Source organism: Tursiops truncatus, chromosome 12 (assembly GCF_011762595.2).
Source record: "Tursiops truncatus isolate mTurTru1 chromosome 12, mTurTru1.mat.Y, whole genome shotgun sequence".
Classification (NCBI taxonomy): Eukaryota; Metazoa; Chordata; class Mammalia; order Artiodactyla; family Delphinidae; genus Tursiops; species Tursiops truncatus.
The window spans coordinates 15,665,130-16,172,524 of NC_047045.1; the positions used below are offsets into that span (position 1 = coordinate 15,665,130).

At 37.3% G+C, this 507,395-nt stretch overlaps 2 long non-coding RNA genes, 2 other non-coding genes and 3 pseudogenes across 6 annotated transcripts; 5 read left to right on the forward strand and 2 right to left on the reverse strand.

Annotated features, from left to right (window-relative positions):
* The first annotated feature begins 8,326 nt into the window (after positions 1 to 8,326).
* LOC101339144 (mitochondrial ribonuclease P catalytic subunit-like) lies at positions 8,327 to 10,084 on the forward strand (annotated as a pseudogene).
* Positions 10,085 to 18,159: 8,075 nt separating this feature from the next.
* Positions 18,160 to 18,231, reverse strand: TRNAE-UUC (transfer RNA glutamic acid (anticodon UUC)). Its single transcript has one exon. It is a non-coding gene; the product is annotated as a tRNA-Glu (tRNA).
* A 138,849-nt stretch (positions 18,232 to 157,080) lies between these two features.
* LOC141275987 (uncharacterized) lies at positions 157,081 to 376,677 on the forward strand. Of its 3 annotated transcripts, XR_012324711.1 has the most exons (7): positions 157,081 to 157,211; positions 173,606 to 173,717; positions 294,379 to 294,530; positions 322,211 to 322,349; positions 341,487 to 341,570; positions 342,413 to 342,452; positions 351,600 to 376,677. It is a non-coding gene; the product is annotated as an uncharacterized lncRNA (long non-coding RNA). The 3 variants fall into 3 exon arrangements; XR_012324713.1 differs by lacking the exons at positions 157,081 to 157,211; positions 173,606 to 173,717; positions 294,379 to 294,530 and adding an exon at positions 310,435 to 310,579 and having other exon boundaries at positions 322,211 to 322,276; XR_012324712.1 differs by lacking the exons at positions 157,081 to 157,211; positions 173,606 to 173,717; positions 294,379 to 294,530 and adding an exon at positions 310,448 to 310,579.
* On the forward strand, positions 183,391 to 183,524 carry LOC117307577 (small nucleolar RNA SNORA70). Its single transcript, XR_004521344.1, has one exon. It is a non-coding gene; the product is annotated as a small nucleolar RNA SNORA70 (small nucleolar RNA).
* On the reverse strand, positions 308,405 to 309,107 carry LOC101323648 (type 2 phosphatidylinositol 4,5-bisphosphate 4-phosphatase pseudogene; annotated as a pseudogene).
* A 2,664-nt stretch (positions 376,678 to 379,341) lies between the features above and the next one.
* On the forward strand, positions 379,342 to 382,704 carry LOC117314467 (AP-1 complex subunit beta-1 pseudogene; annotated as a pseudogene).
* A 75,890-nt stretch (positions 382,705 to 458,594) lies between these two features.
* Positions 458,595 to 462,270, forward strand: LOC141276071 (uncharacterized). The gene is made up of 3 exons (XR_012325010.1): positions 458,595 to 458,724; positions 460,455 to 460,526; positions 461,682 to 462,270. It is a non-coding gene; the product is annotated as an uncharacterized lncRNA (long non-coding RNA).
* The last annotated feature ends 45,125 nt before the right edge of the window (positions 462,271 to 507,395 follow it).

Here is a 507,395-nt window from a genome sequence, read left to right on the forward strand (position 1 = left end):
ATTAATGATGTTATGTCATATCTAACAAAACCATCAAATATAAGAAAAACAGAGAAGGAAGTGTCAATAAATAGCAGATTCTTAAGAGTGACAATTTTCAAGAACACCTGCTTATCTGCATATGTGCCTGTAAATATGTTCATTTATCAAGATAAAGCTCATTTTCCCAGTCTGTGCTATTGTCCTCTATGTGATGGACCATGGGAGTTCAGGATGCCCTTGAAATGTGTTTGTTCTAAGTAAGTATGAAAACTACAGCTTACCCGGGCCTTAAAAAGACTGTTTCACACAACTGGATTAAAAAGTTTAACACACACAAAAAATGGGGTTATGCTTACTTTTGGAAGAAGGGCCAAAATATTACTGTCCGAAGTGGAAAACATGCAAGCACACACATGAGAGAGCAATTTTGAGATTCAAATGAGATATTGTATGGAAAAGCACTTGAGAAGTCTAATGCTTGGCAAATATAATTTCATAGAAACTATTTCTTGAGGAAAAAGTAGAAGCATATAAAGACACTGGACTTCCTTCTGCCTCCTGACTTCCTTGAAACATTAAGCTGTTGCTTTAATTTTTGCATAAAGAAAACATGAACGTTGTCACCATTTTTCTACATGTAAATGAAAGCAAAATAATACTCGCCTTCCAGTTATCACATGGAAATACAAATGAAGCGAATATTTGCGGCCACGCCTAGAAATAAAGGCCCTGTGTAAAGTGTAAGTTTATTTCATGTGAAGTGGCCGGGCAAGTGTCGGGCACATATCCAGGTTATAATGTGTACTATTTATGATTGGCGTGGTTAGTATTTGTGTACCACGGTTTGTCATTCAATCTAATACTTTCAAATATGCATATTTAGAACTTGGATTCAAGCATATTTTCTAGTAAAAACCCTGATATTTTATTTCCTTAATACATTAATTGTAGACCAGAAGATCCTAGAAAAGGGAAAAATAACCTGCCTTTAGCAACAGAAACGTCCACCAAGTCATGGCAAATATGACTTCAGTAACATGAATTGTTCTGAACACAAAAGAGTCAGAACAAAAACCTGATTTTCATATTTCTGAATTACATGTTGAAATTGAGCACATAAAAAATAGAAACATCATGCAAAATGCCCTGAACTTAAGAGATATTTTGCATTTGGCATGGAAAAATCCTCAGACGGCTGAAAGAATGAAATTTTGTCTTTACTCTTTCTTCTCTATTACTGGACCAGGCTAGTATGTCTTATAAATCAGCCCGTTATGCCCAGGGTAGGATATTGAATCGTCTCTATTCGATAGTTAGAAAAATGTCAGTAATACATTTTAGAAGAAGTCAGACCCTTTCTTGGTCTCTCTAATATTCTCCAGTGTGCAGCCAGTGATTCCATGGGCTGGACTTTGCCATGTGAAAATTCAAGCTCTGAGATGCAGTGGGAAGGAAAGAGGACCCTGCGCACACTGGCACACAAGGCTGATGCCACAGAAAAGCCAGCTCGTTTCATCTGACAGAGTCCAGAACCTATTTTTTTTTTTTTGTGCATGTAAATGATTTTTATTTCAATCATTTGGAATGAAATTCCAGATTTCAGTCAAACGTGCCACATGTTTAAAATAAATTGATAAGCTGCAGAATGTTTTAAATGTATTTATCCATTCCTTCTTTTCTTTTTTTTTTTTTTAACATCTTTATTGGGGTATAATTGCTTTACAATGGTGTGTTAGTTTCTGCTTTATAACAAAGTGAATCAGTTATACATATACATATGTTCCCATATCTCTTCCCTCTTGCGTCTCCCTCACTCCCACCCTCCCTATCAGAACCTATTTTTATTTACTTATTTATTTTTTAAATCTTTATTAAGGTTTCAGTGTACCAAGGAGGTAGACACACTGCAGGCTAGACCATCACATGTTAGCAGTTCTCTCTCTCTACCACATGGAATGTTTCCAAAATGTCTTGTCCATTTTTTTTCTGAAGCCAGTGGTAAAGGGCTAGAACTACAGTTTGATGGGATGAGAGCAGGAGCTCACTCTTCACTTCATAGACATTTCATGACGTGTCCAACTAATTATTGTGAGAAGTATTTGCTTCTTGGTCCTGGTAGAAGTATTCTCAGTGGATGTATGTAAGAGAAATAGCCTTACTTGTATATTTTAAATCTATTTACAATATAGATATGTATTTAATATTTATGCGTTAATTTGAGTAGAGGGAGGGTATTTGCTACGTTCGGCAAAACTTGGGCAATCTCTGTTAGGTGGAATCCAATCCATGCCAAGAATGACTGGCTAGAAGGGTTGGAAGAAGTTCAGATGAGATGTTAGGCTGATTGAAGCCCAAACTCTTTTATAGATAAGGGGGTAATAAAACATGTTCATGGGGCGGTGTGTTTATAGATACTTACTTGCCTAGCTCAGAGGATTAGGAGTTTATATAAGATAAAGAAGAGCTTAATGATTTTAAAGACAAAGCTGCATGTTACTATTCTGTTTAAAATTTAAGGAATGTAGGGGAATTGGTGAGGGTAAGTATATGTAATCCAGGAAATTGCTTTTGAGTTAACTAATGGAGTATGCTTTGTGTAATGTATGGAGAAAAAGCATCAAGGATAAATTCGTGATTTATAAGGCATAAATACTATATTAATGTTGCAGGTTTGAATTTTAAAGGCTTTAAATTTCATTTTGACACTTGAAAACATTTTTAGAAAAAAGGCAACGTAAAAATAATAATGGTGACTTAAAAAACGGCATCGAGTGTATACTTTTGTCCCTGGGAGACTAATGAGAGGAGGTGAAAAGAAGATACTTATCTTCATACTGTTTATTCATATATTTATGAATTCCCACTATGGGTCAGGAACTATTCAAGGAGATGAAGACATAGGAATGAACAAAACAGACAAGGCCTCCAGACATCTTATATTTTTGTAGGGGAAACAGACAGTAAACAAATGGCAAGTCAATATGTAGTATGTCAGAGGGTGTTAGAAAATACTTGTGGAGAAAAATAGCAGACATGTCAGTTTTAGGTTGGTGGGTGGGTAGGGATTGTTACATTTTATATAAGGTGATCAGGGAAAACCTCAGGTCAGAGGTCTGAACACCTGTTAGGTGCCTCACAGATAAGGGCTCTGAAGGAGCTGAGGGCACAAGCCATATGCACATGTGGGAGAAGCCATTCCACACAAAGGGAAGTGAGTAGGAAGACTTTAAAAAAAAGTGGATACATTTATATGTTGTAAGATGATTGTCATTTTAGTGTACAATTAGGACCTCTATCACATTACATAAGTATAAGTTCTTTTCAGTGGTTGTAATAATTAAGTTCTAGTCTCTTAGCAACTTGGTGATTATAATACAATATTGTTGTCCATATTCACTATATTGTGGACTAGAGATCTAGGACTTATTTACTACTTGTTGCAAGTTTGTGCCCTTAAACGACATCTGTCCCATATCCCACCTTCCCTCTCCTGCTGACCACCATTTTACTCTCTGTTTATAAGAGTTTGGCTTTTTTAGAATCCACATCTAAGTGATATCACATAGTATTCGTCTTTCTCTGTCTGACTTATCTTACTTAGCATAATGTTCTCAAGGTCCATCCACGGTGTCACTGGAGTATGAAGACTTTAAGTCAAGAAAAAACTTGGCCTGTTTTAGGAGCACATAGCTGTTTAAAAAAATTTGCTGGAGTGTTACATAAATTAGTGCACATGTATAAATAGTACCTAGGCATGCCGGCCTCTAGGTCTGTTGTTGAGTGTGCATTCTTCTTTATTAAGGCACCTGAGAAATGGGCTTTCATAGAGAAATTTTGTCCTAGTTCTATTTAGGGCTTTTTCTTTATTCATGGACCTAGTTCTTTGCTACACACTGATTTTCTTACCATAATACAAACTGTTTTTGAGTACTGAGTATGTGCTGAATATAGTGCTAAATCATGTACACACGTATCTTAATGATTTTCTCAGTCTTTTTTGGCCAAGAAATCAAGATTTCTGTTTTTAAAATCTTTTTAAAAATTTAATTTGTATTTTATATTGGAGTATAGTTGATTTACAATGCTTTGTTAGTTTCAGGTGCATATCAAAGTGATTCATTTATACATATATCCATGTTTTTCCAGATTCTCTTCCCATATAGGTTATTACAGAATATTGAGTAGAGTTCCCTGTGCAATACAGTAGGTCCTTGTTGACTATCTATTTTATATATAGTAGTGTGTATATGTTAATCCCCAACTCCCAATCTATTCCTCCCCCCACCTTTCCCCTTTGGTAACCATAAGTTTATTCCTGAAGTCTGTGAATCTGTTTCTGTTTTGTAAATAAGTTCATTTGTATCATTTTTTAGATTCCACATATAAGTGATGTCATATGATATTTGTCTTTCTCTGTCTGACTTACTCCACTTAGTATGATAATCTCTAGGTCCATCCGTGTTGCTGCAAATGGCATTATTTCATTCTTTTTTATGGCTGAGGAATAGTCCATTGTATATATGTACCACATCTTCTTTATCCATTCCTCTGTTGATGGACATTTAGGTTGCTCCCATGTCTTGGCTATTGTAAACAGTGCTGTAGTGAATATTGGGGTGCATGCATCTTTTTTTTTTTTTTTTTTTTTTGTTTGCGGTACGCGGGCCTATCACTGTTGTGGCCTCTCCCGTTGTGGAGCACAGGCTCCGGACGCGCAGGCTCAGCGGCCATGGCTCACGGGCCCAGCCGCTCCGCGGCACGTGGGATCTTCCCGGACCGGGGCACGAACCCGCGTCCCCTGCATCGGCAGGCGGACTCTCAACCACTGTGCCACCAGGGAAGCCCCCCTCACTGTAGTTTCGATTTGCATTTCTCTAGTAATTAGCAACGTTGAGCATCTGATTTTCTCAGTCTTGAAGGCTGAAAGTCATCGAGGTTAAGTTGTCCAGTATCAAAGCCCGCAAGTGGCTGAAACAGAATTAGAACTTTGTTCCTCAACTGATGCCACATTGCAAACAAATTCACTGAAGCTCAGATTGAACTTGTAATTTTCTTGTATTTAGTATCATGTACAAACTGAAAAAGAGATCTCCTTGCCTACAGTTGTTAAAAATTTAGCTTTAACATAAACTTCATTAATTTCTGTAGGTATATCTTTTCTAAATTATATTCTTTGGAAAACTATTCCAGAAGATTTTAAAATAATTTTTATATGAAAAATGGTCCCATGGCCAAATAATTTTTAGAAACACTAGTTTATATGAAGATAAATAAGCTATTTGAGTGCAGAGCTTCTTAGTCTTTAAAATGCTAATGTGCATTGAACATCTGCAGGAAGTGAATGTTTTCAAATTATTTTATCGTGGAGGGGCTGTTATGAAGATATGTAATATCTCAATGAACTAATTTATATAGAGCACAGTTTTGGAAATGTTGCTTAACTATCTCAGTTCCTGTGAGCTACTACCCAGGTGCATTCAATGCAACGGGTTTACGATGCTTCCGTGAGAATGCACTCTGGTTATTGCTTACAGCAAAATATTTTCTTTCCTGTGCTGCCCCAATTTGAAGGAACTCCTATAACTCGAATTTAGGTGGTCAAATATAATATACAGGGTGAGTGACATTTAGCTTTCCTTCCAATATTTAGAAATCCCTTAGTTTTGATGTGTAGGTTGTACTTACAAATATATCTATCTCTTTTATTCCTTCTTACTCATTTTCAGTAGCTGGGAATAAAGAAGAGACAAAGATACGTCCATTTTCTTCTTCTTTGTTTTTGGCTGTTTAACTGTTTCTCATCTCTCTTTGTGCAGCTTGGTCTTTGCTGCCTGATTCGAGAGTCATTCAAGTAGGACTATCCTGGTCTCATAGGTAACATCACAGTTTACTTCGAGAACAAACACTTATATCTTTGGCTTTTAAATGAGCCTTCTGTTCATCAGTGGTACCTAGCTTGGGCTTTGGTGTAATTTAACAACAGAAGAGAGGAATGTACAGGAGACATTTCCAAAATGTACTACATCCTTTTCTTGGGTTCCTACTCTCTGGGGATCCCGGTTAGCTTGGAAAGCCTTACTTTCAAAAAACATTTTTTCACTCTGCAGAGTTTCTCCAACCACGAGGTCAGCAGAACCTAAGATGGTGCCCTGAATTACCGTTCATTTATTTCCATTCTGTTACACGTTTTCTACAAGTTAAGAGTTCCTTGGGGCTAATACTGTTTGTTAGAGCAAGTTGGCTCATTGTTTCTGGGCAGATTTCATTTTCCATTTCTCCAGGCTCTTCTTCAGGAAGCGTGACAGCTTCTGCCCGCCCTGGTTTTTCCTCTTGTGCTCCCGTGTCATGGTGTCCTGTGGTTGTGCGTTGTGTGCCACCTGAGAAGCGACACCTGGGCACAGCATACTGGGACCCTAGGGCCTGGGGAGATTTCCACAGGTCCATGTGCTTTCCCTTGCACGCATCTTCCAGGAATCAAACCCACAATGTATTACTGGTAGGAAACCTCTGTTCATCCTCCTCAAGAAATATATGCAAAAGCTGGCAGTCTCTTCTCTCCCTCACATTTTAAGAGTGATTCACACTAAGGTGGTGAGGGCTGGATATGGTCACCATGGGCTGACACCTTTCTAGAAATGGTAACTGTTGGCAAGACCCCAGCAAGGTTTCGATGAAGCAGCCCCTTATTGGCAGGAACTTCAGGCAGCATGGATGTGGCCTCGGACTCGGTCAGCTGGTCCTGTTGGCAAAGCTCCCACTGGCTTTCAGCCGACTAGCTCCTAGCCAAGTCCTCTCGGTGGTAGAGGGCGACAATGCTGAGAGTCGCCACAATTCCTTCAGAAAAGTTCCTCCAAGTCCTGTGAAGTCATATTGGCAAAGCAAGTCTATGCTAGCCTACTCTCCTGTCCTACTCAGTTCCCTTTCATTCATAAAACTGTCCAGTTTTTGAGCTGGGAAAAAAAGAAGTCTCTAAGCTCAACTCCTTATTTAGTAACTGTGAGATATGGACCTCAGAGAAGTGTCCTGATTGCTCAGTGTTATGTGAGGAATCAGGGCTCAACCAAGACTGGGAGCCTTCTACCTGCCCCTCCCCCCGCAACTCCAACCAAGTCCAAGGCCCTTTCTACCAGTTGCACTGCCTCAGAACGCCCTGAATGTGAGCCCTGCCGCATCAGTTAGGGTTCTTTGCAGTAAGCAAAGGAAAATGACTTTGACTAAGTCAAACAAGGGAGAAGACATATCCTGGAGATATAATGGATTGCTTAGAGAATTAAACGAAGATTTGGAAAATCAGGCCTTAGGACAGACAAAACTTGAGAAGCTACGGGGACTTCACCTCAGAAATCTGAGGCCCAAACCTCTGGGTGCTGCTTTTGGACCCTGTGGGTGCCCTCTTGAGAGTGGAAATGTCCGGAGAGCATCTGATTAGCTGATCTGAGCTCCTGTACCCACCTCTACATGTGTGTTTGTATCTGAGAATTTGTATTTTTATTTTGTGAGGGCGAGGAGGGTGCCTTACTGTGGTTGACAACCCCAGCAGAACCATATATACAATGGAATATTAGCCATAAAAAGGAATGAAATGGGGTCCTTTGTAGAGATGTGGATGGACCTAGAGACTGTCATACAGAGTGAAGTAAGTCAGAAAGAGAAAAATGAATATCGTATATTAATACATATATGTGGAATCTAGAAAAATGGTACAGATGAACCGGTTTGCAAGGCAGAAATAGAGACACAGATGTAGAGAACAAATGTATGGACACCAAGGGGGGAAAGCGGTGGGGGGTTGGTGGTGGGATGAACTGGGAGATTGAGATTGACAGATATACACTAATACGTATAGAATAGGTAACTAGTAAGAACATGCTGTATAGAAAAATAAAATAAAATTCAAAAAAAATAGTATATTCAGTAACCCTAAGGTAATGTTTTAATGCTTAATTCTTTGTCTTAGTAAGATTTAGAAAATCTAATAATAAAATTCTTTAAACAAATTTTTTTGGGAATTTCCGCCGCGTTTATGGTTGTATGGTACGTGGGTGTTGCTGTTCATGGACTGGAATGTAACAGGCACCAGAGAATTCCTGCTCTGTCCCCTGGTCCTGGAACTTGCGACCAAGGTTGCATGTCCCCATATCCTTGTTTAATGGAGAGATCTCAACCAAGCTTCGTTGCTGCTAGCCCCAAAAGCATTTGATTTGTCTGTGAGAAGCTGAAAATCATCTTTTAGAAAGTTGCGCTTCAATTCTCTGCCCCCTACCCGCAAATCCCTTAATTATGCTGTAGAATTTGGGGCTTTTTGAACATCTCTCTCACAATCTGGTGCTGACTTAACTGCGTAATGACTTTCTATTTCACTGGTATTCGAAGCTTTCCTAAACTTTGGAAGAGCAACCCATACCTTGGGCTAGGCCCAGGTCACTCTTCTCTCTCTCTCTCTTTCTTAAAGACTGTTATGGCCTCAGGAACCAAGAGAAGTGGTTTTCTCTTAAAACAGTGTCTCCACAGAATACTAAAGCAATGAATCTGCTGATAGCCAAAGCCAGATATGTCAGGAAAAAAGATGAGGGCAATAATAAGCAAGTCTCTGCCGATTCTGCTCACATGTTTGCAGCTGGAGCGTTTAAGAAGAGATAACAGATGAATCCTCTGAGTAAAGAGCACGTCTTGCCACCTGTGAAGAACATTATTCAAGTCCCGACAAAACCTTTGAATTCAGAAGAGTGGGATAAACTTAAGGAAGAATTCAAAGAAAAGGCTAACTTTGAAAATTGGATCATTTCACAGATGGTTAAATGCCATATTTCTGTAGTTGTGGCCAAATCTGTGCTGGCATAGGTAGCTGCAAAAAACAGTGGTATTGTAGGCTATGATTTGCTGGTCAAGTATTTGTATCTCTGTGTTTTTCATAAGCAGACATCGAAATTATTGATGTCTATGAAATCATGAAAGCCAGATACAAGCGTTTAGAAGCTGGAGGGTACACTCTTCTCATCCAGGGATTAATCCATACAGACAGATGGAGCGAGGCCTTGCTGCTGTTAGAGGACATCAAACAAGTCATGATTCCTTAACAAAAGAACTATAGTGACTGTATCCAGGGAGCCCTCTGTCATCAAGATGTAAGTGTAGTTTGGAATTTGTATCAAGAGTTGTTAGGTCATGATATTTTTCCTATGTTGGAAACATTAAAAGCCTTCTTTGATTTTGGAAAAGACATGAAAGATGATCGCATTCAAACAAACTACATGACATTCTATTGTATCTAAGAAATAATCAGCTATATCCTGGGGAGTCATTTGCACACAGTATAAAAGCATGGTTTGAAAGTGTTCCTGGAAAACAATGGAAAGCACAGTTCACCACAGTCCAGCAAAGTCGTCAGTGTTTGGACTGTGGAAAAACTGTAGAGTCTATATTCACCTGAGTTCAGAAGAGTATGAATTTCTCAAGGGAAAAAATCATGAGGGATGTGATAGATGGAGGTGACCAATACAAAAAGACAGCACCTCGGGAACTTGAGATTTCAGAACTTTGTAAAATACTGTCCTCCTTTTGATATTGTCATTGATGAGCTCCGTGTTGCCAAAATGTTTCCTAAAGCTCGTGACTCTCAAGTTCTCTTGGATGTGGTCTCTCAACTAGCCAAGCAGAATCTTCAAGTGCTGGTCCGGGGCTGGAAGCATATGTTAATGCAGAATTCCTGGTGGAGGAAGCATGATATGGAAAATGTGCAAAAGCAAGCCAGCTTTTTTTTTTTTTGCTGACAACATCTCAGAGGATGTTGTTCCTTCTGTATGCCACACTGCACTCAGGGAACCACTGCAAGTTTATCACAAAAGATCTGATGTGGGACCACAAGGCCTGTGTTCCTGATGCCAAGACCCAACACCTGTTATTTAAGTGGCAGCAAGGACATCAGCTAGCAATTGTTTGTAGGCATCCGGGATCAAAAATAACTTTTCAGCATATTCTCATCTTTGACACCCTGGTGCAAACAACTGGAGGCTCGTGGCACATACCTTACAATGAGGACCTGGTGGAAAGATATTCCTACGAAGTGCCAACCAAATGGCTTTGCCTTCACCAGAAGACATAGACTCTTACCCCCATGCTAAACTTGTGTTTGGGTGTCCTCCCGGTTGGCATCGGAGCTCTTAAGTTGACGCTTGTTTAGAGTATTGCTTCTATCCTGTTTGTCCTGTTTGGTCCAGTTGGTTTGCATATCAGTAAATTGATTTTTAATAAAAAAAAATTTTGTGGGGAGGACTTCCCTGGTGGCACAGTGGCTAAGAATCCGCCTGCCAATGCAGGGGACACAGATTCAAGCCCTGGTCTGGGAAGATCCTACATGCCACGGAGCGGCTAAGCCCGTGCACCACAACTACTGAGCCTGCGCTCTAGAGCCTGCGAGCCACAACTGCTGAGCCTGTGTGCCACAACTACTGAAGCCCACATGCCTAGAGCCCGTGCTCCACAACAAGAGAAGCCACTGCAACGAGAAGCCCGCGCACCGAAATGAAGAGTAACCTCCGCTCGCTGCAACTAGAGAAAGCCCGTGCACAGCAACGAAGACACAACGCAGCCAAAAATAAATAAATAAATATATATGTAAAAAAAATTTTTTTGAAGACAATTTAAAATTTAAAGGAAACAAAATGCCTGTCTAAAGAAGAATTGGAGTGGGCTGCTTAGAAAATCCTCAGCTATTCTGAATTGCTCTCCTTTAAAGTATATCCCATAGAAGAGATAATACTGACCAACTCTATTAGACCTATCTGAAATAGGCCAGAATTTTTACCTTTTTTTCCTCTGTTTCTAAGACTATATGGAATATTTGAGGAGAAAATTGCCCTCTGCCAAGAGGAATATGAATGGCATGGTAGAGTATTATGTAGGTAACACATTCTATATTAAAGTCTTATATCCCCTTAAATATTTTATAAGGTTCAGTAAAGTGTATTCTTTTGGGAACTGAAACATTATGAAGTACCCAGAAACAATCCTGCTTGTCAGATCAGAGAGTTGAACATTAACTTTTTGAATACATTTAATTATCTGTGGAAGCATTTAAACACAGTGGACTTAGAAAATGATAACATGGAAACAAAATGTACGTATTTTGATTTCTTCATTTTTTTATTGAGATAAAATTCACATAACATAAAATTCATCATTTTAACCATTTTAAAGTACACACTCCTGTGGTTTTTAATATATTCACACTATTGTGCAACTATTGCCACTAATTCTCAAACACTTCTGTCACCCCCCAAAATAAACGCTATTCCCAATGCTTCCCACCCCCATCCCCTGGCAACCACAAATTTACTTTCTGTCTCTATGGTTTTGCCTAATCTGGACATTTCATATCAACTGAATCATACAACATGTACCCTTTCGTGTCTGGCGTCTTTAACTTAATATAATATTTTCAAGATTTATCCAAGTTGTAGCATGTATCACTACTTCATTACTTTTAATGACTGAACAATATTCTGTTGTATGTACATTTCATTTATTCATTCATCAATTGACGAACATTTGAGTTGTTTCCACTTTTTGCTGTTATGGTTAATATTGCTGTGAACATTCATGTACAAGTTTTTGTGTGAACATATGTTTTCAGTTCTCTTGGGTATATACCTAGGAGTAGAATTGCTGGGTCATATGGTAACTCTATCTTTAACTTTTGGAGGAAACATCAAATTCCACAGTGGCCAAACCATTTTACATCCTCACTAGCAATGTATGAGGATGAGGTTCCAATTTCTCCATAATCTCCCCAACATTTATTTCTGTTTTATTTTATTTTAGTTAAATTATAGCCATCCTGGAGAATATCTCATTGTAGTTTCGATTTGCACTTCCCTAATAACTAACTAATGATGTTGAGTATATATTAATTTTTCATCTACACCTTTATGCAAATGAAGCAACAAATGTAATTGAACAGAAAACTCAAGCAGTGTATGTAAATTAACATTATGATGCAAACATCATGTCAACATGCTGCAATTTCTAGTCTGTAACATTTATGTGTGTATCTCCTGTAGACCTCCAATTACACATATGAAGATAGTCTCATTAAAGCGGGCCTTAGTGTCTGGGATTTTCAGCTGACTGTGACACAGACCTGAGTGACTTTCTGAAAAGAGACGGATCTTTCAGGAATTGTTAGAAGCCATCTCAATACTGAACACAGGAAATGTCCCAGACATAAAAAGTGGACTGGATGACTGCATTCAATAACTCTTGATGCTCTCTTTATAGTTTTTCCCCTTCTTCTCTTCCTGACTGGGTGTCGACTGTCACCTGACTTTTCTTTCTGTTCTGAGTGTAGCTGTCCACTTTCAAATATGGGCCCTGAAGCTCTATTCTAACAATCTGTTGAAAAGTTGTTTAAAATAATAGCAAATAGAGGCCGAGTGGTTTCCTTGATAAGATTACATTAGGGCTTTAGAAGATGGATTATGCAATGACTGTTTTGACTGTTTAGTTATTTCTCCCTTTCTGTTACTAGTTTATTTTTGGAGACCTGACACCGGGTATTTCATTGCAAATATTCCAGTGAACTTAGTGTTTAAAAACACCTACTCGTGTGGACTTTTGACACCTCACGCTTTTATGAAGCAGGCTTTTTAGACTCTAAACCAGGAGTATTTAACTAGGGAAATTTTCAGACAAGGCTAAGGTGGTCTGATGTCCCAGCAAACATTTACTGTGGTGCTACCTAGATGATCTGATGTCTGTCTTGAGTTCCATGAGCCTTATGGTGTTAATTACCACTTTTAGCAGATGTTTGTTGACAGTTAATGTACTCAGTCATTACTTGTTCTTTTCAGAAGTAATTATAGATCCTGGTTGCACTCTTAAATTAACAGCACATACAAGAGCTGTTCTCACCTTTTAACCACCTGCACCCCCCAGGCCCCCCTAAGATGGATCTGAGTTGTGATAAATGTTACTTTGGGGTTTAGGGTGATACATTTTCCTATCCATGCATACTTGTAACTACTACATTAAAATAGGATACAAACACTTTTATTTTTCCTTACTCAGGTGTAAACAAGTCACTTATGTAAGTACTACTGTTTATCTTGGTGGTTTTGTTCTGCTGCCTCTTTGCTATGGGTAGTCTGTGATGTCTATATAGTCAGTTTTGGGAAGGTTCATTTTCTTCTCTGAAGAAAAATGGTGCTCATGAATGATTTAAGAAAACTGTATTTAAGTAACATTATTTATAGTAAAGCTACGTTGTTTTATCCTACACCATGGTCAGGCTAATACTACCTGATATTTTGTTCCTACACTCCACCCTCTTATCCAGAAAACTACCAGCTCTTATTGTGATGATGGTGGAAAGAAATGATAATGATGCTTTGACTCATTAGTTCTTCATTTAATGAAGTCAGATTAAAAATGGTAAGTAGCGTAAATCATGTCTAAACAATTTAGAAAGTGTTATCTCCAAGGGAAATGAAGTCCTTTGGCAATAATTTACAAGTTGTGTGGAGAAGATGCTATGAATAACAGATTGGCACATGAAAATTTTATTTTCCAAAGGGTTACACCTCCTCCCAGATTTCTACACATCTGTTTCTTTCTAAAGTTCACCTGATCACATGCACAGGTTTCAAAGTATGTATGATTACTAATTCGTTTGATGTAGAGATTGCCAAACACAAGGATTGACGGACATCTCAAAGATCGAAGGTCTGAACAAGGAGTGAGTATGACTTGGAAGAGACTTAGGAAATTATAAAGTCATGCAAAAATAGTGAACTTGAAGAATGGTAAGAGGGAAAGCCATCGGATTGAAGAAATATTGTTACCATGCACAGAGAGAAAGAGAGAGAGAATTGCAAGAAGGGTGAGATGCAAAAGCATTATTGTGTGTGAGTAGATGTAGGTGAAAGATGAGAGAAAACAAGTTTCTCTTACCTGAGTTGTCCGTCATTGGCCTAAAGTGGTTCTTGGTGTTATTAATAGTGAAGGCTGACTTCTTAAGGAATTTTTCCCCCCTGATATTTAGACCGAAGTTTTTTGGGTTTTATTTTGATTTATCTTCCATTTGCATGGAAAATTCATATCATCTAGTTATGTTTTATTTATAAAAGCTTGAAATCTTTGGGAACAACATTTCCTTTAAAGAGTTTAGTTATTGATAAAAAGTAAATAATGAAACAAATTGTTACTGTTTCTTAGACAGTTCGATAGCTTTTTCCAAGTTAAAAATGTGATCTAATATTGTAAAGCCAGTGTAAATACATGTACCAGACACCAGCAGGATCTTTGCTTTTACTGAACTGATATTGTGTGTAACATTGTCCTCTAAATCTACACCACTGATTGTAACTGCTAGAGCTAAGGGTATCTATTAAGGATTCATTAGAGTTTTAGGAAGGCAGTATATTACACGGGTAAAAGTATATAATACTTTGGCATCAGACAGCCTTCAGTTCAAATTCTGATTCAGTCACTCTCTATCTGTAACTTTGGGCACATTACTTTGTTTCCTTAAACCTTCATTGCCTACTTTGTAAAAAACAAAACAAAAAAATATATATATGTATATAAATATATATAAGTATATATAAATAAATATATATATATATATATATATATATATATATATATATATATATATGATGCTTGTAAAGCATACAGAGTTCCCTCTGTGTGGTGACTGTTCATAAGTGTTTGTATTATGATGACTATTATCATCCTTTGTCTTTCCTCTTCTGTTACTTAAAAATAATTAGTAATTCTCATCTTTCACTTTTCTCATCTGCTTCTCTTGACACCTCTTTCTTCTCATTCATATATCATTATTTTTTTAACATTTTTATTGGAGTTATAAAACATTTTTATTGGAATTATAAAACATTTTTATAATTGCTTTACAATGGTGTGTTAGTTTCTGCTTTATAACAAAGTGAATCAGTTCTACATATACATATATCCCCGTATCTCTTCCCTCTTGCGTCTCCCTCCCTCCCACCCTCCCTATCCCACCCCTCTAGGTGGTCACAAAGCACCAAGCTGATCTCCCTGTGCTATGCGGCTGCTTCCCACTAGCTATCTATTTTACATTTGGTAGTGTATCTATGTCCATGCCACTCTCTCACTTTGTCCCAGCTTACCCTTCCCCCTCCCCGTGTCCTCAAGTCCATTCTCTAATAGGTCTGTGTCTTTATTCCCGTATATCATTTAGCAGGACTTTGAATGAAATAGATTTATCAATTTTAGAACCACAGGACTTTACTCTAGATGTCTGGCAAAGAAAGGGGAGCTGTTTCTATGGAAAATATCACCAAATTTCAGTCTCAGCTATTGTTTCACTCACAGTGGCTGATATAAAATCAAAACTGAGACATGAAAATAAGTAGAAAAATATGATTCATAATAAAAATAAAAAATATGAGCACACTCACAAAGATGTTGGAATTAGTAGTTTTTATACTGCACATATATTATGAATTAAGAATTTGCTAATTAAAGTGGACCTTTTAAAAATAATTAACCATATAAATATTATTTGGAAGCTGTTTGCCTAAAAATTACATAAACAAAGTATCTAAATTACAGGTCTAACTTTTAATAATAATATTGATAGTAATCATAATAATACTCAAAGACTAAGAAACAATAGTCTTTTTAGGAATAGCACTAGTTGTAATATAATTAATAATACAGTGATATATAAGCACAAGAAAATTGTATAGAATCTTGTAGGTATTTGTTGTAGCCAAAACATTAATTTAATATTTCATGATAGTTTGTATATGAACATATATACATGAGCATTTTCTTCAGTATTTAAAGGAAAAGATTGCTTCCCACAGACCTGTATGAATCTGTGTATGCTTCATGTTCTTTTAAAAGCAAACACAACCATGAAGAAAATTTCACTGTTTAAATCTCAAGACTGCTTGCTTGTTTGGTTGTTAAATTCCTTGCTATAATATAGACCAATTTAGTGTTTGCAACGTTCCAGGATAGTTTTCTGCAATGACTAGGATTTCTTAATAAATAGTAACCTGGAAAAAAATGTAGGAAATGTTATAGGAAGATGATAAGTGATAGTTTGATAAAGGCATTACAGGAAATGCTCCTGATTCCAGGAGGCAAGAGAGAATGGCAGGGCCAGCTTGGGGTGTGGTAAAGTAGCATCAGAAGTTCTGCCACTTTCTCTATGTATGATCTTGGGAAGGTCCAGCTACCCTGGAGCCTCAATTTCCTTATGTGTAAAATGGGAATAATAATACCTGACCCCCAAAACTGTTACGATGATGGCATCAGATTGCATTTGTAAGTAATTTAATAACAGGGACAGGTACACACACTAGATTCAACCAATAAAGTGAAAATTAACCTTTCCACTGAAACGGGGTTATAAGAAATTCTGTTGTTTCCATCCTGATTTACTTAATCTCTCTATACAGATGAGCAGTCCTAAATCAGCAGTTTACTTGAGGAAAACTTCCATGGAAAAGTCATTTCTCTGTAACATCATCCATTAACATGAGGTTGCAGCTCTGGCTTTTCAGTGAGGCTTTGCTATTGGTTTTATTGATTATTAGTACACGCTTTTTTCATATTAAAACCTATTTATTATTTTCCCAACATGTAATCTGTTTTGATAACTGAGGTGAATCACAAAATTTTTGAATAAGAAATGAGTTTCTACATTCAATTTCTTAAACAAACCAGGCATTCAGCACACAACTTTAATGAAGTTATTTGCCTAGAGGCAAATCAATAATTAATTTCCCCACTCAAAAGATATGACTTGGGTGTTTCCCTTAAAGCATGCCAATTACAAATAGAAAAGTCAGACTATAAAAAGTATATATTGGGCTTCCCTGGTGGCGCAGTGGTTGAGAGTCCGCCTGCCGATGCAGGGGACCCAGGTTCGTGCCCCGGTCTGGGAAGATCCCACATGCCGCGGAGTGGCTGGGCCCGTGAGCCATGGCTGCTGAGCCTGCGCGTCCGGAGCGTGTGCTCTTCAGTGGGAGAGGCCACAACAGTGAGAGGCCCGCGTACCGCAAAAAAAAAAAAAAAAAAAAAAAAAAAAAAAAAAAAGTATATATTTATTGACAAGTTGGAAGATGTTGCCAGGCTCTTTTATAAGCTCTCTGAAGATGATTGCTTTGTTTGAAAAGAACTTTTAATGACCCTTGATCAGGCTGCTGAAGTCTTAGCATTATATTCCTACTTTGTAATACACACCCAGCTCACACTGATAATTCCCCCGTAGTTGTGGTGATTAGGGAGAATCACAACAGACGATTGATAAACTTGCTATGAGATGACTGTGGTGGAAAGAACGGCTCTGAATTATTCTAGTTAATTTAACCCCTATACTTGAGAGAACCAGTGACACTGGTGGCTATGAAGTATTTGCTAATATAAAATGATAAGTTTTAGCACATGTTCTTAACAAACCTGAAACTGAGTTGGGAGAGTGAGGAAAATTCGACTTGTATTCAATTTAATTTCCAAAACTATGAGTTTATCTGAAGTATCATGCTAACAATTATTTTCCATCTGCTCACTCTGTTCTGGCACCACTGGCCTCCTCTCTGTTCTTAGATAAGCCTCGGAGCCTTTGCACTTGTTATGGCCTCTGCCTGGCCTGCTCTCCTCCCGTATATTTGCATTGGCCCGTTTCTTTACATCCTTCAAGACTTTGTTCAAGGTCATTTTCTCAGAGTTGCCTCCTCTGATCCCTATACTTAAAATTATACACCCCAGTACTCCCAATCTCCCTTAGTCTGCTCTGTTTCTTTCCAGAGCACCAATCTAATTATCTTCCGAAGCACTATGTATTTAGAAATACTTATTTGTTTATTGTTTTCTCCTCTCTCCCATCAAATGTAGACTCTAGGAAGCCAGGGAATTTTATTTGTTTTATCCAATGCTGTCTTTCCAGCACATGGAATATTGTCAGATACCTAATGAAAACTGAATAAACATTTGTTGAATAAATGCTTTAATAAATAAAGAGATTCAATGTACTAGCTTGAGCACCTGGAAATGGCTCTAATTGATTATTTGGCTGCTTGCCTCAAACCTGGACTCATCAATGGAAGGTGTCTGATGAAGTTAAAATACCAGAAATTAATTGGTACCCTTTTTTTTTCAGCCTTGTGGTGTGGATTGTGGGAGTTCCCTGGCCAGGGATTGAACCCGGGCCACGGCAGTGAAAGCACCAAGTCCTAACCACTGGACCACCAGGGAACTCCCAATAAATTGGTACCTTGTAGAAAGATAAATCCAAAGAATTTAGGGAGATTTGATATTTCGCAACTTTGTTCCTTAAGGGGATAATAGAAAACACTTCTAGACATTAAGAAATTCATTGGTGAGGGGAGTGCAGCATTCGTGAAAAAGACTGCAGTGGTTAGCATCTCTAGGAGGGGATGATACCACCATGTACATTGGTAACCTTGGTCGACTGAGGGCAAATTAGCAGCACTTAATAAGCCAAGGAAGGTGGTGTGGTTCTGTAATAATCACCAGGGTGAGATTGTTAATAATAAAGTTTGACACACAGAAGACTTTGGAAGTGGCTAACTGATCATGCGGGATTCTAGGACTGAAATTGATGATATCCTACTAAGGTCCTACTTAAAAAAATCTCTAGGTTTGGCAGTGTCCTGAGTGACTCACTACAATGGAAATTCACAGTCCCTCCCACACTTGCCTGACCTGAATCAGATCATAGACTCAGAGCTCCTTAAATGAAGGGAAAGATCTGTCTCATTGAGGAAGAACCCTGCAGCAGTCTCAAGTATATCTTCCTTCTAGTTGTTTTCTAGCATTTTATAAAGTGTGTATTACTGGTGATTAACTTTCTTATTTGATCCATAGGTAGCAGATCAAAGTTGTGACTGACTTGATAGAGAAGGACTGACTATCTCTCAGAGATAGCGATGGTGGCTGAATGATTGTGGGTATTCACTTTTGGGGAGAAGACGCACATGCTTTAATTTGGAATATAGATATTTTCTTTATGTCAGATATGGACATGCTATTGTTGCTATTGCTATTGTTGCAATTATATGTATAGGAAGAAGGTTGTGTTTCGGTGGAAAAGTCCAAAGATTGGGTTATTGATGGTAGTTACTACTGATGCTCTGTCAGCAACCACTCCTATCACGCTCCAGCCTGTGTTCTATATCAATCATCTTTGAGTCTCACTGCAACTCCTGTCTCTTGTTTATGAAATTTTTCCACTCTCTGAAGTCTGCAACATATAGTCAATACTACACAATTTAGTCTTTAATTATATACTGTCTTTTTTTTTAACATCTTTATTGGAGTATAATTGCTTTACAATGGTATGTTAGTTTCTGCTTTACAACAAAATGAATCAGTTATATATATATACATATGTTCCCATATCTCTTCCCTCTTGCGTCTCCCTCCCTCCCACCCTCCCTGTCCCACCCCTCCAGGCTATCACAAAGCACGGAGCTGATCTCCCTGTGCTCTGCGGCTGCTTCCCACTAGCTATCTACTTTACGTTTGGTAGTGTATATATGTCCATGCCACTGTCTCACTTTCTCCCAGCTTACCCTTCTCCCTCCCGATATCCTCAAGTCCATTCTCTAGTAGGTCTGTGTCTTTATTCCTGTCTTACCCCTAGGTTCTTCATGACATTTTTTTTCTTAAATTCCATATATATGTGTTAGCATACGGTATTTGTCTTTCTCTTTCTGACTTACTTCACTCTGTATGACGGACTCTAGGTCTATCCACCTCACTACAAATAGCTCAATTTCATTACTTTTAATGGCTGAGTAATATTCCATTGTATGTATGTGCCACATCTTCTTTATCCATTCATCCGATGATGGACATTTAGGTTGTTTCCATCTCCGGGCTATTGTAAATAGAGCTGCAATGAACATTTTGGTACATGACTCTTTTTGAATTATGGTTTTCTCAGGGTATATGCCCAGTAGTGGGATTGCTGGGTCATATGGTAGTTCTATTTGTAGTTTTTTAAGGAACCTCCATACTGTTCTCCACAGTGGCTATATCAATTTACATTTCCACCAACAGTGCAAGAGGGTTCCCTTTTCTCCACACCCTCTCCAGCATTTATTGCTCCTAGAATTTTTGATGATGGCCATTCTGACCAGTGTGAGATGATATCTCATTGTAGTTTTGATTTGCATTTCTCTAATGATTAGTGATGTTGAGCATTCTTTCATGTGTTTGTTGGCAGTCTGTATATCTTTTTGGAGAAATGTCTATTTAGGTCTTCTACCCATTTTTGGATTGGGTTGTTTGTTTTTTTGTTATTAAGCTGCATGAGCTGCTGGTAAATTTTGGAGATTAATCCTTTGTCAGTTGCTTCATTTGCAAATATTCTCTACCATTCTGAGGGTTGTCTTTTGGTCTTGTTTATGGTTTCCTTTGCAGTGCAAAAGCTTTGAAGTTTCATGAGGTCTCATTTGTTTATTTTTGTTTTTATTTCCATTTCTCTAGGAGGTGGGTCAAAAAGGATCTTGCTGTGATTTATGTCATAGAGTGTCCTGCCTATGTTTTCCTCTAAGGGTTTGATAGTTTCTGGCCTTACAATTAGGTCTTTAATCCATTTTGAGCTTATTTTTGTGTATGGTGTTAGGAAGTGATCTAATCTCTTACTTTTACATGCACCTGTCCAGTTTTCCCAGCACCACTTATTGAAGAGGCTGTCCTTTCTCCAGTGTACATTCCTGCCTCCTTTATGAAAGATAAGCTGACCATATGTGCGTGGGTTTATCTCTGGGCTTTCTATCATGTTCCACTGATCTATCTTTCTGTTTTTGTGCCAGTACCATACTGTCTTGATTACTGTAGCTTTGTAGTATAGTCTGAAGTCAGGGAGTCTGATTCCTCCAGCTCCATTTTTCGTTCTCAAGATTGCTTTGGCTATTCAGGGTCTTTTGTGTTTCCATATAAATTGTGAAATTTTTTTGTTCTAGTTCTGTGAAAAATACCAGTGGTAGTTTGATAGGAATTGCGTTGAATCTGTAGATTGCTTTGGGTAGTAGAGTCATTTTCACAATGTTGATTCTTCCAATCCAAGAACATGGTATATCTCTCCATCTATTTGTATCATCTTTAGTTTCTTTCATCAGTGTCTCATAATTTTCTGCATACAGGTCTTTTGTCTCCTTAGGTAGGTTTATTCCTAGATATTTTATTCTTTGTGGTGCAGTGGTAAATGGGAGTGTTTTCTTGATTTCACTTTCAGATTTTTCATCATTAGTGTATAGGAATGCCAGAGATTTCTGTGCATTAATTTTGTATCCTGCTACTTTACCAAATTCATTGATTAGCTCTAGGAGTTTTCTGGTAGCATCTTTAGGATTCACTATGTATAGTATCATGTCATCTGCAAACAGTGACAGCTTTACTTCTTCTATTCCAATTTGAATTCCTTTTATTTCCTTTTCTTCTCTGATTGCTGTGGCTAAAACTTCCAAAACTATGTTGAATAAGAGTGGTGAGAGTGGGCAACCTTGTCTTGTTCCTGATCTTAGTGGAAATGCTTTCAGTTTCTCACCATTGAGGACGATGTTGGCTGTGGGTTTGTCATATATAGCCTTTATTATGTTGAGGTAAGTTACCGCTATGCCTAATTTCTGCAGGGTTTTTATCATAATTGGGTGTTGAATTTTTTCGAAAGCTTTTTCTGCATCTATTGAGATGATCATATGGTTTATCTCCTTCAATTTGTTAATATGGTGTATCACGTTGATTGATTTGTGTATATTGAAGAATCCTTGCATTACTGGGATAAACCCCACTTGTTCACGGTGTATGATCCGTTTAATGTGCTGTTGGATTCTGTTTGCTAGTATTTTGTTGAGGATTTTTGCATGTATGTTCATCAGAGATATTGGCCTGTAGTTTTCTTTCTTTGTGACATCCGTGTCTGGTTTTGGTATCAGGGTGATGGTGGCCTCGTAGAATGAGTTTGGGAGTGTTCCTCCCTCTGCTATATTTTGGAAGAGTTTGAGAAGGATAGGTGTTAGCTGTTCTCTAAATGTTTCATAGAATTCGCCTGTGAAGCCATCTGGTCCTGGGGTTTTGTTTGTTGGAAGATTTTTAATCACAGTTTCAATTTCAGTGCTTGTGATTGGTCTTTTCATATTTTCTATTTCTTCCTGATTCAGTCTTGGCAGGTTGTGCATTTCTAAGAATTTGTCCATTTCTTCCAGGTTGTCCATTTTATTGGCATAGAGTTGCTTGTAGTAATCTCTCATGAACTTTTGTATTTCTGCAGTGTCAGTTGTTACTTCTCCTTTTTCATTTCTAATTCTATTGACTTAGGTCTTCTCCCTTTTCTTCTTGATGAGTCTGGCTAATGGTTTATCAAGTTATCTTCTCAAAGAACCAGCTTTTAGTTTTATTGATCTTTGCTATTGTTTCTTTCATTTCTTTTTCATTTATTTCTGATCTGATTTTTATGATTTCTTTCCTTCTGCTAACTTTGGGGTTTTTTTGTTTTTCTTTCTCTAATTGGTGGAAGTTTAGGTTGTTTATTCGAGATGTTTCCTGTTTCTTAACGCAGGATTGTATTGCTATAAACTTCCCTCTTAGAAGTGCTTTAGCTGTATCCCATAGATTTTGGGTCGTCGTTTCTCCATTCTCATTTGTTTCTAGGTATATTTTGATTTCCTCTTTGATCTCTTCAGTGATCACTTCGTTATTAAGTAGTGTATTGTTTAGCCTCCATGTGTTTGTATTTTTTACAGATCTTTTCCTGTAATTGATATGTAGTTTTATAGCGTTGTGGTTCGAAATGATACTTGATACAATTTCAGTTTTCTTAAATTTACCAAGGCTTGATATGTGACCCAAGATATGATCTATCCTGGAGAATGTTCCATGAGCACTAGAGAAAAATGTGTATTCTGTTGTTTTTGGATGGAATGTCATATAAATATCAATTAAGTCCATCTTGTTTAATGTATCATTTAAAGCTTGTGTTTCCTTATTTATTTTCATTTTGGAAGATCTGTCCATTGGAGAAAGTGGGGTGTTAAAGTCCCCTACTATGAATGTGTTACTGTTGATTTCCCCTTTTATGGCTGTAAGTATTTGCCTTATGTATTGAGGTGCTCCTATGTTGGGTGCATAAATATTTACAATTGTTATGTCTTCTTGGATCGATCCCTTGATCATTATGTAGTGTCCTTCTTTGTCTCTTCTAATAGTCTTTATTTTAAAGTCTATTTTGTCTGATATGAGAATTGCTACTCCAGCTTTCTTTTGGTTTCCATTTGCATGAATTATCTTTTTCCATCCCCTCACTTTCAGTCTGTATGTGCCTCTAGGTCTGAAGTGGGTCTCTTGTAGACAGCAAATATATGGGTCTTGTTTTTGTATCCATTCAGCCAATCTGTGTCTTTTGGTGGGAGCATTTAGTCCATTTACATTTGAGGTAATTATCGATATGTATGTTCCTATTCCCATTTTCTTAATTGTTTGGGTTCGTTATTGTAGGTCTTTACCTTCTCTTGTGTTTCTTGCGTAGAGAAGTTCCTTTAGCAGTTGTTGTAGAGCTGGTTTGGTGGTGCTGAACTCTCTCAGCTTTTGCTTGTCTGTAAAGTTTTTAATTTCTCCATCAAATCTGAATGAGATCCTTGCTGGGTAGAGTAATCTTGGTTGTAGGTCTTTCTCCTTCATCACTTTAAATATGTCCTGCCAGTCCCTTCTGGCTTGCAGAGTTTCTGCTGAAAGATCAGCTGTTAACCTTATGGGGATTCGCTTGTGTGTTATTTGTTGTTTTTCCCTTGCTGCTTTTAATATGTTTTCTTTGTATTTAATTTTTGACAGTTTGATTAATATGTGTCTTGGCGTATTTTCTCCTTGGATTTATCCTGTATGGGCTCTCTGTGCTTCCTGGACTTGATTAACTATTTCCTTTCCCATATTAGGGAAGTTTTCAACTATAATCTCTTCAAATATTTTCTCAGTCCCTTTCTTTTTCTCTTCTTCTTCTGGAACCCCTATAATTCGAATGTTGGTGTATTTAATGTTGTCCCAGAGGTCTCTGAGACTCTCCTCAGTTCTTTTCATTCTTTTTTCTTTATTCTGCTCTGCGTTAGGTATTTCTACTATTTTATCTTCCAGGTCATTTATCTGTTCTTCTGCCTCAGTTATTCTGCTCTTGATCCCATCTAGAGTATTTTTAATTTCATTTATTGTGTTGTTCATCGTTGTTTGTTTTATCTTTAGTTCTTCTAGGTCCTTGTTAAATGTTTCTTGCATTTTGTCTATTCTGTTTCCAAAATTTGGATCATCTTTACTATCATTATTCTGAATTCTTTTCAGGTAGACTGCCTATTTCCTCTTCATTTGTTAGGTCTGGTGGGTTTTTATCTTGCTCCTTCATCTGCTGTGTGTTTTTCTGTCTTCTAATTTTGCTTATCTTACTGTGTTTGGGGTCTCCTTTTTGCAGGCTGCAGGTTCGTAGTTCCCGTTGTGCTTGGTGTCTGTCCCCAGTGGCTAAGGTTGGTTCAGTGGGTTGTGTAGGCTTCCTGGTGGAGGGGACTAGTGCCTGTGTTCTGGTGGTTGAGGCTGGATCTTGTCTTTGTGGTGGGCAGGTCCACGTGTGGTGGTGTGTTTTGGGGTGTCTGTGGACTTATTATGATTTTAGGCAGCCTCTCTGCTAATGGGTGGGGTTGTGTTCCTGTCTTGCCACTTGTTTGGCATAGGATGTTCAGCACTGTAGCTTGCTCGTCATTGAGTGAAGCTGCGTGCTGGTGTTGAGATGGAGATCTCTGGGAGATTTTCGCCGTTTGATATTATGTGGAGCTGGGAGGTCTGTTGTTGACCAGTGTCCTGAAGTTGGGTTTCCTACCTCAGAGGCACAGCACTGACTCATGGCTGCAGCACCAAGAGCCTTTCATCCACTCGGCTCAAAATAAAAGGGAGAAAAAGTAGAAAGAAAGAATTAGTAGAAGAAGGAAGGAAGGAAGGAAGGAAGGGAGAAAGAAAGGAGGGAGGGGGGAAGGAAGGAAGGAAGGAAAAAAAGAAAGAAGATAAAGTAAAATAAAGTAAGATAAAATATAATAAAGTTATTAAAATAAAAAAATAATTATTAAGAGTAAAAAAACCACAAAAACAAACAAAAAAAACGGACGGGTAGAGCCCTAGGACAAATGGTGGAAGCAAAGCTATACAGACAAAATCTCACACAGAAGCATAGACATACACACTCACAAAAAGAGGAAAAGGGGAAAAAATCATAAATCTTGTTCTCGAAGTCCACCTCCTCAATTTGGGATGATTGGTTGTCTATTCATGTATTCCACAGATGCAGGTACATCAAGTTGATTGTGTAGCTTTAATCTGCTGCTTCTGCGGCTGCTGGGAGAGATTTCCCTTTCTCTTCTTTGTTCGCACAGCTCCCGGGGCTCAGCTTTGGATTTGGCCTCGCCTCTGCGTGTAGGTCACCGGAGGGCGTCTGTTCTTCGCTCAGACAGGACGGGGTTAAAGGAGCCGCTGATTGGGGGCTGTGGCTCACTCAGGCCGGGGGTGGGAGGGGCACGGCGTGCGGGGTGGGCCTGCGGCGGCAGAGGCCGGCATGACGTTGCACCAGCCTGAGGCGCGCTGTGCGTTCTCCCGGGGAAGTTGTCCCTGGATCCCGGGACCCTGGCAGTGGCGGGCTGCACAGGCTCCGAGAGGGGAGGTGTGGACAGTTACCTGTGCTCGCACACAGGCTTCTTGGTGGCGGCAGCAGCAGCCTTAGCGTCTCATGCCCGTCTCTGGGGTCCGCGCTTTTAGCCGCGGCTCGCGCCTGTCTCTGGAGCTCCTTTAAGCAGCGTTCTTAATCCCGTCTCCTCGTGCAGCAGGTACGTGGGGGGTTTCTTGCCTTTTGGGAGGTCTGAGGTCTTCTGCCAGCGTTCAGTAGGTGTTCTGTACGAGTTGTTCCACGTGTAGATGTATCTCTGGTGTATCTGTGGGGAGGAAGGTGATCTCCGCATCTTACTCTTCCGCCATCTTCCCAGAAGTACTGTCTTTTTCTTAACGAATTTTATATATAAGTGCTTATACCCTGCTTGATATATTATTTTATTATTTTATTAAAAAAATTTTTTTGATGTATTATTTTAAAATGAGAATATCTTATATTCTCTTTTGTACCATGCTCAATACCTCTGAACTATTAATCTAATGGAAGTTCCATTTTCATAGGATATCTTTTTTTCTAATATTTCACACTCCTTTATAATTTAGACAAGCAAAGCCTCAACTGAGTCATAGCAACTCAGTCACAAAAGCTTAGTTATAACAAACCAAATAGATACGTCTTGACACTCAAATTCTGAAAGTCTGGGAAAATTAAAATGCATCAGCCTTTCTGGAAAGAGATCAAAGTACCCATTCGTTATTTTATGAAAGTAACCAGCAGAGGGAGCAAAAGAGATGTTTAAGTGTCCTTGTTTCTGCTTGCGGACCTTCCAGGATGGTTGCTCTCTAGAGCTAGGCTATGTTTTTAATATATATTCCCCGTCATCCCAAGGCAAAAATTCTTCTTTATAATTACCATGCACCTGTGAAGTCAGTTCTGAGAGATTCTACCTACAGGATTTCTTTCTACAATCTTGAGTCCCGTGAAAACCTCTAAAGCTACTAGGTGAAAACTCAGGACTAAAATTTTAGGCCTTCAAAACCCTAGGTAGCTTAGGAACTACATCAAAGGGATTTTGAATGTGTAGAAAAAAAAGCTTTCGAGCTATCACTTAGGATAAATGATAATAAATTTTTTCTATTATCTGTGTTGTCTAAAACTTTTGAAGAGATTTTCACACATACTCTACATTGGAGATTTTACTGCATTCACAATAAAATTGTATTTTATATTTGATCAAGAAAATAAATAGAGAAGGTCCTTCTGAAAAGAATCTTTCAAATATATGTGTTTAAGTATATATGTATACACATACAGTACCTATACTATACATAATGTGTCTACATTCCCATTTAAAATGTCTATCAAAACATTATAGGCCAAAAGAGCTTCTCATTACCCTGAGCATTTTGGTTTACATAATTCTGTCAAGCATAATCATGAAGAAGGCCAAAGAGTTGTGTGCGGCTTACAACATCCCTTGCAAAATTTTAGGAATGTCATTTCTTGAATTCTTTGGATGAGCTCAGTATGAGGGCTCCTTGGATGTATAAGATCTAGTTTCCCAAACTGTTCCTTGAATTTAATAAAGTTATATTAAAGTACAGCCACAGGGGAAGTGAAGAAGCAAAAAAGAAGAAAAATCTGTGATAATGCAGAGCTAATGTGAGTTTAATGCAAATCATTTTATTCATCTGCTGAAGGATATCAGAAAAAGGAAGCATTTCATTTTTAAAGAGAAGATAATGATAAATAATGTCTGTGTAGTTTCTTTTGTGTTGGGGATGTATAAACTCTTATATCAACAAGATATAACACGAACTTGGGACTTTCCAGATATCCTGGCATGCTGGACATCTTCATCATTTTAATAACTTTTTACTTTAGGTAGGATTATGTTAGATTTAGTTATTTGAGTTGATCTTCAAAAAACAAGTCGTACAGAGATTCCCCTGACTGAGACTAATGAGATTATTTTTATGAGGGAGCAGATTGGATAAGTGTGTGTGCACGCACCCAAGTGTTTGTGTGACTGTTCAGCAACAGAAATAACTTCAATATTTGCTTCTTCAAGGAAGAAACAAACTTTCTTACTGCTGTGAAAGTCTTTTTTTTCCCCTGTTGTCTCTTTCTATCCTGTAGTGAATTAGTTTCTATTAGAATGTGGTCATTCCTTGTGCTGGAGGTATAAAATCACAGGGTAACCTGACCTCTATAGAGGATACCTTGTCTGTCTTCTGGCTGGGTAGCTGGGTTGTGCAACTCATGGAAAGAACAAAGTTAAGGCTTGAGAAGAACACTCCACAGAGAGTTTTGTAAGAACATCCAGAACAGAAACAAATAAACTAATGACGGCATTCTTTTCATGAAAGACACTAATAAAGCAAAGTTTGAAAACTCAAAGTCAAAAAGCATCTTTTACTTGAAAAGAATTTAAAGCCCTAGGGAGATTTAACTGCTTGGTACTTCTTGGTTAATGTAGGTTAAAGAAGCTCATGGTTTTAAGTTTTTTGGTGGAGTTGGCACGGATAATATTTGAACTTGTTGAAGTGACGCAGAGATTGGGAGAAGGTACCAGAAAAAAGGTGGTCTGGTGTGGTTCAGTGAGTTGGCTTGGACTAGCAGTCCAGAGATGTCAGTTCTAGACCTAACTTTATCACTTAGTGATTGACCGTCCTTGGCCAGTTCAGCACATTTGTTTCCTTACCTGCTAAATCTCTTACCTCTTCTTACAGGATAACATGATCAGATGGAGGAACTTTGAAAATACCTATAAAAATATGAGCTATCTTTATAAAAATTACTTGTTGATATTAAAAATACTCAAGTAGATGAGCATTATGGCTTTTTAAAATGCATTTTTGTGTGTGTGTGTGTGGTACGCGGGCCTCTCACTGTTGGGGCCTCTCCCGTTGCGGAGCACAGGCTCCAGACGCGCAGGCTTAGCGGCCACGGCTCACGGGCCCAGCCGCTCCAAGGCATGTGGGATCTTCCCGGACCGGGGCACGAACCCGTGTCCCCTGCATCGGCAGGCGGACTCTCAACCACTGCGCCACCAGGGAAGCCCAAAAAATGCATTTTTATTATACTCTAGAATCTATAGTTTGAAAATAATAAAACTTGACTAGGACTATGCCAAAGTGCTCTGATCTTTGGGAATAAGATGGGAAAAATGCAATATTCATTAGAACCTTTATAGTGGTTAGGGAGATGACCTTAATAGGTTATCAAATTCATAACCTCGCACAATGGACCAAGTTTAAGCCAATTTAATTAAGCGAGATTTTCCATTGTTTACCAAGAAGACCACAGCCAGCCAGGACTCCATTCCAATACAAGCAGTTTCAATATTATGCAGTCCTTTCTTATGTAATTCTTGATTCTCAGGCCAGACTCACGTGGGGATAAAAATAGAATATTATGATTGTTGCCAGTTGGTATTTCTCTGGCACTGTTCCTATTCCCCATGTGAGAACTCTAGACCACACTTATACGTCTACTAAATAGTTGTATGACATTCTTCAGATGTATGTCATCTACCATCAGCAAATTTATCCTTTTAACCACCCAGTGGCATCCTCTGTTCTACTTTCTTTGTCTCTTACCCTGACTCCTTATTCTATGCTCACTGCCTTCTGGTATTAAAAACAGCAGCTTTATTGCCAATGCTGCCCTATGGGGATGATTCTAGAAGCAATAGCGTCTGTGCCCAGGCTGCCAGTGCCTGTCGCTGAGTGTCTTGCTGAATCTGTCACAGCAGCAGCCACCAGTGTCTCCTACTATGGGGGGTGAGACTGGCCCCGGTGCTGCTGGTGCTTGAGTGATGAAAGTCTGTCTCAGCTGTTCTTGTTTTCCCTTGTTTCTCAGTGGATGCTTCCACATTCTGGTACTTGGCCGTGAGCCTGCAAGCTCTGGGATGAGGGAAATAAGAGTGATTGACATTGAGGTGTCCCCCTAGTTATCTCTTCCCTTTGATTCTGGCACATCATTCGTGAACCAAACATGTGTGCTCAGTTCCTTTTCTCTGTAAGTTTTACCCAAGGAAGGGTTTTAATCTCCCATGTAATACTCCCTACTAGGCACCCCGTAGCACCCTGCTAGACACCGGTGAATATTGTTTAGGCTTAAACTGATACACTTACTGTAACCCAAATGCCCCAATAAAATCTCTAGATCATGCCAACTTTGAGCCTTTTCCCGTAGTTTGATTCTTAGAGAAGACTCTCATGTTTATATTAGTACTTCATATGCTTATGGGCCATGGACAGCCCTCTCATCCATCATTGCTGCAAAAAATATCCATCTCAGTGTTTTTAAGTAAGGGTGTTGTTTTATAGACTTTTATTTATCTTTGTGGTTGTAGGCTTGAAGGCTTCTTCAACGTATTCACAAAGTAGGACGCCTTATTCTAAAATGTAACCTCTCCCTTCTACAAGGTTTCTTTGTTCGTTGAGCCTAAAAGACGAGATGAAGCATTATTTATGGGGTCCTAACATAACCCCTGCTCTCCGTATGCCTAGTGTTATTGGATTCACATGAAGCATGCATGCCTTTTAAATGATGCATAAGAATGAAGTGTTATAGCAGGCTCCTGGTTTACCCTGGCTTGTAGTTTCCCGAGAGATGCCAGAATTGGCCAAGGAACTCCTTTTTAAAAAGATGGAAAAAATTCCATGGAAGACAAACATAGATCACTTCAAAAGTCATTTTTCTCCCATTTCTCTTTGGCTCTTCAGTCCATAAATATCAAAGACCACTTTCAAAAGGTACACATACCATATTTATATTGGAATATAATAGCAGGGGTTCTGAGAACCATTCAGACATTTAACAAATGTCAGTTTGAAACAAATGATTTTATTCCTGGCTGGATAAAATCTCCAGTAGACATCAAATTTGGAGGCATCTCTTAAAGATGATATGTCAATTCATTAATGTATGTCAGAAAGCAGATTGACATGTTTTGTCAATATATTTTGGTTTCCCCGATTTATCTTAGTATATTCTAAAGGGTCTTTCTTTCGTAGAGATCCCATGAGGTATTCCTGGAAAGAAGGGTTCCATGGTCAGTTAGTTTGGGAAAGGCTTCAAACCATAGTCTCAGAGGTCCTGCAGCAAAAATAAATTTGCTTAACTCATTTAACCCATCTAGTCCCAAACTAATTTGAGCATAATAACCAAACTCTCTCTTTTTTTTTAAAAAAAATAGGAACATATTTAACACCTTGTGGAACACAATTTGGTAATTATTGCTCTGTTCTTTTTTTTTAAATAAAGATTTTTTTTTTGATGTTGACAATTTTTAAAGTCTTTACTGAATTGATTACAATATTGCTTCTGTTTTATGTTTTGGTGTTTTGGCCTCAAGGCATGTGGGATCTTAGCTCCCAGACCAGGGATCAAACCTGCATCCCCTGTATTGCAAGGCAAAGTCTTACCCACTGGACTGCCAGGGAAGTCCCTATTGCTCTGTTTTTTTGTTTGTTTTTTTGTTTGTTTTTTTTTTGTCGTACACAGGCCTCTCACCGCAGTGGCCCCTCCCGTCGCGGAGCACGGGCTCCGGACGCGCAGGCTCAGCGGCGATGGCTCACGGGCCCAGCCGCTCTGCAGCATGTGGAATCCTCCCGGACCGGGGCACGAACCCATGTCCCCTGCATCGGCAGGCGGACCCCCAACCACTGCGCCACCAGGGAAGCCCCCTATTGCTCTGTTTTAACCTCTCTGGCTAACTCTTTGGACTGAATGGGTCATTTATTCCAATTTTCCCTTCCATACATGTTTCAGGTATTTCACTGGTTCTATTTAGTCAACAGGAGTCTTCACATGGCCTACACTTTTAACCTCATTCTACTCACATTTTCATATGTATTTTTCACACATCCTTCTCTGACAAAATAGAATTGGGTTTTCATCATAGGGTAAGACAAATGTAGAAATAATTTAAACTTGTGTTTTGTAGGTGAGGCTTAGGCATTCTCTTAGGATCAGGATGGTGCTGAGCCTGGTTGTCTCTTCTCTGGTAAAATATAACATATGCGGGCTTCCCTGGTGGTGCAGTGGTTGAGAGTCCGCCTGCCGATGCAGGGGACACGGGTTCGTGCCCCGGTCCGGGAAGGTCCCACATGCCTTGGAGCGGCTGGGCCCGTGAGCCATGGCCGCTGAGCCTGCGCGTCCGGAGCTCCGCAACGGGAGAGGCCACAGCAGTGAGAGGCCCACGTACCGCAAAAAAAAAAAAAAAATATATATATATATATATATATATATATATATAGTATGCAAGACAGGCCTCTCAGAGAAGCAATGAACTCAACAGCTGCAAGAAACTAGATACCATCTAGGCTGAGTCTTCCATTTGTGCCAGGAATCAGAGGCCCAGGTTATCAAGGTGACTGGCCTCAGCTTAGGCCACAGTTGTAGCTGAGCTGGATTTAAGCCTGGTTTCCTGACTCTTAGTCCTTTAACTTCTCTGCTAAATTTGAGGCCTCATAGACCTCTGGTGGAGTAGTTGGATCTTATTGCAAATTCACCTCTGCTATTTTCACCAAGAACAAAAGTCCACAACTGTTGTCCTTGGTTTTGAAAAGCACAGCTATAGAGCTGACAGTGCATACCATGTAGTAAACATGTTCTCCAAATATTAAATTCCACCCAAATATTTCTAAACAAAAAAGTGTGTGTTTTGCCTGTGTGTGTGTCGTCTCTGTGTATGTGTAGGTGGTGGTGGTGGTGATGGGGTGGGCAGGATAGGGGAACGCACACTCTAATTGACTTAACTAGACTAAGAATACATTTGTTCTGAGCTTCCAGGAACAAAATAAAATAAGTAAAACTGTCATCCTATTCGAATAATTGTTGAGTATTTTTTCTTAGTCAATTTCTTTTTTAGGGAGCTATTAAATAGGCTATGAAATAGGTTGGTGGTGAAAGATGAGCAATTATTTCCCCATGTCCTCACTGACTTGGATAATGCTAACTTTTCTTGGTTGTATACAACCTAACTAAAAATGCAGATCCAGTGACTAATGTCCCGGGTGTGTCAAAATGGCAGGAAGGCAGAGTTTGCAACTCATCGCTCTACTGCACATTTCCCTCTCTTTCTAGATTAGTTTCCTCTCAACTCATCAATCTAAGTCCTTTCACAGACAGATACAGATTCTCTTGCAATTACCTGGAGGGATCTCCACTCAAGTATTTGTTGGAGGTCCGTTGGGTTGAGTAGAGATTTTAACAGGGAAATAAACACTGCAGAATTATGTACATCTATGTACAAGTATTTATGGGAACAGTCACAGTGACTGAAATAATTGATGCAAAGAAAAGTAATTATGAAACAAATATGACACTGTTTGGATACAGCAGAAGATTCCATGACTTCCCTCTTAATTCTTCTCCATTATGGTTGTGTTTATCAAATCTCAAATAATCAGAAAAAAATTCTGAAATTGAAAAGTGGTTCCCAAGGACTGGCTATACATAGTTACCATTATTTTCAAGGCAAGGACTCTTATTAAAGAAAATAAGAGAATTATATTCTGGCCCATTTACCAAAACATGACATGATATTTGAGAATTAAAAAGTATAAATAAGAATAAAAGTTACTTTTTAAGAATGTCTGCGTAAGAAATTGTAATTATTAATCACTACAGCATTGACATGAATTAGAAAAATAATAGTAAAACACATGAAGGGAATAGTATTCAATTCATTTACAAGGATAGCTTGGAGTTCTTATAGATTTATAGTATATCTCTTATGATGAATCTAGCTGCCAAGAGCCTGGGATGACTGGATTTTGGCATAAAGACAATACTTCATGCAACTTTTGCTGGTTTTATCACCTCTTCTTCTTCCAGAACTCCGTAGAAGTCGGAGTCCCTTTTCATGAAATCCCTTTTAGACTCTTCTTTCTTCGGCACCCTTTCCCTGAATTTCACTGTTTCCACCACTCCCGACCACCACATGCCAGACAATGATCGATTCTGTCGGTTCAACGTCTCTCAAATCTGTTTTGGGGACCAGAAGTGTTGCAACGACACCTTGTTAGTTCCCCTTCCTCCGTTCTTGATTTATTGAATCTGTTCTTGAAACAGCTACCAGAGTAAATGTGTCTATAATAATAAAATGCACTGACTGCTTACTCTATTCCAGGCACTTAACATACATCAGGCCTTTTGATTCTCATAGTAATATCATTACTCCATTTTGTTAGACAAGGAAAATTATGGCTGAGAGAAACCAAGTTGCCAGTGGTCACACAACAGGAAGAGGCAGAGCCAGAGCTGAACCTTTAACGTCGGAAACCCCATTTGCGTCTCTAACTACTACACCACACTGCTTCTTCAAGCCAATCAGACGGCATTACAACTTGTGTTCATTTTGATGTTTCTGTCACTCATGAAATTGTCAATTTGGGAAGGCAGCAATTTTCTCAGTAAGCTCTTTTTCCACTAAGTAGAACAGTAAAGGCAAACTATGTGACATGTTTTTTTATGGCTGTTTTCTGGTATTGACTGTTAATTAAGCCTATCCCAAAACCAAGCGTTTCAATGGTGCAGGGAGACAGCGCATGGATTGACGTGTAGGTCAGAGGTGTGTGAGTGGTAGAGAAGATTAGATCTTTAATGAACTGTGGTTGCTTAATTCAGTTGATTAAAGCACCATAGGAATGAAGTCACGTTTATGGATTCAGTGCCTGTGTGGGTCCGTTTATTTAGTCACGCTGCACCCTTGACCTCAGCCCACCTCCTTGCTAATGCATACTATTAGCTGAAAGCAAACTGCAATGTGAATGGAAAAGAGCAAATCCCTCCTCACACTTGGAAAAAATTACTCAACAAGCATGTCCTATTGACACTGGCAAGGAAGCCGGGCAAGTCATTAAATCTTTGTTTTCAGTTCTTCTGAAAAATTCATTATTTGACAAAATGCCATGAATCATATACAAATTTGAATCCCCTTTATAAAATTGCTTTAACTGCATTTTAACAAATGAAACATTAAGAGATAGATTTAGGTGAAAATAGAGTAGAAACTATACTGATAACCTCAGTTTTACAAAGAGAAATTTATTAACGTATCTAGATAGGAATGGCTAATAGCTATTTGAGCCTTTTTACTTGAGGTGTTCACATCTTCCTGGTTCTTAAATCCTTTTCATCAGAGGCGAATGATGGTAACCTGTGATACTAGGTTTTCATATTCTTGAAGTAGAGCTGTCATAAGTGGAGAAAAATAAAGGAAACTCAGGTTAATATTTTTTCAGACTGTTTTCTTCCTTTCCAACCAAAATAATAAATAGTCCACATAAACGAGTCGCCACCATCTTTGAGGTGCCGTAACTGAAAGCCGGTTTAATTGCTGTTTGCCACCTGTTGCTTTTTGTTTGTCATTCTGTCCACCTATCATGGAAGAATTATTGTTCTCTTTGTAATATTATCTAATATAGGAGAATGAGTGTATTTATTTGTTTAATACATATTTATTGAATTTCTACAAAATAAATACATACTTATAGGGCACTAGTCCCTGGAGATAGAATTGTGAGCAAAAGAGGGTATGGTCCTCTCCTCGTGGATGCTTAGAATGTAATGGGATGATAGACATTGGTGAAATCTTAACTTATTAAACAAATATTTATTGAGTACATCTATGTGCCAGGTAATTTTGCAGGCACTGAGGATGTAGAGATAAAAAAGACCTATGAAAAAAATTCCTTGCCTCATTGAGCTCATGTTCTTATGAGAAGCAAGAGTCTATAAACAATTGAAAAACAGTAAAAAAAAAAAAAAAGAAAAGATAGATGATAATGAGAAAATGGGGAAAAACAAAGCAGGAGGGTGATATGGAAAGTGGTGGGATATATGGGTGCAGTTTTAAATGAAGGGGTTGCTAAGCTTCCACAGAAAATATGACATTTGAGCAAAGAACAGAAGGAAGTGAGGGCAAGAGTCATATCTCTCAGCAAAGAGAGAGGAACGGGGTAAAGTCTTGAGACAGGAGGATGCCTGGTATATTCTCAGAACAGCAGGAAGGCCGGAAAGGCCAAGGAAGAGAGAGCAAGGTGGCAACTAATATGAAATGAAGTCATGAACGTAACAGGAGGCCAAGGCAGGTAGGGAGGGATATGGGGAGCCATTGAAGGTTTTAGGATCTCATTTAGGTTTTAATAAGATCACTCTGGCTCCTGAGCTGAGAATAGACAGCAGAGGGTAAGAGAGAAGCAGGGAGGAAAGTCTCTGATCCAGACCAGACGTGATGGTGGGTAGATTGGACCAGAATGGCAGTGGTGGGGGAGGTGAGAACTGGTTGGTTTCTATATATATTCTATTATTCCCAATAAGTGGTAGAGTATCACTGACTATATTTTGGGCTGAAAACATTAGGTTCATATACCATACCAAAATATTTTCTAACATATTTTTTATTGTGTTTGAATGTTAGGACAAAAGAACCCATAAATTACCAGCGGATAGTTCACATTATATTATCTTTTCATTGAAAAACCATCCATTGGGTTCTCATTCAACTTAGACTAAATTCCAAACCATACAATGACTTAGAAGGCCAACCTGATCTCCCGTGCTGTCCAGTATGGTAGCTACTAGCCATAGGTGGCTCCTGAGGACTTCGAATAAGGCTAGTCCAAAATGAGACATGTCGCTTATAGAAAATCTACAGAAGATTTAAAATCTTGGTAAGAAAATAAGAATATAAAATATGTTAATAATTTTTCAAATAGTGGTTACAGACTGAAAGGATAATATCTTGGAATTAGAGTGGAAATACAGTATTAATATATACTTATATTTTTAATACATCTTTATTGGAGTATAATTGCTTCACAATACTGTGTTAGCTTCTGTTGTACAACAAAGTGAATCAGCCATATACATACATATCCCCTCATATCCCCTCCCTCTAGAGCCTCCCTCCCACCCTCCCTATCCCACCGCTCTAGGTCGTCACAAAGCAGTGAGCTGATCTCCCTGTGCTATGCTGTTGCTTCCCACTAGCTATTTTACATTTGATAGTGTATATATGTCGATGCTACTCTCACTTTACCGCAGCTTCCCCCTCCCACCCCATGTCCTCAAGTCCATTCTCTATGTCTACGTCTTTATTCTTGCCCTGCCACTAGGTTCATCAGTACCATTTTTTTTTTTTTTTAGATTCCATATTTTAGCATACAGTATTTGTTTTTCTCTTTTGGACTTACTTCACTCTGTATGACAGACTCTAGGTCCATCCACCTCACTGCAAATAACTCAATTTTGTTTCTTTTTATGGCTGAGTACTATTCCATGCTATATATGTGCCACATCTTCTTTATCCATTCATCTGTTGATGGACATTTAGGTTGCTTCCAGGTCCTGGCTATTGTAAATAGTGCTTCAATGAACACTGTGGTACATGTCTCTTTTTGTATTATGGTTTTCTCTGGGTATATGCCCAGTAGTGGGATTGCTGGGTCATATGATAGTTCTATTTTTAGTTTTTTAAGGAACCTCCATACTGTTCTCCATAGTGGTGGTATCAATTTACATTTCCACCAACAGTGCAAGAGGGTTCCCTTTTCACCACACCCTCTCCAGCATTTATTGTTTCTAGATTTTTTGATAATGGCCATTCTGACCAGTGTGAGGTGATACCTCATTGTAGTTTTGATTTGCATTTCTCTAATAATTAGTGATGCTGACCATCTTTTCATGTGCCTCTTGGCCATCTGTATGTCTTCTTTGGTGAAATGTCTGTTTAGGTCTTCTGCCCATTTTTTAATTGGGATGTTTGTTTTTCTGATACTGAGCTGCATGAGCTGTTTGTAAATTTTGGAGATTAATCCTTTGTCCGTTGTTTCATTTGCAAATATTTTCTCCCATTCTGAGGGTTGCCTTTTTGTCTTGTTTACAGTTTCCTTTGCTGTGCAAAAGCTTTTAAGTTTAATTAGCTCCCATTTGTTTTTTTTTTTGTTTGTTTTTATTTTCATTACTCTAGGAGGTGGGTCAAAAAAGATCTTGCTGTGATTTATGTCAAAGAGTGTTCGTCCTATGTTTTCCTCTAAGAGTTTTATAGTTTCTGGTCTTACATTTAGGTCTTTAATCCATTTGGAGTTTATTTTTGTGTATGCTGTTAAGTAGTATTCTAATTTCACTCTTTTACATGTAGCTGTCCAGTTTTCCCAGCACCACTTATTGAAGAGGCTGTCTTCTCTCCATTGTATGTTCTTGCCTCCTTTGTAATAAATTAGGTGACTATATGTGTGTGGGTTTATCTCTGGGCTTTCTATCCTGTACCACTATATTTCTTTTTTAGTGCCAGTACCATACTGTCTTGATTATTGTAGCTTTGTAGTGTAGTTTGAAGTCAGGGAACCTGATTCCTCCAGCTCTGTATTTCTTTCTATTAATTTCACTTGTTTCTCTTTACTTTTTAAAAACATGACTGCTAAGATTTAAAATTACAAATATAGCTGGAATTTTTGACTCCCATTATATTTCTGTTAGACAGTAGTGTTTCACATTCTCTCTATCTGACTTTATCTCAAACTGTTCTCCATGTTCACTATGTTCCAGTCACATTGGGTTTCCTTGAGATGCTTGAACTTCTCAGGTTCATTCCTGCCTCAGGGTCTTTATATATTTTATTCCCCTTTCCTGAAGAGTTATTCCCTTAGAACTTCCCTTATCTCTCTCTATTCTTTATGTCTGGGCTCAAAAGTTACTTCTAAGATAAGCCTGTGCTGGCTATATGAGCTAAAGATCTGTTCACTCGTAATCTCATCTCCTTTTAAATGTATTTATATCATTTATTCCTGGATGAAAATTATTTACTTACTTATGGCCAGTCACCCTCTAGAATGTGTGATATATGGAAGCTGAGATCCTAATTACTTTTTGTTGACCTGTACACCTCCAGAATAGTGTTTGGCATGTATTAGGTACTTGTTAAATGAAGAATAATCAAGATCTATGCTTAAGAGGACTTACTGCTATAAGTTAATATACAAATAGATAGATTTGACCTTGTCTGGGAAAAATCAGGAAGTCTTCCTAAGAAGCAAACATTGAGCTAAGAGTAGAGAATGAGTAAACATTAACCAGGGGATAAAGTGAGGGAAGACCAGTCTGGGTAGAAGGAAGAGAATGAAGAAAAAACTCACTAATCGGTAAGTGAGCTGATGAAAAGTAAAGGATAAAGATTGCAAGCAACAGAAATTTCTGTCTAAATAGATAAAAAGGAATTTTGTTGTAAGGAAATTGGGTAGCTCATGAAGGCAATGGGACATGGGAACACCAAGCTTAGAAAACGGACAGGCACCAAGGGAGGCTAGTAGCATTCAACATCATTCCACAGCAATGGTCAGGGTACCACCACGTGTGCTCTTGCATTGAAGAGCCACTGCCCTGAGTCGACTCTGTTATTCCTGTATACTTGCTGCTCTGTGGATGTACATTCAACTCTGCCAAACTCGTAATGAGTAAGCTATGACTTTTTCTGAGGTTTTAGGTCATGACTTCCATATTCCACGTCCTAGCTGGAAGTACTTGAATGGTTGAGGCTATGTACTGATTATCTGGAATCTGAAAGAAGTCTCTCTGACTTCCCTATTGTGGGCTGAGGCCTTGATCCCCATTTGTTTTGGGATTGACACCAGATAGAAAGGGTGTTACTTGGTGGGCTTCCAAAATGACAAATATTCAGCACAGTCCACTGCCTTGGTTTCCCCAATCATCATGTACATTTTTCGCTTATAACCTCTTTCACTCCATCCAAAGTTTTTTTGCCAGCTAAATAAAATTTGGGTTATATGGTCCTATACAGCTCATGGTTAAGTATTTAGTCTTGACTGGGCCAGTTAAAATGCATGAGCATTTTCTTAAAAGGAGAATAATATTTGTTGAGTAGTTCACAAAATTGATTGTGAACTAGACTTGGAAAATGGCGGGAACCAATAGACACAAAGCCAGCCAAGGATGTGGCCATAGGAGTGGCTGTGTCTGATGCCAGTACTGGTGCCATTACCAATAACCACTTACTGAAGCCTCTGGACCCTGCTCCTCAGAGAAACTCACCATCAAGGCACAGGATTTTGAATTCAGCATCAGGCACTCCAAATAATGCAGACTGTGTCAAGGCTGAGAGTCACTTACAGCAGAGTAACGGACTGAGTGTCTGATTTGTCAAGCCTAGGAGTTGAAAAAGGGACTATTTTACCTTCTGTAGCTTCTTTAGTTGGTTTGAGATTCCCTCAGATAGGATACCTAAATGATCCTTCCAGATGTCAATCCAAATCCTAAATGATCCATCCAAATGTCAATCCAAAATGACAAATGTCTACTGCAACATATTTTTCCTTGCATCAATGTTTAAATAGTTTAAAAAAGTTTGTTATTGTCTTTTTTTAATATTTAATGCCACTTTCTTGAAAATAAAATATTTCTGAATCTATGAATTGAATGTTATTTTTTGTATTTAAATAGTATTTGCACTGACATTCACCTAGTTATTTATTTTCTCAGTAGTGAACATTTTCCAAAATAAGCATTCAAACTGTTTATACGAAAAGATTTCTTTCAATATTTTGAGACAAAATTCCTTTTAGGATATGCTGTGATCACTTCCTCCCCAACATTAGGCTAGAGATTTTAAGTTCAAATGCTCTTTTCTAAAGCAAACAGCTACCAGTAAATGATTTTAATACTTAATAAATTACATCGATGATAGTTTATTTTAAGTGAGAGTAGGTGGCTTATTGAATTTTGGTGTGGCATATAGATGTTCAAGTATAACATAGGGTTGTAATTTAGCTCACAGTCTTGGAAAATTAAGCAAGATAGTAATGATCTGATTTTTAAATAAAGCATCTTTTACTGCACCTGATACATTTTTCACTCCTTATAGAAAATGGTGGTGAACAAGTATACTAAGACTCATTGTTGAATGGTTTTACTGGGATATCTTATATGTTGGTTCATTGTGAGAATTAAATTGATATTTAATGTGAAAATATATTTAAAAGTCCCAAGTTTTATTTGTCCATTTGTGTTGTACTATAGTACCATACAGTCATCAGATGGATTTTAAAATGTTTTCATTCACTTTCTTATTATAAATGTAGTATATATTCAGTGTAGAAATTTAAAAATATAGAAAAGCAAATGAGGCATACTAAGAAATCAGTCATGACTCTACTTTCCAGAAATAGCCACTATTGACATTTTGATGTATTGCTTTTTTGTGTGTGTTTACCTCTATGTACGTGCATGTATACGCATGCGTTTGTGTACTATTATGTACACTACTTAACAACCTGCTTTTTTATTCACAGGATATGTATAGTGATATGATTGTGAAGCAAGAAAAGGGCCTGGGACTATGGACATATTCAAAAGATACATCTTAAATGCTGAATTTTTAAGTTTTAGAAGCTAATTTTTGTTTGGCCTTACCTGCGTAAGAGTATACAAGTGAAATTCTTCACAGGGCCTTCCTGGCAAGACCCATCCTGGGTCATTCAGAGGCTGTGCTCCTCAGTTACAGCTTTTTTGTTTCCTGGAAATCCTCAGATCCTCCTCTGTGATACCAAAATATCTGCTTTTTGCAACACCACACCTCACCATTGCCAACACAATCTGTTGTAATGAACTTGCATTTTTTTCTTTTCTTGTGTTTTCAGGGCTCTTAATCTCACTCACTTTTTCCTGAATCAAAGATGTTTGATTTTGGCTTCAAGTTAATTTTCCATTTGTTTTATCTTAATGATTTCTGAGTATATTCAGTGATGATGCACTGGATTGTTCTATGTCATTCTTATTTATTTTTTTTTACCTCTTTATTGGAGTATAATTGCTTTACAATGGTGTGTTAGTTTCTGCTTTATAACAAAGTGAATCAGTTATACATATGTTCCCATATCTCCTCCCTCTTGCATCTCCCTCCCTCCCACCCTCCCTATCCCACCCCTCTAGGTGGTCACAAAGCACCGAGCTGATCTCCCTGTGCTGTGTGGCTGCTGCCCACTAGCTATCTTTTTTTATGTTTGGTATTTCATTCTTGATCACACTTTAGAAGGACAGATCATTTAACTGTTCTGGGCCTCAAGTTCCTTATGATTAAAATGATGATTCTGGTCTTTTCTGGAGCTAACGTGGAATGTCTGTATGTCCATAAAAGCAGTATGGAAGAATAGAAAGAGCATGGGCTTTGCATCAAAGAAAGCTGAGTGCAAATCTTGGAGCTCTGTGACTTTGACTTTGCCGCTTACTGTTTTCAGATGTGCATTTTCTTTTTCATTTATTTTCCTTTTTCTCCTCTGAGCAAAAATTTTTAGTTCAGTTCTTGTTTTCTTCAATTATGTGTTTTCTCTTTGGTGCTCCTTTATATTTTTTATGTCTTTGTTGAAATTCTCAATTTGTTTATACATTTTTCTCCTGACCTTGTTGAACATCATTATGACCATTATGTTGAACACTTTATCAGGTAAATCATTTATCTCCATTTCATTAAGATCTGTTTTGGGGTTTTATCTTTTTCTTTTGTTTGGAACATATTCTTCTGTTTCTTCTTCTTTTTTTTAACTCTCTTTGTTGGGCTCTGTGTCTTAGATAAAACAGCCACCTCTCCCAGTCTTGATGGAAAGGTCTTGTGTAGAAGAAGAACCTTATCTTTCAGCCTCACCTTAGTTTTTGGTTGTCTCTCAAACCTTTGTGATTGTCTAAGCAACCTTCTTTGTTCTTGTTGGTTCCCAGTAGTTGAGGGTGTGCCTAAGACTGTCATGATCCCAAAGGGAAGGATCTCAGTCAGCACCTAGATGCAGGCTGGTTGGAAGCTGGACCTTCAGGCAACAGCTTCAAAAATATGCACATAGACTTTTTTTTTTTTATTTTTGCAGTACGCAGGCCTCTCACTGTTGTGGCCTCTCCCGTTGCAGAGCACAGACTCTGGATGCGCAGGCTCAGCGGCCATGGCTCATGGGCCCAGCCGCTCCGCAGCATGTGGGATCTTCCCGGACCAGGGCACGAACCCGTGTCCCCTGCATCGGCAGGCGGACTCTCAACCACTGCACCACCAGGGAAGCCCCAGGCAATGACTTTTAATGTAAACAAACAGACCCTTTTCAGGGAAAGACTGGGAGGCGGGCATTTATTTTTCTGTTCCTTCTGTGCTGAGCCCCAGGGGGATAGCCATGATAAGTCCTCTATAATCGTTAAGAACTGTTTGTTTATGGTAGTCTTCTGGGTCTTCTGGATGCAAACCCTGCTGGCTTTCAGAGCTAGGTGTTTTGGGATCCTGTCCCTGAGGTGGAAGTCTTAAAAGTTGGGATGCTAGATGTCAGGCAGGTCCACATCCTTCAGTCCTCAGGAAGAAACTGGGAATTGTGGGTTTCCTCTCAATTGTATGTTGCTGTGCCAGGAGTGAGGTTTATGGCAAGAGTGTGTCTCGGCTTTTCCTACCCATTTCCATGTGGGTTTTTTCTTGTTCACCCAATGTGTAGGAATCACTCAGCTAGTTTCTGTACTTCTTTCAGAGAGAATTTTTCCATGTGTTGCTGTAGATTCAGTGTGTCTGTAGCGGGAGGTGAGTTCAGGAGACTCTGAGGTTGCCATCTTGTACTGGAACTCCCAAGCTTGTATTTTCTTATTCATAAAAAGGGGGTATAGATGCTTTTGTGTTTGGCTACATATAACAGAACTGACTACAATGGCTTGAACAAACAAGGGGTTTACTTTTCTTATTTATCAAGATGTCTGGACATACGTGGTCCAGAGCTGGTGAGCCTTTTCCTACATGTAATTATTACCTTGGGCTGCTTCTACTGGTCTGCTCCACCATCCTTAGTGTGTGGTTTTCACCTTTATGAGTGCACTGCCAAGCACAGTATCTGTATTCTAGGCAAGAAGAAGGGAAGGGTGGAGTTCAAAAGGGATATGCCAGGTGAATTTTCACGGGGAAAACAAACCTCACAACCCAAGAATTTTCCACTTCTGCTTCATTAGCCAGAGCTGTGACACAAGTTTATCCCCAGAAATGAGGGAATCTAGGGCATTATAGTTTTGCTGAATATATTGACATGCTGAATAAAATCCTAGTTTGGCTAGTCAGAAAGAAGGTGGGAATAGATAATGTGTTGGCAATATCAATGTCTGCAATCAGGGAAAGCTAACTTCCACTGGTTGTTGAGATGTCATATGAAATGACACACGTGAGATACAGAATACATATTGGGCCCTCAAAGAATGACCTCTCCTTATTTTGTGGTTATTACTATTTTATGCTGTAGTGACTATTTGCAATGATCATGGTGCTTGAATGATTTAATTATTGTTACATTTAAAAATCCATATGTCTAAAAAATGTAAGAAATGTCTGTTTAAAAGTCCATATGTCTAAAAAAATGTAACAGGTGTCTATATCCCAGCTTTTTTCCATCAGTTCTGGTTGTTATCCAATGTGGCTCAAGAATCAGATATCTCATTTTCATCTGAGGTGTTAGATATTAAAAATAAAAAGAACTAAATAAATTACAGAAATATGTATTAAATAATCGTAAATGTGCACACTCTAAATGAACAATAAAACCAAATTAACTTGGGGAAATGTTTAATACTTTGGGGAGTCTTAATATGGGAGAAAATCCTGTCAGTTAGAGTAAGTTATCCCTTGTGTAGTGTGGTTTCGGAGGAAACTGGAGAGCATATTTTCTTTGGAAATGCATCCTTACCCAAAATGATTTCCTTGAGTTCTTTTGTTAGTCTGCCATACACCTGATGTGCCCATGGTTAGATTATGAGAATATATTTCCACAGTGTCCTTTGAAAATGTGTTAGCTGGAAGGAAATTCTGAGACATTAGTTATATATGTATATTACTAACTCAGCCTCTGTGCACCAGTGCTGAATCAAATCTTGGCGACAGTTTTGGGTGAGGTAGAAAAGAATAACTTTATTGCTTTGCCAGACAAAGGCGGGCACAGCGGGCTCCTACCCTCGAAAACTGTGTGTCCCAACTCGGGAAGATTTGGTGAGGAGTTTTATAGCAAGGATTCAATGATGGTGTTGCTGATAAGGATCAGGGTGTGTGCACTCTTTTAATCTGGTCTGGGTAATCTTTTGCTGAGCTTCTCTGGTTCCTTTAATCTGGCCTCAGGTGCTTTTCTCTGGTATGAAGAATGCTGACATCTTCCATTTGTTGGGTTTTAGTTCTCTAAAGAGCTTAAAGATATTGTCATGTGTATCCCTTGAGGAGGAACCAGGACCCTGCCCCAAGTCTGCACTGTTGTTTCCTGACTGCTCCTCCCCTGTCTCTTCAACTGTTTGAATCTGCCCTTTGGAACTCAGGGAAGGTCATGGAGGCTGAACAGAAAGGCTCTCACGCCCAGGAGCCCCACAGGGTCCTGCTCAGTTTCACAGTGAATAGGCTGCTATGAAACGTGGTGGACACAAAGTCCATTTTTTTGGTTGGGGAAAGGAAGATTTGAAACTTAGGGGGAGGTCAGCAGTATGAAGAGATTAGGAGGAACCAAAAGAGGGCAGGTGAAAATTAAAGTCAAACATCTAGAAGACATAAGCTTGTCTCTTCTTTCAACGCATCCACGTGCAGTACTAACACTGAAGCACTTTGTTATTATCACCTAGGTTCACGGAGTAGAAAGAATACTTGACTTAAATCTAACTCAAGGACTCTGATATTTGACAGGAACTATGAATCATTGCTCCATGAAATACTTTGAGGGCCATTCCAGATATGACCAGCGATACCTCAGAACTCCTTAGAGCCTTATACATGCCCTCCCCTACCCTCACCACTGCCATTACACACTGTGGAGAAGGGAATATTTCATGGTTCCATGAATGTCTTTGTGATCATCAGAAAGGGGACTTCCCTGGTGGCATAGTGGTTAAGAATCCGCCTGCCAATGCAGGGGACACGCGTTTGAGCCCTGGTCCGGGAGGATCCCACATACCGCAGAGCCACTAAGCCCGTGCACCACAACTACTGAGCCTGCACTCTAGAGCCCATGAGCCACAACTACTGAGCCCGTGCGCCACAACTACTGAAGCCCGCGTGCCTAGAGCCTGTGCTCTGCAACAAGAGAAGCCATCACAATGAGAAGCCCGTGCACTGAAACGAAGAGTAGTCCCCACTCACCACAACTAGAGAAAGCCCACATGCAGCAACAAAGACACAACACAGACAAAAAAAAAAAAAAAAAGAATGGTACCCTGTAGACTGCCTGAATGTTCACATTTAAGACATTTCTCCAGGTTGATGGGAAGAGAGAGGAAACTTCTTTCATCTAGACTACTAAAAACTTGCAACCCAGAGTGCAGCATTAGCATTAATTTGCAGAGTCAGGAGAGTGGGGGCAATACTGAGTGGTCATGTAATTCATTAGACTAAAGTGCACTTTCTTCTATAAATCAGCTCCCTTGAAAGATTTAAATTAGATCTCAAATCCATTTGTTTTTTGTAGTCCTTGAAAATTCGTGTGTATGTTTATTTAGAGAACATTCTGTGGCATTTATAAAATGCCTTAAATGTAGGCATTTAAAATATTGACACATTTCATCCTCATTAGAGTCCAGTGAGTTGGGTTTTATTATGATCATCACTTAACAGTGGAGGAAACTGAGGCACAGAGAGGATGAGCAACTCGTTCAGATCACACAGCTAGCAGGCAAGAGAGCCGGCATTCAGACCATGCAGTCTGGCTCCAGGGCCCAAGCTCTAAGCCATTATTCTAGGCCTTGAGGAACATGCTTTCAGACTGATTCACAATCCTTCTTCTTAGCTGTCTTTTGTCTTAAGCTCCTCGGTGTTCTGGAATTTTAACATAGAACATTTTGATAGTATTTTACCTACAGCTCATCTTGATTTCTGCACAATAGATCCACAACCATGATGTCAAATTGATCAGGTGTTAGAGTTTATTTATTTGAGTAGCAGTATTTTCACTTCATTTTCCAAAGGCAAATGAAGATATAGAGTCTCTACGTATTCCCAGAATTATATCACATCCTCTTATAACCTGCATGAAAATAATCACCACCCAAAAGCATTAAACATTTGGATATAAAAACAAAAATCTAAGAAAAGCTTGCAACGGCAGGCAATAAACTACTCTATATGGTTAGTGTGTCAGTGGTTCTGTGTCGTGATAAGTTTTATTGTGCAGAAAAACACATTGTTTTAAAAACCTTCCTAATAGCAGAGGACACAGTTTTTATCTTCAGTGAATTGACCATTTCTATAACCTTTCAAATATTACTCATAGGGCAACTAGAGGGACCCAAGAGAGCTGAATGAGTCAGGAATGAGAATAAAAAATATAGACTTGAAAAATTACGTGTGTGTGTGTGTGTGTGTGTGTGTGTATGTGTGTGTGTGTGTCTTTTACCCAAAGAGAATCATAGTTTGATTTTCTGGGTACCTCTGTGAAGAAGGATAGCGATCTTTTATTCTACATGAAGATGGGCCGCCATTTGCATTTAGGGGGCTAGTACTGTTGGAGCTGACACTTACCAGCTCGCAAGAGTGCTGAATGTTTGCAGTTTTTCCCATTCTACATTCAGTGACTCGTGCTGTAGCTTGAAATTGGCCATGATGAGAGTATTTATACCATGGAAATCAGGGAACAGTGGAAATCAGGGCCTTTTCTTTTTCCCCAGAGACAGTTGTCAAACATTTAGGAACACACCACTGGGTGCTTGAATACATAATGAATGCACAGTAGTTAAAATTTTCCCTCTAATAATTTTGAACAAAACAAACAGATAGACAATTGAGAGAAACACACCCTCTTTGACTTAGCTTTACTTATTTTTCATACAAATTTTTTTTTGTGATTCAAAGCCTATCTCAGGAGGAAGACAGTCCTAAGAACACAAAATTCACCTGTGAACTTTGTAACCAGACTTCCCCAAATGCACTCCCCCTATCAGCCTTGGAAAGCTTTGTCAGGAACAGAACCCTCATTGGGTTTTCATTTCCACTTTTCGCCAAACATTTTCAGAGAAAAATGACTTCCTCCTGAGTATCCATTAGCCCCCAGCACTGATGCTAATGAGCAAACTACAAGCAAGCTGACACGCAAATGGATGTGAGTCACCCGTACACTTAGCCTGCCCGGCCTCCTGCGTCACCTCTGACACTGGTTCCTTCCCAGCCAGGCAAAAATCATGGTCTGTGTTTGTCCATTGCTGGGAGACGGCTGATCTGAAGGTGCCCCTTTAAAAGGATGCACTGATTTGTTCTCGTGAAATCGTTCGTGCATCTACCTCCCCATATTGAGATTTGCATCCAGCTTGAAATGTACTTCAATGAATAAGATTAAGCTAAGAGAACAGACCCTTTTAAAAGGTACTGCTTCATCAAGAACAGAAAGCCAAACAAATAGAATTGAGAGCAAGCCTGTTTTTTTCTATACAAATATAAAGAAACATTCCATGAAGAGGCAGGTAAGACCAAGAACCACTAGGCAGCTAAGAGTAGAGAAACAGTAAATGCGACCCCGTAAGAGCCTTGCTCTGTGGGATTTGTTTTGTGCCTTCCTAACTGCAGATGCTGCCAATGGAAGAAAGGAAGGAGAAGTCTGTGGCTCTAGGGCTTTCCTAGGAAAGCTTCACAGCACTGAATAGTCAACAAACAGCAGATGGTACAAAGATTTCTAATTAGCCTCTGGGAAGGCAGTGAAGCATTTTATGTCCATGGGATACTAATGGAAACAAATTGTGATTTCAAGTTTCTGTTACTGAACGAACGATGCTGAAGCCTTGAGGAGTGGCTAAGCATTCACTGAGGGACATTTTTATTTTTAAGAATTATATTTATCAACCAGGAGGAGGTGGGCATCATAAGGAAAAACTTCGATTCAGTGGGAGATCTTGCAAGGCTCAAATCTAATTTACTTGTTTATATTCTTCTTGGTTCCCCAAATTATTTAAGTCACTCTTTGAAAGATGTGGAGGGAGCTTCAAGATGGCGGAGGAGTAAGACGTGGAGATCATCTTCCTCCCCACAAATACATCAGAAATATATCTACATGTGGAACAACTCCTACAGTAACACCTACTGAATGCTCACCCGGCATAGGAGCACCTCAATACATAAGGCAAATGCTAACAGCCATAAAAAGGGATATTGACAGTAACACAATAATAGTAGGAGACTTTAACACCCCACTTTCACCAATGGACAGATCATCCAAAATGAAAATAAATAAGGAAACACAAGCTTTAAATGATACATTAAACAAGATGGGCTAATTCATATTTATAGGACATTCCATCCAAAAACAACAGAATACACTTTCTTCTCAAGTGCTCATGGAACATTCTCCAGGATAGATCATATCTTGGGTCACAAATCAAGCCTTGGTAAATTTAAGAATATTGAAATTGTATCAAGTTTCTTTTCTGACCACAGCACTATGAGACTAGATATCAATTACAAGAAAAAAACTGTAAAAAGTAGAAACACAATACACTACCAAATAACCAAGGATCACTGAAGAAATCAAGGAGGAAATCAAAATACACCTAGAAACAAATGACAATGAAAACACGACGATCCAAAACCTATGGGATGCAGCAAAAGCAGTTCTAGATGGAAGTTTATAGCAATACAATCCTACCTCAAGAACCAGGAAAAATCTCAAATAAACAACCTAACCTTACACCTAAAACAATTAGAGAAAGAAGAACAAAGAAACCCCAACGTGAGCAGAAGGAAAGAAATCAAAGATCAGATCAGAAATAAATGAAAAAGAAATGAATGAAACAATAGCAAAGATCAATAAAACTAAGAGCTAGTTCTTTGAGAAGATAAACAAAATTGATAAACCATTAGCCAGACTCATCAAGAAAAAGAGGGAGAAGACTCAAATCAATAGAATTAGAAATGAAAAAGGAGAAGTAACAACTGACACTGCAGAAACACAAAGGATCATGAGAGACTAGTACACACAGCTATATGCCAATAAAATGGACAACCTGGAAGAAATGGACAAATTCTTAGAAAAGTACAACCTTCCAAGACTGAACCAGGAAGAAATAGAAAATATAAACAGACTAATCACAATCACTGAAGCTGAAACTGTGATTAAAAATCTTCCAACAAACAAAAGCCCAGGACCAGATGGCTTCATAGGCAGATTCTATCAATCATTTGGGAAAGAGCTAACACCTATCCTTCTCAAACTCTACCAAAATATAGCAGAGGGAGGAACACTCCCAAACTCGTTCTACGAGGCCACCATCACCCTGATACCAAAACCAGACAAGGATACTACAAAAAAAGGAAATTACAGACCAATATCACTCAGGATTATAGATTAAAAAAATCTGCAGCAAGATACTAGCAAACAGAATCCAACAGCACATTAAAAGGATCATATGCCATGATCCAGTGGGGTTTATCCCAGGAGTGCAAGGATTCTTAAATATACGCAAATCAATCAATGTGATACACCATACTAACAAACTGAAGAATGAAAACCATATGATCATCTCAATAGATGCAGAAAAAGCTTTTGACAAAATTCAACACCCATTTATGATAAAAACTCTCCAGAAAGTGGGCCTAGAGGGAACCTACCTCAGTATAATAAAGGCTGTATACAGCAAACCCGCAGCATACATCATTCTCAATGGTGAAAAACTGAAAACATTTCCTCTAAGATCAGGAACATAGTTTTGCAAGTCCTAGCCACGGTAATCAGAGAAGATAAAGAAATAAAAGGAATACAAATTGGAAAAGAAGAAGTAAAACTTGCACTGTTTACAGATGACATGATACTACACATAGAGAATCCTAAAGATGCCACCAGAAAACTACTAGAGCTAATCAATGAATTTGGTAAAGTTTCAGGATACAAAATTAATGCACAGAAATCTCTTGCATTCCTCTACACTAACAAAGAAAGATCAGAAAGAGAAAGTAAGGAAACAATCCCATTCACCACTGCAACAAAAAGAATAAAATACCTAGGAATAAACCTACCTCAGGTGGTAAAAGACCTGTACTCAGAAACTATAAGACGCTGAACAGGAGAAAAAAAAAAGAAAAGAAAAGAAAGAAGATGTGACACAAGCAAGTGAGCTAATTGAGCAAAAGAGAAAACAAAGATGAAAAAGTAATAAATATGGGAAGAAGCTAGTTCACAGTTTGCATGGTTGAGGCGGCCCTTACATGCACTAGAGGTGGGGCATGGTGTCTGCTTTGAGCTTTTAGGAAATCAAGGTAGGAGGACAATATGATGAATTATTCCTTCAATGTCTATAGGATGAAAACAAACCAGTTGCTCAGGCAAAGCACTGCTATTCTACACTGAGTAGTAAGAAAAATTTGTCTGAAAAGGTCAGTAAACATTTACAAGTTGGGAGGGACTCTGCGTAACAAGTATTTGGGTCTGATGGGCATCACCTGTAATTAATTTCTTGAAGGACTTTACATTAAAGATATGATGACTAACATTTTAGTACTAAAAGTGCCAAAAGTTATACTTAAAAACGCCCACGAAAGAAACTCACCCCCAAGTGGGAGTAAATCTAAATGGAAAGCATTTTATTTTATTTTTTATTTTAGTATAGTTACTATAGAATATTATATGTTACAGGTATACAGTATAGTGATTCACAGTTTTAAAGGTTATATTCCATTTATAGTTTTCATAAAATATTGGCACTATTCCCCATGTTGTACACTATATCTTTTAGTTGATTTTGGACCTAATAGTTTGTACGTCTTATTCCTTTACCCCTATATGCCCCTCCCCCCGCCACTGGTAACCACTGGTTTGTTCTCTGTATCTGCGAGTCTCCTTTCTTTTTGTTATATTCACTAGTTTGCTGTATTTTTTAGATTCCACATATAAGTGATATCAAAAACATTTTAAATGTTTAGCAAAATTAATGGAAAGGAACCTTCTATGATTTGTAAAGTGACATATCAATCTAAATTGAGTAATAGTAAAAATTACTCAGTACTGCAAAGATGGGTAGGCTTTAGAAGCAGGTCTTTTATTATTACAGAACCTCCCCGGCAGTTGTAACTGTGTGCACTCTGAAGACTCAAAGCGACACAAGCCTGAACCACAGCTCTCTTCACAGAACACTCTTCTTTCTTATCCAACGTCTCATTTTAAACTGAAAGGGGCTGCCTATTTGTGAGGCAATCTTTATCCTTATCCCTGCCAGTTCATTCTCTTTCTCTCTTTGGTATGAAGACCATTATAGACTGAAACTCATCAAGGACCCAGCTGTGCATTTAAATGTTGATGGTTAAACAACCGTTTGTTTTTCTCTTATTTTATCCTGCGTTCAACTTTTATCTTGCCTCTTAAGCCCATACTTTAAAACAACCTGCAAGATGGATTCAACCATACCTTCAGGACCACAAAAATATGATCCAGTGGTTCTTTATCTTGACTAAAGTTATGGGCTAGGGAAGGAGAAAGGGAGCTATTGATCATGAACAGGTGGGGGTTAAGAACACCTTGACAAAGAGGGGATACCTTTCCTTTTACACAGGAGGGATAGAAGAGGTTGAGTGGACTTTGAACAAGACTGGATGGTGCAGCCAGGAGGAAAAACAATCAAGAGATTCTGACTAGATGGTTTCAACATACAATATAAAACTCAGAGCTACTCTATTGGTTTTCAGGCCCTGTGAGGTCAAGGGTACCTGGAAGCTTGCTGAAAGTGCCAATTTCTGAGCCCTGGAACCCAGAGGTTCTGAACTAGAAGATTAGGGAGGCCAGGGACAATGGTGGAAGGGCAAGGAGAGGGGCACAAAAATATAATTTTCAGGTATACTTTAAGTTGATCCAGTGTAGGTGATTCCCAGATGCTACTTTATTTTATATCTTTTTCCCTTTTATGCCAGTGCCATTATTCTTATTATATTCCTTGAGTTCATGACTATAGAAAACTTTACTTTTGATTCTAAACTCTGTACATTCAGAGCTAACCTGTGTCATCCCCTTTTTCACCATCTTCTCTGTCTCCTCCATCTATCTATTCAATATCTGTCTGTGTCTCTCTTTTATTTCCTGAAAAGGGTACCTATGTTATATTTGGCTTTTTTATTCTTTTCCTTTCATTTACTAACACATCTTGGAGTTCCTTCTATAATAGCGCATACATACCTGGACCATTCTTTCAGTGGCTGCATATGATTATATAATTAGATGTACCAAACATTATTTAACCATTGCTTTAATAATATAAATTTAGACTGTTTTAATTTTTTTTTTTTTTGCGGTATGTGGGCCTCTCACTGTTGTGGCCTCTCCCGTTGCGGAGCACAGGCTCCGGACGCGCAGGCTCAGCGGCCATGGCTCACGGGCCCAGCCGCTCCGCGGCATGTGGGACCTTCCTGGACCGAGTCACGAACCCGTGTCCCCTGCATCGGCAGGCGGACTCTCAACCACTGCACCACCAGGGAAGCCCAATTTTTTTCTATTTTAAGAGACCATACAATGAACATCCATGTACTGGGTCTTGGTGAACTTTGAGAGTATGTCTATAAAGTCTTAGAAATCTGACTACTGAATAAAAAGTTTTGGTTAATCAAATTTTTTCTTCAAAATGTTTAATCTAAATCATATTTCCACCTGAAGTAGATAAGAGTGCCTTTTCCCCAAGCTTCATCAGGATTGTGTTGCAGGAAGGGGGACCCCTTCCAGGGCCTGAGAGTGGGCTCTTGTCTAACACTCAGAAATGAATTGTCCAAGGAGACATGTGCTGACAAAGCAAGAGACGTTATTGGGAAGGGGCACCTGGGTGGAGAGCAGGGGGTAAGGGAACCCAGGAGGACCTCTCTACCAGGTGGCTCGCAGTCTCGGGTTTTATGGTGATGGGGTTAATTTCCGGGTTGTCTCTGGCCAGTCATTCTGACTCAGCGTCCTTCTTGGTGGCCCACGCATCACTCGGCCAAGATGGGTTGCAGCGAAGAGGATTCTGGGAGGTTGGTAGGACATATGGACTGGTGTCTCCTTTTGACCTCTCCCAAATTCTTCTGGTTGGTGGTGGCTTGTTAGTCCATGTTTCTTGCCAGGACCTCCTGTAGTAAAATAACCCATGCAAATGGTTACTGTGGTGCCTGGCCAGGGTGGGTGGTTTCAGTCAGTGTTTCCCCTTAAAACTGGATATGATCAATCTTAAAAATTTTTGCCAATCAGAGAAGAAGATTTTTCATTTCTATTTGTATTTCTTTAATTATGAACAAGGCAGATTTTTTTTATTGTTCATAAACCTATTATATTTTTAAAATATGTAACTCATATATCTGTGACCATTTTTCTTTTGGGTTGCTTATGTTTTAATAGTTTTATAAAAGTGCTTAGAAATTAACAAATGAATCCTTTGTTATGCCATCTAGGTTGAAAAACACTTTTAAAAAGCACTTTGTTTCTAGATTTTTTGATGATGGCCATTCTGACTGGTGTGAGATAATATCTCATTGTAGTTTCGATTTTCATTTCTCTAATGATTAATGATGTTGAGCATCCTTTCATGTGTTTGTTGGCAGTCTGTATATCTTCTTTGGAGAAATGTCTATTTAGGTCTTCTGCCCATTTTTGGATTGGGTTGTTTTTTTGTTACTGAGCTGCACCATTGTAAAGCAATTATACTCCAATAAAGATGTAAAAAAAATAATAAAAGCACTTTGCTTTTGCATTTATTTTCTATTGTCTAAAATATAGAACAGTCTATCAAGAAATGTGAAGGGTCTTTAATTTTACCCTGCTTTTAATCTAACTGCCATAGTTTCATAAATGCTGGTAGAAGAATGAGTCTCCTCGGTCAGAGATGAGGGACAAAAGCAGTAGCAAAAGTGTCAGCACTTTTGGGTGATTTCCCTGAGCCCCAGTTCTCACAGGTGACACAGAAATGGACAGATGACACTTGCATAGACAGTGGGATGCAGTATAGGAGGGGAACCCTGAGCTTAGGGAAACTTAGTATTTTATAATGGGCAGCAAGCATGTCTGCTCTTTGCTCTAAAGCATGGTTTCTGAACCTCGTCACCACTGACATTTTGGGCCAGACTATTCTTTGTTGTGGGAGTTTATCCTATGCATTGTAGGATATTTAACAGCATCCCTGGTCCACTGGATGCCAGTATTACCCTTAGTCACGACAATCAAAAATCTCTCTAGGCATTGTCAAATGTTCCCTGACGGAGAAATCACCCTTGGTTGAGAACAAAGATGTGTCATCTGTAGAGACATGATTACTATGTGTCTCGGTGTGTTTCTCCTTGGGTTTATCCTGCCTTGGACTCTCTGTGCTTCCTGGACCTTGGTGGCTATATCCTTTCCCATGTCAGGGAAGTTTTCGACTATAATCACTTCAAATATTTCCTTGGGTCCTTTGTCTCTCTCTTCTCCTTCTGGGACCACTACAATGCAAATGTTGGTGCATTTAATGTTGTCCCAGAGGTTGCTTAGGCTGTCTTCATTTCTTTTCATTCTTTTTTCTTTATTTCCTCCTGTGGCAGTGATTTCCACCATTCTGTCTTCCAGATCACTTATCCGTTCTTCTGCCTCAGTTATTCTGCTATTGATTCCCTCTAGTGTATTTTTCATTTCAGTTATTGTATTGTTTGTTCTTTAATTTTTCTAGGTCTTTGTTAAACATTTCTTGCATCTTGTCGATCTTTGCCTCCATTTCTTATCTGAGGTCCTGGATCATCTTCACTATCATTATTCTGAATTCTTTTTCTGGAAGCTTGCCTATCTCCACTTCATTTGGTTCTTTTTCTAGGGTTTTATCTTGTCCCTTCATCTGGCATATGGTCCTGTGCCATTTCATTTTGTCTATCTTTCTGTGAATGTGGTTTTTGTTACACAGGCTGCAGGATTTTAATTCTTCTTGCTTCTGCCGTCTTTCATATATTATTTTATAAGTATTTTTTTCATGGAGGTGAGACCATAGGGACACATCTGTGTACAATCTTTCTCATAAAATACCGTATACTCTACAATGTAAATGGCCTCTTCTGTCTTCTCTATAGAATTTTCCTTTCGACAATAACCTTGTGCCAAGTGGAGTGTTGTTTTGGGGAAGAGCAAAGGACATCAAGTTTCCGCTGATATATGGACTACCAGCTTTCAGATAAAAGAGATATAGTCGCTTAATTTAAAATGTCTCTCCTTGGGCTTCCCTGGTGGTGCAGTGGTTGAGAGTCTGCCTGCCGATGCAGGGGACACGGGTTCGTGACCCGGTCCGGGAAGATCCCACATGCCACGGAGCGGCTGGGCCCGTGAGCTATGGCCGCTGAGCCTGCGCGTCCGGAGCCTGTGCTCCGCAACGGGAGAGGCCACAGCAGTGGGAGGCCCGCGTACCGCAAAAAAATAAATAAAATAAAATGTCTCTCCTTATAAACACTATGTAAATATTGTACAGATATTTTAAGAATGTTGACACGGGAGGCCAATTTATTAGGCTGCTCAGAGATGCCACTTATTTCAGTGCTTGAGGGAATTTAAAAGTAGAAGAAATTAGTTGGTATGAATAGTCAGTAGAGGGATGAGGAAAGAAATAAGGTAACATTTAGGTCTTGGAGGTGTTATAGGTAAGGCACAAAAGGTGTTGTTGCAAATCAAATCCCATATTTTAATCTGAGCGTATATTTTACAGTATTTTGCTTTTAGGAAAATTGCTACATTTAAGGTATTTCCAAACCTTGGAAATATTATATTTTGATTAATCAATTTTTTTTAACTTCTAAATATATTCCCAACTTATTTCTGTTGGATACCATGCTCAAGTTTATCTATTTTTTCTTTTTCTGAAAATATTTGTTAGGAACAGATATAGGAGATGTTTACTTCCGGATGGCATGTTAGTTTATGGCAGGCCACTGCTTTCATGGAGGCAACTGAATAAGGCTAGATAAATAATAACATGATACTTTTAAAGAAATCAGAGGACATTGAAAACAACAAGGACTAGATGAACCGAACTGTCCGAAGTGAAAGAATTTTCCGAGATGAGCTGATCGTGTCCATTGGACTTGCTGGGGGAAAGAGAAACCAGCCATGCTTTCATTGATCATGCAGGGCTGGTGTCACAAACTGGAAACAAGAGAGACCGTGGAAGGGACAGGTGGCTTTTTCCACTGGATATTTGCCAAGTTCTAGTACTGTGAGGAGCTAGGCTGGAACTATTACAAGGTACAGTGAAACCTCCCAGTCTCACGGTGCTTTTAGGAAACAAGACTTATTACAGGTGGTGTCTAGAATTGAGACAGAGCTAATATCCTTTTCAAGACATTTGCTAGAGTTTGGAGGTGGGTGGGGGTTGGGGGGCAGAGGGCCAAGCTATAAGATTCTGCAGGGGCGATCTAGATCTGGATCTTCCTAGGAATCTCAGGACTAAGGAGAAGGATCTCTATTGCACTCTTAATCAAAATCCAGGAAGGGTTCCATCTTAGAAAGAGAGAAAGCTAGATACAGACAGAGATTTATTACAACTGAAACTCATTCCCAACAGGATCAGTGTCTGATTTGAATTGAGTTCATCAGATCTTTATCCTGTCTGTCTGAAAGGAGTGGGGGAAATTCTGTCTCATAGTAGATAACACCATTTGGAACCTATACAGTTCTTTTATTTACACTACGTCCTGCATACAATAAACAATTATTAGATGTATGAAAAGGCAAGAATATATGGCTGATAATCAAGAAAAAACACACAGATGATATAAACAGACTCCCGAGTCACCCAAATATTTGATTTAGGAGAGAAGGAAAAGTCAGGATGTTTGCAGTTGACTTAAGGAAGGCAGAGACTCGAAAGAACCTAGCTCCCATCCTTGCAATAATGAAAAACCCAACAACAAAAAAGTTTTTAGGTTTTCTTGAAGCTCTCAGAGAGCTTGAGTGGATAAACACTTCATAAAAAAGGATATCCAAATGGCCAGTAAACATATGGATAGGGGACTTTACTGGTTATACCCACAAGAATGCTGTGCAGTATTGCTATTCTAGACCAATTTAGTGGTCTGTAACAATCAAAGTTTTTTATTGGTCTTGTGTCTGTGATCAGTTATAAGATGGCGAGGCAGCTCTGCTCACCTTGCCTGGGCTCACTCATGTGTCTGAGGGTTTCTGGCTGTCAGCTGAGGCTATCAGGGCACTTGACTCTGTACTATAGGTGACTAGCCTGGACCTGTTCTTACAGCAGCGGCAGAGGCACAAGAGCGAGAACAGAAACAAACAAGACTTTGCAACTAGTGCACATTAACCTGTTCATTGTGTAGACTATTGACTATTGACTATATAGTCAAGCTCAGATTCAGGGGATGGGTAGATAAACTCTGGCCTCTTTGGTGAAACTGCAAAGTCATGAGGTAGAGGGTATCATTACAGACGTGGGTAAGGAATGATGCTGCTGATGCAGTCTATCGGTGTGCTATTCTCTCTTTGGCGGTTTCTTTTTTTAAACATGTGCATGTTTTATTTATTTATTTATTTATTTATTTATTTGGTGCATTGGGTCTTCGTTGCTGTGCGTGGGCTTTCTGTAGTTGCGTCAAGCAGGGACTACTCTTCATTGCAGTGTGTGGGCTTCTCATTGCCGTGGCTTCTCTTGTTGCGGAGCATGGGCTCTAGGCACATGGGCTTCAGTAGTTGTGGCACGCAGGCTCAGTTGTTGTGGCTCTCGGGCTCTAGAGCGCAGGCTCAGTAGTTGTGGCATGTGGGCTTAGTTACTCCGCAGCATGTGGGATCTTCCTGGACCAGGATCGAACCCGTTTCCCCTGCATTGGCACGAGGATTCCCAATCACTGCGCCGCCAGGGAAGTCCCTCTTTGGCCGATTTTATGCTCTCCCACTCAAGACTGGCTTCCCAAAGGATAAAAAACAAGTCTGTCTCTAGCTCTTGAACTTTACGTCCTGTATCCTCCACATCAGAGATGGGTTGGCCATCTTCCTTTTGTTCCAGTTAGGAAAATCTCTGGAGAATGATCCTGACTGGGCTGACTTGGCTATCTGTCTAAAGCTCCCCCTTTCAACATTTTGGCCAGAGATTTGAGGTCATGAGATAAGTCATGATTCTGATCACCATATCTCTCTCTGTGTTTCTGGAACATTCTCAGTAAAAGGAAAATCATTGTAACCAAATGCATCCAGTTAATTGTTATTTATGATATTCTGTGTCTAAAGAATCCAAAATATTTAGCAGCTGTAATTGGAACAGTGCCTGACATTTAGTTATTTGATAAATCTGGTTGGATGTGTTTCATTCAACAAATATTTGAGTTGAATGATTGTTATTTTCCAAGCACAGTATAAGGTTTTCAGGATAAGTTAGAAAGTTAAGACAACAAACTCCTTCTTGAAGCTTATATATGTTGTGAGGGATAAGTGGATGAGTATGTTGGGTCTATATAGAGAAACCCAAAAATTCTGAAAAACTTGATTTGGGGGTAATTTAGGTTGCATAGTTGTAATAGGTCATTCAAAAGCACAGTAACTCTGGTATGACTGAAAAGGTAGTTCTTCTGTCAGACACTTCTCTCTCATACTATTTATTAAGTTACACAAAGTACTTATACTGAAAGAATACACATAAAATCACTTGAACTGAAAGTGCTTTTCTTCCTAATATAAATATAACTTTTTAATTGAGGATCCACAACACAGAGGGGGTAAATATATTTATTTTCTCTAATCCTGCTCCAACTCTGCCCTGGTAAATTATTTGCTTCCGATCCTTTAGTGAAATAATGAGCAGATTTCATAAATTATTTTTATTACTTTTGAATCTTATGAATCCATTCACTATAGTTCAAATTCTGATTTCGAATTTCATCAAAGATTGCCCTCCTCTTTGCTATTGGCTGCAAAAATGCCTGAAGGCAATCTATTAGGAGGACACTGCAGAGACAAAACGACCCTCACCCAAAATCTGGTTCAGACTGGTGATACCACACATGCACAAAGAGGTTAATTACAATGTAATGAGGCTTTACAGAGAGAGCAGGAAAGCTTCCAAGCATGTCCAAAAAAATGGCCTAAGAGAGCAGGGAAAGGAGAGTGGCTTGGGGTTTTTATTGTGGTTAGGGAGTGGAGCTGGGATGAGGTTCCCTTGAGGATAGGGGCTTACGTGGTTTGAACTTCCTGCTGGCACCGAAGAAGGAAGCACGTGGGCTTTTGTATCAGCTTGCCAATTGGGGGGCAGAAAGGAAGGAGGAGTGGTGGGGCCTGACCGCTATTGGCAGTCAAACACCAAAAATGAAGTCAGACTCTTTATTGACAGTCTAAGCAAGATTCTTTTTTTCCTGCTCCTCCACTTGGGAGAAAGGGCAAAGAGAGAGAGAGAGATTAAATAGAAGAATAGAGTCTTTAAAGTAATCTGAGTTCATTCTAAACAAATGACACAGAAACAATTATTAAACAACTTTAACATAACTCAATAGCAAAACCCCAAATAATTTGATTTAAAAAATGGACAGAGAATCTGAATAGATATTTTTCCAAAGAAGTCCAGCAACTACATGAAATTATGCTCAACATCACTGAAATCATCAGTGAAAACCAATTAGAACCATAATGAGATATTACCTCACACCCGTTACAATAGCTATCCTCAAAAAGACAAGAGATAACAAGTGTTGGTGAGGAAATGGAGAAAAGGGAACCCTCGTACGCTGTTGTTGGGAACGTAAATTGGTGCAGCCACAATGGAAAAGAATATGAAGGTTCCTCAAAAAAACTAAAGATAGAACTACAAGTTTGTTCTCTATACCTCTGTTTCTGTTTTATGCCTGTTTATTTTTTAAGATTCCACACATAAGTGAAATCACACAATATTTGTCTTTCTCTGACTTATTCACTTAGAATAATACCATCTAGGTCCATCCATGGTGTCACAAATGGCAAGATTTCATTCATTCTTCTTTATGGCTGAATAGTATTCCATTATATATATATAATATCAAATATATATATACATCAAATCTTCTTCATCTGCATCTTTATTGATGGGCATTTAGGTTGCTTCCATATCTTGGCTATTGTAAATAATGCTACAATAAATGTAGGGGTGCATGTACCTTTTCTAATTAGTGTTTACATTTTCTTCAGATACATACCTAGGAGTGGAATTGCTGGGTCGTATGATAGTTCTATTTTTAATTTTTTGAAGGCTTTCCATACTGTTTCCCATAGTGGTTGCACTGCTTTACTTTCCCACCAAGAGTGCAAGAGGATTCCCTTTTCTCCACATCCTTGCCAACACTGGTTATTTTTGTCTTTGAGCTTGTTAGGAGAAAGGTGCTTTATAAATCGAAGTAGTTGTTATCATCATCATCATAATAATAAACTTGGTATTGGAGAAATCATAAAAAAATAAAATAAAATGAATGCCTCCAATGTGTAGGTTAGGCATCATGAAAATAGGACAATATGCCACATTTTGTCAGTGAGTGGCCAGAATATTTATATGCAAACTCAGATATGAGGACTGGCCATTTTTTAAACATCTTCTATGGATCAGGCATTGTACTAGGAGCTTTACATACATGACCTTGTTTAAACTTTAACCTAAGGTAGGTGGTCTTATCATCTTTCTACAGATGAAAGCAAAATAGAGTTTCAAAAAGAGGGAAAGAGAGACAGAGAGATAAAGAGAGATGGAGATAGAGACAGATAGAACTAATGCCTATTTTAATCACCTGGCTGATAAGGGCTAAAGCTGAGATTTAACCCCAAATATGTGTACCCCCTCTTGCCTCTCTAGAGAGAACCAGAGAAGTAAAAACATCACTTTCCTTCCAACATGACTATGACCCAGTAATGATTTTGGAAAATGGTAGTCTGTGAAACCCACTAACTCAGGTCCTGTTCCCCTGGCTTTTGTACTCAGGGTGCCTGTATTTGTGAAGGAGAGTCTGAAATAGCTCCATTCCTTTCCAGAAAAATTTCTGGTTATAAGCCAACTTAGAGAAGACAAATTGTCCACTTAGACTGCTGCAGTACATAAAATATTCACCATTCAACTGTCACTTGTCTTGAGCAAGTTTTTAATGGGCTGAGGTACTGGGAAGGTAAAATTTATCTTGAACTCTAATAATAAACTGAAGAGACCATATCTAAGAGTCACTGAGCTGATGACGTCAGTAAACATCAGAAAGGAAAGGCTAAGGTGTGGAAGTGGTGGCGGTAGCCAGAGGCATACCAGGAGAAAGGGGGGACCCACTAAAGAAAAACTTCGTCTACGCTTCGTGGAAATTGTTTATTTTCACTTGCAGAGTGTAAAACACTTAATATTTGAGGAAAACAGTGTCAGCACAATGGCTGAATGCACTCAATAAAAGAGCATAGAGTTTTTAATCTTGTTAGACCTATGTGTTAATTAGAGATTTGCCATTAACAATTTATAGGACCATTGGAAAACTCTTCATCTCCTTTGAAAGTGGGACAACTCCATATGTTAGGGTTGTGAATCTTCGTACTAATTTTATGAGTGTTTATATAATATGCTTTCAGTAAATGTTTGTTCCATTTCATTAACAACACAGTAGTGTATAAGTCCTTGTTTTGTTTCCTAGAGTATAATTTTTTTTTTCATGTTAGCTTTGAGTCACCAAGGTTTTATAAAAGCTCCACAATTAAGTTCCAAATTTATTTTCTTCCCTTGGCTTTTATGGGAAGTTTTCCCAATGTCTCAGTGAACAAGTCCAAGTGTGATATCCAAGTTCTTTGAGAAAATGAAGCTGTTTATCTGCTATATGTATTCTCCTTGGGAGTTATGAGCCTTCAGAACAAATTTAGCAGATTTTGTTGTAGATATTACAGACACAGGAAAACCTAGCTTGCTAATCCACAGACAGGTCATTTAAACATTTTGAACAGAATTTTAAAATCAACATTAATTAAGGATATTAGCATATGGTGAAACATTATTACCATATTTAGGAGCTATTGAACTAGGTATATTTCAAATAGAGATTCACATTCAGAATTAAAGTGGATTCTGTGTTAAATAATGATCTCCCTGAGTGGGTCACATGCTCTTCCATCAAGGAAAGGTAGTATAACATAGAGGAAGCAGCAGAGAGTTTTGAAATAAAAAACCTGGGCTTGAGTTGGCGCCATAATTAATAGTTGAGTGCCTTTAGTTTAGGTACCTACCCTTCTGTAAGCCTTGGTTTATCATCTATTCCAACTAGCTTACTGTGAGGTTCAAATAAATCAAAAAGCAGTTATGTAGAAAAGTTTACTATTACCATTATAATCATCCCAAAGAGCAAAATATCATGAATCTTGATGAACCAAGGTCATGGTGGCAACCAGTAGGATGGAAGGGAAATGTGAGAATTAATCCAAGATGGATTTTAAAACAAAATAAAAGTCAGCTCTCTGTCATCTTGGGTTCTATAGCTTCATCCCTGGTGTGAGAAATTGACTGAGTAATAAAGCTGATTAGCACTGATTCACATTGATGGTGAGAAGAACCAAGCCTTGGGGCTGGGCTGATGGGGAGACAGCAGAAGAACCTCTTCTCCTCCCCATGTCCCTTTTCCAAGAGCATCTGGAGGGATGGTTCAGAACATTGCAGGCTGCTTAGGTGATGACAATCAGTGCGAACTAGCCCCTGCAGTAAGTCCCTTACATACGAACGAGTTCTGTCCTGAGAGCGTGTTCATAAATCAATTTTGTTTGTAAGTCCAATGAAGTTAGCCTAGGTACCTGCTAACAAAATCGGCTATAGGGTACTGTACTGCAACAGGTTTCTAATACTTTTCACACAAATAATACATAAAAATCAAACACAAAAAATAAAGAAAACATTTCAAATCTTACAGTACAGTACCTTGAAAAGTACAGTAGTACAGTACAACAGCTGGCATCCAGGGGCTGGCATCGAGTGAACAGGCAAGAAGAGTTACTGACTGGAGGAGGGAGAGGAGATGGGATAGTATAGAGATGGGTGGTAGAGCTGAAGGATTGTCAGCAGTAGGAAATGGAGGGCGAGCTGCAATTTCACTCACACCTGACGTTGAGGGCACAGGTTCTGGTTCCTTGCTGGGTTCAATTCTATCTACCATCTTGAAAAACCGATCCGCTGCTTTTACGCTTGCTTCCAGACATCCTGGGCTTGAAATAAAGATACTGTACTACTGTAGTATATACAGTACTGCACAGTAAAGTACACAAAAGTACAACCACTCGTAGAGGCTGCATGCACGTGACAATGGACACCAAACACGTGAACTAACTTACGTGATTGGATATGTGCACGCGCGTCCACATCTTTGAAAGTTTGTAACTTGAAGGTTCATATATAGGGGACTTACTGTACTTGTTAGATAATGCTTGGAAGATGAATTCTTGTGAGTTCTTACTACTGTTATTCACACACTGGTTAGTGTGATTATCTAAGTGTTGACCACCTCCTCCAAATGTAATGCAGACCATCGTTTTCATGGAAAGCTTGCTTGGACAAAAATATAGCTCAAATAATGGCATGCATATCATTTTCACATACAACTCCTCAACACCACTTGGAAATCGTAGTTTCCTTTGCCTGCCCGCTGAGAATGTGTACTGGGTAGATGAGTTTCTAACTATAATGACGCCAGAACTTGGTGGAAGGGCTGGCATTCAGTGGTTCACTAGACTTCATCTCGTTGTCAGTGACAACTGCTCTACAAGACCAGCGATTAGAAAGAACTGTGTCAAAAGGTCTTGAAAGGGCCGGTCCAAATTGCTGATGAAAGTAGATGAAGCTGTGAAAGAGATTTATGAAGACTGATTTAGAATTGAAAAGTGTGATGAGACACTTTTGGAATGCCACCGCGTGGCTGGGGCCAGGACAGAAGGGATGAGAAAGGGTAAAACACTGAAGCCTGTTTGCCAGCAGACACATTAGGCCCTTCCACTCGGATCTCAGTTGGAAGATTCGCTGCTCTCTAGGCGTAGTGATTGTGGGAAATGCCTGTGGTTTTCCCAGCCTTCCTCTCTCAGCAGGCTTTGAGTGCAAGTCGTCTCAAAGGCTATAGGAAACCAATAGGAAAAGGAGAAGTAAAAGCTAATAATCCAAACACAATAGAAATAGCAAGGAACTGTAAATTGAAACAAGTTTTTGTTAGGCTGGGACTCATCTTACAATGTTACTGGCTCACTCTTTAAGGAAAGTGCTGCCTGGGGGGTTCTTGTTTGGCTTAGAATCGCCCACACAGGAATCAGCCCAAATAGCCTCCGTAGAGATAACAGGGGCTCCTCTGACAGTGTGCTTATCTTAGTGGAAGTCAGCAATTTCTGCCCCTTCAACCAAAAAACTCTAGAAAATGTATCAGTTTACTGAACTTTTCAACCTTAGCCAAGTGCCGTCAAATTTTAGTCTCTTTAGGTTGTCTGTACTGTCATGCTCACTCTAGATACAATTTAAATTATGGTTGTAATTGTAATGTATCAAAGTGATATCAGGATGGAATAGTTGTTACTGTCTTCCGATTCTTTTTATTAATAAAAACTTTAAAGGTGTTTAAGATTCTAAAATTTCAATAGGACAGAATGTTCTTGACTACCTGTATAGGTATGTTGGTGTGTGCTTTAATCTTGAATAAATGAACAAAATAATTCTTAGTAGATACACTCCTAGTTCCACATGAAAAATATTATGGGAATAATTATGTTGTGCATGGACATGGCATGCGAGGATTCGGAATTCTTTAGGTTGGGTTTTAATCACCAGCTGAGCACTCTCAAGCAAATTAGTTAACTCCTGTGCTCTGTATTGCTCATCTGTAAATTGACGATGACACCATCCTCCCAAGGTGTTCATGAGAATTAAATGACGTACATAGAAGAGCATAGTGCTGACATCAAACAAGGGCTCAAAATATTATTTCCCATTTCCTTCTCTAGGACAAAATCCCTTATAGCCTGAATTTACTAATATGGGGTGGGAAAAGAGTATAGCAATTAAAAATAACTTCTGTGCCACTGAGAAATAGCCCATCTGCCTATATGTATTTTATAGGATGAAACACTTAATATGAAAATATTTTCGGTTGATTACTTAGATTTATGTACACGCTATATTATAAAATCTCAGAAATGTTGGATGATTTTTTTTTTTTTTTTAACTGTGAGCAAGGTTTGCTTATCTCCACCTTTGGGATAGAATACAAAATTGGCATACGTACAAACGACTTAAACCCATGAATGAATTTTTATCTTTTTCTCAAACATGGGAAAGATTTGAATAAGACTTAAGAATGAAGTTAGCAGGAGGAATTGCAGCTGAGATATCAATCTCACACTGAGATGTGACATCATTCATTCCTGAATCTGGTATCTAAGCTACCACCTTTTTCTGGCTCCCTCATTAACTCATTCATATAAATTAGAATCTGAACATCTCATTTTACGCTTCCTGAGACATGCTGTGTAGAATGATAATGATCAAAAACAAAAAGAGAACAGCCTTTAAAACTGGATGTTTTCATTGCAACGTTCAACGTCTAGGGAAATGGGAGTAAAAAAATGGAAAAGAGGTTTGGTTGTTGCAATTCAATGGCCATTGTTAAAAATAAACGTACTAAGAACTAAAGGAAGGTAAATAAGGTCTGTGGCTTCTGGTCACTTTTCTAGTAGGACCTGGCAAACAATGCTTGTGCACATGCCATATGTTTGTATTGCCATCAGTCCATACACTACACTACTGCTCAAGGTTCTGACTCTTCTCTATAATTTTGAGCCTTTAAAGTTCTGTCCTCAACTGCCCTGATGACTTCCACATATGCTGTCCATCTTCATGGACCAGAGTAGCTGTTAGCTCCACTTCATTCTCTTAACTGCAAATGAGAGCACATTTCTGCTCTCCTAATCGTGGCACCTACCACTTCAGGTACCTGAGTGTGGGGCTGATATCTGGGATAGCCCGTAATAAATTCCTTTCTATTGTTACTCAACTTTTCCTTTTTCATGTTTCCAAGAACAAGATACTCATTTGAATTAATTAAACAGTAAATAATTTAGTGGGATGTACTTCAGAAGTACATCCTAAACTCAGGGTGATTATTTTTAAGCTTGTGGCTAGATTTTCTGTATGCACATTCAGGCTTAAAGCAGACTGTGGTCATCTTAAAATAACTGGAAACAAATGCTACAAAAAGATTTAGAATTTAAGGAATATTTAAAATTAATATCCAACCTTCCAAGGGTCTTCTTTGCATTGAAGTCATTTTTTTTAATTGTAACTTTTTACTCGAGTTTCTTTGACAGGTGCCACTATAGCTTCCTAAAACATTGTCTAAATGATGACCTTTAAAACACAATGCTTTAAAATAAGGCATACACAAGGGAAAGATTCAAAGTGCAAAATGACAGGATGTGAGGGTGATCTGGCTGAGACATCTGTCACCCCATTGATCGCCAGGGTGGATTCAGCTGATCCGACTGGCTAGGTGCGTGTCCCCATCCTCCCTCACCGCTCCATGTGCATCCCTCCTGAAGTTGCACACTCAGCCGAAGAGGACAACCTTTTCTGATAGAGGAGGACCGTTCTCTGGTCAAGGGTATACAAGTAGCTGCACTGCCCTCCTAGAACCTCCAAACAAGCTCTCAAGGGCAAAGTGCAAAATGACATAGAATAAGTAGTAAATCTCTTTCCTATCTTAGACCACCAGTGCCATAGCCTCTCTCCCCAGAGGAATCCAATATTACCAGTTTTGATGTATCTCTAGAAAGATATATATGTGCATAACTGTGGTAGGGAGAATAATGCCCCCACCTCAAAGACATTCACATGCTAATCTCCAAATCCTATGAATATGTTGCCTTATATGGGAAAAGAGACTTTGCAGATGTGATTAATTTAAGGATCATGAGATGGGAATAGTAGTCTGGATTATCCAGGTGTGTCCATTGTAATCACAAGGGTCCTTATCTTATAAGAGGGAGGCAGGAGGGTCAGAGTTAGAGAAATTACTTTGAAGATGCTTTGCTATTGGCTTTAAAGATGGTGGAGGGGCCATGAGACAAGAAATTCAAGTAGCCTCTTGAAATTTGGAAAAAACAAGGAAATTAATTATCCCCTAGAACGTAGAGAAGGAATGTAACCCATCCAACACCTTGATTTTAGCCCAGTAAGACCTGTTTTGAGTTTCCAACCTGTCAGAATAAATTTGTGTTAAGTCACTAAGTTTGGGGCCATTTGTTAAGCAGCATTAGCAAATTAATAAATCTATATTTCTATTGGTATATATATATATATATATATATATATATATATATATATACACACACACCCACACACATATACATATCACATTTCTATCTTTTCTGGAAATAAGAATATATTATATGCACTTAAGCACCTTCCATTTTATTTTATAATACAGTCTTGTCAGCTCAAATAGATATACCTTTTCTCTTAAGAGCTGTGTACTATTTTGATAAAGGTTGCAATACATTTTTATATCAGTTTTCTATTCTATTGATGAATATTTAGCTTATTACCATTCTTTTTTTTCAACAAAGAGTGCTGTACTTAATATCTGCATAATGTTTAAACAATTATTATATAACATTTCAAATTGAGACAGGGTAATGTAATACACTGACATTTTCCTATTATCTCACTTCAGCATTTACTAACCCATGGTCAATCTTGTTTCTTCTATAACCCACTCCAACTTTTATCGCCATCTCTGGGTTACTTTGAATTACTTTGAATATAATCCCAGACAGGATATCATTTAATCAGTAAATATTTGAGTATATGTCTCTTAGCATAAAGAATCTTGTTCTATAGGATTTTGTTTACTTTGAGCATATACCTAGGATATATTTTAGAAATAAAAATGAACTCGAAGAAGAACCCTATTTTCAATTTGATAAATTATTTCAACGTGGGGTATGTTCAATAATGGCCTACTGCCATCTCACCCACTACACCCCAATATACCAAATTTATTTTGATAGATTTATCAAATAATTAACACAGTTCACAGAAAGTAATTTAAAAAGTTTCAAGATGAATTTCATGATATATTCATCTTGATATTTATTTATTTTAATTGAAGTATAGTTAATTTACAATTGTTAGTTTCAAGTGTATAGCAAAGTGTTTCAGTTATACATGTATATATATTGTTTGTCCGATTCTTTTCCATTATAGATGATTCATCTCAATATTTAAATCCATATAAATTTTAGGAAAAAATTAACTGTTCATTGAATTAATTATTCATCTTTGTGAATTAGTTTTGTAGGTGGTGGGGAAGGTGGGGAGTGGTCACGGCACATCTTTGAAATATTGTTTCTTATAAACACAACTTAATTTTTCCAAAGATCTTTTTCAATGCCAGCAGGTTCAAAATCATTGGAAAATTCAAAATTAGAAAATCTTAAGTGCTTATGAAACTTGTTAAGATGTTTTTTCCCCCGATTACTATTGTGATTCTTAAAGAGTCTTGTTTACCTTAATAGCAAAGTTTCTTCTTATAGGGTATCTTCAATCTGTGGTCGAGGATTCTTCTATCCACCTATTGAAATGAAAGTTGAAAGCTAAAGTCTGTAAACGATATTAGAACCTTATTGTCTACTTTCCTTTCTCCACATCCTTTTTCTCTGTTTCCAGAATTCATGAGTTTCAGGATTTGTCTTTGTTCTATTTGATGGATAAATGAAGGTGAATGCTCTTAGATCTGAAGCATGCTAGTAAAGTTTAGTGGTGGGCTTGCCAGAGTCTTGTACCATTTTTAGAAACAAGAAAGAATTTCAAAATAAATAATTTTATTAATAATGTTTTTAGCCAGAGGATTTCAGTATATTCCTAGCTTAGATTCTACCAGAGGCATTAAAACCATTCAATATTCTATAGGGAATGACTTACTGCTTTTCTCTTTGTATCCACCCTACATACATATGAGTTTCTCTGACAGTTTCTGCAAAACACAGCCATGCAACACCTAGAGAAATGCTTCTGGGATACTTACAGACATATGTTCATATTTTATTTTACTCAAAACATGGATCCCACTACATTTATTTAATACATAAATATATATAAATAGATGTCTTCATGGCATGTCATAACAGCGTTTTGAGTCATCAACCTGAGCCCAGACAAGAGTTTGAAGCTTTATTTGTCCTTTAAGTCATGCATATGCTCGTTGTGTATTTTTCCTCCTTTCTAATATATGTGTGCATTTGGGAAGAGTTTGTGCGGTAAAAAATTGCTTTCTGCTCTTAGTTTGTGGAGTGTAGAGAAAAGCCATAATGATTTAAGTCAGAAACAATTCCCTTTCATTGCTCTTTTTGGTTTCCAGAGGCTCAAAGCGTCATCAACTAACCTGGTCCACAGGTGGGATCTTTTGTGATTTGCATCAGTAAAGGAACGTAATCAATTTTCAGAACCGTACACCATCCACCAGGCTACATGGTCACATACTTTGTAAAAATTTAGTTACACTTATTTTAATTGCTTGGTTAACTAAATTTCCTACAAAGGGCCTAAGATAAACTTCACCCATAGTGATTTCTGCTGTGTGTTGAAGAACATTAGAGAGAAGACCTACAGTAGATTGAGACTTCTAGGCCATTTAAAACCCAAATGCCCCCTTTTTCTGGATTAGTGGTGAGGAGTGATAATCTTTTTGAAAACCAAATAGGTACAACTTCTGTTAATCCTAAAATAAAATTGTCCAAAATAGGAAAAAAAATCAAATGATTTAGGTGTTAAATGGCAACATAATTTGACTGTCTCTTGGAAATAATTAAAGGTGATTAAATGAAGTAACAAGTGTTGAGTTGGTTATGTTTACATTTTTTGAAAATTATATTCCTGTGTAACATATAGTACTTCTATTAAGTTGTATATTTAATCAGAATCCCTGATTCCTTTAGAGATCTATATAAATAAGAATGTAATTTACTTTGGGTCAAATTCTACATATAAATCCATTTCTCAAAATGAATCATTTACTCATTGGTGTATTGATTCAACTAGTATGTATTGAGTGACTGCTGGAAACAGACAACTTTATTAGAAAATGTATATTGTGGATATTATTTCTGAGTCTCATATTATCCCATTTTAAAGGTGAGGAATTGAAGCTCAGAAAGTGCCAAGTCAGGGTCTCATAGTTTGGCGATAGTAGAACTGCGTGAGACCAGAGGTTTCCTGACTCTGTTCCATCTTCTAGTCACTATCCCATAGATACTTCTAATAATACTGCAGAGTAAAATGAGTGCTTTGCTGGAGTTACAGGTCAAGTGCTATGGAAATATGGGGAATTAATCATGTCTGAGGGAGTGGGAAAGACCAGATAGCTATAAGGCCGAAAATGTTTGACCTGGTCACTCATATATTTTGCTAAGAAGTTTGCTTTTTGATCATTAGGCCATGGGGAGCCATTAACAGATTTTTAAAGAATCATAAGGCATGGTTCAAGTGTGTATTAAGAGAATAACTTTAGCAGCTGTGAGAATTAAAGACTAGAGCAGTGTTTATTTTTCTGGCTTTTTTGATTGCTCATGAATCCACTACATATTTACTATTTATAAATTATGTTACTATATTATAGTACTAAAATTATGTATATTATAAAATTATACAAAAGAGAGAAATGAAATAAAGATTCCATCTTTAATTCTTTTAAATTTTCTTATTAACAGTAAAATATGCCTCTAATATAAAATTAAGATAGTCATACAGTTTTGCTACTATATATAATTTATGTCTGTTTATATTGAGAACAGTGTGATTGAATACATTTCTTAAAAAAACCCCAACAACTCTATAGTTTACACATTGTCCTGGAGCTATATGAAGTGCTTGTCTTAGTTTGTCTTGATGCTTTAATTCCATTGCTGTGACGGTTGTTGTAATATTTATTCAATTTTCATGGTGTTCATTCATATGTAAATCCCGTCCTCCAATGAAGAAAAGTTTTGTATTAAAATTTACCTAGGAAATTTCCATCTTTCCTAATATTGGGCAGTTGTTTTAAGCTAATTGGAAGTTGTAGGATTTTAAATTTTTCATAAATCAGCTCTATACCCACTGATACTATTTGTAAAAATTCTTAATAAGTGAGCAAGATGTATTCTGAGTTTCTAAATGTGTGGGTAAGAATTTTTATGGTTGCTGGTATTACTATCTGGGGGAAAATTGTATAACCATCTTAAATTTGTCTAGTTCATCATGTTTCTACCTCAGAATGTGGCTTCTTAAATACATCGATGCTCCGATTTTCTTCTCTGGGCTTTGGCTTGACTGTTTAGTGCTCTCTTCAGTTGACTGTTTTATTTCATTTTATTTATTTTTGGTGTGGAAATCTTTTTATCACTATTTAGTGATGACCAGTGTGATTACAACTGAATATCATCAGAACCCTACCTTAACAGCTTTGTGAAGCAATATGTTGAAGGGACTATCACTGTCAACTCCTTTACTCCAGAACACCCTCTTTTCCCAAAGGAGAATTACCATGTTAGAGGGAACATCTGGCAAAGGCGGTGGGGGGTGCTAGTATTGACTTCCCTATTAATAATTATAGCTAAGCTTTACCTAGAACTTATTATTTTTCCCATGCCCTGTTCTTTATTAATCAATTCTCACATAGGAGAATTTTTCTATAGGAAAAGCATTAATGTTATCTTCCTATTATATATAAAGTAATGTATCATTTTAAAATTTTATTTTCATTAAATTTTGTAGGTAAAAATAAATGTAAAGAGAAGATTTCATATTTCTTCCAGTACTCTAGGACATTGACTTCATCATCCCTGGGCTATGTGGGTCTCACTTTGGAGACCCCTAGATTAGAGATGTGATAGAGTGAAGAAAGCAGATGGATGAGAAGGTCATGGCAGAAGGCAGGTAAAAAACAAATCTCCTGAACGAGGACAGGGAAAGTGGAGTTATATGGAAGGTAGAATTTATAGAAGTTCTCACTCTTTGACATAAACTTCAGTGAATACAGAAGAAATTATGTGCAGGTATAGCACAAAGGGCATACCTCCAACAGCTCCAGAATTGATGACATGTAAACTTTCCACTTGATTCCAAGCTGTGGGTTACTGTTGCATTCTTTCTCGGATCCAGCAATTTGATTTTTCATTTTCCAGTTTGTTGCTCAGTTGGTAACTCAGTCAGCACCTCCCTTGGCTCCCCCAGTGGTAGCAGAGGCCTGCTGAGAACGGCTGCCACTTTGATTTTGGTGCAATGATGTATGTGATCTCTACAGGCACAACAGGGTGATGAGAAAGGCATTAGCTATTCAGATTGTTTTGTTTCATATATGGATCTAGTCACATGGTCAATTGGACACATGCTGAACTTACAGATCAGCCTGTGCCTACATAATACCAGACCAAAAATTTCCAAGTGGAAATTCCAGCCACCTATTTAGATATTTATTTGAGTGATGCTAAACAGCTGGATAACTTACTTTCGTGTAATAACCATTTTTTAACTTTCTTGGTTAATTCAGGAGCATAGGAATCCATGCTTCTCCTCCAGTGTTTAGATTGCTTTAGAGGCGTTTTATTAGTCAAGGTTATCCAGAGAAACAGAACCACCAGGAAAGCTGGCAGTCTGATTGTGTGATTCAGTTCAAATCTGAAGGTCTGAGAACCAGGGGGTAAATCATGTAAATTCCAATGCAAGGCCAGAGAAATGAGTGAGATGTAGCAGCTCAATCACTGAGGCAGGAAAAAAAGGACAAATTCCTCTTACCTTGGCCTTTTGTTCTATTCAGGCCCTCAACAGATCACTTACCTGATGGCCATCAATATTTCTTTTTCTTTTTTATTACAGTTGTTCATTTTTCTTTTAGGGTATTTAATTTTTCTAAACAATGTGTATTTATCAAGAATATCAGCCTTCCACCTCCCGTCTATATATTTTATGAATCTTTGTCCTCAGCTTGTCATCTTCCTTTTAATGTTTAAATGTTTTAATTAAAAGACCTGGAATGGCTGAAGGGATACAATAAAATACCTAGGAATAGATCTACCTAAGGAAATAGAAGACCTGTACTCAGAAAACTATAAGACGTTGATGAAAGAAATTGAAGATGTCACAAACAGATGGAAAGATATACTGTGTTCTTGGATCGGAAGAATTAATATTGTTAACACGATCAAACTACCCAAGGAAATCTACAGATGCAATGCAACCTCTATCAAAATGACAATGGCATTTTCCGCAGAACTAGAAAAAGTAAAATTTGTATGGAACCACAAAAGACCCTGAATAGCCAAAACAAGCTTGAGAAACAAGAACAAAACTGGAGGTTTCACACTCCCTGATCTCAAACTATACTACAAAGCTACAATAATCAAAACAGTATGGTACTGGCACAAAAACAGACACATCAATCAATGGAACAGAATAGAGAACCCAAAAATGGGCCCACACATATATGGTCAATTAATCTATGACAAGGGAGGAAAGAATATACAATGGGGAAAAGATAGCCTCTTCAATAAATGGTGTTAGGAAAACTGGATAGCTACATGCAAAAGAATCAACCTGGACTGATCTCTCAGTCTATGTACAAAAATAAATTCAAACTGCATTAAAGACTTAAATGTAAGCCTGAAACTATAAAACTTCTAGGAGGAAACATAAGCAGTACGGCCTTTGACATTGGTCTTAATAATATATATACATTTGGGTATGTCTCCTCAGGCAAGGGAAACAAAAGCAAAAATAAATGGGGCTATATCAAACTAAAAAGATTTTGCACAGCAAAGGAAAATACCAACAAAAAGGAAAGGCTTCATACGGAATAGGATACTTTATTTGCAAATGATATATCTGATAAGGGCTTAATATCCAAAATATACTAAGAACTTATAAAACTCAATGTCAAAAGAACAACCAAATAAAAATGGGCAGAGGATCTGAATAGGAATTTTTCCAAAGAAGACATACAAATGGCCAACAGGCACATGAAAATATGCTTAACATTGTTCATCCTCAGAGAAATGCAAATTAAAACTGCAATGAGATATCACCTCATACCTGTCAAAATGGCTGTTGTCAAAATGACCACAAATAACAGATGCTGGTGAGGATGTGGAGAAAACAGAGCTCTTGTGCACTGTTGGTTGGAATACAAAGTGGTACAGCCATGATGGAAAACAGTATGGAGATTCCTCAAAAAGCTAAAAATAGAACTACTATATGATCTAGTAATTCCACTCCTGGGTATCTGAAATGAAATGAAATGAAAATGCTAATTCAAAAAGATACATGCACCCCAATGTCCACAGCAGCATTATTTACAATAGCCAAGATGTGGAAGGAACCCAAGTGCCCATTAATAGATAAATGGATAAAGAAGAAGTTGTATATATATACAATGAAATATTACTCAACCATAAAAAAGAATGAAATCTTGCCATTTGTGACAGTATGGATGAATCTAGAGAGTATTATACTAAGTAAAATAGTTGGACGAAGACAAATATTGTATGATTTCACTTATATGTGGAATATAAAAACAAAACAAATGAACTAACATAACAAAACACAGAGTCATAGTTATGGAGAACCAACATGTGATTGCCAGAGGGGAGGGAGGTGGGGGGAAGAAAGAAATAGGTGAGAGAGATTAAGATGTACAAAGTTCCAGTTGCAAAATAAATGTCATGGGTATGAAATATACAGTATGGGGATTATAGTCACTAACTATGTAATAATCTTTCTATGGTGACATATCATCACTAGACTTATCACAGTGATCATGTAACTCCTTATTTCTAATATTTAAAAATATAAATAAATATAGTTAACACTGCAATATGTTATATATGAAAGTTGTTAGGAGAATAAAACCTAATATTTCTCATCACAAGAAAAAAATGTTTTTATTTGTATCTATATGAGGTGATGGATGTTCACTAAACTTATCGTGATAATCATTTCATGATGTATGTAAGTCAAATCATTATGCTGAACACCTTAAACTTATACAGTGCTGTATGTCAATTATATCTAAAAAAAACCTGGAATTAAAAAGAAACACAACACATGGCAAGGCTAAAAAAAATGTGACATGAAGTCTATATTTTTGTACATTATAACCAGTTATCTGGTACCAGTTTTCTATATTATAACCAGTTTATTGAATAGTCCTATTGCTTTCTAAGGATATGTGCTTTCATATTTAATTATATTTTCAGCATCTCTTTTACTTTATTGTATATTATTGACCATACTATATGATGATATTTTGATTTTATTCTATATTTTAAAATCTTAAAGTGCTAATTAACATTTCCCTGCTCATTTCTAGCCCCCAGTTTTTTTCTTTATATTGTCTTTTTATTCTAAGAAACTTTAGAATCAGTTCAATATATGTGAGAAAGTTCCATATTGACTTTTACTGGAATTATATTAGGTAACTATTTAAGACCAAAGCATAGAGTATCAGTATTTTTACATTGAGTATTCCAAATTATGAAACTAGTTTTGTTCAATACTTATTCAGATTGGGCCTCCCTGGTGGTGCAGTGGTTAAGAATCCGCCTGCCATTGCAGGGCACACGGGTTCGAGCCCTGATCCAGGAAGATCCCACATGCCGTGGAGCAACTAAGCCCATGTGCCACAACTACTGAGCCTGTGTTCTAGAGCCCATGAGCCACACTACTGAAGCCCGTGCGCCTGCACAATGCAATGAAGAGTAGCCCCCTCTTGCCACAACTACAGAAAGCCCACGTGAAGCAACGAAGACCCAATGCAGCCAAAAATAAATAAATTTTAAAAAATTAAAAAAACTTATTCAAATCTTTTTACATCCCTCAATAAAGTATTAGACTTTTATTTTTATAGATTCCTTAAAATTAATATATATATGTGTGTGTGTATATATATATATGTGTGTGTATATATATATATATATGTGTGTGTATATATATATATATATTTTTTTTTTTTTTTTTTTTTTGCGGTACACGGGCCTCTCACTGTTGTGGCCTCTCCCGTTGCGGAGCACAGGCTCCGGACGCGCAGGCTCAGTGGCCATGGCTCACGGGCCCATCCGCTCCGCGGCATGTGGGATCTTCCCGGACCGGGGCACGAACCCGTGTCCCCTGCATTGGCAGGTGGACTCTCAACCACTGCGCCACCAGGGAAGCCCAAAATTAATATTTTTTTTGTTCCCAGGCATTTTATAGAATTGTTTTCATTGTCTTTGTATTTAAATTAGTGTTTTATTTTCAATTTTCTAAATAATAGTGGGAAAATTCTTTATTTTTGTTTATCTTCTGGTATCCAGTCGCTTAGTCAACTTTCTTATCAAGTCTAATAATTTTTATTTTGATTGTCTGAAATTCTTTGTTAAATAATTCTATCATCTTAAAAATATAATGCTTTTAACTCCTTATTTCTAATATTAAAAATCATATTTTATTGCAGAAATAATGTAAAATATGTTTGAATTATTTTAGCTCTAGTGAATATCTTGTATATCAAATTCACAGTGGAAAATGAGATGAAGCTTTAATTGCTACAAAGGCCTGTGTGTTTTTAAATTGTGTATCACAAACTAATTTCAGTTATATATAAATATCACCTTACATATATATTTATATATAAAATATTACCTTCTTTAGTGTTACAATTGCATATAAATCGACGACTCAAATCAAATATTACTTTTTAGTACCAGGGACAGCATTTTGAATGTACATTTCTGGGCATCAACTCCCGAAACTTCTTTACCATTTCTGTCTATGTTGGTTACAAAGGCTCTTTTTCTCAGAAAATTTTCCTCTTTCATGACTCCTTTTTTTTGCTAAGGTCTATTAGAAGACCTATAATGGGAATCTTTTTTTCTTTATATCACTTGTTTAGTGACACAGCTTTAACCCATTACTAGCTATATATATCAGCCTACGTGATATTATTAACCTCCTAGTCAGTGTGGTTTTGAGAATGCATGGTTTTTAGTCTGATGATAGAAGGATAAGTCGATCTTTGTGGAATATGTATGAGCCTAAAAATGTGACAGCAAATATATTTCTGTAATCAGATTTCTCATGATTTCTTTGTCAAGTCAAAAATAAGACATCATTTTCAAATGGAAATAAACTTACTTTAGAATACTGTGGAGTTTTAAACACACAATCAATGTGATTAAGTACAAACTTATTGGAACAAATCAGGAATTGGCTAATGGGGCACAGGGAGGAAGCACTGTTTATCCTGGCCATGAGGTCTGCTTGTGTATAACACGCAGGATTTGGGAACTTCAGGAGAGACAGTGAGAACTTTTCCTTTGACACTCTGAGTGGTCTGGCTTAAGAATTCAGACAGAAAAGATGACCCGTTCTGCTGATGACCAGGTCAGCACCGTGGGGAGCTGATGCAGAGGCTTTCTAGAGACATGTCAGTCTGTGAGCCACCCCAGCAATAGCAGGAAAATGATATTAGAAGGAATTAAGAGAGGTGTATATACCAATTCCCCGTAGGTTTCTGATCAGGGTTTTGATGTAGGCTTGTGAGCTGTAAAAAGCTTTGGTACCCTTTTTGCCTTTTTTGACTGCTGTCCATATAGCCCGGGCTTTTTTGTTCTTTCTTCTTCTCTCCAGTTACTCCAACCAGACTTCATATGGAGGCTCACTTTGAGACTTCCATGATGCCATCACTTTATTCATCATCTAGGGCAGTTTGCACTTGCCTCCAAAATTGCAATTGTCATGGTGCAATGTAATTAGTTAATTTCCTGAGGACACCATGTACTGGCAAGGGTGATGTTGAATTTACAGCGGGGCTGCTTTTAGGAAAAAAGAGGTGGACTCAAGTAGAACAGTGATGAAAAAGCCTAATTTAGGAGGAAATGGCCGCTATGCATTAAAAAAAGACACTGATTTTAGAGAAGAGGCTCTTTGAAGGCTCTGTCTTGGTTGTTACAGATAAGCCTGGGGGCTATACTATTTATGTTACTTTTTACCTCCAACATGATTTAAAGGGATAAGATACCTGAATGACCTAGTTCAGCATAGATATCTTATTGAAAACACGAAAGATAATTTACAGTTTCTCAAATATATCTGATGATCAACATCATCTGGAATGATTGTTAAATACACAGATTACCAGGCCTCTTGCCTTGAAATCCTAGTTTAGAAAGCCAGCGTTGGTTGCACAGGAATTTAGGTTTCAAACCAGCACACTCCTGGTGAATCTGGTGCATGGTAGTTGTTTGAGAATCAATGGTATAGGCTATAATATTAAGAAAATGGATGTTTCTTTTCCTCTTTCAATATCTATTCTTTGCTTCCTTTTTTATATCAGTGGAACCCACAAATGAAGACACAGTTATAAAAATTGTACGTGTGACTAGATATAGCCAATATTATATATGTGGAACTGACATATATAACTTCCTGGTATTGTCCTTAAGGAGACAGTCTGAGCTGCTTTTCCAGCCCTGCCTTCATCTTGCTGCATGGTGGGATATGGACATGGTGGGTGCACCATCACAGACCATGCAAATAAGGACCACACTGGAGGTTTGAGGGAGCAGCGAGATAGAGGGAGTCAGAGTCTCTGGACATTCTCATGGAGCAGAGCCCTTTCACGAGACAGAGAGACATTTCTATCTAGCTATTTCAGATCTCCATTATATATTATCAAGCTATATCTTAAATAACATAACATGATAAAATTGTAAAAAAATAAAGCATAGAGCCTGGTAAAAATATAAGTTAATATATGAAGACCAAAATAGAAACCAGAACCTTAAGTCATAGTTATTTATGTAAACTGGTTATCTCTGAGACATGCATTTCGTTCCAAGTTTCTATGAGGTAGAAGTAAAAAAGTACATGGTTAGATACACTTTCTCCAATATCATAAAGTAAAGCTTGGCTTATGACTTAATTCTAAAACAATTTCTTCATGTCTTGCTACTTGACATATGACAAGTGTTGCAATGACGTATTCAGTGAACAGGGACCTCAGTAACTACTCACAGCAATTGTATTAGAGGGTTCACAGTGTAGTTCCTTTGTGTGCTCCTTAATCACAGTAATCAAGATCATTACTATCCTGGAATCAACGTGGTGTAGATTTCCGGTGCTTGGAGTTGATTTAAGTATAAAATCTAACACTATTACAGCACTGGTTTTCATAGTTTTTAGTTATCAGAATCCATTTTCTATTTTCAAGTGAAATCTTTGGCAGAAAGTCAGTATATAAAATCAAACTCCCTTGATTTACACGGGAGTGAGAGACTCTGAAATCTGCCACCTTGGCCTGCCCTTGTGCTTGAAACCCAACCATAGGAATTTAGAACATAATAGGGAAGGCCTTGCTTTAGAGGAATGGGTACCACCTGTACTTCAAATCACATGCTATAAATATCACTCTCCTTTACATGGGTTTTGATAAGATTAGGACAGCAGACCATCAAGGTTGTATTCACTGGCAAAATCCCATGCATTTATATAGATTATGAAAACTGGCAACAGTGAATTCCAAAAACATTATGAAGTGTTTAGACAGTCTCTGGTGTATTTTGATGATTTTTTAGAGTAATATGGATTCTGGTTGCCTGGTGATTTAAATTTATAATTTACTGGCCATAGATTAGTATAATCCCATCCTTCTGAATTAACGTAAGAACTTGAATTTCCTCATTTAAATTATTTTTTAAACATCTTTATTGGAATATAATTGCTTTACAATGGTGTGTTAGTTTCTGCTTTATAAGAAAGTTAATCAGTTATACATATGTTCCCATATCTCTTCCCCCTTGTGTCTCCCTCCCTCCCACCCTCCCTATCCCACCCCTCTAGGTGGTCACAAAGCACAGAGCTGATCTCCATGTGCTATGCGGCTGCGTCCCACTAGCTATCTATTTTACGTTTCGTAGTGTGTATATGTCCATGCCACTCTCTCACTTTGTCAAGGCTTACCCTTCCCCCTCCCCATATCCTCAAGTCCATTCTCTAGTAGGTCTGTGTCTTATTCCCATCTTGCCCCTATGTTCTTCATGACCTTTTTTTCCCCTTAGGTTCCATATATATGTGTTAGCATACAGTATTTGTGTTTCTCTGTCTGACTTACTTCCCTCTGTGTGACAGACTCTAGGTCCATCCACCTCACTACAAATAACTCAGTTTCGTTTCTTTTTATGGCTGAGTAATATTCCATTGTATATATGTGCCACATCTTCTTTATCCATTCATCTGTTGCTGGACACTTAGGTTGCTTCCATGTCCTGGCTATTGTAAATAGAGCTGCAATGAGCATTTTGGTACATGACTCTTTGAATTATGGTTTTCTCAGGGTATATGCCCAGTAGTGGTATTGCTGGGTCGTATGGTAGTTCTATTTTTAGTTTTTGAAGGAACCTCCAAATTGTTCTCCATAGTGACTGTATCAATTTACATTCCCACTAACAGTGCAAGAGTGTTCCCTTTTCTCCACACCCTCTCCAGCATTTATTGTTTCTAGATTTTTGGATGATGGCCATTCTGACTGGTGTGAGATGATATCTCATTGTAGTTTTGATTTGCATTTCTCTAATGATTAATGATGTTGAGCATTCTTTCATGTGTTTGTTGCCAATCTGTATAACTTCTTTGGAGAAATGTCTATTTAGGTCTTCTGCCCATTTTTGGATTGGATTGCTTGTTTTTCTGATATTGAGCTGCATGAGCTGCTGGTGAATTTTGGAGATTAATCCTTTCTCAGGTGCTTCATTTGCAAATATTTTCTCCCATTCTGAGGGTTGTCTTTTGGCCTTTTTTATGGTTTCTTTTGCTGTGCAAAAGCTTTGAAGTTTCATTAGGTCTCATTTGTTTATTTTTGTTTTTATTTCCATTTCTCTAGGAGGTGGATCAAAAAGGATCTTGCTGTGATTTATGTCAGAGTGTTCTGCCTGTGTTTTCCTCTAAGAGTTTGATAGTTTCTGGCCTTACATTTAGGTCTTTAATCCATTTTGAGTTTATTTTTGTATATGGTGTTACGCAGTGTTCTAATTTCATACTTTTACAGGTACCTATCCAGTTTTCCCAGCACCACTTATTGAAGAGGCTGTCTTTTCTCCACTGTATATTCTTGCCTCCTTTATCAAAGATAAGGTGACCATATGTGCGTGGGTTTATCTCTGGGCTTTCTATCCTGTTCCATTGATCTATCATTCTGTTTTTGTGCCAGTACCATACTGTTTTGATTACTACAGCTTTGTAGTATAGTCTGAAGCCAGGGAGCCTGATTCCTCCAGCTCCGTTTTTCGTTCTCAAGATTGCTTTGGCTATTCGGGGTCTTTTGTGTTTCCTCACAAATTGTGAAATTTTTTGTTCTAGTTCTGTGAAAAATGCCAGTGGTAGTTTGATAGGGATTGCATTAAATCTGTAGATTGCTTTGGGTAGTAGAGTCATTTTCACAATGTTGATTCTTCTAATCCAAGAACATGGTATATGTCTCCGTCTATTTGTATCATCTTTAGTTTCTTTCATCAGTGTCTTATAATTTTCTGCATACAGGTCTTTTGTCTCCTTGGTAGGTTTTTTCCTAGATATTTTTTTCTTTTTGTTTCATTGGTAAATGGGAGTGTTTTCTTAATTTCACTTTCAGATTTTTCATCATTAGTGTATAAGAATGACAGAGATTTCTGTGCATTAATTTTGTATCCTGCTACTTTACCAAATTCATTGATTAGCTCTAGGAGTTTTCTGGTAGCATCTTTAGGATTCTCTATGTATAGTATCATGTCATCTGCAAACAGTGACAGCTTTACTTCTTCGTTTCTGATTTGGATTCCTTTTATTTCCTTTTCTTCTCTGATTGCTGTGGCTAAAACTTCCAAAACTATGTTGAATAATAGTGGTGAGAGTGGGCAACCTTGTCTTGTTCCTGAATTTAGTGGAAATGGCTTCAGTTTTTCACCATTGAGGATGATGTTGGCTGTGTGTTTGTCATATATGGCCTTTATTATGTTGAGGAAAGTTCCCTCTATGCCTACTTTCTGCAGGGTTTTTATCATAAATGGGTGTTGAATTTTTTCGAAAGCTTTCTCTGCATCTATTGAGATGATCATATGGTTTTTCTCCTTCAATTTGTTAATATGGTGTATCACATTGATTGATTTGCATATATTGAAGAATCCTTGCATTCCTGGAATAAACCCCACTTGATCATGGTGTATGATCCGTTTAATGTGCTGTTGGATTCTGTTTGCTAGTATTTTGTTGAGGATTTTTGCATGTATGTTCATCAGTGATATTGGCCTGTAGTTTTCTTTCTTTGTGACATCCTTGTCTGGTTTTGGTATCAGGGTGATGGTGGCCTCCTAGAATGAGTTTGGGAGCGTTCCTCCCTCTGCTATATTTTGGTAGCATTTGAGAAGGATAGGTGTTAGTTCTTTTCTAAAGGTTTGATAGAATTCGCCGGTGAAGCCATCTGGTCCTGGGCTTTTGTTTGTTGGAAGATTTTTAATGACAGTTTCAATTTCAGTGCTTGTGATTGGTCTGTTCATATTTTCTATTTCTTCCTGATTCAGTCTTGGCAGTTGTGCATTTCTAAGAATTTGTCCATTTCTTCCAGATTGTTCATTTTATTGTCATAGAATTGCTTGTAGTAATCTCTCATAATCCTTTGTATTTCTGCAGTGTCAGTTGTTACTTCTCCTTTTTCATTTCTAATTCTATTGATTTGAGTCTTCTTCCTGTTTTTCTTGATGAGTCTGGCTAATGGTTTATCAATTTTGTTTATCTTCTCAAAGAACCAGCTTTTAGTTTTATTGATCTTTGCTATCGTTTCCTTCATTTCTTTTTCATTTATTTCTGATCTGATCTTTATGATGTCTTTCCTTCTGCTAACTTTGGGTTTTTTTTGTTTTTCTTTCTCTAATTGCTTTAGGTGCAAGGTTAGGTTGTTTATTTGAGATGTTTCCTGTTTCTTAAGGTAGGATTGTATTGCTATAAACTTCCCTCTTAGAACTGATTTTGCTGCATCCCATAGATTTTGGGTCGTCGTGTCTCAGTTGTCATTGTTTTCTAGGTATATTTTGATTTCCTCTTTGATTTCCTCAGTGATCACTTGGTTATTAAGTACTGTATTGTTTAGCGTCCATGTGTTTGTATTTTTTACAGATATTTTCCTGTAATTGATATCTAGTCTCCTAGCGTTGTGGTCAGAAAAGATACTTGATACGATTACAGTTTTCTTAAATTTACCAAGGTTTGATTTGTGACCCAAGATATGATCTATCCTGGAGAATGTTCCATGAGCACTTGAGAAAAATGTGTATTCTGTTGTTTTTGGATGGAATGTCCTATAAGTATCAATTAAGTCCATCTTGTTTAATGTATCATTTAAAGCTTGTGTTTGCTTATTTATTTTCATTTTGGATCATCTGTCCATTGGTGAAAGTGGGGTGTTAAAGTCCCCTACTATGAACGTGTTACTGTCGATTTCCCCTTTTATGGGAAAAAGTATTAGCCTTATGTATTGTTAGTATTTGCCTTATGTATTGAGGTGCTCCTATGTTGGGTGCATAAATATTTACAATTGTTATATCTTCTTCTTGGATCGATCCCTCGATCATTATGTAGTGTCCTTCTTTGTCTCTTCTAATATTCTTTATTATTATTTTCTTTCTTTCTTTCTTTGCTTCCTTCCTTCCTTCCTTCCTTCCTTCCTTTCCTTCCTTCCTTCCTTTTCTTTCTTTTCTTCGGTACGCGGGACCCTCACTGCTGTGGCCTCTCCTATTGCGGAGCACAGGCTCCAGATGTGCAGGCTCGGTGGCCATGGTTCACGGGCCCAGCCGCTCCGCGGCATGTGGGATCCTCCTGGACCATGGCACGAACCTGCATCCCCTGTATTGGCAAGCGGACTCTCAAACACTGCGCCACCAGGGAAGCCCTAATATTCTTTATTTTAAAGTCTATTTTGTCTGATATGAGAATTGCTACTACAGCTTTCTTTTGGTTTCCATTTGCATGGAATATCGTTTTCCATCCCCTTACTTTCAGTCAGTATGTGTCTCTCGGTCTGAAGTGGGTCTCTTGTAGACAGCATATATATGGGTCTTGTTTTTGTATCCATTCAGCCAATCTGTGTCTTTTGGTGGGAGCATTTAATCCATTTACATTTAAAGTAATTATCGGTATGTGTGTTCCTATTCCCATTTTCTTAATTGCTTTGGGTTTGTTAATGTAGGTCTTTTCCTTCTCTTGTGTTTCCTGCATAGAGAAGTTCCTTTAGCATTTTTTGTAAAGCTGGTTTGGTGGTGCTGAACTCTCTCTGTAAACGTTTTAATTTCTCCATCAAATCTGAATGAGATCCTTGCTGGGTAGAGATATCTTGGTTGTAGGTTTTTCTCCTTCATCACTTTAAATATGTCCTGTCACTCCCTTCTGGCTTGCAGAGTTTCTGCTGAAAGATCAGCTGTTAACCTTATGGGGATTCCTTTGTGTATTATTTGTTGTTTTTCCCTTGCTGCTTTTAATATGTTTTCTTTGTATTTAATTTTTGATAGTTTGAATAATATGTGTCTTGGTGTGTTTCCTCTTGGAATTATCCTGTATAGGTATATCTGTGATTCATGGACTTGATTAACTCTTTCTTTTCCCATATTAGGGAAGTTTTCAACCATAATGTCTTCAAATATTTTCTCAGTCCCTTTCTTTTTCTCTTCTTCTTCTGGGACCCCTATAATTCGAATGTTGGTGCATTTAGTGTTATCCCAGAGGTCTCTGAGACTCCCCTCAGTTCTTTTCATTCTTTTTTCTTTATTCTGCTCTGCAGTAGTTATTTCCACTATTTTATCTTCCAGGTCACTTATCTGTTCTTCTGCTTCAGTTATTCTGCTATTGATCCTTTCTAGAGAATTTTTAATTTCATTTATTGTGTTGTTCATCATTGTTTGTTTGCTCTTTAGTTCTTCTAAGTCCTTTTTAAACGTTTCTTGTATTTTGTCTATTTTGTTTCCAAGATTTTCGATCTACTTTACTATCATTATTCTGAAATCTTTTTCAGGTAGACTGCCTATTTCCTCTTCATTTGTTAAGTCTGGTGGGTTTTTACCTTTTTCCTTCATCTGCTGTGTGTTTTTCTGTCTTCTCATTTTGCTTATCTTACTGTGTTTGGGGTCTCCTTTTTGCAGGCTGCAGGTTTGTAGTTCCCGTTGTTTTTGTTGTCTGTCCTCAGTGGCTAAGGTTGGTTCAGTGGGTTGTGTTGGCTTCCTGGTGGAGGGGACTAGTGCCTGTGTTCTGGTGGATGAGGTTGGATCTTGTCTTTCTGGTGGGCAGGTCCACGTCTGGTGGTGTGTTTTGGGGTGTTTGTGGCCTTATTATGATTTTAGGCAGCCTCTCTGCTAATGGATGGGGCCGTGTTCCTGTCTTGCTAGTTGTTTGGCATAGGGTATCCAGCACTGTAGCTTGCTGGTCGTTGAGTTAAGCTGGGTGTTGGCGTTGAGATGGAGGTCTCTGAGAGATTTTTCCCATTTGATATTACGTGGAGATGGAGGTCTCTTGTAGACCAGTGTTCTGAAGTTGGCTCTCCCACCTCAGAGGCACAGCACGGACTCCTGGCTGGAGTACTAAGAGCCTTTCATCCACACGGCTCAGAATAAAAGGGAGAAAAAGTAGAAAGAAAGAAAGAGGATAAAATAAAATGAAGTAAAGTAAAATAAATTTATTAAAATAAAAAATAATTATTAAGAAGAAAGTTTTAAAAAGTGAAAAAAACAAACAAAAAAAAACGGATGGACTGACCCCTAGGACAAATGGTGAAAGCAAAGCTATACAGACAAAATCACACACAGAAGAATACACATACACACTCACAAAAAGAGGAAAAGGGGAAAAAATAATATATCTATGCTCCCAAAGTCCACCTCCTGAATTTGGGATATTGGTTGTCTATTCAGGTATTCCACAGATGCAGGTACATCAAGTTGATTGTGGAGCTTTAATCCACTGCTTCTGAGGCTGCTGGGAGAGATTTCCCTTTCTCTTCTTTGTTCTCACAGCTCCCGGGGCTCAGCTTTGGATTTGGCCCCACCTCTGCGTGTAGGTCGCCGGAGGGCGCCTGTTCTTCGCTCAGACAGGACGGGGTTAAAGGAGCAGCTGATTCGGGGGCTCTGGCTCACTCAGGCCGCGGGGGAGGGAGGGGCACGGCGTGCGGGGCGGGCCTGCGGCGGCAGAGGCCGGCATGACGTTGCACCAGCCTGAGGGCGCTGTGTGTTCTCCCGGGTAAGTTGTCCCTAAATCATGGGACCCTGGCAGTGGCGGGCTGCACAGGCTCCTGGGAGGGGAGGTGTGGAGAGTGACCTGTGCTCGCACACAGGCTTCTTGGTGGCGGCAGCAGCAGCCTTAGCGTCTCACTCCCGTCTCTGGTGTCTGCGCTGATAGCCGGGGCTCGCGCCCGTGTCTGGAGCTTGTTTAGTCGGTGCTCTGAGTCCCCTCCCCTCGCGCACCCTGAAACAATGGTTTCTTGCCTCTTCGGCAGGTCCAGACTTTTCCCCGGACTCCCTCCCGGCTAGCCGTGGCGCCCTAAACTCCTGCAGGCTGTGTTCACGCCGCCAACCCCAGTCCTCTCCCTGGGCTCCGACCGAAGCCTGAGCCTTAGCTCCCAGCCCCCGCCTGCCGCGGCGGGTGAGCAGACAAGCGTTTCGGGCTGGTGAGTGCCGGTCGGCACCGATTCTCTATGCGGGAATCTCCCTGCTTTGCCCTCCGCACCCCTGTTGCTGTGCTCTCCTCCGCGGCCCCGAAGCTCCCCCCCCGTGCCACCCACAGTCTCCGCCCGCGAAGGGGCTTCCTAGTGTGTGGAACCCATTCCTCCTTCACAGCTGCCTCCCACTGGTGCAGGTCCCGTCCCTATCCTTTTGTCTCTATTTATTCTTTTTTTTGTCCCCTACCCGGGTACATGGGGAGTTTCTTGCCTTTTGGGAGGTCTGAGGTCTTTTGCCAGTGTTCAGTAGGTGTTCTGTAGGAGTTGTTCCACCTGTAGATGTATTTCTGATGTATTTGTGGGGAGGAACGTGATCTCCGTGTCTTTCCCTTTCGCCATCTTGAAGCTGCCCTCATTAAAATTTTTAGACATCTGCCATGTTGGAAAAAATAGAGGCATATATGAAAAGAAGTGCTGGAACAGTAAAAAGGGAAAATGGAAAATTAATTCAGAGGTTTTGGATTTGTTTTAAAGTAAAACTTGTTTTTTAGATGGAAACACTTAATCGAGCTAACAAGATTTTTAGGGATTGATTTCTTGATTGGTTCCAGATTTTGGAAATCTTCATTCCAAATCTCTGTCTGAGGTATTTTTTAAAACCATGGAAATAGAGCTGGTAGCTTAGTAACTGATACTGCTTTGGAGATTAACATTTTCAAGCAGGGCACCTTTGTTCATGAAAAATATAGAATCTACAAAAAAAAACAGCTTGAAATTCAAAGGAGACATTTGGCTTATTATATTGGGTTAATTAAGGATAACAGGGAATGAAGACATCAATAGAATTTTGTCACTTAAGAGTTTGTTTTGTTACAGAGAAGATAATATTGTTTCACAGGATTACAATAAAGGCTACATGAGCAGAATTAATTTTGAAGATTCCTGAATAATTGTTTTGCATACAGTCCTCCAACACAGAGTCTAATTACTCCTTTTTTGAGTCACAGAGAAGCAGAACTTGAAAACACCTCATTCATTCCAGTATATATATATATATATATATATATATATATATATATATATGTATTTTTTTTTTTTTTTTTTTTTTTTTTTTTTTTTTGCAGTACGTGGGCCTCTCACTGTTGTGGCCTCTGTCGTTGCGGAGCACAGGCTCCAGATGCGCAGGCTCAGCGGCCATGGCTCACGGGCCCAGCCGCTCCGCGGCATGTGGGATCTTCCCAGACCGGGGCACGAACCCGTGTCCCTTGCATCGGCAGGCGGACTCTCAACCACTGTGCCACCAGGGAAGCCCTCCAGTATATATTTTTAATGTCTCTGTGTGTGTTTGTGTGGGTGTGGGTGTGAATGTGTAGAGGGAGCACGTTTGAAAATTCTGACTTTGAATACCTTTTTTCAGTAACCTACACTACCCCTTGGCTCATCACTGGCTCCACCATTTCTGTCTTAACACTTTTGCGCTGCCTTACAGTGATATTAATTGTCCAGGTTTTGAGGCATTTGTGCCTGTCAATTTGTAACCCATCAGGCTACTTCCTGCCTCTGGCATCTGAAGGGAAGTTCAGTTGCTTGCACTCATTCTTTGACTCTTTCTAGATGTGAGTAGCCTCTTTACATGGTGAGCTTGAAGGCAGTGGTAAGCCAGCTGCCTCCTGACAGCTCATTATGCACATTCTTCCCAAGCCCTGATCAGGAACACTTAGCTTGGTAGCTTGAACTCAGCCCTTGTGATATTTACACCATGGAAATCTACAACTGCTATAAATGGCGGGTGGGTGTGGAGGTGAGTTACCAGGACACCTCTGATTTGAGGGTACACCTGGGTGCCACCAAGTCTGCTCTTAAAAAGGTGGGAATTGACTCTTTGCTTTCAGAGTCAACACTTGGTGGTGCATTTAGCTTACCAGATATAGAAGGATGATTTTCTCCTGAAAGTAAATACTAATTAGGCTACAAGGAATACAAGGATTGTAAGGAAGGAAAGGTTGAAGAAACTAAATGTTAGAAATTAAGATGATAGATTCTGGAGTGAGAATTCCAGGGGTCTGTAATTAAATTCTGAGCGAGCACCATGATGTAGATAGAATAATTGTTTTATTTCAGATGAGGAAACTAAGGCTCAGTTGATAGCATGTCTATGATTACACAAATGTTATGGGACAGAGGTGGGCTTCATTATTATTATTATTATTACCTAGGTCTGCTGGATTCCATAGCATAATACCTCTTCAGAAAGCTTAGAATTTTTTGTCTTCTCAGTTATGGGATAATTGACAGAGACCATAGTGTAGGTTTAGGTTTGGCTGCAAATAACAGAGACTAAAAAGGACCACCTGTATCAGTCAAAACAAACCACTCCAAAACTTAATGGCATGCAGCAGTCAAGCATTTATCATGCTCACAGGTCTTGGGGTGGTTCCAGCTAAGGCTGAAGGTCTGTGCATCAGCGGGGGTTGGGTGGAGTTCTGCTTCACCTGCAGATCTGAAGGTGAACTTCAAATCCTTCTGTCTCTCATTCTTCAGGGACCTGCAGGCTAATAAGCCAATTTCTTCTCATGACAATGACAAGCAAAATAGGACAAGCTCAACTGCACAAATACATTTCAAGCCTCAGCTGCTAATATTCCACTGGCCAAGGCCAAAGGTAAGGGTTGGGGAAAAATACTATGCCTTTTGTGGGAAGAACTGTAAAGACACATAGCAGGTGGGATACAGGGAGAGGTGAGGAATTGGGGCCAATATTCAGTGTACTACATTAGGGAACAGTGGCTTAAAAAGATAGGTGTTTGTTTCACTATCACAGGAAGGTCTGGTGATACCTTGTCCAGAATGCATAGCAGTTTCACTCCACAAAGACCTGAAGGACCTAGGCTCCTTCTATTTTCTATCTTATTACTCTGCATACTGTTGCCAAGAGTAGGTGTCAACAATCTTTTTCTCTAAAGGGCTAGATACCAAATATTTAGGCTTTGTGGATCATAAGGTCTCTTGTAACCACTCAGTGCTGCCATTGTAGTGCGAAAGCAGCCGTAAACAGTAAGTAAACTAATGAATGTGGTTGTGTTTCAGTACATTTTTTTAATGGGTGCTAACATTTGAATTTCAAATAATTTTCATGTGTCATGAAATACTATTTTTCTTTGAGCTTTTTCAGCATCTAAAAATGTAAAATCCATTCTTTGCTTGTTACTGTATAAAAATAGGCAGCTGGCGTAATTTGGGGCTGTAGTTTGCTGACCCCTGCCCCAGATCATCTAAAGGATCAAATGGTTGCTAAAGCATCACAGCTGTATCAGTCAGTAGGAAGGAAGGGAAGAAGAAAAAGGGAGCAAAGGGCATGTTCAGGCTGGATTTTAAGAAAGCTGCTAAAAGCTGCCATGTGACATTTCTCCTTGTATCTCGCTGGCCAGATTTAATCACACGGTCACAACTAGCTGCAAGGGAAGCTGGGATTAGCAGGCTTTTTGCTGATCAGTCAACTGCCTAGCTAAAAACTGGGGGTTCTTTCTCTGTGGAGGAAGGGGAAAATAACACTGTAGGACAACCGGCAGGCTCTGGTGTTTAGTGTGCAGAGTGTGGAGGTGAAGAGACAGAAGAACTGAATTCACTGACCACATGATTGGGCATGATTACTGTGTCACTAAATTCTATTTTTTTTTAAATCATAGAGAAGGGAAATGCCTCCTTCAAAAACAATATGCCATAAGCTTTCTCTTTGAGAAAGGAAAATAAGAATCAGAAATATGAATCTTCCTTTATAAATAGGAAAACAATTTAAAAAACTATAAAGCAAATTATTTGATCCACAGTTTTTTTTTCCCTTATGACTCTGTGCATTGTCTCTATATATTTGTAAATACACTAATTTTTTAAATCGATGTATAATTGATTTACAATATTGTGTTAGTTTCTTGTGTACAGCAAAGTGATTTACTTATATATATATATGTATTCTTTTACAGATTCCTTTCCATTATAGGTTATTATGAGATATTGCATACAGTTCCCTATGCTCTACAGTAGGTCCTTGTTGTTTATCTATTTTATATATAGTAGTGGTAAATACTCATAATTTTTGATGTAGTGAAAAACCCTTTTAATCAGTAGACTTATTTATCATGTTTTGTGACTATCCATCATTATCTAAGCCGTGTTCTCAGACCCTGACTCCCGTCTAAGTTTGTCTGGGTGTCGAGGTTTGTGAAACATGTATCAGATAACTGTGGTTGGTTATAAAGCATGGCTCATGTAAAAAATAGTAATTGTTCATAAAGTGTAACTCTCATCAGTCAGGTCAAATATAGCTAAAGTAAAAATGGAACTACTGTGAGTTAAAAACAAGCAAACAAGAAAAGCAACTTACCAATCTTTTGTCTCCTATTACTAAGGCTTGCCCTTCTGCAACCCTATAAACACTTCAGGGTAATTTTATAACAGGAGTGGTAGCAGAAGTCTTTGATGCCCCACTTTGTTCCAACCTCTCAGCCCACATGGAATTAGAGTCCTAGCTGTGATGGGCATGTCTGTGCACAGGGAGGGTCCTGCCTCAGGGGCCTCCCATGCTTCATTCCACATTTTTGCCTCAGGACTTTCTACAACCAAAGCTGCCAACCTCAGTTCCACACAGGCACAGCCATAGTGCAAGGGCATTGGTAGTCCTTGGCCAAGCCTTAAAAGACTGGGGGACAGGAATCAGTGGGTAAGTGTTCCACACTCCTAGACTTTGGATGAAATGTTCTGGGGTTTTTTTCTTTTTTAAAAAATTTATTTTATTGAAGTATAGTTGATTTACAATGTTTTGTTAACTTCTGGTGTACAGCAAAGTGATTCAGTTATACACATACATAATTATTTGCATCTGCTAATCCCAATCTCCCAATCCATCCCTCCCTTACCCCACCTCCCCCTTGGCAATGACAAGTCTGTTCTCTATGTCTGTGAGTCTGTTTCTGTTTCATAGATAAGTTCATTTGTGTTACATTTTAGATTCCACCTGAAGATGGACATTTAGGTTTCTTCCATGTCTTGGCTGTTGTGAGTAGTGCTGCTATGAACATAGGTGTGCATGTATCTTTTTGAATTATAGTTTCGTCTGGATATATGTCCAGGAGTGGGATTGCAGGATCATTTGGCAACTCTATTTTTAATTTTTTGAGGAACCTCCATACTGCTCTCCATAGTGACTGCACCAATTTACATTCCTACAACAGTGCAGGAAGCTTCCCTTTTCTCCACACCCTCTCCAGCATTTGTTATTTGTAGACTTTTTAATTACGGCCATTCTGAGCCATGTGAAATGTTACCTCATTGTAGTTTTGATTTGCATTTCTCTTATACTTAGTGATGTTGAGCATCTTTTCATGTGTCTGTCGGCCATCTGTATGTCTTCTTTGGAGAAATGTCTATTTAGGTCTTCTGCCCATTTTTTGATTGGGTTGTTTTTTGTTATTAAGTTGTATGAACTGTTTGTATATCTTGGAAATTAAGCCCTTGTCGGTTGCATCATTTGCAAATATTTATTCCCAGTCCATCAGTTGTCTTTCCTTTTTGTTTATGGTGGGTTTTTTTGTTTTTGTTTTTGTTTTTCCTGTACTCATCTGAGAGGCCGTAGCAAAGCTGAATTTTTGTTGCTGAGGACAGTGACCTCAGTGCTTCCCAAATCCTACTTCTTGGTATTACTTCCCAGAAAAACTACCAACGTTTTCATTGTTACATCAGTCTTTGCTTTCAAGTCCGAACTAAGCCCAGAAATTCAGTCTATTACCTCTCCTTTTCAGTGATTTAATAAAAGTGTTTCTCATAGTTTCTGTACCTAAAAGATAACGACAAATGTGTTTCTTTCAAAATAAAATCCATTAGTATCATTTGTGTAGTGCTCCTCGAGCTTTTGAACTCATGAGAATCTGCTGGAGGATTCGTTAAAACACAGATTGCTGGGCCCCATTCCAGTGAATCAGTAGGTCTGGGTGGTCTGGGGTAGAGCTTAAGAATGTGCATTTCTCACCAGTTTCCAGGTGATGCTTGTTCTGCTGTTTCTGGGACCACATCCTGAGAACCACTGCATTAGTGTGTTGTAAATGAACACACCTAAGGTTCAAGCAACACCTTGAATGACAATGAATGCGTATGAATGTCTTAAGCAGTTCGGCCTGCTCTAACAAAATGCCACAGACTGGGTGCCTTACAAATGGCAGGAATTTTCTGCTCACAGTTCTGGAGGCTGGAAATCCAAGATCAGGGTGCCAGCATGGTTAGATAAAAGCCCTTTTCTAGGGTGCAGACTTCTCATTGTATCCTTACATGGTGGAAAGGGCTAGGGAACTCAGTGGAATCTCTCCTTCTCTCTTTTAAAAATTTTTTGTTGAAATATAGTTGTTTTACAATTTTTTGTTAGTTTTAGGTGTACAGCAGAGTGATTCAGTTACGTGTATATATATATATATATATATATATATATATATACACACACACACACACACATATGTATATATATACATGTTCTTTTTTAGATACTTTTCCATTATAGGTTATTATAAGATATTGAGCATAGTTCCCTGTGCTGTGCAGTAGGTCCTTGTTGGTTATCTATTTTATATATAGTAGTGTATATAGTGGGATGTCTTTTGTAAAAGCACTATTTCCATTCATGAGAACTCCACCCTCATCTCCTAAAGGCCCTGCCTTCTAACATCACCACATTGGACATTAGGATTCCATCATGTGAATTTTGGGATGACACACATTCAGACCGTAGTAGATGGGAATGAGGTAGAATACCTAGGAACATGTTGGGACACAGGTCCAGAAGCAACTCTGAGGAGAAAGAAATCTAAGGAAAAAGGTAAAAAGGGCAGGAGTGTATTGCACTAAAGTCATGATAGATATCCAAGAATCAGAAAATTCATGTAAGACTGAGTAGGCAGGTCAATGATCAGATAGCAGCCATCTGTACAAACTCACATGGAGTCAAATGGCATCAAAGAGATCCAGTTGTAGGGCCAGGTCTCCAGCCACTGGAGATCAAGGAGATTAGAAGCCAAGATCAGGAAAACCCCTGGAAGAGATGGTAGGATTGAAGTATTGTCTGTGTGATCACTGGGACCCTAAAAATCAATGAGAGTGGTGGGAGGGACCTGGACCAGTGCTTCAGTATTAGGTGTGGCTGCCATTCAATTATGACAGTGACTTCTCTTAGGTTCCTTCTTTCTTCCCTCCTTCCCTCTCTCTCCTTCCTTCCTTCATTCAATAAACAGTTGACGTACTACATGCTACTTGAGCCTCCTGTGGATACTCAGAGAATGAATTTGACCTGATCCTTATGCGTGTACTTCCTCACTTATCCCAATAGTCAGCAGTCATTCACTTATTCATTCATACACGGATATTTACTGAGTGCCTCTTATGCAGACGCCCTTACTGAATACTACAAATGCATAGTCCCAGACTTGAGCCTCTTGGGGGATTATGTTACCTGCCCAAGTTATAGGGTGTGAAATCAGAAAACTCTTCATCATGATGAATCCTGATTTATCAGCCATCCCCAAAGACCTTTGCCCAATATCGCTGTCTTCTGCCATCTCTTTTTTTTTTTTTTTTGCGGTACGCGGGCCTCTCACTGTTGTGACCTCTCCCGTTGCAGAGCACAGGCTCCGGACGCGCAGGCATAGCGGCCATGGCTCACGGGCCCAGCCGCTCCGCGGCATGTGGGATCTTCCCGGACCGGGGCACGAACCCGTGTCCCCTGCATCGGCAGGCGGACTCTCAACCACTGCGCCACCAGGGAAGCCTGCCATCTCTTTTAAAGTAAAGCTGAATTGCATTGAACTAGATGCTTGTGCATGGTTTCCTTTTGAAATTGAGCAACAATGAGAATTGAGCCAATCATTTAGTTTTAAAGTATCATTAAAGTATAGACTGTCCGGTCTCAGGTAGTTGTGGCTTTGAACCCCAAGCTTGCCGTATAGGATGGCTTTGGGGTGGAACTGAACCTCCTGAGCCCCGATTTCCTTATTCATTGAAACAGACTGCAGACATCTTCTCACAGGGCTGTTTTAAGAATAAAATGATACTTGTCTTTCTCTGTCTGATTTATTTCACTTAGTATGATAATCTCTAGATCCATCCATGTTGCTGCAAATGGCATTATTGCATTCTATTTTACGGTTGAGTGATATTCCATTGTATATATGTGCCACATCTATCGCTTATATGTGGAATCTAAAAAAAATGATACAAGTGAACTTATTTACAAAACAGAAACAGAGTCACAGACTTAGAAGATAAACTTATGGTTCCTAAAGGGGAAAGGTGGAGGGGGGAGGGCTAAATTAGGAGTTTGGGATTAACATATACATACTACTATATATAAAATAGATAACTACCAAGGACCTACTGTATAGCACAGGGCACTCTACTCAATACTGTGTAATAACCTATATGGGAAAAGATATAGGTATGTGTATAACTGAGTCACTTTGCTGCACACTTGAAACTAACACAACAGTGTAAATCAGCTATACTCCATTATAAAATAAAAATTAAAGAAAAGAATAAAATGAGGTGATGTATGTAAACTTTTTAGCGGAGCATCTCACATGCAGGACAGCACACTCGGATAAATGTCTCTTAAACAATGGGGTTTTACACTGTCCCACTTCACAAGTCCAGCATTGGGAGGCCAGCCTCCTTCAGTCCTCACTTTTCCCCAGCCTCTGGGTGCTGCCTTTCATCCTCCACATGTTTTCTCATGGTTGCAAGATGCTTGCCACTGTAGGACCCACAGAAATACAAAGGAAGGGGATACTGGCTGAGAGAAATGTCCTCACGGGTCTTGCTCTTTTCATCAGGAAGTGAACCTTAGGACTAAGAGCCTCTCTGTGGAATCCTTTTATGTCTCATCTACAGGCATTTGAAGCTGGTAACTTGAATAGCTGACATTTTCAAATTATCATGGAGGGAGGGAGCATAGCCAGTGGAACAGGAGGGGAATAGCTTTTTCTCGGCAACCTACGGTTATCTGCCACGTATGCTGAAATAAAAATAGATTTTATCTTATAGATTTTCTGAGGAGTAATTTTTAATTAATATGTTTACAGTGCTTCTCTCTCTCTTCCTCGTTAATTTGAACACCCCTATCCATGCATTATCTGACCAGTGGAAAATTCAACACGACACTGAATGGGCTTACTGTGCACACGACATTATAGGCAATTGAGTACAAACACTTTACTTTTTGATAAGAAGCCTGTTAAACTCTAGTAGCTTTTGGAAAGTTTTATTTTACTACTCTGATAGTAGTAGTTTATGGTTTCCTTTTCATTAATGCAAACTTTATAATCCAAGAAGAATTCACTAAGCATTTGTGTACAAAGCATGATGATGGCAACTTGAGGGACACTCAGAGGAAAAAAAAAAAGACACCATTATGTCTTCAAGAAGTTTACCATCTAGTGGAAGTAAGGAAAGGAGAAGCAAAGTGTGTAGAGCCAGGGTAACACTCACAAAGTTGAAAAGTTTAGGGAGAAGGAAGTAAATCAAGTAAGATTCGAGTTTTGGCTCAGACATCTTCCTTATCCCTAGAATGCCAGGCTTCCTCAAAAGAAGAAAATAATAGCAGTGGCTTATATACAGCTTCCTGGATTCCATCCCCTGCCATCAACCCCGCTCCTCAGCAAATTAGGAGAGACATCAGTGCAGCGAAGGACAGTCATGCCATTGAAACTCTTTGTAGACTGAAAAATAGTTAAGTCCGCTTTCCAGATCTTTGCCCATTATATTGTATGTTACTTGAAAGTTGGAAAGGTGTTTTGTTTACCTTCCTGTTTTATTCTAAAACATGATCAGTGCCATTATGTTCCATGAGGAATAAAAGAACGGTTCTGATCCCATGGTCACTGGATCAGATCTGGTTCTAAAATATGACTCATATTACAAAGGTTATGTTCCCAGGAGAATCCCGTAACATTTGAAAAAAAACCCTGAGAGAAAGAGGGAACAAAAAAGAGATGTGGAGGCTAGTAACTAAGTGGTTAAGGAGATAAAAAACAATCCTTGGAACTGAAAGATTCAGAATCATAAAATCATATTCAAAATCATATCATTCAAAATCACATCATCTCTTAAATGTTTTCACCACATTCACACAAAACGGTAATTATGTGAGATGATGAATATGCTAACTGACCTTATTGTTGTAATCATTTCACAATATATACATATATCAAATCATCATGTTTTACAACTTAAACTTATACAGTGTCATTTGTTAATTACCTATCAATAAGGTTGGGAAAAAAAGAAAATCATCTCTTGATTTTTTATTTTATTTTATTTTGCGGTACGCGGGCCCCTCACTGTTTTGGCCTCTTCCGTTGCGGAGCACAGGCTCTGGACGTGCAGGCTCAGCGGCCATGGCTCACGGGCCCAGCCGCTCCGCGGCATGTGGGGTATTCCCGGACCGGGGCACGAACCCGTGTCCCCAGCATCGGCAGGCGGACTCTCAACCACTGTGCCACCAGGGAAGCCCTCTTGATTTTTAAAATCTTCAACCTCCTGGCCCTCATCTCAGTCTACTAAGCTTTCTGCCTATTCAGTGATGACTACTATGCATAGTGATTCCTTTCACAAACCTTCCTTTTTAGATCTACGCCCTTTGCTTGCCTAGAGTCTGATACAGAGTATAGTGGAACAGTCAGAGCACTGTGGCGGACGTGTGTTCCACAGTTGAATAAAATACCACTAATGTGTTTAAAAATTTTTTTTTGGTGGGGGGGAGGGAAATGGTCAAAACTATACCAGACCACAATATTTGATTAAACTAGCTCCCCCAAAATTAGAACAAAAATGTTAAAGATGGCTTCTACTGAAAGTTGAACCATCAATTTAACATTACATTTTCATGGAAAAAAAATATCTTCTTTAAAGCTACTCAACATTAGTTTGCCTTTATTCATAAAATTATGCACAACCTGTTTTTCTACATGACAGTTAAGGGTTGTAGCTCTAAGTCTCCTTTGTGTTCAGAAGCTTGCAGGAATTAGCTGTTACTCATAGATTCATGATTTTTGGTTATTTTTTAATAAACTATGCTCGTGATTTTGAACTCTCTGTCCCTTTTCGGATGAAAAGCATAGTTTCAAGGTCTACAGAAAATGCTGGTTTTTCATTATCATTTTTTAGGAGTAAGACTCCAGTTTGGACCCATGGCATTAGCAATGCAGTGCCCAGTTCCCACGGTAGTTGAACGTCAAATTCTTTTCCTAAAATCTAAGTTCTTTAGTGTTAAGTAAGACCATCTGTGGGACATCAGATGTCTAGTTCACATGGGGCTACATCAAGCCCAGTCCAGTTCCTAATTAGTTTTCTCTCAATTGAAAAAGAAATTTCTTACGGCATGAACTCAGCCAGGGCTTCCTTGGTACACATGTAAAATCCCTGGCATGGAGCGGGTGCTCAGGAAATGGCTAACCCATTAAGGAAACCTGGCCAAAGAGGGATTGGAATCCAAGTCGTTAGGATAAATTCAGAATTAGTGTTCCTTTTGATGGAAAAGTTCACATGAAAATTTTGTTTGAGTACATTTTCTAGGCATTAACATACTTTTATAAACAAATCCATCACTGGGAACCTTATAAATGTATCAAACTGTGCTCATAAATAATCCTTGAAATTCATATGGGCTTAATAAATAATGGAAAAATTCACTTTAAGTTTTTCCAGTTTCCAAATATTGGCAAAAAAAGTCACACAACTTTTGATCAACACAACACAATCTCGATATACCCACACGTAACAAGCTAAACACATGATATTAATGTGTAATGCCTATATTTAGAAATTATCATAATTATTTGTATGTAGTCTACTCATAGCTTTTGTTTATGCATCACAAATATTTTTCTGTGGAATATGGTTTATATATTTTGAAATTCTTTTTTTCTCATGTACAGTAGGCATAAAAAATATTGGCTTGCGGTATGTCTCATTGCCTTGTACTTTTTAAAACTGTTTTCAGATGTCAATCTGTGTAATGTGATAACTTACCATAAGGACTTCATGAAATGTTTTTTGTTCTTCCAAATCTTTGCAGATTTGTAAAATAAATATTTGTTGAAAATATTACCCTTTGTGCAGGGCTCAATAACTTAAGAAAAGAGAGAGACGGAGACAGGGAAAAAAATACATAGCCTTAACCAATGCAGTACCTCATCTGAAGATGTTGAAGTTCAACAAAAGAATATAATCCAAGCTTGAAAGTATCTTCAGTGTTAATCTGGTCCAACCATTATCCACTATATAAATCTCACAACAACATCTTTTTTTTTTTTTACATCTTTATTGGAGTATAATTGCTTTACAATGGTGTGTTAGTTTCTGCTTTATAACAAAGTGAATCAGTTATACATATACATATGTTCCCATATCTCTTCCCTCTTGCGTCTCCCTCCCTCTCACCCTCCCTATCCCACCACTCCAGGCGGTCATAAAGCACCGAGCTGATCTCCCTGTGCTATGCTCCCACTAGCTATCTATTTTACGTTTGGTAGTGTATATATGTCCATGCCACTCTCTTGTTTTGTCACAGCTTACCCTTCCCCCTCCCCATATCCTCAAGTCCATTCTCTAGTAGATCTGTGTCTTTATTCCTGTATTACGCCTAGGTTCTTCATGACATTTTTTTTCTTAAATTCCATATACATGTGTTAGCATACGGTATTTGTCTTTCTCTTTCAGACTTACTTCACTCTGTATGAAAGACTCTAGGTCCATCCACCACACTACAAATAGCTCAATTTCGTTTCTTTTTATGGCTGAGTAATATTCCATTGTATATATGTGCCACATCTTCTTTATCCACTCATCCCGTGATGGACACTTAGGTTGTTTCCGTCTCCAGGCTATTGTAAATACAGCTGCAATGAACATTTTGGTACATGACTCTGTGAATTATGGTTTTCTCAGGGTATATGCCCAGTAGTGGGATTGCTGGGTCATATGGTAGTTCTATTTGTAGTATTTTAAGGTACCTCCATACTGTTCTCCATAGTGGCTATACCAATTCACATTCCCACCAGCAGTGAAAGAGTGTTCCCTTTTCTCCACACCCTCTCCAGCATCTATTGTTTCTAGATTTTTTGATGATGGCCATTCTGACTGGTGTGAGATGATATCTCATTGCAGTTTTGATTTGCATTTCTCTAATGATTAGTGATGTTGAGCATCCTTTCATGTGTTTGTTGGCAGTCTGTATATCTTCTTTGGAGAAATGTGTATTTAGGTCTTCTGCCCATTTTTGAATTGGGTTGTTTGTTTCTTTGTTATTGAGCTACATGAGCTGCTTATAAATTTTGGAGATTAATCCTTTGTCAGTTGCTTCATTTGCAAATATCAATTAAGTCCATCTTGTTTAATGTATCATTTAAAGCTTGTATTTCCTTATGTATTTTCATTTTGGATGATCTGTCCATTGGTGAAAGTGGGGTGTTAAAGTCCCCTACTATGAGTGTGTTACTGTCAATTTCCCCTTTTATGGCTGTTAGTATTTGCCTTATATATTGAGGTGCTTCTATGTTGGGTGCATATATATTTACAATTGTTATATCTTCTTCTTGGATTGATCCCTTGATCATTATGTAGTGTCCTTCTTTGTCTCTTCTAATTGTCTTTATTTTAAAGTCTATTTTGTCTGATACGAGAATTGCTACTCCAGCTTTCTTTTGGCTTCTATTTGCATGGAATATCTTTTTCCATCCCCTTACTTTCAGTCTGTATGTGTCTCTAGGTCTGAAGTGGGTCTCTTGTAGACAGCATATATATGGGTCTTGTTTTGGTATCCATTCAGCCAATCTGTGTCTTTTGGTGGGAGCATTTAGTCCATTTACATTTAAGGTAATTATCAACATGTATGTTCCTATTCCCATTTTCTTAATTGTTTTGGGTTTGTTATTGTAGGTGTTTTCCTTCTCTTGTGTTTCTTGCCTAGACAGGTTCCTTGAGCATTTGTTGTAAAGCTGGTTTGGTGGTGCTGAACTCTCTCAGCTTTTGTTTGTCTGTAAAGGTTTTAATTTCTCCATCAAATCTGAATGAGATCCTTGCTGGGTAGAGTAATCTTGGTTGCAGGTTTTTCTCTTCATCACTTTAAATATGTCCTGCCAGTCCCTTCTGGCTTGCAGAGTTTCTGCTGAAAGATCAGCTGTTAACCTTATGGGGATTCCTTTGTGTGTTATTTGTTGTTTTTCCCTTGCTGCTTTTAATATGTTTTCTTTGTATTTAATTTTTGACCGTTTGATTAATATGTGTCTTGGCATATTTCTTCTTGGATTTATCCTGTATGGGACTCTCTGTGCTTCCTGGACTTGATTAACTATTTCCTTTCCCATATTAGGGAAGTTTTCAACTATAATCTCTTCAAATATTTTCTCAGTCCCTTTCCTTTTCTCTTCTTCTGGGACCCCTATAATTCAAATGTTGGTGCGTTTAATTTTGTTCCAGAGGTCTCTGAGACTGTCCTCAGTTCTTTTCATTCTTTTTTCTTTATTCTGCTCTGCACATAGTTATTTCCACTATTTTATCTTCCAGGTCACTTATCCGTTCTTCTGCCTCAGTTATTCTGCTATTGACCCCATCTAGAGTACTTTTAATTTCATTTATTGTGTTGTTCATCGTTGCTTATTTCATCTTTAGTTCTTCTAGGTCCTTGTTAAACGTTTCTTGCATTTTGTCTATTCTATTTCCAAGATTTTGGATCATCTTTACTATCATTATTCTGAATTCTTTTTCAGGTAGACTGCCTATTTCCTCTTCATTTGTTAGGTCTGGTGGGTTTTTATCTTACTCCTTCATCTGCTGTGTGTTTTTCTGTCTTCTCATTTTGCTTATCTTACTGTGTTTGGGTCTCCTTTTTGCAGGCTGCAGGTTCATAGTTTCCGTTGTGCTTGGTGTCTGTCCCCAGTGGCTAAAGTTGGTTCAGTGGGTTGTGTAGGCTTCCTGGTGGAGGGGACTAGTGCCTGTGTTCTGGTGGATGAGGCTGGATCTTGTCTTTCTGGTGGGCAGGTCCACGTCTGGTGGTGTGTTTTGGGGTGTCTGTGGACTTACTATGATTTTAGGCAGCCTCTCTGCTAATGGATGGGGCTGTGTTCCTGTCTTGCTAGTTGTTTGGCATAGGGTGTCCAGCACTGTAGCTTGCTGGTTGTTGAGTGAAGCTGGGTGCTGGTGTTGAGATGGAGATCTCTGGGAGATTTTCGCCTTTTGATATTATGTGGAGTTGGGAGGTCTCTTGTGGACCAGTGTCCTGAAGTTGGCTCTCCCACCTCAGAGGCACAGCAGTGACTCCTGGCTGTAGCCCCAAGAGCCTTACATCCATACGGCTCAGAATAAAAGGGAGAAAAAGTAAAGAAAGAAAGAAAGATGGATGTAGAGGGGAGGGAAGGAAAGAAAGAAAGAAGATAAAATAAAGTTAGATAAAATAAAGTTATTAAAATAAAAAATAATTATTAAGAAAAAAAATTTTTTAAAGAAAAAAAAACGGACGTATAGAACCCTAGGACAAATGGTGGAAGCAAAGCTATATAGACAAAATCTCACACAGAAGCATACACATACACACTCACAAAAAGAGGAAAAGGGGAAAAAATCATAAATCTTGCTCCCAAAGTCCACCTCCTCAATTTGGGATGATTTGTTGTCTAGCAGCTATTCCACAGATGCAGGTACATGAAGTTGATTGTGGAGCTTTAATCCGCTGCACCTGAGGCTGCTGAGAGCAATTTCCCTTTCTCTTCTTTGTTCGCACAGCTGCCGGGGCTCAGCCGCCTCTGATTGTAGGTCGCCTGAGGGCGTCTGTTCTTCACTCAGACAGGATGGGGTTAAAGGAGCAGCTGATTCGAGGGCTCTGGCTCACTCAGGCCGGGGGTGGGAGGGGCACGGCGTGCGGGGCGGGCCTGCGGCGGCAGACGCCGGCATGACGTTGCACCAGCCTGAGGCGCGCCGTGCGTTCTCCCGGGGAAGTTGTCCCTGGATGATAGGACCCTGGCAGTGGCGGGCTGCACAGGCTCCCCGGAAGGGGGGTGTGGACAGTGACCTGTGCTCGCACACGGGCTTCTTGGTGGCGGCAGCAACAGCCTTAGCGTCTCATGCCCGTCTCTGGGGTCTGCGCTTTTAGCCGCGGCTCGCGCCCGTCTCTGGAGCTCCTTTAAGCAGCGCTCTTCATCCCCTCCCCTCGCACACCAGGAAACAAAGAGGTAAGGAAAAAGTCTCTAGCGTCTTTGGCAAGTCCAGACTTTTCCCCGGACTCCCTCCCGGCTAGCCGTGGTGCACTAACCCCCTGCAGGCTGTGTTCAGGCCGCCAACCCCAGTCCACTCCCTGTGCTCCGACCGAAGCCTGAGCCTCAGCTCCCAGCCCCGCCCGCCCCAGCGAGTGAGCAGACAAGCCTCTCGGGCTGGTGAGTGCTGGTCGGCCCTGATCCTCTGTGCGGGAATCTTCCCGCTTTGCCCTCCGCACCCCTGTGGCTGCGCTCTCCTCCGCGGCTCCGAAGCTTTCCCCCTCCCCCACCCGCAGTCTCCGCCCGGGAAGGGGCTTCTAGTGTTTGGAAACCTTTCCTTCTTCACAGCTCCCTCCCACTGGTGCAGGTCCCGTCCCTATCCTTTTATCTCTGTTTATTCTTTTTTCCTTTGCCCTACCCGGGTACGTGGGGGGTTTCTTGCCTTTTGGGAGGTCTGCGGTCTTCTGCCAGCGTTCAGTAGGTGTTCTGTAGGAGTTGTTCCACGTGTAGATGTAGTTCTGGTGTATCTGTGGGGAGGAAGGTGATCTCTGCGACTTACTCTTCCGCCATCTTCCCCTCGTCCCCCAACAACATCTCTTGAAAGTAATTTTCCAGGCTTTTTATGGATATACCCAGAGACAAAGAACATAGTACTTTATCCTATTTCAGACAACTACAGTTTCATAAAATTTGTTCTTATGGTGTGTCAGAAACTGCCTGTCTGAATCTTATTATCACTGGTCACTCGTCGTCTTGCTAAACCATGTAGAATGAGGCTTCTTTTTTATGTGACAGTTCTTCATATGTCTCAATAAAGCTATTATATTTTTAATAGCTTCTCTTCTTCAGAATTAAACATATTGCCTTTTTTCCTTCTCCTTTCATTTCCCCTTCCTTTTTTTTTTCTTTCTCCTTTCCTTTTATTCTCTCCCTCCTTCGTCTTGTTTCTACCAGGTTTTCAACGTAGATGAGGTGGGTAGACCTGATCCTCTTTCACCAAGGATTCATGGTAAATGCTTTAACAGTTAGTTAAATGGACTGCTGTGAGAGCCCCCCAGAGTAAGAAGTCGGGACAGGCTTTGCAGAGGGGATGACACCAAGTTAGAGGATGACTTGTCGGAAAGCCTGCTGAATAGCACGTGTCATGGGAGAGTGATGTCGTAGGTAGAGAAAGCAGCAGCATATGCATGGCCCTGGAGGAACACTTCTTTTCCTCAAGAGGCTTCATTTATATTGTTCATTTATATTGTTCTTTTGTTCCTGGTTGATTCTTTTGGATCTGTTCCAGTCTGGCTACACTTTAGGACTTTGGATGTGTAGGTTTATAACAAAGAAATCCAGTGAGCACAGAAATAGTTGACCTCATTTCTACACATATTTGAGTATAATAAAGACATTGTACTGGGTTGGACTTTTCACACTATTGGTTGTTAGGAAGTGAGGACATTAGGGAGGGAGAAATATGGTGAAGGGCAAGCAGAAAATGAAGACACTGAAAAGAAAGGGAGTCAGTAATGGTCATGAAAGGATAAGAGGCATGGAAGAAAATGAATAAGGTGCCTCTTATACGGATGAACTTAACTGGTGTGATCAACATGGCTTTGAGTTATTAAAATAGAAGAAATGTAGCAATCCCTGTCATTATTGTGAGATTTGTTATTTGAAAGCTATTTTAAAGTACTACATCTATGTAAAGAAAAAAGAGATGCATTTTCCCACATTAAAAGATGCATGATTTCCTCACCTTAAAAATCATTCACTTGATTTTTAGGCAAATCTTCATGGCCTACATCTTTTATATCTTTTTCCATCCTCTGTGATTACCTTACTTAATCTTTTTCTACAACATGTACATGTGACTCTTCAATGGAATCAGTACTTTTCCTCCCAACCAATCAACTCATTCTTTTCTTTGACAGTTTTTATTTTTATAAAACCCTGAATTGTACTCTTCTGAGGCAAAATTCAGAGCAGAAATATATTTTCAGTTAAACGTATAAAAATTCTTCCTCTTTTTTGGGATATCTTTCTTAAAAATTTTAAAGAGTTTTCTGTAGCAATAAAAGTACAGGGACAGGAACATGTATCTTCTCAGTTGCTGAGCACAGCTCTAATCTCACGCAAATTTGAATGAATGATGTAGCTCTTGCGGATATGCTCACTGGGGTCCCATCTAACTCCAATGCCCCATGATACTGACCTACAACTTTCTCTCCAGATACCCAATCTTGCTCTTACTTCAAGGTCCAGCCTTCTGGGCCTTTTATAAAAACAATACTCTCCACTTTCAGTTCTTTTTTATTTCCTTGGCCCTTATAAACCTGTCAAGTTTTTGGTTTTTTGTTTTGTTTTGTTTCTACACTTGATTAGTTTCTTATCATATTTGGGATCCTTGCTTGCATACCACTATGTTTGTGTGACTTAATAGAAGACAGCCCCTTTGATGTAGGAGATAGATAGGCCCCAGGCTGAGCAGCTGCAAGTGGTCTCCTGCTGACACTTTGAGATACCAGCAGGAGCGTTGGGCCTTATTAGGTAAAAGACAAAGCAACCATAATTTTCTCATTCTTGTAGTCAAGGGCATTTCCCAGCCCAAAGCATGCACAGAAGAGGTCCTCAGATGATTGGTCAGAGACAACTTCGAAAACTGCCCCCATGTAAGGAACTTAAGCCACCCCTATTGTGCTCAACTCGCTCCTAGTTTTGCCCATGTGCTCTTCCACATGTACTTTGCTTCTAATAAATGCGGTCTCTATTTCACAATCTTGGTCTCTTTGCTGAATTCCTTTTTCAAGGAAAACCAGGACTGAGGTCCTTCTTCTAGCTGTGCCACTGCCAGAATCACCTTCAGCAGACAGATTGCAAATAGGCACCATCAGTGGACAGACAAATTAGAGGAAGGAGGCTCTTCATCCTGGGGGAAGATTTCAGCCTCCACTTGCACTTTGGCTGGGTACCAACATGCCCAACTGCACAAACTATGTACAACCCTGCTCATAGTATCCAGCACTTATATAATTAGTAATAGGCCCTCAAGCAATAGTTACATTTATTTCAATCTTTATTTGAATTAACAAGATTTTTTTTTTTTATCATAAAGAGAAAAATGCCATTAAGGTCTTTTTTAACCCCCTAAAGAACAAGATTGTCCTGACAATATAGTGTCTATATCTATGGGCAAATAAGAGCAGAAAAGTGGAGGAGAGAGGAAGCAACAAGTAGACAATTTAGTGAGTAGGACTGTCATTGAAATTGTGGTCACAATGGAACCAGCTTCAAATGGTTTGACTCTTTTTTGGCCTGAGTAGGTTATGGAGTAAGACTCTAATTTTTTCAAAAACTGTTCCCATGCTTGCACAAGCTTGTTTTTATACATTTCATTTTATTTCATATTTTTCTTGACTGCTATGTCAAAGTTGTAACATTTCACACCATGGTATGTTGCCAAGATAGGATTCTACACACTGGTCATGTGATATGTGCTGTGTTTGGAACAGCTGCACGATCTTGTCACAGACAATGAAGAAAGACTACATCCTTTGGCTGGGTTTCCTAAGCTCCTGGAATTTAAAATCTTAGCCAGTAGCTAGGGACAAGTCATCCATGCTTATTATGCTACTCTTTAATATCTAGAGTTTTCTGAACGCTGCCTCATCTTTTAAGTTGCATCAGTTTTCTCATTCTGCCATATACAGGTTAGCATCCACAAAAAGGGTTGCAGAAAATCAGGTGCTGTTGCTCCTCTTCTTACCAGCTGTGGTGCAGTTATTTGTAGTTCCCTCCTTCATTCATCACTATGACTGTGAGGGCAAAGGGACTGCCAGCGTTGCCCGACTGGACTGTGTTTATACTTTCTACCAGCTACTTCGGAATCAGCATTTCCTTTCCTCATTGGAGATATCACACTGGGTTATACCTGGCAAATTTATTTTAGTGGAGAAATTATTTAATAGATTGATGTTAGATGAACTAGTTTATCATGACTCTGGTGAATAGACTGAGACTCTGACTATGGCTCAGAAAAGCAAGAATAATTCAATTGACTTGGTTTCCCTTCTCTTATCTGCCATTTCTGGGAACATGGCAGTTCCCCAGCAATTACTCTCCTTTTCGTGAAAATCAATTTGTAAAATAAGTTTTAGAAAATGTATGATATGTAGTAGCTGTTTTGAATAGGTGAAAATTATACGAGTATTTCCTGTGGAGAGAATTAATCATATGTAGAGTTCAAAAGAGTGAACTGTTTTTTTATGATCACTTAATGAGATGCAAGACAGTTGTTTTGGTCTTTTTGTGACATCATGTTATATTTTGGGATGCTCACATTGAATAAAGATGCTTGAGAATTAACAGAAGAAACTGTCAATTTACATGACAAAGAGTTATACTAGATTGGGTCGCTTTCTTTTACTACTCCTGGACATCCATGGATTTTTCTAGCCATCAGCATCACTGCCTTCACATAAACCCTTATTGATCATACTTCATGGCATTTTCCTCTTCATTGGTTATTGTCATAATTTGGTCTACACATTAGAAATTCCCATGGGGACTTACGTTTGAGATAAAATGAAGAGCCTCAGGCTGTTATTTGTATTTGGACCGATAAGTGCCATTTTATTGCTCACAGTCTTTATTTGGGAGTGGTGAAACTTTTGTTCCCTCAGGTTCAGTCAGTAAATTTGCTGTTTCTTGATGAGGCTGCATTTAGGAGACATCAAGACAGTGTGCACAATTAACCCCGTATTTTGTCTACTGCAAGCATGCATTCCATTCATGTTTTGATGGGCATTTGGGAAGTTCCCAGTTTGGGGCTATTATACATAAAGTTGCCTTGAACATTTGAGTACAAGTCTTTGTGTGGACATAGGTCTTCATTTTTTTTTTTTGAGTAATTCCTAGGAAGGCTATATAGTCCTAGCCTGGAGATCTATCATAATATTTAACATTATTTTAAAAAAATCATATACAAGGTTGTTGTGACTTTGTTGGATTAACATTTGTTAAGTTGAGCCCCAGGGAGTCAGATAGTAAGCCTTCTGAACAAAAGACCACAAGGAAATTGAAAGAGAGAACTTTGTTACTCACAGGTCCTGGAGCAAGTACAGGGCCTGCTTCCAAAGGCCATGTAGGGAGGTCGGGCAGGATCTAGGCAGAGAAAGTGACAGTGCCTGGGGCATATGCCATTATTAGGTTCCTGGATGGAGTGCTTTGGGATTCCTGGGCTAAGATCAGATAGATCAATTCAAACCCAGAAGATCAGGGTTTTGGTAAGCTTTTTGGGGGTCTTATCTAAAAGTGTACAGGAGGAAAGGCCCTGGGAGGTGGGAGGAGACTGTTTAGCACAGGGCCACTGGGGGAGTCATATCAGGAACTTGTATTTCTCTGGGCTATTATCTAGAGCATGAGTTTGGGGGAGAGTGTAGGGTCAGTTCAAAGCCCCTGCAGGCTGCTTGATCACACAAAATGGATGTCAAGGCAGCAATATCATGGGGTCGTTTACCTAAACAGCAGTGGTTTTCTGAAGTGATAATACCATTTTATATTCCACTAGCAATGCTTGAAATTTCTTATTTTTCCACATCCTTGTCAACACTTGTTGGTCTTTTTAATTTTAGCCTTTTTAGTGAGTGTGTAGTGGTATATCATTATGGTTTTAATTTACATTTTCCTGGTGACTAATAATACTGAGAATTTTTTCATGTACATATTTAAGATTTATATCTTTTTGTCTGAAATATCTGTTGAAATGTGTTGTTCATTTTTTTCTGTTTTTTTTTGGGGGGGGGGTCTTATTAATAAGTTTTAAAGTTCTTATACTCTGGATACCAAATATTTTCTCCAAATTAGGGTTTGCTCTTTTATTTTGAAGAACAGAATATTTTCGCTTTGAAAAAGTCTGTATGAATTTTGTTATTTTGTTGCTAGAATTTTTGGTGTCTTGTCTAAGAAGTCTCTGACTCCTCAAATATCAAAAAGATTTTTCTCCTTTGGTTATAGTTTTAGGTTTAGGATTAGGTGTATGATTGAGTCCATGCTAGATTTTGTGCATGGTGAGAGGTAAGTATTGCCATTCACTTTTTTTCATTTGGACAGATTATAGATTTTCCAGCACCATTTATTGAGAAGAATTCTCCTCTCACTTTAAATTAATTTAATTCCTTGTTGACAATAAACTGATCATGTGTGTGTGTGTCTGTGTTTATTTTTACTTTAAATTCTGTCTCATTGACTATGTATCTGTCTGTATGTATCTATCTATGTTAGTACCACACTGTCTTGACTTCTGTAGATTTATTGGGTATTATAAGTCTTCCAGTTTTGTTATTTTTCAAAGTTGTTTTGGGTGTTTAGATTTTTTGTTCTTTCACTTGAATATTAAATTCGGCTTGTGAATTTTTACAGTACTTGCTGGGATTTTGTTTGAAATTTATAGATCAAATTGGAGAAAATTGACAATAACTTTTTCAATTCATTAACATAGTCTACTGCTTCATTTATTTAGGTCTTTAATAACTTTCAACAATGTTTTATAGTTTGTGTGGAAGTTTGCACAATTTTTATTAAGTTTATCGCTAAGTATTTTAGGTATTTTTGATGCTATTATAAAATACCAGTTTTTATTTTACTTTCCAATTGTTTATGTCTAGTATATAGAAAAATAATTATTGTTGTGTGCACTGAACTTGTATTCTGTTTTCTTGATAAATTCACTTGTTAGCACTAGCAGCTTTTTGTTGTATATTCCTTAGTTTTTATGTGCATATCATTTCCTATGAAAATCAATAGTTTTACTTCTCTCTATATAATATACATGTTATTATTTCTTTTCATTGCCAAGTAACCCTAGTTTGTAATGATGTTCTTTCCTATATATTGCTAGATTTAATTTGGTGATGTTTTGCTAGGAATGTTTCTATCTATGTTCATGAATATCTGTCACTTGCTCTCTTTTAATTTTTAGTATGATGTTTATGAAGTCTATCCTTTCTTTTATCATGTCCTTGATCAGTCTTGATATCAGGGTAATGATGCCTCATAAAATTATTTGGGAAGTATTCCCTTATCTCTATTATAAAAGAGATTTTAGAGGCTTGGTGTTCTTTCTTTCCTAAATGTTTGATAGAATTCACGAGTGAAGTGACTGGACCTGTAGTTTTCTTTGTTAGAAAGCTTTTAATTAAAAATTGAATATTTAAAGATAGATGAATATTCTGATATTCTGTTTCTTCCTGTGTCAGTTTTGATCATTTGTATCTTTCAAGAAGTTTACCCATTTCATCAAATTTATTGGCATAATTTATTGATAAAATTTCCTTAATATCTTTGAAATATTAATAGGACCAGAGTCAGAGTTCCAGTTTTCATGCCTGATATTGGTAATTTTTATGCTCTCTCTCCCCCTTCACCTCTGTCTCTATTTCTGTCTCTAAGTATAGACATAGATAGATCAATTATTAATATATTGATCTTGTCTAATAATGTTTTGGATTTTGATTTTTATTATGTATTGTTTTTTCTATTTCATTGATTGCTGCTCTTTTCTTTTTATTATTCTTTATTTCTATCTACTTTGGGTTTCATCTGCTTTAAATTTTCTAATTTTATCAGTCTTTGATATTAGACCTTCCTGCTTTTTCTGAATAAGCATTTAATGTTATACATTTTCCATAAATACAGCTCTATATTTAGTCAACAAAATTTGAAAGTTTTAATTTTTTTTTTTTTTTTTTTTTTTGCATGGGGGATATTAGTTCCCTGAGCAGGGAGGGATCAAACCCATGTCCCCTGCAGTGGAAGCATGGAGTCCTAACCACTGGACCACCAGGGAAGTCCCCCAAATCTTTGCTTTTTAATTGGAATGTCTAGACCACTTATGTACTTATTCATTTTTAATACTATTTTAAAAATTAACACTTAGTACATTGACTTTTTTTTGGTGTACAGCTCTATAAATTTTAACACGTTTACAAATATGAATAGCCAATACCAAAATCAGGATACAGACAGTTCCTGTAAACCCCCCAAAGCCTTCAAGCTATTTCTTTTTAGTTGCAGCCTCCTTACAACCCCAAATTCTGTCAGCTATTAATCAGTGCTTTGCCACTATAAATTTGTATTTTTGAGAAAGTAATAGAAATATATATCATACAGTATATAAACTTTTGAAACACTTCCTTGAGATTGATCTAAGTGGTTGAGTATAGCAATAGTTCAATCTTTTGCTCAGTAGTTTTCAGTGGAATTGTGTTGATTTACCACAATTTGTTTATCCATTTGTTGAAAAACATTTGTTTCTAGGTTTTGGTTATTATGAATAGAGCTGCAATAAAACTTCATGTACAGGTTTTTGTATAAACCTGCATTTTTATTGCTTTGGGGTAAATATGTAGGAGTGGGATGGCTGGTCACTTGGTAAATGTATATTTGCATTTTTGAGATACTTCCAAAGTGGTTTTCAGAATGACTGTAGCATTTTGCATCCCCTTGACTTAGGGTTTGCATCAGTATTTTAGTGGGGAGTATTTGTAGGTTAAGTCAGTCTCTCTCTCTTTCCCACAAACACGCACATCTTAAGTTAAATATATAATAGTACTATCTATTATTGAGCATTAATTATGTACCAGGCACAATACGAGGCGCAGAGCTTCATTTAACATATAGGTGAATCTAAAGTCCTATAGTATGTTGCCTTGTCCAATTCCACTCACTGAGACTTCTTGAGTATGATAGATACAGTCTTAATATAAAGAGAATATTGAAGGATGCACCCAAGAGTTTGTAGTTAGATAAGGACAGAACTCAAATCTGTCTTACTATAATTCTTATGTATATATTCCCTTTTATATGGTTTCATTCCTACTCAATTAGTCTTTTTTTTTCATACAAAATGTATTGTCCTTGTAATTTTGGGGGCATATGTATACTAAAACATTATTTGTTTATCTGAAAGTCAACTGGGTGACCTATATGTTATCTGGCAACTAAGCAATACTGCTTAGTTTATATTTATACAGATAATTTTTCTAGGTAGTTTATCCAATTTAATTCTTATATTCTAATTTTTTAGTGCCATGGAATGAAAATCACATGAGTTTGAGATATTTTTGTAGTTTCTATTTACATTATTTTGGGGTGTCAATGATTACCGAATTAAATCAAATTGTCGGGCTTCCCTGGTGGCGCAGTGGTTGAGAATCCACCTGCCGATGCAGGGGACACGGGTTCGTGCCCTGGTCTGGGAAGATCCCACATGCTGTGGAGCGGCTGGGCCCGTGAGCCACGGCCGCTGAGCCTGCGTGTCTGGAGCCTGTGCTCTGGCAACGGGAGAGGCCACAACAGTGAGAGGCCCGCGTACCGCAAAAAAAAAAGAAAAAAAAAAGAAAAAAAAAAGAAAAAAAAATCAAATTGTCCCATGTCCTAATCAATTTCTAAATGGTTCAAAATCTTTATATTTGATTTTTTCCCTCTTTAACATAGATATCTTAAATCTTCTATAAATAATGGGCAATAGAATACTTTGAAAAGAAAGATTAAGATTTTTCATGATTCACTGACTTCAAAAAGGAACATTGCCAAATTGATTTCATTTATTTAACCTTCTTGGAACTATTCATTTATGTCTAAGATGACGTTATACTGGAGTTGAATTATACTTGGTGAACACTTCCTGTGTAGTGTCTGGAAATATTCATCATGAGCATATTGCTGATGACTTATTTTCATGTGGAAACAAAAATTGATTTAAATTTATACAGAGAACTTAAGAAAATATTTAATGGGTTCTGGCAATTCAATGCAGGCTAAAAAAAGAAAAGATAATAGCATCATGAGTGATGTTTCTAGAGAAGTAGAATAGTTCTAAGTCTGAAACAAGTGATTCCTCAAATTAAGTTTTACTTGTAAATATGATAGTAGGTATCAGGAAGCTCATATATATATATATTTTTTTTTTTGTGGTACGCGGGCCTCTCACTGTTGAGAGGCCTCTCCCGTTGCGGAGCACAGGCTCCGGACGCGCAGGCTCAGCGGTGATGGCTCACGGGCCCAGCCGCTCCACGGCATGTGGGATCTTCCCGGACCAGGGCACGAACCCGTGTCCCCTGCATCGGCAGGCGGACACTCAACCACTGCGCCACCAGGGAAGCCCGGAAGCTCATATTTTAAAAGTATAGGTAGTGGATATCCCACAGAAGAAGACAGAAGAGACATACTGATGCATAAATATCACTTAACTCAGTCTCTACTCTCCTTAACACAATGAAGTAAAAACCGCATTCAATAAAAAAAAATAAAAATTGACACACTCAAAAAGAATGGGAAAACCCCCCCAACTTTTCAAGAAATAAACAATCAACAGAACTAGACACAGAAATGACCCACATGTATGAACTCTTAAGGAATTTAAAATAACTGAATGGCATGTTAAATATCTGGTGGAAAAGGATAAGCAAATTCATAAACAGAATTTCAGCAGTGAAATACAAAATATAAAAAGAGGCAAATAGGAATAATAGAAATTTCAAAACACAGAATATCAGGAAGAATTCTGGAGATGTATTTATTAAAAAATTCAATACAGTACAGGAAAAGAAATTGATGAACTTGAAGACAGGTTGACAGAAATTATTGAAATGAAAACAAAGAGAAAACACATTAAAAAAAAAAAAAAGAGCATTCATGAGGTATGAAACAATACCAAACTCTCTTTAGTACTGGAGTCCAAGAAAGATAATGGGGCAGAAGAAGATATATGAGGAGATCATAGCTGAGAATTTCTCCCCCAATAATGAAAGGCATTAAAACACACACACACACACACACACACACACACACACACACACACACACACAAAATCACCTTATACACATCCTATTCAAACTGATATTCATTAAAGATAATGAGAATATATGGAAAGGTAAGGCATGGTCCAAATAGTCTCCTCTTGTAAAATGATCAAATGATACTTTTTTAAGCTGAAGAAACCAAAAATAAAATTATTTTATTACTTAAATGTTGTAACAGTCAGAAAGGAATTAAAATATTATGTCATCAGAAATATATTAAAAGCTGCTGGCCTACAGAGACTGACTCCTCATCAATCGCAGCAGGAAATCCTTAGATAAAGAAATCTGTCCTCAGATATCTAAATCTAATAAATTGTGAAGTTGCACTAGAATAATTTTTACATATATCGAGTACCACTGGAGAAAACAGTTAAATAATTAGGATTAGTTGTGTTAAAGTGTAATTTTTAAAAAGAATGTCTCTCATACAACAATAAAATGAAGGCATGTCAAATATATTATTCAACTCATTAATTGAAGAGGGAACTAGTAAGGTGGTATGACAAGTTCAAAGAGCGTTTGAGCTAAATATTGTTAGGCAATTGAAGAAAGAAATATTAGGATAAGATGCTGAGTCAATGCAAAATTGCTTAATGTCCTACAGGCCAATAAATTGTATCCTTTAGGATTATCTTTTGCACTGGGCTAAAATTGGTAATATTCTCTATCAGACAAAATTATACAAGTTAAATTCACTAAGTCTTGAGCTTTTATCATTGGCCTAGAGTGTTGCTTTTGGGGAATTAGTCTACATATAGGAAAGAGTATTAAAAAAAGGTGTTTTTTTAGCTATGTGCATTTATTACTTTTAATAGAAAATAGAAAATAAATAAAAATATTTGTTAAACAATATCAGCTAACATTTGATGCTTGACGTGTGAGAACTTTGCAAAAATTTTATATGTATTACATAATTTAGTTTTAGCCCAATATTATGAGATAGATAATACAGTTGTCCCTCAGTATGGAAAGGGGTTTTCAGCACCTCTGCAGATACCAAAATCCACAGATGCTCAAGACCCTTTGTAAAGTAGTCAGTGGGCTTTCCATATTTATGGGTGTAGAACTTGCTGATATGGAGGGCCAACTGTATTATTTTCTGCATGTTACATATAAGGAAGCTGAGTTACAGGGAAGCTAAGAAACTAAGCCAAGGTTACGTATATAGTAATTGTCATTCTCCTAGGCTGTGATTTTAACTGTTCATTAAGGTGATAAAATTCAGAGAATGAGAAGGTGCTGTTTCAAAATGTGAATAGAACACATTAGGATATGTGGATTGTTCTGGAATTTGAATAATTCATTGGGAAAATAAACAAAATTCCTTTCTGATGTGATGTTATTTATGTGTAGGAGCTGCCAGGAACAGGAACTGGAGCAAACAGCATTTAAATGCTTCAGTACTGCAACAGTGCAACGGAACCCTTTCGTTTGAATATCCCTATCTTTTCTCTTGCACAATTTTAGCCTTGTAAGCTCTTTTCAACAGATTAGCTCTTTGAAAGTGAATAGTAGTATGTAATTATTAACATCTTTAGTAAATGCCTTTGCTTATCTAACTGCAGTTTTCTCTGAATGATTATTCAGCCTACCAAAATATTTGCTTTTCAGATTCCCTTTTTCAACTACAAGTGATATGATTGTCTTTTGAATATGGAATATCTAATCGTTGCCAAATAGTTTTGTTTTTACTACAATAGCTAGTGTCTTAATATAGGTATGCTTGAGAATATTTTGTCTGTTTTAAAACAGAGCTAATTTTTTTTTTTTTAGTTTTGCTACTTAGAACACTATGCTAATGAACTGAGTCCATGATATTTCATTGTTTTTGTGTTTCTTCTTATGCGGTACTAATTAGTTATTACCTAGAGAACCGAAGTCCTAACACTGCTGCATATTGAAAAGGAAACATTGTAGGAATAATGCTAAAAGAGGAGGAAAATAGACTTAGGTCAGTGTGTGTTTGTGTGTGTGTGACTATTTCTGTCACCTACTCGCTTTACTGAGACCCACCCTGTCCAGCCCAGAAGACTATGATTTCTGGTTGCCTTCTCAGTATCTTATTTCTTTTCTCTCTCATCTCACAGGCCAGTATCAGGGGTATGTCTTCTTACCTCCTTTCACTGCTGCCAACCATAACTTTGGTGCCTGTCCTCCTGAACCTTTGGGACTAGAACATTTTCTCTCCCTCCCTGTTGGTGTCACCTCCTCTCTTCCTCACCCAGTGGAGACTTTTGCTCCTGGACGTTCATCTCCTCCCTAAAACCTCTTATCCTTTCTGCCACCTTAACACCCACAGGGATAAAAATTCTAACACCCCCAAATTGTCCATTACTTGACCTTTCATTTCCAATAATCATTTTCTCCATATGACTTTTCCATCCACTCCCACGATCATATGCTAGATTTTGTTTTCAATGTGTTTTATGTCTTTTGTTGCTCAGTTTCTCCATTGTTGCCTTATTTTGTGTTATATAGATATTTTCTATTGTAGTTAAAAAAATTTCTTTGTCATCTCTTTTGCTATATTTTTTTGTTAATTTTTTCCTGGTTGCTTTGGGGATTATAGTTAACACCTTAATATATAACAATCAAGTTCAGATTTTTAAAAATAAACTAATTAAATTTATTTTTTGGCTCTGTTGGGTCTTCATTGCTGTGCATGGGCTTTCTCTATTTTCAGCAAGCAGGGGCTACTCTTCGTTGCAGTGTATGGGCTTCTCGTGTTGGCTTCTCTTATTGTGGAGCATGGGCTCTAGGCATATGGGCTTCAGTAGTTGCAGTATGCAGGCTCAGTATAGGCTCAGTAGTTGTGGGGTACGGGCTTAGCTGCTCTGTGGCAAGTGGGATCTTCTGGACCAGGGTTCAAACATGTGTCCCCTGAATTGGCAGGAGGATTCGTAACCACTGTGCCACCAGAGAAGTCCCTCAAGTTCACGTTAATTCCAAATTAATTTCAATAGTAAAAAAAAATTTGTCTCTATATAACTTGTCCCTCAACTTTTATGCTGTTATTGCTGCAAATTATATCTTTATACATTGTGTGACCATCAATCTCAATTTAAAATTGTTGCTTTATGCAGTTCTCTTTTAAACTAGATAGAAAAAAAGAGTTAAAAACCAAATATACATTTATGTTGTCTTTTATCTTTATCTGTATAGTTACCATTCCTAGTGTTCTTTATTTCTTCATGTGGAGTTGTTACTGTCTAAAGTTCTTTCATTTCAGCCTGAAAGACTACCTTTAGAGTCTCAGCAATGACTTGCCAGCAATGACTTGTCACAATTTTTGTTTATTTGGGAATGCTTTAATTTCTCTTTCATTGTTGAAGGCTAGTTTTGCCAGATACAGAATGCTTGTTTCACAGGTTTTTTTTTTTTTTTTTTTTTGGTAATTTAAATATGTAACCTCATTGCCTTTTGGCCTCTGCAGTTTCTGATAAGAAATCAGATGTTAATCTTATTAGGCATTCCTTGTATGTGATAAGTCACTACTCTCCTGCTGCTTTCAGGATTCTCTCTTTATCTTGGGTTTCAGTGTTTGATTTCAGTGTGCTTGGTGTGGATCTCTTTAAGTTTTTCCTACTTGGAATTTGTTGAGCTTCCTGAAAGTGCAGAAAAAATGTTTTTCATCAAGTTTTGGAAGTTTTCATTTATTATTTTTCTCAAAATATTTCTTCTACCTCTTTCTCTCTCTCCTCTCCTTCTAAGATTACCATGACATGCATGTTTTTTCACTTGATGGTGATCCACAGGTCTCCTAGGCTCTGTTCACTTCTTTTTATTTGTCTTTCTTTTTGTTCCTCAGAATGTATGATCTCAATTGACTTATTTTACAGTTCATTAATTCTTTTTTCTGTTTGCTCAAATCTGCTCCATCCTTCTTAAATTTTCCACTTCAGTTGTATTTTCAGCCCCCACATTTTTATTTAGTTCCTTTTTAATAATTTTTATCTCTTTATTGATGTTCTGTGTTTGATAAGACATCACTCTCATACTTCCTTTAGTTCTTTAGACATGGCTTCCTTTAGCATGCTAAACAGATTTAGAATAGCTAGCTGATTGAAGTCTCTGTCTAGTAGTGTCTGGGCTTCCTCAAGAGGTTTCTATGCTTTCCTTTTTCTTGTGTATGATCCATACTCCTTGTTTCATTGCACACCTTTTAATTTTTTTTTTTGAAAACTAGACATTTTGAATATTAGAATGTGGCAACTCTGGAAATCAGATTCTCAACTCTCCCCAGATTTATTGTTGTTGCTGCTTGTTTTAGTGGTTGTTTGTTTGGTGACTTTTCTAAACTGATTGTGTCAATTCTGTTTTCTTTGTTGTATGTGGCTGTGAAAGTCTCCTTTGAAGTCTGTTAGCTAGTGATTTTACGGAGATTTCCTTAAATGACTATAGACAAAAGCAAACAAAAAATCTTCTCATTTTTGTAGTTTGGCTCTCTGTTGGGAAATTCCTTCTTACTCTCAATGCTTAGTCAGGGCATTTACAACTCTGCCTTAGCCTTCCCTTCCTGCTTCCACAGAGCCTCAAGGTTAGCAGGAAATGAAAGCTCAGGACCTTCTCAGGTCTTGCCGGAGCATTTGCACAGGTCTAATCATGTGTGCAAACTTCTATATTCCCAACAGTGTATTGGAGCTTTTCAAAGCCCCCATGTACATCTCACTCCTCAGCCTTACTTTTTAAGCTCCTCGGTTAGTATACAACAGTCTTTGATAGTCCCAACTGTCACCCATTATCTCAGGCAGCAGCAACCAAGACATCAGCCTACAAATGTTTTTGACAAATGTCCCCCAGGAAGCAACTTTAGCACTGGGTCAGTTTCAAATTAGGCAAAGTAAAGACAAAAGTTTTGGGTTGTTCCTCCAGGGAGCCATCAGACAGGTCAAAACAAATAATTGAAATTCTCTGAGAATGAGATTTATTCTTTTCCCTCCAGCATTGGGAATGCAGGCTGTTATTTTCAAGGCTACCACTGAGCTGAGGTGAGGGAAATGAGAGTGGGGTAAGTTAAAATGCCACAAGTTTCACTATTCTTACTGAAAATCAGCTGTTTTCCTTGAATAAGTGCTACCTATGTTGCTACAAGTCTTTAGTTAATTTCCAGAGTTCCAAATAAGTTGATTCTGAAAGTTTTTGCCCTGTTTTCATTGATTTAATGCAGTGGTAGAATTTGGACTTTCTTACTCTGCCTTTTTCACAGGTATCACTCCACATGCTAGATTTTTTAACAATTTACTTTATTGAAATGTAGTTGATTTAAAATGTTGCATTAATTTCTGCTGCACAGCAAAGTGATTCAGTTTTATATATATATACACACACACACACACATATATATATTCCTTTTCATATTCTTTTCCATTATGGTTTATTACAGGATATTGAATATACTTCCCTTTTCTATACAGTAGGACATTGATTTTTAATCTATTTTATATATAATACTTTGTATTTACTAATCCCAAACTCCCAATCTATCACTCCACCCGTTCCCCCCACCTCCTGACCCGGTAATCACAAGTCTATTCCATGTGTCCTTGAGTCTGTTTCTGTTTTGTAGATAAGTTCATTTGTGTCATATTTTAGATTCCACATATAAGTAACATCATATGATATTTGTCTTTCTCTGTTTGGCTTACTTCACTTAGTGTGATAATCTCTAGGTCCAGCCATGTTGCTCCAAATGACATTCTTTTATTACATATATATCACATCTTCTTTATCCATTCATCTGTCAAAGGACATTTAGGTGGTTTCCATGTATTGGTTATTGTGAATACTGCTGTTATGAACATTGGGGTGCACCACATGCTAGATTTTGGCATCACCACTAACCTCCCCATCTCTGAAAATTCTGCTGCATAATGAAATATGGTTTTGATTGCTGTAAAACCACCTTCTCCAAATAAAGCAATAGATTTGAAACTTTACATTGGATACATGTTGATATGAGTAAAGTGAAAGTGGCACTTCTTAAACTAGTGGCAAGAGGGACTAAAGCATAATCCTGAGGTCTTTTAGCACAGTATTTCCTCTCACATAATTATCAATTACTCAAAAGATTAGATACACTTCAAAATGTTTCACTAGGTTATAACAGGAAAGATTTACCTAAGTTTTAGACTGATGATGATTTGAAGCTAATTAAGTATTCAACTGAAGTGACAGACATTAGTGATTTTGTCTTTGTGGCTAAGGGGCCCTTGCTTTTTGCATTCATGGAAATGTGCCATTGATCGTATATCATGGAACAAATTTATCATTAACTAAATATATATCTCTCAGAATGTCATTCTCTTCTGTATCTTGCAGAGTTTTATGTGGAACTTCCTTTTTCATACCTGCAGTCACAAAAATAGGTGAACTTTTTGGGCTCAGAAGAGCGAGGGGGCAACAATTTCTTTTAGTTACTTGATCACAGGAAAATTGTAAGGCAATTTCTTTAAGTTGTCTCTAATTTTCTTTTCAAGAAAGTGAGTTTGCAAATCGAATCCATATTTACAAGGAAAATGCAAGCTCTTTTTAAACATTATCTTGTCACGAGTGATTTATCACTTCAGTCACACTTTGAAGTGAAATGATTTGTAATGCTGATCTCTAAAGTCTGAATTTAGCTTGTATTAAATATCTCTGCCCTCTTTTGGCAAGAGTAAATTTTTTTTCACAAAGTATTTGAGATGGGCTAGTATGTATTAATTAGCCCTTTCCTGAGGTTCATGAAAATATTGATAAAACTTAGTATTCACATTGAGAATAACAATGACATAAATATTTAGGTTGAACCAGGTAAGTTGCTAATATTTGACCATTTTTGACATACAAAAATGGCAACTTCATATTTATCAGCCACTTTCTAAACAATCAGATATTATTATTTTTCATTTATTTTTAGTGTTGACACCAATCTTTCTAAAAACATCAGTGAGGTGTCCCGAAGATAGTATCTGTTAATTTGTGGTTATTTAAAATAGTGATTATTACTGAAATAATTATAATTGTTAACAAAGAGTTTGAGGTTCAGCCTTTCTAAATTTTTTAAGTGTTTACTATATGGCAGGCATTATATTAAGTGATTTTTAAGCATGATATAATTTAATTCTCGCAGTAATTTGTGACACTGGTACTATTATTTTTCAGAAAAAATTAATGAGTCTTACTTAATCTAAGTAGTTTTCCCAGAGCAACACAACAAACAAGTACGGTTTAAATCCTCCTCTTCCTTCAGATCTCATCTCCCTGGGAAGCCTTTCCCAGCCTCCCTCATCTGGGGCAGGGCTTCCTCAGATACCCCGTGCTTTCATGGCATCATGCATTTCTACTTGTTTGAGCATCTGTTTTATCACTTGATGATTCATGAGGGTATGGTCCACAACATACCTGCAACTCTAGAGTTACACTTGACATGTGGTAAGCTCTTCATACTTATTTGTGAAGTAAGTGAATAAAGTGAGGAAGCCACTGTTTGATAATCAGGAAGTCTTATTTATAGGTGTGTAAAGTATAGGCTTTAGTCAGTTTGAATAATTTTCTGGACCTCAGGCATGTTGAGAGAAAAGAGACTAAAATTCATTTTTTCAAGTTATAGTCAAATGGAAAACTCACTATCCAATACTCCGAAGTTCTAAGAAACTAAACTAGTTATCTTTAAGATTATCTGCTATTTTAACTGTCCCTTACCATGTTTTTATACATTTGAGATAATTAATTGTATGTTCCTTATGTATGTTGTTAAAAATATATTGTAGAGATATCTGGCAAAAGGTAAACAGGCACACCGGGGGATACTGTGAGTTTGGTTCCAGACCACCGCAATAGAGGAAGTCACACAATTTTTTTGGTTTCTCCGTGCATATAAAAGTTATGTTTACAATGTACCATAGTCTATTAAGTGTGCAATAGCATTATGTCTAAAAAGCAATTAATTAAAAAATACTTTATTGCTAAAAATGTTAACTATCATGTGAGCTTTCAGTGAGTCATAATCCTTTTGCTGGTGCAAGGTCTTGCCCTAATTTGATGGTTGCACTGATCAGGGTGGTTGTTGCTGAAAGCTGGGGGGGCTGTGGCAATTTTTAAAAATAAGACACCAGTGACGTTTATTGCATCTATTGACTCTTCCTTTCATAAATGATTTCTCTGTAGCCTGCAATGTGCTTTGATAGCATTTTACCCACAGTAGAAGTTCTTTCAAAATTGGAATCAATCCTCTCCAGCCCTACTGCTGCTTTATCAGGTACATTTACATAGTATTCTAAATCCTTCATTTTCATTTCAACAATCTTCACAGCATCTTTGCCAGAAGTAGATTCCACCTCAAGAAACCAATTTCATTGTTCATCCATAAGAAGCAGCTCCTCATTCGTGAAAGTTTTATCATGAGATTGCAGCAATTCAGTCACATCTTCTGGCTCCATTTTTTAATTCTAATTCTCTTGCTATTTCCATCACATCTGCAGGTACTTCCTCCACGGAAGTCTTGAGCCCCTCAAAGCCATCCATGAGGATGAGGGCTGGAATCAACTTATTCCAAACGCCTGTTAATGTTGATATTTTGACCTCTTCCCATGAAACATGAATGTTATTAATGGCATTTAGAATGGTGAATCCTTTGCAGAAGGTTTTCAATTTACTCAGCCCAGTGCTATCAGAGGAATTAATATCTATAACAGCTATAGCCTTACAAAATGTATTTCTAAAATAATAAAGTAATAAGACTTGAAAATCAAAATTACTCCTGTATTAGCAGGCATGAAAACAACATTGATTTTGTTGTACATCTTCATCTGAACTCTTGGGTGACCAGGTGCATTGTCACCCAAGCCATAATATTTAGAAAGAAACCTTTTTGATCTGAGCAGTGGGTCACAACAGTGGGGTGAAAGTATTCAGTAAACCATGTTGTAAACAGATGTGTTGTCATCCAGGCTTCCTTGTTTCATTTATAGAACACAGGCAGAACAAATTAAGCATAATTGTTAAGGCTCCTAGGATTTTCAAAATGGTAATGGACATTGGCTTCAACTTCAGGTCACCAGCTACATCAGCCCCTAACAAGAGAGTTAGCTTGTCCTTTGAAGCTTTGAAGCCAGGCATTGACTTCTCCTCTCTAGCTATGAAAGTCCTAGATGGCATCTTCTTCCAATAGAAGGCTGGTTTCATCTACATTGAAAATCTGTTGTTTAGTGTAGCCACACTCATGAATTCTCTTAGCTAAATCTTCTGGATAACTTGCTGCAGCTTCTACACCAGCACTTGCTGCATCACCTTGCACTTTGATATTATGGAGACAGCTTCTTTCCTTAAACTTCATGAACAGACCTCTGCTAGGTTCAAACTTTTCTTCGACAGCTTTCTCACCTCTTTTAGCCTTTATGAATTATAGAAAGCTAGGACTTTCCTCTGGATTAGGCTTTGGTTTAAGGGAATGTTGTGGCTTATTTCATCTTCTATCCAGACCATGAAAACTTTCTCCATATCAGCAATAAGGCTGTTTTGCTTTCTTATTATTTGTGTATTCACTAGAGCAGCTCTTTTAATTTCCTTCAAGAACTTTTACTTTGCATTCACAACTTGGCTCTTTGGTGCAAAAGGCCAAGGTTTCTGCCTGTCTCAGCTCTCCACATGCCTTCCTCATTAATCTTAATTATTTCTAGCTTTTGATTTAAAGTGAGAGACATGCAACTCTTCCTTTCACTTGAACACTTAGAAGCCATTGTAGGGTTATTTATTGGCCTAATTTCAGTATTGTTGTGTCTCAGAGAATAGGGAGGCTCGTGGAGAGGGAAAGAGACTGGAGAACAGCCGGTCGGTGAAGCAGTCAGAACACACAGCATTTATTGATTAAGTTCACCATCTTATGTGGGTGCAGTTCGTGGCATCCCAAAACAATTATAATAGTAACATCAAAGATCACTGATCACAGATCACCATAACAAGTATATTAATAATGAAAAAGTTTTAAATATTGTGAGAATTACCAAAATGTGACACAGAGACATGAGGTAAGCAAATGCTGTCAGAAAAATTGTGCCGATAGCTTTGCTGGACACAGAGTTGCCACAAACCTTCAATTTGTAAAATACACAAGATCTGTGAAGTACAATGAAGCAAAGTGCGATGAAAAGAGGTCTGCTTGTAGTAGGAGTCTTAAATTAGTAATGAAGACTTCTAAATACAGGGTACAGAAATTGTTTCACAATTTGCTTTCTAATTAAATTCTTTTGTAAATTTGTACTTTGCTTATAATAAATTGGAATCAGAGAGACTTCAAATTTAGCCATCTGAGGAATCATTGACTCTCTTCTACTTTGTTAGAGTATGAGTTTATTACATACTATTAAGGACATTTTCAATAGTGATTCCATTGACTCATATTTTTATGTATTTACAAATCAAAGTAGTTATATTCAACATTAATTACTATATATTTGATGTTATGAGATAACCCTATTTTATGTTTTTATGTTCTACTGCTTCATATTGGAAAATTTCATGTTGAAAAGAAATTATTTTATGCACATTAGGGAATAAAACTGCTTCTGTTCACCAATAAAACTTCCTCTGAAAAAAACGCTAAAATAAGAGATAGTTTCAGAAACTTTCAAGGCATATTTTCATGGTTTATGTTCAATAAAGGGAAAATGATTTCTAAATGATAATGTTACTTATTACCTTGCAGAAGAAATCTTCAACCTTATAGAATTAAACACATCTGATATAGTACCCACAGTATTTTAGCTGCAAAATAGCAAGACAAACTATGAAAAAAATTATCTTCTTATATCTTCATTTTTTAAAAATAAATTTATTTAATTAATTAATTTTTGGCTGCATTGGGTCTTTGTTGCTGCACGTGGGCTTTCTCTAGTTGTGGCGAGCGGGGGCTACTCTTCGTTGTGGTGCACAGGCTTCTCATTGTGGTGGTTTCTCTTGTTGCAGAGCATGGGCTCTAGCTGCGCAGACTTCAGTAGTTGTGGCTCGTGGACTCTAGAGAGCAGGCTCAGTAGTTGTGGCGCACGGGCTTAGTTGCTCTCTGGCATGTGGGATCTTCCTGGACCAGGGCTCAACCCATGTTCCCTGCATTGGCCGCCAGGGAAGTCCCATATCTTCATTTTGATTACTCTGTTTTAACAAGTATTTGCTTTCTCGTGTTTTCTGTTCCATTAATCCTATAGTAAATAGCTCCTATCCAGAATTCAAGTCTCTAACAAAATAATTTTCTGGAATTCCACTGAGAATCTAAACATTAACAAACAGAATCTCTGGTCGTCATATTAGTTGACCCCAAATTTATGTCCTTTGTGCGTGAGATATTTCAGTCCTGCATTCATAACTTATTTATGTGCCTTTTAACGTCAAGTTTAATAATTTGGTTATTTATTTTCCAAGATAAAAAATGAGAAATAATATTGGAAGTGGAAACCAGAGTTGCTGTAGCCAGGCACACTGAAAGTGCTGATGACAGATCTGAGAAATGGTATGGAGAGATGCAGAGCAGCTCACAAATCAAGGGTAATCTTCTCACAAATCAAGCCAAACAATAGTAACAACAATAAAAGAAACAATAATAGCAAAAAGAACCACAGAAATGTAACTTAGGATCATTTAGTTCAGGGGCAAATTTCTGTTCTTTTGTTAGTTCCTGCAAGTATTACATTGTAATAACTGATGTTTATAATAATGGCATACATGTTAAAGATGATTTAAATATAAAATATAAATGAATTAAATATATTTCAACTGTTTTACCAATTTTTTATTTGAATAATAAATAATGTTGCTGCATAAAGGAGTCAACCAGAAACTGAAATTCTTAATTAGCCAAAACCTATTTTTGAGGATTTCCTATAATCATGAAACCACCTTAGAGTGACCATTACTATGATACAAGAAGGGGGTCAAAAAGGAGAAAAGAAACCATCATTTATTGAGTGTCTATTCCGGGCTTGTTACTCTGCCAGACTTAAATTTATTACTTTTTTTTAGTAAAAAAATTTTTTTTGGCTAATTTTCCAGGAAATTTGCAAGAGAAAATTAGAAAGTAAACTGGAGACACACATCATGAAATCTACTCCCAAAGGGTCTTGAGCAGTGAGGCATTCCAGCAACTCTCATCAGGGAGGAGCAGTGAGCTGATTAGGTGAAACTGACCAGAAAATCAAATCTGAGCACCTGTCGCAAGTTCGTATTGGGTCTAGCCTGCGACAATATGCAAGAAAAGGTTCAATCTGTGAAGGAAGAAACAGATCTTTGATGAAGCAGAAATGAGCATGATATGGTTTGTTAACTAAACTGTCACTAAATGCCTAACATTTCAAGTACAGTGGAATCTTCCAAGATACAGTCAGCTTAGAAGACATTCTAAGAGGACTGTTTCTGTGTTGAGCAGGTGCCCTTCTACATGTGAATTGACTGGTGCAACCAGAATTTTGGTTAATAGAAAATTGTTATGTTGAATGTTATTAAGCATAAAGATAAGGTTAATAAAGTCTTCCCCTTTAATTATGTGTATATATATAGTTTCCCCATAACTATATCTAAACAGGTAATTATAAAATCCCTGGTAAGCAGCATTTTTAAAATTGTTGTTCTAGTTGGGTTTGATTTAGTTTATTGCAAGATTTCTCAGAGATTATACTACGCTACTGTATACTCTGAGTCTCTAAGATGGAGATAAAAGGGGTTAACAATCATAACTACTTTTGTTGAGCCCTTTCCATGTATCGAGCACTATGCTAAGCACTTTAAATTCATCATTTAATTTTATCCATAAAGTAAGGGGTAAAATTTTATCTCCATTTTACAAGTAAAGGAACAGAAAAATAGAAGGGTTAAACAGCTTTTCCAAAGTCATGGATTCTTATGGGGTAGAGTCTGCAGTCTGACTCCAGAGCTGATGCTCTTACTGAAGGGCTTCCCAAGTTTATTTGACCAGTAGCATTTTGTTCATATAAAAACCACTAACATTTCTAAGAGGAAGTGTGTGTAGAAAGACATTTAAGAATTGTTGGGCTAGATTGTGAGCAAGTACAAATGGGAAAACTATGTCCTGCTCATCTTTGTGTTTCTAGAGTCCTAAATAGTAGTTACCACTAAATGGTTAATTAAAGCATCATCATCATTATGATGTAAATAGTATTCTACATGCCATAATTTAGAAAATTATCTGAGCCAACAATACTAACAGAATACTAGTGAGAATATGGAGTAAACAAGCATGGTAATATGCTGTATATGAATCAGTGCTGGGGGTAGGTTGGTGCCTATATGAGAGAGTGGTACTTTCCAATATTTGTTGTTTTATTCACCACTGAAAACCTATAGTATGATAAAATATTTTTTAAAAATTAGTTTAAGATATATATTATGCTTTTAGTACACACTTGAAAAAGTATAAGATAATTATTACCCATTGGGCACCATTTATGTATTCAACAAAGAATGCTAGAAAAGGTTAACTTCTGTAACAAATAGACCCAAATGTGTACAATATTTAATTATCATAGGTTATATTAGCTTTTTCTTGTCCTACTAGCAGTACTGGATAGATAAAAACATTGGGGGCATCCTTGCTTTATATAGCTAGCTCATCAGGGACCAAGAGTGACAGTCTCTTCCCTCTTGAAGGTTACTCTGAGGATCTTCTTCATACTAGCTTGCCAGTAACAGACAGGAGCATAAAGGAGCACTATATTGGGGAACTTTATGGGCTAGTCCTGTAAATGGCATTCATGACTTCCATTCACACCCCAGTGGTTTGTAGTCAATGATATGGTGACACTTAATTCCAAGGAGACTGAGAGATGTGAGGCCTGGATGGCCAGCTACTTTCCAGTCTCAAATCTGGCATTCACGAAGGGAAGCAAATATTTTGGTGGACTGCTAGTCACAGTGTTTATGCTATATAACCTAAATTCCAATCCATACATTATTTAACTATTGATGACAACAATTTTCCTTTGGATCTTGGTTCAGTGGTATAAGAAAAACATGAAAATTAAGAATCTAGTCTAGATCACATGTCTTGTAAGCATGCAAGATAATGACACTTGTTGCAAATACAAGATGACTCTGCTTTTGACGTTGAACTATGCCTGCTGATGAAGGGGAAAAGGTATGAAATATTTTTGAAGTGAGGAAATACTAAAATATTTTAAAGTGACACTAAAGCTAATAAAAATATGTCTAAGATTTCCAGTGGTCACATATAGGCATGATATGCTCAGTATTCTGAAATATCATGATTTGTAAAAGCTGAGGATATCGAGATTGCTAAAACAGATTGGACCTGAGTGCAAATGTTCCAGTAGCTACCATCACAACACTGTTAGACCAAGCTAGGTCTGTGTTGCAGTGTAATAGTTTCCATGAAACTCCAGTGGCTTAAAGTCATAAAGATTTATTTCTTACTCTCAATTCTGGCCGTTGTAGGGCAGCCAAGACTTGGCCTCATATAGCCACAGAGAAATCAAATCTGATAGAGGTTCTGCCGTACTCTAGTTGCCTCATCTGGAGCACACAACCTCCCAGTCACTACAGCAGAGGAGAGAGCCTGGATATGCACACAACAGCTGTTTACTACCTTGGCTTGGAAATGATGTGCATAAATGTCACTTTCATCTTATTGGCCAGAATGAGACACATGGTTCTGCTTAATTGTGGGGAGACAGGGAAATGTAAGGGAATAATTGGTGGGCATATTTGGTTAGTGTTATAGCTTCTGCTACAGGCATGTGCCCACAGATTGATAAATTTCTTCATTCACCTAAATGATAAATTAAGGTCATATGCCTTATCATAATTTAGAAAAACTTCCAAATATTTTTACAGCATATGAAGTAATGGTTTTCCAGAGCCAAATACAACCAGAGAGTAGATAAGGAATCTGTGTCTATTCCAAGTTAACAGTCAACATTCCAGCATTTGAGGAGGAAATAGTCATTCAATTATCAACTAATGGCACTTTGAAAATACTCCTCAGTAAGACATTGTTTGGTTTTTCCTGGGTCCACATGTATCCAATTATGCAACACTATCTGACAGAGACATCAAATACTTTGCAGAATTCTCACAGATATGAAATAGTTATTAACAATAATTTCAAATTAGATGTAATTTTAATTTTTCTGAATTACTGTGGATTTTTCTGCAGGAAAACCAAAATCCATTAAGTGGAACATTGATGTTAAAACTTTGATAAACAATTCTAGACACAGTGTGGTCAAGCTCCAGAGGGTGCTTGAAGCACTTGAAATTAATTATATATGAGATTTTTGTGTGAATGGGCATGCTTTTAGGGAGGAGTCATTAAATTCTCAATGATCAGCAAAGGAAACAAATCACCAACTTTAATCAATATTAATTATTAAGTAAATAAATGTGTTATGCATGCTATTTAATTAAAACCTATTCTTCTTAAACTGTTCCAAAAATTGCAGAGGAAAGAACACTTTCAAACTCACTATAAGATGTCGGAATTACCCTGATACTAAAAACAGACAAAGATATGACACACAAAAAAGAAAATTACAGGCCAATATCACCGATGAACATAGATGCAAAAATTCCTCAACAAAATATTAGCAAACGAATCGAACAATACATTGAAAGGATTATAACCATGATCAAGTAGAATTTGTTCCAGGGAATGTGAGGATGGCTCAAGACCCACAAATCAATCAGTGTGATACACTGCATTAACAAGTTGCAGAATGAAAACCATATGATCATCTCAATAGATGCAGAAAATCTTTTGACAAAATTCAACGTCCATTTATGATAACAACTATCAACACGGTGGGTATAGAGGTAACATACCTCAACCTAATAAAGGCCACATGTAATTAGCCCACTGCTAACATCATACTAAACAGTAAAAAGTTGAAAGTATTTTCTCTAAGGTCAAGAACAAGGCAAGGATGCTCGTTCTTGCCACTGTCATTCAACATAGTATTGTAACTCCTAGCCACTGCAATCAAACAAGAAAATGAAATAAAAGTAATCCAAAATGGAAAAGAAGAAGTAAAACTGTCACTGTTTGCAGATGACATGTTACTATACATGGAAAATCCTAAAGATGCCACCAAAAAACTACTAGAGCTCACCAATAAATTTGGCAAAGTTGCAGGATATAAAATAAATGTACAGAAATCTGTTGTATTTCTATACATCTACAATGAACTATCAGAAAGAGAAATTAAGAAAATAATCCCATTTACAACTAAAAAGAATAAAATACCTAAGAATAAACCTACCTAAGGAGGTAAAAGACCTGTACTTGGAAAACTATAAGACACTGAGGAAAAAAATTGAAGATGACACAAACAGATGGAAAGATATGCCATGTTCATGGACTGGAAGAATTAACATTATTAAAATGACCATACTACCCTAGGCAATCTACAAATTCAGTGCAATTCCTTTCAAAATACCAATGGAATTTTTCACAGCACTAGAACGAATAATTTTAATATTTGTATGGAAACACAAAACACTCAGAGTAACCAAAACAATCTTGAGAAAGAAGAGCAGAGCTGAAGATATCACATTCCCTAACCTCAGACTATACTACAAAGCAACAGTTATCAAAACACCATGGTATTGGCACAAAAACAGACACAGATCAATGGAACAGAATACAGAGCCCAGAAATAAACCCATGGACTTATGGTCAATTAATCTATGACTAAGGAGGCAAGAATATACAATGAATAAAAGACTGTCTCTTCAATAAGTGGTTCTGGGAAAACAGGACTGCTACATGTAAAAGGATGAAATTAGAATATTTTCTCACACCATATACAAAAATAAACTCAAAATGGATTAAAGACCTAAATTTAAGACCAGAAACCATAAACCTCCTAGGAGAAAACATAGAACAGTCTTTGACATAAATTGTAGCAATATATTTTTTTAATCTGTCTCCTAAGGCAAAAGAAACAGAAGCAAAAATAAACAAATGGGACATAATTAAACTTAAAAGCTTTTGCACAGCAAAGGAAATCATTGACAAAATGAAAAGACAACCCACTGAATGGGAGAAAATATTTTCAAATGACATGACCATTAAGGGGTTAATACCCAAAATATATAAACAGCTACCTAAATGTCCATTGACAGATAAATGGGTAAAGAAGATGTGGCATATTATACAAAGGAATATTACTCAGCCATAAAAAAGAACAAAATAATGCCTTTTGCAGAAACATGAGTGGACCTAGATATTATCATACTAAGTGAAGTCAGACAGAGAAAGACAAATATTATCTGATATCAGTTATATGTGGAATCGAAAAAAATGACATAAATGAACTTATTTACAAAACAGACTCACAGACATAGAAAACAAACTTATGGTTATCAAGGGGGAAATGGCAGGAGGGATAAATTAGGAGTTTGGGATTAACAGATACACACTACAAACAACAAGGACCTACTGTATAGCACAGGGAACTATATTCAATATCTTGTAATACCTATAATGGAAAAGACTTAAAATAGGCATATGCATGTGTATAACTGAACCACGTTGCTGTAAACCTGAAACACTGTAAATCAACTATACTTCAGTAAATAAAAAAGAAACAAAAAAATGGGCAGAAAACCTGAATAGACATTTTCCAGAGTAAATGCAGATGGCCAAAAGGCACATGGAAAAACGCTCATCATCACTAATCATTAGGGAAATGCAAGTCAAAGCCACAATGAGATATCACTTCACACCTGTAAGAATGGCTATCATCAAAGAGAACACAAATGGAAAATGTTGAAGAACATGTGGAGAAAAGGGAACACTTGTACACTGTTGATGGGAATGTAAATTGTTTCAGCAACTGTGGAAAATAATATGGAGGTCCTTGAAAAAACTAAAAATATAAGGTAACCATATGTGCGTGGGTTTATCTCTGGGCTTTCTATTCTGTTCCATTGATCTATCTTTCTGTTTTTGTGCCAGTACCATACTCTCTTGATTACTACAGCTTTGTAGTATAGTCTGAAGTCAGGGAGCCTGATTCCTCCAGCTCCGGTTTTCATTCTCAAGATTGCTTTGGCTATTTGGGGTCTTTTATGTTTCCACACAAATTGTGAAATTTTTTGTTCTAGTTCTGTGAAAAATGCCAGTGGTAGTTTGATAGGGATGGCATTGAATCAGTAGATTGCTTTGGGTAGTAGAGTCATTTTCACAATGTTGATTCTTCCAATCCAAGAACATGGTACATGTCTCCATCTATTTGTATCATCTTTAATTTCTTTCATCAGTGTCTTATAATTTTCTGCATACAGGTCTTTTGTCTCCTTAGGTAGTTTTATTCCTAGATATTTTATTCTTTTTGTTGCATTGGTAAATGGGAGTGTTTTCTTGATTTCACTCTTGCACTGCTGGTGGGAATGTGAATTGGTACAGCTACTATGGAGAACAGTATGGAGGTTCCTTAAAAAACTACAAATAGAACTACCATATGACCCAGCAATTCCACCACTGGGCATATACACTGAGAAAACCATAATTCAAAAAGAGTCATGTACCAAAATGTTCATTGCAGCTCTATTTACAATAGCCTGGAGATGGAAGCAACCTAAGTGTCCATCGACAGATGAATGGATAAAGAAGATGTGGCACATATATGCAATGGAATATTTCTTAGTCATAAAAAGAAACGAAATTGAGCTATTTGTAATGAGCTGGATAGACCTAGAGTCTGTCATACAGAGTGAAGTAAGTCAGAAAGAGAAAGACAAATACAGTATGCTAACACATATATGGAATTTAAGGAAAAAAAATGTCATGAAGAACCTAAGGGTAAGACAGGAATAAAGACACAGACCTACTAGAGAATGGACTTGAGGATATGGGGAGGGGGAAGGGTAAGCTGTGACAAAGTGAGAGAGAGGCATGGACATCTATACACTACCAAACATAAGGTAGATAGCTAGTGGGAAGCAGCCGCATAGCACAGGGAGATCAGGTCTGTGCTTTGTGACCGCCTGGAGGGGTGGGATAGGGAGGGTGGGAGGGAGGGAGACACAAGAGGGAGGAGATATGGGAACATATGTATATGTATAACTGATTCACTTTGTTATAAAGTAGAAACTAACACACGATTGTAAAGCAATTATACTCCAATAAAGATGTAAAACAAACAAATAAATATAAATAAATAAACTAAAAATAGAACTACCATATGATCTAGCAATTCCACTCCAGGGTGTATATCTGAAGAAAACAAAAACACTAATTCAAAAAGATAAATGCACCCTAATCTTTATAGCAGCGTTATTTACAATAGCCAAGATATGCAATCTAAGTGTCCATCAGCAGATGAATAGATAAAGAAAATGTGGTGTATATATATTTATATATATATATATATATATACACACACACACACACACACACACACACAGTCAAATACTACTCAGCCACAAAAATGAATGAAATTTTGCCATTTGTAACAACATGGATGGACTTGGAGGGTATTATGCTTAGTGAAATAAGTCAGACAAAGAAAGGCAGCTACTGTATGATATCACTTATATGCAGAATCTAAAAAATAAAGCAAACTAGTGAATATGACAAAAAAGAAACAGACTTACAGATATAGAGAACAAAGTAATGGTTACCAGTGGGGAGAGGAAGCTGGGAGGGACAAGATAAAGGTAGGGGATTCAGAGGTTCAAATTACTTCGTACAAAATAAACTACAAGGACATATTGTACAACATGGCAAATATAGTCAATATTTTATAATAACTAGAAATGGAGTATAATCTTTAAAAACTCTGAATCGCTATGTTGTACACCTGAAGCTTGTATAATATTGTAAAAAATAATTCCACAAAATGTGAATGATACAATATTGAACAATATTTTAGAACTATTTGGGCTGCAAAGGACCTTCCAGAGTGTTTTAGTACAGTAGTGTATAAAACAGAGAGGGCTCTTTCCATGAGTTTCATCCTCTGAAACAAAGAAGGAAACCAGGACCTCAATGGATTTGAGTGAAGAAGGGAAGCAGAAGAAATTGACATGGAGCCAGGTGGTTAAGATATTTAAAAGTTTAAAAATTTGCAATGTCTCCAACTCTGTTATGTGTATCTCGTATATAAAGAAAAGGTACTATAAAGGCATTCAAGACCCTAAGCACAAAATTAATGTGAAAGAAAGAAGTCTGCTCTTCTTCTACTTATATTTATCATGGAGCAGGTCTGGAAAGCATTCCTTTTGGCAGTATCTTAAAGGAATGATCATAATGCATTTAGTGGATGAATGGATAGTTTTAAAGACTTTAGGAAACCTCGGATAAAGGGATGAACTGGAGCTAGGGAGCAGACCATAGCTTACCTGTGGAGTAATACACCTGGGCTTAAAATTCAGAACTTGCGTTTGAGGTCTTTTTGGCTACTTTCACCCCAGCCTCTCATAGGCTGAAGAAAATGCTCTGGGCTTTCAGGAACTCTGTTACTACCCTGCATGGATTTGAGTCCAAGATTCAGGTCATATGTTACTAGGAACAACAGTAATTCAGAAGAACATCCAACAAATTTGACATGTCATTAGAGGGACCTTATTTATTTGTATTGTATAGAATACCATATAACTGTGTGTTGTACGTAGCTTAGTTCATAGGTGTCAAAATATTTTAAAGATACACTTTCTTTTTTCATGTTTTAAGTAGTTTTTAAAAAATTTTTATTGGAGTATAGTTGATGTAAAATGTTGTGTTAGTGAAATGTTCAGTTGCTTGCAGTGTTAGTCATTTGATTATATTTCTGTTTATCTTTGTTTGTTTCCCTTAGTAAATGTTACTTAACAATCTTGATAAATATTTGACTTGGTTCATCAGTTCAATTTTGCAGCCACTTATCGAGCTTATTGAGTGTCTGTTCTGTGCTGCATTTGTGGGGCCATGGGAACCTGCCTTCACATAGTTCTCAGGGGAAAGGATTTACATGCTCTAGCAGAGACATATAGGGGCTTAGGAGAACATGAGGAAGGAAGTGAATTCAGAAAATAATAGAGAGAACAAGAAAGATTTTATAGAGGAGAGGTACATGTAGAATTTTGAAAGATAAGCAAGAGTTGGAAGGTAAAGAAGAATAATGGAGGCAAGGGTCTTACAAACAGAGAGAACAGTAAAATGTAAGAGAACAGTCCGCATACAATGAATGGCAGAAGTTTCAGTGGCTGTGCTGGCAGTGTATACCGGTGGGGAGACTGCAATGAAAACATGCAGGGCTCTTATTCCAGAAGGAAGTAAACTAATCATATTGAAGCTCTAGAGCTATTCTGCTGGGCTAGAATGTACAGGGTGGAAAGGATGTGGGAAAGAAAAGAGACAGAATAAAGCGTTAGGAGGCTCCTAAATGGTCTAAGGGAGAAATTAATGTAATTCTGAGCAGTGAGGATGGAGAAGAGAGGAGGGATTTCAGAGATGCTAAGGCAAAAAGTAGGCAGGACTTTATGATCTATGTGAAATGGATGATGAGAGAGAGTCAAGAAAATGGAATGACTTCCAGATTTCTGTCTTAGGTGATTGGGTTTCATTAAATAAGAAAGGGAATATAATCTGGCAAATAACATGTTTCAGAAGCATCTGACAAATTCTCTTTCATCATGAATAGAATATAGCATCTGCCAGACTGTAGATTATACCCAACATATTCTGTAACATGGAAATACTGTTAATTTTTTCCTGGGTAAAAATATGAAATCTATAACTAAACATCCATGAACAAATTGTTTCAATATGTGACTCCTGACAGGCCCATCCCCTCCAGAGACTCTAGTATGAGGATGCGCTGCTGTGTATTTTGTAAGAGTGATTCAGACCTCTGTTTAGTTAAGAAACTTGCAGAAAGCAATTTTGAATTAAAAAAAATCTTGTTTTAGCTCTTGCCATTTGAGAGGTATAATATAAAGTGTTTTTCTGCCCCTCCGATTGCCCAGAATTTTTCTACCTTTTCTGCATGCCTACAGAGCAATAAGTGTCAACACTGGTGAACATATGTAGTTCTGTTAATGTCACACTTTTTCAAATGACAACTTGCATTTGAACTTTTTGTTAATTCATTTTTTTTTCTGTGTTAGAGGTGGAATAAATAAGTTGGCAAAACTTGCTGTTTCAGCCCTCAGGAGATTTTGGGGTGGTCCTTAGATAAAGTGACATTGTGATTGTGTTATCTCCATTTCGAATTGTTAGCAAGCGGGTGATGGAAGTGTCGTGGTGATGATGGAAATGATCTGGCAAGCAGCTGCATCCTTTGTTGAGTATCTTTTTATGAGTTGATATATCCCTTTGCGTCTTCCTCCTTGTCAGACTTGCCATATTCCAGGACTCAGCCTATACGCCCTCCTTCTGATTCACCTATAATTTCAAGAATTTGGCACTTGAAGTATAAAAATATTGTTAGCATGGTAATATAGCATCAGGCAATTAACACTCACTATCTGATGTTATACTCCAACTGTGATCATAAACCACTAGAATATAAGTCAAAATGGGAGTAGGGAAAGAAAACCTCTACAGAAGTTTGTCATTATTTTAGTTACCTTCCTTAAATAGTGTATGCTTCTCTTTTATGTTTCTGCAGGTATAACTAACAAGCTTATTCAAATTAATAACTTATTCATTATTTAACATTATCAGTATTAGTGTAACATGGCATACATATGTTTTATTTTTCAAATACACAAGTTAGATGAGGAACTAAAGCAATAAATGACTGATATCATGATTCCTTTTCCATTGATATAATTTCCTCTGTAGAATTTCTTTCTTAAAGTAAACAAGGGAGTTATACAGCCACAGTTCATGCTTTTTAATTTAAATTTATGAAGTATGTAAAAGTAAAGTTCAGTTAAACAGTAACTTTTTTGCTGCCCTTTAATCTTCTTTACATAAGTTTGATTTTGACTAACCCATGCAATTGTAAATTGTTCAAGTGTAGTGTATTTTGGAACTTTTCAGAGGAGTTCCAGATGGTTAAGGTAAAATAATGAACAGGTTAAATCTCATCAGATCACACGGTACCTTTAAAAAATATTCATTAAAGTTTTTACACCCCATACCCTAGATCTTTATTCTACCTATTGTAAATCCCACAGGCTCTCTTTGATTTTGTTTTGTTGTTAAGTTACAGTGAAAGATACTGACTTTGGAACTGAGGGAGATGATACCTTCATAGTGTCTGTTGTGGAGGACTGCAGGATCAAGGCATCTCAAGTTAGTGTCTGCTGACAGAGATGTGTCCCTTACCAGGCCATGCTTAGCTTGAAAGAGTTCGGAAGTAGGCGTCAGAAGACACGAGTTCTAGTCTCAAAACACTCATTTACATTCTATGTCACTGGGAAAATCACTTCAGCTCTCAAAGATCAGCTGGCAGTTAGATTCCACCAAACATCGACATCCGGGACCCTGATTCTAGTGGCTGAGTTCAAGTTCCTTCACTGTGCAGTGAAGTCATTGAACCTCTTTCTCTTCAGGCTGCTCATGATGCTTTCATGCCCGATGTATCTCCCCGCTAATGGAGAAGGAAGCAAAGCCTGTATGATGGTCATGGATCCTCACTCTTCCTCCTGCAGCTGCTTAGCTAGGCGTAAAGTTCTAATGTTCTTTTCTCCTCCTCCCCTTCTTCTTCTTCTTCCTCTTCTCTTCCTTCTTCTTCCTCTTCTCTTCCTTCTCCTTCCTCTTCTCTTCCTTCTTTCTTCTCTTCTTCTTCCTCTTCCTTCTTCTTCCTCTTCTCTTCCTTCTTCTCCTCCTTTTCTTTCTTGTTCTTCTTCTTGTTCTTGCTTTTCTTCTTCTCCATCACCTTCCTCTTCCTCCTCTTTTTTTTCTTTCCCTCTCTCCTTATTTCTATAGCCCAGGGCCCTCATTTTCCTCCTTTACCCAGCCTCCCATGCCATGATGTACCATGAGTTTCCAACTTATAGCAAAATATAAAAACTGTCCTGTTTCCAGCCCTTCCAGGGTTCTCCAATATGCATCCTTTGGTAACATATCAGTGGTGGTTAGGGGCTTGGTGCTCTACTGGTTCTGAGCAATGTATTTATATTTTGACTTTCAGGAAATAATAAACTCAAGGGAATGTCAAGAAAAGTGCTGATGCTTGTTCTTGACAGGCAGGTATTAGTATTATCCACTAAAACTAGTTTAGGTGGAGAAACACTGTGGGAACCTTAGGGGGTCTTCCCCATTTACCTGACTTTACTCTTAAACTCCATGCCTGATTGAATCTGTGAGGCATATTAGGCCATCACTGGATTCCTTGTCATTAGAGCACATATGAGAGTAAGAGAGAAGTCGACTCAGAGTGCTTTCTTTGGTCTACGCAAAATCTGACGTTTTAAAAATATCAGTTTAAAACACTGTGATTTCAGAGGTTCCTCTGAGCACGTTTTATGGTTTACCCAGTGACAACCTTACAAACTGATTTTCAATTTCTTTATTCTTTTATTAGTGTGTTGATTCCAACTTTCAGACCTTAAACTCACAGAGGCTCCCTTAGCATCTTGGGACCCTTCCCAGGCCCTACAGTCATGAATGGCCCTGTTGGGGAAGTAAAAGGTCTTGAGCTGTGCCCAATGCAGGGATCCCTGGAATTTGGGGCTAGATGGGATTGGACTAACCTACAGCTGCAGGCATGAGCAAAACAAAAACAAGATCTGAGTTCTTTATGAGAGACTGAGGTGGGAGTTGAGCTTTAGGAAATCTGTTCAAAACACTAATCCCAGAGCAAAGACTGCATCCACAGTGGAGGTTTATCGTCGATGTAAATGGGAAAAAAAAAGGTGGAGGTGAGATGTTGGCGATGGCATACAAGAGAGACAGAATCTTTGAGGAGCATCTGATGAAAGAGTCCTAGCGAGGAGATGACTGATAAAGGCACTGAGCCTGCTCAGAAAGTTTCACGTTAAGCAGAGTAAGTGTATTTTTACTTTAATTTTGTCCCATTAAGTACAACTCATGTATTCCTGAAGAAATGCAAAATGCAGAAAATAGAGGGGAACTTTAAAGATGATATGAGAGCAGAGTAAACAGGTTGTGAGCTTCGTTATAGGAATGTCTGCCTGGACACATGCAAGTCCACATCACCGAGCCACTGTGATTCTGATGTAGTTGGGAATTCCTCTAAATGGGAAAAGTCAGAAAAGGAAGTGAAAAATATAGGGTTGAAGAAGCTATGGATATGAGCATGGACGACTACTTTTGTGTACCCTTGTGTATAAAATTGTTATTTTTAAAAATACTATTTATGCATTGAGAACAAGTAGAAATGTCCACCCTAGAAGGAGGACTCCTTGTCTACAACGTTGAGGTTTTCAAAATTGTAAAGAAACAACCTGGGTTAATATGACAGGCTGTCTCTTTCTATAAAGAATACAACATGCCCTCTTGCAGTTGTTTTTGGACTGAGGTCCACAAAGCTAGCAGATTTCCTTCAGTGTCCCATGTGCTTTATGAGAGAGGGGGTGTAGACTAGAGGCTGCTTCTGTCAATTTTAGGGGCAGTTTATACTGGACTTCTTTTCATTCCCTACACAGTGCTTCAGTTCTTTTCTAAAACTCCACTCCGGTCTTCCTCTAGCCACAGCACTCTGTTGACCCATTCATTTTTTTATTCCCATGAAGTCCTAAATCACTCTTTTTTTCCATGAACATCTCTGTAGTTTGCAGTGTCCTCAACCTCACCTTTCACACAGACAATTATGGATATTCAGGAATAGACATTATTTGTGAATGGAAAATAGTTAAAACAAAAATGTAACAAAGAGAACGAGAAGGTTAGAGAATTATGGCTAGGAGGGCTAAAGTCCCATGACATTGCAAACATACATATATATATATATATATATATATATATATATATATTTTTTTTTTCTTTCTGTAAGTCTGGTCACCACTTCTTCCAAGGACGAGTGTGCCATCTTAGATGTGCCATTATTGCGTCCAGTGCACTGGAGAAAGCCATACCTTCTGTCCTCTGGTCATCCACCCACTCCCCACCTCTAGCTAGGTTCTAGAATGCAATGATATGCAAATCAGACACACAGTCCCAGTACTCATAGGATCTGGTTGGGGGACGAGAGGTATAAGATTCAATGAAATCATCACACAAATACAAAGTGCAAGCCATGCTAAATGATGTGAGGGAAAAGTACAGTGAGCTATGATGCAGTTCGTGTAGATACTGCAAAAGCAATTCTTTCACACATGACACGTAACATTAAAGGCAAGAAGTGAATCAGCCCCACACACTCTGACTGAATTTAATATTTTGAATCATAGGATAACAAATGACAGTAAATAATAAGTGAAGATGAATTCACTTGTGAGCCATATATCTCTTGTCTGCTACTTAACAAATTGTAACTTTCCCACAGTTTCCATAAAAATGGTGGAATTTTTATCACTAATCATCCAGTAGTTCCATGGGTTCTATATAGTCTCAATTTACTTGCCTTGGGGAAATCTCACACATCACCTGAAAAATCTCATCTGGTATGTGAATGAAGACCTTTTCTGTTCAAAACCAGGAGACTGAATGTTCATTCACAACCTCATAATCATGATAGGTACATAGTGTATTTGTACATAGTAAAAGGAGTCATTGAATATTTCACTTTTGATAAATGTGTTTCTCAGTTCCTATGGTCTGGTCACGCTTGTGGTAGGACAGCCCAGCCATACGAGCCAAACCATACCCTCAAATTAAACACCCAAATTCTCTAAAATTCAGTGGTAGCTATTTATGTGTTGACTGATCACTATTACTATAGCAAAATATCCTTTCAGTTTAGTGGAGTTATTTTTAGGGCTGGATTTGTCTGCAAGGACTATTATATATATTACTGTAATATTATTTAATATATAATGTATTATTGTATGAAAAACTCTATAGGAAAAACATGAATATTCAGGAAGGCACATTTTGGGTTATTAATTTTTTCATTCCTTTATTGACTTATTTCTAGCATTTAACTACTAGCTTTTATTAGTTATGTAATAGTTAAGTTTTATGGACAGACAAGAAAGCAAGAAGGGGTTTTTAAAAGATAAAGAATTCACTCAAGGTCATTTTCAGAGCTAGGCAAAGTCTGATATTTTCCTGGGCAGCTTATCTCTGTGCTTCTGTCAATGAATTCTATCTGTATTTCCATGAGAGAGCATATATTTTTACTCCCTTGTAATTAGGAAACACCCATATTTGGAATCTAATACCAACTTTATTTTACTGTCACTTTTGATTTTAACCTTGGCTCTGTCTCTTACTCTGCCCTTGGGCAAATCCTATTCTCTCTGAATTTAAACCTGCTCATATAAAAATGAGAATAGGGCTTCCCTGGTGGCGCAATGGTTGAGAGTCCGCCTGCCGATGCAGGGGACACGGGTTCGTGCCCTGGTGCGGGAAGATCCCACATGCCGCGGGAGCGGCTGGGCCCGTGAGCCATGGCCGCTGGGCCTGCGCAACGGGAGAGGCCACAATAGTGAGAGGCCCACGTATCGCAAAAATTAAAAAAAAATAAAAGAGAATAATAATGTCTCCATTGAAAACTAAAAAAGGTTACTGTGAAGGTCAAATAAAATGACACTTGTAAAACAAATTTAATCTGTGAGATGCTGTGCAAATATATTATTTAAGTAATCCCTTTTTTTCTATTTTCAATGGAAAAGCTGACCCATGGTAGAAAACTGCTTAGAATATAGTGTTGCACCTAAGATCAGTCATTTTTAACTTTAGGATGAGTTCAGAAGGTCTGGAGTGAGAACCAGGGGTGGGAAAAGATTGAGGGAATGTTCTCAGCATGAACAATTCTAGAATAAGTTGTTCTGATCAATCTCTAAAAATTTATTAGGATATTCTTTCTTGCAGTGAGTAAAAGTTTTTCTTCTTTCCTGAAATGGTTCTAATTTTGATTTCTGGACACACCTGTACATACTTTCTCAATATTTCCTAAATGAAAACACTTTATTCTGTTACATATTGTCTTGTTAGATTTCCCTATCTTTCTATGGTATCCTAGATCCTTTGTGCATCTTATTTTAGTCAGTTAATCAAATTGAGTGGTCCCCTTGGTTCCAGGTCATTTTTTAATTTGATAAGCATATTACACCTATGTTTTTATTTATTTATTTTTGGCTACGTTGGGTCTTCATTGCTGCACATGGGCTTTCTATAGTTGTGGCAAGCAGGGGTTACTCTTCGTAGTGGTGTATGGGCTTCTCATTGGGAGGCTTCTCTTGTTGCAGAGCAGGGGTTCTAGGTGCGTGTGCTTCAGGAGTTGTGGCATGTGGGCTCAATGGTTGTAGCTCACGGACTCTAGAGCGCAGGCTCAGTAGTTTTGGTGCATGGGCTTCATTGCTCCGCGGCATGTGGGATCTTCCCAGACCAGGGCTTGACCCTGTGTCCCATGCATTGGCAGGCGGATTCTTAACCACTGCGCCACCAGGGAAGCCCAAGTGCCTATGTTTTCCTTGCATTTTTTACAGGACATTAAATGAATGCTAGCATATGCTGGGTCCTGTGCCAGGACTTGGGAGAATACAAAGATGAGTAAAAATCATGGTAGCTGATTGCCATTTAGACTTCTTATCATCTTCTTATCATCAACTTTAGTAGCTCAAAGAAAACAGTGATTTCATATGAAACAAGGCTAAGGTTGTCCAACTGTAAGTCAACAAAACCCAGGGATTTAAAGACAGCCCTCTAAATGTAAAAGAAATCAGGAAATGGCACTAAAATATTTGCTATTACTTTTTGATTTATTTATTTTAACATCTTTATTGGAGTATAATTGCTTTACAATGGTGTGTTTGTTTCTGATTTATAATAAAGTGAATCAGCTATACATATACATATGTTCCCATATCTCCTCCCTCTTGCATCTCCCTCCCACCCTCCCTATCCCACCCTTCTAGATGGTCACAAAGCACCGAGCTGAACTCCCTGTGCTATGTGGCTGCTTTGCACTAGCTGTTTTACACTTGGTAGTGTATATATGTCCATGCCACTCTCTCCATTCGTCCCAGCTTCCCCTTCCCCTTTCCTGTGTTCACAAGTCCATGCTCTATGTCTGAGTCTTTACTCCGGTCTTGCCTCTAGGTTCTTCAGAACCATTTTATTTTTTATTAGATTCCATATAGGTGTGTTAGCATACGGTATTTGTTTTTCTCTTTCTGACATACTTTAGTCTGTATGACAGACTGTAGGTCCATCTACTTCACTACAAATAACTCAATTTTGTTTCTTTTTATGGCTGAGTAATATTCCATTGTATATATGTGCCATATTTTCTTTATCCATTCATCTGTCGATGGACACTTAGGTTGCTTCCATGTCCTGGCTATTGTAAATAGTGCTGCAATGAACATTGTGGTATATTACTCTTTTTGAATTATGGTTTTATCCAGGTATATGCCCAGTAGGGTGATTGCTGGGTCATATGGTAATTCTATTTTTACTTTTTTAAGGAACCTCCATACTGTTCTCCATAGTGGCTGTACCAATTTACATTCCCACCAACAGTGCAAGAGAGTTCCCTTTTCTCCACACCCTCTCCAGCATTTATTGTTTGTAGATTTTTTGATGATGGCCATTCTGACTGGTGTGAGCTTATACCTCATTGTAGTTTTGATTTGCATTTCTCTAATGATTAGTGATGTTGAGCATTCTTTCATGTGTTTGTTGGCAATCTGTATATCTTCTTTGGAGAAATGTCTGTTTAGGTCTTCTGACCATTTTTGGATTGGGTTATTTGGTTTCTTTCTTTTTTTTTTTTTGCGGTACACAGGCCTCCCACTGCCATGGCTTCTCCCGTTGTGGAACACAGGCTCTGGACGCGCAGGCTCAGCGGCCATGGCTCACGGGCCAGGCTGCTCCATGGCATGTGGGGTCCTCCCGGACTGGGGCATGAACCCGTGTCCCCTGCATTGGCAGGCGGACTCTCAACCACTGCACCAGCAGGGAAGCCCTATTTGGTTTCTTGATACTGAGTTACATGAGCTGCTTGTAAATTTTGGAGATTAATCCTCTGTCAGCTGCTTCATTTGCAAATACTTTCTCCCATTCTGAGGGTCGTCTTTTTGTCTTGTTTATGGTTTCCTTTGCTGTGCAAAAGCTTTGAAGTTTCATTAGGTCCCATTTGTTTATTTTTGTTTTTATTTCCATTTCTCTAGGAGGTGGGTCAAAAAGGATCTTGCTTTGATTTATCTCATACAGTGTTCTGCCTATGTTTTCCTCTAAAAGTTTAATAGTGTCTAACCTTACATATAGCTCTTTAATCCATTTTGTGTTTATTTTTGTGTATGGTGTTAGGGAGTGTTCTATTTTCATTCTTTTACATGTAGCTGTCCAGTTTTCCCAGCACCACTTATTGAAGAGGCTGTTTTTTCTCCATTGTATATTTTTACCTCCTTTATTAAAAATAAGGTGACCATATGTGGGTGAGTTTATCTCTGGGCTTTCTCTCCTGTTCCATTGATCTATTTATGTGTTTTTGTGCCAGTACCATACTGTCTTAATTACTGTAGCTTTGTAGTGTAGTCTGAAGTCAGGGAGCCTGATTCCTCCAGCTCCATTTTTCATTCTCAAGATGGCATTGACTATTCGGGGTCTTTTGTGTTTCCATAAAAATTGTGGAAGTTTTTGTTCTAGTTGTGTGAAAAATGGCCATTGGTAGATTGATAGGGATTGCATTGAATCTCTTGATTGCTTTGGGTAGTATAGTCATTTTCACAGTGTTGATTCTTCCAATCCAAGAACATGGTATATCTCTCCATCTGTTGATATAATCTTTAATTTCTGCCATCATTGTATCATAGTTTATTGCATACAGGTCTTTTCTCTCCTTAAATAGGTTTATTCCTAGGTATTTTATTCTTTTTGTTAGCAATGGTAAATGGGAGTGTCTCCTAGGTTTATTCCTAGGTATTTTATTCTTTTTGTTGCAATGGTAAATGGGAGTGTTTCCTTAGTTTCTCTTTCAGATTTTCCATCATTAGTGTATAGGAATGCAAGAGATTTCTGTGCATTAATTTTGTATTCTGCTACTTTACCAAATTCATTGATTAGCTCTAGTAGTTTTCTGGTGGCATCTTTAGGATTCTCCATGTATAGTATCTTGTTATCTGCAAACAGTGACAGTTTTACTTCTTTTCCAATTTGGATTCCTTTTATTTCTTTTTCTTCTCTGATTGCTGTGGCTAAAACTTCCAATATTATGTTGAATAATAGTGTTGAGAGTGGACAACATTGTCTTTTTCCTGATCTTAGTGGAAATGGTCGCAGGTTTTCACCATTGAGAATGATGGTGGCTGGGGGGTTTGTCATATATGACCTTTATTATGTTGAGGTAAGTTACCTCTATGCCTACTTTCTGGAGGGTTTTTATCACAAATGGGTGTTGAATTTTGTCGAAAGCTTTTTCTGTGTCTGTTGAGATGATCATGTGGTTTTTCTCCTTCAATTTGTTAATATGGTTTATCACATTGATTGATTTATGTATAATGAAGATTCCTTGCATTCCTGGGATAAACTCCATTTGATTGTGGTGTATGATCTTTTTAATGTGCTGTTGGATTCTGTTTAACAGTATTTTGTTGAGGATTTTTGCATCTATGTTCATCAGTGATATTGGCCTGTAGTTTTCTTTCTTTGTGACTTCTTCATCTGGTTTTGGTATCAGGGTGACGGTGGCCTCATAGAATGAGTTTGGGAGCGTTCCTCCCTCTGCTATATTTTGGATGAGTTTGAGAAGGATAGGTGTTAGCTCTTCTCTAAATGTTTGATAGAATTCGCCTGTGAAGCCATCTGGTCCTGGGCTTTTGTTTGTCGGAAGATTTTTAATCACAGTCTAGATTTCAATGCTTGTGATTGGTCTGTTTATATCTTCTCTTTATTCCTGGTTCAGTCTTGGAAGTTGTGCTTTTTGAAGAATTTGTCCATTTCTTCCAGATTGTCCATTTTTTTGCCATATAGTTGCTTGTAGTAATCTCTCATGATGCTTTGTATTTCGCAGTGTCAGTTGTTACTTCTCCTTTTTCATTTCTAATTCTATTGATTTGAGTCTTCTTCCTGTTTTTCTTGATGAGTCTGGCTAATGGTTTATCAATTTTGTTTATCTTCTCAAAGAACCAGCTTTTATTTTTATTGATCTTTGCTCTCGTTTCCTTCATTCCTTTTTCATTTATTTCTGATCTGATCTTTATGATTTCTTTCCTTCTGCTAACTTTAGGGTTTTTTTGTTCTTCTTTCTCTGATTGCTTTAGGTGTAAGGTTAGGTTGTTTATTTGAGATGTCTCTTGAGGTGGGATTTTATTGCTATAAACTTCCCACTAAGAACTGCTTTTGCTGTGTCCCATAGGTTCTGGGTCATCCTGTTTTCATTGTCATTTGTTTCTAGGTGTTTTTTGATTTCCTCTTTGATTTCTTTGGTGATCTCTTGGTTATTAAATAGTGTACTGTTTAGCCTCCATGTGTTTGTAGTTTTTACAGATTTTTTCCTATAATTGGTATCTAGTCTCATAGCGTTGTGTTCAGTGAAGATACTTGATACAATTTCAATTTTCTTAAATTTACCAAGCCTTGACTTGTGACCCAAGATATGATCTATCCTGGAGAATGTTCCATGAGCACTTGAGAAGATCGTGTATTCTGTTGTTTTTGGATGGAACATCATATAAATATCAGTTAAGTCCATCTTGTTTAAAGTATCATTTAAAGCTTGTGTTTCCTTATTTATTTTCATTTTGGATGATCTGTTCTTTGGTGAAAGTGGGGTGTTAAAGTCCCTTACTATCACAGTGTTATTGTTGATTTCCCCTTTTATGGCTGTAGCATTTGCCTTATGTGTTGAGGTGTGCCTATGTGGGTGCATAAATGTTTACAAGTGCTATGTCTTCTTCTTGGATTGATCCCTTGATCATTATGTAGTGTCCTTCTTTGTCTCTTGTAGTAGTCTTTATTTTAAAGTCTATTTTGTCTGATATGAGAATTGCTCCTCCAGCTTTCTTTTGATTTCCATTTGCATGGAATATCTTTTTCTGTCCCCTCACTTTCAGTCTCTATTTGTCTAGGTCTGAAGTGGGTCTCTTGTAGACAGCATATATATGGGTCTCCTTTTTGTATCCATTCTGCCAGTCTATGACTTTTGGTGGGAGCATTTAATCCATTTACGTTTAAGGTGATTATCGATATGTGTTTCCCTATTACCATTTTCTTAATTGTTTTGGGTTTGTTGTTGTAGGTCTTTTCCTTCTCTTTTGTTTCCTGCCTAGAGAAGTTGCTTTAGCATTTGTTGTAAAGCTGGTTTGGTGGTGCTGAATTCTCTTTGCTTTTGCTTGTCTGTAAAGGTTTTAATTTCTCCATTGAATCTAATGCGATCTTTGCTTAGTAGAATAATCTTGGTTGTAGGTTTTTCCCTTGCATCACTTTGAATATGTCCTGCCACTGCCTTCTGGCTTGCAGAGTTTCTACTGAAAGATCAGCTGTTAACCTTATGGGGATTCACTGGTATGTTATTTGTTGCTTTTCCCTTGCTGCTTTCAGTATTTTTCCTTTGTATTTAGTTTTTGCTAGTTTGATTAATATGTGTCTTGGCATGTTTCTCCTTGGATTTATCCTGTATGGGACTTGCTGTGCTTCGTTGACTTGTTTGACTATTTCCTTTCCCATATTAGGGTAGTTTTCAACTAAAATCTCTTCAAATATTTTCTCAGTCTGTTTCTTTTTTTCTTCTTCTAGCACCCCTGTAATTCGAATGTTGGTGCATTTAATGTTGTCCAAGAGGTCTTTGAGACTGTCCTCAATTCTTTTCATTCTTTTTTCTTTATTCTGCTCTGCAGCAGCTGTTTCCACTGTTTTATCTTCCCAGTCACTTATCTGTTCTTCTGCCTCAGTTATTCTGCTATTGATTCCCTCTAGAGTATTTTTAGTTTCATTTATTGTGTAGTTCATCATTGTTTGTTTGATCCTTACTTTTTCTAGGTACTTGTTAAACATTTCTTGTATTTTCTCCATTCTATTTCCAAGATTTTGGATCATCTTTACTATCATTACTCTGAATTCTTTTTCAGGTTGACTGCCTACTTTCTCTTCATTTGGTCTGGTCGGTTTTTACCTTGCTCCTTCATCTGCTGTGTGTTTCTCTGTCTTCTCATTTTGTTTAACTTACTGTGTTTGGGGTTTCCGTTTCACAGGCTTCAGTTTCATAGTTCCTGTTGTTTTTGGTGTCTTCCCCTGTGGCTGAGGTTAGTACAGTGGGTTGTGTAGGCAGGCTTCCTGGTGGCGGGGACTAGTTCCTGTGTTCTGGTGGATGAGGCTGGATCTTCTCTCTCTGGTGGGCAGGGTTACATCCAATGGTATGTTTTGGGGTGTTTGTGACCTTATTATGATATTAGGCAGCCTCTCTGTTAATGGGTGGGGTTGTGTTCCTGTCTTGCTGGTTGTTTGGCACAGGGGTTCAGTACTGTAGCTTGCTGGTCATTGAGTGGAGCTGGGTCTTAGCATTGAGATAGAGATATCTGGGAGAGCTTTTGCTGTTTGATATCATGAGGAGCCAAGAAGTATCTGGTGTACCAATGTCCTGAGCTTGGCTCTCCCACCTCAGAGGCACAGGCCTGACACCTGGCTGGAGCATCAGGATTCTGTCAGCCACACGGCTCAGGAGAGAAGTGAGATAAAAAGAAAGAAAAAAAAATAAAATAAAGTTATTAAAATAAAAAATAATTATAAAAATTAAAAAGTACTAAAGGAAAGGGGAAAAAAAAAGAAAGAAGAGAGCAACCAAACCCAAAAACAAATCCACCAATGATAACAAGTGCTAAAAACTATACCAAAACAAACAAACATAAAAAACGGACAGGCAGAACCCTAGGACAAATGGTAAAAGCAAAACTATACAGACAAAGTCACACAAAGAAGCCTAAGGATACACACTCAAAAAAAGAGAAAAAGGAAAAAGAAATCTATAAATCTATAAAAAAAGGAGGACGAGAGCAACCAAATCAATAAACAAATCTACCAATGATAATAAGCTCTAATTACTAAACTAAGATAAACATAAAACCAGAAACAAATTCGATGCAGAAAGCAAACCCCAAGTTTACAGTTGCTCCCAAAGTCCACTGCCTAAATTTTGGGATGATTCATTGTGTATTCAGGTATTCCACAGATGCAGGGCACATCAAGTTGATGGTAGAGATTTAATCTGATGCTCTTGAGGTTGCTGGGAGAAATTTCCCTTTCTCTTCTTTGTTCACATAGTTCCTGGGGTTCAGCTTTGGATTTGGCCCCACCTGTTCGTGTAGGTCACCTGAGGGCATCTATTCTTTGCCCAGACAGGGCGGGGTTAAAGGAGCAGCTGATTATGGGGCTCTGGCTCACCTAGGCTGGGGGGGGAGGGAGAGGTATGGAATGGGGGGCGAGCCTACAGTGGCAGTGGCCAGCGTGACGTTGCAGCAGCCTGAGACACTCTGTGTGTTCTCCTGGGGAAGTTGTCCCTGGATCACAGGACCCTGGCAGTGGTGGCTGCCCAGGCTCCTGGGGGGTGTGGAGAGTGACCTGTGCTTGCACACAGGCTTCTTGGTGGCGGCAGCAGCAGCCTTAGCGTCTCATGCCATCTCTGGTGTCTGTGCTGATAACTGCGGCTCGTGCCCATCTCTGGAGTTCTTTTATGTGGTGCTCTGAATCCCCTCCCCTCTTGCACCCCGAAACAATTGTCTCTTGCTACTAGGCAGTTCCAGACTTTTTCTTGGACTCTCTCCTGGCTAGCTGTGGCGTGCTAGTCCCCTTCATGCTGTGTTCACGCCGCCAACCCCCGTACTCTCCCTGCGCTCCAACCGAAGCCCGAGCCTCAGCTCCCAGCCCCGCCCGCCCCCGCTGGTGAGCAGACAAGCCTCTCGGGCTGGTCAGTGCCAGTCGGCACCGATCCTCTGTGCGGGAATCTCCCCGCTTTGCCCTCCACACCCCTGTGGCTGTGCTCTCCTCTGCGGCTCCAAAGCTTCCCCCCTCCGCCACCCGCAGTCTCCGCCCGCGAAGGGGCTTCCTAGTGTGTGGAAACCTTTCCTCCTTCACGGCTCCCTCCCTGAGGTGCAAGTCCCCTTCCTGTTCTTTTGTCTCTGTTGTTTCTTTTTTCTTTTGCCTTTCCCAGGTACGTGGGGGGTTTCTTGCCTTTTGGGAGGTCTGAGGTCTTCTGCCAATGTTCAGTAGGTGTTCTGTAGGAGTTGTTCCACGTGTAGATATATCTCTGGTGTATCTGTGGGAGGAAGGTGATCTGCATATTACTCCTCTGCTGTCTTGTTCTGAGAGAGCTATTACTTTCTTTTGTTGGTGTTTGATCCAATTTCTTCTTATAGACAGAATTTAAAGATATTTTCTAAGAAAAGTATTTGTGTTCCTCAAAAATTATAGCATTGATATTTTCTAAATATAAAATTTGGCAAGTTCTGGGTTACTGAAGAAGCTTCAGTGAGGCTGTTATGTAAGCTAGAATAATAAATGGAGTAAAAAAAGGAAAGAAATCAAAGTGGATTGGGGATTTCTTTGATAAGCGGAAGATACTAGTAGAACAAAGGACAATATATTCAGTAGAAGGTAAAGAGGTAAAGAGAGAGTAGGAGAGAGAGAGAGAGAGAGAAAGAGAGAGAGAAACAGAGAGAAATAGAGAGAGACAGACAAAGAGAGAAACCAGAATTGAGAACTGAGAGATGGGAAGAGACAGCCCTGATTGTACCAGCTCAGGTTGCTTCTAAAGACTGATGTCTCCTGGATTTTTTATTTTCTCTGTGGTTGTCCTTAGAATGATCTTAGAAGCTGTCACTGAAGGTTAAGACACATGAGAGAATTTAATCAGAAGATTTTAATGTTTTTAAGGGTGGTAAACCTAGCTGATGAGAATAACATAAAGTAATGCAGGATTTCTTCCAATTAAAAAAATGTCAAAACCCTATGCAATGGCTTTAATATCTTTGTAGAGATGCACAGTTTCAGAATGTCTGGTTCACATTATGGTCTCTGGTGCCTCCTGGGGTTGTGCATGTGCTATGTGTCATGCAGTATTAGAGCTGCCAGAGAGACACATAAATACTTCTAGAGGGCTGAAGAACACAAGACCATCAGATCATTTAAGGAAGTTAATTTCATGTGTGTGTGTGTGTGTGTGTATACACATACATACATCTACATATATATCCCGTATACGCACACACACACATACATATACACTATGTTGTTGTGTATCATGTATATATAGATATCCACTGTTCACTCTGAGAAGTAGTTTATCTGAAAGGCTTTAGTTTTCTGGGATAAGGTGGAAGAGTTAGGAAATAATAAGATTTAACCCAAAGACATGAACTCTGTGGACTTCTAAGCAGATCCCATGACACATTAGTCATAAAAATAAGTTTAGCTTAGTTTTTATTATTTTTTTATTTTGTGTGTTTTTTTTTTTTTTTGTGGTACGCGGGCCTCTCACTGTTGTGGCCTCTCCCGTTGCAGAGCACAGGCTCCGGACGCGCAGGCTCAGCGGCCATGGCTCACGGGCCCAGCCGCTCCGCGGCATGTGGGATCTTCCCAGACCGGGGCACGAACCCGTGTCCCCTGCATCGGCAGGCGGACTCTCAACCACTGCACCACCAGGGAAGCCCTAGCTTAGTTTTTAGAGTCCTGACAAAAATGACCCTGGATAACTACAATTCCAGATTTCACACCTGAGACAAAACCTCGGGTTTTCAAGCCACCTCAGCCTCACCAACTGAGAAGGTGGTTGCCTCCTAGGAGATAAATGTCTTTAACTCCAAGGAGAACTGAAACTCTGGCTCTGAGAATTGAGCATTGAGGGATGCAGCAACCAAACCTACAGGACTGCAGTTTTTGGTGGTGAAATATTATTTGTGCAGATTTCAGCAGTTTAAGCTTTTAAAAAAACTTACGGAGATATTATCCTGGTAGGGTAACAAATGAATAACTGAGTAACGAATGCTTAAACTTCTGATTGTTAGTTGAAGTCTTGCAACATTATAAAATAAGATTTGACCGTGTAAAAAATCTCAAAGCTTGTATTTATAAGCATGTCTTTATGAGAATTACTGAGGTGCATAGGAAGGCTTCTCTAATCATCTGGGTGTCCTTCAAAAGGAAATTAAATTTATTACATTTGTAACTACAGTTTTAAAATATTGAAGGGAAATATACATAATTACATTGTAAAATCTGTATTGCCAGTGATTATTAAAATAGGCTCAATTAATACATAGAATAATAAGATTTATAAATTGAACAGAAAGATTAAGAAAGAAGTGTTTTGAATTGGTAACTTTAAAAAGGGGAATAATAATATACCAAGGTTCCCAGTGAATAATTGTTTTGACTCAAAGATCCACCCTCTAGGACATCCAAAAAACTCAGCCTGACAATATAGCTATGCTTAAAGTCAAAACCATCCTTGGACTTTTCAGTTAAGGTGTAAGTTACTCTGAGTTGGTTATCTAAGACTTGGAATAGAACATGTTTTGACTAATACAGCAGATTTGAGGAGATTTTGGAATGTGGGGGCGGGGGGAGGGGGAGAAGGAAAGACTTTGGGAGGTATGTTGGGATTTTAAGAGTATTTGGGGGAAATAGGATTTTTAAAAAGTCATGCTGTATATTTGAAGAAAATTCCACATTGAGACCGAGCAGTATTAGACAACCGTTCTTTGAAGGTTGTAGAGAAAATTTGGAAAATGCCAAAATATGTAAGTTATTCAGTCATAATCCTACCACCCAGAAATAACTAGTTAATATATCTGTGTCTTTCCTTCTAGTCTTTTACTATTTCTATGTATGTATATTTGTGTGCTTGTATTAAATATGTAATGATGACAATATATATCAGTATATCTATTCTATCTCTGTATATTTGATACATCTTATATACACACATACAGTTTTGTATCCTACTCTTTCAGTGAACTTCACGTTGTAAAATATTTTAAAATCTATATTTCAAAACTCTTTTTTTTTTTTTGGCTTGAGACTACCGTGGTTTTCAAAATAAAGTCTAATTCCTGCTATTCACTGTTAAGCAGATAAAGGGATCTAAATTCTCTACAGGCCTTCGAACCTGGTTTCAAACATTTATCTATATCTCATGGAGTTCGACTGCCTGGGCTTTTAGGTTCCAAGACATGTGGACATATGTTAGACATGATAAGACACAGGTGAGGCACTTTGATCCTTGATTCAGGTACCACTTCCTCCCCCCTTCCTGCCACTCACAAGTAGGGCTGCCAGATAAAATACAAGATGCTCAGTTCAAGTTGAATTTCATATAAACAACAGATAATTTTTTAACAGAAGTATGCTCCATGCAATAGTTGACACATACTTATACTAAAATATTATTCATTATTTTTGTGAAATTTACGTTTAACTGGGTATACTCTATTTTTATTTGCTCAATCTGACAACCCTACCCACAACTCTGCCAGTTGCATCAGGTTGAAGCAGAGATGGGTCTCAGACTCCTGGTTAACACGTCCCTCTCTGGTCCACTTCCAATTCTCCCTTGTCCCGTATGCATTCTCAATAACAGTAAGATAGCCCCTGGTCAAAGTAAAAGGCAATGAGATGCTGACCTAGAGTGGTTATAAGAGGAATGGGAAAGAAGAAATAGGTAAGAAGTATTTTGGATAGAATTGAGAGAGTAAAGGTTCAAGGATGACTCAAGATTTTCACTCGAGGCATGTAGGACAATGACTACGCCATTGAGTGTGACAGGAAAATCAGGAGGCGGGGCCATTTTAAAACCAGCATGACATCGAGTTGAAGATGATTGATTATCAGGTAACTTGTTCAACACAGGTCCCACTCCTAAGGTTTTGTCTTATAACAGATTATTGAGGATTTGATTGGAACTGTTTCAAAAAAGAATCCTTTTACTTCTTTTTTAACACTTGGAAGAACACAGACCACAAGAATTGGTTTGATGTATTCTTCCTGCTTATCCCCCACTCCTGACCAGCCCTTATCCTTTTTCTACATCAACTGAAATAAACAGGGGTTTTAAATAAGGATGTTTCTAGAAAGTATCTGAATTGTTACAACCAGGATTTTTATTTCAAAAATCATTAAAAACACTCCTCAGAGCTCAATGAAGAATGTACCCACTATTAAGATAAAAAGGAGGTTTTATGAGATTAGGTTCCAGCTGGCCTGTGTGACTGGACTCAGAGATTTACTCAATAGATTTATGTAACCAGAAGGGCAACTGTCATGATACATAGAAAGAATAATGTTACATATAACTATCTACTCCTCACCAGCCCCCCCATCAAAACCTGATGATTAAATAAAATATTGATGCCTAATATAGTTAAAGAGTAGGAAAAGGGAATAATGTCATTTATTTATATAACCTTTTTGGAGGGCATTTTAGCAAAATTAATTAAGCATATTAAAAATATGCCCATAACCTAGAAATACCCATTTAAAAATTAAATTAAGAACATATACAAAGATGTTTATATAAAGATGTTCATAGCAGCATTGTTTAGAATAAATATTTTAAAAAAAGAATGCAGAAGTATCAGAGGTAACATGTTACAAAAGCCTTTTTTTTAATTACTTCTAAAAAAGAAAGGACTTCCCTGGTGGTGAAGTGGTTAAGAATCTGCCTGCCAATGCAGGGGACACAGGTTTGATCCCTGGTCTGGGAAGATCCCACACACACACAAAAAAAAACAAACAAAAAAAACAAACCTCATTAATGTCCATTAATAACAGATTAATTAAATAATATATATTTCCATATAATAGAATTTTATCTGGACTTTACATATTAAATAGTAAATGACTTAGGAAAAGTATCACAATATTAAATTTAAAAAAGCTATAAAATATTAAGCCCACAGTATTTTTACAATTTTCCTAAAAATAATATCAGCATATTTTCCAAGGCATGGGAGTGAAAGAGACCATTAAAGGAAGGAAAATATTGAAAAGAGGGGCCAGGATACTGCCCCAAGACTACTGAGATCAAAAGGCCACATTGGGAGAGAAATTAGTGAAAAAGACTGAGAAAATGTGGTAAGAACAGGTCAATGAAAAATGGCAAAAGGCACTAAATTAAAGAAGGTGTTTTACAAAGGGGATGGTGGCAAAAAGTCTACACAGTTTCAGAAAGAGTAGGAAAAGGATTATGAAACATTTCAGAAAAGATCAAGTAAGAAGAGAAATAGGTAAAATAATAACAGTGTTTAGGGAAAGGATATTTTAAATAGAGTAGTAGAGATATAAACTTGATTGAATAATAAAGAAGATAGGGGAAACAATAGAGTGTAAAACCGAAGAACCAAGTGGTATTTAAGTCCCTCTAATATATAATGGGGAAAACTCCAGAATTTAAGATCGTGAAAACTATTTGTTAAAATATGAAAGTTAAATTTTAAAAAATACATAAATATTCATAGAAAAACTGGAAGAATATGAAACAAAGTGTTAATAGTGATTATCTGTGTGGCAAGATAAGTGGTTCTTATTTTCTTCCACCTGTTTTTATTTTCTAATTTACTACAACTATCATGTATTGACTTTGAAATTAAAAAAATATGCAATTTAATAAACAACTATTTAAATAAAATTATGGATTAGTATTGCATGCCTTTAAATTTCAACTTTGGTGGTGGAGGGGAAATCCTATTAAAACCATTTGTTTATTGTTTAAAAATACTGAAAGTGTATTAGCAGGAAAGAACTTTGTTCTTCAAACCTAGGAGACTACCTATAATTTTTGCATTTGTGGGGTTGATCTAAGTTTGAGTTCATCTAATCTTGTAAAAAAAGTGACCTCTAGTTTTTAAAGCTATATTTTAAAAGGTCTCTAAAATGCTGGAAAAAAAATTTTTGGACATAAAAATTGCTCTTTAAATAACACTTGATGTCCTGTGTATGAAGGAACTAGAAATGTAGAATTTAGAATTTAGAAGCAAATTTAGAAGCAAAATTTAGAAGCAAAAATGCTTTGCAAAATAGGTTTTAGGTTCTATTCAGGCCTTTTGAAAAAATAGCTTTAAAAAGTGAAAGTAACCTATGATGAAAGTCACTCTAACTTGTTAACTTAATGCAAAGTATCTAAAAGCAAAATTCAACCCTTTTACATGATTGACATAGACCAAGTAGTTCCCCATGAATCTCTTCAGTCTCAAATCAAATGAAAATGCTCTTAAACCAAACTGTAATGACTCTTAAAATAGAAAGTTTCTTGAGTTTATGGGGAACCACAACCTTTCAACCACCCATAAAGCATTCTACAAGTAGGAATAGGCATCTATTTTGGGTGAAGTATTTTGAGTCCAGATCTTAAGGACAATGCTCAAGTTCTTCCTTTGGGCATTTCTGGGGTGGTGTAGGAAGAACTAACATTGTGTGTGGTCTGCGTTTCTGCAGTAATGACAAATCACTGAAAAGATCTGGAAGGGGAGCAGATAATGCACTCAGATCTCACTTGTGTCAGTGTTCTCTGGGCAATGAAATCTTCGAGGGATGACACAAACGGAATTACTTGGACTCATTTTGTTAATTTTAGTGGGTATCGGTGTGATATCATCCCTCTGAAGTCTTCTAGGGAGGACCGATTACTCATTTTAAACAACTGTTTGCCCAAGTACATTACTCTTAAACTCACCCTTGACCATTGCCTTGTTTTATGGTTGCACGTGATACTGCCGATTCTGTGTTTCTGAGCCAGTCTTCCTGTTAACAGCAGGGCTTATATTTGAGCTGTTTCTGGAGGAGATGACTTGACACATGGCTTCAATCTCCCTTCTCCGGCAGCTTGTGAAGCCAGCCAGTTGGCAGATTCCAGGTCTGTAGCTGAAATATGGGCTGCTATTCTTGCACTGAGCTGGGTTTCTGTTGTTATAGCAAAAATAAGCTTCCCACAACATGTGAAATAGTATAAGAGAAGAAGAGAAGTAAGGTGGGGATGGCAGAGGTGGGGGGTACATGGAGGCATTTATAGATGATGAGATATGGAAAATAATACAGAGCTGATACTGTCAAGTGTATCTGGGCCGCTACTGGGTAAGTATGGGAAGTTATCACCGTTTCCATTTGTGGAGTGGAGTGTCTGTTCAAAATCTGGTGTTGTTGCAATAGTTGATTCTCTCAGGCTTCAATAATGTTTTCCAAGATGGAGATTATAAAAATTACATTTTTCCATTTCCATGTTTCTTTGTATGGATGAAGTAAAAATGGAGTTCAAATTTAGTTTCACTGTTAAATATATGACATTAGGCAATTAATTTATCTTCTTGGACTTTAATTTTTCCTATCTGTACAATGAAACTTTGGGGTAGATGATCTCCAAGATCTGTATTTACTCTCAAATTTGAAATTTATCATTTCCATTATTGGCCTGCCCCACCTCGAACAGAGGTTCCTGTTCTCAATCCTAATAACCTAAAAGGCTGACTTGAAATGTTTGCTCTTATTTTAGGCAGATTCCCGTCTTGTGACTAAGGACCCCTCTCCTCAGGGTTTGAGGCTTAAAAGTCTCTTAGTTCATGTATGTCTGACATAGATGAGTATAGGCTGGGAACAAAAATGATTTTTCTTACAATTAAAGACCTTGCTTCTTCACAGAACTTTGTAAATATTGAAAGGGAGAATGTTTTGAGATATGATAGTATTTACTTTGACAACATAACCTCTATAAGTGAGCATGGTGATATTCTACATTATGTTTATTAAGGTAACAAAATAATGTGACAAATTGTTGAAAATCTTAAGTCAAAGCTATTGTTTCCTGGAATCAATAGGGTCAGAATTTGTTAGAGGAATACATTTAGATACTTTGGCATGATTTGCTTACTTGGTTAACAAATATTTATTGAGTACCTATTATGTGACAAGCACTTTTCTCAGTGTTTGGAATGTATCAGTGAAAAAACAGACAATGACCTCTGTGCTCATGGAGCTTACATTCTATTTGTTTTATTAGCTGCTAAGGAACATGAGTTATTTAACAGATTTGAAACAATTTTTTTTTCAGAAGCAAAAATTGATAGCTGAAGTGTAACTCATAATTATTCTCCACTTTATTACTTCCAAAAAAGTACGACATGCTCTTTCTCCAAACATCTTGATAACTTGCTAAAGTCACGCATGTTCTCAAATAGCCTGTAAATGGGTTGTATTAAATAATAAAAATGACAGTGGTGTTCTCTTTTGGGTTAATTTTAGTGTGTCTCAGTGTCATAAGAAGATTACGTTTGGACAGTTGGAGGATAGAGCTACAAATATTTCCCTAACAACACAACATACAATAAAACAGAAACAAAGAAGCAAATAATCATATAAGTAACAAGAAACTTAATTTTTGTGAAGTCATTAATCTGGTAGTAGTTCTCTCTTATCTAGATAAATAATTTAAACACAGTGTTCAATTTGCCAGTCCTTTGGATGGCATCAAACTATTAAACACATTTCATGTTATGCCTATTTTATTTGATTAGTTATGATAATTATGTCATATAAATAGAGATCAATAGCATCTTGGTTGTGCAACACTTTTAAAAAATACTTTATTAAAATGATTTTTTCAGCAATAGAAAACTGATAATTCATTTCACTAAATGTTATGGCTAGACTTTTTTTCTCCTAAAATTCTGACACACATTTTCATTTACCAATATTTTGCCAAGAGCTAAGCAGCTGTACATATTTGGAAGTAAAAAGCAGAGCAACTTCCTTTAAAAGATTTTTTGGAAGTTGAAATTTCCTTAACAAACTCTGTGGTTCATATTGAAAATAAAATTTGATGGCTTCTTTTTAAATGCTCTTTTGCTCTGTCAGTACTTGGCAATGAACCATTTTTATGAATTCCATCACTGTTTTCTCTAGGGATTATATAAAAACTAGGCATCAGTATTATTCTTGGTACTAATTGCCTGAGAAGTTAATTGGCGGGATGGGTATTTGTTTATGAATTGATGACCCAGAGTTAGCCTCGACATCCAGGATCTAGTATTGATATTTCATGAAATATTGCAGAAATATTTGGAAATTTCCAGGAGTATTTTTACTGCCTCAAAAAGATTTCATCATATGCTGACAAAAAGTATGGCAAAACTAGGCCATGGCAGGGTACCATTGTTCTTACTCTGAAGTGAATCAGAGACTCGGTACATTTATAAGAGTACATCTTAAAATTTGGGCCCTATTGTTTTTATTTTTTAATTGAAATATAGCTGATTTACAAGATTATATTAGTTTCAGGTATGCAACATTGTGATTCAATATTTTTAAAGATTATATTCTTTTAAAGTTATTTTAAAATATTGGCTATATATATTCATTGTGCTGTACAATATATATTGTAGCTTGTTTATTTTATACTTAGTAGCTTGTACCTTTTAACACCTTAACCTCATGCCCCTCCCTCCTTCCCTCTTCTCTCTGGTAACCAAGAGTTTGTTCTCTATATCTGTGAATCTGTTTCTGTTTTGTGATATTCATTTGTTTTATTTTTTAGATTCCACATATAAGTGATAACATACAATATTTGTCTTTGGCTTATTTTACTTAACATAATAACCTGTAGGTCCATCCATGTTGCTGCAAATGGAAAAATTTCATTGTTTTTTATGGCTGAGTAGTATTCCATTGTGTGTGTGTATGTGTGTGTATATCACATCTTCTTTATCCATTCATCTGTTGATGGTCGGTCCAAGAGTTTTAATGTAGTTTTGCAAGAAAAAAGTAATGTGGGGTACATGGTGGATTATGCCTTTGCTTTCTTTTCTAATACAGTTATGAGGGGTGGTGAACATCCATTCATCTCTTCCCCATTCCTACGAAATTGTGATGTAATCAATAAAGATTCCTTGACTTAGGATTTTTGTCATTAATAATTTTTCTTCCCATGGCAGGTCAATCTGGTTTAGTCACATTCTGTATTTCTAACTTGGGTCATACAATTGGAATATACGAACAGCCTTACTTTGTCATAGCCTTCCATTGAATATTTGAGCACACGAATCCTGTGAAACTAGAAAGATCAATAAGGATTTGTTTTTTCAGATTTCTATGATTAGTTATTTTTCTTAAATTTTTTTTTTATAAATTAGGGAACTATTACATAAAATTTTTTTTCTGATAATCAGCCTATTTTGCATAGTATTCCAACAATTATTATGGCTTTCAGAAAGTAATATAACTAATTGGAGAAATATCCAACTGATCAATCATCTGTCAATTTACTGCTTTTTTTTTCTGTTGAGTGCCTAAGTATGTGATTTGATGGATAATTTTGGTGTTGGATTACAATCTAAAACCTTGCATTTTCCTCCATTGATATTTATCTTGAAATGTCCTCTGTTTCTGGTTACAGAGCTGATGTAATCTTGAGATTATTCATGATTTTTGTAACTCTGTCTAAAGAGTACACATATTTACATAGCTGATGTTAACTTTACATGAGATGTTAAATGCCAGATTAAAATATCTGGATAAGCCATGATATTTGTGTTGTATTTTTGAACCCGGGCCCAACCTGACATTGAGTTTAACAATTTCCAGCCAAAGCCAGCTATTGAGGCCCCAGGAAGATAACAGTGGAAGTCAGCAAGCTGTACATATAGCCAGGCTGGGTCTGCCATGGCAGAGCGGCCTTTGACGGAAAGGGTTGTTTTGTTGTTCTCTGGTGAACTTTGCAGGCCCTCTGTAGCCTTCTAATGGTCACTTCCCAGAGTGGGAACTCTTCTGTAAGAAAAAGACCAAGGGGAGTAGTTGAGTGATCTCAGGATTGGGATGTCTCAACGGCAGATCCAGGAGTTGCAAAGTCGATCTCAGAGGAGAAAATCACAAGGAAAAAGAGATTCAGGCAAAGAATAAGGGGAAGAGATGCAGAACAGATCAAGAGGCAGGGAGTGTGGCATTGAGATCAACAGACCAGAGAGTGGAGGTGCTAGGGCTCTGCTACACATAGGGCTTAGGAGAAGCAGTCCTCACCTGAAAAGGAGCCAGGAGCTTGCCTTGAAGTTACATTTCAAAGCAAATGATTTCAACTAGAGCAGTCATTTTAACCTTGAGCTTGCAGCAAAATCACTTGAAAGCCTTCTGAAAACACAGATGACTGACTTCCACCTCCCAACCCCAGCATTCCTAATTCAGAAGATTCCACTGGGAGGGCTGAGAATTTGCATTTCTAACAAGGTCTTCAGTAAGAATTCTCTTGCTGGTCTGAGAACCACTCACAGAGAGAGCCTGTCCCTGTCGGGGGGCTTGGAGACTCTCTGTAGAGATTCTGAGGGTACTAAATCCTGCCTGGCAAGTGGTCAGATTTCCCCATGCCTCACTTCTCTCATCGACAAAAGGGAAACAATGTCTAGCTTGACTGTCTGGAATAAAGATTAGTGATAACAGATGTCAAGTGCCTGGTTCATATTAGGAATTCAAAATATGGCGGCTGTAGTGGAAAGAGCAGTACAGTTACAGGATGCAAATGAAGACTCAGAATATGCAACACTGAAATATTAATCATCTCTGGAATTTCTAAAGTTTCATTAAAACAACATCTTGGTAGTCTTCTCTGACTTCTTAGAAGTTTCATATATTTTTTTGTTTTGTTTTAAATTTTATTTTATATTGGACTATAGTTGGTTTACAATGTTGTGTTAGTTTAAGGTGTACAGCAAAGTGATTCAGTTACACATATACATATATCCATTCTTTTTCAGATTCCTTTCCCATATAGGTTACGACAGAATATTGAGTAGAGTTCCCTGTGTAGGTCCTTGTGGATTATCTATTTTATATATAGTAGTGTGTATATGTTAATCCCAAGCTCCTAATTTGTCTCTCTTCATGACATTTCCCCTTTGGTAACCATAAGTTTGCTTTTGAAGTCTGTGAGTCAGTTTTTGTTTTGTAAATAAGTTCATTTGTATCATTTAAAAATTTTTTAGATTCCACATATAAGTGATAGCATATGCTATTTGTCTTTCTCTGTCTGACTTACTTCACTTAGTATGATAATCTCTAGGTCTAACCATGTTGCTGCAAATAGCATTATTTCATTCTTTCTTATGGCTGAGTAATATTCCATTGTCTATATGTACCACATAGAAGTTTTATATTTTTAAAACATTATTTTGTTCAAATGTATCTTGTGTAGACTATTATTTGTTATGATACATAGTTCCCTTAACCCCATAGTTAAGGTATATGCAGTCATTTGAAAGCAGAATCTAAAGAAAAGAAAATGAATGGCTGTTTTTCCTGTGAAATGAGCACAGAAAAAGTGTGTTTTCCAGGTAGGATCAGGTTAATAGGAAAATATTAGATTTTAATTGCAGACTTTTTTTTTTATGGACTGATCTTTTATTAAGTCTATCACTTATGGTCTTAATCTTGTGATTGCTACATAAGGTTCCTTGCCAAAATATAAGCACGAAAGGATGATTGCTTTTAATCCAAACACATGTTTTACTTCAAAAAAAAAAAACTATAAAGAATGCTTTTTCCTGCTTTCACACCCCTCCAAGCCTCAAACTTCACTTTCAAACTATGAACTTGTTATCAATAGCTTGGTTCAAAGAGATTCTTTTCATTGTTCTGAATGACAACTGAAACAATTTAGAGGTTTTTATCATTAAAGAACATGCACTCTTCAGCAACAGTGCTTACCAAATTAGTCTGTTTTACTTTAAAAGTGCTTTCAAGGCCAGACTTTTTTTGACTAACATTTTCTGAAATCACAGAGCATAGTTGTATAAAGTTCCAGATGTTTTCAGATTTTGCTCTAATTGGGAAGAGAAAATGGGAACACCTGAAAGACATTGGCCTTGAATGAGAGATTCTCACTATCAGCACAAAACTAAAACTTTAAGTCCTGACACACTTTAATTTGTTCCTTAGACAAGGAATTTTAATGTCCTGGTTTATGGTGGATGTTTTCAGGTACCAGAGCAGCAAGAGGAGTGAGTTATCTATGTGCATATGCTGTTCATTCTTTCACTTAACAAACATTTATTGAATACCTTCAAAGGTCCAGATGCTGTTCGAGGGTTCGATTTATACATTTTGTGTCTCTAAAGATGCCAACCAAGGTGTAAAATATATTCTTTCGTTTATTTATTCCACAGTCATTTATGGACAATTTATCTTATGCCAAACACTTTTCTAGATTCTGGATCACAAAGACAAATAAGGCATGATGCTTGCTTTCAAAGAGTTTATAGTGTAACAGGGAGAAAAACCTAAGTCATTAATTAACTAATTAAACCCATTTACTGAGCATCTGCCATGGGTCAGACAGGGAGCTGAGACAGGCCATGGTATATCCAATCAGACAAAAGTTTTACCCGCACGAAACCTATATGTTCTAGGAATGAAGGCAGAGAGTGAGCAAGTAAACAAATGAGCACAGAGTATTCAGTATATACGGAAACATGGGGTAATGCGATCTAGGGTAATTGAGGGAGGGACCACTTTACACAGAGTGATGAGGGGCTCTTCTACGGGTGATATCAAGCAGAGACCTGAGGATTGACAGTGGGAATGCACTGTGTGAGCTAGGAGAAGTTAGAGATGAACACGGGGGACTTCCGAGTCTTTGAAGAGCAGAATGATTCCAGTACTGCTGGAGAATGATGAGGCTTTGGGGACAGGCGTGATCTGAGCTGAGGCTGGAGAGACAGGAGGAGCCAGATCCTCGGCTGCAAGGAAGCAGGTCCTTGCAGGCCATGGGGACTTTAGGTTTGCTTCTTACAGCAACAGGAACATGTTCAAAGACTTAAAGCAGGTTGCTGATCCGAAGACATTTTGAAAAGATCACTCTAGAGGCTGCATGGAGTATGGGTTGGAAAAGAGTAGAAGGTGCAGGGTGGAAAGTAAGAGGCGAGTTAGGAGAATATTGTGATCAACAAGACCAGAGGTGATGCCATGGGTTGAGCTGAATGGTGGTAAAGGAGATGAAAGGAGGTGGGTAATTTAAGACAGGTGTCAGAAGTAGGACTGCTGGGGCTTGCTGATGGATAGAATTTGTAAATGGATATGTGCAGTAAAGTGTTACAGGTGTAATGCTAAAGGGCCCAGATGAAAAAGTGGTCAATCCTCCTCAAAGTGTATGGAGAACCAGGAAAGACTTGAAAGGGGGTGGTAATGCTGTAGTTAAGTCTGTAAGATGAGTTTGTGCTCACAGGCAGTTGGAGGAGGTGTAGAGCAGAGGAAGGGTAATTTGGGCAGATGCACAGCATGAGTGAAGGCATAGAAAGGACAGCAGGGTGGTGAGAGCAGACATGCCAGAGCCAGGGCAGGGTCAGACACTGCACGTCACAGTGAGGAGTTTGGATTATCTAGTAGGATATAGGGAGATTCGTTACCTGGAAGAAGAAGACAGCATAATTGTAGAGTGGGGGAAAAGTAGTACATTTTTCTACGAATAGGAAATCTTTTAACCTTATTATTGAGTCATAGCTCAATCAGTTTTGAATACCATTAGTTTAAATATTACATTCCTACATTTTTATAATGTATACATTTTAAATTCTCTAAATTGTGAATGTTCTCTAAGCATATTGTTCTTTACTAATAAATAGCATTTACTCTGGCAAGAAAATCAACTTCATTATTTGTGGCAAGTAATATGGTAGAAGGAGCGCATAGATCATTTGTATACAATTAAAATACCTTTCTTTCACACCTTAATCTCAAATTTCATTCTAACAGATCAGATGGTAATTAAACATTAACACTGAGTAACTCAGAATTTATTTTATTTTCGCTTCTCCTTGTGCGCTGTAGGTGTGATTCTTATCATTGAAATGACTGTGGTAGTCTGGAATCTTCAGATCTTATATCTAATCTCTGACATTTTTAAGGACTTTTTTTTTGGTGTGGGGGGGAGTTTTTTCCCCCATGTTTAAAAAATATAAAAGGTAAATTTAAGTCTGTGTTTGTAGTATGAAAGTTTCTCAATGGAGAATTTTGAGAGCAATAGTAAGTGAAAATGGGATTATAACAGAAGTTGTCTGGAGACTATAATGAGGTAAAAGTGTTTTGTACCACAAGAGCTGCAATCATATTCATTTTGGCATGGCCAGGATGTCAAGCACTTTCAAGGTAATGCATTCCAGATGATTGTCTGTATTTTTTTCATGCTTTAAATAGCATGAAGATGGTTGAAACAATTTGCTGTGGCATCAAAGGCATTGTGAATGGGCGTTGCCCTCCCAATTCTGAGGCAGAATTTAGCTTTGGCAAAGACTGGGTATTTTAATGAGCACTAGCTTACATTTTTTTTGGCATTAGGTTTATATAGGGCCATATTTCTCCCTCTTTGTAAAAGGATACAAAAATGTAAAAAATGACTATAATGGTTAACCAAAATGAATGTCCAGTGCTGCTAGGTATTTTAAAGAACATCAGGTAGCATTTTGTGAAAGATTTAGCAACTCGTTGCTACCATGTGGGTGTTGTTTAAATGAGAGAAACAGTTTTGAAAATGTGAATACCTTTTTTCTCAGGACTTTACTACATGCAATTAGGTAAAATTCAGGAGAATGTTATAGCTACAAAAGTTAATGCGAGTAGTCAGCAACTTGACTTGCTGGTATTCTGATCTGTTATATTGGAGCACAAGAAGAGCTGTCATTTTAAGTGCTAAATATTTAAGTTTCCCAAAATGATATCCAGGGCAGCCTTGTTGACTCCATAATTCCACCCTGGATATATAGTTAGTTTAAGGACTTTAAGGTCACAAGTTTAGTGTTCAACCCAATAAAGGTTTGATAATACATTTGAGAAAGCAATTGATGTAGGCAGACTTTAGGTTTTCTCTAATTTGTCTTTTGAGAAAATGGGAGAATATATTCTTATTTTTTTCAGAGAAGTAAACGTCTCTCAACACATACTATATGAGGACGAGGACAAAATTCTTTCTGAGATTATGGATCTAATTGTACAAAAATCTCGTAACATTTTAAGGAATTTTTATTGCCTGTTTGTGAAGTATCCTACTTCCTCAGTCTTTATATGTTCAGCCCTGTTGTATGCTGACATTTGGTGTCACTTTTCAAATTAGTTTAAGCTGTAATTTTAAAACATGGCTTTAATTGTTCATAATAATTTACTTGAGAAATTTTGTGAGGCTAAGTGACACAGGAGAGAAGTCCTAACATAGTAACTGCAAGTTTTGTATCATGTGGATTGAGGATCTAAATTAGATGACAACAGGGAAAAGAAAAACCTTTATCAGGATGAAAATTACGGGAGTTTTAGTCCATTCTGATCCTATATAATTGAAAGGATATAAGTATAATTTGAAGCATAAGCATTCACATTGTATCAGAGGTGTAATAAGGTGCATGGTTTAGTAGTATTATGGTGCAGTGCTTCCCCCAGGTAGAATAAACAAACAAATCAAATAAGCACATATTTTATTGGGCAACTTCTGTGTGAACTCAGTGCTGTTGGAGAAGGAATTAAGATGAAATTTTCTCTCTCGAGACCTTCTGAGGTACTAGGTACTAGTTCAGTTTTCTTTAATTTTATGAATCAGTAAGATGAAAGTGCCATCTGAACTAAGTCCAAGTTACGCGTTGTATTTCCCTGTCATTTCTTCTGTGGACTTTGTTTATATCTTTTGGCTCATACATATTAGTATTTGCTTTGTCTAAAATGGCAAACATTAATTATTAGCAAATAAAGCATTCCTTATATTACATCTTGATATTTATTCTGAAGTACTTACCCCTGATCAATCTATTTCATAATAAAACCTTAGCCAAAGTAGCACAAACAGTGAAGTTTTTGAAAAGTACATTGCAATAAAAAAGATAATTTGTTTTTCTAACAATTCTCAGATATTGCATAGAACATAAACTGTGTATAAATCAGAATAGTGCTTATTGAATTTAGTGAAAGTGTAATAAACGCTGGAATGAGTACATATAATACAATTATAATGGTAGATCTTTAGACTGATATTGGCTATGTGGCACATTTCCATTGCACTAGTTTTCTCTCATTTGGACCTTGAAAAGTCTATTCAGAGCAGGGATATATTAGCAAGGTGTCAGCCCATATGCCCTTTCACTTCTATTCCTGTGTTTTGGCCTTCCTGCCTCTCCGTAAATTAAGGGCAGACTTTACCTTTAGAATTACAGCTGGTTTCATAATATATACAATATTTCTGAAACCAGTGCTTCTCATACCTCCTGGCTCTGAGTGGCCTTCCTACATCTACGAGATCTGCTACTGCGTTTCTAGCTAACTTCTCTGAGCTTGTGGCCTTATGTACTCAGTGACCGCTGAAAAGTCACGCATGTTTATCTGGATTCTCATTCTTCTGTTCTTGTTTGGTCTGTTTGTTCGTGTCCTGGATGTGACTGAGGAGCTCTGTGGACTGATGGTGCCATTTCCACATTGCTTTTACTAAATCATTAACAATAATAATGAATTTCTTCACTTTTAAGACATTATTGATTTTAAGATATATCTTCAATGTAGAATCTTTATACTAAATATAAGCACAACTTTATTATAAACCGGCACTAATATACATTTATTCATTTTCAAAAAGCCACTTTGCTAGTGCCATAGCCTGTGTCTTCTTTCACAGTCCATGCCAGATTCATTATTTTGGAGGATTAATAAGTTATTTGGAAGATTATCAAAGTATACTCTTAGATTAATATATGAAGAATTGATTTGTGACGGACTACTACTTTGAGATATCATATAGTATGTAAGCTCTTCTGCAGCAACCCCTCCCACCATTCAGATTGGAGAAATGAAGTTTCCATTTGATGGGAGATTCTTCAAGAATTCAAATCTAAAAGATTCTTGACTCCTGAGATTAAAAGCCTACTGTATGATGGATGGAGAAGATTTCAAAGTAATTTTAAAGTGAGAAAATCTGATAGGTTGGTCTGATCCCCTCTGCCTTCTGCCCTGTCCAGTTTGCCTAGGATTGGGATTTCAGTACTAATATTGGGAAAGTCCTGGGCAAACTGGGACAGTTGGTCATCCTACCTATATCCATTCAGCTTTTTGCCTTTCGGAGGAGGCTGAGGGGTCAGGGAATGGTAAACAAACTGAAGTGAAGAGAATGACGGTTTCTGTTACTCAAAGTAACAGAAGAAGTAGAGAAGAACAACTGGGGCAGAGAAGAACAATTAGATTTTCCCCATAAATTATTTTTTGGCGGAATTCAGAGTGTGGATGTGTACCATACCCTACTTTGCCTAGAGTTCCAATATATGAAAGCCTGAGTTCCACCCTATGAGGGCTTGAAAAAAGTTGAGTTCCACCCTACAAGGGCTTGAAGAAAGCAAGAGAAGTAACAGGATGGCCTAATGAAAGGGCGGTCAGTGGAAGAGAAAGCAAGCAAGCACCCTGCCTGGCATAGAGATCAGAAATGTTAAAATATTTCATTCCTACAGGTATAAGTGGTAGAACACAAAATACATGAGTGGGTTGATGAAAATATTGGTCAGCGTTCTCCAGAGAGACAGAACCAATAGAAGATCTCACACACACACACACACACACACACACACACACACACACACACACACACACAGATTTATTTTAAGAAATTGGCTCATGCGATTATGGGGGCTGATGAGTCTAAAATCTGTGCTGCAGGCCAGCAGGCTGGAAGTTCAAGTCAGAGTTGATGTTGCAGTCTTGAGTTCAAAATCTGCAAGCTGGAAACTCAGGTGGGGGAATCTATGTTGCAGTCTTTTTTTTTTTAAATTAATTTTTATTGGAGTACAGTTGATTTACAATGTTGTGTTAGTTTCTACTGTACAGCAAAGTGTACCAGTTATACATATGCATATATCCACTCTTTTTTAGATTATGTTCCCAAATAGGTCATTACAGAGTACTGAGTAGAGTTCCCTGTGCTATATACAGTAGGTTCTTATTAGTTATCTGTTTTATATATAGTAGTGTGTATATGTCAATCCCAGTCTCCCAATTTATCCCTCCCTCTTTTTTCCCCATGATAAGCATAAGTTTGTTTTGCTCAAAGACTGATTTGCATCTGCTTTGCTCAAAGTCTGATTTAAATGATAATCACATCTTAGAAATACTTTCACAGCAACATCTAGACTGGGGTTTGACTTAACAACTGGGTACCATAGCTTAACCAATTGACACATAAAATTAATCATCCCAGGGAGCAAATTCAATGACTCAGTGAAGGGAATATTGACCCTTTGAGAGACCTGAGGTATGGACCCCCAGCTAGGGTCTACCTGATGCAGAGTGCAGCTGGGCTTCTGGAAATTACTCATACCAAGAAGCAGTACAGAGGAAGATGGACGCCCACGCAGTACCCAATGTGCCACCTGGTAGGACCAGCATTAAATATCACCCTCACTGAGAAAATAGACTACAAAAGTTCCAGGAGCTGGACCTGCAGTAGACTTGGGAAAGGACACCAAAATCACCTATGATCTCCTCACAGTGAACGCATGCTCAGTTTTTAAAGGGGCTCTTCCCCCTCCTTCCCTCTGTTTGAAAACAACCAGTAGGGCCAGGACTGGAGGAAGGAGAGAAAGTTTCTGTGGTGCCTGTGATCAGCAAGACGGTTGAGAAAATAACACTGAGCTGGCTTTTCAAACCATTGGATGGAACTGAATCTACCTGGAAGTATCTAGGTGTTATTAATTAGTTAATTTAACATTTTTTGCTACTGATAAAAATGGGTTCTTGAGAGTAAATTTCAGATACAGAGAATTTTAAAAGAAAAACAGGAAACCTCCATCTTTATACCCCTGGGTTTTGCTGATTTTCAGTCATCATAAGTGAAATATTATACTTACATTGAATGCCTATTGCTGGAAGTTAAGCAGTTTATCTTGAAATTCAGCCAGAAGTCTTACCAACCTCTTCTAACTTTGAAAAGTCCTCTGCCAATTAGTAGTTTCCAAACTTGGCTGCTTATTAAAAGCACCTAGGGGTACTTTAAAAAACCTTCAAATGTTTAGTCTTCTCCACACCCCTCCACAAATCTGATTTAGTTGGTCTGAGGCAGAATCTGCAGCCTTGGTACTTAAGAAAAAAAAAGTCTAAGGGATTCTAATATACAGGAAAGCTTAAGACTACTGATAAAACTATGGTGATTTCTATTGCCTTTCATTGCACTGACTGGTAACTTGCAGGTACCATGTTTTAGTTCAAGGATGAATCACGTAATTTTTGAAGAGCTGTTATTAGGGGTCTGAATTTAAAGTAAAACTCAACTGTGTGAGGCACTGCTAATGCAAATAACTCAAACGTGGTTTAAATTGAGTGAACAGATGACTTTTAACATATGGCTTTAAAAAAAATCATACAAGTGTAGAGAATATTAATTATTTATATGTTGCATCTCCCCTTTAATCCCATTGACAAGTTTCTTTTTATCTATAGATACATCCAGATTAGAGAAATGTTGAAATGAGAAAAAATATGAGAGTTAAGGAAGTAGGATGATAGAAATAATGGTAATTATAATAACTACTTTGTGTATAGAGTATTTGTTATATGCTAAATTCATTTAAATTTTTGATATATTCCTCCCAACACACACTTTACATGTGAGAAAACTGAGGTTTAGAGAAGTCAAACCATTTGCCCAAGGTCACTTAGCTGGTGAGAGGTAGACCTGGTTATCAAACCCAGGAGAGCCTGACACCAAAGTTTATTCCTTATTTACCATACTTTACATCTTCCCGTTTTTATGTTGAATAGCAAAATCACACATTACAGTCAAACCCTGAGATGGGATAAGTCTTTTGTTATTGTTCCGAAAAGAAATCATCCTGTGTCCACAGTGCTATGAAAGAAAATCTAGAGAAAGGCAGTGAATGAGTTTTGCAAATGAAGTTCCCATTGATTATCCTATAGATTATCTTGTAAGTGGTAAAACTTAATGTTGCTGAAGTCACTAGGTATTTCAAAGCTTTTGAGCAGAGTCCACCCTTAAAACTCTGTCTTTTCTTCCTTTCTAGTTTGCATACTTAATTTCTTTTTCTTATCTAATTGCACTAGCAAGAACTTCCAGTATGATGCTGGATAGATGTGGTGAAAGAGGACATCCTTGCCTTCTTCTCAGTCTGAGGGGAAAAGTGTTCAATCTCTCATCAGTATGATTTTAGTTTAGGTTTTACATATATACTCTTTAAAAGGTTAATGATGTTCCTGTATGTATTTAGAGTTTTTTGCAATTTTTTAAAAAGAATCAAAACTGACAGGTTTTCAGAAACAGTTTATGAAAATGATATGTGAACAAGAATATATATTTTGCAGAGTTGTTGGATCATTTAATTTAATCTCCTGTGTACATCACTGTCTTTATTATGAGCTCCGGTAGAGTAACTCTGAGATTTCTCTGGTTAGTCTTTCAGACATTCGTAAGACTGCCTACCTTAAACACCTTCTATGCCAGCATGTGGTGAACAGTTTTGGATCCATGTTCCGTGATAACAGCAGGCAATGCCTGAAGGGCCATTTCATTTACATATGGCATAGTTTATAAAGAAGCTCCTACTTCACGGGTGATTCTGAACATCTGAGCAGACAAAAAGGACTTTCATACTCTTCCTAGGGGAGCAGTACTAAATTAATGCAACATTAAGTCTAATGAAGTTAAAACGTGAAAAAAACAACTTAGGGGACACTTTTCTATGAAATAGAGCAGATAAATTTGTAGTCTTCTTGCTCAGTTTTAAATGAATAAAATTCCACTTCCCCAAAACAGATATTCAGAAGAATTGCTTCATAATTATTCTTAGACGATAATTTGGGATAGTATGTATGTATGCATTGTTACAGACTGAATGCTTTTGTCTGCTCCCCTCAAATTTGTATGTTAAAGCCCTAACCACCAACGTGATGGTATTTGGAGATAGGTCTTTGGAGGGTAATTACAGTCAGATGAAGTCATGAGGGTGGGGTCCTGATCTGATGGGATTAGTGCCCTTTTAAGGAGAGACACCAGAGAACTCATTCAGTTTCTAGGAGCTCACAAAAAAGAGGTCGTGTGAGCATGTGGTGAAATGGCTGCTGCCTACAGTTCAAGAGAAGAGGCCTCAGAATGAAAGCTACCTTGCCAGGACCTTAATCTTGGTCATCCTATACTCCAGAACTGTCAGAAATAAATTTTTGTTGTTTTAACCACCCAATCTATGGTATTTTGTTATGGCAGCCTGTGTAGTCTGGTGTATGCATATATTCCAAAATTTTTCTATTTTATTTTTTAATTATAAGAGTAATATTTATCTGTCATAAACTATTGAAGAATACAGAAAGGTATACAGAAAAATTCAATAATTTCTCCTTCCTATTTTAATTCCATCTTTTGGTTATAACAAATATTAATTGTTCAGAACGGTCCTTGCTAACATTAATGGGCATATAAATCACTTTGGGAACTTTGTTAAAATGAAGATTCACATTGAACAGATCCAGTGTAGAGATTTTTCCTTTCTAAAATAATCCCAAGGTGCTGCTGATCTGAGGACCACATTTGAGTAGCAAGGATTTAAGTATATTTTCCACCATTTCTCTATGTATATACAAACAAGTCAGAAGCATTTTAAACCGTGTTTTTCCCCTTAAAACAGAAGTGGTGATGGCATACATATTATTCTATAATTGACTTACTCAATTAACAAAATAAAATGGTTATCTTATAGGATAATACATGCAAATTTGACTCAATTTATAGGTATAGCATAAACATTGGAAACTGAAAACAAAACAAAAAACCCCTGCAAAACAAGTTTTTCCCTTGGCTCTTAGAATAATATCAAATAGAATAATTGAGTCAAAGGATGGCTGTGGATAGAGTTCACTAGACCACCCCTGATGAAGACCTTGAGAAGCCTTAGTTTCAATGTTGTGGTGGTGATTACTGTAATTAACTCTTTCTCACAAACAATGATCTGAGATTGTAAATAAATTTGCAGATATAACCAGGCCAAAAAAAAAAAAGGAAGCAAAGAAAACGAGTTAATTTAAAGTAAAAATATGATATAGTAAATGTATTTGATTTATTTTTTATGTAACATTTCAACTTGGTCTAGACAACGATTCAGACTTTATGGTAATACTTAACTATAAGCACTTAAAAATATGGTGAGTTAAATGTAAATTTTTAAAGGAAAATCTTGGGTTTTGTATATTTAAATAACTAGTTTTTCACTTCCAAGCTTCTAGAGCTTATATGCCTATTCTAAATATGTTTATATTCTGTAGGCAAGAAGACAGAATGAAAGTATCAACTTTGGAGTTGAACAAATGGAATTTCATGTTTTAGTTTTCAACCACTTACAAGCTTCAGTTTCCTGTTCCTGAGTTCCCGCCACAGGTAAGATTATGATGGCAGTTACTGCCTTTTAGTATTGTTAAGAGTGCTACAAAATGATGTGAAATGCAAAACATAGCGACTGCCGTGTAATAGGCACTCTATAAATGACATGATCATGCCTGCTACCCAGAAAGTTTGAACTACTCTCTTGAAACTCATTTTGAATCCTAGGTGTAGTGCTTTTATCCTTTGACAGAGATACTGGCTTTTTAAACAGTCAGAGGTACTTCTAAGAAATATCTGGTAAATAAGAGGGCAATTAAGGTAGGCGATACCTGAGGTTATCTTCGTTCTGAAACTAAAAAGTATAATTGTAAAGTAGAAGCTCATTTTTGTGTTAGTGTATGTTGGAGGAGGTCATGGAGAGGACGTGACTGCCAGTTGATCCCCAAGTTGGGCCCGGCTGTTGGGAGGCTCCGCACCCCTCCTTTGTCCTTGCAATATACATTCTGCCCAGAGTTTCCACAGTGAGAGCCTTCTTCAGGGGCACAGCCTTGAGAGAGCCCTGTGTTGCTGAGACCAGCTGGACAATATACGTGACTGAACCCAGTTAAAGCCTCTATATAAAGTTTGAGATTCTGTCTGGGGGGTTCGGCGAGATCTACTTATTTTATGGCTGCAAAAACAAGGATCATAAGTAAATTTTCTTGCTTATTAAACCTGCCACCTACCCATCTGGAAGTCTGCCTCTTTCTTCAGGCTCTCCTTGCCCTCTGTATACAGGGGTCAATTTGGGAACCAACTGCATTTTAAGCTAATTCTGTAAATAATGTGAATGGATTTCATAATTTTATTAAAAGAATATGACTTCTATAATTTTTTTGAAAAAATATCTGGTATCATTGAAGTAAGTGTAAGTTGAGCTCTATGAGCTGTCTTATAAATATTAAAAATAGTTTCACAGCTTTTTATTTTGTAATGTAATATATTTTAAATTAAATTACAGTTATCATGACATTTCACCTCTAAATATGTCATTGTGCATCTTATAAAATTAAGGCCATATTTTTAGATGATAAAATTATATCACAGTTCACAAAATTAGTGACAGTTCCAGCTAATACCCAGTCTATATTCCCTGGTTGGTCCCCCAAATGTTCTTCACAGGTGATCTGTGCAAATCAGGATCCTATCCAGTGCCACACATCACATTGGTTGATATATCCCTTAAATCTATTTGACTCTCCAGTGATATCTTTACTTATGATGCTGAAATGTTGCATGGAGTGAATCAGTTGTCTTGTGAAATATCCTACATTTCAGATGTGCTCTGATTTTTCAGAGCGAGAAGTGTCATTTAGTTTGTTCCTCTCTGTCCTGTCTCTTTCATGTAGCCCAGAATAAAGTATAAAGGCTTGATTAGTATTCAAGTGAAATATTTTTGGTGAGATTTGGTAATGTTACCTACTTTTAAAAAATCATTCTCATCTCTTCTTGTCCTTTTGGATAAGATCAAGTGTAAAATCATTCTTAAACTGTCTTATTGAAATATTTGTAGAACACTTCACAGTATTTTCTGACTTGTAAATTTGTAATTTTTATAGGTATCATCTCTAAAATATGGGCAAAAAAAAAAATTCCATAACATGTCAAGAAACCAGAACTCATGTCTAACTTCTTCCCTCCCTCCCTCCCTTATCCATCCTCCCTTCCTTCCTTCCTTCCTTCCTTCCTTCTTTCCTTCCTTCCTTCCAATTTCCTTTCAATACTGAGGTTATAAATAGTCTCTTTTAAGAAAACTGCTACCTACACAAAGACTTTAGGTTATAGAACCAATCAATCCAGAAGTAAGTAATGAATAGGGAGATTTCTTGAGTTAAATTTATTTCAAATGCTTTCTTTTTGTTATAGCGTTTATATTAAATATAAAAATAAAAGTCAGTACTGCAGTGTATTTTCTAGGTATGGTTGGGCCAAGCAGCCTGATATAGCACAAGAAAAAAATACATCATCTTCAAGGCAGGAGCCAATTCTTGATCTGAGTCACCTTTGAAGTGGCTGGTGGCATATGAAGTGTTCATATTTTTATTTTTAAGTATTTACCTCTGACCTCCAAGGATTTGATGGGATCAGAAACAGAAATACAGATGTCTCAGATGAAAATCATTTTGGAAAGATATTCTGCCTAGCTCTTCAAATCCAAGATGTTTGGACTTTGTATAAACTAAAGAGAAGCATTGTGTTGGAATCAATTCAAGCCTACATATCATGGAATAGATATCTCATCCAACTGAAAAATGAGTATTTAAAAATTTTTTTGAAGTACTATATATACACAAAGAGAAAGCACAGAAAGCATGAGTGTACAACTTGGTGAATTTTCACAAAACAAACACTTATGCATAATTAGCACACAGAATACAAAACAAAATATTATCTATACCTCAGAAGATCCCATTGTACCCCCTTCTAATCTCTACCCCCCAAGGAAAGTCACTGTTTTAACTTCTAACACCACAGATTAGTTTTTACTATTATTTGAACCCTTTATTAAAAGAATGATACATAATGAAAATTTTTGTGCCTGGCTTTTAAAATTAGTGTAGATGTTTTAATATTAATTTTTGCTTTAATCGGTATGCTGTGTAGGGTAATGGAATGAACATATTTAAATTGGGGAAACTGGAAGGCGGATCTTGAGTCTGCCATTTACTAACTGTATTAGCCTTCAGTAAGGTACTTAACCCTTCTGGACCCTGTTTCTTCACCTCTAAAATGGAAATGGTAATACTTTCTTAAAAGCCTGCTGGGAGGATTAAATGAGATACTATGTGTAAAGTACCTGGAAAAATAGTAGAAGCTTAATAATCGCTAGTCTCTTCACCCCACCGTTCTTCAGCCTCCCACCTTTTCTATTTAAATGTACTAGTGAAAGAAAAAAAACCCCACAAAGCTATTATTCCACTTGAAACCTAAAAAAGATTTTGTCATGGAAGATCCATGTGTTGTTTAAAGGAACACAAAAATCTTTGCTAGAATTTTTTTTTTTTTTTTTTTGTGATATGCAGGCCTCTCACTGTTGTGGCCTCTCCCGTTGTGGAGCACAGGCTCCGGACACGCAGGCTCAGCGGCCATGGCTCACGGGCCCAGCTGCTCCGCGGCATGTGGGATCTTCCCGGACCGGGGCATGAACCCTTGTCCCTTGTATCGGCAAGCGGACTCTCAACCACTGCGCCACCAGGGAAGCCCCCTTTGCTAGAATTTTTTAAATGATCATAATTTTTTTCCTTCCTTTAAATTCCAGCAAATTAAATATATTGCAGTTCTACTGATACAACATTGGGAAGACTTCAGATTTTACCACATGCCCAAGGAAAGGTCAAATGACCTATGATTTGTGCTAATGGCAGGAAGTTATAAAGCAGGGAGATTGGATGTAAAACCCCACCTCCTGGAGGTGATTTCTTTCCTCTCTCCTCCGCAATTGGCTCATGATGGATTCTCAGACATTATTTCAGTCTTAAATTTAGTGGAATAAGTGTTACTCTCTGAGATGTCAGTGTATTAAAAACTAGGATATAATTACATTTAATGTGAACACTATTTATTACTGTGTTCATACTAAAAATGCTTGAAAATGATCAAATGAGATTATCTAAGTTAAAATTTCAGTGATTTTATATATGTTCTGAAAAATAAGCCTTTTTGAAGAAAAACTGAGTTGAGTTATGGAGGGCAAATTGACATAATTTTCAGAGAAGCCTAAAAATTGCTTCTTTTCCTGGAAGAAAATGATAAATATAATGTAATTTAAAATAACAAATAATATGAATTAATTACTTCCATAACTGGAGAGACATCTTAGTATTTTTGCTCTATTTTAACTTAAAATAAGTATAATTATAAGTAGTTTTGTCTTTGCACAAAGTAGGAAGTATATCAATGGGTGTTTTTCCTTACACCTTGTTATTGTGAGGCTCGAAAGATAGTGGACATTAAAGCTCTTTTCTCTGTTAATATAAGATGAAAACATTTAGAAATACTTAGTTTTTATGTAAGCATGATTTACGAGTATTTTAGGCAGAGCATGAATATCTGTCTATACCAAGCAATGTCCAAAGATTTTTATTCTTTATTCATAAAAAGTTAATTCAGCATGCTGTTAAGTCCTTTCGGCAACTTGATCTACCTGCCTAGTCTAACTGTTCATATCTCTAACCTAAACCACTCACTTAGCAAATTGAAATTAAAAAGTCAGTCAGGGCCTCTGCAGAAGCTGGATGGCTCAGAACCTGAGCAGTAGACTGTAGCTCTGTTTCCTTTCTCTATTACCAAACAACCAGTCTTTATATTGAAAAGGAGCACCAAGAAACATATGTTATTCTTCTCAAACATAGATGGCGCTACTGACCCACCATCACAGACAGTGTTCAGTTTTCACCACTGGCTGTGGACAAACATCAATCTATGTCTGGTCACCAGATAGTTTCTATTTTTGGAGAGCTAACTGGGGCTAAGGGTGGGCTGAGCTTCTTAACAAGGAGCTGTTATTGTTGTGTGTAACTAACTGTGCTAATATTTAGAAACAGTAACACGCTGGTTGACTGGACTTTCCATGTTCCAGTGATTAATCGGTAGACATTGTAAGTGAAAACAAAGGATATTGACCTAGATGTTTTTTATTTAGTTAATTGTTTGTGAGATGCTGAGTACTTTATTGCATCTTCTTTGCATCTGTTTTCTCAATTTCAATGGCAGGGAAGGAACCAACATTTGTCCACCATCTAGTGTATGCCAGTCACTGGGCTATTTATAAATATTTAATCCCCTCATCCTATGGGGAATGGCTTCTTATCTTTATTTCAAACATAAAGATGAAGGTCAGAGATACTCTATGGCCTGAGATCTTCACCGAGCTGGTGGTGTTCAAGCCTAGTTCTATATGACTTAAGATCTGACTTCAAATGTTCTTTTTATTTAAACCAGTCCTGGGAATAATAATATTAATCTTATAATATAGCCTTAATACAAACTTTATACTAACACTGGCTTATTGGTGCCACGGCGAAAGGTAAATAACCTTTGGAAGGATAAAATACATAAGAAGGTCTTTTAAAGAACTTCACTGAGCTAAGTCGCCAGATTAACCAATGATCTCTTTTCTTCTGTACAGAATATAGTGACTTGTATAAGTGAGGATTTAGAAATACATAAAATATATCCCCAGTTGTTTATATTATCTAGTTCAAACCGAACAACTAGAATTGTGATTTTTAAAATTTATGCATAGACATTCACAATTTTATTAAGAATTTTAAGAAGCTGGATACGTTTAAGTCCATGGTAATCATAGGATACATATATTTCTTTTGGGTTGAAAAGTTTATCAAAAATTGGCTACTTTTGATGATTTGACAAGATACTTTACTGTATCATTTATACTGACTGCTTCTAAAAATTATTAGGACCACTGTCTTCAGAGACAGGAGGAAAAAATTTGCTACAAATTATTTCAAAATTTGAAAATATCTAGAAATGCCTAGCAAGGTTCTCTCTCATATACCCAGTCTAACCTGATTACATCAGATATACGTAATCTCTCTAAGACCATGTTAGTGGGATATCATAAAACATAAGGCTTTTTTTTCTGTGTAAATTTTCTAAATAAGAAAGATACCTTTGGATTGTATTCTGTAACTTGATTATACTGTTCCTAAATCTCTATAATTTAGTTAGAATATAAAGTCTTCTCAATTCCTTGCATTTAAGCTTCTTGTCATTATGATTTAGTAAAGAAATTCCAGGAGAGAATCAGTTGTGACCGTTAGGAAAAAGGATGCTCACCCAACAAAGACATCAACACAGGAGCAGCATCAGAGGCCAGTGATTCAAGGCATGGAGTCTTGAAGACTTTGGGGCCAAGAAAAATTCGAACGTGGGATATCCTTCAAGAGGTCAAGAACAAACAGGAAATGATCACCATGAGTCATAAGTTTAAAGTGAATCTAGGAGATTTGATGTTCATTTAAGTAGGCACAGGGCTGCCAATTTGTAGATGGCTCTAGACCGAGAATTTGATTGCCATCTTGACAGCTAGAAATGGAAAGGCAGATAAAATGCAGGGCCTCAGACATGGAGAGAGGGTTGTAGGAATGGAACGTCCAGCTAATGGAAGAACTGGCTCTAAGGAAACTTGGTAATTGGGTAGAATATTGAAAAAGAATCTCAGAACTCCGATTACATAGTTGGCCGGGGGAGGGGGGGTGCGGAGTTCCAGATACTATCCATTTTGTATTATCCTTGTCTTTCTTCCTGTTGTATATACCCTTCTGCTTATACACAGGCTCTTAAAAATTTTGCTTTCATAGGCACTTTGTATATATATTTATTTTCCTCTCTCTCCTACTTTAGCAGTTTCTCCCTCTTTCTTGCATGTTCTTAACGCATTCGGAAATTCAAACATAATCCAAGATCTTTCTGTATAATCAAAAAAAGCAAAAAATTTCTTTCATCAGAAGTCTGCTTCCAGATTCCATCACATTTTAATGTTTTCCTTAGTAGGATCAACAAACAAACAATAATAACAAAAAACCCAACCTCTCAAGACTTCGTTTAAATTTCCATTCTTGACTTGTCGATTTTTCATTCACTTTCCAGTGGTCTGGTTTTCATCTCCATTCCCCTCTAAAATTGTTGTTTCATGACTTCCATGTTATCAGATCAAAAGGATACTTCTCTGTCCTCATTTCCCTGTGTTTCTTAGTATTCAACACAGATCACCACTCACTTTACATTGAAATAATTTTTTTCTTGGATTCCAGAACACCATATTCTCTTGGTTATCCACATAAGGAATAATTTGATTTTGGAATAAGAAAAGAGATCACCGGATATCTTTTTAATGCCGTGCTGTAGCCTAGAGGGATTGTCTGATTGTATGGGGATTCTGAGCCTTGCCTTTGATCTGTTTTACAACTGGGAATTATAGATAACTGGAAGCAATGGAAATAATTCTTGTCTACAGACATGAAAATAAATTGTATCTGGTGAGGGAAATAATTCTTACCCTCTCCCCTTCCTACTCATAAACCCAGTTTGGGGGTCCATTTATAAATTTATTATTTCTTTAATCCATATAAGCTTGTGATTCTTTGACTTCTCCTTTGAATTGGTTGTGACATCTGTCTGGTTCCCTTAATTAATGAGATAAAGTTTTGACACATATTTATTTCATGTCTGTATGAGAGTTATGGTTCTTACTTCCAAAGAAAGTTTCCTTTAACACCACTTCTCCTTGATCTGACTGGCTACTGTTTCTCAGTCTCATTGGTTGGCTTCTACTTTTTCTACAGACGATTAGCTTTTGCTCTATTTTCCCAATAAGTTATATAATTTGGGCAACCTCAATTTTCAGTGATATCTCTATGCTGATTACTTCCAAATATTTATCTGTTGCTTTAACCTTTCACCTGAGATCCAGAATCATATATCCAATAACTTATTGAAGAGCTAAGTTTTATTGATAGTGAGCGTTTTGCAAGAAAACAAAATGGACTTCTTCATTACTGGTCTCCCTCCATCCACAAAGAAAAACAACAACAACAATAATAAGCAATCCATCAAAAAACAAACTTGTTCCTCTCCCAGTTTCCTCATTTCAATAAATGTTAATACCATCTAGCCAATTGGCTCAAGCAAGAAACTCAAAACTCCATATTATTTTATCCATCAATAATCTTTGTTTCTTCTACCCTAAAGTATCTCAAATTGGTTACTTGTCTTAATTTTTACCATCACCATCACATCATCTCTTGCCTAGAACATCATAAGGGCTGTCTGGTTTGTCTTGCTATTTCCATTCTTGCCCTTCTGTATTCCATTTGCTACAAAGCAGCCAGACTGATCTTTTTAAACATAAATCAGATTATTTCACTTTAACACTTAAGACCCTTTCATAGCTTCCAATTTCATTTGGAAGAAAATTCAAATTCCTTACTATGGCTTACATAATTCTCTTTCTCCCCAAATCATTTCTCTTACTAATTGCTGTCTCACTTACTATGCTCCAGCTATGGAGGAATTATTTCTTTTCCTTGAATAATCACAAACCTTTCCTGTTTCTAGGACTTTACACTTACTTTCCTCTATGTAGAACATACTCTGACTTTTCATAAGCTTGACTCTTTCCTGTTTGAATCTGAAGAAAAGTATTTTCAGATTTCAAATCACCTTTCTCAAAGAGTTCTCATCTTATCCTGCCTAAAGTAGCCTCATCCCCTCTTATTTTCTGTCTCACCACTTAGCCTTTCTCCTTCACATTTACCACAAACGACAATATCTTTCTTTGAATTTTTAAAACGGCTTTTATGTGTTTATATCTGCCCAGCTCTGCCTTCTCCACTTCCCCTTTCCTCTACAGAATACAATACCCCAGGGAGGCAAATACCTTGCCTGCCCTTTTCATCCTCTTATTCCCAGAATCCAGGATAAACCCTAGATCATAAAAGACACTTACAATGTTTTTTAAAACATGAATGAATTGATAAAGTATTAATCTTATACTTCTGAAATAATATTTTATCAGTATCTACCTCAGTCTCTCTACTATAGAAAATGAAATGCAACTTGTGATGTAACTTTTACTCATTCCTGTCTTCCTAGGACTGGTATCATGCCTGGTGCATAGTAGGCACTCAATAAATATTTTTTAAGTACATGAATGAATGAAGTAAGTAATATAATCCCAAGGTCAGAACAGATTCTTTGCTGCCACTTTCCTGCCATAGGCCAGCTTATAGCTCCAGTATTTGAGGCCAAATGGGTGCCAAGTCTGGCACAGGACTGAGTCTAGAGATGAAGGATGATTAGACTTGGGTAAGAGTTAGAGGAGCAGGGAGGAAACAGGCAGACCATTGTACTACTTTTAGTCTCTAGGTCATTTATTTGATGACTAGTTTTTGACTCAGACTCACATTATGGGATGTCAAAGTCTATACATCTATAACATTATGGTTCATTTACTTTCTTCTCAATAAATAGCCTTATCCATTTGATTATGGAGCACATTTTATCTTATGCATGCTCTCTCTCCCACCGGAAACTTTCCTGACAGAGGGAAAACTTTGCGTTTGTCGGCTGTCTGATAACCATATCCGTAAGTTTTATTTGAGTTTATTTTAGTAGTTGCAGGAGTTGAATTACACTGCCTAAATCAGGATAACTTTTTCTCAACTCCAAACATTGAAAAACCCTCAATTAAAATTTTAATACAATCTCACATTTCTTGGAAAACTTAACAGAACCTATATTAATAGTAAGAGAGATTTGAAATATATTTGAATATTTTTCTGGAAATTATGTATACATACATAAATTATTAGTAGGAAAACTAGACAAGGCTCATTTTTATTGCATTAGTATTTCTTAAAAAACACCAAAGTGAAATACCTAAAACAAACTCCAAATGGAGCAGAAATCAGAGGAGGTAGCACATAATTGCTTTTATTTAGAACAGAAATCTTGAATGGTGAGTTTTTTTTCTTTATTTTTTAAGCAGGTAGAAAATTATTTCTAATGGAACCAATGTAACATAGACTTACACAAATCTATTATGTGAATAATGTCTTATTTCAATTAATTCTGATTGTGATGTTTTAGGATCAGTTTAGCCTGCTAGGAAACCTTGAATTTGGATAATTTTTAAATATAAGTACTGATGATTAAAAAAAGAGTTTAGCAGCCAATTAAGCGGACTGTGTTCTTTTCCCGATGGGGGCCCCATGTGCAATGGCTGTAAAGAGTAGCCTCCTTGGTAGTGTACCAGCCTGTTGCCTGTATGGGTTGCCCTGAGGGACCTTGGAGACAGCTCTTTCCAGTGGACATTAATGACAGGCATGCTGTCCCCAGTCTAGGCTCCAGACAGGTATGCGTGGTGCCTTTGGAAAGCCCAGGGCACAGTGGCCAGGGTCCACATTGGCCAAGTCATAATGTCCATCCGTATCAAGCTGCAGAACAAGAAGCATGTGATTGAGGCCCTCCGCAGGGCCAAGTTCAAGTTCCCTGGCTGCCAGAAGATCCATATCTCCAAGAAGTGGGGATTTACTAAGTTTAATGCAGACGAATTTGAAAACATGGTGGCAGAAAAGCGGCTCATTCCCGATGGCTGTGGGGTCGAATACATCCCTAATCGTGGCCCTCTGGACCCATGGCAGGCCCTGCGCTCGTGAGAGCCTTGGCACTGTCCCCTCCTTATTCATGCCCACCAATAAATTCTACTTTCTTATCAAAAAAAAAAAGTCTATTTTACTTAGAGCAAAAGAAGATTCAGCTTTGATGGTGACTGTTCATTAATGTGCGAGTAGAAGAACTGCTCTAAACTCAGATAAGACTTAATTCCTTAAAGCTATCCATAATTTAGGAATAACCCCTTGCTAGAAAGTGACATAGTATATACATATATAAAATTTAAATGTACAGATTAAGAATTTAATAATCTCAATAACTATCAGGTCCAACTAAGAATAATTTAGGGATAATTTGGGTTAATGGAAAGGATCTTAAACAAAGAATGAGAACTCTGCATTCCAATTCTAGGTCTGACCTGAATTTATTTTATTCTAGGACAAGTAAATTTATCCCAGTGAACTAGAAATCTTCATCTGTAAAATAAGGGGATAAGACATCTTATGTTTCTATGCTTATACTTAAAGCTCAGCCCTTCATTGAACAATAGGGTATAAGGAGTTATGATCAAACCTTAACTTATCCACTACTGTACTTAAAGTTTATATTCACAGAGAGAAAAAATCAAAGAATCTAGTCTAAGGATCTTTTTATATATCACACTTCTTGAGAAATACCTAAATGATTATTTTTGCCTTTTCGTATCACTTTTTTTTTTTTTTTTTTTTTGCGGTATGCAGGCCTCTCACTGTTGTGGCCTCTCCCGTTGCGGAGCACAGGTTCTGAACGCACAGGCTCAGCGGCCATGGCTCACGGGCCCAGCCACTCCGCGGCATGTGGAGTCTTCCCAGGCCGGGGCACTAACCCGTGTCCCCTGCATCGGCAGGCGGACTCTCAACCACTGTGCCACCAGGGAAGCCCTGTATCACTTTTGCTTTCCTGATCCAAGTGGATCTGATGGCTACGATCAGTTGTTGGATTCCTTATTCTTAAAGAAAATAAGGTCAAAGGAAAGAATAGTCTCGATTCTAGAAACTCTTCTCACTCACTGTCTCCTTGGGATTGTTTTTTTAATACATTGCCTCATCTGCGCTGTTACCTACCTGAGTTTTTGAATAAAATTTTAAAATTAATTATAAGCATTTTTCATGCCTATATACTCTTTACAGAATATTGGAACATATATGACTATGAGTACAGAGAATATAACTAAATATAACAACAGTCATTGTCTATTTGGAAAAATTGTAACCTATGCTAATGTCATTTATTCCTTCTTTGGAGATGAAGAGTAATTCAGCTGATCTAATAGTCTTGTGAAATAGGTAAGAAATGTTTCCTACTGCCTGCACACATATGAAAATAAAAATAACAAAAAAGTAAATAAATTACCTAAGATATCTAAATGAGTAAATGGAAAGCTAGGAAATAAACATTATAGCTGGAATTAAGATAAAAACACTAAGACAGTATATTAAATTACAGCTTAACTAGTTTTAAATCATTGAAAGCTTGAATTCATTATGCATTGTGCAGTATATAAAGTGATTCATATAAATACATCAAGAAAATTCATGTCCTATCTTTTAAAATTAATCCAGGCCACCATTAAGTTTGGTTAGTAATGAATTTTGAAAAGAGAGAGTTTAGAGCAGACACCTCTTATTGTTAAGTTTTTCTTTTAAGCAGAGTGAACCAGAAACATCGTGGTCCAGTGTGCCCACAGCAAATATTTACAATTTTAACAAAGTCATGTAGCTTTTTCTAAATTCCTGTCAGAGAAACCATATTCACTGCACTGCAAAATTTTCTTTTATCCAGTTTCATGCTCTAGGAATGACAACTGTTATGGTTGGAAAGTTTGTATCTCTTCAAAATTCATGTTTTGAAAAATTTTAATCCCCAATACTATGATGTTGGGAGGTGGGGCCTTTGGGAGGTAATTAGGTCATGAGGGTGGAGCCCTCATGAAGGGAATTAGTGCTCTTACAAGAAGAGACAGTAGAGAGCTTTCTCCTCTCTGTCTCTCTCTGGCATGTGAGGACACAATGAGAAGCCAGTCATTTGCAAACCAGGAAGAGTACTCTTACATGATGCTGGATTGAGCACCTTGATCTTGGACTTTCCAGTCTCCAGAACTTTGAGAAATAAATGTTTGTTGTTTTCAGACTCACAGACATAGAAAACAAACTTATGGTTATCAAAGGGGAAAGGAGGGGGGAAGGGGAAGGGATAAATTAGAATTTGGGAGTAATACACACACACTACTGTATATAAAATAGATAAACAACAAGGACCTGCTGTATAACACAGGGAACTATACTCAGTATTTTGTAATAACCTATATGGGAAAAGAATCAGAAAAATATAACAATCACTTTGCTGTATACCTGAAACTAACACAACATTGTAAATTATAAATACTTCAACCAAAAAAAAATTTAAATGTTTGTTGTTTAAGGCACCCTATCTTTGGTATCCTGTTATAGCACCCTGAACTGACTAGGACAACAACTTATCAAAATTATTCTATAATTATAGAATTTGCTGACAGCACCTCATTGTACCAAAATCTATTGTCTGTGCTCAGTTACTAAGTTTTAGAAATGCATCAATGTATTCAATCAAATTCATCAAATGTATTCAATCCTACAGCTACTTACACCTGGAAGTAGCCTTGAAGTAGCTTGGTTCTCTTGATCTTCAGTCATGTATTCATTTTGACATTATCCAAAGCTTTTCCCAACTGGTATATCTTTATCTATTCCTGCATCAACCACTTTATAGACAATGATCTTGCCTAGCCTGTGAACAGTGCCTTTTATTACCTTACAATAAGTGGATTTGCTCACTTTTCATTTTGTGGTGGTCAGGCCAGGTAGACCATGATGCAGTGGAGACCTCAGGCCAACAGGAGCCAATGAACACACAGTACAAGGACACCTGAATAATTGGGCAACCACAAAACAGTAAAAAATGATTATTTTAGGGAAATAGTCTAGTTGAACTGTTAAGCTTGACTTTACTGTAGTAGAATCATTTGAAAGGTAATTGTGGTTCCAGGTACTCCCTTTGATATATATTTTCAGAATTCAGCCATTTGTAATTTTTGCTTTAAAATTTTATAGTCTTTTCAAATTAGGTTAGGTAACTATCTTAATTTACTTTTAGATTGAATTGTTAAGGTGAATAATTTTATTTTGATTTGAACGTGCCCAGAAAGCATATTTTTGGTGTGAAATATCAAAGTACGTTTTTCTTCCTTACATGAAAATAGCTTGCAGATTTGGTTGACATTTGATATAAAGTGATTTCTATAGTTTGAGGCACAAGTGAACTTTAATTTTAACCTTGTAATGATTATACATGTTTACGGAAAATGAGTTGAAATGTAGAACTGCAATCATTGTCTGCATTTCCAGGCTTTGCCAGGCCTAAATGCCTTTTTATTGAGAGAATTTTCCATGCCTTTAGGTTACTAAGCATCAAAATAATGTAAGCTGGTACATTTTTATTTGGTTGACTCTGTAGCCAAGAAGGCAGTGACTAGGGGCTTTTTTCACCATATCATATTTTTCGTGGGCTTTGCCTATGGCTTTTGGAATACAATGGTGGCATATCAGGAAAAGGGGAATAAACCATTCCAAAAAATGGCCTGGCTTAGGGCTCATGCTCAGAAGGGAGGTCAGCAAGCAAAGTTAAAGTAATTGAGAACACAGTGTTCATAATTAAAAGGCCCTGGCTGGTGGTTGGGTGCCTAGCAGCAAATGAAACCCTTATAGTTAGGCTGGTGGTACTCTCTTGAGTCCAAGGGGAACTCAAACGGTTTTAAATAAAACTGGGACAGGACCTAACTCCGAAAGGAGAGGGAGCTGGCTAGAGCCAGGCAGGCTTGCAGGATCCTGGCCAAACTGGCTAGAGTTTAGGATACTGGTCCTAGAGATATTTGGAACACAAAGTAGGAAGAGTGGTAAAACCCAAGTATACAGAATTTGCACAGGTGGAGGAGACACAAACAAAGGCTGAGGTTTAGTGATTCAGTTATGGGGATTCCAGCTAACTCTAGACCCCACTGATTACTTCGGAGATGGTCTCTCAGTGTGATGCTCATTGGCTTAAGGGCCAACGAGGCTGGAGCCGATGGTTGAGGATCCTCAGTGACTAGTGATGAATAAGCAGAAATAGCATCCCATGAGGACTCTAGAACAAATATTTTCCCCTCAGTCAATGGACTGGTTTTACAGTTTTCCTTTTCATTGGTCTGATTAATTGGCTCAGTTAATCTTATACTTCAGGATTATATGGACGTAATCTAAATACATGGTATTTTCTTCTTCTGCATGACCTTGAGCCCTTACAAGCTGAATTCTGAACAATTTTTCATCTGATGTACTTAGAGCTATACAGTAGAGTCTGTTTGATATTATGCAGATTTTTAAATATTGGGGTCATGGCCAAACTAATTTCAAGTAAAATTTTTGGAATTTTTAATTAAAGTATAAAGCACCACCAGGAAAGGTAGCACGTTATCAGTGTGCAACTCATCAATGTTGACAAACTGGACATGCCCAGATCAAGGAAGAGACTATTACCAGCACCCCAGAAGCCTCTTTAGTTCCTTCTACTTACCAACTCCCAAAGAATAACAGCTCTCTTGGTAATAGATAAGTTCTGTGTGTTTCTCTACTTTATGTGAAATGAATCATATAATATGTATTCTTTCATGTCTGGTTTGTTTGGCTCAGTATTATGCTTGTGAGATTCCTCAATGTTGCTGTTAGTCATAGATCATTTATTATCTTGGCTAATGCTGTATTCCATTGTATAAACATATCATAATTCCTTTTAGCGCTTCTATCGGTGAACATTTAGGTAGCGTCTTCTGTTGGTGCTGTTATGTATAGTGTTGTTATGTATAGTGTTGCTATGAATATTCTAGTAATGTCTTTTGGTAAACATATGCACCCATTTCTGTGGATATTACAGAGTGGAATTGGTGCGTCACGTATCAGTGAAACTTAATGTTTTCTAAAGTTTGTAATTTTATTAATTAACCAGTCCCAAAGATTTTCTATCACCATACGTATATCACAGATCTGTCCTTTCCTTGCTTTACCTGGCCTACTATTCTATTGGCCTGTTTTTGGCCAAAGTTTTAATACATGGAGGCTTAATTATGTGCTTCTTTCCTCTGTTATACATTTACAATTTCCCAAATATTCACTCTGAAGTATAAGTGCTGTAATTTTATGAAGAGATAAAGAATAAGCAGCCCTTTTGTAGTTTAAAAATTTATAAATAAGTATATTTTAGTTTTCAGATTTTATCCACAAGTGATACAGAAGAAATATTGACATAATATAAGTTGTTCTCCTTTTTAAAAGTTGCCCGTGCTAAAATCTGACATTTCAGAACAAGTAACTACATAGGTATTTATTCATATTAAAACACTACCTTGCTTTACAAAGGGATCAACTCCAATCTTTTAAAACTTTATTCTAAAAACAAACTTTATTTTTAGGGCAGTTTTAGATTGACAGAAAAATTGAGAGGATAGTACAGAGAGTTCTCATATATCCTCCACAGAGTTTCTCCTATTATTAATATTTTACAAGTATGGTACACTTGTCACAATTAATGAACTGATACTGAAACATCATTATTAACTAAAGTCTGTAGTTTATTCAGATTCCTATAGATTTTAAGTAAGGCCCCACCTCTCCCCGTCCACCCCCCAATTCCATCCAGGATACTACATTCCATTTAGTTATCATGTCTCCTTAGGCTCCTCTTGGATGTGACAGTTTTTAAGATTTTCCTTGTGTTTCATGACCTTGAGAGTTTTGAGGAGTAATGGTCAGGTATTTTGTAGAATGTACCTCAATTGGGATTTTCCTGATGTTTTCCTCTTTTTTTAGTTAAAAAAATTAATTGTGGTAAAAAAACATATAACGTAAAACTATGTTAACCTTTTTTCCCAATTTGAACACATCCATCATGTCACATAGTTACTAATTTTTTTTTTTGGTGAGAACATTTAAGTGCACAACACTGTATTATAAACTATAATTACTATGCTGTAATTGGATCCTCAGAACTTATTCATCTTGTAACTGAAAGTCTATACTCCTTGAGCAGCATTCCTGTTTCTTCCATCTCCTGATGCCTGGCAAGCACTGTTCTACACTCTGGTTCTATGAGTTTAACTTCTTTAGATTCCATGTATAAGTGCGATCATACAGTATTTGTCTTTCTATGCCTGGCTTAGCATAATGTCCTCCAGATTCATCTATGTTGTGACAGATGGCAAGCTTTCCTTCTTTTTATGGCTGGATAATATTCCAATTTTCTACAGACACACACATATATATGTATACATATGTGTATATATATATAGGCTATTATGAATAATGCTGCAATGAACATATGAGTGCAGATATCGCTTCAAGATAGTAATTTCATTTCCTTTGGATATATAACCAAAAGTTGGATTGCTGGATCATATGGTAGTTCTATTTTTTTTTTTTTTTTTGAGGAATTTTCACATGGTTTTCCATAGTGGCTGCCCAATTTACATTCCCACTAACAGTGCAAGTGTTCTCTTTTCTCCACACCTTTGCCAAAATTTGTGAGCTCTTTTCTCTTTGTTATTAACCATCTCATTGTGGTTTTGATTTGCATTTCTCTGATCATTAGTGATACTGAGCATCCTTTCATATACCTGTTGGCCATCTATATGTCTTCTTTGGAAAAAATTTCTGTTAAGGTCCTTTGCCCATTTTATAATTGGGTTATTGGGTTTTGTTTTGTTTTCTTAACATCTTTATTGGAGTATAATTGCTTTACAATGGTGTGTTAGTTTCTGCTTTATACCAAAGTGAATCAGTTATACATATACACATGTTCCCATATCTCTTCCCTCTTGCGTCTCCCTCCCTCCCACCCTCCCTATCCCACCCCTCTAGGTGGTCACAAAGCACGGAGCTGATCTCCCTGTGCTCTGTGGCTGCTTCCCACTAGCTATCTATTTTACATTTGGTAGTGTATATATGTCCATGCCACTCTCTCACTTTGTCCCAGCTTACCCTTCCCCTCGCCATTGACTATTGCATTTTATGAGTACCTTATGTTTTTTAGATATTAACCACTTACCAGATGTATCTGTTTTCTCCCATTTCATAAGTTGCCTCTTAATTTCATTGATTATTTCCTCTGTCGTACAGAAGCTTTTTAGTTTGAGTAGTCCCACCAAACCCGAAGTTTTATGGTTTCTGATCTTACATTTAAGTCTTTAATCCATTTTGAGTAAATGTTTGTGTATGGTGTAAGATAGGGGTCCAATTTCACTCTTTTGCCTAGTGTTTTTCCAAGACTGTTTATTGAAGAGACAATCCTTTCCACATTGTGTATTCTTGGCACTCTAGTCAAGATTAGTTAAGCATACATGTGTGGGTTTATTTTAGGGCTCTCTATTCTGTTCCATTGGTCTGTGTGTCTGTTTTTTATGCCAGTGCAATACTGTTTTGATTACTATAGCTTTGTAATATAATTTGAAATCAGGAAGTGTGATACCTCCAGGTTTGTTTTTCTTTCTCAAGATTGCTTTGGCTATTCAGGGTCTTTTGTGGATCCACATGAATTTTATAATTGTTTTACTTCTATTTCTATGAAAAATGACATTTCAATTTTAATAGAGATTGCATCAAATCTGTTGATCACTTTGGGTAGTATGAATATTTAACAATATTAATTCTCTCTTCAGTCCATGAACATGGCATATATTTTCATTTATTTGTGCCTTCTTCAATTTCTTTCATCAGTGTTTTATAGTTTTTAGTATACAGCTCTTTCACTTCCTTAGTTAAATTTATTCCTAAGTATTTTATTCTGTTTTGATGGTATTGTAAATGGAATTTTTTTTTCTAATTTCTTTTTTGGATAGTTTGTTGTTCGATAAAGAAATGCAACTGGTTTTTTTATATTGATTTTGTATCTTACAACTTTACTGAATTTGGTTATTAGTTCTAACAGTTTTTTGATGGAGTTTTTTGGGTCTTCTATAAATAAAATTTTGTCACCTGCAACACGGAGACAATTTTACTTCTTCCTTTCCTGCTTGGATGCCTTTTATTTTTTTTTCTTCCCTGATTTTTTTTAGCCAGAACTTCTATGAGTATGTTGAATAAGAGTGGTGAGAGTGAGAACCTTTGTTTTGTTTCTAATTTTGGGGGAAAATCTTTCATCTATTCACCATTAAGTATGATGTTAGTTGTGGGCATGTCATATATGGCCTTCATTATGTCGAGGTACATTTCTTCTAAACCTTCTATACTAAGTTGTTGAGTTTTTTTTTTTTTTAATGAAAAGATATTCAATTTTGTCAAGTGCTTTTCTAAATCTATTGAGATAATCCCATGGTTTTTATCCATCATTCTATAAATGTCGTATATCACAATGACTTGTGTATTTTGAACCATCTTTGCATCCCAGGGATAAATCTAACTCGATGATGTGTGTGTTTATTTTAATATGCTGTTGAATTCAGTTTGCTAGTATTTTGAGAATTTTTGCGTGTGTGTTCATCAAATACATTGGTTTGTGGTTTTCTTTTCTTGTAGTATTCTTGTTTGGCTTTGGTATGAGGGTAGTGCTGACCTCTTAAATGAGTTTGGAAGTGTTTCCTGCTCTTCAGTTTTTTGAAGGAGTTTGAAAAGAGTTGGCATTAATTCTTCTATAAATGTTTGGTCAAATTTACACATGAAGCCATCTGGTTCTTTGTTTTTCTTTGTTGGGATTTTTTAGTACTGCTTCAATCTCCTTACTGGTTAATGTCTGTTCAGATTTTCTCTTCATGATTTAGTCTTGGTAGGTTTATTGTTTCTAGGAACTTACCCATTTATTCTGTGTTATCCAATTTGTCAATATATAATTGATAGCAGTCGCTTATGAGCCTTTGTGTTTCTGTAGTATCAGTTGTATTTCTCTTCTTTCATTTATACAATTATTTTTTTTAGCCTCCTCTCTTTTTTTCTTGGTTGATCTACCTAAAGTTTTGTCAAGTTTGTTTATGTTTTCAAAAAATCAGCTCTTAGTTTTGTTGACCTTTCCTGTTTTCTCTCTAGTCTCTATTTTATTTATTTTTCCTCAAGTCTTTATCATTTTCTTCTGCTTACTTTGGGCTTAGTTTGTTCCTTTTTTTCTAGTTTCATGAAATGTAAAATTAGATAGCTTAATTTGGGATCTTTCTTTTTTCTTAATGTAAGCAGTGATCACTACAGACTTTCTTTTTAGAATTGCTCCTTCTACATCTCATAAGTTTTGGTATGTTGTTTTTCATTTTTGTTTGTTGCAAGATATTTTTTGATTTCTATTTTGATTTCTTCTTTGATGCATTGGTTATTCAGTAATGTGTTGTTTAATATCCTAATATTTGTGAATTTTCCAGTTTTCCTTCTGTTATTGATTTCTAGTTTCATACCATTGTGGTCAGGAAAAATATTTGATATGATTGTAATCTTCTTAAATTTGTTAAGACCTGTTTTGTGGCCTAAGATATAATCTATCCTGGATAATTTTCCATGTGTGCCTAAGAACAGTGTGCATTCTTCTGCTGTTGGATGGAATGTTCTATATATGTCTTTTAGATTTTTTTTTAGTCTATAGTGTTATGAAAGTTTGTTGATTTTCTCTCTGGATGATCTATCTATTGTTGAAAATGAGGTACTGAAGTACCCTACCATTATTGTATTGCTGTCAATTTCTCCCTTCTGTTTTGTGAATATTGGCTTTAAATATTTAGATGCTCAAAAATTGGGTGCATATATATTTATAATGGTTATATCCTCTTGATGAATTAATTTTTTCATTATATAGTGACATTCTCTTGTGACTGATTTTGACAGAAAATCTATTTTTTTTTTCTGTTATAAGTTTAGCTACCCCTGCTGTCTTTTGTTTACTAATTACATGGTATATCTTTTTCTACCCCTTCACTTTCAACCCATATGTGTCCTTAAATCTAAAGTGAGTCTTTGGTAGACAGCATAGAGTTGGATTCTGTTTTTTTTTTTTTAATCTCTTCATTTGCTCTATGTCTTTTGATTGAAGAATTTAATCCACTTACATTTAAACTAATTATTTTAGTGAAGCACTTACTTTTGTCATTTTTCTAATGTTTTCCATCTGCTTTATAGTTCTTTTGTCTCTCTTTTCTTTTTTTGTTTTTTTCCTTTGTGATTTGTTGGTTTTTTTGTAGTGGTATGTTTTGATTCCTTACACTTTATCTTTTTGTATCTACTAGAGGTTTCCTCTTTGTGGTTGCCATAAGGTTTACCTAAAACTTCTCATAAGTCTATGTTAACTTGATAGCAACTTAACCTCAGTTAAATACAAAAACTCTGTACTTCTCCACATTTTATGTTATGTCTTTTTATTCTGTTTCTCCATTAACAGATTATTATAGCTACAGTAATTCTAAATGCTTTTGTCTTTTAATTTTTATACGAGTGTTGAAAGTGATTTATGCACCATAATTACAGTATTGGAGTATTCTGAGTTTGACTATATATTTACCTTTACTGGTGAGTTTTATACTTTCATATGTTTTTATGTTGTTACTTAGTGTCGTTCCATTTCAACTTGAAGAACTCTCTTTAACGTTTTTATAAAGCGTGTCTAGTGGTGATGAACACCCTCAGCTTTTTTTGAATGGGAATCCTTTATCTCTTCTTCATTTCTGGAGTACAGCTCTGCTGGGTATAATATTATTATTTTTTTCCTTTGAGCACTTTTACTATATCATCCCACTCCCTCCTGGGTTGCAGGATTTCTCATGAGAAGTATACTGATAACCTTATATGTGATGAGTCTATTCTCTTGCTACTTTCAAAATTCTCTTTGTCGAATTAATTTGTAATGTTTCTAGGGGTAATCTTTGGGTTGATCTTGTTTTGGGTCCTTTGAGATTCATGTATCTTGATGTCCATATCTCTCCCATGATTTGGGAAGTTTTCAGCCATGATTTTTAAAATTGCTTTCTACCTCTTTCTCTCTCTCTTCTTGGACTCCCATAATGCTTGATGGCAACCCATAAGTCCCATGTGTTTTCTTCACCCTTTTTAAATTCTTTTTTCTTTTTGTTCTTCTAACTGGCTAATTTCAAATGACTTATTTTTGAATTAGCTGATTATTTCTTCTGCATGATCGAGGCTGCTGTTGAGCTCTCTATTGAATGCTTCAGTGCTGTTATTGTATTCTTCATCTCCAGGATTTGTGCTTGGTTTTTTTTTATGGCTTTTATTCCTTTATTAAATGTCTTGTTTTGTCCATACATTGTTTTCCTGATGTCATTTAGCTGTCTGTCTGTGCTCTTTTTCATCTCATTGAGCTTCTATATGATGATCATTTTGGATTCTTTGTCAGGCAATACATCAGTCTCCATTTCTCTGGGGTTGGTTGTTGGAGTTTCATTAGGTTCTTTTGGTGGTGTCATGTTTACCTGATTCTTTGTGATCCATGTAGCCTTGTTTTGGTGTCTGTGCATTTGAAGAAGTAAACACCTCTTCTAATTTTTACAGATTGCCTTTATCAGGCACATATCTTCTGTTGGGTCTCTGGGATGATGATATTTTCTCCAGGATCACAATCGAGTGTGGTTGGAGCTGGGTCACATGGCTGCTGCTGGGCCCAAAGTGAGTTTCATAGTTGGTAGGTCTGTTATCAGGTGTGCAGATGAGTGTGGTTCTCTTTGGGTCTCTAGGATGGCTCCTGACAGATCACTGACAGGTCTTAGGGTAGGAAGGATTGAGCTCTGACTACAGTTGAGAGGGGCTAGAAGGAAGTCACAGGGCTGCTTCATGGTCCGTGGCTTGCACCAAGGTCTGCAGTATGCCTCTGGGGGTATGGAAGGGCATGCCTCCTACTAGGTTTTTGGTTGGGCATGACTTCCCCAGGAATATGGCCAAGTGAGACTGAGACCAGGTTACAGTGCTGCTTCAGAACCTGCAATTGGGTTGATGTTGGCAGCCCTGCCTCCAGGGGGGCATAGTCAGGTATGACTCCCAGTAGGTCCCTGTGTGGTCAGGAGGGCTCCCAGACTTAGCTGTGAGGGGTTGGAGCTCAGTTACAGAGCTGCTTCAAGATCCACAGTTGGACCGTGGTCAATGGGCCTACGTCAGGAGACACAGATGAGCCTTGGTGAGTTCCTGGGAGGGAAGGAGTGTTTCTGGCTCATGGCTGAGAGAGGTTGAAACTGAGTTACAGGGACATTTCAGGGTCTACAGGACTGAGGTTGGAGGGCCTGCTTTGGGACATGGATGGGCAGGACTGGTGGCTAAGAGGACTTGGAGCAGGTTTACAAGACCCTTCAGGGTCCACAGCCAGAACCAAGGTCAATGGGCCTGTTACCCAAGCCATGGGCAGGCATGACTTTTAAATTTCTTGGTAGATGGTGCTGGTGGCAGGACCATGGCCAAACGAGGCTGTAGTCAAGTCCACACGGGGACAGGGTTGTTTATAGGGCTGTAGCTGAGATTAGAGTCAACAAATCTGCTACCTGGGCTCAGACCTACCTCTTCAAACAACCCTTCTTTGTCTTGAGTTCCATCATTGTTTCAGAATCTTCTACCTGAATCCCAAAACTCCCCCAAAGGCAATTTTGTCCATGGATGGCTGTCGAATTATTGTTGGTGGGGGGGAATATGAGCAGGGGACCTCATATTTCACCATCTTGATGATGTCCTCTCCCATTTTAACCATTTTTGAGTGTATAGTTCAGTAATTAACTATATTCACATTGTTGTGTAACAGATGGCTGGAACTTCTTGATCTTGCAAAACTGAAACTGTATACCCATTGAACAACAACTTCCCAATTCCACTGTCCCAAGATTCTTTTAATTACTGTTTCCCAGTAGACTTAAAATATAACTCTGATTTTGTATGAGACAGGAAAGAATATTTATTGAAAGCCTACCATGTGCCAGGCATTTTGTCAGCTATTTGCAAATATGTTTTCTTATTTAGTTCTTACAACAGTAGAGTGGAGCTGTACTTACTGTCCCTATTTTTCAGATTTGGGAACCTTGGCTTTGTTGAGTAAACTGCTAAGGGTTCCATAGCAACTGATGAAGCTAATATTGATACTAAACTGCACCTGTGGGAATGCAAAGTCAACGCTCTTTCTTGCATAATATTTTATCAACAGCTTCCTAAGATTCTGCTTATTACATATCATAATTGGACAAATGGATAAATATCTGCCTAGAGGAGAGTTTTTTATAAATGAAGTTATGTCTCTAAATCAGTGGAGGGATTAAAATCTTTGAGGAACTGAAGAGAGAATCTGAATACTTAAATACATATTTTATTAATTCAGTAGACTCTGTAGAGGTTGTATTTTAAATGTTCAGCAGTTTAGAGCTGGAAAACCCTCTGCCTCAGGGTCTGCTGCACTCTGGACCATTTCACATTCCATTCCCGTGACTGACTGATGTGCATGACTATGACAAACGCTTGGCAACCTCACTGGGCGGGGCCTGTAAGTGTGAGGACTCAGACTGTCATTAAACTGGGGCCTGGTGCCAAGGACTGAGTGCATGCTGGAGACCCTGCTCCAAGTTCCACCACCCTATTGGCCAAGGCACAAGTGCAAACTGTGCTTGTGAATTTTTCATAAATTACTTTTTAATGGAACATTTTAAATCAGACAAAGAAAATGCTTTCCCTCCGGAATGGAATCCCACCCTACTGCAGTCTGAGTCTGACCTGATAAATAATCGGGCAGACTACTGAGGGAGATTACAAACAATATCTCTCAAAGGGTTTTCAAAAGAGGATAATCATCTGTCCATGATGAGCACAAGGTAGAGTTGTGTCTATGAATCTGAAAAGGCCGCTGTGTTGTAAATGAAACATTTCACTAATAGGAAGGAGAAATTGGCTTCAGTTCTCAGCTTTCCAGCAACTCTCCTTGTGACCTTAAACAAGTAGCTTGAATTCTGTCACCTATGGTGACATCTCGAGAAAGGGGGTCCTCACCTTTAGATCCTTCTGGCACCTGGATATCCAGGAATCAACACTAACTAAATTAGGATGAGGTTGGACTAAAATGTGTTCAGTGGAAAGCTAGAGCCATGGGAGCTAAGTAACTATTCTAAGGTGTTTTGTAATAAGTTGAGTAAAGTGAGTAGAACAAAATGAAACATTTTTTTAAATGCTAAGATTTCTCAGAGACTTTAATGTGCGAAAGAGCAGAGTGATTTTTCAGGAATTAACTCGCGTTAAGTGTTTCCCAAACACACTTGACCATGAAACCCATTTTATGCAACATATCATAGATTTAGTGTTCCACGAAATATTTTATGATAATCACAGATTTCAAGCACAGTATTATAGCATCTAGCTTTGAAAATTCAGTGCGTCTATGTTTTATAAATAGTCCTACTTATTTTAATCTATCAAGGAATGTAGGAACATTAACTTGTTCATTAATTCATTCAATAAGATTTTAGCATCTTTTATGTGCTAGGATAGTGCTAAGTGTTGCAAATAAGTCAGTGAATAAGTATGTCAGTAACACAATTTCTCCCCTCATTAAGCTTATTTTAGTGCCAGGGAGAGAGAATAAACAAGTCAACATATAAATAACATATAACATATAAATAACATAAATATAACATATAAATAACATAACTGTGTGCTATGTAGAAAATAAAGGTAGAATACTGGATTAACTTTAGAGATTTGCTATAAATAAGTCTAATAATAGAATTTAGCAGAAGTGAAACTATGTGATTTCTGAAGCTAGGTCATAAAAGACCATACTGCTTTCTTTGATTCTCTTGGAATGGCCACTCCCTGGTTGCTTTCTCATAGAATGTTTCCTCTGGCAACCCCTGCTCTGGAAATCCGAAATCACAAGAAGTCAAATGTAGGTGCTCTGATTAACAGTCCCAGTTGCCTAAGTCCTTTGAACCATTTCAGCCCAAATGCCCAAGATGTCAGTGAAAATGCTTCCATATAACTTTAGTGCTCAGGTATGCAAGTTACTCCTGGCCATTTGGGTCTTCCTAACTGAGGCTCCAGGAAAAGAAATAAGATATCCCTACTGTACTCTGTCAATTCCTGACCTACAGAATCCTTGAGCATGATATGTTTTTCATTCTATGCTATGAGGGTAGTTTATTTAAGAGCAGTAGAATATGTAACAAGGGTCATATCTCTATTCCTTAAGGTCACATCTCGGAGAATGGCCATGATTTGCTTCAAAAACCTCATATGTCACTTCTTATTTCAGAGTTTAGGTGGCAAATTTGAGGTTAGATAGCATCTAAGAAATGCTTAGTCGTCTTATGCCATGGTGAGGGTAACTCAAAAGCTGTGCCTTGCTTTTGTGTCAACTGTCAGTGGCTTGTGGAACCCCAAACTTGATTCATTCAGTGCCATGAAAGTGAATCTGTCTTTAAGGACTTCTTCATAATAAACATCATAAGAGACTGATATATTAAATAGGTTGCCTACTTATTAACTCATAGTGATTTACAGCAAAGTATGAACTTAGATACTCATGTTGGCTGTTCTATCATCTCTGTTCAGAAATCTCTATTCAGGAAGTCATATTTTTGAGACATCATGAAATTGGAACAAGACTTGTTTGATTGATTTAAATGGCTAGTAAAATTAAGCTGTGATAACCTATCCATTCCCATAAGAGGCATGAATATCTTACAGTACAAAACATTGAATTTAATTAACTGGCTACTTCTTCTCTGCATAGTACTAGGGAATCACTATAAATTTTGGTTCACTGAAGACATTTTTTCTGTTCTATGCTGATCCTCCAATTTTGAGGTATACATACATTCTTAAAAATATCCCAGTGCCATTAGTCATATTAGCCTAAGATCTTTCTTTACACCTGAAAGCCATTCTATCTCTTTAAGATGATTTTGAATATATCTCATCTCCTAGTTCATACAATTGATTCAATTATGCAAATTCCCAGTACTCTGGGAGCCAATTAAATCTTTATTGGGAAGGGTGGTATATTTGTAATTAAATGGGATTTTGAGAAGGTGCTTTTCCTAAAAATCCTAGGAAGCCAATACGTAGGACAGAGTTTTCCAAATAAATCTATAAAATATTATTTTATATTTTCTTTTAAATGGACATTAAAAAGTAGAGTCAATTCACAGAACATGAATGTGATCTTTGATAACATTGGTCTTTATAATATAACATTCTTTATTTGAATGAAGACTTTGGAACTTATCCTTAATGGCTTTGGTGGCAACTTATAGCACCCACATTTCCATTCCCACTAACCCCTATAACCAGTCCAATAAACTTTTAAAAACTTAAGTTAAAAACTTAAGTTCTTTCTCAAGCAGAGGAAATTTCCCTGCTACTAAAATGAAAATCAACATAGCTATGCAATTATTTCATGAATGAATTCTTTAGTCTCTCAGTACTGTGTAGTTCTGTGTAGTTGTTACAGTCATTAGTAAGAAAGTATATGGTCTCCAAAGGACTTCAGATTCAACAGCCTGCAATCGTGACTATGTACATATTTATTTGTAAGCAGAGTGTTCATCTTTGATTATCGTAAAAGACCTAATGTCCCCTTTGGCTGACATCCTAAAAGAAGAAAAGAATAAATAATAATTAAGGAGAAATAAGTAGACATTTATGCAGTCTATACATCTCACATAATCATAAAAAGTGTAAGGAGACAAAGCCAGCAGATCATTCTGTCCATCATTCCAAATATATTGGATTATTCTTTATTCAGTGTGCTTGATTTTGCAGTAATTATCCTTCTATTGCTTCATTTAGGGGCTCATTCCATAGTATAAAAAACTTTTTAATTAGGAAAAAGTAGACTTACTTTTTATCATGAACTTTATTGTGCTTGAAATATGGTATGTTGAATACAAAGAGATTGATATAACTGCACAAAATCCAGGTAGATTTTAGGAAATACAGAAAAATAGGTTTTTAAGAATTCCATTCATACCAAACTTTCTTTGTTGTTTTGGTATTTGATGAGGTTGGAATGATTATAAGTCAAATTATCTGTACACTGAATTTCTTTCAGTCACTCATTTTCCAAAGTTCTATTGATTTCATGTTGAATGAGAGCTGGAGAGTTAACTTGTCTCTGGTTCCAGAGTTGAGGTGTTTTCCAGGGAAGACTGGCTATTTGGCATGTTTATCCAGATTGAATCAATAGGGAATAACAGGAGAAAAGAAAATTGTAGTGTTAAAAGAAAATAGATACTAGAGCTGGAGAAGCATGATGGATGTCAGGCACAGAGTGTGAGGAAGCACAATCTGCTGGAAGACGATATTTGAGGTCTGAATACAGGGGAATCCAGGAACAGATTTGGATTCCAAATTCAGTTAGCCATTAGAGGTTAGAATGAAGACTGTAAACATTAGGAGGGTGTAAGTGGCTTGTTTTTATGCTGTGCTGCCTGTGTGGTGCTGGGGTGAGTTTATAAACTTAGAGGAACTTGTAGGGTCAGACAGCCTTAAGACAAAGCTGAAAAATACCTTAATTCCCAAAGCATTTCATTGTGAAATTGGCCCAGGTATTTATAATATTACTTTACACTTCAAGAATGACTAAAAAGGGGTTCTAATAGATAGAAGAAATGCAGGACCATATTTTGGGTAAAGCCCCTGGCTCCATTTTTTTCCTAAGCTGGCATACTGTGTACATTTCCCCCTCTTTCAAATGGCTTTAACGATGCAACCCGCTCTCTTTCCTTCGTGGCTACTCTATTATTTTGGACCAGGTACTGGGCAAGCAATGGATAAAAGAAGATATGCTTTCTGTCCCTATGAAGTATAAAATTCTAGTAAGAGAGATAGGCATTAAATCTGGGGATTGTGTAACAAGTGTAACATTTAGTAGTTCTGGGGGTAGGTACATGGGTGCTTGTTGTATTTTTGAATGCATAATAATGAGTTAACATTTGTAAAGTACCTATTCTGTGCTAGATACTGTGTTAAATGTTTTACATGTGTTAACCAATTTGATCCTCACAATATTTTTTGATCCTATGAGATAGGTAGTTATTATGTTCATTTCCAGGTGAAGATATTCAGACTTAAAAAGATTAAATAATTGTCCCAGGTGTACATGACTTGGAACAAAGGCAGGCCTTAAATTTATAGTTGGGAGAAGAACATCTCTCCCTTCTCTCTACCCGCTTTGCCCCCGCTGCTTTCCAAGGACAAACTAATCCGAATTGGAACAAAGTTTAAGTTATAGCTGGTTAGTACCTTGGATAGCTCCCAGGGCACAGTTCCCAGATGAAGTTCAAGGCCTCATTGGGTCTTTTATTCTCAGAGCTTCCCAGCTATCTGGTGGAGTTTGCCTTCTACCTGTCCCCCTTCAATGAGTTTCTGAATATTAAAGAGGCTCAGCTAACTTCATTTAGTAACTCATTCATCAACAGTTACTTAAGAAAATGCTATAATGGAAGGGTGCAAGGGGTATATATCGAGGCAAATATGCCAGTATAATGTCTGTGATGAGGGTGATTTCTCCTCATTTTCCTCCAATACCCCTCGCCCTCCAGTACACACATCACCCATTAGAAGAGAAAGGCAGAGCGCTTTAGCTAGTAAGGTATTATACAGAGATTCAATGACCCCAGGAGCTCTGTCAGACTTGTAATAACACATTTTGAACAGTTAACCAGGAGTTTAACCAACAAGGATTAAAAGTAGAAATTTAAAGTAATTTAACAACATGGGATATAATTGGTTTCTTTTTTGCTTTGCTCAGTTCAGCCAAAGATATCACACCATCATACATTTGCTCTAAAATACATTTTGCTTTTCTTCACAGAACTTCAGTGAGCAATCTAGCCATATATATATAGTCTATTTATAAACACACCTGATTCTAACCTTCTGATTATGTATAGAAGAAAACATCATTTCATTGCTTTATCCATGAGCAGAAATAATGAGAGAAAAATGCCTGATTCATCTTTTTTATTTTTCTGGGGAAAAAAAAAATGCTGCCACTTTTTCTTTTCGTATGCACATAGTAGTTGTTCTGCCTCAAAATTTCCCAGTAACTGATTAGGTTTCTGTATATTTGTTCTTTCCAAAACCCAAAAGAAGAAAGGATTACCAAAGAATATAACAAATTAAAAATAACGTGTGGGCTTCAGACTCTCCCTTCTTTGATGTCACTGTTAAACCAGATGTGTGCTATGCATCAGAAGTTTTATTCTGTTCTATAATCCTATTGGCACACTCTTGTATCTGTTCCTTATCATATTCTGGAAGGAATTCCATGAAGTAACTTTGAAACAGTGGGAAAAACAACAAAAACAGATCAAGAATCTCATGAAACAGCATTTCAAAGAAAAAATAATAAAATCCCCCATATTTTGAGTAGTCTAAAGTATCTTGATTTTAGTTTGGAATCTTTGCTACAATTGGGCAATAAAACCAGTCTGCTCTACTTCATTTGTTCCTTGCAAGAGAGAGGAAATTATTGGCCTAATTTACATATGTGTTAACTGATGCTTACAGAATATAAATTCACTAAAAGCAGGTGAGGTTAAGTATTCTGACTTCCTTTCTGAGCTATTTCTACTTCACTAATATGCTTTATCTATAATAAAGCTAAATTATGTTTTAACATGAAGTAGGATATCATGAATTAAATGATGAGGCAAAAACAATAACCAAACCGAAAATAAGCATTAAATATTCAAGTGTCTATGGTTGATTGAATTATATGATCCTAAAAATGTTCAGAGCTTAATATCATATGCCACCTACTGTAAAACTAAATCTTAAAATTTAGCCCAATGTAGGGAAATAGCCTTATTGAATTATAAAAAAAAGAAAAACATGTTACATTTATATTAACATGAGCTACATTAAAAACATATTATTGATTAAAAGATACATTTCCATCATAAACACTGAGAATTTATAGTCAATTGTTATTAAATAAATGGACATTTCTAATATCCCTGAGTCCCTTCTTTTAAAAAGGTTAAACAGAGTCTTTAGAATGTCTTATACCATTACTAATTTGTTTTAACATAACTATCCACATAAATAGTGCAAAAGTGTTCATATCTGTGAGATCATAAAGCCTAACTTAGGATATGAAAGTTGGAGAAGTTCCCAAGATCGAGAGCAGAATGCCCTGAGTTCACCTCCTCTCAATAAAATTACAACTATTTGTAGAACAACTATTTTTTCTTAACATCTTTATTGGGGTATAATTGCTTTACAATGGTGTGTTAGTTTCTGCTTTATAACAAAGTGAGTCAGTTATACATATACATATGTCCCCATATCTCTTCCCTTTTGCGTCTCCTTCCCTCCCACCCTCCCTATCTGACCCCTCCAGGCGGTCACAAAGCACAGACCTGATCTCCCTGTGCTATGCAGCTGCTTCCCACTAGCTATATACCTTACGTTTGGTAGTGTATATATGTCCATGCCTCTCTCTCACTTTGTCACAGCTCACCCTTCCCCCTCCCCATATCCTCAAGTCTGTTCTCTGGTAGGTCTGTGTCTTTATTCCTGTCTTACCCCTAGGTTCTTCATGACATTTTTTTTCTTAAATTCCATATATATGTGTTAGCATACGGTATTTGTCTTTCTCTTTCTGACTTACTTCACTCTGTATGACAGACTCTAGGTCTATCCGCCTCATTACAAATAGCTCAATTTCGTTCCTTTTTATGGCTGAGTAATATTCCATTGTATATATGTGCCACATCTTCTTTATCCATTCATCCGATGATGGGCACTTAGGTTGTTTCCATCTCCGGGCTATTGTAAATAGACCTGCAATGAACATTTTGGTACATGACTCTTTTTGAATTATGGTTTTCTCAGGGTATATGCCCAGTAGTGGGATTGCTGGGTCATATGGTAGTTGTATTTGTAGTTTTTTAAGGAACCTCCATACTGTTCTCCACAGTGGCTGTATCAATTTACATTCCCACCAACAGTGCAAGAGGGTTCCCTTTTCTCCACACCTTCTCCAGCATTTGTTGTTTCTAGATTTTTTGATGATGGCCATTCTGACTGGTATGAGATGATATCTCATTGTAGTTTTGATTTGCATTTCTCTAATGATTAATGATGTTGAGGATTCTTTCATGTGTTTGTTGGCAGTCTGTATATCTTCTTTGGAGAAATGTCTATTTAGGTCTTCTGCCCATTTTTGGATTGGGTTGTTTGTTTTTTAGTTATTGAGCTGCACGAACTGCTTGTAAATTTTGGAGATTAATCCTTTGTCAGTTGCTTCATTTGCAAATATTTTCTCCCATTCTGAGGGTTGTCTTTTGGTCTTGTTTATGGTTTTCTTTGCTGTGCAAAAGCTTTGAAGTTTCATTAGGTCCCATTTGTTTATTTTTGTTTTTATTTCCATTTCTCTAGGAGGTGGATCAAAAAGGATCTTGCTGTGATTTATGTCATAGAGTGTTCTGCCTATGTTTTCCTCTAAGAGTTTGATAGTTTCTGGCCTTACATTTAGATCTTTAATCCATTTTGAGCTTATTTTTGTGTGTGGTGTTAGGAAGTGATCTAATCTCATACTTTTACATGTACCTGTCCAGTTTTCCCAGCAGCACTTATTGAAGAGGCTGTCCTTTCTCCACTGTGCATTCCTGCCAACTTTATCAAAGATAAGGTGACCATATGTGCATGGGTTTACCTCTGGGCTTTCTATCCTGTTCCATTGATCTGTCTTTCTGTTTTTGTGCCAGTACCATACTGTCTTGATTACTGTGGCTTTGTAGTATAGTATGGAACAACTATTGATGAAAAAGACCAAAACCTACTGTAAAAGCTCTTCTACAGCTAAAGATATAAAGAAGGAAAGAAAATGAGACAGGTAGGATGGGGAGAGTTGCAGTATAGTCAAGACCCATACCCCTGGGTTGAACCCAGAAACAGGAGAATAATTATGAAGTCAGAGTTTCTCCCCAAGGAACAAGGGGTCTGAGCTCACATTGGGTTCCCCAGCCTGGAAGTCCTGCACCTAGAAGATGAGCCCCCAGAACATGTGGCTTTGAAGGCCCGCAGGGTTTGCTTTTGTGGGAGCCAGGGGCCTGTGGGAAATGGAGACTCCACTCTTAAAGAGCTCACACAAAATCCTACAAGATCCAAGACCCAGGGCAGAAGCAATAATTTGAAAGGATCCTGGGTCAGACATAACTCCTGATCTTGGAGATCTCCTGGAGAGGCAGGAGACAACTGGAGCTCACCCTGGGGACATAGACACTGCTGGAAGCCACTTTTGGGAGCTTGATCTACCACATGGACACTGGAGTTAGCAAGTGCTTCTTTGGAGTCCTCCCTCTAGCTTATTAACCTTGGGATGCAACCCTGCCCCCACCCACCAGCCTGCCAGAACCAGTACTGGGACACCACAGGCCAAGCAAATAACTGGGTGAGCACATAGTCCCACCCACAAGCAGACAGGCTGCATTAAAACCCTTGAGTTGCCCCTGGACATGGCCATACCAACCCGAAGGCCCAGGAACTGACACCACATGCCAGTGTGCAGGCACTAGACCTGGGAACCCCAGAGGCTTGCAGCCAGAGACCCTGGGACCCAGATCTATCAACCAGTGGGCAGGCACCAGCCACAGGAAAACTGCAGCCCCACAGCCTGCTATGGCAGGACCCAGCCCTGGGACTGGCTGGGCTCCCACCGCATCCGCCAGCTGACCAACACAAGCTTTGGGATACCCTGGGCCCTGAAGCCAGAATCTAGGACATGGCTTTGCTGCCAGTGGGGGAGGACTCACCCCAGGACTTGGCTTCATCCATTAGTGGGCAGGCACCAGCCCTGGAGCTGAAAAAGTGAGGAATTAATTTGCAGACTTTATAAGAAAATATGTTAAGGTAGAAATGTTTTTTCATAAAAAATGCATAAAAGTGAAATCATATTTAATCTTGATATTTTAAAAGAAAATATGTTAAGTTTAGTTTTACAGATGGAAAAACCCAGAGTAAAATTCAAGGAAATATTGATCTTCTTATAAATATATCCTCACTAAAATACTTATTATTTTTTAAAACATACTTGTAGGGTTAGAAAAAGTCAATGAAAACTATTAACAAGTTTAAATCGTTATGTTTTTTAAACACCATATTTAAATTTTTTACTGAACTGATATAAAATAAAATTACACAGAGTTATGTCCCTCATAGCTTGATTTTTAAATTTATATTGACAGTGTTACATTGTTAAGATATTAAACATTTACATTCTTTTTATAACTGTAATTCCCATACTTGCATGTTCAAACTGTTCAGTGATTTATCCTGTCATTGTATGATGACTTTTCCCTCACATTTATTTACCTTTGACTCTTAGTTACCTTGATAATTGGATGGCACTTTTAAAAAAGCCACATTCTTAGATATTGAATTTTCCACGTTACTTAGCCTTTGAGAATATTGCTCTTTTATTTTAAGAAATTGTCACAGTCACCCCCAGCTTCAGCAACCACCACCCTGATCAGTCAGCAGGAATCGGTATTGAGACAAGACCCTTCACCAGCAAAAAGACTATCACTTGCTTAGGCTCAGATGATGTTTAGCATTTTACATCAATAAAGTATTTTTAAATTAAGGTATGTATATTTTTAGACACAATTCTATTACACACATAATAGACTACATTACAGTGTAAACTGTATGTTTTTTATGCATTGGGAAACCAGAAAATTTGTGAGACTCACTTTATTGCAGTATGCACCATTTTTAGTGGCCTGGGACCAAACCCACAATATCTTCAAGGTATGCCTGTATCTATTCATTGCTTTTATGACTAATGGTCATAGTGGTTACTTGTAATATCTTGAGTCATAATTTTTTTCACTCATAGGCATTCCTACTTGTCTTTTGGCATTGTATGTTGCTATGAAGAAATCTGGGCTAGCCTGTTTATTATTATTTTCTTTATTTAGATGAATTGCCTTTTTGTCTTGTATTCTTGGAAATGAGTAACTACTTTTGAGAAATTAATGGAATATAAGACCTAAATTATATCATTTTTATCGTATTTATTTTCAAGTTGCTTTAATATCATTTCATTTAATCTTCACAGCAAGCCTGTAAAATAGATACTATCTCCATCTTTTATAAGTAAAACTAAATTTCAAATAATGTAATAGATGTTTCCAGTTCTTGGAAGTAATATTAAACTAAAATAGACCTCCCTCACCAAAAAAACCCCCAGCAAAACCTGTCTCTAAATTTAGTGCTCTTTCCATTATACAGCTTTGTAACATGATTATGAAAAAACTGTCTTCGGGTTCACACCTCTTCTACCTTTCATGATTTAGTCTTGGTAGGATGTGTGTTTCTAGGAATTTATTCATTTCTTCTAGATTGTCCAATTTGTTGGTGTATAAATGTTCATAGTATTCTCATGATTTTTTGTATTTATGTGGTGGTGTTTGTAATTTCTACTCTTTCATTTACAATCTTATTTGAGTCTTTTCTCTTTTTTCTTGGTTAGTCTAGGTAAAAGTTTGTATTTTTTTTTATTTTTTCAAAGAACCAACTCAGTTTTGTTAATATCTTCCATTATTTTTCTATTCTCTGTTTTATTTATTTCTGCTCATAGCTTTATTTCCTTTGTTCTTCTAACTTTGACCTATTTGTTCTTTTTCTAGTCAAATTGGGCATCCATCTGTACCCCAACTCCCTTCTCTGTATCTGATTCAGGTTATACAGGTTATGGGACCTGAGCATCCATGGATTTTGGTATCGTGGTGGATTCTGGAACCAACCCCCACTGAGGGATGGCTGCATTATAATGTCAGTGTAAATTCATGAGAGATAAAATATAAATAGCAAAATTTATTTCATTAATAATTACAATATGAATATGCATTATATGATATAGTTCTGTCAACCTTCACAGCTCATCTTTCATGAATCTTCTCTTAAAACTAAATAACAGAGGAAGGAAAAAGAAGTTGAGATAGAAGAAAATACAGTCTAAATTGAGCTTAGAGGAGCAGGTGATTATTGAAGCCCAGTACCTTTTTATTCACTGCCTTAAATTGATAGGCAATTGGTAACATAGGTAAATAAAGAAAATTCAGTTTACCCATTCACAGTTCTTCTGTTATACCTTTAAAGATAATATTAATTTATGTTATTTTCCAGTGCCAGCTAAAAATTAATATGACTTCCACCCACACCCAATAAAGTAGGTGATATTCTCCCTTGCTGTCACCGTGTTGTTGTTTCTGATTTATTAGACCCAGTAAACTTTGGCACCAACTAAGGCATTACTTTAGTTGCTCCTTGCTTTCCAGTTATTTGCTACCATTTTCTAGCCATGAAATCCAAAGCCAGCCAAGCAATCTGCATCTTAACCCAGTCACTTTATTTCCTGAGCTGAATCTAGTCCCACACGTGGATGAAAACAAATCTCACTTGAATTCTCATCCAGGGGGAAATGTCTTTTTGGTGTGATCCAGAAGAGATCTAAATAGCAAAATTGTGTTATGAGTAAGGTTTGTTAATATCCAACGAGTTTGGCAGGATTTCACCTCTTAGTACCTCACCAAGGTGCTTGTGACTGTAAAGTAGAATCTTATGCAAGAGCCTCAAGTTTATTAGTCATATTTACTTACCTTATAAAAACCAAAATTATATCTCTCAGTTGTTTTCAAGACAGCTGCAGCTAACATATCTGTTCCTCTGGGTACTCTCAGACTTAGGTTATATTTTCTCAACTCTTTGGAACAGTTTAGACCCAGGCTACCACATTGCTGTACTACAGCAAACAGATTATTCAGAGCATATTATTATTATGAATCACCACAGAGAGGGAGCTTCAGATTTAGGAAATTTCCAACATCTTATTAACTGGAAAACCTTAAAACAGTGGCGTAACCATCTCTGCTTTTACTGGGAAGGAACTATGTAGAATGGAGACTTGGATTGAAGGTACTGATTATTTTTTGATCAGAAAAGTTGATTCTTAGAAGAGAACAGAATAGTCGGGATCTAAGAATATAAAAAGGGGAACCCCAACCTGCATATGGATTCAGAGACTCCAGTTTCTTTTCCCCATTAGGACACAAATATCATGTTGGTAGTTAATACATGTGTCAGGAATGTCGTATGCTTATAGTACAAAGATGACAATTTGTAAAGTAACTTATCCCACTTCGCTTTTGATGTCCTTGTAGTGTTTATTTCCTTTTTCAAAAATTGAATTTGTTAGTATAGGCCAGTGGTTAGCAAACTTTTCCTGTAAAGGGCCAGGTAGTAAATATTTTAGATTTTTTGGCCATGCAACCTGTTACAAAAACTCATCTTTGCTGTGGTAGCTTAAAAGCAGCCAGAGACAATGTGTGAATGAATGGGTATGCTTGAGTTTCCCCAATTTTTATTTCCAAAACCAGGTGGTGAGTAAATGTGGCTTGCTTTTCACCCCTGGTTTAGGGTTATTTCCAGCTGAGGCAAAAGACCAGAGATCAATTCCTTAGGTTCTTAATCTTTGTTATATTTTCAAAAAAATCCTAAACTCTTAGAATTATTTTTTTTATGACTTGAATCATCTATTTAAAACATGAAACAGGTTAATTTAAAAAGAAGTTTAATTGTGAAATGCTTTTCAGGTGTCTTAAGACTCAACTCTGGTTTTGATTAATATACACGTAATTTGACAAACAGTTGATTTATTAATATGTCTATGTCCTGAGAATACTCTCCCATGAGGTATCTAAACACCTTCACGTTTTCCGTTTGTTACTACATCAAACCTGAGTTTCATATAGGAAGCTGTTTATTAAAGTCTCTACTGAACATATTTACACAGTGTTTGAATTATTCCTAAATTGCAATGAGGAAAATTCGTTAACAATGGATGATTAGCGATTTTTATAGGCTAAGAGGTGAAACTTGCCAAAAGTGATTGCCTGGGCCATTCAACCTCTACTCCTAGCCCTTTCAGTGTTAGGATGTTATTATACAAAATAAGCCAATTCATTTACTTTGCCCTAAAAGTGCATATTTGTTTATTTAGATATTCAAAAAGGGAAGTAGACCAATGAGCTTCCTTGATTTAGCCTGTCAGACTTTAGTATTTATTATACTTTTAATTTCCTCTCATTTGTTTCTCTGTTACAATTATAAATGGTTCATAATCTAATATTATACTGATAATTTGTTTTTTAATTTGCCAGTTGATGACGTTATATAACAGTGTCATAGAACCTCAGAGGTAAAAAGACTTAAAAGACATCAGTTTTCTCTCTTCATTCAACAGCAGGTTGTGAATATTATCCACAGTTTTAAACAATTTTTTTCTATTGGAGACTCATGGGCATTTGGCACTCATATTATTGCCAGCAAATATTAGGCAAATAACTGTTATTTGGCTAACAGATTTAGCACATATTAAATCCTATATTAAAACAATTTAAAGAGATTATTTACTAAAAGTAGGCTATCTATAACAACTGAATATTCTGCCTCGTTTCTTTTTGTGTAGTGATATGGATTATTCAGAGTGAGGTGAACCCACATTCTGAGTTTATTGAATTCAAGTACAGCATAAGGATTTTTCTACTAAACTCAGAATATTAACTAAGAGGCAAAAAAAAAAAAAAAATAGAGCCATCATTTATTAAGCTGTGGTTTTTCTGACCTTTTCAGTGTGCTTTGCATCTTTTATTAGTAGTTTACTAGGTACTCTGATAATGAAAACAAAACAAAACAATGACCCACCAAGAGACAGAAAGTTAAGAGCCAGAGGGGGGGGGAGAGAGAGAGAGAGAGAGAGAGAGAGAGAGAGAGAGAGATCATATTCTATGGGCTAGATGTTTTAAAAAAGCCAGTTTCCATTGCCCTCTTACTGATATCCAATGGTAGCCCAATAGAAGTTGTTTAATTGCAAACAATAACAGGGATTGCATTTTCTGTAGATAAATAAAAAAAAAAAAAAACTGACTGTATATTTTAAAAAATTACATTGCCCTGGCATTTTAAACAATGTCAATGCTTAAAATATTCATCACTCTCAATTTTTTGTTTGCCTAAGCTCTAAACAGGGAGGGGTTGGCAAACTATGGTCTATGGGCCACATCCAGAATGTAACATAATATAAATACATTTTTAAGTGGTTGACAAAAAATTGTGAAAATTTTTTTTTCTCTTGTTATGCAACAACCTACAAATTACTTTCAGTTTTGCTTTTGGCCTGCAAAAAGCCTAAAATTTTTGCTGTCTGGCTCTTTAAAGAAACAGTTTGTTAATCCTTATTTTAAACAATTGCTGAGGTTAATGTCTTATTTTTATATATGTAATATATAAAAACTTCACAGGGAGATCAGCTTGGTGCTTTGTGACCACCTAGAGGGGTGGGATAGGGAGGGTGGGAGGGAGGGAGACACAAGAGGGAAGAGATATGGGAACATATGTATATGTATAACTGATTCACTTTGTTACAAAGCAGAAACTAACACACCATTGTAAAGAAATTATACTCCAATAAAGATGTTAAAAATAAATAAATAAAAAACAACTTCAGATCTATAAGATTGAAATTATCACATTTTAATTATTTATATTTTAATAGCATTGTTACTTTGGGAAGAAATTATAAAGAAGGCCCCTAACACCCAAGCTTGCATTAGGTTCCAGAGTAAATTTATAATGGTTTGGAACCATATGAACTACTTTTGCGTCCTGTCAGTACCTCCAATTCTGTGGCACTACATATGCTTATGTTTAGACATTTGAAATAAACAATAATAGCATGCTAATTGTAAATACTAAGAAACAGAACTACAGTTATTTAAATTTTGACATTTTCTGTAACCACAAAAATATTTGCAAACAATTAGCCTTGAAGAGTGAAATACAAAATCTAAAATTATTCCCCAATGATTAGTGATGGACAAAATCTCTGAAGAATGTTAGCCATGCAAGAATAAAGTGTAAGGAAATTGGTATTTACAGAGAAGAAGGACACAAATATTAAAGAAAATCATTAGAAATGATAAAAGATGCTCTTACATTGCCAGAAGAAATAAAGATGACTAAGTTGAATGTAGTCATTGTTTTTACCAAAAATTGAATGTTTTTTTCTAAAAAGGTGGACCAAATAATGTCAGAGTTTGTCATCATTTAATCTTTTCCTCTGATACTTTCAGGAAGAAAAAATTTGGAAGTTTTTACAGAATGTAATCAAGATTTATGATGAATTTTTCTGGTGTAGACATTTTAGTGAAATTTTTTCAAGTGCAAAGGCATTTGAAAGCTGCTACAATCAATCCTGGTGAAATAAGGCCTTCAATAATACTGCAAATTCTGAAATTCAGTGTAAAAGGGGGTTTTCATTAACTGCTACCCAACTTATTTTAACACCTTCCTAACCTTATTTGTATATTTGGTGCTTCATAAATTAATTAAATATTAATAAAAAAGTTTTTTCAATCAGCTATGAGTGAAGATAGATTGACAAAAATCTGGCTATATTGCCTTTTGAACATGAATATGTAAACAAAATCCATATTCATGAAGTCATTGATAATCACAATATTGTTATTATTTATTACTGTGACAGCTCAAAATGTAGGTATAAGATTTTTTCCTACTTTGTCAAAAATACATTAATTAAAAAGTATTCATCTAATCCTTTTTTTACTATAATATTTGGTTTTACTTTTTTTAATGGAATGATATTATGTATATATAGAAGATGCATGCATATACATGATATAGATAGGTAAATATAGATATACAAAGTTAAGTAAAAATAAAATTTTAAATTCTGCATTTATTTTCTTCCCACAGTTATTATTGATTTCATATTAGGATTTATTACTGAAAATAATTTTGTTGCCGAGAAGATGGAGCTCTTTAAAAATGAGATGTTTTATCTGTCAAATATACCAGCCTTGCCCCTGTGTTTGTATGTATAGCCATTATAAAAAAAGAAAAAAGTTAACTTTTCTTAGCTTATACTTCTATTTACTGTTACACCATAATTATTAACTTTGAATTTCCTTGTCATCCTTAACTTTTCTAAGTAGTTCCTCATGTTTTCTTGGCTTACCAGATATAGGTTATTGGTTTGTTTACTTTTTTAACTGCTCATCATTTAGAATTTCAAATTTTAAAATATATTGCACAGAGCTGAAGCAGTGATTTCTCTTCTTCTGATGTTTCCTCTCACTGAAGGGAGAACTATTAGCAAAACAATTCTGGCTTCCCTCCATCTTCAGGCCCCCTTTCCCTGGGACAGGGAGTTGAGGGCAAAAAGATGGGTGGAAGGACAAGCTGGTTGCTGAGTTTGGGACTATTAACTGGGCATGTATAGCTCAGCCCTTTCCTCTCCCTTTATTCTGGAACCTGGACGTCGTCTCCAGGGGCAGCCTTCTCTGTACTATTATTACTATAATTCTGCTAGCACTGCCATGGCTGAGAGTAAGTTGGATTAATTCTGGTGCTTGGGATTCGGAAATCTATTTGTCCTTGGAAATAAGTCTCATTCTCCAATATCACCTTAATGATTGGCGATACTTTGGCCCCAGGTGCTTTACTCGATTTTCTTATTTCCCAGTTGGTTTAGAACTTGAGTGGAGATGGCAATGCTATATACTGGGACTCCCCAGAAACCTATCAATGGCAAACAACAGTATTTTAGTTATATACTTCTGATATATCAATATGCTCTTTCTTCTTCACATAAGTAACTTCTAGCTATGTAATGTGATAAAAATGTTAAGTCAAGCCATAATAACATTAAAAATAGAAAGTATATCTTTATGGATTTTACTTGAAAATAATGTACATCAAGCTAATTTTAAACAGAGATACCCCATTTGATTTTTAACTCTCAAAATGTAATAAGTTGTTTTTAATCCTTTTTCTTGGACTTGAATTTTATTTTATTTACTTTTTCCATACAGCATGTTCTTATTACTTATCTATTTTATACATATTAGTGTATATACGACAATCCCAATCTCCCAATTCATCACAGCACAACCACCACCCCCGCCTACCCCCTTGGTGTTATACGTTTGTTCTCTATATCTGTCTCTGTTTCTGCCCTGCAAACTGGTTCATCTCTACCATTTTTCTAGATTCCACATATATGCATTAATGTATGACATTTGCTTTTCTTTTTCTGACTTACTTCACTCTGTATGACAGTCTCTAGATCCATCCACGTCTCTACAAATGACCCCATTTCATTCCTTTTTAGGGCTGACTAATATTCCATTGTATATATGTACCACATCTTTATCCATTTGTCTGTTGATGGACATTTGTGTTGCATACATGACCTGACTATTGTAAATAGTGCTGCAATGAACATTGGGGTGCATGTGTCTTTTTGAATTATGGTTTTCTCTCGCTATATGCCCAGTAGTGGGATTGCTGAGTCATTTGGTAATACTATTTTTAGTTTTTTAAGGAACCTCCATACTGTTCTCTGTAGTGGCTGTATCAATTTACATTCCCACCAACAGTGCAAGAGGGTTCCCTTTTCTCCACACCCTCTCCAGCATTTGTTGTTTGTAGATTTTCTGATGATGCCCATTCTAACTGGTGTGAGGTGATATCTCATTGTAGTTTTGATTTACATTTCTCTAATAATCAGTGATGTTGAGCAGCTTTTCATGTGCTTCATGACCATCTGTATGTCTTCTTTGGAGAAATGTATACTTAGGTCTTCTTCCCATTTTTTGATTGGGTTGTTTGTTTTTTTAATATTGAGCTGCATGGGCTGTTTATATATTTTGACAATTAATCCTTTGTCCATTGATTCGTTTGCAAATATTTTCTCCCATTCTGAGGGTTGTCTTTTGGTCTTGTTTATGATTTCCTTTGCTGTGCAAAAGCTTTGAAGTTTCATTAGGTCCCATTTGTTTATTTTTGTTTTTATTTCCATTACTCTGGGAGGTGGGTCAGAAAACATCTTGCTGTGATTTATGTCAAAGAGTGTTCTTCCTATGTTTTCCTCTAAGAGTTTTCTGGTATCTGGTCTTACATTTAGGTCGTTAATCCATTTTGAGTTTATTTTTGTGTATGTTGTTAAGGAGTGTTCTAGTTTCATTCTTTTACATGTAGTTGTCCAGTTTTCCCAGAACCACTTATTGAACAGACTGTCTTTTCTCCATTGTATATCCTTGCTTCCTTTGTCATAGATTTGTTGACCATAGGTGCATGGGTTTATTTCTGGGCTTTCTATCCTGTTCCATTGATCTATACTTCTGTTTTTGTGCCAGTACCATATTGTCTTGATGACTGTAGCTTTGTAGTATAACCTGAAGTCAGGGAGTCTGACTCCTCCAGCTCTGTTTTATTCTCCTGAAGATTGCTTTGGATATTTGGGGTCTTCTGTATCTCCATGCAAATTTTAAGATCTCCCTTTCTAGCTCTGTAAAAAATGCCATTGTTAATTTGATAGAGAATGCATTGAATTTGTAGATCACTTTGGGTAGTGTAGTCTTTTTCACAATATTGATTCTTCCCATCCAAGAACATGGTATATGTCTCCATCTGTTTGTGTCATCTTTGATTTCTTTCATCAGTGTCTTATAGTTTTCTGAGTACAGGTCTTTTACCTCCTTAGGTAAGTTTATTTCTAGGTATTTTACTCGTTTTGTTGCAATGGTGAATGGTACTGTTTCCTTAATTTCTCTTTCTGATCTTTCACTGTTAGTGTATAGGAATGCAAGAGATTTCTGTGCATTCATTTTGTATCCTGCAACTTTACCAAATTCATTGATTAGCTTTAGTAGTTTTCTGGTAGCATCTTTAGTATTTTCTATGTATAGTAGTATCCTGTCATCTGCAAACAGTGACAGTTTTACTTCTTCTTTTCCAATTTGTACTCGTTTTATTTCTTTTTCTTCTCTGATTGCAGTGGCTAGAACTTCCAAAGCTATGTTGAATAATAGTGGCGAGCGTGGACATCCTTGTCTTGTTCCTGATCTTAGAGGAAATGCTTTCAGGTTTTTCACCATTGAGAGTCAGGTTTGCTGTGGGTTTGTCATATATGGTTTTTATTACGTTGAGGCAGGTTGCCTCTATGCCCACTTTCTGGAGAGTTTTTTTTTATCATAAATTGTTGAATTTTGTCGAAAGCTTTTTCTGAATCTATTGAGATGACCATATGGTTTTTATTCTTCAGTTTGTTAATATGGTGTATTACACTGATTGATTTGCGTATACTGAAGCATTTTTGCACCCCTGGGATAAACCCTACTTGATCATGGTGTATCATCCTTTTAATGTGTTGTTGGATTCCATTTGCTAATATTTTGTTGAAGACTTTTGCATCTATATTCATCAGTGATATTGGTCTGTAGTTTTCTTTTTTTTGTAGTAACTTTGTCTGGTTTTGGTATCAGGGTGATGGTGGCCTTGTAGAATGAGTTTGGGAGTGTTCTTTGCAATTTTTTGCAAGAGTTTGAGAAGGATTGGTGTTAGTTCTGCTCTAAATGTTTGATAGAATTCACCTGTGAAGCCGTCTGGTCCTGGACTTTTGTTTTTTGGAAGATTTTTATTCACAGTTTCAACTTCATTACCTGTGATTGGTCTGTTCATATTTTCTACTTCTTCCTGGTTCATTTTTGGAGGTTATACGTTTCTAAGAATTTGTCCGTTTCTTCCAGTTGTCCATTTTATTGGCATAGAGTTGCTTGTAGTAATCTCTTACGATGCTTGTATTTCTGCGGTGTCCGTTGTCACTTCTCCTTTTTCATTTCTAATTTTATTGATTTGAGTCCTCTCCCTCTTTTTCTTGATGAGTCTGGCTAAAGGTTTATCAATTTTGTTTATCTTCTCAAAGAACCAGCTTTTAGTTTTGTTAATCTTTGCTATTGTTTTCTTTGTTTCTATTTCATTTATTTCTGCTCTGATCTTTTTGATTTCATTCCTCCTACTAACTTTGGGTTTTGTTTGTTCTTCTTTCTTTAGTTCCTTTGGGTGTAAGGTTAGGTTGTTTATTTGAGATTTTTCTTCTTTCTTGAGGTAGAATTGTATTGCTATAAACTTCCCCCTTAGAACTGTTTTTGTTGCATCCCATAGGTTTTTTATCATCATGTTTTCATTGTCATTTGTCTCTAGGTAGTTTTTGATTTCCTCTTTTATTTCTTCAGTGATCTCTCAGTTATTTAGTAATGTATTGTTTAGCCTCATGTGTTTGCATTTCTTACATTTTTTTCCCCTGTAATTGATTTCTAATCTCAGAGCATTGTGGTTGGAAAAGATGCTTGATATGATTTCAATTTTCTTAAATTTACCGAGGCTTGATTTGTGACCCAAGATGTGATCTCTCCTGGAGAATGTTCCATGTGCACTTGAGAAGAAAGTGTAATCTGCTGTTTTCGGATGGAATGTCTTTTTTCAATTAAATATACAGGGTCACTTGTATCATTTAAAGCTTGTGTTTTCTTATCAGTTTCCTGTCTGGATGATCTGTCCATTTGTGTAAGTGAGGTGTTAACGTCCCCCACAATTTTTGTGTTACTGTCGATTTCCTCTTTTATAGCTGTTAGCATTTGCCTTATGTATTGAGGTGCTCCTATGTTGGGTGCATATGTATTTATAATTGTTATATTTTCTTCTCGGATTGATCCGTTGATCATTATGTAGTGTCCTTCCTTGTCTCTTATAATATTCTTTATTTTAAAGTCTATTTTGTCTGATATGAGTATTGCTAATCCAGCTTTCTTTTGATTTCCATTTGCATGGAATATCTTTTTCCATCCCCTCACCTTCAGTCTGTATGTGCCCCTAGGTCTGAAGTGGGTCTCTTACAGACAGCATATATATGGGTCTTGTTTATTATCCATTCAGAGAGCCTGTATCTTTTGGTTGGAGTATTTAATCCATTCACATTTAAGGTAATTATTGATGCATATGTTCCTAATACCATTTTCTTAATTGTTTGGGGTTTGTTTTTGTAGGTCCTTTCCTTCTCTTGTGTTTCGCACTTAGAGATGTTCCTTTAGCATTTGTTGTAGGCCTGGTTTGGTGATGTGAATTCTCTGAGCTTTTGCTTGTCTGTAAAGCTGTTGATTTCTCTTTTGAATCTGAATGAGATCCTTGATGGGTAGAGTAATCTTGGTTGTAGTTTCTTCCTTTTCATCACTTTACATATGTCTTGCCACTCTTTTCTGGCTTGTAGAGTTCCTGCTGTGAAATCAGCTGTTAACCTTATGGGAGTTCCCTTGTATGTTTTCTGTCATTTTCCCCTTGTTGCTTTTAATAATTTTTCTTTGTCTTTAAATTTTGTCAGTTCGATTACTATGTGTCTTGGCATGTTTCTTCTTGGGTTTATCGTGCCTGGTACTCTTTGCACTTCCTGGACTTGGGTGGCTATTTCCTTTCCTATGTTAGGCAAGTTTTCAACTATAATCACTTCAAATATGTTCTTGGGTCCTTTCTCTCTCTCTTCTCCTCCTACCACTCCTACAATGCAAATGTTGATGCATTTAATGTTGTCCCGGAGGTTTCTTAGACTGTCTTCATTTCTTTTCTTTCTTTTTTCTTTATTCTCATCTGCAGCAGTGAATTCCACCATTCTGTCTTCCAGGTCATTTATCCATTTCCATTTTTCTTCCTCAGTTATTCTGCTCTTGATTCCTTTCAGTGTATTTTTCATTTTGGTTATTGTATTATTCATCTGTTTCTTTGTTTTTTAATTCTTCTAGGTCTTTGTTAAACATTTCTTCCATCTTCATGGTCTTTGCCTCCATTCTTTTCCTGAGGTCCTGGACCACCTTCACTATCATTATTCTGAATTATTTTCTGGAAGGTTGCCTATCTCCACTTTATTTAGTTGTTTTCCTGGGGTTTTATCTTTTTCCTTCATCTGGTACATAGCACCTTTTCATCTTGTCTTTCTGTGAATGTTGTTTTTGTACCACAGGCTGCAGGGTTGTAGTTCTTCTTGCTTCTGCTGTCTGCCCTCTGGTGGATGAGGCTATCTGAGTGGCTTGTGCAAGCTTACTCATGGGAGGGACAGGTGGTGGGTACAGCTGGGTGTTGCTCTGGTGGGCAGAGCTCAATAAAACTTTAATCTGCCTGTCTGCTGATGGGTGGGGCTGAGTTTCTTCCCTGTTAGTTGTTTGGCCTGAGGTGACCCAGCACTGGAGCCTACCCGGGCTCTTTGGTGGGGCTAATTGCTGACTCTGGGAGGGCTCACACCCAGGAGTACTTCCCAGAACTTCTGCTGCCATTGTTCTTGTCCCCACAATAGCCACAGCCACCTGCCGTTTCTTCAGGAGACCCTCGAACACTAGCAGGTAGGTCTGGTTCAGTCTCTTATGTGGTCACTGCTCCTTCCCCTGCATCCCGATGATCACACTACTTTGTGTGTGTCCTCCAAGAGTGGAGTCTGTATTTCCCCCAGTCCTGTTGAAGTCCTGCAATCAAATCCCACTAGCCTTCAGTATCTGATTTTCTGTGAATTCCTACTCCTGTTGCCCTACCCCCAGGTTGGGAAGCCTGATGTGGGGCTCAGAACCTTCACTCCAGTGGGTGTACTTCTGTGGTATAATTGTTCACCAGTTTGTGAGTCACCCACCCACAGTTATTGGATTTGATTTTATTGTGATTGCGCCCCTCCTACCATCTCATTGCGGCTTCTCCTTTGTCTTTGGGTGTGGGGTATCTTTTTTGGTGAGTTCCAGTGTCTTCCTGTCGATGATTGTTCAGCAGTTAGTTGTGATTCCGGTGCTCTCGCAAGAGGGAGTGAGTGCACATCCTTCCATTCTACCATCTTTAACCTGTTTATTTTGCTTTTTTATGTATATCTTGCTAGCATAAGTATTCTAAGCAAGCACTAAAATAAGTCAAAACAAAACAAAACAGCAACACAAATGTTGTTAGTCTGGGTTTATTTGTCCTCATGAATGCTTATAACATCCAGCATCATTTCATCTCTCTAAAAACGATTGATCAGTTTTAGGTTTATAGGATAATTGAACTAAAGCACAGAGAGTTCCCACATATCCCCCACTCCATCCTCCAATTTCTCTATTATTAACATCTTGCAATATTTGTTACAATTGATGAGCCAGTACTGATGCATTACTATTAACTAAATTGCATAGTTTATATTAAGATTCACTCTTTGTGTTGCATAGTCTATGGGTTTTGGCAAATGTATAATGACAAGTATTCACCATTACAGTATCATACAGAATAATTTCACTGCCCTAAAGTATTTCCTGTGCTCCACCTATTCATCGCTTCTCTCTCTGTCTCTGCCTGTAACACTAATCTGTTTTTCTATCTCCATAGTTTTGCCTTTTCCAGAATGTCATATAGTTGGAATCATACAGCATGTTGCCTTTCCAGATTGGCTTTTTTCACTTACCGATATGCACTTAATGTTCCTGCATATCTTCTCATGGTTTGATAGCTCATTTCTTTTTTTATTGAATAATATTGAATTGTCTGGGCATACCACAGTTTGTTTAGTCATTCACTTATTAAAGGACATGTTGGTTCCTTCCAAATTTTGGCAGCTATGAGTAAAGGTGCTGTAAAAATTCATGTACAGATTTTTTTGTGGAAGTTTTCAGCTCCTTTGGATAAATACCAAGGAGTACAACTGACAGATCGTCTGCTAATACTATGGTTAGTTCTGTAAGGAATGGCCAGACAGTCTTCCAAAGTGGCTGTGCCATTTGCATTCCCACCAGCAATGATGAGAATTCTTATTGCTCCACATCTTCGCCAGCATTTAGTGTTGTCACTGTTTGGATTTTAGGCTTTATAACAGGTATGTAGTGGTATCACATTGTTTTAATTTGTGTTCCCCGATGATATATGATGTTGAACGTCCTTTCATATGCTTGTTTGATTTCTGTAAACTTCCTTTGGTGAGTTGCCGGTTCAGTTCTGGTATCCACTTTTAATTGGTTGTTTGCTTTCTTATTGTTGAATTTTAAATGTTCTTTGTATATTTTGCACACCAGTTCTTTATTAGATACCTTTTGCAGAGACATTCTCTCAGTCTGTGGCTTGCCTTTTCATTCTCTTAACAGTCTTTTGCAGAGAAGTTTTTAAATGTAATGAAGTCTAACTTTTTTCTTTTGTAGATCATGCTTTTTGGCATTTCTTCACTTTTTGAATGTTCACTACCTTTGATGACTTATTTTAAACATTTACTAAGTATTTCAGGTGGTAATGATTTTTCTTCCTTGCCTCTTACGTTACATGCTTCTGAAATTTCACTACTTCTTAGTATTTCTCTTAGGTGGAAGGAAGGCAGAAAATGATTCCATTTTGTTACCTGTAAACTAAGTTAATAAAAATGGAGTAAGAAAGTTGAAGCTGGAGAGGTTTTATGATATTCTGGAGCATCATCTTAGTCTTAGCCCTCACCCTTCAATAATATAGATAATAATGGGTTGATTGAATAAGATACATACTTTGTGATCCTAAGTGATACAAATCTGATTCTTGATTACAAGCATTTTCCCTGTCACCTCTAAGCCACCATTTCTTAATGTGTGTCCTTGAATTCTAGTCAGTTCCTATATGTACACATGAAGTGTGTTATCAGCCACATTTTCTGTTGACTCCAGCAAACATGCTGACAAGGCTCCTGGTTGGCCTGCCAGCCTTAACGCCCCTTACCTGCACCCATCTCCTTGCATTCCCTCCCAGTTAGAGCTTGCCACAAGCTTTCTCTGGAGCACATGAGTCACTTATTCAAATATGATAAAGTTATGAGACAGTGCTTTTAAGATAGAGTAATGGATTTTCCAACAAATGGACTAAACTTCAGAAAACATTTTTCAGATTTTTGCAGAAAAAGGGAGTTTTGAGTGGAAGAGAATGCTAGTCATTCAGACACAGGAAAGGGTGACTCCAACCTGAAAGAAAAAATTCACTGAGGATGAACTTTTCTGAACTGGCGCTGGGATAAACCTGCAGACCTGGGATCATTCTAGCTTATCTCCTTGAATATTGTTTAATTGTTATTTGAGAGGCGGGATTTGCCTACAGCATGATTTTTTCTTTTGTGAGTGATTGCTAATTTTAGATAAATTAAATAAATCATTTAACAGTGTGAAGTTAATAAAGCATGTCTGAGTTGCAGCTACTGAATAAATCCTTAGAGACCCCCAGAACAATTACAGAAACTGGGAAGTTTGTCTGTATAATTTTATTTCTGGATTAAATTACAAAGGTTCATATTATCCATGGCAAGGGAAGATCTGTTTTTAATAGGCTCTACTTAAACATATGGCTTGATAATAATGAAATGAATAAGTGGATAAGTCTAGGACAGTGTTTTGCACAGAGCTGACATTCTTTAAATTATATATGCTAAGTTTTCACAAACATAATTAGATACAAAAAACAATCTCACTGAATATTATTAAACAGTGGGAAAACATCCTGTTGGTTTTTTTCTTTTCTTTTTTTTTTTTGGCGGTACGCGGGCCTCTCACCGTTGTGGCCTCTCCTGCTGCGGAGCGCAGGCTCAGCGGCCACGGCTCACGGGACCAGCCGCTCTGTGGCATGTGGGATCTTCCCGACTGGGGCATGAACCTGCGCCCCCTGCATCAGCAGGCAGACTCCCAAAGTCAGGGAGCCTGATTCCTCCAGCTCCGGTTTTCATTCTCAAGATTGCCTTGGCTATTCGGGGTATTTTGTGTTTCCATACAAATTGTGAAATTTTTTGTTCTAGTTCTGTGAAAAACGCCAGTGGTAGTTTGATAGGGATTACATTGAATCTGTAGATTGCTTTGGGTAGTAGAGTCATTTTCACAGTGTTGATTGTTCCAATCCAAGAACATGGTATATCTCTCCATCTATTTGTATCATCTTTAATTTCTTTCATCAGTGTCTTATAATTTTCTGCATACAGGTCTTTTGTCTCCTTAGGTAGGTTTATTCCTAGATATTTTATTCTTTTTGTTGCAATGGTAAATGGGATTGTTTTCTTGATTTCACTTTCAGATTTTTCTTCATTAGTGTATAGGAATGCCAGAGATTTCTGTGCATTAATTTTGTATCCAGCTACTTTACCAAATTCATTGATTAGCTCTAGTAGTTTTCTGGTAGCATCTTTAGGATTCTCTAGTATAGTATCATGTCATCTGCAAAAGTGACAGCTATACTTCTTCTTTTCCGATTCGGATTCATTTTATTTCCTTTTCTTCTCTGATTGCTGTGGCTAAAACTTCCAAAACTATGGTGAATAATAGTGGTGAGAGTGGGCAACCTTGTCTTGTTCCTGATCTTAGTGGAAATGGTTTCAGTTTTTCACCATTGAGGACGATGTTGCCTGTGGGTTTGTCATATATGGCCTTTATAATGTTGAGGAAAGTTCCCTCTATGCCTACTTTCTGCAGGGTTTTTATCATAAATGGGTGTTGAATTTTGTCGAAAGCTTTCTCTGCATCTATTGCGGTGATCATATGGTTTTTCTCCTTCAGTTTGTTAATATGGTGTATCACGTTGATTGATTTGCGTATATTGAAGAATCCTTGCATTCCTGGGATAAACCCCACTTGATCATGGTGTATGATCCGTTCAATGTGCTGTTGGATTCTGTTTGCTAGTATTTTGTTGAGGATTTTTGCATGTATGTTCATCAGTGATATTGGCCTGTAGTTTTCTTTCTTTGTGACATCCTTGTCTGGTTTTGGTATCAGGGTGATGGTGGCCTCGTAGAATGGGTTTGGGAGTGTTCCTCCCTCTGCTATATTTTGGAAGAGTTTGAGAAGGATAGGTGTTAGCTGTTCTCTAAATGTTTCATAGAATTCGCCTGTGAAGCCATCTGGTCCTGGGCTTTTGTTTGTTGGAAGATTTTTAATCACAGTTTCAATTTCAGTGCTTGTGATTGGTCTGTTCATATTTTCTATTTCTTCCTGATTCAGTCTTGGCAGGTTGTGCATTTCTAAGAATTTGTCCATTTCTTCCAGGTTGTCCATTTTATTGGCATAGAGTTGATTGTAGTAATCTCTCATGATCTTTTGTATTTCTGCAGTGTCAGTTGTTACTTCTCCTTTTTCATTTCTAATTCTATTGATTTGAGTCTTCTCCCTTTTTTTCTAGATGAGTCTGGCTAGTGGTTTATCAATTTTGTTTATCTTCTCAAACAACCAGCTTTTAGTTTTATTGATCTTTGTTATCATTTCCTTCATTTCTTTTTCATTTATTTCTGATCTGATTTTTATGATTTCTTTCCTTCTGCTAACTTCGGGTTTTTTTTGTTCTTCTTTTTCTAATTGCTTTAGGTGCAAGGTTAGGGTGTATATTCGAGATGTTTCCTGGTTCTTACGGTAGGATTTTATTGCGATAAACTTCCCTCTTAGAACTGCTTTTGCTGCATCCCATAGATTTTGGGTCATCGTGTCTCCATTGTCATTTGTTTCTAGGTATTTTTTCATTTCCTCTTTGCTTTCTTTAGTGATCATTTCATTATTAAGTAGTGTATTGTTTACCCTCCATATGTTTGTATTTTTTACAGATCTTTTCCTGTAATTGATATCTAGTCTCATGGCGTTGTGGTCGGAAAAGATACTTGATACAATTTCAGTTTTCTTAAATTTACCAAGGCTTGATTTGTGACCCAAGATATGATCTGTCCTGGAGAATGTTCCATGAGCACTTGAGAAAAATGTGTATTCTGTTGTTTTTGGATGGAATGTCCTATAAATATCAATTAAGTCCATCTTGTTTAATGTATCATTTAAAGCTTGTGTTGCCTTATTTATTTTCATTTTGGATGATCTGTCCATTGGTGAAAGTGGGGTGTTAAAGTTCCCTACTATGAATATGTTACTGTCAATTTCCCCTTTTATGGCTGTTAGTATTTGCCTTATGTATTGAGGTGCTCCTATGTTGGGTGCATAAATATTTACAATTGTTATATCTTCTTCTTCGATCGATCCCTTGATCATTATGTAGTGTCCTTCTTTGTCTCTTCTAATAGTCTTTATTTTTAAGTCTATTTTGTCTGATATGAGAATTGCTACTGCAGCTTTCTTTTAGTTTCCATTTGTGTAAAATATCTTTTTCCATCCCCTCACTTTCAGTCTGTATGTGTCTCTAGGTCTGAAGTGGGTCTCTTGTAGACAGCAAATATATGGGTCTTGTTTTTGTATCCATTCAGCCAATATCTGTCTTTTGGTGGGAGCATTTAGTCCATTTACATTTAAGGTAATTATTGATATGTATGTTCCTATTCCCATTTTATTAATTGTTTTGGGTTTGTTATTGTAGGTCTTTACCTTCTCTTGTGTTTCTTGCCTAGAGAAGTTCCTTTAGCAGTTGCTGTAGAGCTTTTTTGGTGGTGCTGAACTCTCAGCTTTTGCTTGTCTGTAAAGTTTTTAATTTCTCCATCAAATCTGAATGAGATCCTTGCTGGGTAGAGTAATCTTGGTTGCAGGTTTTTCTCCTTCATCACTTTAAATATGTCCTGCCAGTCCCTTCTGGCTTGCATAGTTTCTGGTGAAAGGTCAGCTATTAACGTTATAGGGATTCCCTGTGTGTTATTTGTTGTTTTTCCCTTGCTGCTTTTAATATGTTTTCTTTGTATTTAATTTTTGACAGTTTGATTAATATGTGTCTTGGCGTATTTCTCCTTGGATTTATCCTGTATGGGACTCTCTGTGCTTCCTGGAGTTGATTAACTATTTTCTTTCCCATATTAGGGAAGTTTTCAACTATAATCTCTTCAAATATTTTCTCAGTCCGTTTCTTTTTCTCTTCTTCTTCTGGAACCCCTATAATTCGAATGCTGGTGCGTTTAATGTTATCCCAGAGGTCTCTGAGACTGTCCTTAGTTCTTTTCATTCTCCTTTATTCTGCTCTGCAGTAGTTATTTCCACTATGTTATCTTCCAGGTCACTTATCCGACCTGCCTCACTTATTCTGCTATTGATCCCATCTAGAGTATTTTTCATTTCATTTACTGTGTTGTTCATCGTTGTTTGTTTCATCTTTAGTTCTTCTAGGTCCTTATTAAATGTTTCTTGAATTTTGTCTATTCTATTTCCAAGATTTTGGATCATGTTTACTATCATCATTCTGAATTCTTTTTCAGGTAGACTGCCTATTTCCTCTTCATTTGTTAGGTCTGGTGGGTTTTTATCTTGCTCCTTCGTCTGCAGTGTGATTTTCTGTCTTCTCATTTTGCTTATCTTACTGTGTATGGGGTCTCCTTTTTGCAGGCTGCAGGTTCGTAGTTCCCGTTGTGCTTGGTGTCTGTCCCCAGTGGCTAAGGTTGGTTCAGTGGGTTGTTTAGGCTTTCTGGTGGAGGGTACTAGTGCCTGTGTTCTGGTGGATGAGGCTGGATCTTGTATTTCTGGTGGGCAGGTCCACGTGTGGTGGTGTGTTTTGGGGTGTCTGTGGCCTTATTATGATTTTAGGCAGCCTCTCTGCTAATTGATGGGGCTCTGTTCCTGTCTTGCTAGTTGTTTGGCATAGGGTATCCAGCACTGTAGCTTGCTGGTCGTTGAGTGAAGCTGGGTGTTGGTGTTGAGATGAAGATCTCTGGGAGATTTTCACCGTTCGATATTACGTGGAGCTGGGAGGTCTCTTGTGGACCAGTGTCCTGAAGTTGGCTCTCCCACCTCAGAGGCACAGCACTGACACCTGGCTACAGCACCAAGAGCCTTTCATCCACACGGCTCTCCTTAATTTGGGATGATTCGTTGTCTATTCATGTATTCCACAGATGCAGCGTACATCAAGTTGATTGTGGAGCTTTAATCCGCTGCTCCTGAGGCTGCTGGGAGAGATTTCCCTTTCTCTTCTTTGTTCGCACAGCTCCCCGGGGCTCAGCTTTGGATTTGGCCCCGCCTCTGCGTTTTGGTCACCGGAGGGCCTCTGTTCTTCACTCCAACATGACGGGGTTAAAGGAGCCGCTGATTCGGGGCCTCTGGCTCACTCAGGCCATGGGGCGGGAGCGGCACGGAGTGCAGGGCGAGCCTGTGGCGGCAGATGCCGGTGTGACGTTGCACCAGCCTGAGGCGTGCTGTGCGTTCTCTCGGGGAAGTTGTCCCTGGATCCCAGGACCCTGGCAGTGGCGGGCTGCACAGGCTCCCCGGAAGGGGGGTGTGTATAGTGACCTGTGCTCGCACACAGGCTTCTTGCTGGCGGCAGCGGCAGCCTTAGCGTCTCATGCCCGTCTCTGGGGTCCGCGCTTTTAGGCGCGACTCGTGCCAGTCTCTGGACTCCTTTAAGCAGCGCTCTTTATCCCCTGTCCTCGCGCACCAGGAGACAAAGAGGGAAGAAAAAGTCTCTTGTCTCTTCGGCAGGTCCAGACTTTTCCCCGGACTCCCTCTCGGCCAGGCGTGGCGCACTAGCCCCCTGCAGGCTGTGTTCACGCCGCCAACCCCAGTCCTCTCCCTGCGATCCGACCGAAGCCCGAGCCTCAGCTCCCAGCCCCGCCCGCCCCGGCGGGGGAGCAGACAAGCCTCTCGGGCTGGTGAGTGCTGGTCACCACCGATCCTCTGTGTGGGAATCTCTCCGCTTTGCCCTCCGTACCCCTGTTGCTGTCCTCTCCCCAGCGGCACCGAAGCTTCCCTCTCCGCCACCCGCAGCCTCTGCCCGCGAAGGGGCTTCTAGTGTGTGGAAACCATTCCTCCTTCACAGCTCCCTCCCACTGGTGCAGGTCCCGTCCGTATCCTTTTGTCGCTGTTTATTCTTTTTTCTTTTGCCCTACCCAGGTACGTGGGGGTTTCTTGCCTTTTGGGAGGTCTGAGGTCGTCTGCCAGCGTTCAGTAGGTGTTCTGTAGGAGTTGTTCCACGTGTAGATGTATTTCTGGTGTATCTGTGGGGAGGAAGGTGATCTCCGCGTCTTACTCTTTTGTCATCTTCCCGGAAGCTCCCAGGGCTCTATCATTTTAACGCTACATGCCTTTCCTGATGCATAGTGGGATCTGAGTAAAGTTAATAATTTTGGTAAAGTAGAAGCATCAAACTAAGCAGACCATCACCTAATAATATTTGAGTTTATGTTCTAGGTGAACATGCACTCCAAAATGTAATTGCTAAATTACATGTTCTTCAAATATAATATAAGTGGTTTCTGCATGCTGTTTCATAGTATATGGGATACAAAGTATGTCTGCCACTTGGGAACATAGATAACCTCCAGGATGTTTTGTTAAATATGATAGCAATCAACAATTTTGGTTTTTAAGTAAAAGCATATTTTGCATGCTTTCATTATCTGTTCATTAAGCATTTTCATTGTGAGTGACAATGTTTGATAAAAACAGGTTGAAAGGAAAACTGTAGCAGTTTTTAGCAGAGTGATTACAAATAAATTGACAATTCATTTATTACCATTGTGTATATACCTATAACTTTGATCTTTCAGACCTTTTTATTTATAAATCAGCCTTATGCTTTCAGGAAAATTACAAAGGTAAACATTATTTTGTCCAAATACAGAAGTATTTCAAGAGAATAGTCCATTGGGTTAAAGAAAATGATAGCATAGTATGACTACTTGTTTTATTTTGGGAATAAAGCACCTGGAGGTACATTCTTCTACCAGGTAATGAGGGACAGGAGATCCATAAGAATAAAGAATGAAGAGGCAAAGAAAGATTCTTCCCTAGAGCCTTCAGAGGCAGCAAGGCCCTGCCAACACCTTGATTTCAAAATTCCAGCCTCCAGAACTGTGCGAGAATAAATCTCTGTTGTTTTAAGCCAAAAAAGAAAAAAAAGAGGCAGAATTTCTAATAGGGTATGAAGAGGAGATTATTAATTCTGTCAATGTTTCACCTCCTCCATTCACACCACCTTGAGTCAAGCACTGTCATCTCTTCCCAGGATGATTACAATTGCCTCCTATTTTGATTGTTTCCATACTAGTTTCTTTTTCAGTGTGCACCTGTATCATCCCATGCACACATCCCTCTGTCATCATTTTCGACTGTTTATTAAATTTATCTAATTTAGAATCTGTTCTAGATGGTAAGGAACCCATGTCTTACTCAGCTATGTCTGTCTAAAGTTGGCATACAGTAGGTGCTCAATAAGTGCAAGTGGAACTAAACAAAGACATGTGATCAAGAGCAATGAATGTGGAGTGTGGACATGGACTTGGGAAAGTTGATGAGCTGGCATTTACAATAAAGGCAAAACTGTGATGTGAAGATGTGAGTGGTAGGACAGGCAAAGACGCTGGAATAAGAGAATGGAAGACATAATAGGATGGACTGCTCTGAATAGTGATGAGTTCACGGTGTAATATGGTAACCGGTAGTTGTCGAATGAAGACGGTGCTGACGCTTGAGAAGTTTGAGATGTCACAACGAGATGTCAGAATTCCCATGAAGCCATTAAAGTTAGTGAGGATATCTTACTAACAAGGGAAAAAAACAAAAGATTTAGATTATTTTATGACCTTTGAAATCATAGGCGTGAAGTTAGAAATGTTCAATATGTTTATCTGGTTCAATCCTCCAGCAACTTCTAAGATAGGTACAGTTGAGGAAAAGGAGCCCCAGAATGGTAAAACGACTTGCCTAGTGTCCACAGATGATAAAAGGTGGAAATTAAACAAAATGTCGTTTATCTGAATTCAAAACCCATGTCGTTTCTACTCTGCTATTATTACGCCACTATGGGAGATCTAAAGCAGGTGATGAGATATTCTTCCAGATGAGAGATTGAGCTAAAGTAAGTTTTGGATGGAAAAAATTGAGCTCCTTAAGTAAAACGAACTATTTAAGTTGCAGGAACAGAAAACTATTCAAACAATTAAAAAAATATTATCGACCCTCCTAACTGAATAGCCCGGGGACATCTAACTTTAAGGACATCTTTCCCCGGGCTTAAATAATGTGAGCAGGATCTGGCTTGTCTTGCCATTTCCTGACTCTCCTTTCTCCTTCTACATTCCATTCTCGGCATGTTCTCCTGTTTTCATCACACAGTTGTCACCAGTAGCTCTTGAGATTGCATTCATTTTTCCTTGATGATGTGCATCAGAACAAAACTAATCTCTTTCAACAGGTTCTGCGAAAGAAAAGAATCTCGCCTTCCCTCAAACTATTGCAAATCCTCACTAGCTCTGAGTAGGTCACACGCACATCCCTGAAGCAGTTCCTTTGGCTCTCAGTAGAATCCAAATTGTTTTAAGCCTTTCCTTGGCTTACATTTGTCCTCATGGACCAATTCCCACAAATCCACATGGCTGAAAATGTAGGAGGGGTTAATCCTTTGCCAGTACGAGGAAAATTGCTGTCAGGTAGATGGTAGACAATGAACGTTGGAAGGTCCACCAAAAATGAATATGTCATCTGGAATAAATAATTTTTGCATTAATTGGCTCATGTATTAATAATTCTTTTGTTAATTTATTTATGTGGCAAAAATTTATTGACCATAAAATGTGTTAGACACTGTATTAGGGGTTGATTATATGGGCAAAACACAGCACTTATCCTCAAGGAGCTCACAATGGGAGACTGATGAATTAACAAGTCAAATGCAAGTATAGTAGATATCAGTGTAACAACCACCTGAGAATAACTAGGTGGCATCACCAGGAATGACTAGAGTGAAGAGTTAGCAAGAAAGTTTTCTGGGAACGATGTACCTGAGATGAGGTTCAATAGAAATTAACCAGGTGAATAAAAGTGGGTATTCCTGAAAAAAAGGGCAGCACGTACAAAGCCATGTAGGCTAAAAATTGTGGTTCATCTGCCAATGGCAAGTACTAGTTTAAGAAGAATCTGCTCAAGAGCCTTCAGGCTTTAGAAGAATGTTCCTGTGAATGTGAGAATAAGATTAGATGAATCAATAGCTGGTTGTTCAAGTAGTGAATTGTGGTTGGCAAGTAAATTACATTTTGAGTAGTAATTTTCTTTACCCTTCACAGCTTGTGAGTGTGTTACTATTTTCTTAGCCATAGAGCCTAGACACTTTGCAGGGAGAGTCGGATGGGGAAAAAAGGACGAAATGGGATGGGAACATTTTTTTCCTAATTTCAGTCCAGTTATTTTGGAAGTGAACATTCCAAATGGCTTGTATGGAGAACAAGCGTGTTTGACAGATCCTAACAGGTAGTGAGCTTAAGAAAACAAATCCGCTGTTGATTCTCCTTTCCAGGGTGTTCCCTAATGAAACTGGGCTATATGAGAGCTTTTCAGAGAACTGAGGCACCCATTCAACCCCAAATAATATTATACTTTTGATCAAAAATAACCAATTCGATAGGATTTTCATGGATAGTATCATACTTGGACCTAAATGGGAATAGGAAAAAGAATTTAGAATCTAGAATTTAGAATTAGCTTTTTCTTAAAAAGAAAAAGTAATTTGCCAATTCACAGTAGAGAATACTCTACATTCAAATATAATTGCTTTTCTTCTGAGGCTTGAAATCAGGACTATTAGTTTAAGAAAGCCTTTGGAATAACAGACCTTGCCAAACCATTTCATGGACAAACACTTTCCCGGTTAAGAAAACAAAGAAAAAAGCAAGGCAAACAGAATTCACTGGCATGATCTCATGCTCACAGACCCTCTGTTAGGGGCTGCTGGAGGAGGGAGTCTTCTTTGTGTATAAGATGCCACTTTGATGTGACTGTCTGTCTAGCCATTGTCTGGTCTGATTCTGAGAAACACAGCTGGAGACATTTAGAAAACATGCAGAAGAAACCTGTTTAGTTCTCCATTGGCAAAGCCCAAGGCATTGTGATAATAATGAAAATTATATATTTTCACTAAGGAAAAAGTTTGGGGAAAATTTATAAGGAGCAAATCCACATCACAGCACACTAATAAAAAGAGTGATACTCTTTTTTTTTTCATAGTGTCAGTGTTTATATTTTTCCTTAAATGGAATTGAATGAGTGAGAAGGGTAAATGACTATCTGGGATCTAGAGAGAAAAAGAAAGAAATAAGATGTCGGAATTTTATGTGATAAAAGACATCAAGAATTAGCATAAGTTTAGTTGAACACTATTCTTTTTCAGTTTTGCCCTAATAATCTTTATTTTGTGAATATTGAACATAGTAATAGAATTCAACTCTCATCATTGTGCTACCCTTATTAAGTGCCAGGATACTATACTCTATTTCATTCCAGGGACAAAATCTCCTTTATTCTATGCATATTTATAGAAAGCATAGAAATAAAATACTTCACATAAAATTAGCAGCAAATCATTAAGTACATTGAATAAATGTTATCTTAATTTCTTGAATCATATGGCAGAAAATATTTCTGTATTTTTTTCTTTGCTCCACAATGCCATTTGTTTTTTTTTTTTTTTGGTTTTTTTGGCCACACCGCACAGGTTGTGTGATCTTAGTTCCCCGACCAGGCATCAAACCTGGGCCCTCAGCAGTGAAAGTGTGGAGTCCTAACCACTGGACCGCCAGAGAATTTCCCACCATGCCATTGTTTAAGAAAATTTTTATACAATTTTTAAAGGTGACTTTTCATTGACAGCTATCACAAAATATTGGCTATATTACCCATGTTGTACAATAGATCCTTGTAGCTGATCTTACACCCAGTGGTTTGTACCTCTTACTCCCCTACCTCTATATTGCCCCTCTCCCTTCCCTCTCCCCACTGGTAATCACTAGTTTGTTCTATGTTTGTGAGTCTGCTTCTTTTTGTTATATTCACTAGTTTGTTGTATTTTTTAGATTCCACATATGTCATGTCATACACTATTTGTCTTTCTCTTTCTGACTTATTTCACTATTTTTACAATCTGTACTCTTCTAAAACTTTTTCCATATTTTTCCTATGTCTGGAAATAGAGGGAAATTGAGAGATAAAATAGTGAAGTTTGTAGTCACACAGTAAATTCAAGCTCTCATAAAAGCAAAATGATCTATTGAGAGACAGCTTCGGAGTCAGACAGATCTCATATCAAAATGCTCCCTGAGTTTTTAATTGTGTGACATTAAGCATGGTTCTAAAACTATGAGCTGTATTTTCCTCATCTACAAAAGGAGAAAATAATATTTATCTCAGAGAATGGTAACGGAAATTTAAAGAAACAATTTGTTTTTAATTTGGGAACTTGTTTTTAAAAAACGACTCATAAAAAAAATCAGACTCATGTAGTAATAAAGACTCCAGATGCAGATGTATCTAATTTACTTACTATATTTATTGAAACTTAATATTAATTCAACCTAGTTGTTGAGAACCTACTCTATCAGAGACTGTTTTGGCTCAGAGGATGTAGCCATTAGCAAGAAAAATTGACTATATTCTAGAGACAAATCCAACGATAAAAGTAAAGGAAAATATGTTAAAGATATAATTATAGATAGTGATAAATTTACAAAGAACTAGATCACATAGGGATATGCATATTAATACAAGTGTAATGGGAGTTTCTTGTAAAGCTGAAAATGTCCTATAGGACTTGGATGATGGTTGCAAGAAATAGCTAATACCCTCAAAGAAGTTTACCTGGGGTGGTTTTACTGCTGCCCTCTCTGGGGCTCCCTCGTGGACCTACAGTTGGCTGTCAGATTGGCTGGGACTCAGCCTAGGAAGCCCTCCCTCACATTTTTGGCAGGTGTCAAGTTGTAAACCAAGACCCTTGGGTTGTCTTCCATGTGGTCTCTACAGTGGGCTATCTCGGCCTCATTCACACCTTCACACAATCCGGGGATTCTGAAAGCTGCAAAACAGGGCAGAATGTGCATGTGCTGATCAAGGCTTAACTTGCATCACGTCTGCTAATATTCTGTTAACAAAATAAATCACATGGCCAAGCCTAGATTTAGGGATGGAGAAATAAACTCTTCCTCTTGAAAGGAGGAGCATTAAAAACACATTGCAGGGCTTTCCTGGTGGCGCAGTGGTTGAGAGTCTGCCTGCCGATGCAGGGGACATGGGTTCATGCCCCGGTCCGGGAAGATCCCACATGCCGCGGGGCGCCTGGGCCCGTGAGCCATGGCCGCTGAGCCTGCGCGTCTGGAGCCTGTGCTGCACAACGGGAGAGGCCACAACAGTGAGAGGCCTGCGTACCGCAAAAAAAAAACCAACAACAACAGAAAACACATTGCAAAGCAGCAAACATGGAAGGATAACTTACTGAGGTTATCTTTACGAAAAATCTTTCACACTAATTAAGTTAGATAAGAGAAATAAAACACATCTTGAGATTCCGTAACAATGGAGACAAAGAAAAAAGTCTAAAATCTTCTTAAAGAGAAGATGACTTGCAGAAGAACAAGAATTGAATGCACATCAGATTTCTCGACAGTAAAATAGAACTGCAACACTTAAACATGAGCGTGACAAGCGTATTTTGGAATCATACAAAGGGTCAGAAGTTTAACACACAAAGACCTCCTGGACAGTGCTTTTGAGTAATGTCTTTCAATAAGAAGAAAACAAGAATCAATGCATACAGGGAATAAGACTGAAAATAATTAAGTGAAAAAATGTTTGTGGCTTAAAAGCATAGATATGGTTGGTCCTCCGTGGGTTGGACATTGGCGGATTCAGCCAGTCAGAAGATGCAGAACCTGCGGGTATGGAGGGCCACTGTCCTACACCGTTTTCTATAAGGGACTTGTGCATCCATGGATTTTGGTATCCGCAGGTGTCCTAAAACCAATGCCCTGTGGATACTGTGGGACAACTGTACTTCCTACTGTAATCTCCAAGAAGAACTGTATCCTGAACAATACCAAGATTTGTGCCTGATTAGGAGAGGGGAATGGGCCAGTTTTCCCAATTTTAATGTAACGTTTCTTTACTTAATTAAATAAAAAAGATAGAATGTTACATAAATCGCAATATACGTGTGTTTGTGAACGTCTGCAAAAGAAGTAGGGTTCCTGTGTTACCTGGAGCCACTTTTTTAGTCTTTACCTAGGCTCCTTCAATGACCTTAGACGGTCATCATTAAGGCATCTCTAGTTCATCCTATAGCGTCAGCTGCCTATGAGGTTTACAACGGAAGGAACTCAGCACCAGAGACTGTTTCAGATAATAAGTGTTTCTCATTTCTGCCTTGTAAAAGCCGTGACCCCAATAGCTAGAGTCCTGATGTTAACTGTATCTTGCTGATAGTCAGGGGGTCCAGCTCTCACTAGGAAAACAAGGTGTAACAACTCTTGTTAAACTGGTGTCATAGATACTTTAGACTTAGTATCATATGTGCTGCCCATTTTTATTAATATGTGCTTATGTTAATTCTTATGTGCATAACCAGTCCTTTGAAAAAAATATTTTTATATAAACATACCCATCTATGTTGGAAATCAAACTATTTTCTTGCTTTATCATAAACTTTTCTAACAGCTGTTTGCAACTAATATTTCTCCTCCAGGCTGAGTTTCTGCAGCTACTGCTTTTAAAGTGTTCCAAAAGGATCATGAATTATATAGATTATGCAAAAGTGTTAAATATACATTGTGTTTCATTCTAAATTAAGGTTCAATAACTAGATTTATTTTAGCAATAAATGTAGGGCCACAAGAAAAACAGAAAAAATGTTATTTGTTAAGAGAATGGTTCCTAGTTTTATGTGTTAATTTAATATTATTGAATGCATTAATTTAATATTAATATATTAAATGCAAATATAATAAACATTAAACCACAAAATCCATTTCACTTTAACTTTCTGGGAGTCAACTTTCTTGTTTCTAACTTGGGCAACCATTACCTGCCATCACTGAATGTAATTGTCAAGGAAAAATGGTCAAAGCTGAAATTGTAAGATGTAGTTGTCATAAGCAGAGGGAAAAGAGTGGGGAAATTTTAATTCATAAAACTTTACGCCACTTTTTACATTGTCCTAAAGAAAAACTTCTATCATTTGTTATAAAAATTTAATATAAACAGAGATTAATACCTATAAATATACATCGAGATTAATATAAACAAAGAATTGAGAGAACTAGATTATAGCAGTCATCATGAATAGCGCTGTATGAAACCTTGTAGTATAACTGTCATAGGTCATAGGTCAGGAGAAGGTAACCGTGACTAGGAATCAATCTCTACAGTGTTTATATCTCAGAGTGGAGAATTTATACCTAGACTATATAAAGAACACTTAAAATAGTGACTCAAGCAACCCAATAAAAATGGGCAAACAATTTGAATATATGCTTCACAAAAGAAGATATGCGAATGGCCAAAAAACATATGAAAAGTTACCCAACATAATTAATCATCAGAAAATGCAAATCAAGTCATAATGAGATACCATTACATACCCACCAGAATGGCTGAAATATAAAAACACCACTAAATAAAAACAAAACTTGTTGAGCAAGTGGAACAAGTAGAACTTGCATGTATTGCTGGCAGGAATGTACGATGGTGTGACCCTTTCGGAAAACATTTAGCAAGTTTCTTTTAAAGTTAAACACTGAGTTACCATAGAACCCAGTAATTCACTTTAAGGTAATGAAATGTATGTTGATACAAAGTCTTGCATATAAATGTTTAGTGGCTTTATTTATTATCACCCCAAATGGAAACAGCCCAGGGCTTGTCAACCGGTGAATTGTTACACAAATTGTGGTATGTCCATATAACAGAATGTTGCTCAGCAAAAAATAGAAACAAATTCCAGATGGATCTCAAAAACATATTGAATAAAAGTAGCCAGGCATAAAAGAGTGCATACTACTATTTTATTCTATTTTTATGAAATTCCTGAACTGACAAAACTAATCTATAGTGACAGAAAGCAGAGCAGTAGTTGACTGACTTCAAAGGAAGGTGGGATAGACTGCAGACCTTTTGGAGTACTATCCTGATTGTGATGGTGTGAATGTTTTGACCTTTGTCAGACTCATCTGCTTAAGATGAGTGCTATTATTTTATGTAAATGTTATCGCAATAAAAAAGGTTGAAAATGTTTTTTAAATGTCATTTATGTACAGCACATATATAAAGTTAAATATTTCATAAGTTTTTCTTACGAAATATTTTAAAATTTCTTATGAAATATTCCTATGAAATATTCTTATGAAATATTATAAGATTTCTTATGAAATACAGCACACATTTCATTGTCTTAAAAATAAAAATTTATTTGAAGGAAAACTCTTATTACTGAAAAAGTAAAAGAAAATTGAAGTCTTGAGGTCTCCCAAATGTAAACGACTAGTTCTAGGGCTGTACAAATAGGCATTTGATGAGGAAGCCCAAAAGTTACAGGAACCTGCGGGAGTTAGCAACCCGTATCTAATCATTAAGCTAATGAAGAAACAGATCCTGATGGTTGTATTTCTGATTGGAGAAATCATAAATCTGACACTTTAAAAAACTAAAGATCTCAGAGTGTCAAGAGCTGGGACTCTTAGCTTTAGATAATCTATGGCCGGACATATTCTCTTGATATCTGTTAGATACAGGTTAATTACTTCTCTGTAACATATCTGTTCTACTGCCAAGGGGGTTGAGTGGTTAAAATAAAATTTAAGAAAACTCAAAAAGATGAAATGTAACCTTTACCTAGTTTTGATCACTGACACCAATCACTTACAACAGTGCATACAAATGTCAAAAATGACAATGGCATATTATGTCAAACCAAGAATTCAACAATCTAAAATTAAATCACACTCTGTATATATTAAAAAAGACCAAGAAGGGGATTAGTCAACAGGTGGGGAAAATTATGGGGAGGAAAGGTGGATTAAATTTTCATCTTAAATAGATGAAAATATCAGATCATGCCTCTGATATGATCTTAAAATTGTTATGACCTTTAAAACTTAACTGGTTGTTAGGTTTTGAACCTAAAGTGTGGTTGAATTAGGAATGGGCACATATATCTTCCAAAACTCTGTAGAAAATAAAAGCAAAATTATTATAATCCAAATAGAAAAAGCCAAATAAAAAGGAAATACAAAAGCACGTAGAACAGAAAGAGTAACATAAGATGAAAGAGTTGTAAGAGCAAATATATCAGATGAAGCAGTGAGTCAAGTTCTCTAATCCTATGTAAATACTCACAGTGTAACCAGAGAAGTGCTTTGAATTGAGAAGTAACTGATTTATTTTTCATTATACCATCTTAGAAAATGCAAATTAATGAACTGGTACTATATTTAAACCATTAACAGTAAATGGTTAAGTGAGGGAGAGAAGGGAGATGAGGAGAAGGGAGAGACTGTAAGCAACAGTCCAACCACAAACGCTATCAAGATGTCCAAGGAGAGCCGGGCCTGACTTCCTCATGGACTTGAGGATATGGGGAGGGGGAAGGGTAAGCTGTGACAAAGTGAGAGAGTGGCATGGACATATATACACTACCAAACATAAAATAGATAGCTAGTGGGGGGTAGTAGCCGCATAACACAGGGAGATCAACTAGGTGGTTTGTGACCACCTAGAGGGGTGGGATAGGGAGTGTGGGAGGGAGGCGCAAGAGGGAGGAGATATGGGAACACATGTATATGTATAACTGATTCACTTCGTTGTAAAGCAGAAACTAACACACCATTGTAAAGCAATTATACTCCAATAAAGATGTTTAAACAAAAGAAAGAAAGAAAGAATAGCCCCACTGCACTAGCAGCCGTTCTATCCTCAGGAGCAAAGAATCCAGACAGAGACAGTCTTGCATCATCAAGGACCTCCTTACCTTCTTTTTCATACCTAGAAATGCATACTTCAGTGTATACTTTATTATTATGGGGCTTTTTCACCTACCTGTGGAAGAGGAGGGTACAGCTTCCAAAAACGAAAAATTGATGTCAAAGATCCAACAGCAGATAAGGCAGTTTTTAATTATGGAAACACCATACATCTCCCCATTCTGTGCTCTGAAAAAGAAAGGCAAGAGCCAGCATCGTCTTGTCCTCTACCCGTTTATGACTGGGTTGTTGAGAAGGCTTTGTCCACATAGATCAAACAAACGGGTGTAGAGCAGAAATATAAAATAATAAAATATAAGATAATGCAAGTTTGGAAAAGGAGTAATCAGTGTAGGCTGCCATCCTTGGAATGTCTTCATGGAAACAGAAGGCTTTGAAGTGGTCATGGAGGATAAATGGGCTTTAGAGCGTGGAAGGGTGGGAAGAGACTGGAAGAACCAGACAGGAAGGAGCAAGCTGTGAGGCGGGTGACAGAGAGAGGACAGAGTTCAGGGAATGAGGTGTGGAGTAATCTACAGGGGAGAGTGTTTAGCAAACCTAGGTCACCCATAGCACATCTTTTACTGTTTTGGAATAACTTTTACTTTATTTTTTTACGTATATATAAATATATTCTTTTAAAATTCTCTTCCATTATGGGTTATTACAAGATATTGAGTATAGTTCCCTATGCTATAATTAGGTCCTTGTAGGTTATGTATTTTATATATAGTGGTATGTATATTCTAATCCAAAACTCCTAATTTATCCCTCTACCCGCATCCCCTTTGGTAGCCATAAGTTTGTTTTCTATGTCTGTGAGTCTATATCCATTTTATAAATAGTTTCATTTGTATCCTTTTTTTACATTCCAGCAATATCATATGATATTTTGTTTGTGTGGCTTACTTCACTTAGTATGATAATCTCTAGGTCCTTCCATGTTGCAGAAAATGGCATTATTTGATTCTTTTTTGTTGTTAAGTAATATTCATATATATATATATATATATATACATATACACCATATTTTCTTTATCCATTCATCTGTAAATGGACATTTAGATTATTTCCATGTTTTGGCTATTGTAAATAGTGCTGCAATGAACATTGGGGTGCATGTATCTTTTCAAATTATGTTTTTCTCTGGATATATGCCCAGGAGTAGGATTGCTGGATCATATGGTAACTCTATTTTTAGTTCGTTAAGGAACTTCCATACTGTTCTCCTTAGTGGCTGCACCAACTTATATTCCCACCAACAGTGTAGGAGGGTTCCCTTTTCTCCACACCCTCTCCAGCATTTATTATTTGTAGACTTTTTAATGATGGCCATTCTGACTGGTGTGGGGTGATACCTCTTTGTAGTTTTGATTTGCATTTCTCTAATAGTTAGTGGTGATGAGCATCTCTTCATGTGCCTTTTGGCCACCTGTACCCCTAGCACATCTTCCTTGCAGAGCTGCGTGTCTCAGAGAATTCAGAGGGATTGTATGTATGCACGTATAGAAAATGCGAATCTTGAAATTAGTCTGTGGTTTTCTATAAAGTTGCATCCATTGGCAACACCATCTATGTGACCAAGGCTCTTAGCTAGGAAAAGGGAAGTAAAGATTAAGATCGATATAAAATGTATAGCTTTGAGTGACTCTAGCAATTTTTTTTATCAACAATAACCTACTTGCATGGCACAAAAATATCAGAGTTTTGTGGAAACAAGAGAAACTCTAAATAAAATGTGCATGCTGTAAGCTGATCTACCAACCGTGGCAACATTTTTATGAATTTAATGGACCATAAGTAGAGACCTACATATGGTTTGGCATGGATCATTGAGAGCTAGGTTTTTCTTTTTTTATCTGTCTCAGCTGTAACAAGAATGCCTTAGATCCTGATTCTTCTTGCATAATTTTTGAAGTCTCCCAGAGGCTGTTTACAATTGGAGGACCCATAGAAAGAAATGGATGGATACACTCTCAGGTCACAAGAATTCTGCTCTTGAAATAACATGCCATTCTTTCAGCATATGTCTGAAGAATCAGTGAACCTGGCCACATTTTTAATGTTCCAATGATCCTAAATTAATTTTCTACCATGCCAGGCTAAGAAAAAACCAATATATATTTCATATAACTTTGTGTATTTTAAGGGAATTTTCATGCGTGTGCTTTTAATTCATTTACATTTATATCACCAAATTTTAGTTTTATGAGTGTTTTGATATACAACCAACTTTAGCTGCCTTCCCATAAGGTATGTTTCGGTACTTTTCCCTTTTAACCACAGGAGGACTTGTTTTGCCAAAGGCAAATAAACTCAAATATGCAAAGGTTTAGATGTGATCTGGAAGTCCAGGCTCATGTGATTTGCATATCTAGAATTACCTCCCTTCCCTAGTACCCACATAACTAAAATAACCAGATTCTCAAGATTATCCTGCCAGATGCTAAACAAACAAAGAGCTTTGGCAATGACCATTGAATAAAAACTTCAGAAGAAAAATGTGGAATTCTTCAAAAGTACTGAGAAAGGCTTGGCTGAAAATGAAATTTCCCTCCTGTGTTTAGTAGGTCTGAGCCTGATGACTCCCAGGCAAATTATGAAAGCTAACATCATTTTATCTGAAATGTCAAAAAATTATCATTAAAGATAAATATCAGCTAATTCTAGTTTTCTCCCGTATCTCAGAATGGGATCTTCCTGGGAACTATTTGATTTACGTGCTTATTTACTGTTATCCTGCTCTGTTTCTTTGAAGTGGACAATTTCTTTCATTTATTGCCTATTGATTAAAGTAGAATACTTTAGTTTTTAATTAAAAAATTTTTTTTGCAGCTATAGAGTCTGTAAGCCAAGGGACCTGTAGGTTTATGCCCAAGAGATGTGGGGAGGGGAGTTAACTGGTACTACATCTAAAAGTATAAAATATCAACCTGTTCTGGCTATAATATTCAAAGGAAATATGTGTATATATGCACATTTAACAATGACATCATGTTGTGGGGAGATGTAATTATCCAAGCTCTCCATTTTCTGTTTGTTTGTTTCCAGTTTTTTCTGTGAAAGGATTTTTAAAACTTTTAAAAATTAAAAAATTTTTATTGATGTATAGTTGCTGAATACTTTATTTTTTTTGAGTTTAAAAAATTCATTCTATAAAATTCAAGAGAAATTCCACAAATCTGTTAGTGTCTCCTGGGATTTAATCAAGAAATCTGAGTTTACCTTGTTCATTACATTTGTGGTTTCATTCACTTTAATCTTAACACTTTTGGTCTGTTTCTCTATAGTAAAAAAATTCAGAAATAATTGAGCATGAGAGCATATGGAAAAATAACTGGATGTTTCAGTTTTGGAAAAGAGAAAAAAAGAATTGAACAAGTTCCTTTGCCAAAGTTTTATTGCCAAATGTTATTTAAAATGATGTATAAGGAACTAGGGGAAATCTTTAGTGATGACTGGGGGAAATCTTAGTGATAATAAAAATGTAGAGGTAAAATGTAACTTTTCTTAATGGCCAACTACATGACGTAATATCCCCTATGGAAAGAATTTATTAAGCCCTTTGTATCTTATCAGTGATAACAAAGATCTCGTGTTTGAAAAGACATGCATCGCTTCTGTGTAAGTAAGTGCATAATGCCTGGGTCTCTGAAGTGCTGTGAAGCATTTGTAAGACAGAGAATTTGGGAATAAATCACTGTATATAGATCTGAGTTACCCAGCACACAATAATCTAAGAATCTATAAGCCCTTTGTACTAGACTGTTTTCTGAAGGCGTTGGCTATACACAGGGAGCAGAGGATAATCAGAAAACATAGCAGAAGCCAAAGAGGGAACATTAATTCCTCCCTCCCTCCCTTTCTGCCGTAACCCCACACCTGCAAATTAATAACAGCTAATATGTGTTAAGTACCTTCTATGTGCCAGGCAGTCTTCAAACACTTTATAAATGTGCCTTTGCTGTTTTCTGATGTCACACATGGTGAATCAGAGCGGTACTCAAGACAGCTATATTTACAAATGTGTGTATAGATCTGTCTGTAGAGACACCTATAGGTAAGCACCAAAAAGTAGTAGGTATCTATATGCATGTATACATATATATGCATACCTGCATGTACGTGGGTGTATACACACACATACTCGTTGTTTAGACTGGCTGATAAAAGGAGATAATAATGTAGAAAATGCATGAAGTAATTTGAAAGGATCTCTATGCAATGACATTCCAAGATTTACAGTTTAGGTCCATAATGAAAGGAGAGTGAATGAAACACATTTCTCCATCTACACTCTCCTTCCATCCCCCGGAAATTAGTCTATTCTCCTTTCCTCCCTATCCCCTATCCTGCATATCCCCACCTTCTCCTATAAGCTCATCTATATAGTTAGGAACTGAAGATGCTAACCTAAAAACCACCACTTTTTTTCTGTACATCAGAGACAGATGAGGACGTTCCCAATATATGGAGCCTCCAAGTATCATTATCTCCTTTGCGTCTCCACACTTATCTTTAGCTTTTTGAGGACTTTTAGAATCCATTTTACCTTCTGTTACAATGGCACAGTTCCTTTAATTCCTGAGATTCTCTGTTGAACTGTTTTAAAGACAGCTGCAAACCTAGTCATTCTCCCAGCTCAATTATAGCTCCCTAGGTCTTTGCATTCGTGTCAGATCATTCTTAAAACACGCATGCATTTGAAATGATGTTTATTCGTTTAGATGTTATTGGTATCATTTCCACTTCAAAAAAAGGACTTGAGATGTCTTATCATTGCTGTTAATTGCTGAGCATCAGCACAGGTCTGTGTAAAGAGAATTCTTAATTTTAATGTCAAAGAGAGAAGGGGGGAAATGGGACTGGCTACTTGAAAGAAGCAGCAGATGGAAAAGATCAAGATTTGTGGGACTAACACTAGCCATTGATTGATTCTGTGTGCTTGGGAAAGTGATTTGTCTTCCTTATGTGACAAAATTTTCTCATACTAAAATAGGAATAAATGCGCAAATAATTTCATATGGCCGCTAACACTTAACCAGGTTAGTTATCTTGAAAACTAAAGTTTTGCAAGGCATTAAAGGTTAATAAGGAGGGGGATGATTTAAAATGTAGGCATCCATTTTATTCATGCTCTATAGCTCCGAAGTCTCAAGTGAAAGTAGCCTGCTATGAAACTCCCCCAAATCCTGGAGAGCAGTGTCATGTTACTACGTACATGTATCAGCCCCTCTCTCACTCTCTTCCATCTGTGAGCCAAGTTAATGTAGTTTTTGTAAAACTCAGATGTAGACACTCTCTTCACTTCATTCAATGTGGGTATCTACTGTATGGGAGGTAAAAGTAGAGGAGGTTGGCCTTAGAGCTTTTCCAGTCAGGAAATCATAAACTGTACATCTTCCTACCAAGTACACCAAAATGATGATGGGGGCCAGGCTCATTCGAAGACCATGAAACAGGACCAATCTCTCTTCCAAACTTTCTTTCCTGTTTTACTGAATTAATGCACCCACAATTCTGTATGAATTGAAAATGAGTTTGTCATACCCCAATCATTTCTTTTAATCACACATTTTTGTGGATGGGGGAAAAAATGGGAGTGGGAATAAGATTGAGAAGTTTAAATCCACTCATTTCTCTTAATGTGCCTGAAGAGATAGGCAGTCTACCTATGTGGAGAGGACCCAGAAAGCTTCATCCAGATTACTGTCTGGAAGAAGACATGTGCATAAAGAAGGACCCTGGAGAAGAACATCTGGGGCTTGTACTTGAGGAAACTCTTAAGACCTGGAAACACTAGTTTTTCAAGCAATGATCCTTAAAATGACCACTGAGATAACTGAGATGCTGTTGAGCCCCAAAGGAATTGTCAGCATACTTTTCGCTCTTCATCAAATACCTAAATTCAAGTTATCATAAATTGCTATGTCATAATCACTTAGAGATGCATATACATTAATACTGTATAGGTGTACTGCAAATAGTATCACACTAAATACTGTCATAGCATTCAACAAAGCAGTGCAAGTGCTTTAGAAACACACATGTAGATGGACAGAGCTCCTTGTTAAAGGAAGAGTAGTCAGCACACCTTGAAACACATATACCAAGGTTATCAATTCATGACTTGTCTATCACAGCTGTGGTCCAGTCAGGAGCCAGAAGCTAGACAGCAATGGCCCAGGAAGCCTCTCCTAGATTTTAGTGATAGAAGGGTTCCCTCCATCAATGCACAGTTTTGAAATTTAAAAAGCTTGCCATTGATGGGTCTGAATCTCCATGCTAGGCTTTGACTGGCTAAAGTCCCACACTCTCTGGCACCCCAATATCTGTGTTATGCCAAAGATTTCCAATGCCTCATGCCTTCTATAGTAAATATTTTACTCTATCAAATATTTGAGGTCATTTGATATTTATAGTAAGAAACCAAACATAGTGAACACTCCCCAGGTGCTAGACACTGAGCTAGAAGCTCACATCTCTTATCCCACTTGACCCTAACCACAACCCTTCAAGCAGACCTAGCATTATTCCTGTAGATGGGGAAAGGGAGCGTTAGAGATACTATTATACCCACGATGACAAAGGTTTAATGTGCAGTGGCTGAACTCGAACTCAGGTCTGTATGATTCCAAAGTTAATACTGTTAACAAATTCCTTTAAATATTATATTAATTTTCATTAGACATTTATAAGGACAGTATCAACATACGAATAAAGATGAGAGGATGTGTAAAAACAATTGACAAAATATATTGAGAAATATTTGTCTCTGCTGATAATCATGAAGCAAACAGAACATAATCATTAGGTAGGTACAAAGTCTCTGGAGTCAGTCTTCCTGGTCTCAGTCTTGTGGGCGCCATTTTCTGGCTATGTGATCTTAGAAAAATTGACTTGATTGCTTTGTTTTCTAATTCTCTGAAAAAACGGGGATCTATCCATCTATGTATCTATTCAATATTACAAGGGTAGTCTGAAGGTTAAATGATTTAATCTAAATGAAGCACTTATAATAGCTTCTGGCCTAAACAAATGTTATGTGTTTTTTTAAAAACAAATCAAAACCAAAATGGACATTGGTGAAGATTCCAGAATCAAAAATTGCTCCATGAAAGTAATAACTTTTTGTGCCCCTTTGTATCTGGTTTCTCTGAACTTAGAACAATGTCTGACACAAAGTAGTGCTCAGAAAATGTTTATTAAATAAATTGAGTGATTTTAAAGTGAATATGCAAAAATAAAAAGAAAGAAATATTAGAACCTAATGCTTGCCAAATGTATGAAACTAGTAAATCCAAAGTAGTGACAGTGTAAGTTATCAATAGTTTTGCAATGCAATTTAGCAAAATATTTTCAAAAGTTTCAAAAAGTTCATATTTTTTTACTCAATATTAAATTACTGAGAATTTTTCTAAAGGAAATAAATCTAAAAAAAGGAAAAACTGAATGAAATAATGTGTTATTTATAAAAGAAGCAAAATGAAGAAAAAATAAGCTAAAGTTTTTGAAAAAAACAGAACCATAGTATACTTTATTAGAATATTTCATGGCCAGTAGATTATATGTAAAGTATATGTTGCAACATGGTGAAGCTATAAAAATGTAATTAAAAACACATGCCATTTATATTTAGTTTTGCAGTAATCTGTTCAATATATTTTTTCAGTGTTCTTATCATTTCTTTGTAATAATAACAAAAACTTTTGTTTCAGATTGAAAAAATTAAATTATATCCCCCTTCTCCCACCTCCAGCTCTTTCTTCCAAATTTGCCAAGATTATCTAGAAAATATTCACTTTATAGTGTGAATAACTTATTTCTTTTTCTATACATGATTTCTTTAGAAAAGAGAAAAAACAAGAGATAGAAAACTATAGCTAAGGGGAAAAATAAGCCAAACTTAAATCTAGGCTGACTGTCTCAAAGTTTATTAAACTGCAACAACACTGCTAATAATTCTTAGGGCTCATGAGAGCAGCATGTTGTTCTGGCTATAAAAGTTTGGTTTGGGTTTCCAAGAATTTTGCAGGCAGGTCAAGTTGAAGAAGACATTGGCCAAGATAGGATGTCTAAAACAAAATGTTAGGTATCAGTCAATTAGGGAATCCCTTTAAGTGTGATTTGCCAGAGGAAACTGCAGCTACTTTACAGTGAGTACAGAAGGATTTATTTTTACAAATGTTGAATATACTGAGACATTATAACTGCTAAAATTATAGCTCAACTTAAAATATTCAAGTTTAATTTGGTTTTGCTAAAATGTACCTTTTGAGATGTTGCATTTTTATGCATATATAGTCCAATTTTCATGTTATAGAATCTCAACATGAAGCAGAATGTTAGAGTCTACATTAAATGATATTTTTTCCAAATTAACAATAGTTTTTCAAGAGGTCAGGATAAAGAGGAAAAAAAAATGAAGACTCTCCAGCAGATTTCAAATTTTCTTAGGCATCTTACATCAATTTTAGAGGTCCATTTAGCTTATAAAATATTATGCTTTCTCTCATTCTTGGTTATGTTATTTCAAAGAAATATTAAGTATCCTGAAGAAAAAATCTTCCCCTAAAGTTCAGATGGAGGATTAATAGTCTTACTTTTTAAAGCCATGTTCTTTGGTATAAGGTCAAAAATTCTATTGCTGAGCTAAAACCTTTAAGAGAACAAGGGTAAATAAATCATTAGAAAAGTCTGGATTCAGTTTCCAATAGTCCATTTATATTTCTTCTGAGTTAGTCTTTTCTTGATTCCACAGAATATATTTTCAACCAAAATTCATTTTTCAAATTTTGTGAGGACATAATTAGGGCAAGCACAGAAGGATCATTAAATTGTATATGTGCTCCCATGGTAAAAGAACCATTATTTATCACTATCTTGGTGGACCAGACAATGTCTCAAAATTTCAAAACACATGATGGCTGTGAATTTCCTAAACCACATTGCCATCATAATTTTTGTTTTTGATCATCAGCTCAGAGAATTTTAATGGGAAGAAATAAGAAATGAAAACCCTTGTGCTTTTCTGGCCTCTGCTTGTTCTGGCTGTGCCATTGGAACATGTACAAACATTTCCTCTCTGATGAAGTGTTGGCGATTGAAGTGGGCATTATGCGCAGTTTTTTATTGTTCTAAGATTACACCAGGGTCATTAAAACATGATATAGAGATCAATTGGAAGCCACAATAACTGCTGACATACTCCTCACAAGAATAATTCTTATAATGAAGTCAATAAAAAAAATTAGGATAAAACACAGTAAAAATACAAAGCCATCTGACTCTTTAAACAGGCTAAAAAAGGGGTGATCTAATAAGTGAATAATTTCACTGATTACAAGTTTAAATAATTCTCAGATCTATAAGTTATAAAAATAAAATAATATAGTACATCAAATACACCAATAAACATTATAAATATAAACTGACTACTTTTTCCCCAAAAAATGAACATTTTGATCATTATAAATTTCTCAAATTATTTAATTTTTTTTCAAATATTTTGGTCAAGTTTAGGGGTCAGAAAACTATGATCTCTGAGCCAAATCCAGCTACCACCTATTGTTGTAAATTAAGTTTTATTAGAACACAGACATTATAATGCTAGTAAGCATGGTCTATTGCTCTTTTCACGCTATAACATCAGGGTTGAATAGTTGCAAGATGATATCCCTGCAAAGCCTAAAAGTTTACTATCTGTCTCTTGACATAAGAAGTTACTACTCTCTGGTCTAGTTGTTAAGAATACATCAAATTTTACAACCACATTTCAGTTTTGTCCCAAATAACAGATTCTAATACTTGATTACATTAACTTAAGGAAAGGATACATTTATTCCTTTTGCTTATGCCTAAAAATATTAAAAAAAATAAGAGGATAGCACACCAGAAAAATTGAATAGACACGCTAAAGCACTCTTTGGCTGAAATAAAGGTATCTGGACAAAATGTCTTCCCTTAGGAAAGAAAATATTTATTTTTTTTCACAAAGTGAAACTTCTGCATTCTTTTTTCTTTTCTTGATTTTAAAGTAATTAGAACAGCTGTTCTTGGACTGGAAAATTTAAAGGGAGTCTTAGCTTATATGTTGAAGGGAAGGAATCCATCCTTATGCCCCAAAGTGTCCTGAGGATTCTCTAAAGAGTCTGAGAACTTGGACATGGAAGAAAAGGTCTCTTGAATACTCAAGTCAAGTAAACAAATTCCAGTTGCATTAAAGAAGGAGGCGCCAGATACCAAACTATTTCAAGGGGTAAAACGGGTAAAGCACAGAGCACTAACTTAACATTCCCTTTTCTCATATAATTTCTTTATTGAAATATAATCACATACTGTGAAATTCACACTTTTAAAGTACACAGTTCAGTGGTTTTTAGTATATACACAGTGTCCCGCAATTGTCATCACTATCTAATTCCAGAGCATTTTCATCACCCCAAAAAGAAATCTCAAATACACAATCACCCTCCTTTCTTCACTCCTCCAGTCCCTGACAACCACTGGTATAATTTCTGTTTCTATCAATTTGCCTAGTCTGGATATTTCCCATAAATGGTATCATACACTATATGATATTTTGTGGTCTAGCTGATTTAACATAACACAGTGTTTGAAAGGTTAATCCTTGTGTAACATTTATCAGTACTTTATTCTTTTTAATCGTTAAATAATATTCCAATGTATAAATATTGTATATACATATATTGTATTAAATATATATCACGTGTTTTTCCATTCATCATTTTTTGATGGTCGTTTAACTTGTTTCTATTTTTTTTGGCTATTATGAATAATGCCACTATAAACATTCATATAAAAGTTTTTGTGTGGGCATATATTGTCAAGTTTCTTGGGTATATACCTAGTAGTAGAATTTCTAGGTCATAGAGTAACTCTGTGTATAACTTTTTGAGGAAATGCTAGAGCGTTTTCAAAGGGCTGCTCTATTTTATACTCCCACTAGCAATGTAATCAAGGTCAAAAGCTTCTCAGCCTCTTCTCCCTAGTTGAAAATGAAGAGGCATGTTAAAGGGGGTATATCTGTGTGTGTGTGTGTGTGTGTGTGTGTGTGTGAAAGAGAGAGACAGAGAGGAAGAGATAGAGATAAAGAGAGAAAAACAGAGAGATTTGATGGGGGAGACTTTCTTATGATAATGTATGAGGAATATTATAGAGCAAAACTTAGTCTCATTATCACCCAAAATTGTATCATTCTAACATTCACACAATTTTGAATTTTAAATTTTATTTGGCTGCCAATTTGAACTTTTCTTTTATAAAAAATTAATTCTTTAATATAAAAGTAATACATGCACATCATTTTTTAACTATTAAAATGATACAGAAGTATGTACACAGAAGTTACATATCTCTTGGAAAAAGATGTCTCTGCCATCTTCCTTCCTTGAAAATCACTTCCAAAGAACATGGAGAATGAGAACAGAAATATAATTATATTTTTACTAAAACTAAGATATATCTGTGACTTCAAAACATCTCTATTTAGAGGAAAAAAGTGTGGGGGAGGGACAACTAACTTAAACATTACTGGAGAGATAAAAAAAAAAGTGACATCTCCAGACATTAAAACTATTAAAAATAAAAGAGTTTTCCCAGGAAATTGCTGAAGATGCCCTCCAGAAAAGTAAAGGAATAAACAAAGATGAGTAAGAATGGAAACCAGAAGGTGTGTGATCTAACACAACCAAGAAGGGAAGGGAACCCCCAGAATGAAGGTAAAGAGACATCCCATTGCCACACCTGAGCCGTAAGTTTAGAAAAGTGATCAGAGGACACTGGAGCCAAAGCTGAAGGACTCTCCCTAGGAGGAAGCATGTCAGGAAAAATATGGACATCATAGGTTTCAACACAAAAAATTTTACTCTTAAGACCAGAGATCCCCAAATCTTCTCATTTCATGGCACTCTTTGTATCTCAGCAACTTTTTTCCACGGTGCCTCCAAAACAAAAGAAATAAATAAGAGCTGGATTTATAAAGTCCAAACAAGTTAATAAGTATTTCTATCCTAACATCTTAGTAAGTGTTTGAAATAAAAATACATGTAAATGGAAAGTAAGCATCTTTATATCATTATTAAACATAATTATTTGCTAATAGAATCTGAGGTGCTGTTGGGCTCTGTACAACTTGGAAATTAGATTAAACAATGACACCCTCATTTCCTGTTGCACATTGATTTTCTTTTCATTCTTGATTTTTTTATCACAGCAACCTTGCAAAACATGACTTTGCAAAGATATGTCCATGAAAAGAATGTAGATGTGACACCATCAGAAAGAATGTAGCTCTATTTAGTATTGGAGCTGCTGTCTACCTAGAGCTAATGTTTTGCTCGGTGTCTGGAGGATGTGGAGCATAGCTGTTTCCCTCAACAATGTGAAATATCCCACAGCATCCCTGTGAGTTGGCTGCAATGCATCAAGATGCCTTGGTGCACAGTCTGTAAAAAGTGGTGTTTGATATAATAGTATATGGCCAGATATATTTATGTAAACAAACAAATGAAGAAAACCAACTAAGCAAATAAAAAGCAATTATTCTAGAAAAATCAAATCAAAACAACAAAAAGTGTTGAGTTAGCACCTAACCTCTATTTATACTTCATTATAAAATGTGAAGCGTGTAGGACCCATAGGAGCGTTCCCTTCCTTCCTCATTCTCCAAATTAATGTTAGTCTAGTGGTTGCTTTTATAACTTGAAATAATTCAATGCTTTTATAACTCATGCTTTTGTTCCCACTTTCATTTGGGACACTCTGTCCTATTCGATGGTGTTCCAGTGAACTACACATCAGCGTATCCATTTCACACCCAAACCTGACTTACCCCCAGTTAGTTCTACTTTTTTATTCTAATCTCTTGGATTTACTTTTAGTTTTTATCAGAGTATTCCTGACTAAATGTAATTTTTTTCCTAGAAAGAATGTCTAATTGGTGGGCTTTATTTTTGTCTGCATATTTGAAAAAGATATTTATTTTCCTATATAATTAAGTGTTCAAATGCATATGGAATTTTAGATTTAATAGATAACCTACTCTCACCACTTTGATGCATTCCTCTATTGTTGCACCCAATGATGATGATGTCAGTTTGATTATAGCTTCTTTAAGATAAACTCTATCTTTCTCTTGGGAGATTTTAGAATTTCTCCTTAGCGTTATAAAAAAAATTGTGAGAATGTGTTAGGTGCAGGTGTGGATTTTACCCATTTATCTTTTCTCATGCTGAGGACTTTTAATATGAAATGTATACCTTTATTTTTCTCAGGAAATTTTTAAAAAAATATTTATTTATTTAGGCTGTGCCGGGTCTTAGTTGCAGCACACGGGATCTTCATTGCAGCCTATGGGATCTTTAGTTGTGGCATGTGGGCTCTTAGTTGCAGCATGTGGACTCTTAGTTGTGGCATGCATGTGGGATCTAGTTCCCTGACCAGGGATCAAACCCCGGCCCCCTGCATTGGGAGTGCAGAGTCTTACCCACTACTCATTTATTTGATTATTTTCATCCTTCCATTTTCTCAGTCTCTTTTATAAAACTCTGGAACCAGATGAAAATCAGACTTATGGATATATCTTTCTTGCCTCTTAACTTTTAAGTGATTTTGCTCAAAATTTGGGTATTTCCTGAACTTTATTTTGAAATAAAAATTTCATTCTTTAACCATTTTCATCCTATTTCTGTAGTCCTTTTCAACAGTTTTTTTTTTCAATTTATGACACTAGTGTTTGTACTTTCCAAGAACTCCTTGATTTTTTACTTTTCTCTTTCATTGCAGTTTGATTTTATATTATGAATTCAAATATCGTCTTATATACCTTTAATGACAGTAATTTTTTAAAGTATTTTTTTCTGTTCCTTCTTTTTTCTGTGTTTAGTTTGGGGTTAATTATTCTGCTTATTTTACTCCTTTGCTTTCATGTTATTGGTTTTACTCAAATGTCTGTTTATTCCTATTTGTGAATAACAAGTAATTAATATATGCTTAGTTAGTTTCCTCAGCAGATGAGCAGGTCTGTTTTTTCCACAGGCCTCTCATTTTAAGGGGAGACTCACTGCAGACCTATGTAAGTTGGAGGGAGTCTTCAATGTAGGTTAAATGGGTGAGAAAGAGGTAGGCAGGCTTTCTCAGCCAGGGATGAAGCATCTGGGTTTTCCCTCTTGGGAAGAGCTGTCCTTCCGCCCTGTGAACTGCAGACCTATTGATTTACCTGTTTGTGTTGCTTCATTTTTCCATTCACTTTCTGTCCACTTTCTCCATTAATATGGTTTATTATCAGTCAATTTCATGATTCTTCCATCATGAAATTTCTCCAACAGTCTAGTTCATTGTCTGCTGGGTTTTTCACAGTGTTGCTCTGTACTTTTTTTCTTCCTTGAACTTTTGCTATTATTTTTGTGATATATAGGGAATCAAGGGAGATGAACACATATGCTCTTCTATTCAGTGGTATGCTGGAGCTGGCCCTTACAGGCTTGCAAGGACCAATGATGAAAATTTTGAGAATTTCTGTGTGCTTGCTGTTAAACACAGCCATTATTAAATAGTACATTATATAACTTGCAATTAAATAAATTATATTGAAAACAAAGGTGATAAATACTCAAAACTCATTGCTTCTTAATTTTTAAAATTATATTTTACGGTTATCCATGATCTTGAGGTTATTGTACCTGTATATTAAAAATACAATGTAATGGTGAGCCACTGCCCATTTCTTCCCAACTCTACATTTTGTGACATCACATTGGTAGCTGGAAATTGGCCATTGTGGGAGTATTTATACCAGTTAGTCAATATCACAAAGCAAGGCTTTTACCCCCAGAAAACTGATTACATTTACCTGCAGACCACTGCTTCTGTCTGGTATTTTCAACCAGATCTCAATCACTGACCTTGTATGACAGTGCAAGTTTACTGAACATTTTGGAGGAATATCATGTTCATGGATACACACACATGATCTGGATAAGAACACTCACATTTTACTCATATGTTTTATCAACATACTGTATAATTAGCAACATAATTTCACTTATTCTGTTGTCTGTCTTAGTAAATTACATGACACTTTGGAATATGCCTGAATTTTATTATATTCTATATGCTATTTTGATCCTAATTAAATCTTGCTTGAATAATTAAACTAGGTTATACATATGACAAGATTATCTTCTTGTGAGATGCTTCTTAAATAGATCCATGTGAGAATAATATCAACAGGCATACATTATAATAATTATTAGTTTATCTACCAAAAATAGGATTATTTTATTCCTGCAACCCACTGAAAATTGTTAATACAGCTATTGTAGGAGAATGTTACCAGGTGGGGGATTTAGTGAAAAATTTAAAGAGTAGATTGAGTGGTTTTACAGTCTTTACTCCTCCCCAGGTAAGCAGGATCTAGATAATATGTGAGGAAAATGTCCTAAATAGAGAAAGACATTTTACAGAATCTAAAAGCTAAGCCTCAGGAGAAACACTTGCTTACTTGTGCTCTTCCAAGGACATACCTCTTCTGAGTTGTAATGATAAACTTTCCTGAAGTACTCTATTTTCAGTTCGTTATTTATGGAAGCAAAATGCACATGTCCCTAAACTGATCTCTGACGTTATTTCCTCAAGTCAAGTGAAGGGGCATTTATTGTTTCATGATAATTCATTTCTGATTAATTTAACAGTGAATACTGCTAACATTGTGAGGGGTAAATGGCTCACCTCTGTTATATGGAAAAATTTATGATTCTTTATTGCTAGGGATGAATATTAAGTACCCATTCCTTCTCTTCTAAACATTGATTCTTCTTCCTCTTACAATCTTTTCTCACCCTTTAATGACAACCATAAGCCCTAAATCTAAATGTGCTTGGCTCCAACGTTCTAAACAGTTGGCAGTAGGGTAATAAGAAACAGCATCTCATCTTGCTCTTTCCTGGTTACCACTGACAAGTAGAATTAGGATAGATGGGTTTATGAACTGAGCTGGAAATCACGTATGTTCAGCTCTGCACAAATAGACAGCCCGGGTACTCAAAGGAGTAATAAAATCTTGCAATTTGGAGGGAGAAATGCTCTAATTAAAACATAAGTTAGGGCAACAATGCATTGAGGAAGAAACCAGAATACAGGGAAGGTGCAAGGACATTAGTTGGTCCCATGTGTATTTGTTAATGGAGCTGGCTTTAATGAATGACCAAGGTTGTATAATGGCCCTGTTAAAGGTCAGCCACATATAATGAGAAAATTACATACTTTTTTATACCCAAGTTATAACTTACATATATACAACATCAGATGTTGAATATTCTTATCAACATTATAAATATGTATATGAAAATACAGACATCTCTCTTGAATTATTTTGACTACCACCATTTCAGATATGGAAAATTTGAAGTAATGTTAGCATCCTAAAAATGGAACTACTTTCTCTTGCTGCTTGTTTACACAATAAAGGTAGCAACTTCGAGTTAATAAGATTAGAGGTGAGCTGCCTCTATGTCTACAGTAGTGACGGCAGTGGATATTGGAATGGCAGGTGGGGCAGGGGGAGGATAAACATTTCAAACACATTATTTTCTTTCTACTTTCTTTCAGCTGCTCTTTTAAAATCTGCCATAGACAAACTTGATTAGTACAATTAAGGAAACCCCCGAGTGCCTTTCACGTCCTTCAGGAGTGTTAGAGCAGGAGGAAAAAGGAAAAGAAAGTCTCCACTGGAAGGTTTTTTTGAACCTTTATTTAGGAAGCTAAACCATTAACTCATAATTAATAACATACCAATTATTATAAAATTTATACTCGTTTTGGATAAGAGATTATGGTTATGATCAATTCTTTCATGTGCAGGTTGAAAACACGTGATACTGAGGTTCACCAGGGGTGTGGTGTTTAGAAGGCATTATTCATAGCTGGTGTGGTTCAGTTCAACTTAATGAACATCAAAGTCTTCCCATGAATTGGAATGTATTAGTTTTTCTTTTAATTAATTAATTAATTTGGCTGCGTCAGATCTTAGTTGCGGCACGTGGGATTTTCATTGCTGCTTGTGGGCTTTTCTCTAGTTGTGGCGCGCAGGCTTCAGAGCCTGCTGGCTCAGTAGTTACAGCACGCGGACCTAGTTGCCCCGCGACATGTGGGATCTTAGTTTCCTGACCAGGGATCGAACCCATGTCCCCTGCATTGGAAGGCAGATTCTTAACCACTGGACCACCAGGGAAGTCCCAGGAATGTATTAGTTTTTAATAATAAAAATGACTAATAGAACATAACTTCAAATAAGAGCCATATATACATGAGTAAAACCTTTTACATTATTAACAAAGTGAAAATTAACAAGTATTTATTGATTACTTTAATGATTATCTTGAGCACCCATTAATCATAAGAATGTATGTAAAAGGGTATAAACAATGGGTTGAAATAAGAGCTTTATGTTTTAGTTATGTAGGGGCATACCTTATTAAACAAAATCATAATTACCCTGAAACCATCATAGGAGCTCAAGGTATAAGGGCAAACTCTATGGGTGTTTTGGGCCTGTGTTGCCAAGCATGACCTAAAATTCAGTAGTGATACGACTTCTGTGGGCTTTTGCTGTTTGAAGAAATTTTTTCAGCATAACAACTTTTCTCAATTGACCACAGGTATTCTAATAGAAGAATACCAGGTTTATGTGTCACTATGTGTACACATTTACAGTGATATTGTAATGAAATGAATTCTAAAAGCACATGCACACACAGCACATATACACAAAAGGACAAAAGCAAATGGGCTGTGGAGTCATTCTTCTATTACTGAGCTCTGTGATCTTGGGGAGATTAAATAATATCACTTATCCCAATTCATGTGTAAAATAGAACCTATTATAAAGGTAGTCTATAGCTAATGTAAAGTAGTTAGCATAATATTTAAGCTTAATATATTTTACAGTGATCTCTCTTCTATTAAACTATTTTCAACTCAATTTCTTTTCTATGTGATTCTTTAATACAATTTATATTTGTATGTATTTTATGTTATGTAATAACATTTTTAGCAAAAACATGGACATAACAAGAAGAGTGATGAAAAAACTTGAAATATTGATACTTTTAATATTTTAAATATAAAAATTTTCTTTTACCAACATCAGATTTATGTATGATGATTGGTTCAAAAGTGCACTTAAAATAACTTATCCCTTTTTAGTGTTATTTCAAAACAAGTTTATAAATGCAGTACTAAAACTAACCACTTTCAAACTAATTGTCAGAATGTGGCTGCTATAAATAATCCATTTAAATTTTTTTCTCCCTTAAGGCAACTCACAATTTATATTCAGTCATCAAGTGCAGAGTACATGTTAACAAGCCCAGTATTTTATATATAATATTCTTCATCCTTATGGTTAACATATTTTATTACTAATTTAAAATAAAGATATAATATAAATTAATAAGTAATATTACATAAATTATCTGTAATATAAAAATAATATAACTATGAACTTGGGATTTTTTCAGGCTTTTCCTTAATAGTATTTGCTGCCTGGTTACTAAATTGCTTAATTGGTCTGAATAATAATTCACGCATCAAATGTCACATGGCTGTGTATTGTATATGGTGGAAATTTTGGTTAAATAACTGGCCAAAGGATGATTAAGCTTATTTCAGTCTGCTAAAAACTGTTCTGATCATATTTCTCACGGAATCATCTCTTTTACTCCCCTGTTGTATTCATGGAGGCATTAGTCTCCTAAAATCCTAATCTTGAAGTCTTACAGTCACTTTTTGACTCCTGATACTTATTTTTTCACTCAATGAATTTCCACATTCTTCAACTGAACTTCAGAAATGCCATTTGAATCAATTTTCTATTTCCATCTCCCACTGGTCATTATTGGTAATTAGAAAATCTCCTAATATTTTCAGGGTTTTTTTTTTTAACATCTTTTTTTTTTTTTTTTTTGCTGTATGCTGGCCTCTCACTGTTGTGGCCTCTCCCATTATGGAGCACAGGCTCTGGACGCACAGGCTCAGTGGCCATGGCTCATGGGCCCAGCTGCTCCGCGGCATGTGGGATCTTCCCGGACCGGGGCATGAACCCGTGTCCCCTGCATCGGCAGGCGGACTCTCAACCACTGCGCCACCAGGGAAGCCCTTTTTTTAACATCTTTATTGGAGTATAATTGCTTTACAATGGTGTGTTACAATATGTAACATATATCCCCATATCTCCTCCCTCTTGCATCTCCCTCCCACCCTCCTAACCCACCCCTCTAGGTGGACACAAAGCACTGAGCTGATCTTCCTGTGCTAAGTGGCTGCTTCCCACTAGCTATCTATTTTACATTTGGTAGTGTATATTTGTCCAGGCCACTCTCTCACTTCATCCCAACTTACACTTCCCCTTCCCTGTGTCCTCGTGTCCATTCTCTGCGTCTGCATCTTTATTCCTGTGCTGCCCCTAGGTTAGTCAGAAGCAATTTTTTGCGGGGGGGACTCCATATATATGTGTTAGTGTATGGTATCTGTTTTTCTCTTTCTGATTTACTTCACTCTGTATGACACTCTCTAGGTCCCTCCACCTCACTACAAATAATTTCATTTTTTTTATGGCTAATATTCCATTATATATATGTGCCACATCTTCTTTATCCGAAGTGTCGATGGACACTTAGGTTGCTTCCATGTCCTGGCTATGGTAATAAAACTGCAGTGAGCATTGTGGTACATGACTCTTTTTGAATTATGGTTTTCTCAGGTATATGCCCAGTAGTGGGATTGCTGGGTCGTATGGTAGTTCTATTTTTAGTTTTTGAAGGAACCTCCATACTGTTCTCCATAGTGGCTGTATCAATTTACATTCCCACCAACAGTGCCGGAGGGTTCCCTTTCCTCCATCCCTCTCTAGCATACATTGTCTGTAGATTTTTTGATGATGGCCATTCTGACCGGTGTGAGGTGATATACCTCATTGGAGTTTTGGTTTGCATTTCTTTACTGATTAGTGATGTTGAGCATCTTTTCATGTGTTTGTTGGCAATCTGTATATCTTCTTTGGAGAAATGTCTATTTAGATCTGCCCATTTTTGGACTGGGTTTTTTGTTTTTTTAATATAGAGCTGCATGAACTGCCTGTAAATTTTGGAGATTAATCCTTTGTCAGTTGCTTCATTTGCAAATATTTTCTCCCATTCTGAGGGTTGTCTTTTCATCTGGTTTATGGTTTCCTTTGCTGTGCAAAAGCTTTTAAGTTTCATTGGGCCCCATTTGTTTATTTTTGTTTTTATTTTCATTTCTCTAGGAGGTGAATCAAAAAGGATCTTGATGTGATTTATCTCATAGAGTGTTCTGCCTATCTTTTCCTCTAAGAGTTTTATAGTGTCTATCCTTACATTTATGTCTTTAATCCATTTTGAATTTATTTTTGTGTATGGTGTTAGAGAGTGTTCTAATTTCATTATTTCCATGTAGCTGTTCAGTTTTCCCAGCATCACTTGTTGAAGAGGCTGTCTTTTCTCCACTCTATATTCTTGCCTCCTTTATCATAAATTAGGTGACCATATGTGAGTGGGTTTATCTCTGGGCTTTCTATCCTGTTCCATTGATCTATATCTCTGTTTTTGTGCCAGTACCACACTGTCTTGATTACTGTAGCTTTGTAGTATAGTCAGAAATCAGGGAGCCTGATACCTCCAGCTCCAATATTCTTTCTCAAGATTGCTTTGGCTATTCGGGGTCTTCTGTGTTTCCATACAAATTGTGAAATTTTTTGTTCTAGTTCTGTGGAAGATGCCATTGGTAGTTTGATAGGGATTGCACTGAATCTGTAGATTGCCTTGGATAGTATAGTCATTTTCAAAATGTTGATTATTCCAATCCAAGAACATGGTATATCTCTCCAACTGTTTGTATCATCTTTAATTTCTTTCATCACTGTCTTATTGTTTTCTGCATACAGGTCTGTTGTCTCCTCAGGTAGGTTTATTCCTAGATATTTTATTCTTTTTGTTGCAGTGGTAAATGGGAGTGTTTCCTTAATTTCTCTTTCAGATTTTTCATCATTCGTGTACAGGAATGCAAAGAGATTTCTGTGCATTAATTTTATATCCTGCTACTTTACGAAATTCATTGAGTACCTCTAGTAGTTTTCTGGTAGCATCTTTAGGATTCTCTACGTATAGCATCATGTCATCTGCAAACAGTGACATTTTTACTTATTCTTTTCCGATTTGGATTCCTTTATTTCTTTTTCTTCTCTGATTGCTGTGTCTAAAACTTCCAAAACTATGTTGAAAAATAGTGATGACAAGTGGACAACCTTGTCTTCTTCCTGATCTTAGAGGAAATGGTTTCAGTTTTTCACCATTGAGAAGAATGTTGGTTGTGGGTTTGTCATATATGGCCTTTATTATGTTGAGGTAATTTCCCTCTATGCATACTTTCTGGAGGGTTTTATCATAAATGGTTGTTGAATTTGTCAAAAGAGTTTTTTGCATGTATTGAGATGATCATATGGTTTTTCTCCTTCAATTTGTTAATATTGTTTATAACATTGATTGATTTGCATATATTAAAGAATACTTGCATTTTTGGGTTAAACCCCACTTGATCATGGTGTATGATCCTTTTAATGTGCTGTTGGATTCGATTTACTAGTATTTTGTTGAGGATTTTTGCATCTATGTTCATCAGTGATATTGGCCTGTAGTTTTCTTTTTTTGTGACATCTTTGTGTGGCTTTGGTATCAGGGTGATGGTGATCTCCTAGAATGTGTTTGGGAGTATTCTTCCTTCTGCTATATTTTGGAAGAGTTTGAGAAAGATAGGTGTTAGCTCTCCTCTAAATATTTGATAGAATTCACCTGTGCAGCCATCTGGTCCTGGAGTTTTGTTTGTTGGAAGACTTTTAATTACAGTCTCAATTTCAGTGCTTGTGATTGGTCTGTTTATATTTTCTGTTTTTCCTGGTTCAGTCTTGGAAGGTGGTGCTTTTCAAAGGATTTGTCCATTTCTTCCAGGTTGTCCATTTTATTGGCATAGAGTTGCTTGTAGTAATCTCTCATGATCCTTTGTATGTCTGCAGTGTCAGTTGTTACTTCTCCTTTTTCATTTCTAATTCTATTGATTTGAGTCTTCTCCCTTTTCTTCTTGATGAGTCTGGCTAGTGTTTACCAATTTTATCTTCTCAAAGAACCAGCTTTTAGTTTTATTCATCTTAGTTATTTCCTTTGTTTTTTTTCATTTATTTCTGATCTGATATTTATGATTACTTTCCTTCTGCTAACTTTGGGGTTTTTTTGTTCTTCTTTCTGTAATTGCTTTAGGTGTAAGGTTATGTTGTTTATTTGAGATGTTTGCTGTTTCTTGAGGCAGGATTGTATTGCTATAAACTTCCCTCTTAGAAGTGCTTTTTCTGCATCCTATAGGCTTTGGGTCATTGTGTTTTCATTGTCATTTGTTTCTAGGTATTTTTTGATTTCCTCTTTGATTTCTTCAGTGATCTCTTGATTATTTAGTAGTGTATTGTTTTGCCTCCATTTGTTTGTATTTTTTACAGATTTTTTTCCTGTAATTGATATCTAGTCTCATAGCGTTGTTGTCAGAAAAGATATTTGATATGATTTCAGTTTTCTTAAATTTACAAAGGTTTGGTTTGTGACCCAAGATATGATCTATCCTGGAGAATTTTCCATGAGCACTTGAGAAGGAAGAGTATTTTTTGGTTTTGGATGGAATGTCCTATAAATATCAATTAAGTCCATCTTGTTTAATGTATCATTTAAAGTTTGTGTTTCCTTATTTATTTTCATTTTGGATGATCTGTCCATTGTTGAAAGTGGGGTGTTAAAGTCCCCTAGTATGAATGTGTTACTGTCGATTTCCCCTTTTATGGCTGTTAGCATTTGCCTTAAGTATTGAGGTGCTCTTCTTTTGGGTGCATATTTACAATTGTTATATTTTCTTCTTGGTTTGATCCCTTGATCATTATGTAGTGTCCTTCTTCGTCTCTTGTAATAGTCTTTATTTTAAAATCTATTTTGTCTGATATGAGAATTGCTACTCCAGCTTTCTTTTGATTTCCATTTGCATGGACTATGGACTATCTTATTCCATCTCCTCACTTGCAGTCAGTATGTGTCCTTAGGTCTGAAGTGGGTCTCTTGTTGACAGCATATATACAGGTTTTGCTTTTGTATACATTCAGCCAATCTATATCTTTTGGTTGGAGTGTTTAATCCATTTAAATTTAAGGTAGTTATCAATATGTATGTTCATATTACTATATTCTTAATTGTTTTGGGTTTGTTATTGTACGTTTTTTCCTTCTCTTGTGTTTCCTGCCTAGAGAGGTTCTTTTACGATTTGTTGTAAAGCTGGTTTGGTGGTGCTGAATTCTCTTAGCTTTTGCTTGTCAGTAAAGGTTTTAACTTCTCCTTCGAGTGTGAATGAGATCGTTGCTGGGTAGAGAAATCTTGGTTGTAGGTCTTTCTCCTTCATCACTTTATATATGTCCTGCCACTCCCTTCTGGCTTGCAGAGTTTCTGCTGAAAGATCAGCTGTTAACCTTATGGGAATTCCCTTGTGTGTTGTTTTTCCCTTGCTGCTTTTAATATTTTTTCTTTCTCTTTAATTTTTGATAGTTTGATTAATATGTGCCTTGGCGTGTTTCTCCTTGGATTTATCCTGTATGGGACTTTCTGTTCTTCCTGGACTTGATTGACTATTTCATTTCCCACGTTAGGGAATTTTCAACTATAATCTCTTCAAATATTTTCTCAGTCCCTTTCTTTTTCTCTTCTCTGGGATCCCTATAATTCCAATGTGGTGCATTTAATGTTGTCTCAGAGGTCTCTGAGACTGTACTCAATTCTTTTCATTCTTTTTTCTTTATTCTGCTCTGCAGGAGTTATTTCCACTATTTTATCTTCCAGGTCACTTATCCATTCTTCTGCCTCAGTTATTCTGTTATTGATTCCTTCTAGAGAATTTTTAATTTCATTTATTGTGTTGTTCGTCATTGTTTGTTTGCTCTTTAGTTCTTTTACGTCCTTGTTAAACATTTTTTGTATTTCCTCCATTGTATTTTCAAGATTTTGGATCATCTTTACTATCACTACTCTGAATTCTTTTTCAGGTGGACTGCTTATTTCCTCTTCATTTGTTTGGTCAGGTGGGTTTTTACCTTGCTCCTTCATCTGCTGTGTACTTCTCTATCTTCTCATTTTGCTTAACTTGCTGTGTTTGGGGTCTCCTTTCTACAGGCTGCAGGTTTGTAGTTCCCATTGTTTTTGGTGTCTGTCCCTGCTGGGTAAGGTTGGTTCAGTGGTTTTTGTAGGCTTCCTGGAGGAGGGGAGTAGTGCCTTTGTTCTGGTGGATAAGGCTGTATCTTGTGTTTTTGGTGGGCATGACCACGTCGGGTGGTGTGTTTTGGCGTGTCTGTGAACTTATTATGACTTTAGGTAGCCTCTCTGTTAATGGTTGGGGTTTTGTTTCTGTCGTAGGCTTCCATGGTGTCCTGTGCTCTAGCTGTTTGGCATAGGGTGTTTAGTGCTGTAGCTTGCTGGTCGTTGAGTGAGCTGGGTCTTAGCATTGAGATGGAGATCTCTGAGAGAGCTTTCCTTGTTTGATATTACGTGGGGCCGGGAGGTATCTGGTGGACCAGTGTCCTGAATTGGGCTCTCCCACCTCAGAGGCTCAGGCCTGACACCTGGCTGGAGCACCAAGACTCTTGTCAGCCACCCAGCCAGGTATGTGGGGAGTTTCTTGCCTTTTGGGAATTCTGAGGTCTTCTGTCACCATTAAGTAAGTGTTCTGTAGGAGCTGTTCCACATGTAGATGCATTTTTGATGTATTTGTGGGGGGGAAGGTAATCTCCACATCTTACTCCTACACCATCTTGAAGCTATCCTCAGATTTTCAGTTTTGACCCAGTTTACACACTGCTGCTAGAGTAATTTTTCTACTAATGGAATGAAACTAAACCCAAAGGAAACCAAACTAAAAAATAAAGAAGCAAACCAACAAAGCTTTCATTTTAAAAGTCTTCCAACTGGCAATCAAATTAAAAATCAGCTCCTTAGATTGATGGTCAATATTTTTCATTCTCCTATTCAAATCTTTTCTAGTTTGATGTCATATGTTTTCTCGACATGTGTTGCATATTCCAGAATTACCCACAATGGCATGAAGTGTTAATTCCTACTAAATAGCCCATCCTCCTTGCTAAAATAACCCCAGTTTTCTTCAGGAATCACCTTGCACAGTGCCAGGGGCATGAATCATGGTGGTTTCCTTTTCTTTTTGCCAGCGGTTAGTCTGAGATGATTATGTGACTCAGTTCTGGCCAATTAAATATAGAGCAATTCTACCATGGAACATTTTGAGGAAGATTTGTCTCCATGATAAGAAGGAGATGTATAAGCAATGATTCCCTACCCCTGGACTTTTTGATTTGTTGTGTGATGAGTACCTGATGTCTGGAGTTACACCAGTGTCTTGTGACCATGAGACAACAAGGGAAGCAAAATTCTATAAGGTGAAGGAAGTGGAATACAGGATTTAAAAAAATGGATGCTAGAAGATACTACCACTGCGAAGATAATCCGGAAATTTTTCCTGAAGACATTTTAATATTTGAACAGATGTAGTTGTTTCTTTAATATGCACAACACTTTCTACTTTTATTCATCATTCATGAAAAAATAATTCAATGCCTGGAGTGCACCATGTCTTTACTCACGTGGGTTCATTTATTTAGAACTTTGACTTGTTCTTTTCCCTCTGACCTCCATCAAATCTAGCCATCCTTGGATTCCATCTCATATGATTTTTACTTTATTAAGTCTACTCTGATCCTCTCATTTAAATGCTGACTCTACCTTTTTTAGAGCAAAGTTCCATCCTACTATTTCCCTTTTTTCAATTTACTGTATGTTACTGAATCTCACTAACTAAATATAAAACTTACTTTCTGCTTAATAGCATCCTCAGAGAATGTTTTTCATATAATAGACACTCATGAAACACATTTTATTCTGAGTCATCTGTAATGTTCCATGAAGTCCCCTCAGTCTGTGAAAGACCTGATATTCAATTATACTTTAGTTCTCAATCTAGCTACTGGATAGACACGTGACAAGAGCAGGGTTTAAAATTCCACTTGGTACAAATCCTTTAAATTCCCAAGGATTAAATCCTTTAATCCTTAGTACAAAGTGATCAATTCCTCTGGGATAACTTTACTGCCTTTCTGCAGAGTAAAAGGACAATAATTCATACATTTCTCAAGGTAGGTGAACTTTACTACAAGGGGTATATAGATGTACATAACTCCTTCCGCGTGTGTGTGTGTTTTAGTTGCGTATGTATGTTTTATGGTGCCTATCTCAAAGTTATATATCTGGAATATACTTTACTTAATTGAAGTCATTTATTTACAGAAGAAATTCAACAACAGCACAATCATAGCTTAAACTTAGCGTGCCTTCCTTATACTTGTGAACATAGATATGCAAACATACGTATTTCACTTAGAAGGAACTTGTTTATTTACATGTATTTCTTTACTGAAAAACAACAACACACCCAAATGTGAAAAGTCCCAGAACAAATCCACACATACATGTTATTAGCAGGTGTTATGAGTAGGTATTATTAATAAACTATTAAATCATTAAATTAATCAAAACGAAGCATGCTGAGGAAGACCATAATCTTAAAATATTTAAAAAGATCTTGCTTGATACAAAAATATATCGTTGAGAGTGCAGGTGAGACTCATGGGCAGAAACACTGGGCTAAGTGATGAACACATGCAAATAGTGTGTGTGTTGTAACAACCTGAGAGCTAAGTAGTTCCACATGACTGCTGAGTGTACCTGCCATGCCTGAGGACATGTGCTGTACCTGCCCAGATATATTAATGGCTCCCTGTTACATGACTAATCTTCTATTATGGGCTGTCTGCTGAAACCACTCTATCTGTCAGTGCTCATTATGTAGGATATATTTCCATTTCCTTTTTTTTAAATTAATTTTTTAATGGAGTATAGTTGATTTAAAACATTATGTTAGTTTCAGGTGTACAGCAAAGTGAATCAGTTATACATATACATATATCCACTCTTTTTTAGATTCTTTTCAAAGGGAAAGAAAGAAGGAAGAAAGGAAGGAAGGAGTGAAGGAAGGAAGGAAAGAAGGAAGGAAGGAAGGGAGGGAGAAAGATAAACTCCTTAGTCAACTCAGTGGAATCTCTGTATCTCAGCTCTAGGAGAGTTTCTATCACTGACTTGTCCAGCCACTGGGAAGGAGTGTAAAGCTGAATTTGCAATAACAGTGCTGATGTGAGAATTCAGCTGTAACCGTATGAACGGTGCTCTAATTTACCATCACAGGTGAGTGAAGATGAGTGTGCTTCTGTCACAAAGGGCAAGCGTGAATTGCTGACTTGACAGTAGAGATTAAAGCATTCACCTTTGTTTAAGCTTTGAGTATTTTAGTGTTTTTAGGAAAAGGAGAGGGAAAAATGGTGTGAAATATTTGTAGTGGTAATGGAATGTGACATCAACAAGAACAGGCAATAGGAAGGCAGGCAGGAGTGGACTGAGCTGCTGACAATGTTCTAGGCCAAAGAAGCCAAAGCAAATGACTGAATGATTATACTTTCACACTAAGATACAGAGCCTGCTTCATACTAGAATAAACATCTGTTGGATCTCTCTCATTAACTCTATTAATGACAACAATTGGCCAATCAAAAAAATCTTTATTGTATGTGGAGAAAAGGGAACACTTTTGCACTGTTGGTGGGAATGTAAATTGGTACAGCCACTGTGGAAAACAGTATGGAGATTCCTCAGAACATTAAAAATAGAACTACCATATGATCCAGCAATCCCATTTTGGGGTATATAGCCATAGGAAGCAAAATCACTATCTTGAAGAGACATCTGAACTCCCATGTTCATTGCAATGTTATGCACAATAGCTAAGATATGGAAACAATCTAAGTGTTCAGCTATGGATGAAAGGATAAAGAAGTGATATATATATATATATATATATATATATATATATTCATAAAAAGTGTCGAGTGGTGATTGCCAGGGGTTAGGTGGTGGGGGAAATTGGGAGATGTTGGTCCAAGGGTACAAACTTCCAGTTATAAGATGAATAATTTCTGGGGATCTCATGTGCAGCATGGTGACTATAGTTAACAATACTGTATTGTATACTTGAAAGTTGCTAAGAGAGTAGATCTTAAATGTTCTCACCACAAAAAAGAAATAGTAATTATGTGAGGTGACAGAGGTATTAACTAACCCAACAGGGGTAGTCATTCTGTAATATATAAGTGTAAAAAATCAACATGTTGCACATCTTAAACTTACACAATTTTATATGTCAATTATATCTCAGTAAAGCTGGAAAAAAGTCTTTATTAAGTGTCTATTAAACATAAGGTACCATTTCTTGTGCTGAAACACAGTGGACATGATACCTGCCTTCATGGAGCTTCAGACTCTTGGCTGTGCTCTGCTGTCCCATCCTCACACAGGACCTCATAAAATTATTCAGAACTCCGCCCTAACATATGTTTACTCTTCCTTAGAGGTTTTACCTTGCCATTTTAATCTTTATATTTTCTTTAATTAAAAAAAAACTTTTTTCTTTATTTTTATTGGGTTTTATTTGGCTGCACTGCACAGCCTGTGGGATCTTAGTTCCCTGACAAGGGATCAAACCTGCGCCCCTGCAGTGGAAACACAGAGTCTTAACCACTGGGCCGCCAGGGAATTCCCTTGCCATTTTTAAATACAAAAATTAGTTCTTTGGGTTTTTTTTATGAACAAAGTTTAATTAAGTTTACTAACTATTTGATCAATTTTTATTTTCGACATTGAAAAAAAATCTATTCCTTCTTTTGAGTTTACTTTTCTTACTGGTGTAGATAGATAGATAGATAGACCGATCTTAAGAATTTTATTAGAGAGGATTTTCTCTGGCCATGAAATAACTCAGTCTGTGCAGATCCAACAATATATGGATGTCACTTTTGAATTCTAGATTGATGGGTATTTGTCTAAAGGACTTTGAAGATATTTTTCCATAGTTTTCTGGCATTTATAGATAAGTCTACTATGGAATTACTGTAATTGGTTTTTACACATTGATAACTTTAAAGACTATCTTTTATTCTCTTTTTTCATAAATCTTTATTGGAATATAATTGCTTCACAATACTGTGTTAGTTTCTGCTGTACAACAAAGTGAATCAGCCATATGCATACATATATCCCCATATACCCTCCCTCTTGAGCCTCCCTCCCAGCCTCCCTATCCTATGTCTCTAGGTGGTCACAAAGCACTGAACTGATCTCCCTGTGCTATGCTGCTGCTTTCCACTAGCTAACTGTTTTACATTGGGTAGTGTATATATGTCAGTGATACTCTCACTTCACCCCAGCTTCCCCCTCCCACCTGTGTCCTCAAGTCCATTCTCTAAGTCTACATCTTTATTCCTGCCCTGCCACAATGTTCATCAGTACCATTTTTTTTTAGATTCCATATATATGTGTGAGCATACGGTATTTATTTTTTTCTTTCTGACTTACATTACTCTATATGACAGACTCTAGGTCCATCCACCTCACTACAAATAACTCAATTTTGTTTCTTTTTTATGGCTGAGTAATATTCCATTGTATATATGTGCCACATCTTCTTATCCATTCATCTGTCGATGGACATTTATGTTGGTTTCATGTTCTGGCTATTGTAAATAGTGCTACAATGAACATGGCTATGTAGAGATGCTCAGGTGAGGTCATGGACAAAGACAGTTCCATGTTCACAAACATTTTCTTAAATGGAGTCAACCGGGGTACAGGTGGCATGTACACATTTTCCTGGGCCCTGAAAGAGTCTTTCCATAGTAAAAAGATTAGCAGCAAAGTAGAAAAATGACTGCCCACTTTTTTCTCTAATTTAACAGTTCCCTGCCTAAGCAAAGTAATACTCATGGAAAGATGTGTGTGTTCTTGCTCTGTGTTCCCAACTCTATTCTGTTTTTTTTTTAAAAAAATTCCTTCCCCAAATAAAATGTCATTTATTTCAGGTGTGTGTATTGTCTCAACACCTTTCTGTAGCTATCTGAAATAACAATAAAAAGCAATTTTGCATTGTTATTTCATAGCTTTCGTATAATGTATTCAATAAGGCTTTTACTGTGGACAGATTTCAGTATACCCAATGAGGAGCCATGCAAAATATTGCAGCTGTTGTATAGAAAGTATTAACTTTCTTTTTATAATCTGTAAGTATTTCTTAAAGTATAGAGTAATTTTCCATAATAATTCTATATACACCATTTTTAGTACTGGCTTTACATATTATCAAATGCTACATCTTAATTATCTTTGGGGATAGCTATAACATAATATCAAGTGAACACTTTTGTAATTACATTTAATAACAATTTTCTAAATAGTGATGTATATACAATAGCCCTTTTGACTTTTGGAAATATTAATTTGGTGATAAAAGGCTCTTTCATGATTTTTCACTTTTATTTCTCACATTCCTCTAAGTTGGGCTATATTACAGAGGAAGAAACTGAAGAATTGGGCCATTAAATAATTTAGCCAAGTTGACTCAATTTTTCACCCAACGATGAGGAAGTTGTATTACAGAGATTTGAGCACAGCAGACAAACCCAAAAGCCTAAACTATTCACCAATACAGTATACCTATGCCTGCTCAAATTAAAGATTACAAGTCATTTGTAAGTGCATTTTAATTTAATTTTACTCATGTATTTTCTTTACAATAATAGTACTTATTAAAAGGCATTGTGTACATTTTACGTGTCAGGCCCTTTGGTAAATGGATTGTCGTATATAAGCCTCCTTTATGACTTACCACACTATAATGTGGAAATATTCCCCATTTTATAAGAAACAAAACATTCTATTCGTCCAAAGTCCTTGTCCTATTAAGCAGAATAGCTGGGAATCAAAGCCAGTCAGACTCCAAACCCTGCAATGTTAGTTGAGAATTCAGTTCAAATATTTCAGCAAATATTCGGGTTGTAACAAATATATTCTTTCCAAGACTATAATGTCTGAAATTTTATAGTCTCTATAGCTGATTATATAACTTGGACACAATAATTTTAGAGAAATTGGATGGGTCAACAGTCAGTTTCTTAAATTCAGAAGATTGCTTTTTGTGGTTTTGCATGAACTTCTAAAGTGAAAATGCCTGATTTGCCCAAAAGCACCAGCACATTCCCTGTTTTCTCCATTAGTTTTTATCCCAGTGAACATTTTACTATCCCTAACATTTGATGAAGGCAATGAAGCGAAGTAGTCCTCCAGATTTTGAAGGCTTGTGCAGTTATGCCCTGGAAGCGTTTTTGTCCCGGGAGCGTCAAGGCTGGCAACTTTTTGATGGCACTTTGTTTCTCCATCTGTCCCATACATTTAGGGCCGTTGTGAAGTGAAGATTGGGTTTCATACCGTAAAAGCAGGCCTTTCCTTTTTTGTGTTGCCAATCCGATTTCTCGAAGGAGTCACCTGTGTGTTGGGCTTCTGTGACTGTTCAGGGGGAAATGTTAAATTTTTTGACAAATAAGGAAGCTTAAAAATGACAGACGAATAAAATCTAAACTCTGGTGTTTCTGTATTACTTGGGGTAGATAGGCGATGCTTAGTGGCCTGACACATACAAAGTCTGCCACAGGTGCTACACTAGGGCAGTTTCCTTTCAGAGGTATCCCAGGGTCCAGAGTGGCAGAGCACAAAGCTTCCAGGGTCATAAGCCCCAGAGGTTTAAGCATGAGCTATATGTGCTTTAGCCCAGAAGTGATAGAGACCACTTCTCTTCCCAGCTCTTTGATTAAAATTTGTAACAAGGTCCCACCTAATAATATGAAAGCAGTAAACGGGATGCGTGAGAAGACAGCTGGATATAGGTAAGCACTAGCAAATAACCTCCAGGCCACCAACCTGTGTCAGTCAAAAGATTTATCTTTCAATATTCTAGACTTTTGAAGTTGCAGATTACATAATCTGATTTATCACCCAGTTGAGTATGTAGGTTTGGGTTGTTTAATCCTTTACTTTGAAAGGGAAAATTAAACTTACCACTTTTGGGGAATTAATTTGCCCTATTTTTTTGCCTGTAATGTTTGGAAAGATGGTTTATGGAATATTGTAATCTGAAAAATTAAATATTGCATAATTTTCTCAATCAAGAGATAGCTAGAAGGAGATGTGTACATTCCTAGTTTTCTCTAAAATATTGTAATCTCTAACATCTGAAGCATTTCAGGAGTTTTCAGGGCCTTTGAACAAGCATTGTATCCCTGGCTGTGTTATTTAACCTCCCCAAGACATACTTCCTTAAATGGAGGTAGGGACAATATCTTTTATAGAGTTGTAGTGAGAAAAATCCAGGTAAAGAAACTGTAGTAGTTCCCGACATTTACTAAACCTTAGTGAAGTTATCTAGTGTTACAGACAGCTGAAAAAGTGATGAGCATGCCTGCATCAGGTTTGGGCCAAACCCAGTTATACACATCCATTAGTTATCTACAGATTTCCCAAATGCTATTAAAGGCTTTCCATGAGTAGTTATTAGCATGCCTTTGGGAGCCGTTAAATAAAAACTATTCTAACGCATCTTATCCTGATAGTTTGGTTTTGTCTTTGAGGATTTCTCTTGCTCTTATTCTGTTATTTGTAAGATTAAAACTATTTCTGTGGGTTTAATAATTTGCACAGGGAACTTATAAATCTAGGAACATATATATTATGATTGTTGTAGACCTAGAAGAATTGGATAATAAGAAATGTTGTCTCGTTTTCAGTACTCTTTAGCTTCATGGTTATGGTTGTATTCCGAGTCGAATTGTGTCCCCTCAAAATTGTTATATTGAAGTTCTAATCCCTAGTAACTCAGAATATGATTTTATTTGGAAATAAAGCCCTTGCAAATGTAATTAGTTCATGTATAATAATTAGCAAATGTAATTAGATGAAGTCATACTGGAGTAGGGTGGGCCCCTAATCCAATATGATTGGTGTTCACATAAGAAGATGTGATTCAGACATGGGGACATGTACAGAGTGAAGACAATGTAAAGACACCGGGGAACACCATCTACAAGCCAAGGGATGCCTGCAGCTACTGCCCTCAGACAGAATCAATTCTGCCAACAGCCCTACCTTTCACTTCTAGGCTCCAGACTGAACTAATAAATTTCTGTTAAGCCACCCCATTGTGGTACTTTGTTATGGCAGTCATAGGAAAAAGAATACAGGTTGTCATACATTTTAGTCTTATATACATTTTAAGCCCCATTAGATACTATTAATATTTATTTACATTTCCAGGACTTTAGGAGGAAATCTTTCAGTACCAGGTATAACCAGAGATATCCTACCTCACCTATGTAAAAAGTTGCCCAAACAGATGATATTAAATCAGAAAACTCTTAAGCAAGCTATATGACTTGATTAGTAAAAATATAATTTTTTATAGAGGGAGTTGCTCATCTCCAACTGTCTAGGGTATTAGTTTTGCAGACTAATCTGTGAAACTCTGTTCCTAAACTTTACACGTGGAGAAGACACATGCATCTTTTCACTCTTTGTTGCATCAGTGGTCAGCAAAGATTAATTCCTCATCCACAAAGTAGTTGGAGATATAAATGCCTTTTGTTGGCAGTGGAAGCTTTTGTAATGTTGATGGATTTTTCAGTGGATTTAATATATAACTAAATTTAGATATCTCTCTAGTCTTTGGACACCAGAAGTTCGAAGAATAGGTGGTACAGCAAATAGATGTCTCTTTTTGGATACATAGTCATATAGTTAATTTACAATATTGTGTTAGTTTCAAGTATATACAGTCAAGTGATACAGTTATACATATATATATTATTATTTTTCAGATCCTTTTCCATTATAGGTTATTACAAGATATTGAGTATAGTTTCCTCTGCTATAAAGTAGATCTTCGTTGTTTATCTATTTTATATATAGTACTGTGTATCTGTTAATCCCAAACTCCTAATTTTACATAGTCATACCTTAGCTCTCTAGAATTTAGTGTCTATATACATTTTATATACCAGTACTTTCTCAGGTCCTTATTCGAGTGATTCTTGATTAACTCAAATGTGTGTGTGTGTGTGTGTATGCAGATATTTGAAGTTTGAGAAAATACTACATGAAGTCCTTGAGCCGTGCTTCTAACAAGACCACTGAAGATTTGTTTTCAGAGCTAAAATTATATTTACTGAGGCGCTAAACCTGAACCTTAAACACATAAAATCTTTTTTTTCATTTGTTCTTCCTCTCTTTCACTTTTCTCCCATTTATATTGTGGCAGTAAACACTCGATGTCATACAGTATCCTCCAAGGAACAATTGAATGTGTGTCTAAGTGGGAAAAGAATGTGTGGACTCTAAATCAGATTTCTTTATTTTACCCAGGAGGGGCTACTGTAATGTTTGTGAGGCCAGAGTACACAAGGCAGAGATCAAACTTGAGAGCAAACCTCTCATTGTTAGCTTTGGGGTTGCCAGTTTGAATCTTTTCTTTTCTTTTTGATGTGAGGCATTAATTTTCCCAGTTTTGTACCCTCTGGTGGATTTCTAGGAATACAAAATTTCTTTTTATAAAATGAACTGTTATACAAAACAAAATCCTAACGATATTCATTGTCTCTGACAAGCAGACTTTGATTACCTACTTCAACTGCCACCCTTAGCTCAGTCTCCAGTGTCATAAAGACATTGTTTTTGATCTCCTAGAGTGGAAATCGTTCTATTACATCACTTGAATGCACTTAAGCTTTAGTGATAAACCTCCAAGGTATGTGTTTAATATCATCAGGTCTTCTCTCTCAGCTCAAAGACTTGTAGGAAACACTTATATATGAAGATTATGACTTAACTTGGAGATAGTTGCTGTCCTGGTCTATATAACGTGATTTGCTTTTGGTTCATTGTTTTCAAGCTTTAAGATTAGATTGATTTCTATGTTCCATTTTGTAAAGTTATTCAATGTCATTCTCATAAAACAATTAGAGCTATTATAGCTACTTTCTAACATAATTCTCTTATTTTTTATAAGAATAAACTGAAACTAGTTGTAAGTAGTGGAGACTGACTTTGAACTCCAATCTAGCTTTCAATGCACATTTCATGCACATTGCCATGACATCACCCTGCTTCAAAACTCTACTAGTAAGGTGTGATGGCTCTGCTGCTTGAATTCACTGTTTTAACTACACCCAACAACTGGGATGAAATGTTATGGACTGTGGTAATTGAGTTTTGGAAATTCCACAATTGTAATGAAAAATTGGCTCTTCTATCTTGAGCCAGTTTCTTCATTATCTCTTCTGAGTCACTTATAGGATGGTTCTGATGCCCCTGGGATTATTCTTGAAAGAAACATCCTTTAATTAATATTCAGTTCTCTGATTCTGTAGCACAAGGTCCAACACATAGATCAGACATAGTATGCCCTCAATAAATATTTCTTTCTCCACTTTCTCTTTACCATTTCTTTCAATAATTTAAAACATTCTTCTTTATATTTTCTTCTAGTCTTTGTCCTTCTGGTTTAAAGTCCTGATTCCTAAATTTGTGAAAACGAAGAATACAATTCCTATCCACCTCTCCATCTGCATTTTGAAAGTCTACCTTCCTAGGTCTTCATATATATATATCATATATATATAGTATTCTTAAATATATATATACATTTAGTATATATTTCATATATATATTTAATATATATATTGCATTTTGTGGCTACTTCTCTGATCTTTGCTTTTCTCTGTCATATGTTTATTTATCCCTCTTGTATAGAAAATATGAGTTATTTAAAAATAACCCATCTCTTTTCTCTCAGTTTTCATTCTTTGAAAACATATCTTCTCTCGGTAAATGATTCTCAGATCTATTAGCCTGATCCTAAAGTTTCTCCTGGCTCCAGCTATATATTTCTAACTCTCTGTTCAGCTAATTATTCTTGTGATCTTGTAATCACCTCACATGCTGCGTGCTTCAACTTTTCCTTCAAAACTGACTTTACTTTCAGGCAAATATCCTACTTTTACTTTTGATATATGTATTCTTTCACATCATCAGATTCAAATTTTCCTTTGCAAACTCAACCCTCACCAAACAGAGTTGACTATGATTTGCCTTTTTTTTTTTTTTTTTTTTTTTGCGGTACTTGGGCCTCTCACTGTTGTGGCCTCTCCCGTTGCGGAGCACAGGCTCCGGACGCGCAGGCTCAGTGGCCATGGCTCACGGGCCCAGCTGCTCCGCGGCATGTGGGATCCTCCCGGACCGGGGCGCAAACCCACGTCCCCTGCATCGGCAGGCGGACTCTGAACCACTGCGCCACCAGGGAAACCCCTGATTTGTCATTTTTTAATTCACTTATTTTTTTCCTCACTGCCACATTATTTCAATCCCTGAGCTTTAAATAGCCACTTGGACTGTTCTTGCCTTCGGTTTCCTTCCCTATATGAATTGTTCTGATGTATTGCTGGTATTTCTAACCCCAAACTTTTAACACGTGCCTTCTTTAGTCAGATATATTTAATGGTTTTCCAGTGTCACACTGTAAAATACAAATTCTTTAGACTTGCAGTAAGAACTCTTGCAATCTGTCCTTAAACTCCATTTGTAACTTCATCACCTATTACTTTCCTACAAACAGCTCAATCTGATCAAAATTGCGTGAACTGAACTCTGAAAATCTGATTCTCTGTTCTTAAGGAGAGTTAAAATATGTACCTATCATATGTCTACGTATCATAGTAAGATATATCTTTTTATATATTCGTTAAGATTTGTTGTTGAGAAGTTTCAAACTGCTGTGGAGGCTAGCATATGTGATAAATGGTAATAACTTGGTTGTATTATATTTTTCCTGGATAAGGCATGTATTAGCTGTCTTAAAGCTTGTTCTATGCTTTTCTATAATCTTTGTGATCAAACTGGAGTCTCCCTTGGGTAATTATGGCAACATTAAAAATTTACTATTTTTCTTAGGTTCTAACCTTAATTCAACAAGATGCTTATTTTAATTGTAAAATAATTGTTTTGAAGGTACCTGAAAACTCTTACTAATATGGGCTATAAAATCATAATCATGGTGGTAAGGAAGCAACCTTATATGTAACATGCAAATTCTTAGTGTAATTTACAGAACTGAATTGCATTTTTCCCTTGTAGCAAAACAGTAGAATAAATAGAACAGTTGAGAAAACTGCATTTAAGTAATTTGTTTGAAATTATATAGTAATGTCAAAGTCAAGATATGATTCTCAGAACTTGGTTCTTAAGCAGTCTTAACCCCAGACACACAATGCTTGGAAACATTCCACAGCTGGAACACATGAACCCTACCTTCAGACAACTGAGATCAAAGCCCATATATGATATTTACTACCTGTATGTCTTTGGGCAAATTAGTTAACATCACCAAGCCTCAGCTTTCTCATCTATAAATGAGAAATAGAATAACAACTCTTTGGGATTAATTTTTGTGAGGATGAATGGAATAACAAAAATTACCTAGCACCATGTCTAACTCATGGTAGGTAATCAGTAAATTACCTATAATAGTAATAGTGGTAATAATAGTAAACAATAAAACTTTCTGTTGGCCTTCTTTCTTTAGTGGGAGAAAAATTTTTAAAAATCAGGTGAGAAAACAAGGAAAATAATTTACACCTAATTTGAGTGTTCCAAAGCCACCTCTTTTAAATGCTCCAATTCTTTAGAAGTCTGGAGTAGATAAGAGAGAGTTGGGCTGATGTTCCCATGCATGCAAACATCACGAGACTATAGGTGTCTACAATTTTGGCTCAAAGGGGTAATTTTGACAAATACTTATGTAGTCCCGCAAAACCTCTTCTCCTTTTGCAACATCTCACTCATTCCCAGCACTTGCCTCCCTCCCATCAACATAACAACTCACATCTAAAGTAGATGTGGCCATATCATCAGAGATGGAAGGAAGAATAAACTTTACATCTAATTTCCCCGATAGGTTTACGGCATCATCCATGAGACCTCAGAGTCCAATGACACACAACACACCCATAGATTTTGGAGAGTTTTACATGGATCCACGATATACCTACCCATCAGTATACTAACAATAACTATATGTGTGAACTCTATTCAGATCCTGTGCTAAACACTAATTACATCTATTTAAATCTATATAGCGATCTTGTTAGGTAAGGTACAATTATAATCTATGTTTTACAAAAGGGGAAAATGAAGCAGAGTGAAGAAATAACTTGCCCAAAGTCACAAAGCTAAGTTAAGAGTTATATTGGATATATCTGATTCTAAAGCTTTTTCTTTAAAAGTCTAGCTATTATTCTGATAAATAGGGTACAACTTTGTTGTTTAGTTTGGTTCTCTGATATGTCTGGCTTCACTTATATGAAAAATATTAAGAATACATAAATCCTACACAAAAACTAGGGAAAAGGTGAAACTAAAATATTCTAAACAAACAAGCAAAAAAAATTGTTTACAGTTTATCATTCAGTGACCTTGTTTAACAGAAAAAATATATGAGTTATTATTGGGTAAGCATTTTTAGCAGAGGCTAATCCTAGATAACAAAAGGGAGGATGTATTAACAAAGTTTAGTGGGTCCAGTCTCTACTGAGAGGGGTAAGTACAAGAGTGCAGGGTTTGTTTGTATTAATTTTGGTTGAAGATCTACTCAGTACTTTCACTGAGTCTTGGATTTTCAGGGAATTTATACTGGAATTATGATATTAGGCAAATCAATGCATTAGCATAAATTTTAAAAATAACCAGATTCCACTGAAATTTTTTGAACATTTCTTAGGAAATAGGTGCTACAGTAAGGGTTTTACATAATACTTAATTCTTTTTTTTAACTTATTTTATTTTATTATTTTTTTAACACCTTTATTGGAGTATAATTGATTTACAATGTTGTGTTAGTTTCTGCTGTAAAACAAGGAGAATCAGTTATATGTATACATATATCCCCATATCCCCTCCCCCTTGCATCTCCCTCCCACCATCCCTATCCCACCCCTCTAGGTGATCGCAAAGCACCGAGCTGATCTCCCTGTGCTATGTGGCTGCTTCCCACTAGCTATCTATTTTACATTTGGTAGTGTATATATGTCCGTGCTACTCTCTCACTTCGTCCTAGCTTACCCTTCCCCCTCCCCGTGTCCTCAAGTCCATTATCTACGTCTGCGTCTTTATTCCTGTCCTGCCCCTAGGTTCATGAGAACCATTTTTTTTTTAGATTCCATATACATGTGTTAGCATATGGTATTTGTTTTTCTCTTTCTGACTTACTTCACTCTGTGACAGACTCTAGGTCTATCCGCTTCATTACAAATAACTCAATTTCTTTTCTTTTTATGGCTGAGTAATATTCCATTGTATATATGTGCCACATCTTCCTTATCCATTCATCTATGAATGGACACTTAGGTTGCTTCCATGTCCTGGCTATTGTAAATAGTGCTGCAATGAACATTGTGGTACATGACTCTTTTTGAATTATGGTTTTCTCAGGGTATATGCCCAGTAGTGAGATTGCTGAGTCATATGGTAATTCTATTTTTAGTTTTTTAAGGAACCTCCATACTTTTCTCCATAGTGGCTGTATCAATTTACATTCCCACCAACAGTGCAAGAAGGTTCCATTTTCTCCACAACCCCTCCAGCATTTATTGTTTGTAGAATTTTTGATGATAGCCATTCTGACCAGTGTGAGGTGATACCTCATTGTAGTTTTGACTTGCTTTTCTCTAATGATTAGTGATGTTGAGCATCCTTTCATGTATTTGGTGGCAATCTGTATATCTTCTTTAGAGAAATGTCTATTTAGGTCTTCTGCCCATTTTTGGATTGGCTTGGTTGTATTTTTGATATTGAGCTGCATGAGCTGCTTGTATATTTTGGAGATTAACCTTTGTCAGTTGCTTCATTTGCAAATATTTTCTCCCATTCTGAGGGTTGTCTTTTCATCTTGTTTATGGTTTCCTTTGCTATGCAAAAGCTTTTAAGTTTCATTAGGTCCCATTTGTTTATTTTTATTTCCATTTCTCTAGGAGGTGCGTCAAAAAGGATCTTGCTGTGATTTATGTCATAGAGTGTACTGCCTTATGTTTTCCTCTAAGAGTTTTATAGTGTCTGGCCTTACGTTTCGGTCTTTAATCCATTTTGAGTTTATTTTTGTGTATTGTGTTAGGGAGTTGTCTAATTTCATTCTTTTACATGGAGCTGTCCAGTTTTCCTAGCACCACTTGTTGAAGAGGCTGTCTTTTCTCCACTGCATATTCTTGCCTCCTTTATCAAAGATAAGGTGACCATATGTGTGTGTGTTTATCTCTGGGCTTTCTATCCTGTTCCATTGATCTATATTTCTGTTTTTGTGCCAGTACCATACTATCTTGATTACTGTAGCTTTGTAGTATAGTCTGAAGTCAGGGAGCCTGATTCCTCCAGCTCCGTTTTTCTTTCTCAAGATTACTTTGGCTATGTGCAGTCTTCTGTGTTTCCATACAAATTGTGCAATTTTTTGTTCTAGTTCTGTGAAAAATGCCATTGGTAGTTTGATAGGGATTGCATTGAATCTGTAGATTGCTTTGGCTAGTAGAGTCATTTTCACAAATTTGATTCTTCCAATCCAAGAACGTGGTATATCTCTCCATCTGTTTGTATAATCTTTAATTTCTTTCAACAGTGTCTGATAGTTTTCTGCATACACGTCTTTTGTCTCCTTAGGTAGGTTTATTCCTTGGTATTTTAGTCTTTTTGTTGCAGTGGTAAATGGGAGTGTTTCCTTAATTTCTCTTTCAGATTTTTCATCATTAGTGTATAGGAATGTGAGAGATTTTTGTGCATTAGTTTTGTATCCTGCTACTTTACCAAATTCATTGCTTAGCTCTAGTAGTTTTCTGGTAGCATCTTTAGGATTCTCTATGTATCATATCATGTCAACGGCAAACAGTGACATTTTTACTTCCTCGTTTCTGATTTGGATTTCTTTTATTTCTTTTTCTTCTCTGATTGCTGTGGCTAAAACTTCCAAAACTATGCTGAATGATAGCAGTGAGCTTGGGCAACCTTGTCTTATTCCTGATCTTAGAGGAAAAATTTTCAGTTTTTCACCATCATTGAGAATGTTGTTGGCTGTGGGTTTGTCATATATGGCCTTTATTATGTTGAGGTAAGTTCCCTCTATGTCTACTTTCTGGAGAGTTTTTATCATAAATAGGTGTTGAATTTTGTTGAAAGATTTTTCTGCATCTATTGAGATTATCATATGGTTTTTATCCTTCTATTTTTTACTATGGTGTATCACATTGATTGATTTGCATATATTGAAGAATCCTTGCGTTCCTGGGATAAACCCCACTTGATCATGTTGTACGTTCTTTTTAGCGTGCCGTTCGATTCTGTTTGCTAGTATTTTGTTGAGGATTTTTGCATCTATGTCCATCAGTGATATTGGCCTGTAGTTTTTTTGTGTGTGACATCTTTGTCTGGTTTTGGTATCAGCGTGATGGTGATCTCATCAAATGAGTTTGGGAGTGCTCCTTCCTCTGCTATATTTTGGAAGAGTTTGAGAAGGATAGGCTTAGCTGTTCTCTAAATGTTTGATAGAATTCATCTGTGCAGCCATCTGGTCCTGGGCTTTTTTTGTTGGAAGATTTTTAACCACAGTTTCAATTTCAGTACTTGTGATTGGTCTGTTTATATTTTCTATTTCTTCCTGGTTCAGTCTTGGAAGGTTGTGCTTTTCTAAGAATTTGTCCACTTCTTCCAGGTTGTCCATTCTCTTGGCATAGAGTTGCTTGTAGTAATCCCTCATGATCCTTTGTATTTCTGCAGTGTCCATTTTTCCTTCTCCTTTTTCATTTCTAATTCTCTTAATTTGAGTCTTCTCCCTTTTTTTCTTGATGAGTCTGGCTAATGGTTAAAATTTTTTTTATCTTCTCAAAGAACCAGCTTTCAGTTTTATTGATATTTGTTGTTTCCTTCATTTCTTTTTCATTCATTTCTTTATGATTTCTTTCCTTCTTCTAACTTTGGGTTTTTTTGTTTTTCTTTCTCTAATTGCTTTAGGTGTAAGGTTAAGTTGTTTACTTGAGATGTTTCTTGTTTCTTGAGGTAGGATTGTACTGCTATAAACTTCCCTCTTAGAACTGCTTTTTCTGCATCCCATAGGTTTTGGTTCATTGTGTTTTCATTGTCATTTTTTTCTAGGTATTTTTTGATTTCCTCTTTGATTTCTTCAATAATCTCTTGGTTATTTAATAGTGTATTATTTAGCCTCCTTATGTTTGTATTTTTTACAGATTTTTTTCCTGTAATTGATATCTAGTTTCATAGCATTGTGTTTGGAAAAGATACTTGATATGCTTTCAATATCCCCTAACTTTACCAAGGCTTGATTTGTTACTCAAGATATGATCTATCCAGGAGAATGTTCCATGAGCAATTGAAAAGTGTATTCTGTTGTTTTTGAATGAAATGTCCTATAAATATCAATTAAGTCCTTCCTGTTTAATGTATCATTTAAAGCTTGTATTTCAGTATTTATTTTCATTTTGGATGATCTGTGCATTTGTGAAAGTGGGGTGTTAAAGTCCCCGCTATTATTTTTTTTAGTTAATTAATTAATTTTTGCCCTGTGTTGTGTCTTTGTTGCTGTACATAGGCTTTCTCTAGTTGTAGCGAGTAGGGGCTACTCTTCGTTGCGGTGTTCGGGCTTCTCATTGTGGGGCCTTTTCTTTGTTGTAGAGCATGGCCTCTAGGCACATGGGCTTCAGTAGTTGTGACACGCAGGCTCAGTAGTTGTGGCTCACAGGCTGTAGAGAGCAGGCTCAGTAGTTGTGGCACACAGGCTTAGTTGCTCCATGGCATATGGGATCTTGCCGGACCAGGGCTCGAACCCATGTCCCCTGCATTGGCAGGCAGATTCTCAATCACTGCACCAGCAGGGAAGTCCAAAGTCCCCTACTATTATTGTGTTACTGTTGATTTCTTCTTTTAGAGCTGTTAGCATATGACTTATGTATTGAGGTGCTGCTATGTTCAATGCATAAATATTTACAATTTTTTATATCTTCTTTGTGGATTAATCCCTTGATCATTATGTAGTGTCCTTCTTTGTCTCTTGTAATAGTCTTTATTTTAAAGTCTATTTTGTCTGATATGAGAATTGCTATTCCAGCTTTCTTTTGATTTTCATTTGCATGGAATATCTTTTTCCATCCCCTCACTTTTAGTCTGTATGTGTCCCTAGGTCTGAAGTGGGTCTCTTGCAGACAGCATATATACGGGTCTTCTTTTTGTATGCATTCAGCCAGTCTGTGTCCTTTGGTTGGAGCATTTAATCCATTCACATTTAAGGTAATTATTGATATGCATGTTCCTATTACCATTTTCTTAAGTGTTTGGGTTTTTTTTTTTTTTTTTTTAGGTCTTTTTCTTCTCTTGTTTCCTGCCTAGAGAAGTTCCTTTGGTATTTGTAGTAAAACTTGTTTGGTGGTGCTGAATTCTCTTAGCTTTTGCTTGTGTGTAAAGGTTTCAATTTCTCTGTCAAATCTGAATGAGATCCTTGCTGGGTAGAGTAATCTTGGTTGTAGGTTTTTCTTGTTCGTCACTTTAAATATGTCCTGCCACTCTATTCTGGCTTGTAGAGTTTCTGCTGAACAATCAGCTCTTAACCTTATGGGGATTCCCTTGTACTTGTTGCTTTTCCTTTGCTGCTTTTAGTATTCTTTCTTTGTATTTAATTTTTGATAGTTTGATTAATATGTGTCTTGGCATGTTTCTCCTTGGATTTATCCTGTATGGGACTCTTCTGCCCTTCCTGGACTTGATTATTTCCTTTCCCTTGTTAGGGAAATTTTCAACTATTACCTCTTCAAATATTTTTCAGACCCTTTCTTTTTCGTTTCTTCTTCTGGGACCCCTATAATTTGAGTGTTGGTGCGTTTAATGTTTTCCCAGAGGTCTCTAAGACTGTCCTCAATTCTTTTCATTCTTTTTTCTTTATTCTGCGCTGCAGTAGTTATTTCCACTATTTTGTCTTCCAGGTCACTTACCATTCTTCTGCCTCAGTTATTCTGCTATTTATTCCTTCTACAGAATTTTTAATTTCATTTATTGTGTTGTTCATCATTGTTTGCTCTTTAGTTCTTCTAATTCCTTGTTACACATTTCTTGTATTTTCTCCATTCTATTTCCAAGATTTTGGATCATCTTTACTATCATTATTCTGAATTATTTTTCAGGCAGACTGCCTATTCCCTCTTCATTTGTTTGGTCTGGTGGGTTTTTACCTTGCGTTTTCATCTGATGCATCTTTCTCTGTCTTCTCATTTTGTTTAACTTACTGTTTTGAGGGTCTCCTTTTTGCAGGTGGCAGTTTCGTAGTTTCTTTGGTTTTGGTGTCTGCCCCCAAAGCGCGAGGTTGGTTTAGTGGGCTGTGTATGCCTCTTGGTGTAGGGGACTGGTGCCTGTGTTCTGGTGGGTGGGGCTGGGTCTTGTCTTTCTGGTGGGCAGGTCCACATCCAGTGGTGTGTTTTGGGGTGTCTGTGAACTTAGTGTGATTTTAGGCAGCCTCTCTTCTAATGGGTGGGTTTGTGTTCCTGTCTTGATAGTTGATTGGCATGGGGTGTTCAGCACTGGAGCTTGCTGGCCATTGGGTGGAGCTGGGTCTTAGTGCTGAGATGGAGATCTCTGCGAGAGCTCTTGCTGACTGATATTACCTGGGGCCGGAAGGTCTCTGCTGGTCCAGTGTCCTGAACTTGGCTCTCCCACCTCAGAGGCTCAGGCCTGACACCAGGCCAGAGCCCCAACACCCTGTCAGCCACATGACTCAGAAGAAAAGGGAGAAAAAAAGAAAGAAAAAAAAGTTATTAAAATAAAGAAATAAAAATAATAATAAAAAACGAAGACAGCAACCAAACCAATGAACAAATCTACCAATGATAACAAGTGCTAAAACTATACTAAGATAAACATAAAAACCAGAAACAAATCAGTCACAGACAGCAGAGCCCAAGTCTGCAGTTGCTCCCAAATTCTGCCACCTCAATTTTGGGAACATTTGTTGTGTATTCAGGTATTCCACAGATGCAGGGTACGTCAAGTTGATTTTGGGGATTTAATCTGCTGCTCCTGAGGCTGCTGGGAGAGATTCCCCTTTCTCTTCTTTGTTCGAACAGCTTCCGGGGTTCAGCCTTGGATTTGGCCCCACCTCCGCGTGTAGGTCACCCTCAGGCATCTGTTCCTGCCCAGACAGGACGAGGTTAAAGGAGCGGCTGATTCAGGGGCTCTGGCTCACTCATGCCTGGGGAGAGAGGGGTACGGTAGTTATAATTGGAATGTGGGGCGAGCCTGTAGTGGCAGAGGCTGGCGTGACATTGCAACAGCCTGAGGCATGCTGTGTGTTCTCCTGGGAACTTGTTCCTGGATCACAGGACCCTGGCAGTGGCATGTTGCACAGGCTCCCGGGAGGGTGTGGATAGTGACTTGTGCTTGCACACAGGCTCCTTGGTGGCTGCAGCAGCAGTCTGAGCATTTCATGCCTGTCTCTGGGGTCCAAGCTGATAGCTGCCCCTCACACCCGTCTCTGGACCTCGTTTAGGTGCTGCTCTGCCTTCTGTGGGCAGACAGGGAAGGAATCCCCTCTCCTCGTGCACCCTGAAACAATGGTCTCTTGTCTCTTAGGCAGGTCCAGACTTTTTCCCAGACTCCCTCCCAGCTGGCTGTGGTGCACTAGCCCCCTTCGGGCTATGTTCACGCCGCCAACCCCAGTCCTCTCCCTGTGATCTGACCTCCGAAGCCCGAGCCTCAGCTCCCAGCCCCGCCCGCGCCAGCGGGTGAGCAGACAATCCTCTAGGGCTGGTGAGTGCAGGTCGGCACCGATCCTCTATGCGGGAATCTTCCCGCTTTGCCCTCCGCACCCCTATTGCTGTGCTCTCCTCTGCGGCTCCGAAGCTTCCACCCTGCCTACTCCCTGTCTCTGCCAGTGAAGGGGCTTCCTAGTGTGTGGAAACTTTTCCTCCTTCACAGCTCCCTAACAGAGGTGCTGGTCCCGTCCCTATTCTTTTGTCTCTTGTTTTTTCGTTTTTCTTTTGCCCTACCCAGGTACGTGGGGATATTCTTGCCTTTTGGGAAGTCTGAGGTCTTCTGCCTGCGTTCAGTAGGTGTTCTGTAGGAGTTGTTCCATGTGTACATGTAGTTTTGATGTATTTATTGGGAGGAAGGTGATCTCCACGTCTTACTCCTCTGCCATCTTGAGGGTGCCCCACCCATAATACTTAATTCTAACAAAAATAACATCAAGAGGCATTTATATTCATGAAGAGATGAAGAAATTTCCTCAAAGAATTTAAACTTACTAAACTCTAAAAACAGTTTTGGCATGTAATGCACTAGCTAAATAACAAAATAAAATTACACAATTACAATATAATTCACGCAGTAATGCAGTAGATATGAAGCTATTTTCTAAGCAGCAGTGGCAGGACAATTTTGGTTACCATTCTTGCAAAAGTCCTTCAGGTCTCAATATCTATCATTATTAAACCTTCCAAACCATACTACCATCTAAATAATTTTTCTAATAACTGATTTAACAGCATTCAGCCTGAAGTCTCTTTTGTTTCTACTTTCATATTTTTGATGCTATTGTAAATGTTATTAGTTATTAATTTCAATTTATTATTGTTTGCTGCTAGTATAAAAAAATACAATTGATTTTTTATTGATTGATCTTGTGTTCAGTTGATAAAACTTGATAAACTCACTTCTTAGTTCTAAGTCAATTGTATAGATTGCTTTGGGTATTCTAAATAGGTATTCATGTCATCTAGGGATAGGGACAGTTGTACTTCTTCCTTTCCAATATGGATACATTTTATTTATTTATCTTACTTTATTTTACTTTTCAGACCCTTCAGTACAACATTAAATAGGAGAGAGAGTGAGCATCCTGCCTTATTTGTAAACTTAGAAAATATTCAGTCTTTCACCATTAAGTATAATGTTAGCTGTAAAGCTTCCTCATAGGTGTTCTTTGTTAGATTAAAAAGTTCTTATCTATTTCCACTTTGCTGCGAGTTTGTATCTGAAATAGAGTTTAGATTTTGTCAAATAGTTTTTTTGCACTTGTTCAATGATTATATCCTGAATTTTTGTGGCGGCGTTGGTTTGCTTGTTTTAGTTTGTTAATATGGTAAGTTACGTTGATTGATTTTCCAAATCTTAAATCAACTTTGTGTTCCTAGGATAAATCCCACCTGGTCATGCTTTTTGTATATTGTTGTATTTGATCTGCTAAAATTGTGTTTAGAAATTTTGCATCTATATTTATGAGGAACATTTCTCTGTAGTTTTCTGGCCAGGGTAATTCTGGCCTCATAAAATCAGTTAAAAATTATTACCTTCTCTTCAGTTTTCTGGAGGAGTTTTTGTAGAATTGATATTAGATTTTTCTTAACTGTTTTGTAGAATGTACCAGTGAAGCCGCGTACTCCTGCAATTTCTTTGTGTAAAGTTTTTTTTAATTTCCAGTTTTTCTAATAGATTATCTATTTCTTCAGGTTATCTCTTTCTTCTTGAGTTAGCTTAAGTGAGCTGAATAAAGTAGCTTGTGTCCTTCAAGGAATTTGTCCATTTCATTTAATTTGTTGTAGTTATTGACATAAAGTTGTTTATAGTTTCTTACTATCCTTTAATATCTGTGGAAACTATACTGATGTCACCTTTCTCATTCCTGGTATTGTTAATTTGTATCTTCTTTTTTCCTGAGATCTTAGGCTAGAGGTTTCTTAGTTTCATTGATTTTCTCAAAGAACTAAATATAGGTTTTATGTAGTTTCTCTATTATTCTTTTTATAAAATTTTTCACTGATTTCCCTCTGGTTCTGAGTGGAGGTTTTGTTGTTCAGTATTTTTAAAATGGTGTCTCACTGACTTCTCATTTCTGTTGTTTACAACAGGACATATGGTTTCATCCTTATCTTTATTCTTTTGTACATAATATTCCCTCACCGAATTTAAGATTTTCTACTTCTCACTGGTTTTAAGTAATTTAACCATGATGTGCTTTGGTACAGTTTTCTGCATATTTCTTGTGCTTGGGGTTTACTGAGCTTCTTGGATTTTCATACTTACAGATTTTTTTTAATTAAAAAAAAAACAACCTGTGTCCATTAGTTTTCAATTTTATTTTACTTCCCTCCTTCCTCTCTCTCCTTCCAGAATGCAAATTACATACATATTAATCCATTTGAATTTTTCCCACAGTTCACTGATGCTTTCTTCATCTCTCTGTGTTTCATCTTAGATAGTTCTATTACTTATGATATCAAAGTACACTTATCTTTTCTGGCACAATATCTACTGTCTAATCTGCCATTAATCCCAGCCAGTGTATTTTTTTTTTATCTTATACATTGTAGTTTTCATCTCAGGAAGTTTAAAGTTTTTTAAATCTTCCATGTCTCTAACTTCTTGAATATATGCAGTACATTTATAATACCTGCTTAATATTCTCATCTGCTATTTAACATCTGTGTCCGTTCTGGGTTGCTTTTGATTAATCATCCCTCATGATGAGTCATATTTTACTGGTTTGTTGTTACCTGGTAATTTTTTTTTTTTTATGGAATGCTAAACATTGTAAATATTACTCTGTTGGGTGCTGAATATTTTCACATTGCCACAAATGTTGAGCTTTGCTCTAGAATGAAGTTAAATTACATGAAGAAATGATTTTTTTGTTTTGCTTTTAAGATTGGTTAGGTGGAGCTAGAGCAGTTATCAGCCTATGGCTAATTATTTCCCACTATTAAGACACGACCAGTTTGTGTACTCTACCTAATGAGCTATGGATATAAGGTTTCCCAATATGCTTAGTGGGAACTGATAAAATTCCTGCATCTATATAGGTGCTGAGCAATGCTTTTAGGTCTATCTTTTTAGGTAGTAGTCTCCCCTGGTTAGGGTAGTTTTCTCACACTAATTTGCTGATCGGTACTCAATTGGATACTCAAGATAGACCCTCTCCAAAACTAGAAATCTGTCTTCCTGACTCTCTTTCATCTATGATACAGTTTCCTGTGTATTTCAGATTCTCCCCAGAATTTCAGCTGTCTTTTCATCTTAAGTAGTTTACCAGTCTCTGTATGGGTTCTTTCTCTCTGCATTGTGACCTGAAAAGTCTCCCAAATTAATAGCTTGGGGGCAATTTTAGGTCTCATTTTTCCCCCATCTCTCAGAGACCAGTGTTCTTCATTGTCTGATGTGTAGTGTCTTGTAAACTTTTTCTCACATATTTTGACTGTCTATTTTTGGTTGTTTCAGGCAATAGGGTAAATTTAGTCTCTTTTACCTTATCTTGGTGAGAAGTACAAGTCCAGATAGTTTTTTAATTGGCAGATGAGTTCCAGTCTAAATATTATTTAAGAGAATGAAAATATATATTGTTTTCATTCTGTCTGAAATTTACTCACTCCTAGAAAACACCAGGGTTCTTGCTTATTAAAATAATGATGGTAAACAATTTTTTCTTAGAAACCTTAAAAATAATTGCAGTCTCATACTCTTGGCCTAAAAGAAATCAGGGTGGAGCAAATGAACATCAGGCAACAGGCTAACGATGAAAATCAATATGTTTAGTCTGTCTCTTTTTTTATCTGGTTTTCATGCTAATCTGAATTTGTGCAAGATTCCAAATCTGTTTGGGTGAGATTCTTCTGCTCCTTTTAACTGTTAGTGTGGATGGAATCTAATGTAGAGAGATCTAGTAAAGTAGAGAGAGCTGAAATGATAAAAAATGGTAGGGGTCAAACAGACGGTTTGAAGCTGTAATCCATTTTTTGAGGATTATATGTGAGATTGCACTAAAGCCACTTTATACTACAGAATGTTTTAAATATCAGTAAGACCAATATACCCCAGCACTATAGAAATATCAGTTCTCTCACTGTGCCTTGGTAGAAGTAAAAGTGGTATAGCTGACAGTTGAGAGCAGAAGGCCATAACAGGGCCAGTAATGATGCTACAAATAAGATAACACTGTGGAGACTGAGGGAGAAATCAAAATGGTAACCCATCTGAACCACTGAACAGCATCCTCAATTCATCACTTTCTAAAGCAAGAGCCCCTATGCTGTGGCCATTAAATAAATGTGGTGGAAGTTGTGATGGGATATGAATATAAATATTTTACTTTGTAGAGTGTGTTTTGCCCCATGGTTTCTGTTCTGATGATCTCTTCTTGTTCTGCTCTGAGAAACTATCATTACGAATAAATACTTGAATTTTTCCTTTGTCCATTTCATTACTTATGTCTGAAATTTTCTAGTTACATTTGCCTGCCTACGTCAAAAGGGTTCAACTTGGGATATGAAAATTTCAGCCCCAAATTTTATTGGAAGCACAGAAAAGTGTCACCCTTTCGGTGATGAAGGGGAGGAAGGTGGGTGAGTGCACTGAAATGTCAACCCTGACTTTGGACCGTGTAAGGAGAGCCTGCCATATGCGTTCCTTTCCAAGTTTGTCCCTCCTGCTGAATCTGTGTTTCGAATTATTTCTCCCCTCGATGTGTTAGTTCTTTTTTCCAAGATGAACCTTATTTTATTTTCCTTGCTAGGGCCCATGTTATTATTCCAACATTTCCCATTTTAGTATCATCTGCAGAATTCATTTAGACCCTGTTTACTTCCTTGCTGAGGTCTCTGAGCCATAGAGCGGGACAGAGCCTGGAGGCAGGCTGGGTTTTCCTTCTCCTCCAGGCAACTCTCATCACACACATGGGCCCACAGAAATGAGGATTTAATTTGCTACAAGATTTCCCCATGGAAGGGGACTTCTTACGCTTCCCTATAAAACAAAACTGAAGTGGAAAATGGAAAAGATAACAATAACAACTTTCTTGCCTTTGCTGCTTGGGAAGAGAGCAATCAATAAACATTTTTATTAATCATCATTCAGCACATGTCCAGACCTTGGCTAAGTAGCCCGGAGGATGTGAAGGGGGTCAGACTTAAGCCCCCTCCCTTGAGGAAGATATAATCTAATTTAGGAAAGAAAGCATACACACATACAAACATATGCACACACATACTTCTGAAACAGTGACACCATGTACAGATACACTGATTTATGCAATGCAGAAAGGAATTGTCTGGAGTGTGAAAACTGTCCACGCAGAGGAGGAAGGGCTTATACCTCAAGTATTTATTCGTAAATTCATGCAATCCTGTTACAAGTATTTACTGAGTAAGAGAAATTCTCCTAGGGAAGAGAGTAACAGACAGAGCTCATACTATCACCAAGCTTTCAGCTGACAAGGAATGAAGAATCACAAGATAGCATGATAGTAGCTACGAAAACTTTTCATTCTGTGATGCTTTTCCGGAGACTAAAAGTCAGTGAAGCAAGGTGTGATCTGCCTGGGTTGTTAGGTTGATAACTTGTTGATTCATTTAACCACTTATTTGTCTTGAGTGAATACCTGGTGTAAAAAATTGGGCTAGATATTATGTAAACATGAAGAAGAATTGGACTTGGACCCTGACTTCAAGATTTCAGTCTAATATAGACAAACATACTGAAAATACATAGTGCAAAGTAAAGAACCATGGCTGCATTTTTACCTGGCTTACATTTTACTAAGCAACATTAACCTAAGAGAACAATTCAAAAATATTTGTGTTCTGTGTGAAAGAGGTTTTCATCAAATGTGCTAGCAAGAGGAGAGGACAGGTTGAGGATTTGGGTGGAAGCCTGGCCTTTCCTCTGTGAGAAGGAGTCTGCAAAAATCCACCCCCCATGGCCGTCTCTCCACTGGAAATGTCTGAATACTGTGGTTAGTGTTCAGAAAAGTATAACAGCGGCAGTAGTAGCAGGAGTAATGCTAGTATATATTCAGGTCTTACTCTATGCCAAGCCCTTAGTTAACAATTTTAAATTGCAGCATCTCATTTAATCTTTCCAACAGTCCCATGAGGTAGCTACTATTATTTTCCATATTTAACATAAAGTAATCTGAGCCTTACAAACTAATAAGGCCCTTCCTAGATAGTAGGCAGCTGAGCATGGACTTAAACTCAGGCAACTCTGAGTCTAAAATCAAAATTCAAGAAATAGGCATTGCCATGGGCCCTAAGAGTCTGACTCTGCACCGTGGCCAAAGGCAATGGCTCTCAACCTCAGGTGCACGTTAGAAATACCTGGGGAGCTTAAAAATACCATTATTTTAATCCAATTTTATCAGAATCTCTGGGAGTGGATCTCAGGCATCAGAATTTCTAAGGACTCTCCAGGTAATCCTAACAGCCAGTCAAGCTTGAGAACAGATGTCTTTAGGTCTTTCCCTGAGCAGAGGAGTAAAACAAATATCTTAAAAACAAGCAAACGTATGTATATGTACAACTGATTCACTTTGTTATGAAGCAGAAACTAATACACTTTGTTATGAAGCAGAAACTAATACACCATTGTAAAGCAATTATACTCCAATAAAGATGTAAAAAAATAAATAAATAAATAGAAATTTTAAAAAAGCAAGCAAACAAAACAATAACAACAAATACATATATATTACATAATACATATGATTTTCTGGTTATGCTCAGAATTCATATGTACATCTATGAGTACATCCTGCCCTGAGAAATATCAAACTCCCTGCTGCGGTGAATTGTCCTACAATAGGCAAGATCCACAGCATTTAAACAAATCATGACCTTCAGCCAAGTGCTCTAAGAAGTCAAAAATTCCCTGTCTTCCTTGCCCCAAGTCTGTCTGACAGAAATATTTACATCAAGACTCCATGGATTATCTACAAATTATTGAAAATACTTTTTATTAAGTAGAAAGCATGGCCACTGCATTTGAAATGTGGGGAGTCTGGAAGACCTAAGATCAACTGAGCATCCTTTAAATAAACACAGAGCTCCTCGCCAGGGCCATCCCTTGTACACACCTCAGAGACACATATTACAAATACATATAAGAGATCATGTATGAAAAAGAACTGTCCTGAACATCATTAACGATCCATAGATAAAATAATATTTTCCTTCCTTCCAACAGTTCTCTTAATTTAGAATTTTGAAACAAATTCTGATCTCATCAGTTGACAGGTAAAATGGAGGCGTTATAGCCGTACATATCCAGGAAAATGCTGGAAATAAGGAAGAAGGTAGGAATGTCTCAGCATTGGGGTTCGTAAATTTTAAAGTTTCAACAATTCCTTTTGTGAAAATTTTGCTTGGTGAATCAAATATTAAAATCTCATGCCTTGACAGAAGTAATGGATGAGGGATAATGTCTGATAAATCTATCAAAATTATCAAATAATACAAAACGTCTTTTAACATTCAACGTCAGGCTTAAAATAAAATCTTTCTCTTAAAACACAATTCTGAGCTCATGGAGACGACACATTTTCCTAAACGGTGCAAATAAATTTAACATTTTAAAAGATGTCAATTAACTCTTTCCAAAGAATTACAGGTTTTTAGATCCCAAGCCAATCCTTCTACTTGACAATCGAAATTGGTTCATGGAGTATTATTTTAGGCCAGCTAAATCTAATGACCTTTCTGCTCTCCAAGTTTCAAGCCACGGATTTCAGGAACAGAGACAAATGAAATGTGTATCTTACATTCCAGCAGGCAAAAATTGCGAGGAGCTTTTCTGGTGGCTAGTAAAGACCATGTTTCTTAATAAGAAAATGACTGTTTAACACTGTAACCCATCAAGTCATTTCCTGGCTGCTCTTTACACGTGGCTTTCTATTATTATCTGAAACACTGACTGCATCCTTGATATCCTTGGCCTCCATCTCCATCTGCATTAGAAATCTTCGCCTAACCTCTTTCCTCCATCAAGGAATTCAGCTCCTTTCTTCCCATTTTTGATCAAAGTGATTGTTGAAAGGGAATGGAGGACGTAAGAAATGAGAGAGCTAACCAAAAAGGAAATTTGCACTAAGGAAACTGAAAGACATCTTTACTACTTTAGTTTTGCTATCCGTCTCTGTGCCCCAAGGTGTCAATTGTAGATGCTTTCTGTTTACAGTCTGTAGCATGTCACAGTGGGACCACTCCTCCCTTTCCTGCCATCAGTCCTTTATAGGTTAGCTTACCCTTTCTCCTATAATCTCCAGCATTGCTTTTCTGTGAAATAGAGGGACTGAGAAACTGAATAAAGGAGAGGAGAATGGATAAAGTAGAGATGATATCTGCAGATATATCTTCTCTCCTCTTTTTTTGCCAGCTGTGTTTTTAGTATTTGACTTTTCTCCTCTTAAACACTTTGACTTTATTCCTCCTAAGAGACCCCTAGGTTATATCCATTTACAGTTTATAAAAGGTGTGCACTGCAGTGAAGATAATTAGCAAGGGCCATTCATAACTAATTGAAAGGCTAACTTACGTTGAATGGATGGACAGAGATTTTTCTTCATATATATCCTTTAATACATCAATTTATTGGATGCTATGGTAATTACTCTTAGGTATAAGCATAAATAGAACAAGTTACACAGAGAGCTTACAGTTTTCTAGATGGAGTTAGTAATAAATTCCAATTCAGATATCACACAGGGAAATAGTGTGCTATAACAGAAAGAATAACAGGATGGGGTGAATAGTCAGGTGAACCCCAAGGTCATTATTTCCCACCTGTGGACCTGTGGTATACTAGACTGGGCCCCTCACAAATTCATATGTTGAAGCCCTAACCCCCAATGTAACTGTGTTTGGAGGTGGGGTCTTTAAAGAGTTAATTAAGGTTAAAAAAAGTCATAAAGATGGGGCTCTAACGTAATATGACTTGTGTCCTGATAGGAAGAAGCAGAGACACCAGGATTGATCATGCATAAAAGAAAGACCTTGTGAAGATACAGCGACAAGGCAGCCAACTGTGAGAAAAGGAGAGGGAGATATCAGGAGAAAACAACCTGCCACACCTTGAACTTGAACAACCAGCCTCCAGAACTGTGAGAAAATACACTTCTATTGTTGAAGCCACGTAGCCTGTGGCATTTTGTTATGGTAGCCCTAGAAAACTAATACAGGACCTTTAAGCAAATCACTTAAAATTTTCAACCACAAACACCTCTATCCTCATATTCTCTGACAATATCTTGTCATTTATTCTTGACCTCTTTTCCAGGCAATATTTCCTCTGCCTGTGTCTTAAATTGTTGGAGTGAGGCAGGGATCTGCTCCAGGTCTTCTCTTCTCAGTCTTTATATTGTTCTAGACAATCTTGCCCACTCCTATGGCTTCAGTAACCACCCATTTGCTGATAGATCGCTATACCCAGGTATCTAGCCCACCGTTTTCCTTTTTTTTGTTGCCTCCTTTTTAACTTCAGCTTTATTGAGGGATAATTGACATATAAAATTGATAAAATTGTAAGGTATTTAAATATTAAGATATTTAAAGTGTGGTAATTTGATATATGTATACATTGTAAAAGGATTCCTTCCATCTTTTTTTTTTTTTTTTTTTTGCGGTACGCGGGCCTCTCATTGCTGTGGCCTCTCCCGTTGCGGAGCACAGGCTCCGGACGCACAGGCTCAGCGGCCATGGCTCACGGGCCCAGCCGCTCCGCGGTACGTGGGATCCTCCCGGACTGGGGAACGAACCCGTGTCCCCTACATCGGCAGGCGGACTCTCAACCACTGCGCCACCAGGGAAGCCCTCTTTCTGGTTTTTTGATGAGAACCTTTAAGGTCTACTTTCCTAGCACACTTCAGTTGTACAATACGGTGTTATCAACTACACTCACCACATTATACATTAGATCCTCAGACCTTATTCACCTTATAGCTGAAAGTTTGTACCCTTTTACCAACCTCTCCTTATTTCCCCACGCCCTACCCCCTGGCGGCCACTTTTCTACTCTCTGTTTCTATAAGTTTGAGTTTTTAAAAAACACCATATATAAGTGATACCATGCAATATTTTTCTTCCTATGCCTGGCTTATTTCACTTAGCATAATGCCCCAAGGTCCATTCATGTTGTCATACATGGCAGAATTTCTTACTTTCTCATGGCAGAGGAATATTCCATATATATATTATATATATATTATATTCCATATATAATATATATATAATATTCCATATATATATTCATACATACATATGTGCACAGTCTGTTTCATTTGCATGTATTTTGTGATATTCACAGTGATATATTAATATACAGTGTTTTAAGTATATTAATAATTTGAAAATTTCAACCCATGAAACTACGGTAATGCTGGGAAAGCACTAAAGTTGGAATTTTACTTTCTTTTCAAATACTTTTTATTTTTCAAGCTCCAGTGCTTTTCTTACAAGATTTATTTAGGATCCATTGTTTCCTGCATTCCTGAAAATCTTCCCAGAGACATGATTTCCAGATTCTACTCTAACATTATCCTTCGCAGATTTTGCTAGGTATTTTCATAATATTTGGATATTTCTATCTTCCTGACCTCTTCTCCACATAGGCTTACCTGATTTAATAGAATAATGAATTTTATTTGGACAAGGTCTTGGAGGTTATCTCAGAGCAATCCCATCTCTAGTTACATGACTTTCCAGCCTTAGCTTGAACAATTTTCAGGGACTTGGCACTCTATTATATAAGGAAATTCTTTTCAGAGTTGAAAATGTTTTTCTCTTATTACTCCCAAATTGCCTCTGTGTTACTAACATCTAGATGTTTTAACGTCTAGAATTTTCTCCCATAGCAAAATCTGGTTGTCTATAAGGCAATAAGTAAGTCCCGTACGTAAGAACGAGTTCAGTTCTGAGAGCACATTCGTAAGTCCAATTTGTTTGTAAGTCTAACAAAGTTAGCCGAGGTACCCAACTAACACAATCGGCTATATAGCACTGCACTGTAATAGATTTATAACACATTTCACACACATAATACATAAAAAACAAACACAGAAAATAAAGAGGACATTTCTACTTTTGTAGAGGATGCACACACATGACAATGTACGCCAGACACATGACCTAACTTAAGTGATTGGATACGCGAACACACATTCGCATCTTTGAAAATTCGCAACTTGAAGGTTCATATGTAGGGGACTTACTGTACTTCTAATTTTTTAAATTAATTCAAACAATTAAAATAATGGATTTGAAATGTTTGTCACTATGATTTTTTCTCATTTATGCTATTTTTGTAAATATTCAATTAATATAATTAGCTAATAACATTATTCGATTTTTGTGTTTCGTTTTTATGTTTTCCCCACACACATGCCAATGTCAATATAATATTTTTTATATGTTAATATAATATTTTGTCAGTATATAATGTCAATATAATATTGCTTTATGTAGATGAGACCCCCTACCCAGTGTTCTGCATTCTGAACTAAAAGCCGTTAGTTCTCAACTGGGTCCCATTACTTAGCTTTGGGGTTTGGCCACAGCCTGGCTGCTATTCTCAGGTTACACTCTTGTTGGCTACTAAGCGATGATGTTGGAACCGAAACTCCTGGCACAGTCATTTAGCTCAGAATCTAGATTTCATGACAAATGTTGGGTGCTAATTCCAAAGACAGGTTCAAATTAAACTTCTGTTAATTCTGGGTTCCCCAGTTTGTAGCTAGCTTTCTGAAACCAAGTGAGAACTTACCAGTTACATTTAATTTTCTACTTTTTGGCTTACCTAGCTAAGATAATTTTGAATTATAATTCTTTTGTTCAAAAAAGTGCATATACCTTTTAGCCAAGTCTGATTAAAATGCAAAACAGGATTACATCTTGTGACAGACCAGTGGCTAACATTCTCCTAATCTACAAGACACTATTAATCATTAATGCAATGCAAAGTTTTAGAATCTGACACACATTCGTCCAATAACTCTATTAATTCTAGCCTATTTAAAACATTCTATAATGGTATTGTAACTAGCAGTCAAAATGGCTTGCCTAAATAAATTCCATTATATCTGTTTTATTACCCTAATCAAGCAGTGAATGAATTTGGTTTACTATAATTTGTTTTAGTGAAGAAAAGTTATTTTTCTTACTAGTAGACTGCTTTCTGTCTTTTCTTAATATTGCAGCCTTTTCCCCTTCGCTGCTGAGCTTGCTTAAGGACTGTCTACGAATCCTTTTGTATTGTCCGTATTGTTTTTTACAAGACTCAGTTTGTTCTGAGCTTTATTCCCATGGATGCTATTCATAGAGATGCATGCCATTCTCCCATGTTTATTTCTCCTTCAGTGATTTTCCATCAGTCTGTGGTACAGATTCTTTGAAAGGATCGCCTTTGATTAATCTGATACATTTTTAATATGTATATTTATTTACATGAACCTGAAAGCCAATGCCAAGGTTCTGGGTCAGAGACAGAGTATTATCACTTATAGCAATAACTGTGTTAGTTCTCCATGTTCTATTATTCCCTCTTCAGAATAATACAATCAGGGGCAAAATCACAACATACACGCCAAGGATCTGTTTGTACTATAGGAGAGGAAGCCCAAAACTATGTATGTGGGAGTTTATATAGGCTACAGAGTACTCCTCTGTTCCTGAAAGAGGGAGAGAAATCTTTGTTCCCTAATGGTTTAAAATCCTTCAGAAAGTAAAAGGACATCTCTGGGTTTCATCCTTTGAAATGTAAACAAACACCAAGGAGGTAAACCCTTTAAATCTCCCTGAGATCTCTCACTTTTCAGTCATCTTTTACCTTTCAAGACTTATCCTTCAATCCAGCTTGCAGTTTTCTTTTTTCTGAATGCCCCAATCATACAGAAACATGAAAATATTTGTTTCCCTCCACTCTCCATGAGATCTCTAATCCCTGTGTAGGGAAGTTCCGTTAAGAAAAATATACGTATACATTTTCATCATAAAATGTTTCAATAATTAGGGAGCAGATCTTTAACATGAAGAAACAGAGGATAATCAAAGGGAAGAAATACTTTGTGTATATGTGGAAAGAATAAGAGAACATACAAGTTATTGTCTTTGTCCAAATGAGATCCTTGCTTCCAGGATTTTCATTTAGGTCAGTAAGCATCCTGTGTTTTTAGATAGCAGTTTCTCACATCTCCCAGAGGTATGACTGTCCAAGTGATCCATATTGGGCCTAGTTAATGGCCCATTGGGCCTAGTTAATGATACATCTGGTACCAGATCCTTCTCTAATTCTTCTTCACACCCCTTAGTGTCTTATCAAGATTACTACCTTCTACCATTACTCCTACCCCCATTCTCCATACCACAAGCAGAGGTTTTTTTTAATGCTGATATGGTCTTTAAAATATTAAATAATTTCTTCTTTTACTTAAAATACATTCTAAATTATCGCATTTAGAACACAATTCAAATTTGTTAACTCTCCTTGCTTGATTTGTCTCCAGTCTGCCTCTCTAGCACCATCTTTTCTACTTTCCTCATCATCCTTTCATCATAGTGGCCTACTCTGAGATATTGAAAACAACCTCAGAACAAGATCTTTCCACTTGAAGGCGTCTTCTATCAATTTGTTTCGCCTGAAATGTCCCTTCAAATGAGAATCAGGCCAACCCACCCCAAGATGTCTTCTGCTTCTCACCTATCAAATCACAAATTGTAGCAGATTTGACTAATTATCCACCAACCAAAAAATGTGTTCCCCCTTCCAAAACAGAGTTTTCAAAGGAAAGCAGTGCATATCCCATCTCCCTTGCAGCTAGGTAGAGCCACGTGACTAGTTCTGGCCAAGGGAACATGAGTGGACATGCCATGTGGTATGGCAAGGTTCAGCACTAAAATCCTTTCCTGTGCTCCTCTATTTTCTCTGAACTTTTGTATGGTTTGAATTAGAGTGACTCTCAGTTGCCCTTGAAAGCAACATGTTGACAATGTCAGCAGCTCCGTCACAAAGGGTTCTTGAACAATTGTGTGGACAAGCACAATCCCGTTAACCTGTTCACCTACCCAATACTTTTACATGAATAAAAGTAACCTTCTATTGTATTTATACAGTTTACATTTTAATTTCTAATTTTTATGGCAGTTAGTCTAACCTTACTAGTAAGGAGAAGTATTGCCTTCAATGTTTGTGGCCCTAGAAGAGGCTGGAGAGCAGAATGTTACTAGCTTGGGTAGCTTGTTATTTACTGTATTTAGGAAGATATTACATAAGAACAATGATCTTGGTCAAGAATTTACTGATTCAGGGGCAGAAACAAAAAGCAGAAAGAAAAGGGTGAAGAGTTTTGAAACTTAAACCATAGGAAACGAGACTTAAAAAGAACGTAAGTAACAAAGGTTCATCAGCGTCCTCAGTAAACAGAGAAACTCAGCTTTGAAAGGTTTAAATTAAAAATTCTTCCCTTCCCCTCAAGTTTGTCACTTCATATGGTCTCAAGGTAGCTGTTACGGAGAGAGACATAGGGGCATGGAGGCAAGGGAATAAATCAAACTTGAAAATTACGTGTAGGAGAAAATTTAAGTTGTAGTTACTGGCACCTGGTGCTGACTGAAGGCAAGTAAATCAGAAGCTTACTGTTTTTGAAAGCTGGTGTTTCCAAAGAAATGTGAGCCTTCACTAAAGGAGTCTTTGAATAGTCAAGACTTAGAGCAACTTCTTAACTGTCTAATTTATATATGTAACAAGTAGGGAGTTGTGAAATCTATATTGCTCTCAAGGAGGACATAGTCCCCGAAAACCCCCTTATATGTGGTTTTGGAGGATAACTACAGTTTCTTTCAGATAATAGTATTTAGGTCAATGAAGGACTTTCCCTCATGCCAGGGTAGAGACTTCCATGATAATTGGCAGTTTGGATGCTATGACTGTTACAGATGAGTGGCTGCTGTATATCTTGTATCCTTCAACATTCTGAATGGTAGCTTTTATTGCTGTCCTTGCTCCACTTTATAAAATAGGCATGTGACGTTGGAAAATGCACATAATTGGCCTTTTGGTATGTGGATCATTAAATTATGAGAATCCACCTCTGGAAATGATGAAGAAGACAGTGCAGCACCTATATATCCTGGACTTTGTACTGTATGCAGCAAGTGGGTTGGATTTTGAGTTGTCTACTTAGGGATGGGGTATAGAGTCATATCTGATGGTGAGAGAGGTAGATTGTGAAGAAATGTCATTAACGGTCCACCAAAAACACGTTACCTTTTTTATGTTATGAAGTGTATATGGGAAGCACAAGATAGAATTTCCCAGGTTTTCTTGCATCTAGCTGGGATCCTGTGACCAGGTCTATTCAATGCAAGGTGAATAAATGAGATTTGGCTCACTTCCAAGCCAGGCCTGTTAAATGTCCCTGGGCTTCTCCCTCACCTTGCTACCGCTGTTTTTTCCCCATTTCAGCCCGCTAGAAGCCATATATTGCAGATTGCAGAGCGTCTTTTCATTTAGTTCAGAAAGATGGCATGGAAGAGGGCTGTTCTACTGACAAACCCACTTGGTCCCATGTTGCAAGATTGAAAACTAAGCTTCTATTGTATTGGAGTAATTATACATGTGTGAGTCTATTTATTAACGATTACTTCCTCAGAGACCATTCCTATCCATATAATACCTATCTTAATGCTTGGTCATTTAGAAGATGGTCAGTAAATATTTTTTGAATGAGTTAAATAATGCATAATTTTTAAAAACAAGCTGTTTGGGCTTCCCTGGTGGCGCAGTGGTTGAGAGTGCGCCTGCCGATGCAGGGGACGCGGGTTCGTGCCCCGGTCCGGGAAGATCCCACATGCCACGGAGCGGCTGGGCCCGTGAGCCGTGGCCGCTGAGCCTGCGCGTCCGGAGCCTGTGCTCCGCAACCGGAGAGGGTGCAACAGTGAGAGGCCCACGTACCGCACACACACACACACAAAAACCACAAGCTGTTCATTTGAGTCTTGACCTGCAACATGACATTTCCTTTTGTAAAGATTTACCAAAGTTGATTCACAATTTAGATGTATTCTTACCCAAATATTTTTTTATTTATTATCTATACTCAGGTTTCTAATATTCTCTCAAATCCCAATATAACACACGTAAGTTATGACCTTTTCCTAATTTTATTTAGTCTCGATAATTTCTCAGAAGTGTTACTGTCACAAACACACACACACACACTCACACACACACATCACAGAGAAGCAGAATTCCTGGAATTAGCAGGAAAATAGAAACCCTCCTGGAATTACCAATTCATTCTTTTACTGTCTGAAGAAAATCAATATGTTAGGCTACAGATGAAGTAATGGTCTTTCTTTTAATAAGATAAACATTGAAGGTCGTTGACCTCATTTTGACGTCGATAATTTATTATTTAGTTCTTTACAAAAATATCTAGGCCCTTTCTCATTTCACTCTTTTGGCCCAAGCCAACAATGAATTGGCCCCAGACATTGGAAAAGGGTTTCCTTTTTGTCTCTAGTACTGTGTTTGGTTCAGTGCATTTCTAGAACTTAACACCTTCACCATATGGGCTCAGAACTTTCCTAAAAACTAAAAATATAGGAAATGAACAATAAAGTTCAACAATACAGTGTATTATTACATAAAACCTTAACTTAGAAACCTGTAAGATTTATTTTTCACTACAGCAAACATACTCCTTTCAACAGATCTTCTGTTTCAAGCCACATACAAATTATCATGAACTTATCATCAGGATTTAAATGATCAGAGTTGACAATGTGACAGAATTCTTATAATTCAAGCTTTCAAAAAAAGCAAATCTCAAGTCATTGATTTTACTCAGTATCTAAAATAATCATGAGGCTTAAGATGAGTTAGTGGAGTTTGTGACAATAAATTAAAGCCTTTTATGGGATATTCTGAGGGTTCTCGTACAGCAGAAGCACCATGGAATAGAGATTCATTCTTTGAATGCTTTTTTGGTGTTTTGTTTAAAGCTTTTCACTGAATATGAAGTTTTCATTTTCGTACAATCCAACAAAAGCTCCAAAAATATGTGTTTCTAAAAACTATTTCATGGAAACAAAAATCATTATTGCATCTTCCAAGAGAAAAAGATCACTTTTTTGGTAAGCCTGTGAAAGCTGATGAACTCATAGATTTACATGAGGATTTGCTAAATGTGATTATTCCAAATTTCAGCTGTAGAAAAGTTGTAGTGAAGTTCTGTGCAACACCTAACACCCAGCAGGTGATCACCTCTCTCAGTTTGCTTGAGACTGATCATGAGGGTCTTAACATTCTCCTCAGCTTGACTGAACTTTAGGATGCCTTTTTCCTAATTCTTGGCCCCTGACCTCCCTTTTCTTAGAGCATTTACTTTAGGAAACTTAGAGTTGTAAATTGTTTTCTGTCCCTTTGAGATGTAAATCTTCTCACAGCCCCTTGACAGTTTCACAACCCAGGAATGTCTTTCCAGGGGATCTGGGAATCATCTATTTGATATATAATCATCACGAAAGATATCATGCTATCTCCCTGTTTCTGTGTGAGGTAGGAGCCTAACTTCAATAAACAACAATTAACAAACACAAATGGCCTAACCCTATTAGTCAGTGACTCCCTAATATTCCCCAGTACTTTTCCACTAACTCTCCCTACAGCTTAAAAACCCTCTCACCTTTGTTTCAGCGGAGTTGAGTTCAATTTCTCTCTCCTGTTGCAGTAGTCTTGAACAAGGGTTCTTTGATTGTTTAACTCCATTTGATGCATTTTTCTTTTGACAGGACTTTCCCAGAGTTAGTATTAAAAACCCAAGTCACAGGAACCATCTCAGACCCAGGCAAACCAGAAGACTCAGCCTTGTTTGTTTTTAACACAACCCTTAAACTCATTTATAGGTAGTTCTGAAGCCTGATTTTCTCTCAGAAGAGCATGAGTTGCCAACGACCATGCTGCTGTGTGTGGTGGTCTGCACATCATTATTCTGTTGGACAGAGTAGGTGCTCGATAAATATTTATCCAGTAAATAAATGGAGATAACGCAACAAGGATATGAACACACTAATGTCACTGAAGCATTTGCCTTTATTGTTAGATCAATACAGAATATAGGATGACCCTTGTTCACCTATCCATTCATTTAGTGATTCATTAATTTATTCATCTATACATTCAACAAATAGATATTGAGAACCTCCTATTTGTCAACCTAACAGATTCTTCCCGGCCCTTTAGTAGTTTATAGACTAGAAGAAGAAATAACAATGAATAAGAAAACAACAAAAGCAATGACAACAACAACACACACAATTTAGACTGTGGAAAGTCCTGTGTGATATGAAAAAATGTAAATTAGGTGTTGACTATAATCTTCTATTTTCACTCTTTTATAGTCTTTTAAAAGTCCTAAAACTCTTTAAAGACTGGAGATTTGGTTTTTTTGTTATGGTATGCAAATATCGTCCTGAATGTCACGAGGTGGTTTAATATATTCTTTCAATATACTAAACTGTTAAGAAGGAAAGAATATATGTATCTACCGAGGCTCGTATACTAACTACTATAACAATTTAGCATTTTAGGAAACCATTTTTGGTATCCTGAATTATTTTAAATATTAAATAATGAATTTCAAATTCGTATTTTAGAACATGAAATTGAGTCCTTTGGGAGAGGTTATCTTGTGAGCAAGCTAATAGCCCTCACGTGGCCAAACAGATGGAATTTTGCTGCTGACATCAATTTTTCCTATCATGCTGGGAAACAAAAAGTGATTCCTATTCCAAGTAGTACAGGAGAAAGACTGATATGGCCGTGTCTGACTAAGATTTGTGGATGGTCATTGGAGTATATGTCACTTCTATGACTTTCTTTTAACACAGTAGAATAGTTTAATGTGCTTCTGTGTGTGTGTGTGTGTGTGTGTGTGTGTGTGTGTGTGACTTGTGAAGTGCTATTTTTAAATGAGTATATACAGCCAGAGCAGTTATGTTTTTGCTATGACTATTAGGGTAGAAATTACAATGCTTACAAATGACTGAAAAAATGTTTTCTAGTAATGTTTCTCATTTCTCCTAGCCCAGTGTTGGTTAATCAAGCATGCTTCATTCAACTTCACTAAGATTCTTGTGGGGTTGCTGGAGAGGAGTAGGTTGAACACTTGTGACATACTTCAGCAGAGGTGTCAGCTAACTGGATTCATGGTTCACAAAAAAACAAAATTCTTACATGCCTAAACACTTGTTAGTCAAGTGGTGCAAACCTATTATATAGATGTGAAATCTGTATTGGTTAGGACTATTTTAATTGCAAATAACAAACCTCAACATGAACTGGTATAATCAACAACCGCAAATGAATTTATTGACTTTATAACTCAGCAGTCCAGATAAAGGATGCTAATGTGACTTGGCACAGTGAATAAGCCACTAGTCATCTAATTTTTTTCCTTGTCTTTTTGCTCCATCTTCCATGGCACCAGTATTCATCTTCAGTTCTACATGGTGGCCCCAGGATTTTCTTTTATGTAGAGTGCAGTTCTGTATCTCATATTATCTCAGCAATTCATGCAGAGGAAGAAAATGGCTACTTCCCTGTGGTCTCCCTTACTTGAACTGTGTTATAGGTTCACCCTTAAATTGAATATCAAGGCCATGATGATGAGATGAATTGATTGGATTAAGCCTGTTCAGGACCACTTCAACAGCATTGCCACTGTACTGTTGGGAGAAGTAAACTTCTCCAAGGGTCAATCAGGCTACTTTTGATTGAAGAAGGAGGAAATAGGTGTTTCACATTCTAAAGGCCACTACTAAAACTTCCCATATAATTTATACAAAGACAGATTAGCTGTCAAATAACCTCTTCCAACATGTCTCATGGACAGTGAAGTAATATCCTTGTAGTGTCCTTTCTCCTTCCCACTTGATTCATCCTTCCCAGAAAGGACTCTTGGATTAACTTCCTGAGTTTTCCATACTCTTTCTCTCCAATCTTCTACTTCTCTTGTCCACACAAGGCTCTCCAACCTCCCAGCCTCTACCAATTTTAAGATGCACATCAAATCCCTATTTTATTTACCCACACAGAAGCATTTGGTGGTCTATCAGGTAGAACCTCAGTGACCCATGATAACTGGACTCTACACCATTAACTAAAGAAAACTCTTTTTCCTTTTCTTGAAAAGATAGAAACTAGTTCTTGTAAACCACGATTGTCTAATCTTTTCTTCTTGGAAAAGAGGAAATTTATTTTTACCCACTGCTGGAAAAATATTCTCTTTTCATCAAAATGAGCAGAATGATTCTTTGAAATGCTAAAAGAAAAAGGTAAAATTAATTTTAGTTTAACATTTATATTCTGTTATAATACTCCTAAAGTATATCTTTGCTGAGAAGAGATGCAAAGAGAAGAGAACGCTATGAGTTAGTTATAAATTCATGCTAATCTACTCAATTTTTCTATTTTCAGATAACTTAAAGGGTAGGATGATAGTAATAATAGCAAACACACATAGAGCATCTACTGTGTGTCAGGCAGCGTTCAAACATTTAATAATTTCTTTGATTCTCACAATAGCTCTATGATATATGTAATATTATTACCTACATTTTATTTATTTATTTTTTTATAAATTTATTTATTTATTTATTGGCTGTGTTGGGCCTTCGTCTCTGTGCCAGGGCCTTCTCCAGTTGCGGCAAGCGGGGGCCACTCTTCACCGCGGTGCGCGGGCCTCTCACCGTCGCGGCCTCTCCCGTTGCGGAGCACAGGCTCCAGACGCTCAGGCTCAGTAGTTGTGGCTCACGGGCCCAGGCGCTCCGCAGCATGTGGGATCCTCCCAGACCAGGGCTCGAACCCGTGTCCCCCGCATTGGCAGGCAGACTCCCAACCACTGCGCCACCAGGGAAGCCCTATTACCTACATTTTAAATAGAACTATGTCACAGAGTAGCTAAGCAACTTGCCCAGGGGACATAACTAACAGGTGGCGGAGCTGGGTTGTGAACCCAGGCAGTTTGGCTTCAGAATCCAGGTTTTCACTCTTAACCCTCTACTACTATGGATGATTATATTTTCTGAGTTGGTGGTTAACTAAAAAGTGACTTAGATGACATGATGAAATACAAGGTCAGAAAGATGATTTATTAATTTCATTCTTTTTAGATTAGATTAGGACCCAGAAAAGTCTGTTCAGGGAGAATATGAGACTTTTGTCTACTTCTGTAATTCTAGGGGATGCCAACTAGCTATTGTGCCCCACTCCATATGTGAAAGCTTATTAGTTATCTGTTTTATATATTGTAGTGTGTATATGTCAATACCAATTAGGACAAATCTGAATCTTTTCACTTAAACTGCTGTCAAGCCAGGTCTACCCCATGTTATCCATACACAGTTTCTTTTGCTCCCAAATCAGGACTTTACCTTTATTCTTATTTTGTTATACTGTTTGAAACCATCATGTGTTAGAGTACTCCTGAATCTCAATTTTGTCATTTAATATTTTAACCATTCATTTCAGATACATATATATTTCATATATATATATATATGCACATCTTCCATGTTATTATAAAAAATCTTTTATAAGAAAGAATGAAAGACCAAGCCCTGTATGGAATAACCATAATCACTATGGGTTTATCTAGTTTTGAGTTTTATTTAATGTTTCCTCTCTATTCTTAAGATTTCTGATTCCTTAGCATAAAAGCTTTTTGAAGTACTTTTAAATATTTCAATAGATGTGTTACTCTTAACCTTTTTTATGATGGTTTCTATAGATAATGACTGTTTTCATGAATATTTAACCAAACAAATGTAATAAGCTGAGGTAATTCTCTGCCTAGTTTAACATCTATTTTATATGGTGATTCATATGGCATCTTTTATTTTATGGTAGTTAAATATTTAGTCTGTTAAAATAAGGTAAAAATTTTAAAGAACATTCATTTCAAAGTGGTTAGGATTCTCTTTTTAAAAAATTAATTAATCAATTTTTGGCTGCATTGGGTCTTCATTGATGCATGGGGGCTTTCTCCGGTTGCGGCGAGCGGGGGCTACTCTTCGTTGCAGTGCATGGACTTCTCATTGCAGTGGCTTCTCTTGTTGTGGAACACGGGCTCTAGAGCGCAGGCTCAGTAGCTGTGGCGCACAGGCTTAGCTGCTCCACGGCATGTGGGATCTTCGCGGACCAGAGCTCAAACCCGCATCCCCTGCATTGGCAGGCGGATTCTTAACCAGTGTGCCACTAGGGAAGTCCAGGATACTCTTAGATAATAAAATATATGTCCCTTTTTATTGCGATAATAAAGAGCATACCTGTTTAGCATGTGGACTGCAGGTTAAACATGCTTTATTGTGTCTCTAGTAAAGTATTCTAGATCAAATAGAAGATATTGATGATGATAAGTAGTTTCTCTTTCTTTTCTTTTCTTTTTTTTTAAGAGATGTGAAAGAATATGAAGACCAAGTTTTATTATTTGGAGCTTGAAAACTTAGCAGCAAAACAAACTATTTGCATATAATGTAGTACAATGAGCATTTGTTCATAAAAGACTCCCAAAGTCTTAAAACTTCATATATAAACCAGAGTGAAATCCACTAGGTTGGGCTTTCCTGGTGGCGCAGCGGTTGAGAATCTGCCTGCTAATGCAGGGGACACAGGTTCGAGCCCTAGTCTGGGAGGATCCCACATGCCGCGGAGCAACTAGGCCCATGAGCCATGACTACTGAGCCTGCGCGTCTGGAGCATGTGCTCCGCAACAAGAGAGGCCACGATAGTGAGAGGCCCGCGCACGGCGATGAAGAGTGGCCCCCGTTTGCCACAACTAGAGAAAGCCCTCGCACAGAAACGAAGACCCAACACACCCAAAAAAAAAAAAACATCCATTAGGTAAATGATTTAAAGATGTCCAGAGTAGCTTATTGAGAACTGCTAGATACTCTCACCTGCATGACCAAATCATAAACAAGCTTATGCAAAACCAAGTTCTGGATAACTCACTCTTATGGCCCCCCAATAACAAGCCCAGATAAGGCAGATCAAAGCTAAGAGATAAGCAACTGCCCAAGAAACATAGGTTGCATGAAATCGCCTTGCAAAGTCTTGGGTGCCAACAGTTAATCCAGCTCCAGTGAAAATACATATCATTCCAGTGGCGATATACGCGCAGCAGCGCCTTCGAGGAAGTGCACTACCCACTGAGGAAAGTTTTTTGCAGTGTGGGCATTTTGCCAGTGTTGAACCTCAGTTCCATCCACAAGAACATGTTTCCACAGTGCCCACACGTGATCCTTGTACCTTCTGGTTGGACTGGCAATGCAGGTTGAGCTGGCTGTTCTGCAGAAATAAGCATTACTAGGCCAAGGTTAATTACGTGTCTACAGGTGGGTCTTGGACATCCTATTTGCCATGATGTGTCCTTATAAATGAGGAGACAATTACGAGGGCATCTAACATACTTCTTCCTTGTTGGGGGATTTTCGACTGGCCTAGCATCATTGCAAACCGTGCACCTAACCACAAGCTGGTGAAGCTCGCCATCCAAACTGATGAGAGATTGGCACACATGGCACTTTATTACTGGAATACCACTGGCGTCTGGGCTGGCGATGGCTGTGTATGGAGGTGGGAGTTCTGCTCTGGGGCTGCTTTCTTGTAAGTATGGTGGGGACATGGGAGTGACATTTCTTGAATGGGATGCGGAGAGCAGAGGCAAACGTTCGTCCACCCCATCAGCAGTCGTGACTGCAGCAGTGATGGCGGGGCTGGCAGGGAGAGGCTGAGTCTAGTAGTTTCTCTTTCTTAAATTCAGTTTCATATTTATTATTAGATTTGAAATTGAGAGGTTTTAAAATAATGCCTTATTTTCAGTGTAGGAGATGTTGATCTGAAGAATGGAATTTGAAACTTGGTTCTGTTAATTAATTACATGAATTGAATGCTCAAAGCTTTATCTTTATGTCTAGTAAAGTAATAATAAGAATACCTATCTTGCTGGTTTTTAAGGCATTTCAATGAGATAGTATATGTTAAATTATAATGGTATTTCTTGCTTGGCAAATGGTAGGGAGCTTTTTAAAAAACCTTCTTCACTATTTAGTACAACCATAACCTTATTAGGAGACTAGTGTAGGTAAGTGGTCTGTTAACTTTATGAGGGGGTAGAAGGCTCACAAAACATATTTTGTTAATATTTCAAAATATGGATAATTCAGAAACTTCAAACATTGTACTGTTGCATGAAATGACCTTCACAGGTCATTTAGTAAATAGTACTTGAAGTATGCTTGGGTTGCAAGGAATGAAATGGGTGACATTAGTTTAGCACAACATATCCTGTGGAATCAGCGTGTAACTTTTATTTTCTCCTTTAGCTTTGAGTGAAGAATGCAATTTCAGTTGAGCACAGAGTTGGAGATTCAGACAACTAGGGTTTTATTACCAGCTCCATCAATGACATACAGTGTGCCATTAGGGAAAAATTATTTTTCTGAACATCAGAATTCTCTTCTTTAAAATGGAAACGAATTTGGTGGCTTGGAAAATAATGTTGGATTTGGCAAATATAGGTACATTCAATATTCTAGAACACCTTTGATTTAATGAGACAATGAAATTCATGCTGTGTTTATAATGCCAAGAAGTAGCAAATAGATATAGTTGTAAATAGTGATGATGATGGTGGTGATGATGATGATGATAGTAAAAAAAAATAAACAACTACATAGGAAGTTACATCAGCCAGTGTAGCCATATTGATGCAGCATGATGTGCTATGTTGTGAATGTGGAAGGGCAAAATCACCTGTGCCCTTTAAGAGCATTACCAGCCAAATTAGCCCTCTCCAGTGTGGTCTGAACTGGCATCACTATACAAGAACACCGACCTGAGTGCTCACGTTTGATCTTGGTGATTGTGTGCCCTATCATTCAGTATTTGTATGATTGTGTAAGCACAGGTGTATGTTAGTCTATTTGTAGTTCTCCAAACTGTGGATCAGGGGTTGTATATAAAACAAAGCAGGAAGAGTCGGTTGACATAAGACAAGGAGAGGAACTATTTTCATCAACAAAGTGATTCTAAACCAGTCTTCAAACCCATCAGGAGATTCTGTTAAGAGCTAAGAATCAGGAAGACAGCCAGAAGGTGAGTAAGGTGGATAGTCAGACGCAATAGGGAGCAGATTAACTGTTGTCTGATGTTCCTGTGGATGTACTAGGGTGAGAAAGATATGAATGTGAAGACAAGTACAATTAACCTCGAACTGGGAAAGAGACTCTTCAAAGTTTTAACTAAAAGGGAAAGGGCTTTTAATTAGGTCCCTGGTGACTCGCAGTTGTGTAGGACTAATCAGGGTGAGGCTGGATCTAGTTTTAACATCCTGAGCAGAAAGGAACACAGCATTGGCCACCAGAAAATGTCAGTGAATGACAAGTATGGTAACATTTCTGATTTTTAATGTCTTTGGTTTATTCATGTATCCTATAAACAGAGATTTACATGATTTTAACCCATTAGATAGAGCCATATTTAAGAACATGTATTTATTATTAAATAAATCTGGAAGATGTAAATAAGCAAAAATCAAAGAGCAATTTGGAGAGAAAAAACAATGAGATATCACAAATTAAATGCAATAAATTTCAAGTCAGAAAAGAAATAATAAAACAGAAAAAAAAGCTTTAAAAGATTCCTGCTATGCACAAAAAGGAAATTTTGTTTGTTAGTTTGTTTTGTAAATAATGGTAAATATAATTGGATAGACTTTTTTGTTGTTGCTGTTCGTAAGGATGATTTATTGGAAGCATAGTTCACAAAAAAATCTCACAAAATTCAGACAATTTAAACTGAATATAAAAATAATTCATTTTGCAATTATCTGTTGAGTAACCACTATGTACCTGTCATTATTCTAGGCACTAGAGTAACAAATAGAACATAAACATCAACTCCATCCTTATGGGTCTTATAATAGTGAGAGAGTTTTTGACTGTAAATAAATTTAAGAATCAATAAAATAACAAACAAACAAGAGCAGAAAGGAAATCTGCAAACCTAGAACTATACTTGTGAAGAAAAACGAAGCATTTCTGTGTTAAATTTTTTAATAAATTAGCCATCCAGGAAAAGGTTAATGGATTTAGTCATTCATATTTTTACCAATTAACTACGAAGAGGAATTCTGGAAAGATAGCAACATGCTCCCTCATTCCTGAATCCTTCTCCTTCCCAACTTAAAACCACTCTCAAATGAAATCCCTCAAGTTTCCCCTGAATGTTCCAAGGGAGAAAGCAAGCACCAGATTCCATTATCCTAGGTGCTCAGGAAGAGCCAAGAAACCAAATATTCCTAATTAACATTGACCTTATTGTTATTTTTTTTACTTACAAACACCCATCAGTGAAGAATACAATGGCCAGTAGTACAGTTAGGTACCACTACCTTGATTGGTGCTAAGGTACCAGCAGTTTTACCCATAGTTACTTCTGTACCATCATTGCAAAAGTCAACACATTTCTTCCATGGGGCCCAAAAAGTGATGTAATTAAAAAATATTACTCAATATTTTGAATATTTCAGTGCCAGTTGTGCTTGTTGCCAAAAATTCACATAAAACAAGCTCTTCCCGGTTGCTTATTTAGTATCCATAACAGATGAATACAAGCAAATGAGCAAGTCCAGCCATGTCTGTAGATTCATCCATTTGTAAGGAAAAAGTACAGTTGTGCAGATGAGATATTATCTCATCTCCATGTTTTCAAGGAAAATTTTAATTTGACAAGATACTCTAATACCGCAAATTGGCACTGATGTGAATGCCTTTATTTTTCATCAGCAAGCATTGAGCAACGTCAGTGGTCCAAAGTGGACCCTAGCTATTTTGTGTTCTTCTCTAGCCAATGGAATATGATAACATTCCCTGTAAGATATTTCAGTGGCTTCTCCAAGTCTAGTTTGAAAAACTGTAAGAAATAGTTTTGTCTGCTAAAGACTTTAGCCCAACTATGTTTTAAATATTTAATTATTTATTTTTTAAACTTTTGAATGCTTGGTCTCAAAATAACATTGCAACTTAACTGGCACTACAAAACTGTTTTAAAATATTCTGTTTCAAACGACACAATAAAAAAATTATTAGCATTTATAAGGTGAGGAAAGTAGCATTTTGTCACAGTTTTGTTTCTTGGTTACAGTTTCACCAGGTTCCTTAGAGAAGATTTCTCTCTTCCATTAGTCAAATGACCCTCTAATATGAGAGTTTAATTTTTCTCAGCATTTTTAGTTGTAGATGGTGCATCTATGGGTTGAGAAAATGAGTCTTCTTTTTTTAAGCCAATAATCATTCCTCAAATATATATTTCCTCTATTTGAAAATAAATGATTATATTCTAAAATAGTAATATTATTACTAAAAATATTATCTTTAGATAATTAAAAGATTAGAACTTTTTTAAAATTTAAAATTATACAAATCTAGACAACTTCAACTTCTTTTTGTGTTTCCAGGTAGCTAAAAGGAGAATTTCAGAGTAAAATTTATTGGATGATAATGAGTTTACAAAGATTAAAAGAAGTATAATCAAGACTTCCCTGGCAGTCCAGTGGTTAAGTTTCTGCGCTTCCACTGCAGGGGGCGCAGGTTCCATCCCTGGTCAGGGAACTAAGGTCCCGCATGCCTCGTGGTGCAGCACAAAACTACATCCATGTTATGACTTCCATAAAAAGAAGTATAATCAGCGATAGTAATAGAATAGTGTAAGTACTAATTAAAAATTAAGTTAATTTATGAAAATTCAAATATTTATATGCTATAGATTTCAGAAAACATAGGAATATTCCGCACAAGCACATATTCCATTAGCAGTAAAAACACATGTCCTGCATAACATGTAGTTTCTGGAAAGATGTACTGCACACTTATTCATGAGGGAAAGTAAAAGGGCAAAAATATCTCCATATTATATAGCATGGAAGTAGTTTGGCTTAGCAGAACCCTTGAAATTGTCTTGGGAACTTCTAGGGGTCCTTCAACCACACTTTGAGAACAATTGTCCTACTGGAAAAAAGGGAGTGGCTCATGAGTACATTAAGCTGAATTATAGAACAATACAAAAAAGTTACAATTGTCACACTTTCTCTTTGATTAAAAATTTAAAATTCAAATTACATTTATATTAATAAATTCAAAGAAATCTTCTTCCAAGGAAAATTTTAATCCACGTATCTCTGTTTCTATATACATTAGTATGTCTGTGTGTCTGATTTATAAGAAAATTCTGATTGTTTAATATAAGAGTTGACTTTAACCATAATAAGAACGTAACTTTAATTTCTTTGCAAAGAAGAGTAAATGACAACTTTATGAAAATGATTTCATTACGTGAAATTTATGTCTGCTATAGACAGGAATTCTAAAATATTTTCTTAGGCAGCATCAATAGCTCTGCAAGCACCACATGCTAAGAACATTAATCCCTCAATTCAAAAAATTATTTCCTTAGGACATACAAATACAGATGTGTCAAGGTAATAGAGTCAGAATTTTAAAAATGGCACTTTTAGGTGCAATGATAATGGTCACTGAATTGTCAAGTTGTGAATGCTGTGGTCTGGAAGGAACCTCAATGGTTATCTAGTTCAATTACCCATCAAATGCTTAATATACAGCTTCCCTGACAAGTTCAGTCTCTGCTTAAATGCCTCTAAATTAATATAGAAAAAGTACAATTCTTTAGTCTGTCATTTTTATGTGGCACTTTTGCTGGAAGTCCTTCTTTCTATAGAACAGACATTGGGTTTTTTACGCCCACGTTCCTACTAGTTTGATCCTTGAGACTGCGAAGACATTCTGATTGAGTCATTAACTATTTATGCAATCTTTGAAAGTCACCTAAGTGATCTAACTCCAGTCTTTCATAGGAAATGCTTGCATTTCCTAAGGTTTCTTTAGGTTGTTTCTGCTCTCAAAATGGACAGTTTTTTCTCTCCACACACATGAATCCATAGCACGTGTGATCTTTCGTGATCTTCTAATCTTTGGAGTCCCAATTTCCTTTTCTCAAACTTGTTAAAAATTCTACCTACTCTTTTTTGTGAGTTATTTGAGAACAGCAAAAAAGGTGCTCAGCTGTGAATACTCTACATACCAGCAATTAAAACAACACCTGGTTTAAATTAAATATTAACATTATGGGAAAATGAATAAAGGGGAGTAATAAGTAGCATTTGCAACAGTTTAGTTAGGCAAAAGCACACACACATTTATTGCTATATTAAATAATAGAATTTGGGGCATTTGTGTCTTTAGTATGGTAGAAAAGGTCACAATAGATTGATGCTTCATCAGATAACAACTATATACTCTAGAGAAAACACATATACATACACATGCACACAGACATACCAACACGCAGTCTTACTTAATGACTCTTGGAAAGTGAATAAGAGCAGACGTGTATTAGAGGTGAGTTGAAATTTGGAAGAAAGGGCTGTCATGGGCTGAGCTTCCTATTTTGATGACCTGAGCTTGAGGCTAGCCAGAGCGTCAGGTACAAAGTAGTGAAGGGCAGCTAAAGAAGCAGAGGACAGAGAACAGGACAACCATGGCCTCTAGAGTGTGGGGAAGAAGTCCCGAAGAGGAAAAAGCCAAAGAAGAGGAATTCTAAATTGTATATACACTCTACCCAAATCTCTGATTGACCCTGGGACCAAGCATACATGGAGCAAAGTCAAGGTTAGCTGCCCCTAAGGATAAAAGGACAGAACTGAGATCTGCAATACCACCCACTGCAGGTGAAACAGAATTTGCAGTTGGATTCTAATCAATTTAACTGTTTACTAAAAACATTTTAAGAATAAGGGTCAAAACATACCAAATTTGGTGAAAGACTTAATTTTACATCTTCAAGAAGTTCAGTGAACCACAAGTAGAATAAGTACAAGTGAAATGCCTAGCCACATCTGAATGAATCTGTTCGTAAATCAAAGAGAAAGAGAGAATACTGGAAGCAGTTAGGAAAAAGAAATGATTTGAAAGATTGTAGTTTTCACACCAGATACAATGAAGATCAGAAGACCATGGATCAAATCTCTGAAGTATGGAAAGGAAAAAAATTTGTTAAGCCAAAATTCTACTACAGTAAAAATATGCTTTAAGAAAGAAGGTGAAATAAAGGCATTTTGGGTTAAAAAAAGCAAACAAAACCAAAAAATTATAGCAACAAAAAATTGTCAGCAGATCTGCACTTTAAGAAAGGCAGTTCTTCAAGCTGAAAGCAAGTGATACCAGAAATAAACTCACACACTTATGGTCAATTAATCTACAACAAAGAAGGCAAGAATATACAATGGAGAAAAGACAGTCTCTTCAATAAGTGGTGCTGGGAAATCTATATAGCTACATGTAAAAGAATAAAATTAGAACATTCTCTATCACCATATCCAGAAACAAACTGAAAATGGAATAGACCTAAATGTAGGACATGAAACCACAAAACTCCTAGAAGAAAACATAGGCAGAACACTTTTGGACATAAATCATAGCAATATGTTTTTTGTCTCCTAAAGCAAAGGAAATAAAAGCAAAACCAAACAAATGGGGCCAAATTAAATTTAAAACTTTTGCACAGAAAAAAAAACCTTCAACAAAATGAAAAAATGACCTATTGATTGGGAGAAAATATTTGCAAATGATATGACAATAAGGGGTTCATATACGAAATATATAAATGGCTCATAAAATTCAATATCAAAAAAAAAAACAACCTGATTAAAAGATGGGCAGAAGACCTGAACAGACCTTTTTCCAAAGAAGACATACAGATGACCAACAAGCACATGAAAAGATACTGAACATCACTAATCATCAAGGGAATGCAAATCAAAACCGCAATAAGCTATCACTGCATACCTGTCAGAAGAGCTATCATCAAAAAGACCACATATAACAGATGCTGGAGAGGATGTGGAGAAAAGGGAACCCTTGTACACTGTTGGTGGAAATATAAATTGGTGCAGTTACTATGAAAAACAGTATGGAGGTTCCTCAAATAACTGAAAATAGAGCTATCATATGACCCAGTAATTCCACTTTTGGGCATATATCCAGAAAATATTAAAACACTAATTTAAAAAGATATATGCACCCTAGTGTCCACAGCAGCATTGTTTACAATAGCCAAGATACAGAAACAACCTAAGTGTCCATCAACAGACAAATGGATAAAGATGACTTGGTATATATATATACACATGCATACACAACACACACAATGGAATACTATTCAGCCATAAAAAATAATAAAATTTTGCCATTGCACTAATGGAGATGGACTAAGCATAATAACCATTATGCTTAGTGAAATAAGTCAGAGACAGATAAATACAGCTTGTTATTACTTATATGTAGAATCTAAAAAATAAATGAATATAGCAAAACAGATACAGACTCACAGATACAGAGAATAAGCTAGTGGTTACCAGTGAAGAGAGTGAATGGGGGAGGGGCAAGATAGGGGTAGGGGATTAAGAGGTACAAAATACTATGCATAAAATAAGCTACAAGGATGTATAGTACAGCACAGGGATCATAGCTTTAAAGGGAGTATATAAAAATTTTGAATCACTGTGTTGTATAAGTAAAACAAATATACTATTGTAAGCTAACTATTCTTCAATTAAAAAGAGAAAAATGACATTAGTGTAAAAACTGGTTGAATGCAAATAAAGCCTCCAGTTTAGTTATCAGCATTTTCCCAGTCTTATCATCTTAGTTTTGACAATTGTATGAATATAAAAAATGTTAAAATTAAGGGAGGCTCTGTGAAGGTCTTTGGGAACCCTCAATACTACTTGGAAAACTTTTCTGACTGTCTAATATTATCACAAAATTAAAAGTTAAATAATAAACTTCTAAAGAAAAAAGGAGAAAATCTTTGCAATTTGGGGGAGCAAAAAGTATAAACCAGACAAAAACACATTAAATTTAGCTTTATTATTACATCCTGTTTTTCTCTTCAAAAGACATGGTTAAGAAAATAAACCACGCCAAAGATTGGGGAAAATATTTGTAATATGTGTATCTGCCAAAAGACTTGTAACCAAAATACATAAATAACTTTTACAACTCAACAGTGAAAACAGAAACAAACTTCTAAATATAAAAATAACTTCATTGACGCCTCACAGAAGAAGATAAAGTAATGGTCCTAAGTGCATGATAAGATGCTTAACATTAGTCATCAGGAAAATCCAGATAAAAATGAGACCGAGGGCTTCCCTGGTGGCGCAGTGGTTGAGAATCCACCTGCCGATGCAGGGGGCATGGGTCGTGCCCCGGTCCAGGAAGATCCCACATGCCGCCGAGTGGCTAGGCCCGTGAGCCATGGCCGCTGAGCCTGCGCGTCCGGAGCCTGTGCTCCACAACGGGAGCGGCCACAACAGTGAGAGGCCCGCGTACCGCAAAAAAAAAAAAAAAAAAAAAAATGAGACAGAGCTACATACACAAATAGAATGGATGAAATTGAAAAGACTAACCATACTAAGTGTTGGTGACAATGTGGAATATAAAATTACTCATGATGGAAATATAAAATTAGATAACCAGCTTGGAAAACAAATTTGTACTTTTTAGAAATTTTAAATATACAATTAACATATGACCCATCCATTCCACTCTTAGGTACTTACCCAGGAGAAACACACAAAGACTTGTATATGCATGTCCATAGCAGCTTTATTTAAAATAGCTCCAAACTAGAAATAACCCAACTGTCCATCAGCAGATATGTGGTTAGAAAAATAAAACAATAAGAATGAAGAAATTACTGGTGCATGCAATCACATGGTTAAGTCTCAAGATCATTATGCTGAGTGAACAAGGCCAGACATAAAAGAGTACTTACTACATAATTCCATTTCCATAAATACAAACTCCTTCATACTGACAGAAAACAGATCAGTGGTTGGCTGGGTTGAAGGTAGAGAAAGGGCTTGACTACAAAGGGGCACCAGGAGTCTTTTGGGGGTCATGGAAATATTCTGCTTTTTTAGTGTATTGGTGGTTTCATGGATGTGTGCATCTGTCAAAATTCATTTAATGGTACACTTCATATGTATGCAGTTTACCATTCCTAAAACATACTTCAAAAAATTTGATAAAAATAAAATGAAAGAACAGCATAATTTACAATTTGGAGACACCTCAGAGCTCATTTAGTAGCCTTCCGTGAGAAGGGGATCATAGTTTAGAATCTAGATTTTTTTTGCTTCCCAGCCTGTGCCGTATTAACTACATAAATATGTATATGTATACCTATATAAGTGAAAATTCAGAATACTCCAGGACATAAGACTTTGAATCCTCTTGTTTAAATTCTGAAAGCAACTTATTTTCAAATATGTACCTCTGGACTACTTTGTCTTTCTTGCTAAAAGGGGAGAGGGAAGGCCACTGGGTTCTCAGAACATACTAGTTTGCCTGGCTTTGCCAGAAATGATAGGAATTCCTATTAGGATACATTTCCAAGCCCTGGAAATGTTTTCAATAAACCATGAGGAGTTTTGGCTCAACCTCCTGTTCAGTTCATGCCTCTTGGGCTTCACAGAATACTCAATCTGCAACATGTGCTAGAGAACTGGATGAGGCTATGATGGAAAACTTCTGCTATCATCTGCTACTTTGCTTTTTCTTTCATTCAGTTCTCCATTTCCACCTGCATGGGAAAGGAAACCTCAGACTCGCGGCAGAATGGGAGGTAAGGGCTAACCCTTCCCAGGTCTTGGAACTAGCCCTCGGGGATCTCTCTTATCCAACACATCTGAGCTAGTCCCAGAATCTTCATCTTGTCATTTGCAACACTCAGTGCAAAAGAAGTGTTTGAACATTATTTTACATGGCACACTCCAGCATTTATCTGGAACACAAAAAAGTTCAGTTCAGTTCAAACACGTGACTGGAGCTGGGGAATATATAAAGGGTATCTAAGCACTTGGTGAGATCAGAATCTTGTAGAGGATACAGATGCAGTAGTTGACCATTTTGTACCCTATGCACAGAGATATATGTTGGATATTTATGGAGACTATTCTTTTTTCCCTGAAATGAAACCCAGATGGAATAAAACACAACAGAGAAATTTTGACAAAGAAAGGTTTAAATTTTATCTTAAAAAATTAGAAAAGGGCAAAGTCCAAGTAGGAACTTTTTTGGTTGTAATTTCCTTATTGTGAAGCAAATGTTTGGATAACCTTAAAACCAATCTTACTACTTTGTCCTTCTTTGACAATGATATCAGGCTGTTTTATTCAATAGAATGATGGAATGGGTCACCTCTGAAGTCCAACTCTTGGAAACGACTCTACATTTATAGCCCTAGATGCTGCCAGCCTTCCATTCAGGTCTCTGGGACTCTAACAAGAAGGGTTGGTTCCTCTAACAATTCTTTCTATCTTCTTACATGTGGCTGTATCTGTTCTCAAACTTCTGGCTCTTCCCACCAGGTCTTTACAAAGATGCAGATGTTTCTTAAAAGTGGCAAGAAGATCAAAGGGACTTTTTGTGCCTGATGTGCTAGAATGGCTCGGAGTTCTGTTAAATCAGATTTGGACATATTAATAAAACAGTAACTAGTGGTTTGCAAAGGTTGCTGGTGAAAGAATGGAGCTTCATAGGTCAACATGGCAGCACACAAAAACATGCCAGGTTTAATTGTCTTTTTCTTTTTAATTGTATCTGGAGATAGAAAATCAACAAAATGGATGCCGCTATACATTACAGCTGATTTGTTTTAGAGTATTAGTGCTTCTGCAATTAATTAGCCCATGTCTATGGACTATCGCTTGCTTCTTTTTTATTCTAAATATGACCAAAGAGTGTAGTTACCAAATGTAATGATGGCTCAAAGCAGAATTTAATATACAAACATAAAAATGAGCATTGGCTTCATGCAAAGCACTGAATAGGAACTGAGGAAACAAATAGAAGCTTTTCCTACCCACACAGAGGACACACGCTAAAGGGAAGAATAAAACAGTCATGTAACTGCAATATACATAAGTCCCATAAAATTGTACAAAACGTTTATGGACTCTGAAGAGAAAGAGCTCAAATCCAGTTGATATACATTTTATCTTTGATGTACTTAAATTACGTCTGAAGCTATCTTTCCTTTACATTCTGGGGTACCTGCTTTGATTCTCAGACTTGCTGTCAAGTGATTAGTAATCCTGATAAGGTTGTTTGTTTGTTTTTATTTTTAATGAATTAATTTATTTATTATTTTTGGCTGCATTGGGTCTTAGTTGCGGTACATGTGATCTTCGTTGAGGCACACGGGATCTTTTGTTGCAGCGTGCAGGCTTCTTTCTAGTTGTAGCATGTGGGTTTTCTCTCTCTAATTGTGGTGTGCAGGCTCCAGGGCGCATGGGCTCTATAGTTTGCGGCACCCAGGCTCTCTAGTTTAGGCACGTGGGCTCAGTAGTTTTGGTGTACGGGCTTAGTTGCCCCGCGGTCTGTGGGATCTTAGTTCCCTGATCAGGGATCAAACCTGCATCCCCTGCATTGGAAGGCGGATTCTTTACCATTGGACCACCAGGGAAGTCCCCCTGATAAGGTTTTAAATGATAGGGTGTTTGCAGATATGACCTGTCTCAAGTATGTTTGCATTTTAAAGCTATACAAATCCACAGGAATGAAACTATTGATATAATAACAGGCAGAAGGGTTGATTTATTTGCTGTAGGTCCTTGACTGACCTCTTAACATCTTTCAGTTAAACCATTACATTTAAAGATAACCATGGTATATCTTTGATTTAGGTAAGCTCTCTGGATGTGTTCTACAGTTCTCTATTTTACTTTTTTAATAAATGTATTTATTTAATTTTCGGCTGCATTGGGTCTTCATTGCTGCTTGCGGGCTTTCTCTAGTTGTGGCTAGCGGGGGTTACTCTTACTTGCAGTGCGCAGGCTTCTCATTACAGTGGCTTTTCTTGTTGTACAGCACGGACTCTAAGCATGTGGGCTTCAGTAGCTGTGGCATGCAGGCTCAGTAGTTGCGGCTTGCAGGCTTTAGAGCGCAGGCTCAGTAGTTGTGGTGCACGAGCTTAGTTGCTCCGTGGCATGTGGGATCTTCCTGGACCAGGGCTCGAACCCGTGTCCCCTGCATTGGCAGGTGGATTCTTAACCACTGCGCTACCAGGGAAGTCCTAGTTGTCTATTTTAAAAGCTCTACAATATTTGTTTCTACTGTGATATTAGACATTTCTCTCTGAAATTGGCATTATTCTTTGCAATTGAGCTATAATTTTCTTACAGTTGAGACACACTGAATTTTTAATTTAAGTGTAAAGGAGGAACAGAAAGGGGTCTGATCCAATAGATGATACTTCTGTGCTGAGCTTTGATAAGAGCTCACCTAAGAGGCATCTAGCAAGCAGACTGGATGGGCATTCCAATGTGAATGAAAAGGAAACTGAATTTTAAAATATCAGAAAAATGCACATAACTAGGAGAAAAAACACAGCAGCTTGAGAACTGGATTCTTCTCTTAGTGTGTACTTTTCTCCTACAGCCTAGAATTTTCTTAGGCACCAAGAAAGAAACCTCATGAACTTCCTTGCATTTCTAAAATTCTGTGATCCTATGATCTCACTTTCCATTTGGGTACAATTTACATACTTTGTCAGTGAATTTGAGTGATACCCTATGTTTGAGAGAAAAACAGTTGTCTTTCTTTTAATTTAATAAATATTTACTGAGAAACTTTTGTGTTTCAGACTTGGTGCTCTGTGCTGAAGTCATAGAAGAATGAATGGTCAGGCTCTCAGATGGATTACTCTCTAGTGAGTATCTAGATTGTTATTAAACATTCAAACTACAAAAAAACCCAAAACATTGCAGGCCGTAGATAAAGAGGTAAGCATTTCATTTTCACTTTATTTATTTTTTCAGTGACTTTGTTTTTATTATTTAAAAACAACTTTATTTTATATTGGAGTAGAGTGGATTAACAATGTTGTGTTAGTTTCAGGTGTACAACTCATTTCCACTTTAAATATTCTTTGTCATCTCTTTCTCATCACTGTCACCACATTTCATTATTTGGAGTGAAGGTGTTTCTCATCTTAAGGAATTGAGTTTGTGGTTCAGCCCTTTTAAGAGAAAAGACTTTTTAAAAATTGTAAGAAATGACAGTTGCTGCCATGGTATTTCTAAAAAATTTATTTCTAAGTCTTAAGCAAGGATGAGATACAATGAGTGTTTTCAGCATAGTTAAGCAAGGGTGTAATAAAATAATTAAGATATGAAGAATATAACTCAGGCTAATTCATATTTATTCCATACAGAATTCTTTTCCAATGAACAGAATTTTTTACTCTAACATGGTTTACTTGAGCATGGAATTCTATATTCTACATTTAACATGGGATTCTTATTTTCCACTCTAGCCAAAGTAGTTTATTTACTGAGGTAACAACAAAACATCATTTCATTATGAAATAAAGACTGCTGTAGATTCTGGAAATAAATTAATCAGCAATAAAGACAGAGGGCTCAACAATAGGAATATCCACATGTCTTACAGGGGACAGTGGAGGTCAGACGGCTGAGAAAAGTTAATATTACATGATACTTTTAGAGAGCGTTCTGGTTCTGCAAAACTCCTGCCATTAACTACCCATGCATCTCTTTTAAGAAGTTGTCCATTTTACTTAAAGATGACATCCACCTTGCTGCTATTCCTACCCTGTTGTACCTGCCTTGAACCACAAAGGTCCTTTAACAGTGAAAGTTATGCCACCTGCTAAGCAGATGGATTGCAGGAATAGTCCAATTTGTTGAGCCATTGACCAGGGGGTGTTGTTAAGTATTTGTAATCTAATAGGTGATATGGTAACATTTATGACTTGGAAGCCTAGAAGTTAATTTTTTTTGTCTCATTTTGTTTTAAGAAAATAAGAAACCTATTAGGCATCTGAATTTGAGTAAAAAAAAACTTGTTTTCACCTTTTCCTATATTTGTACATTATTGAATTGTGTAAACCCTATCTAGAGCAAGGCTCTGAGGACAGAATGACTAAGTCAGATCCTGGCCTTGATACTCACTAGCTCTGTATCCTTGAGAACTTCACCACCTCAGCTGCATCATCTATAAAATGGGGATAATCACTGTACCTAATTCTTTTGGTTATGCTTATATTAAGTGAGGAAAAAAACCTTACAATTGTATCATCTTTTTAAACACTATCATACATTTTTACCTATTAACGTGCTCAAAATTTTCCACTTCCTAATGCCCAATCTTCATATTTGATGAACGGAGGGCAGACCCGAGTTCTTACACCTCTTTTGTTTTTACTTTCTTAATTTTTCCTATTCAAGAATATTGACTTGGATTTAGAGCAAAGTCATTGTGTACTATTATTTGTTGGTTTAAATTACACAGCAGCTTTTGCTTTATCATGAAGTTCTCCAGAAAATTCTATTGTTCATACCCATAAGTTTTAGTAAATGGGTAAGCAAGAAAACAACAATATTTACAGATAAGAACTTTTGGGACAGTCCTTTGACATTTGGAACAAAATTACCTTATTCTTTTTGGTTGTTTAAACTATATAAACTACACAAGCAGCATGTACGTTTCACAGATGATTTCCTGGAAACTGTATTGTTCATACATTCAAATTTTAGTCAGTATATTAACTGAAACAATCATGTTTTGAGGTAAGCATATCAGAGTCGCCCTGAATCATTTTTTCTAGCTGTGATGATAATGGATTTTAATGAAAAAGCAGGGTTTGTTCTGCTAAGTAACTGCTGGAAGTTTTTAATGCCTTGGTATTGGATTAGAGCACTTATATGGCAAGAATCAAACTGAGACATGAAGGAATAAACATCATTCCTTGCCTCAGGAATGAAAAACAAAAGAACAAAACATCCCAAAGGTAGCACAGGGGCCGATATTCCAGGAGAAAGCAGAAAAGTTTTTTGGAACCCATACATATCAGGTAACCTAACCCAGGTAACAGCCAGAAAAGGGAACAGACTTCAGTATGAAAATGGTAGTTATTTTTGTAATGAGAAAACACATAGTTTACTTTTTCTTGTTATACTAATGAGAAAGTTAAGTAAGTCTAGGGACTATCAAGATACTTTCAGTTTCATGCTTTTTAGATGTTCATAAAGTAAATATTAATGATATATATGAGAAACCATTGGCAAAGATTTTCTAAGAAAAATGAGGCTGCTGGAGTCTTAAATTCTTTTTACTATCTCAATTTACTTGCTGCAGTCAGGCAATTTAGTGCTGCCCATTGAGAGGGGTGAGGTATGTGAATACTGTTGTAGGGTAATACTTGTAATATCAAAGAATGCTACCTCAGAAAATAATTTAGAATCATTCTAAGTCTTGTAGTCTTCCAGAGTTGGATTTTACAGATTGGATCTCAAAATACCACACTGGGATGGGGTACAGAGGTGAAGCAGCAGATCAGACGTTTTAGTTTTGTGAACTTTTCTTTCCTAATATCATTGGTGATATCTTAGAGACATCTGAGATTGCTCTGAAAGTGGTGCAGAACCTGGGAATATTAGAATATTATGTTATGATTTGCTTCTTTTCCTGTTAAAGGACTCTAGCTTAGCCATTGTATTTGTCAGTGTTCTCTAGAGAAATAGAACTAACAACACTTGTGACACCAGATGGGTGTTTTTTTCCCCACACCAAGCAAATCTGGGACACCAGCTGGGTGTCCTGCAATTTAACTCAATTCTGACACTGTCTACTTGGAGATAGCGTCAGATCCCTCAAGTTAAGTGCTCAGTCCCAGGAGACTATACTACAGATGCCAATCACAAGTAATTGGTCCCCAGGTTACCCACAAATTCTGTCTAACTTGACTACAAATTGGAGGTTCCTATAACCTCCTCCCTCTTGGATTTGATTATTTGCTGGAATTGCTCACAGAACTCAGGGAAACACATTTACCACTTTATTAAAGACATTATAAAGTATACAGATGAATAGCCAGATGAAGAGGTACATAGGGCGAGGTATGTGGGGAGGGACTTGGGAAGTCCGTGTCCTCTCTGGGCATGCTTTTTTGAACCTGGAAGCTCTCTGATCCCTGTCCTTTTGGGCTTTTATGGAGGCTTCATTACATAGGCATGATTGATTAAATCATTGGTCTTTGGGCTTCCCTGGTGGCGCAGTGGTTGAGAATTCGTCTGCCGATGCAGGGGACACGGGTTCGTGCCCCGGTCTGGGAAGATCCCACATGTCGCGGAGCGGCTGGCCCCGTGAGCCATGGCCGCTGAGCCTGCGCGTCCAGAGCCTGTGCTCCACAACGGGAGAGGTCACAACAGTGAGAGGCCCGCGTACCGCAAAAAAAAAAAAAAAAAAAAATCATTGGTCTTTGATGATTGAACTCAATCTTCTTCCTCACTCCACTCCCTGGAGGTCGAAGGTGAGGAGTGAGATTGAAAGTTTCAATCCTCTAATCACAAGGTTGGCTTTACTGGCAAACAACTCCCTCCTTAGGTTACCTTGGAAAGCTTTCCAAAAGTCACCTCGTTAACATAACAAAAGACACCTTCGTTGCTCTCAACAATTAGGAAATTCCAATGGTTTTAGGACGTCTGTGCCAGGAAGGGGAAGAAGACCAAGTATATATTTCTCATTATAAATCACAATATCACACTTACTAAATCTAGGGACTATACATAATACTCGAAGTAATAACTCCCGTCCTTGTAAATATTTCTATGTCACATTTGAAGTTTCGAACATTGGACTGATTGGCTTTAGAACAAGTTTATTTGGAGGCAAAAAGTGATGACCAGGATATTAATAACATGAGAGATGCATTTCCTTTGTGGACTTCCAAGTTAGAGTCTGAATATTTATGGTGTGTTTCAAGCTTTCCCTTGCTCTCACCCCATTCTTTCTTCCTAAACAAGGGACTAGCTGCTTATATGCTGAGAAAATTGCCCTGAAGATGTTACAGTTTCAGGTGCTTTTCAGTGTTTTGTTTTCTGACAAAGTGCAGCGGTCACATTTTCAGAAAGCAAGAAGAGGTGTGGGAGGAGAAGAGCAAAAAGGGGGAAAGGTATGAGGTTAGGTGGACAGCATAGTGGATGATTGAAGGTCATGGGAGTGATAAGGTAGACTACACCTGGAGACCCTTGTGACGTAATCAAGAAAGCTGAGGCCTTCATGCCACGTCTAATTGTACGTCTAATTGTACTTAAAGCATGTAAAAACCAAGGAACGACCCAATCCTGGTTCATACGCGTTTATAATTCGTGGAATTTTTTACTAATTATATATGGACAGAGTATGACCTACCATGTCATCTTGCTTTGAAATGCTTCTTTTGACTTTTCCTGAGGGATCTCAAACTTACTGCTCTGTTGATTTTCCTAGTCATTTACACATTGTATTAATTTCCTATTGCTGCTGTGAAAATCGCCAAAAAGTTGAGGGCTTAAAACAACATAAATCTATTTTTTCACAGTTCTGGGAGTCAGAAGTATAGAATCAAGATGTCAGTGGGGGTGTGTTCCATTGGGAAGCTTCAGGGGAGAATCCATTCCCTTACCTTTTTCAGTTTCTAGAGGCTGCCTGCTCCCCTTGCCTCATGACCCCTTCTTCACATCACTCCAACCTCTTGCTTCCATGGTGACCTTTTCTGCTACTCACTCTGATCCCCCTGCCTCCCTCTTGTAAGGACCCTTGTGATTACATTGGACCCAGTTAGATAATCTAGGATAATATTCCCATCCCCCAATCCTTAGTCACATCGGAAACATCCCTTTGAACATGTAAGGTGACATATTCACAGGTTCTAGGAAATTTAGGACATGGACATCGTCAGGGGCTCATTATTCAGCCTATTACAAGGATTAGGAGGGAACAAATTATTATCCAATTTGGCAGATACAGAAACTGAACTAATGGGGGTCACAGAGGCTTTTATGAAGTTCTACTCATAGTTAGAGGAAGAGCTAGGGCCAGGATCCAGAGCTCTGGATTCTTAGATCGTCAGACTTCTCTCTGATGCAACTGCTGATCCTTGGACTAGGACTGTGCCAAGCAGGCACTTCCACTTCCACTCTGATTACATTTCTACCAGGATGAACCAGGCATTTGGTAACAATTCTTCATAGTTTCCCCTCGGAGTCATGAGATTTGAACTGGACACCTCCACTACCGAAACAATTGCAACATTATCATGCCTTGGATTGGAACTGGGAGGATCACTAAATGGCGTGACAATTCCTCACTGCTGGCCTACTCCCTTAAGAAGAATTTGAGCAATCAAGTAACTTTTGTTTTTGCATGGTGACATGTAGACAATCCCCTGAATTAATCATGGACAACAAGCTGGGCTGACAGTTACTAAGAACAATGAAAAGAAAATATAAGGGTCCACATTATCTAAATATTCATTATCTGTGTCCTATGATTTAGAAAAGTTATAATTAATGAGGTAGAGGGCATCATAATAAGAACATATTTACAAACGGATCAACCCTTTATAAAATTAAGTCCCCAACTGATAACTAAGTAACACTCTGCTCTACTTCTCATCCTACTGATCTTTGATATCGTTAACACTAAATAATACAAGGCACAGAGAATGAACATCAGTTAAGACGAAAATGCTAATTTTCCAATACTGTATTGGAGACTTGATCAAACCACAGGCAAATCACTGACATTAGAATTAGCATGTTTAGACTGCTTAATACTGGTTAAGAAAAAATAACAAGGGTAATGATAAGATTGATGCTTCTAAAGAGCATGATTTGATTTTCAAATGACTAACAGAAGCCCTTAGGGAAACGGATGAAGATCTAAAATATCTGTTGTAAAGACGAAATATAACCTGAAGAAAGTTGTCATTCAGAGCTTTCATATAACATGTGATTGATTTAAAAATATTTTTCCTCCATTGTAAGAATTAAGTAGAATTTCAATTACATTTTGAAGTTAATGAATAAAAAATCAAACAGCATCTTAATTTAGTTTCATTTTTAAGATAATGTCCCTTGATTTTTTAAAAAATGTATTAATTTATCCCTATCTTAAATAATTTATATAGTTTTTCCCACTGCAAATGACCCTCAGGTAATAAGGACCTTCTGTATTTCAGAGTCTGTAGTCCATCCTTAGTGGGCAAGTAAACATTTGAAGATTTCTAATTCCAACCATCAGTATATTGTTGTGAAACACAACTTAAGGCTGCCAGTTTCTGGGCAGAGTTTAGGAAGTTTTGAAGTGGTAAATAGGACCAATGACAAACAGTTAACTGAGCTTCCTGGGAGGACAGTTTTCTAAAAGACTTTCTTAGGTTTTACTGGAAAAACAATCCTTCCTTCAGGGAATAGACAAATAGACCACTTCGAGGGCTTACAGGAGCCCTAGAAACCCTTAAATAACTTTGGAGTGAGGTGGAGGGTGTGGCCACTTCTGACCAGCAGCCTCTGTAATCATCAACGTGATTCCAGAAAGGTGAGCCAGTCAAGTCTTTCAGTCATTGTGAGGCCTCCTAGTGGCTCAGAGAATCGAAGAAGCACTGATCAATTCAATTAGATGAAATTACATGAAATCTATCAGGGACCCTGAAAAGACTGTTAACAAGAATGCCTTTGTTGTATAAGACAAAGCTACTAAACTGTTAATATTCCTATGTTAATTGCTTAGTAATCTGTATGCAGTTAACCCAGTATATTTTTGACGTACTCGCAACTATGTTCTTTCATTGTTCACTGAGTTCCCCGGATAAGAATAACTTGAGATTTTATAAAACAGAAATAGTTGAATTTGGGTGAGAACAGTTTATTTGAAGGTGCTATAGTAACATTCTATCAGGGAAAGTCCTTTAAAAAATAGTATACTAACAAGGGTGGTTTGAAGAAGTGGTGTCTGAACAGGAACTTGCTCCATCTTGAGTGTTTTCATAAAACTGTATACACCGTTCTGTTCTCTCTCTCTCTCTCTCTCTCTCTCTCTCTCTCTCTCTCTCTCTCTCTCTCACACACACACACACACACACACACACACACACACACACACACACACAGAGTTTGTTTAGCTTTCTGCTTCCCCTGCTAAATTTTAACTTTCTAAAGACAGGAGCTGTGGCCTCTTAATTACTTAATTCCAATTCTCTCAATTTAAAAGAGTGGATTAAATGAATCTATGAACTTGAATAATTTAGTGTCACAGTTCCACATGTGGCTTTATTTTTCTTTCTCAATATCTGGACTCATTCACTTTCTCTTGAACTATAAAGTAACAAATTGTAATAACTGGGAAGGTAGATCTAATTCCAGTAATTGAATAATGTCTACCTCCTAGAGAGAAGGAAATAAACTAAGATGATGTTTTATCATCATTTCTGGATTTATGATTTATTCTAATTAATTATATATAGATTATGTGAAAGGAAGACCAAATAATATTTAAGAGCCTAGGATCCATGCTGCAATAAAATCCCGAATGATAAAGGAGCTACAATGTACTAAAATTTCCTGAGTGTCTACCATGTACGAGGGGTTTTGCTAGATGTTTTACATGTAATGTTTATACCAAGATGCTTCCTTGCAGCTCCTTTTTACAGAAGAGCAAATTAAGCTGAGTAATTTCCCCTGCATCACACAGAAAAAAGCTCAGAAATGGCAGAAAACCAGAATTAAAGCAGTCAGATTCTGAAGTACTTTGGTATGTCCTGGGTCTTTTATAGTCTGGCAAAAAGTACGCTCAGTTTGGGACAAGGGAGACTGAGTCAAAAGAGGTCATTCATTGGCTGGTAGTAGCTAATTCGGGGTTCTCTACATAGAGTCCTCTTTCAGTTAACACTCCACCTTTGTGAATTCTGAGTAGCTTCTGTAGACGATGTGGACCACAAGTCTCACTGAGTCAGCTGTGTAGTAATGTAGTAGGTTTGCACTCTCATTAAGTACAGAAGCCTCTAGGAGCAGATGACCAACCCATCCCCTCCCCCTCAATTAGGTCTTTTACATGTGGTGCTCTGGCAGCCTGTCTGCCTCTCTGTTCAGATACAGAGGGAGTTACCCATGTACTACACTATGTTTAGCCTGGAACTGGCAGAATACAAAAAGCCAAATAATCCTGGCAAATACAGAGACCATTAAGTTTGCATTAGATCCAACCATTGTTTGAGTCTCTATAAATAGACTTTTTCTTTATTGGATATAATTGAAGCTTATAGTGTTCTGTTCTTACCTATAACTCGTGTCATTGGAGCTGGCGAGTCTGTGGATCCTTTGCAGATAGAGTGTCTGATTCTGAGTGGTGCAGGCTTGATACGGATGGCTGCTGTGTCCCTGGTTTTGTTAAGGAACGATTGGGGAAGGCAAAGGGATTGTTGAAGCATAGCTGCCTCATAAACTTAATGTATATGCCTCCATAACTCCTCTTCCAAAAACATGAGCTTATCAATGGAGATGACTTATCAATGTTTGTATCAACACCATCAGGTGGGTAGAAGCTATCAGCCTTAAAATTAATATCCGTGTGTCAGCTGCATCCTTCGTGTTGTATTTAAAATGACTTTCTCCATTGGCGTCACCCTTCCAAACACTGTTTCTGTTTGCCTCTTCATAGGTCCCTTGATAACTCTGGATGCAGAATGGGGCAGGCTACAGGCAAGGCACACATAGATTCATAAGCACACTCAACTGGCAAGGTAGAGACTCGGATTTTCATTAGAGAGTTGACAATAGTTACCTGTGTGATTCTGAATGAGGTACTCAATTTCTCCGAGCCTCAGTGTTCTCATATAAAAGTGGGAGACTCACCTAATTGACAGATGTCTCATTGACAGATGAGACATCTTTCAGCTCTGAAATTCAGCGGTTCTACTAGAAAATGGCAAAGAAACAGCAATGATTTCCCATCAAAACCTAGAGGCTTACAAGGTTTGGAGGCCTTCATTTGGTGATAAAAGCAGAGTTGGGGGAGAAAACTATCAAAACGAGGTCCTTTTAGTAACTGGGCTCTAAGAAATGGGATGAACAGGGCATTCCTTCATGCCTTGTCTTGCAATCTCTGTCATCCTGTGCTCTTCCTTCCCTTGCCTTATAATTTGGCTCAAATATTATTTTCCAAAAATAATTCTCCTTATTCTTCCCACAGTTTATGTTCCAGTAACTGCCTCCATGGAGTTCCCTATTAAGGTACCTGGATGTGATTGACATTTCTGTTCTTTCTCAGAAAGTTTTCAGAGATGTCTTTCCAGCTACATCTCCCCAGTTCTGTACACCAAATCATATCCACACTTCAAGGTTCAGTTCAAATATCACTACATCCTCAAAGTCTTCATAACACTCCATTTGAAAATACCATCTTCATTCACTATTCCATACTTACTTCTACTCATTATACTCATATCTCTATATCTTTCTTTTTCATAGATGTGAGTATATATATACATATATATATATGTATTGAGTATGACTCCTTCCTTAATTTCATATTGCCTTACAAATAGTAACTGCTCAATAAATATTTGGTGGGTAGATAATAGTCACAGACTATTTATCGTGAACTCGTATACCATATTGTGATTCTAAATGAGAAGGAATGAAACTAGGAAACAGAAATTGGAAGGGGGTGTATTGGAATCCTTGGAAGGGGGATTTGCAAATGCATATTTGCTTTGGTTTCTTTTGTTGACATAGTATTCGACTAATTTTGAAATTTCAACTAACCTGAGAGTACTTGATAGTTTTATTTTTCTTAAAATAACTCATAGCTTTAAAAATTGAGGATTGCAACACTTATTTATTGTTTATTGATTTCGCTGATAATTCTGAATTCAAATTTTCATTGGTGCCAGGTTACACTTTGGTTTAATAACATCAACCAGACATAGGCTGACCAAAAATGCTACTTTCAGTAAGAAGCCTCTCCTGACACCAAGCTAGATACGTTCTCACTCTGACTTGAAACCCTTTGTATTTTTCAAATTATATTAGCACATTTGGCTGCAGATTGCAAAAAGTTATGTTCTAGTTCTGTCTTATTATATTTCATCCTTTTTTATCATTTTTTCACCCACAAAATTAAAATTATTCTTTTCAGAGTAAGAAATAATAATAAGTAGTAGTAGTAATTAATGCCTTACATTGTATGTCTTAGAAGGAAGCTTGTTTTTCTGGTTTCATAAGGCTTTAAGATCTTGAATAGTTGCTAGAACTTAAGAACTTCCCTTTGTTGCTCAGCTGATCATTTCATCACTGTTTATTTCTTAGTTGAATCGTTTTCCTTCATCTTCAAATAGCTGCTCTGTTTCATACCACATGGAATATATATCAAGTTGCCCACTTTTGATTGTGTCTAACATCGCACACTGATTTGATTTTCAAGTCCATATAGCCAATATATAAATTCTCCCATCCAAGCTCATCCATTACATGTGTGGTCTATTTTGATGTTGCTTTGAAAATAAATGAATTTGCAATACTTCTGGTGAGAGTTTCAAGAAACAAATGTAGACAATATGCAGATTTTAAAATAGTTAACCTGGGTTTTCAAAATTTATGATCATATTCATATCTTTATAATGCTTTTTTTAAAAAAAATATTTATTTAATTTATTTATTTTTGTCTGTGTTGGGTCCATGTTGCTGTGTGTGGCCTTTCTCTAGTTGCGGTGAGCGGGGGCTACTCTTCGTTGCTGGGCGCAGGCATCTCATTGTGGTGGCTTCTCTTGTTGCGGATCATGGGCTCTAGGCACAAGGGCTTCAGTAGTTGTGGCTCACGGGCTTAGTTGCTCCGCGGCATGTGGGATCTTCCCAGACCAGGGCTCAAACCCGTGTCCCCTGCATTGGCAGGCAGATTCTTAACCACTGAGCCACCAAGGAAGACCAATGCCAGTTTTTTGGTCATTATTTTGCCTAATACTGAAATACCAATATGAGTATATTTTGTTTTTAAAAAAGTAGAGTTCACAAAATTAAAAACATATCAGTGAAATAAAATATTTGATATTTAAAATACATTTGGAAATAGAAAACCTCAAGCAAAGCACAAATCTACCAATGTATGTTAAACATCTTATTCTAATTATTAGAAAAAGTGTTTAAAATAACTATTAGGTAAAAATGAACACAATCATGAGAAACCCAAATTAAGATGACTTGATTTTCCTAAAAAATTTAACAGGAAGGCTTAATGCCCCAGTGTGGTCATTACTGAATCACAAGTGTTTTTGTTTTTGTTTTTTTCCTGGTAGGACGTTTTATTTTTTTTTTTAATTTTTAAAATTTATGAATTTTATTTTATTTATTGTTTTATACAGCAGGTTCTTATTAGTCAACAATTTTATACACATCAGTGTACACATGTCAATCACAATCGCCCAATTGATCACACCACCCCCGTCCCCCTGCCGCTTTCCCCCCTTGGTGTCCATACGTTTGTTCTCTGCATCTGTGTCTCAATTTCTGCCCTGTAAACCAGTTCATCTGTACCAAGTTTCTAGGTTCACATATACGCGTTAATATATGATATTTGTTTTTCTCTTTCTGACTTACGTCACTCTGTATGACAGTCTCTAGGTCCATTCACATCTCTACAAATGACCCAATTTCGTTCCTTTTTATGGCTGAGTAATATGCCATTGTATATATGTACCACATCTTTATCGAGTTGTCTGTCGATGGGCATTTAGGTTGCTTCCATGACCTGACTATTGTAAATAGTGTTGCAATGAACACGGGGGTGCATGTGCCTTTTTGAATTAGGGTTTTCTCTGCGTATATGCCCAGTAGTAGGATTGCTGGATCGTATGCTAGTTCTATTTTTAGTTTTTTAAGGAACCTCCACACTGTTCTCCATAGTGGCTGTATCAACTTACATTCCCACCAACAGTGCAAGAAGGTTCCCTTTTCTCCACACCCTCTCCAGCACTTGTTGTTTGTAGATTTCCTGATGATGCCCATTCTACCTGGTATGAGGTGATACCTCATTGTAGTTTTGACTTGCATTTCTCTAATAATTAGTGATGTTGAGCAGCTTTTCATGTGCTTCTTGGCCATTTGTATGTCTTCTTTGGAGAAATGTCTATTTAGGTCCTCTGCCCATTTTTGGATTGCGTTGTTTTTTTAATATTGAGCTGCATGAACTGTTAATATATTTTGAAGATCAATCCTTTGTCCATTGATTTGTTTGCAAATATTTTCTCCCATTCTGAGGGTTCTCTTTTTTTTTTTTTTTATGGTTTCCTTTGCTGTGCAAAAGCTTCTAAGTTTCATTAGGTCCCATTTGTTTATTTTTGTTTTTATTTCCATTACTCTAGGAGGTGGATCAAAAGAGATCTTGCTGTGATTTATGTCAAAGAGTGTTTTTCCTATGTTTTCCTCTAGGAGTTTTATAGTGTCTGGGTTCACATTTAGGTCTCTAATCCATTTTGAGTTTATTTTTGTGTATGGTGTTAGGGAGGGTTCTAATTTCATTCTTTTACATGGAGCTGTCCAGTTTTCCCAGCACCACTTATCGAAGAGACTATCTTTTCTCCATTGTATATCCTTGCCTCCTTTGTCATAGATTAGTTGACTATAGGCGCATGGGTTTGTCTCTGGGCTTTCTATCTTGTTCCATTGATCTATATTTCTGTTTTTGTGCCAGTACCATATTGTCTTGATGACTGTAGCTTTGTAGTATAGTCTGAAGTCAGGGAGTCTGATTCCTCCAGCTCCACTTTTTTCTCTCAAGACTGCTTTGACTATTCAGGGTCTTCTGTGTCTCCATAGAAACTTTAAGATTTTTTGTTCTAGTTCTGTAAAAAATGCCATAGGTAATTTGATAGGGATTGTATTGAATCTGTAGATTTTTGTATTTTTGTAGATTTTGTATAGTCATTTTCACAATATTGATTCTTCCAACCTAAGAACATTGTATATCTCTCTGTCTGTTGGTATCATCTTTAATTAGTTTCATCAGTGTCATAGTTGTCTGCTTACAGGTCTTTTGTCTCCCTAGGTAGGTTTATTCCTAGGTATTTTATTCTTTTTGTTGCAATGGTAAATGGAAGTGTTTCCTTAATTTCTCTTTCAGATTTTTTATCATTAGTATATAGGAATGCAAGAGAATTCTGTGCATTAATTTTTTATCTTGCAACTTTACCAAATTCATTAACTCTAGTAGTTTTCCAGTAGCATCTTTAGGATTCTCTATGTATAGTATCATGTCATCTGTAAAGTGACAGTTTTACATATTCTTTTCCAATTTGTATTCCTTGTATTTCTTTTTCTTCTGTGATTGCCGTGGCTAGGACTTCCAAAACTATATTGAATAATAGAGTTGAGAGTGGACATCCTTGTCTTGTTCCTGATCTTAGAGGAAATGCTTTCAGTTTTTCACCATTGAGAATGATGTTTGCTGTGGGTTTGTCGTATATGGCCTTTATTATGGTGAGGTAGGTTCCCTCTATGCCCACTTTCTGGAGTGTTTTTATCATAAATCAGTGTTGAATTTTGTCAAAATCCTTTTCTGTATCTACTGAGATGATCATATGATTTTTATTCTTCAATTTGTTAATATGGTGTATCACATTGATTGATTTGCATTTATTGAAGAATCCATGAATCTCTGGGATAAATCCCACTTAATCATGGTGTATGATCCTTTTAATATGTTGTTGGATTCTGTTTGCTAGTATTTTGTTGAGGATTTTTGCATCTATATTCCTCAGTGATATTGGTCTGTAATTTTCTTCTTTGTAGTATCTTTGTCTGGTTTTGGTATCAGGGAGATGGTGGCCTCATAGAATGGGTTTTGGAATGTTCCTTCCTCTGCAATTTTTTGGAAGAGTTTGAGAAGGATGGGTGTTAGCTCTTCTCTAAATGTTTGATGGAATTCATATGTGAAGCCATCTGGTCCTGGACTTTTGTTTGTTGGAAGATTTTTAATCACAGTTTCAATTTCATTACTTGTGATTGGTCTGTTCATATATTCTATTTCTTCCTGGGTCAGTCTTGGAAGGTTATACCTTTCTAAGAATTTGTCCATTTCTTCCAGGTTGTCCATTTTATTGGCATAGATTTGCTTGTAGAAATCTGTTAGTATGCTTTGTATTTCTGCGGTGTCTGTTGCAACTTCTTCTTTTTCATTTCTAAATTTATTGATTTGAGTCCTCTCCCTCTTTTTCTTGGTGAGTCTGGTTAATGGTTTATCAGTTATATCTTCTCAAATAACCAGCTTTTAGTTTTATTGATCTTTGCTATTGTTTTCTTTGTTTGTATTTAATTTATTTCTGCTCTGATCTTTATGATTTCTTTCCTTCGGCTAACTTTGGGTTTTGTTTGTTCTTCCTTCCCTAGTTCCTTTAGATGTAAGGTTAGATTGTTTATTTGAGGTTTTTCTTGCTTCCTGAGGTAGGCTTGTATAGCTATAAACTTCCCTCTTAGAACTGCTTTTGCTGCATCCCATAGGTTTTGGACTGTCGTGTTTTCATTGTCATTTGTCTCTAGGTATTTTTTGATTTCCTCTTTAATTTCTTCAGTGATCTCTTGGTTATTTAGTAACATATGTGTTCGTGTTTTTTACATTTTTCCCCCTGTAATTCATTTCTAATCTCATAGCATTGTGATCAGAAAGGATGCTTGATATGATTTCAATTTTCTTAAATTTACTGAGGCTTGATTTGTGACCCAAGATGTGATCTATCCTGGAGAATGTTCCATGTGCACTTGAGAAGAAAGTTTAATCTTCTGTTTTTGGATGGAATGTGCTATAAATATCAATTAAATCTATCTGGTCTATTGTTTCATTTAAAGCTTGTGTTTCCTAATCAATTTTCTGTTTGGATAATCTGTCAATTGGTGTAAGTGAGGATTAAAGTCCCCCACTATTGTTGTGTTACTGTTTCTTCTTCTATAGCTGTTAGCAGTTGCCTTATGTATTTTTTCCTATGTTAGATGCATATATATTTATAATTTTTGTATCTTCTTCTTGGATTGATCCCTTGATCATTATGTAGTGTGCTTCCTTGTCTCTTGTAACATTCTTTAAAGTCTATTTTATCTGATATGAGTATTGCTACTGCGGCTTTCTTTTGATTTCCATTTGCATGGAATAAGTTTCTCATCCCCTCACTTTCAGTCTCTATGTGTCCCTAGGTCTGAAGTGGGTCTCTTGTAGACATCATATATATGAGTCTTGTTTTTATATCCATTCTGTGAGCCTGTGTCTTTTGGTTGGAGCATTTAATCCATTCATGTTTAAGGTAATTATTGGTATGTATGCTCCTATGACCATTTTCTTAATTGTTTTGGTTTTGTTTTTGTAGGTCCTTTTCTTCTCTTGTGTTTCTCACTTAGAGAATTTCCTTTAGCATTTGTTGTAGTTTAGGTGGTGCTGAATTCTCTTAGCTTTTGCTTGTCTGTAAAGCTTTTGATTTCTCCATCGAATCTGAATGAGATCCTTGCTGGGTAGAGCAATCTTGGTTGTAGTTTCTTCCCTTTCATCACTTTAAGTATATCATGCCACTCCCTTCTGGCTTGTAGAGTTTCTGCTGAGAAATCAGCTGTTAACCTTATGGGAGTTCCCTTGTATGTTGTCATTTTTCCCTTGCTGCTTTCAATAATTTTTCTTTGTCTTATTTTTTGCCAATTTGATTACTATGTATCTCGGCGTGTTTCTCCTTGGGTTTGTCCTGTATGGGACTCTCTGCGCTTCCTGGACTTCGGTGGCTATTTCCTTTCCCATGTTATGGAAATTTTCGATTATAATCTCTTCAGATATTTTCTCTGGTCCTTTCTCTGTCTCTTCTCCTTCTGGGACCCCTATAATGTGAATGTGTTGTGTTTAATGTTGTCCCAGAGGTCTCTTAGGATGTCTTCATTTCTTTTCATTCTTTTCTCTTTATTCTGTTCTGCAGCAGTGAATTCCACCATTCTGTCTTCCAGGTCAGTTATCCGTTCTTCTGTCTCAGTTCTTCTGCTATTGTTTCCTTCTAGTGTAGTTTTCATTTCAGTTATTGTATTGTTCATCTCTGTTTGTTTGTTCTTTAATTCTTCTAAGTCTTTGTTAAACATTTCTTGCATCTTCTTGATCTTTGCCTCCATTCTTTTTCCTAGGTCCTGGCTTATCTTCACTATCATTATTCTGAATTCTTTTTCTGGAAGGTTGCCTATCTCCACTTCATTTAGTTGGTTTCCTGGAGTTGTATCTTGTTCCTTCATCTGGCACATAGTCCTCTGCGTTTTCTTCTTGTCTATCTTTCTGTGAATGTGGTTTTTGTTCCACAGGCTGCAGGATTCTAGTTCTTCTTGCTTCTGCTGTCTGCCCTCTGGTGGATGAGGCTCTCTAAGAGGCTTGTGCAAGTTTCCTGATGGGAGGGACTGGTGTTGGGTAGAGCTGGGTGATGCTCTGGTGGGCAGAGCTCAGTAAAGAGCTCTGAATCGCTTTCTCTTTTGTAAATAAGTTCATTTGTATCATTTTTTAAGGTTCCACATATAAGTGATACCATATGATGTTTGTCTTTCTATGTTTGGCTTACTTCACTTAGTATGATAATCTCCAGGTCCAACCATGTTGCTGCAAATGGCATTATTTCATTCTTTTTTATGGCTGAATAATACTCCATTGTAAATATATCTCACATCTTCTTTATCCATTCATCTGTTGATGGACATTTAGGTTGCTTCCATGTCTTCGCTATTGTAAATAGCATTTCAGTGAACATTGGGGTACGTGTATCTTTTTGAATTATGGTTTTCCCCAGATATATGTCTAGGAGTGAGATTGCAGGATCATATGATAGCTCTATTTTCAGGTTTTCAGGGAACCTCCATACTGTTCGCTATAGTGGCTGTATCAATTTACATTCCCACCAACAGTGTAGGAGTCTTCCTTTTTCTTCACATCCTCTCCAGCACTTATTATTTGTAGACTTTTTGATGATGGCCATTCTGACCGGTGTGAAGTGATACCTCATTGTAGTTTTGATTTGCATTTCCCTAAAATGACTATACTACCCAAGGCAATCTACAGATTCAGTGTAATCCCTATCAAATTATGAATGGCATTTTCCACAGAACTAGAACACATAATTTAAAATATTTTATGGAACAATGAAAGACCCTAAATAGCCAAAGCAATCTTGAGAAAGAAAAGCAGAGCTGAGGAATCAGGATCCCTGACTTCAGACTATACTATAAAGCTACAGTCATCAAAACAGTATGGTACTGTCACAAAAACAGAAATATAGATCGATGGAACAGGATAGAAAGCCCAGAAATAAACCCACACATCTATGGTCAATTAATCTACAACAAAGGAGGTAAGAGAATATACAATGGATGAAAGACAGTCTCTTCAATAAGTGGTGCTGGGAAAACTGGACAGCTACATGTAAAAGAATGAAATTAGAACAACTGTCACACCATGCACAAAAACAAACTCAAAATGTATTAAAGACCTAAATGTAAGACCAGATACTATAAAACTCCTAGAGGAAAACATAGGCAGAACACCCTTTGACATAAATTATAGCAATATCTTTTTGGATCCGTCTTCTAGAATAATGGAAATAAGAGCAAAGATAAAAAAAGGGGACCTAATTAAACTTAAAATCTTTTGCACAGCAAAGGAAACCATAAACAAAATGAAAAGACAATGTACAGAATGGGAGAAAATATTTACAGATGATGCAACCAACAAGGGATTAATCTCCAGAACATACAAACGGTCCATACTGCTCCGTATCAAAAAACACCCCAACCCAATCAGAAAATGGGTAGAAGATCTAAATAGGCACTTCTCCAAAGAAGACTTACAGATGACCAACAGGCAGATGAAAAAGTGAAAGGATTTTTCTTCACTTTTCTTCAGAGTCACCCATGAGATGGGCTGTAATACAGTAGTATCTCATTAGTTCCACTGCCCACATATAATGCAAATCCACCTGTAAAAACAAGGCTGATTTTTTCTTTCTCTGTCACCTGATTATAGGGAACCTCACATGATTCCATAACTGGAGGCTGAGGAAGGGTGGGCAACACACAGAAGTAGGGATCAGGAGAAACTGATCTATCTGCTCAAGCAACATACTTGTGTTTTCTGATCTGTTAAGACATGATATTGTATATGTCCTTTCCACTTAAAGATACTGATACTGCATCTTCTTAAACTCATGGCTTGTTGTGTCAACTAATACTGTACCTACTTTGTTATAAAAAAGCCAATTTTTATATATATATAAATTTTTTTTTTTTTTTGCGGTACATGTGCCTCTCACTGTTGTGGCCTCTCCCGTTGCGGAGCACAGGCTCCAGATGTGCAGGCTCAGTGGCCATGGCTCACGGGCCCAGCCACTCTGCAGCATGTGGGATCTTCCTGGACCAGGGCACGAACCCGTGTCCCTTGCATCGTCAGGCGGACTCTCAACCACTGCGCCACCAGGGAAGCCCAAAAATCCGATTTATAATAGTCACTTTGTTTCCTTTAGTCAGGCTTTCAGTCTCTACCAGAGTTGAGTAAAAATAAAATAATTGCTTCTCCAACGAGAATAGTTATCCACACAAGAAAGTCGTTTTTATCTGAAAATTTTGATGTTTATACTGATTCTCCTCTTGGGGCCAACTAGGGCCTCCATTAGAGCATCTTAATTTGCCAGAGATACTTTGACTACTGTTGCTTCTACTGTGTTACAAGGCTTAAGTGGAAAAATTAATTGCACCACAGCTTGAATCTGCTGCAGAGTAGTATCGTGCTCTGGGTCCCACTCACAACTAGCTGACTTATGTGTTAAGTAAAATGTAAGAGCACCACACCCACATGTGGTTTATGTTGCTTTCTAAGTATAGAGGTCCATCATAGGTTGCACTTTTCAACAACTGGTAGAAATTACAGGGTGCGGCAACCTGCTTTTTCTTTAGATACCCATAGGTAACATGGACCACTGAATCTCTAGAAATTTCACTGATATACTAGAGACTAAATTTTCAGGGAGTTTATCTTCCACCCTCTGACATAAAACATCTTGACAGCTAGTGTCTGGTACTTCCTATTCACAGGTGCAATCATAATGTCATCAGTGTTGTGGACCAACATGATATTCTTTGGGATATTAGTTCAAGTCCCTGTGGACAGGCCCTGAGGTAAGACAATAAAGGTGTATTGATGTCCCTGCCAGGTAAAATCCAATTGCTTCAGATATGCCTTGCCAATGGAGAAAAGTTTATTTGCCACATTAATAGCTGCATGCCACATGTCACTGGCTGTGTTGATTTGCTCCGGTAAAGATACACATCTGGAGGAAAGCTGCAGTGAGAATCACTCTTTGATGACATTAACAATAACCCAGTCATAGACCCATCCAGCTTTTGCATTGGCCAAACAGGCAATTTAAACAAGGATAGGCTGTGAATCATCACCCCTGCATCTTTCAAGTTGCTGATGGTTCAAGTAATCTCTATAATTCACTCAGAAATGTGGTACTGCACTTGGTTTAGTATTTTGGTAAGAAGGAATAAATTTAGGGATGTCCACTTGGTCTTTCTACCATATTAGCCCTCATTCCATGAGTCAGAAAACCAACTTATGGATTTTTTTCCATTTGCTGAGTATAGCTATTTCAACTGCAAATATAAAATTAACATGTGGGAACACCACAGGATGTTTTACTTGATTAACTAGGACGAACACAAGATGGACTCAGGCTGAAGGTCCATTTATTATTGACCTAACTTCCACATGGACCACAGTACTATTTTATTCCTCCACATTTGCATTAATTCAGAGCCAGTGTCCCTAAAGTCTGATTGCTACTCCTTCCAAGTTCATAGTCATTCTATGTAAATAGCTTCACAGACCCTTGGAAACATCTTGCAGAAATATTTGCAGTATATATTTGTATTAGTATTCTCTCGTTGATGTAACAAATTACCAAAAATTCAGTGGCATTAAAACAACACAAATTTATCATCTTGTATTTCCATAGGTTAGAAGTCTGATACAGTTCCCACTAGGCTGAAATCAAGGTAAGGCTATGTTCCTTTCTGGCACCTGTAAGGTCGGATCTTAACAAACGGCACCGCAAAACATAGGAAAGCTTCAAGTGAGCTTTATTAGGGAGCGCTCCCGGGTGAGGTTCACTGGTCCGAGAGAAAGGGGCCAGAGAAGTCGCACCCGGGCGAGGCTTGGCCAAGATTTTATAGGGGAAGAAGGGAAAGGGGTGTGGTGAATCTGGGAGGGCGCAGGGTATTCCTTATTTGGTGGTCTTTTCGGGTATCGTGGCAATATCTGGTGCCGGTTGCATCAGTCTTGGGATGCCCCTCGAAAGGCGGGAAGGCTGGGCCGGGTGGAAAGTCCCCAGGTCAGTTCCTGGAACTGGGTGGTCCAGACAGTCTCCAGGTCAGTTTCTGGAACTGGGTGGTCCGGAGAGTTTTGGTTTGATGCAACCTGTGAATCTGATTGCGTTCCCCTGCCTCGGGCCAGTTGGCCTTACATCCCTACATCTTTGGTGTAATGGGGCGGCGTTCTGATCTCTGGCTACTTATTGCTGAATGGAGGCGTTGAAAGGGGAGTCGGGCGACCAGAGGTCCGAGGCTTAGGGGAGACCAGTGGATGATTCTGTAGGAAGCAAGGTGTAAGGGCCGAGGAGCATTTGGTTTGTGGCCACCCGAGAGGCTTCCTCCATGCGCCTGCGAAGGAACCTAAGAAAACAGGGAGCAAACATGAGCAAGATACAGATGAGAATTAAGGGGCCTAGGATTGGTGTTAGCCAGGTGTAGAGGGTGGACTGCCACCAGTCGGGGATGGGGGAGGTGGACTGTCGCCGCCTGCGTTGGAGTTCTTCGTTTAAGTGCCAGAGAGCATCTACATTGTCCTCAACGACCGCTGTCTCGCTGATGTAGTAGCAGCGCTCTTCCTGTAGGAAGAGGCAGGCACCTCCTTTGTCAGCTGTCAGAAGGTCCAGGGCGCGTCGATTTTGGAGGGCATCTCGGGCTACTGAGGTGATCTGGCGCTGGAGGGAGGTGATGGAGGTGGCAGAAGCCTCGATGGCTAGCTGGAGTTTCTGTTCTAGGTCACGGGATGGTGAGACACTGTGTGTTAGGGCTCCTTCCCCAATGCCCGCAGCAACGAGAGAGGAGGCTAGGGAAATGCCTGCGACCATAGGGAGAAAGATGGCCCTTTGGCCCTTAGAGAGGTCGAGGGCCCGTGTGAGTGCTATCAGTTCAGCCCTTTGAGAGGTTGTCCCTTCTGGGAGGCGGTTGGCCTCGATAATGGTTGAGATGGTTACTACCGCATAGGCCGCCCGGCAGCGTCCGTCGGGGCCGAGTATTGAGCTGCCATCTACGAAGAGGGTGCGGTCCGGGTTTAACAGTGGAGTATCAAAGCGTCCCTCCCTAGGTGGGCTGAGGGCCTCTACGACTTGGGGGCAGGAGTGGGAAGGGGAGGTCCCGGTATCAGAGATAGGCAAGAGGGAGGCCGGGTTTAGGCGGGGGGGGGGGGGGGGGAGTCGAGGGAGATAGCAGGCTTTTCACTGAACATTAGGTGGAACTCCTGGATGCGGGAGGGGCCCAGGAGGGAGAGAGACTTGTGGCCTAGGAGGTCGACCAGCCGGTGGGAGGAAAACACGCTTAGTGGGTGGGCCAGAGTCAGTTTGAGTGTCTGGTCAGTTCGGCTGCCACTGCTAGGGCCCGAAGGCATGGTTGCCATCCCCGAATGGTTGGGTCTAGCTGGTTGGAGAGGTAAGCCACGGGGCGGTAGGAAGCCCCTACAGGCTGGGCAAGGAGTCCAGTGGCTATTCCGGCCCGTTCATCCACAAGAAGGTGAAAAGGTCATTTGGGTTGAGCAGAGAAAGGGAAGGAGAAGATATCACAGCGTTACGGAGGGTGAGAAAGGCCTGTCGAATGGCGGAAGAAGAGGTGAGGGGTCCTTGAGGGGTTTCTTTAGCAGCTAGATATAAGGGTTTAGTGAGGAGAGCAAAGTTAGGGATCCAGTGTCGGAAAAATCCTACGAGGCCCAGAAAGAGAATTTGTTCCGCTGTTTCCGAAGGCTGGAGTTCATGGATAATCCAGGTGCGATCGGCTGTTAGACCTTTTGTGGTAGGGGTAAGGTGGAGCCCCAGGTAGGTTACAGAAGATACAGATAACTGAGCCTTGGCTGGGGAGACCCGATAACCATGAGAGCCAAGGTAATTGAGGAGATCTGCAGTGTGTTGTCTTGAGAGGCTGAGAGATGGGCTACAAAGGAGGAGGTCATCTACATATTGAAGGAGTGTGCTGGGGGTAAGGGAGCAGGAAGTGAGGTCCCGTGCCAGCGCCTGACCGAAGAGGTGAGGACTGTCGTGGAAGCCCTGGGGAAGAACTGTCCAGGTGAGCTGACTGGAAGTATGAGTATCCGGATCCGTCCAGGTAAAGGTGAAGAGGAAATAGGAGTCGGGATGTGGGGGATAGTGAAAAAGGCATCTTTGAGATCCAGAACCGTAAAGTGGGCTGTGGATGGGGGGATATGGGAGAGCAAGGTGTATGGGTTTGGTTCTACTGGGTGGAGAGGAATTATGGCCTCATTGATTAGTCGGAGGTCCTGGACCAGGTGATAATCCCCAGAGGACTTGCGGACAGGCAGGATGGGGGTGTTGCAGGGAGAGCCAGTGGGGATAAGGAGTCCCTGGTTTAGGAGTCTGGTGATAATAGGTTGTAGGCCCCTAAGGTGAGTCTAAGAGATGGGAAATTGGGGTCTTGATGGAAATTTGGAGGGGTCCTTTAGGCAGATGAGGACGGGGGAATGGTGTGTTGCTATTATGGGCTTAGAAGTATCCCAGACTTGGGCATTGATTGGGTTCGGTGTGATTGGAAGAGGGGGATAGGAGGGGGAGGGTTCTAGAGACAGGCCGAGAAGAGGAAGCAGGAGTTGGGAGGAGGGGACCTTAGGGTCAAGTCTAACCAGCTGGAGGGAGGCCCCTAAGTGGAAAAGGACATCTCGGCCTAGCAAGGGAACTGGGCAGCATGGTATGACTAAGAAGGAATGAGTAAAAGGGAGTCCTTCGATATGACATGGGAGTGGACCGGTCTGGAGTGGGAAGGATGGTTTGCCATCAATACCCATGACCGAGATCTGGGAAGGAGAAACTGGCCTGGAATAAGTAGGCAGGACCGAATAGGTAGCCCCCATGTCCACCAGAAATGAGATGGACTTACCTGCTACCTGTAGTGTTAACCCTGGGCTCGGTGACGGTGATGGGGGTCTTCGAGTCCGGGCACCGTCAGTCGTCAGCCAATCCCAGCAGTTCGAGTGGTAATGCCGTTGGGTCGGCCTGCCCCCTGCGTGGAGACGCTGAGGGAGGGCCAGTCGTAGGGCAGTCACTCTTCCAGTGGCCCGTTAGCCCGCAGCTGGGACAGGGCTTAGAAGGAGGTCGGGGATTGGGACATTGGCGAGCCCAGTGGCCTTCTTTTCCGCATTTGAAGCAGGCCCCCGGCGGGGTTGCCTTTTGTGGACCCCGTGGATGCTGTGATCCATGGGAGATGGCCGGCCTTAGGGTGGCTACAAGAGCTTGGGTTTGGAGGGCCACCTTCTGGTGCACCCGAGCCTGTCGGCTGGATTCTGCCAAATCCTCACGGCCATTGTAGAGTTTAAAGGCCATCTTTACCAGACCTCAAATAGGGGTTTGAGGGCCGTCTTCTGCCCGTTTTAATTTCTTTCGGACGTCCGTGGCTGATTGGGTGATAAAATGGGTGGCCAGGACCGCTGCCCCTGCCGGGGTGTCAGGATCCAGCTGGGTGTAGAGAGTTAAAGCCTCTGTAAGGCGATTGAGAAAGATAGCTGGATTTTCGTTAGGTTCTTGGGTTCTCTCCTTTAGTTTTTCAAAATTGACTACCTTATGAGCGGCAGCCTGCATGCCAGCCAGGAGGCATTGGATCATGAGGTCGCATTTACGGTGGCCATCTTGGCCATCCTGATAAGTACAGCCTGGATAGGTGCCAGGTACGGCAGTCGCTCCGACAGGCATGGAGTTGTTGGTAAGGTGAACCTGATCTGCATGGTTTCGGGCAGCCGTTTGAATTCTTTCCCTTTCGTCAGGGGTTAAGGTAGAGGACAGAACCACAAAGATATCGTGCCAGGTTAGATCGTAAGCTTGAGATAGGTAGCGAAATTCTTTGATGTAGTGGGAGGAGTCGGCAGAGAAGGAGCCTAATCGTTTTTCAATTTGAGAGAGGTCCTGGGGAGAGAAAGGGACAGGGACTCTGACCAGTCCTTCCGCTCCTGCTACCTCCCTCAGAGGGCAGAGGAGATTTGGATCTTGGGAGTCGTGAGAGCGTGTATGTGCACTAATTGGCGAAGCAAGGGGCGTGGGAGGAGAAACCGTTGAGGGAGGCGGAGCAGGGTTCGGGAGGAGGAGGGACCGCTTCAGGGTAGGGTGGAGGTTGGAGAGGAGCTCTGGAGGGGGGAGAGGCGAGAGATTCGGGTGGGTCGGTTAGTGGGGAGGAATCATCCTCCAAGGGGATTGAGGTTTTGGAAGGAAGAGATGTTTGTTTGGCAAGGAGGATTTGAGAGGTAGAACAATTGATGCAAAGGGAGGGGCGAGAGCGCAAATACCAAAAAACCTGGACATAGGGGACCTCAGACCATTTGCCCGTCCTGCGGCAGTAATTATCTAGATCACGGAGGATGTTAAAATCGAAAGTCCCTTCAGGAGGCCATTTGGATTGATTGTCTTGAGGATAAGCCGTCGGCGACGGAGATCTTGGGAGAAACTGAGGGCTGTAAAATTGGCTAGGAGACACCCCAGGGGCGTCTTAGGATCTGGTTTCGATTGTGAGGTTCCCATGACCCCCAGTCTGTCCCTGAGTGATTGGAGAGGGAGAGAGGCGTCCCTGGTCTCAGTCTCCAATTCACGGCAGGTCAGAGGGTGGTCAGGCGATTGGGACGTCTCCACAGTTGCCCGAGGCCCGGAGAGAGAACGGAGGAGTCCCTGACGCGGCCGCGATTAGGGACAGGGAGTCCGGTGGGCCGGGACTCTGGGGGTCGGAGGGAACAAGGGAGGGGGACTTACCCCGTTTTCTGCCGGATCGGGTGGATGAGTAGAGGTTCCCTGGTTGTCTCCTGGGGGAGGGGAGGAGCGGCCCGCGCGGTAACCCGCGGGGCTTGATACCCCTCCCGGGTTTCGGCACCAAATGTAAGGTCGGATCTTAACAAACGGCACCGCGAAACAGAGGAAAGCTTCAAGTGAGCTTTATTAGGGAGCGCTCCCGGGCGAGGTTCACTGGTCCGAGAGAAAGGGGCCAGAGAAGTCGCACCCGGGCGAGGCTTGGCCAAGATTTTATAGGGGAAGAAGGGAAAGGGGTGTGGTGAATCTGGGAGGGCGCAGGGTATTCCTTATTTGGTGGTCTTTTCGGGTATCGTGGCAATATCTGGTGCCGGTTGCATCAGTCTTGGGATGCCCCTCGAAAGGCGGGAAGGCTGGGCCGGGTGGAAAGTCCCCAGGTCAGTTCCTGGAAGTGGGTGGTCCGGAAAGTCTCCAGGTCAGTTTCTGGAACTGGGTGGTCCGGAGAGTTTCGGTCTGATGCAACTTGTGAGTCTGATTGCGTTCCCCTGCCTCGGGCCAGTTGGCCTTACAGCACCTTTAAGAGAAAATATTTCCTTGCATTTTCCAGCTCTAGAGGTTGCCCACATTCCTGGCTCCCTTCCTCCATCTTCAAAGGCAGCAACGTTTCATCTCTCTGGCCATTCTTCCTTGTAACATTTCCCTTTGACTCTCTGATCTCTTTTTAGCCTCCCCTTCCAATTTAAGGACTCTTTTAGTTACATTGAATTAATCTGGATAAGGCAGAAAAATCACCCTTTTTAAATGTCAGCTGATTGACTGGAAATCTTAATTCCATATCAATCTTAATTCTATTTTGCCATATAAGCTAACATAGTCCATATACTCTAACATAGTGACAGTTTTCCTGGATTAGGACAAAGACATCTTTGGGGGTTCATTATTCTGCCTACCACAATACTATAATCTTATTGCAGAGTACTTCCTCAAAGATACCAGACTCCCCTTCTATAAGGGACTGCTAATTGGGTGAGAAGCCATGACTATGTTGACAGTTCAAATAAGCTGACTGCTCACCATGCCTAGGGAATATTTGTTTATACACAGGCATACCTTGGAGATATCGCAGGTTCAGATCCAGATCAATGCAATAAAGCGAATACCACAATAAAGTGAGGGACATAATTCTTTTAGTTTCCCAGTACATATAAAAATTACGTTTACACTTTTTACTGTAGTCTATGAAGTGTACAATAGCATTATATCTAAAAGACAATGTACATACCTTAATTTTAAAATACTAACCATCACCTGATCCTTTAGTGAGTCATAATCTTTTTGCTGGTGGAGGGTCTTGCGCCAGTGCTGATGGCTGCTGACTGATGATCAGGGCGGTGGCTGCTGAAGGCTGGGGTTGCTGTGGCAGTTTCTTAAAATAAGACAACAGTGAAGTTGCCACATTAGTTGACCCTTCCTCTCACTAACGATATCTTTGTCACTTTCAACGCCCTTTCATAGCATTTTACTCACAGAACTTTCAAAATGGCAGCAGTCCTCTCAAACCCTGCCCCTACTCTATCAAAGTTACATACATAATACTCTAAATCCTTTATTTTCATTTCAAAAATATTTGTAGTATCTTCACCAGAAGTAGATTCCATGTCAAGAAACCACTTTCTGTGCTCATCCATAAGAAGCACCCCCTCACCTGTTCAAGTTTTATCATGAGATTGCAGCAACTCAGTCACATGTTCAGGCTCCACTTTTTTTTTAACATCTTTATTGGACTATAATTGCTTTACAGTGTAGTGTTAGTTTCTGCTGTATAACAAAGTGAATCAGCTCTATGTGTATGTATATCCCCATATCCCCTCCCTCTTGGATCTCCCTCCCACTCTCCTTACCCCACCCCTCTAGGTGGTTGCAAAGCTATTTCCACCACATTTGCAGTTATTTTCTCCAAAATCATCCATGAGGGTTGGTATCAACTTCTTCCAAACTCCTCTTAATGTTGTTATTGGGACCTCTTCCCATGAATCACTAATATGCTTCACATGGCATCTAGAATGGTGACTCCTTTCCATAGAGTTGTCAATTGACTTTGCCCAGATCCATCAGATCCACTATCTATGTCAGCTATAGCCTTATGGGATGTATTTCGTAAATAATAAAATTTGAGAGTCAAAATGACTCCTTTATCTACAGGCTGCAGAGTGGATGTTGTGTTAGCAGGCATGAAAACAACATGAATCTCATCGTACATCTCTATCAGAGCTCTTGGCTGACCAGGTGCATTGTCAGTGAGTAGTAATATTTTGTGAGGAATCTTTTTTTCTAAGCAGTATGTCTCAACAGTGGGCTTAAAGTATTCAGTTAACCATGTTGTCAACAGATGAACTCTCTTTGAGACTTTGTTGCTCCATTTATTGAGAACAGGCAGAGTAGATTTAGCGTAACTCTTCAGGACCCTGGGATGTGGGGAATGGTAAATCAGCACTGGCTTCAACTTCAAGTCACCAGCTGCATTAGCCCCTAACAAGAGAGTCAGCCTGTCCTTTGAAACTTCAAAGCCAGGCATTGACTTCTCTTTGGCTATGAAAGTCTTAGATGGCATGCTCTTCCAATAGAAGGTTGTTTTGCCTGCATTGGAATCTACTGTTTAGAGTAGCCACCTTCATTTACTATCGCAGCTGGATCTTCAGAATAACTTGCTGCAGCTTCTACACCAGCACTTCTGCCTTAATGTTATGGAGACAGCTTCTTTGCTTAAACCTCATGAATCAACCTCAGCTAACTTCAAACTTTTCTCTGCAGCTTCTTTACCTCTCTCAGCTTTCATAGGATTGAAGAGAGTTAGGACCTTGCTCTGGGTTAGGCTTTGGCATAAGAGAATGTTGTAGCTGGTTTGATCTCCTAATCAGACCACTGAAACTTTCTTATTATCATGTATTCACCAGACGAGCACTTTTAATTTCCTTCAAGAACTTTTCCTTTGCATTTACTTGGCAGTTTGGCACAGGAAGCCTAGTTTTTGCCCTATCTATCTCAGCTTTGTACATGCCCTCCTCACTAAGCTAATTTATTTCTATCTTTTTACTTAAAGTGAGAGCTGTACAACCCTTCCTTTCATTTGAACACTTAGAGACCATTGTAGGGCTATTAATTGGCCTAATTTCAATATTGCTGTGTCTCAGGGAATAGAGAGGCTTGAGGAGAGGGAGAGAGATGGGAGAGAGAGGGAAATGGCTGGTTGGTGGAGCAGTCAGAATACACACAATATTTATCAGTTAAGTTCACAGCCATCTTATGAGGGTGCAGTTCATGTTTCCCCAAAGCAATGACAATATGGTAGTCACATCAAAGGTCACCCGGTCACCATAACAAACATAATAATTAATAACGAAAAGTTTGAAATATTTTGAGAACTGCAAAAATGTGACACAGAGACATGAGGTGAGCAATTGCTGCTCGAAAAATGGTGCTGATAGACTTTCTCCATGTAGGGTTTCCACAAAACGTCAACTTGTAAAAAACACAATATTTGGGAAGCTCAGTACTGCAAAGGGCAATAAAACCACAGACACCTGTAGATGAAGTAGCACTTTACTAAACTGACCATCTGTTTCATTCCTTGGCTCACCGTAAATCATAAACCACTCTCATAGATTCCTTTACGTCAAAATACTCTTATCTCCACCTTATCCATGATGCCTATCACAGTGTTGGTGACCTCATTGTTTCTCATGGCTACTTACTCTTACCTGGACTCCTTGCTCCAGAATTCCATCATCTCTTTTGAATTCAGGAAGTTCATTTTAAAGGCAGCATTTAGCACTATCAGTCCTAGCCTAAGAGACAGCCATCATGGAGATTTTAGGGATGCCGTCTCTCTTGTTATTAATTTTGTAATGTTTAGAGAGTGGAGTGTCCACTGGGTCCTCCTGGTGGTTAGAGTCGAGGAAACGGTGTTCTATTTCTACATACTAAATAACCTCAGTCCACTACTTGCATCTCTGTCTTGATTGCTTCCTACAAATTATGCCAGGGAAATTCTGTCATTGAAATTTTACTGAATTGATGTCATCATTAAAACCATGATTCGGTCAATCAAACTAATAACCTGCTGGGTCACTTACAGCTGTTTGCAGTAACACATTAAATCAAGAATCTTGGGGACTTCCGGGAAGATGGCAGAAGACTAAGACACGGAGATCCCCTTCCTCCCCACAGATACACCAGAAATACATCGACTCCTGGAACAACTCGTACAGAACACCTACTGAACGCTGGCAGAAGACCTCAGACCTCCCAAAAGGCAAGAAACCCCCCACGTACCTGGGAAAGGCAAAAGAAAAAAGAAACAACAGAGACAAAAGGATAGGGACGGGACCTGCACCAGTGGGAGGGAGCTGTGAAGGAGGAAAGGGTTCCACACACTAGGAAGCCCCTTCGCGGGCGGAGACTGCGGGTGGCAGAGGGGGGGAGCTTCGAAGCCGCAGAGGAGAGCACAGCAACAGGGGTACAGAGGGCAAAGCGGAGAGATGCCCGCACAGAGGATCGGTGCCAACCAGCACTCACCAGCCCAAGAACCTTGTCTGCTCCCCCACTGGAGCGGGCGGGGCTGGGAGCTGAGGCTCGGGCTTCGGTCCTAGCGCAGGGAGAGGACTGGGGTTGGCGGCGTGAACAAGGCCTGCAGGGGGTTAGTGCGCCACGGCTAGCCGGGAGGGAGTCCGGGGAAAAGTCTGGACCCGCCTAAGAGGCAAGAGACTTTTTCTTACCTCTGTTTCCTGGTGCTCGTCAAAGCGCTGCTTAAAGGAGCTCCAGAGACGGGCGCGAGCCACAGCTAAAAGCGCAGACCCCAGAGACGGGCATGAGACGCTAAGGCTGCTGCTGCCGCCACCAAGAAGCCTGTGTGCGAGCACAGGTCGCTGTCCACACCCCCCTTCCGGGGAGCCTGTGCAGCCCACCACTGCCAGGGTCCCGTGATCCAGGGACAACTCCCCTGGGAGAACGCACGGCGCGCCTCAGGCTGGTGCAACGTCACGCAGGCCTCTGCTGACACGGGCTCGCCCCGCACTCCGTGCCCCTCCCCACCCCCCCGGCCTGAGTGAGCCAGAGCCCCCGAATCAGTGGCTCCTTCAACCCCGTCCTGTCTGAGGGAAGAACAGACACCCTCCGGGGACCTACACGCAGAGGCGGGGCCAAATCCAAAGCTGAACTCCGGGAGCTGTGCGAACAAAGAAGAGAAAGGGAAATCTCTCCCAGCAGCCTCAGGAGCAGTGGATTAAAGCTCCACAATCAACTTGATGTACCTGCATCTGTGGAATACCTGAATAGACAACCAATCATCCCAAATTGAGGAGGTGGACTTTGAGTGCAAGATATATTTTTTCCCCTTTTCCTCTTTTTGTGTGTGGGTAAGCTTCTGTGTGAGATTTTGTCTGTATAGCTTCGCTTCCACCATTTATCCCAGGGTTTTATCCATCCGTTTTTTTTTTTGTTTTTTTTCCTTCTTAATATTTTATCTTTACTTTATTTTACTGTATCTTCTTTCTTTTTCTCCTTCCTTCCTCCCTACATCCCTCCCTCCCATCTTTCTTCCTATCTTTCTTTCTTTCTTTTCTTTCTTCCTACTTCTACTAATTCTTTCTCTCTACTTTTTCTCCCTTTTATTCTGAGCCGTGTGGATGAAAGGCTCTTGGTGCTACAGCCAGGAGTCATTGCTGTACCTCTGAGGTGGGAGAGCCAAATTCAGGACACTGGTCAACAACAGACCTCCCAGCTCCGTATAATATCAAACGGCAAAAGTCTCCCAGAGATCTCCAACTCAACACCAGCACCCAGCTACACTCAATGACAAGCAAGTTACACTGCTGGACACCCTATGCCAAACAACTAGCAACACAGGAACACAACCCCACCCATTAGCAGAGAGGCTGCCTAAAATCATAATAAGGCCACAGACACCCCAAAACACACCACCAGACGTGGACCTGTCCACAAGAGAGACAAGATCCAGCCTCATCCACCAGAACACAGGCACTAGACCCCTCCACCAGGAAGCCTACACAACCCACTGAACCAACCTTAGCCACTGGGGACAGACACCAAAAACAATGGGAACTACAAACCTGCAGCCTGCAAAAAGGAGACCCCAAACACAGTAAGTTAAGCAAAATGAGAAGACAGAAAAACACACAGCAGATGAAGGAGCAAGATAAAAACCCACCAGACCTAACAAATGAAGAGCAAATAGGCAGTCTACCTGAAAAAGAATTCAGAATAATGATAGTAAAGATGATCCAAAATCTTGGAAATAGAGTAGAGAAAATGAAAGAAACATTTAACAAGGACCTAGAAGAACTAAAGATGAAACAAACAATAATGAACAACACAATAAATGAAATGAAAAATACCCTAGATGGGATCAATAGCAGAATAACTGAGACAGAAGAACGGATAAGTGACCTGGAAGATAAAATAGTGGAAATAACTATGTGCAGAGCAGAATAAAGAAAAAAGAATGAAAAGAACTGAGGACACTCTCAGAGACCTCTGGGACAACATGAAACACACCAACATTCAAATTATAGGGGTTCCAGAAGAAGAAGAGGAAAAGAAAGGGACTGAGAAAATATTTGAAGAGATTACAGTTGAAAACTTCCCTAATATGGAAAAGGAAATAGTTAATCAAGTCTAGGAAGCACAGAGAGTCCCATACAGGATAAATCCAAGGAGAAATACGCCAAGACACATACTAATCAAACTGTCAAAAATTAAATGCAAAGAAAACATTAAAAGCAGCAAGGGGAAAACAACAAATAACACACAAGGGAATCCCTATAAGGTTAACAGCTGATCTCTCAGCAGAAACTCTGCAAACCAGAAGGGACTGGCAGGACATACTGAAAGTGATGAAGGATAAAAACCTGCAACCAAGATTACTCTATCCAGCAAGGATCTCATTCAGATTTGATGGAGAAATTAAAACCTTTACAGACAAGTAAAAGCTGAGACAGTTCAGCACCACCAAACCAGCTCTACAACAACTGCTAAAGGAACTTCTCTAGCCAAGAAACACAAGAGAAGGAAAAGACCTATAATAACGAACCCAAAACAATTTAGAAAATGGTAATAGGAACATACATATCGATAATTACCTTAAACGTAAATGGACTAAATGCTCCCACCAAAAGACACAGACAGGCTGAATGGATACAAAAACAAGACTCATATATATGCTGTCTACAAGAGACCCCACTGCAGACCTAGGGACACATACAGACTGAAAGTAAGGGGATGGAAAAAGATTTTTCACGCAAATGGAAAAAAAAGAAAGCTGGAGTAGCAATTCTCATATCAGACAAAATAGACTTTAAAATAAAGACTATTAGAAGAGACAAAGAAGGACATTACATAATGATCAAGGGATCAATCCAAGAAGAAGATATAACAATTGTAAATATTTATGCATTGAACATAGGAGCACCTCAATACATAAGGCAAATACTAACAGTCATAAAAGGGGAAATGGACAGTAACACATTCATAGTAGGGGACTTTCAAACCCCACTTTCACCAATGGACAGATCATCCAAAATGAAAATAAAGAAACACAAGCTTTAAATGATACATTAAACAAAATGGACTTAATTGATATTTATAGGACACTCCACCCCAAAACAACAGAATACACATTTTTCTCAAGTGCTCATGGAACATTCTCCAGGATAGATCATATCTCGGGTCACAAATCAAGCCTTGGTAAATTTAAGAAAATTGAAATTGTATCGAGTATCTTTTCCTACCACAACGCCATGAGACTAGATATCAATTACAGGAAAAGATCTGTAAAAAATACAAACACATGGAGGCTAAACAATACACTAATTAATAACGAAGTGATCACTGAAGTAATCAAAGAGGAAATCAAAAAATACCTAAAAACAAATTACAATGGAGACACGATGACCCAAAACCTATGGGATGCATCAAAAGCAGTTCTAAGAGGGGAGTTTATAACAATACAATCCTACCTTAAGAAACAGGAAACATCTCGAATAAACAACCTAACCTTGCACCTAAAGCAATTAGAGAAAGAAGAACAAAAAAACCCCAAAGTTAGCAGAAGGAAAGGAATCATAAAAATCAGTAAGAAATAAATGAAAAAAAAATGAAGGAAACAATACCAAAGATCAATAAAACTAAAAGCTGGTTCTTTGAGAAGATAAACAAAATAGATAAACCATTAGCCAGATTCATCAAGAAAAAAAAGGGAGAAGACTCAAATCAATAGAATTAGAAACGAAAAAGGAGAAGTAACAACTGACACTGCAGAAATACAAAAGATCATGAGAGATAACTACAAGCAACTCTATGCCAATAAAATGGACAACCTGGAAGAAATGGACAAAGTCTTAGAAATGCACAACCTGCCAAGACTGAATCAGGAAGAAATAGAAAATATGAACAGACCGATCACAAGCACTGAAATTGAAACTGCGATTAAAAATCTTCCAACAAACAAAAGCCCAGGACCAGATGGCTTCACAGGCGAATTCTATCAAACATTTAGAGAAGAGCTAACAACTATCCTTCTCAAACTCCTCCAAAATATAGCAGAGGGAGGAACACTCCCAAACTCATTCTAGGAGGCCACCATCACCTTGATACCAAAACCAGACAAGGATGTCACAAAGAAAGAAGACTACAGGCCAATATCACTGATGAACATAGATGCAAAAATCTTCAACAAAATACTAGCAAACAGATTCCAACAGCACATTAAAAGTATCATACTCCATGATGAAATGGGGTTTATTCCAGGAATGCAAGGATTCTTCAATATACGGAAATCTATCAATGTGATAAACCATATTAACAAATTGAAGGAGAAAAACCATATGATCATCTCAATAGATGCAGAGAAAGCTTTTGACAAAATTCAACACCCATTTATGATAAAAACCTGCAGAAAGTAGGCATAGACAGAACTTTCCTCAACATAATAAAGGCCATATATGTCAAGCCCACAGCCAACATCGTCTTCAATGGTGAAAAACTGAAAGCATTTCCACTAAGATCAGGAACAAGACAAGGTTGCCCACTCTCACCACTCTTATTCAACATAGTTTGGGAAGTTTTAGCCACAGCAATCAGAAGAAAAGGAAATAAAAGGAATCCAAATCAGCAAAGAAGTTAAGCTGTCACTGTTTGCAGATGACATGATACTATACATAGAGAATCCTAAAGATGCTACCAGAAAACTACTAGAGCTAATCAATGAATTTGGTAAAGTAGCAGGATACAAAATTAAGGCACAGAAATCTCTGGCATTCCTATACACTAATGATGAAAAATCTGAAAGTGAAATCAAGAAAACATTCCCATTTACCATTGCAACAAAAACAATAAAATATCTAGGAATAAACCTACCTAAGGAGACAAAAGACCTGTATGCAGAAAATTATAAGACACTGATGAAAGAAATTAAAGATGATCCAAATAGATGGAGAGATATACCCTGTTCTTGGATTGGAAGATTGTGAAAATGACTCTACTACCCAAAGCAATCTACAGATTCAATGCAATCGCTATCAAATTACCACTGGCATTTTTCACAGAACTAGAACAAAAAAATTCACAATTTGTATGGGAACACAAAGACTCCGAATAGCCAAGCAATCTTGAGAACGAAAAACGGAGCTGGAGGAATCAGGCTCCCTGACTTCAGACAATACTACAAAATAACAGTAATCAAGACAGTATGGTACTGGCACAAAAACAGAAATATAGATCAATGGAACAGGATAGAAAGCCCAGAGATAAACCCACGCACATATGGACAGCTTATCTTTGATAAAGGAGGCAGGAATGTACAGTGGAGAAAGGACAGCCTCTTCAATAAGTGGTGCTGGGAAAACTGGACAGATACATGTAAATGTATGAGATTAGATCACTCCCTAACAGCATACACAAAAATAAGTTTAAAATGGATTAAAGACCTAAATGTAAGGCCAGAAACTATCAAACTCTTAGAGGAAAACATAGAACACTCTATAACGTAAATCACAGCAAGATCCTTTTTGACCCACCTCCTAGAGAAATGGAAAGAAAAACAAAAATAAACAAATGGAACCTAATGAAAGTTCAAAGCTTTTGCACAGCAAAGGAAACCATAAACAAGACCAAATGACAACCCTCAGAATGGAAGAAAATAATTGCAAATGAAGCAACTGACAAAGGATTAATTTCCAAGGTTTACAAGCAGCTCATGCAGCTCAATAACAAAAAAACAAACAACCCAATCCAAAAATTGGCAGAAGACCTAAATAGACATTTCTCCAAAGAAGATATACAGACTGCCAACTAACACATGAAAGAATGCTCAACATCATTAATCATTAGAGAAATGCAAATCAAAACTACAATGAGATATCATCTCACACCAGTCAGAATGGCCATCATCAAAAAATCTAGAAACAATAAATGCTGGAGAGGGTGTGGAGAAAAGGAAATACTCTTGCACTGCTGGTGGGAATGTGAATTGGTTCAGCCACGATGGAGAACAGTATGGAGGTTCCTTAAAAAACTACAAATAGAACTACCATATGACCCAGCAATCCGACTACTGGGCATATACTCTGAGAAAACCAAAATTCAAAAAGAGTCATGTACCAAAATGTTCATTGCAGCTCTATTTACAATAGCCCAGAGATGGAAACAACCTAAGTGCCCATCATCGGATGAATGGATAAAGAAGATGTGGCACGTATATACAATGGAATATTAGTCATAAAAAGAAACGAAACTGAGTTATTTGTTGTGAGGTGGATGGACCTAGAGTCTGTCATACAGAGTGAAGTAAGTCAGAAAGAGAAAAACAAATACTGTATGCTAACACATATATATGGAATTTAAGGGAAAAAAATGTCATGAAGAACCTAGGGGTAAGACGGGAATAAAGACACAGACCTACTAGAGAATGGACTTGAGGATATGGGGAGGGGGAAGGGTAAGCTGTGACAAAGTGAGGGAGTGGCATGGACATATATACACTTCCAAAGGTAAGGTAGATAGCTAGTGGGAAGCAGCCGCATACCAGAGGGAGATAAGCTTGGTGCTTTGTGACCGCCTGGAGGGGTGGGATAGGGAGGGTGGGAGGGAGGGAGAGGCAAGCGGGAAGAGATATGGGAACATATGTATATATATAACTGATTCATTTTGTTGTGAAGCAGAAACTAACACACCATTGTAAAGCAATTATACTCCAAGAAAGATGTTAAAAAAAAAAGAATCTTGATTAAATACACCCATGTTAATAAATTTATTCTCTCTGGTGTAACATTCTTAAAATCCAATCCCAGACATACTCCCTATGTTCCAGCTGATATAAATTAGCAATATATTGCAATTCTTTGGTTTGTAAGCTATCTGTTTATAGAGGTGATTCTTGTAGGTTTCCTCCTTGGGCATATTGATATTTACCTACTTATGGACTTGAGAGTAATGAAGGGCATTTGGGTGAATTATTAAAAGAATAGGATGCCCCTTGTGAAGCAAGCCTCACAGGAGCTTTAAGAATGGAAGGACTAATCTATTTATTTATTATTTTAAATATTTATTTATTTGGCTGTGCCGGGTCTTAGTTGCAACATGCATGATCTTTAGTTGCAGCACGTGGGATCTAGTTCCCTGACCAGGGATTAAACCCAGGCCCCCTGCACCGGGAGCATGGATTCTTAACCAGTGGACCACCAGGGAAGTCCCAGACTAATCTATTTAGACAGGAGAAGAGAGGCTATTTCTGCCTGCAAAGGGAGCTTAGAAATATTTAGAGGTTCAAGTTTCATCAGAGCTTATCTAAAACAATCCAATAAAAAAGATCAGAATCTCACTCATTCCAAATAATGTCCTAAATTAAACAAAAAATGACTTGAGTTTTGATTGTGAAATACGCATATTTATTTTCTGATATAATCCTAAACCACGTATTCTCTGAGGTTACTAAAACAGGAATCTGAAAACTGAAAAGTATAGCCCAGAGCCCATGCTGAGAATGGTTTACAGGGTTAATAGGAAAAAGATTATGTAACATAGACTGTCCCACAAGTCCTGAAATTTTTACTATCTGACCCTTTATAGAAAATAAGTTGCTGAACCTTGAACAAGAAAAAAAATAAAGTGATTGTTTTAAGGTTATGCAGAAGGCCTGGGGTTTCCGCTGACACTGCCTTAATGTAAGCATTATAAATCCAGTGCCTTTTCTGTACACTCCAGCACTTTCATAAGTAGTCATCTTACTTCTCAGACTTCGTAGTCATTATGATATCTCTACTGTCAAGTAGAACAACTACTTGGCCTCCTAAGCCTTGCAGGCAACCAACACTTCACCCAAGCATTTATAGATCATAATTTCATAAAATCACACATTACCAGTATCCCATTTGCACTAGAAAATATATTATTAAAGTTATTAATACTCAAAAAACAGAACACTTCGATCTCATATTGAGAGTCTTGATACTAGAAACTATATCAGTCAGAATCTAGTCAGAAAATGGAAAGCATCACATGTATTTCAAGCAGAGGTAATTTAATATAAGAAGCTATTTACCTGTGTAATGGAAGAACATAGAAATAACCCAGAAACAAGGAAATCAAAAACAAGCAGTAGCAGGAATTCCCTCACACCTCTATGACTATAAAGATAAAAGGAAAAGATGAGCTCAGGAGCAGGTCCATCACACAGAAGCAGGAACTATAGTGAGTCTGTCTTTCAAGACCTGAGATTATGGAGCTCAGCGTTGTTCAGCAGTTGATGGACCAACGGCGGTGGTGTTAAGGAATGTAACTGCTTTTGTTGATGCTGTTTAAAGCAGGTGAGTGGGGATATCCTGCCTTTTCCTTTCCTTCCTGCCTTGCAGTCTTCTTATATACCTGTGTAGACTAAAGCTATTTGGAAGTGGAAAGCAAGGAAATCTGGGAAATGCTATTCCCTTCTAGAAAGAGGAAGGCAGAGAAACATGGGAATTGGACATGAAACAAAAATAGCTGTCATGTTTGTTTTGTAACCAGCAACGTGCTAAAAAGTCTCTTATTCTAATACTTTATCAGTATATTCTGCTTCACTCTGTATAATGTATATTATAATGTATAATACTATATTTTTGTGTTTAATAATTATTTTCCAATACATACACTATCATTTCTTTTTCTTGACTTACTGAACTCAGTAGGGTTTTTGATAAAATATTAAATAAAGGTACTAAAGGTGAGCATTCTTATCTTTTCACTACAGCAAAGGGAAAGTATTCAATATTTCACCATTAAGTATGATGTTTGCTAAGGGTTATGGGGTGCCTTTATTTTTTACTTTTTTGGTTTTATTGAGGTATAATTGATATACAAAAAAACTCCACATATATTATACAGTTTGGACATATATACACACCCATGATACCATCACCACAATCAAGGTAATAAACATATCACTTCCAAAAGTTTTCTTGTGTCCCTTTGTTTTGTGTGTATATGTGTGTTAAAAACACTTAACATGAGATCTAGCCTCTTAAATTTTTAGATGCACAGCACTGTATTAACTATAGGATCTATGCTTTGCAGCAGATATCTAGAAATAATTCACCTTGTATAATGTACTGAACATCAAATCCCCATTTCCCCCTCCTCCCAGCCTCTGGACACCATCATTCTACTTTTTGATACGTTTAACTCTTTTAGATTTCTCATATGGATGGAATCATGCAGTAAGTGTTCTGTGCCTGACTTATTTTGCTTAGCATAATGTCTTCAAGGAACATCCATATGGTTGCAAATGGTAGAATTTCCTTCTTTTTTTTTTTAAGGTTGAATAATATTCCGTTGTATGTATACACCACATTTTCTTAATCGATTCATCTGTTGATAGATATTTGGAGTGTTTCCACATATAGGTTATTGCGAATAATGCTACAGTGAACAGGGGAGAACAGATACTTCTTGGAGATCCATATTTTAATTCTTTTGGATATATATCCAGGAGTAAGGTTGCCAGATTATATGGTGGTTCTATTTTTAGTTTTTGAGGATCTTCCATAGTGTTATCCATAGTGGTGCACCATTTTACATTCCCATCAACATTGTACAACTGTTCCAACTTCTCCGTATGCTGCCACACTTGTTATCTTTTTGGTTTTTAGACAATTACCATCCTAACAGGTGTGAGGTGATATCTCACTGTGATTTAGATTTGCATTCCCTCATGATTAGCAATGTCAAGCATCTTTTCCTATACCTGTTGGTCATTTGTATGTCTGCCCTGGAGAAATGTGGGAGAACTGGATATTCACATGCAAAAGAATGAAACTGGGCCTCTATCATACAACATACACAAAAATCAACTGAAAATGGATTAAAGACTTAAATGTAAGGGCTAAAACTGTAAAATTTTGCTTAGTTTTTTCTTAATAATTTTTTTGGCTCTCCATTCCCTGTTCTCTAAATTTTTGCATCCCACATTATTACATTTTTTGCCCATTTTCTATAAATGCCATACAAAACTTGAATTTCTCCTTTGCATTTCTTATTATATTTATTATATTTAAACCTTCAAATAAAGTTTGAACACTGCTGTAGCATTTGATTTTTTTTCACAGTCTTCTTTTTCTTACATTTTCCTAATCACCTCATATTCTGGCCTTTTTATTCGTTTTATTTTTTTCTTTATCAAACTGGATTTCTGTGTTGTATGAGCCATGTCATATTTTTTCCCACTGAGGATGCAAAATAATTTTCTTATTTTCTGGTAAAATAATTTACAGGTATTATATTTTCTCTGAGTCTTCCAAATATGTTCTCTTTTATTCTAAAGAATTTTTTGATAGCTACTATATTGGGTTTTTAATATTTATAAATTATTGATCAAAGGAAGATATGATCAAATATTTTGCCAATGGTTTGAGGATATACAGTCCTTGTTAAAATTCTTTGTCAATCTCTGTGCTGGTAGAATCTTCTTATCATTTTTATAACCACTGGGCACATTGTTATGTACAGTTTATGCCTTCATCCACAGTATCTGACAGAGTTTATTTAACACAGTGCTGCTGGAATAAACTTCTCATACTTCTATATATTTATTTATTTATGATGTGCATTCTTATTTATTTATTTTAACATCTTTATTGGAGTATAATTGCTTTATAGTGTTATGTTAGCTTCTGCTGTATAACAAAGTGAATCACCTATAGGTATACATATATCCCCATATCCCCTCCCTCTTGCGTCTCGCTCCCACCCTCCCTACCCCACCTATTTAGGTGGTCACAAAGCACCGAGCTGTTCTCCCCATGTGATGCAGCTACTCCCCACTAGCTATATATTTTACATTTGGTAGTGTGTATATGTCAATGCTACTCTCTCACTTCATCCCAGCTTACCCTTCCCCCTCCCCATGTCCTCAAGTCCATTCTCTACTTCTGCGTCTTTAGTACATGACTCTTTGAAAGTCTTACGTATCAGGTAATTGAAAGCTTCACATCCAAGTATATTTGATATCAGAATACTAATGTCTCTTCTCACATCCCTGGCATGTTCCATGTGGGAATCACATCTTGAGTAACACCAGCAGTAGTACCCAACTACTTAATAATATGTAAGTTGGAAATTGAAAGAAACCTAACATTTAAGACACTATCATATAGCAAACCAATTTTTGATTAATTTAAAATATATGCACACTAATGCATATACATTGTAAATTATTTCAATAGTGTAGTAAAAATGCTCACAAAGATCATTGTCTATTTTTATTTCCAGAACTTTCCCCCAATCCTGTTTATACATCATCCTGTTCAACCATACTAAGGGAGAGCGCCCTATACATATGTAGCAACAGTACAAATACTTTTTAACAAATAGAGAACTATTCAACTTTATTCCACAGATTTTACAGTTTTATTTCTCAGTTTTACCCTGAGTTTAGTCATGAGTTCTTTAGAAATGTTCTTTAGAAAATGTTATAAACTAAAGACTTCTGAAGCACCATCTGGTGCAAATTATTGCAGACTTTTCTGGTAGAGAGGCAGACGGCTGTGGTACTGATCCTCTTTGTATATCATGTAATCCTGTACTACAGAATCCAAAATTTGTCTGTGTTCTGTATAAAACACAAGAATGCTGGAAGTCAGCCAGAGCAGAACAAAGCTTTAATCAATTCACAGTTTCTTGTTGAGGATGGTTTTGCTTCAGTGGGCAGAAATCTGATTATCTATAAAAGGCTAATAGTACAATTGTCTATACCCTCTGATAATGATTTACTGACTGCTTTCCTTTTCCTATTTGTTTCCTCACTGAAATATGACCCTCTCCTCTCTTCCACTGAGGCTAAAAGAACAATGTGTTCAATTTAACTGCAAATGAGTATCAAGATAGATATAAGCTTAGAAAATAAAACCCAATATTTATTCATTCGTTCAGCAAAGACTAGCATTGCATATGCCATGTCAGACACTGAGATAGGCATTAAAAGATCCAAGGATGTGTAGATACCTCTTTAACCTCAAGACGCTCCCAGTCCAGTGGAGAAGAGAAACCAAGGTAAAACAACCACTAGCAGTGCTACAAATATATACATGAAATTTCTTTTATTTCCATCAGTAAGATGAAAAAATGAAAATAAAAGAAAATATGATTTCCAAACTCTCTCTCTCCTTCTTCCTCTCTCATTTTTCTCTCTCCTTTGCTTTACTTTTCCTTATCCTTATTAAAGTTTCAACTAACAAACAAACGGAAGAAAATGGATTAACTGATTATATTCTACACACCCTGAAAAGGCAACTATGTCACATAATATAAAGCACAGGAAGAGCCATCAAAACTCTTCAAAGTTCTAACACACTTTGTAAAGTAAAAAGATGAATTACATTTTAAAATTTAATGATTTTTTTCTCATTAGGAGTCAAATCTTGCAATAAAACACTGGAAACATAAAACCAAAAAAGAGCCAATTAAATTTCATTTAAATAACACTGGTAAAATAAAAGAAATTAGGAAATGTGAGATGTTTCATGTTTCTTTCCCCTAATCTTTCTGGCCTGTTTTAAAATGAATTATCAGTATTCTTCAAAGCATAATAAATTTGAAATCATGGAACATGGGGACGTGTTTTATCCAGTGAACAATGAAATGAGTCTTGGAAAAATAAACTTCATCTGAGGATTTTGGACTTCTACTAGTACCCTTTCAGAATTACATCTGTTTTGGTTAAATATAAGCTTATCCCATTTATGAAAAGTCAGAGAGAGAAGGTTTTGATTATACAGGCACTGGTTTTAAACACATATTGATAAGTGTTCAGGATTTAAGTTTAGGTAATTCATATGGTATTGTGATTGAACTTAACAACTGCAATGTGCTTTCTAACAACATAAGAGCAGATGATTTTAGAGTTATTTAAACACAAAATACTTCTAACTAAAAATACATATAACCAGGTCTTCTAATAATGGCTGTATAAAGAAGGCAGTGATTACAACCATAGGTAAAACTTTCGCATTTTAAAAATTACAAAAATATTTTTAAACAACTATTTTAAGGCTTTTGAAAATGAAGGAGTCAGTCAGAAATGTGTAAAGTTTATATTTTCATTACTCTAGGAGGGGGATCAAGAAAGATCTTGCTGTGATTTATGTAGGGAGGGTTCTGCCTGTGACTTCCTCTAAGAGTTTTATAGTGTCTGGTCTTACATTTAGGTCTTTAATCCATTTTGAGTTTATTTTTGTGTATGGTGTTAGAAAATGTTCTAATTCATTCTTTTACATGTAGCTGTCTAGTTTTCGCAGCACCACTTATTGAAGAGACTGTCTTTTCTCCATTGTATATCCTTGCCTCTTTTGTCATAGATTAGTTGACCATTGGTGCATGAGTTTATCTCCGGGCTTTCTATCCTGTTCCATTGAGCTATATGTCTGTTTTTGTGCCAGTACCATATTGCCTTGATTACTGTAGCTTTGTAGTATAGTCTGACGTCAGGGAGTCTGATTCATCTAGCTGTTTTTTTCCCTCAAGATTACTTTTGCTATTTGGGTTCTTTTGTGTCTCCATACAAATTTTAAGATTCTTTTGCTCTAGTTCTGTGAAAAATGCCATTAGTAATTTGATAGTGCTTACATTGAATCTGTAGGTTGCTTTGGGTAGAACAGTCATTTTCAAAATACTGATTCTTCCAATCCAAGAACATGGTAAATCTCTACATCTGTTTGTGTCATCTTTGATTTCTTTCATCAGCATCTTATACTTTTATGCACACAGGAGTTTTACTTCCTTAGGTAGGTTTATTCCTAGGTATTTTATTCTTTTGGTTTGAATGGTGAATGGGATTGTTTCCTTAATTTCTCTTTCTGAACTTTCGTTGTTAGTGTATAGGAATGCAAGAGATTTCTGTGTATTAATTTTACATCCTGCAACTTTACCAGATTCATTGATGAGCTCTAGTAGTTTTCTGGTGGTATCTTTAGGATTTTCTATGTATAATATCACGTCATCTGCAAACAGTGACAGTTTTACTTCTTCTTTTCCACTTTGTATTGCTTTTATTTCTTTTTCTTCTCTGATTGGACTTCTCTGATAGGACTTCCAAAGCTATGTAGAATAAAAGTAGAGAGAGTGGATATCCTTGTCTTGTTCCTGATCTTAGAGGAAATGCTTTCATTTTTTCACCATTGAGAATGATGTTGGCTGTGGGTTTGTCATATACGGCCTTTATTATGTTGAGGTAAGTTCCCTCTATGCCCACTTTCTGGAGAGTTTTTATCATAAATGGATGTTGAATTTTGTCAAAAGCTTCTTCTGCATCTACTGAGATGGTCATATTGTTTTATTCTTCAGTTTGTGAATGTGGTGTATCACATTAATTGATTTATGTATGTTGAAGAATCCTTGCATTCCTGGGATAAATCCCACTTGATCATGGTGTATGATCCTTTTAATATGTTGTTGGATTCTGTTTGCTAGTATTTTGTTGAGGATTTTAGCATCTATTTTCATCAGTGGTATTGGCCTGTAATTTTCATTTTTTGTGATACATTTTTCTGGTTTTGGTATCAGAATGATGGTGGCCTCATAGAATGAGCTTGGGAGTTCTCTTTCCTCTGCAATTTTTTGGAAGAGTTTCAGAAGGATACGTGTTAACTCTTCTCTAAATGTTTGATAGAATTCACCTGTGAAGCCATCTGGTCCTTGACTTTTGTGTGTTGGAAGATTTTTAATTATGCTTTCAATTTCATTACTTGTGATAGGTCTGTTTATATTTTCTGATTCTTCCTGTTTCAGTCTTGGAAAATTAAACCTTTCGAAGAATTTGTCCATTTCTTCTAGGTTGTCCATTTTATTGGCATATAGTTGCTTAATGTAGTCTTCTATGATCCTTTGTATTTCTATGATGTCTGTAGTAAATTCTCCTTCTTCATTTCTAATTTTATTAATTTGAGTCCTCTCCCTTTTATTCTTGATGAGTCTGGCTAAAGTTTTATCAATTTTGTTTATCTTCTCAAAGAACTAGCTTTTTGTTTCATTGATCTTTCCTATTGTTTCTTCATCTCTATTTCATTTATTTCTGCTTTGATCTTTATGATTTGTTTCCTTCTACTAACCTTAGGTTTTGCTTCTATAGCAGAAGTTAACACAATATTGTAAATCAACTATACTCCAATAAAAATTAATTGAAAAAAATTCTGGAGAGGGTATGGAGAAAAGGGAACCTTCCTACACTATTGGTGAGAATGTAAATTGGTACAGCCAGTATGTAGAACAGTATAGAAGTTCCTTAAAAACTGAAAATAAGGCTACCATAAGACCTATCAATCACACTCGTGGCCACATATCCAGAGAAAACCATAATTCAGAAAGATACATGCACCCCAGTGTTTATAGCAACACTACTTACAATGGCCAGGACATGGACGCAACCTAAGAGTCCATCACAGAGGAATGGAAAGAAGATGTGGTGTGTGTATGTGTGTATGTGTGTGTGTGTATACACAGTGGCATATTACTCAGCCATACAAAAAAATGAAATAATGCCTTTTGCAGAGACATGGATGGACCTAGAGATTGTCATACTGAGTGAAGTAAGTCAGACAGAGAAAGACAAATATCATATGATATTGCTTATATGTGGAATCTAAAAAAAATTGTACAAATGAACCTATTTACAAAACAGAAATAGAGTCACAGATGTAGAAAATAAACTAATGGTCACCAAGGAGGAAAGGGCGGATAAATTGGGAGATTGGGATTGACCTATACACATTACTATATATAAAACAGGTAACTAATAAGAACCTACTCTATAGCACTGGGAACTCTGCTCAGTACTCTGTAATGACCTATATGGGAGTAGAATCTAAAAAAGACTGGATATATGTGTATGTATAACTGATTCACTTTGCTGTACAGTAGAAATTAACACAACATTGTAAATCAGCTATACTCCAATAAAAATTAATTAAAAAAAGAAATGTGTAAAGTGTTTACTCCTGAGCAACTGTTCCATTAGATAAGAGCAGCTAATTTGTGGCTTCTTGTTTGAAGATGGTACCTTGGTCTGATATCTCCCAGTTCAGGTAGTTATAATATGCAGAATCTCTGAAGACGCATATAAGTGGGTTCTAAAGAACAGATAATCTAGAAAACATTGCAAACACATGGAAGACCTCGGGGATCCCAGCACAAAACTGGACAGAAATTAAAGAGTACTTAACTTCCAAAGAGAGAACTGCTCCTGGTGAGATTTGAATGTATGTTGGACTTCTAGTGTGTTTTCCAACCCATATACAGTTGGGGAGGTTTGTGAGCCGAAACTGCAGCACATAGTGAGATTGGGAGCAAACCCCAGAAAAAAAGAAATGTCAGAGATGGTAAGGCTCAAAATCTGAATATAAATTCTACCTGATCTTTGAATCAATACTGAGCTAGGCAGGCTCAGGGGAGACTCCCAGGGATCCAAGCTAAATAAGTTATAGCTCGTAGAAGAAAAGACTGAGCAGAGTCATCACTGTTACCCACCATGAGGGAGAAAGACATGCAGTTTTAGTCTTGGCTAGTTAAGAGGCTACTATGACAAAATAAGGGCAACAATCATCTTTAGGGGAAAAAAAAAAAGACCAGATCCCATAGTCTTCAAAACATTATTCACAATGACCAACAGAACATGAACTTAAGAACTGCATTCAGGAAAGAAAGCAGTCATTAGAAATTGACTCCAAATGGACCCAATTGTGGTATATAGCACATAAGATTTCAGAGCAACTATTTTAAATTTGTCCCAAGTGTTAAACAATGTACTAAGACCTAAAGGTAAATTTGATATTAATGATAAAAATAGGTAATCACAATAGGGAACATTCAAAATTTGTTTTAATTTTTTTGCATGTGTTTTAGTGCTTTATGTAGAAATTTCATGTTTGACAGGCTTTAATCTAGGAAAACCTAGAGGACATTTGTCATCTGCCAAGTAAGGTCCTCACAACTTCTCTTCTCCCACATTCAGAAATGACATATTGTGACCTTGTACACTCCTACACTCCTGGGTGTACAATTTCAATGAGATGCTTCCTCTACCTCCCCGAGGGTTGTTCCTAATCTTAAAACTAATAAAATTTTTCACATTTTTTTCTGTTATTTTTATTTATTTATTTTTGCAGTACGTGGGTCTCTCACTGCTGTGGCCTCTCCCATTGCAGAGCACAGGCTCCGGAAGCACAGGCTCCAGACGCGCAGGCCCAGCGGCTATGGCTCACGGGCCCAGCCACTCCGCGGCATGTGGGATCCTCCCGGACCAGAGCATGAACCCATGTCCCCTGCATTGGCAGGCAGACTTTCAACTACTGAGCCACCAGGGAAGCCCATGTCTGTTATTTTTAGATATTTGTTTTTACCCTGTATTCACATCTCTAAGGACTTGCCATGGGAACATCTCTGATTCATGTATTTGGATGGATTTGGGGGAAAACTGAGCCAAGCAAAGGGAATCATATTTATCTGTCATGTTAAGAATGTTTTTGTGTATTATTTTTTTTATCCATTTTTGTATTTTTAAAGTGCAGCTTAATGGATATCACATATTAAAACAAAGCAAAATAAAGCACTTTGTTGAGGAATGCTTTCTCTCTTGTAAAAAGCTTGTGATCTTTTGATGTAGAAGTTTTTAACAGTGATGACTTTTTTTTTACATTTAATGGCTGTTTTTTCATAACATCAAAATCCAGTGGCCTAATATTTGTTTTATATGTTTTATATGAAAATAAAACATAGTCACAATAACTTTTCATAGTAAAGCTGATGTATTCTTATATTTAATATTCTAAGCATTCATTTCCTTTTTCTGCATTTTTTTAGGTGACATGTATAACCAATAACTGTGCTTATGAATAGCGCATAAGTAAATGTCAGATTTGTCGCTGTATTTTTATCTAGTTTTGAATGATAAATGTTGGAGGAAATATTAATGTTTAAAATTGGCTTGTATTGCCAGATCTTGGTGAATGGTTGAATGTAACTCATTATTCAAACTGGAGCACTTTTTAGAGTAAAGGAAGGCGCTAACCTCAGGATAACAGGTTAACAAGCGTACACTGGCAAATGCCCAGATCAACTCAGATATAGGTTTACCCTAGACTGGAGGAATAAACTGCCCATAAATGTCAAGGATGAAATGCAGAATCGGTTAGGCTAATAGATCTATATATCTATCCCAACACTTCCCTGGTTTTATTGGATATGGATAGAGTTCCTTTCTTTTGTCTACACATTGTCACTGAATTGATAAATAATAAAGTGAAGCAACAATTTCATATCCAGAGATTACTTGAACTATTTCCCATAGAGCCTCAATAGGGTAATTCAAAGTCTGTGGCAAGAAAAGCACTAATCTAAAAGAACTCATTTGCACCAGGATGGATTCAGACCCTCCATCCTGGAAGTATTACTTCTTCATCTATGATTTATCTTTTTAAAATGGCATAGGAGAGAGAACTTCAAGATGGTGGAGGAGTAAGATGTGGAGATCACCTTCTTCCCCAGAAATACATCAGAAATACATGTACATGTGGAACAACTCCTACAGAAAACATACTGAACGCTGGCAGAAGACTCCAGACATCCCAAAAGTCAAGAAACTCCCCACATACCTGGTTAGGGCAAAAGAAAAAAGAAAAAACAGAGACAAAAGAATAGAGACAGGACCTGCATCTCGGGGAGGGAGCTGTGAAGGAGGAAAGGTTTCCACACACTAGGAAGCCCCTTCGCGGGCGGAGACTGCGGGTGGCAGAGGGGGGAAGCTTCGGAGCCGCGGAGGAGAGCGCAGCCACAGGGGTGCGGAGGGCAAAGCGGAGAGATTCCCGCAAAGAGGATCAGGGCCGACCGGCACTCACCAGCCCGAGAGGCATGCCTGCTCACCCACCAGGGTGGGTGCGGCTGGGAGCTGAGGCTCGGGCTTCGGGGGTCAGAACCCAGGGAGAGGACTGGGTTTGGCTGCGTGAACACAGCCTGAAGGGGGCTAGTGCACCACAGCTAGCTGGAAGGGAGTCCAGAAAAAGCCTGGAAGTGCCTAAAAGGCAAGAGGCCGTTGTTTCACGGTGTGCAAAGAGGGGATTCAGAGCACTGCCTAAATGAGCTCCAGAGATGGGCGCGAGTTGCGGCTATGAGCGCAGACACCAGAGACAGGCATGAAAAGCTAAGGCTGCTGCTGCCGCCACCAAGAAGCCTGTGTGCGAGCACAGGTCACTATCCACACCCCCCTTCCGGGGAGCCTGTGCAGCCCGCCACTGCCAGGGTCCCGGGATCCAGGGACAACTTCCCCAGAAGAACACATGGCGTGCCTCAGGCTGTTGCAATGTCATGCCGTCCTCTGCCACCGCAGGCTCTCCCCACACCCCTCCCTCCACCCGACCGGAGTGAGCCAGAGCCCCCTAATAGCTGCTATTTAGCCCTGTCCTGTCTGAGTGAAGAACAGATTCCCTCAGGCGACCTACACAGAGAGGCAGGGCCGAATCCAAACCTGAACACCAGGAGCTGTGCGAACAAAGAAGAGAAAGGGAAATCTCTCCCAGCAGCCTCAGGAGCAGCGGATTAAAGCTCCACAATCAACTTGATGTACCTGCATCTGTGGAATACCTGAATAGACAACCAATCATCCCAAAATTGAGGCTGTGAAATTTGGGAGCAACTGTAGACTTGGGATTTCTTGATGCTTCTAATTTGTTTCTGGTTTTGGGGTTGTCTTAGTTTAGTATTCAGAGGTTATTATCATGGGTAGATTTGTTTATTGATTTGGTTGCTCTCTTCCTTTATTTAAAAACATAGATACATATATTTCCTTTTTCGCTTGTTTTGAGTTTGCATGTGTATGCTTGTTTGAGTGATTTTGTCTGTATAGCTTTCCTTTTACCATTTGTCCTAGGGTTCTATCAGTTTTTTGTTTTTTAGTATAATTTTTATCGCTTGTTATCATTGGTGGATTTGTTTTATGGTTTGGTGACTCTCTTCTTTCCTTTTTTATTACCTTTTAATTTTTTTAATAATTTCTTTTATTTTAATAACTTTATTTTATTTTATTCTTTTCCTTCTTTCTTTTATTCTCCCTTTTCTTCTGAGCCATGTGGCTGACAGGAACTTGGTGCTCAGGCCGGGTGTCAAACCTGTGCTTCTGAGGTGGGAGAGCCAATTTCAGGACACAGGTCAACCAGAGACCTCCCAACTGCACGTAATATCAAACGGCGAAAGATCTCCCAGAGATTTCCAGCTCAATGCTGAGACCCAGCTCCACTCAACCACCATCAAGCTACAGTGCTGGAAACCTCATGGCAAACAACTAGCAAGACAGGAACACAACCCCATCCATTAGCACAGAGGCTGCCTAAAATCATAATAAGGTCACAGACACCCCAAAAGACAACACTGGATGTGGTCCTGCCCACCAGAAACACAAAATCCAGCGTCATCCACTAGAACACAGGCACCAGGCCCCTCCACCAGGAAGCCTACACAACCCACTAAACCAACCTTAGCCACTGGGGGCAGACACCAAACACAACAGGAAATATGAGCCTGCAAAAAGGAGACCCCAAACAAAGTAAGTTAAGCAAAATGAGAAGACAGAGAAACACACAGCAGATGATGGAGCAAGATGAAAACCCACCAGACCTAACAAATGAAGGGGAAATAAGCAGTCTACCTGAAAAAGAATTCAGAATACTGATAGTAAAGATGATCCAAAATCTTGGAAATAGAAGGGAGAAAATACAAGAAACGTTTAACAAGGACCTAGAAGAGCTAAAGACCAAACAAACGGGGTAAGGGGAAGATGGCGGAAGAGTAAGACGCGGAGATCACCTTCCTCCCCACAGATACAACAGAAATACATCTACACGTGGAACAACTCCTACAGGACACCTACTGAATGCTGGCAGAAGACCTCAGACCTCTCAAAAGGCAAGAAACTCCTCACGTACCTGGGTAGGGCAAAAGAAAAAAATAAAAAAACAGAGACAAAAGAATAGGGATGGGACCTGCACCAGTGGGAGGGAGCTGTGAAGGAGGAAAGGTTTCCACACACTAGGAAGCCCCTTCGTGGGCGGAGACTGTGGGTGGCAGAGTGGGGAGCTTCGGAGCTGTGGAGGAGAGCACAACAACGGGTACGGAGGGCAAAACAGAGAGATTCCCGTACAGAGGATCCGTGCCGACCGGCACTCACCAGCCTGAGAGGCTTGTCTGCTCACCCGCCGGGGCGGGCGGGGCTGCGAGCTGAGACTCGGGCTTCGGTCGGAGCACCGGGAGAGGACTGGGGTTGGCGGCGTGAACACAGCCTGCAGGGGGTTAGTGCACCACGGCTAGCCGAGAGGGAGTCCGGGAAAAGGTTTGGAGCTGCCGAAGAGGCAAGAGACTTTTTCTTTCCTCTTTGTTTCCTGGTGCACGAGGAGAGGGGATTAAGAACGCTACTTAAAGGAGCTCCAGAGACAGGCGCGAGCTGTGGCTAAAAGCACGGACCCTAGAGACGGGCGGGAGACGCTAAGGCTGCTGCTGCCGCCACCAAGAAGCCTGTGTGTGAGCACAGGTCACTGTCCACACCCCTCTTCCGGGGAGCCTGTGCAGCCCGCCACTGCCAGGTTCCCAGGAACCAGGGACAACTTCCCCGGGAGAACGCATGGCGGGCCTCAGGCTGGTACAACGTCTGGGTGGCCTCTGCCGCCGCAGGCCCACCCCGCACGCCGTGCCCCTCTGTCCCCCCGGCCTGACTGAGCCAGAGCCCCCAAATCAGCGGCTCCTTTAACCCCGTCCTCTCTGAGCAAAAAAAAGATGCCCTCCAGTGACCTACACGCAGAGGCGGGGCCAAATCCAAAGCTGAGCCCCGGGAGCTGTGCGAACAATGAAGAGAAAGGGAAATCTCTCCCAGCAGCCTCAGGAGCAGCGGATTAAAGCTCCACAATCAACTTGATGTACCTGCATCTGTGGGATACCTGAATAAACAACGAATCATCCCAAATTAAGGAGGTGGAACTTGAGAGCAAGATTTATGATTTTTCCCCTTTTTCTCTTTTTGTGAGTGTGTATGTGTATGCTTCTGTGTGAGAGTTTGTCTGTATAGCTTTGCTTCCACCATTTGTACTAAGGTTCTACTGGTCCGTTTTTTTTTTAATTTTGTTTCTTAATAATTATTTTATATTTTAATAAATTTATTATATCTTACTTTATTTTACTTTATCTTCTTTCTTTCTTTCTTTTTCCTTCCTTCCCTCCTTCCGTCCTCCCTCCCTCCCTCCCTTCTTTCTTTCCTTCTTTCCTTTTCTTCTTCCTTCCTTCCTTCATTCCTTCCTTCCTTCCCTCCTTCCCTTCTTTCTTTCTTTCTTCCTACTTCTACTAATACTTTCTCTCTACTTTTTCTCCCTTTTATTCTGCGTTGTGTGGAAAAAAGGCTCTTGGTGCTTCAGCCAGGAGTCAGTGCTGTGCCTCTGAGGTGGGAGAGCCAACTTCAGGACACTGGTCCACAAGAGACCTCCCAGCTCCACATAATAATAAATGGCGAAAATCTCCCAGAGATCTCCATCTCAATGCCAGAACCCAACTTCACTCAACGACCAGCAAGCTACAGTGCTGGACACCCTATGCCAAACAACTAGCAAAACAGGAACACAACCCCACCCATTAGCAGAGAGGCTGTCTAAAATCATAATAAGTCCACAGACACCCCAAAACACACCACCAGACGTGGACCTGCCCACCAGAAATACAGCCTCATCCACCAGAAAACAGGCATTAGTCCCCTCCACCAGGAAGCCTACACAACCCACTGAACGAACCTTAGCCACTGGGGACAGACACCAAAAACAACGGGAACTACGAACTGGCAGCCTGCAAAAAGGAGACCCCATACACAGTAAGATAAGCAAAACGAGAAGACAGAAAAACACACAGCAGATGAAGGAGCAAGATAAAAACCCACCAGACCTAACAAATGAAGAGGAAATAGGCAGTCTATCTGAAAAAGAATTCAGATTAATGATAGTAAAGGTGATCCAAAATCTTGGAAATAGAATAGACAAAATGCAAGAAACATATAACAAGGACCTAGAAAAACTAAAGATGAAAAAAACAATGATGAACACCATAATAAATGAAATTAAAAATACTCTAGATGGGATCAATAGCAGAATAACTGAGGCAGAAGAACGGATAAGTGACCTGGAAGATAAAATAGTGGAAATAACTACTGCAGACCAGAATAAAGAAAGACAATGAAAAGAACTGAGGACAGTCTCACAGACCTCTGGGACAACATTAAATGCACCAACATTCGAATTATAGGGGTTCCAGAAGAAGAAGAGGAAAAGCAAAGGACTGAGAAAATATTTGAAGAGATTATAGTTGAAAACTTCCCTAATATGGGAAAGGAAATAGTTAATCAAGTCCAGGAAACACAGAGAGTCCCATACAGGATAAATCCAAGGAGAAATATGCCAAAACACATATTAATCAAACTGTAAAATATTAAATACAAAGAAAGGATATTAAAAGCAGCAAGGGAAAAACAACAAATAACACACAAGGGAATCCCCATAAGGTTAACAGCTGATCTCTCAGCAGAAATTCTGCAAGCCAGAAGGGACTGGCAGGACATATTGAAAGTGATCAAGGATAAAAACCTGCAACCAAGATTACTGTACCCAGCAAGGATCTCATTCAGATTTGATGGAGAAATTAAAACCTTTACACACAAGCAAAAGCTGAAAGAGGTCAGCACCACCAAACCAGCTTTAAAAGAAATGCTAAAGGAACTTCTCTAGGCAAGAAACACAAGAGAAGGAAAAGACCTACAATAATGAACCCAAAACAATTTAGAAAATGGGAATACGAACACACATATCGATAATTACCTTAAACGTAAATGGACTAAATGCTCCCACCAAAAGACACAGATTGGCTGAATGGATACAAAAACAAGACCCATATATATGTTGTCTACAACAGACCCACGTCAGACCTAGAGACACATAGAGACTGAAAGTAAGGGGATGGAAAAAGATATTCCATGCAAATGGAAACCAAAAGAAAGCTGCAGTAGCAATTCTCATATCAGACAAAATAGACTTTAAAATAGACTATTACAAGAGACAACGAAGGACACTACATAATGATCAAGGGATCGATCCAAGAAGATATAACAATTGTAAATATTTATGCACCCAACATAGGAGCACCTCAATACATAAGGCAAATACTAACAGCCATAAAAGGGGAAATCGACAGTAACACATACATAGTAGGGGACTTTAACACCCCACTTTCACCAATGGACAGATCAACCAAATGAAAATAAATAAGGAAACACAAGCTTTAAATGATACATTAAACAAGATGGACTTAATTGATATTTATAGGACACTCCATCCAAAAACAAAAGAATACACTATCTTCTCAAGTGCTCATGGAACATTCTCCAGGATAGATCATATCTTGGGTCACAAATCAAGCCTTGGTAAATTTAAGAAAATTGAAATTGTATCGAGTATCTTTTCCGACCACAACACCATGTGACTAGATATCAATTACAGGAAAAGATCTGTAAAAAATACAAACACATTGACGCTAAGCAATACACTACTTAATAACGAAGTGATCACGGAAAAAATCAAAGAGGAAATAAAAAAATACCTAGAAACAAATGACAATGGAGACACGATGACCCAAAACCTATGGGATGCAGCAAAAGCCATTCTAAGAGGGAAGTTTATAGCAATACAAGCACACCTTAAGAAACAGGAAACATCTCGAATAAACAACCTAAACTTCCACCTAAAGCAATTAGAGAAAGAAGAACAAAAAAAGCCCAAAGTTAGCAGAAGGAAAGAAATCATAAAAATCAGATCAGAAATAAATGAAAAAGAAATGAAGGAAACAATAGCAAAGGTCAATAAAAGTAAAAGTTGGTTCTTTGAGAAGATAAACAAAATAGATAAACCATTAGCCAGACTCATCAAGAAAAAAGGGAGAAGACTCAAATCAACAGAATTAGAAACGAAAAAGGAGAAGTAACAATTGACATTGCAGAAATACAAAAGATCATGAGAGATTACTACAAGCAACTCTATGCCAATAAAATGGACAACCTGGAAGAAATGGACAAAGTCTTAGAAATGCACAACCTGCCAAGACTGAATCAGGAAGAAATAGAAAATATGAACAGACCAATCACAAGCACTGAAATTGAAAGTGTGATTAAAAATCTTCCAACAAACAAAAGCCCAGGACCGGATGGCTTCACAGGCGAATTCTATCAAACATTTAGAGAAGAGCTAACACCTATCCTTCTCAAACTCTTCCAAAATATAGCAGAGGGAGGAACACTCCCAAACTCATTCTAGGAGGCCACCATCACCCTGATACCAAAACCAGACAAGCATGTCACAAAGAAAGAAAACTACAGGCCAATATCACTGATGAACATAGATGCAAAAATCCTCAACAAAATACTAGCAAACAAATCCAACTGCACATTAAAAGGATCAGACACCATGATCAAATGGGGTTTATTCTATGAATGCAAGGATTCTTCACTATACGGAAATGTATCAATGTGATAAACCATATTAACAAATTGAAGGAGAAAAACCATATGATCACCTCAATAGATGCAGAGAAAGCTTTTGACAAAATTCAACACCCATTTATGATAAAAACCCTGCAGAAAACAGGCATAGAGGGAACTTTCCTCAACATAATAAAGGCCATATATGACAAACCCACAGCCAACTCATCCTCAATGGTGAAAAACTGAAAGCATTTCCACTAAGATCAGGAACAAGACAAGGTTGCCCACTCTCACCACTCTTATTCAATATAGCTTTGGAATTTTTACCCACAGCAATCAGAGAAGAAAAGGGAAGAAAAGGAATCCAAATTGGAAAAGATGAAGTAAAGCTGTCACTGTTTGCAGATGACATGATACTATACATAGAGAATCCTAAAGATGCTACCAGAAAATTACTAGAGCTAATTAATGAATTTGGTAAAGTAGCAGGATACAAAATTAATGCACAGAAATCTCTGTCATTCTTATACACTAATGATGAAAAATCTGAAAGTGAAATCAAGAAAACACTCCCATTTACCAATGCAACAAAAAGAATAAAATATCTAGGAATAAACCTACCTAAGGAGACAAAAGACCTGTATGCAGAAAATTATAAGACACTGATGAAAGAAACTAAAGATGATACAAATAGATGGAGAGATATACCATGTTCTTGGATTGGAAGAGTCAACATTGTGAAAATGACTCTACTACCCAAAGCAATCTACAGATTCGATGCAATCCCTATCAAACTACCACTGGCATTTTTCACAGAACTAGAACAAAAAATTTCACAATTTGTATGAAAACACAAAAGATCCCGACTAGCCAAAGCAATCTTGAGAACAGAAAACGGAGCTGGAGGAATCAGGCTCCCTGACTTCAGACTATACTACAAAGCTACAGTAATCAAGACAGTATGGTACTGGCACAAAAACTAAAAGATAGATCAATGGAACAAGATAGAAAGTCCAGAGATAAACCCACGCATATATGGTTACCTTATCTTTGATAAAGGAGGCAGGAATGTACAGTGGAGAAAGGACAGCCTCTTCAATAAGTGGTGCTGGGAAAACTGGACAAGTACATGTAAAAGTATGAGATTAGATCACTCCCTAACACCATACACAAAAATAAGCTCATAATGGATTAAAGTCCTAAATGTAAGGCCAGAAACTATCAAACTCTTAGAGGGAAACATAGGCAGAACACTCTATGACATAAATCACAGCAACATCCTTTTTGACCCACCTCCTAGAGAAATGGAAATAAAAACAAAAAGAAACAAATGGGACCTAATGAAACTTCAAAGCTTTTGCACAGCAAAGAAAACCATAAATAAGACCAAAAGACAACCGTCAGAATGGGAGAAAATATTTGTAAATGAAGCAACTGACAAAGGATTTATTTCCAAAATTTACAAGCAGCTCATGCAGCTCAATAACAAAAAGACAAAGAACCCAATCCAAAAATGGGCAGAAGACCTAAATAGACATTTCTCCAAAGAAGATATACAGACTGCCAACAAACACATGAAAGAATGCTCAACATCGTTAATCATTAAAGAAATGCAAATCAAAATTACAATGAGATATCATCTCACACCAGTCAGAATGGCCATCATCAAAAAATCTAGAAACAGTAAGTGCTGGAGAGGGTGTGGAGAACGGGAACACTCCTGTACTGCTGGTGGGAATGTGAATTGGTACAGACACTATGGAGAACAGTATGGAGGTTCCTTAAAAAACTACAAATAGAACTACCATATGGGAGTCGTGACGTGCAGGAAACCATTACAACAACGCTCGGGCCGTGCTCTGTGGCTGCTGCTGCCACCCTTGCCCTTGCCTCCGGTGCACATTAAAGATCCACAACCATGACTGACTCCAAGTACTTCACAACCAATAAAAAAGGAGAAATCTTTGAATTAAAGGCTGAACTCAACAATGAAAAGAAAGAAAAGAGGAAAGAGGCTGTGAAGAAAGTGATTGCTGCTATGACTGTGGGGAAAGATGTGAGCTCTCTCTTTCCAGATGTAGTGAATTGTATGCAGACTGACAACCTGGAACTAAAGAAGCTCGTGTATCTCTACTTGATGAACTATGCCAAGAGTCAGCCAGACATGGCCATCATGGCTGTCAACAGCTTTGTGAAGGACTGTGAAGATCCCAATCCTCTGATTCGGGCCTTGGCAGTCAGAACCATGGGGTGCATCCGGGTGGACAAGATTACAGAATATCTCTGTGAGCCCCTCCGCAAGTGCTTAAAGGATGAAGATCCCTATGTTCGGAAGACAGCAGCAGTCTGTGTGGCAAAACTCCATGACATCAATGCCCAAATGGTGGAAGATCAGGGATTTCTGGACTCTCTGCGGGATCTCATAGCAGATTCAAATCCAATGGTGGTGGCTAATGCTGTAGCAGCATTATCTGAAATCAGTGAATCTCACCCAAACAGCAACTTACTCGATCTGAATCCACAGAACATTAATAAGCTACTGACAGCCCTGAATGAGTGCACCGAATGGGGCCAGATTTTCATCCTGGACTGCCTGTCTAATTACAACCCTAAAGATGACCGGGAGGCTCAGAGTATCTGTGAGCGGGTAACTCCTCGGCTATCTCATGCCAACTCAGCAGTGGTGCTTTCAGCAGTAAAAGTCCTAATGAAATTTCTAGAGTTGTTACCCAAGGACTCTGACTACTACAATATGCTGCTGAAGAAGTTGGCCCCTCCACTTGTCACTTTGCTGTCTGGGGAGCCAGAGGTGCAGTATGTCGCCCTGAGGAACATCAACTTAATCGTCCAGAAAAGGCCTGAAATCTTGAAGCAGGAGATCAAAGTTTTCTTTGTGAAGTACAACGATCCCATCTATGTGAAACTAGAGAAATTGGACATCATGATTCGTTTGGCATCCCAAGCCAACATTGCTCAGGTTTTGGCAGAACTGAAGGAATATGCCACAGAGGTGGATGTCGACTTTGTGCGCAAAGCTGTGCGGGCCATTGGACGGTGTGCCATCAAGGTGGAGCAATCTGCAGAGCGCTGTGTAAGCACATTGCTTGATCTCATCCAAACCAAAGTAAATTATGTGGTCCAAGAGGCGATTGTTGTCATCAGGGATATCTTCCGCAAATACCCCACCAAATATGAAAGTATCATTGCCACTTTGTGTGAGAACTTAGACTCACTGGATGAGCCAGACGCTCGCGCAGCTATGATTTGGATTGTGGGAGAATATGCTGAAAGAATTGACAATGCAGATGAGTTACTAGAGAGCTTCCTGGAAGGTTTTCATGATGAAAGCACCCAGGTACAGCTCACTCTGCTTACTGCCATAGTGAAGCTGTTTCTCAAGAAACCATCAGAAACGCAGGAGCTGGTACAGCAGGTCTTGAGTTTGGCAACACAGGATTCTGATAATCCTGACCTTCGAGACCGGGGCTATATTTATTGGCGCCTTCTCTCAACTGATCCTGTCACAGCCAAAGAAGTAGTCTTGTCCGAGAAGCCACTGATCTCTGAGGAGACAGATCTTATTGAGCCAACTCTGTTGGATGAGCTCATCTGCCACATTGGTTCTTTGGCCTCAGTGTACCATAAGCCGCCCAATGCTTTTGTGGAAGGAAGTCATGGAATCCATCGCAAACACTTGCCAGTACATCATGGGAGCACTGATGCGGGTGACAGCCCTGTTGGCACCACCACTGCCACCAACCTGGAACAGCCTCAGGTTATCCCCTCTCAAGGTGACCTTCTGGGGGATCTTTTAAACCTTGACCTTGGTCCCCCAGTCAATGTGCCACAGGTATCCTCCATGCAGATGGGAGCAGTGGATCTCTTGGGAGGAGGACTAGATAGTCTGCTTGGCAGTGACCTTGGCGGGGGCATTGGAGGAAGTCCGGCAGTGGGACAGTCCTTCATCCCATCATCAGTGCCTGCAACCTTTGCTCCTTCACCTACTCCTGCTGTGGTCAGCAGTGGTCTGAATGACCTATTTGAACTCTCCACGGGGATAGGCATGGCACCTGGTGGATATGTGGCTCCTAAGGCTGTCTGGCTGCCTGCAGTAAAGGCTAAGGGCCTGGAGATTTCGGGAACATTTACTCACCGCCAAGGGCACATCTATATGGAAATGAACTTCACCAACAAAGCTTTGCAGCACATGACAGACTTTGCAATTCAGTTTAACAAGAATAGCTTTGGTGTCATCCCCAGCACTCCTCTGGCCATCCATACACCACTGATGCCAAACCAGAGCATTGATGTCTCCCTGCCTCTCAACACCTTGGGCCCAGTCATGAAGATGGAGCCTCTGAACAACCTGCAGGTGGCTGTGAAAAACAATATTGATGTCTTCTACTTCAGCTGCCTCATCCCACTCAACGTGCTTTTTGTAGAAGATGGCAAAATGGAGCGCCAGGTCTTCCTTGCAACATGGAAGGATATTCCCAATGAAAATGAACTTCAGTTTCAGATTAAGGAATGTCATTTAAATGCTGACACTGTTTCCAGCAAGTTGCAAAACAACAATGTTTATACTATTGCCAAGAGGAATGTGGAAGGGCAGGACATGCTGTACCAATCCCTGAAGCTCACTAATGGCATTTGGATTTTGGCTGAGCTACGTATCCAGCCAGGAAACCCCAATTACACGCTGTCGCTGAAGTGTAGAGCTCCTGAAGTCTCCCAGTACATCTATCAGGTCTACGACAGCATTTTGAAAAACTAATAGACTGGTCCGGTGCCCTCTGGCCACCCTGTGATCGGTGCAAGCCAAGAACTCTTAACTGGAAGAAAATTGTATTGCCGTGTAGAATCTGAACCCAAACACACTGAGGCCACCCACCAAGGTAGTGACTAGTCTAACCTGTGCTAACATTAGGGCACAACCTGTTGGATAGTTTTAGCTTCCTGTGACCATTTGTAACCACTGCTTCAATCACTTCCCACCTCGTGCCACCTGCTGCTATCTGTCCTTACTTGTGGGCCTCTCCATCCTGTACCAGTGGCTGGCATTTTTGAGTGTAGTTCGATATTTTGTGATCGAGAGCCCGTTTCAAAAGCAGAAAAAGACAAAAAAAAATTAAAGCAAGGAAAAGTGTCACTGAAACGTAAACTGCACTTTATTGTTTTATATTTTTGTACATATGAGAAATTGAGGGAATAGTGTGTAACTGATAAAAAGTGTTAAAACAACCACACAGTCCTGGAGGAAGAGACGCAGTTTCTTGCCCACCCCATCAGGGGATTTTTGTCTGTGGCAGCCTTGTCCCTGATCACTTTTTTTTCTCTCCAAACTCCTTTTCCTTGTGATTCCCCCTGCCCCGTATTATCATCTCCTCTGATGCTCTGCAGTTAGGAATGGTGGTCTTTCTTGAATGGTGCTGCAGGGTGCAGGAAATAGGACCTGTCAGCATTGAGGCTGAGAAAAATGAGAACTTACTACATTCCTTTCCACTGATCTAATCTATTAATAACACTGATTAAGGAATTTGAATAGAGATGGGAAACAGGAACCAAAATGCCCTTCCCCCATCTCCCGCTCTGGATTTATTTTAACTCTCAGGTCCAATTCAGATCTAAAATCTTAGTTTTACAGTTGAAACAGACTTTAAGTAATAACTTACCCAACCTTTTTTTTCTAAAAAGGAAAAAGATAAAAGACAAACAGGGTGTTATTGCCTAAGACCTGTTAATGATCAGTAGCAGAGGTGGGGGAGTGGGTCTCCGAAGTCCTCATCAGTGTTGTCTTCACTGCAGGACCGGCTCCATGACTTTCTTCCTTCAATGCCTTTCTTTTACCTTTTCTGTGCCTGCTTCTTTATGGCTCTTCTCATACTTCATACAGATTTTGGCACTCCATTCATTGGCATCCGGTAGCAGCAGAGTATCTTTCCAGGGACTTGAAGGTAAATCCTGATGCCAGAATGAAGGAGTAGCTAATAGTCTCCTGGAGCCGCAGTTCTTGAGGCCAGCAGGATGGGTGCAGGGATGAAGTGAGCTTCGGGATGCCACAGATTCACTTGATCCTTCAGTTCTCTATCTGCTCTTTACTTGTATTGCTTAGGCTCCAAGGCAATTGAGATCACCTAGAGGGCCAAGCGGTTCTTTTCATCTCTCAAAAGACTGGGAGATGTGAGGACCCCCTGCCCCCTGGACACATTGGGTGTGATCTGTCAAAGAATGCTTCATGCCTGGAACACCAGTCTGTTTAGCAGAGTTCACACTGTTTCATCTGTGGGCACCTGTGCCGACCAGTGCCCAGGATTCAGGGTCCGTGACCAAGACTGCTTCTCAGATGCCCCTGCTCAAATCAGAGGCACTTGGGTCCAAAGGCCTCATGTAGGACCCAGACCTAAGAGTGAGTCCAAGAGAAGGAGGAATCATAGAAAACAAGAGCAGAAACTACCCCCCAACCCTGTCGCAAGTGAAATGACTGTGATTCATACCAGTTGCAAAGTTTGGGGGTGCAGGTCCCCCAAAGCAGCTTCTTAAACCTTGAGAATCTCCGAGAGAAGAATTTCTGGGGTGAGGGTCAGGAGCCATGTCCTGCGCTCACCACCCCTCGGGCACGTGGAGATCAGGAAGTAGCACAGGATTGCGTGTGGGAGGTGGGTCAGTTGGTGACAGGTGGGGTAGAAAAGCAGGTGGGTAAAGTCCCCTTTTTGGGAAATCACTCGTGGAGTCAGTTGGATACAAGCAGTGAAGAAGGTCCACACTACAAATGCAGTGTTCTCATCTCAAAGCAAACTGCAGTTCCAGAAGGAAGAGCGTGTGTCAGGGTAAGCAGACAAGACAATTTTGCACCAAGATACGTTCCTCCACCCCTGAAACCAGGCTTCTCTCAGCCTCCCCGGCAGTGAGGGGAAACAGCTGCTGTTCTCAGCTGACCTGACTGAGCCAATCCGCGTGCGAACTCTTCACTCCTTGGAGAGGCTGCCTCCCGGTTTGCCCCTGAGCAGTTAGGGAGGGATTCTGTTCCACGGAAAGGACCTCTCTCCTGAGGAGACAAAGCCTGTTGCCTCCACCACAGCTTCCCTTTGGGCCCATCTCAAGCCTGGCCAAACTGGGGATCGGAGTGGAGATTGCCCTGCATTCCCCTCTCCTCTGCCTCAGTATGTCTTTGTAACGTCAGCTGGTGTCTTACAAAGGGCAAGGGAAACACACACACACACCCAGAACTCTTGCTGGTCAGAGATTCCCTGAGTGTCTGTCCTCGCCCGAGCCCATTTTGTGTGTCTGTGTTGTGAACCTTGGGACTCTGGAGAGAAGGGGGTGGGGGGGGAGTGGTAAACGTTGCCCAGTGAAGGCTTATCATTCTTTTGTTGTTGGGATCTGTTCTTGGGGAGGGTGGGGGTCAGGGGAAGCTTGACTTTGTCTTCGTCAATAAACTCTCATTTACATAAAAAAAAAAAAAAAAAAAGAACTACCATATGACCCAGCAATCCCACTACTGGGCATATACTCTGAGAAAACCATAATTCAAAAAGAGTCATATACCAAAATGTTCATTGCAGCTCTATTTACAATAGCCCGGAGATGGAAACAACCTAAGTGTCGATCATCGGATGAATGGATAAAGAAGATGTGGCACATGTATACAATGGAATATTGCTCAGCCATAAAATGAAACAAAATTGAGCTATTTGTAATGAGATGGATAGACCAAGAGTGTGTTATACAGAGTGAAGTAAGTCAGAAAGAGAAAGACAAATACCGTATGCTAACACATATATATGGAATTTAAGAAAAAAAATATCATGAAGAACCTAGGGGTAAGACAGGAATAAAGACACAGACCTACTGGAGAACTGACTTGAGGATATGGGGAGGGGGAAGGGTGAGCTGTGACAAAGCGAGAGAGAGGCATGGACATATATACAGTACCAAACGTAAGGTAGATAGCTAGTGGGAAGCAGCCGCATAGCACAGGGATATCAGGTCGGTGCTTTGTGACCGCCTGGAGGGGTCGGATAGGGAGGGTGGGAGGGAGGGAGACGCAAGAGGGAAGAGTTATGGGAACATATGTATATGCATAACTGATTCACTCTGTTATAAAGCAGAAACTAACACACAATTGTAAAGCAATTATACCCCAATAAAGATGTTAAAAAAAAAAAGAAAGGAGAAGTGAGGAAGTGAGATTGGGTCACTGGGAAAGGGTAGAATTTAAGGATGTGTTTTCCTAAAGGAAAACTGCCTCCTTCTCTCTTCCTTCCAACCCAAGATGCAACTCAAGATTCACTTAGCAGGCAACAAGCACTACTGGAGGCCCCATCTCCTGACCAGGACACCTTGTTATGGGAAGACTTTACTGGGAGCCCGTGAAGACATGACATGCAGAGGGCACTTAATAAACACGTGTCCATGAATTTGATAAGCAGGAAGTGAATAAAACAGTAGACTGGGTCTCAAAATTGCTTGAATCTACTGAACTCCTGTGTTTTTATTTTTTTCATTTATAAAATGGAGATGAGGGCTTCCCTGGTGGTGCAGTGGTTAAGAGTCCACCTGCCAATGCAGGGGACACGGGTTCGAGCCCTGGTCCGGGAAGATCCCAAATACTGCGGAGCAACTAAGCTCATGCGTCACAACTACTGAGCCTGTGCTTCTGAGCCCACGAGCCAGAACTACTGAGCCCGCGTGCCACAACTGCTGAAGTCCACATGCCTAGAGCCTGTGCTCCACAACAGGAGAAGCCACTGCAATGAGAAGCCCGTGACAAAGAGGGGAACCCACTCGCCGCAACTAGATAAAGCCTGCGTGCAGCAACGAAGACCCAGTGCAACCAAAAATAAGTAAATAAATAAATTTATAAAATGGAGATTAAAATGTTAGGAATTGGAGAAAGAAAATTCTTAAAATAAGTAAGACGAAGTATTTATGTTGGAAAGGAGTAACTACCCAAGTTCTGTATCTAATGATAAGCAATCTATTAAAAATTTTATATATACTCTATACTCTTTAATGTCTATCTAAAGTTTTATTTTGTATCTTTTTGCCATAAAGCAATTAAACAAATAAAATGAAGTGCAAGCTTTCTCAAATTTACATGGGAAAGCTAAATTTGTATGGAAGTCTTACTATGGAAAACATGATATTTAAGGAAAGTTTTGAGAAAAACTTCTTAAGTTTGAGAAAAACTGAATATTTGCAAGAAGTCTTCATATTTATAAAGATAACATAATACTTATGGCCTGGTTTTACAGTTGCCTTTAAACATTATTTCATAATAAAACATTATTATTTTAAAGATCTTAGGTATTAGGAGAAAGTTAAATGTATTAAATTTAAATTGCCAGAAATTTTTATAGCTATCAATCACGCAGAATTTGATGTAATTAGAAATGTTTGGAATATAACAGTGAGACTCCGTTTGATATTCTCACAGTGGCTCAAAAAATACCCACTGACACACCTATTAGAATGGCCAAAATTCAGAACACTGACAACACCAAATGCTGGTGAAGATATGGAGCAATAAGGACTCTCATTCATTGCTGGTAGGAATGCAAAATGGTACAGCCACTTTGGAAGACAATTTGGTGGTTTCTTACAAAAGTAAACATACTCTTACCATACGATCCAGCAATCACACTCCTTGGTATTTACCCAAAGGAGTTGAAAACTTACGTTTACAGAAATATGGATGTTTATAGCAGCTTTATTCATAATTGCCAAAACTTGAAAGCAATTAAGATGTCCTTCAATAGGTAAATGGGTAAATAAACTGTAGTACATTCAGATAATAGAATATTCAGCTCTAAAAGAAAGAAGGTATGAAGCCATGAAAAGACATGGTGGAAACTTAAATGCATATTCCTAGGTGAAAGAAACCAATCAGAAAAGGCTACATACTGTATGATTCCAACAATAAGACATTCAGGGAAAGAAGACAGTAAAAAGATGAGTGGTTGCCAGAAGTTGGGGGAAGGTGGAGCACAGACGATCTTTAGGGCAGAGAAAATACTCTGTATACTACAATGATGAATACAGGTCATCATATCCCATACAATATACAACACTATGAATGAACTGTATGTAATGTAAACCATGGGCTTTAGGTGGTAATGATGCATCAATGTAAGTTCATCAATTGTAACTAACGTACCACTGCAGTGAGGGATGCTGATCGCGGGGGCAGCCATGCACATGGCAGGGCAGGAGCACAGTGGTTAAGAATCCGCCTGCCAATGCAGGGGACGCAGGTTCGAGCCCTGGTCTGGGAAGATCCCACATGCTGCAGAGCAACTAAGCCCATGCAACACAACTACTGAGCCTGCGCTCTAGAGCCTTGGAGCCACAGCTAGTGAGGCCCACGTGGCTAGAGCCTGTGCTCTGCAACAAGAGAAGCCACTGCTCACCACAACTAGAGGAAGCCTGTGTGCAACAATGAAGACCCAATGCAGCCAAAAAAAAAGAATTTCCATTCTCCCAGCATTTCTACTCCTAGCAGTAAATCCTAAAGAAATAATCAGAGATGTGCAAAAAGATTTATGTACAGGGTGTTCCAAGAGTAATTTTTAATACTGAAAAATAAGAAGTACCTTGAAGATTCAACATTATGGGACTGATTAAGAATTAGTTAAATAATTATATTCATGTGGTATAAAATTGTGCAGCTATAAAAATGCTGCTATAGAACCAGTGCTGTCCAACAGAAACAGAGTGTGAATGATATTTGTAACTTTAAATTTTCCAGTAGGTGCATGAAAAAAAGTGAAATTAATTTTATTACTATATCTTATTTAATCCAATATTTCAACAGGTAATTAGTATAAAAATTAATAATGAGGCATTTTCCCTTTTTTTATACTTCCTCTGGAATTTGATGTGTTTTTTTTGTAGTTACAGCACATCCTAATTCTAACTAGCCACAATTCTAGTGCTCAACAGCCCATGCTGCTGTGGTGACAGTACTGAACAGCGCAGTCACAGACAATATTTAGATCTAGAAAGTAGTTAATAATGTATGAAAATTTCAAAACAGATTATATGACATATCTATAGCATAATTCTAATCGTATGCTTTAAAAATTCATGAACAGGAGAAAAAAGCATAGGAGGGTATATACTGAAATGCTCACAGTATTTTTCTAGGAAGCAGGATTATAGTTATTTTCTTGTTTTCTTTTTTCTCTTCTGTATTTTATAAATGTTTGAAAATAAACCTGTATTATTTTGAAATTAAAAAAAAAGAGCAAACAAACAATGATGAACAACACAATAAAGGAAATTAAAAATTCTCCAGAAGGAATCAACAGAAGAATAACTGAGACAGAAGAATGGATAAGTGACCTGGAAGATAAAATAGTGGAAATAATACCACAGAGCAAAATACAGAAAAAAAGATGAAAAGAATTGAAGACCATCTCAGAGACCTCTGGGACAACACTAAATACACTAACATTCGAATAATAGTGGTCCCAGAAGAAGAAAAGAAAAAGAAGGGGTCTGAGAAAATATTTGAAGAGATTATAGTTGAAAACTTCCCTAACATGGGAAAGGAAATAGTCAAACAAGTCCAGGAAGTACAGAGAGTCTCATACAGGATAAATCCAAGGAGCAACACCCCAAGACACATATTAATCAAACTATCAAAAATTAAAAACAAAGAGAAATATTAAAAGCAGCAAGGGAACAACAACAAATAACATACAAGGGAATCCCAATAAGGTAAACAGCTGTTCTTTCAGCAGAAATTCTGTAAGCCAGAAGGGAGTGGCAGGACATATTTAAAGTGATGAAAGGGAAAAACCTACAACCAAGATTACTCTACATAGCAAGGATCTCATTTAGATTTGATGGAGAAATTAAAACCTTTACAAACAAGCAAAAGCTAAGAGAATTCAGCACCACAAAAACTAGCTTTACAAGAAATGTTAAAGGAACTTCTATAGGCAGGAAACGCACAAGAAGGAAAAGACCTACAATAACAAACCAAAAAAATTAAGAAAATGGTAACAGGGACATATATACTGATGACTACCTTAAATGTAAATGGATTAAATGGTCCAACCAAAAGACATAGACTGGCTGAATGGATACGAAAATGAGACCTGTATATATGCTGTCACAAGAGATCCACTACAGACCAAGGGAAACATACAGACTGAAAGTGAGGGGATGGAAAAAAGATACTCCATGCAAATGAAAATCAAAAGAAAGCTGGAATAGCAATTCTCATATCAGAAAAAATAGACTTTAAAATGAAGACTATTACCGGAGATGAAGAAGGACACTGCATAATGTTCAAGGGATCAATCCAAGAAGAAGATATAACAATTGCAAATATTTATGCACCCAACATAGGAGCACATGAACACATAAGGCGAATGCTAACAGTCATAAAAGGGAAAACTGACTGTAACACAATCATAGTAGGGGACTTTAACACCCACTCTTACCAATGGGCAGATCATCCAAAATGAAAATAAATATGGAAACACAAGCTTTAAATGATATATTAAACAAGATGGACTTAACTGACATTTATAGGACAATCCATCCAAAAACAAAAGAATATACTATCTTCTCAAGTGCTCATGGAACATTCTCCAGGATAGATCATATCTTGAGTCACAAATCAAGCCTTGGTAAATTTTAAAAAATTGAAATTGTATCAAGTATCTTTTCCAACAACAACGCTATGAGACTAGATATCAATTACTGGAAAAGATTTTTTAAAAATACAAACACGAGGAGGTTAAACAATACACTACTAAATAGCCAAGAGATGACTGAGGAAATCAAAGAGGAAATCAAAAAAATACCTAGAAAAAAATGACAATGAAAACACAATGAGGCAAATCCTATGGGATGCAGCAAAAGCAGTTCTAAGAGGGAAGTATATAGCAATACAATCCTACCTCAAGAAAGAAGAAAAAATTCAAATAAACAACTTAACCTTACACCTAAAGCAATTAGAGAAAAAAAAATCCAAAGTTAGTAGAAGGAAAGAAATCATAAAGATCAGATCAGAAATAAATGAAAAAGAAATGAAGGAAATGATAGCAAAGATCAATAAAACTAAAAGCTGGTTCTTTGAGAAGATAAACAAATTGATAAACCATTAGCCAGACTCATCAAGAAAAACAGGAAGAAGACTCAAATCAATAGAATTAGAAAGGAAAAAGAAGCAACAACTGACACTGCAGAAATACAAAGGATCATGAGAGATTACTACAAGCAACTCTATGCCAATAAAATGGACAACCTGGAAGAAATGGACAAATTCTTAGAAAAGCACAACCTTCTGAGATTGAACCAGGAAGAAATAGAAAATATAAACAGACCAACCACAAGCACTGAGTTTAGTCTGTGATTAAAAATCTTCCAACAAATAAAAGCCCAGGACCAGATGGCTTCACAGGCGAATTCTATCAAACATTTAGAGAAGAGCTAATATCTATCCTTCTCAAATTCTTCCAAAATAGAGCAGAGGTAGAAACACACCCAAACTCATTCTACAAGGCCACCATCACCCTGATACCAAAACCAGAAAAAGATGTCACAAAGAAATATCATGCCAATATCACTGATGAACATACAGGCAAAAATCCTCAACAAAATACTAGCAAACAGAATCAAACAGCACATTAAAAGGATCATACGCCATGATCAAGTGGGGTTTATCCCGGCAATGCAAAGATTCTTCAATATACACAAATCAATCAATGTGATAAACCACATTAACAAACTGAAGGAGAAAAACCATATGATCATCTCAATCGATCCAGAAAAACCTTTTGACAAAATTCAACACCCATTTATGACAAAAACCCTCCAGAAAGCAGGCATAGGGGGAACTTACCTCAACATAATAAAGGTCATATATGACAAACCCACAGCCAACATCATTCTCAATGGTGAAAAACTGAAAGCATTTCCACTAAGATCAGGAACAAGTCAAGGTTGTCCACTCTCACCACTCTTATTCAACATAGTTTTGGAAGTTTTAGCCACAGCAATCAGAGAAGAAAAAGAAATAAAAGAAAGCCAAATCGGAAAAGAAGTAAAGCTGTCACTGTTTGCAGATGACATGATACTATATATAGAGAATCCTAAAGATGCTACAAGAAAGCTGCTAGAGCTAATCAATGAATTTGGTAAAGTAGCAGGATACAAAATTAATGCACAGAAATCTCTGGCATTCCTATACACTAATTATGGAAAATCTGAAAGAGAAATTAAGGAAGCACTCCCATTTACGATTGCAACAAAAAGAATAAAATACCTAGTAACGAACATACCTAAGTAGACAAAAGACCTGTATGCAGAAAACTATAAGACACTGATGAAAAAAATTAAAGATGATATGAACAAATGGAGAGATATACCGTGTTCTTGGATTGGAAGTACCAACATTGTGAAAATGACTATACTACCCAAAGCAATCTACAAACTCAGTGCAATCCCTATCAAACTACCACTGGCATTTTTCACAAAACTAGAACAAAAAATTTCACCATTTGTATGGAAACACAAAAGACCCCAAATACCCAAAGCAATCTTGAGAAAGAAAATCGAGCTGGAGGAATCAGACTCCCAGACTTTAGACTATACTATGAAGCTACAGTAATCAAGACAGTATGGTACTGGCACTAAAAGAGAAATATAGATCAATGGAACAGGATAGATAGCCCAGAGGTAAACCCACAGACATATGGTCACCTTATCTTTGATAAAAGAGGCAACAATATGCAATGGAGAAAAAACAGCCTCTTCAATAAGTGGTGCTGGGAATACTGGACAGCTACATAAAAATGAATGAAATTAGAACACTCCCTAACACCATACACAAAAATAAACTCAAAATGGATTAAAGACCTAAATGTAAGGCCAGACACTATAAAACTCTTAGAGGAAAACACAGGCAGAACACTCTATGACATAAATCACAGCAAGATCCTTTTTGACCCATCTGCTATAGCAATGGAAATAAAAACAAAAATAAACAAGTGGGACCTCATGAAACTTAAAAGTTTTTGCACAACAAAGGAAACCATAAACAAGACAAAAAGACAACCCTCAGAATGGGAGAAAATAGTTGCAAATGAATCAACTGACAAAGGATTAATTTACAAAATTTACAAGCAGCTCATGCAGCTCAATATGAAAAAAACGAACAACCCAATCCAAAAATTGGCAGAAGACCTAAATAGATATTTCTCCAAAGAAGATATACAGATTGCCAAGTAACACATGAAAGGATGCTCAACATCAATAATCATTGAAGAAATGCAAATCAAAACTACAATGAGGTATCATCCCACACAGGTCAGAATGGGCATCATCAAAAGATCTGCAAATGATAAATGCTAGAGAGGGTTTGGAGAAAGGGAACACTCTTGCACTGTTGGTGGGAATGTAAAGTGATACAGCCACTATGGAGAACAGTATGGAGGTTCCTTAAAAAACTAAAAATAGAACTACGATATGACCCAGGAATCCCACTACTGAGCATATATCCTGAGAAAACCATAATTCAAAAAGAATCATGTACCACAATAGTCATTGCAGCTCTATTTACAATAGCTAGGGCATGGAAGCAACATTAGTGTCCATCGACAGATGAATGGATAAAGAAGATGTGGCACATATATACAATGGAGTATTTCTCAGCCAGAAAAAGAAATGAAATTTGAGTTATTTGTAGTTAGGTGGATGGGTCTAGAGACTGTCATACAGAGTGAAGTAAGTCAGAAAGAGAAAAATAAATACCATATGCTAACACATATATATGGAATCTAAAAAAAAATAACAATGGTTCTAAGGAACCTAGGAGCAGGACAGTAAAAAGCCACAGAGGTAGAGAATGGACTTGAGGACAAGGTGAGAGGGAAGGGTAAGCTGGGACGAAGTGATAGAATGGCATGGACATATATACACTACCAAATGTAAAACAGATACTTAGTGGGAAGTAGCCACATAGCGCAGGGAGATCAGCTCTGTGCTTCGTGACCACCTAGAGGGGTGGTTTAGGGACGACTGTAGGGAGATGCAAGAGGGAGGAGATATGGGGATATATGTATACGCAAAGCTGATTCACTTTGTTATAAAGCAGAAACACTATTGTAAAGCAATTATACTCCAATAAAAAAATAAAAATATAAAATGGCATAGAATAAGTCAGGAAGATAGGTCTCACCATAAACCAACCCTGATATCACCTTGATCTTGGACTTCAAGTCTTCAGATACATAAGAAAGTAAATTTCTGTTATATAAGTCGCCCAGTCTGTGGTATTTTGTTATGGGAGCCCAAGCCAACTCATACACCCCCTCTCCTCCTCCTTACTTAACAGCCATAATCAATTATCATAATCATTTCATGGTAACTCACCTTCCTTGCCCCTTTCCATCTCCATAATCTTGATGAGCAGATACATGACCAACTTCATCCATTTTTCATCTGTTCCCCACATGCAAAGTAAAGACACCAAACTGAGCATTTGCATTGTAATCTTGAAAATACCGTGTTCTTGGATTGGAAGTATCAACATTGTGAAAATGACTATACTACCCAAAGCAATCTACAAACTCAGTGCAATCCCTATCAAACTACCACTGGCATTTGTAATCTTGAAAATTCTGAATGAATTTTCAAGATTGGCAATCTTACAATTGCCAATTACACTGGCAATTGTAATCTTGAAAAATCTGAATGAATCTAAATATCTATTAATAGTGGGATGCTCAAAATGTTGGTGCTGGTTCCAGACAGATCAACATGTGAGATGTTGAAAATAATGTTGAATGAAAATGGAAAGATGGAGGATAATACACACAACACTTCACCAAATATTGTTGAAAAACACAGAGGATAATAATCTTAATATAAATAGATTGGAAAGATTCTTATAAAAATGTCAGATGGCAGTTGCCTCTGGGGAGCTTGGAGGGGAATATTACTGACAGGGTTCATTACAGGAGACTAGCTAAACTGCTAAAGTTTGTTTTATTTAAGTAAAAAGAATGAGAAACAAATATGACAAAATATCTGCAGTAGATATTCTAAGCTTTGGGAATATTTTTATATTTTACATACATTTTATTTTAAAATTTCTTTAAAATATATAGAAAAAAGAAGGGAAAGGGAAACAAACACATGAAATTGAAAATACATGTTCCATACAGTTTTGGAATATAAATAATCTTCCATACAGTTTTGGAATATAAATCTCATTTATAAATGCTCAGAAGAGAGTTCTTTCAATTAACTACTTCACCTTACTCTTTAGGGTCATTGTTTCTTAAATAACACAGGCAGGAAAAATTGTTTTTATGTAATTAAGATGACCAGAAAATAACAGGGCACTAATAACTTCAAGAATGAGAGCTATTCAGAAGGGCAACAGAATTTGCCACCTTGAAATATGCCTCTTTGACGTAAGATTTTTTTTGGCTGATTATTTTTAGAAACAGCAGACATAGAAGAAACTCTGGAAACTGAGTAGAAGTAACCCTTTTGTAAGAGACATCTCCATTTATAAGGGCGTCTCCTTCCCTGTACCAGGAAGAGGGAGATGACTATATCTCTAGAAACTCTTAGCAGTGGAAAAGGTAGAGACAAATCTGCATAACAACCATACTCTTGTTTATTGTGCTTTGCATGAAAACTTCTCATAACTGGTTCCCCAGCCCCAAAATCTTTTGTCTTTAGCTGGAGATGGTATTCAAGGTGATGGCTTAGGCCATTTCAGGGAATGGACTCAATTTTCCTGGTTATCTCCCTTGTATACAGGAGATATACGTGTTATTAAATTTTGGTTTGTTTTTCTCCTGTTAATTTATCTTCTCAGCCAAGAACCTAGAAGAGTAGAGGAAAAATTATTTTTCCTCCTCCACAATTCTGTCGATGTGGTTAACGTGAAAATCTTCCTTGAAGGATTAACATAAAAATTTTGTCTTTATTATTACAATATTATTATCAAATTGAAATGGCTCATTTTTTATTTCTGATACCCTAGGGTACCATATAAATTGACTTCGTCTGGCTTATAAGAAACTAACCATTTTTCCAGATTTTACTAGCGCCAGTTCCCAATTAAAAATCTGTAACTACTATTTTTAAATGCTGAAAGGGTTAAGGATTAAGGTGTGGTTTTGAACTGCATAGTCTTATTTGTTTTTGAATGTTTATGTCAATTCTTAATTGTTGCTAGAAGTTCAAATAATGGATGAAGCCTGAATAGCCTCAATAAATACCCATTTAAGACTTTCCCTGTCCAAACACACTAAGAACACTTATATTATGACTTTGAACAGTAATCTTGGATTTGTTTCCTTAACACTTTTTTTTTTTTCTTTTTTTCCTGCGGTACGCGGGTCTCTCACTGCTGTGGCCTCTCCCGCTGCGGAGCACAGGCTCCGGACGCGCAGGCTCAGCGGCCATGACTCACGGGCCCAGCCGCTCCGCGGCATGTGGGATCCTCCCAGACCGGGGCACGAACCCGTGTCCCCTGCATCGGCAGGCAGACTCTCAACCACTGCGCCACCAGGGAAGCCCTCCTTAACACTTTTAAGTGTTACTTGCTTTTTTATAGATTGGAGCCAGATGACAGCTGTCGATGCATAATGTAAGTAACCAAAACACAGAAATAATTAGCTTTATTTACAGCAAAATAGAATAGTTATGGAGGCCTGTCTTGAGAAAATTTGATGACTGAAATCTATACAACCATCGCTTGCATATTCTGGGCAGTGAAACTCTGATGACGAGGGGTAGAATAAGTTCCCATCCTATCTTGTTCTCAAGACTGCATGTGAACTTTGTATATTTTATTTACCTGGAAATTAACTAAAAGATATTAGGAATGGGCTTCCCTGGTGGCGCAGTGGTTGAGAGTCCGCCTGCCGATGCAGGGGACACGGGTTCGTACCCCGGTTCGGGAAGATCCCACATGCCGCAGAGCAGCTGGGCCCAAGAGCCATGGCCGCTGAGCCTGCGCGTCCGGAGCCTGTGCTCCGCAATGAGAGAGGCCACAACAGCGAGAGGCACGCGTACCGCAAAAAAAAAAAAAAAAAAGATATTAGGAAGATATATGATATCATGCTATTGGAGACTATTTGGAGTTTTATCTCACGAAAAATGAAGGCATTTTGTTTTAACCTTTTTCCTATACTTCAGATGTGGTCTACTAATCAAATAATGTCTATGCATTAGAAGTACTATTACTAAATAATTGCTAAGTTGCATGTTTTTAAAAGAAAGGTTGAAGGATGAAATTGCTTTCCTGTGTGATCTGTTTATTTCTCATGAATAATCCCATGCTATTAAGAAGTATTACTATAAATCCCATGCTAATAATCCCATGCTATTAAGAAGTATTACTATAAATCCAAACATAATTAGCATCCTGCACGTGTGTGCTACAATTAACCGATAATACTGGCTCTGAGCACTTGTGATTTCACTAAAAACAAAGTGGAAAACTAACTTTATAGAGTAAATGTGTAAGTGCTGTGGGAAAGCTTTATTAATTCGAGGTATATTTTTGTCATTGCCATTGCTGTTTTTTGACCTAATGCTTTCATAATGTAAATTGAGCATTCCAAAGCATGCAATGTTACTAGGGAACATTTTAATACATTTTTTTCAGAAGAATACTTATATCCTTTTTTAGACTAACCAATGATAATTAAAACTAAATGCTTAGAGCTAGACTTAAATATGACCAGGAAGAAACAGAAAAAGAATCACTCAATCACTCAGTGCCTTTCCGGGAGAATACATGCACTTGCTCTACTTGATGTTAGTGGAACCAAATCTCTTTTGATAGCACACATTTCAGATATGCTGTAGAACAAACATGAATGAATGAAATACCCATTCAATCCTCATTAAGTGTGTTCCTCTCAGCTGTAATCCTGAACAGCATACATCCTAAATCAACCCTCAATCCCAGCTGTGCATCTGAATTACGAAATTTTGCGACGATTGACTCGTCAGTCAGACCTGGAGTTTCTTGTGTGGGTGCCTCGACTGTACCTTTATTTAGAAAATGACTTTTATCTCTATGTCACTTTACCCACTTGTGATCCCTGAGGGGAAAAATAAATCCCAATGTTTTTACCAAGCCAAAAGCAGAAAGCCCAATGTTTTGTTTCAACTTTGGGCAGTGTCAAAAAAAAAAAGTGATCTCAGTAAATCCTCATTCATCACTCTTATATAGTATTTATGTAATTGAGCACAAGAATAAGCTATCCCATCAGGGAATTATTATGTAATCAAATGAATCCATCTACATAAACAACTTTCTGAGTGCTAATTTGTACTTTATACCATTCAAGAAGGCGTTGAGGAGAAAGAGAAAGGAACAAACACATTTTCAAAGAAATAGTTCTTTCATGGGTCTTGATAACTTTCAATCTAATGAGAATATTTTCAGCATCAGTTTTTACCTCCTGGCAATGGTCATGTAAAATAAAAGAATATTGAAAATGACTGCTCTTATATGGTATCTGTAAAGCCATCTTTTGAGCTTTAATTTGATCATGTTTACTTTGGAGATCAGCAGGCGAAAACATTTTTATTTTTGCAAACAAATTCACTAAACAATGGACCATGGCGGGAGAAAACATTACATCAGGAAATGCAATCAAAATACATTTCAAGCAGGGTTACTTCTAAAAAGGTTTCACTGCTTTTCCAAGCTCTAGGCTATTGGCTACCTCTTTTCTTCTGACATTTGAAGAACTTGTTTTGAGAATACCATTTCATGAAGAAATAATACCTTGGAAGGTACTGGACAAAGTCCACAGCCTTCAACCATTGCAAAACATAGCTTTATCTGTGCACTTGGGTATATTCTTTACCTCTATTCATCACTTCATTCTTTCCTCCTGGTCCTGCAGGGAGGTTTAACAATGTCCTAGCCAGTATTACAGCTCAAACAAAGCACATTTTTTTGAAAGAATTGCTGCACTCAACTGACTTGTAAATTTCAGTGATTGTGCATCTATAACAAGAGTAAATTAAATAAAAATAAAAGAATAATAGTGTATTTTTGAGGAAATAGTCCAAACTATGAGTATATGAAAAATAGATTTAACATTTTTAATGGATGAAGACAAAACATTTAGAATTGTTTTTTCAAAATTATTGTCCAAAGTGGTTTTGTGTGGGAATTTGTGTTATCTGCAAACTTACATCTCCTCCTATGCAGTAGAAATCATTTCTTTACCTATTTTTCAGTGATGTTCAAAGAATGAGAGGAAATACACACAAATCATATCACATTTAAAAGAACATAAAATAATGTAAAATGGAGCATCATTTAGGCTTTGCCATAGAATGAGGCATTCATTTAGTGAATGTTATAATAAATGAACTTTCTTCCTTTTCTTATTTTGATAGAAAGATTTAAAACTGCACTGCGTTCACTCTACAACAAATGGATTGTGGAACACTTTGTACATTTTTAAGTAGCAATGTCATCATTAAAAACATGTTCTTATTGATTTCACTGTGGTAGAAAGATGTCCAAAAGAGCCATTAAGTTTCTAGGACACATTTTGTCACTACAATTCTTAAATCTGCTTTGTATAACTTGTCCGTATTTTCTCTCACATTTATGCAATTAACAATCTTTTCTTACTGCTACATGTGTACCTTGTACCTACCTTTAAAATCCTCTCGTCCAATGAGCACCTTTGTAATATGCTGCTTCAACTCTTCTGTGAGCTAGAAAAAGAGACAGTTAATTTTGCTAAATATGTGGCCAAATAAAAGGAAATGCATGTTTATTAAAAACAAAAGAGCTGCCTGTGAACAAAGCAGATGAGATTTAGACCTTGATGTCCATGTCATTTTTCTTCACCCTTCTGATGTCTCATGTTCTAGTTTGTTTCTTAACAGTATTTCCTATATTTGAAAGTGTTCTATGTATTAAACTCAGTTTCATTCAACAATCACTGAGATCACATTCTTTTTAGCAAAACGTTAATGTTACGCCCTATGAATGATGGGAATGTGACAAAATCAATCACACAAAGGGTTTATAATAAGGAGAGAGATAAGTTTTCTTGATATAGAACATTTATTGAGCTGTTATAATGTGTAATATTCAATATTTCTTCCAGGAAGCCAAAATCTGTAGACAGAAATGACTCTTAACCACAATAGAGAAATATTATAATAAACATATAAAATATTGTTTGTAGAAGGAAGAGAGATAAGAGGGAAGATGATCAAGTAGGAATTTAAGATATGCAGTTACTTTAAATTCAAAATGAAAAGTGAGGATTTTTTAATTCATAGGGATTAATTCCAAAATTCATGGAAACAGTCTAATCAATGTACAATTGAGTGATCTCTCTTTCTAGATGCTGACTTCCCATCAGTAAAGACTAGAACTTGGTCACATTTCTTTTAAAACAATAATAAATAAATAAATAACAAAAATAATAACGTTTGTTTTCTGTTAGGGAAACAGAGTCACTCATATTCATTATAATTTTTCCATTAACTTAATATCCTCTATGATAAATTTCTTTATATTATATTTTATCTTTTTGAATTTTGATTGAACATGTTTCCTTTTATGGCTTATGCCCTCACTAATTTGGAAGTTTGAAAGTATACCTCCATTTGTCTACCATTTGTCATTCTATCTTCAAAGGAATATTGAACCTATATTTCCATATTGTCATATTAATTTTAAAGAATGAATGGCCCCTCCATATTTGGTTGGCTTACCTAATTTCTTATCTCTTGACCACTGAGATTAAAGCTTTATATGGTTTAATTCTCCGAATAGTGTTTAATTACCAAAACTTTAGATTATTGGTCTAAGCTATTGTTTCTCCCCTTTAGTGTTTGTGTGCCTAAGTGTGTGTATATGTACATGTGTGTGTGATCTTTATATTACCCATTTTACCAATCCTCAGTTTTACTATCATTATATTCATATAGATTAAGCTCTCACTGTATCAGTATTACAGCAGTATAGCAGTATTTATTGCTTACTATCATTTGGTATGATCTTCATCTTTCCCTATCTTGAGAATTTGTTCTGATTTAATTTAATTAGAATAGTTTCCTAAAGAAGTTCCTCATGTCGGGTACAGAGATGGCCTGCATTCCGAATCCTTCTAAGTTGAAGAAAATCTTTCTTTAGCCCTTATACAGGACTACTCTGTATGTAGAATACTTGGATTGCACTATTTTTATTCATTAAGGTCTATACGTTTTACTCATTTAGATTCTAGTATTGTAGACCATAAAACACAGGTCTAATTTTGTAAATAAAATATTCTTTCTGCCTGGAAGTCATGTGTATTATTTATGATTAGGCTCAGCTTCAGGGAACATAATATTGAAGAACAGTAGCTTAAACAGCACAGGTTCACCTTCCCCTTCATGTAAAAGAAGTCAAGAAAGAAGAGTCCAGTGATCTCTCTTTCTAGATGTGTACATCCCATCTAGATACACATGACCCATGTACATCTATCATAGATTCATAATCATTTCAGAGGCTGGAGGTCTTTCCTACATCTCTCCAGTATCCCATAGGAAACAGATCTTGCCCTCATGGGCATTTAGTTCTCCGGTTGTCAGATTCCCATTCTAAGAAATAAGTTGAAAAAAGAGAAGAAAATGGCCTTTGTTTTCTTTCATAAAATCAAGTTTATGAAGGTATAACTTTCGTGAAATAAAATGCAGCTCTCAAGTTTTCAGGTGATGAATTTTGGCATTTGTATATTTTTGTGTAAGCACCACCACAATCAAAGTTTTGAACATTTCCATCATTTTTAAGGCAAATATTGATCTGATTTTTATCAGTATATAATAGTATTGCTTACTGTTGAATTTCATACAAATGGCTTCATACAGTATATATTACTTTGTATCTGATTTCTTTCTCATGTAATGGTTTTGAGACTTATCACTTTTTCTTCTGTATTGGTAGTTTGTACCTTTTTATTGATGAATAGCATTTTATTTCTAAGTTGCCCATTTAGAGCTCCCAGTAATGGTTCTTCATCTGGTCTTGTAGTGTACCACCCTATGATGTGGTGTTTAATATTCAGCCAATGACTCAAGGAACTCTTCATGCAGATATCTAGTTTCTCTTTCTACATATCTCACTCCTTTCCAGAACTATGCCCTTTATATTCCACATGCCCAACAATCTCTATTTCTTCAACTCAGTGAGGCAGCTGATCTTTGAACTTTCCCTTTCTGCACCAGTATCTAAAAAACACTCCCAGGTAAAAAGCTGGGGCAATTATTGGGTTTACCTCATTTGTTTCCATTCTCTGTGGGATCATAAGTCTATGGTGCCTCTTGACTAATGCCTAAAAGGGGTTTTTAGTTACTAATTCAGTTTTCTAGTTGTTTATACTGGGAGAGCTAGTCTGTTACCAGGTAGTCCATGTTGACTAGAAACTAAGAGAGGGTAGTAAATAGACATTAAGTAGACACTCTGGAGGTTCCATTCAACATGTCAGCTTATATTTCATTGGCCAGAACCTAACTCATGACTACACTTATCTTAAAAAGGAGATTTGGACATACAATAATATAGGTAGTTGACAATATACTCAGCTAAAATATAGAGTTCTTTTACTAAAGAAGTAGGGGACAGTAGAAACTGGAAGGCAACTAGAAGTCACAATTACAGGAAACCTCCAAGATTCTATTATTATTTTATATTACATACAGCAATACTGTCATGGGAAAAATATAAACCTTTTGGGAAAATGTAAAAAGAATCATATAAGAGACAATAAAAACTGTGATGCACAAATAAAGAAAGCTCAACTACCTAGTAATCAAAGAAATGAAACTTAAAACCACAACCATAAAAGAGTAAACATTGAAAAGACTGGCAATAAAATGTCAGAAAAGATATGAAACAATGTAAACTCTAAGAAACTGCTAGCTGAAGTTAAAATTAGTACTGCCACTTGGAAATGCAATTTAAAAACATCTAGTATAGAAGAAGATATGCATACTTCTAGCCACTCCATTCCTAGGAATTTGTCTTGAAGAAACTTTCAAAAGAACAAGGACACCTATAGGAGGATGTAGGAGGATGTTAATAATTACAACAAAAAAGAAAACTAAGTGAACAAAAAATAGACAAACATATGTGATATAGAATTATATTTCATACAATGAAATACTTCCTAGCAGTGAAAATTAATCAAGAGCTTCCATAGAACACAGATTTCTCTGCTAACTCATTAGTACCTGTGACCTCTCAACAGGAAGGTCAACCTGTTGGTGTCTCTTGGCTAGTGCTGGATTGCAAACTAGTAGAAACTGGGATAAGAGTTTCTCCTCCAGGGGCCTAAGGGTGATTAGTTTAGGAGGTTGTGTTGAGGCTACTCTGCTCTCAGGAAGAAGAAATGTAGGTTTTACTCAGCCAGGTGCTATGCTTCTTCTCTAATGCTTCCACCTCTCCTAAAAGCTGCTCTCCACAAGTCACAGGAGTAAGCACTCAACCATGCTGCAAATAGATTTTCACGCAGATTAACTCACTCACTTCCTACCACCCAACATACATATAATGGCTCTGAGTCTTTGCCTCAGATTTCACTGGCAGTACAAGACTTTTTTTTTTTTAAGTATCTGGCGCTTTTCTAGGTTCTGTTTATTAAGGTCTTGATCAAAGACACCCTACTTTAAAGGTCTCGGCTATATGCAGTACAGCTCTATGTGATATATGATGACATATACTTAAGGCTCTAACAATTAGCCATAATTGGATGAGCAGCAGAGACAGGGTACCAGGCTCTTGCTGAGGTTGCCACCTTCCCACAGTTTACAAATTTATAACTCTTATTTTGCTTACAACCTATAGACCATATCAAAACCAAATCATTAAAGTATCCTAAGACATAAGGGATAGCATTTAGATTCTTACCAAATATTAGGAGAACTGTTATTTTAAAAGTATTGATGGTATTCAAGAGCCAGGCCCGGGAGAGGGGGAAGATGGCGGAAGAGTAAGACGCGGAGATCACCTTCCTCCCCACAGATACACCAGAAATACATCTACACGTGGAACAACTCCTACAGGACACCTACTGAACGCTGGCAGAAGACCTCAGACCTCCCGAAAGGCAAGAAACCCCCCCACGTACGTCGGTAGGGCAAAAGAAAAAAGAATAAACAGAGACAAAAGGATAGGGACGGGACTTGCACCAGTGGGAGGGAGCTGTGAAGGAGGAAAGGTTTTCACACACTAGGAAGCGGAGGCTGCAGGTGGCGGAGGGGGGAAGCTTCGGAGCTGCGGCGGAGAGCACAGCAACAGGGATGCGGAGGGCAAAGCGGAGAGATTCCCGTACAGAGAATCGGCGCCGACCGGCACTGACCAGCCCGAGAGGCTTGTCTGCTCACCCGCCGGGGCGGGCGGGGCTGGGGGCTGAGGCTCCGGTTTCCGTCGGAGCAGGGAGAAGATTGGGGTTGGCGGAGTGAACACAGCCTGCAGGGGGTTAGTGCACCGCAGCTAGCCGGGAGGGAGTCCAGGGAGAAGTCTGGACCCGCCTAAGAGGCAAGAGACTTTTTCTTACCTCTGTTTCCTGGTGCGCGTCAGAGCGCTGCTTCAAGGAGCTCCAGGGACGGGCGCGAGCCATGGCTAAAAGCGCGGATCACAGAGACGGGCCTGAGACGCTAAGGCTGCTGCTGCCGCCACCAAGAAGCCTGTGTGCGAGCACAGGTCACTATCCACACCGACTCTCCCGGGAGCCTGTGCAGCCCGCCACTGCCAGGGTCCCGGGATCCAGGGACAACTTCCCGGGAGAACACATGGCGCGCCTCAGGCTGCTGCAACGTCTCGCTGGCGTCTGCCACCTTAGGCTCGCCCCGCTCTCCGTGCCCCTCCCTCCCGCCGGCCTGCCTGAGCCAGAGCCCTCGAATCAGCTGCTCCTTTAACCCCGCCCTGTCGGAGTGAAGAAAAAACGCCCTCTGGCGACCTACACACAGAGGCGGGGCCCAATCCAAAGCTGAGCCCTGGGAGCTGTGTGAACAAAGAAGAGAAAGGGAAATCTCTCCCAGCAGCCTCAGAAGCAGCGGATTAAAGCTCCACAATCAACTTGATGTACCTGCACCTGTGGAATACCTGAATACAGAACAAATCATCCCAAATTGAGGAGGTGAGCTTTGAGAGCAAGATTTATTATTTCTTACCCTTTTTCTCTTTTTGTGAGTGTGTATGCTTCTGTGTGAGATTTTATCTGTAGAGCTTTGCTTTCACCATTTGTCCTAGGGTTCTGTCCGTCCGTTTTCTTATTCTTTGTTTTACTTAAAATTTTTTTTCTTAATATTGTTTTTTATTTTAATAGCTTTATTTAATTTAATTTTATTTTATCCTCTTTCTTTGTTTCTTTCTTTCTACGTTTTCTCCCTTTTATTCTGAGCCGTGTGGATGAAAGGCTCTTGGTGCTACAGCCAGGAGTCAGTGCTGTGCCTCTGAGGTGGGAGAGCCAACTTCAGGACACTGGTCCACAAGAGACCTCCCAGCTCCATGTAATATCAAATCGCAAAAATCTCCCAGAGATCTCCATCTCAACACCAACACACAGCTTCACTCAACGACCAGCAAGCTACAGTGCTGGACACCCTATGGCAAACAACTAGCAAGACAGGAACACAACCCCATCCATTAGCAGAGAGGCTGCCTAAAATCATAATAAGGCCAGAGACACCCCAAAACACACCACCACACGTGGACCTGCCCACCACAAAGACAAGATCCAGCCTCATCCACCAGAACACAGGCACTAGTCCCCTCCACCAGGAAGCCTACACAACCCACTGAACCAACTTTAGCCACTGGGGACAGACACCAAGCACAACGGGAACTACGAACCTGCAGCCTGCAAAAAGGATACCCCATACACAGTAAGATAAGCAAAATGAGAAGACAGAAAATCACACTGCAGATGAAGGAGCAACATAAAAACCCACCAGACCTAACAAATGAAGAGCAAATAGGCAGTCTACCTGAAAAAGAATTCAGAATAATGATAGTAAAGATGATCCAAAATCTTGGAAATAGAATAGACAAAATGCAAGAAACATGTAACAAGGACCTAGAAGAACAAAAGAGGAAACAATCAATGATGAACAACACAATAAATGAAATTAAAAATACTCTAGAAGGGATCAATTGCAGAATAACTGGGGCAGAAGAACGGATAAGTGACCTGGAAGATAACATAGTGGAAATAACTCCTGCAGAGCAGAATAAAGAAAAAAGAATGAAAAGAACTGAGGACAGTCTCAGAGACCTCTGGGATAACACTAAATGCACCAACATTCGAATTATAGGGGTCCCAGAAGAGAAGAGAAAAAGAAAGGGACTGAGAAAATATTTGAAGAGATTATAGTTGAAAACTTCCCTAATATGAGAAAGGAAATAATTAATTAAGTTCAGGAAGCACACAGAGTCCCATACAGGATAAATCCAAGGAGAAACACGCCAAGACACATATTAATCAAACTGTCAAAAATTAAATACAAAGAAAGGATAGTAAAAGCAGCAAGGGAAAAACAACAAATAACACACGAGGGCATCCCCATAAGGTTAACAGTTGATCTTTCAGCAGAAACTCTGCAAGCCAGAAGGGAGTGGCAGGACATATTTAAAGTGATGAAGGAGAAAGACCTACAACCAAGATTTCTCTACCCAGCAAGGATCTCATTCAGATTTGATAGAGAAATTAAAACCTTCAGAGACAAGCAAAAGCTGAGAGAGTTCAGAACCACCAAGCCAGCTTTACAAGAAATGCTAAAGGAACTTCTCTAGGCAGGAAACACAAGAGAAGGAAAAGACCTACAATAACAAACCCAAAACAATTAATAAAATGGGAATAGGAACATACATATCAATACTTACCTTAAATGTACATGGATTAAATGCTCCCACCATAAGACACAGACTGGCTGAATGGATACAAAAACAAGACCCATGTATATGCTGTCTATAAGAGACCCATTTCAGACCTAGGGAAACATAAAGACTGAAAGTGAGGGGATGGAAAAAGATATTCCATGCAAATGGAAATCAAAAGAAAGCTGGAATAGCAATTCTCATATCAGACAAAATAGACGTTAAAACAAACACTATTACAAGAGACAAAGTAGGACACTACATAATGATCAAGGGATCAATCCAAGAAGAAGATATAACTATTGTAAATATTTATGCACCCAACATAGGAGCACCTCAATACATAAGGCAAATACTAACAGCCATAAAAGGGGAAATCGACAATAACACATTCATAGTAGGGGACTTTAACACCCCACTTTCACCAATGGACAGATCATCCAAAATGAAACAGAGTCACTCATATTCATTATAATTTTTCCATTAACTTAATATCCTCTATGATAAATTTCTTTATATTTTATCTGTTTAAATTTTGATTGAACATGTTTCCTTTTATGCCTTACATCCTCACTAATTTGGAAGTTTGAAAGTATACCTCCATTTGTCTACCATTTGTCATTCCATCTTTAAAGGAATATTGAACATATATTTCCATATTTTCATATTAATTTTAAAGAATGAATGCCCCTCCATATTTGGTTGGCTCACCTACTTTCTCATCTCTTGACTACTGAGATGAAAGTTTTATATGGTTTAATTCTCCCAATGGTGTTTAATTATTAAAAACTTTAGAATTTTTGGTCTAAGCTATTGTTTCTTCCCTTTAGTGTTTGTGTGCCTAAGTGTGTGTATATGTACGTGTGTGTGTGGTCTTTATATTACCCATTTTACCAATCCTCAGTTTTACTATCATTATATTCATATAGATTAAATTCTCACTGTATCAGTATTACAGCAGTATAGCAGTATTTATTACTTACTATAATTTGGTATGATCTTCATCTTTCCCTATCTTGAGAATTTGTTCTCATTTAATTTAATTAGAATAGTTTCCTAAAGAAGTTCCTCATGTCGGGTAGAGATGGCCTGCATTCCGAATCCTTCTAAGTTGAAGAAAATCTTTCTTTAGCCCTTATACAGGACTACTCTGTATGTAGAATACTTGGATTGCACTATTTTTATTCATTAAGGTCTATACGTTTTACTCATTTAGATTCTAGTATTGTAGATCATAAAACACCAGTCTAATTTTGTAAATAAAATATTCTTTCTGCCTGGAAGTCATGTGTGTTATTTATGATTAGGCTCAGCTTCAGGGAACATAATATTGAAGAACAGTAGCTTGAACAGCAGAGGTTCACCTTCCCCTTCGTGTAAAAGAAGTCAAGAGAGAAGAGTCCAGTGATCTCTCTTTCTAGATGTGAACATCCCATCTAGATACACAGGGCCCATGTACATCTATCATAGATTCATAATCATTTCAGAGGCTGGAGGTCTTTCCTACATCTCTCCAGTATCCCATAGGAAATAGATCTTGCCCTCATGGGCATCTAGTTCTCCGGTTGTCAGATTCCCATTCTAAGAAATAAGTTGAAAAAAAGAGAAGAAAATGGCCTTTGTTTTCTTTCATAAAATCAAGTTTATGAAGGTATAACTTTCGTGAAATAAAATGCAGCTCTCTTAAGTTTTCAGGTGATGAATTTTGGCATTTGTATATATTTGTGTAAGCACCACCACAATCAAAATTTTGAACATTTCCATCATTTTTAAGGCAAATATTGATCTGATTTTTATCAGTATATAATAGTATTGCTTACTGTTGAATTTCATACAAATGGCTTCATACAGTATATATTACTTTGTATCTGATTTCTTTCTCATGTAATGGTTTTGAGACTTATCACTTTTTCTTCTGTATCGGTAGTTTGTACCTTTTTATTGATGAATAGCATTTTATTTCTAAGTTGTCCATTTAGAGCTCCCAGTAATGGTTCTTCATCTGGTCTTGTAGTGTACCACCCTATGATGTGGTGTTTAATATTCAGCCAATGACTCAAGGAACTCTTCATGCAGATATCTAGTTTCTCTTTCTACATATCTCACTCCTTTCCAGAACTATACCATTTATATTCCACATGCCCAACAATCTCTATTTCTTCAACTCAGTGAGGTAGCTGATCTTTGAACTTTCCCTTTCTGCACCAGTATCTAAAAATCTCTCCCAGGTAGAAAGCTGGGGCAATTATTGGGCTTACCTCATTTGTTTCCATTCTCCTTGGGATCATAAGTCTATGGTGCCTCTTGACTAATGCCTAAAACAGGGTGCTTAGTTACTAATTCGGTTTTCTAGTTGTTTCTACTGGGAGAGCTAGTCTGTTACCAGGTAGTCCATATTGACTAGAAACTAAGAGAGGGTAGTAAATAGACATTAAGTAGACACTCTGGAGGTTCCATTCAACATGTCAGCTTATATTTCATTGGCCAGAACCTAACTCATGGCTACACTTATCTTAAAAAGGAGATTTGGACATACAATAATATAGGTAGTTGACAATATACTCAGCTAAAATATAGAGTTCTTTTACTAAAGAAGTAGGGGACAGTGGAAACTGGAAGGCAACTAGAAGTCACAATTACAGGAAACCTCCAAGATTCTTTTGGTATTTTATATTATATACAGCAATACTGTCATGGGAAAAATATAAACCTTTTGGGAAAATGTATAAACGAATCACATAAGAGGCTTTAAATAAAAACTGTGATGCACAAATAAAGAAAGCTCAACTACCTAATAATCAAAGAAATGAAAATTAAAACCACAACCATAAAAGAGTAAACACTGAAAACACTGGCAATAAAATGTCAGAAAAGATATGAAACAATGTGAACTCTAAGAAACTGCTAGCTGAAGTTAAAATTAGTACCGCCACTTGGAAATGCAATTTTAAAACATCTAGTATAGAAGAAGATATGCATACTTCTAGCCATTCCATTCCTAGGAATTTGTCTTGAAGAAACTTTTCACAAGAACACAAAGACACCTATAGGAGGATGTTAATAATTACAACAAAAAAAGAAAACTAAGTGAACAAAAAATAGACAAAAAAATTGTGATATAGAATTATATTTCATACAATGAAATACTTCCTAGCAGTGAAAATTAATCAAGAGCTTCCATAGAACACAGATTTCTCTGCTAACTCATTAGTACCTGTGACCTCTCAACAGGAAGGTCAACCTGTTGGTGTCTCTTGGCTAGTGCTGGATTGCGAAATAGTAGAAACTGGGATAAGAGTTTCTCCTCCAGGGGCCTAAGGGTGATTAGTTTAGGAGGTTGTGTTGAGGCTACTCTGCTCTCAGGAAGAAGAAATGTAGGTTTTACTCAGCCAGGTGCTATGCTTCTTCTCCAATGCTTCCACCTCTCCTAAAAGCTGCTCTCCACAAGTCACAGGAGTAAGCACTCAACCATGCTGCAAATAGATTTTCACGCAGATTAACTCACTCACTTCCTACCACCCAACATACATATAATGGCTCTGAGTCTTTGCCTCAGATTTCACTGGCAGTACAAGACTTTTTTTTTTTTAAGTATCTGGCGCTTTTCTAGGTTCTGTTTATTAAGGTCTTGATCAAAGACACCCTACTTTAAAGGTCTCGGCTATATGCAGTACAGCTCTATGTGATATATGATGACATATACTTAAGGCTCTAACAATTAGCCATAATTGGATGAGCAGCAGAGACAGGGTACCAGGCTCTTGCTGAGGTTGCCACCTTCCCACAGTTTACAAATTTATAACTCTTATTTTGCTTACAACCTATAGACCATATCAAAACCAAATCATTAAAGTATCCTAAGACATAAGGGATAGCATTTAGATTCTTACCAAATATTAGGAGAACTGTTATTTTAAAAGTATTGATGGTATTCAAGAGCCAGGCCCGGGAGAGGGGGAAGATGGCGGAAGAGTAAGACGCGGAGATCACCTTCCTCCCCACAGATACACCAGAAATACATCTACATGTGGAACAACTCCTACAGAACACCTACTGAACGCTGGCGGAAGACCTCAGACCTCCCAAAAGGCAAGAAACTCCCCACATACCTGGGTAACGCAAAAGAAAAAGAGACAAAAGAATAGGGACGGGACCTGCACCAGTGGAAGGGAGCTGTGAAGGAGGAATGGTTTCCACACACTAGAAGCCCCTTCACGGGCGGAGACTGCAGGTGGCGAAGTGGGGAAGCTTCGAAGCCACAGAGGAGAGCACAGCAACAGGGGTGCGGAGGGCAAAGCGGAGAGATTCCCACACAGAGGATCTGTGCCGACCGACTGGTACTCACCAGACCGAGAGGCTTGTCTGCTCACACGCTGGGGCGGGCGAGGCTGGGAGCTGAGGCTCTGGCTTCCATCGGAGCGCAGGGAGAAGACTGGGGTTGGCGGCGTGAACACAGCCTGCAGGGGGTTAGTGCGCCACGTTTAGCCAGGAGGGAGTCCAGGAAAAGTCTGCAGCTGCCGGAGAGGCAAGAGACTTTTTCTTCCCTCTTTGTTTCCAGGTGCGCGAGTAGAGGAGATTAAGAGCACTGCTTAAAGGAGCTCCAGAGACAGGCGCGAGCCACAGCTAAAAGGGCGGACCCCAGCGACGGACATGGGACGCTAAGGCTGCTGCTGCTGCCACCAAGAAGCGTGTGTGCAAACACAAGTCACAGTGCCCCTCCCGGGAGCCTGTGCAGCCCGCCAGTGCCAGGGTCCCGGGATACAGGGACAACTTCCCCGGGAGAATGCACGGCATGCCTCAGGCTAGTGCAACGTCACGCTGGCGCAACGTCACGCTGGCGTCTGCCGCAGCAGGCCCGCCCCACACTCAGTGCCCCTCCCACCTCCAGCCTGAGTGAGCCAGAGCCCTCGAATAAGCTGCTCCTTTAACCCCTCCCTGTCGGAGTGAAGAACAGACGCCCTCCGGTGACCTACACGTAGAGGCGGCGCCAAATCCAAAGCTGAAGCCCGGGAGCTGTGCGAACAAAGAGGAAGGGAAATCTCTCCCAGCAGCCTCAGGAGCAGCGGATTAAAGCTCCACAATCAACTTGATGTGCCCTGCATCTGTGGAATACCTGAATACAGAACGAATCATCCCAAATTGAGGGGGTGGAGTTTGAGAGCAAGATTCATTATTTTTTCCCCTTTTTCTCTTTTTGTGAGTGCCTATGTGTATGCTTCTGTGTGAGGTTTTATCTGTAGAGCTTCGCCTTCACCATTTGTCCTAGGGTTCTGTCCGTCCGTTTTTTTATTTGTATTTTTGTTTTACTTAAAAAAATTTTTTTCTTAATAATTGTTTTTCATTTTAATTATTTTATCTCTTTTTTTTTTATTTTATCCTCTTTTTTCTTTCTTTCCTATTTTTCCTCCTTTTATTCTGAGCCGTGTGGATGAAAGGCTCTTGGTGCTATAGCCAGGAGTCACTGCTGTGCCTCTGAGGTGGGAGAGCCAACTTCAGGACACTGGTCCACAAGAGACCTCCCAGCTCCATGTAATATCAAATGGCAAAAGTCTCCCAGATTTCTCCATCTCACCACCAACACACAGCTTCACTCAACGACCAACAAGCTACAGTGCTGGACATCCTATGCCAAAAAACTAGCAAGACAGGAACACAACCCCACCCATTAGTAGAGAGGCTGCCTAAAATCATAATAAGGCCACAGACACCCCAAAACACACCACCACACATGGACCTGCCCACCAGAAAGACAAGATCCAGCCTCATCCACTAGAACACAGGCACTAGTTCCCTCCACCAGGAAGCCTACACAACCCACTGAACCAACGTTAGCCACTGGAGACACACACCAAAAACAACGGGAACTACGACCCTGCAGCCTGCAAAAAGGAGACCCCAAACACAGTAAGATAAGCAAAATTAGAAGACATAAAAACACACAGCAGATGAAGGAGCAAGATAAAAACCCACCAGACCTAACAAATGAAGAGGAAATAGGCAGTCTACCTGATAAAGAATTCAGAATAATGATAGTAAAGATGATCCAAAATCTTGGAAATAGAATAGACAAAATGCAAGAAACATTTGACAAGGACCTAGAAGAACTAAAGAGGAAACAATCAATGATGAACAACACAATAAATGAAATTAAAAATACTCTAGAAGGGATCAATTGCAGAATAACTGAGGCAGAAGAACGGATAAGTGACCTGGAAGATAACATAGTGGAAATAACTCCTGCAGAGCAGAATAAAGAAAAAAGAATGAAAAGAACTGAGGACAGTCTCAGAGACCTCTGGGACAACATTAAATGCACCAACATTCGAATTATAGGGGTCCCAGAAGAAGAAGAGAATAAGAAAGGGACTGAGAAAATATTTGAAGAGATTATAGTTGAAAACTTCCCTAATATGGTAAAGGAAATAATTAATTAAGTCCAGGAAGCACAAAGAGTCCCATACAGGATAACTCCAAGGAGAAACATGCCAAGACACATATTAATCAAACTGTCAAAAATTAAATACAAAGAAAGGATATTAAAAGCAGCGAGGGAAAAACAACAAATGACACACAAGGGCATCCCCATAAAGTTAACAGCTGATCTTTCAGCAGAAACTCTGCAAGCCAGAAGGGAGTGGCAGGACATATTTAAAGTGATGAAGGAGCAAAACCTACAACCAAGATTACTCTACCCAGCAAGGATCTCCTTCAGATTTAATGGAGAAATTAAAACCTTTACAGAAAAGCAAAAGCTGAGAGAGTTCAGCACCACCAAACCAGATTTACAACAAATGCTAAAGGAGCTTCTCCAGGCAAGAAACACAAGAGAAGGAAAAGACCTACAATAATGAACCCACAATAATTAATAAGATGGGAATAGGAACATACAGATCGATAATTACCTTAAATTTAAATGGATTAAATGCTCCCACCAAAAGACACAGACTGGCTGAATGGATACAAAAACAAGACCCATATATATGCTGTCTATAAGAGACCCACTTCAGACCTAGGGAAACATACAGACTGAAAGTGAGGGGATGGAAAAAGATATTCCATGCAAATGGAAATCAAAAGAAAGCTGAAATCGCAATTCTCATATCAAACACAATAGACGTTAAAACAAAGACTATTACAAGAGACAAAGTAGGACACTACATAATGATCAAGGGATCAATCCAAGAAGATATAACTATTGTAAATATTTATGCACCCAACATAGGAGCACCTCAATACATAAGGCAAATACTAACAGCCATAAAAGGGGAAATCGACAATAACACATTCATAGTAGGGAACTTTAACACCCCACTTTCACCAATGGACAGATCATCCAAAATGAAAATAAATAAAGAAACACAAGCTTTAAATGATACATTAAACAAGATGGACTTAATGGATATTTATAGGACATTCCATCCAAAAACAACAGAATACACATTTTTCTCAAGTGCTCATGGAACACTCTCCAGGATAGATCATATCTTGGGACACAAATCAAGCCTTTGTAAATTTAAGAAAATTGAAATTGTATCAAGTATCTTTTCCAACCACAACGCTATGAGACTAGATATCAATTACAGGAAAAGATCTGTAAAAAATACAAACACATGGAGGCTAAACAATACACTACTCAATAACGAAGTGATCACTGAAGAAATCAAAGAGGAAATCAAAAAATACCTAGAAACAAATGACAATGGAAACACGATGACCCAAAACCTATGGGATGCAGCAAAAGCAGTTCTTAGTGGGAAGTTTATAGCAATAAAATCCTACCTCAAGAAACAAGAAACATCTCAAATAAACAACCTAACCTTAAACCTAAAGGAACTAGAGAAAGAAGAACAACAAAAGTCCAAAGTTAGCAGAAGGAAAGAAATCATAAAGATCAGATCACAAATAAATGAAAAATAAATGAAGGAAACGATAGCAAAGATCAATAAAACTAAAAGCTGGTTCTTTGAGCAGATAAACAAAATTGATAAACCATTAGCCAGACTCATCAAGAAAAAAAGGGAGAAGACTCAAATCAACAGAATTAGAAATGATAAAGAGTAACAACTGACACTGCAGAAATACAAAAGATCACGAGAGATTACTACAAGCAACTCTATGCCAATAAAATGGACAACCTGGAAGAAATGGACAAATTTTTAGAAAGGCACAATCTGCTGATATTGAACCAGGAAGAAATAGAAAATGTGAACTGACCAATCACAAGCACTGAAACTGAGACTGCGAGTAAAAATCTTCCAACAAACAAAAGCCCAGGACCAGATGGCTTCACGGGCGAATTCTATCAAACATTTAGAGAAGAGCTAATACCTATCCTTCTCAAACTCTTCCAAAATATAGCAGAGGGAGGAACACTCCCAAACTCATTCTATGAGACCACCATCACCTTGATACCAAAACCACACAAAGATGTCACAAAGAAAGAAAACTACAGGCCAATATCACTGATGAACATATATGCAAAAATCCTCAACAAAATACTAGTAAACAGAATCCAACAGCACATTAAAAGGATCAGACACCATGATCAAGTGGGGTTTATTCCAGGAATGCAATGATTCTTCAATATACGCAAATCAATCAACGTGATACACCATATTAACAAATTGAAGGAGAAAAACCATATGATCATCTCAATAGATGCAGAGAAAGCTTTTGGCAAAATTCAACACCCATTTATGGTAAAAAACCCTGCAGAAAGTAGGCATAGAGGGAACTTTCCTCAACCTAATAAAGGCCATATATGACAAACGTATAGCCAACATCGTCCTCAATGGTGAAAAACTGAAAGCATTTCCACTAAGATCAGGAACAAGACAAGGTTGCCCACTCTCACTACTCTTATTCAACATAGTTTTGGAAGTTTTAGCCACAGCAATCAGAGAAGAAAAAGATATAAAAGGATCCAAATTGGAAAAGAAGTAAAGCTGTCACTGTTTGCAGATGACATGATACTATACATAGAGAATCCCAAAGATGCTACCAGAAAACTACTAGAGCTAATCAATGAATTTGGTAAAGTAGCAGGATACAAAATTAATGCACAGAAATCTCTGGCATTCCTATACACTAATGATGAAAAATCTGAAAATGAAATTAACAACACACTCCCATTTACCATTGCAACAAAAAGAATAAAATATATAGGAATAAACCTACCTGAGGAGACAAAAGACCTGTATGCAGAAAATTACGAGTCACTGATGAAAGAAATTAAAGATGATTCAAATAGATGGAGAGATATACCATGTTCTTGGATTGGAAGAATCAACATTGTGAAAATGACTCTACTACCCAAAGCAATCTACAGATTTAATGCAATCCCTATCAAACTACCACTGGCATTTTTCACAGAACTAGAACAAAAAATTTCACAATTTGTATGGAAACACAAAAGACCCTAAATAGCCAAAGCAATCTTGAGAACGAAAAATGGAGCTGGAGGTATCAGGCTCCCTGATTTCAGACTATACTACAAAGCTACAGTAATCAAGACAGTATGGTAATGGCACAAAAACAGAAATATAGATCAATGGACCAGGATAGAAAGCCCAGAGATAAACCCACGCACATATGGTCACCTTATCTTTGATAAAGGAGGCAAGAATATACAGTGGAGAAAAGACAGCCTGTTCAATAAGTGGTGCTGGGAAAACTGGACAGGTACATGTAAAAGCATGAGATTAGAACACTCCCTAACACCATACACAAAAATAAGCTCAAAATGGATTAAAGATCTAAAAGCAAGGCCAGAAACTGTCAAACTCTTAGAGGAAAACATAGGAAGAACACTCTATGACATAAATCACAGCAACATCCTTTTTGGCCCTCCTCCGAGAGAAATGGAAAGAAAAACAAAAATAAACAAATGGGACCTAATGAAACTTCAAAGCTTTTGCACAGCAAAGGAAACCATAAACAAGATCAAAAGACAACCTTCAGAATGGTAGAAAATATTTGCAAATGAAGCAACTGACAAAGGATTAATCTCTAAAATTTACAAGCAACTCATGCAACTCAATAACAAATAAACAAAAAACCCAATCCAAAAATGGGCAGAAGACCTAAATAGACATTTCTCCAAAGATGATATACAGACTGCCAACAAACACATGAAAGAATGCTCAACATCATTAATCATTAGAGAAATGCAAATCAAAACTACAATGAGATATCATGTGACACGAGTCAGAATGGCCATCATCAAAAAATCTAGAAACTATTAATGCTGGAGAGGGTGTGAAGAAAAGGGAACACTCTTGCACTGCTGTTGGGAATGTAAATTGATATAGCCACTATGGAATACAGTATGGAGGTTCCTTGAAAAACTATAAGTAGAACTACCATACGACCCAGCAATCCCACTACTGGACATATACCCTGAGAAAACCATAATTCAAAAAGAGTCATGTACCAAAATGTTCATTGCAGCTCTATTTACAATAGCCAGGAGATGGAAGCAACCTAAGTGTCCATCATCGGATGAATGCATAAAGAAGATGTGGCAAATATATACAATGGAATATTACTCAGCCATAAAAAGAAACGAAATTGAGTTATTTGTAGTGAGGTGGATGGACCTAGTGTTTGTCATACAGAGTGAAGTAAGTCAGAAAGAGAAAAACAAATACCGTATGCTAACACATATATATGGAATCTAAGAAGAAAAAAAAAAATGGTCATGAAGAACTTAGGGGTAAGATAGGAATAAAGACAAAGACCTACTAGAGAATGGATTTGAGGATATGGGGAGCGGGAAGGGTAAGCTGTGACAAAGCGAGAGAGAGGCATGGACATATATACACTACCAAACGTAAAACAGATAGCTAGTGGGAAGCAGCCACATGGCACAGGGAGTTCAGCTCGGTGCTTTGCGACCACCTAGAGGGGTGGGATAGGGAGGGTGGGAGGGAGGGAGATGCAAGAGGGAGGGGATATGGGGATATATGTATATGTATAACTGATTCCCTTTGTTATAAAGCAGAAACTAACACACCATTGTAAAGCAATTACACTCCAATAAAGATTTAAAAAAAAAAAATCCAGGCCCTCCGAAGTATCTGTTATATTGATAACACATCGACACTTTTTTTCTGTGTATTCTCAGCCGTGCCCATTGCCAAGTGACATTGAAGTCCCTCTTTGCCCAAGCACTTTTTTTTTATGGCTTGGCGCCACATGGCTTGCGGGATCTTAGGTCCCACAAGTTCCCCGGACATGGATCAAACCCCGGCTCCCAACAGTGGAAGTGTGGCATCCTAACCACTTGGACTGCCAAGGAATTCCCTGCTCAAGCACTTTTACGGGCCATCTTCAATGATCACCTAATGATTGCAGCTTCCTCAATTTCATCCTTCCTGTTAATAACGAAAGATTTGGTTTCAAAGTCAACAATAGACACCTATTTTCACCAAGAGTAATGTGTTTCACTCAAATCACTACATTCCTTTCACGCCCATTATAGATTTTCCTAAACAAATTAAATCAAAACGAAATAAAACAAAATTGCTGAAAGTACGAATAATCTTCCAATACGATTCAAAACATATACAGCAAGACTTTATGCTACCTACCTGTTGAAAATTACCAAGAGACAACAAGTGAAAAATAATCTGTTTTGTCCATTAATGAATAGGACTGGGGTTGTTAAAAAAATAAGTCGAAACATTTTTTGAAAAGGGATATCCATTGGCATTAGCTAACCTGAATCTAACCTTGAAATTTCAAGTCAAGCAAGTGAAAATAATAATCCAGATGAATTGGCAATAAAAATTAGGCAACTTGTCTGTTTTTCACATTGACAGCTCCCAATATTTCCAATTTTCTAAACAGCTTATATTATTACAAATGTGTTAAAAAGCTAAAAAAAAAAACCCCCACAAAAATTATGCCACGTACGTGGAAAAAATAGATTTCTGAAGAAATGGATTTTGTTCACCATACCTGGAGCAATACTTGTGTCCAATAAACCTGGAATACTCCATTCTGAGCTTCTTCTATTTCTGTTTCTTTTTAGAGCTCTCTGAAGAGTTAGTTTTTAGATTTTCCCATTTTTAACATGTAATTATTATAAATAGCAAAATATATCGATATTTATATTTATAATGCTCCTTCTATATGATAGAAGGAGCATTCTTTAATGCAATGGTTTCCAGACATTGCTTCACGTTAGTATCAACTGCAGAGATTTAAAAAATCTCATGCCCATGCTGCACCTCGAACTAATTAGATCAGAATATGTGGGAGGCAATACAGGTATCAGTAGTTTCTGAAGAGTCCCCATGTGATTCCAATATGCAGTAAGGTTTGGAGACCATTGCCTTAATGTCTCTATCATGTAATAGCTCAAATAAATGGCATTTTAATTTATTTTAGGTACATATTTTTATTCCAGCTTAATGTTTCAAGAAATTCTAAATGAATTGTTCTCAGGCAGAGCTCGTATACCAGTATTACTTCACAGTTCCCCAGCTTAGTCTAATTTTCAAAGCTGTGTTTGAGAACCTCTGCCCCAAACTGCTAACAAGGTGTTCCCTAATACCTTCCAAACCGACTTGAATGACCAGATGCAACTACATTATCAGATACAACTTATTTGTCATTTGTAGTAGCATTTTCATATAACTATATACTAAATTATTTTCAAATATGTGTTTCCTCAGGAATGTGTCTTGCAATCATATTAATATTATGAAAGTGCTTAGATGATTATATCTTCAGTGTTCGAACAAAATCGAACTTAAAATCAATACAAGGGAAATGATCACAGATTAAAAATGAAGTTAAGATTCCATTAAAAGATGAAGAGAAATTCTCTATATGCTGCTTAATATATCTTTACTAATTCCACTGCCCCTTACTGCTTGGTAGAATTGAAAATTTAATATCTAAATGGTAAAAAAATAGAAGAAGTAAGGCCTGTTAACTCCAGTGAGCATGGAATTTGAGACATGAGCTTGAAGTTAGTTAAAGCACTGAGATTTCAGCACATAACTAAAAATTCCTCTAGAATTATGGCCTTAAAATAGTATCGATGATGAATGTTCCCTTTTTCATAATGAAATAACATCTCTATTTTACATCTAGAAATATCTGACTTTATTTCAGACATATTTCCAATCAATTAAAAAGCCACATGAGTAATTACAGATAGGTAATTTGAAATCCTAGGTTTTGCAAGAAAAGAGACAGAAGTTCAAAAGATAGGATTAATCTGTGAATACAATATTAGTTAGCAGCAAAGCTGGGTCTGAGACCCTGGTTTTTCTGACTCCTCACATGACAAGTATTCTCATAGGGCACATAGTGGAAGACTAAATATTGCATAGCTGATGGAAAATGGTGTCTTCCAAATTATACATAGTATCTTTATAATGAAAATAGCCCTGAAAATGTATCTGAAAGAACCAGAAGTAAACAACAAATCACCAAATAATGACTTTATACTTTGGTGCCAAAAAATAAGAACTTTACGTTCTTCGAGAGACATTAGGGCGTATTCTAGTGTCATTGTGCTTCTGGGCACCCAAATCACAGAGCAGGGCATCCCCTTCAGAGCAGGGATAATTTGCAACCAAGCACACCTGGTCAACCAAACCATGTTAGCTTTTGTTCTGGTTAGCTGTGGCATCCTGGGGACTAGTTAAGAATCCAGGGTGACTGGTTAGTGCTCTTGCCTTACCACTTATTAAATGTTTTGTATCTCACTCCTGCTGACAAAGCTATTAAAAAGCACACAAAGACAAAAATGCACTATGAAGCATTACTACATTAAATAAGACAAAAACAATAAAGAAAAAAGGTTGACCCCACTGAAATTTTATTATTGAGTTAGAAGAATTTGTAGACCTTGTTGAAACAAATATGTGGTAGTAGTTAAAGATTAAAGAGGTAACATGTGTGAAATATTTTAAGGGGAAAGAAAATCACAAGCTGATTGCATTATTTTTATGATAGGATTAAATAGTAATCCTATTTGAATACGCACAGTGTTAGAATGCACCCAAGCTTATGCATATCAACGTACATTCTTAATGGTTTCTGAAGATTCATAAAACATAATGAACTGCTTTGACCCTGAGAAATTACACTTGTAAATGAACTACATAAATGGAACGTTCATGTGCTTAGAATGCGTTCTGTTTTATTACAAAGCTAGCTCACTCTGTACATGATTTAGAAATTTATTCGACTTTACTGCCCTAAATATCTGATTGATTATTTAATATATGGTTGATAAAACATTTATAAGGTCAACAGAATTTAAAATAATAATTTAGTATTGCTAAACCAGGCCCAAAGCTAACCAGGAATAATTAATCGAGTCCTCTAACTTATTTCTGTAATACTATATCACATGTTATAATATACTTATGCTGATATTAGTGTGGCACTTAGAATAGTGTGAGATACCAACAGGAGGACAAATATTTGCAAATGTTAAAGACTGAAGAAGCATCATTGTAACCCAACTGATAAGGAATTTTGAACTCCAGGGGTCTTATTTGTTTCACAACTTAAACTTTTACCATGTATCCTTTTATTTGGAAGTCAATCAATCAGTGTCTTATGAGCACTAAGTAAAAACAGACAAAAAGTGTTGCTGTTCAATACTCAATGGACTTTAGAGTAGCATGTGGTATAGGTGCATCCCCTGAACACTTCTTCATTCTAATAGTCTGGTGTGTTAAGTGCCTCCAGGCATCTGGTCTTTGTTTCACTGTTCATTCAATGGCTCCTTCTTTATTTGAGAAGTTCAATTTGTTCAGTTCAACCAAAATGAAAATGAAATGATACCCATGGTAAGAATGCTGTTCATAAATACAGAGGTGAGGATGATGAGTGGAAAGATTAAACATGGATTGTCACCACGTTCCAATGGGAATTGTAAATACTTGCTGGAACTACTCACAGTGTTGGATTTTCCAGAAGCAGAAGTGGAATGTTTCAGCCAATTTGGGATTTTACCTGCTAACCAATCCAGCAAGATATTAGGGATGGGATGATGTGATAGTGAAAGATCATGTTTAAAATAAAACAATATGTTCCCATTAGATTTTACTTCTAGTGAGTCCTTCTTTCAGATGAAAATGTGTCATTTTTAAAATCAGAAAACTCAGACTGAACTATCTTGTTGGCAAGCTAGAAAATGAACCCTTGTTGCCAACCTGAAATACAAGAAGTCAAAAACTCAAAATTTCTCCAAGTGATGTGTTTCCCAAATTCTCAAACATACCTCACACTTCAAGATCCACAGTAGCATTTCAAGCAGGATCAAGGTAGAATATTAACTGGAAGAGAAAAGGGGAGAGATTACACCCCTCATAGAAGAAATAACATAAACAAAATCTCGAAGACAGCAATGTGGAAAGTACCTTTGGAAAATGGAGCGCAATTCAGTGTGTCCAAAGGGTAGGGTTCATGTTTTATTAGAAATAAAAACGGGAAAGAAGTTTTTGTACTGATAGTCAAAGCCTCACATGTGAGGCTGAGGCTAAGGAATTTTGAGTTTATGTTGTGGGAGATATGAATCACTTTTTTTGAATGGAGTGAGGAAACAGCATGAACCAAGCTGGGCTCTCTAAAGGATCCCATTGGCTTGAACATGCATGAAAGATCAAAGGATAAATCTTATATTTTTGTCTTGTCAAAACTTTGGTAAAGTTTTCAAGTACTAAATAACAATGTAGCAAGAGCATTATCCCCAAATGGGAGGACATGGCCCATCTTGACTCAGTCTTTCACATTTAGAATCACTAGGTATAAGGGGGCTTTGGAAAAGAGTGATGAAATAGAAAAGCTAGATCATTACTAGAAAATACTTTTGATTTCCAGCTTAGTGTCAATGTAAGGTTAATCCTAATACTGACCACAATTGTGCCTTTTCAGACTTGTGTTCCCAACAGCAGACCTAATTGATGACTTCCTAAAGCAACTTGATATATAAAATCAACAATATACAGAAACACTTCTAAATATGTTCTCTTCCTTTTCTTATACAGGAAAGTGTCATTTCTGGCAGAGATAGAAGAAAGAAAAAAAATCACAAACGTCGTTAACCTTTGAAAATTGTGAGTGAATGTTTACATTTAAAAAGCAAAACAAATAAACAAACTTCACTTTCATACAATTTTGCATCCAAATACCTTTCTTATTTAAAGAACTTTAGAAATGTTTCTAAAGAAGAATGGAAATATTAATAGTGTCTAATAGATACAGGCTTAAGCTTTAGGAGTAGGCACTAGTCTTGTGACTTCTAATTAACTGATCAACCAAGAAGAAACTCTAAAAGGGAAATATCCTTGTAAGTCTGTGGCATGCAAATGTGGTGATGTTGGCTTTATTTCAAATAAACCAAGCACTCAAGAGAAGTGAAATCTCAGCAGTTAATGGCCCCTCGGAGGTCACCACCTTCATTAACAAAAGTTGTTTCCTTGCTCAAAAGTGAGTTAATACAGTACCTTCCCAACAATGTGTTGAAAGGATCAAATACATTATTTAATATAAAAGTAATATTTCAACTGATATAGTCTTTGATTATAATTAATATTCAATAAGAATATTTTCAAAGGAAATACAATTATTACTCATATTAATAATAGACATATATGTATGTATACATAAACACCATCATGTATTGAGTGTCTGTCTTATGTCAATATGAACTAAGAAAATATATATTATCATTTGTGATCCTCAAATTAATATTATCAGTTTGGTCTTATTATCCCCTCCTATTTTACAAGTAAAGACCAAGAGGTTCACAGAGTGTAAATAGCAATAGCTTACTCAGTTGGAGTGTCTGGCTTCAATTTAATCTCGTTGCTTCATTCTGCTAGGTGTAGTAGAGGTCTCTTCTTATAGGTAGCCTTCAAAGAAGGCATAACGCCTCTGCTCTCATTTATAATTTAAAAGAAACATGAGGGAAACAATTATGTACATTTTAAGGATAATAGCTTGCCAAATGTGGGAAAAAGAGCTTCTAGCATTAGCGTTAAGATATCCACAGTTCCAGCCAGGTTGTAGCCATGGGTTTCCTTATAAAGATGGAAATTCTCAGGATTGTGTTGCTCTCCTGATTTAGATCAGGGTCTGTGGTCCTACATGCAATCATACAAGTAAGGCATTAGAAAAGCAACATTTAGTTACAAGTATGTTAACAGTAAATTTAGTAGAGGTGAATTGTGTCACATCAGCCAAAACCTGGATTACTCCTCTCTTCCTAAATCTGTATTTCACTGCTCAAACACATATACTTTTCATTATGACACTCAGGGCTCTTCACAATTTGAATTCAATTGTCTTTATAGTCTCACTTTTTCCCCATATTTCACCAGCCATCCTAAGTTAACATCACCATTCCCTCAATTCTGGAACAGCGGATACATTTTTCAATCAATTTTCTTTCCTTTTGCTACTCCCTCAGCCAGAAGGTATATTTTTCTCCAATTCTGCTTTACGATATGTCTTATTTTTCAAGGCCTAACTCAAAAGCTAGCTTCCTTCTGCTCTATGAAAGACAATGCCAAGAGAATGAGAAGACAGGCCATGGACTGCAAGAAAATATTTGCAAAAGACGCACTTGATAAAGGACTGTTACCCCAAATATACAAAAATAACTCTCTTAAAACAGTAGAAAAATAACCCACTAAAAATGGGCCATAGACCTTAAAGTCACCTCACCAACAAAAACATACAGATGGCAGATAAACATATGAAAATATGCCCCACATTATACATCATCAGGAAAGTGCAATTAAAACAAAAATGAGATACCACTACACACAGTAGAATGGCCAAAATGAGAACACTGACAATGCCATGTGTTGGTGAGGATATGGAGCGACAGGAACTCTCATTCATTGCTGGTAGGAGTGCAAAATGGTACAGCCACTTTGAAACACTGTTTGGCAGTTCCATACAAAATTAAACAAACTCCTCCCAGATAATCCAGCAATGGCATTCCTTGATATTTACCCAAAGAGGATGAAAACTTATGTACACACACAGAAACACACACGGATGTTAATAGCAACTTTATTCATAATTGACAGAACCTGGAAGCAACTAAAATATCCTTCATTAGGTGAATGAATCAACTGTGGAACATACAGACAATAGAACATTATTAAGTGCTAAAAAGACATGAGCTATCAAGCCATGATAAGACAGGGAGGGAAATTAAAGGCATATTACTAAGTAAAAGAAGCTGATCAGAAAAGACCACATACTGTATGATTCCAACTATATGGCATTCTGGTAAAGGAAAAACTATGGAGACAGTAAAGGGATCGCTGGTTGCCAGGAGTCAGAAGGGATGAAGAGGCGAAGCACAAAGAATTTTTAGGGCCTTGAAAATACTCTATATTTGAAACTATAATGATGGATATATGTCATTATACATTTGTCTAAACCCACAGAATGAACAACACCAAGAATGAATGACAATGTAAACTATGGACTTTGGATTATTATGATGTGTCAGTGTAGGTTCATCAATTGTAATAAGTGTACCATCCTGGTGGGGATTTTGATAATGCGGGAGGCTGTGCATGTGTGGTAGCAGGAAGTATAAGGGAAATCTCTATATGTTCTCGATTTTGTCATGAACCTAAAACTGTTCTAAAAAATAAAGTCTTAAAGAAAAAAATAAAAGGTAGCTCTCTCTTATTTATATATATATATATATATATAAAATTTGTGCCACTCTATTTCTTGTATCATTTTGCTTTCTAAAAATAATTCATAATTTGCAAACTGTATTTCTCTTCCCTGAATGCCTAGTAAAGTAACGTTCTACTACTCAGGCTACCATGTTTGTTGTACGTAACCAAATGTTTTCCAGAACAAAATGATGATCTTGCTCTTGTCATTCAGATCAAGCTATACCTATAGTTTGGGGTAGCATATTTTAATTCAAAAATTGGCATGCAGATCTCTTCCAGAAGCAGGTACCTTGAGGATCAAGTGACTCAAAAAAGTACCATTTGAAATGTGTTGAAAGAAATTAAAAATTGTTAGGCTGGAAGAAATTATAAAGACAGAATGATTTGGCTTGTTGCATTTAATTTGCAGAGTGCTGAGAAATAGACAATGAATCACAATTACATGGAGGCAAAGATAAAGATGGATATTATAAAATAGAGGATTTCCAAAAATGGAAGGCTTATGCTGTAGAGTTTTACAGCCACAGGTGGTTTTAACTCATGCTGAAATATTGTAGAGGGAATATCTATCTTTAGCAGACATTTTGGAGGAAGTAGATAAGGGGGGAATAATAGAGACTTTTCAAAGACTTGTTAGGAAGATGTTGCATTACAGTCTACATTACAAAATTTCAAAGTCATTCTTTCCTCAGATGCTCAAGCCTGTATTTCACAGTTTGAAACATTAGCAACACTAATATCTGAACCCTTAGAGTCTTGCCTTGACACTCTACCTTCTTAGTCATGAAGTTCACCTTAAAAATCTTTCTATAATTCATTGTATACACCCAAAATTGTTATTTTTATCAATTTGTACCAGCTAATAATATATACCTATTTACCCATGATCATGCATTTAAATAAAGTATCCATTAACTTCAGGCTGAACATAAGGAAACTTTAGAGAGGCAGCAAGAGGGACAAAGGGGAGAAAAACATTTCTTCTGCCCTCCCCACACAATAAATAAAGTTGGCAATATTCCAGGCTTAGAAATTTTCATTAGTTAAATAACAAGTAGTGGCAGTTGTTTATTATTATCGCTTTTTAAGCTTTTGCAGGCTACTAAAATGGCTGACAATTGAAAGTAAATTCAGTTAGTTTAAATTAAAAAATTAAGATTTCAACATATTCTATTTGTAATTACTGATACTTTCTAACTTTGGCATATATTTATTTTAATTATTATGGCGGAGCTCTTATAATCCTTTTGCAAACTTTTTTTAAAAGGGAAGGATGGAGGAGGAAAAGAAGAAGCATATACTAGAGGTAACATCTTTTCCTTACTCATATCTCTGGAGGAAAATGTTTTAAAAGTTGAGAACTTAGGAGACTATTTCTTAAAACTGTATATATCAGGGAGAAAAAAACTGCTAGAGAGATGTTCAAGGCCTGTGTACAGCTGTATTTCATCTGATCCTTCAGGCCTGAGTCCTGTTCAAAAGGTTAATTCAAGTAACATCTCCCATCCCTCTTTCCTTCCTGACACCACTTCTGTGCCTCTTTCTTTACAAGCACACTTCTTCTGCTAGATCCCACTGCAAGCAATTCCCCAGCAAGACTGGAGAAATGTCTTCTGGAAGAGACTGGTCCTGCCTGCAGACATGGGCCCTCAGACATGGGCCCTCGAAGAATGGAGACACTTTTCCAATTTCCTTCCTTCCACTTCCTGGCAGTGCCGGCGCAATCCCGGTGCAGGGATTCTATAAGGCAACTGTTGAAGGAAGGAAAGACTAACAAGACTATTGAGTCCGTTTTTTTGGTGAAAGGAAAAGATCCACATCTGGCCAAAAAGTAATTCAAAACATGAAACTCTAAAAAGGGAACCCTCTTGCACTGTTGGTGGGAATGTAAATTGTTATAGGCACTATGGAGAACAGTATGGAGGTTCCTTAAAAAACTAAAAATAGAATTACCATGTGACCCAGCATACCCACTATTGGGCATATACCCAGAGAAAACCATAATTCAAAAAGACACACGCACCCCAATGTTCATTGCAGCACTATTTACAATAGTCAGGTCATGGAAGCAACCTAAATGCCCATCGACAGATGAATGGATAAAAAAGATGTGGTACATATAGACAATGGACTATTACTCAGCCATAAAAAGGAATGAAATTGGGTCATTTGTAGAGATGTGGATGCATCTAGAGACTGTCATACAGAGTGAAGTAAGTCAGAAAGAGAAAAACAAATATTAATGCATATATGTGAAACCTAGAAAAATGTTACAGATGAACTGGTTTGCAGGGTAGAAATTGAGACACAGAAGTAGAGAACAAATGTATGGACACCAAGGGGGGAAAGCAGCGGGGATGTGGGTGTGTGTGATGAATTGGGCGACTGGGATTGACATGTATACAATGATGTGTATAAAATGGATGACTAATAAGAACATGCTGTATAAAAAAATAAAATTCAAAAATTCAAAAAAACAAAGAAACCGACAAGGGAAACAAGATAAAAAAAAAGAGATATTATTCAAGAAAATGTTATTATATATAATCTCCTAAGTGTTTGCTCTCCAGATGTGTTTAAAGAATTTAATAAAAGATTTACTAAAGGTTTATAAAATTGAGTTTGACAAACATTTTTTAGTGTTCTTTTTTGTTTGTTTGTTTGGTACTCAACATAGATAATTTCAATTTAAACTAGGAAAAATGTCAATCTCTGATGTTTTCTTGGGCCTAAATTCCATCTCAATACAAATAGAGAAAAACACACATAGTAAGTTCTTAAAAATGATAGCTGTGCTTATGATTAGCTTCCATGATATGTGAGAATATTTATAAATATAACTAAACTATCATATCATGAACCTTTAAAAATTTCCTTATTAAAATTTTTGGCAACATGTTTAAAACGTTTAATACCATTAAGCAAATAGCTTTGATGTAAAACGTAAAGATACTAATTTAATTTATACACTTGGTATATGTAAACTACATTATTATAGATTAGATGACTAAATCATCTATATAACATGAAGCTTAATTTTAAAAAAAGTGTATTGAAATACATCATATGTAGAATTCTAAGTAACATCACTCCTTATGACCCAGTCCCCACTTGCTTTGTAAAAAAATATAATAATTAATTAAATGATTTTAAAAGTGTCTTTTGAGAATTCTGAAACTGATTTTTATTGAGCTTTTATGTTATATCAAACCCTTTACTATGTAATTTAACACGCCTGAATCAGTTTATAATCAATATTTAAAGAAAGTCCAGTTACACTAAAAAAATACCTTGGCCGTATCTGTGCACACAGAAGGAACCAGAGCACTCAACATTTTGTTTGACCCCCTCCTGGAAATTCTTGCCATTATATCTTCCCTCTCTAGTTTCTGAATCCTTGGAGAAATCTAAGATGGCAGAAGAATTATGAGGGGAAAAATGAGGCTAGTTGTTGAAGCGAAAGGAGTGAAGGTTTTCAAATGTTAAGGATAATAGCCTATGTTTTTCTTGTGCTTTTTCCTCAAATTTCCTCTAATAGTTCAGATTCGAAGAATGGAGACACTTTTCCAATTTCCTTTCCTTCTCCTCCCCCACATCACGTCTTGGTCTTCACATACTCATATTCTTTTTACTATTTTGCGTTGTTTACAGTTCAAAGACGACGAATTACTTTGGGTAAGAATCACATGTAAACTCTGATGCTTACTAAAATCTAAATGAAAACCACATCTCAAGTGCCTTATATCATCTGAAGTTAGTAAATTTTGGACAAGTGATAATCACTGTTTTAATAACATAAAATCTGTGAGTGTATGTGTGTGTAAACACAATCTGTTATCAGAAACAGAAGCATCTGATGGTATCTTGTAATTATTCACAAGATAGATAAAAGCAATGCTTTACCAAGGAGGTTTATAATATAAAGAAAAGTAATGTATATTAAGATGTCACTGTCTACTCAGATCAGTAGCAGTTGATGGTTATTTTAAGCCTAAAGCAACAAGTGTTTAATCTGCTCTATCCACTCACACCCTAATAATGCATGGTGGAATTAGGCATATATGTAATTTCTGGACTGCTGCATTAAGTTATGTGCTTTCAAAATCAATCTGTATTAGAGCTCATGTACCAGGAACCTTAGGGGACTGAAAGTAATTGCTCTATTTCGAAGGTGATATGCAGTTTTAGGTCTTTCATTCCTACTGCATTTGGACCAGGGTTGTACCAACCTGTTATCATTTAAAGCCATTATTGAAATCTTCATAGCATGAGATAATTTCTTTTGCATCTTTGAAAGCCTTGATATAAAGCAGCTTATGTCCAAGGATTTTCTCACAATATTATAGTTCACATAATATATAGCCCAAAAAGTAGTAGGTTCCGTTGTTACTGAGCACTTATTAAGCAGCTAAAATGGCCAATATCTGGTGTGTGTATTCGATCTGAAGACAGCTGAGCAGGACTATCAAATTACATTTTCAATTTTCTAGTTTAAAATCCTGTACTTTCCAACCATTATAAATTGCTCTGAGAATTAACAGTCTGGTGTTTAAAATGTCCCATAGTCTTCTGAGTAAAGGCTTCTAAAATATAAAGCATGGAAACAAAAGCATAGATAAAATTCATAATTCAAGTACATCTACTTTAAGAAAGTACTTTTTTAAGTATAAGCATTAATTAATAGATTTTATAATAGATCAGGACCAAGGTTCACTAACACATTTTTGGAAACAAAATTTGGGGCCATCAGAGTAATTCAGAACAAATACTACTACTTAGTGTAGGAGTAGTATACTACTACAAATAGTATTAGTCCTACTTTTTGTAGTAGTAGACTACAAATAGTCAAATATTTGACTATTTTAAACATAAAATTAGAAATATCTATGAATTTATTAAAATTACCAGATTACAAAAATTACAGACAGAAAGGAAAAAAGTAATTATTGAGCAACTATTGTTTCTAGGAGTTAAATTCTGTTTAATTATACACTTAAATATGCATATTTTAATTATATATTAAATATGCATATGTATATATTTGATCTCATGAAATCCACTGATTGCCTAATTTACTATTATCCTAATTTTTTAAATGTTTTTGTTAGTGCCTTTGAATTTTTGTATATCACAGAGAGTGGTTTTATATTTAATAAAACGTATAAAATATTTAATTCTAAAGATATTTAAATGTATATTTTTCTATTTATATCCTGATTACTATTAGACCAAATTATGAAACTAGGTGCTCTTACTTACCATCTTCTCTGAGTCTTCTGTACTAGACAAGTATCAAATTCTAAGCAAAAAACCAACTTCCATCCCCCAAGGACATTGTTTCTTTTGAATAAAGCAAAGAGCTCAAAGAAAAAGTTGGAAGTGAAAGGTCAGATCTTATAGGCTCAGACAGTTTCTCTCACACTGGGACAAATTTTATCCTTCTTTGTCATGCACTGCACATCACTAGATAAAGTTGAAGAAACACCACTTGGATGAAATGTTTGAGTCAATATTATGCTCCTTGGGAGTTAAAAAGAGTTTACAACCTACTTCTAAGCCCCAGATGTGGAACACAATGTTGAGTTTCTTGCTGAAATACAGGATGAATAAAATAGTGGAAGAGAGGGGCACAATTTATTGATATAATGTTAGACCTCATTATAGATGTTAATGAGAATTTTTCTATTTTTTTTTAGTTTATTTTTATATACTATAGTCAAAATTTTTATAAGACAGCAGAAAGTAACACCCACCCTTTCAGGCAGTTGAAAAAAGCAGTTTTGTTAGTGTGGGATAAAATATAAGGAAAAAGCATGTTGTGATGCTCCCCCCAAATGCTGGTTATTATGGCTAAACTGCAGTGATAAAGCACTTCTTTTATTAAAATTTCATTTCTAGGAGCTTTCCTTATAACTATCAGGGAAGTATTTTAGCTGTGTGTTGACACACTGACATGAATTTGGTATTATATATAGCTTGACACAACCAAGGAATCCATGAAATGATGCTCTATTTAGAGAATACAATTTAAAGTTCAGGTTAATCATATATTCACATTTACTAAGCATGAAATATATGCTACCTCTTTGATACGTGCTTTCTGTGTAGGCAGAGCACAGCACACGTATTAAGCTATATGAGACCAAACAGGCTGGCTTTATCCCCTCAGGGGGTGAAAGTCATAGGGCTGTTGAGATGGACCACAGCTCTTTGCCCTTCATCTGCTCTTTATTTAGGCCAGCAGTGCAGAATCTGTGGAGAATCAATGCACTCTGTGAGATAGGAATGGTGCAAAGTATTGGCAGAGTCAGTATCAGGGTTAGGTTTCTCTTAAAGCCTTTGATTCAGCTGACAGCGCGTCTCCTGTGAAGTTGACCTTTGTGTTTCCTTCAGAGCTTGCTGAAGTTGGCTTTCCTCATGAAGGCTACATTTCTGCCAGGAGCAGGGTGGTCCCCAAAGGTATGCTGAACAGACAGATATAGGGAAACAAAAAAGGCATTCATTAAGAATATAAAGAGTTTTAATAATAGGTGGAAGTAGCTCTCTGGGCTTGGAAAGTGCCAGATACTCCTCAGGTTCACTTTAAGGCTTGCGGTGCCTTCTTCAAAACCTACTGTCTTTGATTTCACTCAGCTTATCTTTTAGCAACATGCTCTTTTTATTAAAACAGGGAATCAAAATCCTATGACTTAAACCTTGAAGCGTGATTAGTTTGTTAAGCCTTTTGTATTTATTTGCATGGCTAAACTGAACTAGGAAAGAAGTAAGTAAATTAACTTTTGTTGAATAATTATTGTCCCATGTTGACAAAATGTTAAGTAACTAAGTCATGGAGCGAGTGCTTGAGGAGAAGATCAGAAAATTAATTCTAACTCACCCCATATTTATCCCTAGGTGATAGAATAGAAAAATAATTGACAGAGTAAGATATATGATATAATGAAAAGTATGCAGAACATTATACTATTTATTTTAAAATATTTAATAATGACTTAAATAATAATTGTCTTACCAGGCATATAGTAAGCTATAATTTCTGGGCACCCCTTCATTTGCCACTGCACATGTCTGTTTTTCCTAAGCCCACCAATATGTATACATACATCTTCATTTCCATTTGCTTTCAGAATACACAAGTTTACAGTTTTTTTATTCATTATAATTTAGGTCAATTCCATCCTCAAGCTATTAAGGGAGGTATGATATTCTCACCAGTAAACTGTCTCTCCATGAATTTCAGGATGAATTATTGCCAGGAATTTTTATTATAGACAAGTAAATCCATTTCAGGTTTATGGATATGTGTTTTAAAGTGTATCTCAGAGGTCAATGTTCTAACTAAGTTTCTTTCCCAAAGCTAAATGTCTAAATTAATTTTTGCTTTAAACCTTACTTGTAAACTAGGCTTCTACCAGCTGATGATAATTATTATTTAATAATTCAGTTAAATCAAAAAATGTATAAAAGGATAAACGATCTAAACATGGGAAAATCAAACCTACATCTTTAATGTGGCCTTGTATATTTAACAACTCTGTTTGGTTGAGCAAACTTAGTATTAGTAAAATCATAGCAAATATATTTAACATAAATCTGAGAGACATTACTCTGCACGGTAAATTATTTGGCTTGGAAATAACAACACAATATGGAGGACTTGGTTTTCAATGATTTTTCTTTCAGATCTTGAAACAAACGTCAAGTCACAAATTGTTTACATAATATTTTGGATTTTTTTTCAATATATACAGATAAATTTTCAGAGATGAGATATGTTTCAGTTCTAGGCTCATTCATTATTCTTCTCTTTTTATATTGATAGCTCCTTTTTAATCAAAGTATAGTTGATTTACAATATTATGTTAGTTTCAGGTGTACTGTATAGTGATCCAGTATTTTTATAGATTGTATTCCATTAAAATCATTACAAAATATCGGTTGTACTTCCCTGTGCTGTAAAATATATCATCGTTGTTTATCTGTTTTATACATAGTAGTTTGTATCTCTTAATTCCATACCCCTATTTTGCCCTTTCTCCCTTCCCTCTCCCCACTGGTAACCACTAGTTTGTTTTCTGTATCCGTGAGACTGTTTCTGTTTTGCTATATACATTCATTGTCTTTCTTTGTCTGACTTATTTCGCTAAGCATAATAGTCTCTAGATCCATCCACTTTGCTGCAAGTGGCAGAATTTCACTGTTTTTTATGGCTGAGTAATGTTCCATTATATATACATATATATGTATATAAATACATCTTCTTTGTCCATTCATCTATTGATGGATGCTTGGGTTGCTTCCATATCTTGGCTATTGTAAATAGTGCTGCTATGAACATTGGGGTGCATGTATCTTTCTGAATTAGTGGTTTTGTTTTTTTCTGGGTATAATCAGGAGTGAAATTGCTGGATCCTATGATAGTTCTATTTTTAGTTTTTTGAGGAACCTCTATAATTTTATCCATAGTGGCTGCACCAATTTACATTCCCACCAACAGTGTACGAGGGTTCCCTTTTCTCCACATCCTCTCCAACATTTGTTATTTGTAGACTTTTTGATGACGGACATTCTGACAGGTGCGAGGTGATATCTCATTGTTGTTTTGATTTGCATTTCTCTAATAATTAACAATGTTGAGCATTCTTTCATGTACCAGTTAGCCATCTGTATGTCTTCTTTGGAACATCTGTATTCAGGTCTTCTTCCCATTTTTTGATTGGGCTGTTTGCTTTTTCTGATATTGAGTTAAATGAGCTGTTTATATATTTTGGATATTAACCCCTGGTTGATCACATTATTTGCAAAAATTTTCTCCCATTCAGGTTTTCTTTATGCTTTGTCTATGGTTTCCTTTGCTGTGCAAGTTTTTAAGTTTAATTAGGTACTATTTATTTATTTTTGCTTTTATTTCCTTTGCCTTAGGAGACAGATCCAAAAATATATTGTTGTGATTTATGTCAAAGATTATTCTGCCCATGTTCTCTTCTAGGAATTTTATGATTTCAGGTTTTTCATTTAGGCCTTTAATTAGTTTTGAGTTTATTTTTGTATATGTTATAAAATGTTCTGATCTCATTCTTTTACATGTAGCTGTCCAGATTTCCCAGCACCACTTATTGGAGACTGTCTTTTCTCCATTGTATATTCTTGACTCCTTTATTGTCAAATATTGACCATAAGAGCGTGGGTTTATTAGTGGGTTCTCTACTCTGTTCTATTGATCTATGTGTCCATTATTGTGCCAATACCATGCTATTTTGATACTGTAGCTTTGAGTATAGTCTGAAGTCTGGGAAGGTGATACTTCCAGCTTTGCTTTTTCTCAAGACTGCTTTGGCAATTTTGTTTCTTTTGTGCTTCCATATAAATTTTAGGATAATTTATTCTAATTCTGTGAAAAATATCATGGGTATTTTGAAAGGGATTGCATTAAATCTATAGATTGCTCTTGGTAGTATGGCCATTTTAACAATACTAATTATTCCAATCCAAGAGCAAGAGATATTGTTCCATTTCTTTGTATCATCTTCAATTTCCTTCATCAGTGTCTTATAGTTTTGAGTCTAGTTCCTTCAACTCCTTGTCTAAGTTTATTCTTAGGTATTTTATTCTTTTTGGTGTGATTCTAAACAGAATTGGTTTTGTTTCCGGTTTTTTTTTGCTTTCTCTTACTGATAGTTCATTATTAGTATATAGAAAAGCAACAGATTCCTGTATATTATTCTTGTATTCTGCAACTTAGCTGATACAAAAACTTACAGGGTTTCCCTTACATATGACTCTTTGCTTTTCTCTTGTTTTTAAAATTCTTTCTTTAACTTTTGCCATTTCAATTGTGATATGTCTTAGTGTGGGATAATCTTTTTAGGGACGCTCTGTGCTTTTTATACCTGGATATCAGTTTTCTTTTTTAGGTTTGGGAAGTTTTTTAACCATAATTTCATCAAATATATTTTTGATAACCTTCTCTTTCTCTTCTCCTTCTGAGACCCCGATAATGTGAATGTTGGTACATTTACTGCTATCCCAGAGATCTGTTAAACTGTTCTCATTTTTTAAAATTTGTTTTTCTTTTTGTTGTTGTGATTGACTGAACTCCATTATTCTGTCTTCCAGATCACTTATGTTTTCTTCTTTATCACTTAATCTGTTATCATTCTTTCTAGTGTGTTTTTTCTATTTCTGTCATCGAATTCTTCATTTCTGATTGGGTCTTTTTTATACTTTCTAGTTCCTTGTTTAAAATTTCACTGTGTTCATTGCTTCTTTTCCCTAATTCAGTTAATACTCTTATTACCAATGCTTTGAATACTTTATCTCGTAAAAAATTTATCGCTATTTCATTATTCATTTTTTTCAGGGTTTTTTCTCTTCCTTTTTAAATTGAGATCTGTTCCTCCTTTTCATTTTGCTTGACTTTCTCTGCCTCTATGAACTTAAGTGAAACGGTTACCTATTTCAGTCTTGAAGGGGTGTGGGAGCGTCCCTATATAGACTGTATGTGCCCAGTGCCTTTGGTGGTAGGGCTGGACTTGATGTGGATACAAGTCATGATTTTCTTCAGGGTGTGCTCAATTTTAGCCTTGGTAGAGGTGGGGCTGGAGATGGAGGGGCTAGAACTGGAGCCAAGTGCGAGGCAGGACTTCCTCTTTGCACAGTGACCACCACTGCCCTGTCAGGGGTGGGGTTTGATCCCAAGTGGCTGGAGCAGAAGCCCTGAGGGTCAGGCCTGAGTTGGTTCTATTCCCTTTAACTGTGTTTTTCCCTCTCCCAGCACTGGACCCTTGCCCCAGAAGAGGGAAGTGCTGAAGCAAGCAGGAGCCTGTGCAGGCTCTCAGTTTGTGTTGGCCACAGACAGAGGTCTGGGCTGTCTCCAACATGCTGCCTGTGAAGGCGCCAACATTGTTTCCCTCACTCTGCTCAGATGCAGCCTCAGGTCCAAGTCCTCTTTGTCCCTCACAGAGATCACTGCCCAAGCCTCCATTGCCCCTGCTCTGTTGTGGAGCCATAACACAGGGCAGGTGGAGCACACATGAGCTCTCAGTATAAATTGGGTTTGTGCTGTGCCACCACTGGCTACTGTCAGAGTTCTGAGCTGCTTCTGAGGCGCTGCTTGAGTACATGCCAACAATGGTCACTACTGCCCCACCCAGATCCCACCCCAGAACCAAGTCACCGCTACATCCTACAGCTGAGCTTTTCCCCTGATCATGGTGGCCCTAGATCCAGTGCCACCCTGTGGAGTGAGTGAAACTGTAGTGTTCACTCAGCTCAGGCTGGGGCGTGTGCCATGGTGGTTACAGGAAACCCAGCATCCCCTAAAGCAGTCTTCAGTCCGCCCTTGCTGCCCTGCTTCAGGGGCAAGCCAGTGTGCACAGGCTCCTCCTGAGAAGCATCCAGGATTCCCACAGCCCCCCAGTTAGTCTCAGTGTTCCTCCAACCAGCCAAGGGGGCTCATCTTTCCTGTGTAGGATCCCTGTGTCTTCCCTGTGCTGGGAACCCAATCTGTGGCTAGAACCACTCACTCCCCAGGGTGGGTCTCTGACCACGTAATCTCTCTTTTCCTCTGAGTCCTCTCCCAGGGTCACAGGTCCTGACCAGATTGTTTGTCTTCCCTTTCTACTCAGTTACATGTATATCTTTCTTACACTCCTGGTTGTACAGGAGTCTTTCTGCCAGTTTCCAGTTAGCTTTCAGTGAGAATTGTGCCACATGTAGATGTATTTTTGATGTGTCCTTGGGGAGAGTGAGTTCCACATCCTTCTACTCTGCCATCCTGATCTTCTCCTCTCGATAGCTTCTTTTAATAAAGCTCACTATTTCTCAGGAAATGTTACCATTTTATATGAACTGGAGTTCTCAGCATATTAGTACATTTTTAAACACTGTAATACTATCAGGGCTGCCCTAGTTTCACTTCTCATTCTAGTCCCCACAATATCTTAACCTTTTAAGTATCTTCAATTACCGAATACATAAGGATGACTCACAAAGTTTTATTTTCTGCTCATCAATCTCTCCTAAGTTCTAGACTACAGCTTCCTAATGGAAATCTTCACATGGATGTCTTCCAGATACATTAAACTTGACCATCCAAAACTAAACCCTCCTCATTTCTCTTCCTCCGTATTGCTCATTTCAGTGAATGGTATCATTTTATACCTGGACCTAAAATCAAGAACCTGAGGGCTAATTTTGAGTTCTCCTTTTACCTCTCCCTCCCCATACCTAAGTGATCATGGAGTCATGACTACAAATGTTATTTGTAGTGCTATACATGTTATAAAAACTCCATAGACACAAAACATGTGTTATTTGTTATGGAATACAAAACTATGAAAACATTGTTTGGAAGATAAAGTACAACATATGTATAAAAATTACTAAAGTTGATGTCTGTTGGGAGAAGCAGATAAAACTGGAACCCAGAGATAAAGGTGAAAACGTGGATTCATGTAGGAGCCAATGACAATGGCAGGATGTGAGCTCAGGAACATGATCAATTTAGTCATATGCCCTAGGCTCTTAATTTAATGAATAATATTTATAAAACCTATTTTTAAACTTTTGCACTATATCATAGAAAACTATTTTTATTCTTATTATTTACTAATAATAAGTTTCTAGTAGGAATTAAAGCAAATTACTACATATAAGGAAAAGTAGGTATAAAGATTTGATGCAATCAAATCAAAATAATAACATTATATCAAGCCAAACACTAGTTCATCCATGAAACAATACTCATTCAGGTGTCACTGGTTGAGTAATATACTCATGAAGAAAACAGTAACAACTTCTAATACTATTTACAATCATTATTAAGAACTGAAAGTTTCAGATTACAGAAATATAATTAGAATGCACTAAATAATAAAGATTCAAAATATAAAACGTTTTACATTTACAGAAAGATGGAAAAATGAAAATCCAGTGGACTATATACCAGATGAAGGAACAAGATAAAACCCCAGAAAAACAACTAAATGAAGTGGAGATAAGCAACTTCCAGAAAAAGAATTCAGAATAATGATAGGGAAGATGATCCAGGACCTCGAAAAAAGAATGGAGGGAAACGTCGAGAAGATGCAAGAAATGTTTAACAAAGACCTAGAAGAATTAAAGAACAAACAAATAGAGATGAACAATACAGTAACTGAAATGAAAAATACTCTAGAAGGAATCAATAGCAGAAGAACTGAGGCAGAAGAACAGAAGAACTGAGGCAGAAGAACTGAGGCAGAAGTGACCTAAAAGAAAGAATGGTGGAAATCACTGCCATGGAACAGAATAAAGAAAAAAGAAGAAAAAAAATGAAGACAGCCTAAGAGACCTCTGGGACAACACTAAACACACCAACATTTGCATTATAGGGGCCGCAGAAGGAGAAGAGAGAGAGAAAGGACCCTAGAAAATATTAGAAGAATTGTAGTCAAAAATTTCCCTAACATGGGTAAAGAAATAGCCACGCAAGTCCAGGAAGTGCAGAGAGTCCCAGGCAAGATAAACCCAAGGAGAAACACATCAAGACACATAGTAATCAAATTGACAAAACTTAAAGGCAAAGAAAAATTATTAAAAGCAACAAGGGAAAAATGACACATAACATACAAAGGAACTCCCATAAAGTTAGAAGCTGATTTCTCAGCAGAAACTCTACAAGCCAGAAGTGAGTGGCACGGTATATTTAAAGTGATGAAAGGGAAGAACTTACAACCAAGATTACTCTACCTGGCAAGGATCTCATTCAGATTCGATAGAGAAATCAAAAGCTTTACAGACAAGCAAAAGCTAAGAGAATTCAGCACCACCAAACCAGCTCTACAACAAACGCTAAAGGAACTTCTCTAAGTGTGAAAAACAAGAGAAGAAAAGGACCTAAAAAAACAAACTCAAGACAATTGGAACATTGTAATAGGTACAAAAATAGTAATAGGAACATACATATTGATAACTGTCTTAAATGTGAATGGATTAAATGCTCCAACCAAAAGGCACAGGCTCGCGGAATGGATACAAAACAAAGACCCATATATATGCTGTCTACAAGAGACACACTTCAGACCTGGGACACATATAGACTGAAGGTGAGAGGATAGAAAAAGATATTCCATGCAAATGAAAATCAAAAGAAAGCTGGAGTAGCAATACTCATATAAGATAATATAGACTTTAAAATAAAGACTGTTACAAGAGATGAGGAAGGACACTACATAATGATCAAGGGATCAATCCAAGAAGAAGATATAACAATTATAAATATATATGCACCCAACATAGGAGCACCTCAATACATAAGGCAAGTGCTAACAGCTATAAAAGAGGAAATTGACAGTAACACAATGATAGTTGGGGACTTTAACAACTCATTTACACCAATGGACAGATCATCCAGACAGAATATTAATAAGGAAACACAAGCTTTAAATGACACAATAGACCAGATAGATTTAATTAATAGTTATAGGACATTCCATCATAAAACCACAGCAAAAACGTTCTTCTCAACTGCACATTGAACATGCTTCAGGCTAGATCACATTGTGGGTCACAAATCAAGCCTTGGTAAATTTAAGAAAATTGAAATCATATCAAGTATCTTTCCCTACCACAACACTATGAAATTAGAAATCAATTACAGGGAAAAAAAACATAAAAAACACAAACACATGGAGGGTAAACAATACATTACTAAATAACCAAGACATTACTGAAGAAATCAAAGAGGAAATCAAAAAATACCTAGAGACAAATAGCAATGAAAATATGATGATTCAAAACCTACGGGATGCAGCAAAAGCAGTTCTAAGAAGGAAGTTTATAACAATATAATCCACCTTAAGAAACAAGAAAAAGCTCTAATAAACAATCTAACCTTACACCTAAAGGAACTAGAGAAAGAAAAAACAAAACTCTAAGTTAGTAGAAGGAAAGAAATCATAAAGATCAGAGCAAAAGTAAACGAAATAGAAACAAAGAAAACAATAGTAAAGATCAATGAAACTAAAAGCTGGTCCTTTGAGAAGATAAACAAAATTGATAAAGCTTTCCTCAGCCTCATCAAGAAAAAGAGAGAGAGGACTCAAATAAATAAAATTAGAAATGAAAAAGGAGCGGTGACATTGGACACCATAGAAATACAAAGCATCATAAGAGACTACTACTAGCAACTCTATGCCAATAAAAAAGACAATCTGGAAGAAATGGACAAAGTCTTAGAAAAGGTATAGCCTTCCAAGATTGAACCAGAAAGAAATAGAAAATATGAACAGACCAGTCACAAGTAATGAAATTGAAACTGTGATTAAAAATCTTCCAACAAACAAAAGCTCAGGAACAAAGGGCTTCACAGGTGAATTCTATCAAACATTTAGAGAAGAGCTAACCCCATCCTTCTCAAACTCTTCCAAACAGTGGCACAGCAGGGAACACTCCCAAACTCATTCTATGAAGTAACTGTCACCCTGATACCAAAACCAGACAAAGATACTACAAAAGAAGAAAATTACAGACCAATATCACAGATGAATATAGATGCAAAAATCTCCAACAACATACTAGCACAGATTCTAACAACACATTAAAAGGATCATACACCATGATCAAGTGGGATTTAACACAGGGATACAAGGATTCTTCAATATATGCAAATCAATCAATGTGATACACAATATTAAAAAAATTGAAGAATAAAAACCATATGATCATCCCAATAGATGCAGAAAAAGATTTTTACAAAATTCAACACCCATTTATGATAAAAATACTTCAGAAAGTGGGCAAAGAGGGAACCTATCTCAACATAATAAAGGCCATATATGACAAACCCACAGCAAACATCATTCTCAATGGTGAAAAACTGAAAGCATTTCCTCTAAGATCAGGAACAAGACAAGGATGTCCACTCTCACCACTGTTATTCAACATATATTTGGAAGTCCTAGCCATGGCAATAAGAGAAGAAAAAGAAGTAAAAGGAATACAAATTGGAAAAGAAGAAGTAAAACTGTCACTGTTAGTAGATGACATGATACTATAAATAGATATCCTAAAGATGCCACCAGAAAACTACTAGAGCTAATCAATGAATTTGGTAAGGTTGCAGGATACAAAATTAATGCACAGAAATCTCTGGCATTCCTATACACTAACAATGAAAGAGAAATTAAGGAAACAATCCCATTCACCATTGCAACAAAAATAAAATACCTAGGAATAAACCTACCTATGGAGGTAAAAGACCTGTACTCAGAAAACTATAAGACACTGATGAAAGAAATCAAAGATGACACAGATGGAGAGACACACCATGTTCTTGGATTGGAAGAATCAATATTGTGAGAATGACTATACTACACAAAGCAATCTACAGATTCAATGCAATCCCTATCAAATTATCTATGGCATTTTTTACAGAACTAGAACAAAAATCTTAAAATCTGTATGGAGACACCAAAGACCCCAAATAGCTAAAGCAATCTTGAGAAACAAAATGGAACTGGAGGAATCAGCGTCCCTGACTTCAGACTATACTACAAATGTACAGTATTCAAGACAATATGGTACTGGCACAAAAACAGAAATATAGATCAATGGAACAGGATAGAAAGCCCAGAGGTATACCCATGCACCTATGGTCAACTAATCTATGACAAAGGAGGCCAGGATATACTATGGAGAAGAGACAGTCTCTTCAATAAGTGGTGCTAGGAAAACTGGACAGCTACATGTAAAAGAATGAAATCAGAACACTCTCTAACACCATACACAAAAATAAACTCAAAATGGATTAGAGACCTAAATGTAAGACTGGACGGTATAAAACTCTTAGAGGAAAACATAGGCAGGACACTCTATGACATAAATCACAGCAAGATCCTTTTTGACCCACCCCCTAGAGAAATGGAAATAAAAACAAAAATAAACAAATGGGACCTAATGAAACTTCAAAGCTTTTGCACAGCAAAGGAAACTATAAACAAGATGAAAAGACCACACTCAAAATGGGAAATATTTGCAAATGAATCAACGGACAAAGGATTAATCTCCAAAATATATAAGTAGCACATGCAGCTCAATGTTAAAAAAAAAACAAACCACCCAATCAAAAAATGGGCAGAAGACCTAAATAGACATTTCTCCAAAGAAGATATACAGATGGCCAAGAGTCACATGAGAAGCTGATCAACATCACAAATTATCAGAGAAATTCAAATCAAAACTAAAATGAGGTATCACCTCACACCGGTTAGAATGGGCATCATCAGAAAATCTACAAACAACAAATGCTGGAGAGGGTATGGAGAAAAGGAAACCCTCTTGCACTGTTGGTGGGAATGTAAATTGATACAGCCACCATGGAAAACAGTATGGAGGTTCCTTAAAAAACTATAAATAGAATTACCATATGACCCAGCAATCCTACTCCTGGGCATATAAGCAGAGAAAACCATAATTCAAAATGACACAGGCACCCTGATGTTCACTGCAGTGCTATTTACAGTAGCCAGGTTATGGAAGCAACCTAAACACCCATCAACAAATGAATAGATAAAGAAGATGTAGTACACATATATATTGGAATATTACTCAGCCCTAAAAAGGAACTAAATTGGGTCATTTGTAGAGATGTGGATGGATCTAGAGACTGTCATACAGAGTGAAGTAAGTCAGAAAGTGAAAAACAAATATCGTATATTAACGCATATATGTGGAACCTAGAAAAATGGTACAGATGAACCAGTCTGCAAGGCAGAAATAGAGACACAGATGCAGAGAACAAACGTATGGACACCAAGGAGGGAAAGTGAGGGGTGGGGGTGGCTGTGGTGGGATGAATTGGGAGATTGGGATGGACATGTATACACTAATATGTATAAAATAGGTAACTAATAAGAACCTGCTATATTAAAAAATAAATAAAATAAAATTTTAAAAATATATAAAAAGTTTACATAAATTCTAGAAAAAAGTTTGTAAATATCTTGCAATGGGAGATTTTAATACATATTTCACAATTATTGATAGTTGAAACAAAATTAGCAAACTTTTAAAAAGATTTGAAATATGCAATTAAAAGCTTGATTTATTGGAGATTATATTTCTCCAAAAATATCACTTATCAAAACCAATTCAAGAAGAAATAATAACATGATACCTATGAATAAACACCACAAAACATGTATATATAAAAAAGTGTAAAATGTTATTAAAAACCATTACAGATAGTGTCTTCATAGGCAAGAAGATACTGAATCATAAAGATGACATTCTCTCCAAATTGATCAATAGATTTAATGTAATTCCAATGGGATTTTTGAGGACTTTAATAATCCAGATGCTTTTGAAAAGAAAAATAAGAAGAGGTTTTAAAGCTAATTGAGGTCATCTGGCATTGGTACAGAAATGGGCAAGTACCAATGGAATGGAATAGAGGTATCAGAAATAGATCCAAATTTGACACAGAAAGTGACCATACAGAGCACTAGGGAATGTATGGACCAGTAAATAAATGGAACTTATTTATTATGTATCATTAAAAAAATAAATGAAATAGGCTATCTACCTCATATTATACAACAAAATTATTTTTTCACGGATGAAAATCTTTAACGCTTATGTTGAAGTGGAAAATTTAAAACAGGGAGAAAATGATATGAAACAGTATTTCATAGAAGAGGCAATAGAAATGATCCATGCACATATGAAATATATTAAACTTCACTAGGAATCAGTGAAACAGTAAAGATCACATCATAATAGTATTTAACACACTAGTTGTGCAAAATTTAAGAAGTCTGATCATTTCCAAAATTGGATTAATGAAGACTCGTATGCAATTCTGATGGGAGTATAATTTTGTACAGAAATTGATAGCATCTTGAAAACGTGGCTCTTCCAACAATCTACAGAAATTTCATTATGTTCTTGTGCACAAGAGATTCTAGAAGAGGCATTAATGAACATATACAAGAATGTCCATTGCATTATTGTTCATAATAGCAGAAGCTGAAAATAGCCCAGAGTTTCCTTAATAGGAGATGTATAAATAAAATTGTGTCTTCTTGAAGAATAACATACTAGAGAACAGTGAAAGTAAATATAAATTATAAGAATGTTACAACTATTAAAGAAGGGGGAGAGGATAAGAACAATAAAGTCAGGAGAAAGAAAGGGAATGAAAAAGACAAATTCAAGTAGTTGTTACCTCTTAAGAGAAAGCAGAGGGGATGAGACAGGGAATTAACACATAAATTTTGGTAATTTTGATGGTATTCCAGTTCTTGGGTTGAGTGGCTAGGTTCCTAGGCTTTCATTTTGTTGTGAACCCCATAGCTTCACTGCACACTTTCCTCTGTATAAATTATTTTTAAGCAACGTAAACAATTTAAAATCATGTGAAGTGTAATCCACCTTCATATTTCTAACCCATAAACAGTACCGACACACAATAGACCCTTCATACATATTTAATAAACCAAAAGATGAACAATTAAAAACACATTTTAAATATTTACAGTGGAAGGAGAAAGACTTCAAAATATGTATGAAAAGAAGGAGGGCAAAATAGTGTAGAATAATCGAGTATTTTGATACAGCACAAAGTCCAAGTTAGGACTTAAAAGAAAGTTTGTGTCTGAGAGGCATTTCATTTTTTTTTTCATTTTAAAATCCCTTTAATTGACAGGTGATTGTATAGAATACATACAGTAGCAACGCATTTTAGAGTATATAATGTAAGAGTATATAATGATGTGTGGTGGTGAGTCAAAAGGAAAATCCTTTCCTGTAGAGCTGTGGACAGCTACCTATAGAATGGAGAACAGTTGCTTTCACTGTTAACATTTAGAAATTTTCTGGCAAACAATGTCATTCTTTTTTATCTTTTCTCTCCTTTTTCTAATTAGAAGTTATTCTCAATTACTAGGACCAAAGACACTAGTTTTACAGAGCGTTAGAGTGTTAATGGAAAAATGACATCTAATACTCTATCATAAAGATTAATTTATTGAGGGAATCTTGGTGAGAATTAGAAGTCATATAAACTCATTTTTTCTTCCACTTAGCACATACTATATAAAATGTGTGTAAAGTTAAACCTATGTGGTATTAAAAACGAGTGTGTGTGTACATGCCCACACTGTATGGTTATTCACGGTATTGACTTTAATGGCATATTTGGCTGGATTAAATTTTAGTACAAAGTAAATTTAACAGCTATGATTGCTTATACTATTTCCTGAGGTTAAGCGAGTTCCTTTTAAAAAAAATCTGGTCACGCAGATATTGAATTCAATGTCTGTTCACTTTTAATAGAGGTTTTATGACTACTTGGTCTTTAAAAAGCTATTCCACAGGAAAACATCATTCCCTTCTCCCTTCCTTCTCTACAGCCACGAACCCAGGAAAAGAGGGATTTAAAGCTGTTTCCAGAAAACACAAAAATATTATGATATGGCATGGGCTGGCTTTCACATCTTACAAGCTGAAACGTGCCTTTGCTAACTTGCAGTAAAGCCATGAAATAATTATGTTGTGTGCTAAATGGCACCTTTCACTTTTCATTTGTGCTTCAACACTCAGTTTTCAGTAGATCATTTTGGGAGGATCAGCATATTCTTTGGAAACGAAAAACACACCTCAGGTCAGGGCAGCACTGCCTGATGGGAAAAGAATGTGGACCACAAAGGTGGTCTTTGTGAGACATGACGACACGCCAGGGTCTGTAACAGAATTGGCAGGCTCACCTCTTCCCCTAGTGTCTGCCCCTGAAATACTAAACTCAACTGTGTTGGGAGGCACAGTTCAAGGAAACAAGTAGGCTTTTAAGACACTAAAGCCCCTGCTCCAGAACAAGGATTAATTTCACACATTTAGATGAAATCCTTCAGTAAAGGAGCTTGATGTTGTGCAGTGGGTGTGGTGAAGCACCATTCTGTTTGTTGATTCTTTTTAATGGGACTAGAACGCCTCAAGTTCAAAGTGATCACTGGAATCATAGGCACATTGACAACTTCTAGAAATGTATTGAGGGTCCTGACTGCATTATTCTTTTTCATGAGTTGAGCTCTTTTATCAGGAGAGACAACTATAGCATTTTAGACTTGGTGTTCATTTCTTCAGGCCTGTTTTGAAAATGAGGCACTTTGAAGTTCTATAACCTAAATGAAAAGTGACTTTAGTAGTATTTGAAAATATTTTCTCCTTGAAAAAAATCTTAGGGATTTACTCCTTATCTAATTACCACATTGAATTCCTTTTCCACTTTTACCTCACAGAATAGGCAGCCTGCCAACCGTAGCATGGCGTTGAATGATCTAAACTGTCACATCTGACTTTAAATAAGGGCCAAATTCCATGGCTAGATAACCTGGCTTTCTAGTTCTTTCTTTTTTAATCTGGTGCTTATGGCATCATTTAAATTCTTTCTGTCATTTTAAAATATTCTTTCCTCTCAATTTATAATTACCACCTTTTCAACCACAGTGGAATCTGCAGGAATGTTCTGCATTAGATTTATGAGGCAGCAAGTATCTTTAGCACCTCATCCTTGAGACGATCCAAAATATTTTAAAGCACTGAATTATTATGTCATTACTGAACTGTGGGAAAGCGAAGTGCTAAATAGCATTCTTATTTACAGAGGAAGAAAGAATGAATGAAACTTTTCTATCATTGTGTGGTTAACTGGAGCCAATGTACATCACTCTGCACTACAATTCCAGAGAAAACTTTGGCATTTTCTGAAAGAATCTGTTATTTTCTTTTTTCTCTCTCTTTCTTATCATTACATGTAGATTTGTCTTAGTTTTGAAAGGATACATGCACCCCAATGTTCACTGCAGCACTGTTTACAATAGCCAAGACATGGAAGCAACCTAAATGTCCATTGACAGATGAAAGGATAAAGAAGATGTGGTACATATATACAATGGAATACTACTCAGCCATTTTAAAGAATGAAATAATGCCATTTGAAGCAACATGGATGGACCTGGAGATTATCATACAAAGTGAAGTAAGTCAGACAGAGAAAGACAAATATATAATATCGCTTACCTATGGTATCTTAGTTTTTATTTAAATGCACGTCAATATTATTAACCCATTCTACTGTATTTTCTTTATGTTTCTGTAATAATGATGTGCTCTATAGTCAATATGTGTATAGGACTTTACATTTTACAAATACTCTCAAGTGTACTGTCACTTTTGTTCCTTAGTGCCCCTCGAGGTGGTGAATGACTTACCCAAGGTCACACCACTTCTTCATGGCAGAAGGGAGACACAGATTTGGGACTTCTGATTTTAAAGTCTCTGCCCTTTCCTCTTTTCACAGCTTCCTTCTGTGTTCAATAACAAAGTATTACTTCTCAGGAATTCCCTGGAGGTCCAGTGGCTGGGACTTGCACTTTCACTGCTGGGGGAACTAGGATCCCGCAAGCCATGCAGTGTGGCCAAGAACAAAATAAAAGTACTAGGAAGTATTACTTCTCATGTGTACATTTTTCCATCTTTAAGAATGCAAAGCCAATTACTATTAGATGACAGCTAATAGTTTATGGATATCCAAAACGTCCTGCCCCGGGGGACACATTTGCCCACAAAGAACAAACTTTTCAGCTCTTCTTAGCCATAGATTATCCAAGTTAACTGTAAACAGAAGTATATTAACCCTTGTAAAGAGAATATATTTTCAGGTAGAGTGAGTTAAATGGAAATCCCCAAAATGAGAAAAATCAATGTGAATCTCAGCTAATAACTGAAGATATAAAAACTTAACAGGGATCAAAACTTTTTAAAAAAAATCACCTTACAACTGACTGAAAGTTCCTCTCTGGTACTAATATTATATGGCTTTATCCTTATATGAGTAGATTATATTCTATTTTTTTTTCTGTGAGTTTCTTTTCCACAATGAATAACATAATAGAATTATAGAAAATTATAAATATTATGTCAACCTCTAATTCCACTGTCCTAAAACTATTTCTATTTCTCTAAACTATACTCCACAATTATATGTGTTTAAATTTTTAAAAACTTTATGTGCACTCTATTTATCACCCTACCATTATCACTTATTATTATAAAGGAAAGATTATTCTGGTTAATAGCAAGTGGTTATATTTAATTTAATTTAATTACTTGATGGCATGTCCAATCATTTTTTTCACACAGAGTTTTTTTTCATTTATTGTTTGTTATATAGGTATATTAAGAGAAAACCCCAATGTTTTAGTAGCTGGCAGTCCACTGTAATTTTTGCAGAGAGCTGTACTCTGTGGTTATATTTCTCTTTTATTTCATCTGGTTTGAGGATGAAAAGGATGCTGCTCATCTGTGGGAGGACATAGGTGCAGGGAGGGAACCATATAATTTATCCTATGCGTAGGAATACTTCTTTTAACTTTTTATTTTATATTAGAGCATAGCCAATTAACAATGTTGTGGTAGTTTCAGGCACACAGCAAAGTGATTCAGCTGTACATATACATGTATCCATTCTGCCCCAAACTCCCCTCCCATCCAGGCTTCCACATAACACTGAGCAGAGTTCCCAGTGCTATACAGTAGGACCTTGTTGGTTATCCATTTTAAACATAGCAGTGTGCATAGGAATACTTTTAATAATGAAAAAAGACACTAGAAATAATTAATTCTGGGCAATAAATTAAAACTGTTATTTTCTTGGAAGAACTGAGATCTATGGTCACTCTTAGATTTAAGGAAGTCCATAATACTCTGTTCTTTTATAAACTGTTCTCAGAGTCAAAGAAAGGTTCTAGAAATCCTCTCGTTTACATACATAAGGTGCATAAGGCCACACCAGCAGCACCCTTAGAGAAGGCACTGACCACTTGGTGAAGAATGTGCCAGGCTTGGTCTTATTAAGCAGATATCAGCCAAAAGAAATGCAAAATACAAAGCCCTGTGTAAGACTTTTTAATTCTCTTTTTAAAAGTAACAGTTAAAGCAATTACATAACAAGTGTAAACTTCATCCATTCCTTGGTTTCCATAATAGAGACTGTAGGTCTTTCAGTTCGTTCACTGGGTGTTGAGATCAGAGAGAATCTCATAGGATTAATCTACTTATTTGGATAGGGTTAAAAGGATACATGAATCCTGCAACTGCTGACCTTTAAGGAAGGTCTGCCTTTTTCAAATAGCAAGATACATTTCTAAGATGCAGCACATGCACAGAAACATTATGAAAACGGTAATGCTGAGATTTTTTCACATGACATACCACCAGCACCACTGTAAGATATCCACTTCATTTCCTCCCAAATCTACTCGGGTGCTGTGGTGTCTCTTCAAGGAGAAGACTCTCTCACAGGACAGAATCTGGGAACCAGACATACTGTATCTTTCTGACAATGGTAGTGCATGAGTTGGAGAGCAAATTAAAAAAAAATTTTTTCCTGAAAGAGTTCTGCATTTAAGTTAGAAAAGTGAGTGCAAACTGGGGAACAAATTCAGAAGGCTGAAGAGCAGCTGGTAGGAGGAAATCAGAAAAGCAGGGGTGGAGATAAAGAGTCTGAAAACACACAGAAAGTGAGCCCTAGAAAGTTTAGATGTTTGAAATTGATTTGAAACAACCTAGAAGACTCAGGACATGGGGGAGGGGGAGAAGGAGGCTGGGGCGAAGTGAGAGTAGCATTAACATATATTCACTACCAAATGTAAAATAGCTAGCTAGTGGGAAGCAGCAGCATAGCACAGGGAGATCAGCTCGGTGCTCTGTGTTCACCTAGAGGGGTGGGATACGGAGGGCAGGAGGGAGATGCAAGAGGGAGGGGATATGGGGATACATGTATACGTATAGCTGATTCACTTTGTTATACAGCAGCAACTAACACAACAATGTAAAGCAATTATACTCCAATAAAGATGTATTAAAAGTAAATAAATAAATAATAAAATACATGGGTGTATTGTATGCATTCCTAGCAACTGCCTAGCAGTATTTATTTAAGCCAGAATTTATGAATATGGCAAAAGTGTTAAAAGAAATGAACCCATTCTATGGGTTAAGAAATTCATACACTTTGCTTCCATAATAAAGTGTAAATATATTCATCAACTTTTAATCACTGTAAAATGAAATTCAGATAGGACATGACAGCTCTCCCTCACCAAAGGGTTGCTGGTTACCCTTGGTCAGTCTAGAAAACTAATTGGAAGCCTCCTTCTTTGAAACCCCTACTTTCACACACAATTATTCTCAGCCTACTAATTTGGTTTGCCAAAGTGAAGTTTAAGAATAACCCATGAAATTCAGTACCATGGAAATCTTTGCTGCCATCGAGGAGCCCTTCAGGTTTCCATCCACAGCTCCGTAGGCCACATCTGAAGCCCTTACGTGGTCACCACAAACACTACAGAGTCCAAAGGCAGGGATGTACCCAAGCCTCCTGAACTCCTTAAATTAGTTTTTTGCCTTTCTGGCTCACTCTACCACTAGCTTTGTTTCAGTTTTCAGGAACACTTAATTCTCCAAAAGCCCCTTCGTAATCCTTGATAGTCTGGAGGTTCTCAACTTTGTTTTTTTCCTCTATCATTCCAATATCATCTTCTCTTTATCATCCAGAAAATTCTCAAAAAATTCACTCTTGATAAGACCACTAAATTCTTTTCCTAATACTATTATTGATCTTGTTTTAATATTTCAAAATGGTTTGTCTTTTCAAGCAGCTTTTGGGTACAAGGTGATATCAAGTTGTGGACTTTACTGGCCAGCATGATATGAAAATTCTAAAATATGATATATTCTGATCCTTGACAGTTTGAAAGATTTTTCCTATAAAGCCATTTAGTTGTGGTACCTCTTTTGAAGGGAATTTGACAATATGTTTTAATGTTTAGCATTTCAGTTGGTTCTCGTTTTCCAATTCTCAAGACAATCAATAATTTGTATTCTTAATTTATAGTCTCCTAAAATATAGACATTTCTTTAAAGGAATTCACATAGAGTTGTATATAATATTCTTTTACAATTATTAATCTTTTATTTAAAAGATTGGTGTCGTTTAAAGCCACCTGGTCTGTGGTATTTTGTTAATGCAGGTTGAGCCAACTAAAACACCCCTTGTATCCCTCGTATTTCAATATATGAGGAGTTAGAGGCAGAAGTTTACCAGTTATCGATCTATTGCCCCTCAGTTCCCAATCCACCCTTCATTGCCTGGCCTGTGATACTGGAACGTATTTTCCTTTCCAAGAGGGCATGATGATTTATCAGTTAGAGGTCACCAAAGGGATCCTAAAAGAGGAAAGATGTTCTGCTTCCTGGTCGTGGGATGCTCTTTTGGCCAACTTCCGCAGTGCATGGTGGTGGCCAGCAGCACAAGACACCTCTCTGGGGATGATTTCCCTGGCACCGTTTGGGCAGTTTGGCAGTAAGTTCCAAGACACAGCACCTTTCCTGGGGCAGTTTCTCAACCACTCCAGAGAGTGGTTTCCCAGGGAGTTCCCCTAGTGGAGTGTCCTTTTTGATAACTTCCTCTGAGACCCCAGAGGGTGGATTCTCAGCAAATCCCTCAACCTGTACTCCAGTGACTGCCATTCAATGTACCTGACCACACCCTCCCCAATGAGATCTAGATCTCATCCCTGATTGGGAGTCGTCTTCTCCAGATGTGTTCCTTTTTTGAGTTTTCTGTTTTAGCCCTAGAGGCAGTGTCTGCTCCTTATCTCTGCTACTTCTAGAATTATTTTTATCCCATAGTATCTCATCTCTCATTATTGCAGTAATGAGGTATAGTTAATAATTCTTTATATTAAACATTTTCTGCTCAAATCACTATACGGTTTTTGTCTCTCGATTAGACCCAGACTGATTTGAAAGACTTAATCCAATGCAAATTCAGTTTTTGTTTGATTTTTTTTTTTCTTTTTTTGCGGTACGCGGGCCTCTCACTGTTGTGGCCTCTCCCATTGCGGAGCACAGGCTCCGGACGCGCAGGCTCAGCGGCCGTGGCTCACGGGCCCAGCCGCTCCGCGGCATGTGGGATCTTCCCGGACCGGGGCACGAACCCGTGTCCCCTGCATCGGCAGGCGGACTCTCAACCACTGCGCCACCAGGGAAGCCCCGTGAGTATATTTTTAAGTTGACCCCCTCCCCCCCCCTCCCCCTTCCTCTCTTCCTCCTCCTCCTCCTCCTTCTTCTTCTCCCTATCCTCACCCTTACAATATTTTTCATGGTACGTATTGGGTTGGCCAAAAAGTTTGTTCGGGTTTTCCGTAACATCGGGTTCAAAAAACCTGAACGAACTATTTGGCCAACCCAATATTTACTCTAGTTGATTTTTCATTTTGACAGCACTTTTTTTCTTTTCTTTTTAACTTTTCCCTGAGGTCTGTGAGCTCCTTTTTAAAATCTACATTTAGTCCAATTGTCTCATTCCTAATTTTTCTGCCTCTGATATATGACCTTCTTTCATATCTTATATAATCACGTTAATTATCTTTTAGCCCCTCTTAAAATAAGATTATAGTTTTCTTCTGTTTTGTGGGAATGTTTTTCTAACCAGCCTTCTTTTTCTGTACAGATAATTTAAAAAATTGTAATAGCACTTTTTATTACAATAGCTTCATATGCGATGTAAATTATAACCCTATGTTTCTTATATTTAAGATGTGTTTTTTGTGTGTGTTCTAAGGAAAGAGAATAGGTCAGAATAGCTTTTCTAGCTACAGGGTTATAGATTGTCTTTTCTGTTGGTTAGCTCTACTTCTTTGAATTTTACCTTTATTATTCCCTTCTTACAATTACATCTAGTTACTTCTCCTTCTCTTGTCTTTAGTGCCTCTTAAAGCTCAATTTGGATTTTATTCCTAGCAGTTTCTCCTCAGTGAAGCTTTGTTCTGAAAAGGACTGTATCAGTTAGGGTAACAGAACTAATATGAGATCTGTGTATCTATCTATCTAAATATATTGATTATAAAGATTTGGCTCACACGATTATGGAGGCTGACTAGACCCCAGATCTTTAGGGGTCTAAAGATCTGGCAAGCTGATGACACAAGAGAGTTGATGGTGTAGTTCTTTCTAGTCTGAAGGTCAGAAGACTGGAGACCGAGGAAGAGCCACTGTGTTCAAGTCCAAAGGTAGGAAAAAGTTGATGTCCCAGTTTGAAGTTAGTCAGGCAGGAGGAGCACCCTCTTGCTCAAGGAAGGGTCATCTTTTTGTTCTATTCAGGCCTTCATGTGTTCAGATGAGGCCCACCTGCATAAGGGAGAGCAATCTGCTTGGCTCAGTCTACGGGTTTAAATGTTAATCTCATCCAAAAATGCCTTCACAAAAACACTCAAAATACTAAATGACCAAATATCTGGACACTCCATAGCCCAGTCAAATTGACACATAAAATTAACCATCACAGGGACTTTGATTATTTTCTAGTGTTCATTTGGCTCAGAACAACCTAGCTTTCCTGAAGTGTCCTTGTACCCTTACACCAGAGCCTACAATGCCCCCTTCTGGTTTGGGATGGTATTCTCCCATTGGCCCACCAGACTTTGCACACAGAGTGAGCAGTCTTTCTTATGGGACCAAGTATCTGTTGGCATTTTCTGGGTTCTCTGGCTTTCAGGACGGCAGAAGTCTCTTTTACTTCCCTCTGCATTTTTCAACAGTTGCTGATACCCCACAAGTCCTGTGGCAGCATATGGCTACTCATATTTTGAAGTTTGAAGGGGGATCACCTTTTAACCTACATGTGCTATTTGGGGCGTGTGTGTGTGTGTGTGTGTGTGTGTGTGTGTGTGTTAATGTTTTGCTATCTTGATTGCTGTGTTGTTTTTATGCATTGACACAGGGAAATTCAAGTGTTACGACATTGCTGCTGCCCTATTTCCTCCTCCCCCCTGTAAATATGTTAAGTACAAGCTCTCTGCTGTTCTTGGTGCTGGGGCAGCAGTGAATAGACAAAGGCCCTCCTCCTGGGACTCAAGGACTTGTGGGAGGTGAGGATAATTTGGTACAAAATTAAATGAATAATAGTGTTTCAGGTAGCACTAAGAGCTATGTGAAAAAGTACAGTAAGTTAGAACAGAGAAATCCAGGGAGAGGTTACTCTGGACAGTAGTCAAAGAGGGCTTCTCTGAGGCAGTGATGTTTCTGTTGAGACCCAATGAAGCAGAGATATGATGATACAGCATTTCAGACATAGGAAGGATCTAGTTTAAAAGATGTGAGGAAGGATTATACTTGGCAGGAAGATGTCCAGAGTGCTTAGAGCATAGAGAGGGAGACTAAATATAGCCCATAAGTCTCTCTTATGAATTGGAGTCACATGAATCAGTCCTAGGGAGACCGATTATCTCACACTGTATTTACAATATTGAGTTTGTAAATGTCTTAAGTAGATGACTAGATCTTGGTGGTGATACTCAATTAAAGTATTACCCCAGAAGACCCTAAGCAGCCAGTCAAACATCTATAAACATTCTTTTTTTTTTCTTTCTGAGTCTATTTCAGGAACCTTGACTTAAAACCAACAGTCATGTCTCTGTGGATTCTAAACTATACATATAGACATGTAGCCATGTTATAAAACATTAGGACTGCTGTATCCTAGAAGCGCCTTGGAAGGAAATATTGGCTCTCTATAGTGAAGAAAGCCTGGGGCCAAAATTAAATAAGACTATTTTCCTTATCAACTGTAATCTGGCTCTACTTTCATGTGATAAAATGCTTGATCCTCAGAGTGAAAGATTATTAGACATCTTGAACTTACTCTCCTATCACCCAAGAATCAGTACTAATTCAAGCCAAGTTTAAGTCTAGTTTCCAAATTCAGAACAGCGTAAAAAAAATCAGTGTATTTGGATAAAATTACATTTGAAAACTAATTTGTCTATATTTTCCACTTTTTTTTTTTCCTTGATAACATACCCTTACTTCCTTTCACACATTATCTTTGTGGCTCTTCCATATGGTCCTTCTCTGAAAAAGACATTATCAGGTTTCCAAAAAATAAGTAATATAAGTGAACAATTCTTTTCCAGTATATCTATGAAAGAAGAAAAATACATTGTTGGAATTGGCAAACCTCTCTGGCTTATCATTCATGAACTTTTTCCCTTGCAATATGATGACAGAGAGAATTAAAAACATGACTCAATGGAAATCTTACTTTACATGACAGTTTAAGATTGCCCATAATAATCAAGGTAGTTTGATGTATAGAGCTAAATATACGATACTTCTGTGTCAATTTAATTGATCGTATTTATGTATGCTTTTGAAAATTTAATTTCTGCATGAAATACTTAAACAGAAAATAATTTGTATTAATTCTGCCAAGACAACTATATTTTATCAGTCTATAAAGGCTGAAGAGATTAAGATGGGAATAAAATGTAATTTAAGAACTCGAGAAGTAAAAGAGAATTTTGATTTCCTGACAAAAAATCGAGAAAATCCTTGCCTTGCCAAAAGGAGTGTAATAATTAACCTTGATTTACAGTATTCTGAGTCTCCCATGGTGATTGAGTGCTTTGGATATGTATATATGTATACATTTTTTATCTTTCTCCATGCCCTCCTCCCCTCCCTAACTTTATTTTATCTATTTTTTTTTTTTACGGTACGCGGGCCTCTCACTGTTGTGGCCTCTCCCATTGCGGAGCACAGGCTCCGGACGCGCAGGCTCAGCGGTCATGGCTCACGGGCCTAGCCACTCCGCGGCATGTGGGATCTTCCTGGACCGGGGCACGAACCCGTGTCCCCCGCATCGGCAGGCGGACTCTCAACCACTGCGCCACCAGGGAAGCCCCCCTCCCTCACTTTAGATTGTAACAAGCAACCTACAGAGGGCTTAGAAGATGGAATATGTTCAGAGTTACTTGTTTCAAGAGGCCCTGCTTAAGGAATTTACATTTCAATTAAGTTATTTATGAATGCCACCACTGCTTTCGTAAAAGTAAACAAGAATGAACGCAGAACACCTATACTTCCAACCCTCAATAATCTAACACTTGATAGTAGAACAGAAGCTAATTTTGAACACTGATTAAGAGAAAGTTGTTAAAGATTGAAAATTCAATTGATCTGAGGGGTAATTCAGGGCAATAAATATCTCTACATATAGGTGGACTTGCTGATACCCTGCTCAGAGTATTTTAATTATACATCAAAATTACGTTCATGGTCCTTAGACCTAGGAAAATTGCACAAGGCCAGTCCCATGCGTCCCTTCATTTTCAATCCTTTCCCCCTGTCAATTTGTACTTTTAAAGGAACTTCTTGTTCCCATCAAATGAGTCAGACCAGATGGGAACACTAATTTATTTGTAATGAATATGTGTCAATCCAAAACTGAAGGGGTTCTATCATTCTGGAGAGCATAGGTCCTAGCAGGCTTAGTGCTTTGGCAGGAAGGTCTCTGCCTTCAGATACTTCTACTACCTAGCTTCTGATTTATTAACTTGTTTTTATTAAGGAACAATGTCTTTCAATCCATGATTGGAAATAAAGTCTAAAATCCATGTTTTCCTGGAACTATTAACAAGTTTAAATCATCAACATAAGTAACCAAAATAACCAAAGTTGATTTCTTCCTTCTGCTCAGATTTTTAAAATGTGAGAAAAGGATATTCAAAATTTAACCGAGACCTTCAAGATGCTAAACAAACATGATGTTTTCCTTTTAGATATAGCTTGGGATTGGCTGAAACGTGACGGTTTGGACATGAAAGAAGTGAATTTTCACCTCCTGTGTGCCCTAAATAAAGGCAGTACGTAAGGTTCCATCCAAGGTCCACGTTGATGAAGTTACTTGGAGGAAAACAATAGTGGGGAGCCAGAAAGTCCGTATTCCAGACACAGTGCCCCATTCCCCTTACCGAACACCCTAGATGGTTGCTAGATTTTGATGTTTCTCACCTATAGAATAAGTCCTGATTCCAACCTTCAAGCAGTGAAACAAAACAGGGTCAACCTGCAGTTAACATTTGAAATTGCATACAGCTTGCTGTCATTCAAAGACAATCCCAGTGAGCTACTTTACAGATATAGTATGTCACAAAGATCAGATGCCCTATCTCCAGATTTGAGGAAGAAAAAGGATGAGATCTATTCATTTTTGGTTAGGAGTGAATAAGAAAGTACTAAGATTTTTATACCATAATTGAGAAAAATGAACCGTAGCTGAGAAAATAATCTTTTGTTCTGTTTTCCTGCAATTGCTCTTGTATGTTCCTTATGTAAAATATATTATTCTAATTGACTTTTCCTACAATTTTAACTAAGAATGAGTTGAAACCATGTACAATTCTATCCCTGTATGTGCTAAATTAATGTCCACTAGATATAGATATGAAGCTAGAAGGAAGTTTGTATTGAGCAATCATTTTTTAATGCAATTATTTAGACATTTTAAATGCACAAGAGTGGCTGGAAAAATTTTCCCTTGGAAAGATTCCGTAACACGGAGAGGTTAAACTTGGATTCATCTTGAAAAACTGAATCCAACCTTAGTGCTGTGTACAGGATATAAAAAAATCCATCTGGCCACACTGGGGGAAAAAAAGAAAGAAACAATCTGGAAGGGAGTGAAGAAGAGGCCAACTTCAGGCTCCATCATACTTTGGAAAGGCGGGTTTTGACCTTGGGGCCCTCAGCTTGCCAAACAGTAAAATGAGGGAGAGAACTAGACTTAGACATGGTTCAGTTGGAGAAAACTTGACCTATTTTTTTGTGTCAAAGCAACAAAAAGCTGAGGGCCATTCTAAACTGCTTCAGTCTGGATACAGTTTTCAAAGATTATTTACATATAAGTTATTGATCTTAAATATACAAAGACTGATCAGGATGGAATTTAAATATAGGGAAACCCCATTTTGGGGAGAAGAAAATGAAAGGGAAGTGCATAAGTCATCTTCAAGATAGATTACATTTGTGAGGTTAGAGATGACCATAATTGATTCTATGGCCTAGCAGATTGTCAGGGGTTCTTTATTTCATGTGTTTTTAGTGGGGTCACTTGAATATGTGCCCCAATGATTCACAGAGAGAGAGAGAGAAAAAAAAAAGAATCAAAGTAACATGACTGCCTCTGGAGAAATGTGGTTTGAGTGCTTGGGAAATGAGTGTATATTTTTCTCCAAGTATAACAAGAGCTAAAAAAAAAAGAGAGAGAGAGAGAGAGAGAAACTATATTGATTGTCTCTAATGCCTACTACTTTCAATGATCCCCTTCATACATGCTTATTCTTCATCAATAATCAAATTTTATACCATGTAAACAGGTATGGTATCAGTCCCAGAGATAGGTAACTGCAGGCTGGACAGGGAATACTAGGGAATACAGAAAGGCCCATTGTGAGAACTTTACCCAAAGAGTGTGCTCTGCTCTGAGTGAGGACTGGTCAAGCCAATCAGATCACCTCTTGCAAAGTATGTCATCAGTTAACAAATAGAGACAAATGGTTTCGTGTCACACAAGCCACCAGACACAGAAATCAACAAGCAGAAGCTGTAAGGAACTAGAAGTTGGAAGACAACAGGAATAATGACTAAGGAGAAATCATGAAGCAGAGGAGAGAAGAGGAAGCTGCTGGCTGAGGAAGTAGTATTCTGCTGAAATATGTGAAATGTCTGTTTTTATGAGTCAAAAACAGTAAAATATCAACGATTTTATATGATTCAATTTTTAAAAACTACTTTTAATGAGAAAGTGGTTGGATAAAGAATAGGACTATATTCAAATTTCAGTCCTAAGATGGTCATGGGGGCATCCATGCACCATGCAACCGAAAGTACAGGACCGCTCGGTTGAATGCTAGTTGCAGTACTCAACGTCCTATGTCCCAGGAACTCCTTCAGTCCCAGGCAAAACCCTAGTTAGGTCACTCTAGTTGTATTTTTAGTGTTTTTTATTGTGAGAAAGTTTACTAAATTGAAAATATAAGCAATGTTCTCCAATATCAGCCTTTATCTCTAACAAAGATAATGTCATGGGTTCTCTTAATTTTCAGTTGGCTTTGAACTCAGAGATAGAAGAAGGGTGATATTTACTGGATTCCCCTAGATTTCTAATTATCACATTCACCATCAAAGCTTTAAACCCAGTTCCTGTACTTTTCATCCTAGGCATTCCTTTTTGTTTTCCCTGACGTTTTTAAACCTGTGCTAGTTCTTTTCTCATAGCACATAACACACAGAAGAAAAAGTTCTGTTCAACGATACTGAGTCTTTGGATAACACAATCTAAGACAAATTTTGGCAGGAACGAGCTATTTTATTTACTATCGTATGCTGAGAAATCAGTACTTTACCTAGACTTTAATAAATAAGCAATGAATAAATATTTCTTGAATGTTAAATTGTCTTCTCTTAAGCCACATGATTTTTAAAGAGTTAGTTATCCTCTATCTATTCACTTTTTAAATTATGTGTCTGACTTCTTGGATTTGCACGTGAACTAGTTCATGTGACATACGGGTATGAATCCCGACTCAAATCCTAGGAGTCAAGATAACAGAGGAGATCTGCATGTAACTTATTCCTATTTACTTTCTGCCCAAGTTGTTTCAGTCACAAGAATGTTTGTCATTTTCTTCATGATATTTTAAAATCTCATATAAACAATATATCTAACTAAGAATTATTTCACTTTCCAAATATGTGAATCATTCTTATTTTCACAATATCTTCTTATTTGGGGCCATTCATAAGGTCCTAAGATGTCTAACACATCTCTGCTTAATGCCATTGTCATTTTCATAAATACTGAGATGTATATATGTATATATAATTCAGCAAGATCAACAATATAAAACTACTGTGAGATCCCAAAGGCTATTATTTCACCACTGAAAATATCCCTCTTGAACTAATTCTTAGAAATCTCATGTTAAATAAAATAGAGTCCAACTGTAGTTTTATATTAGGTAACTTGAAAAATAGTTTTTATTTCATAAAATTATTATATATGCAGCTGAATAGAGACTTCACTTCTCTTAATAACATGAACTATGGCTTTAAGTTTATGTATGAGATATATTATCTTTCAAGAAATTTCAACTTTTGTGCTATATGAGTCAATAACATATCAACAAGCATTTATTAACTTTTACTTATGTTCCAGAGAAATATCTCTTCAGGTATTTACACAATACAGAGCTTCTGGTCTCTCAGCACATGTGGTCTAGCAGAGAAGACCAACACATAAAAAACAATTATGTACACAATGGGGCTCTGCAGGGAGGAAAAAGAAATATCTGGTATCTATCTGCGGACATGGAACTTTTAAAATATTATTTCATTAGAATTATCATGCATTTTATATAAGTTTATTAGATCACAATTATTTTCTCTTAACAGATTAGAAGACTAAGTGTTCAAGAGGTCATCTCACTTGATCAAGGTCACAGAGATTCAAGAACACATACTCAGGTTGGTTCAACTCTTGCCAGTGAATTTTTATTTAGTTTCTTAGAAGGATTACCTTTTAGAAAAACAAGCCAACAATTAATCCTTTTCCTCTAAATTTTTATCCTCATTAGTAATTTTTAAAATGTTATGTCTTTCTACAGAGATGGAATTACTCTGTAAATGAAAGTGTATGTCTTTCAGAATAGATCTAAAGCCCTAACTGTGGGCTTGAAATATCTGAGAATCTCCCACTATCACTTAGTTCTTGTTTTTTGCACCATTTAATTAAGCTTATTTACATGTAAAAATGATAGGTTGCCCTCTGTTTCTTGATTTTATATACACCATTCCCCTCTCCTCACTTGATAGTAAGCTATTTTAATGACTGGACACTTCTTTGATTTATTCGGTCCATTTGGGATATGAGTCAAATGTTAATATATTATTTTAATATATTATGTACATTATTTGAAAGAAATGGTATTTCAGTGATCTAAAATATATTTCCCTAAATATTCTATTGTACTCCCAAGTACTGGGAAGAGAGTATTAGCTAGTGTATTCTTCCTTTCCAAATCCATGCCCACCATGAACCTTTCTATTGTTTATATAAAGTAAAAAAAAACAAATTAGAAAATAATATTGCTCACTATTGAAGAATGCTAAACTTGCCATCAAGAATGACAAGTTTCATAAAAGAATGAATCTAATTTTTAATACAACTTTTTCAAATGCAAATTTGGAATTCTGACATCTTTTAGAGCAGGCTGTTATAACTGTATCATTTGGGGTTGATGCACTAAACCCTAATTATCTCATGACATAACAAACCACTCAAAGAATTATTTGTTTATAATTATGATGAGTTCATCTGTTTTCCTTTGAATTTGCAGGACATGAAATATTTCCATATGTGTGTAGGGATATGTGTTTACAACACAGGGTCTCAGAAACATCAGAACAGGTGTGCCTTGACAAAATTTGCCCTAGAGAACAGTAAACAAGTATGCTAAACTGTTGAAGATTGGGTTATTCTTAAACCATAATAGTACACGTCCTCAGGGTAATTCTAAACAGTCATTTTCCAGCATGTTATGGTATGGTAGGATGGATGGTGGAGGTAGGATTAAGTTAGTCCGGCCAGGGCACTGTCAAATGGTCCATGTTCTTGTTTAGGTCCATCTGGTCAGAGCTAAAATAAAAGTTCCTATTTGAGACATCATGGGACAACCAGGAGCATGGCGCAAGGCAAGTCAAATCCATCTTTGGGGAAGCTCCAGAAGAGGAAATTTGATGTGATGGCTGGAAACTGTGCATGAAGACAGAACAGAACGAATGTGGAAGATATTAAGCAATCATTGTAAATACAATTTTTGCAGTTTGGGCTGCTGGCTGCATGGCTGTTCATTGGTTTGGAATGGATTGAAGTGTAAATGGACACAAGGTGTATTGTAATGGTGTCACTTTTGGATACTACTACCTAAATCCAGCTGTGTCCTCTGCAACCAGGGATCCTTGGGCTCTCTACCTGTTGCCAGGAAACCACCTGAGCCTCCCTGTTCTCTGTCCATCACTGACCTACTGAAAAACAAAAATCCAGACAAAGACTAAGAGACCAACCTGTGCGTGGGGTTCCATTACTGCTGGACGCAGATGACAGACACTGTTTCCATTCTTCACGCATGTGTAATCTCTAGTTCATGCATAATGTCTGCTTGTATGACTTCATTCCTGACCTCTTTTCTCTCACATAATGCTGTCATTACAGAATTCATAAGAAAGCTGACAGTACTTGGATAGATTTCTTAAATGGCTAATTTTTGCCCCTTCTTGTGCATTTTGATATTTAACTCCACTCCTAGTTTTTGTTTTCCATTTCATGCTAAAAATCTTGCATTCATCTCCAGAATATTATAGAAGTTTAGTGACATCAACTCCACATTTAAATCATAATATGATCAGAGGGCAGACAACAGAAGCAAGAAGAACTACAATGCTGCAGCCTGTGGATCAAAAAACACCTTCACAGAAAGATAGACAAAATGAAAAGGCAGAGGATTATGTAGCAGATGAAGGAACAAGATAAAACCCCAGAAAAACAACTAAATGAAGTGGAGATGGGCAGCCTTCCAGAAAAGAATTCAGAATAATGATAGAGAAGATTATCCAGGACCTTGAAAAAAGAATGGAGGTAAAGGTAGAGAAGATGCAAAAAATGTTTAACAAAGACCTAGAAGAATTAAAGAACAAACAAACAGAGATGAACAATAACTGAAATGAAAAAATACACTAGAAGGAATCAATAGCAGAATAAGTGAGGCAGAAGAAATGTTAAGTGACCTGGAAGACAGAATGGTGGAATTCACTGCCACAGAACAGAATAAGGATAAAAGAATGAAAAGGAATGAAAACAGCCTAAGAGACCTCTGGGGCAATATTAAATGCGCCAACATTCGCATTATATGGGTCCCAGAAGAAGAAGAGAGAAAGGGCCCGAGAAAATATTTGAAGAGATTATAGTCAAAAACTTCCCTCACATGGGAAAGGAAGTAAGTCCAGGAAGCACAGAGAGTCCCAGACAGGATAAACCACCCAAGTCCAGGAAGCACAGAGAGTCCCAGACAGGATAAACCCAAGGTGAAACATGCTGAGACACATAGTAACCAAACTGACAAAAATTAAAGACAAAGAAAAATTATTAAAAGCAACAAGGGAAAAATAACAAACAAGGGAATGCCCATAAGGTTAACAGCTGATTTCACAACAGAAACTGTACAAGCCAGAAGGGAGTGGCATGATATATTTAAAGTGATGAAAGGGAAGAACCTACAACCAAGATTACTGTACCCAGCAAAGATCTCATTCAGATTCGACAGAGAAATCAAAAGCTTTACAGAAAAGCAAAAGCTTAGAGAATTAAGCACCACCATACCAGCTCTACAACAAATCCTAAAGGAACTTCTCTAAGTGGGAAACAAAAGAGAAGAAAAGGACCTACAAAAACAAACCCAAAACAATTAAGAAAATGGTAATAGGAAAATATGTATTGATAATTACCTTAAATGTGAATTGATTAAATGCTCCAACCAAAAGACACAGGCTCTCTGAATGGATAGAAAGGCAAAACCTATATATATGCTGTCTACAAGAGATCCACTTCAGACCTAGGGACACATACAGACTAAAAGTGAGAGGATGGAAAAAGATATTCCAGGCAAATGGAAATCAAAAGAAAGCTGGAGTAGCAATACTCACATAAGACAAAATAAACTTTAACATAAAGACTATTACAAGAGACAAAGAAGGACACTACATAATGACCAAGGGATCAATCCAAGAAGAAGATATAATAATTGTAAATATATATGCACGCAATATAGGAGAATCTCAATACATAAGGCAAATGGTAACATCTCTAAAAGAGGAAATTGACAGTAACACAAAAATAGTGGAGGACTTTAACACCTCACTTACACCAAAGAACAGATCATCCAGACAGAATATTAATAAGGAAACACAAGATTTAATGACACAATAGACCAGATAGATTTAATAGATATTTATAGGACATTCCATCCAAAAACAACAGATTACACTTTCTTCTCAAGTGCACATGGAACATTCTCCAGGATAGGTCACAAATCAAGCCTCAGTAAATTTAAGAAAATTGAAATCATATCAAGCATCTTTCCTGACCACAACGCTATGAGATTAGAAATCAACTACAGGGAATGAAACATTAAAACATAAACACATAGAGGCTAAACAATACGTCACTAAATAACCAAGAGATCACTAAAGAAATCAAAGAGGAAATCAGAAAATACCAGAGAAAAATGACAATGGAAACATGACAATCCAAATCCTACAGGATGCAGCAAAAGCAGTTCTAAAAGGGAAGTTTATAACAATACAATCCTACCTCAAGAAACAAGAAAAATCTGAAATAAACAACCTAACCTTATACCTAAAGGAACTAGAGAAAGAAAAAGAAACAAAACCCAAAGTTAGCAGAAGGAAGGAAATCATAAAGGTCAGAACAGAAATAAATGAAATAGAAACAAAGAAAACAATAGCAAAGATCAATAAAACTAAAAGCTATTTCTTTGAGAAGATAAATAAAATTGATAAACCATTAGCCAGACTCATCAAGAAAAAGAGGGAGAGGACTCAAATCAATAAAATTAGAAATGAAAAAGGAGAAGTAACAACAGACACTGCAGGAATACAAAGCATCCTAAGAGACAACTACAAGCAACTCTATGCCAATAAAATGGACAACCTGGAAGAAATGGACAAATTCTTAGAAAGGTATAACCCTCCAAGACTGAAACAGGAAGAAATAGAAAATATGAACAGACCAACTGCAAGTAATGCAATTGAAACTGTGATTAAAAATCTTCCAACAAACAAAAGCCCAGGACCAGATTGTTTCACAGGTGAATTCTATCAAACATTTAGAGAAGAGCTAACATCCATCCTTCTCAAACTTACAAAAATCTGGACAGCTACATGTAAAAGAATGAATTTAGAACACTCCCTAACACCATACACAAAAATAAACTCAAAATGGATTAAAGACCTAAATATAAGACTGGACATGATAAAAACTCTTAGAGGAAAACACAGGCAGAACACTCTATGACATAAATCACAGCAACATCCTTTGGGACCCACCTCCTAGGGAAATGGAAATAAAAACAAAAATAAATGAATGGGACCTAATGAAATTTAAAAGCTTCGGCAAGGCAAAGGAAACTACAAACCAGACGAAAAGACAATGCTCAGAATGAGAGAAAATATTTGCAAACGAATCAATGGACAAAGGATTAATCTCCGAAATATAGAAACAGCTCATGTAGCTCAATATCAAAAAGCAAACAACCCAATCCAAAAATGGGCAGAAGACCTAAATAGACATTTCTCCAAAGAAGACATAGAGTTGGCCAAGAAGCACATGAAAACCTGCTCAACATCACTAATTATTAGAGAAATGCAAGTCAAAACTACAATGAGGTATCACCTCACACCAGTTAGAATGGGCATCATCAGAAAATCTACAAACAACAAATACTGGAGAGGGTGTGGAGAAAAGGGAACCCTCTTGCACTGTTGGTGGGAATGTAAATTGATACAGCCACTATGGAGAACAGTATGGAGGTTCCTTAAAAAACTAAAAATAGAACTACCGTATGACCCAGCAATTCCAGTACTGGGCATATATCCAGAGAAAACCGTAATTCAAAAAGAAACATGCACCCCAATGTTCATTGCAGCACTATTTACAATAGCCAGGTCATGGGAGCAACCTAAATGCCCATCAACAGATGAACAGATAAAGAAGACATGGTACATATATACAATGGAATATTACCCAGCCATAAAAAGGAACTAAATTGGGTCATTTGTAGAGACGTGGATGAATCCAGAGACTGTCACACAGAGTGAAGTAAGTCAGAAAGAGAAAAACCAATATCATATATTAATGCATATATGTGAAACCTAGAAAAATGGTACAGATGAACCAGTTTGCAGGGCAGAAATTGAAACACAGATGTAGAGAACAAACATGAGGACACCAAGGGGGGAAGTGGCGGGTGTGTGTGTGTGTGATGAATTGGGAGATTGGGATTGACATATATACACTAATATGTATAAAATGGATAACTAATAAGAACCTGCTCTATAAAAAATAAAATTAAATTCAAATAAAACAAAAAAACCAAACCATTAAAGATACAAAAAAGAAAAAAATAAGAATGTAATAAATATATGGGAAGAAATTACTGAAATAGAAAACAATCAATAGAAAAATCTTTTAAAGGCTAAAGTTGGTTTTTCTAAAGGGTTAATAGAATTGATTTTAAAAACCTGGTAAGGGTAATTAAGAATAAAAGAGAAAAACAAACTATCTGTATAGAAATGAAAGAGATGTCACAGCTTTAATAGATATTGCAATGATAAGAAGGAATATTATGTACAAATTTATGTAAATATATTACAGTATATAGGCAAAATGGACATATTTTGTGAAAAACATAAGCTAACAAAACTAACATGAAAAGAATAGTAAACTTAATAGCCCTTCATTTATTTTAAAAATTGATTTTTTCATAAAAAATCCAGAACAAGGAAAACTCCAGTACCAGATATTTCTTCCCAAGTTGATCCTATCAAATATTTAAGAAAGCTACAACAATTAGGTACAAACCCTTTCAGAAAATAGGAAAGGAGGGAAGATACCTCTTCTTGTTTTATGAGGCCAGAATAATACTGATACCAAAACCTAATAAAAACATTACAAGTAAAGAAAATTATAGGTCAATAAGGAATACTACTCAGGAATATAAAAGAATGAGCTACTAATACATGCAGATATGGGGAAGAATTGCAAAATCCTCAAGTTTACCAAAGAATCCAACACAGAGTATATATTTCGTATGATTTCGTTTAATTGAAGTTCAAGAACAGGAAAAAAAATTATTTGTAATGGAAACTAGAATAATGTCTTCTCATGAGGTAGTGGGGTTTATTGAAAGGGTGCATGAGGGAACTTCCTGAGGTGATCATAATGTTCTATACCTTGACTGAAGTGTGGGTTTCGTTTATGAGAGTTCATTTAATTGTACACTTAAGACCTGTCCATTATTCCATAAGCATGTTTTCACCTAATTTACCAAAAAGTAAATTTGATCATTTCCATTGGTTTATGCTTGGTGTTCTAAAAGGGATTGAATCTAGGAAATAATGAAGGAATTTTCTATAAAATGCACCTGAAGTAAAATGAGATTCTCCTCCTTACCAAATAACTCTTATTAGACTCTTAATGTTCAGTCTCTTGGATTATTTTTTTCCTCTGGATTTAGCAAATCAGAGTAAACTTGAATCGTTTTTTTGTTGAGTGCTCAAAATTCATCAAGTACTGTAGCAGATCAAAGAGACAGATTCCTTTCCCATGAGTTGACTACATTGTTGTGGAAACAAATCAACAATGCTGAAAAATACCATAATGAAATAACTGTGCAAGAATTCAAAGAAACAGTGATAAAGATTTGGCTCTCCCTCGATGAATTTTGTTCTCCTTAATCTCCTATGATTAGTTGCAATGAATTAATAAAATATTTGTTATAGTATTTAGAGGATCATGAATTAACTTTAGGCTGCAATGTTAAAGAAGCACTTCACAGAAGAATTAAAATTGGTACTAAATATTATATAATGTATAAGGTTTAGACAAGTAGAGAACAGAGTTAGGGTATTCTTTTCAAAAGTGAAGAGTGGAGAAAATTAAAGATATGTTCAGGGAGTAGTAAGCAAAACAGTATCAATGTATCTCCTCAACACAAGTCATTACATCTACACACTAAAATGATTAAAACTTCTTTTTCCTCCATATCTAGAGATTGATCTTTTCAGATCACTGCCCTAGAGGAGCATAAATATAAAATTTAAAGTTGGAGTTCTGAAGAAATAACAGCTACTGTTGAAAATCTGAATTTTAAGTTAATCTTGGAAGAAGAGAAAGAACAGTTAATTTGTGAATAAAGAAATAAAACTTTTTGTTAGTTAAATTTAGGTGGAACTCAGACCTCAGAGATTAAGATGAAATGATGCGTGAATGATATAAGGATGACTGTAGAATTTTCCCGAAGAACTTTAAATTTGGAAGGAAAGCAAAGCACAGGATGTGGTTAAGAAAATAGGATCAAGTGAAGTATTTTAGGCTTTGTTTATTTTTGGTTTTTAACTTTTGTCTCCGATATACTAGAGTGTAATATCATGTCTAAAGATTTGTGACTGGTAGTTTCATGAGAGAAAGAAGGCTTAGAGAAGTGATTTTGGTAGAACATTTCCTGAATTGATAAGTATAATCATTGCCAAATAACAAAAAAAATGTATTTCACTACTGATTTTAATAAAAGTATGTACACAGAAGTGATATACAGTTTCGTGTGTGTGTGTGTGTGTGTGTGTATCAGACTACTTTGAGAATTTGATAAAAATATCGAAAGTCTTCACTGGATACTTTATATGTTATATATACATATAAACACACACACATATAAAAAATTATAATATAATTTCAGGTATTCACAAACTCATCAAAGCTCGTTTAATTAGGGACTACAAGGACCCTTGGTTAAGAGTCTCTGCCTTAGTTACTGGTGATCGTTGTGTCTTTCCATGAACATGAAAGTAATTGTTACATTATTCTAGCATGATAGATGAAGTATAAATATTTACATTCAAATTTTTGAATTGAAGATATGTGAATATGTGACACATATTTCTCTGCCACAAAAAAATGTCATGTTACAGATCTTTGAAAGACTGTCCTATTTTAGGCTACACTGGGTTAAAAAGAAAGAAATTTTAATAGTTTTGAGACTAAATCATTACAGAGTAGAGCGAGATGCACCTAAAGAGCTAAACTTAGAATTTAAAACAGTGGTATGGTTTATTGAAGGCACAAGTGAAAAATAAAGGAATGCATGAGTGAATGAGCGAGCGAGTGAATAAATGAAAAACCTCTTCAGAGTCAGCCAAGGAAAATGGCAATGACACTAAGATGCTGAGGGAGTGGATGGCTTTATTTACATCCAGGCAGCTGTGAGCCTAGAGACAAAAGAGGGACTTACAAATAGCCCCTCTTTTAGTTTCTGATATAAACTGAAAATATCTGTGCCATTATGCCTTTTTTGCAGCTGATGGCTTTCTATTATTATTACTTTTTAATAAAATATACATTCTCCTCAACAAACAGATTCTCACACTCCATGGTACCTTCCTGCAGAGTTACCTCCCTAATCAGACTCGAGGAAGGGTTTAAAACTTGGCCAGTCGTAAGGGGAAAAAAGTTTCTCTTCTATGAAACTGTGTCTGTAAAGACTGGCCTTTGCCCAAACCACAGGAACTTTAAACAGTCTGCTAGCTCAGTCGGCACAGACAGGTTCAAGTACAGAGTGGGATGAAAGCTGCTACCAGGATTTTAATCTTGCAGATTGCAGAAACCTTGGATGTTTTATGTCTGACTCTCTTGAATATGGCTTATAAATGTATTTCAGCCAAGTAAAAATATTGTTACAATTTATTTGCATGGTATATCAAAAGGGGAAAGTGGAAGGAAAACCAGAAAAATTATTCAGAACTTGATTATTTATTTGGATTCAGATGACTGTTCAGATGATCAGACTGGTTAATACTCACAATCCTGATCTTGCGTTTTAATTCAACTCCAAAATTTTTCAAAACAGCCCTTATTTTCATCTTGACAGCATAAAATAGAATGAGACCAGCTCTGACTCTGGCCCTGACAGTCAGTTCCCATGTCACTTGGGGGTCCCTTAGTGTTTCTGAGCATCAGTATCTTCATCTCTAAAGTAGGAATAATTGTTACATTATATCTGTTGCGTAAATACACAAATGAATACGTGAACAAAGTACAAGGGACACACAAAGAAGCCGATTGATAATTAGTCATTTTTACTAGTATTAATAGCACTATATCATTTTAGCTTTTCACACTTACTGGCCATTGGATACCTTGCCTTTTAAATTGTTCCATTAAATATGTAAAATATAATAAGATTTGCCTTAGAAATTGTCCACTGAAAAACATGTACAACCTAAAAGTGGAGTTTTATGTTTTATTTGGTGGACTTTCTGAGGACTTCAAGCCCGGAGAGAGAGCCTCTCAGACAGCTCTGAGGGACTGCCCTGAAGAGGTAAGGGAGGAACCAGGATATATAGGAGTTTTGCAACAAACACCAAGTAGTTGGAACATCAAAAGATTACTGTTCATTAAAGAAAGCCAGATATCTCAAGTTAAGGAATTAAGCATTTTTCTATGTATGGGAAGATGCAAGAATTTGGGCTCATCAAAATCATTCCTTTGATATGCGCCATAATTATCCAGGGCCAGTGTCCTGTGCTTTCCCATCCTGAACACCCTCAACGTAGATGGTTGGGGGAGGCTGCAGTGGCTGAGGGCTTGATGATGGGCATCCTGTTTGTTTCCATCCTGAGTTCCCTCAGGGTCACTGTCAGGGGCGGTTGCAGTGGCTTGATGCTGCAACGTCCTTTGTTTACCAATTTGGCAGGCAACATTTTTCATTCACAAACTTATACTCAGGACAACAATTTTGGAAAGTACTGATATACATCTGTCACACTGGTAAGACCTCTAGCTCAAACATTAAAATCACTAACTACACCTGAAATGGTCTGATCATTTCTAGGATCAGTCTTTATAGAGAACAGATAGGTGTCTAAGTGTTGCATCTAAAGTGGAATAAAGATTTTCTCTTCTCTGGAAGCTTAAAACAAGAGAGAAAAAAGCCCACAATGTGACATTTGAGACCCTGATTCATTCTAATAAATAAAGTATATGATCCTTCAAGGCGTTCTTTATACATTCTTTTCTTTACACATTCTTTCAAAACACTTCTTTTGCAAGATAAGATTTTTGTTGTTGTTTAGACTGGGTATATACTATCTACCAATTATCGTTCCCTCAACTCATCTAATTACATTATTTAGACAAAAATAGAAATCAAACCACCTCCAAATTTGACCGATGTTTATTATCCTCTCTGTTACTGGTTTACCCCCGACCACAAGCAGGTTGACCTATCAGGGCATGTGAAGTACTCACCCCATTTTTATTTTTTAATTCTAAAAATCAAACAGAATTAAGCAAATCTCAGAAGTTATATTTAAGGGTAGATGAAATTTTACAGAGGTAAGGCTTTTTTGGAATGAGGCTTAATCATCCTAGATAGTTCTTAAAATGAATAATTCGGTGGCATTATTCATTATACTATTTAAACATGAATACACTGAATTGTTTCAAATATATGTCTGGGAAAAACTTGTCAAGAAGAATTGTGAAAAAATAGAGGTAGGTAAGGTAGAGTTTAGAGGGTGGTTTGGAAACTGTCCACTGAGATGATAATCTGAAGACAGTCATATTATCATCTGAAGACAGTGAATATAATTACTTTATAATCTACACGTTCTTTCTTCTTCATTTATGTTCTCAGTTTCTGCACTTTTCCTCTTTCAGTTCTGTTTCTAGCTCACTGTCTTTAAAGCTTGCATTCACATTTCTTTTTTTTTTTTTTTGCATTAAGTCTGAATATATTGATTACAAGGTTAAATGACATTTATTCCCTTAGTTTGCTCTAAGCAGTAGTGGGTGTACTTAAAAAATGTACTGAAAGATATTGGTAAATTTGAACGGGGCTTGTGAATATTTGATGCAAATATTCTTTGCAGATACAGAGGTCTGTGACTTTGTATTGTAAACTTTGAACTCCTCAAATTGAATCACATTAAGTTCATTTGCTGGGAGTTGGAAAAGATTGTTTAAAATAATAATGAAACCAGTAGACATCTACATTACTTTAATAGCAAAGAGCTTTGGCTTTTTCTCATTGAGTTAAATTAAATTCAAGGGGTTCGTGGGACAGTTGACCAGATATGATAGGAACCAGCCATACTTTATCCCTAAAAAAGTCCAACTTTGTGTCATTTTATAATGTTTCGCCTCGTTTTTCTCTACAAAATCCTAGTAAAAGTAACACGTAATGGAAACTACTTTGGAAAAAAGCATCATCTCATCCATTTCATGTGTATCTCCCTCTCACACAGCTGTCCTTTACTTCTTTGCACTTTTTCTCTGATTGTGTACTTGCCCTGGCAGCCTGCGGCGGTTACAGCAAGAGTGACTGAGGCTTCAGAAGTAGAGTGGAAGCCTTGGGAACAGTATTTACCGAAAGGAAAAGAAAAGTTGGCCACCGTTCACACTTATCCAATTGCTTTTGTGATGTCTTTAGAGCAAAGGAAAATGATGCTCATAACTACATTCCAGTGTGTGTGTGGCAGTGGGAAGACTTAGGAAAGAAGGAAGGGAGGGCGCTCCAGTGACCTGGATAAAGTTACTTGATTACAGCCATTCATTTTTCTCTGAATCACCAAGTGAAAAAGAAAAAAAAATTCTAAAAGTAGGATAAGGGGATGGAAAAGCTTCCTGGCCTTGGCTTCTGTGAGATATCATGAAACTTACATTCATAAAGAAAGGGAGTCCTTCTTAGCTTTAAAAGGATCATTAACAACATTTATTTTATTTTGTTTGTAATATGAGAGAAAAGAAAACGTGGGATTTGAAATATGTCTTATTTGAATACTCCTTTACCAATTCTACACACACCCCATTGAACGGTGCACAATTACTGTTCTGAAATTTGAAGCTATGAAGAAACATTCAACACCTGAGATGATTCACTTTCTACACAGAGAGCCAACAGGAACATTCAGCACAAAGGCAGCAAGTAACTCCCAGTGGTAATCCAAGAGTACCCAAGGGGGGAAAAAAAACCTAAAATAATATTTTTGGTTTTCAAAATGTGGGTTCTCTTTCCTTCTCTGAGACTCCCCGCTCGTCATTGGGCAGGGGGGCAAAAAAACATCAGTGTCTACAGAGAACACCACAAGATTAATTAATAAATTTTATAAAAGGTTTGTGTAAACATTTGCCAGGTTTTATAAGGAAAAGAGTATTGACTTCTCTTGCATCCCACGCCCAATAATGTGAAATGACTTCTTGGTTACTGTGTTGCAGGAACTGGAAAATCCAGAAATTTGCATTGAAAATAGGCTTCTTTCTGAGGCAAAGGTTGGCTTTGTTTTAAAATATGCTTCCTTTCAACTGACTTTGGTGGATGAGCTAATGGATGATATTAAGGCTAGGACGTTATACAAGTAGTAACGGAGTCGGAATTCAGAACCTGTGGCTCGGGTTATTTATGACTTTACAATTCGCTCGCTGTCCTGTCTTCTTGTAAGAAGAAATGTAATATCTATCATAAAGCCTGGAGGAGAGGTTGAATGTAAATGTATTTAATTAGCTGAATAACAATTCCTATAAATGACTCCATATTTTAAATGTCTGTATCAATTTAAAAAATTACCTCTTTGTTTCGTCAGAACTCCAAGTAGTTACATATAAATTATCTCACAGATTGTGAAAATATTCCTGTGAAATAGGCTAGTACTTATGAGATTTGCTTTACTTTTAAAAACCGAAGGATCACAAATGTATGCAAAATTTCACTGAAGTTAAAGCTGATACAGGAAAGAAGTTAATTGGAGGATGATCTTCCTTTGGGGTTGACGTATGAAAAGAAGGTAGTGTAATTATTTTTTTCCAAAATGAACTTTTTTCTGATTTAACTTTTGCCTTCCTTTCTTAATGATTTGTCTCTTATCTATGGGATTAAAGTTAAAAGAACAGTAATTAGTTCCTTTCATTTACTAGTGTAATGAGATAACCTAAAAAGTTTCTCTGTGTTCACACTGGTGTTTGACTCGGTTACAACCCCACCAGTTCTTAGATGTTTTTATGGCTAGTCTCTAAGACATTCCAAACCAAGTGAATAAATCCTCAACAAATTGTCTGACATTTTCAAGTGCTAAAATAGTTCAAATAGTTTCCTATATCCTGTGCCACCCCTCATTTTATTTCACATCTGTGTTTGTCACTAATTAATACCATCTCTTTTATTATTGTTATTATTCAAATATAGAGGCTTTAGAAAATATTTCCCTCTGAGAAATATCTGTTGCACAATTATTTTTTCATTGCTCCACAGGTTAATTTGACTGCCTTGATATTTTTTTCTTCCTAGAGTAAGATAATTTTGAGGTCTTTCTTTCGGAAACTACTATGAAGTGAAGTTGGGTTTATATTTAGAGCAAGGTAACAGACACTTGTCTTATTTATTTAGGGATAAATATTTTAAGACAAATTTCAATATAGCTTGCTTTTGAATTTTGCACACCTTTGACCCAAATGCTAAATCAAAAATCAAGGAATACAGTTTAATTTAAAAATTCTTTTGGTTTTGACTTTTGTGAGTTGTATATTACCACCACCAAGTCTTTCCCCTTTTTTCCAGTAAAGTACTTCAGTCAGTCCTGCAAAGAATCGGTTACCAGGTTATTAACCTCTCTTTAATTGATGTGTGTGTGTGTGTGTGTGTGTGTTGAAGCGTGTCATGTTTATTTTCAGTAGTGCTTAGAAAAGAATTATATGGTGAATATTTATACTATTTATTCTGCTTTTCCTCATTATTCAATTTACTTTTACATGCATAATAAAGCTTGTGTACAACAGGAGCCCCTATAAAGATTCTCTCATCACACTTACATAATATATTCCACATATAACATCATACACATAGACAATATCCATCTTTAAAAAAATCCTAGATTCACTGGCAATGGTACAGTCCTACCCATAGGCAGAGGCTGCCTTAGAAAGGAGTACAAAAGATAAAGAAAAACCCTACACTAACAGAGGTAAGATACAAAAGAAAACACAGATGAAGGCAAAAAAAATTTAAAGGACTAGTAAATTTGAAGTGTTTCTTTTTATATTTACGTAGTGTCTGCTTTTCAAATATGTATGGGACAAAATAGGGCACAAAAGCAATATCTCTTCTTTCTGCTTTCCTTCTACCCTCAAACATTTTGGAAGTCTGGGCGAGCCAACCATTGGACATGAAAGTTATGCAAGAACTGTAATAGGAATAGGAAAAAGAGTATATATTTTTGCAAAACATTGCTTTTCATTCCGGCAGGAGAAAATATGCATGGCTGTTTATCTTGGTTTCGCTGCTCCTCTGCACTGTCCAATACGGGCTGGCTGTCTGAGGCTTTCCACAGTCGCTTACAAGAGGTGCACTATTCATTAGGGCAATAAGGAGATGCTTTTGAGTGTTTTGAGTTAAAAGCTCCGTTTAGACTTTCCCTCCATCTGCTTATGTAACTTAAATATTTTTAGTGCCCAGGAGTTCAAAGCAGCTAATGTGTTGTGTTTCAGAATGACAAATAGAACACACTAAAAACAGCATTAGAATATTTTCCTAAGCAAGTTTCAGGGAAATGTGCGGTGCTCTGAGTGGAACTCCACATAGCATTTGACCATTGAGCATTTCCTTCCTTGTTTTCAGGCCTGAATGAGTCATTGTGCCTGGGCTTCCCCGCTCCCCAATAGGTCTGGGCCTCCCCGTGAACAAGCAGTAGGCAGAAGCTGAATTCGTATGTGGCTCCCAAGTGACAGAAAGGAAATATTCCTTCTAGTTATTTATTGATGAGCTAATTCCAAATGCAGGCGCCTGTTTCACTGAATAGGGCATCTTCGCAACTTGGTCCTCATCTTGAATGGTGGCCAAGGAATTCCTACCAGGAGTTACCACACAGTTACCACAGTTACCACACAGAACACAGTTTTTTTAATTGAGAATAAGAAATTTCTTTCTGAGTCCCCTTGTAGAATGAATTCATTCTAGGAAACACGTTAAGAGGCGTTTCTACTATATACTGACTGTTACCAGGAAACTGTTTCAGGTATTGGAATATCTCCATTCTGGCCTAATTTCATTTCCAGAGGCATTTGATTGATGAAAATCTTATTAGTGGAAAATATCACAGTCTTGACTCACTTGCTGATGTGATCAGTTGTGACCCAAGAGGTCCTCTCCGGAGAAAGAAAGAAAGATTTATTAGTTCACTGTATTCAGCAGATGATGCCTTAAAAATAAGGACTTTTTAAAATAGTTCCAAAATACAACCACAAAGCTGTTTTTATCATCCAAAAGGCAAAGAATACCTGTAATTCAGATGGTCTTTGCAATAACTGTCAGACCACATGGAAAGTCCATTGAGTAGGACTGTCCATGGGAGAACACTGAAAGTCCTTGGTGGTCATACTTCAGGACATTTTTCTTACAGCAGTACCCTAAAACACATTACTGTGCAAAGACGCTTTTCCAATACTTGAATATGTCTCCATGGATTTCAATTCAAAAAGTTCCAGGCCATCACCAATGAGTTTAGTTTGATTTAGTCAAACAACTGATATATGTTGAGAAAATGTAAATTTATTCCACAAGAATATATGTGACTGTAAAATTTGATAAAGCTAACCAGTTTTTTAGGACCTGTTTTGAAAGCAGGTCCTTTCTCTTCTCAAGAAATTACATTCTCTGTGTTTTACTTATTTAATACATTCAACTTTAGTTTTCTTTTCTCCTCTTTCTTTACTGTCTTCCTCCTTCTTCTGCTCTTCAGATTTCTTACATCAGACCACTCTGCACTCCAACACAAGGGGGCAACTCATGTTTACAGCTAATTTTTCTCTTTCTATATTTTCTTCCAAATTCAGATATACAAATTAGCATATATAGAGGAGGTTTTAGTCATTAATAACAAAATGGTATTATTTAATATACTTTTCTTTATCTGATCTTCTCCTAGCAATGTATTGTGAAAACCTTTCACATTAGCTTGTACAACTTGAATTTATTTTTTTAATAAATGCAAAACATGTCATGGAGTATCTGTGCCTTAATTTATTATCCATTTCTATATATGTAGTCACTTCTTGCTGATTTATCTTTATCAATTACAAGGTAAGCGTACTTATGTAAAGATTTTTTTTACTTATTAATGCTTTGGTTTCCATGTGATGAATTCCTAGGAATGGGATATCTGAGTCAAAGACCTTAATATATTTTGAATATTAAGAGATACTGTCAGACTGCTTTCCAAAAAAGGCTGTAACACTTTACATTTCCATCAGGCATATGTGAAACCACTCTTTCCTCACAGCCCTTCCCCCCTCCATCATGAAATAGGTATTATAGCTCTCCCTAATGGTTGCTAATTTAATGATTTTGGAACGATAGAGTATCACAGTTTAATTTTATTATTATCAATTAGCAAAATGAAAAGTAAAAACAGCTATCATGTGTTGCTTTTTGCCATTTGGATTTACTTTTTTTTTAAAATAAATTTATTTATTTTTATTTTTCGCTTGTGTCCTTTATTTTTCGTTGTGTCCTCGCCACTGCGCGTGGGCTCTCCCCAGCCGTGGCAAGTGGGGGTCTACTCCCTATGGTGGTGCACAGGCCTCTCACCGCGGCGGCCTCCCCCGCTGCAGAGCACAGGCTCCAGGCATATGGGCCTCAGCAGTTGTGGCACGTGGGCTCAGTAGTTGTGGCTCACGGGCTCTAGAGCACAGGCTCAGTTGTTGTGGCGCAGGGGCTTAGTTGCTCCATGGCATGTGGGATCCTCCTGCACCAGGGCTCGAACCCACACCCCCTGCTCTGGCAGGCAGACTCCCAACCACTGCACCACCAGGGAAGCCCCTGGATTTACTTTTTAAACATTTTTTTTTTAGCTTTCGGATTTCCTCTTTCATAAATTAAATGGGTATATTTGCTGCCGATTTTTATTTGGGTTGGTTATTTACCCTTTTCAATTTCTGAGACACTCTTTGCATATTCTAGATATAAATTTGGGTTTATTTCATTTGGGTTACAAGACTTTTTTTCCAAACTTACTCTATTCTGTTGACGTTTATAAGATATTTTTACCATAAAAGTTTTAAATTTTAGGGTTTTTTTTTTAAGCTTTTGAGTTTCTAGTCTTGGTTAAGAATTCTGCCATATCCTTAAATTTCACATGAGATCTCCTAGATTCTTCTGCAACAATTTACTGCTTAATGTTGTCTTGTAAATTCTAATTCAACTGGAATAGATTTTTGAATAAGGTATCAATGGGGCAGATTTACTCCATCAGATTATGCAGTCTTTGCACTGTACAACCCTAAGGGTGACATTCAAAAATATATGTTAAAAAAAAAAAATATATATATATATATGTTAATTTTATATATTTATCTTGATAATTTCCATTAGCTGTCAACAAGGTTGGGAGAGGCAAGTAGCAACTAGTACTGGTTTATTGTTGTAATGAGTTTCTTTAAAATATTTGATTCTATATTCATAAATGAACTATAGTTTTCTTTAAATTACTTTAAGTAGGGTTTAGCATGAAATTTACTGTGGCATCATACCATAAACTGGAGACTTTCCCATAGCCTGGAATTCTTTAAATACTATTGAATGTTTTTAATGTTAGATAAAATTCTGCTCTGACCTTCATCTAATCTGTGCCTTTTTGATTACAGAACTTTAATCAATTTTCTAATCGCTTCTATAATTATTAAATTATTCAAATTTCCACTTAATCTTGGACATTTTTAGTAATTATATTTCCTAGAAAAATCTTTCTAGGAAATATAATTTACCAAAGGTTTTCAAATATGTATTTATGGACTAGTATATAATCATCTCAAAAATCCTGTAAGGTTTCTTATGGCTTTAACTATATCACTTTCCTTTGTACTAATTTTATATAGTTTTTTTTTTTTTACTTAGTTTTGTGTTCATCTTTTTCTATAATCAGGATTGTGTAGTGTTAGTTTTATTGGTCTTCTTAAAAAACCAGCTTTTGGATTTACTTATCTTGTCTAATTTGTGTGTGTGTGTAGTTACTATTTCATTAATTTTATATTTTAACCCTGTTTAATCTTCTGATGTATTTTGGTTTTATTTTCAATTTTTTAGTTACCTACTCTGTACCTTTAAAAAATTTTCCTTCTATAATAATTACGGCATCAAAAGTTCTACATTTTTTTCTTCTGAATTGTCTATAGTCATTAGGTTTTAATATAAATTGCTCTCCTTTCCATTGCTTCCTATGTTGTGCATGATTTCTCTCTTAATGTCCTGATTGAATCAAGGGTTGTTCAGTAGTGTGTTTCTTAATTTTTACATGTAATATATTTTGTCAACCTTATTTTATTTATTTCTAATGATATTAGATTATAATCAGAAAATGCAAGTTGCCAGACCTCCACTATATACTATAAGTTAATGTTTTCGTGGTAGCCAAGTAGCTAATTGAATTTGTGTAAATGTTCCACAGCGTAAGAAAAATATGCATCCTTTTTTTTCTTTTTTTTTTTTTTGCTGTACGCGGGCCTCTCACTGTTGTGGCCTCTCCTGCTGCGGAGCACAGGCTCCGGATGCACAGGCCCGGTGGCCACAGCTCACGGGCCCAGCCGCTCCGCGGCATGGGATACTCCCGGACCGGGGCATGAACCCGTGTCCCCTGCACTGGCAGGCGGACTCTCAACCACTGTGCCACCAGGGAAGCCCTGCATCCTTTCTTTTTGAAAGATGCAATGTTATACACATATACACGTCTGTTGAATGATTATTCACTTTCTTATAGCCTCACTTGTATTTTAGCTTCTAGTCTATCTAACATGTAGAATTGAAGTCTTCCTATATAATTGTATAAGTTGCAATATTCTCTGTGTATTTATAAGCTTTTACTCTTTATATTTAGCTGCAAATTCATGTTACAGATTTTTAACTGTGATACCTTTCACATAGACTCATACCATTACATAATGATATCCTGTTTAAATTCTATCTTGTTTGGTATTAGTATGACCGCTGCTACTTCCAGTTTATGAGCATTTCCTCATTCCTCTTTGCCCAATGCTTTATTTTCACATATTTAATTACATTATTTTTTAACATTTCTGTAAATAGCACAAATAATTGGTCTTTCAACACAATCCCGCCATCTTATCTTCTAATGGTAAAATCTATTTTTAGTATGAGGAATATTTTTCTGATTTTGACTTCTTTTTATTCTATCATGTTTATATATTTTTATATTACTTGCTCTATCATTCTACTTTTTCTATTATAAATTTAGGAGTTTATTTAATTCCCCTTCCTCAGAATTTATAATGAAATATACCTTACTCATTTTTATATCAAAATAACATCACACTGTTTTGCTTCACCTAATACTTTGCTCTCCTACTGCTTTCCCACACATCCTAATAACATATAATAATAAGATAAAACTTTTAGAATAATCTTTAGTGCATAACTTCCTCCCCTCCTCTCATCCATGAGACAGAATTTAGGAACACAGTTACCAATCTCATTTTATCCAACTCTAAGGTATAAAGTTTTCTTGTACTTTATCTACTCTATAGCAGTGATTCGTCATGTTATACATCATGCTAGCAAAAAATCTAGCATTATCCATTCATATTTAATTATATATTATGCAGACTCAATGAGATATACTACACATAATTAATCATTCGTTCATCAAATAATAATGGAATGTTCATTATATGTGACTGTTCTAGGCACTAGACTATGGTTATGAATTTTTTTTTTTTTTTTTTTTTGCCCTCATGGAGTCTGCATTCTCCTAAGCTTTCTACCTTTTTTTCTACTCCTTGCCTTTTTCCATCTTGAATTCTCTGTTCTGGCTGATTAGTATTACATGACAGTGTTTTCTCAACTATTTACTTCGGATAGGATAAGTGGAAGATAATTTTCTTGAATTCTTTCAATTCATTTTTTGAATAATATCTTGGGGCATAGTCAGGAATTTGTTGATGCTATTGACTATATTCTACCTTCTGAAGTTATGTATGAGAAATCAGAGGCCAATCGCATTTTTTCATTTGTAGATCACTTTAAAACATACGTAGGAGGTAGAAACCAGAGGACTTGGCAATTAATAGGATAAACATGTGAAAGATAGGAATAAAGAACGGTACCACACATGTGGATATATGTGGCTTAGGCAAATGATTAATTCCTGGTATAACTGAATGAGAGAAGAACCACAACTGGGGTAGCAAGATTGGATAGAGATGATGAATTCAAATCAGAACCCTGAAATGAAATCATGAGGGGACTAAAATCACAAACAGGAATATTTTAAATGTTCTCTGTCATTGGTAATTGTTCTAATTACTGGAGGAGATAGAAAACAAAAGAAAAGTACTCTCCCTTTCCTAGAAAAGCCTGAAAATCTTAGAACGATTGCACCAAGAGAAAGACATATGCTAAGTTTCAGTAGTCTTGGAAGTAAAGATTTTAAATTAGGAAACTTAAAAATATTTTGCACTAATTTCTGGTTTGGGGTTTCTTCATGTAAACTGGTTATAATGACTCACCTTAAAATGGGCTCACAAGGCAAGAAGTAGACCTATTGTAAAATGGCTTCACTTTTTTTTGCCATTGAGTGTTTCATTCCAGAAACCAGCATTTTTTGATACTAATCAAATAAGTACTATGATGACATATATTAACCACTAATAAATGTTGTGCATGTATGCTAACATTAGCAGTCTTATGTCAAATCCAGAAAGTACTATATTTAACATAAAATAATCTTAGACTTGTTCATCAGTATCCTACGTTCCCAGATAGCATATACTTAATTGATCTGAAATACTAAAAAACATGCACAATCTATCTATTAGATCATAGCCACAACAATGCAATCAAAGCAAGAACTTATAGTAAATACATTTAATGTGGAAAAACATTCTGAAGTCACTGGTGTCCAAATTCTTGTTATCCTTGAAAAATCCATGAAATACCTTTCATTTTCTTAATTCTGATAGTCTAAAGTCTAGAAGTTCTCTCTTGTGGCTGAGCATAGCAAAACATTTACATAGAACTTCATATTTCTAAGAATTATAAGGTTATTAATTCACTTAATTCTTGCAGAATTCTGTGAGGTAGGGTTTAATATACTTGTTCAGATTAAAAAAAAAAAAACAAAACCTTCAGCAGAGGGAGATTAACTCAGCCAAAACCACAGATATTATGGAGGAGAGCCTGCACTTCAACCCAGGTAGTCTGGCTCCAGAATCCATTTTCTTAGCTACTGTACATTCTATCTCAGTAGGAAGAATGACGTCTTTTTTGGCATACAATCTGAAAATTGGTGTCTTACAGATTCATGAGAAGATCTGTGTAAACAAGATCTGTGTAAAATACTTCACCCAGAAGTATTTCAAAAGAGGAACCTAGTTATTTTATTCTATCTATAGTGTGGGCAATTGTGAATAGCAATGTACCCATAACCCTAGCTTTCACAAGGATCAGGTATGGGCAATGGTTTCCTCGTGGAGCAAATCCATAGGGATAATGGAAAAGACATAATAATAACTACCACCACCGCCACTCTCTCAAACAAAAAGTGGACATTTCAGGGATCAGAAATTAGAAAACAAAAATATGTAAAGGAACTCAGTTCAATTTGAGAGATAAAGCAAATGGAAAAATTTATATTTAAGACAGGGAGATAATTGAGCAATGCAGATAGGAATTTAAAATAAGTATGATTATTTGTAGAGAGATAAGAGAGAATCATTTGTCAATTAATCAAGAATATTTGGTATGAAAAATAGCATTCTTAGGGATAAAACATTTTAGAAACAAATTTTAAAATAAAAATTTGATATATAATTACAAATTGGCACACTGCCAGTGAAAATACTATCGCACTGATTATTCAAGCCAAGTGTTCTATTTTATATATATAAAAAATCTCAGCGTGAAAGTTCACTCTTAAAAATTCAAAACATTATTTTTACCTTAAATTTAGCAAGATGAGATATTTTCAGTGGGGAAAACTCTTATTGAACACTGTTAATCAATTATTATTTATTGCCAATGGAACACATATCCAGTTGATAGAATGAAGGATTCTATATAATCTCCTCTAAATGAGAGGCCCTCCTTTCAACGTGCTGCCTCTCCCCTTCCACGAAGGTCTTAAGCAGAGGCCCCGCCCCACGCTTGAACGTCACCCGGCCTAGGCCCCACCCCCAGAGCCTTTTCCGGCTATGTGGGTCCTGAACCTAGGCCCCACCCCACACTCAAACCTCACCCCCCCACCTGCCTAGGTCTCACCCCACCATAAACCCCACCCCTGCCCAAGTTCCACCCCTGCCTAACTCTGCCCCCATAGCCAAGGCATTTTTTGTTGTTTTCTTTTTTCCTCTTTTAGAATAGGGTTCTGTTTTCCCTTTTTGATTCATTGTTGTTGATTCTTTTATATTTTTATTTTTCTTAATAAATCCTTTATTTTTCTAATTTTATTATATTCATTATAGTTTGTTATCGTTCTCTCTTTTTGGCTTGATCACCATCACCACTTTTTTTTCTTTTTCTGTTGTTTTTATTTTAACTTGTTGCAGTTGTTTCAATTATACTTTTATTTTTCTTAATATATTTTTTATCCTTCTAATTTTGTTTTGTTTTTTATACTTTGACATTGTACTGCTTCTTTCTTTCTTTCTTTCTTTCCTTCCTTCCTTCCTTCCTTCCTTTTGTGGACCTCATACCCCAGGGAATATTAATCAGAGTGAGGCCTCCTGGAACCTGCAAACACCAGTGCTGAACATCTCAGGCTAAACAACCAGTAAGATAGGAATACAGCACCACCAATCAAAAAAAAAAAATGAAATGACAAAAAATTATGTTACAGACAAAGGAGCAAGGTAAAAACCTACAAGACCAAATAAATGAAGAGGAAATAAGGAACCTACTTGAAAAAGAATTCAGAGTAATGGTAGTAAAGATGATCCAAAATCTTGGAAACTGAATGGAGAAAACACAGGAAACATTAAAAAGGATCTAGAAGAACTAAAGAGCAAACAAACAGTGATGAACAACAAAATTACTGAAATTAAAAATACTCTAGAAGGAATCAATAGCAGAAAAACTAAGGCAGAAGAGCAGATAAGTGAGCTGGAAGATAAGATGGTGAAAATAACTGCCAGGGAGCAGAATTTAAAAAAAGAATGAAAAGAATTGAGGACAGTCTCAGAGACCTCTGGGACAACATTAAATGCACCAACATTCGAATTATACGGGTCCAAGAGAAAAAGAAGGATCTGAGAGAATACTTGAAGAGATTATAGTCAAAAACTTCCCTAACATGGCAAAGGAAATACTCAAACAACTCCAGGAAGCACAGAGAGTCCCATACAGGATAAATCCAAGGACAAACATGCCAAGACACATATTAATCAAACTATCAAAAATTAAACACAAAGAAAAAATATTAAAAGCAGCAAGGGAAAAGCAACAAATAACATACAAGGGAATCGCCATAAGGTTAATAGGTGATCTTTCAGGAGAAACTCTGCAAGCCAGAAGGGAGTGGCAGGATATATTTAAAGTGATGAAAGGGTAAAACCTACAACCAAGATTACTCTAACCAGCAAGCATATCATTCAGATTCGATGGAGAAATTAAAACCTTTAGAGACAAGCAAAAGTGAAGAGAATTCAGCAACACCAAACCAGCTTTAAAACAAATGCTAAAGGAACTTCTCTAGGCAGGAAACAAAAGGGAAGGAAAAGACTTACAAAACCAAACCCAAAACAATTAAGAAAATGGTAATAGGAACGTACATATCAATAATTACCTTAAATGTAAATGGATTAAATCCTCCAACCAAAAGACAAAGACTGGATGAATAGATAAAAAACAAGACCCGTATATATGCTGTCTGCAAGAGACTCACTTCAGACCTAGGGACACATACAGACTGAAAGTGAGGGGATGGAAAAAGATATTCCATGCAAATGGAAATCAGAAGAAAGCTGGAGTAGCAATTCTCATATCAGAAAAAACAGACTTTAAAATAAAAACTATTATAGGAGACAGAGAAGGACACTACATAATGATCAAGGGATGAATCCAAGAAGAAGATATAACAATTGTAAATATTTATGCAGCCAATATAGGAGCACCTCAATGCATAAGGCAAATGCTAACAGCCATAAAAGGGGAAATGACAATAAAGAAGGAAACACAAGCTTTAAATGACACATTAAACAAGATGGACTTAATTGATATTTATAGGACATTCGATCCAAAAAAAAACAAAATACAATTTCTTCTCAAGTGCTCTCCAGGATAGAACATATCTTGGGTCACAAGTCAAGGCTTAGTAAATTTAAGAAAATTGAAATCGTATCAAGCACCTTTTCTGACCACAACGCTGTAAGACAGGGAAACAACTGTGAAAAATACAAACACATGGAGGCTAAACAATACATTACTAAATAACCAAGAGATCACTGAAGAACTCAAAGAGGAAATCAAAAAATACCTAGAAACAAATGACAATGAAAACACGATGACTAAAAACCTGTGGGATCCAGCAAAAACAGTTCTAAGTGGGAAGTTTATAGCAATACAATACTACCTGAAAAAACAAGAAAAAACTAAAATAAACAACCTAAACTTACACCTAAAGCAATCAGAGAAAGAGGAACAAAGAAATCCCAAAGTGAGCAGAAGGAAAGGAATCATTAAGATCAGATCAGGAATAAATGAAAAAGAAATGAAGGAAGCAATAGCAAAGATCAATAAAATTAAAAGCTGGTTCTTTGAGAAGATAAATAAAATTGATAAACCATTAGCCAGACTCATCAAGAAAAAAACAGGAGAAAACTCAAATCAACAGAATTAGAAATAAAAAAGGAGAAGTAACAACCAACACTGCAGAAGTACAAAAGATCATGAGAGATTACTAAAAGTAAGTATATGCCAATAAAATGGACAACCTGGAAGAAATGGACAAATTCTTAGAAAAGCACAACCTTCCGAGACTGAACCAGGAAGAAACAGAAAATATAAACAGACCAATCACAAACACTGAAATTGAAACTGTGATTAAAAATCTACCAACAAACAAAGCCCAGGACAAGGTGGCTTCACAGGTGAATTATACCAAACATTTAGAGAAGAATGAACACCTTTCCTTCTCAGACTCTTCAAAAATATAGCAGAGACAGGAACACTCCGAAACTCATTCTACGAGGCCACCATCACCCTGATACCAAAACCAGACAAAGATGTTACAAAAAAACAAAACAACAGGCCAATATCTCTGATGAACATAGATGTAAAAATCCTCAACAAAATACTAGCAAACAGAATCCAACAGCAAATTAAAAGGATCATACACCATGATCAAGTGGGATTTATCCCAGAAATGCAAGGATTCTTCAATATACGCAAATCAATCAATATGATACACCACAGTAACAAACGTAAGGGCAAAAACCATATGATAATCTCAATAGATGCATAAAAAGCTTTCAACAAAATTCAACACCTGTTTATGATATAAACTCTGCAGAAAGGCATAGAGGGAACCTACCTCAACATAATAAAGGCCATATATGACAAACCCACAGCCAAGATCGTTCTCAGTGGGGAAAAACTGAAACCATTTCCTCTAAGATCAGGAACAAGACAAGGTTGCCCACTCTCACTCCTATTATTCAATATAGTTGTGGACATTTTAGCCATGGCATCAGAGAAGAAAAAGAAATAAAAGAATCCTAATCTGAAAAAGAGCAGTAAAACTCTCACTGTTTGCAGATGACATGATATTATACCTAGAGAAACCTAAAGATGCTACCAGAAAACTACTAGAGCTAATCAATGAATTTGACAGAGTAGTAGGATAGAAAATTAATGCATAGAAATTTCTTGCATTCCTATACAAAAATGATGAAAAATCTGAAAGAGAAATTAAGGAAACACTCCCATTTACCACTGCAACAAAAAGAATAAAATACCTAGGAATAAAACTACCTAAGGAGACAAAATACCTGTATGCAGAAAACTATGACACTGATGAAAGAAATTAAAGATGATACAAACAGATGGAGAGATATACCATGTTCTTGGAATGGAAGAATCAACATTTTGAAAATGACTCTACTACCCAAAGCAATCTACAGATTCAGTGCAATCCCTATCAAACTACCAATGGCATTTTTCACAGAACTAGAACAAAAAATTGCACAATTTGCATGGAAACACAAAAGACCACGAATAGCCAAAGCAATCTTGGAGCTGGAGGAATCAGGCTCCTGGACTTCAGACTATACTACAAACCTACAGTAATGAAGACAGTATGGTAATGGCACAAAAACAGAATATAGATCAATGGAACAGGATAGAAAGCCCAGAGTTGAACCCACACACATATGGTCACCTTATCTTTGATAAAAGAGGCAAGAGTATACAATAGAGAAAAGACAGCCTCTCAATAAGTGGTGCTGGGAAAACTGGACAGCTACATGTAAAAGAATGAAATTAGAACACTCCTTAACACCATACACAAAAATAAACTCAAAATGGATTAAAGACTTAATGTAAGGCCAGATACTATAAAAACTCTTAGAGGAAAACATAGGCAGAACACTCTATGACATCAATCACAGCAAGATCCTACCTACTAGAGAAATGGAAATAAAAATAAACAAATGGGACCTAGTGAAACTTCAAAGCTTTTGCACAGCAAAGGAAACCACAAACAGGAAGAAAAGACAACCCTCAGTATGGGAGAAAATATTTGCAAATGAAGCAACTGACAAAGGATTAATCTCCAAAATATACAAGCAGCTCATGTAGCTCAATATCAAGAAAACAAACAACTCAAATCAAAAATGGGCAGACCTAAATAGATATTTCTCCAAATAAGATATACTGATTGCCAACAAACACATGAAAAGCTGCTCAACATCACTAATCTTTAGAGAAATGCAAATCAAAACTACAATGAAGTATCACCTCACACCAGTCAGAATGGACATCATCAAAAAACCTACAAACAATAAATGCTGGAGAGGGTGTGGAGAAAAGGGAACCCTCTTGCACTATTGGTAGGAATGTAAATTGATACAGCCACTATGGAGAACAGTATGGTGGTTTTTTAAAAACCTAAAAATAGAACTACCATATGACCCAGCAATCCCACTACTGGGCATATACCCTGAAAAAACCATAATTCAAAAAGTGTCATGTACCACAATGTTTACTGCAGCTCTATTTACAATAGCCAGGACATGGAAGCAACCTAAGTGTCCATTGACAGATGAATGGATAAAGAAGATGTGACACATATATACATTGGAGTATTACTCAGACATAAAAAGAAATGAAATTGAGTTATTTGTGGTGAGGTAGATGACACATACTATGGAATCAAAAAAACAATGGTTCTTATGAACTTAGGGGCAGGACAGGAATAAAGACACAGATGTAGAGAATGGACTTGAGGACACGGGGAGGGGGAAGGGTAAACTGGGATGAAGCGAGAGAGTAACATTGATATATATGTACTACCAGATGTAAAATAGATAGCTAGTGAGAAGCAGCTGCATAGCACAGGGAAATCAGCTCAGTGCTTTGTGACCACCTAGAGTGGGGGGATAAGGAGGGTCGGAGGGAGACACAAGAGGGAGGGGATATGGGGATATATGTATGCATATAGCTGATTCACTTTTTTATACAGCAGAAATTAATACAACATTGTAAAGCAATTATACTCCAATAAAGATGTTTAAAAAAAAATTAAATGCCAAGTGCATAAGAGTTAGAACTAATCATCTCTAAGAAAGATGATTATATATCAAATGCTAGATTCTTGGTACATCTCCTGTGCAATAAATATTAAACCTTTCACCCTATATTATTAGGCATGACATCTAAAAGAAAAGTACACAATGTTTGGGCAATGCCACAAAGCAGTGATTCATTATCAAATTTCCATGTATGCTAGTTATGCCATTTTGTTTCCTTTATGGGTAGGGAAAATCTCTATGATGCTTCCTTCCTTGAATCTCTAGTAGCCACTACTCCATCCTTTTCACCAGAGCCTTTCAGATCCATCCTTCTTATTTACTTCCTATATGGCTTCTCCTAAAGACTCATAATCCATTTCTTCTAATCAACTTCTTTTCACTCTAAATATACTATTGCTGGATTTTCATCATGAAGCACAACCCTGAACATTTCGTACAAAAACCCTTAACAGTTATTTGTTCTTTATAATTTTAGGTCTAAATTCCTTACTGGAGATTTCAGTAGGTTAAGAACCCTATCCAGTTTATCTATCTCATCAAATGTGGAAGTGACCAAGCTTGTCAAAGGGCAGGGTCTTAAATTCTTGCCTATTCTTAAATTCTTCAGAGATTATATATCAGTGTATGATTTGTTAAGCATAGAAGAAGTTTAGGAATGCATGTGGTGGGTTTAGAGAAAACATTAATATGGTTAAATTCATAAAAAGAAATGTATAATAAAGATAAATTTCATGCTGAGTAATAAGGAGGATCAAAAAGACGTGAGAGTAGGAAGAGGATGGACCTAGGAAAAAACCTAAGTGGTAGGTCTATGCTCAGCGCTCTCCATTCTCTTCTCTCTTTAGAGGACTGGGCTTTCCCCAAAGCAGCATTTATTTTACAATGAAGCTTCAGGCTTGGCTGATTTGCATTTCTTTGAAGTCCTGAATCTGGCATTCAATCCAGTATCTGCCCAAATGGTTTTCATTACAGTACTTCTAACTTTCTCTTTTTACAGGCACAACTTGTCCAACTAACCAATCCCTAAGGTACCTTGGAAAATGTATCCTTACCTGACATTAATCCTTTATCTCACAGTAGAAAAGTCTAAAATGTTTGAACTACTCTGGTGCTGTCAGGAGTCTTTACCTAGGATTAGAAACAGTGATAATAAACTCCAAGGGATTGTGACCCAGATGCAATGGTAACAATGTCCTATAGAAGAACAGGCAGATGCTGACTGTTTTATCATTCCATCAACGTCAGTCAAGAAGGCTGGCAAGGAGCCAATCTTTCATTTGTGTTCAGAATAACACTTAGTGGTCTCTTACAGGTGGATAATCTAACTAAATCCCACTAAAATAATTTGAATGGATTTCAGATAAATACTTTAAAAGCTACATTATCTTATTTTCCTATACAGTAATGCTCTTCTAATTACAGAAGTAAAATGTGTTACTTCACTTTAAATATCTCTATTTTATATGTTAAAATATTTATTTATATATTATTTTATAATTTATTAGCAACAGATAAAAAATATATCACACAAATATTCCTATAAAACATACCAGAAATATCTGGAATTATGGTGGAACACGCTGTCTTCTCAAGGTTACCCTGTGAAATTCCAGTCATTAACCAAAATCAGAGCTCTGTGTGTTTGATTTGCATGCCCTTAAGCTTAGCAAGGGTGACAGGATATAAAAATAGAACTATGATTGCCTCATTTTCAGTTTAGGCTCCATGGCAATAGAAAAGAGTTGAAAGGGAGGCCATCATGCAAGACTTGGTAAAAATGATGGAAGCAACTAGGTATGTGAAACATTGCTGACCACCGCCTTCAGCCTATATAGGAGGTTTGGAGAGAACGAGAACATAATTGGAATTTAGGAGAAGATTTTGGAGAGAGTTGGTAAGTTTTTTTACCCTACCACTCACCTCTTATGTTACTGGAAGGCAGGCTCTTGTCTAACACTTGGGAATGAATTGTCTGAGGAGACACACGTACTGACAAAGCAAAAGACTTTATTGGGAAGGGGCACTCTGGCAGAGAGCAGAGGGGTAAGGGAACCCAAGAGAACTGCTCTGCCATGGCTCTTAATCTCAGGGTTTATGCTAGTGGGATTAGCTTTCTGGTGTCTCTGGCCAATCATCTTGCTCGTGCCCATATTTGGTCTGAGTCAGGGTCCTTCCTGGTGGCAGGTGCATCTCTCAGCCAAGACGGATTCCAGTGTGAGGGTTTCTGGGAGGTTGGCAGGATATATTACAAGCTGGCATCTCCTCTTGCCTTTTGGCCCCTCCCGAATTCTCCCGGTTGGTTTTCAGTGGCAGCACCATATTCCTTATTGGAACCTCCTGTTGTGAGACCACTCATACAAGCAGTTATTATTATACCTGGCCGGGGGGGTGGTTTTGGTCAATGGTCCCCTAACACATCCATTCTAAGAGGTAATATAGGAAATGCTTCTCCTCTCATCAGCCTACAAAAGGGGGCTTCAATGGGACTTAGTGCAACCAGTCAGAGAGCTTAACATATGGCCTCATAATTTTGTAGACGTGGTGAACACAGTCTGAAGTTGAAAGGGCCAGAGACTGACTGGATCCTCTGATGGCGAACACAGAAAGAGTGCTGCCCTGGGAGTCTCCCAGAATTTGTTGGAGCAAATTTGAATATTTCCCAATGTCTTACATGGGCTACCAGCAACAGCAAGCTGGAATGAGTTACTTTTAGATGTTATCCAGAGGATACGTGGAGGGAAACACTGAACTAATGCTGGAGGAAGAGCTCTGTGTTTCCAGAGGCTGAGAACAAGGCTATAAATACCGAACTGAAGAAGATCCATTTGTCCAGATCAAAACAGGGACCTGCAGTTAAAAGATGCCCAGAAAGAGTGAACCTTTTCAAGAGACCATGGAGATACTCATGAGAAGAAGCAGCAATTTCAGATTGTTGCCCGGGGCTAGGTGGGTGAGCCATGCCATCTTGGGTGGTGCTGGTCAATGAGGCCTCTCCTGAGACCACTCTTCCTCCACCCCTTCACCCACAGTTAACACAGTGAAGAAGAACAGATAGAAACCCAAGCAGGGAAAATAAGAAGATGCCCAATATGTCCCTTTTCCACTTCAGTTATCCATAAATTGAGATTAAAAGAATATGTTTAAGTGAATTTTCAAGTTTTTATTAATAATGGAACTGGGCATCTGAATTTTTTAACCAATAGTACCTTTTAAGGCCATCTTATGGCCTAAGAGAAAGCAAAGAGTTCATGGAATTTGCCCAGATTTTCGTTCAGGTGATACACTTCCTCCTTAGATTAAATTAAAATTAAATTTAAGCTAAAATTAAAGCTGATTTTTATTATACCAAGGAATCCCTCTAGGACATTATTACAGTTTCAAAGACACATTAGAAGAAAATAATTTTTAAATGCTTTTCCTAAACAAAGAGTTTGTCCACACTAACAATTTACCCTTAACCAATATGTGAACACTCTTAGAATAGTGATGCTCCTTTTTCATTGGAATCATTGGGAGACGTATAACTTGCATTCATTTTGGAATCTTTTCAGAAATATAATAACATGTTTTGTGAAGTCCGTGATTATTTTCAGAGTTGATGTAAGCTCCCTTTATAATTAACACTGACAAGGTAGATCCTAATATGCCAGGAAAAATTCTGCAACTCATTCGAAATCCCTTTTGCTCCAAATTAACACTAAGTATCATTTTGGTCATTTCGAGATCATACTATCTTACAAACAGAACTATTTTTACTTAATTTTAGAGTAGTCATTATCATCACATGAAAAATGAACTTAAAAGGAAAGAGTTTGATTCTTCCACTGTTATTACCTTTTGTCAAAAAAATCTAGCTAAATCTGTTGCTTTGTGACAAGACACATTCCATTCCTCTACTTTGCCTTCAGGGGTCCTGACACTTGAGCCACTTGAACAGGAAAAATGTCATTTACATCCCATATGTCTCATTATTAATTTTCTACCATAGCTATTTATTTTCTGAAATGTGTTTACCTCTCTTTGCCAACATGATCAGTTGTGATACAGTAGTTTAATAGCCTTTTAAATTTTAAGCTAATTTAATTTTGGTAGGCAATATAAGACCATAGTTAATAAGCCAAAAATATAAAGTGAAAAATCTCCCTTTCATCCCAGTTCCCTAGCCTACCAGCCCTGTACTTCAAGGCTGCCCAAAGTAAACACTTATTAATTCCTCCCTTTCCCTCCCTTTTTTTAAAACTTCCATAATGTCTTTATGAAAGTACATACCAATATAAATATAAATTATTTCCATATTTTATAAAAAAGGCAGTCTACTATACACATTGTTTGTATCTTGCTTTTCACCACTTAATATAGTTGTATAGGACATGTCCTAATTCTTTTGTATAGCTGACTTTTAAAAAATATTTTTGCTGTAATTTGTTTAATCTTCAAATAATGAACATTAGGGTTATTTCCAAATGTTGCCATTACTAACAATGCTGCAATGAAAAAACTTAGATATGTTTATTTCATATGTCTGCAAATAAATCTGGAGATTAAACTTCAAAAATAGAGGTGGTTGTTCTTATTTTTCATTTTTATGGACCAAAAACACAGTCAATCTGAAATGTCTTATACTATAAATGCTTTTATTTGAATTATATTAAAATATTACACTAATAATATAATTTTTTAAAAAATCCCCCAGACTGCCTTCAACAAAGAATATCTGTGGGCCTTGGGAAAGTTATTTAAAAATCTTTGTTATTCAGTTTCATCATCAGTTAAAGCATGGATAATAGTCATTTCTACCCTCTAGAGTTGTTTTAAAGACCAAATGAGTTAATATATGCTAAATATTCAAACATTCCCTGGGAAATAATAAGTGTTCAAAAATGCTAACTATTTATTACTATTCTAAAGCTTAATGAAATTTGTGATATTTGTAAAATACTTGGGTTAAGCATTGACTTGCTAAACATTTTTGCAAAACAATTGGAAGATAAGTTTATTTTATGGATTTTTAATTTTAAATATCTTGCCAATCATGACAGTTTATACCTCAAATTGTTAATATAAATTCCTAGGGCAAGATTCAAAATTAATAATAATGATGTAAATTAACATTTCAAGAAATCTTAATAATTTCCCTGGTTTATTTCTTTTCAGCTTTCATCATATAGTGGGGCTGACAAATGGCTTTAGTCGTTTTAAGGTTGAAAGTATCCCCTCTGACATTTTCTGGGGGTTTCTTCATGTTTACATTATGATTGCAAATGTAGAACTACAGACTTTTTTTTGGTAGTAATATTTTTCAGCCACTTGCCATTTTTGTTATGTTTCATTAATAATAATGTGTTGAAATACACTGATATGCTCAAATGAGAAACAGTGATCAAGTGGACACTTCCAGGCTCTCAAACTCCCACTGGTCTATCAGTCTTTTTATATACCCACAGATGCAAATTATATGTGGACCATATAACTTATTGTCCAAACTGGACCAATTATGAAAGTGAAAGAGGACAGGAACAAACTAAAATTACTCTGAACAAACTAAGAGGGATTGTCCTCCAAAATATCTGACTGTGATATTTGACATAAATTTTTCAGGAAATTTAATTCTTTGTTTTCTTATAATAAAAGTAAATGTAAGTGGAAGTGCTCATTTTTTAAAATTAATTAATTTATTTATTTATTGTGTACTGTAGTGACTAGTCTTGCACACGCTCCGAGTTTCATTCACCCTAGTGGAGAGACAGGTGGTACACATGACTTCTTTAATATGTTTTGCTATTGATTGAAGGAAATAGGTTGGTAGAGAAGGAAAGAGATTTTAAAAGTTTGTTGAAGAAGCACAGATAGATGGAAGCATTTTGCTGTAATGTGGCTACAGGGTGATGCAGGCAGCAAAGCTTGAGCACATATGTTCCGTCTCCAGATCAGCCAGTAACTCACATGATGATCTCCACGTCTTCAATTAACCCAGCTGGTTTGTTTGCTCATCCATAAAATAAGATAGTTCAACAAATGACCTTTAAATTTACTTCACTGACTTTTGCATACAGCAATTATTTTAACATTGCAACTTTTTAAAAGTTTCAACAAATAAGAAATATAGTTTGTATAATCCTTACTTGCTATTAGGGAAAATTCACTACTTGTGAAAACTTGACAAAACATCAGCTGTGTCAAAAATGTTGAAGATAATATAAGGGGAAACTTGTAACAGTTTTACATATTCCTCCTTAGTATTTACATATTGTTTACTTTTTTCCCCATTAGTATTATTTTACATTCCTGTTTGTATGTATGTTTGTTCACAGATTTCTGTCTATTGTGGGTCTCTGACTCCCATCTCACTAAGTATTATTTTTGTGTTCCTTTTTATTATATGAACTAATATGTTATTTCTCTAGATGGGAAATGACCCAAATTTAGAACATTTAAACAAATTCTCCAGTTTTTATTATATGTGTTAATTCTCATATAAGTCCTGGGTTATTTGGTAAAATCCTGCTTATTTGATTTAATCCTAAATCATATACTGTTTTAGACATGGAAAGTAATGATAACTTGCATTTGCAAAGAAATGTTCTTCTGTTGTAAAAGTCTATTAAAATGTCCGATAAATAAAAAATATGATTGTTTCTATTAGGTTTCTGTCTAGGTAATGCCACAAAAATATGTTATAAAAAAGTGACAATTAAATTAATCAATTATCTGGTCGTCAAAATGTGGTATCATTAATCTAAGTTTCTTAAAGCTCCCAGTTCACTGAATTGCTTGTATCAATACCATGTAGAAAACTATGCAGAAATTTTGGACATGTTTACTTGCAGAGGAAGAGATGTAAGGAATAATTTCACATTATTTAAATAACATGGTTTTGTTTAGATATTACCAGTAAGCTCTAGATTGTTATGATTCATCGCAACAAAAAAAGGTTTGCACCAATTTCATTGTAGGATCCTAGAGACTAATTTGGACACCCACATCCAGGAGACTTGGGATGAGAAGGAGAAATTGGCAACTCTAACATTCTGTTAGAAAAGAAAACAAAATCTGTATCTCAGAGAAAAAGCAGAATCCATACTAAAAGTTGCTACCTGGCTTTCTCCTCAGAAAGAGGAGATACCTCTTGAATTCCTCCTCAGAAAGAGGAATTACCTCTTGAATTCTATTCTAAAAATAGAATTCCTTCATGTTATTCAAAACATTCCCCCAAAGAGACAGCTCTCAAAAGATACGATGCGAAGCCAGAGATAATTATAGTAAACATTTAAACTTGATATATTTTTCATAAAGTGTGTACATGAAATCAAATTTCTGTATATATAGATAATTTTCAAATAACAAATCATGGTTAGTACACACAGCATTAACTAATTAAATTTTACATTTAGTTATGGGCATAAATATTAATGCCAAATCGAGATCAGTCTGTATGCAAGCCGCTTGCATCTACCACCTCTGTCCTAGGATTAATCATCTCTTATACTACCAGAGACTCTGATTAAATATCATTATCATGAAATGCAGAAGAAAGATCCCATTAAGGCATTGGCTGACACTGTTTTATTCATCACCAACACCTAGTTTGATTCTTGGTATAAAACAACAATAAAATAACAGCTGATGATTTTGGAGATACTACTACACATGAGGCAGTTTGCTGTGGGCTATTTGATTTGATCTTTACTAAAATCCTGTGTTTTTAAAAATGAGGAAACCAAAATTTAGAAAGGTTAAATGTCTTGCAATAAACCACACAGCCAGTGAGACATGGAGCTGAGACAGACATCTAACTCAAAGTCTGTGCTTTTAACTAATATTTCGTAGTAAGTGCTCTATAAATTATTAAAATTATTTTAATGTTTTATTTTATCACTAAGAGAAATCTTATCATAATTCAACTTTAATTCAATGAGGATGTATTGATAATTACAATATCCAGATAAGAAATAGAGCTGAAGGTAAACCCTGTTAAAAAGCAGTCAAAACCCATCTGGGAACCCAGAAAAATGGGGAAAAAAATCTCTGAGGACAACATCTATTATACAGCTTATTATTTTATTTAAACATGAGCCCTTAGTCCAAGAATAACAGGCTTCAATTGTGAGCAAAATATATGTCTTTACTTAAAAATCTGTTATTTGATTTTTCCTTAGTTGATAGACTCCAGTAAACAGTAAGGGATTAAAAAAGGAGCCTAAAGGGTGAAAATCAGATGATCACTATAGAAGTAGATAGCAAAGACAAGAGGAAAAATATCAACTTAATGGTGATCTGGTAATACTTTCATAACAAGCTTCCCTGCATATCTCAACTGCACCTGAATTACTCTTGCTATTGAATTATATATATATAATTTATTATATAATTTTTATTATATATAATTTTTATATATCAAAAATAAAGATTATTGACAGTAGCTGAAAGAATATTTAGTATATGTGATCCAGTTTAAGATAGAAAGTAAGCACTGTATTTAGGAAGATTTTCACCCAAAAATAGTGAACCGATTTTCAATAAGTTGAAATGTAAACTTCAATTTTCTACAATAATTTGTTTTTCAAAGTAACTTAATTGCTTGATCTTACCAGATTAATGATTGCTATCATATATGTTAATAAGTATATTGTTTACCTATGAAAGGCCCAAACTTGGAGTCAATTTATTTGTTTAAGACAAAGGTAAAATGAAAAACAGAAAAATAATTATTAACAGGAGATATGAAAAATAACTTAATTGAACTTCCTATAATAACATCTATATTAGTAAAATACATTTAAAGGTGATTAATAAACTTGGAATTGAAAGTAGCAGTTTGAAGTCATACATTTACGTCTTCTCCCTTACTGAGGTTCACTTAAATGAGAAAAAGTTATAATTGTACAAGGACGAAAAGCAAAATAAAGGACAAGATGCATGAATAATTTGGGAGCAATAGAAATCTGGTGAGATTTTTACCCAACTGAGCAAACAAATTCCAAGTGACTGCAGAGGGAATATTACCAAGCAGCAAGCCTATGTATGCTACAGAACCCTGGATAGATTTAAACATTGAAGACACTTATTTCCTCAGAAAAGGGTGATATATGAGATGAAAAGAGATGAGTAGAAATTCTGTATAAGGGATCATTATCAAATCACACCACTAGGAAATATGCAGAAAGGCCAAAGAATGGGTGAAAAAAACATGTCCTATATAGAAGATCAGACATCAGAATGGCATCGTGTTTCTCAAGATCAACAGAAGACATCCAGGAAACAATGAGGCAAATGCCCTCAGAATTTAGAGTAAAGTTTATTTTCAAGCTAGGAGCCTATAGCCACCCAAAAAATTTATCAAGAGGGAGGAGATTATTTTCATGTATTACAAAAATTTTCCTCCCATGCAACTTCCCTGGGAAACCCATTGAGATTGTATTCCAAAAAAAAAAAAAAAAAAAAAAAAAAAAAATAGAATACACCAAGGAAGAAAAAGGTATGATCCAAAACATAGGCACTGAAAGAAAAAGATGAATAATACTTAGGATAATAGTGAAAGCAAATTCCAGGACCTCATAGCTATGAAGCAAATCAAAACTGAGAAAGAGTACCAACATCAAGGGCTCAGGAGGCAGGCTGTGTGGGAGGGACAATGGAACTGAGAGGTTCCACTAGTGGAAAATTATATCAGAGGCTATCAAAGTGAATAGTATGGCCCTAGCTATAAATACAACCTAGCAAATTAAAATGGTAGGTATAAAACTCCATGAAGAAATGGAAATAAAAACTATTTACATAATGAAAAAGCAATAGATAATATTGGCTAATGTATAACCCAATAATAAATAATCTATGGATCAAAAATACCATTACAGGCATTTTATGGATAGAAATTCTAGAATGAAGAGTTAAATTATTTGAAATGGGCTACCTCTAAGAAATTGGTCTTATGAGTCATGAAATAAACACTGAAAAGCTGTTTTTCATTATGAATCTGATGTGCTCTTTTAATTTTAAATTATGTACATGTTACCTTGATAATTTTTCAAGCATTTGAAAAGGAAATTAAATCAGAGAAAAACTATTTCATAGAACTGAAAAAAGAATTGAATTTTTTAACTTACATAAAACTTATTTTTCAAATAATATTTGACCAAGTCCACACTTACAGATAAAAAGTACACTTAAAAGGTATCAATTTTCTAAAAATGATAGAATAATTTATGACTGAAGAAATTTTCATTTATTAAATCAGTGTATTATCTTTCAGTACATAATTTAAATCCAAAAGCAACTGTTAAGCTAACTAAAGCTTTATTCCTTGACTGAAAATGAGTATCTACAAAGTGTCGACCCAAAGCCTACGGGATGCAGCAAAAGCAGGTCTTAGAGGGAAGTTTATAGCAATACAATTCTACATCAAGAAACAAGAAAAAGCTCAAATAAACAACCTAACCTTACACCAAAAGCAACTAGATAAAGAAGAACAAACAAAACCTAAAGTTAGTAGAAGGAAAGAAATCATAAAGATCAGATAAGAAATAAATGAAAAAGAAATGAAGGAAATAATAGCAAAGATCAATGAAACGAAAAGCTTGGTCTTTGAAAAGATAAACAAAACTGATAAACCTTTACCTAGACTCATCAAGGAAAAAAAGGGAGAGGACTCAAATTCAAAAACTTAGAAATGAAAAAGGAGAAGTTACAATGGACACCACAGAAATACAAAAGATCATAAGAGACTACTACAAGCAACTCTATGCCAATAAAATGGACAACCTGGAAGAAATGGACACATTCTTAGAAAGGTACAATCTCCCAAGACTGAACCAGGAATAAATAGAAAATATGAACAGACCAGTCACAAGCACTGAAGTTGAAACTGCAAAACTGTTCAGGACTAGATGTCTTCACAGGTGAATTTACCAAACATTTAGAGAAGAGGTAGCACCTGTCCTTCTCAAACTCTTCCAAAAAATTGCAGAAGGAGGAACACTCCCAAACTCATTCTATAAGGCCACCATCACCCTGAAACCAAAATCAGACAAAGATGTCACAAAGAAAGAAATTATAGGCCAATATCATTGATGAACATAGACCAAAAATCCTCAACAAAATACTAGCAAAATGAAACTAACAACACATTAGATGGATCATACATCATGATGCAGTGGGATTTATCCCAGGGATGCAGGGATTCTTCAATATATGCAAATCAATCAGTGTGATACACCATATTAACAAATGGAAGGATAAAAAACATATGATCATCTCAATAGACGCAGAAAAAGCTTTCAAAAAAATTCAACACCTATTTATGAAAAAAACTCTCCAGAATGTGGGCATAGAGGCAACCTACCTCAACATAATAAAGGCCACATATGACAAACCCACAGCAAACATTATTCTCAATGGTGAAAAATGAAAGCATTTCCTGGAAGATCAGGAACAAGACAAAGGTGCCCACTCCCACCACTATTATTCAACATAGTTTTGGAAGTCCTAGCCACAGCAATCAAAGAAGAAAAAGAAATAAAAGGAATCCAAATTGGAAAAGAAGAACTAAAACTGTCACTGTTGGTAGATGACATGATACTATACATAGAAAATCCTAAAGATGCCACCAGAAAAAAAAAACTACTAGAGCTAATCAATGAATTTAGTAAAGTCACAGGATACAAAATTAATACACAGAAATCTCTTGCATCCCTATACACTAACAATGAAAGATTAGAAAGAGAATTAAGGAAACAATCTCATTCACCATTGCAACAAAAAGAATCAAATACCTAGGAATAAACCTACTTAAGGATGCAAAAGACCTGTACTCAGAAAACTATAAGACCCTGATGAAAAAATCAAAGACGACACAAACAAATGGAGAGATATACCACACATAGATCGATGGAACAGAATAGAGAGCCTAGAAATAAACCTATGCAAAGAAGGTCAACTAATATTTGGAAAGGGAGCCAAGAACATTCAAACGTTAGTCTTTTCAATAAATGGTGTTTGGGAAAATGGGTATTCACATGCAAAAGAAAGAAATTGAACCTCTATCTTATACCACTCACAAAAATTACCTCAAAATGATTAAAATATAAAATCATAAAACTTCAAAAAGAAAACATAGGAAAGAAGGCTCCTTGACATTGGTCTTTGAGACAATTTTTTGGATATGACAACAAAAGCACAGCAACAAAAGCAAAAATAAACGAGTGGGACTACATCAAACTGAAAAGTTTTTGCACAGCAAAAGAAACAATCAGCCAAATAAATAGAATCCAATTTAAAAATGAGCAGAGGATCTGAATAGACATTTTTCCAAAAAAGACATACAAATGGCCAACAGGTACAAGAAAAGATGTTCAATATCACTAATTATCAGGGAAATGCAAATCAAAACCACAATGAAATATCATCTCACACCTGTCAGAATGGCTATCATGAAAAAGACAAGCATTAACAAGTGCTAGTGAGAATGTAGAGAAAAGGGAATTCTAGTGCACTGTGGGAAAGAATGTAAATTGGTACAACTATTATGAAAAACAGTATAGAGCTTCCTCAAAAAATTAAAAATAGTGATTCCCTGGTGGCGCAGTGGTTGAGAGTCCGCCTGCCGAAGCAGGGGACACGGGTTCGTGCCCCGGTCTGGGAAGATCCCACATGCCGCGGAGCGGCTAGGCCCGTGAGCCATGGCCGCTGAGCCTGCGCGTCCAGAGCCTGTGCTCCGCAACGGGAGAGGCCGCAACAGTGAGAGGCCCGCGTACCGCAAAAAAATAAAAATAAAAAATAAAAAAAAAAATAGAGCTACCATATGGTCCAGCAATCTTACTTCAGGATATATAACCAAAGGAAGTGAAATCAGTATGTGGAAAAATACCTGTAACCTCATTTTCACTGCAGTATTATTTACAATAGCCAAGACATGGAAATAACAACCTAAGAGTCCATCGACAGATGAATGGATACAGAATTTATAAATATAAAACCTCTCCTAACCCTCAGTTAAGATAAAATAAAATTGTAGGAGGGATTATCAAAATCTTAAAGAATGTAGAGGGGATGATTTCTACCATTTCTTTGTTAAAATCTGCAAAACCCAGACTGATTATGGTGAGTGATGGTAGACTATCATAAGTCTGTATAATGCTAGCCCTAATTGCAGTTGCCATACAAGGTAAGTCATGTTTACTGGAATGATCCCCAGCTTCTGAAACTCTTTATGCAGTTATTAACATGGTAAATGAGTTCTCAAAAAATATATCAATAAGGAAAATCAAAAGCAATTCACTTTTACATGGGAATGACAGAACATTCATTCATTCATTCATTCATTGCCTTAACATAAGACCATGTAAAATCTTTTGCTCTCTGTCAAAAAATATTCTACAGGGATTTCATTTGTTTTGACACTCTGCAGAATGCTGTAATGGTCCACTATATGAATGATACTGTGCACACATGAAGCTATAGTGAATAAACAATGAAATAAATAGACATACTGTTATAATACATTTCTCTAATGACAATGTGTTTCAGAATAAATTCAGACATTTAAATGCAGCCTAAGAACATATACATTCAGCCTAGCTGGAGTCTAGACTTTTCTTAAATCTTTAGAATTCCTTTATGGTTTTAAGTGGAAATCAAATATATTAATAGTTTTAAAGGGGAATCCTTCTGAAACAGGAATGGCTTCGTGAGTAAAAAGAAAATTTAGCTTTTACGCACTCAAATCAAAAAAAAAAAATTTTAACCCGGAAAATGGCTAAATATACTAACAACAAAATATTCTTTTTGCTAAAATCCCAAGGATTTATACGTTAAGGTTCAGTATATTTAACAACTTGTTTGAAAAAGACTGGGGAAGACTACCTGACATATTAGTTAATATTTCTGCATAAATAAAAGTGTAATCACTGATTTCAACGACCCTTCCATTTGTAAAGTTTGAATTGCATGTAATTGTAAGGTTTGCGTCACAAATATGACCTTCTGTCATCTGACAGAAGGAGCCTGGTTATTTTTAGCAGTTTCAAATATCAAGAGCTTTATGGTTTTCTTTTCAAATCCAAATAACAATAATATACCTTTAAAAGAAATAGAAACTAACATGTATATTTGACCAATAGCAACATAAGATGCCCCATTGTATCTTTTAGTGTGTAAACCTTTTAAAAAAGTCTATCTTAAACTAAGACAAACAAGACATTGGAAATTGTTTTTGACACTCTGCCAAGTAGAAAAAGTAGTCTATTTGAGTTCCCTGCCTTCAATTTCATGCCATCTCAGTGAAAACTTCTCTAAAGTCACTGAAACATCAGGAAGCAAAGGGCTTTTAAGGACATACATAAGGCCATGAGTTTTGTTGGTGGCTCCTCGCCCTTTGTTTACTTTTTCCATTAGAGCACTCAGAGTTGGGATATCATTTCTGGCAGCTCTAAGGGACATGTCATCTTCATTAACTACAGGTTTGTTTCCATTAATTTTCCAGTTGGATAGATTTCTATGAGTGGTTGACCCTACCGTGTCATTTGGATCTGCCCTTAATCTCCACACTGCTGAATTCATTTTTTAAATCAGGAGGGATTATTGATTGAATAATCTGTTTGAAATTAATTCCCTCTTGGAGCAAACAATCTAATAGTTAATTATTTTCTACCGGTTCCATTATCTTAGCGCTTATATTTGTTTTCCTCTGTATGTTTCTGGGAGAAAGTACCACGCTGTGTTAAGGGGCAGAGGTCTGGCTTTGAATTCTGCTCTCCCCACTCTTCACTCTGGGACTTTAAATAAGTTACTCAGTTTATGCTTCAGTTCACTTATTTGTAAGGTAGGGGTATCAGTAATACTTCTTTCATAAGGTTATTGTGCAATATAAAACAAAAAATATCACAGTAGTTGTGCCTGGCACATTGACCAGTTTACTAACTTCTACAGAAGTACTAATTTCTTTTATTTATATATATAACAATCATTATAATTATTGTAAATATTAACTTCAGCTTTTCAGTTATAAAGGTTTTCGGACCTCATTTGGTAAAACATTGAGTATTAAACTCTGAGAAGGACTCAGTGATCCAATCAGAATCATGGAGGTATTTGTTCCTTTCTGGCATCACTGACATTTGACATTGGATGGCACTGGTGGGAAGCATAAGGTCAAGGTATCACAGATCTGAGCCTATCTGCTAGGTTTTTCATAATCAATATCTGAATGAGAATTTATTGGGCATTTTATAGATTATCCATTTAAAAAAAATTTTTTTAAGTGGATTTCAAGGTAGATGCATATGCTGTACTTCACCTAATCTAAGATATCAACGATTTTTTTTACTAAATTTATTTATTATTTTATTTAATTTTGGCTGTTTTGAGTCTTTGTTGCTGCACGTGGGCTTTCTCTAGTTGCAGTGAGTGGGGGCTACTTTTCGTTGCAGTGCGTGGGCTTCTCATTGCAGTGGCTTCACTTGTTGCGGAGCACGGACTCTAGGTGCACGGTCTTCAGTAGTTGTGGCACGCAGGCTCAGTAGTTGTGGAGCACGGGCTTAGTTGCTCTGCGGCATGTGGGATCTTCCTGGACTAGGGCTCGAGCCCATGTCCCCTGCATTGGCAGATTCTCAACCAGTGCACCACCAGGGAAGCCCAATACCATCGATTTTTAAGATGCATCATTATTTTATGTAACACCAAGAAGGAAAAAAAAATACCAGCAAATAAACAATGATACAATGTTAAGACATCTTTTATTATTTGGCCCATTTCGATTTCAGTGGTGTTAAAATGAGAAAAAATAATGTGTCTCTCAATAGGTGATTTGCCATGTTAACAAAAATTAGAAAGATTAGACCAGGTAATAGATGTGTTAAAGAATAATTATGTTTAAATGTTTCTTTTTAGATTTTTGAGATGCTTAAGGATATTAATCAAGCCTTATAAGTGTTAAAACCCTCTAAAAGCAATACTTGGCCCTGTTAAGTAAAGACTCACGAGCTTTTGATCATCCCTGGTTTTGTTTCATCTTTGCTCAGTGGCTGTCAATACTCAAAAAACCTAAGGTAGAAAGTTCCTGGGACAATTTATTTTTAATATTTTACGTTTCTTCACTCAAAAAATTTATAGAGATGAAGTAGGTTTTAGATGCCTTCCATTCTAATTTCCTCCTTTTATTAAAAGAAAACAAAACCAAAAACCCTCAAGTATTGAAAGATGTTAAAATTTGCCATGTGAATGATTTACCAGTTAGTGACAGAACTAGAAGTGGAACAAGAAGTCCCCAAGTCTGACCATAATAATCTTTCTTATGGGTTATGTTATATTTTTTTTTCAGGAAGATCTCAGTTCTCTATCCTCCCATGAGATATTGGTCTTGTGCCCGTAGATTGTGATCTTATCAACATTGATAGCATAAAAAATTGGCACATACACATGGTTATAGCCCCAACATTCATCTTCATCCATATGTTTCTATGAATAGCTGAAGTTTCATCAGTCTTATGTAAAATATGAAAAATAATATCTTCAGTTGATGGCTAACTTTTATCCACCAAATCCACCTCCCACATGGGCCTATGCATGTATACACCAACATCCATCTGGGCATGTCTCAGGGACCTCTCTTTCTAGAAAGTTAGTGCTTCAACTACAGTTCCAATCCTTCATAAAGAGAAAATTAAACTTCAGGGCTAAACTTTCAGAACATGGAAGTCTCAACAGATCTTTCACCTGGGTGCTAATTTCATTTAAACAGATCATAAAAAAAGGAGTTTTCTTTAAGTGTAATGGTGAGTTCTGGTTTAGATATTTGCTTTTGACTGCAAGAAGTATGTTAATAACTCAATATCTAAATAGCAAAGGAACTCTTTTATTTCTTATCAGTTATGGCTCCACCCCAAAACTCATGTTCATATGCATCATGCAATTCTTGTGGAAACAGATCTTAAATAAAAACTTGCCTGGAGAATTTTAAGAATTTTGAAAAACTATGCTTCTTGACAAAATTTTTCATTAACAGGCTTGGCAAAATATGAGTCAAATGTCAGAGAAACATGTTTTTTTGGCAAGAGGGGGGGAATCCCTAACGGAGACAATAAATTAAAAGAACTATTTATAGTCAGTGTTTTAATGAATGAATCTACACTCTTGACATCACTAGCCTGTTGGCCAAGGATCTCATTGGTATTAACCCGTTTTATTCCTTCCTACATTTGGAAAATTGGCTAATTTGCTTCTTGTCAACTCCTTCACCACAATACTTGCAAGAAGTGAAGTAGTTGATATTTAAATTTATTAATATGGGTCTGTTAGTGTCACTGATGAGACTTTATTTTTAAACATTAATACAGATAGGAGTTCTAGTAAAGGCAGAGTACCTAGTATCAGATGATCCTAATAATAATTTAATAGTTATAATTACATATATATAATTATACATATAATAGTTATTGATTATATATATATGTATATATATAATCAACTATAGCTTGAAGCAACTAGATAGCACCAAACACAGACAGAAACTGGATGGATAAGGCCCTTGAAAGAAGCAAATACAGTGAGTGAGATCCACATGAAAACAGCTTTGACCTGAAGATAATCGTCTTCTGTATTCCACAGAGAGTAAAGATCAGGCAGAAATCAGTAGTCTTATTTGGTTGAGAAGTTAGAGGTCAGAGTTTCATGTTGCCTGCTAGAGTGGCTGGAAACTGAGCAAGAAAATTGAGGAAAGTAAAAAGCTAAAAGGGAGAGCCCTAAATTGAGATTCATGCCCACTACATTTTCTTTATTTACCTGTTTATCTCCAGCACCTAAAATAGTACCTAGCATATAGTATCAATCCAACTTCCCAGGTTTTCTAACAGAGTCATTGAAAGCAGAATAATCCTGATAAGATAGATCTAGTTCAGTATTGGGTAGCAAAGCATACTTCTGAGAAGCAATAAAGTTTTAAGCACTGATTGATTATAAGGTAGGGGAAAAGGAAAACTCAGCCCCATCCAAACTACAGGTGCTCAGCCAATAAAGAACTAATGCTTTGGTCTCGAGAAGAAGAGCCTAATTTGAAGATGTTGAAATTGATTTTAGTCTACATGAAGACGACAAATTATGGGCTTCCCTGGTGGTGCAGTGGTTAAGAATCTGCCGGCCAATGCAGGGGACACAGGTGCAAGCTCTGGTCTATGCCTTGGAGCAACTAAGCCCATGTGCCACAACTACTGAGCCTGCACTCTAAAACCCATGAGCCACAACTACTGAGCCCATGTGACACAACTACTGAAGCCTGCACACCTAGAGCCCTAGCTCCGCAACAAGTGATGCCACTGCAACGAGAAGCCTACACACCACAACAAAGAGTAGCCCACTCTCGCCGCAACTAGAGAAAGCCCACATGCAGCAACAAAGACACAACACAGCCAAAAAATAAATAAATTATTTTTTTAAAAGATTGACAGATTATGGAAACAGACCTGAGAAAATAAGGCAACTTTGATAAGAACAAATAAAAGTGCAAGGACGAAAAAGAAAAGAAAAGAAATTTGCAGTCTTGGCTTGGAGATCAAGAGATTCATGGAAGCTGGGAGGACTTTGAGGATACTGTTAAGAAAAGACTAAGAGTCTTTGAGGATGGTGTGAATGGATGCCTAAAAAGACTTGAGAAAGCTGATGGTAAGATGTTAAAGGAGAGCCAGAGGGATGCTTTTAGTACTAGCAGGAAAGTGTGACGTTGTGTGGAGGTAGAAAGGCTGGCCATACTGTCCCTG